Here is a 576,716-nt window from a genome sequence, read left to right as displayed (position 1 = left end):
CCCCACAAAACACTGGTTCTCGTAGCAAAAACAAGAGAAGACATGTCGACGTAGATAATATTTCATCTTCTGATGATGAATCTTCTACAACCAACAGTGACTCATGGCCAAGATTTCTAGTTGTTGAAGGCATTGATGGTCTACCTCTCAAGATCAACCCTTTTGTAGTTTCAAAGGCTATTCAAGGAATTTGTGGTGACGTTCAAAACGTCACTCGTCTTCGATCTGGTTCTCTCTTGATAGAATGCTCCAAGAGACAACAATCCATAAATTTGTTGAATGCTCATCATTTTGCCAATACTGCAGTTACAGTATCTATCCATAAATCTTTGAATTCATGCAGGGGCATTGTCCGCGACCGAGCGAAATGCCTGTCTGACATGTCAGAAGGGGAAATTGCTGAGGAACTAAAATCTCAAGGTGTTACAGCTGTAAAACGCTTTACACGAAAAGATCATGATAGTGTTGTAAACACTAACACTTATTTATTTACATTTGCTCTTTCGAGGCTCCCAACCTCAATCAAAGCTGGTTATTTTAACATCGGCGTGGATGTGTATATACCACATCCGCTGCGATGTTTCAAATGCCAACAGTTTGGTCATGGCGCCAAGTCCTGTCGTGGCTCTGCAGTCTGCTCCCGTTTGCATGAAGAATCATGACAGCTCTGATTGCACAGGTGACATCAGATGTGCGAACTGCAACGGTGAGCACATGTCCTCCTCCAAACAGTGTCCAGTCTTTGAAAGAGAAACAAAGATAATAAAGATCAAATACACAAACAATATTTCCTTTTCTGATGCAAAGAAATTGGTAAAGGAACAACCTCATAACAGTTTACAATCCAGATCTTACTCTGCCATAGTCTCCTCTCCTAAGCAAACTGTTGATCATGCTTGTCAAACAGATATTTCCTGGGTCTCGGATCAACAGACAATGTTATGTTCCACTACAGAGGAATTAACGTCGTCGTCTGAAACTCAGACTGATAGCCAATTCACCCCTCCCTCTCTGGAGCCTGAACCTGAACCACAGCCTAAGCCTGAGATTCAACCACACCCTGAGTCTGAGACTGAGCTTGAACCTCACCTTTTAACAAGGAAAGAGAGAAAACAAATGAAAAAAAAGGAATTAAGGACCCTGAAACATCTGAAGGCGCCTTCAACAATCCCTGTCGAAGTTCACAACACCTTTGAACCTCTCGATATGGAAGTGTCTCCATCGTTGTCGTTACAGCGTATGGGACCTTCACCCCGTCCCCGTTGAGCCTCCATGAGTTGCTCTCAAAACTTTATACAATGGAATTGCAGAGGACTTCGTAAGGATTTTAATGAGATACAAGTACTAGTTCAAGATTTTAAGCCGTCAGCTATATGTCTCCAAGAGACATATCTTAAACATACGGATACATTTGATCTGAGGCAGTATAATTGTCATCATTCTATTTCTCCTCCGGGTGACAAAGCCACTGGAGGCTCTACTATTTTAGTCAGGCATGACATCATACATAGTGATGTTCCTTTAAATACAACTCTTCAAGCTGTTGCTATCCGCCTTACCTTGCATTCACTTTGTGCTCTTTATATATTCCACCTTCGTCTACACTTCGACTGTCTGATCTTCAGCATTTGTATGATCAGCTCCCTAAGCCGTGCATCATCATGGGCGATTTAAATGGGCACAACCCTTTATGGGGAGGTACAACTACAAACAATAAGGGTAAAGTTATTGAGGATTTTCTATCTGATAATAATTTATGTTTATTTAATGACGATTCCAGCACCTATTTACATCCTGCCACAGGAACTTACTCTGCACTCGATCTGTCCGTCACTGATTCAAATATTTACAATGAGTTCAAATGGTCTGTACATGATGACCTTTGTGGAAGTGATCACTTTCCTACTGTCCTACAAGCAATGAAACCGAATGATGACCCACCTTCGTCACGGTGGAATTTTACAAAGGCAAATTGGTCCTTGTATGAAACATTATGTGCTGAAAAATTAAAACGGATCATTTCACTAATGTACCAGATCCCATCCAGTTGTTTTCGAGTCAACTCAATGACATTGCTGACCAAACAATTCCAAAGTCCTCTGCAAATCCTCACATTCGTAAACCATGGTTTACCAATGAATGCAAACAAGCAAGAAAGTGTAGGAAGAAAGCGGAAAAATATTTCCGTAAACATCCTACAGTACATAACTTGAATACTGTTAAAATAACTAGTGCCAAGGCACGACGTGCTTATAACCATAATAAGCGTCAATCTTGGAGGAATTATGTCTCCAGAATTAATTCACGCACACCCATGTCCAAGGTGTGGAACATGGTTAAAAAGATAAAAGGTAAAGGTTCTAAATCGTCTGTACACCATCTTAAAGACGGTGAGAAATTAATAACTGATAAATCTGCCATTGTAAATAAACTTGGCGAGACTCTTGCCAAAAATTCTTCATCATCAAATTATGTTCCCGAGTTTCAGGGATATCAGAAACAACAGGAAAAGAAAAAGGTTAATTTCGATTCAAATAATGGTGAAGACTACAATGAAGTATTTTCATTGCATGAGCTACATACTGCTCTTGAGCAAGCTCATGATACTGCTGCAGGGGATGATAATATCCATTATCAGTTACTCAAGCATTTGCCCGAATCATGTCTTGAGACGCTTTTAGATATATTTGACCACATATGGACATCAGGGAATTTTCCTCCTTCATGGCATAATGCCATTGTGGTACCGATACCAAAACCTGGCCGGGATCATACTGATCCCTCAAATTACCGCCCTATATCGTTAAACAGTTGTGTTTGCAAAACCATGGAACGAATAGTAAATAATAGATTAGTATGGTATTTGGAAACCAACAATCTTCTTAGCAATATTCAATGTGGTTTCCGAAAAAATCGAAGTACTATCGACCATTTAGTACGATTAGAATCCTTTGTTAAAAATGCTATTGTAAATAAGCAACAGGTAGTATCAGTTTTCTTTGATCTTGAGAAAGCATACGATACTACTTGGAAGCATGGCATTCTAAAGGATTTACATGATTTTGGTTTGAGAGGCAGGTTGCCTCATTTTATATCACAATTTTTAACAGACAGACAATTTCAAGTCCGAGTGGGTTCCACCCTGTCTGACCATTATAATCAGGATCAGGGTGTCCCACAAGGCAGTATTTTGTCTGTCACTTTGTTTAGTATTAAAATTAATAGTCTGTCCAAGGTTTTAAGTAATTCAGTGGATGGTTCACTGTTCGTGGATGATTTTAATGCATCTTGTTGTGGTAAAAAAATGCATACCATAGAGAGGCAGTTACAAATCTGTCTCAATAAAATTCATAAGTGGTCTCTCGAAAACGGGTTCAAATTTTCTATGTCTAAAACGAACTGTATACACTTCTGCAGAAAATATAAGCCGCATAAAGACCCTGAATTATTTTTGAATGGCACCCCTATCAAAGTTGTAAAGGAGGCCAAATTCTTGGGACTCTTCTTTGATAGCCATTTAACTTTCTTACCACACATTAAATCACTTAAAGCTAAATGCCTGAAGGCGCTTGATTTATTGAAAGTTGTATCAAATTCCAAGTGGGGAGGGGATCAGACAACCCTCCTACACTTATACAGGTCACTGATCCGTTCAAAACTTGATTACGGCTCCATCGTCTATGGTGGAGCCTGTAAAAGTAATTTAAAAAAACTTGATACTATCCATCACCAAGGGCTGAGGCTTTGCCTTGGAGCCTTTCGCACTTCTCCTATTCCAAGTCTGTCTGTTGAAGCGGATGAGCCTTCTCTTAAACTATCTTTACAGTACATCACTAAATTATATTCTAATCAGTCAAATCCAGCTTTCAATTGCGTATTTAATCCTCTTTACGAAGATATCTTCAATAAGAAAACATCTCTTGTTCCAACACTAGGAATAAGAATAAAATCAGTCGTTTCTGCTGCGAACATTAACTTTCAGGATATAGCTCCAACAAAACTTTTTTCATCGCCTCCTTGGCAGATGGTACGACCAACTGTAGACCTCACATTAACTAGACTTAAGAAATCTGACACAAATCCCCTTATTTATAAACAAGAATACAATCAATTACGAAACACTTATGACACTTATAAATCTATATTTACAGATGGATCCAAGGATGGTGGCGCAGTTGCTAGTGCCACCATCATTGGATCCAGAACAGTATCTTCACGATTACCCGATAATAGTTCCATATTCACAGCAGAAGCACACGCCATTTTAACGGCACTAAAATATATCAAGTACAAATCCAAATATAAGGAATTCATTATATTTTCAGACTCACTTTCGTGCCTTCAGGCTATTAAAAATATGTCATGTAAACATCCATTTTTAATTGAAATTCTTGAATTATTTAATGATCTTGCGACTGGCCAATATGACATCGTCTTTTGTTGGTTACCCAGCCATGTTGGGATTGTTGGTAACACATTGGCTGATGCTGCTGCAAACCCAATATTGGTTACACCTACTTGGGCTGTCAGTCCAGATTTGAAGAGGTTATTATGCGGCGATGTCGTATTGGCCACTCGAGATATACACATGAGTATATATTAAAGGGTGAGGATCCTCCGTTTTGTATCCCTTGTGATGAAAGAATCACGGTCAAGCATGTCCTGCTTGACTGTATTGATTTTTCCACCACAAGGGATAAATATTTCAGTGTAAAAACAGTGATCGAAGGACCTTTTTAGTAAAGTTAACTCTCATTTAATACTATGTTTTTTTAAAAGAAATAGAACTTATACATAAATTTTGATGTAATTGTTGTATTGTTTTAAAGATTGGTAGTGCAAAATTCATAACTGAGATTGTTAGTGGCTGTACCCTCGAGGGGGGTTGAAGTAGCGTAAAATTATTGTCCCCCTAAGAGGGTATGTAAGTCCCATATCATTCAAAGTATTTTTCTGCATGCCAGGTTTTTAATCGTAGAATATTCGTCATTTTTGTTTGGCTTAATTGGTACACTGTCGCCAGTGACTGAAGGGATGTTATAAATCCTGCCGGAGCAAAGGTACTGTAAGTCCCCATGGACCCTAGCATGGTGATCTATCTTCAGTTGCTGGCGATCTCTAGCCCATTTTTATATTGTGTTCTCTGATATTTATGACTTTTATATATTCTCAACTAGTTTTAAATAGATTCTGTGATATTCTAGTTATTGTACTGTCCTTCGTTGACAGCTTTTTATATTGTATAAATATATGTATTATTCATGTACTTCTCGTCACGATATGGCTGAAATATTGCCGATGTGACGTTAAATATTAACTCACTCACTCACTCTATTACTCCAATGAACTCACACAAAGTGAAAGTCGATTCTTAACTAAACACCCTGATGTTAGGGGTGATGAGTAATATACGCATTCATGAACAACCTAAACGGTGCATGGCCAGGCGTTGTAATTGAATAACCTACTCCAGAGCTACGATGAATTACTGATTATATGTCCCGCGTAAAATGACACCAGGTTCACATAATCCTTAATTCTTAAATACAGAACTGTGTACCATTTAACCGGTGCCTTTCAAGTCTGGGATTAACTGCTACAGACATCACTCGACATCCCGACAAACCTTACACATATGTTTTTCATCGTGTTTCACTATCAAGACGTGACCATGACTGTTTTGAAAGGTCTATAGAGAAGAGGGCTTGAACATTTCACCCAATCACAGTCAAGGCATCATATACGTAATGTTACAAGTGGAGTTTCGTTGAACCGAATACATAATTGCATACATCTACTTGCGTCAAGAAGATGACACACATCGTATATCGGGGATCTGTCTAAATTATGACGCACGGTTTAAAAGTGTAACTCTGGGAAAATAATGTCAATCTAATACCAATGATCGGGGTCGATGTTATAGAAGTAAGTTGTGAGACGACTGCGGCTGAACAGAGCACAATACAGTTATGCTGTCGTGTCTCTTGACATCAAAAGATTACACTCTGTTACGAACAGGCTTTACTACAATGCGACCACTGCTAAGCCATCGCCCGCTCATTGGTCTCAGTAAGCTCTCTTGTCTCCAGACTTTTGTCTTTTGAACAACAATATGACCTTCGCTGTCATTAAGGAGACAAAGCTTAATGGGAATAATCTGACTCTGGCATGTGAATATGGGAAGCAAAAGCCTGCCAATAGCAGAGGACATCACTCAATCTGCTGGTTTTGTGTGAAATATGACTTCGATGCCCTCTTATTCATGCTTGCAACTTTAGACAAAACGCATATGATTCATTTAATAATGTTTTCTTATGCATAGTGTGTATTTACAAATTACATATTATGCGTATCTTGTATTTAATTCCTAATTTTTTTTAATTCCGAGGTTTAATTGAAATAACCGTCAGTTAAATAAGAATTTAACACCCAACTCAGTAAAAAAATATTAACAAAATTGCGTTGCTAAATGTCGAACCAGGTTGTGAGTTCTGTCACACTGCGATGTGACGGATGACATAAGTGTAGTGCAGGATCCACAAGCAAGGTAGATGTGGAGCGTTGTGTGTGGGGGCTGTAGGTTCTCATGTGCTCAATACAAAATTGTATGTGTGTGTGTACGTTTTGTATTCATGAACATTTGCAACATTGGCCATCTCTAGGTTGGCCCACGAAAAGTATTTATCTCGGTTCATAAAATATGTTGCATATGTAGAAAGTGATATTTGTCAGTTTCAGAATATCTCCTGTACCACATGCAAACATCGAATTCGACATTGGGCCATTGGCGTGTTTGTCGGAAGCATGATACTGACACACGTGTGTTTTTGTAATGTAAACAGCACACACTGATTGTTTAGCTATTAGGTGGTCATAAGAACACTTTTGTTTAACCGTACCAATGCCACAGCTTGCTGAAAACTAACGAAAATGAAGATAGACAACGTTCATCGAAACAAAATATTACCTCTTTGGAGCATTATTTACAGCTGGGCAACACTCGTGACTTCCTAGACCACCATGTTCGGTAGGTGAATTATACGGAATCTATACCAAACTGCCGCATTAACAGCTCGGACAATTCCTGTTGTTTAGACCATTTAGTAGTAGAACCGTACGCAACCGGTTGAGGGAGCACAACATTCGACCCCGACATCCAATGATATGCCCAACTTTGCTTTCACGTCACAGTCTGGAACGCGTAGCATATAAAGATCAGAAGACAAGACTGAGACAATTCACAGATGAGTCTAGGTTTCATTTGTACATCTGTGATGGTCGCGCAAAGGTCTACAAGGCGTCCAGGAGAACGCCTGTGGGGTGAAGTATAATGACATGGTGTGGAATCACAACTTATGGGGCACTCGTGAAGAGCAACCTCCTCGTGGTGAGTGCTGGGTAACGCTAAGAGCTCTTCCCCCGTGTGGAACCGGGGCAGAATATTTCCACAGCCTCCCATTGCTGGTCGTATGAGGCGACTAAAATGGGCAACCTGTTTGCCGTGGGTTGCGTCCCTGTGTCGGCGGAGGACGGGAGTCTGGTAGTTGAGGGCACTGGTTCCTGGAACTGTGTTCCTTTGCCCAACACACTACTTCGACCCTTACTTCGCCTAGACGGGTGGTAAGATGGGCCCGGTCTTATCAATGGGCTGGTCATGCCAGGCCCTGTGCGTAATATTGTATATGCACACCTGTGTTGTATTTTCATGTATATATTGGTCTTGGCCATGCATAACCTGTATGAATTAACCATTTTGGTTGGAATAAATTGCCTAGAGTCTTACGCCAGAAGGCGGTGACTCATGGGCCAATCTGGTGATGTTGACCTCCGAATAATGTATGTCTCCAATTTTTGTCATGGGCCGAACCAGTCTGGCATAGAGTTGGTAGATAAATATAGCTATTCGCGTCATATTTGCTGGAGTATGGCGCTCCTGTATCCCTGGTGTTTGCATCTTGGATATCCGTTGCAATGTGACACCGTCCTTGTTGACGCTCCATGGTGGGTGGGGAGCAGGAGTTCTGAATTATTTTCCGTCATCATGACACTTCCACAACCTGGTTCAAACCGAAATGAAAAAAAGAGGAGACTTGAATTTGATAATTCAACAGACAATGTTTCTCAAAATATAGATTCATGGGCTAGATTCCTAGTCATTGAGGCTAAGGATCAACTACCCATTAAACTCAATCCTTTTGCTATTTCAAAAGCTGTTTCTGGAATTTGTGGCGAGGTTAAGAATGTCGCTCGTCTCCGTAGTGGTTCCCTCCTGGTGGAATGTTTGCGGAGACAGCAATCTCTTAATCTTTTATCAATCAGTTCATTTGCTAATGTTGAGGTTGCTGTGTCCGCACACAGGACATTAAACGCCTGCAGAGGCATTATTCGAGACAGGGCTCGTTGTCTGGCTGATATGTCAGAAGATGAAATCACTGCAGAGTTGGATAATCAGGCTGTCACGGCTGTTAAACGTTTTACTGTTAAGAAAGTGAACAGCAGGCAAAACACAAATACCTATTTGTTGACCTTTGCACGTGCATCTCTTCCACAATCTATTAAAGCAGGCTATAACAACATCGGAGTGGAGGTGTATGTCCCCAATCCACTCCGATGCTTCAATTGTCAACACTTTGGCCACGGATCTAAATCATGTCGTTACACAGTGATTTGTTATCGCTGTGGTGGCGATCATGATGGCTCCAGTTGTGTACAAGAGATCAAGTGTGCCAACTGTGGGAATGACTATGTTGCTTCTTCGAAAACCTGCCCTGTGTGGCAGACAGAATAAAAAATAATGAAAGTCAAATGCGAACAAAACATGTCTTACCTTGTCGCAAAAAAGCTGGTTAAAAACCAGTCCACAACTCCCTCAACCTTGAATTACTCCGCAGCTGTCTCTCAACCCGTCTCTACTTCTTCTATCCAATGTCAGACAGATTTGTCTTGGATTCATTCTGATCAGCCTGTCCTCACCAAATCCATCTCTCCAACAAAGCTATCTGAAAGTCAGCCCTGTTCATCAATCAGCCAAAATACAGTCCAAACTCAAACTGTGCGTCCATCTGACCCTGTCGTCACTGAAACAGCTGTTGAAATTGTTCATTTACCAAAACAAGAAAAAAAGAAAGGAAAAAACTGAATCGACAAACTGCCAGGACACCCTCTCCATCAGAGGTACCTGTTCACAACTCCTTTGAGCTCCTGGACATGGAAGTAACCCCATCTCCAGAGACTAGAAGGAGTTCTTCTTCCTCACATTCTCGTGAGCGTTCACCAATTGAGCCACCGTGACTCAATCATCACATTTAATACAGTGGAACTGTAGAGGACTTAGGAATAATTATAACGATTTACAACTCTTAATTCAAGATTTTAAACCAACAGCGTTATGTTTACAAGAAACTTACTACAAAGAAACTGACACATTTGATATACGAGGTTATTCCTCCTACAATGTCTTTTCACCTCCTGGTGCAAAGGCCACTGGGGGCTCTTCAATCTTAATAAAACAAGGTGTTATTCATAGCCCCGTCCATCTTGCACAACCCCCCCCCCCCCCCCCCCCCCCTTCAAGCTGTTGCAGTCCGTGTGACTCTGCACATTGTGTTTACATTGTGCTCGCTCTATATTCCACCATCTTCTTCTCTCAGACACTCTGAACTTCAAGCTCTCTATGATCAACTCCTAAAGCCCTGTATTATCATGGGCGACTTAAATGGACACAATCCACTTAGGGGTAGTGTCCAGATTAATAATAAGGGGAAACTTTTGGAAGATTTCATTTCCGGCAACGACTTGTGTATCCATAATGATGGTTCAAATACGTATCTGCATCCTGGTACAGGTACCTACTCTGCTCTCGATTTGTCAGTCACAGATTCTGAATTATTAAACGAATTTGAATGGTCCGTCCATGAAGACCTCTGTGGAAGTGATCATTTCCCAACCATTTTAAAACCTGTCTTACCTTCCGATGTTCCTCCTTCAACAAGATGGAACTTTTCTAAGGCTAACTGGCCTTTATTTCAAATACTTGCATCCAATAAACTAATACCTGATCTGTTTCTTGGTGCTACTGATCCTGTACAATTATTTTCTGATGAATTAATCAAAATCGCTGATGAATGTATTCCTAAGTCCTCTACGAATCCTCACATTCGTAAGCCATGGTTTAACGATGACTGCAAACAAGCTAGGAAGGCACGGAAAAAGGCTGAACACTACTTCCGTCGCCATCCCATGGTACACAATTTGAATAAATTTAAAATTATAAATGTAAAGCCAGGCGTACTTTTAAACAAAATAAACGCCAATCTTGGCAAAATTATGTTTCCAAAATCAATTCACGGACGCCTATGTCTAAGGTTTTGAACATGATACAGAAAATTAAAGGTAAGGGTTCTACATGTAGCGTCCACCATCTTAAGAATGGGGATGAACTATTAACTAATAAATCGGATATTGCAAATAAACTAGGTGAAACGTTAGCTACACATTCTTCTTCCTCAAATTATGTCCCTCAATTCAAAAAAATTCAAAAACAGCAGGAAAAGAAAACTATAAATTTTAAATCAGATAATGGGGAAGCCTATAATGAAATATTTTCGATCAATGAACTTCATACTGCTCTTGGACAAGCACATGATGCCGCTACAGGTGCTGATAATATACACTATCAGCTCCTGAAGCACTTACCAGAACCATGTTTAGAAACCCTTTTGTTAATTTTTGATGATATATGGACATCAGGTCATTTTCCTTCTTCTTGGCGTGATGCCATAGTTGTACCCATACCTAAACCTGGAAGAGATCATAGCGATCCTTCAAATTATAGACCTATTTCATTGACTAGCTGCGTTTGCAAAACCATGGAACGCATGGTCAATGATAGATTAACATGGTATTTGGAATCTAATAATTTAATCACAAATATTCAATGTGGATTCCGTAAAAATCGCAGTACCATTGACCATTTAGTTAGATTGGAGTCATTCGTAAAGAATGCCATTGTGAACAAACAGCATGCAGTGTCTATCTTTTTCGATCTCGAAAAAACATATGACAATACATGGAAGCACGGCATTTTAAAAGATTTACATGACTTTGGATTGCGAGGCCGTTTGCCTCAATTTATATCCGGGTTTTTAACTGACAGGCAATTTCAAGTCCGCGTGGGTACAACCCTGTCTGATCATTATCATCAGGATCAGGGCGTCCCACAAGGCAGTATTTTGTCTGTCACTTTATTTAGTATAAAAATAAATAGTCTTTCAAAGGTTTTAAGTGATACAGTTGATGGTTCACTTTTCGTGGATGATTTTAACATTTCTTGTCGTGGTAGAAATATGCATACAATAGAGAGACAGTTACAAATCTGTCTAAATAAAATTCAAAAGTGGTCACTTGAGAATGGTTTTAAGTTTTCTAAATCAAAAACAAATTATATTCATTTTTGCAGAAAATATAAGCCGCATAAGGACCCTGAACTCTTTTTAAACGGCACCCATATCAAAGTGGTAAAGGAGGCCAAGTTCTTGGGACTTATTTTCGACAGCCATCTAACTTTCTTACCGCATATAAAATACCTTAACAAAATGTCTGAAGGCACTCGATTTATTGAAAGTAGTTTCAAATTCTAAGTGGGGAGGGGATCAAACGACCCTCTTACACTTGTACAGGTCACTGATCCGTTCAAAACTCGATTACGGCTCCATCGTCTATGGTGGAGCCTGCAAAAGTAATTTTTAAAAAATGGATACGATACATCATCAGTGCCTGAGGCTTTGCCTTGGGGTCTTCAGGACGTCTCCAATTCACAGTCTGTATGTAGAAGCGGATGAACCTTCTCTTAAACAACGGCGTCTGAAATTATCTTTACAATACGTCACTAAGTTATATTCTAATCAGTCCAATCCAGCTTTTAATTGCGTCTTTAAGCCGCTTTACCAAGATATTTACAATACAAAATCTTCTCTTGTTCCACCACTCGGAATCAGAATCCAGTCTGCCATGGTTGCTTCCAATATTAAACTGTAAGATATAGCTCCCTCTCAACTGTTTTCATCACCTCCTTGGCAAATGGTAAGGCCAGAGGTAGACCTTACATTAACCAAATTAAAGAAATCAGACACAAACCAACTAATTTACCAACAAGAATACCTTCAATGAAACAATTATGACTCTTATAAATCTATATTTACTGATGGATCCAAGGATGGCGGTGCAGTTGCTAGTGCCACTGTCATTGGATCCAGAACAATATCTTCTAGATTACTAGATAACAGTTCCATCTTTACAGCAGAAGCAAACGCCATTTTTACAGCACTGAAATATATCAAAACCCAATCTAAACATAAACAGTTCATTATTTTTTCAGATTCACTTTCATGCCTTCAGGCAATTAAAAATATGTCATGCAAACATCCACTTTTAATCCAAATTCTTGAATTATTTAATGATCTTGCTACTGGCCAATACGACATCGTCTTTTGTTGGTTACCAAGCCATGTTGGTATCACTGGTAACACAATGGCTGATGCTGCTGCAAAGGCGGCACTCGGCAAATCTGTGACACCACTTCTTATTCCATACACTGATTATAAACCCGTGATTAGATCTTACATCCGTGATCTAATGCAAAAGAAGTGGGACACTCAAGTAGGTATCAATAAATTACATGAAATTAAACCAACTATCGGTTACACCTACTTGGGCTGTCAGTCCAGATTTGAAGAGGTCATAATGCGACGATGTCGTATTGGCCACAGCAGATATACACATGAGTATATATTAAAAGGTGAGGATCCTCCGTATTGTGTCCCTTGTGATGAAAGAATCAAAGTCAAGCATGTCCTGCTTGACTGCATTGATTTTTCCATCACAAGGGATAAATATTATAGTGTCAAAACAGTCAAGGACCTTTTTAATCAAGTTAATTCTCATTTAGTATTGCACATTTTAAAGGAAATTGATTTAATGCATAAATTTTGATGTACATAATATGTTTTTATATATTGGTGGTGCTAATATATACCTTAGATTGTAAGTGGCTGTACCCTCGAGGGGGGTTGAAGTAGCGTAAAATTATTGTCCCCCTAAGAAGGTATGTAAGTTCACCGTCATTCGAAGTATTTTTATGCAGACCAGACTTTTAAAACGTAGCATTTTTGTCATTTTAACACTTAGGCTTAACTGGTAATCTATCGCCAGTGACTGAAAGGGTGATATAAATCCTGCCGGGGTCCATGCAGGAAGCAAAGGTACTATAAGCCCCCATGGTCCCTGGTATGGTGAACTCCCTTTAGTTACTGACGATCCCTAGCCCATTTTTATATTGTGTTGTTCACTGTTACTTATGGCTTTTATATATTCTCAACTAGTTTTAAATTGAATCTGTGATATCCTAGTTATTGTACTGTCCTTCGTTGACAGCTTTTTATTTAGTCTAAATCTATGTATTATGAATGTACTTCTCGTCACGATATGGCTGAAATACTGCCGATGTGACGTTAAATCTTAACTCACTCACTCACTCACAACTTATGGAACTCCAACGCAGAAAACACAACCCATCAATGTCAATGGTACTGAATGAGGTACGCTACTGGGATCATGTCCCATCCGTTCGAGATCATGTCCCATCCATTGTGCAAATGAAGGAACGTAACGTCACGTCACATGTTGCACGTGTTGGACTTTTTGAGGCAGCATAACATGGCTGTACAGCCTTGGCCGGGTGTTTCTCCAGACCTCTCCCCCATAGAATGTCTACCCCATGTCGGAGATGAAATGAAACGACGCTCACGACAGGACCAGAACCATCCGCTAACAGAGGCTCAGTTGAAACAATCTGTGGTTGAGATCTGGGACAACATCCCCCAGGTTGTTTCCAACATCTGGTGGCTTCCATGTGCCGCCGCTGCCTCGCCTGTATCAGCGCAAATGTTGGTCACACCCGAATTGTTAACACCACCCATATTTTATGGCGTGTCGGCCTGTCTCCTTTTACCAGGGTTTTGTCAATGAATTGGTTATGATAAAATATTGATCAGACAAATGACCAAATATTATGTTGTTATTTTCAATAACATTATATTTACATCATTTCACATCACTGTTACTTTTTCCGCAGTGATACATAGCTGAGGTTACCGTCTTCCCTCATCCGCCCATCGTTTATAATCAGCTCACTCCTGGGTGCTGCACGGGTCGGCCCGTCAGAAAAGTGTGTCAATTTATGATTCTCCCATAACAGGGCTTGATCTTCAATCGCCAGCAGTGGTTTATTCGCAGTGGTTTATTATTATTCATTCAATCTTATTGGCTGGCTGAGAGTGGAGAGCTGTGTCATCACGTTTTGATTGGCTGGCTAAATATAATTCACGGCACTATTTTCGGATCGGGGATTCGTCGTCTAGTACAGGAAATCCCCATCTGTCAAAACATTACCGTAGTGACGATGTTTCCATCTCCGAAAGTTGGTGACCGAGAGAAAATTTGTGGGGGATGAAGGGGTGTGATATGTGGAGATATATCAGAGAATTTCGGCTTCCCAATGTACGAGATTCAGTTGCAGAATGGGAAGACGGTAACCGAAGCGAGATACCGCATCGATATTACGGGACCAGGTGAGCCACTACGGTGCATTCTTTACGGGGCGTTTTCAAGACTAATAAAACAGCTAATGAAACAGTTAATTAATTCATGTAAAAATACGGATGAAATAGTGAAACAAACCATATTGTTTTTGGTATTTTTATAAAAAATAACCATCAACCACGTAAGAAATGTCACGTTATAACGAAGTGTTAAATCTAGTGCCGATCCATCAAAAACATATTTCATAATTATATTAAAATAATCGAGACTTAAATTTTATATTTTAAGAAAATAAACACTCAAATAATTTGGATCTAAAGCAATACTCAATTTTACTGCAGGAAAAGTTCAACCTTTGCCGGACCGTACATCTCACGACCATGATGTTTTGCAACCACAGCAGTTGTTTCCCCTTTCAACAGGTGGAGTATATCCATCCAGATCAATATAATTAATGTATTTTGGCCTATAATTATTTGGTGTGTTTTTTAACATGAAGACTTCAATTATTTAAACATACTATCTCAGGACAATTAAGAAACTCATTTATTTTTTTTAAAACATAACCATGTTTAAACGTGAATGTATTAAGTCATACCTAGATCTATGTAAACTCAAGAAAGTAATAGATGTATCTATATTTTTTCTTAACTATTTTGATTTCTTCTAGGGAGCAGACAAAATGAAGATAAAGATGGTGGGCACCAATCAACCTTATGTTTACTGAAAAAACACTTCTTCAATAATGCAATTGTTATATCGTCATAGAAAATAAAGAGCCCCAATATGCATAGCTAGCTTAATTTTTATGATAATTATTTAGCATTTCCTAGTGTGATATACAGGACATATGACAAAATAAGAAATGTATTTTTTATGTATTATTCTCCCATTACAAGGTTTACAGTGGTTTATTTTTTTCACATAATCTAATTGGCTGCTTGAGAGTGGAAAGCTGTGTCGCTGTTTTAAGCAGAGACCTTAAATTATTCTTACGTGTAATGTGTAAATTTTCAGAACATGGTATGTTAAGAAAAACTCAAATTTATGGGTGATGAAGAAATGATCAACAAGAGGTCGTCGTAATAACATTTTACCATATACCTCATTTCTTAACAGCAGCAATGTCTTATTTTATTTTAATACTTTTTACAAAAAAATCATATATGAACATGTCACTAAAATATACATATATATTATGAGTCTTGTTTTCATGAAGATAAAAAGAAGAAAATGTTAATTTCAAATTACCTAATATCAGTAAGTCTTAATTTCTAATCTGATAGAATAAGAAAAGAATAATGTTTGGAGGTAAGTGTTGCAGTAAAATAACAATGTAACATTACAAGGGTATTAAAATGCAAATATTTGTATAACTATTGAAATGATAATGTATTGTTTACATATATCCTATGTATTTATGTTTCACACACAATAAAGTATTGTGCTTGTCAAATTCACATTGTCTCTTGTCATTCACAAATATGGGGAAATTAGATAACTCATTTAGTAACATTTTGGGTGTTATGATGTTAAATATTATGTTCAAAAGAGAAATTGTCCACCGAATAAGGTTATTTTTTTATATTATAAAACACATGTGCTCACCATGTTCACGAACAAAACAAAAATAAAAAAAGATGACATGAAATAATCATCATTTTACATATTAAATTATTCAGTGTAAAATTAGTCTTAAAGAGGAAAATTCGTTCAATAATGTTACAATCCATTGATGGATTTGAGAAGATTAAACTAGCAATAATCAGCTCATCAGTTGCCTGAGTTGGTATTTATAGAATCTTGCCTGATCAATCCTGCTGTCAATTCCTTGGGCCCTTGTTTTTCATTAACAATATTTCACAACATTTAAGACAATATTTAATTTACTCTGAATTGGGTTTATAACATTTGTTTCTAGCGGACAAATAAACGAATAACGTATTTACATACACTAAAAAGGTGGGCCTATTTAGTGTTGCGCATTGAGAATGATACTCACGGCGAGGCGAATGCAGATAAAGTTATGGGCCGAGTAATCCATACCCATTAACAAATATCAAATCATATTACCAATTCTCAAAACGTTACTCCCATCAACTTTTAACAGTTAACAAAAACATAACATGAATGCTAACAAGTGGCTTGCGTGTCACGGGAAAACTCGTGTGGGTTGTCTTCGCCAGATCCTTTTTACCTGTTTTTGGTGCAGTTGTCTTACTGCAAAGCCTCGTTCTAATCGTGACAGATTAATCACTCGTGTGTAGATTTTTCGGTAGCAACCGAACACAGCGGTTAATCCTCTATATACACACTAGTTCATCTCCGATTGGCTACAAACTATAGAATGGTAAGCACTTACCTTCAATGAAGTGCACTAAGTAAAAGATGAAGAAGGATAAAAGATTTTAAAAAAGACATGTCCCTTACGAATCCGCCACCTGTTTTTGTTTTCGATTTGGTATCATTATCACTAAGTTCATTTTCGTGTAGTCACCAAGTCTATGAAAGTAAATGCATAACAAATTGAATAACATTATTACAGTCATTCAGAAATTTGGCGCTTGTGTATCAAGTTCCAGTAAAGGAGCAGTTATGCTTTAACATTATGTATCATTGGTCGCTAAATGCTGTGTTTATTCGTTTTACGGGATATTTATCAATCCCAAACAAACACGCGTCATAACTACTATATCATATAATGTCATTCTTAAATTCTGTCACCGAAAGAATCTCGCACAAATGGTACCAAAACATTGCATGTCGTCCTGGAATAAGCGCAGTAAAATAATACGTCACCAGTCAGTCGGACATTGGCAACAGGTAAAATAGTTCCAAATGAATCTTATTTTTAGGTGGTGATTTGGCTACCATATAGGCAAAAAGACAATTGTCTTCCCATAATTCTTCAAGGGTAAATGTAAAAGTACAAAAATAACTTTGTCTAACTGATGTCAAAGATCGTCATTCGCGACAATACATACAATGTAGGTTTGCTCGCTGGAGTAGGTGCCCTTTATCGAAGGGAAGCTACTCTAGACTATAAAACGTTTGTTTAGAGTCAGCCTGGTCATTCTACAGTGTCATGAGCTTTACCAAATACAGTTAGATGTCCCCGGACTTATTTCGGCCAAATCAAACTACAGAAGAGACCCCAAACCACAGAGGTCAACGAGCATACTTGTTGATACTGATACACCTTCCTTTCTCGCTAAACTGCTTCGCAAATAATATCGCCGATGTTGTATACACTTAAAAGGCCTCAGATATTACCCAGTTTGAGGCTGATTTACGGTATCTTTGACTGTTATTTTGATTATGATAAGAATTATCCCAGCGATTTCACTTGATCCCTGATGATAATAATGATTCGATTGCCGAGAGACAAGGGTAAGGCCATGTTTGTTTGTCATCACTGAAAGGTGTACCTACCTTGTTAATGTGCATAATTATCCGTAAATGACCCCCAACGGATACCGTTTTCAACCGTTGGCTTTATGCTGCCGAGACACCAACCAATTATATAAAAAATCAGGCCATCATGTAAGTTCTAGTAATATTGTAACAAACACAAGAGGTTATATCATGCATGAGTGACCCGGTGTTGACTGAGAACCGACTGGTGTAATTCGTGTAGAATATTGATGGGCTCAAAATATATTTTCAATGTTTCCCCATCTTGAAACATGGCCATTTTATGGGATACGATGACATGCATCAATCAGCACATTCGCCTTTCAGGGAAAGCATGGGTTGTTGAAGACATATTCAAATATTGAATTTAGGCCGCCGTCCGACTTAACACCGACTTGTGTAATTCGTGTAGAATATTGATGAGCTGAAAACATATTTGCTATATTTCCCCATCTTGAAACATGACTATTCTGTGCAACACTGCACTAAAGACAGAAATTGTGTCTTGCATCAATTGACATAACTCATACAACAACATGCGCCTTGTCATTTGCCTCTAGAGCGTTTGGACCATCTGCCATCGCAAGCCAGTTGACACTGGAAGATACAATTCACAAAGACATTCCATCATTCCTTTTCTTTGATCCTTTGCCGGCGCATTTAAATGAATTAACATCGTTTTCGTTTCAATGAGATTTCCATGTGTTATGGAACAAGATACTTGACAGTGGACATTTCCCAACAATATGGCTAAAAGGAATCATAAAACCAATTTACAAAAACAAAGGAGACATTAATAATCTAGAAAATTACCGGCCCATTACATTAGTCAGTTGTCTGAGTAAACTATTCACCTCGGTTCTTAATAACAGACTTACCACATTTTTGGACTCAATAGATGCTATATCAGAAGTGCAAGCAGGAATTAAATCATGTGTGACTAACAAAGATGAAACAAGTCCAATGTTCTCATGTACTAAAGGTGTCAGACAGGGAGAGAACTTATCACCCCTTCTCCTCTCCATCTTCCTAAATGACCTTGAACCTTTTGTTATATCTCAAGACTGTGAAGGTATAACTGTTAATAATGACTGCCAAGAATCAATTATAACTACATCAATAGTACTTTTTGCATTATTATACGCCGATGACACAGTACTAATAGCAAACTGTAAGGAAGACCTACAGAAACTACTAGATGGATTCACTCAATACTGGAAATTGAAAATTAACGTAAAAAAGTCCCAAGTAATAATTTTTGGAGGAATCAAGAAACATTACGAAACCAAATTCTCTCTGTGCAATAAACATTTAGAAAACGTTAAATCATACAAATACTTAGGTATTATATTTAATAAAAACTGTACATTTAATGTAAACAAGATAGAATTGTGTGAGAAGGCAGCAAAGGCAGTCCATTTTATCTTAACAAAATCTAGATATTATAATTTATCTATAAGTTGTCAGTTAAAACTATTTGAAGCTATTGTTATACCAATTTTAATATATGGACGTGAAGTATGGGGTTTTGAAAATTTATCAATGATTGAAAATGTACATTTATCTTTTTTAAGAAAACTAATTCCTGTAAAGAAAAGTACACCTTTATATATGATATAAGGCGAAGCAGGCCGAAAACCTCGGTATATTACTGTCATGACAAGAATCATCACCTTTGGGGGAAGATTGCTATCTGGAAAAACCACCAAACTTTCATTAATTGTGTATACAAAGTTGTATTATAATTACACAATTGTAAATAATCAACACCAAAATTGGCTAAAGTTTGTTAAACATATTCTTGTTATGACAGGTAATAACAATGTTTGGATAAATCAGTCATTTTCATCAGTTGATTGGCTTACATGTGTGATTAGAACTTGTTTGGAAGATCAGTTTATACAACAGTGGAATTCTGATGTCACAAATTCAGGTAAAGGACAATTTTATAAAGTCATTAAAGATAATATCTCACTGGAAACATATCTGTGTAATTTACCAAAACGAGTGTACATACCACTACTTCTTTTCAGAACTTCTTGCCATTATTTACCGATTGAATGTGGAAGATGGAATCACACCCTTTTATTAGATAGAAAGTGTACTGTTTGTAAAAGCCAAGACATTGCGGTTGAATATCATTATATTTTTAAATGTGAATATTTTAAAGAAGTAAGACAATTATACATACCAAAGACTCTTATTGTACATCCATCTATGTTTAAACTTCAACAGATGTGTCATTGTAAAAATAATATCTTCTTGCAAAAATAATCAAAATATTGTAAAATAGTAATGGCTACATTTAAATAACTTTATAGCCGCCATGACTGTTATACGTCACATCTCCTGTTAAACCTCAACATGCTACTTTTTGTAGTCTTGGGCGTAAAAAAGTTCTGTTCTGTTCTGTTATTGATATCCTAAGGCTGCGTAGTCGTCGTCGTTATAGAACGAGGCCGCTTGTTACAACATGACAAGACAAGACGCATATATCACATCGCAATCAAGTATCATTTATACACGTCATTCCCATGCTAGAAAACCCCTGGACCTATTGTCCACTATTTGTAAACAAGAACCGCATGTAAACTTAAACCTGAAATGCAAATTATTGTTGCACTTTGCACTTTGACGAATACGCTCAAGCATGATGTCCAGGGGCATAGCGTCACACTCAACCGCAGTCCCCTGTTCGATGGACATTGACATTGAAAATGAATAAAAAAGTTCTCCTTCCTCGTACCATAGGATTCGGTTTTCAATGTCCTCCTATATTTTTCGTATTAATTTTTATGCGTCGACAAGTCTGCCAGAAGCGGAACATCAGTATTCTGCAGGTTACTGCGAATTGTACCTTCTATATCTCTTATTTCACTCTCAAGGTCAAGGTCGTCTTCCTGTGGTAGCGACTATTTGGAGGTCCTGTCTTTGAAGTTAATGCATTACGACACGTCTTCAATGCGCCTGACATACTGGGATATTATCAACAGACAGTTCTCGTCAGTAACCAAACTATTAAAGATGTTACTGTCGAGCAATTTGAGCACACATACGTTCATGTCACATCTTCTTTATAGGAACTATAATTTTTCTTGATATAGCATGTTGTTGAATGGCTCTCAGTGTAAACATGAAGTCACACATACAAAAGGAAATTGTGTATACATCCTTCAAAGCATAAAATAGTGACATTAATATTAATAGAATATACATTTACTTTGAAGTGATGTCGTTGGCGTATAAACCTTTATACATACTGTCTCTTAACAAAAAGTAGGGAATACTCGGATATATCTTTATCCAAAATTGTAAGAGATATAAATTTCCAGTAATAGTTGTATGTCTTTGATAATAATGAACGAATTGGGAACACATTACAACCGGCAGTGAAGTATGAAAGCAGATGCCATGACCGCAGACAATATTAAAGTACGACAGGGGTAAGGGATGGGAAGTTTAAAAGTTGACGATTTTGAATACCGCCACGACTCTTGACTCTTGATTCTCTTGACGATGCATGCTGAATATTAGTCTCCCAATGTCGATTGGAGGGAACCACCAAGTATTTCCCAATAAAATGGCTTTGTGGTGTAATAAAACCAATATATAAAAACAATATTTTTAACCTTCCTGAACTATTGACATTTGGAAGAAAGGAGTAATATTGCGCATTGATTGACTTTCAAAAAGCTTTCGACACCGTTGGTCGATATGGTCTCTTTCAAAAACTACTTCAAAATTGTGTAACTGGCAAATGCTTCAGGATCATATTTAACATGTACCAGTGTTTGTTGTCGTGATAACCTTACAAACTCGTGTAAATCTGGCGTGAGACAAGTAGAAAACCTATCTCCGGTTTTGTTTGCTACGTTTTTAAAAGACTTTGAAACAACTCTTCATGAGGAGGCCTCTAACGGTGAACAATTACATCCTAGTGATTACAATAAACGTCTAGAAACCATAGCTATTTCTTTATTGTTATGAGCCGAATATTTGTAAGGGGCGGTAGAACATGTGACCGTCGAGCATGGAGATGGGCTTCATGTAGATGGTTTCTGATCGTTTGACCCGTAACTGGTACTCCAGTAGCCCGGTGAAAGTTTGCAGAAAGATTCGCCTTTTGAGGTCGATTTCGTTGAGCCTGGTTTCGGATCAATCGATCCTGTACTCTTGTCGTTGGCCTGGGACGCCCGGAGGGGGGTGGATCGTCAACATTTTGATTTTGAAGGTACCTGTTCCATAGTTTGCTAATCACAGACTGTGAAACATTGGACGTATCGGCCGCTGCACGCTCACTTCTGGTAGTTTTTCAAGCACGCAGACGCCGCATCGCTGGTTCATACGCAAACAATGAATGGAATCAAGTAAATCACAACTGTATGATAAGAAGAAGAAAAAAGGATTGACAGAAATAATGGCCCACATAGATTAATCGACCTTCCTACTACGCACGTGTGTGGCGCTACTGCGTGAGGCACGTGCAAACTGTAGGATGTGTTTTGGTGTTAAAGTTTAAAGACAAACATGTAAACGTCCTTGCACGGGATGTATGTCGTCAACACTTATCTCTTTTCTAATATTTGGTATTAACAATTATATTTCTCGACCCCCTACTTTTCAACTATATAAAGTGCGATTGCGAAACGCTGTATGAACGTCGTTCACATAAGCTACACCTACCCTTATGAACACCGTCCACTCTGTCAGAAAAATATACGTCATGTGATAACTTGACATGCAGATATCTTAAAGCAGATCTTACCATGCAATTATGAAACGTTAACTGACAGATAGCCAAGAATACTAATGTACATGGCGTTACTGTAAGATGTTGCCTTTTCAAATCCTGCATTACCATCTGTCTAGCTCGGAAAGGATTAAAGTAGGGTCAGACAGGAAATAGGAGAGACTGCTTGTTTTAAAGTAATTTACTACCCTGAGCTACGAGTTCCCACAAGTAGAATGACGTCTGGTTCAACCTGAATGATATGCTACTCACAACGCTTACTCTCGTAGGACTCGCCCAGTCACGAGACATTAAAGGCACTGTATCTGCGCGTGTCACATATATGTCCTTGGCAATCACATACGTTCTTATCAGACACAGATACATCTCCCACAGGATATGTGTAGAGGTCCTGAAATGTACACGTCATGCATGTAGAATTGTAGGGCTGAACACGTGTAGGTTACCCGAACTGAATATGTTATGCCGGCAGAACGGTGGAGCTGAACACGTGTAGAGTCCCAGAAATGTACACGTCATTCATGCAGAACAGTAGAGCTTGAACACAGGTAGATTACCGAAACTTAATACGTCATGCCTGCAGAACGGTAGACCTGAACCCATGTAGATTACCTGAACTGATTATGTTATGCCTGCAGAACAGTAGAGCTGAACACATGTACATTACCTAAACTGAATATGTCATGCACGCAGAACGGTAGAGCTCAACCCATGTACATTACTTAAACTGAATATGTCATGCACGCAGAACGGTAGAGCTGAACCCATGTACATTACCTAAACTGAATATGTCATACATGCAGAACGGTAGAACTGAACACGGGTAGAGAGTACATCAACTGAGCATGTAGTACATGCACAACGGTAGAACTGAACACCAGTAGAGAATACCTCAACTAAGCATCTAATACATACAGAACGGTAGGACTGAATCCGTGCAGAAAGTACCTCAACTGAGCATCTAATACATGCCGAATGGTAGAACTGAACACAGGTAGAGAGTACATCAACTGAGCATCTAATACATGCAGAACGGTAGAACTGAACATGTGTAGAGAGTACATCAACTTAGCATCTAATACATGCGGAACGGCAAAACTGAACACGTGTAGAGCGTACATCAACTGAGCATCAAATACATGCGGAATGGCAGAACTGAACACTTGTAGAGAGTACATCAACTGAACATGCGGTACATGCAGAACGGTAGAACTGAACACGAGTAGAGAGTACATCAACTAAGCATCTAATACATGCACAACGGTAGAACTGAACACTTGTAGAGAGTACATCAACTAAACACGTGGTACATCAAGGACGGTAGAACTGAACAGCAATAGAGAGTACTTTAACTAAGCATCTAATACATGCAGAACGGTAGAACTGAACACGTGTAGAGTGTACATCAACTGAACTTCTAATACATGCACAACGGTCGAACTGAATCCGTGTAAAGAGAACCACAACTGAGCATCTAATACATGCAGAACGGTAGAACAGAACACGTGTAGAGAGTACCTCAACTGATCATCTAATACATGCCGAATGGTAGAACTGAACATAGGTAGAGAGTACATCAACTGAGCATCTAATACATGCAGAACGGTAGAACTGAACATGTGTAGAGAGTACATGAACTTAGCATCTAATACATGCAGAACGTTAGAACTGAACACTTGTAGACAGTACATCAACTGAATATGCGGTACATGCGGTACATGCGGTACATGCAGAACGGTAGAACTTAACACGTGTTGAGAGTACCTCAACTGAGCATCTAATACATGCAGAACGTTAGAACTGAACACGAGTAGAGAGTTCATCAACTGAGCATCTAATACATACAGAACGGTAGAACTGAACACGAGTAGAGAGTACCTCAACTGAGCATGTGGTACATGCATAACGGTAGAACAGAACACGTGTAGAGAGTACCTCATCTGAGCATCTAATACATGCAGAACGTTAGAAATGAACACGTGTAGAGAGTACATCAACTGAGCATCTAATACATGCAGAACGTTAGAACTGAACACGAGTAGAGAGTACCTCAACTGAGCATCTAATACATGCATAACGTTAGAAATGAACACGTGTAGAGAGTACATCAACTGAGCATCTAATACATGCAGAACGTTAGAACTGAACACGAGTAGAGAGTACATCAACTGAACATGCGCCACATGCAGAGCGGTAGAACTGAACACGTGTTGAGAGTACCTCAACTGAGCATCTAATATATGCAGAACGGTAGAACTGAACACGTGTAGAATGTACATCAGCTGAGCATCTAATACATACAGAACGGTAGGACTGAATCCGTTTAGAGAGTCCCACCACTAAGCATCTAATACAAGCAGAACGGTAGAACAGAACACGTGTAGAAAGTACCTCAACTGAGCTTCTAATACATGCCGAATGGTAGAACTGAACACCTGTAGAGAGTACCTCAACTAAGCATCTTATACATGCAAAACGGTAGAACAGAACACGTGTAGAGAGTACATCAACTAAGCATCTTATACATGCAGAACGGTAGAACTGAACACGTGTAGAGAGTACATCAACTTAGCATCTAATACATGCGGAATGGCAGAACTGAACACGTGTAAAGTGTACCTCAACTGAGCATGTGGTACATGCAGAACGTTAGAACTGAACAAGTGTAGAGAGTACATCAACTGAGCATCTAATACATGCGGAATGGCAGAACTGAACACGTGTAAAGTGTACCTCAACTGAGCATGTGGTACATGCAGAACGTTAGAACTGAACAAGTGTAGAGAGTACATCAACTGAGCATCTAATACATGCGGAAAAGCAGAACTGAACACTTGTAGAGAGTACATCAACTGAGCATGTGGTACATGCAGAACGGTAGAACTGAACACGTGTAGAGAGTACATCAACTGAGCATGTGGTACATGCAGAACGGTAGAACAGAACAAGTGTAGAGAGTACATCAACTAAACACGTGGTACATGCAAAACGGTAGAACTGAACCCGGGTAGAGAGTACATCAACTGAGCATCTAATACTTGTAGAACGGTCGAACTGAAAACGGGTAGAGAGTACACCAACTGAGCATCTAATACATACAGAACGGTAGAACTGAACACGAGTAGAGAGTACATCAACTGAGCATGTGGTACATGCAGAACAGTAGAACTGAACACGTGTAGAGAGTACATCAACTGAGCATGTGGTACATGCAGAACGGTAGAACAGAACAAGTGTAGAGAGTACATCAACTGAACATGCGGTACATGCAGAACGGTAGAACTGAACACGAGTAGAGAGTACATCAACTAAGCATCTAATACATGCACAACGGTAGAACTGAACACTTGTAGAGAGTACATCAACTAAACACGTGGTACATCAAGGACGGTAGAACTGAACAGCAATAGAGAGTACTTTAACTAAGCATCTAATACATGCAGAACGGTAGAACTGAACACGTGTAGAGTGTACATCAACTGAACTTCTAATACATGCACAACGGTCGAACTGAATCCGTGTAAAGAGAACCACAACTGAGCATCTAATACATGCAGAACGGTAGAACAGAACACGTGTAGAGAGTACCTCAACTGATCATCTAATACATGCCGAATGGTAGAACTGAACATAGGTAGAGAGTACATCAACTGAGCATCTAATACATGCAGAACGGTAGAACTGAACATGTGTAGAGAGTACATGAACTTAGCATCTAATACATGCAGAACGTTAGAACTGAACACTTGTAGACAGTACATCAACTGAATATGCGGTACATGCGGTACATGCGGTACATGCAGAACGGTAGAACTTAACACGTGTTGAGAGTACCTCAACTGAGCATCTAATACATGCAGAACGTTAGAACTGAACACGAGTAGAGAGTTCATCAACTGAGCATCTAATACATACAGAACGGTAGAACTGAACACGAGTAGAGAGTACCTCAACTGAGCATGTGGTACATGCATAACGGTAGAACAGAACACGTGTAGAGAGTACCTCATCTGAGCATCTAATACATGCAGAACGTTAGAAATGAACACGTGTAGAGTGTACATCAACTGAGCATCTAATACATGCAGAACGTTAGAACTGAACACGAGTAGAGAGTACCTCAACTGAGCATCTAATACATGCAGAACGTTAGAAATGAACACGTGTAGAGAGTACATCAACTGAGCATCTAATACATGCAGAACGGTAGAACTGAACACGAGTAGAGAGTACATCAACTGAACATGTGGTACATGCATAACGGTAGAACAGAACACGTGTAGAGAGTACCTCAACTGAGCATCTAATACATGCAGAACGTTAGAAATGAACACGTGTAGAGAGTACATCAACTGAGCATCTAATACATGCAGAACGTTAGAACTGAACACGAGTAGAGAGTACCTCAACTGAGCATCTAATACATGCATAACGTTAGAAATGAACACGTGTAGAGAGTACATCAACTGAGCATCTAATACATGCAGAACGTTAGAACTGAACACGAGTAGAGAGTACATCAACTGAACATGCGCCACATGCAGAGCGGTAGAACTGAACACGTGTTGAGAGTACCTCAACTGAGCATCTAATATAAGCAGAACGGTAAAACTGAACACGTGTAGAGTGTACATCAGCTGAGCATCTAATACATACAGAACGGTAGGACTGAATCCGTTTAGAGAGTCCCACCACTAAGCATCTAATACAAGCAGAACGGTAGAACAGAACACGTGTAGAAAGTACCTCAACTGAGCTTCTAATACATGCCGAATGGTAGAACTGAACACCTGTAGAGAGTACCTCAACTAAGCATCTTATACATGCAAAACGGTAGAACAGAACACGTGTAGAGAGTACATCAACTAAGCATCTTATACATGCAGAACGGTAGAACTGAACACGTGTAGAGAGTACATCAACTTAGCATCTAATACATGCGGAATGGCAGAACTGAACACGTGTAAAGTGTACCTCAACTGAGCATGTGGTACATGCAGAACGTTAGAACTGAACAAGTGTAGAGAGTACATCAACTGAGCATCTAATACATGCGGAATGGCAGAACTGAACACGTGTAAAGTGTACCTCAACTGAGCATGTGGTACATGCAGAACGTTAGAACTGAACAAGTGTAGAGAGTACATCAACTGAGCATCTAATACATGCGGAAAAGCAGAACTGAACACTTGTAGAGAGTACATCAACTGAGCATGTGGTACATGCAGAACGGTAGAACTGAACACGTGTAGAGAGTACATCAACTGAGCATGTGGTACATGCAGAACGGTAGAACAGAACAAGTGTAGAGAGTACATCAACTAAACACGTGGTACATGCAAAACGGTAGAACTGAACCCGGGTAGAGAGTACATCAACTGAGCATCTAATACTTGTAGAACGGTCGAACTGAAAACGGGTAGAGAGTACACCAACTGAGCATCTAATACATACAGAACGGTAGAACTGAACACGAGTAGAGAGTACATCAACTGAGCATGTGGTACATGCAGAACAGTAGAACTGAACACGTGTAGAGAGTACATCAAATGAGCATGTGGTACATGCAGAACGGTAGAACAGAACAAGTGTAGAGAGTACATCAACTAAACACGTAGTACATGCAAAACGGTAGAACTGAACCCGGGTAGAGAGTACATCAACTGAGCATCTAATACTTGTAGAATGGTCGAACTGAAAACGGGTAGAGAGTACACCAACTGAGCATCTAATACATACAGAACGGTAGAACTGAACACGTGTAGAGAGTACATCAACTAAGCATGAATGATCTTTATTTCCTCCATTAATTTCGGAGAGTGATATACATTTGGAATCATGTTAACACAGCATATTTACACGAACATTATATTATGCAGAGAAATTGACAATACTGAATATTTACATGTCCTGGTCCTGGTATGAGATATACTGTCTATAGATAGAGCAGTGATCGCAGGTTCCAGGAGCTTATGTCTCGTGATACAGAAGATATGAATTCAGCCCATCTGTCAAGGCTCATATCCTCTACAATAGGGGTTATACCACCTAGCAATGACACAAGTTTGACTTCGTCATCTGCACAGTCCTCAATACGCATGTATTGTTCGAGGTTTAAAGAGTCAAATAGATGTTCATAGAGGGTGTTCCTTGCATCAGCTAAAGCTGTACAACATAGCAGTTGATGCTTTATTATGTCATCGCACTCCTCATCACACATTAAACACTGTCCAGGTGTTATTAGTAGTGTTCCTAGTTTCACAAGTGCATACATAGGTCTAGTTGGTATATTGTACAGAATACACATATTCCACAGTCTATGAGGTACAAGCTTACTGTGAATTTTAATAAATCTGTTTAATTCAGGGTGATCTCGCAGACTCGTGTGCCAATGAGCAGTTTCATGTTCTCTTATTTTAGTCTGTACGGTTTTGTTCCACACATCCTTGGATGGAAACCGGTTAGTTTTCATAAAGTGAACTATTATGGTCCATAATTCATATTTCTTTGCCACATTGAGTAGATCATGTGTTACAGACTTACGTTTGTCACTGCCTGTTATATATTGAGCACACTTGAAATAGAACACCTTTTTCGGGGCATATCTGTGGCTGCTTCTACACATCCTCCCAAGGAACATCAGCTTCATTTTGTCAATCACGGATGTCATTGTCCACAATCCCAGCGTCTGAATAGTTGCAACGGTCGAAGATCTTACATGAAAATTTTGTACATTACGTGCAAAGTAGCGCTGGAGTTTTTCAATTTCATTGTGTTCTGTCTTGGACATATTTGACCACAGTTCACACGCGTAGAAGGCACCTGGAATTAATACTCTACGCCATATGTTCATACAGCAGACTGGGTTCAGACCACCTGCTCTTAGACCAATATCTCTCAGGGAATTCAAATTCTTCCTCGCCTTAGCGCAAGCTCTCCTGGTCCTTTCGGATTCTAAATGAGTACTGATAATAGAACCTGCATATATTGTGTTCGATTTCATTTCCAGTATATGGTTACCTAGTCTAAAAAACCCTGGTTGGTTGATTTTGTTTCCACCTTTAAACACCAGAACACAGCTTTTTCTTGCATTATATGTCAATCTCCATTGGCAAGCATATTGATGTACAGTCTGTAAGGACATGCATATGCCACTACTTGTTGAGCTTATGAGAGTTGTGTCGTCCGCGAGTAGGACAACTGGGAAGTGATCACGTCCAAGCATAACACCTTGTTTCAAATGGTCAAGGCGGATTATAAGCTCGTTAATATACACAAGGAACATCCAGGCGGATAAGACACGTCCTTGTCCTACACCTTGTCCGATTGGGAACGTTCGACTTGTCTCACCGGCATATTTGACACATGCAGTAGATTCGTGATACGACTGACGTATGATATGCCAGGCTTTCCCTTGCACACCAAGGATGAATAATTTTAGGAGTAGTCCATTGTGCCAGATGCGATCAAACGCTTTCACATTATCAAGAAACACAGTGTATACGTTGGAAGACCTTTCCGTATAGAAATATATGACTTCTTTGAGTATGTAGGTAGCTATGTTTGCACCGTGTTCTCGCCTGAAGCCACATTGTAATCTATGTGGGAAGTCGGGCTCCATATATTTGATATGTCTCTCAATTCTCTCTAATAGGATCTTTTCGAACAGTTTTCCCACCACTGACGTCAAAGTGATACCTCTGTAATTTGCAGGATCCGATCTGTCCTTATTGTTTCCTTTATATATTGGAATAATTGTTCCAGATCTCAACAGTGCAGGGCTGTAGCATGTTCGTATCATCATGTTAAACAGTTAAGTTAAGTGTTTTAGAAGCATATCTCCAGCGAAATAGATATGTTCATTTGTGATTTGGTCCGGTCCTGGTGACTTTCTCATTTTTAAGCTTTGTTTCAGTCGTTTTAGTTCGTGTATTTCTATGTCTCTCTTCAGTATAGGATCATCGTCCAGAAGTGGTATCTTTGAGATGTTGTTTATTCTAGAGTCCGTCTCAACACGAAAGTCATTGTCAAACTCCGGCCGGTCGAGAGGTGATAATAAATCTGCATAGTAGTCTGCCCACAAGTTGCACACCTCTGATGGTGTATTGCAACAGCGTTCTTTGTACTTGAGGTGTGTATTTACAGTCTTAGATTGTCTTTGTTTCTTTACAATCCTGTAGAATTCAGCAATATCTACTTCACATGCTGAGTTTATTTCAATATATTTTTCTTTATTCCATTGTCTCTCAGCCTGTCTTTTGCAACGTCGGAAGTCACATTTAGCCTGTTTGTATAGGGTATACGAGTCGTTACCGGCACCCCGAGGCCTGTCTTCTGCTGACCACAATCTTTTCGCCTGGCGCATCTTGTAATGATAGAGGTAAAGGTTTGAACTCTTCCAGTAAGGTTTCAGGTGAGCTCTATAGTGTCCACGTGGTATTAGCAGCAGACGTCTTTAGTGCGCTGACAATCGAGTCAAAATAACTCTCTATTACATCAGCTCCTATATTCCCAGTGTCAGGCATTACAACACCAAGCAATCTGTGAACCTCGGCTTCATACATACTTAGTTCTAAGTGACTAGCTTTTGTCCATTTGTATGGAGTCGACGGCATGTCCGATTTACATGTAGTGCTGTTTAGCTTGTCATCATGTATGGACACTATAACAGGGAAGTGGTCAGACACATCGAAAGGAGTTGAATCATATATACGTGTCTTGTTGACAGATAGTTGTAGATGTTGAGGTACAAATACATAGTCAATTATGGACGATTGTGTGAAGTTCTTGTTCCTCCATGTCATTAGTTGTCCTACTACTTTACCGCTGTCATAGGAAGATACCATATTCCGCACAGACAGATAATCTATGAGTAGGCGTGATCGATGCGAGTTTTGATTATTGGTTATGTCTGTATTGAAGTCGCCGCACAGGATAGTATGACTGGTTTGTGAGAGTTCATCAACAATGTCGAATGTTTCCTTCAATCGTTCTTGATAGGCACACACATTCTTTTGGTGGATGGAAGGAGTGTACAGACCACAGATAGGTCAACATAGTTGGGTCTAGATAGCCTTACAGCAACTACTCCGTCATACCCAGGGACGTACGTCTGTATATCACTGAACGAGTCCTTTTTAACTAAAATAGCAACTCCACCTTCGCCTCTGTATCCTCTCTGGTCTTCTTTGAGTTTTACCACGGCGTCATATGACGAACTCAGCGAGTCGAAAAATGTCTCAGTTCTTTTGGTCAACCAGTGTTCAGAAACAGTTAACACATCACATTTGTTAGCTATGTTTTCAAGGTACTGGCGACTGTACAGTGCACCTCTGGTATTCCAAGTGCCGATGTTCAGCATGAACAGTATCAGGAGCAACCTAAACATGTTTATGGTTACTTATTTCCAGCATCCCGCCGCGGGTAGGACACCCATTCGCGGCATTTTACATTCTTTGGCCAAAAATGTTCATTTTCAAGAGAGTACATCAACTAAACACGTGGTACATGCAAAACGGTAGAACTGAACCCGGGTAGAGAGTACATCAACTGAGCATCTAATACTTGTAGAACGGTCGAACTGAAAACGGGTAGAGCGTACACCAACTGAGCATCTAATACATACAGAACGGTAGAACTGAACACGTGTAGAGAGTACATCAACTAACCATGTGGTACATGCAGTACTGTAGAGCTGAACACGTGTAGAGAGTACATCAACTGAGCATCTAATGCATACAGAACGGTAGAACTGAACACGAGTAGAGAGTACCTCAACTGAGCATGTGGTACATGCAGAACGGTAGAACTGAACACGTGTAGAGAGTACATCAACTAAGCATGTGGTACATCAAGGACGGTAGAACAGAACAGCAGTAGAGAGTACATCAACTGAGCATCTAATACATGCAGAACGGTAGAACTGAACACGTGTAGAGAGTACATCAACTGAGCATGTGGTACATGCAGAACGGTAGAACAAAATACGGGTAGAGAGTACCTCAACTAAACATCTAATACATGCAGAACGGTATAACTGAAGACGTGTAGAGAGTACCACAACTAAGCATCTTATACATGCAGAACGGAAGAACTGAACATGTGTAGAGAATACATCAACTAAACACGTGGTACATGCAGAACGGTAGAACTGAACACGGGTAGAGAGTACCTCAACTGAGCATCTAATACATGCAGAACGGTAGAACAGAACACGTCTAGAAAGTACCTCAACTGAGGATCTAATACATGCCGAAGGGTAGAACTGAACACGTGTAGACAGTACCTCAACTAAGCATCTTATACATGCAGAACGTTAGAACAGAACACGTGTAGAGAGTACCTCAACTGAGCATCTTATACATGCAGAACGTTAGAAATGAACACGTGTAGAGAGTACCTCAACTAAGCATCTAATACATGCAGAACGGTAAAACTGAAGACGTGTAGAGAGTACCACAACTAAGCATCTAATACATGCAGAACGGTAGAACTGAACACCTGTAGAGAGTACATCAACTAAACACGTGGTACATGCAGAACGGTAGAACTGAACACGGGTAGAGAGTACATCAACTAAGCATCTAATACATGCAGAACGTTAGAACTGAACACGAGTAGAGAGTACCTCAACTGAGCATCTAATACATGCATAACGTTAGAAATGAACACGTGTAGAGAGTACATCAACTGAGCATCTAATAGATGCAGAACGTTAGAACTGACCACAGGTAGACAGTACATCAACTGAGCATCTAATACATGCAGAACGGTAGAACTGAACACGTGTAGAGAGTACATCAACTGAGCATGTGGTATATGCAGAACGGTAGAACAAAATACGGGTAGAGAGTACCTCAACTAATCATCTAATACATGCAGAACGGTAGAACTGAAGACGTGTAGAGAGTACAACAACTAAGCATCTAATACATGCAGAACGGTAGAACTGAACACCTGTAGAGAGTACATCAACTAAACACGTGGTACATGCAGAACGGTAGAACTGAACACGGGTAGAGAGTACCTCATCTGAGCATCTAATACATGCAGAACGGTAGAACAGAACACGTGTAGAAAGTACCTCAACTGAGCATCTAATACATGCCGAATGGTAGAACTGAACACGTGTAGAGAGTACCTCAACTAACCACCTTATACATGCAGAACGTAAGAACTGAACACCTGTAGAGAGTACCTCAACTAAGCATCTTATACATGCAGAACGGTAGAACAGAACACGTGTAGAGAGTACATCAACTAAGCATCTTATACATGCCGAACGGTAGAACTGAACATGTGTATAGAGTACATCAACTTAGCATCTAATACATGCGGAATGGCAAAACTGAACACTTGTAGAGAGTACATCAACTGAGCATCAAATACAAGCGGAATGGCAGAACTGAACACTTGTAGAGAGTACATCAACTAAACACGTGGTACATGCAGAACGGTACAACTGAACATGGGTAGAGAGTACATCAACTGAGCATGTGGTACATGCAGAACGGTATAACTGAAACACGTCTAGAGAGTACCTCAACTGAGAATGTAGTACATTCAGAACTGTAGAGCTGAACACGGGTAAAGAGTACATCAACTGAGCATGTGGTACATGCATAACGGTAGAACAGAACACGTGTAGAGAGTACCTCAACTGAGCATCCAATACATGCAGAACGGTATAACTGAACACGTGTAGAGAGTACATCAACTGAGCATCTAATACATGCAGAACGGTAGAACTGAACACCTGTAGAGAGTACATCAACTAAACACGTGGTACATGCAGAACGGTAGAACTGAACACGGGTAGAGAGGAGATCAACTGAGCATCTAATACATGCAGAACGGTAGAACAGAACACGTGTAGAAAGTACCTCAACTGAGCATCTAATACATGCCGAATGGTAGAACTGAACACGTGTAGAGAGTACCTCAACTAACCACCTTATACATGCAGAACGTTAGAACTGAACACCTGTAGAGAGTACCTCAACTAAGCATCTTATACATGCCGAACGGTAGAACTGAACATGTGTATAGAGTACATCAACTTAGCATCTAATACATGCGGAATGGCAAAACTGAACACTTGTAGAGAGTACATCAACTAAACACGTGGTACATGCAGAACGGTACAACTGAACACGGGTAGAGAGTACATCAACTGAGCATGTGGTACATGCAGAACGGTATAACTGACACACGTCTAGAGAGTACCTCAACTGAGAATGTAGTACATTCAGAACTGTAGAGCTGAACACGGGTAAAGAGTACATCAACTGAGCATGTGGTACATGCATAACGGTAGAACAGAACACGTGTAGAGAGTACCTCAACTGAGCATCTAATACATGCAGAACGGTATAACTGAACACGTGTAGAGAGTACATCAACTGAGCATCTAATACATGCAGAACGGTATAACTGAACACGTGTAGAGAGTACATCAACTGAGCATCTAATACATGCAGAACGGTAGAACTGAACAGGAGTAGAGAGTACCTCAACTAAACATCTAATACATGCAGAACGGTAGAACTGAACACGATTAGAGAGCACCTAAACTGAGCATCTAATACATGCAGAACGGTAGAGCTGAACATGGGTAGAGTGTACCTCAACTGAACATCTTATACATTCAGAACGGTGGAACGGAACACTTTTAGAGAGTACATCAACTAAGCATCTTATACATGCAGAACGGTGGAACAGGTGTAGTGAGTACCTCAACTGAGCATGTGGTACATGCTGAACTGTTGAACAGAACACGTGTAGCGAGTACCTCCACTAAGCATCTAATACATGCAGAACTGTACGACTAATCACGGGTAGAGAGTACCTCAACTGAGCATGTGGTACATGCAGAACTGTTGAACAGAACACGTGTAGCGTGTACCTCAACTAAGCATCTAAAACATGCAGAACGGTACAACTGAACACGTGTAGAGAGTATATCCACTGAGCGTAAAATACATGCAGAACGGTACAACTGAACACGTGTAGAGAGTACATCCACTGAGCGTAAAATACATGCAGAACGGTAGAACTGAACAGGCGTAGAGAGTACCTCAAATAAGCATCTTATACATCCAGAACGTTAGAACAGAACACGTGAAGAGAGTACATCAACTGAGCATCTAATACATGCAGAACGGTAGAACTGAACATGTGTAGAGGGTACATCAACTGAGCATCAAATACATGCGGAATGGCAGAACTGAACACTTGTAGAGAGTACCTCAACTGAGAATGTGGTACATTCAGAACTGTAGAGCTGAACACGGGTAGAGAGTACATCAACTGAGCATCTAATACATGCAGAACGGTAGAACAGAACACGTTTAGAGAGTACATCAACTGAGCGTAAAATACATGCAGAACGGTAGAACAGAACACGTGTAGCGAGTACCTCAACTAAGCATCTTATACATGCAGAACGTTAGAACAGAACACGTGTAGAGAGTACATCAACTGAGCTTAAAATACATGCATAACGGTAGAACTGAACACGTGTAGAGAGTACCTCAACTGAGCATCTAATACATGCAGAACGTTAGAAATGAACACGTGTAGAGAGTAGCTCAACTGAGCATGTGGTACATGCAGAACTGTTGAACAGAACACGTGTAGCGTGTACCTCCACTAAGCATCTAATACATGCAGAACGGTACAACTGAACACGTGTAGAGAGTACATCCACTGAGCGTAAAATACATGCAGAACGGTACAACTGAACAGGCGTAGAGAGTACCTCAACTAAGCATCTAATACATGCCGAACGGTAGAACTGAACATGTGTAGAGAGTACATCAACTTAGCATCTTATACATGCGGAATGGCAAAACTGAACACTTGTAGAGAGTTCCTCAACTGAGCATGTGGTACATTCAGAACTGTAGAGCTGAACACGGGTAGAGAGTACATCAACTGAGCATGTGGTACATGCATAACGGTAGAACAGAACACGTGTAAAGAGTACATCAACTGAGCGTAAAATACATGCAGAACGGTAGAACAGAACACGTATAGAGAGTACCTCAACTGAGCATCTACTACATGCAGAACGTTAGAACTGAACACGTGTAGAGAGTACATCAACTGAACATCTTATACATGCAGAACGGTAGAACTGAACAGGAGTAGAGAGTCCCTCAACTAAACATCTAATACATGCAGAACGGTATAACTAAACAGGAGTAGAGAGTACCTCAAATGAGCATCTAATACATGCAGAACGGTAGAGCTGAACACGACTAGAGAGTACCTCAACTGAGCATCAAATACATGCAGAACGGTGGAACGGAACATTGTAGAGAGTACATCAAATGAGCATCTTATACATGCAGAACGGTGGAACACGTGTAGTGAGTACCTCAACTGAGCATCAAATACATGAAGAACGGTAGAACTGAACACGGGTAGAGAGTAGTGAGTGAGTGAGTTGGGGTTAACGCCGCTTTTAACAGTATTCCAGTTATATCACGGCGTGTCAGCTTAATGTTGGAGGAAAGCCCGAAGTGATGCAGGTGTCAGACTTTAACCACTTCAGTGAAACCCACGAGCATGGGTATGGTGCTGACAAACCTGGAAACATAATCGGGGCGAACCGGGATTCGAACCCACAATCATAGGTTTCTGGCGTGCCCAAGGGACTCAACTCTCCACCCGTGCCCCCAGTAGAGAGTACCTCAACTGAGCATCAAATACATGCGGAATGGCAGAACTGAACACTTGAGAGAACTGAACACGGGTAGAGAGTACATCAACTGAGCATGTGGTACATGCAGAACGGTAGAACTGAACACGTGTAGAGAGTACATGAACTAAACACGTGGTACATGCAGAACGGTAGAACTGAACAGGGGTAGAGAGTACATCAACTGAGCATGTGGTACATGCAGAACGGTAGAACTGAACACGTGTAGAGAGTACATCAACTGAGCGTAAAATACATGCAGAACGGTACAACTGAACACCTGTAGAGAGTACATCAACTGAACATCTAATACATGCAGAACGGTAGAACTGAACATGTGTAGAGAGTGCATCAGCTGAGCATCTAATAAATGCGGAATGGCAGAACTGAACATGTGTAGAGAGTACATCAACTGAGCGTAAAATACATGCAGAACGGTAAAACTGAACACGTGTAGAGAGTACCTCAACTGAGCATCTAATACATGCAGAACGGTAGAACTGAACACGAGTAGTGAGTGAGTGAGTTGGGGTTAACGCCGCTTTTAACAGTATTCCAGTTATATCACGACGTGTCAGCTTAATGTGGGAGGAAAGCCCGAAGGGATGCAGGTGTCAGACTTTAACCACTTCAGTGAAACCCACGAGCATGGGTATGGTGCTGACAAACCTGGAAACATAATCGGGGCGAACCGGGATTCGAACCCACAATCATAGGTTTCTGGCGTGCCCAAGGGACTCAACTCTCCACCCGTGCCCCCAGTGAACTGAGCATCTAGTGCATGCAGAACGGTAGAACAGAACACGTGTGGAGAGTACATCAACTGAACACGCGGTACATGCAGAACGGTAGAACTGAACACGTGTGGAGAGCACATCAACTGAGCATCTAATAAATGCGGAATGGCAGAACTGAACACGTGTAGAGAGTACATCAACTGAGCATGTGGTACATTGAGAACTGTAGGACTGAATACGTGTAGAGAGTACATCAACTGAGCATGTGGTACATGCAGAACGGTAAAACTGAACACGTGTAGAGAGTACCTCAACTAAGCATCTAATACATGCAGAACGGTAGAACTGAACACGTGTAGAGTGTACATCAACTGAACATGCGGTACATGCAGAACGGTAGAACTGAACACGTGTAGAGAGTACCTCAACTGAGCATCTAATACATGCAGAACGGTAGAACTGAACACGGGTAGAGAGTCCATCAACAGAGCATCTAATACATACAGAAAGGTAGAACTGAACACGAGTAGAGAGTACCTCAACTGAGCATCTAATACATACAGAACGGTAGAACTGAACACGAGTAGAGAGTACCTCAACTGAGCATCTAATACATGCAGAACGTTAGAACTGAACACGAGTAGAGAGCACATCAACTGAGCATCTAATACATGCAGAACGGTAGAACTGAACACGGGTAGAGAGTTCATCAACTGAGCATCTAATACATACAGAACGGTAGAACTGAACACGAGTAGAGAGTACCTCAACTAAACATCTAATACATGCAGAACGGTAGAACTGAACACGAGTAGAGAGTATCTCAACTGAGCATCTAATACATGCAGAACGGTAGAACTGAACACGTGTAGAGTGTACATCAACTGAACATGCGGTACATGCAGAACGGTAGAACTGAACACGTGTAGAGAGTACCTCAACTGAGCATCTAATACATGCAGAACGGTAGAACTGAACACGTGTAGAGAGTACCTCAACTGAGCATCTAATACATGCAAAACGGTAGAACTGAACACGAGTAGAGAGTACTTCAACTGAGCATCTAATACATGCAGAACTGTGGAACGGAACACGTGTCGAGAGTACATCAACTGAGCATCTTATACATGCAGAACGGTGGAACACGTGTAGTGAGTACCTCAACTGAGCATCAAATACATGAAGAACGGTAGAACTGAACACGAGTAGTGAGTGAGTGAGTTGGGGTTAACGCCGCTTTTAACAGTATTCCAGTTATATCACGACGTGTCAGCTTAATGTGGGAGGAAAGCCCGAAGTGATGCAGGTGTCAGACTTTTACCACTTCAGTGAAACCCACGAGCATGGGTATGGTGCTGACAAACCTGGAAACATAATCGGGGCGAACCGGGATTCGAACCCACAATCATAGGTTTCTGGCGTGCCCAAGGGACTCAACTCTCCACCCGTGCCCCCAGTGAACTGAGCATCTAGTGCATGCAGAACGGTAGAACTGAACACGTGTGGAGAGTACATCAACTGAACACGCGGTACATGCAGAACGGTAGAACTGAACACGTGTAGACAATACATGAAATGAGCATCTAATACATTCAGAACGGTAGAACTGAACACGAGTAGAGAGTACATCAACTGAACATGTGGTACATGAATAACTCATATCATATGTTTAGATGCAATCAGAAAGAAAAACATCTCTCAATGTATATGCATTTAGAAAGCCAATGAAAGATTCTTATTTGTCTTACATTTATGGACATGCCTTTGCCTTGAATGGCGAATGAGATATCGGGTTATCTTGTGAATTGGAGGAACACTGACGGTCCGGTAATCACTCAGACGTTTAGTATATTGACTGAAGATTGCATTCATGGATTCATGGAGATTCAGTTGGGCCCTAAAACAGAACAGTTGATCAGCTGTATTGACGATGCCATATTCAAACATAAAGTAAGAATATTGAACGACGGTTTGGCGTTTGACACTGATTGCATAACCTTTAATATGTACACTTCTTTCCGCCAGACTCCACGAGGCGGCGAACAGACGCTTGCTGAGAGTGAGCATTCTGAGCGGCGCATGAATACACGCCGGAACGCTTAGCAGCGTCACTCCTAACGGGCATGCACAGAAGACGAGAAAAGCACGAAGTGGGTATTGATTAAACAGACGTGGGTCGAGGCATTGATCGAAATAAACTCACCATCAACACATCGAATGTCGATCAATCGAACTGACAGAAGAGTTATGCTTGTGGTATTTACCAGATATGAAGAAATGCAGTTTCATGTTATTTTGCCATATTGTGTGACATTACATGCGGGTGTTGATGACTAAAATAAAGACCAATAAGTATGTCGTCGTGCTCAGTATAGTATGTGAATGGCGTGCAGTATAAGGACGGCACTATTCTTAAATCGATACCGAATTCTGTAAGCTGCCTTACATGAAAATGTGTAGCTCCCAGTGACAAGGCTTCAAATAATATAACCAATAGCTACCAACAGCTATTTCCGAACACATCCTCGAGAACCAAGACCATAACATCATGGGTATCAGGGTGGCAAATGGATCTTGCATGTCGGGTGAGGATGGAGATGACGGCCTGTTTTATATGGGGATGGTGGCAGGAGTTATAGTGAATGTACTGGTTTGTTTGTGTTGGCTTGCGGTACACATATGTTCATAGTCCATCATCTGTTGTTTGGAGGGACACGTCTAAGAAATGAAGGTGTTGATTGGTTTCGGTCTCTATGGTGAAGTGAATTTGTTTTAGGAGCTCTGTTGGGTCATTCTCTTTTAGCGGCAAGACCATCAAGACACATCTACGAGCCATTGGCAGAGGCACCAGCAGCGCAAGTCCCAACCCTAAAGGATGGTCATACAATTAGTTGCTCAGGCGTCGAAAGCCATTATGCCTCTTTATAATTTATTCAGGAAAAATAGTCGTGTATCTTTTTTCACAGCAAGTACTATTTTTTAAGGCAAAATTATGCCTATACTGATGTATGGTTCTGAAATATGGGGTGCTAAATATTACGCTGCAATTGAAAAGTTCACACTTCATTTTTCCAAAGTTTTCTAGGTGTTGGTAAGTTTGCCTCAGATAAGGCAATCCTTGGTGAAACAGGCCGTAGTAATATTTTTGTAGCCAGCCAATTAAGGGTAATTAAGTATTGGATTAAGTTACTTAGAATGATGCCTGATAGATACCCATGTCAGTGTTACAAAATGTTAAAGGTACTTGATGATAATGAAAAAAATAATTGGGTTTCAGATGTGAGAAATCTATTATTTGTCAGTGGCTTTCCATGTATATGGATTTCTCAAGATGTGGGAGGTCCACAGTTATTTTTATATTCATTTAAGCAAAGACTAAAGGATATATTTTGTCAACAGTGGCACCAAAGTATTTCTGAATCTCTTTATCTCAGCAATTACAGCAAAGTAAAATCATTGTTACAAACTGAAAGATATTTAACTTGTTTAAATGATAAAAGTATAATCAGAGCTTATTGTAAACTTAGAATTTCATTGCATAATTTTAATGTAAATATATGTCGCAGGTCCAAAGACGGTAATATTGTGAACTCTATTTGTACAAACTGTTCATCCGGAGAAGTAGAGGATGAATACCATGTCTTACTTATATGTGAAACGTATTCCCATTTAAGGTATAAATTTCTCCCCATGTTGCAAGGTACTTTTAAAGACCGTCGGTTAATGATAAATCTGCTAAACTCTGAAAATTCTGATATGATCCATGCTGTTTCTGCATTCTTAAATCATGTCTTTAAAATGAGGAATGTGTAACTTGATTTAAAATCTGATCATGTACATAACGTGACAATGTTAATGTCCAATCTGCATTGTACTATGGGTCTTGATGCCTAAAACACTGAATAAACTGTCTGCCTGTCTATGTTCTTAGTCCATCATCTGTTGTTTGGAGGGACACGTCTAAGAAATGAAGGTGTTGATTGGTTTCGGTCTCTATGGTGAAGTGAATTTGTTTTAGGAGCTCTGTGGGGTCATTCTCTTTTAGCGGCAAGACCATCAAGACACATCTACGAGCCATTGGCAGAGGCACCAACAGCGCAAGTCCCAACCAAAGAGGATGTTCATACCAGAGCCCTTTGCAACTGTGGCCACCAATACATTGGAGAGACCCTCATACCCCTCAACACTAGATTCAAAGAATATCAGACCTGTCAGCAAGCTAGACCGGAAATCCGATATTTCCGAAAACATCCCCAAGAACCAAGATCATAACATCATGTGGGAAGCCACCAAAGTCCTGTCTACCAAAAACAACAACTGGCGACAAAGAAAACTGGAAGAAGCCATTGACATCATGAACCGTGACAAGGGAATCTGCCCAGTGTTATAGTACTAGCCCTCTGAGATACCACGCTTAACAGGAATATCCAATTCAGACACAGTATACTGACTTCGTGCCAACCCGTACTTCGTTTAGCCCCTAAATGCAAAGCGCCAGGCAGGGTAACAACAAGTGCCATCTTTTAACGTCTTTTGTTATAACGCGGCCAGGGATCAAGGCCCCGACCAAGGAGACGGTCCTATGATTCATTAACACATGCTCATGATATCAAATCGTACAATCGACTTTTTGACAGGTGTTTCTTATGAAAAGGGAAAGGGTTTTGACGCTTATAATGTACAAGACCTTAGCTACGTCCCTGTTAAACACTGATTTTCGGTATCTTAGACTATTTTTTTGCTAACAATAACGTTTATTCCAAGGATTTCTCCAGATTCTTGATTGTTAATTCTAACTCGGTCACCGAATGAAAAGAGCGGGTCATGTTTGTCAACTCTGAACGTAGTACCTACCTGAACTATTTATAGACTAAATTCATTTAACCGTATATGACCCCCAATGTATACCGTTTTATTCCGTTGGCTATATTCTGCCGAGACACCTACCAATTATACTATTGATATCGTAATACCGTAATCAAACAACAGTAGTAATAGTGTTTGTTTGTTGTTTAACGCCGTAGTCAGAAATATACCAGCTGTATGACGGAGGTCTGTAAATTATAGCCTGGACCAGACAATCAAGTAATTGACATTATGAGCATCGATCCACACAACTGGGATACGATGACATGCATCAACTAAGTCAGCGTGTCGGACCACCCGATCCCGTTAGTCGCCTTTTAAGAAAAGCATGGGTTGTTGAATACCTATTCTAACCCGGGAAATGTTGAATTTAGCCCGCCGTCCGACTGAAAACCAACTTGTGTAATTCGTGTAGAATACTGTTGGGCTCAAAATATTTGATTCCTTATGTTACCCCATCTTGAAACATGGCAGTTCTATGTAAACAATCTTTTGTGGATTAGGCCTCTGGTTAATCATAATTTACCATGAAGCATGTCGTTATCATGTCGGATTATCTTGTCACCTAACAATGCCAGTGTCCTTCCAATATCTTGTAAGTGCCTGTTTATGGCAGAGCGGACATTTAAGAAAGAGTCCTCGTGGGGTTTTTTGCCGTCGCCTGATTTTGCTGCATCATTCTATGTCGCTGATTTTTAGGGCGAGCCGCGACATATCATCTTCGGAGTATCATAGTCAGCTTATCATGCAGAACAGTGTTGATGTCTGAGAAACGGTTACGTCTGTTGCCCAGTTTGAAATAAATGGGTTGATTAATGGTTATGTTTTCTCTCACTAATTACTTTTCTGACATTGTTTCATTCTGCAATTAATTTCCAACACAGTTGCCCCTCTTTATACTGTCAATATTGTCAATTGCACACTTGAAGCGATGTATATGTTAATGTATATTTTACAGAAACATTATAAAGAATTACTTTATAAAACTCATGTGATATTAATGTCCTACCCTTGATAGCTTTATATTTATGTAAATTATATATAATGAGATCGACAAAGATGTAACACTCAGGACAAGTGACCTAAATATAATTTATCTTACAAACCCTACTATGGGCCATGTGGCCTAAATTACGAAATAAACATGACTGATCTATTGATTCTATCTAGTTCATCTTCCCCTTATTATTCTCAGAATTGTTTTCTGTGGGATTTCAGGACCCAATTTGTATTCCTCTTTGATTTGGATGTCTAAATGTCTCTAGCTCTTGTAAATCATGATATATTAAACGTTGATATCGTTAATTTTCGGCCTGAGCTGGTATGGTAGATTCTATCTCTTTCAGAGTCCTGGTCATTTCTCTCTCGTCACACCGGCTGACATCGATGCAGTAATGTCAACAAGCGTACACGTTTCTAGATCAAACTCTAGAATGTTTTTTTAATTCTATGTATTCCTCCATGTTTCATTAAACAAGCCACCTGCTGCGACAAGATAAAGCAATCTGAATTCGTCGCCATTCGATTCAGATGTCCATGACCATCCAGCAGTACATGACGATATCAAGGTATAATACTATAACGTAATGCAGCTGTTCCAGTACACTGCCGGACAACGTCTTCCACCAAACAGAAAGAAGTATCAAGACATCAACCGGCGCCTAACTGCACTGAAATGACATCACTCCCATCGACTTCGCAGACAATGCTGCATTTGTACTTATGTTATTGTAACTGTGCATAAACTATGTATGAACTATATTTAAATATGTGAATGTGTACTGCAATTGTATTAAATTAATGTTTTATTATGGTATTTCAGGATATAGGTCACTTGTCCTGATATATATATGTAAGTACGGAATATATTTAACTAGAACTAGTGCCGGAGTGACGGAGTGATTGTTAGTTTAAAACAGTAAAAAGTGTTCAGTCTTCAACTGAAACAAGAATTGACACGATAGAAGTAAGCGGTAAAACTTTATTGCCACATGTTCTACGTCAGAAGACAATCTGTCAAGTATTTGGTAACATCGCATCAATGTAAGGATGCAAAGTCACTTTATCAGCCGTTTTGGTATTTCTCATGACAAGTCCTTAACTATTGAGGTATTTAAATCTTTCAAACAATTTTCATACTACCATGTCAATCTGATTTCATTTCTCTTTTAATTCTGAAACTAGAAATATACCAAATGCAACTCTACCTTGCAACTATCAACCAATCAGTTACTCTGTTGCAATAAACATGCACATACATCATAGTTTGAACCATAGTATTCTGTCACTTATAAAATCTTTTAGAGTCATCCCGCGTGTTAGTTGATCACTTTCTGACAACTTCCGGATAATCATGCTCTCAGAACAGTAGTAAATTATAGAGATACGTCCCAACTAATACGAAATCATCATGACTTCTCCAGGATATGTGAAGGGAGTGAGTGAATATGGGTTTACGCCGCTTTTAGCAATATTCCAGCTATATCACGGTGGTGTACACCAGAAATGGGCTTCACACATTGTACCCTGGGTCTTCGGCGTGAAGAGCGAACGCTTTAACCACTAGGCTACCCGATCGCCCCAGATGTGAAGGGAACCTAAGTAGATTGTATTTGTAGCTTCTTGTTTTGGTGACACACGTTGACTTGTTAGTTCCCTTAGAGTATTAAATATATATAGTAGACGTGATGTAGCAAACCTGATTTTTTTTAATTGTTCATAGTTGAACAATTATTTCATTCCAAATATGTCAACGAATGTAACCCCACAAGCATTCATTGTGGATATGTCTTAATATATTTATATATGTTAATTCGTTGAATATTATGGTTTACACTGTGTTAAGTGTTGATTCACAAATTGAAAAATTATGTTAAACCAGAAAATACAAATGTTACACAATCAACAAATGTATTACAAAATTCCCTAGGTATACAAATCAATACAAATAACTGCACAGCAATTACAATGGCAGTACACAACAGAGTGGTGGTACAATATTCAAGGGCAGTATATAATATGTTGAGGTAAGTATCAAATACGAAAATTCAGTGGTGATAGCAGAAGTCAGTGATAATAATATATTCACCCAGCGGCGACAGAGGTCAAGCGTCCGGGAAAAGCCCAGGCAGGGAATCCGGGGTGATGACTGATCTTCACACGAAAGCTGGTCTTGATGTAATGAAATGTGTGAGAGAGATACGAGAGTCATGCTCTTGTCCCCCTTATATACAGACTAACTAGCTTCTGGAAATTTTCACACAGACGCATCATATCACAGAATAGTCATCATGTTTCTGTAACGCTCTATCTCAGTCCACGGTATTCCGGAAGTTTACACATCACACTAACATCTAGATATTGTATCTGCCTCACCACTGCTTAGATTAAAGCAGTACAACATTCCTGACAACTAATCACTGTCTAAACACAATGCAATGAGCTTCTATCGATTCTCAACAGAAACAATGTAATTCAGTTACAATAATTTTTTAACAATAAAATTCACTGCCACATAACAACTGACAGTGACTGGTCAAATTATACACAGTTATGTACAAGGCATTAATATAATTATTCTCTTTTACATTATGACATTTTGCAATGCAGACATCTATTGAAGAAAAGAGAGAAACGAATAACACATTTCTTTGTTTGGGAATTCATCAAATTCATCACTTTAGAAAATAGAAACATGAAAGCTACGGTGTAATTATATTCATCTGACCATTGTCAAAACAATCTGGTAAGGGTCAGCGTAAGTCACTTTTTTTAGGTTCGCAAATCTTAAGGCCATCATTATTACCGAGGTTGCAAATATGTAAAGACAGTTTTAGATGAGAGCGCATTTTGAAAGTATCCTTGAATTTGTATTTTAAATAGTCTTTTTTTGTCTGAACAAATGTGCCTTCACATTTGCCACAGTCATATCTAGCTTCAACTTATTATTATTCAGACATGAACCATCCGTTTTTGATACGCCATGCACTAAACATGACCCAAACACCAAATTGTATTTAGGTGATTTCAATCCTATGTTTTGAACATTATGATATGTAGTTAATCACTTAAAATGGTTCTTTCGTGATTTCTTGAAAATATTGTCACGTATGTCCGTAATTTAATTGCAAAATATACTAGTTCCTGTGAATCACTACTGACTATCATGGGGAATAATTAATAAACGCAACGATTTTGCAACAGAACAATATATTGATGTCCATGAAACATGAATTCATCGGGACAGTGTCAACATATGTCCCCTGTTAACATCATCTCAGGCTGAAAGTGGTGTGGGGTCAATTGACAATTCACAAGTCAGTATCAGGTATGACCACCAGTAGCAGCGACAGAAGCTTGACAACGGTGCCACATTGACGACAAAAGATGGTTGAGGAAGGCCTGTGGCATGTCAATCCAGATCTGGACCAAGGCGTGTCACATTTGGACCAACGTCATCGGTCGGCGTAAACAGCGTTTCATTTCCTCCCAAACATGTTAGATGGGCGACAGATGTGTTGAGACAGCATGCCAAAGGGACTTGCGGGTATTCTAAAATGCATGCACAAAGCCTAATAGGGGTTAGGGCGATGTTTTAAATGTGGTTAATGACAGGGGTGTGTAGTTATACAATGAACGGTTGAGATGATGTCATAAATGTCATAAATAATGGGTCACGACCCAAGAATAGATTCTAAATGTGCCACGCCCTATTAACAATGACAACATTTGGGGTTTTTTGTCTACTCCTATCGCAGCATCTGGCCCAGTTCAGCTAACTGGTGGCATTCTACTCATGGCTGGCCATTGCATTCCGGAGATGTTTTGCTGCTGGGGGTAGTCAGTTAGGATACGTGCACAGTGGGCAGGATCGTTATCGACAAAACGTGGACACCCTCATGGCGCGCTAACGGATCAACTACTGGCGCGGTATGTTGTCTCGGCAGTACTGTCCGGTGACCCTTCCATAATGGGCAGTGGCGTCCTGGCAGTGATCCAACCCCCTATCATATTACAGACCCATCCATAAATCTGTAATGTTGCCTTACGCCCACGTTCACATGACGTTCCAGAACGTCACAGTAAGGCAACAGACACGTCCATGCTTATCCAGAAACTCCAGAGTGAATCTCGACTCATCTAGAAACATTACACGAGACCATCGGCGATTTCCCCAGTTTCTACGTTCTAAACACCATTTGCGTCTGGCTAGAAAATTTTGATTTGTTATCGGTGGTACAACACGTGGTCCCCGAGCGTGGTCTTATCGTCTGCTTCATAACTTGAACTCCGGTGGCCTGGCGCAAGTGAACGGAGATTTGATTGGCTGTTTAGCCTCGATTTCTTCAGGACTTGTTTCTGATTAATCGACCCTTGATTTGTGGTGTTGACCTAGGGCGCCCTTGCGGGGCCTATCATTAACATTTTGTTCCCACAGAAACCTGTTCCAAAGTCTGCAAATGACCAGTCTGAAGGATGCCAATAGCCATTAGGCGTTCATTACGTCATTGACGACGGATTCCAAATCTGATCACAAATACTGACTCAAAGCACGTGTTACTGTGGATAATGAAAGTCAACCATTCTAACAATACTAATGCTCCCGAGGTCGGCAACGTATGACGTGACGACTGCTGCCAATGGATATGACGTCATAGTAAGGAACCTGTTACGTTTCAAACAGAGCATGATTCTTCCGACGTGGGTGTAACTTGCCTCCAAATACACCACATCAATTGCGCTTTGTCTCTCGTACTTTGACTATACTGTCTTATGACAGTAATTTTATTTAACTTACTTCTGTAGGTTGAAAATATTTACAAATAACTCATTTATAAGGGTTTACCAAATCTTAGATGTTAATTTCTGTAATGGAAGCGTATATGAGTTAAATCTCTGTACAGTATCGGCACATGGGAGATTATGTAGATAACACGGATACTCGTATTGACTAAGGTATCACGCCAGTGTTGCTGCAGCGTCAATAATAAGTCGGGTATATTCCTTTCCCAGAGCGAAACCTCCATAGTACAAAGGTCAGGGTGGCAAGACATAGGTAATGAGATGCCAAATGACAGAACATCTAGGTTTTCATAACCTTTTTCAGAAAGTTGGACGCAGAGTAACTCTGTAATGGCTCATAACAACCGTTCAGTTCTTACATTAACCAAGAGAATTTACTGAGAAATAATAATGAAATATATAATGGATATTGTCATAGATGTCTTCTTTTATCAAACGAATAACTTTTACATCATATGATGTCAGCTAAATTCATCGAATGACACAAGGAGTAGTGTCAGCACAATAGATCTATGGCAAATCAGTTCTTCTGCAGGTCTGCGGGAAGGAGACGTTAATCTGCAGTGGTCATAACCCGGCATTTAACCGTCATTACCAGATATTTCTACTCATCCTGGACGGCCGTGTCTCTCATTCTCAGAAGCACTGACACTCCAGTCGATATAGTCGACCTTGTAACGTGGATACGTTATACGTAAGAGCTACGCTTTTCTACACTTACACGTTCGTCGACACAATCAGAATGGTGCATGACACTCGTCGTCACTTTTCTGCTGACAATAAACATCTTACCTGAAACATGAAACATGTCAATCTTGAAACATAGCATATATTCCCATTACTCTAAAGCGCTGCGGGTTTTGCGGGCATAGTACGCACCTGTATTACAGGTTGGTCGCAGGAGTCAGGATCATGTGGTGAATGTGTGCCAACGTAATCCGACGGCGTGGATGGTCGTTCAAGCTGGTCGTCTGGTCTGCCCGGTCCAAGCTCGATATCAATTGTAATATTACTACATTGTAAAACAACAACCACCTTCGATAAGTATCGCAACGACTAATGCCCGTCACAACTCGATGAGATGTAGTCATAAGCTTTGTTTGCCATGACTGCATGGATATAGCAGATCACAGAATAGTGCATCTGTGTCGACCAGCTGAACTTAGGGTAGTCAGCACACATCACACATGATAAAAAACCAACATGACTGATAACATGTGTAAAGTTAAATCAGCATCGTTTCACTCAAATAGTAAATGTTCAGAGCTGAAGACACGTTGACACATGCTGATGTCTTCATCAGTATACACTAACGTGAAAAACTGTGCTTCATATATAGTGGTGTAACTGTTTAAATCATAAATATTAGGTCATTCGTCTGATAAATGTTTTATCATTACAAATTCAATGACAAAACCCATACCTGGTTAAAGTAGACGGTGCGACACGCCCTTAAAGAGTGGTGGTGTGACAACTCAATTTAACAATGTCAATATCGAGTGTGACCACCACGTGTTTGATTAGTATTCATCTGTGATGTTCGTGACAAGATTTCGATACCAAAGAGTCTTAGTGAATCTAAGGGAGTTATTTTAAATAGTGACACGGATGAGAATACGGATGACACCGTTGAGAACAACTGAAGTGTCAAAATATCAAACATTCCTAACGACGTATGCAAGGAAAAGATAAGGAGATAACTATGTCAACCCTTACATTTTACCACTCACTTGCCTGACCTTATCAGGATGTATTATCAATCCTTTCGCGTGCGTCTATACATCACACAAGCAATAAGATGTTACAATTGCTAGAAGTTTGGCCATCTGGCAACTCGATATAAACATGAAAAGCATGTATTCCCCAGGTGCAGTGGTGAGCACAAAATAGAAAATATATCCAGATGTTGTTATTGTGGAGGAAACCACGGTGCTCCCTACAAGGGATGTGAGAACTACAAGGAGGCAGTTTTTGCGTAAAAGGTAGCAGCTGAGAATAAAATCTCTTACTCAGAACTCAGAAGCAACTCGTATGGTTAAGTGCTCTCCTGCACCATCCTGTGCTGCTATTGCTGCTTAGAAAGCAAGCTACTAAAACAACTGTTGAGTCCGGCAGTGCTCTTATTACCACCAACTCTGGGTTTAACCCTACCTTGTAAATGTCAGTGAAAAGTGTCAGATTCAAACCATCTGTTACATCTCGAGTCAACACTTCACAAGTAGTCAGTCCTATTTTTGGTACTTCCCCTCAAACCTTTCCAGCGTGCTTGTTTGAGGTGATTTGCCGGATGTTTTAATGCAACTACCTCCAATTATCACCACATCAATGTTTCGAGGGATCTCTTAAGTGTGCTACATGCTGAGGTAGAATGATGGACAAGGCCTTACTGTTACTGACCATATTGCAATGGAATGCCCAAAATCTTATTGCAGATGGGGATAAATTCAAACAGGTCGCCGCTACCACATGTTATTTGTGTACGAAAAACTTTTCTTTGGCCTGAGAATCATATTTGATATAATTGTTATCTTGGTCTTTGACTGGAGAGACTAACAAGCAATCCTAATACCAACATCTCCAGAGAGGTGGTTGTACTATATTTATTAAAATATTTATGAAATTTGATTTGACGTATGTGGCTCACAAATTACCACAAACAGTGTAAGAGGCAAAAAATGCATAATAGGGAAGGTGTGGTAGGATATGCTCATCGTTTCGAGAACGTGCGATATAAGCTTTTCTGACTTTCTGCTTTTAGCATAGACCTCTTATGAGTATGGAAATGGTTTTCTTGCTTTAAATAATTGATTAACAACATCAGCGCGATAGCTGTTTAAGAACATCTAACCCCCTGATTAAGAGACTTGTATTTGGAGCACACTTTGTCATTGATGATTTGTTAGAAGGTTAACGGAGAGCGAGCGATGATATTCATCGATACTGTCTGGACCGTGTCCAAAACAGGAACAACTGTGACTGGTGAAATATTCTTGTTCTAAACCTTAAGCCAAATTAACCTTCCTCCTGATAGTTGATGAAAGCAAGAACCCGTCCGTGACTTTCCTTCATAATATCATTCCGATGACATCCATGAAATGCCTCTTATGTCTCTTTTGATGGCGAGCCCAATTTCCGTTTGAAATTATTTGTCCGCTTCACGTTGCACATGCGTTAACATGTTAATAACAAAGACCAGAGTAATTTGGTTTCAGTTAATGGCTCAAAATAAATATGTAAGATACACATTGCTTATGCATCACAATGCCAATATGAGGCCATGTAATCACAAAATTACTGAGAGAGAGAGAGAGAGAGAGAGAGAGAGAGAGAGAGAGAGAGAGACAACCAGTGTCTGTACAGCTGAGAATACTAAACTTGAACTCACTTGTTTAACAGTAGGGCGTCATATCACATATCTGATGAATGCATCGTACATGTTGTCGCAAGTTGTTTGCAAGTGTAGTGGACCGTGACATGTTATGGCATTGTTAAAAACGATATAACTCTCAAATAGCTCTTAAATAGCTTGATAAGTTCTGTGTATGATTATCATATTAATTGGACAGTAATGATGGCTACGACTTAAAATTAACATTTGTCACTCGCATTTAGTATTTTCAGCGAACATACCCATTTCCTTGATATCGGTAAGATCTGTATCAAATGAGCCTTATGCGATGATACATGTGGATACATCAAAGTTTTTAGTAACCAACCATTCCTTCTTCATCGGCAGGAGCAGTTACAGTGCCATGCGGTTAATTTCTTGATCAAGTTTATGATATCCTTCTCAACCGTGTTGTGTGACCATGTCCTTTTCGTGTTTTTTTAACCACATCATGCTCGATTAATTTCGTTATCCAATTCATGACATACTTAAAAAAAGTTCCGTGTGAGTAAATTTCGTTGACACTATTTTGCATTTACCACGTTTCCTGAGGAAATACATACTAGTATACCCTATCTGAAGGAAAACAAAACATTTGTTTTTGAAGAAGAGTGAAGCATTTACTCACTGATACTTTCACAACTACATACAGGCTGTGTTAAATATGTGACCATACATGAGAAAAGAGATGTGGGTGCTAGGATTCCATGCTTTCTATACTCGTGAAAAAAAATAGAGTGGTCATGATTGTTAATGAAATAATCGCTTTAGAATTCCTATTTGAATGCATTTCCGTTTTTTAAGCCATCTCTCCGACGCCACTCATCATTCACTCAACTAAAGCCACAAATATCACCTCTTTACGATGTAATGAATGCTTTGCGTACGTATCATTCCCAAAATGGGACCAATGTTGAACAAAGATATCCTTTGATGGAAACATGCCGTGAATATGTCCCATAAACAGTATTTTCCGGCAAACACCACTCAAGAAGTTAACAATTTTATTAGGTTGTTTAAGTGAAGCGTATGCAGTGAAGCGTTGTAGTATCTCTTGAAGAACGGCTGGTCAAATATAGGTCTTTCGTCCGCGACTCTCACATTCATCTCTCCCACCCTTATTTATAAGGGGGCACGGGTGACCCAGTCGTCTTAGGCGCCGCGATTCCTTGGGCACGCCAGAAACCTATTTTTGTGGGTTCGAATCCCGGTTCGCCCCGATTATGTTTCTAGGTTTGTCAGCACCATACCCGTGCTCGTGGGTTTCACCGAAGTGGTAAATGTCTGAGACTTGCATCACTTCGGGCTTTCCTCCCACATTGAGCTGACACGCCGCGATATAACTGCAATAATGTTAAAATCGGCGTTAAACCCAACTCACTCACTCACTCTTTTCTGAAAGAAGATGTAGTAACCATATTAATCCATTATATATTCACATAAAAAGATAAGGAGACAGGAGATGACATGCACTTACTCATAACAACCATTTCATCCAGCATGACAATGTATTCACAATGTATTGTGTTCTGCAGTACACGATAGAACACGGAGATAATAACAAATATAAATAGCTGCCCTACTATGAATATCGGAATTGTGATTAACACCATCACATGCAAGATGTATACGTAAACACTTTTCCTTTTCTGTAATGATGACTTACTGGTAAGCGGAGTTGTGACCTGACAATTATCCCCGCATGATTGTGTATGAGGTCCGTCGCTGGCGCGTACCATAGTGATAGAAAGGGGTAGCGGGCGATCCGCGACAAGTAGTACGATGGATATGTGCATGTCCTGTTAACAACGAGTTCTCGTGGCGAGTTCAATACCACATAATAGCACGTGCCAATTTGAGGTACCCGATGACTGTAAAAACGGTGACAGCAAATTTGCATAGATAAACAATCGAGAGGTATCGTGACACAATGAAAGGAATTATATTTGCTGTAATATGGAATATCTTTTTTTACCACAGAGAGCAAAAATGAATATTGGCATGTCATCCACCAAATTATTGTGTGGTTGAGACCTTAACGTAGTGATAGTTGACTCAATGGCATACTCCATAATTAATCCCAAATGATTGTTTATTGGGTTTCAGCCTATCTAGCTTTTACATGTTTATTTGTTTGTAATTAACTTCTATCAAACGACTTTTAGGGAGCAGCACGTGTGTTCACGGGAGCGTTGTCATTCCAATGTCATAACCTGTACGTGCACAACAACATGCGTACACCATCTCTACCTGTAATATCCCAAATATGTTTGACAAAATTCTGTGCACCGCCTACTTGTTCCCAACGTGTTTTGTGAGTTGGTTCAACTTATCCCGGATTACCAGTAAGTACCCCACCCGAAGCCACGGTGTTACAAATCCAGCAAAGGACACAAACACAAAATCCGATAGTATACTATGTAAAGCTTGCGAAGTGTCATCTTGATTTCTTGACCCTTCGTTGTAAAGCAGATCAGGTTACGTTGTGACACTGACATCGCTTTCGATTGAGATTGGGCAGAACATGTATTCAACAGACAATGTCGTTCATTATCAAATGTAAAACTCACATCCGATTTGTAAAGTTACGCATTGAAACTAGTCTCATTAGGAGTGTTCCGTATTTTAGCGCATTATGGAGACAGTACCAAGTTAAACTAATCACCGTTGCTATACATTTTTATGTAGCTTATTAGTGCTTAAATGTTAACGTACACATTGTTAGCTGCGTTGTTTCCTGTGTGCTGCAGTCACTACATGTTGGAGGAGGGTCCACTGGACATCACAAGTCACATTACATCAATCCGTGCATGCAATTGTGTGAATAGTTTGCATGATGTATGGTTTGAAAATATGTGGGCGTTATAGAGTATTAACTTAGACGTCACCTAATTCACCTAAAAACGATGACATTAATTGATGAAATTTCTACATTTTACACGATTCATTTGATGGTGATGTATATAACTATAGGGGCTTAACATGCCTTTGGAATATTTTCAACTGTGTCACAAATAACTGTGTAACTGATATGGAATACTAAACGAACTTCCGTGCAGTTCAAATTTTATTAAACGAGTTTTCATAACTCAAGAGCGAGTTTAGTAAAAATATATTACCTTCCGTTTAAAACTTCTTAAAGCCTCATTTGTTTGAACTATGGGAACTCCCGCCATAAACTAGGTCCAGCTTATGAATACAAAATTATTTCACTGTCGTGTGTAAATATGCAGACATCTACGCGATCCACAGCATAATCCTATTGAATTAAACAGAAATATACTTGAAACACATACAAACTTGACACATTAATCTTATACCAAAGAACGGCCTACCTTTAGAAACACACCACAAACCGTATGACGCAATTTGTAACATCTTGTGGCGTCAGCCTAGCAACAGGTTTTCAGAAGCACCAAGGCAGTTTATCTGGCATGTCCACCATTCACTGTTCATAGTCAAGGTAATTTGATTATTTTGGAAAGTTTCATTTATATACCTAAAAACCCATACACCTAAGTCATTGCAAAAGAATTTAAAAACTTCAACTGGAAACCCATCCAGGCCAGGGCTTTTGTAATTCTTCAATGATTTAACAACTTTTGCAAGTTCAAACATTTCAATAGGTTTTTCGAGGCTATCCGCAAGTGAGTTACTAAGTACAGGAGTATCAACATCATCTAATACTTGTCTTATTTCAAAAGTGCGTTCCCTATTAGAACTTCTAGATGAGTATAAGTTTTTGTAAAATTCTTTCTGTTCAGACAGTATTTCGTCACCGTCAGTGATGACTTCACCATTAGCATTTATTAAATTATTAATAGTCTTATTTGTGTAAGTTCTGTTTTCCATGTGACAAAAATACTTCGACGGTTTTCCAATTCTTCATACCACTGAATCCTACTTCTTATTTGCCTTCCCCTCTCTTCGTCTTCCTTTAATTGTTCTAATTCTTTCTTATACTTTGATAAATCAGAGAAGCTCCTCTCACTTACTCATTGAAAGTCATTTCTTATCGTTTCTTCTAATTCTAAAACGTTTTTTTCCAATGTTAGTGTTTTCTCTTTTGTATTTTGTTTCAGAAAAGATAAGAATGAAATGGATTTTCCCCTTATTTTCATAAGGAGGTTTTCCAAAAATAGAGAATCACTAATGGACAGTTTTAATTCAGAGTCATTACTTTTTCTGAGACTATTTTCACCAAGTGCCAAATCTGCATATTCCCCTTTTGTTTCAACAAATGTTTTTTTTCACAAGATCTACATAATCTTTGTTATGCGATAAAGAGGTATTGAATTTCGAATAACCGCCACCCCTTTTTTTGGATGAAGAATGTTGTTGATGAGTGTTGATGATAAATGTTGTTAATAGCCATCTATTTTGTTTCATGCAGTGTTGTCCAGTGGACATAACCCAAAATTCTGGTCAACGGGAATAATATTGCCACTGCATAAAAAAGGTAGTAAAAGTGATCCTTATACTTTCGTGGTATATCACTTCTCAATGTAATGGGTAAAATGTTTTCTCATGTTTTGAATGTAAAGACTAGAATGTTTCTTATACTACCAAGGCGAAATTGGTGAATATCAAGAGGAGGGCTGGTTAAGAAAGGTCGTTCCACTATTGATAACATTTTCATTTGACAAGCATTTATACAAAATTATATCACTCGAAAAAAAGGAAAAGAATATTGCGCTTATATTGATTTTCGAAAAGCATTTGATATGGTGAATAGTGAGTGAGAGAGTGAGTTAAATTTTAAGTCACATCGGCAATATTTAAGCCATATCGTGACTATCAATAGTTAAACATGATACATATACTGAAACTTGTATAAAAACCTGTCAACGAAGATTCATCACAGAAATAGATATAAAACTAGTACGGAATTATAAAAGAGAATAGCACTACACATTACGATACAAGTTAAAAACAGGCTACAGATCGCCAGCAGCTGAAGGTAGACCACCATGCTAGGGTCCATGGGGACTTACAGTACTTTTGCTACCTGCATGGACCCCAGCCGGATTAACATCATCCCTTCAGCTGTTGGCGATTATGACAAATTTAGCCAAAGTTAAACGAACATATATACTACTATTAAAAACGTGGCCAAAATAAATATACTTTGAAAGACGTGGTCTACATACCCTCTCAGGGGAACAATAATTTTACACTACTTCAACCCCCTTCGAGGATACAGCCACTAACAATCTCAGTAATCAAATTTATTTTACCAATTATAAAAACTATATTATATACAAAACATATCAATCAAAATTTAAGTAACAATTCAATTTCTTTTAAAATGTCAATAATTAAATGAGCACTGATATTGAAAAGATCCTTTAAGGATGAAACTTTGAAAAATATTTATCCCTTGTGATGGAAAAATCAACACAATCAAGAAGGACATGCTTGACGGTGATTCTTTCATCACAAGGGATACAAAATGGAGGATCTTCACCTTTCAACAAATATTCGGGAGTATATCGACTATGGCCAATACGACATCGTCGTAAAATGACCTCTTCAAATCTGGACTGACAGCCCAAGTAGGTGTAACCAAAATTTGGTTTAATTTCATTGATTATTGTTATTGATACCTACTTGTGTGTCCCACTTCTTTTGCATCAGATCACGGATGTAAGATCTAATTATAGGTTTATAATCACTGTATGGGATAAGAAGTGGTGTCACAGATTTGTCAGAGCTGCTTTAGCAGCAGCATCGGCAATTGTGTTACCAGTGATACCAACATGGCTTGGTAACCAACAAAAGACGATGTCGTACTGGCCAGTATCAAGATCATTATGTAGTTCTATAATTTCACGTAAAAGTGGATGTTTACAAGATATATTTTTAATTGCCTGAAGACAGGAAAGTGAATCAGAAAAGATAATGAACCGTTTATGTTAAGATTGAGTATTTATATATTTTAGAGAAATTAATATTGCCTGATTCTGCTGAAAAATTGGAACTGTCATTCGGTAATCTAGATGATATGGTTCTGGATCCAATGACAGTGGCGCTGGCAACAGCGTCACCATCCTTGGATCCATCTGTAAATATGGACTTGTAAGTATCATAAGTGTTCCTTAATTCAGGCATTTAGCTTTAAGGTAATTAATATGCGGGAGGAAAGTTAAATGACTATCAAAAATAAGGCCATAGAACTTGGCCTCTTTTACAATTTTGATAGGGGTGCAATCTAAATATAGTTCAGGGTCCTTATGCGGCTTATATTTTCTGCAGAAATGTATACAGTTGGTCTATTGTATGCATATTTTTTCGACGACAAGAAACATTAAAATCATCAACGAAAAGTGATCCATCTACTGAATCAGACTATTTATTTTTATACTAAATAAAGTGACAGACAAAATACTGCCTTGTGGGACACCCTGATCCTGATGATAATGATCAGACAGGGTAGAACCAACGCGGATCTGAAATTGTCTGTCAGTTAAAAACTTGGATATAAATTCAGGCAAACGGCCTCTCAATCCAAAATCATGTAAAGCCTTTAAAATCCCGTGTTTCCACCATGTGTCATACGCTTTTTCTAAGTCGAAAAAGATAGACACTGCATGCTGGTAATTAATGATTGTATTTTTCACAAATGATTCTAACCGTACTAAATGGTCAACGGTACTGCGATTCTTTCTAAAGCCACACTGAATATTTGTAATTAAATTATTTGATTCCAAGTACCATGTTGATCTATTGTTGACAATGCGTTCCATGGTTTTGCAAACGCAACTGGTCAATGAAATTGGTCTATAATTTGAGGGATCACTGTGATCCCGTCCAGGTTTCGGTATGGGTATAACTATGGCATCACGCCAGGAAGAAGGAAACTTACCCGATGTCCATATATCATCAAACATTAATAAAACACGGTTCTGGTAAGTGCTTCAGGAGTTGATAGTGTACATAATCAGCTCCTGTAGCAGTATCATGAGCTTGTCCAAGAGTTGTATGAAGTTCATGGATCGAAAATATTTCATTATAATCTTCCCCATTATCTGATTTAAAATTTATAGTTTTCTTTTCCTGCTGTTTTTGAAATGTTTGGAATTGAGGGACATAATTTGAGGAAGAAGAATGTTCAGCTAACGTTTCACCTAGTTTATTTGCAATATCCGATTTATTAGTTAATAGTTCATCCCCATTTTTAAGATGGTGGACGCTACATTTAGAACCCTTACCTTTAGTTTTCTGTATCATGTTCCATACCTTGGACATGGGCGTTCGTGAGTTTATCTTGGAAACATAATGTTGCCAAGATTGGCGTGTATTTTGTTAAAACGTACGCCTGGCTTTAGCATTTTTTAGCAATTAAGATTTTATATTTATTCAAATTATGGACCATGGGATGGCGACGAAATTTTGTTAAGCCTTTTTCCGTGCCTTCCTAGCTTGTTTGCAGTCATTATTGAACCATGGTTTACGGATGTGTGGATTTGTAGAGGACTTAGGAATACATTCATCTGCTATTGTACAATTTTACAGGATCAGTCGCGTCAATAAATAGATAAGGTTTTAATTTATTGGATGCAAGCATTTCAAATAAAGGCCAGTTGGCCTTAGTGAAGTTCCATTTTGTTGAAGGAGGAACATCTGAAGGTAAGACAGGTTTTAAAACAGTTGGGAAATGATCACTGCCACAGAGGTCTTCGTGGACGGACCATTCAAATTCGTGTAATAAATCAGAGTGAGTGAGTGATAAATCCAGAGCAGATTAGGTACCTGTACCGGGATGTAGATATGTGTTTGAGCCATCGTTATATATACATAAGTCATTGTTGGAAATGAAATCTTCCAAAAGTTTCCCCTTATTATTTGTCTGAACACTACCCCAAATCGGATTGTGCCCATTTAGATCACCCATAATGATGCAGGGCTTTGGGAGTTGATCATAGAGAGATTGAAGTTCAGACTGTCGGAGAGAAGAAGATGGTGGGATATATAGCGAGCACAATGTAAAAACAATGTGCAAAGTCACACGGATTGCAACAGCCTGAAGGGGAATAGTAAGTTGAACGGGGCTATGGGTGACGCCGTGTTTCATTAGAATTGAAGAACCTCCAGTGGCTTTAGCACCAGGAGGTGAAAAGACATTGTAGGAAGTATAACCTCTAATATCAAATTTGTCAGTATCCTTATAATATGTTTCCTGTAAACATATGACAGATGGCTTAAAATCCTGAATTAAGACTTGTAACTCATTATGATTATTCCTAAGTCCTCTACAGTTCCATTGAATTAAATTTGATGAGTGAGTCATGGTGGCTCAATTGGTGATCTCTCACGTGAACGTGAGTAAGATTAACTCCTATCGCTACTACCTGACGATGGAGTTACCTCCATGTCTAAAGCACATACTGTGAAGAGTTGTGAAGAGATACTTCCGAAGAAGAGGGGGTGCTAGGTGATTGTTTCCTATTTAACCTTTGCCTTTGCTTTTTGATAATTTACGTTCCTGAACAGATGGTTCTTCAGGAGATGCCTCAGATGAAGTCTGAGTCTCAGCCTGAACACAACATGGTGGTGATGCGGATTTACTGTCAGAGATTGGAAGATGAATGACAGAAGCACTTGCAACAGGTCGGTCAGAATTGACCCATGTCAAATCGGTTTGACACAGAACCGATGAAAAGTTTTTAGCAGATTTGGTCACTGCAGCAGAATAATTTAGTGTTGAAGGAGTTGTTGATTGACTGGCAACAAGCTCCCTAGCGTCTGCAAAAGAGATGTTTTTTTCACATTTTAGTTTCAGTATTTTGGTCTCGGTTTAAAATACTGGGCAGGATTTGGAAGAGGCCATGTGTTGGCCTTCACAGTTGGCACATTTGAGATCTTGAGTACAATCCGCACTCTCATGGTTGTCACCACAACGATGACAAATAACAGGGCGTCTACAGGTTTTCGAACCGTGACCAAACTTTTGACATTTATAGCATCGGAGTGGTTGTGGGACATACACCTCCACTCCGATGTTGACATAACCTGCTTTAATTAAATTTGGAACCGATGGCAGAGCAAAAGTGAACAAATATGTGTTCGTTAGAACAATATTTGATTTGTCATCCTTTCGGGTGAAACGTTTGACGGCTTGTACTCCTTGATGTTTGAGTTCAGAAACAATTTCATCTTCCGTCATGTCTGAAAGGGAACGTGTCCTGTCACGAACAATGCCACGACAAGAGTTCAACGTCCTATGCTTAGAAACAGTAACCTCAATATTAGCAAAGTGTTTGATAGATAATAAATTGAGAGACTGCTGTTTCCTCGAACATTCCACAAAAAGAGATCCACTACGCAATCGTGTGACATTTTTTACTTCTCCACAATAACCATGAATGGCTTTGGATATAGCAAAGGGATTCAGCTTCAGCGGTTCATGATCTGTGGCTTCGATCACAAGGAATCAAGCCCAGGAATCAGGAGGAAGAGTATCAGCTTCATCAGAAGAACTTGAGTCTAAATTACGTCTTTTTGAACCAGAGTGTGAGTTAGCCATGATTATGTTGAAGTGATTCAGCAACCCTGCTCCTCACCCATCATGGAGTATCATAATGGACAGTGTTGTAATGCACCGGATCTTCAAGATGCAAACACCAGGGCTACAGGTTTGTTATACTCCAGAAAATATGACACAAACAGCAATATCTGTATACCAAAATTAGTGCCAGGCTGGTCCTGCCCATGACAAGAAATTGGATACATATTGAGTTTGGAGGGCAACATTACCAGATTGGCCCATGAGCCACCGCCTTCTGGCATGGGACTCTAGGCAAATTTGTACATATAATGTTTAATGAGAACATTCATTTACAGCATTCAAAAATACAGAACATACTTAACATGAATGTTTTCCATACACAGGGCATGGCATGACCAGCCGATTGATAGAACCGGGCCCATTCTACCACCCGTCTAGGTGAAGTAAAGGTCAAAGTGGTGTTCCTGGCTCCAGTGCCCTCAACCACCAGAATCCCGTCCTCCACCGACACAGGGGCGCAACCCACGGCAAACAGGTTGCCCAATTCGGTCGCCTTTTACGACAAGCAATGGGGTGCTGTGGACATATTCTACCCCGGGTCCACACGGGGGAAGAGCTATTAGCGTTACCCAGCACTCACCACGGGGATGTTGCTCTTCACGAGTGCCATATGGTGAATAGTCGAAGGTAATGTATATTTTATTGCAAAATGGTATTCACGGCAAGATTTTTGCCATTATCCAGAGTAGGTATAATTATGTTAAAGCAACTGTAACATACGATTATGGTGCAAAAATGACTGAGTATTTTGATAGTTCTTGGGGGTAAGACAAGGTTGTACACTTAGTCCAGTACTGTTTTGTTGTTTTTTGTCAACGAATTAGTTATATGTTTGGAAAGCAAATTCCATGATGGTATTTTTATCTCGGAGGAAATGTTAAATATAATTGCCCTACTGTTTGCCGACGATTTAATACGTGTTGCAGACAGTGTATTAAAATTACAAAAACGTCTTGATGAATTATATTTATACTCTTATAAATGGGGTATGGATATTAATACTGAGAAGAGTAAAATTATTGTGTTTAAATTGCGAGGCCCCTTGTCAAAATATGGTATTATAATGGTGAGCGTATGAAAACAGTTCATGCCTATAAATATTTGGGATTTATTTTCTCTCCCAAATTAATTTGGACTAAAGCCTGAAAAACCTTATGTGATCATGGTATCAAAGCGCTTTGGTCAGTTATATCGTTAATTGGACGTTATATTTCGGTTACGGAAGCATTTTTTATATTTGATTACAAACACTGTTCCAATATTAATATATGGTGCTGAGATAAGGGGATACCAAACATGAAATAGTATTGAAATAATTCATCAACTTTTTACCTCACACAGGCTACAGAACCGCAATTTCAGTAGCCTATGGTGAATGTGGCAGCTATCCACTTCATACTATTTATTATGTAAAATGCATTGAATATTGGATTAAGATAATGCAAATGAGTCCCATACCAGTGTTATAAAATGTTATTATCCTTTGCTGATAGAAAACGTCCTAACCGGGCATCACATATCTGACTTTTGCTACGTCATTATGGTTTTGGGGATGTATTGGTTGCACAAAGCGTTTGCAATACAGAATTATGTGTACAGCAAAACAGTTAAAGATTTTTTGTTTCAAGATTGTCATGCATCTCTAGACAGCAAGACCCTGTCATTTTATAAACTGCATAAATCTTATATCGTTTGCAAAAAGTATATCAAATATTTAGCAATGTGAATAAAGAAGGGCTAATAACCAAATTTAGATGTGGACAAAATACTCTTGATATTCAACTTGTTCGAAGGGGTGTTGCCAATATTGAGGATAATGCTGTCTTATATAAACACTGTCATGTAATTGAGGATGAACTTTATGTTATGTACAATTGTCCTCTTTATGCAAGTCGGTGGGAAATGTTTATCCCAAAGAGAGTTAATCATCATTATTTTTGTTCAGAAACACTGTCAATTATCCATCAATAATACAATGATAAATTTTGGAAAAATTCTAATGTTTGTGTTCTCAACAAAAGAAAGTATCAATTAGGTAACTAACTAAAATATAATGTATTTTGTACAATGGGTCAATTGGCCTTTGAATAAATCAATCTGTCTGTCTGTCTTGAAATAATTAAGTATGAAACAGATTAGATGGTTTCATTGGTCTCTGTTATATCTAGATCGGGGGGGGGGGGGGGGTAAATCAGTGGAAGGGAAATGGTTATATGATCATAATAAAGCTATATCAGATCATTGATCCACCTGAATTTCTAGTTTCACTTCTAGGATAAATTCCCATGTTTTGATGATTTCACCAATCCGACTTATAATTATAAGGACACCGATTAGAAAACAGGGAAGAACAATTGATGCTCATCGGTATGCCTTCTTTCCTCAGTAACCTTCATGCCCTTGAAGATCCGGGTAACAATAGGTCTACAGCAACCGATCACTAACAGGATCGGGTTTGCAGGCTTGCTGACTTGGTTGATGCACGTTTGATATTTGCTTTCATTTGAAAAAGAAATTTTTGAATATAGACATGTAACTTTATCTATGGTTACCATGTTAGTGAATAGAAAACGTCAACGCCAGAGAATAACCAGTGATATGAACGGATCACGGAAAATTAGTGATAACACCAGGTGTTCGCGAAAAGGGTAAGTACTAGTATGTCCTCACCAAACAGTAAAACAGCCACTTACACAATTAACAAATTTGACATTTCCAATGGGCCTTTATTAGTGGTGTTAGTATTATCACACATTGTTCAAAACTTGTAATTAGGTCTTCCAGTCCAGTAGCATGTTCAGACCAGTCAACATTTTATATTAGTAGACAATCGTGTGACGACGTTCCTTTTCTAATATCACAGTACATTCATATATTGATCAGACTTTATGATTTTCATCTTAAGGTACATCTGCACCCAAACAGAGGCCACCGTATTGAGCGAATGGTACTAATCTGTAATTTCCTTCAGGGTTGATAGTCCCAACAGTTATACGATTTAGAGCATAGAAAAGCACTTACGCTCTTTGATTCATCTTTCAAAAATAGACTGAGATTAGAGTACATGTCATTCAAAGAGTGGCATCTCGACAGAGGATGTATTTGTACGTTAAAAGACAAAACCAATGATATTTCCAAATTCCATATCAAGATATGTCCAACCTTGTGTTTGGTTTGAACAATTTGTTATCAGTATATAAACAGATTGGCCACACAAAATCACAATATCGAGAGTCGTATGCAGACGTTCAAAAGAAAGAATGCAAAGAAAAATGTTATGCAGAATGAATGTGAATTATGTAAGAGAAACTTGTTCTTCCTAACAGTATCGCCCACACACAAATGCGATAATCACAAATAATGATAGCTTCAAATGTGAAGATTGGGAAAAAGTTTATTTCACGATTTGCATAATGCATCTGCAAAGATGGTATAGCCTTATCAAAACAATCCGCACACACTGTCGGCTGCAGAGAGGGGCGAAGCTAGTGGTAAGAGCCAAATGGTTATGACGATGGACTATTTAGCATAAAGGTTCAGTTGTATTCGCGTCAGCATTAGTTTAAGGCAGACTTGGCAGACAATTGACACGCCCTGCGATGTATGGCGCTATCTCCGACCCACAGTGTTTCAACGTGGCATCTGCCTTCAGACGGTATCCTAAAGTAAGGTGACTGGCGAAGGGTGGTATTTTCCAACGTTCGTCTGATATGTCCACCATCGAACAACCGTGGGATCACCTTTATAAACAGTTCAGGCGACAACCAGCAGCCACCAGATAAACAAACCCTACGAGGAGGGTTGCTGTTTATTTCCATCAAGTTATCTCGGGCTTCATGCAAGGCCGTGTTGTTGCATGTATTGGAACTCGGAGGGTACATGCGACGCCACTGTCAGTCGGACAGTACATTAGGCGGACTAATTAATTAACCATCCTGTTGCTGTTGTTGCTTTTATGTACCATCACAAGTACGGTATACTTTATCAACCGGACGTCAGTTAACGTACACTTCGGCAATTCGCACTATACAGTGAAGAGGGTATTTTTCCGAGATCAACATATCGTCAACCGGTATGGTCGTATTCATGCCAAACTGAAATGACTCTAACAATATATACTGCGTCAAATTAAAAACATTTTTAAAAGTAATCCCATATGATATACAACGGACAAATGTATCAGAGAAGGTAAGTTTTAAAAATTAATGTCCAAAGAAGGATTTTAATTAACGGTGGTAACCATAATTTGTTCCAAGCACCTACGGTATTCGGTAATAACATGAACAGTTTAAATCCTAAGTCCCAACCACGAGAATCTGATGGCACACAAGTTAAGTAGCGTGTATGACCACCATGTGCGTTGACAACTGCCACACAACGCCTCCGCATGGATCTTGTGATGCTTGTGAACACATGATTGGGAAGACGACGCCATTGTTGCTGCAAAATGGTGCCAAGATCTTGCAAATTCTGTGGTTGGTTCTGGACTTCTGCCAAGAGCATCCGAGACGTGTTCGATGGGATTGAGGTCGGGAGACCTTGACGGCCAGTCCATGACGTTGACTCCCGCATTCTGAAGGAAATTCCATGTCAAAATTGCTGTGTGGGGTCTGGCATTGTCGTGTTGGAAGATCAAACCGGGTCCATGTGCTGCAATAAAAGGCAGAAGTTCTGGTGCCAGTACCTGGTCGCGGTAAGCAGCAGCGTTGAGGTTGCCACGGATGACAAGTCGCCTGGAACGTGCATTGCCACAGAAAGCACCCAACACCATGACACTGGGCGTAACGTTCATGACGGCGCCTCCACACCCTCGCCCTACCATCAGCAAATCAAAGATTAAATCGGGATTCATCACTGAAGACGACTTGATTCCAATTCCTCTGAGCGCATCGTAAGTGTCGCTGTGCCCACAATTGACGTTGACGTCTGTGTAAGTGAGTCAGAATCGGCCCGCAGTATGGCCGTCGTGATTGAAGGTGAGCAGTTCTCAGACGGTTTCGAACAGTTTGCGCTCTCAGTCTACCCCTAAACTGTTCATTTCTGGTTGAGTTAGCCGTCAAAAATCGGTTACGGAGGTGACGTAAGACAATCTGACGATCCTCTGCATGTGACGTCACACCTGGTCGACCTGGCCGAGGGCGATCAGCGGTGGTGCCCGTTTGCTGTAGACGCGTCTGTAAATCATTAACAGTCCGTCGACTACAACCCATCGTCCTTGCGACTTCAGCTACGGACGTTCCCGTCTGCAACATGCCGATGGCACGTTTACGTTGCACATTTGAAAGGCGTGGCATGACAAATGGCCGTAAAGACTTTTGTTTTCTTGTGGTTTTCTTTTTTTGTTAATGACTGCTAACAAGTATGGCTGAAACCACGTGCGGTATTATAGCCACGTGACCAGTTGCACGTGAAAAACCAATTTTGCCACTATAGTGCTGTGCATATGATTTTGATCGATTTACCTGCACAAAAACGGGTGTTATCTGAAGACAATACGTGGCCATTACTGTGTAAATACACAATAAGGGCCCACAATGATAACTGGTCAAAATGTTAAAATTTTAGGATTGTGAAGTTTTTAATTTGGTTCAGTATATTTCTTATCGTTTTAGTATTGTGTTATGGTGATATTGGGGTAGGTTTAACATTTATATCTAGTGAACAGGTAAATCCGTTTAGAGTAAGACATTCCTTCAAATTCTGTACAGGAAGGTGATTTATCACATAACACATCCTGCGTGCAAATAGTTCATTGACCTTTCTTGTAGTTAAATTTAAGAATGGACAAAACAACGTTTATCATAAAAATGGTTAGATTTGAAAGTGTGGTTACAATCCTCCAAGTGAGCACTATATGTGATATTAGCTGTTGGCTGCATTTCCGAGTGCAGTCAGCATGGCACTGAATGGCAAACACCGGTATAGAGTTTCTGAAGCCGTAACTGTTTAAGCCAAAATGTAAGACGAAGTAAGGTAACTCCATGGCTACATATGTAGACAGTGCAACGTTTCTTTGATGAAACTAATCCTTCGTCAGTCTGGCGCCGATGATTCTCTGTTGGGAAATTGGAGAAGAAAGTCAATGACGTTAGGACCATAGAAGGTTCAATACTGTATGCGTTCGTGCAAGGCACACGAGAAACTTCAAAGATTTTAAGTGTCACACTACTTTGTTATCAGCATATGACGTTGATGACGTGTTTCATATGCCATTATGCTTATTTTGTGATTGCGTTTCTGAACAAGACATGTGTTTAATCCAACTGTTTACCAGCTGGGACACTGATGTAAAGTAACACATTCTAACATGCATTACACACACTATTGCTCAGATACCTCTGTTCATCGATTTTATATTCACCCTGATATTCAAATGAATTGTTTTCTTTGGAGTGGTACAAGACGGCTTATAAGTCGTACGGCTGTGCGGGTAATTGCTTTCGGCAAATCTCACAAAGAAGTTTCACCTTTGCTTCGCGCAGATTGGATGTCATGCGCGTATATTGCTGGATTTGTTTTTATTGTATGCAAAGTGGCTCTGGCAACGGGGTCTCAAACCAGTGCAATATGATCATAACAATAAGAAGTAGTTTGATTGGGAGCATCGATGTTTCTTCATGTGGCCGCGACCTGGAACACTTCTCTCTTTTTATTTGTATAACATATGACAATGGATACTATATGAAGGAATTTGTGAATTCTTGTTATTTTCCTCAGGGACAGGTAATCAACAGTACATACTAACGCAGTCTTGTGTAGTTAATCTCAGCTCGTGAAGCATATACATATTAAGTGACTCAACTAGCGAAAAAAGTCTACTATGCTTATACTAGTATATATACGCACATTCCTCAATATTTCAACAACAGTCAAACTCTCTCAAAGAAATTGGACAACATGATCGGCCATATACTATTGATACCTTCCACCCCGAAATCAGAATATGTCCCGCGCCTGAACTGCTGCATTCGTGTTATCTGTCTGCAATCCCTATCCCTATTCAGAAGCATTGCCATATGTGGACAACCTGACATCATAATATTCTTCTGAGTTCCACTTATGTCGGATCGCCTCATTCGCCTGACTCATTTCCAAATTCCGAACATCTGTTCCTGAATCAAACATTCAGGAGAGATAACACATCTCCGCCCAAAGTCACCTTCTTGAAACACGATAATCATTGCCTACTGTCATGTGTGTTAGAGCACCACCAAAAGAGGCATGTGTCACATGGCCAAGAAGATTTAGTGTTGACACATTAATTGACAGACCTGAGATGTTAAGTTGGCGTTAAAATTGCCAATTTTCTTCGTTTTCATTTGCTTTTAACATCACAGACAACGTTTAAAAGTAGATGAGACCAATTCTATGCATTGCAATGAAGACATAATCCCTTGATAAAGAACAAAAACAATGATTTCAACATATGCTTTTGAATTCATAAACATTCTTGAGTGGAAAGAAATGCGTTTTGAGTTTGAGGAATCAGCTATGGTTTACTAAGAAAATATATTGTTGTTTCCATATTTAATGTAGATTTTGGTATGATTTTTTATCTATATTGACACAGAGTGTCTTGCTTTGTGTGTTAGAACATGACGCTATCAACGAATTGTATAGGCTGAATTTGAGAATTTTATTTCACGTGTAATTGTTTGTTGTTTTACTCAGCTGTCGGAAATCTTTCAGCGATATCAATCATCGATTCCATGCTAATAATAGGCCAGCTGTTATTATCTTGTTTGTTTTGACAAGACTCTAAATATTTAGATAGACTTTTATAAACTACTTAACTCCCTGCTAAAATCAACGTTCCGCCAAAGTGCTTACGAAATTGTAGTTTTTTCAGTTTCGGATGTTTTACTCCACGAAATTTGAATTATCAGTGTCAGGCACACGATTGTAAATGTATCCTGAGTTATCTCCCTAAGAGGAGACGTTATCATTAAAGGAAAGTGAAAACTATAAGTTGTGGCACTGGGCCCAACTTTATTATGAACTGTTAGCTAGGATGCAATTATTATTCATGTAATTTATCAAGGTTTCTACATATCCCATGGGTGTGTGTCATTTTTGCCTGCCGGGAATGTGTACATGTCAACAACGATTCTTGATTGTTTATGAATCAATAACAATAAAGTAACGCAAAGTCGGGGGACATGTGACGTAGTGACTTGGTATGTCATGATCAGCATCTGCCCTTCCACAACTATGAAGAAGTACTTATCAAATGTATTCATGTGCTTTTTTATATATCTTGGTAGTTCACCTGTACAGCTGATAAATGAACAACTGTCCTAAAACTACTTGAGACTATGTACGCTACTCCTCCATGTCATCACCTACGCATCGATCTTACCATCACAATGTTTATGTCATACGAATTGTTTTAACTACATCGTGTTAGACACTTTATACAGATATTTAGAGGCTATATTTACCGACAAATGTAAATTGTAAATCTAGTACCTCATTTACAGCACCAACTACCAAAACATGAATATATGGCATCTGATGTATGTACATTTACAGTGTATAAACGTTCAGAGGCCATCATATATGTAAGACCAGACATGCCTGGCTGTCCCACTGCATGTTTTTATCGAGGTACACTTTACACGTCAGGCGTCTTCATTACATTTTAACACGCCAGACGCATCCATTACACTTTAACTAGCCCGTAGCGACCGTAGTGCTACGAAGGTCCTCAGTCAATTTCAAGTATGGGATCGCTACGTTGGCTTGTGAAACAATGCCCAGATGCCTCCATTTCACTTCAACACGTCCGATGCCTCCGTCATACTATGAAACATCAGACAGCACTACTACACTTTCAAACCTCAAATGGGGCCATTTCACTTAACACGCTTGGCGCCTCCATTACACTTTAACATGTCAGACGCCAATATCCCCTTAATCGTGACGTTTTGAAAACTAGGGTAGCATACACACTTACAGGTAACGCCAGTCTTAACATATAGTCAATGATGTCTCTCCACCCAGATAAAATAACGTGACATACTGATATCCCCGATATATACCGTCGGTATTACATAATATAGACCATGGTTTACAACGACACTCGCTCTACTAGTTTCTTTGTCGTTTTCTTCATGACGATGTAATGTTTAATATTGGTATTGAAATGAAAAGCCAAACATAGTCTTATAGAAGTGAGATTACCAAAACATTTCTCAATAATACAACAGTTGTATTTGTTTAAAAGAGTGTTGGGGAATCGTTTGGCAGAGGTACCACTATACACGACCAACCGACACAACAACGCAAAACCTGAGTGAATAAAGAGTTAGTTCATTAGAAAGCCATATAATTCTTAACTGTATGCTATTACCCTTGGCAATATCTGCAAGTTTCATTGGTAACTGAAATGGTCATACTTGTGTGTATATAAAAGATATTCCCATTGTGCTACTTCTGTGCACAGATTACGCCAAACAGTTATAGAGGTACAGTTATAGAAGAACATTAGATGAACATGATATGGAATCATTACACAAGACATGCACAACTTTAGTCACAATACATATTCCAAAAGGCAAACAACGTAATACAGTTAACAGAATTAGCATAATCTATACACATAATTAGTGCAATGGGAATATCTCAGATATACAAACTCGCATGACCGTTTCAACTGTTGACTGATTATATATAACAATCTGTGGCTGTCTAATAAAATGATAATTTAATATTGTGGTTTGTGCAAATTCAACGTATTTTGTTTTCTACATGCATGTCCAGTGTATTATAAAAAATTATTCTCATGTACGTGTTTATGTTGCGCTACAACTATCCCTCGTAAGGTTTCAAATTCCCCCTCTGCGCATGCGCACGGGAGCCCCCTTTTTACCCATAAGCCCCGTGTCTCTCCATTCCTCTCCCAAAGCTAGAAGGACAACAACACTCGCTACAAAATTGCCATAATACCTTTATTGTGATCAACTGCCGCTTGCACAGACCACCTCCTGCATGTCAGCAAGGTACCTAAAACACCGACAATGGCACCGAAACGGACGTCAAGGAGAACCAGGGCAGCTGTTCCTGTCGAAAATGTTTCATCCGCAACAAGTGGAACTTCCGACAACAGTCGCCATGTTGGGTCACAGGTCAGAGCGAGTGCGACAGGCAGAGCCGTCCCTTACGAGACAACAGTTGACCTGAGACAGAGGCTGCGCTCCTTAGGTATCACAGTGCCTGCATCGTGGGGAAGAAAGACGATCCTACAACTGTACAAGGAAAACTTTAACGAGAACCACACGGTCAGTGGAGGGGCCAGCGCTGTTCAACATTCCTCCCCCGTTTCCGCATTGTCGTCTGTACATGCTGTTCCTTCCTGTGACGTTACTCCCCAGTATGTAAACAGCGGTAATTCTGACAGCTCTACTAGCATTCCGGCAACAGTGACAACAGCAAGCAACCAGTTATCGTCAGCAAATGTGGAATTGGTGGGAGTCATGCGGGAAATGAGGGACATGATGACATCCCTCACCCAACGTCTATCCTCTGGAGCTCCCAGTGGAGAAAACATAGCCTGGCCTACATCACAGACAAATCCAACGCAATGTGTTCTGTCAGATTCCGTGCCCCATGTCAACTTTGTTGACGAAAGTACAAGGCGTAAAATTCACCAAGGTAAATATATTAATTTGGCTTCTCTGTTGTTACCATGCCAAGAATCCGGGGAATATAGACTTGCTGAAGAGACAGGTTCATGCAAAAACGTGTTAAAACTTGACCCACGTACCACCAGGAATTTGAACTTTGCCGAATTCAGCAGAGCCTTCAAAGTATTCAAGGATATCTTCTGTGAAGCTTGGCCAATAAGGAGAGAGTAATTGGAACAACATGAACGTACAGTAGCGGAACTCCACACTTTATATGGAGGATATGTACATTATGAATACCACAAGAGATTCGCATCTCGTGTGGCAGCACTGGCTGAGAGGGGTACGCACATCACCTGGGGCGTTCCGGACACCAGAATTTATACCACTTATACTTCTGGCCTTCGCTGTAGGTCATGTGACCTGTGCAGTAGTATCAGCCATGACTCCGTGACATGTGCATCCCTGTTGACGAACACCTGCGAACAAGTCAGCCCACGACATAGCTTGGGAAAAAAGAATGTAACCTCCACAAGCACTGCAAACAGCTCCACCGATTCACATGGTCGACAAAAAATATGGTACCAGGGACAGGAGGTTTGCAATAATTTCAATGATAGCGGCTGCATGCGTATTCGCTGCAACTTTCTGCATGTTTGCTCCACTTGTTTCGGGAAGAATCACAACAAATTGGTTTGCAAAAAATACAACACTAATTCCAATAAGGGACATGGAATCAACAAGTGACAATTTGCTGAGGAATTGACACCATTAAATACCAACATCATACAAGAGGAACTAAGGCGTCACCCTGATCAGAACTTTGTAACATACTTGTGTGATGGACTGAGACACGGTTTTCACCCTCTCGTTGCAACAGTGCCCAATTTTACCTGGGAGTGCAAAAACAATCTGAGCGCCCGGAAAGAACCCGATACTGTAACGCACCTTGTCCGTCAAGAATTAGATCGGGGCTACATTATTGGACCATTTTCAGTCCCCCCTTACCATGTGTTTCGGGTCAGCCCCCTGGGCATCGCTGAAGAAAAATACAGCCATAAAAAACGACTGATCCTGGACCTTTCAGCCCCACATGACAACGATGACATTATTAGCATTAATGATACGATAGACAAGGACATGTGCTCTTTAACCTACGTGACAATCGATGATGCCATACGGGAACTGAACCGTGTAGGCAGAGGCGCGAGTATGTGTAAGGTGGATATAAAGACGCCTTCAAGCAAATCCCCATTCACCCAGATTATTGGTCACTGTTCGGATTTAGATGGGACAATCAATATTACTTCTTCAAGCGCCTAGCGTTTGGATGCCGATCTAGCCCTCGTATCTTTGATTGCATATCACAAGCCATTGTTTGGATCCTCACAAACAATTACAAGGTCCATTTCGTTTTACACTTGCTGGATGACTTCCTCACCATTGATGAACCCAACTACGAAGCTTCTATTACTATGAAAACATTAACAGCCACTTTCAACAAGTTGAAAATTCCGTTGTCCCCACATAAAACCGTTGGACCAGCCTGTGAGATGGAATATCTAGGTATCATTTTAGATTCAAATACCATGACTGCCCGACTACCCCTGGTCAAGTTGGCTAGAATATCGGAGTTAGTGCAAGAGTTCAGTCACAAGAGAAAGTGTACCAACTACTGTCTCTGATAGGACATCTGTGCTATGCCTGCAAAGTGGTTGTGCCAGGAAGATCCTTTGTGTCTTACCTCATTGATCTATCTAAATCTGTTAAAAAACTGCACCACAGAGTGAACATTTCTGCTGAATGTCGTTCTGATCTGCACATGTGGCATGTGTTTCTACAGAAGTGGAATGGCGTTTCTTTCTTTCACGACTCTTCCAGGACACAGGCTTCTGACATGGAACTGTATACCGACGCATCTACTTTATGTTTTGGAGGTTATTTTCTGGGTGCTTGGTTTTCGTCACCTTGGCCATCATCTATGCAAGCCCATTGCCAAAACAACAGTCGATCCATGGCGCTACTTGAACTGTATCCCATTGTAGTAGCAGCCGTTTTATGGGGCAAGCAGTGGTCAGGGAAAAGAATCTTGTTTTATTGTGACAATGAATCAACAGTAAACATAATCAACAAGGGCAGATCAAAATGCAAAAACATTATGCCTCTCATGCGTATGGTTACCTCACTAGCAGCCTATGACAATTTTGTGATATGTGCCAAACATGTACAAGGCGTGTCAAACCAAATTGCTGATTCTCTGTCTCGGTTACAGATTGCCAGATTTCGGAAACTTGCTCCACATGCGGCACCACAAGCAACACCATGTCCACAACACTCACAGTTGATATGGGTCTGGCAAGACACCTAGACACTCTATGGGATGCTGCAGTGGCGGCCAGAACCAAGACCACCTATGCTTCTGGCTTTCAGTCATACGTTGCCTTTCTCCTGAGATATAGCCTGTACTCTACATGCTCAAGCCTCACACGGGCAGCACAAGGTCTGCCACCAGTTAATTGGCACTTCTGCAACAATATGTGGCCTTTTGTTTCGGTGAGGCAAAACTACAGTATGTCACTGTCAAATCCTATCTCGCGGGTATTCGGTTTACCTATCTGAAGGCAGGTGTACATACAGTGTTCGATTCAGTGTCTACTGGTGGTCTAAATCAGCTACGAACCCTACTTCATGGATACAAGAAGCTACAACAACAGGGTGTGCCCAAACGCTTACCCATAACCTACGATGTTTTGAAGAAGATTGTGTGTACACTACGCAAAGGGGTGCTCGGACCTCTCAATGATCTGGTAATGGAGGTCATGTGCACCACTGCCTTCTTTGGTTTTCTACGATGTGCCGAGTTCACATGTTCTCGTGACTTCGATGCTAGTACCAATTTAAGTCTATCTGATGTCACCATCGACCATAATACAGGAAAGTGTACTCTCGTGCTCAAAGCTTCAAAGACAGATATTTTTAGACAGGGCGTAGTCATTACCTTGTTTGCCAACCAATCTCCCATTTGCCCTTTTGCCAATTTGAACCGCTTAAAGCAAGTAAGACTATAACATGGTGCTAGGGACAGTGATCCTCTGTTTGTTGACTGTGTTGGAAAAGCCATATCCCGTACCATGTTCCTGCAATGGCTCAACATGACCATGAAACATGCACACCTTGACGCAGCTAAATACTCTGGACACTCTTTTCGCATAGGGGCAGCGACCTCCGCTGCAACTGTTCGTATGGAAGATCACCTCATAAAAACACTGGGCAGGTGGCAGTCAGACTGTTTTACACGTTATATTCGGACCCCAGAGGACGTTATTAAGAATGCTCAGTTGTCTTTAATTTCTTGTCCATAATACCCAGTACAGGGACATCTCTGATCAGCTGCGTTGAATTGGTTGTGTTGGTCATTCCTTTTGTACGATGTTGATGTATCTTGTGATCCCTCTCTATATTGTTGCACACAATGTACCTTCCTTACCACACCTAGCACAACTTGGGGGCACTCACTCTTGTAAGGGGGTACCCTTCCAATCACTTGCTTTGGGCTATTTCCACTCATCTAGAGTGTCCTTTTCTCCCCCAAGTCCAAACCAGAGCTCAGGTCGCAGCCCCGGTCCGCAGACCACCGTCCGAGCCGCCACAGCGGCCCCAGGACCCTCGCCTAGCTCTCGGTCGTCCCTCTCCTTGTAAATAAGCTAGCACCAAAGGTCCGCAGACCACCGTCCGAGCCGCCACAGCGGCCCCAGGACCCTCGCCTAGCTCTCGGTCGTCCCTCTCCTTGTAAATAAGCTAGCACCAAAGGTCCGCAGACCACCGTCCGAGCCGCCACAGCGGCCCCAGGACCCTCGCCTAGCTCTCGGTCGTCGCTCTCCTTGTAAATAAGCTAGCACCAAAGGTCCGCAGACCACCGTCCGAGCCGCCGCAGCGGCCCCAGGACCCTCGCTTAGCTCTCGGTCGTCCCTCTCCTTGTAAATAAGCTAGCACCAGAGCTCAGGTTGCAGCCCCGGTCCGCAGACCACCGTCCAAGCCTCATAGCGGCTCCAGGACAGCACCTAGCTCTCGATCAGCCCTCCTCTGTGATAAAATCAGTCAGCTCCCAAGTTCGTGCCAAAACCATTATATGTATGTGTTTGTTATAATGTACATTAAATATTTTTGCATTCTACCTCATTGCTTGTTGTGTTTGCACAAAATGATAATTTAATATTGTGGTTTGTGCAAATTCAACGTATTTTGTTTTCTACATGCATGTCCAGTGTATTATAAAAATTTATTCTCATGTACGTGTTTATGTTGCGCTACAACTATCCCTCGTAAGGTTTCAAATTCCCCCTCTGCGCATGCGCACGGGAGCCCCCTTTTTACCCATAAGCCCCGTGTCTCTCCATTCCTCTCCCAAAGCTAGAAGGACAACAACACTCGCTACAAAATTGCCATACCCGCCAGCCCACCCTCTCTTCACCGGCTTAGGTGCTCACCTTTGTACCATTTTGCTGCTGCTTTGTAAATATGTACAGTTTTCAATTTTGCCTTTTATTGTCAGGGGCTGACTGATTGGCCTATCATTGGCCAGGCTATTTCCACTCATCTAGAGTGTCCTTTTCTCCCCCAAGTCCAAACCAGAGCTCAGGTCGCAGCCCCGGTCCGCAGACCACCGTCCGAGCCGCCGCAGCGGCCCCAGGACCCTCGCCTAGCTCTCGGTCGTCCCTCTCCTTGTAAATAAGCTAGCACCAAAGGTCCGCAGACCACCGTCCGAGCCGCCGCAGCGGCCCCAGGACCCTCGCTTAGCTCTCGGTCGTCCCTCTCCTTGTAAATAAGCTAGCACCAGAGCTCAGGTTGCAGCCCCGGTCCGCAGACCACCGTCCAAGCCTCATAGCGGCTCCAGGACAGCACCTAGCTCTCGATCAGCCCTCCTCTGTGATAAAATCAGTCAGCTCCCAAGTTCGTGCCAAAACCATTATATGTATGTGTTTGTTATAATGTACATTAAATATTTTTGCATTCTACCTCATTGCTTGTTGTGTTTGCACAAACTGACTGTTTATTCACTCAGGTCTTGTTTTGTTGTGTGTGTACCTCTGCTAAGCGATCTGATTCCACAACTCTCGTTTTAGCATATTGCCTACAGACAACTCTCTAGTGTGCTTTCAGTGTATTTCTGTTCATAATGTATCGAGTGGAAGACGCAGTTGAAAAGTGAGGCAAAGTGTTCCCCAATATGTTGACCATACATACACTCGTTCCGCTGTCTCTCTACAGCTGCTGTACCAACAGGTAAACACACCTGTAGACATTATCAGCCAGCTTTATCTGCTTACTTGACAAAATTAGTTCGAGAGTTATCTTGCAGAACTTTGCCTTCACCTTAACACATGTGTACAGTTTTCTTCATGTTATCATAGAGGAATTTCATTTCACAATACTAAAACGTTATTTCTACGAATACACCGGTATCAAATATAGAAACCTAGCTTGACACATGTAACTGTCATTGCTGTCACGTTAACTTACAATTCTTTGATGTGATTAAGTCTAAGATAATGCCGTTAAAATGAAATTACAAGGGATGCATGTGCCATTTGTTTGCTAACAGATTCCGAAATGGGTCCTAGCGAAGCCACTGAAAGGATAATAGTGCATTTCTCGAGGATCTTGACCCGAAGAAGATTATCGGTATTTGTGTTTCGAAAATCGTTGCCCTGAGAACACATTACGACAAGCAGGGACATGAACAAGATCAGATTAAAATACAAATACGTGCTTTACACAGATTGTAACTAAGTACCATCTGACCTTAAGAGACAAAATGTAATATAATGCCATTCACAGAAAATATATGTATTTAACACCATGTGAGGCGTGTACAAGGTGTAAGGAAACTAGGCAGTGTATTGGAATGAATAACAGTAACCACATTGAAAGCATCCACACTGTACACTTTTTAATGAATCGCGAGAGTTACAAGAGTAGATTCCTACTAATCGATTCTAACAAAGTTGTTTCATTCAATAGTCTTTTTTATCCAGCGCGAATGGTTGTGTCGTATACTCTCATTGGACGCGTAATGATACAAGATGACATTACTATGTTGCTGCATACAACATGAAGCTCCTGTGAGAAATGGATATACAGTAAAGTTGGTCGGATAACGAGATAGCTGCCTCGGATTGGAACATAAAATGGAGAACCATTTCAGACGTGTGTATACGTAACTAGGGATTACCATCATAAACGACTGAATGGCAAGTAGCGAAATGTACAGCAGCGATGTAAGTGAGGTGAAATGGGGTTCAACGTCGCGTCCAGGATTACTGCACTTATATAGCGACATACATGCACGTGTGTGTGTGTGTGTGTGTGTGTGTGTGTGTGTGTGTGTGTGTGTGTGTGTGTGTTTGTGTGTGCGCGCTATTCCGGACTGATGCCGATTTATAGTGAGATACCATGCCGCAGTTTAACATGAATACCCCCACCAGTCCTTGTTTCAACCCCTTAATGCCGAGCGCCAGACAGGGTAACAACAAGTACCCTCTCTTAAAGTCTTTTGGTATGACGCGGCCGGGGCGGAACCCCAGACCTTCCGTTCTCCGGGCGGACGCTCAACCACTAGACCACGGAGGTCTAGCAACGATGTAGGCTGCAAGCATTACAATCATGCGATACCCCATACTAAAGTGTCTGATAAAGCAATGTAGCCTACTGCGTCAATTTGAAATAATGGATTAAACTCGCGAACCAATACTTAGAGTTGTTTCCTCTCTGAATTCCATATAATTTAGGTATCTTAGGCGATACCAGAAACAATGGTTCTGTTGTATAGATACTATTCTGAAATGAAATATGTTCGGAATGTTTTGGAATTGTATTTATGATAAGACACGGTACATGCCTATTTACACCACGCAAACATGATTGTACATTGAATATGCAAAACAAGGGGATACCAGCTTAAACGCATGGTGGACACACTGACAACTCATTTTGGTTCTGCTGTACAGCTGCTTGAAAGTATGTACGGTACTCCTCATCACATGCGCGCTTCCAGTGAGGTCATTGATCTAATCTTCACAACGTTTAATTGTAAAAATAGTGCCTCATTTACAGCACCAACTACCAAAACGTGAATATATTGCATCTGATGTATAACGTTTAGGGGCCAACATATATGTACGACCAGACATGCCCAGCTGTGCCACTGCGTGTTTATACCGAGGTACACTTTAAACGTACATGTAAGGCGTCTTCATTACACTTTAACACGCCAGAGCACCGTCTTACAAAGCGACCGTAGTGCTACGAACGTCCTCAGTCAATCTCAAGTATAGGATCGCTACGTTGGCTTGTGAAACAATGCCCAGATGCCTCCATTTCACTTCAACACGTCCGATGCCCCGTCATACTATGAAACGTCAAACGCCACTATTACACTTTAAAACATTTCACTTCACACGCTTGACGCATCCATTACACTTAGTCAGGCGCGTCAATTTCACTTTAACACAACAACCACCACCACTTCACTTCAACTCCTCAGGCGCATCAATTTCACTTCAACTTGTATAATTAGGCAGTATGCGTTGTAAGTTTATTTTAGATGATTGTTAGTGGCGGCAAATATGATCTTCAGCTTTAGAAGTGACCCACGGCAGTTCGTATACCTTGAGTGACCCCCCTTAGTTGTAGTGGTCCCAAGCTCTCACCCCACGCTTGATACCTTCGTTATCCTATCGTTATTAAGAACTTCGCTGTGAGGAGCTTGTGTATAGTCGTTGATTCACTTCCGGGACAGACTGCTTCATTCGAGAATGTTCATGAGGTTACTGTTTCCAGTTCCAATGCGAACTTATGCTGTTGGGAGCAATATCTATTGTTATTGCCTCAAGTTTGACCCGTTAACAGCATTACCTTTTTGTGATTAAAAACCCTATTCTCTATGTATCAATATGATCTGTTAATTGTTCATTGATCTTGGGCGGTTACGAGGGCTTGTAAAAAAGTTATAAGCCTGACTAAATTACAATTATGGGACATAACAAAGTGAACTAGTCGATGTAGTACCTTGTTTGAGTAGTTCATTGCAAGTGTATTTGGTCTGTTGGTGCCGTTTTTATATTAGTGACAGCCAGTTGAATGTGATAGGGGTCCAAATGGACACAGAAATGAAAAAGAACGAGTATCGAGAGTAGAGGTTTTTTTTACTTTAGGGAAAAGTACTCCCAGGAAATTCATGACCGCATGTATGGGTACAATATGTGAGGCCATTTATGGTGTCCCTCGCCGTGATATTGCTGGAATATTGCTAAAAGTGGCGTAAAACCAAACTCACTCACTCACTCACTCATGACCGCATGTCACAAGTGTATGGGGATAAGTGCACTATCTGTTACCGTTAAAGGATGGGCAGCTATGTTTAAGGCTGGGAGAACAAACCTTGATGATGATCCTAGGTCTTTCATCAATGAAGATCCAATTAGAGAGATAGAAAAAAACTTATACTGTCAAATAGTGAGTGAGTGAGTGAGTTAAAATTTTACATCGCATCGGCAATATTGCAGCCATATCGCGATGAGAACAAGGTAGTTTCTACAATTGAAGACCTGTCGACAAAGGACAGTAAAACAGTAAGGTAAATATCACAGTTTAGATATAAAACAAACTTTATCTATATTAAAACAAAGCATTGATCATTTAGTTAATATAAATTAAAACCAGACTATAGGCCACTGGATCTTCGCCCTTCAATATATATTCATGTGTAAACGTTTATGGCCAATACGACATCGTCTGACAATGACTTCGTCACGTCTACAATAACAACCCAAGTAGGTGTAGCCTAATTCGGTCTTAAATTCATGGAGTTTATTAATACCTACTTGGGTGTCCCATCGTTTCTGCATCAAACCTCTCACATATATCTTGATGTAAGTTTTAAAATCACTGTAGGGAAGTGAAAGGCAAGAGACGGATTTTTCAAGAGCTGCTTTAGCTGCAGCATCAGCTCGGGTGTTACCAGCAATACCAACATGACTTGGTAACCAGCACAGAACGATGTCGTATTGGCCAGTGGCAAGAGTATTGTGTAATTCTAAAATATCAAGAACGAGTGGATGATTTGAGCGGACATTTTTCGGCGCCTGCAGGCATGACAAAGAATCAGAGAAAATGGTGAAGTTTTTAATGTATGTTGTGTCTGAATATATTCCAAGGCTGTTAGAATAGCCTTGGCCTCAGCAGTAAAGATAGAACTATTGTTTGGTAATCTGGAAGAAATAGTTTTTGATCCAAAGATGGTAGCACTGGCAACTTTGCCACCATCCTTGGATTATCATTGAAAATGGAGCGGTGAGAATCATACTTTGATCTCAACTGGATATATTCTTGCTGAAAGACTAACTGGTTTGTATCTGATTTTTTAAAATTAGTAAGTGTGAGGTCTACAACAGGGTGGACTAGTTGCCAAGGAGGTGTAGACAGTAATCGGTATGGTGCAACAAAATCAAGGTCAATATATGCTGCTGTTACATGAGGTTTTATTCTAATCTCTAGTGGAGGAACAAGCTTCGGTTTTGTATGGAACAAGTCCTCGTAGGGAGGATTAAATATGCAATCATATGCTGGATTGGACGGATTTGATTTTAATTTTGTGATATATTGTAAAGCAAGTTTTAAACGGCGTTGTTTTAATGAAGGCTCATCAGCTTCCACATAGAGACTGTCAACAGGAGAGGTGCTTAAAGCTCCAAGACAGAGCCTCAAGCCGTGGTGATGAATTGAGTCCAGTGTTTGTAAGTTACTTTTAAAGGCTCCACCATACATGATGGAACCGTAGTCCAGTTTTGAGCGGATCAAAGATCTGTACAAATGGAGAAGGGTTGTCTGATCCCCGCCCCACTTAGAGTTTGATACGACTTTCAATAAGTCAAATGCTTTCAGGCACTTTGCCTTGAGATATTTTATATGTGGCAAGAATGTCAGGTGGCGGTCAAAAATAAGCCCCAAGAACTTGGTCTCCTCAACTACCTTTATTGGTGTGTCAGATAGAAATAGTTCGGGGTCCTTGTGCTGTCTATATTTCCTGCAGAAGTGTATACAATTAGTTTTTGTTTTAGAAAATTTAAAGCCGTTAGCAAGCGACCATTTCTGGATTTTATTGAGCACAATTGCAGTTGTCTCACAAAAGTGTTCATGTTTTTCCCGCGGCAAGAAATGTTAAAATCGTCCACAAATAACGACCCATCAACTGAATCATTCAAAACTTTTGAGAGACTGTTTATCTTGATACTAAATAATGTTACAGACAAAATACTGCCTTGTGGGAAACCCTGATCCTGATTATAATGGTCAGACAGGGTTGAGCCCACTCGGACTTGAAATTGTCTGTCTGTTAAAAACTGTGATATAAAATGAGGCAAACGTCCTCTCAAACCAAAATCATGTAAATCCTTTAGAATGCCGTGCTTCCAAGTAGTATCATAGGCCTTCTCAAGATCGAAAAAGACTGACACTACATGCTGTTTGTTTACAATAGCATTTTTCACAAAGGATTCTAATCGTACTAAATGGTCGATAGTACTTTGGTTTTTTCGGAAACCACATTGGATATTTGTAATTAGATTATTGGTTTCCAGATACCAATTAATCTATTATTCGTTCCATGGTTTTACACCCGCAACTTGTTAAGGATATAGGTCGATAGTTAGAGGGGTCTGTATGATCCCGGCCTTGCTTTGGTATTGGAACTACAATGGCATTATGACATGAAGGTGGAAAATTCCCAGATATCCATATTTGATCAAATATATCTAAAATTGTCTCAAGACATGATTCAGGTAAATGTTTTATCAGCTCCCGTTGCTGTGTCATGAGCTTGCCCACGGGCGGTATGTAGCTCATGCAATGAGAAGACTTCATTATAGTCCTCATCATTATCAGAAGTGAAATTGACTTTTATCTTATCCTGTGGTTTGTTTATTTTTTGAAACTCATAATTAGACGTTGAAGAATGTTTTGCTAATGTGTCTCCAAGCTTATTTGCAATGTCAGTTTTATCCGTTTATAACGTGTCACCTTCCTTAAGATGGTGAACAGATGATTTTGAACCCTTGCCTTTTATTTTTTGTACCATATTCCACACCTTGGATATTGGTGTGCGGGAATTTATTTTGGAGACATAGTTGCTCGGAGACTGACGCTTATTTTGTTTAGAAGCACGTCGTGCCTTGGCATTTGTAATTTTAACCTTATCTAAATTATGGACTGTAGGCACTCGTGAAGAGCAACCTCCTCGTGGTGAGTGCTGGGTAGCGCTAATAGCTCTTCCCCCGTGTGGAACCGGGGTAGAATATTTCCACAGCATCCCCATTGCTGGTCGTAAGAGGCGACCAAAGTGGGCAGCCCGTTTGCCGTGGGTTGCGTCCCTGTGTCGGCGGAGGACGGGAGTCTGGTAGTTGAGGGCACTGGTTCCTGGAACTGTGTTCCTTTGCCCAACACACTACTTCGACCCTTACTTCGCCTAGACGGGTGGTAAGATGGGCCCGGTCTTATCAATCGGCTGGTCATGCCAGGCCCTGTGCGTAATATTGTATATGCACACCTGTGTTGTATTTTACTGTATATTTTGGTCTTGGCCGTGCATAACTTGTGTGATTACTCAATTTTGGATGTAATAAATTGCCTAGAGTCTTACGCCAGAAGGCGGTGGCTCATGGGCCAATCTGGTGATGTTGACCTCTGTATTCTGTATGTCTCCAGTTTCTTGTCATGGACTGAACCTGCCTGGCACTACATCTGGTAGATAAATATAGCTATTCAAGTCATATTTGCTGGAGTATAACATCCCTGTATCCCTGGTGTTTGCATCCTGGATATCCGGTGCAATATAACACTGTCCTTGTTGCCACTCGATGGCGGGTGGTGAACAGGGGTGCTGAATTATATTCTTTTCATCATGGCTCAACAACAATCTGGTTCTTCTCGAAATGAAAAAAAGAGACGTCTAGAGGAAATTGAATTTACAACTTGAAATGTTTCTCAAAATATTGATTCCTGGGCTCGATTCCTGGTAATTGAGGCTGCTGACAAACTACCCATCAAATTGAATCCTTTTGCCATATCTAAGGCTGTGTCTGGGATTTGCGGTGAGGTCAAGAACGTCACCCGTCTCCGTAGTGGTTCGCTTCTGGTGGAGTGTGCACGGAGACAGCAATCTCTCAATCTTTTATCTATCTCTACCTTTGCCAATATTGAGGTTGCTGTGTCTGTGCACAGAACATTAAATTCTTGTCGAGGCATTGTTCGTGACAGAGCTCGTTGTCTGTCCGACATGTCTGAAGAAGAAATCGTTTCAGAGTTGGGAGACCAAGCCGTTACTGAAGTTAAACGTTTCACAATGAAGAAAGACGGTGTCATCACAAACACTAATACTTATCTCATAACGTTTGCCCGTACATCCCTTCCACAGGCAATTAAAGCAGGTTATATGAACATCGGAGTGGATGTGTATGTCCCCAATCCGCTCCGATGCTACAAGTGCCAACATTTCGGTCACGGTTCCAAATCCTGTCGCAACTCTGTGGTATGTCATCGCTGTGGTGACAGCCATGAGAGCTCTGACTGCGATCATGATTTGAAGTGTGCAAACTGTTCTGGCCCACATGTTGCTTCGTCAAAATCTTGCCCTGTGTGGCAAATGGAATCTAAAATAATGAAACTCAAATGTGAAAAAAACATATCCTACCTGGATGCCAAAAAACTATTTAAAGATCAGACCACGACTCCATCTACCATTTCCTACTCTGCTGCAGTCTCTCGCTCTGTAGCAACATCCTCTATTTCGTGCCAGACTGAGTGAGTGAGTTATTATTTAACGTCACATGGGCAATATTTCAGCCATATCGTGACGAGAATTAATACATTAATAACAAATAAGTATACATAATTTATAAAAAACCTGTCAGCAAAGGACAGTACAATAACTAGAATATCACAAAGTGTATTAAAACTAGTTGAGGAACATATAAAAGCAGAAAGAATTAACAACACAATATAAAAAGGGGCTAGAGATCGTCAGTAACTAAAGGGAGAACACCATACCAGGGACCATGGGGACTTACAGTGCCTTTGCTTCCTGCATGGACCGGCACTCGTGAAGAGCAACCTCCTCGTGGTGAGTGCTGGGTAGCGCTAATAGCTCTTCCCCCGTGTGGAACCGGGGTAGAATATTTCCACAGCACCCCATTGCTGGTCGTAAGAGGCGACCAAAGTGGGCAGCCCGTTTGCCGTGGGTTGCGTCCCTGTGTCGGCGGAGGACGGGAGTCTGGTAGTTGAGGGCACTGGTTCCTGGAACTGTGTTCCTTTGCCCAACACACTACTTCGACCCTTACTTCGCCTAGACGGGTGGTAAGATGGGCCCGGTCTTATCAATCGGCTGGTCATGCCAGGCCCTGTGCGTAATATTGTATATGCACTCCTGTGTTGTATTATAATGTATATTTTGGACTTGGCCAAGCATACTTTGTATGAATTACCAATTTTTGATGGAATAAATTGCCTAGAGTCTTACGCCAGAAGGCGGTGGCTCATGGGCCAATCTGGTGATGTTGACCTCTGTATTCTGTATGTCTCCAGTTTCTTGTCATGGACTGAACCTTCCTGGCACTACATCTGGTAGATAAATATAGCTATTCACGTCATATTTGCTGGAGTATAGCATCCCTGTATCCCTGGTGTTTGCATCCTGGATATCCGGTGCAATATAACACTGTCCTTGTTGACACTCGATGGCGGGTGGGGAACAGGGGTGCTGAATCATATTCTTTCATCATGGCTCAACAACAATCTGGTTCATCTCGCAATGAAAAAAAGAGACGATTAGAAGACATTGATATTTCGTCTGGAAGTATTTCTCAAAATATTGATACCTGGGCTAGGTTCCTGGTTATTGAGGCTGCTGATAACCTGCCTATCAAATTAAATCCTTTTGCCATTTCTAAGGCTGTGTCCGGTATTTGTGGTGAGGTCAAGAACGTCACCCGTCTCCGTAGTGGTTCGCTTCTGGTGGAGTGTGCACGGAGACAGCAATCTCTCAATCTGTTGTCTATATCTACATTTGCCAATATTGAGGTTGCTGTGTCTGTGCACAGAACTTTAAACTCTTGTCGAGGCATTGTTCGTGACAGGGCTCGTTGTCTGTCCGACATGTCTGAGGATGAAATTGCTACTGAATTGGAAGACCAAGCTGTAACCGCTGTAAAACGTTTCACGATTAAGAAAGACGGTGTCATCACGAACACCAATACCTATCTCATGACGTTTGCCCAAACTTCCCTTCCACAGTCAATAAAAGCAGGTTATATGAACATCGGAGTGGATGTGTATGTCCCCAATCCGCTCCGATGCTACAAGTGCCAACATTTCGGTCATGGTTCAAAATCCTGTCATAACTCTGTGGTATGTCATCGTTGTGGTGACAGCCATGAGAGCATTGACTGTAATCATGATCTGAAGTGTGCAAATTGTTCAGGCCCACATGTTGCTTCATCAAAATCTTGCCCTGTGTGGCAAATGGAATCCAAAATAATGAAAATCAAATGTGAAAAAAACATATCCTATCTGGATGCCAAAAAACTATTCAAAATTCAGACCACTACCCCCTCAACTATGTCCTACTCCGCTGCAGTCTCCCGCTCTGTTACAACATCTACTATTTCGTGTCAGACTGACTTGACATGGGTCACGTCAGATCAACCAGTTGATACTATTCCAATCACTCAGCCTATTCCTACCATCAGTGTATCCAGTTCAGGATCTCAGACTGAGATTCAGTCTGAGAAACCTTCACACACGTCAGTCAAACAACCAGTCGTTGTTCATTTGTCGACTAAAGAAAAAAAGAAATTGAAGAAAAAACAACTGCCAATCGTCCCTTCACCTTCAGAGGTTCCTTTACAGAACTCCTTTGGGCCTCTGGACATGGAGGTTACTCTGTCCTCACAGGACAGGCGGGGGAGTAGTTCCTCCTCACATTCACGCGAGCGATCTCCAATTGAGCCACCATGACTCAATTGTCTAATATAATGCAATGGAATTGCAGAGGACTTAGGCATAATTTTCATGAACTACAGTTATTAACAAGTGATTTAAATCCATCAGCAATTTGTTTACAAGAGACGTACCTTAAAAATACAGATAAGTTTGATTTAAAGCAATATAGTTCATATCATTCCTTCTCTCCTCCAGGAGATAAAGCTACTGGAGGTGCTTCTATTTTAGTGCGGCGGGGCGTTGTTCACAGTCCTGTTCCGCTTGACTCGACTCTGCAAGCAGTTGCAGTTAGACTAACACTGCATATTGCCTTCACACTTTGCTCCTTATACATTCCTCCTTCTTCAAATCTTCAGCGAAATGATCTACAAAAACTATCCGACCAGCTCCCAAAGCCCTGTGTCATCATGGGTGATCTAAATGGGCATAATCCTCTATGGGGAAGTTCAACCATTAATCAAAAGGGAAAAGTAATCGAGGATTTTGTTTCCGATAACGATCTTTGCATTTTTAATGATGACTCCAACACTTACTTGCACCCTGCTACTGGTACCTATTCATCTTTAGATCTGTCTTTGACGGGTTCAGTTTTGTTGAATGAATTCTCATGGTCTGTCCATGATGACCTATGTGGGAGTGACCATTTCCCCACGGTGCTTAAACCAATTAATCCCGCTGATGATCCACCTTCACCTCGATGGAATTTTGTGAAGGCTGATTGGCTTTTATTTCAATCTTTATGCAAAGATAAATTACTACCTACGTCTTTTCAAAATGTTACTGACCCGATTCAGTTGTTCTCAGATCTACTGAATGAAATTGCTGATGAATCAATACCTAAGTCCTCTATCAACCCACGTGTTCGTAAACCGTGGTTTGATGACACTTGCAAACAAGCTAGGAAATGTCGTAAGAAGGCGGAGAAGTACTTCCGTAAACATCCCACTGTCCATAATTTAAATATTGTAAAAATTTCAAATGCCAAGGCAAGACGTCTATTTAAGCAAAATAAACGTCAATCCTGGCGGACCTATGTCTCCAAAATTAACTCTCGTACCCCTATGTCCAAGGTATGGAATATGATTAAAAAGATCAAAGGCAAGGGATCAAATTCTACAGTTAACCATCTGAAGGATGGCGATACTTTGTTAACTGATAAATCTGCCATTGCCAATAGCATTGGTGAAACTTTATCTCATCATTCTTCTTCATCTAATTACGCTCCTGAATTTCAAAAATATCAGCTTCAACAGGAAAAGAAAAAAGTAAATTTTACATCTGATAATGGTGAAGATTACAATGAGGTATTTTCACTACATGAGCTATATACTGCCTTAGGGCAAGCTCATGATACAGCAGCAGGCGCTGATAATATTCATTATCAGCTGCTGAAACACTTGCCCGAATCATGCCTTGAAACTATGTTAAATATATTCGATGATATTTGGACATCTGGGATGTTTCCAGCTTCATGGCATAAAGCCATTGTTATCCCCATTCCCAAACCTGGGCGGGATCATTCTGATCCATCAAATTACCGACCTATCTCTTTAACTAGCTGTGTTTGTAAAACGATGGAACGCATGGTAAATAATCGATTAGTGTGGTACTTGGAAACAAATAATCTTCTTTCCAATATACAATGTGGGTTCCGGAAAAATAGAAGTACTATCGATCATTTAGTGCGTTTAGAATCGTTCATTAAAAATTCCATTGTAAATAGACAACATGCTGTATCGATCTTTTTCGATTTAGAAAAAGCTTACGATACAACATGGAAACATGGTATTTTAAAAGATCTTCATGATTTTGGATTAAGAGGCCGTCTGCCTCATTTTATATCCCAGTTTTTAACAGACAGGCAATTTCAAGTCCGAGTGGGTACAACCCTGTCTGATCATTATAATCAGGATCAGGGTGTCCCACAAGGCAGTATTTTGTCTGTCACTTTATTCAGTATAAAAATTAACAGTTTGTCAAAAGTTTTAAATGATTCAGTTGATGGATCACTTTTTGTGGATGATTTTAATCTATCTTGTCGGGGTAAAAATATGCACACAATTGAAAGGCAATTACAATTATGTCTTAATAAAATTAACAAGTGGTGTCTAGAAAACGGGTTTAAATTTTCCAAATCAAAAACTAATTGCATACATTTCTGCCGAAAATATAAACCGCATAAGGACCCTGAACTATTTCTGAATGGCACTCCTATCAAAGTTGTTAAGGAAGCCAAGTTCTTGGGACTTATTTTTGATCATCACTTAACTTTTCTCCCGCATATTAAATACCTCAAAACTAAATGCCTGAAGGCACTCGATCTATTAAAAGTTGTTTCTAATTCAAAGTGGGGAGGGGATCAAACAACCCTCTTACACTTGTACAGGTCACTAATTCGTTCCAAACTTGATTATGGCTCCATCATCTATGGTGGAGCCTGCAAAAGTAATTTACAAAAACTAGATACGATACATCATCAGGGTCTGAGGCTTTGTCTTGGAGCCTTCAGAACGTCTCCCATTCACAGTCTCTATATAGAAGCAGATGAGCCTTCTCTTAAACAACGCCGACTAAAATTATCTCTACAATACATCACTAAATTATATTCTAATCCGTCAAATCCAGCTTTTGAATGTATATTCCATCCTCTCTACGAAGATCTTTACAATAAGAAATCGGCACTCCATCCACCACTCGGAATTAGAATAAAATCTGCAATATCAGCTTCAAATATTAAACTCCAAGATATAGCTCCTACTCAACTTTTCTCCTCTCCTCCTTGGCAAATGGTAAAGCCAGAGGTAGACCTGACATTAACCAAACTTAAGAAATCAGATACTAACCAATTAATATACCAACAAGAATACCACCAACTTAGAAACAATTATGACACTTATAAATCTATATTTACCGATGGATCCAAGGATGGTGGCACAGTTGCTAGTGCCACTGTCATTGGATCCAGAACAATCTCTTCCCGTTAACCTGATAACAGTTCAATATTCACTGCAGAAGCAAACGCCATTTTTACAGCACTTAAATATATCAGTAATCAATCTAAACATAAACAATTCATACTGTTTTCAGATTCTCTTTCATGTCTTCAGGCAATTAAAAATATGTCTTCAAAACATCCACTTTTAATCCAAATTCTTGAGTTATTTAATGATCTTGCTACTGGCCAATATGACATCGTCTTTTGTTGGTTACCAAGCCATGTTGGTATCAAAGGTAACACAATGGCCGATGCTGCTGCAAAAGCAGCCCTCAACAAATCTGTGACACCACTTCTGATCCCATACACTGATTTTAAACCCATGATTCGATCTTACATCCGAGATCTTATGCAACAGAAGTGGGACGCCCAAGTAGGTATCAATAAATTACATGAAATTAAACCAAATATCGGTTACACCTACTTGGGCTGTCAGTCCAGATTTGCAGAGGTCATTATGCGACGATGTCGTATTGGCCACAGCAGATATACGCACGAATATTTATTACAAGGTGAGGATCCTCCGTTTTGTATCCCTTGTGATGAAAGAATCACCGTCAAGCATGTCCTGCTTGACTGTGTTGATTTTTCCATCACAAGGGATAAATATTTCAATGTAAAAACAATTAAGGACCTTTTTAATGATGTTAATTCTCCTTTAATATTATGTTTTTTAAAGGAAATAGAGCTTTTTCATAAATTTTGATGTGTTCAATGTATTGTTTTACAAATTGGTAGTGCGAAATTCATAACTTAGATTGTTAGTGGCTGTACCCTTGAGGGGGGTTGAAGTAGCGTAAAATTATTGTCCCCCTAAGAGGGTATGTAAGTCCCAAATCATTCGAAGTATTTTTCTGCACACTAGGCTTTTAAACGTAGTATCTTCGTTATTTTAATCTAAGGCTTAACTGGTACACTGTCGCCAGTGACTGAAGGGATGATATAAATCCTGCCGGGGTCCATGCAGGAAGCAAAAGTACTGTAAGTCCCCATGGTCCCCAGTATGGTGATCTCCCTTCAGTTGCTGACGATTTCTAGCCCATTTTTAAATTGTGATGTTCATTAATGCTTACTGCCTTTTAATATTCTCAACTAGTTTTAAATCAAGTCTGTGATATTCTAGTTATTCTACTGTCCTTCGTTGACAGCTTTTTATTCAGTTTAAATATATGTATCATAAATGTATCATAAATGTAATTTCTCGTCACGATATGGCTGAAATATTGCCCATGTGACGTTAAATAATAACTCACTCACTCACTCCTGCATGGACCCTGGCTGGATTTATATCAGTCCTTCAGTCACTGGCGATAGTTGACCAGTTAAGCCTTAGATTAAAATGACAAAAATACTACGTTTTAAAATTCTGGTATGCATAACAATACATTGAATGATGTGGGACTTACATACCCTCTTAGGGGGACAATAATTTTACGCTACTTCAACCCCCCTCGAGGGTACAGCCACTAACAATCTAAGTTATATATTAGCACTACCAATATATAAAAACATATTATGTACATCAAAATTTATGTATTAAATCAATTTCCTTTAAAAATTGCAATACTAAATGAGAATTAACTTGACTAAAAAGGTCCTTGACTGTTTTGACACTATAATATTTATCCCTTGTGAGTGAGTGAGTGAGTGAGTTAAAGCTTTACGTCACATCGGCAATATTTCAGCCATATCGTGACGAGAACATTTAATATACTGACATGAGAATAAAACACCTGTCATCGACGGACAGTAGAACAACTAGCATATCACAGTTTATAAGTAAAACTAGTTTAGAACAATTAAAAGAATAACCTATTATTCAACAATACATTATAAAAATCGGGCTAGAGATCGCCAGCAACCAAAGTGAGGCCACCTAACTGGGGCCCGTGGGGACTTACAATACTTCTGCTACCTGCATGGCTCCCCAGCAGGATTTACACCATCCCTTAAGCAGCTGGCGATGGTACGCAATTAAGCCATAATTAAAACAAAACAAATATACTACGTTTAAAAACAGTGGTATGAATAAACGTACTTTTAGGACGTGGTCTTACATAACCTCTCAGGGGGACAATAATTTTACACTACTTCAACCCCCTTTGAGGATACAGCCACTAACCATCTCTGTTACTCATTAAACACTACCAATATTATAAAATTCAACTATGTACACAATCAAAATTTATCAATAAGTTCTATTTCTTTTAAAAATCCAACAATTAAATGACAACTGATACCATTAAAAAGATCCTTTAGAGATGTAGATTTGAAATAGTTATCCCTTGTGATGGCAAAATCAATACAGTCAAGCAGGACATGTTTGACTGTGATTCTTTCATCACAAGGGATGCAAAACGGAGGATCCTCACCTTTCAATAGATACTCATGTGTATATCTTGAATGGCCAATACGACATCGTCGCATAATGACCTCTTCAAACCTGGACTGACAACCCAAGTAGGTATAACCGATATTTGGTTTGATTGCATGTAATTTATTGATACCTACTTGGGTGTCCCACTTCTGTTGCATAAGATCTCTGATGTAAGATCGAATCATGGGTTTAAAATCAGTGTATGGGATCAGAAGTGGTGTCACAGATTTGTTGAGTGCTGCTTTAGCAGCAGCATCGGCCATTGTGTTACCAATAATTCCAACGTGGCTAGGTAACCAACAAAAGACGATGTCGTACTGGCCAGTCGCAAGATTATTAATTAATTCGAGAATCTGGATTAAAAGTGGATGTTTGGGTGACATATTTTTGATCGCCTGAAGGCATGAAAGTGAATCAGAAAAAATAATGAATTGTTTATGTTTAGATTGACGACTGACATATTTAAGTGCTGTAAAAATGGCGTTTGCTTCTGCAGTGAATATGGAACTGTTATCAGGTAAACGTGAAGATATTGTTCTGGATCCAATGACGGTGGCACTAGCAACTGCGCCACCATCCTTGGATCCATCTGTAAAGATAGATTTATATGTGTCATAATTGTTTCTTAATTGACTGTATTCTTGTTGGTAAATTAATTCGTTAGTGTCTGATTTCTTTAGTTTTGTTAATGTAAGGTCAACCTCTGGCCGTACCATTTGCCAAGGAGGTGTTGAAAACAGTTGAGTTGGAGCTATATCTTGCAGTTTAATATTGGAAGCAAACAAGGCAGACTGGATTCTGATTCCGAGTGGTGGAACAAGAGATGACTTTTTATTGTAAATATCTTGGTAAAGAGGATTGAAGACGCAATTAAAAGCTGGATTGGACTGATTAGAATATAATTTAGTGACATATTGTAAAGATAATTTTAGACGGCGCTGTTTAAGAGAAGGTTCATCTGCTTCTATATAGAGACTGTGAATGGGAGACGTTCTAAAAGCTCCAAGGCAAAGCCTCAGACCTTGGTGATGGATGGTATCTAGTTTTTTTAGATTACTTTTACATGCTCCACCATAGACGATGGAGCCGTAATCAAGTTTAGAACGGATCAGTGATCGATATAAGTGTAAGAGGGTTGTCTGATCCCCTCCCCACTTTGAATTAGAAACAACTTTCAATAGATCGAAAGCCTTCAGGCATTTAGCTTTAAGGTATTTAATATGTGGAAGGAAAGTTAAGTGGCTATCAAAAATAAGTCCCAAGAACTTGGCCTCCTTAACAACTTTGATAGGGGTGCCATTCAGAAATAGTTCAGGGTCCTTATGCGGTTTATATTTTCGGCAGAAATGAATACAATTAGTTTTTGATTTGGAAAATTTAAACCCGTTTTCAAGACACCACTTGTTAATTTTATTAAGACATAATTGTAATTGCCTTTCTGTTGTGTGCATATTTTTACCACGACAAGATAGATTAAAATCATCCACAAAAAGTGATCCATCCACTGAATCATTTAAAACTTTTGACAAACTGTTAATTTTTATACTGAATAAAGTGACAGACAAAATACTGCCTTGTGGGACACCCTGATCCTGATTATAATGATCAGACAGGGTTGTACCCACTCGGACTTGAAATTGCCTGTCTGTTAAAAACTGGGATATAAAATGAGGCAGACGGCCTCTTAATCCAAAATCATGAAGATCTTTTAAAATACCATGTTTCCATGTTGTATCGTAAGCTTTTTCTAAATCGAAAAAGATCGATACAGCATGTTGTCTATTTACAATGGAATTTTTAATGAACGATTCTAAACGCACTAAATGATCGATAGTACTTCTATTTTTCCGGAAACCACATTGTATATTGGAAAGAAGATTATTTGTTTCCAAGTACCACACTAATCGATTATTTACCATGCGTTCCATCGTTTTACAAACACAGCTAGTTAAAGAGATAGGGCGGTAATTTGATGGATCAGAATGATCCCGCCCAGGTTTGGGAATGGGGATAACAATGGCTTTATGCCATGAAGCTGGAAACATCCCAGATGTCCAAATATCATCGAATATATTTAACATAGTTTCAAGGCATGATTCGGGCAAGTGTTTCAGCAGCTGATAATGAATATTATCAGCGCCTGCTGCTGTATCATGAGCTTGCCCTAAGGCAGTATGTAGCTCATGTAGTGAAAATACCTCATTGTAATCTTCACCATTATCAGATGTAAAATTTACTTTTTTCTTTTCCTGTTGAAGCTGATATTTTTGAAATTCAGGAGCGTAATTAGATGAAGAAGAATGATGAGATAAAGTTTCACCAATGCTATTGGCAATGGCAGATTTATCGGTTAACAAAGTATCGCCATCCTTCAGATGGTTAACTGTAGAATTTGATCCCTTGCCTTTGATCTTTTTAATCATGTTCCATACCTTGGACATGGGGGTACGAGAGTTAATTTTTGAGACATAAGTCCGCCAGGATTGACGTTTATTTTGTTTGAATAGACGTCTCGCCTTGGCATTTGAAATTTTTACAATATTTAAATTGTGGACAGTGGGATGTTTACGGAAGTACTTCTCCGCCTTCTTACGACATTTCCTAGCGTGTTTGCAAGTGTCATCAAACCACGGTTTACGAACACGTGGGTTGATCGAGGACTTAGGTATTGATTCATCAGCAATTTCATTCAGTAGATCTGAGAACAACTGAATCGGGTCAGTAACATTCTGAAAAGACGTAGATAGTAATTTATCTTTGCATAAAGATTGAAATAAAAGCCAATCAGCCTTCACAAAATTCCATCGAGGTGAAGGTGGATCATCAGCGGGATTAATTGGTTTAAGCACCGTGGGGAAATGGTCACTCCCACATAGGTCGTCATGGACGGACCATGAGAATTCATTTAACAAAACTGAATCCGTCAAAGACAGATCTAAAGATGAATAGGTACCAGTAGCAGGGTGTAAGTAAGTGTCTGAGTCATCATTAAAAATGCAAAGATCATTATCGGAAACAAAATCTTCGATCACTTTTCCCTTTTGATTAATGGTTGAACTTCCCCATAAAGGATTATGCCCATTTAGATCACCCATGATGACACAGGGCTTTGGGAGCTGGTCGTATAGTTTTTGTAGATCATTACGCTGAAGATTTGAAGATGGAGGAATGTATAAGGAGCAAAGTGTGAAGGCAATATGCAGTGTAAGTCTAACTGCAACTGCTTGCAGAGTCGAGTCAAGCGGAACAGGACTGTGAACAACGCCCCGCCGCACCAAGATAGAAGCACCTCCAGTAGCTTTATCTCCTGGAGGAGAGAAGGAATGATGTGAACTATATTGCTTTAAATCAAACTTATCTGTATTTTTAAGGTACGTCTCTTGTAAACAAATTGCTGATGGATTTAAATCACTTGTTAATAACTGTAGTTCATGAAAATTATGCCTAAGTCCTCTGCAATTCCATTGCATTATATTAGACAATTGAGTCATGGTGGCTCAATTGGAGATCGCTCGCGTGAATGTGAGGAGGAACTACCCCCCCCGCCTGTCCTGTGAGGACAGAGTAACCTCCATGTCCAGAGGCCCAAAGGAGTTCTGTAAAGGAACCTCTGAAGGTGAAGGGACGATTGGCAGTTGTTTTTTCTTCAATTTCTTTTTTTCTTTAGTCGACAAATGAACAACGACTGGTTGTTTGACTGACGTGTGTGAAGGTTTCTCAGACTGAATCTCAGTCTGAGATCCTGAACTGGATACACTGATGGTAGGAATAGGCTGAGTGATTGGAATAGTATCAACTGGTTGATCTGACGTGACCCATGTCAAGTCAGTCTGACACGAAATAGTAGATGTTGTAACAGAGCGGGAGACTGCAGCGGAGTAGGACATAGTTGAGGGGGTAGTGGTCTGAATTTTGAATAGTTTTTTGGCATCCAGATAGGATATGTTTTTTTCACATTTGATTTTCATTATTTTGGATTCCATTTGCCACACAGGGCAAGATTTTGATGAAGCAACATGTGGGCCTGAACAATTTGCACACTTCAGATCACGATTACAGTCAATGCTCTCATGGCTGTCACCACAACGATGACATACCACAGAGTTATGACAGGATTTTGAACCATGACCGAAATGTTGACACTTGTAGCATCGGAGCGGATTGGGGACATACACATCCACTCCGATGTTCATATAACCTGCTTTTATTGACTGTGGAAGGGAAGTTTGGGCAAACGTCATGAGATAGGTATTGGTGTTCGTGATGACACTGTCTTTCTTAATCGTGAAACGTTTTACAGCGGTTACAGCTTGGTCTTCCAATTCAGTAGCAATTTCATCCTCAGACATGTCGGACAGACAACGAGCCCTGTCACGAACAATGCCTCGACAAGAGTTTAAAGTTCTGTGCACAGACACAGCAACCTCAATATTGGCAAATGTAGATATAGACAACAGATTGAGAGATTGCTGTCTCCGTGCACACTCCACCAGAAGCGAACCACTACGGAGACGGGTGACGTTCTTGACCTCACCACAAATACCGGACACAGCCTTAGAAATGGCAAAAGGATTTAATTTGATAGGCAGGTTATCAGCAGCCTCAATAACCAGGAACCTAGCCCAGGTATCAATATTTTGAGAAATACTTCCAGACGAAATATCAATGTCTTCTAATCGTCTCTTTTTTTCATTGCGAGATGAACCAGATTGTTGTTGAGCCATGATGAAAGAATATGATTCAGCACCCCTGTTCCCCACCCGCCATCGAGTGTCAAGAAGGACAGTGTTATATTGCACCGGATATCCAGGATGCAAACACCAGGGATACAGGGATGCTATACTCCAGCAAATATGACTTGAATAGCTATATTTATCTACCAGATGTAGTGCCAGGAAGGTTCAGTCCATGACAAGAAACTGGAGACATACAGAATACAGAGGTCAACATCACCAGATTGGCCCATGAGCCACCGCCTTCTGGCGTAAGACTCTAGGCAATTTATTCCATCCAAAATTGGTAATTCATACAAAGTATGCTTGGCCAAGTCCAAAATATACATTATAATACAACACAGGAGTGCATAAACAATATTACGCACAGGGGCCTGGCATGACCAGCCGATTGATAAGACCGGGCCCATCTTACCACCCGTCTAGGCGAAGTAAGGGTCGAAGTAGTGTGTTGGGCAAAGGAACACAGTTCCAGGAACCAGTGCCCTCAACTACCAGACTCCCGTCCTCCGCCGACACAGGGACGCAACCCACGGCAAACAGGTTGCCCATTTTAGTCGCCTCATACGACCAGCAATGGGAGGCTGTGGAAATATTCTGCCCCGGTTCCACACGGGGGAAGAGCTATTAGCGTTACCCAGCACTCACCACGAGGAGGTTGCTCTTCACGAGTGCCTCGTGCCAGACTGACTTGACATGGGTCAAGTCAGAAAAACCTGTTGCTACTATTCAACTCACTGAACATATTACTGCCACTCACTCTAGTTCAGGATCTCAAACTGAGATTCAGCCTGAGAAACATTCTCAAACGTCTATGAAAGAACCTGTTAATCAGTCAAAAAAAGGGAAAAAGAAATTGCATAGAAAACAAGCACCGATCGTCCCTTCACCTTCAGACGTTCCTTTACAGAACTCATTTGGGCCTCTGGATATGGAGGTTACTCTGTCCTCACCGGACAGGCGGAGGAGTAGTTCCTCCTCACATTCACGCGAGCGATCTCCAATTGAGCCACCATGACTCAATTGTCCAACATAATACAGTGGAATTGCAGAGGACTTAGGCATAATTTTAATGAGATACAATTATTAATACAGGATTTTCAACCGTCAGCATTGTGTCTTCAGGAAACATACCTGAAAACTACAGATCAGTTGACCTTACGACAGTACAATGACTATCATTCATTTTCTCCTCCAGGAGATAAAGCAACGGGAGGCTATCTTGGTGCGACAGGGGATAATACATAGTCCTGTCCCCCTAAATACCAATCTTCAAACTGTTGCTGTTCGTCTGACTCTGCACATTGCTTTTACGCTGTGCTCTTTGTATATCCCTCCTTCTTCTGATCTTCGACAGTCTGATCTTCAAAATCTGTATGACCAGCTCCCAAAGCCCTGCATCATCATGGGTGATCTGAACGGACACAACCCGCTTTGGGGAAGTGCAAATACCAGTTCTAAAGGAAAAATCATTGAGGAATTTATTTCTGACAACAACCTGTGTATTTTTAATGATGATTCTGCAACATATTTACATCCAGCCACTGGAACTTATTCTGCCCTCGATCTGTCACTCACAGACTCAAACTTGTATAATGAATTTGCATGGTCAGTCCATGATGACCTGTGCGGGAGTGATCATTTTCCCACAGTACTTAAAACTGTTAATCCTACTGATGAGCCACCATCATGCAGATGGAACTTTACCAAGGCTAATTGGTCCTTATATGAGGTACTGTGTACTGACACAATAAAACATCACATTTTCCAGAATATTCCAGATCCGATACAGTTGTTTTCGGATTTACTGAATGACATTGCTGACCAAACCATTCCTAAGTCCTCTGCGAATTCCCATATTCGTAAACCATGGTTCACAAATGACTGCAAACAGGCCAGAAAGTGTAGGAAGAAAGCAGAAAAATATTTTCGCCGACATCCTACAGTCCATAATTTGAATAAGGTTAAAATTACAAATGCCAAAGCAAGACGTGCTTTTAAACAAAATAAGCGTATGTCTTGGAGGAACTATGTCTCCAAAATAAATTCCCGCACGCCCATATCCAAGGTGTGGAATATGGTGCAGAAAATAAAAGGCAAAGGTTCAAGATCGTCTGTTCACCATCTTAAGGAAGGTGACACGTTATTAACGGATAAAACAGATATTGCCAATAAACTTGGAGAAACGTTAGCGAAACATTCTTCAACTTCTAATTATGTCCCGGAGTTTCAAAAATTTAAGAAACAACAGGAGAAGATCAAAGTTAATTTCACTTCTGATAATGGTGAAGACTATAATGAAGTCTTCTCATTACATGAGCTACATACCGCCCTTGGGCAAGCTCATGACACAGCAACGGGAGCTGATAACATTCATTACCAGCTTTTAAAACATTTACCAGATTCTTGTCTGGAGACACTTTTAGACATATTTGATCAAATATGGACATCAGGGAATTTTCCTACTTCATGGCATAATGCCATTGTAGTCCCAATACCGAAGCCTGGCCGGGATCATACAGATCCCTCTAACTATCGACCTATATCCTTAACAAGCTGCGTATGTAAAACCATGGAACGAATGGTTAATAATAGATTAATTTGGTATCTGGAAACCAATAATCTAATTACAAATATCCAATGTGGTTTCCGAAAAAATAGAAGTACTATCGACCATTTAGTACGATTAGAATCCTTTGTGAAAAATGCTATTGTAAACAAACAACACGTAGTATCAATTTTCTTTGATCTTGAGAAAGCCTACGATACTACTTGGAAGCATGGCATTTTAAAGGATTTACATGATTTTGGTTTGAGAGGCCGTTTGCCTCATTTTATATCACAATTTTTAACAGACAGACAATTTCAAGTCCGAGTGGGTTCCACCCTGTCTGACCATTATAATCAGGATCAGGGTGTCCCACAAGGCGGTATATTGTCTGTCACCTTGTTTAGTATTAAAATTAATAGTCTGTCCAAGGTTTTAAGTAATTCAGTGGATGGATCACTGTTCGTGGATGATTTTAATGCATCTTGTTGTGGTAAAAATATGCATACCATAGAGAGGCAGTTACAAATCTGTCTCAATAAAATTCATAAATGGTCTCTCGAAAACGGGTTCAAATTTTCTATGTCTAAAACTAACTGTATACACTTCTGCAGGAAATATAAGCCGCATAAAGACCCTGAATTATTTTTGAATGGCACCCCTATCAAAGTTGTTAAAGAGGCCAAATTCTTGGGACTCATCTTTGATAGCCATTTAACTTTCTTACCACACATTAAATCTCTTAAAGCTAAATGCCTGAAAGCACTCGATTTGTTGAAAGTTGTTTCTAATTCCAAGTGGGGAGGGGATCAGACTACCCTCCTACACTTATACAGGTCACTGATCCGTTCCAAACTTGATTATGGCTCCATCGTCCACGGTGGAGCCTGTAAAAGTAATTTAAAAAAACTTGATACTATCCATCACCAGGGACTGAGGCTTTGCCTTGGAGCCTTTCGCACTTCTCCTATTCCGAGTCTGTCTGTTGAGGCGGATGAGCCTTCTCTTAAACAACGCCGTCTGAAACTATCTTTACAATACATCACTAAATTATATTCCAATCAGTCAAATCCAGCCTTTAATTGCGTATTTAATCCTTTGTACGAAGATATTTACAATAAGAAAACATCTCTTGTTCCACCCCTAGGAATAAGAATTAAATCAGTCATTTCTGCTGCGAACATTAACTTTCAGGATATAGCTCCGACAAAACTTTTTTCATCGCCTCCTTGGCAGATGGTAAGACCAACTGTAGACCTCACATTAACAAAACTTAAGAAATCTGATACAAATCCATTTATTTATAAACAAGAATACAATCAATTACGAAACACTTATGACACATATAAATCTATATTTACAGATGGATCCAAGGATGGTGGCGCAGTTGCTAGTGCCACCGTCATTGGATCCAGAACAGTATCTTCACGTTTACCCGATAATAGTTCCATATTCACTGCAGAAGCGCACGCAATTTTAACAGCACTACAATATATCAAGAAGAAATCAAAATATAAAGACTTCATTATATTTTCAGATTCACTTTCGTGCCTTCAGGCTATTAAAAATATGTCATCTAAACATCCATTTTTAATTGAAATTCTTGAGTTATTTAATGATCTTGCGACTGGCCAATATGGCATCGTTTTTTGTTGGTTACCCAGCCATGTTGGGATTGTTGGTAATACAATGGCTGATGCTGCCGCAAAAGCAGCACTCAACAAATCTGTGACACCACTTCTTTTACCATACAGTGATTATAAACCTGTCATTAGATCTTACATCAGAGATCTAATGCAGAAGAAGTGGGACACCCAAGTGGGTATAAATAAATTACATGCAATAAAAGCGAATATCGGTTATACCTACTTGGGTTGTCAGTCCAGATTTGAAGAGGTCATTTTAAGACGATGTCGTATTGGCCATTCACGTTATACTCATGAATATATTTTAAAAGGTGAAGATCCTCCATTCTGCGTCCCTTGTGATGAAAGAATCACGGTCAAGCATGTCCTGCTTGACTGCATTGATTTTTCCATCACAAGGGATAAATATTTCAAGGTATCAGGTATCAAGGATCTTTTTTATCAGGTAAGTAGTCATTTAATTATTGTTTTTTTAAAGGAAATCGAATTACTGCATAAATTTTGATTGTTATAGTTTGTAATTAAATAAATAACTTTTATAATTGGTAGAATTATTCAGTAACTGGGATTGTTAGTGGCTATATCCTCGAAGGGGGTTAAAGTAGTGTAAAATTATTGTCCCCCTGAGAGGGTATGTAAGACCACGTCTTTCAAAGTATGTTTATTTCTGCTCGTTTTTAGACGTAGTATATATGTTCATTTATTCTGGCTAGATTTGTCATTAATCGCCAACAGCGGAAGGGATGATGTAAATCCGGCTGGGGTTCATGCAGGTAGCAAAAGTACTGTAAGTCCCCATGGACCCTAGCATGGTGATCTACCTTCAGCTGCTGGCGATCTATAGCCTTTTTTTATATTGTACCGTTATATATAGTGATATCTTTTATAGTTGTATGCTAGTTTTAAATATTAATCTGTGATATTCTAGTAATTTTACTGTCCATCGTTGACAGCTTTTTATGTTGTATACATTTATGTATTATTAATGTACTTCTCGTCACGATATGGCTGAAATACTGCCGATGTGACGTTAAATCATAACTCACTCACTCACTCACTATGGACTGTAGGATGTCGGCGGAAATATTTTTCCGCTTTCTTCCTACATTTTCGTGCCTGTTTGCAGTCATTCTTAAACCATGGTTTACGAATATGTGGATTAGCAGAGGACTTGGTAATTGCTTCATCAGCAATGTCATTCAGCAGGTCCAAAAACATCTGTATCGGATCTTGAACATGTTGAAAAATGTCACGTTTTAATTTTCCAGTACACAATAATTCATATAATGACCAATCAGCCTTTGTAAAATTCCACCTACTTGATGGTGGATCGTCAGTAGGGTTAACGGTTTTAAGAATAGTCGGAAAGTGGTCACTCCCACAGAGGTCATCATGAACTGACCATTCAAATTCATTTTTAAGGTTTGAATCTGTGATTGAAAGATCAAGTGCTGAATACGTTCCAGTGGCAGGATGTAAATACGTGTTTGAATCATTGTTAAATATACATAGATTAATGTCAGAAATAAAATCTTCAATGATTTTCCCCTTATTGTTTGTATTTGAACTTCCTCACAAAGGGTTTTGCCCATTTAGATCACCAATTATGATGCAAGGCTTTGGCAGTTGATCATAGAGATTCTGAAGTTCAGGCTGTCGAAGTGCACTCGAAGGAGGAATGTACAAGGAACACAAAGTAAGTGTAATGTGCAAAGTAAGCCAAATGGCAACAGCTTGAAGATTTGTATTCAGAGGAACTGCCCTATGAATGACGTCATGTCTGACCAATATAGTAGAACCTCCCGTAGCTTTATCGCCATGAGGCGAAAAGGAGTGATGACAATTATATTTCCGTAAGGCAAAGTTATCTGTATGCTTGAGATCTGTCTCTTGGAGACATACGGCCGATGGTTTAAAATCCTGTATTAATAGTTGTATTTCATCAAAATTCTTTCTCAGTCCTCTGCAATTCCATTGTATCATATTAGACAATTGAGTCATGGAGGCTCAATTGGAGATCTCTCACGTGAACGTGAGGAAGAATTACTCCTACTGTCCTGTACAGACAGAGTAACCTCCATGTCAAGAGGCTCAAAGGAGTTGTGAAGAGATAACTCTGGGGGCGAGGCTGCCGGAGATGTTTGTCTTCTATTTAATTTCTTTTTTTTTTCTTTTCGTCAAGTGAGCTGTCAAGTGGTTCAGTGTTTTTGTTTTTTTTATGTGTCAGGCTGGCTAACAGTCAGAGTAGCAGTCTGAGTGTCAGTCTGAGTTGCAGTCTGGGTTGCTGAACTGGTCTGATAATCGGATGTTGGCTGCCTGATTCCGACGGTATTAACGGGCTGATCAGAATGGACCCATGATAGATCCGTTTGGCATGTGATTGACTCAGTGGCAATTGATATAGGTGCAGAACGGGTAACTGCAGCAGAGTAATTTAGAATTGGTTGATTGGTTGATTGTTTGTTGAATTGCTTTCTTGCTTCTGCAAAAGAAATGTTGTTTTCATACTTCATTTTATTCATTTTTGATTCCAGTTGCCACACAGGACATGACTTAGAAGAAGACAAATGTTGGCCACCACAGTTAGATCAAACAATGTCCTTCTCACAGTCTCTACCCTCATGGCTGCCAGCACAACGATGACATTTTACAGGTTTAGCACATGATTTTGAACCATGGCCAAAAGTTTGACATTTATAACATCGGAGAGGATTTGGGATATAGATATCCACTCCAATATTGACATATCCAGCCTTGATTGATTGCGGTAAAGAGGAACGCGCAAAAGTGAACAGATATGTATTTGTATTGCTGACAACTCCATCTTTGTTTTTGGTAAAACGTTTGACAAACGTAACACCTTGGTCATCTAGTTCAGCAACAATTTCCTGTTCCGACATATTAGACAGGCAACGAGCTCTGTCCCGAACTATTCCCCGACACGAGTTCAGTGTTCTGTGCACGGACACAGCAACATCAACATTGGCAAGCTGGGTAATTGATAAAAGATTCAGAGATTGCTGTCTCCGTGCACACTCCACAAGTAGGGAGCCAGGCCGAAGTTGTGACATGGTGAAAGAAAAAAATTTTCAGCACCCCTGTTCCCCACCCGCTATCGAGTGACAAAAAAGATGATGCCGCAGCGGAAGCCAGGCTGCAACAACAGGGCTACAGTATGGTGGCCGAGAGGGGACATCGCTTTCTCGCTCTATCGCTTTCTCGCTTTATCGCTCTATCACTTTATCGTTTTATCGCTTTCTCGCTTTCTCGCGTTCTCGCGGTTAAGCAATGTCCGCTCTTGACCTCTATAGGGGCTGCATGTGGTATCTGCTCCAATTGGGAGGGAATGTTGAACGTTTCTCACTATTTACTTAAAACATAATTTAACTGTTCATACGTAGTTAATTTTAAAACAATCCACCGATTTTTGCGTAAAATGTAATTGATTTATTTATGGCCCTCTTCAGTTGTATGAATGTGGCAGATCAAGGCAAAACGCTCTAAATAAATCAGGTTAAAATCAAAATATATACTTTTCAAAGAAGTTAAGAAGACTATGGTTCATTAGTCATGGCTGATTGTTTTGCAAAAATACAATCTTATAATTTTTGGTGTTCTATAACTTGTTTTCGGTAGTATATGATGTTACAGTGTGTCATACTGTTGTCCGTAAATATTCTTTTTGACATTTGATGTATGTTTAACTTGAATTGTGTTTCTTGTCTTGTGCAAATCTACAATTATATGAACTTGCATATAGTAATTTGATAAACGCCGCTGTGAGTGAGTGAGTGAGTGAGTGAGTGAGAATGGTTTCACGTCGCCTTTAACAATAATTCAGTAATATCACGGGGAACACCAGAAATGGGCTTCACACATTGTACCCATGTGGGGAATCGAAATGGGTCTTCGGCTTGACGAGCGAACGCTTTAACCACAAGGCTACCCCACTGCCCCCATCGCTGTGGCGTTACCACAGTTGATATGTGTACTTTTGTAAGCTACACATATGTAGAGACATAATAATTAGTGTGGCCACATAGCTAAAGGTGATAACAATATGAAATGCATTACTATGATTATCTATAACAAATATTAAATTAGCTATCATTGTAATATTTTATGTATATCTTAAGTATAGTTTTGTCAAAATTAGGTATGTATGTGTGTGTGTGTGTGTGTGTGTCCGACTCATTGTCTGTGTAAAAATGTAGTAGATAACTAAATAACTCACATCAGAACGCACAGTTGTGAACCATACTGTTTAAATGGATAGAAAATTGTTACATAAATATGTATATTCCTGCCTGAGCCTATTCTATAATCGGATATCTAGTCTCTCCTGGCGGGAAAGTTAAACTTTATTTTACAAGCACTTTAGCATTAAATTTAATTCCCGAAGACAGTTTGATCGAAAGTAATTATAAGAAACGAGTTGTTCTTAAAATATTTTTACAACGCATTTCATTTCTTTTGTCCAAGGAATGGGGTTACGGCTTAATGACGCTCTCGAAAGTCGTACTTTTGACTTAAGGTATAGACATATATCTAATCCATCTGTATTTTGTGAGGGAAACATAACCGTGTACATGTATAACTTTTAATGTACATGCAACTTAATAAACATAATTGTGATCCCGAAATCGGACGAGCACATATTCGGCTTCAATTCCAAATCTAATGACCGAAAAAAATAATTCTTTGGACGTTGCAAACAGTACAAACAGTAGCTGATAAAACTGACAATTATTTGTCAATATATGATCTCTTTTTTTTATCAGCTTTCAGATTGATGGAGGAATATGGGGGTGGGGGGTTATTATGTAAAAAATTAAAATATGAACATTGACTATCTGTATTCTGTGAATCTTGCGTATTTACTACACTACAAGAAAATATACAAGCTAAACGAGAAAAAAATTATGTTTGCATTTGTAACATATTTATCTACTACAAGATGTTTAAAAAATGTAATCATAAGAGGCAAAAATAGGGGTGAGAATTACAGGAATGGATCACTAAATATCAGCAAAAACCGTTTTAATGTACGGCATTATTGGAAATATCGCTTTCTCGCTCTATCGCTTTCTCTAATGATTAACCATAGTCATATGAAAGAATCGGGTGTTCTTTAACTTCTTTTGAATAGTATGTACTGTAAATCTTGAATATTAACGTTAGAGTTTATTATAACTGCAAAAAATGAGAGTAGACTAAATTAATTGTACTTTGCATTTATGTCTCAGAAATGACTGTTGATAAGACGGCCTCCCTGCACACTTTGAATAGCGGGAATCCCAACTTGAATATAAAACCAATTAACTATCTGTTTCCACATTACGGTTACTAAGAACAATATGTCATGCCAAAACTAGAAGTTACATTTGGACATCGGGTAGTATTACCATTGCTTGGGTGAGGACTTCCACTATGATGACATCTACTCCGCAAACAGAATAAACATTGATATAAACGTGGTTTTTAGGGGGAAAATATTGTTTTTTAGGAAGTACGTACTACTCAGCGCTAATCAGCGGTGTTATTAGCTATTTGTTTTGAAAACTTGGCCTTGGGGCGGGGGATCCAATGAAACTCCCAAATAGGGCCATAAACCAATCAAATTCTTTTTTAAGGCAGAAATACGTGGATTGTTATATACGCACCCATATCTGTACTGTTAAATTATGTCTAAATAGATAGTGAGAAAATTTCAACATTCTGTCCATATGTATAATTTGTAATGCGACTGGAAAAATCTCAGCTCTCTTTTATGATTAAAATCCCTCCCCCCACTGAGGTCAGTTTTAACAATTCATTAATGTTGTTTTACGTATATACTTTCTATCGTAAAGAATCCCATATAGTGGCCAAGAGGAAATATTGCTATACCGCAAGAAAGCGAGAAAGCGATGTCCCCTCTCGGCCACCATACTACAGGGGTGGCATACTCCAGCAAATACAACACGAATAGCTACATTTGTCTACCAAAAGAAATGTCCAGCCGGGTCGGCACATGACAGAACATTAGAGACGTATAGAATTCGGAGGTTGACATCACCAGATTGGCACATGAGCCACCGCCTTCTGGCATAGGACTCTAGGCAATATTTACATACGCATAAGTATATGATCAAATTTCATCATAAAATGATTTGATATATATTTTTGAGGTGACACTATTCCATGCACAGGGCATGGCGTGACCAGCCGATTGATAGAATCGGGCCCATTCTACCACCCGTCTAGGTGAAGTTAGGGTCAAAGTGGTGTGTTGGGCAAAAGGAACACCGGTTCCTGGCTCCAGTGCCCTCAACCACCCGAATCCCTTTCTCCACCGACACAGGGGCGCAACTCACGGCAAACAGGTTGCCCAATTTGGTCGCCTTTTACGACCAGCAATGGGGTGCTGTGGACAAATTCTACCCCGAGTCCACACGGGGGAAGAGCTATTAGCGCTACCCAGCACTCACCACGAGGAGGCTGCTCTTCACGAGTGCCTATACTGTCAAATAGACGTATTACTATTGCTGAACTTGACGAAGACATAGGTCTAAGCCATGGATCCATTGAAACTAATATTCATGAAGGTTTACATATGAATAAGATTTCTGCTCGGTGGGTGCAACAATTTCTAAATTCTGATCTTAAGGAATATTTAGAGCTAATTGAGGAGGGTTTCGTCAATTTCAAAAAGAGATTAATAACGGGTGATGAAACATGGGTCTACCACTATGATCCCGAGTCAAAACGTCAATCCATGGAATGGTACCATTCCACTTATCCGGCACCAAAGAAATTCAAGTCTTCAAGATCAGTGAAGAAAGTTATGGCCCCTGTATTCAGGGATGCAAACGGTGTCATCTTTGTTGATTACTTAGAAAGTCAAAAGACAATTACCGGTGCCTACTTTGCTAATTTGCTTCTATCAAAGAAAAGCCGCGATGAATGCTGACTCCTAGAGTTCTACTACTTCATAACAATGCCTCTTCTCACACATCTCGACTTGCAAAGGCTGCTGTGGGTTCGAAGAGCTTTCCCACCCTCCATACTCGCCAGACCTGGCACCAAATGATTTCCATCTGTTTCCTGAACTGCCAGAACGCCGTGGAAAGCGCTGTGACGACAACGATTACCTCAAACCTGAACGGGTACATCAGGGTGGCTTCAGTAAACGTCTTCCTGACTGGAATTGAAAGGCTTCACTGTCGATAAGTGTATTAAAAAGCAGGGAGATTATGTTGATTATGTTATGATGGTTATGGAAGTAACTTTTCCTGGATAACATTCGCTTTTCAATTCGTAACATATTTCAGGCGCCCCCTTTACACTTTAACATGTCGGAAGACAAAATTCTATCTTAACATGTAAGACGGATTTGAAATTGAAGAGGTCAGTGATTGTCGTTTCATACATTAGAATGTGCATGAGCAAAGCTATCATCGAATTCAGATATAATATATCGCTGAAGAGAAATATGATCGTCTAATAGAAACTGTACACTTGACGTACACTCATTCAACAAATTAAAGCACTTTACTTAAGAATAAACTATCAATCATTTGCAGCTAATGCAGCAACTGAAACCAAACGCTAAGGTTAGCATTGGATTTGCTTTCTACACAAATAATGTCTATTATTAAAGATAATATATGAACATGTGAAATGGATGCGTGTATATGAGAACAGCCAAGAGTCACGTTTGTATTGTCCTAATATTCTTACCATTCCAATGCAAATTATACAATATTGTCTGTAACTGATAGGAAAAATAGGGAATTATTGGTGTGAGCGAATGAGTGAGTTAGTGACCGAGATGGGTTCAGTGAATTACCATTATTCAGTTACATTACCGCGTCTCAGCTTACTGAGGGAAGCCCAAAGCAGATCGTGGACCTTGGAGAAGTCCACTAATATAGGTACATGTGTCGTGCCGGCAAACCCAACCAAAAATCATGACTAAAAATGATTAAAATGAGTTCAGAACTCATCGTTCTATATTCGAGGATAATGCATCACAACATTTGGAATGAAATAACTTATAAACATTTTCCAATGATGTTTTCAGAGGTTTATGCGTTAAATGATTGAATACATGCTTCGCATCAAATCTTTTTTACGAATTGAGCTACGTTTATATCTTCAAGAATTTAGAGAAATTAACGTGCATGGATGTTTTAATCATTATGATTGTCCAAGGAACGTTCATCTAACAACAGGTTATCAGACATAGCACTGACCAAGGTTAGTAATACAATAGTGGGTCACGAACCGAAAGCGAGACGTTAACCATGCTAGATATAATATAAAGCAACACCGAGACGCGGATTACAGTTATGTTAGGATGTTTTCATGTGAACCAACATTAGTATAGTCACTGTGTTGACTAACATGTCATCACGCCTGAAAGACAAAGTTACTGAGTTTGCCATACCTTAGCACACAGGTCTACCCTCAAATGACATGATTACCATCATGGAAACGTTGACCAACAAGGTAACACCCCTGTAATCCCTGACATGACATGTTACTGTGTTATGCAACAAAGAGTGAGTGAGTGAGTGAGTGAGTTAATATTTAACGTCACATCGGCAATATTTCAGCCATATCGTGACGAGAAGTACATTAATAATACATATATTTATACAATATAAAAAGCTGTCAACGAAGGACAGTACAATAACTAGAATATCACAGAAGCTATTTAAAACTAGTTGAGAATATATAAAAGTCATAAATATCAGAGAACACAATATAAAAATGGGCTAGAGATCGCCAGCAACTGAAGATAGATCACCTTGCTAGGGTCCATGGGGACTTACAGTACCTTTGCTTCCTGCATGGACCCCGGCAGGATTTATATCATCCCTTCAGTCACTGGCGACAGTGTACCAATTAAGCCAAACTAAAATGACGGATATTCTACGTTAAAAAACCTGGCATGCAGAAAAATACTTTGAATGATATGGGACTTACATACCCTCTCAGGGGGACAATAATTTTACGCTACTTCAACCCCCCTCGAGGGTACAGCCACTAACAATCTCAGTTATGAATTTTGCACTACCAATCTTTAAAATAATACAACAATTACATCAAAATTTATGTATAAGTTCTATTTCTTTTAAAAAACATAGTATTAAATGAGAGTTAACTTTACTAAAAAGGTCCTTCACTGTTTTTACACTGAAATATTTATCCTTTGTGATCGAAAAATCAATACAGTCAAGCAGGACATGCTTGACCGTGATTCTTTCATCACAAGGGATACAAAACGGAGGATCCTCACCCTTTAATATATACTCATGTGTATATCTCGAGTGGCCAATACGACATTGCCGCATAATAACCTCTTCAAATCTGGACTGACAGCCCAAGTAGGTGTAACCAATATTGGGTTTAATTACGTGTAATTTATTGATACCTACTTGAGTGTCCCACTTCTTTTGCATCAGATCACGGATGTAAGATCTAATTATAGGTTTATAATCACTGTATGGTAAAAGAAGTGGTGTCACAGATTTGTTGAGTGCTGCTATTGCAGCAGCATCAGCCAATGTGTTGCCAACAATCCCAACATGGCTTGGTAACCAACAAAAGACGATGTCATATTGGCCAGTCGCAAGATCATTAAATAATTCAAGAATTTCAATTAAAAATGGATGTTTACATGACATATTTTTAATAGCCTGAAGGCACGAAAGTGAGTCTGAAAATATAATGAATTCTTTATATTTGGATTTGTTCTTGATATATTTTAGTGCCGTTAAAATGGCGTGTGCTTCTGCTGTGAATATGGAACTATTATCGGGTAATCGTGAAGATACTGTTCTGGATCCAATGATGGTGGAACTAGCAACTGCGCCACCATCCTTGGATCCATCTGTAAATATAGATTTATAAGTGTCATAAGTGTTTCGTAATTGATTGTATTCTTGTTTATAAATTAGGGGATTTGTATCAGATTTCTTAAGTCTAGTTAATGTGAGGTCTACAGTTGGTCTTACCATCTGCCAAGGAGGCGATGAAAAAAGTATTGCGGGAGCTATATCCTGAAAGGTAATGTTCGCAGCAGAAACGACTGATTTTATTCTTATTCCTAGTGGTGGAACAAGAGATGTTTTCTTATTGTAGATATCTTCGTAAAGAGGATTAAATACGCAATTAAAAGCTGGATTTGACTGATTAGAATATAATTTAGTGATGTACTGTAAAGATAGTTTCAGACGGCGTTGTTTAAGAGAAGGCTCATCCGCTTCAACAGACAGACTTGGAATAGGAGAAGTGCGAAAGGCTCCAAGGCAAAGCCTCAGTCCTTGGTGATGGATAGTATCAAGTTTTTTCAAATTACTTTTACAGGCTCCACCATAGACGATGGCGCCATAATCAAGTTTGGAACGGATCAGGGACCGGTACAAGTGCAAGAGTGTTGTCTGATCCCCTCCCCACTTTGAATTAGAAACGACTTTCAACAAATCAAGTGCCTTCAGGCATTTAGCTTTAAGGTATTTAATGTGTGGTAGAAAAGTTAAATGGCTATCGAAAATAAGCCCCAAGAACTTGGCCTCCTTCACAACTTTGATAGGGGTGCCATTTAGAAATAACTCAGGGTCTTTATGCGGTTTATATTTCCTGCAAAAATGTATGCAGTTAGTTTTTGATTTAGAGAATTTAAACCCGTTCTCTAGACACCACTTGTGAATTTTATTGAGACATAATTGTAATTGCCTTTTAATGTGTGCATATTTTTACCACGACAAGACATGTTAAAATCATCCACAAAAAGTGATCCATCAACTGAATCATTTAAAACTTTTGACAAACTGTTAATTTTTATACTGAATAAAGTGACAGACAAAATACTGCCTTGCGGGACACCCTGAACCTGATGATAATGATCAGACAGGGTAGAACCCACGCGGACCTGAAATTGTCTGTCAGTTAAAAACTTGGATATAAATTGAGGCAAACGGCCTCTCAATCCAAAATCATGTAAATCCTTTAAAAAAATCCCGTGTTTCCACGTTGTGTCATACGCTTTTTCTAAATCGAAAAAGATAGACACTGTATGCTGGTTATTAATGATTGCATTTTTCACAAATGATTCTAACCGTACTAAATGGTCAACGGTACTTCGATTCTTTCGAAAGCCACACTGAATATTTGTAATTAAATTATTTGATTCCAAGTACCATGTTAATCTATTGTTGACCATGCGTTCCATGGTTTTGCAAACGCAACTTGTCAATGAAATGGGTCTATAATTTGAGGGATCACTGTGATCCCGTCCAGGTTTCGGTATGGGTATTACTATGGCTATGCAACATAGAACATACATGTCAACCTTGATAGGACAAGGGTTATAAGATTACCACACCTTTAACACGCCCGTAGCCCCTGATATGACATCGTTACTGATGTCCGAAATGGTAACACACCTGAAGCCCGTGACATGACGGCGTTACAGTGTTAACAATCATAGAACGCACAGGTTACCGACATGTGAAGGTTACTTAGTTCACCTTAGTAGGTGTTATCCCCTGTTACCCATGCATCCTTAATAGGCATGGAAAAGTGGAGGTTTATTGGTTGCCAAAACGTTGTCTTTTAGTCATACCACGACTATTTGCAGCGGGAGAATTGATGTCGTATGCAGCAAGAGCACAATTTCTAGACTTTGGTATCGGTTCCAACAGTATGGTGCTAGGGGTAGCTTAAACGTTTTGAGTCAAACGTCGGAGGATTTATAGTATACTCTGAACAATGTGCATGGAGTAAGTACAATACTTTACTCGCTTACAGTCTGCATTTGAACGAAATATACAACAAGACGATATATTTCTGCAGACATCAAGGTGACCAGACGACTCTGGTAAAGAAATGGACAAACGTGGCGCCCGAGTGGTACAAAAAGTATCTCCAACTGAAAGGAATAACTACACATCCATTCATGCGCACATGATGTAGGAGGACCTTTTACACCACTTTGTACCCCACTTCTACGCAAGTGGGATCCAGCCAATCCAGCATCGTTGACAGAAGTGCGTGGACCTCGGAGGGAATAACGTTGAAAAATAGTTTGCAACCAATTCCATAAACATAGATCAGACAGTACGTAACTGCCTTCGTCCATGATATAAAATTTGAAAATTGCGTAAAACCTTTAAATATTATCATGAAATACACAATTATTATACATTATGTAAACAAAGCGTCAAATTCTGGTAATCAGATTATTACCAAGCATCACAATAATAATGGAAAAACCTTTTATGTTAATGACGCAATTGTATATTCTCTAGCGCCCTTAATTCAGTATTGATAACGTCCATCCGAATACAAAATGTAATGTCTTCGTCTTGGGCCGTTCGGTTGACAACATACCAACCTCATATTCAAATCAACTACCTTATGTCGTTTGAAAACAAATGTGAACTGATTAGTGAACATCGTCACCATTAGAATGCTTTTGTGGAAACACATTATGTTTCCCTATCAGGTCTATCAGAAGATCAGATAACTTTTACCTCTTTAGATAATTATTGTGTACCTTTATGTAGTATCAATTCAGTTTCATTGAATAGTTGTTAAGGTTATGTGTGCATCTGACAGCGCCTTAAATGTTTTTTAGCGTTTCTATATGTAGTGTTTTCTAATACAAACACCCGACCCGTTATACAGGTTCACCAACTGTGGTCACAATAATCATCTGTAAGTAGTTTCTATTCAGACATTACACACATTGAATCTAATTTATCGTTTGACTTTCCTCTGAAAATCCTATTCATACTGTGAGTACGCCACTGACTTTCAGTCTGTAAAGTTGGTCCACGACGGTTGCATTCTGCGTCGTTATTGAATTTATCATTAATTTTGAATTACAAGCGAAACTACATGTAAGTATCATTGTCCAATATGCTAATGAAACAAGTAATGTCACTCATTGTGTCATTGGTAAATACTACACTTGGAGCTTCAGAATCAACGGCCTTAACATCTGATTAACTACCATTGAAAACTGTTGTACATTAGTCAAATAACAGTTTATGTAATGTCATTTGTATACATAAACAACTAGGTGCCAACCTTACGAAATATATATATGTCGTAAGGGCATAAATGAATGATTTGCTAATTGTAAAATAACGATTTTGGATGAAAACAAGTCTCAGCTTCCACAACCCACCCAAACAAATCTTCTTTGGTAAGATAACAAGGATTAATAGGTTAGCCACTATAATACAAAGATTACTAAAGGCAAAGGTCGAGTCGTCCTACGGAAACTAAAGCATGGTCAAATTGAAGATAGATGGTCCGCTTCCTCATTCCTTAGATTGCAGTGTCTGCATGTCCGCTTTACAAGAAGCACACACACACATTCGGAGAGGCAACAGTAGAAGGTGTTTTAAATTGCAAACAGATTGTAATGACTTGTGGTTTGTGTCTGTGTTACAAAGACTAAATTAAGGAGCATGGTACGTGAAGGGTGGGGTTTGAGATTAGGAGGAATGTGTGCCCACTTTAACACTTGTTATAGCTCTTGTGTATGTCTTTCGTTTGAAAATAAAACAGTAAAACGTGCGAGGAAAGTACCTGGATGAAGATGCAGATAAAACATGTCTAGCTTAATTTTGAAATTTGTAGTTACCGCCCTGTGTATAAGAAGTAACCGCCCTATGAATAAGAAGTAACCGCCCTGTGTATAAGAAGTAACCATCCTGTGTATAGGATGTAACCGCCCTGTGTATAAGATGTAACCGCCCTATGAATAAGAAGTAACCGCCCTGTGTATAAGAAGTAACCACCCTGTGTATAAGAAGTAACCACCCTGTGTATAGGATGTAACCGCCCTGTGTATAAGATGTAACCGCCCTATGAATAAGAAGTAACCGCCCTGTGTATAAGAAGTAACCGCCCTATGAATAAGAAGTAACCGCCCTATGAATAAGATGTAACCGACCTGTGAATAAGATGTAACCGTCCTGTGTATAAGAAGTAACCGCCCTGTGAATAAGAAGTAACCACCCTGTGAATAGGATGTAACCGCCCTGTGTATAAGATGTAACCGCCCTGTGTATAGGATGTAACCACCCTGTGTATAGGATGTAACCGCCCTGTGTATAAGAAGTAACCGCCCTATGAATAAGAAGTAACCGCCCTGTGTATAAGAAGTAACCACCCTGTGTATAAGAAGTAACCGCCCTGCGTATAAGATGTAACCGCCCTGTGAATAAGATGTAACCGTCCTGTGAATAAGATGTAACCGTCCTGTGTATAAGAAGTAACCGTCCTGTGTATAAGAAGTAACCGCCCTGTGTATAAGAAGTAACCGCCCTGTGTATAAGAAGTAACCGCCCTGTGTATAAGAAGTAACCGCCCTGTGTATAAGAAGTAACCGCCCTGTGTATAAAAAGTAACCGTCCTGTGTATAAGATGTAACCGTCCTGTGTATAAGAAGTAACCGCCCTGTGTATAAGAAGTAACCGCACTGTGTATAAAAAGTAACCGTCCTGTGTATAAGAAGTAACCGCCCTGTGTATAAAAAGTAACCGTCCTGTGTATAAGAAGTAACCGCCCTATGTGTAAGGAGTAACCACCCTGTGTATAAGAAGTAACCGCACTGTATTTTGTCTGCGACACAAATCACACAATTATAAGACTCTTGTTTTTAAAAGTAAATATCCCCTCGATTGTCGTCCAATCAAAATATACCACTACTTCAGAATTGACTACAACTTTGTATGTGTTCATTGGAGTATGAACCTTCATAGAACTGGCTGAACTCTATGAAGCTTCATCCTACAATGAACCCATACAAACTGAACCTCAATTCTTATAATTCTTCATATCATCATTATTTACCTCGAGGGATGCATTACACAATTTCATTTTGGAAGTGTGACTTCATGTTCACAGCTACAGTCATACAACAGCCAACCGTAACGCGGAATAAAATATTTCATCAACAGGAGAGGGTACCTGAGTCTATATATGCTCAAATTGCTCTCCAGGAACATCTTTTGTAGTTTGGTTAAAAGAAATAGATTTCAATAATATCATCATCATTGAAAATGTCTCTTTAACACTACCTCAGTAAGTCGATCTCAGAGACGGCGCGTCGTAATACATGTACATCAAACACAGGACGTCAAAATGGCCGACACGGAAGACATGATTGGGGAGATTTCCGAAGTTGTTAATGGACCTGCGGCGACTACAAGTGAGTGAGTGAGTTAATATTTAAAGTCACATCGGCAATATTTCAGCCATATCGTGACTTGAACAAGTTATGCATTTATAGTATATATATATATATATATATATATATATATATATATATATATATATATATATATATATATAAACTGTCAACGAAGGACAATACAACAACCAGTAATATATCTCAGATCATAAGTATAAAACTAGTTTTAGATCAATAAAATGATCACATTATAACAGACGACAGCTACCAAAGTTAGGCCACCATACTAGGGACCATGGGGACTTACGGTACTTCTGCTACCAACATGGTACCCAAGCAGGATTTACACCATCCCTCTGGCTACTGTTGATGATCAGAAAGATTAGCCAAACAGTTAAAATAAAAAATAATACTACGATTAAAATCACAGTGAAATGAAAAAAATACTTTGAATGATACCGGACTTACGTACCCTCTCAGGGGGACAATTATTTTACGATACTTCAACCCCCTGTGAGGATACAGCCACTAACAATCTCAGTTATGAATTCATTCTACCAAATTAAAAATCACTTATTCTATATGATACATATTACAATCAAAATTTATCTATCAATTCTATTTCTTTTAAAAAAACGATGATTAAATGAGTACTGATTTGATTAAAAAGATCCTTTATGAATGTAATTTTGAAATACTTATCCCTTGTAATGGAAAAATCAATGAAGTCAAGAAGGACATGTTTGACCGTGATTCCTTCATCCAAGGGGTGCACATCGGAGGATCCTCACCTTTCAATAAATGCTCATGTGTATACCTGCATGGACCAATACGACATCGTCGTATTATGACTTCTTCAAATCTGGACTGACAACCCAAGTAGGTGTAACCAATAATGGGTGTTATTTCATGTAAATTATTCATACCTATTTGGATGTCCCACTTCTTTTGCATAAGGTCCCTGATGTAACATCTGATAACAGGCTTATGGTCACTGTATGGAAGAAGAAGTGGTGTCACAGATTTGTTGAGAGCTGCTTTAGCTGCAGCATGAGCCATTGTATTGCCAACAATTCCAACATGGCTTGGCAACCAACAAAAAACAATGTCGTATTGGCCAGTTGCAAGGGTATTAAATAATCCTAAAGTAGCAAGTATCACTGGATGTGTCGAGTTGACATTTTTTTAGTGCCTGTAGGCATGACAATGAATCGGAAAATATGATGTTGAATATATTCTAGTGCTGCCAGTATAGCATTGGCTTCGGCGGTAAATATGGAACTATTGTCTGGTATTCTAGAAGATATGATTTTTGATCCAACAACTGTGGCACTAGCAGTGTTGCCACAATCCTTCAATCCATCAGTAAATATAGAGCGGTGACAATCATATTTGGATCTTAATTGGATATATTCCTGCTGGAAGACTAATAGGTTGGTTTCTTATTTTTTGAAATCCGCAAAGGTTAGGTCTACCTCTGGTTTGACAAGTTGCCAAGGAGGCGTAGACAGTAGCTGCGATATTATTTAGGTCTATGTTAGCTGCTATGATATGTGGTCTAAGTCTGATCCCAAGAGGTGGAACAAGTTTTGGTTTTCTTTCAAACAATTCTTCGTAAATTGGAGAGAGAAAACACAACTATATGCTGGATTAGACGTATTTGAGCGTAATTTAGTAATATATTGTAAGGCAAGTTTAAGACGGCGTTGTTTGAGGGAAGGTTCATCGGCCTCCACGTATAAACTATCAACAGGAGATGTCCGGAATGCTCCAAGAGTGAGTGAGTGAGTTTGGTTTTACGCCGCTTTTAGCAATATTCCAGCAATATCACGGCGGGGGACACCAGAAATGGGCTTCACACATTGTACCCATGTCGGGAATCGAACCCGGGTCTTCGGCGTGACGAGCGAACGCTTTAACCACTAGGCTACCCGACCGCCCCTAATGCTCCAAGACAGAGCCTTAATCCCTTATGATGTATTGAATCTAATTTCTGTAAATTACTTTGACAGGCTCCACCATAAATGATGGAATCATAATCCAGTTTTGAGCGAATAAGTGATCTGTACAAATGGAGAAGGGTTTTCTGATCCCCTCCCCATTTGGTGTTTGATACGACTTTCAATAAGTCAAGAGCTTTCAAGCATTTTGCTTTTAGATATTTAATATGCGGCAGGAAAGGATAACGATCAAAAATAAGTCCGAGAAACTTGGCCTTCTCAACTACTTTGATTGGAGTGCCAGAGTGCAGAAATGTATACAATTTGTTTTTGTTTTGGAAAATTGTGACAATTTATGTATTTTATTCTGACACAATTGTAGTTGTCTCTCAATAGCATGAATGTTTTTACCCCGACATAAATATTGAAATCATCCACAAACAGCGATCCATCTACTGAATCGCTTAGAACTTTTGAAAGACTATTTATCTTGATACTGAATAGTGTGTCAGACAAAATACTGCCTTGTGGGACACCCTGATCCTGATTATAATGGTCAGACAGGGTTGTACCCACACGGACTTGAAATTGCCTGTCAGTTACAAACTGGGATATAAAATGAGGTAAACGACCTCTCAAACCAAAATCATGTAGATCCTGTAAAATGCCGTGCTTCCAGGTAGTATCGTATGCTTTCTCAAGATCAAAGAATATTGATACTACGTGGTTTTTTTTTACTGCAGCATTTTTAACAAAGGATTCTAACCGTACTAAATGATCTATAGTACTTCTGTTTTTCCGGAAACCACATTGAATATTAGTAATAAGATTGTTTGTTTCCAGATACCAAACTAATCTGTTATTTACCATTCGTTCCATGGTTTTACAGACACAACTGGTTAAAGATATAGGACGGTAATTTAAAGGAATCTGTATGATCCCGGCCAGGTTTTGGTATGGGGACTACAATGGCATTATGCCACGAAAAGGGAAATTCCCTGAAGTCCATATCTGGTCAAAAATGCTTAAAAGAGTTTCGAGACATGATTCAGGCAAATGTTTCAAGAGCTGATAATGGATATTATCATCTCCTGTTGCTGTATCATGAGCTTGTCCAAGGGCAGTACGTAGCTCATGTAATTAAAATACTTCATTTTAGTCTTCACCATTGTCCGAATTAAAATGTATTGTTTTCTTTTCCTCTTTTCTAAACTCCGGGACATAATTTGATGATGAAGAATGTTTGGCTAACGTTTCTCCAAGTTTATTTGCAATTTCAGTTTTATTAGTAAATAACTGATCACCATCCTTAAGATAATGAACAGAAGAATTTGTGCCTTTGCCTTTTATTTTCTGAACCATGTTCCACACCTTGGACATGGGCGTATGGGATTTTATTTTGGAGACATAGTCCTCCAAGATGGTCGCTTATCTTGTTTAAAAGCACGTCGTGCCTTGGCATTTGTAATTTTAACCTTATCCAAATTATGGACTGTAGGATGTCAGCGAAAATATTTTTTCTGCTTTCTTCCTACACTTTCTGGCCTGTTTGCAGTCATTAGTAAACCATGGTTTACGAAAATGGGGATTCGCAGAGGTCTTAGGAATGGTTTGGTCCGCAATGTCATTCAGTAAATCCGAAAACAACTGTATCGGATCTGGAATATTCTGGAAAATGTCATGTTTCAATTTGTCAGTACACAGTACCTCATATAAGGACCAATTAGCCTTGGTAAAGTTCCACCTGGATGATGGTGGCTCATCGGTAGGATTAACAGTTTTAAGTATAGTGGGAAAGTGATCACTCCCGCAGAGGTCATCATGGACTTACCATGCAAATTCATTATACAAGTTTGAGTCTGTGAGTGACAGATCGAGGGCAGAATACGTCCCAGTGGCTGGATGTAAATATGTGGCAGAATCATCATTTAATATACACAGGTTGTTGTCAGAAATACATTCCTCAATGATTTTTCCTTTATGACTTGTATTTGCACTTCCCCAAAGCGGGTTGTGTCCGTTCAGATCACCCATGATGATGCAGGAGGGATATACAAAGAGCACAGCGTAAAAGCAATGTGCAGAGTCAGACGAACAGCAACAGTTTGAAGATTGGTATTAAGAGGGAAAGGACTATGTATGATCCCCTGTCGCACCAAGATAGTAGAGCCTCCCGTTGCTTTATCTCCTGGAGGAGAAAAGGAATGATAGTCATTGTACTGTCGTAAGGTCAAATGATCTGTAGTTTTCAGGTATGTTTCCTGAAGACACAATACTGACGGTTGAAATTCCTGTATTAATAATTGTATCTCATTAAAATTATGCCTAAGTCCTCTGCAATTCCACTGTATTATGTTGGACAATTGTGTCATGGTGGCTCAATTGGAGATCACTCGCTTGAATGTGAGGAGGAACTACTCCTCCGCCTGTCCTGTGAGGACACAGTAACCTTCATGTCCAGAGGCCCAACGGAGTTCTGTAAAGGAACCTCTGAAGGTGAAGGGACGATTGGTAGTTGTATTTTCTTCAATTTCTTTTTTTCTTTATTTGACAATTGAACAACGACTGGTTGCTTGACTGATGTTTGAGATTGTTACTCAGACTGAATCTCAGTCTGAGATCCTGAACTAGATAGGCTGATGGTAGGAATGTGCTGAATGATTGGAACAGTCTCAACTGGTTGTTCTGACTTGACCCATTGTAAGTCAGTCTGACACGAAATAGCCGATGTCGCAACACAGCGGGAGACTGCAGCGGAGTAGGAAATAGTTGAGGGAGTAGTGTTTTTTTAATAATATTTTTGCATCCAAGTAGGATATGTTTTGTTGGCATTTCAGTTTCATAATTTGTGATTCCATTTGCCACACATGGCATGATTTGGAGGAAGCAACATGTGGGTCAGAACAGTTAGCGCACTTCAAATCCTTCTCACAGTCAGTGCTATCATGGCTGTCACCACACCGATGACGTGCCACAGAGCTATGACAGGACTTTGATCCATAACCAAAACGTTGACACTTGTAGCATCGGAGCGGATTGGGGACATACACATCCACTCCGATACTGAAATAATCTGCTTTTATTGACTGCAGAAGGGTTGTACGGGAAAACGTCACGAGATACGTATTTGTTTTCGTGATGACACTACCTTTCTTGAATGTGAAGCGTCTAACTGCAGTTACAGCCTGGTCTTCCAGCTCTGTAGTGATTTCTTCTTCAGACATGTCGGACAGACAGCGAGCCCTGTCACGAACAATGCCTCGACAAGAATTTAATGTTCTGTGCACAGACACAGCAACCTCAATATTTGCAAATGTAGAGATAGATAAAAGATTGAGAGATTGCTGTCTCCGTGCACACTCCACCAGAGGCGAACCACTACGGAGACGGGTAACGTTCTTCACCTCACCGCAAATCCCAGAAACAGCCTTAGAAAAAGCAAAAGGATTTAGTTTGATGGGAAGGTTATCAGCAGCCTCAATCACCAGGAATCTAGCCCAGGTATCAATATTTTGAGCAATACTTCCAGTTGAAATATCGATTTCTTCTAATCTTCTCTTTTTTTCATTTCGAGATGAACCAGATTGTTGTTGAGCCATGATGAAAGAAACTTATTCGGCACCCCTGCTCCCCACCCGCCACCGAGTGTCAACAGGGACAGTGTTATGTTGCACCGGATATCCAGGATGCAAACACCAGGGATTCACGGATGTTATACTCCAGGGAATATGACGCGAACAGCTGTATTTGTCTACCAATTTAAAGCCAGACTGGTTCGGCCCATGACAAGAATTTGAAAACATACATTATTCGGAGGTCAACATCACCAGATTGGCCCATGAGCCACCGCCTTCTGGCATAAGACTCTAGGAAATTTATAACATCAATAATTTGTAGTTATACATCGACTAAAAAATACATTTGCAGAAATCAGACGTGTGCATTCACAAGATCACGCACAGGGCTAGGCATGACCAACCGATTGATAGGATCGGGCCAATCCTACCACCCGTCTAGGTGAAGTAAGGGTCGAAGTGGTGTGTTGGGCAAAAGGAACTGTTCCTGGCTCCAGTGCCCTCAACCACCAGAATCCCGTCCTCCACCGACACAGGGGCGCAACCCACGGCAAACAGGCTGCCGTATTTAGTCGCCTCATACGACCAGCATTGTGGTGCTGTGGACAAATTCTACCCCGAGTCCACACGGGGGGAAGAGCTATTAGCGTTACCCAGCCCTCACCAGGGGAGGTTGCTCTTCAAGAGTGCCAGCAACTACAAGTGTCAGTCATCATTGATCAACTGGCCGATCATTGGAAGGTGATTGTAACGATGTGGCAAATAGATACTTTAAGTTTAATTAATAGTTTGCTGTAGACTGTCACTCTGGATCAAGTCCAAAGTTTTGAGGTGCATTTCTTCGTTTTGTCCGCTAGGATTGGTCGTAACGCAAATATTCTTGAACGGGCATGCAGTTAAACTCACTTCTCCCAATGTATACTAAAACGCTACGTTCAAGATTAATTAGTCTAATTCTCCATTTATTTACACTAGGGGTTTCCCCAAGAATGTGGAAATAGTCAGTGTCATTTCAAGAATACAATCTCGTGAAAAACGGATGAACGTCAAAATGTGTCGCATCTGATGTGGTAGGTATGATCAATGCATGAATTTATGCTGATACACACTAAGATATATTTAAATGAGCTAAATTTATTGTAATGTTCTTAAGACCGTGTGGTTACCTTTTCACTAAATAACCTCCTGAATATGTAGTTCTCAATTAGAATCTACAATATTGTTCAGTTGATTTACGTTGAGAGCAAATGCGGATATAGCAAGCGAAACATCGAAGTTCCCTTCTTCGCCAGAAGCACTTTACACGTCAATTGAAGCTTGATTTAATAACATTCTTTTCTGGAGTGTGAAACTATTCTTGTAACAGGTTTATCACGATGAAAGGAGTTCGTGTTTTTCATTCTGTTAAAAATTACAAGTGGATATCAGTTGAAAAGATCACTTATTATCTTACTAATGCGTTGCAAATTGGTTGTTATTTTAAAGGAACACAAATATCAATCCTAGCATTGTGCGAGACTTTGATGTACCACACTATAAAAGCATAACATTAAATCGCATGTTTTGCAACTGTAGTCGTTAAGTGACTGTGACAATCACGATGTTCTGATATTCCACTGGTATCCATTTGCACATACATAAGTCACCGTGATTCGTCAATCAAACATTACCTCATCAATTTCTCTCTGTAGTTGGTCACAATTTTATTCTTCTTTCAGAGGAATGACATTATGACCAAATTGTTGACCTCAATAACATTGTGATTAGTCTTGCGGCTCTGGGTTTATAGCCTAAAGTTATTTCGAGATATGTACTGTATCATTATCTTTAAATCACGAGTCAAATAACAAAAGGTTATCGTGGAATTAATGTGCAGAAGAATACCCCCGTGATCTCACGGGACAGAATATGAGTCGACAGTTCCCTGTGCTTGTCGTGTAAGACGGCTTAAATGAGATATGACCAATTCGGCTGCGCCTCACCGGCCAACTGGGAAGACCGTGAATTATCAATAACAGAGATGCAAGTTTGTGTCATTGCATTCTGACTACATAAATATTTGCATATTGGACAATGCACGAAATCATTTCGCCCAGGCTTCCATCGATGCATTTGATAACTGCTTCAATCAATGCAGATTATCATTAGTCTTGCTACAGTTTGACCACATTTGCTTGTTTCATAATGAAATAACTTGGATGACATGTATTCTGCTATTATGAAACAAGTAAGAACACGAATTTAGGAAAACAATAATCAAATGGTAAATAATCAACTATATTAATTATAGATTGAAAATATTGTTTCCTTGGTGTTTATAAAGTATTTACTGTCCTACCGTTGTCGCTAAAGATGTCAATTGGCATTTGGGACTATATTCAAGGTGACTGTTGAATACGTAACGCACACGCGGAGACCTTCCTTTGAGTGAACATTCCCTAGTTAGCAGACATTCCAGTAAGCATGTCACAATCAAGATAATTATATCAAATATGTGGTTGCAAATTCAAATTTGAAAAATCATGTATCGGGTTTTATTTTCAAGAAGATCAAATGTTATATTATTGTTTAGATGTAAACCATTCTTTCGTATCCTGGCGCTTCTATTCAATAAATGATTTTAGACCTTTGACGATTGAACAGTAAGTAAATTGAAATTGTATCGCCACACGGATAAATTGCTACTCAACACTGAACTAGTGCAAATATCGGGCACCCATTCCCTGTTGGACGAACAGAGGCACACGTGAACTAGTCACCACACGTTTTGACGCTTGCATTTCGGGTGTATGAACGTGTTCGTGTTTCCACCAACTGGTCATCTACCGTCGGATATGTGGTTCTTATATATGCACATGGCATCTGACAACACTGTAAAGACCTGTAAACATTGTAGGTCCATAGGCTGAATAACAACCCGGTCACCAGCGGGATACGAGCTCAGCACATGCATGGCGCTTGTTGGCCTGGCGCTTTAGGCCGCTTGCCAACTCCGCTTGTTGCTACCCAACACTAATACGTTGCTCTTCCAAAATGAATAAACATTGAAACGAATATATTGTATTATGTGGTCATAACATTTACTTGGTTGTTACGTGTAGTAGTTATCGATAAGTAGTTTTCAAACATTTAATACACTGCTACGCTGTCATCATAGTGAGTGAGTTAAAATTTAACGTCACATCGGCAATATTACAGCCATATCGTGACGACATAAAGTCAAACATTAGATTACAAAGGAATTTCAATTTGTAAAATACCTGTCGTCAAAGGACAGTATAATAACTAGAATATCACAGATGTTAGTTAAAACTAGTTTTAGAGTATATAAAAGAATAAACTACCATTCAAAAACACAATATAAAAACGGGTTATAGATCGCCAGCAACCAAAGTTAGGCCACCACACCAGGGACCGAGGGTCCTGCACGGCTCGGCTCCCCGGTAGGATTTACACCATCCCTTCAGTCGCTGGCGAATGTAGTTAATATTAACCTTCAGTTAAAACTAACAAATATACTGCGATTAAAATTGTGATAGCTATAAATTTACTTTGAAAGAAATGGTACTTATGTATCCTCTCAGGGTGACAATAATTTTACTGTACTTTAACCCCCTTCGAGGATACACCCACTAACAATCGCAGTTGTTAATTCATTCTACCAAATTTAAAACATAGTTTTTATACGATATTATTAATCAAAATTTTGCAAACAATTCAAAATGCTTTAACAAATCTATAATTAAACGAGAGTTGATACTAGTAAAAAGATCCTTAGTAGATGATGCTTTGAAATATTGATCCCTTGTGATAGAAAAATCAATACAGTCAAGCAGTACATGCTTGACTGTGATTCTTTCATCACAAGGGATACAGAATGGAGGATCCTCACCTTTCAATATAAATTCATTAGCATATCTTGAATGGCCAATACGACATCGTCGCATAATGACCTCATCAAATCTGGACTGACAACCCAAGTAGGTTTAACAGATATTTGGATTAATTTCATGTAATTTATTGATACCTACTTGAGTGTCCCACTTCTGCTGCATTTGATCTCTGATGTCACATCTACTTACAGGTGTCATATCGCTGTATGGGATCAGAAGTGGTGTCACAGACTTGTTGAGTGCCGCTTTTGCAGCAGCATCGGCCATTGTGTTTCCAGTGATTCCAACGTGGCTGGGTAACCAACAAAAGACGATGTCATATTGGCCAGTAGCAAGTTTATTATGTAATTCAATAATTTGGATTAAAAGTGGATGGCTACATGATATATTTTTGATCGCCTGAAGACATGAAAGAGAGTCTGAAAATAATACAAATTGCTTATGCTTAGATTGTTTACCAATATATTTTAGAGCTGGTAAAATGGCATGGGATTCAGGTGTAAAAATGGAACTATGATCAGGAAGTCGTAAAGAAATAATCCTGGATCTAATGACAGTGGCGCTGGCAACCGCGTCACCATCCTTGGATCCATCTGTGTATATAGTTTTGTAAGTTTTATATGTGTTCTGCAACTGATTAAATTCTTGTTGGTAAATTAGTTGGTTGGTTTCGGATTTCTTTAGTTTAGTTAATGACAGATCAACCTCTGGCTGTACCAACTGCCATGGTGGAGAAGACAAAAGCTGAGTTGGAGCAATATTTTTAAGATCGATATTAGCAGCAGAAATAGCAGGTTTGATTCGTAGACCGAGTGGAGGAATAAGGGATGGCTTTTTAAGGTATACGTCATCATAGAGAGGATGAAAAACGCAATCATATGCAGGATTAGTTTGATTTGAATAAAGCTTTGTAAGATATTGTAATGAGAGTTTTATCCGACGTTGATTAAGTGATGGCTCATCAGCCTCCACATACAGACTTACGATAGGGGATGTTCTGAACGCTCCAAGGCAAAGCCTCAGGCCTTGATGATGAATACTATCTAATATTTTTAAGTTACTTTTACAGGCTCCACCACAGATGATGGAGCCATAGTCCAGTTTAGAACGGATAAGTGCTCTGTACAGTTGGAGGAGGGTTTCCTGATCCCCTCCCTACTTTGAATTTGAAACGACTTTCGGAAGGTCAAGGGCCTTCAGGCATTTATTTTTCACTGTGGTAAAAAGGTCAGATGGTGGTCAAAAATGATGCCCAAGAACTTGGCTTCTTTTACAACTTTAATAAGAGTGCTATCCAAAACTAGTTCTGGGTCTTTATGTGATTTGTATTTTCTACAAAAATGTATACAATTCGTTTTTGATTTTGAAAATTTAAAAACATTTTCTAATGACCATTTATGGATTTTATTTAGACATAACTGTAATTGTCTTTCAATAGTATGGATATTTTTACCACGACATGAAATGTTAAAATCATCCACGAATAGAGATCCATCAATGGAATCATTTAAAACCTTAGATAAGCTGTTTATTTTAATACTGAACAATGTGACAGACAAAATGCTGCCCTGCGGGACACCCTGATCCTGATTATAATGATCAGACAGGGTAGAACCCACGCGGACTTGAAATTGTCTGTCAGTTAAAAACTTGGATGTAAGTTGAGGCAAATGGCCTCGCAACCCAAAGTAAATCTTTTAAAATCACGTGCTTCCAGGTAGTGTCATATGCTTTTTCTAGATTGAAAAAGATAGACACTGCATGTTGCTTATTTACAATGGCATTCTTAACGACTGACTCCAGTCGAACAAAGTGGTCAATGTTACTGCGATTTTTACGAAATCCACATTGGATATTTGAGATTAAGTTATTGGATTCCAAGTACCAGGTTAATCTGTTATTGACCATGCGTTCCATGGTTTTGCAAACGCAACTAGTCAATGAAATTGGTCGATAATTTGAAGGATCAGTATGATCACGTCCATTTTTGGTATGGGAACAATTATAGCCTCACGCCATGAAGAAGGAAATTCTCCTGACGTCCAGATTTTATCAAATATCATCAAGAGGGTTTCTAAACAGGATTGCGGTAAATGTTTTAAGAGTTGATAATGTATATTATCAGACCCTGTAGCAGTATTATGAGCTTGCCCAAGGGCAGTATTGAGCTCATGAATGGAAAAGATTTCATTGCAATCCTCCCCATTATCTGAATTAAAATTTATAGGTTTCTTTTCTTGCTGCTTTTGATATTTTTGGAATTTAGGGGCATAGTTTGAGGAGGAAGAATGTTGAGCCAGAGTTTCACCAAGTTGATTAGCAATATCAGAAGTGTTGGTTAATAATTCATTCCCATTTTTAAGGTGGTGGACACTAGATTTAGAACCCTTACCTTTAATTTACTTAATCATGTTCCATACCTTAGATATCGGCGTACGTGAATTTATCTTGGAGACATAATTTTGCCAAGACTGACGCTTGTTTTGTTTAAATCTACGCCGTGCTTTAGCGTTTAATATTTTAAATTTATTTAAATTGTGGACCATAGGATGGCGACGGAAATATTGTTCAGCCTTTATCCTTGCCTTGCTAGCTAGTTTGCAATCATTGGTGAACCATGGTTTACGTATGTGAGGATTTGAAGAGGACTTCGGAATACATTCATAAGCTATTTTATTTAGTTTATCAGAAAAAAAGTTTTATAGGGTCGGAAACATCAAGAAAACCATCAGGTTTTAGATGATTAGTGCAAAGGACTTCATATAACGCCCAGTTTGCCAGTAAAATTCCATCGTGATGACGGAGAAACATCAGATGGTGTCACAGATTGTAAAATAGTAGGAAAATGGTCTCTTCCACATAGGTCATCGTGGCCATTTAAATTCATGAAGTAAATTAGAATCTACAACTGACAGGTCTAAACAAGAGTAAGTGCCAGTTGCAGGGTGTAGATATGTGTGAGAACCATCATTAAAAATGCACAAATCGTTATTTAAGAGAAAATCCTCAGGTACCTTTCCTTAATTATTAGTGTCACAACTACCCCAAAGTGGGTTATGGCCATTCAAATCTCCCATGATAACACAAGGCGTAGGGAGTTGGTCATATAGTGCCATATATCATATATATCTAATGTCACACGTACTGCAACAGCCTGAAGTGGGGTTTTGAGAGGCACAGGACTGTGAATGACGCCCTGCCTCACCATAACAGAGGAACCTCCTGTTGCACTATCCCCTGGAGGGGAAAAGCAATGGTAAGAATCGTACTGATGGTTTGAAATCCTGAATTAATAGCTGAAGGTCATTGAAATTGTTCCGAAGTCCTCTGGAACTGTTTCCATTTTGGTGATTGTTTCTGGTTCTATTAGTTCAGTATGTGTAGGTGTCGGTAGCAGGGTCTCTGTTTGGGGAGCAGATGTTACTTTTCACTGGACAATGTGAGATGTCTTGGTTTCATCCATAGGTAATCTGTTCATCCTGAACCCAAGAGATATCGGTTTGAGTAGAGATCGTTGATTCTTTGACTTCTTGAGTTGGAGAGGACACAGCAGCTGAATACGTTTTGGTTGAAGGGGTTTACAATGGAAGTAACCTTTTGGCTTCAGTGTAAGAAATGTTGTTTATAACTTTGATTTTTAATATTTTTGCTTCATTTTCAAATACAGGACAGGATTTAGATGAGGACAAGTGCTAACCGTCGCAGTTTGCACATTTGATGTCATTTGTGCAGTCTGAACTCTCACGAGTCCCACTACAACGGAAGCATCTTGTCTTAGCAGCGCAAAATTTAGCTCCGTGGCCGAACTTTTGACACTTATAACACCGAACAGGCTGGTTCGGCCCATGACATAATTCCGAAGAACCACAGATTTCAGAGGTCCGTATCACCAGATTGGCCCATGAGCCACCGCCTTCTGGCAAGGGACTCTAGGCAATAATATATATCTGCATGACTAACGATATCATATTTCAGAATAAACCAGTTTTTAATATGATATTTCTGAAATATGTTTTCCATGCACAGGGCATGGCGTGACCAGCCGATTGATAGAATCGGGCCCATTCTACCACCCGTCTAGGTGAAGTCAGGGTCAAAGTGGTGTGTTGGGCAAAAGGAACACCGGTAGGCTTTAGGCTTCGTAAAATATCTAATCCCCACAAAAATAGTCAAATGGATAATTCTATATGTACATCTTAGAAAATAACAGCGCTGCATTTGTTTTGTTTACAATGCTGCCATAATGCATTTGCATTACACGTGCATAGCCATAGCTAAGGTACACGACATGGAATCTGTAGTAGGAAATATTTACAAGTTCCTTACACTTGAGAGAGCGAGGGACACCATTTGTTAGTTTAGATAGCGTGTATGACCGAACTGCCCAAACTCTGGGGCTTTCATAATAACAAATCTACGGTACGAAATATAAAACAAAGACGATAGGGATCGTCTCAAAAAAAAAAAAGTTTGACTGCTTTGAAAAGAGGGGATAAGGCGTAGTAGCATTATAAGCAGAAGGTACCCCCGTCTTGTCATACAATTCGATAGGAAAATAAAGACACAATTAATGTTTCACGGACTTCATAAATTATTGCTCTCCATGAATTGGGATTTCGATACAATGCACGTGGCGATTGGGTCACATTATCTTCGCAACATTCATGACTATCGCAGTCAGGGCTTCCAGATCACTTACCTTGATGAAACCTAGGTGAATAAGAATCATTCCACTGACTGCATGTGGCTACCATCAGGTAAAGGTAATCTTGTCATTGTTTTGCACACCAGGACCAGTGGTCTGGGGCTCAGTGATGAGAGCTAGTTTACGAAAAGGAAAACTGGTGATTATCATAAGGAAATGAATGGTGATGTGTTCATAGACTGGTTGGAACATCAGTTAGTGTCCAATCTAAACAACCCCGGTGTCAAGGCCAGCTATCATAACGTCCAGGAAGGAGATACTGTGGCGCTAACCATGAGTTGTCTGAAGGGGACCATGTAGGACTATCTGACATTTGGCAGCACAACACGGTCATGTTGTCTCACACTCGCCAGTCAGAGATTGTAAGCTCAACCCTATTGAGCTTATCTGGGCTAACTGTAAAGGGTTCGTGGACATAACAAAACATCCAACAACCTCTATCAGTTAAACAGTATGGCGATACTGTGAAACAGCTTCTGGGTGTTCCTGGGTAAAAGATCGAGATGTAAAAATAAATTTCTAAAATGTCAATGTTCTGTAAGAGACTATAACTTTAATCCCCCATTAAATATTAGCACGGTTGGGTGGTTTTTAAATTAGAACAATAGAGTTGGGAAATGTGAGAACACCCCATGGCAAATGGATGAGTGAGTAAGTGAGTTAAGATTTTAAGTTACATCGGCAGTATTTCAGCCATATCGTGACTATAATAAAGAGCTGTCAACAGCATAAGTTGAATAACTAGGTTTACCACAGCTTTTATTTAAAACTAGTAGACCATTAAAATATATCACTATACATCCATACAGTATAAACACAGGCTATAAATCACCATCAACTGAAGGAGGTAGAACTTCATGCTAGGGTCCATGGGGACTTGTAGTACCTGTGCTACCTGCATGGGCCCAAGCAGTATTTACATCATCCCTCAGGTGTTGGTGTTTATTGGGAAAGGTAGCCGAAATTTAAAAGAACACATATTCTACGATTAAAACTATGAAAGGAATAACATACTTTGGAAGACATGAACTTACTATACCCTCTCAGGGGGACAATAATTTTACAGTACTTTAACCCCCGTTGAGGGCATAGCCACAAACAATCTCAGTTCATAATTAGACACTACCAATTTAAGAAACAACTATGTACATCACAATTTATGGATAAGGTCTATTTCTATTAAAAAAACTAATAAATAAATGAAAACTTATGTCATGTCGTAAACAGATCCTCAATAGATGTTGATTAACAATAGTTATCCCTTGTGATGGAAAAAATTAATAGTCACTCAGGACTGTGATTCTCTCATCACAAAGGATACAAAACGGGGGATCCTCACCTTCAATATATACTCATTCGTGTATCGGGAATGGCCAATACGACATCGTCTTAGAGTGACAGCCCAAGTAGGTTTTACCTATAGTTTAATTTCATGTAACTTATTACCTTCTTGGGTGTCCCACTTCTTTTGCGTTAGATCTCTGATATAATATCCAATAACAGGGTAATACTCACTGTATGGGATTAGAAGTCAGATTAGTCACAGATTTGTTGAGCGCTGCCTCGCAGCAGCAGCAGCCATTGTGTTATCAATAATACCAACATGGCTGTGTAACCAACAAAAGACAATGTCATATTGGCCAGTAGAAAGATTATTATGTAGTTCTATAATTTCTGTAATTTCTATAATTTTTAGTGGATGGTCACAGGAAATATTCTTAAGGGTCTGATGAAAGGAAAGGGAATCAGAAAATATGATGAACTGTTTATGTTTATGACTGTGTATGTATACATTGAGAGCTGTTAACATTGCCTTTGATCCTGCTGTAAATTCTGGTGTCTGGTATTCTTGATGATTTATGGTGTTGGATCCAATGAAAGTGGCACTAGTTTCCTCTTAATTTATTATATATTTATTATTTATATTTATGATCATACCAATCCTCATAAAAAGGGTGAAAAACACATTAATATGATCGGTACTGGTGGAGTAGAGTTTTCTGATCCCCACACTACTTTGAATTGGAAACGACTTTCAGCAAGTCTAGGGCCTTCGGGCATCTATTTTTCAAATGTTTGATGTGAGGTAGAAATGTCAAATGTCCTTCAAAAATGAAACCAAAGAACTTTGCCTCGTTGACAACCGTAATAGGATTGCAATACAAAATTAATTCTGGGTCTCTATGAGGCTTGCGTTTCCTACAAAAGAGAATACAAATTTGTTTTAGATTTAGAAAATTTAAAACCGTTTTCTAAAGACCATTTATGTATTTTATTTAGACATAATTGCAGTTAGTTTGTTTGTTGTTTATCATCGCACTCAGCAATATTCCATCTATATGACGGCGGTCTGTAAGTAATCGAGGCTGGACCAGACAATCCAGTGATTGACAACATGAGAATCGATCCACGTTATCGGGATCGATGACATGCATCAACCAAGTCAGCAAGCCCTGACCACCCGATCCCGTTAGTCGCCTCTTACGACAAGCATAGTCGCAATTGTCTTTCGATAGTGTTCATATTTTTACCACGATAAGATATGTTAAAATCATCCACAAAAAGTGATCCATCAAGTGAATCATTTAAAACTTTAAAGAGACTATTTATTTTAAGACTAAACAAAGTGACAGACCAAATACTGCCTGGTGGGACACCCCGATCCTGATTATAATGATCAGACAGGGGTGAACCCACGCGGACTTGAAATTGTCTGTCTGTTCAAAAGTTGAACATAAATTGAGACAAACGGCCTCGCAATCCAAAATCGTGTAAATATTTTAAAATACCGTGCCTCCATGCAGTGTAGATCGAAAAAGATAGACACTGCATGTTGTTTGTTTACAATTGCATTCTTAACGAATGACTCTCATCGAACTAAATAGTCAATGGTACTACGATTTTAACGAAAACCACATTGAATATTCGTTATTAAATTATTACGAGTCAGTGTACCATGTCAGTCTATTATTGACCTTGCGTTCCATGGTTTTGCAAACGCAGCTCGTCAATGAAATGGGTCTATAACCTGAGGGATCATCATGATCCCGTCCCGGTTTTGGTATGGGAACAACTATTGCATCACGCCTTTATGAAGGAAACTTACCAAATGTCCAAGTATCGTCAAAAAGTAGCAAAAGAGTTTCTTAACAAGGTTCCGGTAAATGTTTCAGGAGTTGATAATGTATGAGCACAACTTTGAGGAAGCAACATCTTCGCCTTCACAGTTGTTACATTTGAGTGTTTCATTTGTGCACTCAGAGTTACAACGGACGCATAAAGTGTTGCGAACATTTTGTGTCCAAATGTTTTACACTTAAAGCATCAGGGTGGGTTAGGCCCATAAACCTCCACTCCGATGTTAAAGTAGCAAGCTTTGATTGATTGTGGCTAACTTTTAAGATCAAACGTGACAAGGCATGTATTAGTTTTACTATCGAGTCATCTTGTTTTGAGGTGAAACGCTTTACAGCAGTACCACCTTAACATGTTATCTCCCCCACAAGCTCTTCTTCGCCCATGTCAGCAAGACAACGATCATAGTCTCTGATGATGCCTCGACACGAATTCAGTGTCTTGTGCACTGAGACAATAACCTTGGTGATAAGAAACTGCTGTAAACCAAGATTAACAGATTGCTGCCTCCTTTCACATTCAACAAGAAGTGAACAGCGAGTGACATTTTTCAATGTTCCACAAACGCTTTCAATGCCTTTGGCAATATCAAACGGATTTAATTTTAATGGGTTACCATGAGCAGATGTAATCACTACGAACCTCGGCCAAGAATCATCATTTTGAAGTATTGCTTCTTCATCACAAGAAACAAGAGTCCACATGTCGACGTTTGTAAGTCTTTGATGAACCAGATTGAGTGTGTTTAGACATGGTGTAATTAATAGGATTCAGCATCCCTGCTCCCCATCCGCCATCGAGTGCCAACAAGGACGATGTTGCAGTGGAAGCCAGCCAGCAACAACAGGGCCACAAGAGTGCTATACTCCAGAAAATACCCTCTTGAAAAGCTGTGGTATCGTACAATCCAGACTGGCTCGGCCCATGACACCTTTCTAAGGACACAGACAACAGAGGTCAATATTGGCCCATAAACCACCGCTTTCTGGCATAGAACTCTAGGCAAAATTCATTATATCATAATTTAGATGATAATATTCTCTGACCAAAAGCCATGTGTTATATTTGTAGTCTTCTGAAAATAAGATTTCCATGCAATGGGCATGGCGTGACCAGCCGATTGATACAATCAGGCCAATACTACCACCCGTCTAGATGAAGTAAGGGTCGAAGTGTGTGTTGGGCAAAAGGAACACCGGTTCCTGGCTCCAGTCCCCTCAACTACCAGACTCCTGTCCTCCACCGTCACAGGGGCGCAACCCACGGCAAACGGGTTGCCCAATTTGGTCGCCTTTGGTAGTTAAGGGCACTGGTTCCTGGAACTGTGTTTCTTTGCACAACACACTACTTCGACCCTTACTTCGCCGAGACGGGTGGTAGGATGGGCCGGGTCTTATCAATCGGCTGGTCATGCCAAGCCCTGTGCGTAATATTGTATATGCACACCTGTGTTTTATTTTAATGTATATTTTGGTCCTGATCATGCACACTTGTATGAATTCACAATTTTGGATGGAATAAATTGCCTAGAGTCTTATGCCAGAAGGTTGTGGCTCATGGGCCAATCTGGTGATGTTGACTTCTGTTTTCTATATGTCTCCACTTTCTTGTTATGGACTGAGCCAGCCTGACACTATATGCGACTGGCCAATATGACATCGTCTTTTATTGGTTACTAAGCCATGTTGGTATCACTGGTAACACATTGGCTGATGATGCTGCAAAAGCAGCACTCAACAAATCTGTGACACCACTTCTTATCCCATACACTGATTATAAACCTATAATTAGATCTTACATCCCTGATCTTACGCAAAAGAAGTTGGACACCCAAGTAGGTATCAATAAATTACATGAAATTTAACCAAATATTTGTTACACCTACTTGGGCTGTCAGTCCAGATTTGAAGAGGTCATTATGCGACGATGTCGCTTTGGCCATTCGAGATATGCACATGAATATTTGTTAAAAGGTGAGGATCCTCCGTTTTGTATCCCTTGTGATGAAGGAATCACGGTCAAACATGTCCTGCTTAATTTTTGGTTTTTCCATCACAAAGGATAAATATTTCAGTGTAAAAACAGTGAATGACCTTTTTAGTACAGTTCATTCTCATTTAATACTATGTTTTTTAAAAGAAATAGAACTTATTCATAAATTTTAAAAATTGGTAGTGCTAATTAATAACTTAGATTGTTAGTGGCTGTACCCTCGAGAGGGGTTGAAGTAGCGTAAAATTAGTGTCCCCCTCATTCGAAGTAGTTTTATGCATGTCAGGCTTTTAAACGTAGAATATTCGTCATTTTAATCTTTGGCTTAACTGGTACTCTGTCGCCAGTGACTGAAGGGATGCTATAATAAATCCTGCCGGGGTCCCCATGGTCCCTAGTATGGTGACCTCCCTTTAGTTACTGACGATCTACGTAATCTAGCCTATCCTCAATGACACCGATTAGCCTAAAAGGGTTTTACAGGTACAATGATGATAAACTTATTCGTGTGTTGTCATCCATGTATGAAACCGGAGGTAATTATCTAACATCTGTCCCGAGGTGTTGACCTCACACCGACCCGTGTATTCTCAGTTGGGGTAGGTCTCAAAATATTGCTGTTATTGTACTCTATTTAGATATGAGTTGACTGGGGTAGCAGTTTAGATATGTACTGCATTATATTTGCTTTGAAAAATTATGAAACACTTAAAAGCTGTGAAACAGGGTGAGTATTGGAAGGTTGAATTTTTCAATCAAGACGTATTTGTTAAACAGATGATTTCTAAAGCCGGCATCTGACGTATGTGAATCTGTACTATCACCACCCAAAGGTATGCTAACCAATGCAACAAGGCCGATACATGTATCTACGCCGTGACGTTGGCGGTACTGACGTTCTATTTCAAGAACGTGATATTCACCCATTTGTCTCGCCGTGGGGACCTTGGGTATATAAGAATGTGTCCTCAGCACGGCATTACTGGCTCCATTCCCCTCAACTACCAGACTCCTGTCCTCCACCGTCACAGGGACGCAACCCACGGCAAACGGGCTGCCTAATTTGGTCGCCTTTTACGACCAGCAATTGGGTGCTGAGGACATATTCTACCCCAGGTTCAGACGGGGAAAGAGCTATTAGTGTTACCCAGCACTCACCACGGGGAGGTTGCTCTTCACGAGTACCGCGACATAATGAAACAAGGTAAAAATTCAGACATATTTCGGCTAACTGTTAAAATTAGGGAAACGGCGCCAAACTTCAGAGGTCTATAAGCACAGATATGGAAACTGATCCCGCTTATCTAGTGTCCTCGCTGAATTCTTTCGCAATTTATGTCTTCAAAATTACACAAAATGTGTAAAATACCTGTTCCGTCCAAGATCGACACTGGTTTTCAGTAGCTTTGACTTTTGTTTTTTTATAATGATAACAATTACCCCTGTAGTTTCGCCAGATTCCCGATGGTTGATTTTGACTCGATCGCCGATTGATAAGGCAAAGCCGTCTTGGTTTGTAAACACGAAAAGGAGTACCAACATGACATTTCATATTTGTATTTTTATCCCCATATGACATCAACGGATACCGTTTTTATCTGTTGACTTTATCCTGCCGAGAAACCTACCCATTATTTTTATACATGTACGTGTTTCAGGAAACCCTATTAGCTATTCAAGTGTAAAGGGTGTTGTGCATGTTTTAAAGAAATGATACATCAGTTTTAAGATAACTTATGCCAAATCCTTTTCAGGAAAATAACATGTCACAATTTAGATCGCCATCGCCCATATATACTGAGTCAAATTAAAAACTTCACATTTTTAAAAGTAATCCCAAATATGATATACAACGGACAAATGTATCAGAATAGGTAATTCTTAATCATTAATGTCCAAAGAAGGATTTTAATTAACGGTGGTAACCATTATTGTTCCAAGCACCTACGGTATTCGGTAATAACATCAACAGTTTAAATCATAAGTCCGAAGCACGAGAATCTGATGGCACACAAGTTCAGTAGCGTGTATGGCCACCATGTGCGTTGACGACTGCCACACAACGCCTCCGCATGGACCTTGTGATGCTTGTGAACACATGATTTGGAAGACGACGCAATTGTTGCTGCAAAATGGTGCCAAGATCTTGCAAATTCTGTGGTTGGTTCTTGAGAGTGCGCAGACTTCTGCCAAGAGCATCCCAGGCGTGTTCGATGGGATTGAGGTCGGGAGACCTTGACGGCCAGTCCATGACGTTGACTCCCGCATTCTGAAGGAAATTCCTTGTCAAAATTGCTGTGTGGGGTCTGGCGTTGTCGTGTTGGAAGATCAAACCGGGTCCATGTGCTGCCATAAAAGGCAGAAGTTCTGGTGCCAGTACCTGGTCGCGGTAAGCAGCACCGTTGAGGTTGCCACGGATGACAAGAAGCCTGGAACGTGCATTGCCACAGAAAGCACCCCACACCATGACACTTCCGCCTCGAAATTTGTCAACTTCCTGTACACAACACTGGGCCTACCATCAGCAAATCGAAGATTAAATCGGGATTCATCACTGAAGACGACTTGATTCCAATTCTTCTGAGCGCATCGTAAGTGTCGCTGTGCCCACAATTGACGTTGACGTCTGTGTAATTGAGTCAGAATCGGCCCGCAGTATGGCCGTCGTGATTGAAGGTGAGCAGTTCTCAGACGGTTTCGAACAGTTTGCGCACTCAGTCTACCCCTAAACAGTTCATTTCTGGTTGAGTTAGCCGTCAAAAATCGTTTACGGAGGTGACGTAAGACAATCTGACGATCCTCTGCATGTGACGTCACACGTGGTCGACCTGGCCGAGGGCGATCAGCGGTGGTACCCGTTTGCTGTAGACGCGTCTGTAAATCATAAACAGTCCGTGGACTACAACCCATCGTCCTTATGACTTCAGCTACGGACGTTCCCGTCTGCAACATGCCGATGGCACGTTCACGTTGCACATTTGAAAGGCGTGGCATGACAAATGGCCGTAAAGACTTTTGTTTTCTTGTGTTTTTCTTTTTTTGTTAATGACTGCTAACAAGTATGGCTGAAAACACGTGCTGCATTATGGACACGTGACCAGTTGCAAGTGAAAAAACACTTTTGCCACTATAGTGCTGTGCACATGTTTTTGACCGATTTACCTGCACAAAAACGGGCGTTATCTGAAGACAATACGTGGCCATTACTGTTTAAATACACAATAAGGGCCCACAATGATGACTGGTCAAAATGTTAAAATTTTAGGATTGTGAAGTTTTTAATTTGGTTCAGTATATTTACATGTATGCTTATGTACGATTAATACATTAAATGAAAGAAAGGAAATCAGAGAAAATGGGAAACGTATTTACTTTACCATTACTAAACAAATTGACATTCAATGAAATATATAACTGAGTTTTCATACGGGCTGCCACACCGGCATTTTGGATCATTCTCTAAACCTTTTCTAAACAAATCAATTCTTAATCCATTGACACCATGTCCAGATATTGTATGTATAATGTCAATTTGTCTGACCAAATGAAAAATATGGTTGAAATGTAGATTTACTGTTCTTATCGAGAGAACGTTTCAATATTCCTTTATTGAATGGATAATGTTTTCCACAATTTAATAGAGGATGGTACAAACGAGGATACAGAAATCTGTGTACCTGATAAATATTGAGTGTGTTTGTCAACAAACAGTAAGTTGATACCACGGATAAGAACTTTAAATAACCTCAGAATTAAGACCATCATGATAAAGTGCGGAGTTTGCACTTAAAAATATGTTTTATATACAATAGTGGCCCAAGTGGTTTATTAGTTAGGCCTGTAAGGCAGCAAAAAAAACAAGAGAATTTAACAGTTTATATTTCATAAGCAATACGACCCGTGCGCAATACGCAACCCATGCTTGCCGTAAAAGGTGACTATGCTTGTCGTAAAAGGCGACTAACGGGATCGGGTGGTCAGGCTCGCTGACTTGGTTGATGCTTGTCATCGATCCCCAATTGCGTGGATCGATGATCATGATATCAATCACTGGATTGTCTGGTCCAGAAAGCCGTTATATAGCTGGAATTTGGCTGAGTCCGGCGTGAACAACAAACCAAACCAAACCAAACCAAACCATAAGCAATACAAGGGGGCGGTCCTTAATCTGGACCTCGTCGCATGCCCTTCCACAATTCTAGGAAATGCAGCACCAAATTGCAATGCATCACATGAAATATAGATGGCATATTGTTATAAACACTACACTAGGGCGTAATGCATACGCATTGGTCAGTCCGAACTAGTCGGAGGTACTGTCCAATTAGCAGAAGAGTTAATGAGGGTGACTCCGGTCATGCGCCCAGAGACAGTGTCCGCTGCTATATCACATTCTCTAGGTATACCTCTACTCCGAGTATGTTTGCCAGCACCACGTTCATATGGTTTCAGTACGGTCTAAATGACCCGCAACAAGCTTTCATGGGCAAGACAGAATTTCGTGCATTTAGACTTTAGGAACTACCACCTAGAATCTGATATATACCAACACCCCCCTCGTCTAGGCTTACCTGAGCAGATTCATTTCTCATTAACACTCCAGTACGGATATAATCACTCTTGCTATAAACCTCTATTTCATTCACCACATCCACCCACGTTTGCTGTCACTTGTCTCTTCCCGACACAAACTCCTTATCCCAGCTTACTTTAGAACTTATTGTGCAATTAGCCTCATAAGACACCCTTTGTCCCTGCCGACGGATGGATCTGTTCTACTGAAGCCTTGCAACGCTCACTGTTCACCTTATCACCTGTAGAGTCAGAGACAACTCTTATCTCAGACCCGGCAGCCTCCGATGAGTAACACATCCAACACAGACAAGTATCTGACAAGTCAACGACCTCAGTAACCTAAGGCTAAACCTTCCGAGCCTGGACCGGGACAGTACAAGGACCGGAAAGATATAACTTTATACCTAAGCCTTTTCTCTACGCAACGACCTGAAACCAGTAGGGACTGACTAGATACGTTCAGTCAAGACGTCATACCAAAGAAGATATCCACACCTGAAAACGTTAACATCAATTAGACAAACTCTGACTGGAAATCAAACATATGTAGCGACACAGTTCGGCGAACAACGACAATCATCCCGTTAACTACACTGTGATCGGTGGCACCGGTTTTGGATGGTTTCTGTCTGCCATGATATCCGTGAAGATCCGGGTTAGAATTGGCAAAAATCGTATTATGAGGCGACTATCCGTGTCAGACTCGCTGACTTGGTTAATGCATGTCAACGTATCCCAAATAGCATATGCCCAAGATGTCAATCACTGGATTGTTTGTTTTCCACAGACTCGATTATTTACAAACATAGGGCTGGAATATTGCTGAGTTCGGCGTTAACAACAAAGAAATACTGTCAAAGAAATACCAAAGTAACATTCACAAAGGGATTTACAGTGATTTCCAAATGTCGGGAACCTGGCCTTGACGAAAGTACCAAGAAATCCCGGGCACGCTCCCAGTTTTTTCTCTTGTCAAGGTGCTTAATGAACGACTACGCCAGAGTAACGCCCCACCCACAGAGAAGCCGCCTCCCAATTGCCTAAAAGAATAGAGGTGGACGTCACTACACGCACGTGAGTTCGAAAAGACATAGACATACCGAATGCATTAAGGCGCACTGACAAATATATACCAACTGGTAGCTAAAGGATCACCCCCAAGCTAAAGCAGTAAGGTTTTAAGTACGCAATTAAAACTTGGCGAATACAGACAAGCTAGCAGCACTGATTGTAACTGGTCAGTTCTATTTGACACGGGGGACCCGATCTAAAATCACAGTGGGTATCACAAATCTACACAGCAAAAACTTGCCATGAGGACAGTCTATATGTATTAACAGACGGATATGTAGTCAGCTGGAAAGCGACTGCGGTCTTTCAATCTCCATCGAAGCCACCGATAATGCCGTACGGATGGAAGTTCGGAATTTTCTCCCAGAAAATGTGTAGCATTGTGCTTATATAGGTGAGGGGGACAAAGCGCGGACTGTCGGAGTAGGAAACGTCCGCTAGGGTCGTCTTTCACCCCAAACGCTATTCATCCGTCACCACGGATTAAGACCATCATGATAAAATGCAGCGGTTGCACTTTAAAATTGATTAATATACAATGAAGGCCCAAGGAGGGGATTTCATTTACAATAAAGGCCCAAGGAGGGGATTTCATTTACATAAGCAATACGAATACAGGAGGGGGGGGGGGGGGGGGGGGGGGGGCAGTCCCTCAATCTAAACCTCATCACAGTACTTGATGCTAAGGTCATATTGTTATCCGTTATAAAATAAACACAATTTACGTTTTCTCCCAATATATTTTCTTGACAAACCATTTACAATTCTTGCTGCTTCTAGTTGAAGTTTTTTTTCTAATATGTCACTCTGCTCTTCGGTATAACAATCCCAAACTCACATATATATTAAAATGTGGTCAAATAAACAACACATACGTCTTGTTCAACACATTACAATTGGGCATAAACTTAATCTTGATCATTAAATTAAGCTTTTTTATGAAGTTTTAATAATTGAAGCAATATAACGAGACGACTTGCCCGAAGGCGGTTAGTGTTTGTGTGTTTTAATGTATCTTTGTTTTTCATTATTCAGAGTTCAGAGTTCGATGCGACTCTTTGGCGGAAAGAATTACCCCGTCGTTGGCAAAGTCGATATTTTTGTTTAAATTGTCATTTCTATACAAAAGTTTCTATATATTCGGTGTTATTAGCTGAAATGCCCAGGGATAAATTGTCGGTAAATAATAGCATTAAGCACCTCAGTTTATCAGTTATATCATTGATGGGAAAGGGCCTCGTACCGATCCTAGAAATCAGCCAGTCACTCATTGTTTATACCATAACATTTCAATTTATATAGTCCACAATGCCATCCTCTATCAAACGCATCACTATCGTATCACAAAATACGACCATACAATCTTATTTGTTATCAACTGCCTTGTAACTTGATTAGGTAATCCCATAAATTGGCATACGGTCGTGTGACGCTCTTTGAAACATGATTGGTATTTCTACAATAACGAATTCTCATTAAAAATAACGTTGTGCAAGTGCCTGAAAACAAATCTTTCGGAGACTTTCCCGCTACAGCTAATCAGAGATATTGGCCTACTACACTATGCGAAAAAGAAGGGGGTAGTGGGGAATCATCAAGACATATCTTTTGATCTATGTGGTATGGGCAAATGGAAATGATATGGAGGATGCCCAGACGGCAGTCGATTGTGGTGACCTTGACGTCATTTTAAAGGTCAATAGGAGAATTTCAAGGTTTTGACTTTGTATTCCTTGTTAGCGCGATATCTCAAGAACCGGGGAGTACATTTGATTCAGACCATGTTAATGAAGATTTGCAAGCTTGGAGTGGAAATCCTCAACACCTATTCGGGCTGTTACAGTCAAACTTTTCATTGCCAAATGACAGTTTGTTACAGCGGCCAGAAAACAGTATCCTGGTGTTCTTGCATGCGATGTTACTGTTTACAAGTCACAAGGCAGCACATACAGTTCAATGGTTGGTAATTTGACAACAGAAAAACACACACCAGTTATGCAAGGACAAGTGTACACAATGATTAGTTGGGTTACCTCAAGACAAAGGCTACATCTAGTTGGCTTTGATCCTATTTTGTTGTGGACATAACATGAGGTCAGAGATTGAAAAGCTTAAATTCTTTATCCATTGGGCTTCTGTTACTGTACATATGGTCTTCAAAGTTTCAGGTCATTTTGTCAAAATGAAAAAAATGCCATCTTAAGCTTAATGAGAAAACTATGTGAAATACTGGACTTCCTCATTGGTAACATCTATGTAAAATGTAGGGGTAGGACATTTTCGCAAGAAGTATTTATTCCCATTGACACCGACTGTGCTCCTCTTTTTGATGATCTCTTTCGTCATGCATGTGGATCATAATTTCTGCTCAAAACAAGAAAGTTTCGCCCAGAAGTTTAACTTAAGCTTCAGCTCTGGTTCATATACTGAACAGCATTGAAAACGCACCACCATGAAAATGGATGTATTTTTATCCGGGCTTAAGTCATATGAAAATACATAAGTGAATGAGTAATATACGACGTTCTGGACGAAGCATGAAGAAGAACAGCTCGTGAGCGACATCGCCAAAACGCAACAAATTGCGTGCATATCATGGAAAACGTGTTTTGTTTCACGGGAAGCATGCAGAATAGGGCTATAAAAGACAGACTTTTAAAAGCCAGATCACTTGTTGCTGAAGACGTAAAGGGTACTGACACAAGAAATGCCAAGATTAATAGCAGAGGAACGTGAACGTGCCTTGGGCATGCTTCAAATTGGTACGTCAAGTAGAGTAGTTGCACAACGATTTCAATGCCATCATTCAACAGTCCTCAGGCTACTGATCAGATACCAGCAGACAAGAACCACCAGAGATCAACGTCGTGTAACTACACCACGTCAGGATCGCCATATTGTTCGTCGGCATCTTCGTGATCGTACACTTCCGGCTACCAGGACTGCAGCAACCGTACAAGGCCGACGGGATTTGATCAGCGCATACACCGTACGTCGACGTCTCCGCTCAGCAGGGCTACGTGCTCGACGTCCATATGTTGGACCTACCCTCACTGATCGACATCGAAATGAACGTCTGCGTTGGGCCTAAAGGCATCGTCATTCGAGATTGCGGCAGTGGCATGATGTGCTGTTCTCTGATGAGTCCCGTTTTCATTTACGGAATGCTGACGGTCGACTGCGAGTGTGGCGTCGACGTGGAGAACGTTACTCCAATGACTGCGTTGTACAGACAGATCGATGGGGGGAGGGAGTGTCATGGTAGGGGGCGGCATCAGTCATAACCATCGAACAGAGCTCCATGTTTGTCATGGAAGAGTTAATGCCCTTTACTACAGGAATACCATATTGGCAAATCACGTCATACCATCAGCACCAGGATATCCACACCTTCCAGCAAGATAATGCAAGAGCGCACACAGCACGTGTTTCAACACAGTACCTAGCGAACAATAATTTGCCTCTGCTTCCATGGCCAGCCCTGTCACCCGATCTATCGCCAATTGAACATCTATGGGATTACCTGGGTCAACGCCACTCACGTCGTCCGCAAGTACAGAACCTGAAATACTTGAAGATACACTACGTCAAGAGTGGAATGCCCCAGAACACTATTCGCAGACTTATTCGATCAATGAGAAGACGTTGCATGGCCTTGCTGCCAATGGCGGACATACCAGATATTGACTTTTCATTTTAACCCTATGTGTCTTCCTTACACTGATGACGTAAATGTAATTACTGTGTGGTATTCCTGTTTCCTTTGTCGTCTTTCTTAATAATCCGTCTATGTCTGTTCTAATTAAAATCGGTCATTGCTCAAGCTGTTTTTGTAATATTTCAAGAATTATTGTTGGTGCGTTTTTAAATGCTGTTCAGTATATTTAGGTCTATGCATGAAGATTCACTGTGACAAAACACTCAACAAGACTGTATGTCGATCAATAGTCCTGCAGTTCCAGCCCTTTGGTGACTACATTTCACAACTTCCTAGGTACAATCGAGCCTGCTCTTTCTACCAAGATTTCAAAGAGCGTCATACGACACTTGCTCAGAGGTTGTTTGAGCAAGGTAACATCACTACACCATTCAAATCCTCAGTAAAGCTTTCAAAAAGCTGTGTGGCAGATATGTGGAAGACATTTCCAAATTTGACATATCAGTGACAAACATGATTTTCGAGGCAATTCCTTAATTTGACTTTTACCATATGTTCCCGTGTCTTTTCAGGTAAACTGATTTGCCTTTGCATGTTTTTTGTGATGGGTGCCATCGTTGAGGCAGGATACACTCACCTTATTCGAGAACACCTGGTTTCATCACTATTTAATAGTGAATCATAAACACATGTTCATGATATAGTAAGAATCGTACAATCGACTCTGCTTTTGGCAGATATTTCTGTCTCCAATAGCCAGTTCTTTAGCCAGCATTTCCAACTCACATTTGAGCAATGTTCTTTGCTATCGTACTATCTGAGAGCTAAAAGAAGACTTTAAAAACGTCAAACATTTCCATGTGTGTATGCTGTACACGCAAGTTAAACACGGTTAGCTTCAGAGACTAAGCTAAAACTACTGAGATTACTTTACACATGCGCATCTGAGAAACAAAACTGGTATACTATCTCCAACATAGCGTCAATTTCAAATAAAAGCGCCAAAAACGCTTACTATAATCGTATAAAATATCTGCAAAAACCAATGTCCATTGTACGAGTCCGACTATGTCATGAGCATGTGTGTATTAATCATTATAAAATAGTAGTGTTGATACAAGATTTTCGCGAAGAGGTGACGTTTTCCCCTCTGATTTGAATTAAACTTTCAAGCATTATCCGTGGTTGCTTGTATTTCCAAGAAACACAGAGAAGTCAATATCGAACCTGATGTAGAACGCAATCCCCTATCATTCATCCCCATGGCTCCATATAGCCAACTGTCATTAGCAATACGTCGTATTACGAGCTTTCTCATATTAACCGTCGTGATGAAAAATTTCTTGTTATGTTGCTCATGCTTTTAGCTCAACATTAATTTCAGAACTGCTTCGGAATTATGGCATTTGTCTTTGACACGAAATCCTTTGATTTTTAATACGACCCATGAAACCGATCAATCACAAAGGTTGAATTAAAAAATAGCATCTTTAAAACGAGAGAAACCCTACTTTGAGTGCTATATCCCTTACATCGCCCGTCCATTCATTTCTTCATGCAAGAGTTAGTAAACCAGAGGTGCAATAATTAAAATCTCTTATCTCTAATCTAATCTAAGCCCTAAGTAAGCCCATGCCTGGGATAACATGACAGCAGTGCATGATAGCCAGACAAAATGGTCAAGGGATTATCTTTTTATTACGCACAAAGATAAATATGTTGGTTCTCGTGCTATCTTGTGACGCAAGGTGGGTCGGGTTATACGCCGTGTTTAACAATATTCCTTCAGCATGACGGCCGGGGACACAAGATATGGCCTTCAAATAATGTACCCGTATGGGGAATCGAACCCGGGCCTTCGGCGTGGCGAGCGAAAGCTTTACCACTAGGCTAATCCATCCCTCCTCTCTTCGCCTTGTGCACTGTACAGCACCCTTTAACATAGACTTTACGAGACATTCAGGCTTCCGCAATCAGTACATCTTCCTACACAATGCAGCTTACAGCTGTAAGGGTCCAACCGGGGAAAAGAAATTGTCTGTCACAAAATTACATTCTTGCAAAATGTTGTTCAAAAATAAATTGAGACTCATAGTTTTAATTGAACAGTTATCTGGTTTTAAGTCTGTAACTGAAAAATTATATTCTCCATAAAAAGCGCCAGTATCTTCTAAAATGTGGTTTATTTGTTCCCCGGGCAGTGGATCAACACCCTGAGGTGTTTATAACTCAAGGCGTTTATAACTCAGACGGGCGCTTGAGGGTTTTACATCCACCTTACATATCGGGCAACCATTCTCTGCTGGTTGAACAGAGGCACATTTGAACTATAACACTTGTTCAGGGTGACACCACACATTTTGATTCTTGTGTTTCGGGTGAATGAACGTATTACTGTTTCCACCATCGGGTCATCTACCATCGGCTGAATGGGTTCTGTTGGGAGTTCATGATGGATGTACAGTTTACTTGGGTCAGTGACAACACTGCAGAGATCTGTAAACACCGTTGGTCGACAGGCTCAGTAACAACCTGGCCACTAGCGCCTGGCCCCTGTTATCGTTTATGGCATTCATTGGACAGTCATCTACATTACTAAAGGTATCCTTTTGGGGTATGTAATCAAGTGGTGAGCTCTACATGTCGCTGAGCATGGTACATCTATCGACCGCCTCCGTGGTCTAGTGGTAGAGCGTCCGCCCCGAGAGCGGAAGGTCCGGGGTTCGATCCCCGGCCACGTCATACCAAAAGACGTTAAAAGATGGTACTTGTTGTTACCCTGTCTGGCGCTCGGCATTAAGGGGTTAAAGCAAGGACTGGTCGGCTCGGAGTCAGTATACTGTGTCTGAGTGGGGTATTCATGTTAAACTGCGGCATGGTATCTCAGTGGGCTAGCACTATAAATCGGCATCAGTCCGGTCTAGTACAAGCAGCCACACACACACACACGTGCATGTGCGTCGCTATATAAATGCAATAATCTTGGACGCGACGTTAAACCCAATTTCACCTCACCTCACCTGGTACATCTATCCTCTTATAGCCAAAACAATGGTAGCGTTCCGTGTGGTTTCCTCATGTGCAGATGCCACTGGAACCATGTTGGTGTGTAGGTACGAGCGAGAACATTATGAATCTGAGAGGACCACGGCCAAATCGTCAGTCATCCTGTAGCCGATGTAAAATGAAGCAAGGTGTGTGCCGCTTAGAAACAGGACATGCAGATGACAATGGTGCTGCTTTGGAATCGTACACATAAATCATTTGATATTAACAAAACCTGTGTTTAGTTGCTAAGAGTTCAGTTTAATAACTTTGTGTTGCTGGTATCGTTGTGTAGCAAAGCTCGTTGTAAATCTAAAGGCAACAAAGGAATAAATTAGGATTGACATTAATCTTTAGGCATGTGCTGTGAAAAAGATGCAATAAAAGGAACTTCCTCTTTTCCTTTTGATAGTAGGATTCAAAGGTTGTTTCAAATAATGTACACGTGTCGCAGGAAACACTTTTTTGTCATTATAGTAATAACAGTTAAAAGAGTTTATGTTCGTAAGTCTGGTTGCCATCATGTCGTTGAAATAACCCAAGCAGATACTGACCATTGTTTCTGCCAAATAATGCTTCAGTATCACAACTTCACCAAAGGATTTACTGTACCATATTGACTTGTTAAATGGATTTTGAAGCTCAGAATTCTCCGTATTAATTCTTTTCTTTGTAAGTGTTATGTCACCAATTTGACAAACATTGTCGCGATGCTTTATAATGGTAACGTGAATGTCGCTTCCATTATATTTTTGCGATTGGCATAATATTTATCCCGAGGGACTTGATATACTTGATGTTTCGCAACATTATGCTGACATGGCTGGTTCAGGTTGGCCAGCTGTCTCACAGCCATTTAAATAAACGTAGAAAGAAGAGTTTATGAGTTTTCAGACTAGCGGGTGTTGTTCAGTAATGCGCAGAGAACAAGAACCCACATAAAACGACTGGGTTTCAAATCGTTATCAGGGTGCCAACAAAGGTGCCAAGATCTTTTAGATACAAGTTCAATATAGTCCCATTAAGCCGTTTTTGAGCGTCTTCATGAATTACGTGAAATCAAGTTCTTCTTTGTTTTACTGGAAACTCTTACATACGTAGGGTTATAATGGCAAGTAACTCGCACTGGGGCTTTGTTCTCACCTGTCCGGCGGCGTTACGTGCGCATGGTTGTTGATACACATGACAGTTCTATAAACTGCTTTTTTTATCAATAGTGTCTTTGCGGGAGTTGTGTGACCTCGAATCCCGTATAGCCCTAATATTGATTTACACACAAAAAACAGCGCTATTTCTCAAAATGGCCCCATGAATATTGCAAGGTTTTTGTCAGAAAGATGGAGCAATTTCTCTGTATTCTCTCTATTAAACACAATCTCATTTAAAATCAGATCTTAGTTTTCGCTGCCGCTTAACAAAGACCGGAGGACATCCCATCTAAAGTGACCCGTAATGGCATGTCCTCAGATCTTTGTTTAGCGTCAGCGAGAACTAAGATCTGGTTGTAATGTAATTTTTTCTAAGATTTGATTTCCGTATATTAGCTATATTTCAGCAATATCACGGCGGGGGACACCAGAAATTGGCTGCACACATTGTACCCATGTGGGGAATCGAACCAGGGTTTACGGCGTAACCACTAGGCGACCCCGCCGCCCAAAATAGATCATTAACATTGAAGGGTAGATTAACAAGTCTCAGATCATCCCCCTTTTCACACATTGTTTTATGGCACATTTTTTCATCTCAAGGATTATGGCGACACTTGACGCAGGAATCGTTAAACCCTGGGGAGATATTGAATTGTTTAATCTCCAAATGAAAATAGAAATATACTGGTACTTCAGACCTATATCTAATTCAATTTGGAAAGATGTGGTTACAAGTTAAGCCAAAATATCTTATAACTGTAAAAGAATTCATGGCATTGACTATTTTTAATTTTGTACCATTTAGTTTTATCGGCTGGTTCGCTTAATAGATTGGGAAGGGATTTGAGTACATCCAGGAAATCCTTTCTAACACCAGCGTTCTGAAAGTTCTTCATTCCCTTGAAGAAGAATTTAATCTTAATAAAATTTATCTTCTATTTTTGAGAGTGTTACATTATATACCGAAACAATGGCTTCAAGTTTCGAAAGAAATACTTCCCAATACAGGGTCTTGAGATTGAGAAGTTTACATACTCCCAGTTTTGTGAAAATCAAGGAATGTCATTTGATAACCTTCAGTAAAAGTAGGAAACAAAGTTGTGACTTTATCTGAGGATTTTCTTGGTGACTGTTTTGCAGACTGAGTGATAAATAACATAACCGTTGGGAACAAAGCTAGATATGTTCAATATAGAATAATTCACAGAATCTCTACAACAAAATAATTTTATATAAATACGATTTCACCGAAATTGTTACACACAATATTGAATATAATTTTGAATAAAATTTAGAAGAAGCTAGAAATACTTTGGATTGTTTTAAACAAAATAGTGTCATAACGTGCCAAATTAGCGTACTTCGCTACGGAAATGTTGAGGTGTTAAGTCCTGAAGGTATATGACGCGCCCTTTCTTTTTAGGAAGAAAGTGCGCATTAGTTACTTGGATATATGGTAGATGGTGCAAGCCAATGTCGTATATGAAAATGACTCAAACTTAGGAATGAAGAAGAAGAGAACGAGTGTATCCTGTTTTGCTTCTTAATTATGCTATCCAAAACTTCACAGCACTTCGGCTCCCTATATATCCTAGAACTATTGTACAATGGACGGCGAGATGGATTCGTTGTCATTGGTGAACTACGTCAACAGTAATATGCAATATAATTGACATGTGTTAAGATGAAACCGACGTAATCATCCCCGGTCTCAATGTTCTGGCGTAGGAGATTGATGTTAAAGAGAAGAATTGCATGCAATCGACAATGCATGTACTGGTGCATTGCTAACTGCTTTAGACACCCATGTCAAGTGAAGACATTCATAACGCAGTACGGAGAAGAAACTTGTCGGTTACAAAAGGGGAAGAAAGCATTAAGCGGATATTAATCTGTCTAGAATTGGTTAGAAAAAAACAAACTCGTGTCGGTTAAGCGATGTACGTGCTGCTGGGTTTTCATCAAACCTTTCATCTCAGAATATTTTTTGTTGATTGCATTTTGTTTGCTATGTAATTTACCTTATGTGGAGCTTTTCTGATATGACGATGAACCGAAACTGTTAACAACATTTCGGACAACGTTTTATACGTTATTTTGAATGAAAACAAAGTATTTTTGGTCAGCATAGATTCATAACATAGCAAGGAAGTTGATAAATTCAAATAAAAGTCCCTCATTGATTCATTCAAGGGAATGTCCCAAGGGAAGTTGAAAGTCCTTTATACATGCAAGTTAAATGATTTTCAGACAACCTCTTTGCCTGGGCATCGACTTGTCAGACAGATGGGGATAAAGTCGATACATAAGTCACGATTAGTCATCACCACATTCTCGTGTGTATGAAGCAAGCTGTAATGGTGACTATTGCTTAACATTCTTGTTATGTTGTTCCTACTTAATACCTTATCAGCTAACAAGAGATATTTGCTACCAAGTGGAGCATTTCTATCCTACGAGGGGTTTGCTGAAAAAATCCTGGGCCTAACTACGAAGGATGCATAGTACACTCTCAACAGTTTGCTTGTATTAGTTACAATACTTTCTACGCTTACAGGCTATATTGAACCAGATATACAAACAGATACTTAAATGTTAAATGTTAATCTTACACAAGCAAACTCTTTCATACATAAAGGTATTAAAAGCATTCAATATGAGTTTCTTACAACACGATGCAGGAAATTTATTTAATACTGATATTTACCTAATTCTTTTATTCTGAACAAGGACTAACGCCGAGAAGATACGTCAGCCAGGTGATTCATCCTGTGCATGTTCCCGAGGCAAGGAAGATAACTAACTATGAAAGTCTAGTTTCCACCCTTGCCGAACTAGGCTCAAATTATGGAGTTATATTTTGGCTTGACTAACGAGCCTCTGCATAGTCCAATCAAAATCGCGTAACTGCCGTGCAGATTTCGGTCGATTGCAGGATTTGCAAAGCATCTGTTCCGTCAACTCGGCGACCACAGATATTTTCAAAATCCTTTGATGTTTTTAATCAAGGTGCTGACGCGATTCGATGCAATTCGCTAGGTAAGACCCGTTTTATATGCGATGGTGGAATCTGATTTGTCGATAGGAGGAACATCACTCGTAATAGCCACTGGTGGCGCTGCGATCGAGCCCAGACATTCCAGCCACGTTCGGCAAGGGTGGAACCTGAACTTGTATATTCAGTTAACTCCCTTGCCTCGGGAAGATGCATCCTGTGCCTCTCATCAACATTTTATTGTGAACGAGAGAGTATGATTTTATTTCCCATCTGAAATATACAAGTAGGTGCTACAGCAAGCGCGTCAAAACCTGCTGTAGAGCTAATAAGAAAGGTGCGCATGACTATCATGAACGTACAGGTAGCTCGGTGAATGTATGCGCCGCTCCCCTACATTTTGATGAAGAAGTTGAAGATGTCCGTCTACCATCTGGAATGTGATCATTTCAAGCGACATTGTGGGGAACGTGAGAATGACCTTCTGCCATCTGGGGGCACTCGTGAAGAGCAACCTCCTCGTGGTGAGTGCTGGGTAACGCTATCGCTCTTCCCCCGTGTGGAACCGGGGCAGAATATTTCCACAGCCCCCCATTGCTGGTCGTATGAGGCGACTAAAATGGGCAACCTGTTTGCCGTGGGTTGCGTCCCTGTGTCGGCGGAGGACGGGATTCTGGTAGTTGAGGGCACTGGTTCCTGGAACTGTGTTCCTTTGCCCAACACACTACTTTGACCCTTACTTCGCCTAGACGGGTGGTAAGATGGGCCCGGTCTTATCAATCGGCTGGTCATGCCAGGCCCTGTGCGTAATATTGTGTATGCACAACTGTGTTGCCAGAAGGCGGTGGCTCATGGGCCAATCTGGTGATGTTGACCTCTGTATTCTGTATGTCTCCAGTTTCTTGTCATGGACTGAACCTGCCTGGCACTACATCTGGTAGATAAATATAGCTATTCACGTCATATTTGCTGGAGTATAACATCCCTGTATCCCTGGTGTTTGCATCCTGGATATCCGGTGCAATATAACACCGTCCTTGTTGACACTCGATGGGGGGTAGGGAACAGGGGTGCTGAATCATTTTCTCTTCACCACAATCTGGTTCATCTCGTAATGAAAAAAAGAGACGTCTAGAGGAAATTGAAATTTCAACTGGAAATCTTTCTCAAAATATTGATTCCTGGGCAAAATTCCTGGTGATTGAGGCTACTGATAACTTACCTATCAAATTGAATCCTTTTGCTGTTTCTAAGGCTGTGTCCGGGATTTGCGGTGAAGTCAAGAACGTCACCCGTCTCCGTAGTGGTTCGCTTCTTGTGGAGTGTGCACGGAGACAGCAATCTCTCAATCTTTTATCTATCTCTACATTTGCCAATCTTGAGGTTGCTGTGTCTGTGCACAGAACATTAAATTCTTGTCGAGGCATTGTCCGTGACAGGGCTTGTTGTCTGTCCGACATGTCTGAAGAAGAAATCGCTACGGAGTTGGAAGACCAGGCTGTTACTGCAGTTAAACGTTTTACTTTCAAGAAGGACGGTGTCATCACCAATACAAACACGTATCTCATGACGTTTGCTCGTACAACCCTTCCCCAGTCGATAAAAGCAGGTTACTTCCACATCGGAGTGGATGTGTATGTCCCCAATCCGCTCCGATGCTACAAGTGTCAACGTTTTGGTCATGGCTCCAAATCCTGTCGTAACTCGGTTGTTTGTCATCGTTGCGGTGCCAACCATGAGAGCACTGAATGCGAAAAGGATTTGAAATGTGCAAACTGTTCTGGCCCACATGTTGCTTCATCTAAATCTTGCCCTGTGTGGCAGATTGAATCTAAAATAATGAAACTGAAATCTGAAAGGAACACACCCTACCTTGATGCAAAGAAACTATTGAAAGATCAGACCACAACTACATCAACTATTTCTTACTCCGCTGCAGTCTCACGCCCCGTAACAACATCATCTATTTCGTGTCAGACTGACTTGACATGGGTCAAGTGAGAACAACCTGTTGCTACTATTCCAAATTCCACTATTTCCATACCTATTCCTGCCATCAGTCAATCAAATTCAGGATCTCAGACTGAGATTCAGTCTGAGACACAATCCCAAACGTCTGGGAAACAACCAGCAAATCTGAAACAAAAAGAGAAAAAGAAATTGAGTAGAAAACAGCCACCTATTGTCCCTTCACCTTCAGAGGTTCCTTTACAGAACTCCTTTGGGCCTCTGGACATGGAGGTTACTCTGTCCTCACAGGACATGGAATTGCAATGGAATTGCAGAGGACTTAGGCATAATTTTAATGAACTGCAGTTATTAACAAGTAATTTAAATCCATCATCAATTTGTTTACAAGAGACGTACCTTAAACATACAGATAAGTTTGATTTAAAGCAATATAGTTCATATCATTCCTTCTCTCCTCCAGGAGATAAAGCTACTGGAGGTGCTTCTATTTTAGTGCGGCGGGGCGTTGTTCACAGTCCTGTTCCGCTTGACTCGACTCTGCAAGCAGTTGCAGTTAGACTTACACTGCATATTGCCTTCACACTTTGCTCCTTATACATTCCTCCTTCTTCAAGTCTTCAGCGAAATGATCTACAAAAACTATATGAGTCATCTAAATGGGCATAATCCTCTATGGGGAAGTTCAATCATTAATCAAAAGGGAAAAGTGATCGAGGATTTTGTTTCCGATAACGATCTTTGCATTTTTAATGATGACTCCGACACTTACTTACACCCTGCTACTGGTACCTATTCATCTTTAGATCTGTCTTTGACGGATTCAGTTTCGTTAAATGAATTCTCATGGTCCGTCCATGATGACCTATGTGGAAGTGACCTTTTCCCCACGGTGCTTAAGCCCATTAATCCCGCTGATTATCCACCTCCACCTCGATGGAATTTTGTGAAGGCTGATTGGCTTTTATTTCAATCTTTATGCAAAGATAAATTATAACCTACGTCTTTTCAGAATGTTACTGACCCAATTCAGTTGTTTTCAGATCAACTGAATGAAATTGCTAATGAATCAATACCTAAGTCCTCTGTCAACCCACGTGTTCGTAAACCATGGTTTGATGCTAATTGCAAACAAGCTAGGAAATGTCGTAAGAAGGCGGAGAAGTACTTCCGTAAACATCCCACTGTCCATAATTTAAATACTGTTAAAATTTTAAATGCCAAGGCAAGACGTCTATTTAAGCAAAATAAACGTCAATCCTGGCAGACTTATGTCTCAAAAATTAACTCTCGTGCCCCTATGTCCAAGGTATGGAACATGATAAAAAAGATCAATGGCAAGGGATCAAATTCTACAGTTCACCATCTGAAGGATGGCGATACTTTGTTAACTGATAAATCTGCCATTGCCAATAGCATTGGGGAAACTTTATCTCATCATTCTTCTTTATCTAATTACGCTCCTGAATTTCAAAAATATCAGCTCCAACAGGAAAAGAAAAAAGTAAATTTTACATCTGATAATGGTGAAGATTACAATGAGGTATTTTCACTACATGAGCTATATAATGCCTTAGGGCAAGCTCATGATACAGCAGCAGGCGCTGATAATATTCATTATCAGCTGCTGAAACACTTGCCCGAATCATGCCTGGAAACTATGTTAAATATATTCGATGATATTTGGACATCTGGGATGTTTCCAGCTTCATGGCATAATGCCGTTGTTATCCCCATTCCCAAACCTGGGCGGGATCATTCTGATCCATCAAATTACCGACCTATCTCTTTAACTAGCTGTGTTTGTAAAACGATGGAACGCATGGTAAATAATCGATTAGTGTGGTACTTGGAAACAAATAATCTTCTTTCCAATATACAATGTGGTTTCCGGAAAAACAGAAGTACTATCGATCATTTAGTGCTTTTAGAATCATTCATTAAAAATTCCATTGTTAATAGACAACATGCTGTATCGATCTTTTTCGATTTAGAAAAAGCTTACGATACAACATGGAAACATGGTATTTTAAAAGATCTTCATGATTTTGGATTACGAGGCCGTCTGCCTCATTTTATATCCCAGTTTTTAACAGACAGGCAATTTCAAGTCCGAGTGGGTACAACCCTGTCTGATCATTATAATCAGGACCAGGGTGTCCCACAAGGCAGTATTTTGTCTGTCACTTTAATCAGTATAAAAAATAACAGTTTGTCAAAAGTTTTAAATGATTCAGTTGATGGATCACTTTTTGTGGATGATTTTAATCTATCTTGTCGGGGTAAAAATATGCACACAATTGAAAGGCAATTACAATTATGTCTAAATAAAATTAACAAGTGGTGTCTAGAAAACGGGTTTAAATTTTCCAAATCAAAAACTAATTGTATACATTTCTGCCGAAAATATAAACCGCATAAGGACCCTGAACTTTTTCTGAATGGCACCCCTATCAAAGTTGTTAAGGAGGCCAAGTTCTTGGGACTTATTTTTGATAACCACTTAACTTTCCTCCCACATATTAAATACATTAAAGCTAAATGCCTGAAGGCACTCGATCTATTGAAAGTTGTTTCTAATTCAAAGTGGGGAGGGGATCAAACAACCCTCTTACACTTATACAGGTCACTAATCCGTTCAAAACTCGATTATGGCTCCATCGTCTATGGTGGAGCCTGTAAAAGTAATTTACAAAAACTTGATACGATACATCATCAGGGCCTGAGGCTTTGCCTTGGTGCCTTCAGGACGTCTCCAATTCACAGTCTGTATGCAGAAGCGCATGAACCTTCTCTTAAACAACGCCGTCTGAAATTATCTTTACAATATGTCACTAAATGATATTCTGATCAGTCCAATCCAGCTTTTAATTGCGTCTTTAATCCTCTCTACGAAGATATTTAAAATAAAAAGTCATCTCTTGTTCCACCACTCGGAATCAGAATCCAGTCTGCCATGTTTGCTTCCAATACTAAACTGCAAGATATAGTTCCCACTCAACTGTTTTCAACACCTCCTTGGCAAATGGTACGGCCAGAGGTAGACCTTACATTAACAAAATTAAAGAAATCTGATACTAACCAATTAATTTACCAACAAGAATACCATCAACTAAGAAACAATTATGACACTTATAAATCTATATTTACAGATGGATCCAAGGATGGCGGCGCAGTTGCTAGTGCCACTGTCATTGGATCCAGAACAATCTCTTCACGTTTACCTGATAACAGTTCAATATTAACTGCAGAAGCAAACGCCATTTTTACAGCACTAAAATATATCAGTAATCAATCTAAACATAAACAATTCATACTGTTTTCAGATTCTCTTTCATACCTTCAGGCAATTAAAAATATGTCATCAAAACATCCACTTTTAATCCAAATTCTTGAGTTATTTAATGATCTTGCTACTGGCCAATATGACATCGTCTTTTGTTGGTTACCAAGCCATGTTGGTATCACTGGTAACACAATGGCCGATGCTGCTGCTAAAGCAGCGCTCAACAAATCTGAGACACCACTTCTTATCCCATACACTGATTTAAAACCCATGATTCGATCTTACATCCGAGATCTTATGCAACAGAAGTGGGACGCCCAAGTAGGTATCAATAAATTACATGAAATTAAACCAAATATCGGTTATACCTTCTTGGGCTGTCAGTCCAGATTTGAAGAGGTCATTATGCGACGATGTCGTATTGGCCACAGCAGATATACTCATGAATATTTACTAAAAGGTGAGGATCCTCCGTTTTGTATCCCTTGTGATGAAAGAATCACAGTCAGCCATGTCCTGCTTGACTGTGTTGATTTTTCCATCACAAGGGATAAATATTTCAATGTAAAAACAATTAAGGACCTTTTTAATGATGTTAATTCTCGTTTAATATTATGTTTTTTAAAGGAAATAGAACTTGTTCATAAATTTTGATGTGTTCAATGTATTGTTTTATAAATTGGTAGTGCTAATTAATAAATTAGATTGTGAGTGGCTGTACCCTCGAGGGGGGTTGAAGTAGCGTAAAATTATTGTCCCCCTAAGAGGGTATGTAAGTCCCCAACCATTCGTAGTATTTTTATGCATACCAGACTTTTAAATCGTAGTATATTTGTTAGTTTTATTCAATGGCTAAACTTGCATATAAGAAGGGATGGTGTAAATCCTGCTGGGGTCCATGCAGGAAGCAAAGGCACTGTAAGTCCCCATGGTCCCTGGTGTGGTGATCTCACTTTAGTTACTGACTTTCAATAGCCCATTTTTATATTGTGTTGTTCCTTTATACTTAATGCTTTTAAATGTTCTGCAACTAGTTTTAAATCTTATCTGTGATATTCTAGTTTTCATACTGTCCTTTGATGACAGATTTTTATAAAGTTTAAATATATGTATATTTCATGTCTAATTTCTCGTCACGATATGGCTGAAATATTGCCGATGTGACGTAAAGCATTACCTTACTCACTCACTCACTCTGCCATCTGGGTGAGTGAGAGATATTAAAACATTACATAAAATTGACAATATAGGCAGCCATATAAGGACGATACAATAATAACAAATACTTTTAGAATATACAAAATCTACAAAGGAAAGGATATTATCACAGTGTTCTATTTTAAACTAGTGTGTCAAAAAGATATGACACAACATAACAACACAATATAAAGAGGGGCTATTGATCACCAGCTAGGCCACCATACAAGGGACCATGAGGACTTAGATACCTGCATGGTATCCCAGCAGGTTTAACACCATCCCTCTGGTTACTGTCAGAGAGGTCAGCCTAAAGTTAAAATCAACAACTATGCTACGATTAAAAAATGATAGATAACATTCTTTGAATGACATGGACTAACGATACGGACATGGACTAACGATACCCTATCTGGGGATAATAATTTTACACTACATTAACCCTCTGGAGCACATGTATCAGAGAAGGTAATTTTTAATCATTAATGTCCAAAGAAGGATTTTAATAAACGGTGGTAGCCATAATTTGTTCCAAGCACCTACGGTATTCGGTAATAACATAACAGTTTAAATCATAAGTCCCAAGCACGAGAATCTGATGGCACACAAGTTCAGTAGCGTGTATAGCCACCATGTGCGTTGACAACTGCCACACAACGCCTCCGCATGGAGCTTGTGATGCTTGTGAACATATGATTGGGAAGACGACGCCGTTGTTGCTGCAAAATGGTGCCAAGATCTTGCAAATTCTGTGGTTGGTTCTTGAGAGTGCGCAGACTTCTGCCAAGAGCATCCCAGACGTGTTCGATGGGAATGAGGTCGGGAGACCTTGACGGCCAGTCCATGACGTTGACTCCCGCATTCTGAAGGAAATTCCTTGTCAAAATTGCTGTGTGGGGTCTGGCGTTGTCGTGTTGGAAGATCAAACCGGGTCCATGTGCTGCCATAAAAGGCAGAAGTTCTGGTGCCAGTACCTGGTCGCGGTAAGCAGCAGCGTTGAGGTTGCCACGGATGACAAGAAGCCTGGAACGTGCATTGCCACAGAAAGCACCCCACACCATGACACTTCCGCCTCGAAATCTGTCAACTTCCTGTACACAACACTGGGCCTACCATCAGCAAATCGAAGATTAAATCGGGATTCATCACTGAAGACGACTTGATTCCAATTCCTCTGAGTCCATCGTAAGTGTCGCTGTGCCCACAATTGACGTTGACGTCTGTGTAATTGAGTCAGAATCGGCCCGCAGTATGGCCGTCGTGCTTGAAGGTGAGCAGTTCTCAGACGGTTTCGAACAGTTTGCGCACTCAGTCTACCCCTAAACAGTTCATTTCTGGTTGAAGTAGCCGTCAAAAATCGGCTACGGAGGTGACGTAAGACAATCTGACGATCCTCTGCATGTGACGTCACACGTGATCGACCTGGCCGAGGGCGATCTGCGGTGGTACCCGTTTGCTGTAGACGCGTCTGTAAATCATAAACAGTCCGTCGACTACAACCAAAAGTCCTTACGACTTCAGCTACGGACGTTCCCGTCTGCAACATGCCGATGGCACGTTCACGTTGCACATTAGAAAGGCGTGGCATGACAAATGGCCGTAAAGACTTTTGTTTTCTTGTGTTTTTCTTTTTTCGTTAATGACTGCTAACAAGTATGGCTGAAACCACGTGCGGTATTATAGCCACGTGACCAGTTGCAAGTGAAAAACCAATTTTGCCACTATAGTACTGTGCATATGATTTTGATCGATTTACCTGCACAAAAACGGGTGTTATCTGAAGACAATACGTGGCCATTACTGTTTAAATACACAATAAGGGCCCACAATGATAACTGGTCAAAATGTTAAGATTTTAGGATTGTGAAGTTTTTAATTTGGTTCAGTATATATTTTATATGTCATATAAATAATCAACTGATGGTAAACGATGGTTCAAAATTGGCACACACCCAGGTTCCATATGGCACAGTATATTTTCAAGGTGAAGGTATTCTGTTCTCATTATATTGTATGGCCACCATTACATTCCAGATGTGACTGACGTCATGATGAGAGATTGAAATTGAAAACCCTGCCTGCAGCTGCTCGGGATTCCCCAGCCTGCAAGCGGCCTATGACATTTTTTTTCTTTGCACTAATTTTGCTTTAATAGCCAGAAATATCCGTATTGCGTTTCTTTTTTTTTGAAGAGTATACAGTAAACTACGGTTATAACGAACTCAAAGGGACCACTAATTTTAGTTCGTTATAACCGTAGTTCGTTATAAGCATATATACAGCATAACTACAGCAAATAGTCGGGACAAAAAAGTAAGTTCGTTATATCCGTCACTTCGTTATAAGCGTGTTCGTTATAAACGTAGTTTACTGTATATAAATAATGTAGTGTTTGGTAGATACATTCGAAACTGTTAATTTTTCATAATATATTCAGGTTGTGGGTCATGCGCAATCAAGATATATTCTTTCCACACAAATCAAACCCAATCCATGCAGAAATGACTTATTCATTTTAGGTATTAATTTTGTATGGATGTAGGTGGCATAGGTCCACTTTTGGGGGAGGAAGTTACTTTAAAAACCCTACACTGACTTATTATTGTGGGATAAAGAATGATTGTCTGGTATTCCGTGCATCGCTGTACTCGAGGGGTTCGAATCCTAGAAGGCTCTACTTCCGGTTTAAGTAAAAACAATACCAAGGAAACCACAGCACTTACACATCTGGCTCCGCCCATTAGTTGGATGTCTTGTGGATACCCTAAGGTAGAACTGCCTATTTTACTTCTCAAAGTTTCAGGGAACATTAAAGCATTACATCTGAAAAACACTCAGGCAATCTACTAAGTGCACTTTTTTACCGTGACAGATATTTATAATTAGTAAAAACATTTTTTTTAAATGCTAATTTTATTTTTGTCTGTCTAGAAGCGTTTTATGGTGTTTTGTCACGCGAAGCAATATCAGTTAATTATTCTTTGAAGTCCTGCGTCCTTAAGTGCTAAGGATGAAGAAGCGTCCTTCTGCGTCTTGAAAACAACATATGATAGTGTGTATAAAGAAAACAAGACCACTCGGTCCAGACACAAGCATCATGCATCGATTGGTGCTGCCAATCCAAGGGATCACACAAAGGTCGATAAAGGTCGATATGAATTCGATTCCTGGCAAACGGTTTCACTTCAACCGAGCTTCTTCAGATCATACATATGCGGTGCAGGCGACGTCACTTCGATCACGTAACATAAAAATTACCAGTTTGGTCTCCTAAACGCTCAGTCTTTCAAAAATTTCTTCTTCACAACCTTACTTCCCGTCTATATTCGGCATTAATGTAATTGACTGAATTGCTTTCATGCCTGTCAAATGCTGGGAAATCATTTAACTTTTACAGACACTGTTTTGTGGCAGTTGAGATTGTTGTCAGTTTATTTGTAGTGATTGTTAGAGTAAAAGCAGAGCGTATTCCAAATTCTGAGATGTCTGGGTTTGGCTTGTTACAGAAGATTTTGACACAATTTACCTGACACAGTGTCCCCTCTCACTATGTGTTTGACCCAAAAGACAAAATGTCTTTGAAATAACCACTGCCGGTTATTTAAGAGTAAAAACCCTTATTTAAGATAATTCTCTTGAAAGCACCAGATTTGGAGAAAACCTATAATGGTAAGCTGGCAACTGATACAAGTGACACTGGTGCTGGTGGTGTATTGCGAATGGCATTGGTCATCTTGTTTGTTACTATTTTAAATATATTTGATAATCTCCAGACAAAATACTCTACACCAGAGAAAGACACCTTTGCATTTCTACTTAAGGACCTTCTAATCCCCTATCTTGAACTTTTAATCTCCTATTTAGAACGCTTTCAATACTTCAATAAGGATTCTAAAGGGGACGTAAGATAAATAAATATCTATCTGTATGTAATTATTGGTAGTGATATTTCATTGTAACATTAAATTGCATTACTAGCAGTGCATTATAAGATTACATACCAATGATATTATTATTTTATTCAATCAGCCTAATACCTACGTTTACCATAGATGTTAACTTTATTAAAGTTATGTTTTACACTTGGTGTTAATTTTGCAACCTTATCTTTTGCCTAAAACGTTCCGTGTTTATCGTGTTTAACTACAATCATGTCTCTCATGTATCCCTTTCATCAATTAAAGGAATTGAAACAATCCCCAAAGTAGCAATTAAACAACACGCCCATAATTAATATCAAGTAATGCCCCGCCAAGTAATATGTACATTTGAGTGTCAGATGATTTGGATACTAAGTTTATTGTTATCCGTTGCCTACATCTTTTGTGAAGTTAATTCATACTTGTGTTGACTTGAATGAGTGACCAGCAATATCACGGCGGGGGACACCAGAAATAGGCTTCACACGTTGTACCCATGGCGGGAATCGAACCCTGGTCTTCAGCATGACGAGCGGACGCGTAAACCACTAGGCTACCCAACTGCCCTATATTGACCTTAAGTGGGAGATATTTATCCGATTTGTCTCTTAAGTTCCCCGTAACCGAACAAGTCAGTAGTAACCTCGGATTAAGCATGGAGCTACCTTCAGGATGAGTGCAATACTTGCTGACGTTTTATTGTTCTGTCAGCATTTGCTCTGTTAAGCTATTTAAGAGACACCAGTGACTGAATACAGGACAAAAGCAATGAATGAATTATCAATAAAATACGTACTATTGCACAAATATTCAAACAAATGTTATCCTTGCCGCTTTTAGTGAACAACCGTCTTCAAATGATTTGTCTGCTGCCGGTAGCCATTGTCGATGTGGAGCACTCAGATGTTAAACTGTCTGTAACTCTCTATTTCTCAGAAGTCGATGTGGCTCAATACTGACGAACTGCCAGTGGCTCGTGCCTATTCTGCTCCATAACTGTCTTGACCGCATCCATTGTCGTGTGGATGGAGCATCTGCCCGGAGACCGGAAGGTCGGTGGTTCGATCCCCGTCCGCGTCACACCATACGCTGTCTGGCGCACGCCATTAAGGGGTGAAAACAAGCAATGTCGGCTCAGTACTATAAAACCGGCATTAGTCCGGACTAGTTCAAGCACGCACGCACGCGCAGGCACCTCGTTAAACGCCGTCTCACATTACCCCTGCTCGTCGTGACCAGCTTTACACAATACTGACACAGCTTCTTCTCAAAATATGGTTCAATGTCATTAAAATCACAGTTTAGTTCTCGCTAGAGCTTATCAAAGATCTGAGAACATCCGATTACGGGTCAAAGATCGAGAAAGTTCGTTCTGACGTGACCCGTCATGAGATCTATGTTTAGCGGTTGCGAGAACTAAGATCTGATCTTAATGAGATTGAGAATGGTTTGAATGTAATCCTACATAAGAAACAAGTACGTCATAGATGTGTTACTCTGAATAGTCAAAAAAAAGAATTGGGACACATTAAAAACTCAACATGTCATCTGGTGTTAACGGCAGCCTCTATCCTGACAAAGCCGTTGTAGAACAGTAAAATCATTCAGATTGAAAATTCAAATCCCTTGAGGCTATGCGCATTACGTATGGCAATTATGAGCTAAGAGGCCTCTAAACGTACCTGGGCTTTTGAAAACTCAATGGTACTTTGGTATTCTGAAATGTCGTTTCGTAGTCTAGAAAATTAAACACGCATACCTTACATTTGGGTCTTCTCGTACATCATCTTTACATAATAGTAGTTTCCTCCTTGGTAACTCGGAATACCAAACATTATCCTTTGGTTTCTTGAGAGGCGTGATATATAATACATTCAGGACCTAAGAATGAGGGTTGACAGATACCTTGCGAGCCTCGCATAAAAGGAATTGCACTTTCGTGGGATTTTCTGTTGTGGAGATTTATTGATGTCACAGAGGTATATTCACAAAGAAACTTGAGGCAAATGAACAAATTAATTGTTTCACTGTGGCAATCAGTAATATAAGCAGGGATCTGTGACCTTTGGAAAATTGATAGCCACGAAAGGCCAATACTCAGATCAACTCCGACTTTTTCAACTGCACGACAGAGGTTTCACTTATCTTACCGTCAAACTATAGGTATCTTACTCAATTATGGATTATAATATCATTGGAAAATAATTCGCATTCGCTATATTAATTATTTCTCTACAATCTGATCAAAGTTAGTCACGTACGTCATTAATACCATAAGGTTGTTAAATTGAATAAGAACTGTCCCACGTTTCCATCATTTGCTTTGCCAAGATACCAGAGTTGAAATACTCGTAGTACTGGGCTAGTTATTCAATTTTCAAAGAAAGTGACTGACACTTGCCTGCTTTTCAAACGACAAAGTGGATCTGTTCACGACTTCTAAATGTTCTCGAGTCTGTTGAAAAGATGTAATTAAATCCTCTTCAGCGCCGTCACTGAAACTTTGAATGTAATATTTACGATCATTGTTAGCATTGGATACATTTCAGAAAAATATATGTTTATATCTAACTGTTACGGTGGATATATACGACTGTAAGCAACGTGAGCAACGTTGCCCTTTCCGTCCTTATCAAACCTAAGAGATATAAATTCCGTACTGTAGGAGATATAAAAGTCTTATGAATGAGATAAACTGTCCCAAGTAGGAAATAGAAAGCCCGACGTAGAAGATAAGCCCTACGTAAACTGTTTATCCCCTACGGAAAAGAAAACAAAAATCGATGTGACACCTGGCCATAGTTGACATAATACATCTGCATGTATGAGTTACATGCAATTTCACATTTGTCAAACTATTTACCCGTAAAATTGCAATGCAATGTCGTGGTGTTCATCCGTCACGATATGTACGCAGGTCACTCGTGGTTTGCTAGCCATCGCCATAATCGTTGTGTGTGATCAAAGGGAGATGGAGGCACCATGACATCTCCGTTATTTCCTTGGTAGGAAGTGAGATATGACGCGTTGCGCTTGTGAGCTGTCTATCCTTCTGCCCTGACACTTGTGTAATGTCAAACTACACAGAGTTCCATTCCATTAAATCCGCATTCGACAAACCTGAGGAAATGGAAGTGAGGGTGGCTGACCAGCATAACCAAAGAGAGGCATCAACGTCGGTGCAAAGTGTACACAGTACTGCAAACAAAACAAGCCTTGCGACCTAGGGACGCCTCGCACCAGGAAGTTTATCAAACGTGTAACCTACCACAGACTGACAAACGTCGTTAATCTCTCCAGTCCAGTACTAATGTGTACTCAAGACGCTTTAAGTCGGTGTAGTCATGGTCACAGATAGAATCAAGGCAAAACAATGCATATAATACAGTGTCATTAAACCCCTCCTTGATAAGTATTTGAGAGTTCAAGACACAAGAACGTTATCACAATATGTGTTCTTAATATGGCATATTGTGCGACCATGCCTGCCGAGCTGTTTCGCCTGGGTTTACTTGTAGCTGAGAAGATATATTTGTCTCGTATACAAAAGAACTAATGCATAGTTACAGATGGCATAATTGCTTTATGATAACACACAAATTGTGATGTACTATTAGCCATTAATGTTTCCCCGGAATTTGAGTAAGTGGATTGTAAGTATAATGGTCATCTGTGCACATGAACATGACTTTATACCAAACAGGAGGAATGCGATTTCCCAATAATCTATCAAGGTATAGACATACTTACTTTGATGTTTCAACCAAAGGCGCATCCACATTTCTATTTCACATCGTAAAACTGTTATTCATAGAAATCACAGTATGTTTAGCTCATGACAATAGTACACCGCCTCCGTGGTCTAGTGGTAGAGCGTCCACCCTAGGCGCGCAAGGTCCGGGGTTCGATCTCCGGCCTCGTCATACCAAAAGATGGTACTTGCTGTTACCTTGTCTGGCGCTCGTCATAAAGGGGCAAACAAACAAGGACTGGTCGGCTCGGCCGCAGTATACTGTGTCTGAGTGGGTATTCATGTTAAACTGCGGCATGGTATGTCACTGAGCTAGCAGTATAAATCGGCATGTCCGGACTAGTACAAGCAGACACACACACACACACACACACACCGATTCATCTTTATCTCCGAAATAATCATTTCAGTACGCCCCACAGCCTCATGCACGTCGCTATATAAGTGCAATAATCTTGGACGTATCGTTAAACCCAATTTCACCTCACCTCATGACAATAGTCAACGCGAAGTCTTAGGTGCTAGCGATTAAAATATGTGAAGTCGGAAAGTTTAATGCTTAGGGGAAGTTGAGTTACGGAGTCACCGATAGTTCCTTTCAAACAAACTTAAATATGTCGTTGTATGCCATCAAACATTGTTTTTCACCTTCAGACGTTGTCCCATGCATTACAGGTATTACACTTCCTTCTGAACAAACATGTGGTGGACGCCCCTGGTGAACATATTAAGGAAATAGATATATTAAGGGCGTGTAATGTTAACAGTCATAGGCCGAACCAGCCCGATCTTTAAGTTGGTAGATAGTTATAGTTTTTCGAGTGACTTCCTTTTTTACATTCCATGGTGGATGGGGAAAATGGTTGCTGAATCATTTCCTTTTTGACATGGCTTCCCAACACCCTGGTTAAAAAAGACGACACATCGAATCTGATGAAACAACTACGCCCACTCGATCTGACTATTGGCCACGTTTCTTGGTAAGCGAAGCTTTAGACAAAGAACCATTCAAATTGAATCCATTTAGAATATCCAAAGGTATCATTGGTATCTGCGGAGAGGTTACAACTGTCACAATGTCACTCTCCTTGTAGAATGTGCACAGATACAACAAGTTGTAAATTTTCGCACATTAAACGAGTTTGTCAATATCAAGGTTGCTGTCTCAGTGCAAAAGACAGTGAACTCGTGTTAGGTCATTGTGAGTACTAGTGACAGATTTCGCTGCCTGTCCGGCATGACCGAAGACGAAATTACCAAGGAACTTGACCAACATTCCCTCACACCTGTCAAACGATTCACCATAAAGAAGAATGGTGTGGTCGACCAGATCAACATCAAAGCTGGTTGCTGTAACATCAATCGAACAGAACAACACCTACCTCTTCACATTCATTAAATCGATCAAAGCTGGTTACTGTTACATTGGAGTGGAGGTGTATATCGCGAGTCCACTCTACACCTACACCTGCCCTCTGCTACACCTGCCAAGCGTTTGGCCATGGCTCTCCTGTTTGTTACCGCTGTGGTGCCAAGCACGAGGCCACTGACTGCAGGAAGGATGTGAAGTGTGTTAACTATCGTGGGGAACCATATGGTTTCTTCAAAACCCTGTCTTGAGTCCCAAATCATTAGAGTAAAAACTAAACAAAATGATTCAACAGACTAAGGGCAAAGGATCCAAATCTGGAGTTCACCATCTCAAAGATGGTAATACACTTTTAACTACTAAATCTGAAGTTGACAACAAACTTTGCGAAACTTTGGCAATCATTCCTCATCTTCCAACCATAACCCTCAATTTAAGAGATTTAAAAAACAGCAGGAAAAGAAAGACTACAACGAAACATTTTCACTCAAGCTAATGACACTGCAGCAGGAGCCGACAACATCCGCTTATCAGCTCTTGAAACACTTGACCGATTTATGTTTGGAAACGCTGTTTAATATATTTGATGAAATATGGACAACCGGAAATTTCCCTCAGTCGTGGCACAATGCTATTATCATACCTATACCAAAGCCTGGACGGGATCATACAGATCCATCCAATTACCGTCCAATATATTTAAATAGCTGTGTCTGTAAAACCATGGAGCGCATGGTCAACAATCGATTAATTATATCAACATCTGACAGGGTCAGAAGAGTCGCGCCGAGTTCGATAATATCTAAACAGAGTGATATCACACTGGCACACAATATGAGTAAGAAGGTCAGAAAAGTTCATTGCACACAGGTCGCCTTGTACCCTGCCCGGACGCCATATTGAACACAGACGAACTATGAGTAAACACTTTCGTCAGAAAAGTATATATTATCGGCCTAGTGTGTTTAAATATGCAAAATATAAAACGAAAAAGTAGTCAAATCGTAGATATCTGACAGGGTGCATCTTCCCGAGGCAAGAGAGTTAACTGACTATAAAAGTCCAGTTTCCACCCTTGCCGAACTAGGCTGGTATTATGGAGTTACATTTTGGCTGGACTAACGAGTCTATGCATAGTCTAATCAAATTTGCGCACCGAAATTGAAATCCGGTTCGTAAACTGTCGTGCAGATTAGGTCGATTGCAGAATTTGCAAAGCAATTGCACCGCCAACTCGTTGTCAACAGATATTTTCCAAATCTTTTCATGTTTTTATTCAAGGAGCTCACGAGATTTGATGCATTTCGCGATGTAAGACCCGTTTTATCACAATATAGATCTTGATTATCGATCAGATCGTTTTGACTGGGCGCCACCATTTTGTGTGAAGCAAACGCAAGTGTTACGAGAGGTGGAATCTGATTGGTCCATAAGAGAGGCTTAGAAGGGACATACCTGGTAATAGCCACTGGTGGCGCTACGATCGAGCCCAGTAATTCCAGCCTAGTTCGGCTAGGGTGGAAACTGGACTTTTAAAGTCAGTTAACTCTCTTGCCATGGGAAGATGGACAGAGTGTTGCCGACATCCATAGAAAATTAATATCATTAATTCGTCATTTCAGCATGGATTCGGATTGATTTCTGTGAAAAGACTGAGGTACTGCAGGAATTTGGTGAAAAGATGGAAAAATTGCAACAACAAAAACAACACCGTGAGAGCCTGGCGTCGAAACACGCCAATTTGACATGCATGTGCATCATCACTTTTTGGGCTGTAAAAACACTGGCTTTTCCTTTGCATGCCAGCAAGTGAATAGCGAAAACATGCCACGACTGACGGAAGCCAAACGCAACAACGCCATCGGCAGACTGCAAACAGAAGAATCATCTTCAGCTGTGGCCAGGTTTTTTCAACGTATCACCAAGCATCATTACAGGACTGTGGAACAGTTATCAGACACACGGGACAACAAGGGGCCTTCACAGATCCAGTCGACCACGTATTACTACTAGAGTATAGGACAGATTCATACGGCAACGTGACTTACGTGAAAGAACCACCACGGCCACCTCTACAACTACGGCAATACCCGGATTGCGAATATCAGCCCAGACAGTGAGGAACCGCTTACTTACGCGCTGTAGGTATTCCCGCTAGACGACCAGTTCGAGGTGATCGGACCTGCATCATCGGCTGCGACGTCAGTGGTGTCAAGGTCACAGAGTATGGCCGAAACTGCGATGGAGACACGTTCGGCATATTGACCAGTCACGTTTTATTCTTCGCCGTGCAGATGGTGAGACGTCGTTGGGAACGTTATGCACGAAATTGCACACAGGAAGTGGACAGATTTGGTGGTGGTAGTGTGATGTTGTGGGCAGCCATCTCCTGATCTGGTAGAACAGACTTAGTGCACGTTCTGGGGAAATTAACGGCATAACGTTACACGGATACGTCCTTCCCATTATGCGAACGTCATTATCCAACAAGAAAACGTCCGACCTCATACGGCAAGACTGACAACAACATTTTTCAGGAATCACAACATCCAGGTCCTGCTATGGCCACCCAATCGAACACTTGTTCGATGCACTGGATCAACGAACCACAGCACCCCCGACCGTTGGCACAAGCACTGCACATTCCCCAGGCCACATTTCAGGATCTGATTGCCTTCATGGGACGACGATGCCAGTCAGTTTTAGACTCTAATGTTGGCAATTGTATCATGGCGGCATTTGGAAAATATATTCCTAATTAATAATATTTACGGTATAGAAACACCTGTGAGTAATAATCTCCTTATCGTATAATATCTTTCTTGAAATAATAAGAAGTTTTTTAAGACAGGAATACAAATATCTGCGTGAACCGTCCCATTTATCATAAAGATATTTACAAAATAATTTTTAGACATGTCTGCTGACATAAAAGCCCGTGAAGATCCGGGGTAGAATAGGTCTATTCAAATCAATCAAGATTTTTACTGCCGTCCTTGATAGGACCATTCCCGATAAAAAATTGTCAAAAGTCTGATCAAGATCCTGTGATTCGTTGCGGGAAATTCACACATTTGTAAAAACATTTATCTAATCACGACAACAATCAGATATTGTTCAGGAAGCGTGCCAATTCAGCCGTTTCCAGCCCGTTCTCGTTCTCAATCCGAATCTGATCCGATTTGTATCTTCCGCATGGTAAAAAACTGTCCCGACACCATCCAGACAACACAGGACATAATGTGTCATTGTTACGATTTTGGTCTGATACAGCAGAATCTGTCACGACTGTAATCCGACTAGACTAGACTTAGTTGATGCATGTTATAGTTTACCAGTTCCGTGGATCGATGCTCATGATGTCAATCACTGGATTGTCTGGTCCAGACTCGATTATTTACAGACCGCCGTCATATAGCGGGAATATTGCTGAAGGCGACGATAAACAACAAACAAGCAACATAAAAGCACTCTTACGCCGGCAAACATCTGTCTGGAGTTTTTCGTATATAGACGTACATTCGACGTATAGAGCTTACTTAGAGTGGCGCATACTAGATGATCTCATTTGCATATTTATTGGACTGGTTTATGGCATCGATAACGCTATCCAGTACATTATAGACAAAACTTCCTGTTACTGAACATCGGAAACAGCGCCCGAGAAAGGTGTTTTGGTGTGCCGAGGAAGAACATTAAAGGGGCCGCTGATCGCACAGCTTCGCCAGGCAAGTTGATTTGTCGTTGCTCGAGTCGCAGAGAGGCTGGATTTTAAATATTAGTCATCTATTAGCGAAAACTGCTGTCTTTTTAATAAAAGTATTCATAGAAGTTCTGAAAATAGATCTGTCAGAGTTAACTACGGTAGATTCAACACAGAACTGTGGTTTGTCAGGATATAATAGTATATAGAATTAGCATTAGCATCCGTATTTCCACAAAAAAAAGTCCATTCATGCTAAGCAACACATTATAACACAGTATGATGTGTAATCTTTTAATAGTTATTTAGATGTTTAAGCGTGCCGATGGGCTTGGTAGCGACCTGTTGACAACGGCAATATCGGTGTACCTATTATATTAAAATGAGATCAAGAGACCCGTGAAGTTCTGGGTAGAATATGTGTTCAGCAGTCCATGCTTGCCATAAAAGGCGACTATGCTTGTTTTAAGAGGCGATTAACGGGATCGGGTGGTCAAGCTCGTTGACTTGGTTGATGCATGTCATCGTATCTCAGTTGCGTGGATCGATGCTAGTGATGTCAATCACTGGATTGTCTGGTCTCGATTATTTTGAGACTGCCGTCATATAGCTGGAATAATCATAGTGCGGCGTTAAACAACAAGCAAACAAATGAGATCATGAAACGCATGGGCGCGCTGTTAACTATGCACGTAGTAGAAAAGCTATTAATACTCCACCCAAAAGTTGGGGATCATGAAATATGAATGTTGTGATCGGTCGTCAGAAAACACTTCAGATTCGGAAAATGACTGCCCAAAATAGAACGGTTTCGAAAGCAAAAGCTAACTTCCGAAACATTTCACTGTGTTGTGCCCTTTAACCCACGGTGGTCCTATGTGTACTATGAGAGGGGCGTATGTGTTCACGTGACACTATCGGCTGCAAAGCGAGTCGACGTCTAAGGAACACATCACTGGCTCGGCTCGGTGATATGAATGATGTCTCACACAAAGTTTGTGTCGTTGAAAAATGTGCTGTACTGCAGTAGCCCTGATCAAACATTGGCATGTCTTTGCTGTGCCCTTACTTCTCACAGCAATGCACCCCCTCCCCAGACACAGATAAGCTTTCTCTAATTGTCAAATGCAAGATCAAAGCAATCTCTGCGTATGGCAAAAGGGGATCAACTACTCTTTTTCATTTGTCAAATTTTATTTCTGAATGACTGATACAAAAAAACAAAGACTGCAGCAAGGAAGTTAACAAACATTTGTTCCCATCTTATGTTAAAATACATACCTACAAAATATAAAACAGAACCTAAATTGAGCCCAGAACAATGCTTAATCAGGCCAAGAGCTGAGGCAGTCTAGACTTGCCAAATCGTTTTGACTTGAGTTGGATTCCTTTCTTAATGTATTATTTAGGGTCTGGGAGACTACCCAGGGAGATGCAATCCTCTTTGTGGACAAAATGTAACCATACGAACTTAGATTCTTATTTTCCCCCAACTTCTAAACACATGTAAACACAACACCTTCATTCATTCTGTTCTGCTTAAAATAGTCCTCAATACAGGTACAATATAAAACAAAACTGAAATAAAATATCTGACATACAATTCAAGGTATTCAAGGGGCAACTTTTGTCTTAAACAATAATATAAGATATGATGTCTTATTTGTATAAAATTTGTTTGGTGTTTAATTTTCTAATTCAATTTACACATATAAAAAAAGATTCAGCAAGTAACAAAAGATGAAATGCATTATCAGTGGTGAAATTGTCCCTTTTTGCAAATAATACAAGCTAAGCATCCAATGGATATAAATACATAGTAGTGGTTGTATTTACCCAAGAAAGAAGATCATTCAAAAAGTCAACAACATGACATTCTCAGAAAACATCTAAAATAATTTCTTTTTTAGCAAGAGTGAAACTTCACTGATCATGACCTGACATCTTTATACTGAATACAAACAAAGTTGTTGGTATTAATCAGCGCAGTGTCCTATATTGGAACTACCAATAGTTTGGTGCCTCGAGTAACGTTTAATGCTTTGACAAATTTGGGCCAAGTCAAGAATAATATTATTTGTAAAGGTACAATTTTTGCATCTAAGTTGTGAATTCACAACTGAGTTACCAGAGTGTTATGTGCCTTTGGGTAAATTATAATAGAGAGCCTGATGTAGCAAATGTTATCCAGGAGCTAAAATCAGTTTGTTTGTTTGTTTGTTCTTCAACGACGTACTCAGCAATATTCCAGCTACATGACGGCGGTTTGTAAATACTCAAAATCTGGACCAGACAATCCAGATATTGATATCTGGATTGATATACGAAATAAGGATACGACGACATGCACCAACTAATTCAGCGAGCATGACCACCCGATCCCGGTTTGTACCCTCGTTGGATTGCTGGAGACCAGTTGTAACCAGGAGTAAGAACGCCAATACAGTGCTTGCTACGCAATGGCGATCAGTGTAAACCAAACATTTTTATTACTGTTTACATTGCACTTATATACTCAACAACACAAATTCATGTGACACCAATATTTTAGTGTATTTTTCAAACAAGTAAAGTTTGTTTTTCAATATTGTAGTGCATGTATGGAATCAAGTCACAAAAACGCAACTGCTACATAAAAACATGCATTCAATCGTTTGATAGTGGTAGAGGGAAATCTCAATGGACAGCGCTACCGCGACGAGATCATGTGGGGCAAAACAACGTGAATGTAATCCCCTGGCCGGCTCGCTCCCCTGATCTCTCACCAATCGAGCTCATGTGGGATGAGATTGATCGGTGCCTTCGACGTCAACCACGTGTTCCACAGACACTCCAGGAACTTCGATACATGCTCCAGCAGATATGGACAGATATCCCACAGGACTTTGTGCGACGCCTGGTCCATTCCATGAGACGAAGATGTGTTGCTTGCTATTGATTTGTAAATTGATATTTTGGCAAGTTCATGTTTTTTTATGAAATCACGCATTTTCTGAAGTCAGTATGGCAAATTCAACCATTCGAACACTTACAGGAGTCTTTTATCTGTCGCAAACCTAAATTGTTTGGTAAAATTTGGTAAAAAAACATAACTTTGCATTAAATCGTATTCAATGTCACAGGAACTTTTATTGTTCAGTATATATGAGACATATATTATGTATTGGAGAATATTTCACAGGTCACCAAATTACCCCTGGTATCTGTAGCAACAGAAGGGTGATGCAGAGGCCCCTCATGATCACTTTGACCATGCACAACTAGGTCTAGGCTGAAAATCTTCAATCACTCTCTATCCCATTTCAGCAAATATTGGCCGCTTCCTCGGTGCGACTACAGTCGTAGTAGAGTGTCTGTCCGGAGAGAGGAAGTTTGTTGTTACCCTGCCTGGTGCTTTGGCATTAAGGGGCCAAAACAAGGACTGATCGGCTCGAAGTCAGTATACTGTGTCTGAGTGGGGTATTCATGATAAACAGCGGCATAGTGTATCAGTGGGCTAGCCATTAGTCCGGACTAGTACACGCAGCCACACACACACACATACACACACACACACACACGCATACACGTCACTATACACACACACACACACACACACACACACACACACACACGCATACACGTCACTATATAAGTGCATTATTCTTGAACGCAACGTTAATCCCCATTTCACCTCAATATGCATTTTGGTGTGGGTCTATACATTTCTCGGTGCAGTGTCGTAGCGTTGTGGTTAAAGCGTTCGCAAAGCACGCCGAAGGCCCGGGTCCCCTTTCCCACATTGTGTGAAGTCCATTTCTGTCCACGTCGTGAACTTGGCTGGAATATCACTAAAAGCAGCTTTAATCCATACTCACTCACCACACAGTTCTCGACTGCGCCTGAAGTATACGGAGGGCAAATACATAACTCCCAATAGCGTTAGTTTATACTGATCGCCGGTTCCTATATTGATACTGAACAGGAAACATATTCTTCCGGTGGCGAGGTGGTCACATCCTTCTCGTGCCAGCTGATTATCGGTCACCAGGCAAAGTCGGACATAAAATATATTTTTCTGACATCGAGTGGGCTAGAAATAATTTATCCATTAATCGACCCATTTGTGAAAGTAGCCTCAGCAAATGATTTTGATTACCTTCAAACGCTAAAGGTCACCTCGTGTTCTGCTATAATCTTGACCATGACAGGTGTGTGGAGTACACTATTCCCAAGGAAATCAATTACCCCGAGGATATCATGCAAGAAGGTCTGAATTGTGACATCTCTTTTCAGTAATATACTGAACCGCAAAAGAAACGTCACCATGGATAGTGAGTGAGTCAGTGAGTGAGTTGGGTTTAACGCCGCTTTTAACATTATTCCAGTCATATCGCGGCGCGCCATGGATAGATAGAAGAGACACCTTATTTGTCCAAACACTAAACATACTTTGAGACATATTAAAAAGATGAAACTTGGCCAAACTGATCACCAAGTTTGAAATTAAAGTGCCCACTGTTCTTGAAGTGAAACACTGAAACACTAGTCCCTGAGAAAATGGCATCACAAGTCAGTATCTCGTGTGTCCGCCATGTGCATTGATGACTGCCGTGCAACGTCGATACATGGAATGGATGAGGCGCTTGATGAAGGCCATAGGCACTTGAGCCCACACTCATTCATCCGTCTTTGAATCTCGTCCCACAGGTGCTCATTGGGATTTACGTCGGGACTGAGGGCAGGCCACTGCATGGTTCTGATGCCATTCTGCTGGATGAAGTCTCTTGTTGCTCTCGCAGTGTGGGCACGGGCGTTATCATGCTGAAACTTGTGGTTGCGGCGACGTGCCAAATGAGGTATGGCTTGAAGATGCTGTCGCACAATCGGACGATCCTGACACCGGGTGGTGACCCTTGATCTTCCACTAGGTGGTCGGTCATCTGTTGTGCTGGTGGTCTGGTACCGTTGCTGTAGCCTGTATATGGTCCTTACGTGGACTTGAAATGCATTGGCTATTTGCCGGGCGATTTGTCCAGCTTGCAATCTTCCATGGCCTTGGTGTCGCCGATTTCTTGTCAATCTTGGCATGTGGTAGCAATTCAATAACGAATGAATGTTATCCGATCTGGGTGGATGTTTATAGGGCAAGAAATGGGGGAACGCATGTGCATTTCAAATTGCACCGTGCATCGGGTTACCATAGTCGTTGCCGTGATGCGTTTTGACCATCGGTTTTATTGTCATCTGCTTTGTTTTTTTATCAACAAATTTGATTTTTCCGGACAAGGTCGTGTTAAATTTGAGAAACTTTGATAAAAATTAACCAGATATTTAAATGACAACTGTACATGTAATGTTACTTTGGGTGACGTTTCTTTTGCGGTTCAGTATATTTCTAATGCCTGTCATATCAATGTATACGTGAGCGACACCTCAAGGGTGATGTTGATTTCAACGCTCGAGGTGCATTTCCCCCCCCCCCCCCCCCCCGAAGGGGCCGTAACCTATTTACACGACGTGGCTACTAATATGATCGATGTAACTGACACAAGAATGCAAAACCCTGAATCACGGCTTACTCTCATCTCATCTCGAATCGTGGAACCTCGGCACGTGTATACCATGGAGCGTTGCGCTATTCACAAACACAGGGATATGTATTAAAGTCCAAAAGAGATTGTGTGACCAAGATATAAGGGCAATCTATTCACATATATCAAAAACCCTCAATTATGTAATCAACTTATACGTCTCATATGTCATATGGCTGTAACATTTATTATTATTATTATTATTATTATTATTGTTATTATTTTTATTATTTACAGATTAAAATAAAACATCCAGCAAAGAGGGATTGGGTGATCCTGGCACAGTCAGGCTGGTTAGGCTCATCATCAGCTCAGGGCCCTTGCCCCCCACCTCACCACCCACCCCCTTATCAGAAGGGCTGTATTTCTGGCAGCAAACCCGGGTTCTCTCCTATTGTAAGTCAACAGATTGGGAGGTACCAAACTTATGGCACCGAGGACCATTGGGAGTCGGACAACTTGGTACTTGGGACGTAAGCGTGACATTTATGTGAGGTCTACATATTTGCCATGTTTTTCCTGAATCCTGTCAATCACATAAGTCCAAAAAGGGACAGAAAATTCAATGATATAAATGATTTCATTGGATTTATCGAAAAGGAAAAGATCAGGTTTGATGGCCTGGATAGGTCTGAGGCTGTAAACAGGCATATTCCAAAGAATTTTGTATTCATCTTTTTCCATTACGCCCTCAACATATATTCTGGGTCGTACCATGGATGGACCTCTATGTCATGAAAGCTCCCTGTTATGTCAGATAATGTGTACTTTACACATAAGAAATATACTCTGCAAAACAAAGTGTAACTTTAAAATTTCCAAAATTGTAAGATATATTAGTTTCTGGTAAAAGTTGTATGATAGTAATGAACGAATTGCGAACATATTACAACCACTTGTGAAGTATGACAGTAGATGTTATTACCGCCAACGATCTTGAAGGACAATAGGGAGAAGATGAGATTTTTCAAAATTGAAGTTGTTGTATCAGTAGTGTATAATACTGCCACAACTTGTCAAACATTCCTTTACACGACGAGGCTCACTGCGTGTGAGTCTCCCATTGGCGATTTGAGGAAGGTGTCCCACACCTCAGGCAGCGTCTGGCCAAGTTCTGCCATCGTGGTCGGCGGCCTATGACGTTGACGCACGCGTCTCCTTATGATGTCCAAAATGTGTTCAGTTATTTTTATTGAACTTTATATAAAGCACAGTTACATTTTCCGTTGGTATATTTCAGCGTATATCAGAGTGAGGTATTAAACAGTTGGATGATCGTCATACTACACCTATGCAAGAACGTTTGTCAAGCAACCCCATGCGGGGATTGAATCTATTCACCTGTACAAGAATATCTGTCAAGCAGCCCTATTCGGAGATTGAAACAACTCTCCAACACATTGACATTCACCTGTCATAAAACGCTGTTCGGGGAATAAATCTTCTCATCTTTACATGAAAATCCGTCAAGCAGGCCTGCTCGTGAATTGAATTTACTCACCTAAACATGGACATTTTGTCAAGCAGTCCTCTACAGGTATTGAATCTACTCACCTTTACAAGAATATTTGTCAAGCAGCTCTCTTCGGGGATTGAATCTATTTACCGAAACATGAACGTTTGTCAAGCAGCGCTGTACAGGGATAGAATCTACTCTCCTATACATAAACATGTGTCAAACTGGCCTGTACAGAATGGAATCTACTCACCTATACATGCACATGGACATGCTGAATATACTCACTTATTAAATATGATGCACGAACCTTTGTCCAGGAGCCCTGTGAGGGGATTACATCGATTCGCCTATACAAGAACCCCTTAACGAGGTGCCCTGTACGAAAATTGAATCTAACCATCTATACATGAACATTTAACGAGGTGCCCTGTACGAGAATTGAATCTAACCATCTATACAAGAACCTCTTAACGAGGTGCCCTGTACGAAAATTGAATCTAACCATCTATACATGAACTTTTAACGAGGTGCCCTGTACGAGAATTGAATCTAACCATCTATACATGAACGTTTAACGAGGTGCACTGTACGAAAATTGAATCTAACCATCTATACATGAACATTTAACGAGGTGCCCTGTACGAGGGTTGAATCTAACCATCTATACGTGAACATTTAACGAGGTGCCCTGTACGAGAATTGAATCTAACCATCTATACGTGAACATTTAACGAGGTGCACTGTACGAGAATAGATCTAACCATCTATACATGAACATTTAACGAGGTGCCCTGTACGAGAATTGAATCTAACCATCTATACGTGAACATTTAACGAGGTGCCCTGTACGAGAATTGAATCTAACCAACTATATGTGAACATTTAACGAGGTGTCCTGTACAAGAATAGATTTAACCATCTATACATGAACATTTAACGAGGTGTCCTGTACGAGAATTGAATCTAACCATCTATACATGAACATTTAACGAGGTGCCCTGTACGAGAATTAAATGTAACCATCTGTACATGAACATTTAACGAGGTGCCCTGTACGAGAATTGAATCTAACCATCTATACATGAACATTTAACGAGGTGCCCTGTACGAAAATTGAATCTAACCTATTATACATGAACGTTTAACGAGGTGCCCTGTACGAGAATAGATCTAACCATCTATACATGAACATTTAACTAGGTGCCCTGTACGAGAATCGAATCTAACCATCTATACATGAATATTTAACAAGGTGCCCTGTACGAGAATTGAATCTAACCATCTATACATGAACATTTAACGAGGTGCCCTGTACGAGAATTGAATCTAACCATCTATAATGAACATTTAACAAGGTGCCCTGTACGAGAATTGAATCTAACCATCTATACACGAACATTTAACGAGGTGCCCTGTACGAGAATTGAATCTAACCATCAATACATGAACATTTCACGAGGTGCCCTGTACGAGAATGAATCTAACCATCTATACATGAACATTTAACGAGGTGCCCTGTACGAGAATTGAATCTAACCATCTATACATGAACATTTAACAAGGTGCCCTGTACGAGAATTGAATCTAACCATCTATACATGAACATTTAACGAGGTGCCCTGTACGAGAATTAAATCTAACCATCTGTACATGAACATTTAACGAGGTGCCTTGTACAAGAATTGAATCTAACCAGCTATACGTGAACATTTAACGAGGTGCACTGTACGAGAATTGAATCTAACCATCTATATGTGAACATTTAACGAGGTGCCCTGTACGAGAATTGAATCTTACCATCAATACATGAACATTTAGCAAGGTGCCCTGTACGAGAATTGAATCTAACCATCTATATGTGAACATTTAACGAGGTGCCCTGTACGAGAATTGAATCTTACCATCAATACATGAACATTTAGCAAGGTGCCCTGTACGAGAATTGAATCTAACCATCTATACATGAACATTTAACGAGGTGCCCTGTACGAGAATTGAATCTAACCATCTATACATGAACATTTAACGAGGTGCCCTGTACGAGAATTGAATCTAACCATCTATACATGAACATTTAACGAGGTGCCCTGTACGAGAATTACATCTAACCATCTGTACATGAACATTTAACGAGGTGCCCTGTACGAGAATTGAATCTAACCATCTATACATGAATATTTAATAAGGTGCCCTGTACGAGAATTGAATCTAACCATCTATACATGAACATTTAACGAGGTGCCCTGTACGAGAATTGAATCTAACCATCTATAATGAACATTTAACAAGGTGCCCTGTACGAGAATTGAATCTAACCATCTATACATGAACATTTAACGAGGTGCCCTGTACGAGAATTAAATCTAACCATCTGTACATGAACATTTAACGAGGTGCCCTGTACAAGAATTGAATCTAACCAGCTATACGTGAACATTTAACGAGGTGCCCTGTACGAGAATTGAATCTAACCATCTATATGTGAACATTTAACGAGGTGCCCTGTACGAGAATTGAATCTTACCATCAATACATGAACATTTAGCAAGGTGCCCTGTACGAGAATTGAATCTAACCATCTATACATGAACATTTAACGAGGTGCCCTGTACGAGAATTGAATCTAACCATCTATACATGAACATTTAACAAGGTGCCCTGTACGAGAATTGAATCTAACCATCTATACATGAACATTTAACAAGGTGCCCTGTACGAGAATTACATCTAACCATCTGTACATGAACATTTAACGAGGTGCCCTGTACGAGAATTGAATCTAACCATCTATACATGAATATTTAACAAGGTGCCCTGTACGAGAATTGAATCTAACCATCTATACATGAACATTTAACGAGGTGCCCTGTACGAGAATTGAATCTAACCATCTATAATGAACATTTAACAAGGTGCCCTGTACGAGAATTGAATCTAACCATCTATACATGAACATTTAACGAGGTGCCCTGTACGAGAATTAAATCTAACCATCTGTACATGAACATTTAACGAGGTGCCCTGTACAAGAATTGAATCTAACCAGCTATACGTGAACATTTAACGAGGTGCACTGTACGAGAATTGAATCTAACCATATATACGTGAACATTTAACGAGGTGCACTGTACGAGAATTGAATCTAACCATCTGTACATAAACATTTAACGAGGTGCCCTGTACGAGAATTGAATCTAACCATCTATAAATGAACATTTAACGAGGTGCCCTGTACGAGAATTGAATCTAACCATCAATACATGAACATTTAACGAGGTGCACTGTACGAGAATTGAATCTAACCATCTATACATGAACATTTAACGAGGTGTCCTGTACGAGAATTGAATCTAACCATCAATACATGAACATTTAACGAGGTGCCCTGTACGAGAATTGAATCTAACCAGCTATACGTGAACATTTAACGAGGTGCACTGTACGAGAAGTGAATCTAACCATATATACGTGAACATTTAACAAGGTGCCCTGTACGAGAATTGAATCTAACCAGCTATACGTGAACATTTAACGAGGTGCCCTGTACGAGAATTGAATCTAACCATATATACGTGAACATTTAACGAGGTGCCCTGTACGAGAATTGAATCTAACCATCTATAAATGAACATTTAACGAGGTGCCCTGTACGAGAATTGAATCTAACCAGCTATACGTGAACATTTAACGAGGTGCACTGTACGAGAATTGAATCTAACCATATATACGTGAACATTTAACGAGGTGCCCTGTACGAGAATTGAATCTAACCATCTATAAATGAACATTTAACGAGGTGCCCTGTACGAGAATTGAATCTAACCAGCTATACGTGAACATTTAACGAGGTGCACTGTACGAGAATTGAATCTAACCATCAATACATGAACATTTCACGAGGTGCCCTGTACGAGAACTGAATCTAACCATCTATACATGAACATTTAACGAGGTGCCCTGTACGAGAATTGAATCTAACCATCTATAATGAACATTTAACAAGCTGCCCTGTACGAGAATTGAATCTAACCATCTATACATGAACATTTAACGAGGTGCCCTGTACGAGAATTAAATCTAACCATCTGTACATGAACATTTAACGAGGTGCCCTGTACGAGAATTGAATCTAACCAGCTATACGTGAACATTTAACGAGGTGCACTGTACGAGAATTGAATCTAACCATATATACATGAACATTTAACGAGGTGCCCTGTACGAGAATTGAATCTAACCATCTGTACATAAACATTTAACGAGGTGCCCTGTACGAGAATTGAATCTAACCATCTATAAATGAACATTTAACGAGGTGCCCTGTACGAGAATTGAATCTAACCATCAATACATGAACATTTAACGAGGTGCCCTGTACGAGAATTGAATCTAACCATCTATACATGAACATTTAACGAGGTGCCCTGTACGAGAATTGAATCTAACCATCAATACATGAACATTTAACGAGGTGCCCTGTACGAGAATTGAATCTAACCAGCTATACGTGAACATTTAACGAGGTGCACTGTACGAGAATTGAATCTAACCATCTATACGTGAACATTTAACGAGGTGCCCTGTACGAGAATTGAATCTAACCAGCTATACGTGAACATTTAACAAGGTGCACTGTACGAGAATTGAATCTAACCATATATACATGAACATTTAACGAGGTGCCCTGTACGAGAATTGAATCTAACCATCTATAAATGAACATTTAACGAGGTGCCCTGTACGAGAATTGAATCTAACCAGCTATACGTGAACATTTAACGAGGTGCACTGTACGAGAATTGAATCTAACCATATATACGTGAACATTTAACGAGGTGCCCTGTACGAGAATTGAATCTAACCATCTATAAATGAACATTTAACGAGGTGCCCTGTACGAGAATTGAATCTAACCATCAATACATGAACATTTAACGAGGTGCCCTGTACGAGAATTGAATCTAACCATCTATACATGAACATTTAACGAGGTGCTCTGTACGAGAATTGAATCTAACCATCTATACATGAATATTTAACGAGGTGCCCTGTACGAGAATTGAATCTAACCATCAATACATGAACATTTAACGAGGTGCCCTGTACGAGAATTGAATCTAACCATCTATACATGAATAGTCACTGTAATGAATCTGTTCTGTTCTAAATAGTTGTAACAGTCATGTATTGTGGTGCGGGGTGTTCGTGGATAAATAATTAGGTGGTTGTTAATGCGGCTGAAACATCTCTCAGATTTACTCATTAACAGTTGATTCTCTTATATGAGAATGGGTATGAGTTTAAGCATGCATATGCACCACAGGAAACACCTGTGCTAGACTACTGAACACTTGTGCTTGACTGATGAACATGTGCGTTTGACAGGATTTGTTCAACTCACTGTGTCGCGAGGGGTGTGCTTGATTGTGATGGAGTTTACAATATAGCAAATGGAACAGGGATTGACGTTTGATTATTTTGTCGATCGTTACGTCGTAATTAAACCATTAACCTTACAAACATAAATTCGATTTGTTTTGTTTCATATTGTATTTTCCCAATCAGCTTAAATCGCTGATAAGCGTTTTTACGGGTATTATAAGAGAGCTTCCGAAACTAAAGAAAGACGAGATTTTTGTGGAAACGTCCTGAGGAATCGACCTTTGAATTTTCGGGGGGTGGGGTGTTGGGTCGGGGGTATTGCATATGGTCGACCCTAAAGTGTTGCTACTTTCATATTTCTCCGATTCGGTACCTCCCAGTGTCAAAATCTGACACAAAAATACATTTTCTTTAACTTGGAAATTTGTCTTAAAGCGAAAAGAACAAGTAAACGTTACTTAACACAAAATCGCTATATATGTATAATGGATAGACAGCGGTTCTGGACATTGGGAAGGTCTGATACAGCCCATTGTAAACCTATTGTTTATCACAGTAAAGTCGATACGTCACAAGTTATAACAACTTAATACAAAGTAGAGAATATACGGTTAACGATGTTGATAGATAGAGATAAAGAAGGGAAGGGACAGATAGGATATGTATATGTACAATATATTGTAAAGTTCGGAAAATAAAGCGATCAGTGGTAGTAATTGAGTGTTGGGTGAAAATGGGCCACACGAGAAATACGGGTGCCCTGTTGCCCACCAAATAGACATTGATATAAGTACCTCCTCTTGAGAAGGGCTTCTCCATCATTCTTTGAGTGGGCGCACGTTTGGCTCCCATGAATAATAATAGTAGTAATAATAATAATAATATAAATAAATACATCTTCAGTGGATGTCAAGTACCTCAAGCGACATGATGGTGTGGCTCGCTCCTTTTATAACCGCCATGCTTGTGGTTTTGTCACAGAGGTCCACCCATGGTACGACCCAGAATATATTGAGGGCTTCATGGAAAATGATAAATACAAAATTATTTGGAATAGGTCCGTATACAGCTTCAAACCTATCCAGGCCAACAAACCTGATCTTGTCCGTTTTTTTTATAAATAAAAGCGACAAAACCCATTCCATGTGCAATAGAAATATGAATGAACGAGTCCGACTATATCATGAGCATGTGTTTATGAATCATTTTCAAATAGTAATGATACCAGCTGTTCGCGAAAAGGTGAGCGTATCCTGCCCCACCGATGACACCCGTCACAAACACATGTAAAGGCAGGTCAGTTGTTCACCTGAAAAAAACACAGGAACAAATGGTACAAGTCAAAATAGGAAAGTGTATCGGACATCATTTTGTCACTGCTGCGTCAAATTTGGAAATGTCTTCCACATGTCTACGATAAAACTTTTATTGGGGCCTTGAATGTTGTAACCATGATGAAACAACTTCTGAGGAAGAGTCGTATGAAGCGCTTTGAAGTATTTGTAGAAAGAGCATGCTCGATTGTTGCAAAAAGTAAATTCCAAAGGCTAGAGCTGCTGGAATATTGCTCGACATAAGGGAAAAGTTGACTACTGGAAAGTTAAAGCCATCCCTCTCGTCATACAGTCTTGTGGAATTTGTTTCGTCACTCTAAATTTGTATGCATAGATCTAAAGATGAAACCGATGAGGCGGTCTCATTGGTCTCCTCTATTGCTCATTCAGGTAGATAAATCTGTGGAAGAGAATTGGCTATTTGAACCACATCAGATAATCGCTATAATACCTGAAGCATAAGACAAACAAACTTCTTGACTAAATTCACTTGTTTTGACTTTGCCAATCCGAGCAGAAATTCCGATTCATATGTATGAAGAAACATATCAGCAAGAGGGGCACACAACTCGTGGCCATGGTGGTGGATATGTCTTACCCCCAAATTCTACATAGATGTTATCAATCAGGAAGTGTTTCAGTTTTTGACAAATGGTCCTGAGCCTCTGAAGATAGATATGTACATGTAACTTTGTCTATGACGACCACGTTTTGTAACAACAGCCCCATGGATCAAGGAATGACGTTTTTCCTTACGTTTATCAAGTGGGATAGAGGTGTACAAAGTTTAAATATCAAATGTTTTGACAGAATTTAATTTGTAGCAAATCCATTGGTATTGATTTCACTTGTCTCAAATACTTTCTGTGAATATAAAGGAAGTCCTTCCTGGATTGGATTAGGGATTAAGGATTATGGTTGATCTTTGAGAAAATTATTGTTTTTGAATGACATGTTCACAACTTACTTAAAAAACACGATATTGTTATTGGGTTATTACGACCGGGGTAAAGTATATGTAAAAACAATTTATAGTTTTCAGAAATATTGGTCCGCTTACGCATCATGAAAATGGTATCTACGTTGTATGACATTATTCGTACTTTGGTATTGTGTGGAGAAAAGCACAATCTTACCTCTGCCTTGCCTCTTAGGCAAATAAAGCTCTTATGGCTACCAACAGATGTTTAAATAGGATAGGGTATGTTTCAGGGCGGACGCTCTCCCACTAGACCACGGAGGTCAGGTATATGTGTACAAGCGTACATGTGTATATGTATATGGGCATGGAGGCGCCGGTTTGTTTATGTACCGGAATATGTAAGTGTGTATGTACGTGTGACTTATATATTTTCACATGAAAAGATTGAAGCGCACATAAAATATTTGACATGAATTTTTTTTAATATAAATTTCTTTATGTACACATTTCAGGACAAATGCTTGTTCGGAAGTTTTCTTTTCTGTTATATACATAAGGGTCATACCTTTAATACCAATACTGCATGTGTATTTGTTAGCATATAACCTCAAGAAAGTATCGAGAGTCATGAACTAAAATAAATATTTGGTAAAATCTCACTTTTGATTGAAGGTAGTTAATTAACGAGAACTTGGCCACCGCAACTTTACCTTTCCAAACTATAGGAACTTGAAAGTAACTAGCAAATCAGTCACTGACATGACTACAATTCACGAGTGTGGCTTTGAACTCCTTCAGCACCTGCTTTCCTCTCCTGACCTGGCCCCGTCAGACTTCCATCCTTTCCCAACCATGAAAAATGCTCTAGCCGGGACCCACGACACGAACACTGACGTCATAGCAACTGGGGATAACGTTTTGGACAGCCAAGAAACGCACTTCCACGAAACTGTGATAAATCCCTCCAACATCATTGTCAAAATTGCATCAATGTGGAAGAGTATTATGTTGAAAAAATAAATGTCTAATTTTAATGTGTTGAAGTCAAGGCTCATTATCTAAGATGTGTTAAATCATGTATGTGTGTATTTCTCTAACTAGGTCTTCTGTGGAATTCGGCTTGGAGACTTGTTCATTTCAATAATTGGAAATATCCCATTTTTGCTTCAGCGGTACATAAACGGTGTTGAAAGACCAAAACATGCAAATGCTGAAATGTCAAATTATCATTCATTTGAACAGATTGGTTAACTTTCATAACGAATTCTGAGAGCTTCCTCATTTCTTAAACCAAACCCTTGTCATATCTTATCATTGGTCGTATGCTCCTTACAGTAAAGACAGCTTAGTTTTTTCAAATATTATTTAACTATCAACTTTTATACGTTGCTTACATTTTTCTGTTTAATAGTACTCTGCATTAAGAGGCCAAAACAAGGACTGGTCAGCTCGGCCGCAGTATACTGTGTCTGAGTGGGGTATTCATGTTAAACTGCTGCATGGTATCTCAGTGGGCTAGCACTATAAAATCGGTCCGGTCTAGTACCAGAAGCCACACACACACACACATACACACACACGTGCATGCACGTCGCTGTATAAGTGTTATAATCTTGAACGCGGCGTAAAACAACATTCACCTCACAACCGTTTCTTTTTAATATCCAGAATGCGTAACAGCAAGTTGAGACTGTTTGAATCTCGAGAAATTACCTTATAATTTGTTTTTTGAAGATACACGTTTTATGGACTCATTCTTATTGGTACTTCACTTTGGCTGTCTTCGAAGGCGATATTGCAAAACTGTTCCAACTATTTGTTGATCAAATGTGTATTGTAGAAAGGGGCATGTACTTCCCCAGCAACCCAGGCTTATCGAAAGAGACGACTAACGGGATCGGGTGGTCAGGCTCGCTGACTTGGTTGATACATGTCCTCGTATACCAATTGCGTAGATGGATGCTCATGATGTAAATCATTGGATTATATGGTCCAGATTTGATTATTTTCCGACCGCCGTCATATAGCTGTCATATGGCGTTAAAGAAACAACAAGCTAACAATATGTCGTTGATGTTGATGGTTGGAACACATCCCTTTGTACACATGTACTACACAAACTACTTTTTACAAAGGAAAGTATTTATTCAGGTAAACGTTGAAAATGCTTCCTTAATGTATAGACAGAGACAATGTATTTGCGTCTAGCAAGACTACACCATTTTATCTATCAATATAACTGTACAGGGATATTTGAATTAAGTCATGCACAACCGCGTACGCTTGTTTTCCTTGACATAGTTGGTCTACCGTATCGAAACTGTATATACTGGACATGGGTCAGTGACGTTTCAGTAGCCGGGAAAGATAATTCAACCCATGATGAATGATATTAGGACTGAACAAGTGATTGTATCCTTATACCAGAAACATCAGCAATGTGCCTATGAAATGTTGAGCCCTGTATGCAGCATGTCGATGAAGCTACAGACATATAGTCAAGATGAACACAACATATGTCGACTATGGGAACTTGTTCGCGGGACGGTTGTAGTAAACCCTTCTCTTACGCCTGCCAATAATCACACCCGGGTTCAAGAAGGGACTCTTTGTGGTGGTTAGCGGGTCGACGGCCGGGCCCTCTGTCAAAGAAAGTATACAAAACGTCAAAGCATTTAATTCAAGTCGAGGATACAACATCGTCTGACTAATTGCATTGTTAACTACTGACTTCATTTGGCGAATTTGTATTTCTATGAATAACAGTGATTTTAATTTATTAAACAAACCATTATACCTCACCATAGACATAACATGACAAACAACCTCTAAGCTAACCAGTACTGTGTGATGTAAGCAACTCACGGTCAGGGTCGCAGCCGATCATCTCAAACCGGAAGCATGGCTCCTTGGTCCACTTACTGGGGACTATCCTGATGACGTCAGTCAAAATGAAGGGGTCAAACAAGGGGGACAGACTTATACTGGAGTTGTAGATGGCGTCAATGTTCTGTGGGTTTATGAAGGGTGGTCACTCTTCCATCAAACAGTTTTACAAGTAAGATTTAATCATGTTAACGTCAACTTGATTGTATTTATTACCTTATAAACCAGCATATAATGTAAGTTGACTTTTTTGTAGGAGCACTTTCAAAGGATGAAGACGAACTAATACCTCTTGCGAGTGAAATATTGAACAAATACCATTAACGCGTGAAGTGTCTTCTTTGAATGAGAAAACAAATTCCATGATTCACTCTTAATCTGAGATTCTTCCTAACGTTGTAAGGTGAATATAGCATAAGATGATTCATTAAAGTAATTAATAATTGAAAAGTCGCAAATACACTGGACAAAAAGTGGTAATACCCAGGGTTAATTTTACGAAACACAGTACTACCGGATTAGCTTTCTTCCCATTTGGTTGCTGCAAACAATAGTGAAAAGACCGAAATCTTTAACGATGAAATTATGAACAAAGCCATGACCTAACATGGGTGTTATAATATGTGAGTTCTGTCTCTACCCATATGACCTATTAAATTCAGCTTGGAACTGAGACTTGCTACCAACTTTGGGCATGTTTGCACTAGAGGTTGGTGCACCTACCACAGCATATGTCTCCATTGCATCCTGGTAGACGTTCCTGTACTGTAGCGTGAAGGTGTTGAGGAACCTGTCTGGCACCTCCCAGTAGTTGAGGGTGTTGGGATGTTCAAACATGATCATAGCAACCAGGTAGGGTTTGTTGAGGTGGACTTCATAGTATGGTGCTCTGTCATCCTTATCTGGGCACCAGGCTCCTTTCGTCTCACCTAATATGTGTAATGAAACGTACGATGTATTTTTAGATATGTATATGAACTAACTGATGTTTGCCTGTTACCGCTTCAATAGGCAACGTCCAATAGGGGAACGTTAGGTATGCTGAGGTGGTATAATAGTTATGCTCGGTTCTGAGACGCAAAAAGGAGCATGGCAGATGAAAAAAGAATGTGTATTACCTACTTAGAATAACGATGTCTGTGTTGTTTGTTTGACGGATAACAAAGTAGACATAACTTATGGATAACAACTTCTTTAATACTGTAAAGGTAACGTTTCGGTATAGATCCTTTGTCTTGCTTGACAACGGTATCGGGATATATACCGAAACGTCGCTTTTTTCGCATTACTGATTTTCAGTTATCCATTCATGTAATTTTCACTGCTATTTTGCTTTTTACGCCCAACGGAATCGGCGAATAATCGAGAGGTTATTATCAGGCGTTAAACGTTATATTTACCAAAGCAGCAGAGATATCGAGCCTTGTTCTTGCCGTTGTTGAGGGAGGAAGAGGAGGCCACTAACTGACTGTCTTTGATGGTGCCATTCCACATACCCAGGGGCTGCAGACAGCCTGCAGCAAGCGGGACACAAACACTTTACACACACGTGCCAGTGTCATAGCAGAACTCGCTTTGTCATCGACACAATTAATATGTATTTATATATGATATCTATCACAAATATAGTGTAAAAAACTCACCACTGGCAGGAGGAAGATCTGAAACAATATGAGTGTGTGTTATCCACATAGTTATAAGCTTCAGTATATATGCAGGATGACTGGGGGAGTTTTAGGATGCATCGGTATTTACATACGTAAACCAAGGAGGATGTCCAGAAGGGCTAAATGATCGATCTGTATGTACATACGTAAACCAAGGAGGATGTCCAGAAGGGCTAAATGATCGATCTGTATGTACATACATAAACCAAGGAGGATGTCCAGAAGGGCTAAATGATCGATCTGTATGTGCATGCATAAACCAAGGAGGATGTCCAGAAGGGCTAAATGATCGATCTGTATGTACATACATAAACCAAGGAGGATGTCCAGAAGGGCTAAATGATCAATCTGTATGTACATACATAAACCAAGGAGGATGTCCAGAAGGGCTAAATGATCAATCTGTATGTACATACATAAACCAAGGAGGATGTCCAGAAGGGCTAAATGATCAATCTGTATGTACATACGTAAACCAAGGAGGATGTCCAGAAGGGCTAAATGATCAATCTGTATGTACATACATAAACCAAGGAGGATGTCTAGAAGGGCTAAATGATCGATCTGTATGTACATACATAAACCAAGGAGGATGTCTAGAACGCCTTGAGAATCTACCCATGGGTGTTTAGAGGGGTCACTTGATAGTTCAATCTCAGACAATATTACATGTTCATCAGGTTTTGCTGTTCATGAGTTCTATCACGTCACAGACACTAGCAGCACCTTATGCTGAATTATTACCGATGCGACGTCAGTTCTCACCCTACAGCCTGTAGGGAACTGCTGTTTTAGTTCATCACATGACACGCGAGTGCAACTGCAAAAACTGATACATACGTGTATATTTACAACCAGGACCATAGAAAGGCGGGGGACAGGCACAAGTGTTTTCATAGATGCATGTTCCACCATTTTCACACATAGGTTTGCACAGATCTGCAGCATAAAAAGTATTATCTCAGAAAATATTTTGATACTTTGCCACAGAAAAGATGTCACATATATTTCCTTTTCAAGATGGCGCTGCCTAAGATATTGCTCTTTTATCACTATTTGAGATGTTATCCGTGGTTGGATATAAGGGTCACTTCAAAGATGTGGCCACAACAAATTACAACCGTCTTGTATTACTCTCTTGACAATGTTTATTCTCATGGTCATGTTTACTTTCGAATGAAGACGTACTTGACATGATCTTTGAGCTGACGTTCGGTTTGTTGAGACTGGATATCATAAGGAATGAACTACAATTATACTTCGAGAAAGTTAATAGTCGATGTGTACAGTTGTCGTATTTACATATCCGACCGAAATGTAAATTTGAAATATTTCTCACATTGTGGTTCACATCCGAAGAGTTCGAACCTGAAGCAAGGCTCATTCTTGAAGTCTGCGATGGATATGCGAACCTTTTCTGTGACAAGTCCGATAATCTCTGTGATAGTGGACACAACTGTCACTGGGGTTCCGCGCACACCCAACATGTACTGTAAGAAACAAAACACACAAAGGACGATTACAATCTAATACTTTGGGATTTGTTCTCAACTATGGAGGTGTTTGTATGGCTATGACTGAATAGTTTAGGATGTTTTCAAACTCAAACTGATTTGAACCAACAAATATTTGTAACAGTTCTTGCCCCATTTTGGCCCAGTCAATAATGTTTGAGTATACATTTTTATGTGTCTCTATTATAACTGATCATATTCATAGTATTTCATATGAACCTTAGAACTAACTACATTTGTTGAGAATTGGCAGAGAAAATAGTACAAATGTGAAAGGTATTTGACTCACGATAGGCCCAGCCTGTGTACCGTACGTTGTGAGGTTGCTTCCCCCATAGGGCACATATTGAAAGGTGTAGTTAGTCATGTACTCCCTGACCGGCGAGGGAAATATGGGGTCCGTGCCCTCGGGTGGCTGGATTTCGATAGCCTTAACCCCGTAGGGCTTCTCAAACGAAACTTCTAAGTACTGTGCAGTGGGAAGCAACTTGGGGTCGGGACACCATCCTCCAACAGTCGGTCCTAAAGAAATGGCTGTCATTATTTTGCATTCTACTTGTATTGTATATGATAGAAATGAGATTTATTCACATGTGTTTGGACTAGTTAACGTAATAATTAATATCAGGTACCTGGACAACATTCGGATTTAGCCAAAATCGCGGTCTTTCCGGGAGCGTTTGATGAGGACACAACGTGAACGTCCTTAATGATGCCCGTCTGCCACAGAGGTGTTTGGCACCCTGAAACACAATTATACAAATTGGAATACAATGACCTCTGACCTCCACTACCCTGTTTACACCAACCAACAACATCACTCCATCCACTGACCACCATTACCCTACTTACACCACCAAACAACCTCTCTCCATCCACTGACATCCATTACCCTGCTTGCACCATCCAACAACCTCTCCCCATCCAGTGACCTCTGTTACCCTACTTACACCACCCAACAACATCACTCCATCCACTGACATCCATTACCCTACTTACACCACCCAACAACCTCTCTCCATCCACTGACCACCATTACCCTACTTACACCACCCAACAACATCACTCCGTCCACTGACATCCATTACCCTACTTGCACCATCCAACAACCTCACTCCATCCTTTGACCACCATTACCCTGCTTACACCACCCCACAACCTCTCCCCATCCACTGACCTCTATTACCCTGCTTGCACCATCCAACAACATCACTCCGTCCACTGACATCCATTACCCTACTTGCACCATCCAACAACCTCACTCCATCCTTTGACCACCATTACCCTGCTTACACCACCCCACAACCTCTCCCCATCCACTGACCTCTATTACCCTGCTTGCACCATCCAACAACCTCTCTCCATCCACTGACCACCATTACCCTGCTTACACCATCCATCAACCCCATTCAATCCTCTAGCACCGCACCTACACTGATCACACCATCAAAACAAACGTTTCTCTATCTTTCTCCAAAGGAACCCCCCACAATCTGTCTCCTTACATAAACTATTAGACCTTTCTTCAATTCAGCAAACAATTCAAAAGGACCGTCTTTGCCTCAACATGCGCCCTACAGGTGTCAATACTGGCTTACTTATTTCGGTCGTGGGCAAGGTGGTTGTAGTAGTAGTTGTAGTTTCAGTAGTTGTCCAAGTTTCTGTCGAGAGCTCTTCAGTGGTCAGCTCCGCGGTTGTCCTGATCTCTTCCATAGGTGTTGTCGGTTCTTCAGTGGTCAACTCTTCCGGGATCGTGGTAGCCTCTGTAACAATGTTTCAGACTTAAGTAACGCTTCCCTTTGCTTGGTATATGACCGTGTGTAGTTGCACAAATAAAATGTTTGCTTAATTTATAATAGTAACAACAAAATCCGAAATATTTATCTTAAAAGTAGAACTATACCTGTGAGTTGGTATGTCACTACATTTGTCGAGGTTTCTGTTGTGTCAGGTTGGGTAGGCTCAACCTCTGTTGTTATCTGTATTTCTTCCGTTGTTGTTTCAGCTTCTTGTGTGGTAGTGTCAGCTTCTTGTGTGGTAGTGTCAGCTTCTTGTGTGGTTGTTTCAGCTTCTTGTGTGGTTGCGTCAGCTTCTTGTGTGGTCGTTTCAGCTTCTTGTGTGGTCGTGTCAGCTTCTTGAATGGTTGTGTCAGCTTCTTGTGTGGTTGTGTCAGCTTCTTGTGTGGTCGTTTCAGCTTCTTGAATGGTTGTGTCAGCTTCTTGTGTGGTTGTGTCAGCTTCTTGAATGGTTGTGTCAGCTTCTTGTGTGGTCGTGTCAGCTTCTTGTGTGGTCGTGTCAGCTTCTGCTATGGTTGTGTCAACCTCAATAGTAGTTTTTATTTCTGTAGTTGTAATCTGCTTGGTTGTGGTTGGAGGGTCCATGCACTCCATCACTGCTCAGGAACGATACAAAACAAAAGTCTTATAAGCCTCAAACGTGAAAATTTGGAATAAGGTCTCAATACAGCATGTAAATGTTGGAGTTTCTCACCTGTAGGTGGGGGAATACACGGTGTAGCGTTGGTCAGACCTCCAGCATCTGAAACACAATTACTCATGTAGGTAATATGAGGTTGGGGAATTTGATGATAATTAGATTTAACAGACTTAACGCGACTTGTTCCCAAACTAATTCTCTCAGAATACAAATTGACACATTGCTTTCGATAACCGTTAACTGATACGTTGACGCTCAGCCTATCAGTCTATGCATGCTCAGTGTTTGCATTGTGAAGATATTTTAAACATCTGGACGAGATGAATTCTTTTAGACCTCTAATGTCATAGCTGCCCTTCGAGCTGGTTTGTGAATGGTCATATTTAACTTCATTTTAATCATCAATCATACGTTAATCGAGAATTTGTATCGAAACTAGGTATTTATTTCAGCTACAGATAAAAAAACGTTTCGTTTTTTAAACTGTGAGCCTGATTCTTTTTAACACAAACATCTTGCAACATTGTAATTTTTGTGTCAGATAATTCCTTTTTTTTTCAACATACTAAGCATGGTTATTTTTCTCAAGAATGTACGGGGACAATGTATTTTTTCGAATTATAACTTATGTTATAGAGACGGTAATGCATGAATTCTTACACGAGTTTCAGAAAATCAGTATGACACACATGTGAACATTATCTCTTTATAACCCATTATTTCTTAATCCTTTTGAGCCCCCCTTGAGAAAATTGCACTGATCACGACCGCAGTCTTGGAAAACAACAATTGTCGAATTGTACATTGGGCCTGGGTTCCATACAACTACTTACAGTTGTAATATAGAGTTCCGTTCAAGTCCTCGTGCCTTAGTGGCGCAAACACAAGGTTCTTCACCCAGAGTGTGTTGGGGGCAGTAGTCACTTGTGTCGAACATCCCACTACCAGCGTCTCAGATTTATTTCCTGAGGAGGAAGAAATGGACAATAAGAGGACATGTTTCTAAAACATGCATCTTCGTGGACTACGTTCAGTTCGACAATGGTTGTAAGAAACTTGTAAACAACAAAAACTCAGTGCACTATTGCTGATCTTTATACTCCGATTTCTTCTGTTACACGACTCTAACAAGATCATTTATTTTCAGGCCACGCAAAAGATTATGTATTGGGGAGAAAAGAGTATAAATATACGCTTCCAAAACATATAACATAATTTGATCATGAAGCAAGATATTTCGCACGTGATATCATGCTGGAGATGTCCTTTACGCTTTTATTCAGATTTGAGGGAGTTCTTAAGCATTTGATGACCTGATACTTCAGTTTGAAGTGACGGTGTCAGCCGAAGGTTTTAAATTTTTGTGCATCAAATACCCAGTAACACCTGTCATTGTGAATACACAGAATGTATATTTACATTGTAAAATACCATTGTTGTAGCAGTAATCTGTAGCACTCTTCTGTCCGTGATCTATCATATTTGTGAGACTGATATGACAAAAAGCATCAAAATCATCCATTGTATCATGAAGTCATCTGCTTCCGCGTCGAGGATAAATAATGATCAAACGTTATGTATGATTACTGTGATATTCATTCATAAATGCAAATGCCACATTTTTAAAATTTGGGATTACAAGGTGAGGTGAAATACGTGCATGCACGTGTGTATGGCTGCTTGTACTGGTCCGGTCCATGCCGGTTTCATTGTACCATTTCGAAGCTCTATCGACTACACCATGGATGCGGTTTGGAAAAAATACTTATCAAGTTAAAGTACTCATACGCAGTGTAATGTCCTGAAGATTTCCAGTAAAATTTAACAAATCAACCAGACTAATATTGCGCCACAAACTACTATTCACTTTACGATTCGGTACAACCAATATTGGATTCTTCTGCTATGTGGAGCATCCGTTCATTGAAGTTTCGCCAAACTGTTTAGCTTGAACAATATAAATAGGAACACCATCATATAAGTAAAACAATGGCTAATGGTACAGTAAAGATATTCTTATCATCATGACATTTGTTTCCGTGAGGAACTATATCATCTCCAGCAGTGTCTGCCCACCTGTTGGGTCTGCCGTTGAGTACTGAAACACGTAGCCTGCTGGGAGACCGTTTACATTGAGAGACAATCCAAAGTTGGGCGTCCACGAAATTTCAAACCAGTACCATGTGTTTGGTTGTGGAGTGAACTGTTTCACCAAACGCCACGACCTCTTGGACATGATGACTGAAACAATGAGCTTCTGGTTCTGGTAGTAGAACGCTATACCACTATGTGAGCCCAGCTCACCTCCAGTCGTCAAGAAATACCTGGAAATACAAAACAATACAACAGAAGAAACTCCACGGAGAAAAGCCGAGATATCTTATATAGAGAAGCCTCACGTAACACTAGCCTTGATCATATAAAGATATGTGCTTACTTCGGATCCACAATCGTGTTTTGTTTGACAGATAGGCTGATGGTGAAGCCCGAGTAACAGTTGTCCAGATCCTTGAAACACAGCGCATCAAGGGGCATCTGTACACAACCGCCTTTGTGTAGATGTAGAAGTGGGCTACATCCCCCTTCCACCATCGCTTCCCCCTTGATAACCTTAAAGTCAGCAGGTACCCCTGTCACCGTCCCGTTGACCACTTCGGTAAAGTTGTACATCGTCACCGGCACGCACGGCTCTGAAAGGAGTGACATACCGTGCTGCATGTATGTAACTTATGTAGTACACACTATTAAAAAAAGCAAGCCCCCCTTGTACATCTTTATAGGTATACATATTAGCCGCCACATGGTAGGTTTATAGTACATTTATATACATTTACGTATATATTTATACACATACGTCTCATCGCCGGTACATGTATATGGTAGATAATATACGTATAACATGTTTATCTCATCAATTGACCTAACAAAGGTGATCATTTTCTTTTCGAATAAATGTTGTCGCCGCTGTAAAATATGTATATAAGTGTAGACAGAATTCTGATGCGAGGGTTGATTGTGTTACAATATAGTTAAATTGTGCAATAAAAAAGAGGAGCATTACTGGTATATTGGCACTTCTCTCCAACTAAGGTTGACTGTGGACAATAGCAGAGGTTTGATCCAGCACAGACGCCATCGTTCAAACAGTATGGATCGGGGCACAAATCTGTAAAACAATTAAAGTAAAAGCCGAATATTTCAGAGCAAACCATATTACGTGATATGTATATTATAATCAGTATGAATACATAATTAACTTCAAATAATTCGAACTAAACGTTGCGACGTTTTCTACCGAAACCTGACGACACAAAATATACCACAGCTGACTGTTAGCTGTCCTATACAAGCAATTGTGTATACATGCATGTAGCAGCTAGCTAGCTACCTGTGATGTCACAACCGATGATCTCCATTCTGAAGCAGGCTGCGTTCGTCCATTCAGTTGGCGTCAACTTGATAGTGTTGGTGACAATAGCGGGGTCGAAGATGATGGCGTACGACAGGGTCGCATTAAAGACTGACTTGATATTCTGACACAAACAACAACATAACAACACAATTAGTGTAGGATTGCATGAGCCGAGTACAGTATACTGACTCCTAGCCCACCAGTCCTTGTTTTAGTCCCTTAATGCCGAGCGCCAGACAGGGTAACAACAAGTACTATTTTTTAACGTCTTTTGGAATGACGCGGGTGGGGATCGACCGCGGACGCTCTAACACTAGACCACGGTAGCGGTCTTCAACTTTAGGGGTATCAGTGGCTTATTATTAAAAGCTTCATATTATACATTTAAGAAACCCACACCAACCTCTTTGAACAGTATATACTTCTCGTCTCCAAAGTAGGGAAGAAACTCCATGTTAAACTTGGTCATGAAGGCAGCCGGTGTCGTGGGTGGGTTGCCCAGGGCAGGTAGCTGGAATTTTATCTGTGACACAGACTTCACCTTTGGAAGATGGATCTCTACCCAAGGATCTCCATCATCAAAGTTTGGGCACCATGCAGAGCCGCTTACGTCTGTTGGTAATAGGGAGGCAATCCGTTATCATGCAGGGTATATCAGTCCCGATTATGAAGCATTATTGTTTCGGATATAATAATCTTACAATAATATTCATATAATACTTACTCTCAAACGACCCAAATCGCATCTTTTCCTTTTCATGGTTTACTAATTCTGAGGAAACAAGGATCCCAGAGTCTGGAATCTCACCAGATGCCATTCCAAGATCTTTGTTGCATATTTCTGAAACAGACATACATGCCGTTTTTTGTTTGAAGCACCTGTATTGTGCATCGGGGAAAAGACATACACAGTTTAAAAAACGCATATCTAATATTGTTGTTTCCGATCTCGTTGATATACAATAAAAAAACTTGTCCTAAAGACATTAAAAACATTTATTTTTAACATTATCCCCTTACATATTGGTACACTTGGGCTATCGATGTTGGAGGAGTTATCTGTCAGTTCTCTATAACTGCTATGACGTCATCGTGCATGTCGAAATGGGTTCCGGAAAGAGATTTCTTCATGTTTGGGAACAGATGTAAGTCAAACTGCTTCAAAAGTGGAGCATAATATGCTCCGAATATTGTCTGTCCTTTTTGTTAGAAAGTCCACCATGAGGACTTATTCGGCATCCCAGAACACTGTCGGATAAATGTTTCTTAAGTGCAAGTGGGACATAACCGAAACCAAGTTTATACCGATACGTTCTGCGACTGACACAGAAGGAATTGCGTACAGTAAAATCATGATGTCAAAGAGGTTTTATCCACAAAAGTTGAGCAAGTTCGTACAGTGATCACGTTTTTGCAGACAAAGGGCTTAACTAGCCACCCATGAATACATGGAACAGTTCCCATGCAACCGTAAAGAGATGGGAAGAAGAGTTTACGCGTGGTAGTGAGAGCCTTGAAGACGACCCCAGGCCTGGAAGACCTGAGTAGAGTACATTCCATCAGCACAGAAACTTTGACAGTGAAGAAAGTATCAGCTTGTTGGATTCAAAAGCTTCTGACAACTGATCAAAAACCAGCCAGGCACACCATGTCTCGTGCAGTGAGTTTCGTGCAACGATGTGAGACTGGGTGAAATCTGGGTTAACCACTTCCAGCCCAAACAACAATTAAAACAGTGTCAGTATTGCTTTTGACATCATCACCACCAAAGGGACCACAAGAGCCATTTTGTCAGTCAAACGATTTGTTTTGCATTGTGACACAGATGATTGAATAATCACAAGTATACTTTTTATGAAAGAAAACAGGGTCAGGATATGACAAGTGTTACTTCAGGTACTGAGTGAAGGATACATGTTTGCGCAAATCAAATGTCAGTTAATACAATGTTGCCCCTTGTAGATCAAGTGGGCGTGTAGTAGAATGTCGGGTTTGAACGCACTAGGTTAATACTCAACCATCGACTACATATAAATCAGATTCTGTATACTGATAACACACTCATGCCCATGTATCAAATCTGATAGAGAGATTTAAGAGATCGATGAACGTATTGTAAAGATAAAGGTTGTCTGTCTTATGTACCCCGCTAGCTAACCATTGTTTATTGCAGCAACATGTCTCCCTTGTCGGTAATTCTCGGGCAGAGTCGGGAAATGGATTACAACCACAAACAAGAAGATGAAATGAGTAAATGTTTTAAAAAACTAAATCTTAGGTATATTTGAAAATAAATTATATACTTAATCATTATATTTGCTTTTCGGGTTCATATCGCAAATTCCTTTAATGCCCAACACTATTCTAGCAGTTCCAGCCTTTGGTGTCATTCACAACTTTTGAGATACAATCGAGCGTGCTCTTTCTACGACAATTTTAAAAGGTATATGACTATTGCTAAAAAAATGTTTAATCAGGGTTACAGAATTCATTGAAGAAGTAAGGTGTTTAAAAAGTTTGATAGACATGTGGACAATATTTCCAAATTTGACGCATCAGTGATCAAAATTATGTCCGATGCAATTCGCTATTTTGACCTTTACGGTATTTTTTTCCGTTTTTGTTCAGGTGAACACTTGTCTTGTGTTTGCATGTGTTTGTGACGGATGATACCAGCAAGGCAGGATTCACTCGCCTATTCGTGAACACATGGTATTATCACTGACTGATAGTGATTCATTAGCCTTATCACAGCCTTATGATAGAGTCGGAATCATAATAATATCTTATCGGATTATGGAAATGGTTTTGTCGCTATATTTTTTATAGAGAAACCCTATAAATACTTGCAAATTATTATGTGAAGCAAGATGAATAATTAATAACGACCAAGTATAAATTTCCTATTCATCATTGTCCTATGGTCATCTGAAGATTGCTGCCAGTGACAGCAAGGTAATGCTTCTCAACAACTGAATGAGTTGGTTTTATTCGAATGAATCGCTATAAATAATTATCAGAGAAAGTAGGTTTGGACACTTACTGGGGCATGGATAAGATTACGACCATATGTCTATACGAGTTTCAGCAAGGATACGAATCTGGAGGAAAGTACGCCACGCCTCAACAACTACAACAAGGAGTCGTGATCAGTATTTTAAGATGACGTACTCTAATTGCTTTAATTTGCAGTAGGTGCATAATCATTTCTCAGAGCCGCGATTACCATATTTTAGCATGCTAAAAACGTTCTAAACCTGGGCTCATGGAATCCCTACATGGCTGAATTATAACATGACTGTGCTTCTCGTACGGCTCAACGTAAACCTCTCCATGGGTTTAATACTTGTTTTGTTTTTTAAAGGACAGGATGACCTGCACATCATGTGTATATTCACTCCGCTACTAACATCTGGAATAACCTAAACTGTCAGAAAAACAAACCGTAATTCACTGTCAAAATGAATAGAAGAACTGTTCCTGTGCTTTACTAACGTGGGAAAAGAAAATATAACAGTATTCACTTCATATTAAAATAGTCGCAAGTGGTTTCCTTCCCTTCCTCAGTATGTTTATTTGAACTTCTATGTTTCTTAATCTGTTGTGGAAAATACCAAACATTGAAACTACGACTCACTCTGCTGGCAGGAGACGAGGGCGAGCAGCACCAGCATTAGCAACAGCACAGGGCATAGCGACGTCATTCCGGTCGGCTTCAAAATGAAATATCAGAAATTATTCAACGTACAAGACAGTAGTATTAATAATATGCTTATTCAGATATAGTGCACATACCTGTGTAATCTGGATGTGGGGTTGTCAGGGGCAGCTGCAAAATTTACAAGTGTCCCCAAGTAATATCGACAGGCATCTGCAGCCAGATCAAGACTGCTCGGTGTTATATACAAACACTTGACATGGCGGACAATACATCACACGTCGACAGTACCTAATGGGCTTTCCCGAACAGTGTGGGTCTAGTTTACGTCGCAGATCTTGTCACATCAGGTTAAAGTATATTAACATGTATCAATACTGTCTGGCATATCTGTACAATATGTGAACTTGTTGCCAGGGAGGGTACCCAAGCTATTTGTATATACGAACATTTGATTGATCGATGGTTTAATCTCGCGGGAAGGCGTGGTGCGACTGGCAAGAGAAGAAGAGAAGGTGATTAAAACGAATGAACGAGGGGTCAACCGCCACCCCGCCATGCCTCTGTCTCGTGTCTGGCCAGGGAAATTGGACGAAGTGGTTTTAGTACACGCAGACTGCATGTCTGTGCTGGCGCCATGCACATTATTACCGAGTGCTGGGAACTGCACTTCTGCAGCGTCGACACTCACAGGGCGTGGGGTATATTAATCATGCGCACAATCTCTCACTGTTATAATGCAATGTTGTGTCAGGATGCCATTTACTTCAACTACACTGAATGGAAAACTGAACGACCAAATGGACAACAAAATATATATCCCAGTACCAATATTAATTTTCCATATGTTCATAAAAAATAAGACGCAAATACTTGACAATGATTTACCTTTGTATTTCCACATGCAGTTACATTTTGTACATAAAATTACACAACAATGAGTTCTCATTAGCACGTATTTAATGGCACATCCCTCCTTCGACCTTGTCCATGGTACTTCAGTACAAATAAGTATCAGAAGCCTCCGTGGGCCGCGATATGGCATATAGAAGATAGACGTTTGTGTTTGTATCTTCTTGAAAGCCTATTGTGATATTCTTTGGATGTCATTCATCACAAATAATGAGTACGCATTATACAATATCAGGCAAAGAAGGTTGGGTTTGCATCAGGTACAGCCGGGTAGGCCAAGGCTCTACTCTTGGAGTTCACACGTGAACTGTTAATGGTCGAGTGAGGAGTTTTTACATGTATTATAGAAAAAAACACATTCGACGACAGTTGTGATATTTTAACGTTGACGTTATACTGCTCAACATGTAAAGGATGAACACTTACCTCACGGACTTCAATTTTATGAATTGGGCTAATGAAGTTATTTACTAACTTTCATCTTTGGTAATGCAGACGACTTACTCGACGGTCAGAATTATGGATACTTTATCGTTGATTAATGTGGTATGACCCTCACTTTGAAACTAGCACATATACCATGAAACAAATGATTGTTTATGAAGAGATTTACATACCTTGTTATGTAATTACATGTAAATACTTCAGGTATATGTTTTATGGTATATTTAACCTTGTCGCGGAGGGCCATACCACATTAATTAACGATGAATTGTCCATAACTATGACTGGAGAGTGGATTGGGGGAGTGGGAATGGTTGTACGCCGTGTTTAGCAAAAGTATAGCAATATTACATGTGTGTAACTTGGTTTTCGGCGTGACGAGCGAACGGTTTAACCAAGAGGCTACCCCGCCGCCCCGGGTTGTTAAGGGAGGATGCAGAGTTGAGGGGGGTGGAGGAAGAATGGTGGGGAGGAGAGAGGAGGTTGAAGTGGTGGTGGTAGACTCCACCTCCACTAACCCTGCTCCTCTCCACATAGCATTCTTTACCAAATCTTCCTCCTCTCGCCGTCACCTCCTCCACTAACTCTGCCTCCTCTCGCCGTCACCTCCCCTACGCCACTTCTACCAACTCTGCCTCCTCTCGCCGTCACCTTCCCCACCAACTCCACCTCAACAAACTCTGTCACCTCATGCCATCACCTCCTCCGCAAACTCTGCCTCCTCTCGCCATCACCTCCTCCACGCAACCTCCACCAACTCTGCCTCCTCTCGCCGTCACCTACCCCACCAACTCTGTCTCCTCTCGCCATCACCTCCTCCACGCAACCTCCACCAACTCTGCCTCCTCTCGCCGTCACCTACCCCACCAACTCTGTCTCCTCTCGCCATCGCCTCCCCCACGCCACCTCCACGAACTCTTCCTCCTCTCGCCGTCACCTACCCCACCAACTCTGTCTCCATTCGCCATCACCTCCTCAACGCAACCTCCACCAACTCTTCCTCCTCTCGCCGTCACCTCCTCCACTAACTCTGCCTCCTCTCGCCGTCATCTCCTCCACCAACTCTGACTCCTCTCGCCGTCACCTCCTCCATACCACCTCCACCAACTCTGACTCCTCTCGCCATCACCTCCTCCATACCACTCCACCAACTTAGCCTCCTCTCGCCATCACCTCCTCCACCAACTCTGTCTCCTCTCGCCATCACCTCCTCCACACCTCCTCCATCTGCCTCCTCTAGCCGTCATCCCCTCCGCACCTCCTCCACCACTCTGTCTCCTCTCGCCGTCACCTCCTCCACATCTCCTCCACCAACCCTGCCTCCTCTACAATGTGTGAAGCCTCATGTCTAAACTCAATACCTTTTGAAAGCTTTATTAAGGCCTTCAATTTCAAACATATTTTGAGCAAGGGTCGTATAACGCTCTTTAAAATCTTTGTAGAAAGAACATGCTCGACTGTACCTCAAGAGTTGTAAAATGCAGACACTAATGGCCGAGGCTCGACGTACAGAAAAGTTCACTATTGGAAAGTTGAAGTCATCCCTCTGTCACACAGTCTTGTAGGGGCTAGGTTTTTGTCACTCTGAAACTTCATGCACATATCTAAATTTGAAACAGATGAAACGGTTTCACCGGTCTGTTATTTCTAGTTTATGTCGGATAATTATTGATTTCATCTTCTCCATACAAAAAAAACATGTCCTCGGAGATGTCCGTGGCAGATCTTCTGACCACATAGAAACGAGCACTCCCGGGACTAACTGAGATTTTGAATCGTTATTACTTCTTGTCAAGTTTTTTTTAATCCGTCAAATTTTATTATTTTATGAATATAATCATTATTTGCAACGTCTATGAAACAACTTATCTGAATCCTTAGCCCAAGACATTACTAATAAAGATCTATGGACCCAGAAATCGCAGGCTTTGCTTTCTTGCTGTCTCTGATGATAATCATTGTCTGTCAGCACTAAACCCATTTAAAAAACATTGTAGCCCGGCTATGATATTACTGTAGTCAACATCTTAAAATATCAACACAGAATGCTTACTGTCAGCATTGACATATGTTAATTTCAAAAGACGTTATATTCTAGTCTTCAGAGATAATTTTATATTATCATGTTTTTTAATCACCTTTCAACTGACCATTGACTGATCTCAACTAAGACATTTTCAAACTATATATACTGAACCAAATTAAAAACTTCATAATCCTAAAATTTTAACATTTTGACCATTTATCATTGTGGGCCCTTATTGTGTATTTAAACAGTAATGGCCACGTATTGACTTCAGATAACACCCGTTTTTTGCAGGTAAATCGCTCAAAATCATGTGCACAGCACTATAGTGGCAAAAGTGGTTTTTCACGTGCAACTGGTCACGAGGCCATAATACCGCAAGTGTTTTCAGCCATACAAAAAAAGAAAAACACAAGAAAATAAAAGTCTTTACGGCCATTTGTCATGCCACGCCTTTCAAATGTGCAACGTGAACGTGCCATCGGCATGTTGTAGACGGGAACGTCCGTAGCTGAAGTCGCAAGGACGACGGGTTGTAGTCGACGGACTGTTTATGATTTACAGACGCGTCTACTGCAAACGGGTACCACCGCTGATCGCCCTCGGCCAGGCCGACCACGTGTGACGTCACATGCAGAGGCTCGTCAGATTGTCTTACGTCACCTCCGTAACCGATTTTTGACGGCTACATCAACCAGAAATGAACTGTTCAATTACAAAGACGTCAACGTCAATTGTGGGCACAGCGACACTTACGATGGACTCAGAGGAATTGGAATCAAGTCGTCTTCAGTGATGAATCCCGATTAAATCTTCGATTTGCTGATGGTAAGGCGTGGGTGTGGAGGTGCCGTCATGAACGTTACGCCCAGTGTTGTGTACAGGAAGTTGACAGATTTCGAGGCGGAAGTGTCATGGTGTGGGGTGCTTTCTGTGGCACGTTCCAGGCTTCTTGTCATCCGTGGCAACCTCAATGCTGCTATACCGCGACCAGGTACTGGCACCAGAACTTCAGCCTTTTATGGCAGCACATCGACCCGGTTTGATCTTCCAACACGACAATGCCAGACCCCACACAGCAATTTTGACAAGGAATTTCCTTCAGAATGCGGGAGTCAACGTCATGGACTGGCCATCAAGGTCTCCCGACCTCAATCCCATCGAACACGCCTGGGATGCTCTTGGCAGAAGTCTCTCAAGAACCAACCACAGAATTTGCAAGATCTTGTCACCATTTTGCAGCAACAATGGCGTCGTCTTCCCAATCATATGTTCACAAGCATCACAAGGTCCATGCGGAGGCGTTGTGTGGCAGTTGTCAACGCACATGGTGGCCATACACGCTAGTGAACTTGTGTGCCTTCAGATTCTCGTGCTTGGGACTTATGATTTAAACTGTTGATGTTATTATCGAATACCGTAGGTGCTTGGAACAAATTATGGTTACCACCGCTAATTAAAATCCTTCTTTGGAAATTAATGATTAAAAATTACCTTCTCTGATATATTTGTCCGTTGTATATCATATATGGGATTACTTTTAAAAATGTGAAGTTTTTAATTTGACTCAGTATATATATTTCCTATATAATCCAAATATTGGCAAATATTTTCTACAATGGACACTATTGTGTAAACTTAGACTACTTACTGTCCTTAGGATTCTGTGCATCGTTTCTGATTGAACTTAAGGGATTGGATTTCCAAAGTGATCAAATCGCCCCACTAAGCCAACACTGTTTATGTTTATGCAATTTTACCTAGTTTCCAGAATTTATGAATACATTCCAATACTGTACAACCCGGTATGTCATGACGTCATTACCGTTCTGTTGTGACGTCAAACCCATACTTTATAGACTATTCAATTTCCACTGAGTGGCAAACAATAATATCTAAAGGGCAAAGTTGCCTTGAAACCAGCGAGAGGGTCCATCTATCAGGGGGTAACTCCCGACCCGACCCCAACCCCAACCCCTAATTCTCTAGCCTGGAGAAGAAAATGCCAATGGCTTGTGATTGAAACGGGTGCCATGACTGGTCTCTTCCATAGGTGACTAAACGTCCTTTAGGTAGAATCTTTAGAAGGTCGAACTGTCATTCCACTGACAAAACGCAAAAACGTGTTCCAAAGACACAGTTGTCCAGAGGCCAGTGACCTCGCTAAAGCTCTGATTTCATGAGGATTAGATTTGACAGATGCTATACCATATGCATTAACAATTGTCTTCCTAAGCCAAACATCAATTGCAGGTTTAGTCATCTGTGAATTTAGATCCTTCGGACGAGCTATAAACAAACATCAGTGATTGAAGCATGATCCAAGGCATTCACTTCGTGGATGCTGTAGCTATGATGTAGCCATGATGTAACCATGTGCGCCCCAAACGTAATGTTAGTATTCTACATTAGCTCATAACGTAGTTTTGAGAGAGCTAGCAAGACCACAGATAGATCACACTTTGGAAAAAAACGAACTAAAGAGAAAAATCCTCGATAATAAATAAGTTTAGTTTGCCAGATCCAATTTTCAAATATTGAAGGTTACAAACTGAGGCTATGGCTGATACGTGTCTTCCAGAAGTGTCGTGTTCTTTACGTGCATAAAGGCGAAAACTGGCGACAAATACTTAGAGGTTGAGACGGTGTTCCAAGCTTGGATCTCCATGTTCTATTAAGAGAGAGGTGCAGAAGTTGATGGCATGCTGGATTTAGAAATGGATGATGAGACTTCCTCCGAAAAAGCATTCTGCGACAAAGATCGTTTGATTACGTCCAGACGAAACGATAGAGACTTTAGGCGTTGCCGAATCAGTCTGGTTTTGGCTAACGAGGGAGATGTTTAAAAGCCGGAAGTTGTAGAGGTTAATCTAACTGTAAATCCAAGAGGGTTGGGAACCAAGATCTGGCTGGCCATGGCGTAGCTACATGGAACATTACGCAGAGATGCGTTTAAATCTTCCTCAGAACTTCTGGGATCAGATTGGTTGGCGGGTCAGCAATATCCCAGGATCCCATCCCATGACACTGACATGGGGATACGAGAGCTGGTCACAAAGTTCTAAACCTGATTAACTTTCAATTATGGCCCATAACAAAGTTAACTAGTCAACGTAGTACATTGTTTGAGTGGTTCATTGCATGTATATTTGGTCTGTTGAGGCTGTTTGTATATTAGTGACAGCCAGTTTAACGTGATATGGGTCCAAAAGGACACAGAAATGAAAAAGAACGAGTTTTCTTCTTTAGAGAATGGGACTCCAAAAGAAATTACTGACCGCATGTCACAAGTGTACGGGGATAATTGCCCTAGCTAGTCCACTGTTAAACGGCGGGCTGGAATGTTTAAGGCTGGAAGAACAAGCCTTGATGGTGACCCTAGTTCTGGACGCCCCTCAACTTCCATTAATGAAGATTCAATCAATGAGATAGAAAAACGTATACTGTCAGATAAACTTATTACCATTGCTGAACTTGAGGAAGACACAGCTCTAAGCCATGGATCCATGAACAATTGCAGATGAATAAGATATCTGCTCCGTTGGGTACCAAAGTTTCTCAATTATTATCTTAATTCTGACAATGCCTCTTCTCACACCTCTCGACTTGCAAAGGCTGCTGTGGGTTCAAGAGCTTCCTCATCCTCTATTCCTGCCAGACCTGGCACCAAGTGATTTCCACCTGTTTCCTAAACTGAAAGAACAATTTCGTTGAAAGTGATATGACGACAAGGATGACCTCACATCTGCCGTGAATGGGTTTTTTAGAGTGGCTTCGGAAAACCTCTTCCTGACAGGAATTGAAAAAAATCGATAGGAGAAGTTTATTGAAAGGGCTTAGAACGTTTTGACCAGTCCTCGTACAATGCACGGGATAAAGTTGAACATTGCTTCGATGTATTTGACAATTGAGAAAGGATTGTCTCCGACTTGTCTGGATGAACTATAAACCCGAGATGAGAGAAAACATGTAGCAGAGCCTCTGTATTTCTTTCCAGCATTCTGGTATGGCAATCTGCTTCGAGAAAATTGTCGATATACCCACGAAGCCTTATGTTGATGGCATTAAGCTAGAATTGGCGAATAACCCTGAAGCAATGGATATCCCGAATGGTATAACCAGAAACAGGAACCGTCGCCCGTTGATGGCAAATTGCAGACACTTCTGCGACTTGAGATATATGGGTACAAAGGAGCGCATCTCTGAGATCTATACTGATATACAAATCTCAGTTGTAGGTCTATTATCATTCTCATTTCGGCCGAATTGTTCTTGGGGACCATGGTTGGCCCATTTATCTGAGCCGCCAGAATTCACTGTGCATTGTTGTGTCCATTGGGCTCGCCAGAAAACTGATTGTGGGTTCAAATCCCGGTTCACGGCCCCATGGCCTCTGGGGGCATGATCCCTGTAAGATCATCGTGATTCCAAACTCAGCTGAAACGCAGGCTTGCCTTGAAATTTTAGCAGTAGCTGGTTGCTGTTGAGATATATGATTCGAGATCTAAGCACAGTGAGTGAGTGAGTTAAAATCTAACGTCACATCGGCATTATTCCAGCCATATAGCGACGAGACCAAGTTAATAGAAAGCATCCCTCTGTATGAATATATATGTCCCTTCACGTATGTCAAAGTTCACGATTGGTAAAGCAAAAAACATTGTAATCTGCTTCTAACAAATTCGCTTACAACGGAGAGTAGGGATGTCAAACATGTTCTGAACTGAAATCTGTACTTAAGATTGGCCCCTAGAAATCTAGACATCCAAGACATGCTAGATATTTGAACTACATCCGTGGATTGACATGAATCGAATTAAATCGTGCTTTTGAGACGGCCCGTTGATCCAACGGATCTGCCAACCCGTGTTCCCGTAACAGGTTTTACAAGCTACTCAACATCAGTCAATTTAGCCTGTGACGATGGCTTGCTCTACACTAGCATCCACCTAGGCAATATCCTCCGACATTTCAGATATAAAAGAAGGAGATAACAAAGTTCTTAAATCTTCCATAGACGACTGCTTTGGGGATTTGAAGACAATAGATGAAATAGACGAATAAGACGAATTTGCACTATCCGGTGGTTTGTCAGCTTTAGGCTTAATCCAATAAAGATCTACCTCTATAAATTCTGCCTCTGTGGAATCTACACAAAGATTACAGTGATCTGAAAAAGAAAACTTCTTGGTGGCACAATGTCTAGACAACATTGGAGTCTTGCACTTGGTTCACATGGGTTGACCCTGGGATGGCCGTGCTTGCCGATTAACACACATCACGTAAAATAAAGTTATTGGTCTTTGATTCTATTAATAACATTGAGTCTTCAGCAACCCATGCTTATTGTAAGAGGCGACTAACGGGATCGGGTGGTCAGGCTCGCTGACTTGGTTAAAGCATGTCATCGTGGAACGATGCTCCTGATGTCAATCACAGGATTGTCTGGTCCAGACTCGCTTATTTACAGACTGCTGTTGTATAGCTGGAATATTGCAGAGGGCGGCTTTAAACAACAAACAAACAAATAATAACATTGAAAAAGAACAAACCGATATAATAGAAGGTAATACAGAAGTAAACTGCACTAAAAATATCACCAAAGTCGTAGGATATTGTACAAATTTCCAATCTTCAAGAGTAGAAACATTCACAACTTGCTTTTAGCTCACAATGAGAAATAATGAAAAACATGTTTTGCTCATGCTTCCGTCTACTTTCCCACGCTAGAGGAGATGCTCTATTAAGGAACACGTACCACTCAAGAAAATGTTATTTTTTAACCTTGTGATCACCTGCAATAGGGCAATCCTTTAGTAGAGGGAATGTCTACGAAATAATTATATGCCATTTTCAATAATTTTACCCATGTTTTTTTATTTGACCATGTCAGGAGTCCAACATGTCATTTGAACATGTCTGATTTTTTTCATACGGATATTTCAAAGTTTTCTATAACTTTAAATTTGTCAGTATTGGCCCCTACTTACTCTTTTCATTATATTATCAAAAATGATGACAGTGCAATCGCCATAAGTGTTAGGTTCTATACAAAATAAGAAACCCGTGAAGATTTGAGGTAGAATAGGTCTTCATCAACACATGCTTGCCGTACAAGGCAACTATGCTTGTGGTAAGAGGCGAGTAATGGGTGGTCAGGTTTGCTGACTTGGTTGATGCATGTCATCATATCCCAATTGCATGAATCGATGTTCCTGATGTCAATCACTGGACTGTCTGGTCCAGACTCAATTATTTACAGACCACCGTCATATAGCTTGTATATTGAATAGTGCAGCGTTAAATGACAAATAAACAAAATAAGGTGTTATCATTGTTGGAATCATGTAGGAACGTATCTGGTGGTTTCAGAAGCAGATGTTTACGATTTATGCCTTCAGAAAGCAGACAAAGTTGTCATGACAAGGTCGCACATGCTGTAATGCTCAAGCAGGACAGTATGTAACAATCTGCATTCTGTTATAGAATATAACACATCTTTGTATGAAAATAGATTTTATTACTAAAAATAGAAAAAAATGATGAAAATCATTAAAAATAATTTGTTATAAAAAATATTCTCTTGGTTGCTTTTCACAATGGATAAAACAGACATCAATAAGAATAAGACAATACATGAACATTTAAATATTATGCATAGTGTAGACATTTTTCACAAACTGTTACATGTAGAAAATCCTGTAACTACTTCATTTTTTAACTGCTGACAATTTTGCATACATCATAAATTCTAAATTGATAACATGGAAGGATAGCACAACATCCAAAAATAATAACAATTTACTTCAACAAATTCAATAGTTAACAACATCTTACCACAAAACAGTATAATTTATGATTTTTGAAAGCAGATGGATGCTCACTTAAACTCTAATACTTCTATACTGGATGAGTTAATGTTTTGCGTAATCAGTTCTCATAAGAGATGTTTCAAACAATATAAATTTTTCTCTTACAATTTCTTCTACTTTTCAATATTGGTAATATGTATTAAGCCTAATCTGTGTATGTCTAATGGAACCTAGAGTATTGTCAGATTAGTGACTATGATTACACATGGACTACAGAAGTTGGAGTGGAGGACTTCAGAGGGTGGGCTCATAGATGTCTCTGGCTGTGGTATTGTAGAAGGAGAGTTGTTTCTCTGTCCGCATACCATAGTTGCCATCATAGGTTCTGTGGTAGTGACCACTTTCATTGTCGGAGCCATTCAAAAGATCTGGGTCATTGGCCTGGCGTCTGGAAGGAGAACACATGTCATGTACTGTCATCTTTTTATGTTGCCATGCAAATCAAACATATTGCTCCATGAACAGAAAGATGTAACATCGCAAGTAACAGGGGGAACAGTAACAACCATTGTGTACTAGCGAATTCAATCTCACGAGGACATTGTCTGTCATATGTTGAACCATTACCTGATAAAAGCACTAAACACAGACTTGATATACACTTGCCTAAGAGCCGCTAAAAGCTGTGAACTTTAACTGGCATGTTACATGCCTACACACTTTGGTATGACATGACTGTACCATGCCTAAACACTTTGGTATGATATGACCGTACCATGCTTAAACACTTTCGTATGACATGACTGTACCATGCTTAAGTACTTTGGCATGACATGACTGTACCATACCTAAACACTTTGGTATGACAAGACCGTACCATGCTTAAACACTTTCGTATGACATGACTGTACAATGCTTAAGTACTTTTGTATGACATGACTGTACCATACCTAAACACTTTGGTATGATATCACATGTACCATGCTTAAACACTTTGGTATGACATGACTGTACCATGCTTAAACACTTTGGTATGACATGACTGTACCATGCTTAAACACTTTTGTATAACATGACTGTACCATGCCTAAACACTTTGGTATGACGCGTACCATGCCTTAACACTCTGATATGACATGACTGTACCATGCTTAAATACTTCGGTATGACACGTACCATGCCTAAACACTTTCGTATGACATGACTGTACCATGCTTAATCACTTTGGTATGACATAACTGTACCATGCTTAAACACTTTGGTATAACATGTCTGTACCATGCCTAAACACTTTGGTATGACATGTACCATACTTTAACACTTTGGTATGACATGACTGTACCATGCCTAAACACTTTGGTATGACATGACTGTACCATGCCTAAACACTTTGGTATGACTTGTACCATGCCTAAAAACTTTGGTATGACATGACTGTACCATGCTTTAATACTTTGGTATGACACGTACCATGCCTAAACACTTTGGTATGACATGGCTTTACCATGCTTAATCACTTTCGTATGACATGACTGTACCATGCCTAAACACTTGGGTATGACATGACTGTACCATGCCTAAACACTTTGGTATGACATGTACCATGCCTAAACACTTTGGTATGACAATTACCATGCCTAAACACTTTGGTATGACAAGACTGTACCATGCCTAAACACTTTGGTATGACAAGACTGTACCATGCCTAAACACTTTGGTATGACTTGTACCATGCTTAAATGCTTTGGTATGACACGTACCATGCCTAAACGCTTTGGTATGACATGACTGTACCATGCTTAATCACTTTGGTATGACATGCCTGTACCATGCTTAATCACTTTGGTATGACATGACTGTACCATGCCTAAACACTTGGGTATGACATGACTGTACCATGCCTAAACACTTTGGTATGACAATTACCATGCCTAAACACTTTGGTATGACAAGACTGTACCATGCCTAAACACTTTGGTATGACATGTACCATGCTTAAATTTAAACACTTTTGTATAACATGACTGTCCCATGCTTAAACACTTTTGTATAACATGACTGTACCATGCTTAAACAGTATGGTATGACATGACTGTACCATGCCTAAACACTTTGGTATGACATGACTGTACCATGCCTAAACACTTTTGTATGACATGTATCATGCTTAAACACTTTGGTATGACATGACTGTACCATGACTAAACACTTTGGTATGACATGACTGTTCCATGCCTAAACACTTTGGTATGACATGACTGTACCATGCCTAAACACTTTTGTATGACATGTACCACGCTTAAACACTTTTGTATGACATGTACCATGCTTAAACACTTTGGTATGACATGACTCTTCCATGCTTAAATACTTTGGTATGACATGACTGTACCATGCTTAAATACTTTGGCATGACACGTACCATGCCTAAACACGTTGGCATGACACGTACCATGCCTAAACACTTTGGTATGACACGTACCATGCCTTAACACTATAGTATGACATGACTGTACCATGCTTGATCACTTTGGTATGACATAACTGTACCATGCTTAAACACTTTGGTATAACATGACTGTACCATGCTTAATCACTTTGGTATGACATGACTGTACCATGCCAAAACACTTTGGTATGACATGTACCATGCTTAAACACTTTGGTATGACATAACTGTACCATGCTTAATCACTTTGGTATGACATGACTGTACCATGCCTAAACACTTGGGTATGACATGACTGTACCATGCCTAAACATTTTGGTATGACGAGACTGTACCATGCCTAAACACTTTGGTATGACATGTACCATGCTTAAACACTATAGTTTGACATGACTGTACCATGCTAAATCACTTTGGTTAACATAACTGTACCATGCTTAATCACTTTGGTATGACATGATTGTACCATGCCTAAACACTTGGGTATGACATGACTGTACCATGCCTAAACACTTTGGTATGGCATGTACCATGCCTAAACACTTTGGTATGACAATTACCATGCCTAAACACTTTGGTATGACGAGACTGTACCATGCCTAAACACTTTGGTATGACATGTACCATGCTTAAATTTAAACACTTTTGTATAACATGACTGTACCATGCTTAAACACTTTTGTATAACATGACTGTACCATGCTTAAACAGTATGGTATGACATGACTGTACCATGCCTAAACACTTTGGTATGACATGAATGTACCATGCCTAAACACTTTGGTATGACATTACTGTACCATGCCTAAACACTTTAGTATGACATCTACCATGCTTAAACACTTTGGTATGACATGTACCATGCTTAAATACTTTGTTATGACTTGACTTGTACCATGCCAAAACACTTTGGTATGACATGTACCATGCTTAAGTACTTTGGTATGACATGTACCATGCCTAAACACTTTGGTATGACATGACTGTACCATGCCTAAACACTTTGGTATGACATGTACCATGCTTAAGTACTTTGGTATGACATGACTGTACCATGCCCAAACACTTTGGTATGACATGTACCATGCCTAAACACTTTGGTATGACATGAAGCATGCCTAAACACTTTGGTATAACATGATATGTACCATGCTTAAACACTTTGGTATCACATGTACAATGCCTAAACACTTTGGTATGACATGTACCATGCCTAAACACTTTGGTATGACATTACTGTACCATGCCTAAACACTTTGGTATGACATGTACCATGCCTAAACACTTTGGTATGACATGACTGTACCCTGCCTAAACACTTTGGTATGACATGTACCAAGCCTAAACACTTTGGTATTACATGTACCATGCCTAAACACTTTGGTATGACATGACTGTACCATGCCTAAACACTTTGGTATGACATGTACCATGCCTAATCACCATAATGTATGGTAGTAAACCTGCCTTCTACGCATACTTTTTATTTATGTTGTCTAAATGGCAGGAACATGTAGGTGTGGTTCTGTGTTAAAAGTCATGTGACTGATGCTGATTTATAGTGCTATCACACTGTTGTCCTTGTTTTAGCCCCTTAATGCTTAGCGCCAGACAGGGTAACAACTAGTACCATCTTTTAACATCCTTTGACGCGGCCAGGGATCGAACCCCAGACCTTCCACACTACCACTAGACCATTGAGGCGGTCGTTGAAACAACATGCCAAACTTCATTTCTGTACATTATTATGAGTGTGCAGGGTGTTGTTACCTTGTACAGAGGAAGTAGGCTGTTATGATGATGGCGATGAGGAACACCACAGCAACACCCACAGAGATTCCTATCACAACACGACTACTGTCTTGTGTGCGGACAGCATAGCAGCCTGGAGCTGAAATGTACATAACACACATTACATTAGTTGTTAAGGTTAAAAACTAATTAATGTGATTGTGATTTATCCCCCCAACCCACGAAGGTACAAATGGCCAAAATGGACACCACCACCCTTTTTTTTAAATCCTGGTTCCGGCCCTGGTTGACAAACAGAGACAGTGTGGAACTAAGCACTGACCTGACAGACTGGTCCACGAGGTGCTGGAGGTGCTCGGCTCACACACTTTACAGGAGTCCTTTATGCTCTTGGCAGCATAACACTCTCCATCGATCAGACACTCATTAGATCCAATCTGATGCAAGTCAAATGATATCATATAAACACACATGGACAGTCAACATGAAGGTCAAACATCCCGAAATATCACAACACATAGCAAAATATGACATGTATTTTTGTTCACACCACATACTGATTATCCAATTCAATAAACACAAAACAAGCAGAAATAGCTGAGCAATGGGCAAATTTGATATTTTCTATATGGCGGACATCTTCAGAAAAGGATCAGATTCCAGAAACAAATTTAGAGATTCTGTTCATGACAAGATTAAAAGGGATAGTTAAATCAAACATTATTGTTGTGGACTCCATAAGTTTTGTAGAGTTAAGTTTTGTGAAGTTTAATAATAATAATAATAATAATAATAAGAGTTTGCCACTAACGTGGCTATATCCTCCGCACCTGTTGCAGAATTTATGACGTAATTAAATCTAAACAAACCCTAACCTTTTTTAACCGAGGTGGAACTTGTCATGGAAATTGTCAAAAAAAGAAGAGTTTGGAACCTAAGTCCATCTTGTTGCCATGGAAACGTAAAAAATAAATATATCTAAAATTTCTAAATAGTAAAAGGCACCAGTTCAGCATGTACCTGACAGACCTGCAAAGTTTGATGAAAAAATATTGAACGGTTTATGAGTTATATTCCGGAAACGAACCCTACCCTCACAGAACCTAAGTCCATCTTGTTGCCATGGAAACGTAAAAAATAAAAATTTCTAAAATTTCTAAATAGCAAAAGGCACCAGTTCAGCATGTACCTGACAGACCTGCAAAGTTTGATGAAAAAATATTGAACGGTTTATGAGTTATGCTCCAGAAACGAACCCTACCCTCACAGAACCTAAGTCCATCTTGTTGCCATGGAAACGTAAAAAATAAAATATTCTAAAATTTCGAAATAGCGAAAGGCACCAGTTCAGCATGTACTTGACAGACCTGCAAAGTTTGATGAAACAATATTGAACGGTTTCTGAGTTATGCTCCGGAAACGAAACGTGACGGACGGACGGACAGACGGAGCCCATTTCTATATCCCCCACCAACTTGGTGGGCGGGGGATAATAATATATCAGGGTAAAACTTCAGGCAAAGTACAAATGTAGACTTAAGAAAATCTGGGGTTCAATGCTGAACTCTCGCAATAAAGTTAGAGCCACAAATACTTATGCTGACCAGTCCTTTCATATTCTTTTGTTGTTGCTGATTGGACGAAACAAGAAATTCAGGGTACCCTCACACAAAAGATCATGTCAGATAATCGATCCCTCCACTCTTCCCTTAATCGCGTATATTTACCAATATATATTGGGAGGGCATGGTTTGATTAACATGGAGGCTCTTCATGATAGAATTGTATTATGCACTTTTGCACACATTTATTTGTCTGATGATCCTCTTGTGAAGCATGTCAAGACTCAAGATGAAAACAAGGCATTCCACAGTTATCTTAAATGAGACAAGGATGTGGAACATAATCTCAATGTCAGTGATGATTTTGTTGAAATGACAGTCAACAAAGCAAAGTGATATATTAAATCGCCACAGACTTAGTTTTTCAAAGAGAGGCTATCTGAACGACCACTGGATCAAGTCTATGTGCAGTGTGTTGAGAGGACCAACAACCCTGCAGCGTCCTTCACTTGGATGAAGTCGGCTGGCCTGAAAAGTGAAACAGAAGGCTTTCTGTTTACTGCTCAGAACCAGTCACTTCCCACTTGAAACCATCAATGTCTGATTTTCCATCAAAATGTTAATATGCAATGGAGAAAATGCAATGAATTTAATGAGACACTTTGTCAGTGGATGCCCAGCTTTGGCACAAACACAGTATCTTAAGCGACATAATGGAGTGGCAAGGTAATTTTATTACCATCTTCAGCATGCTTGTGGTTTTGACACAGAGGTCCATCCATGGTACGACCATGAATATGTAAAGGGTGTCATGAAAAATGATAAATACAAAATTCTTTGGAATACAGCCTCAGACCTATCCAGGCCAACAAACCTGATCTTGTCCTTTTTGAAAAAATCCAGTGAAATCATATATATCATTGAATTTTCTGTCCCTTTTGACTCTAATGTGATTGACAAGATTCAGGAAAAGATGGCAAATATGGGGACCTCACTAACAGAATGTCATGCTTGTATCCCAAGTACCAAGTTGTCCGACTCCCCATTGCTCTAGGTGCCTTAGGTTTGGTACCTCCGTATCTGTTGACTGACATCGGGAGAGTACCCGGGTTTGCTGCCAGGAATACAGCCCTTCTGGGTAAAGCTGAAGGCTGCAGTGTTGGGGAGTCTTCACTTTCCCCGAAAAGTTCTGGGAGGGTTTGACTAGGCAGCATCTCCTGGGAGAAGTCCAATTTGCTGTCTGGGCTGCGTGTACAGGGGGCAAAGGCCCTGAACTGATGATAAGCCTTAACCAGCCTGACTGTGCCAAGATCACCCAAACCCTCTTTGCAGCATGTTATATTTTAATCTTTATATTATATTATATGATGATGATGATGATAATGATGATGATGTTGCTGAGTGTGGCATTAAACAACAAATAATCTAACAAATATTGTATTTTTCTAAATCTCCATAAAACATCACAATTCATTCCAACTCCGAAAGGCTTACCTTGATTGTGCATGTGGCATCTGTGTTGTTTACTGAACACACAGAACAGGATGGATTGTTGACTACAAACAACACCTCTGATGTACTGGTTCTCTTCCCATCATTGCTGACTTTGATAGAGTAGCTCCGGACAGAGAACACAGGCAGTGTACATACCAACTCTGAAGCACTGCGATACACAGCTGAAGTCACTACCTCTGGGCTCCCTCGAGAAGTTATCCCAGTATGATCAATCTGGAATCAACAAAGGTCACATTTCAGGGACATTGCTCCCATTTCTGCAGGGAAAGTTATAGAAGTGATGATGACACTGAGAGAAGGAAAAGTTATCTTACATTTCATGTTTAATCTTCTCGTTTCATACTTTTATTTCCCATAAGTTAAACATTTGAAAGTTATTATGAAGATTATCAGATTTCCTCGAATGAAAACAATGTAAACTTTGTTTCATTTTCAGGTAAGGCCAAAATGAGTTCCAAACGTTGATTGGCCATCTTTGGGGCCAGCTAATTTTCTAGGAAGATGTAGATAAAGACTGTAAAAAACATGTTGTTAAACTTGCTGATACTGTAGTTAGATTCACTCTTGAAGTTGAAAATATCTACATATTCACTTATTTTAGCCATACTTAACTTGATCCAAAAGTGTAAGAAAGTCAGACATAAGAACATATCTGATATTATCCATACTATATTTAACAGTTTTACGAAACCTTAGAATTTGGCCGTGATCCTACCTTTATCAGCACAACTACTGTAAATCATGAAATTATGGGGGGCATTTTATTAATGCAAAAAATGCAAATGCCACTTGCTCACATTAATTAATGACACATTTACTTCTGGATTTATTTGTGTAGATTTTCACGTCAGGTTCACTGTGGAGATATAGTGACATACATGAACATAACAAAGCTCACCATAAACAACATAACCGAGTGCTAGATTAATTTAGACTTTGCTCCTCACCAAGTCCCAGGTAAAGTATTTACACAAGTTGATCAAGCAGTTATGACAGTCACCAACTGTGTATGACGCTGTGTTTGTTCATGGTGACTTTGTCAAATTATCTCATAATTATACTGCACACCCATGGAGTAAAAAATGTCCAGCACAGCAACAGCAGTCGTGGTAAATACATGATACTGCTTATTTACCTTCAAAGGATTGCACTAACATGTGGCACAACCGTGGGGATGTGTACAATCTTTGTTGGGGACCCAATCCATCTCATTTCAATATGCAGTATTTGGACATTTCCTGCCTTTCATTTCATGGACGTTACAACAAATGTCAAGCAGTTGAATTTTGTGAAGATGTTAAAATATATTATGGACCTGCTTATGACCCAATATTATATCATGGATTTCTATGTGTACTGCCTTGGTAATATTGTTTGATGATTAGTCGTTGTTGGTCAAAGGCAGGGTTATTTGCATTAATTTCAAGACACTTTTTAGGCTTGAGGTGGACACTCAGATTATGCATTATGCATTAATTTCATGATTTCCAGTATCTAGCAGATAATATATGTCAACTTACTGTAATGGGCACCAGGTGACAGTATACACTGTTATTCTTGAAGTAGTTGCCATTAACAACTGTGCTGTTGCAAGTTCTGGGAGAGTGATTGCAGACAGAATTGCTCTGTTCTGTGTTGAGAGTGGGTATTTTGTCAGCTGCCAGGGAGCAGTCAGGGCCTCGGTACCCAGTGTTGCATTCACATTGACCTGGCAATAACAAGACCATTCATACAGAAAACATTCCCATCATCATATTCAATAAGACAGAAATATTGGGTAATTCACATTGAAACAAAGGATGTCTGAAGCATGTACTGCATGGTCCTGAACATAGGGTGCAGTTGCTCACACAAAATACAGTTGGTTAACTCACGTGATGACCCATTGCATGTTCCATTGCCACTGCAGTCATTAGAACACAGTGCCTTCACCACCTGAATCGGGAGTGTGGGAATGCCGCCGTTGTTCTGCTCCCAGGTGTTGGAATCCCTGGTTACCGAGGACAGACATCTGGTCTGCACATCCTGTAAAGCTGCATCTGCCCAGTCCTGGTTGTCGGTCAGCTGCAAGTAAACAACTGACAATCAGAAGGTTGGAAATAAGATTTGGTTCCAGGACAGAAAAAGCTTTTGAGTTCTGTTACAGTAAAGCAGGGTTAGATGCTAAAATGTTTCAAATTAATGATAAAAGATATTTATGCAAACATCTCATTATTTGTCTGCCCTTTCCTTTTCATTCTTCATAAACAAGTTATCCAATAAAATAATCTGTTAACGTAAACAAGGTATTCAACTTTGTCAAGATGATGCTTTTCGCTGATGATGTAACTTTGATATTAGCTGCAACACAAACCTTGCAAAATCAGGTGGATGTGTTAGAAGATTATTTACGATTACAATTTGTTTACACTTATACGTGGACATCAATTTTGTTCAGTCAGATCTCTTCTGTACATTTACTTATTTTAGGTAGAGAGTTTCAAAGACAGTACAAAGCATTTACATGTATATTGGTAGTCTTATTATCAGTTTTGAATGTTGGGAAACTGAGACATGACACCTATTGATATTTGCACCCAATATCAGCTTTCTCATGATACACATAAACGTGGATAACACCCTCTGGTCTTACCTTGACATCTCGCACACAGTTTTCTATTTTAACGGTGTAGTTTTGGGCATCAAAGTTTCCACACTCCTCAAGAGCTGACCTGATCTTGTTGGTACAAAGTGTGCGGGCCTCTGCTTCAGTTGTGTTACTTGCAGTCGGCCAAGTTGCACCCTTGGAACAGACAAAAACACACCATTCAAATGTTGTGAATGTTAAATATTCAGTGAAGAAAGCTAAATGCCATTATATCAGCCACATTCATTGGCCTAGAAATGAGGTCTCATGATTTTCAACATTTACTTCAGTTACTAAAAACAGAATAGCAATTCGCCAGAAGTAGCATGCCTCAAAGATAAGCCAATCAGACGTATCCAAATCTTGTACCTCATACTGTTATTGCAGCTAAAATAGTTTGACTTGTTGACATTGTCTCTATATAATACAATAAAAAAATTAAAGACTTCATTCTTGATGAATATTGCTTTTTTGAAGTCCATAAAATAAGTATTTACATCATATACAGTCGATAATTGTATATTGTCCGAGCTGCAGGAGTTCGGGAGATTTTACTACTACAATGTAAAGTAAAACAAAACAAATCATGAAGTAGAAAAGGCCTTTGAGCACTGTATGTACTAAGTAAAATCTACCTGTGAAGCATGGTAGTTTGGGTCATACTGGAAACCGGTTGTCTGCCTCTTACGTCTGCTTGAAATCTGTGATAAGAGCTGTTCCTTCTGATCCTTTAGTAGTTTGTCAGTGTATTCCACACCTGAAGTGTAAGACAATTCATTAGTGATCAAGTATAAAGGAAAGTGTGTTTGTGTAATGCGATTTCTATGATGTGAGAGGATATGCAGTATCATCTCAATGTAAGTCTCCTTACACTTTAGGGAACATTGTCATGTTAACAAACATTCATGTATGTATCTCATAATATCAAAAAACAGTTTCTGATTAATATATATCTCCCCTAATTTTCGGAATTTGACGCTTTTTCGACACAACATAAAATGACTGCTTTCACCAAGTAAATAATGTCTTGAATATGTAAACAATAAGTATGGTTTATCATGTATCGTGTACAAGACATGCACTTGTTTGGCATCAATGTACGTAATGAAATACCCAAAAGAATATTTCAAAACAACCAAAATTATATTCAATATTGAAAAATATTGGACATATATTTGTTCATTACTATGTTATTATTTCATCACATCGCAGGATTACACAATAAAAGATGCGAAGAAAGCTCTATTTGTATAGAATTATCAGGATAATCGTATAAGGTTGAACCAACGGGGTACCTGGCATGGGTTTTATTTTATACATTTTACAATTCCTGGAGAAATAAAGTAACCAGTTCAATATCCTGTGATCACAATATTGAAAAAAGAATGAACCAACTGATAAAATGCAAAACGAGAGGAATAATTCGTAAATTGTTTGTGACTAACGCGCACCTGGCGAATCGTTAGATATCACTGTTTTATGTATCAAACGACAATTCCAAAACCAAGACAATTCTTTCAGAAATGTGTGCACATATTTTAACGAAAAATATTATCCTTTTTTTTAAAGTAATATATATTCAGTTTTAGTCATAAACTAAAATGAAATGGCTATTCATGGCTATAACATTGGTTATATGAACTTATAATATTGACTGTTACACATCCAAAGAAATACGTACATGCTGCAGTTACATTTACACTTCATCTTGTAACACTTGTCCAAAGGAAAAAAATATCGTATTCGACACTAAAAACCTATCAATTGTTATGTAAACAATGTTCAAACAAACAGGAGAATATCAAACGTTCGTTCATACTTGTTGTGGCCTATATTTACGTATGATATCATTTTGAACATTGACAAATATCCAAAGTGAAATTTATTGCTAAATCTACATCATAACTGAAACTGTAAACAGCATGATACAATGATCGTGTGCACTCTCACTCAAGGACCTTCACCTCAAAGAAATTACCAAATATGTACAACAATGTTGACGTATGACATCACTGCCTGTGACCGACTTGTACAAAATGGCGTGTTCACTGTCAACAGTACCCGGGATTGTAAAAGGGGACTTTCGTAGTTTCAGGGATCGTATATACATAAATGTGACATGTAAGTAATCATAAACATTCTGACAATCTATCTACTGTTATTTGTTGTTATAATTTTCATTGAAACAAACCGAAATAGTCTTGAAATAAATACCGTTGTCGTTGTGCGTGATTTTGCGTCAGACATGGCGTCACACAGGACGGTAACTTTGACAATTTCTGTTGTAAATATCAACTCATTGCAATGTATCTATTTTAAATTCCCTAATTCTTCCTACAATTCTCTTCCCATGCATATTCTGAAAATGTTGAGCCAATATCTTGAACGAATAGACGAATGTTGTCTCAATTGGAAACCATCCCATTCTAAACAGACTAATGAGATCCTTCCTACTAGAAGATGTTCTGACAATCTGGGTAATGCAGAGGGCTGCTGTGTTGGGGAGTTCACATTCTCCGAAAAGTTCTCTGTGGGTTTGACTGTAGGCAGTGCTTCCTGGGAGAAGTCCCCTGTCTGGGCTGCCTGAAGAGGGGGCAAGGGCCCTGAGCGGATGATGAGCCTAACCAGCCTCAATGTGCTGGGATTACACAAAGCCTCTTTGCTGCATTTTCTATTTTAATCTGTACAAAAACAGCGAGCCTGACCATCCAATCCCGTAAGTAAACTCTTACAACAAGCATGGTCACCTCTAATGGCAAGCATGGGTTGCTGAAGACCTACCTATTCTAACCCAGATCAGGTAGTGTTTATACAGTTGGTTGGTTGGCAGCACTCAGCAATATTCCAGCTATAGGACGGCGGTCTGTAAATAATCGAGTCTGGACCAGACAATCCAGTGATTGACATCATGAGCATCGATCCATGCAAATTGGGATCGATGACATGCATCAACCAAGTCAGCGAGCCTGACCACCCGATCCCGTTAGTCGCCTTTTACGACAAGCACAGTTGCCTTTTACGGCAAGCATTGGTTGCTGAAGACCTATTCTACCCCGCAATCTTCACGGGTCCTATGCAATATAGTGGAAAGTTCACTTCGGCGTTCGTGTTTGCGTATTTTCCAAAACATTCTAAACAATTCTAGGGTTATCAGAGACATTTTGGAATGATCATTGGTGATTTCATAAAAGACAGATACCCATGATCACTAATATGCTATTTTTTAAAGTCATTTCTCCGAGTAAATATCTGAAATTTAGATTTCAAAACATGCTGTAAATAACGCCATGAGTGGTGATTTAGTAATGTGTAAAAAATTGCGACATTTACGATGTACCTAATATTCAGAGGTCATTTTCAGTACTTTTACTTGGCCTAAAATGCCAGTGGATGATATCACGGAACAGGGAATTTCCCACCTCATTCAAAACTGTGAAGTGTATTAGTGTGCATGATGTAGTTTGAATTTTATTGGACTTCAAAGTGAGGGTTGTAGAGGAGGGACATATATGTCCCTGTGGCATCCAGGGGGTTCACCAACCAAGTTGGGTTAATAACTTCAGGGTGAAGTTCAGCTGGTGTCTGAGTAGCTCTACAGCTTGATGAGCTTGATTCCATGGTCCAGGTAGAGTCTCCAGGGCATCTGGCTGCACTTTTACTGCTCCAATGAGAAGATTGTTGCTTGCTTCTGTTAGCTTGGGTTGCAGAACCTTTGAATATTGGATGATTCTTGGTCTGAGTGTGAGAAGAAGTTTCTCGTGAATGGTGGGTTGGTAACCCTTCTTGAGTATGTTGGACATCCCAATTCCTCCAATATCTTCCAAGCCACGTGATCTGACTTGTGGTCTCCAAAAGGCAGAAGACTTTCCTCCTCTGTTGGTAGATCGCTTGACCTTTACTTTCTGTATACCAGAAAATCTGCTTTTAAACTTGGCAAAGGAGGTTTCCAGATTGTTTGCTACTTGATAGGTAGCATAGTCAAGTGTTGATGTTTTCACCACTGATACAATAACTGTCAAAAGGGGAAGAGTCTCTGGATGATGAAGTAATGGGGCATCTATCAGCAATCCAGGCTAGTAGTTCATAGCCCTCATAGATAAAAAGGTGATCTTTCAATCTGCGATAGTAGATGGAATTGGTATCGCACCTTCTTGGAAGAATGTAGGAAGCGTATATGTTGTAGGCTGATTGATTGCTGAAGGCTGTGGAACCCTTGAGGATGTGTGCAGGTTAGTTGCTGCGTGTATGTGTGCGGCCACATGGAGGTATGGTTGCTGCATTATTGTCTGCAGCTCCAGCAGGTTGGTTTCTGCATGAGTGTCGGCGACTGAGTGCCAATATGTTGCTGCATGAACCTCTCAAGCAGAGGCTGCATGATAGCCTACACCTGCATTAATGTCTGCGGTTGCGTCTGCTGCTGTGAAGAAAGGGCTGTAACTGAGGCTGAGGTGGTCTGCTGCATGGAGATTGTCAGCTTCCTCCTTAAAGTCAGACTCCCTCTCTTCCTCTGTATAAAGTGTAGGCATAGTGTCAACCTTCTTCATTGAAGTCGTCTCTGATGAGGATGATTCTCTCCTCTTACAGTCCATCTTCTTCCTCGGTACTTCATATAGTACATGATTTCATGGTGAAAACAGAGGTAACATGTCAAGTCCAAAAGTATGACAATATTTAAGCCAAAAACCAAAAATATTATTACATGTGATGAATAAAGAGTAAAAAAATGTAATCTGGGCAAAACAAATTATGAAAAAGGGTTAATTTTGATAGGATGGCATGGATTACAGGAAAGGAGTTCAGGAAATTTTCCCCAACGACTCAGTTGGCGTGAAAATGAGAGAATGACAAGCATACTGGCTTAGTCACATGTTTCAAGTGCACATACGCAGGCTGGGGATGCATTCGGGTGAGCTGTTTTTCTGTTCTCTGGGAACACAGTTCAAGAAGTAGAGAGAGATAAGCAATTAGTTTTAGTCAGGATAAGGTAAATTGGATAAAATCTAAATGTTTGTTCTATCTTCAAATGAAATGAATGCTCCCCAGGGTGGGAGTTACTAAGCTCTCTTGGACATGCAAACCATGTTGGGCCAAAGTACATGGTGAGCTTCTGAATAAATATCTTTCCTAACCAGAATTGAGAATCAACTTGAGAATCACAATATAAAATGCCTACTCCAGAGAATAATCAGTCTTGATTATCTGCCTAAACATGGCACTGCCATGCTTGAATAATCTGAACCCCATTGTGCTATGTATCTACCAAAATATGGGCCTTTGGGTTTCCTAGGTGGTGAAGCAGTTCCAACTTTAAAATAGGGATTTACATCCTTCTAGGTACATCAGTAACAATGACATGTCACTTCTTGTTTTCTGGAAACACATATCCAACATTTGTCTTCGGTAAACAGGACAGCAATTTCAAATAATAACATCACTTCCAGGTTTGGAAGCACATGCCCAAATGCTGTATAAAACTTCAAAACAAAAAGTTCCAAGCCTCTAGACATAAACCCAATTTGGCTTAATGATGTCGTAAAATTGCATTTCGAGATGCCAATCACTGTGAACTAAACTAGTTTCTAACTGTTGGACATTGCACAGGGTCTCATTGTAAAGATACAAAATGTCTAAATATGACTCTAATATTCACTCTACTCACCTGTCGAGACACCACACTCATCAATGTTCTGGGAATATCCACACACCTTCTTTCCTCCATCAGAACAAGAACAGTAAATACTGGAAGTAAAGTTCCCAGATCCTCCATAACCAGCATTGTACATGCTGTCTTCAGAGACCCTGTAGAATACACAACACTGCAGCTGTATAGTATATAACAATAATAACAACAACATATCTTGCAATGTCTTGTCCCTGCTTGTTATGTTTCTGAACGTATGGAGAAGATAATAGTTCCATTGGACACCTTTGGCTGATTGTCTATACAAGTTTCTCGTGATATGATGCTCCTTTCATTTTTTTGAGTTTTGAAATCAAGTATCCTTTCATGATTGCTATTTCTGAGTAAACTTTGTCATACTTAGTTTGATTAGCGGTATGTCAAACAAACATGGTTTTAAACTAGTTTCAGTTATCAACCAACTCCTAGTTCAAACAGTTCTACTGACCTTGAGTAATAAGTCAAGGAGAGGCCAGGTGGAAATGTGCTGAACTGGTTATATTTAGAATTGAGAGTTGAGAATATATATAGATATTGTTTTTTGGAGTGTCCTTGTAGAAACGTCTTTCATCACTTCAGTCTTGTCATCTAGTGCCATAACAATAGCCATTGCAGTCAACAATTGTTATACATGGAGTGGACTTGAAAACATAGAATAAATATGTGATAAAACAAGTATACATTGTTTTGACATTTGTGTGCAAGTGGTCAGACCTATTATCTTCCTGTAAGCGCTAAAAATCCACAATGCTGTCAAATAATATACCTTTGACTCATGTAAAGCTATAAAATTCTATGACTGAATGTGTGAATTAAATATCATAGTCTGAGTTAATTGTTGTAGAGTCAGCTAACCTCCAAGACTTGGCAAAGGGTATTGGTTCATCATTGATGCCGGTAACAGTGTACACAGTTGTGTTCTTGTCCGTCAAGTCGTTCTTTGTGTCACCATCATATATGCCACAGAGACCTGGAACAGAGTAAGACTGCATTGCTTGCTTCTGACCACAATTACAAAACACTATGATGGCACTGTAGCTCAACTGGACCTGAAATGTCAATTTGAAATGTCAAAAAAGCATTTTTAAAAGGGAGGGGTCCACAATATCTAATCCTCTCTACAAATGGGGAAGAGGTACACGCCAGTCTGACAGGCGTCTCCCTGCACATGTGTAACAGGACCACTATGTGTACATGCAATAGGTCGGCAGGCCTTAGTGAACAACAACTGATAAGGATTTACAAAATCTTTGTAAGAAGACACAAAAACCGAGTACAAGAGGTTATGCACATCCACATTTCATAGGAATAGTTTTAACTTACCTTGTGAGCGACCAATGACCCAAGCTGAAGGCTCTACCCACACATTCATGAATATGTCTGCAGTTGATGTAACAGTCACCTTTGACCCACATGGTAACAGAATCTGAAATGAAACCAGCACACACTGGTTGATACTGAGCCATGATACTGACTGAATGACCACATATTGTGTACTGCCTGTATGACCAAGCACTGTGTTCTGTAGGGTCTGTATTTTCACTGTGTACTCACCCTGTATGTATCGCCTTCCTCCTCCTGGAAGATTTTGGTCTTAGGTGTGAGTGTTTCTTTGAAGAATTGCTCTACTTTGAGTGGCAGTTTCTCTGTTGAGTTTGTTGGGGTAATATCACATTTACTGATCTGTATGACATCATTACCACTGCGGATAGATGTGCCACACACACTGCTGCCACGACCACTCCGTCTCAGATAAATGCGAACCTGTTCCAATACAGTAGGATATTCATGAAACAATGAGTTGTCTTTGCTTTGGGCAGAGCACAAATCTATTCTGTAGCATGTAGTTATCTGATAGCTGTTCACTATTTTCAGATATTTTTTCGTATGGAACAATTTGACCAATCACTGTCAATGGTCCCGTGCTCGTGACAGCAAAAACTCTATGTTGACATATAATAGTCAATCTACAACAAAAATTACTTTCAACGAGTCAATGTATGGCATTTATGATACATATGTCAATTCTCTATCCACTAAAGTTTGTTTCGAGTAGTCAATAGCAGCAATCTGACTGTGGTTGCTTTTAATAACAGTGAGCTGTGCGATCAACCGATCATTTTACACACAATTTTGCAGAAATGAATGTAAACAATATTGTGTGAAATTTTGAATAAAATATATTTAATAGATTACAAACATAAGTCCAGATATAAAATAAACACTTTTTTATAATCAGACAGTGTAATTACATGATTAGTTTGTATACTTCAGTACGGATTTGTTGACATGGTATTTCCGGTGTTATGTGCTCACAGTGATGTCTTTGTATTGCGGGAAAAAACATCAACCCTGTGAACCCTTATACACAGTGATATACGGTGCAACAGTTAGGTCCTATTCCTGCATGGATTGTGAGGGATTCTGTTGTAATCCTGCTACCTACCTCTGTCTCCAACTCAGTGTGCCTGTACATGATAAACTCTCCTTCAAGCATTACATCATAGTTCCTGTAAAAACAACAGCCATCTAAATCAGAATGACAATATTTCTTCATAATCTTTGTAACAAAGTGGTTATATGTGAAGGATAAAACACATCAGAAGGTTTTTATGAGATCTAAAACACGAATCCAAGGGGATGAGAGTTTAATATCACATAAAAACCCAAGGGTAAGTGTTTTATCTAACTTATAAAACAAAAAAAGAAACTTAAAACAACATTTATCAGCATTTTTATGTTTCATACATACTTTTCATGAACCTTAGGAAACGGGCATAAAACATCTGTTAATTGAAAAATGAAAACAGCATTGTGATTTATCAGTGCCTCTGTAAACTACTGGTACACTCACTGGGCTACAGTTTTGAGGGCTGCATGTTCAATCCACGAAAATATAAGGGAAACATTTGTCATTGGATTTTACATAATTCTGCAAATTTCATAACATGTTGTTCAGATGCAAAATAGATTTCTAGCGAGAGACAATCACATGTTACCATATAAACGGAAGTTGTATAAAAAAAATTTTTCAAATAATAAAAGTTTGATGTTTAATGGATTGTTTTGTTATGATTTATGCATCTGCCAATATAAGGATTGAAGTTGTATTTGTTGACGCTCATCAGCTGATGAAGACAGTGCCTCACTTGATCAAATTTACCATGATGCACTTTGTGCTTGTTGGTGGCAGTGTTTGTGTTGAGTCACTCTCATGTTAATAGAAATACATTCTTTCAACACCACACTTCAAGAAGCCACATACACACATGCATGCATGCACACTGCTGTTGCAAGTGCAATAATCTTGCACACGACATTAAACCCAATTTCACCTCACATTATCTCCTTGTGAGGTTGTGACCAGTTCTCAACAGCTATTCTCATCTAGGCTGGACTGTTGCTCTATGCATTGTTGAACTATATTCACACACAGAAGGAACTTTCACAGTTGGATGTTTTTATGACCAATGGACAACTGGTCCTGTTAATCCTGGCCAATGTACTTACAGGCCATCAAATGTTGTGATGTGAGGATCTGCTGTGGCTCCACACAGAGCATTCTTCATGTCCCTATCGATGATGGTAACCTGTCAGACACAAAGTCATAGGGGGATACATTAGTTGAGGACTTGTCAATATCATTTACTGTATGTAATACGATCTTATGTAATTTGTGCACAAATTTAACTTTAAAGTTGATGTGTTATTTTATATCAGTTGAAATAAATGCATTAAATTGTTATGTAGCTTCCTGATCATGGGATTGTGTATTATACACACCAGGGTGCCATTCCTTTTCAGCACTGCGACTGTCATAAGTCTATGATAAGATATAAGAGTTATGTTCCCCTTAGTGCTAAGATCGCTTTGTACCACGTCACCCTGGTGATTACCAAGACATTTCTTATTGAACACAATAATGAACGATGATTTTACAGCCAGCTCTATAACAAACCTGGAGTTCTTTTATCAGTGTAATGTTGTCCCTTGATCCAACTCGATCTCTCTGAAAGATGTTCACTGTTACATTTAGGTCTTGTGCATGAATAATGCGATCCAGAACAGAGCGAAGTGTGATGCTTGATGTTCTGACTGCCATGGTTGCACCACAAATTGCATTCTCTACATTGGAACCAGAATACCTCACAGCCAGTGGGTCAATGGTACGATCAGACCCAACACATTTCCTACTGTCCACGGCCACAACCTTTGCCTCAGCATATACAGTGCATGCTTCCCCATACATGAGGGGGCAGTACATATCTGGTCTGATGCCCATATCAACTTGAATGTCAAGAGATAATCCTTCAATCAACTGCATCGAGCCTGGTGGAGTCACCTAGACAGAACATACAGAATTCATATGAAATTAACATACATTACATACATACATACATACATACATACATACATACATACATGGAGGCTATCTTCTATACTGTTGTACTAAACAGAACATTGAGGATATCTTCTACACTGTTGTACTGAACGGAACATGGAGGAAAGCTTCTATACTGTTGTACTGAACAGAACATGGAGGATATCTTCTATACTGTTGTACTGAACAGAACATGGATGATATCTTCTACACTGTTGTACCGAACAGAACATGGAGGATATCTTCTACATTGTTGTACTAAACAGAACATGGAGGATATCTTCTATACTGTTGTACTGAACAGAACATGGAGAATATCTTCTATACTGTTGTACTAAACAGAACATGGAGGATATCTTCTACATTGTTGTACTAAACAGAACATGGAGGATATCTTCTATACTGTTGTACTAAACAGAACATGGAGGATATCTTCTACATTGTTGTACTAAACAGAACATGGTGGATATCTTCTATACTGTTGTACTGAACAGAACATGGAGGATATCGTCTATACTGTTGTACTGAACAGAATATGGAGAATATCTTCTATACTGTTGTACTGAACAGAACATTGAGGATATCTTCTACATTGTTGTACTAAACAGAACATGGTGGATATCTTCTATACTGTTGTACTGAACAGAACATGGAGGATATCGTCTATACTGTTGTACTGAATAGAACATGGAGGATATCTTCTTCACTGTTGTACTGAACAGAACCTGGTGGTTATCTTCTATACTGTTGTACTGAACAGAATATGGAGGATATCTTCTATACTGTTGTACTGAACAGAACATGGAGGATATCTTCTACATTGTTGTACTAAACAGAACATGGTGGATATCTTCTATACTGTTGTACTGAACAGAACATGGAGGATATCTTCTATACTGTTGTACTGAACAGAACATGGAGGATATCTTCTATACTGTTGTACTGAACAGAACATGGAGGATATCTTCTACACTGTTGTACTGAACAGACATGGAGGATATCTTCTACATTGTTGTACTGAACAGAACAATGTGGATATCTTCTATACTGTTGTACTGAACAGAACATGGTGGTTATCTTCTATACTGTTGTACTGAACAGAATATGGAGGATATCTTCTATACTGTTGTACTGAACAGAACATGGAGGATATCTTCTACATTGTTGTACTAAACAGAACATGGTGGATATCTTCTATACTGTTGTACTGAACAGAACATGGAGGATATCTTCTATACTGTTGTACTGAACAGAACATGGAGGATATCGTCTATACTGTTGTACTGAATAGAACATGGAGGATATCTTCTTCACTGTTGTACTGAACAGAACATGGTGGTTATCTTCTATACTGTTGTACTGAACAGAATATGGAGGATATCTTCTATACTGTTGTACTGAACAGAACATGGAGGATATCTTCTACATTGTTGTACTAAACAGAACATGGTGGATATCTTCTATACTGTTGTACTGAACAGAACATGGAGGATATCTTCTATACTGTTGTACTGAACAGAACATGGAGGATATCTTCTATACTGTTGTACTGAACAGAACATGGAGGATATCTTCTACACTGTTGTACTGAACAGAACATGGAGGATATCTTCTACATTGTTGTACTGAACAGAACAATGTGGATATCTTCTATACTGTTGTACTGAACAGAACCTGGTGGTTATCTTCTATACTGTTGTACTGAACAGAATATGGAGGATATCTTCTATACTGTTGTACTGAACAGAACATGGAGGATATCTTCTACATTGTTGTACTAAACAGAACATGGTGGATATCTTCTATACTGTTGTACTGAACAGAACATGGAGGATATCTTCTATACTGTTGTACTGAACAGAACATGGAGGATATCTTCTATACTGTTGTACTGAACAGAACATGGAGGATATCTTCTACACTGTTGTACTGAACAGAACATGGAGGATATCTTCTACATTGTTGTACTGAACAGAACAATGTGGATATCTTCTATACTGTTGTACTGAACAGAACATGGAGGATATCTTCTACATTGTTGTACTAAACAGAACATGGTGGATATCTTCTATATTGTTGTACTGAACAGAACATGGATGATATCTTCTATACTGTTGTACTGAACAGAACATGGAGGATATCTTCTACACTGTTGTACTGAACAGGACATGGAGGATATCTTCTATACTGTTGTACTGAACAGAACATGGAGGATATCTTCTATACTGTTGTACTGAACAGAACATGGAGGATATCTTCTACACTGTTGTACTGAACAGGGCATGGAGGATATCTTCTATACTGTTGTACTGAACAGAACATGGAGGATATCTTCTATACTGTTGTACTGAACAGAACATGGAGGATATCTTCTACACTGTTGTACTGAACAGAACATGGAGGATATCTTCTACACTGTTGTACTGAACAGAACATGGAGGATATCGTCTATACTGTTGTACTGAACAGAACATGGAGGATATCTTCTACATTGTTGTACTAAACAGAACATGGTGGATATCTTCTATACTGTTGTACTGAACAGAACATGGAGGATATCTTCTATACTGTTGTACTGAACAGAACATTGAGGATATCTTCTACACTGTTGTACTGAACAGAACATGGAGGATATCTTCTACACTGTTGTACTGAACAGAACCTGGTGGATATCTTCTATACTGTTGTACTGAACAGAACATTGAGGATATCTTCTATACTGAACAGAACATTGAGGATATCGTCTATACTGAATAGAACATGGAGGATATCGTCTATACTGAATAGAACATGGAGGATATCGTCTATACTGAATAGAACATGGAGGATATCGTCTATACTGAATAGAACCTGGAGGATATTGTCTATACTGAATAGAACATGGAGGATATCGTCTATACTGAATAGAACATGGAGGATATCAAGTGAAGGGCCATGATATAAAACTTGACATCAGTATGAGACACCTACTCTCTCCAGTCAACCATATATAGTCACCTTGAATTGGAAATGATAGTACTGTTCGCTGGTCAGTTCTGAGCTCTGACAGTTTGTGATTGATGCTGTGGCATTGCAACCAATCTGAAACAAACAGAAAACCACTGCATAATTGTCTTTGGAACAAATGATAAATCTTACTTAATCACAGAAAGCGTCACCTCTCTTGAAAACATCACAATCATATTTTGCTCATGGTAAATAAATCTTTCATCTAAACCTGATTTCCATGGGGTTTATGTACACACAGTAAAATATTTATTTTTCCTTTTTGAAAAAAAACTTGCCAATACTTAAATGTTATTACTGTTATAGTTTCATAGTGATATCAGATAATATTATTTATTTATTTATAAATTTGCTAAAAACAGCTCACTTTCAATCCCAGCCAAATATGTTTCAATGGGAATTGGACAAACATTATTTTACAGAAGGTTTTCAAAAGATCACCAGGCTATTTTGAAACAGGACATTTGAAACACATTGTATGTCATCTAGAATAGTTCCGAAAATAATCATGACAGAAGGACAAACATAATTAATTATATGGATGCCTTGATAGCTGAATATCCCCACATTACAGGGTAAAACACAGAGATACAAGAAGTAATATGTTGACACAGACCTGTCAACCCTACCACATTTTGCGGGAGACTCCTACAATTTAATGAAATTTTCCAGTCTCCCACATGAGAGACTGTTTCGGATTGGTCGAATTGAACACGTAATACACTGGTCAAGCTACCATTCGTTCATTTTCCGTATGTGTTTGTGTTTATCTGAGATGATCTTTGAACGAAAGTGATATGGGTAGATTTTGCTAGGTTTATTCTTGGAGGAGGAAATGAAAATGGAAATTAAGCTTGCTGTGCGCACAAGAAACTTTATATTTATTGTTTTAAAATATTTTGTTTTCTTTATAAAATTAATAAAAACAAAAGTTGAAAACTATCATTCTACTTAAAAAATCTCCCCCCTTAGAGGCAAATCTCCCCCATTTTGCAGTCAAATCTCCCCAATTGTCATGATGAGGGGTTGACAGTTCTGTTGACATAGCGGGTCAGGGTGACCTATCCCATGTGTTGACATTGTGGGGTGACTTAGCATAAGTGTTTATATACTAGGGTCACCTATCACATGTGTTGATATAGTGGGGTCACCTATTTTATGCTTTCACATATGAAAGGTCCCTCACCCCTTCAGCTAAAATGGCACTCCGCTCTTCATTGCTGAGTGTTGAGGAGTCCAATTGTGTATCCAGTCTGTCTCCCAGTTCATCAGACTTTAATGTTGTACTTCCAGTCACCCATTTCACTGTGTAGGTGACACCTGTGCCAGCAACTCTCTGCACTCGGCAGTAAAAGGTGACTTTGGTCATAGAGGAGCTGTATGTCAACACTGGACGTTGGGTCATTTGCGGGGAACTGTCCACACCTAGAAAGAAAATGACTTCATGCATGTAGGATATGTTTCCTTATTACACATGGGAAAAGAAACAGTTAGTTTATCATTATGTGACATGTTTGCCATACAAAGTTATCATTTTGTTCAATTTGATTGGATAACCATCACCTTGCCTAGGTCACACATTCATAGAAAAATAATGAGACTAACATTTTTTACCAATTCAGCAAGTTACATACATGTTTCAAATTCACTTAATTTGCATTCAGTTTTAGTTATACATAGATCTAATACAGTCAATTACAGAAGAGCTATGACCATTTGCCATGGAGATACTACAGATAGTTCAGGGTTGCTGGCCAATGACTTGAGCTTGATGCACATACTTTCGAAATTTATTTTGATTTAATGCGTGCACTATCTTTTGTAACATACCATGAAAGTTCATTTGTTTCATAAAACTGGTACACAATGAGTGTAGTGTTGTTTATGTCTTTCATGAATTCTCACATAAGTTTCATTCATTGCTGGAAGTAAATTTAAAGTGTAGCAGAATTTTATGGGATAGTGTAAGAAGTGGAATATTTATGAACTCTGATGTAATGGAATCCAGAGCACAAACAGAATCCAAGTCAAACATTTCTTGCATACTATCTCATATGCCTACAAAATCTTATGTATTTGTCTACAATCACTGCACCTCTTACCTGTGCATGTTGGCGCTGTTGTTGATGTTATGACTGAGGATGTAGATTGTTGCACATCTGCACTCGATGTTGCACTCGATGTTGCAGTAGCTGTTGTAGATGTCTGGCTCGGTAACAGAGAAATGTCAGCTCCACTGGAACTAGTTGTGTCCACATCTAGACAGACATCAACTCATCACTGATACATGGGTATTTTGAGAATTTCTTCACACATGGCTACCAGTTTAATACCAAATAAACTCCTTCCTATTCCAATTTAAAGAATGTCAAGCTGAAGTATTCTAAAATATACACACACACACAACTTGAAAAGCTACATATAACACTTAGTAATTGACTTTACTGAGATAAATTAGTAGACTGCTGTAGACTGTCACTTGTCAGTCCAGACACGGATCGAGTCCATAGTTTGGATGTGCATTTCTTCATTTTGTTCACAAGGATGTGTTGTAGCATATTCTTAAATGGGCATGCAGACAAACTCTCTGACATCCTGACGTATGCTACAAAGTTAAGTTCAAGATTTTAGGGTCTAAATGATCAACTCACTTCTGTATGAAACAATTCTAGGGAATTTCCAGGGTTTTCAGAAGGAATGTGGAAGTTGTCCTTCAGTGTTTCGTGATATCAAGAATTCAATCTCATGAAACACGTCAGTTTCGCAGTCATGGGACTGACCTCTCTGACCAATGGTAAGGCAATAAATCGTGCAAAATTTTAAATGGATGTTATACACACAAGTTTACTTCATAAAACAAAGTAGATGTGATATTTTAAACATTCATCACAAGAACCAAGATGATGGCTACTTGATAGTAAGCGAAATCAAGCAAACTATATTACTCAAAAACCCTTCTTCATCATGGCGTCAAGCATCACACATGTGTTTTGAGTGGCCACTACATATTTTGGGTATGTTTCCCTTTCCTTGGATGACTGTAATTGCAGGGATTCCTTCACCAGTTGGTAACCATCTCTTCAGTGGTAAATGTGAGCAAAAACCTCCAGGTTTTCTCTGGATTCATTGATTGAGGGAGATGTGTTTACTTTCTTAGAAGTTGGTTAAACGTTCCTGAGACACTTTGGTCTTTCAGACATTTAAGGGATTCATATTTCACCTATACCCATTCAAAACTGTATTCCCCTTTCACATTTACCTTGGTAAGAGCAACTTTCACTGAGCAAGGAGATTCAAAAGATGTTGTCAAAGAAGGACGATCAGTTTCTGAGCCCAGTGTTCATGGTGCCAAAGAGGGATGGAGGTCAATGACCCATCTCAAGGATGATCACCTCAGTGAACAAGTAGTGTCACATCTAATGTCCTCTGCTTTCACTGGAAGGTGGTCTTTACCACTTATGGTGCTTGCCTTTCAGAAAGCTACCAAGACCTGTTGTCAACATGATGACCTAAATGTTATGCCATCTCTAAACATTGTATTAAACTGAAAAAAAGTCATTTATCCCCAACTCAGTACTTACCATTCCTGGGGTTTCAGATCAACACAAGAGATCTGAACCCTTTCTTACCTCAGGAGAAGGAAGATTATATCGTAGCATGATGTTGTCACAAGAAACCTGGCAAGTGTTTATTGAAAAATTCAGCATTAATGAGAGCCATTGTTAAAGGGGCACTGATCTAAAGCAATTCCCAGGGACTGGTGGTTGCCTTTGTTATTGTTTTTTCCCCGTGAGTACCCGGATGATATGCAACGCAACTGAGCGTGTCAAGAGACTGGGTTACCGTCTGCAAGGACAGCTGAATAAACTTGGAGGCAATATTTGTTTTACTCATTTTTGAACACTGATTGGTTAACTGTGATCTATAAAGGTTTCGACAAAGGGCGCATGTTAATAAATTTCTTCAGCCTAAACAAACAGACAAAAAGAAGCTCATCGGATGTCGTCATTTGGAAATAGTTATATGATTGTTATAGTTTAATAATAAAAGAGTATGCATGCAGTGAAAGCATTTTCGGATTTCGGATAATATGATTACTACTCCCTTGTTGTCATCAACGTTTTCTGGTATAACCCTACCGTTGTGTATTTGTCGTCTTTCACTTGATGCTCAGTTAATGAATTTATTACAGGTATAATTAGTGGTAGCACCGCTCAGAATACTTGACAAAGGTTCCCATTTGGCATTTATTGTGTCTGGGGTAATTATTTAATCTAAATCCAGGTTTCAAGTGAGGTGAAATGTGTGTTATGTAATATGCACGTGGCAGCCCAGCAAGAGATGAATGATCAGTTGATTTACTTTTTTTGTAAATCAACGGATCATTCCTAGTCATAAAAGGATTAACAGAAAATACATTGATTAATCACTGTTATCTTGCACAGTGGATATGTCAAACGTGAGTGTTTACATGTCTAGGTTTACTAAAACAAAGGGAATACACTCATATCATGGCATGAACTGCCGATGTAAAAACAACATACTTTGTTCAAAGGGTTAACCAATAATATATTGATTGATTGCTCATTATTATCTAACTCAATGGATTTTTTTAGGAACCGAGGGCGTTATGAAAATAGTTGTCATGTGGGCTTTCTCAGCCGACCTTTGAGACATGACACCTTTGTGAAACACCTGAAACAATCTAAGTGATTGGTTGAGAAACTAACACCGGTCCTACTAAATAACGCCCGGGGGGCGTCCGGAAACGTTCGGGAGCATCAGGGCAATGCCAGGGAGCGTCCGGGAGAATGATACTAAATAATAAAGTGTATTCTATATAATTGTGTTCTTGTATTAATTATACAAAATAACATATAGCTGGAAAAAAATTACATACACCCCTATTCTTTTTAAATGGTGAATCTGCGAAGCAAATACGATTTGATTTTATTCGAACTGACGAGGTATTCGTAATGTAGGCTTTGAAGGATACAATGTAAATTTGCTTATGGAACAAAAATAATGTTCTTTTATAATGTCATATTCTGTATACTATTCCATTCTAATACTGAAACACAGACATTTTCAAAAGTTCATGCGTGGCCCCAGATGGTTCACTGAGTGTTAAATGTCCGGTACTATAGCGTCCGGGCAACGTCGGGGAGCATCTGGTGGGAGCGTCCGGGAGGTTCCATCAGACGTCCGGAAACGTGCAGCGGCCAGAAACTTACGGTTAATGGTACTTCCATTTTCTGGCCGCTGCACATGGCAAACACGTACGCCAGTTGATATTCTCACGATCTTACCAAACTGAAAAAGACATGTTTTATTGACTGCACTGTATTTTTAAACTCCCGGACGTCTGATGAAACCCCCCGAACATTTCCTGGACGCCCCCGGACGTTCTCGGACGTTAAATAGTAGGACCCACGTATACGGGTTAATATATCCCGAAACGATATAGATATTTTTTTAAATATTTGATTGTTACAGAGACACGTGACATCGAATATGTTTCTTTGTACAGCTGCAGACGTGTGGGATATTGTTCCTTTGTGTGGATATTCACGGATACATTCCTCGAACAAGGAAGCTGCCTAAAATTATACACATAAATTTGGTAGGTTGTAATTATGATATTTGCATTTTGTTTTCCTTCATTTGCTGTAGCATTGGACAGATTCATTCCTGTTCCTCTACGTCTTGGTTGGGAAATTATTCGATGCGCGATAGAAGTTGTTTTCACAAGTCTTTTCCTTTGTAAGCGTGTATATATTACAGTCAATTTGTAAAATGTGATTCTCTCAGGCAATTTATAAAATGTGTAAATATTTTGACTGAAAAATCTGTCCATTTCTTTAACAGATTGACTAAAACTGATTAAGACGATCAAAAGGGCCTATAAACGTCACAATAGATTATTATGTAGCATTAGAAGCCAAACAATATAGAAATGTACTTTTCATCCTAACATTTTCAGTCTCTTGGTGATGATATTAATTATAAAAATGTTTGGAATTTCGTTATCATAATAATACAGATGGACATATTTTTCAGTCAATTTGTAAAATAACTGAATATTCAGGCTTTTAATAAATTTCCTAAGTGAAAATTTTGCACATTTGGACTGTAAAAAAATATAAACACGATAAAATAAGCAATGTTCAGGAGAAATATTTACTTTGTGTTACAAGTCAAAATAGTGTAAACGAAAATCGCACAATTACCAAGCAAGTGACTTATCAAAAGTTCATCACCATTACCGATGCTACCCTCAAAGATACCTACATTTCCTTATTATTTCCAAAACTGTATTTCATTTTGTTGATAGATGTGACCAGACGCCCTTATACTATCAATAAAAGTGACAAATGCGCTTACGAATTGCGCAGCACAGGTCGCGAACTAGTCTAGGTTTCTGCTACATCATCCAGGTACTCAAGGGAAAAAACAATAACAAAGGCAACAACCAGTCCCGGGAATTGCTTTAGATCAGTGCCCCTTTAAAGCATGGCTTCACTGCAGCTACTTTCAAATACATGCTACATGGGGCTACTGCATCACCAGATTTACTAGACAGGATTTCACTGTCCTAGGGTTTGAATTCAAAGAGCCAAGTGATTTGGGGCCCATTTTTGATTGATTTGTTTTCCTCAGGACTTCGGGACCAGATGCAGCCCTTTTCTGGCAGGTGACCAGATCTTCTGGCTCAGTCAATAGAAGCCTATCAGATACAATGACACCGAAGGGAGGGGTACTTCATTCCCTGTATGGCAAAACCTATCATGGAACCATTTCTTGCTGGAGATGATGATTGTAATACCAAATCTCCTTCCACAAGTAACAAATCTGATATTCTCCCCACTGTGTGTCAAACAACACCTTTATATTAGAGGCCTGGAAAACCTGGCATCAAGATAATCAATACAGAACTGTTAACAACACTAGGTCTGCATTTCACTTAGCAGTAGAGGGTTATCCAGTTGGACAACACGTCCCTCAGCTAAGAAACTGATGATGTGATTCTTAAACAGAAACTCCAACCACAATGTCTTGGGATATGAATGTAGTATTAAGATACCTGAAACTGCTTGAGGAAAACACTGACTATTGTGCTGCCTAATAAGATACTGTCAAAGGTATTGGTGACCAAGTTGATGTTCACCTCAGCCAGATGATTAGCCTATGATAAAGAACTGTAGGCAGTGTCACACCATCTCCTAGGTCCTGTCCTGGTCAGTATGCTGTTTATCTGACCTAACATCATGGCCCTTCATACCTTGAGGTTATAGGCTTGGGTGACAGTGACGGTAAAGGTCAGGGGCATATTGCATTGGCAGGATGCTGATATACCGACCAGGTCGGTAACGAGCTGTACTCAGCCCCAGTCAACCCCCTTGCTCTGGTGGATGAGGAAATCTTGGCTATAATTTCCACCTCAGCTGACACAAGAAAGGAGGACACATCAGAGCAGGGTCAGACAGGTCAGTTTTAGCCATTGATTTCATTGGCCCTCCTTATGAGTTGCCAGAATAAGCCATGGTAGGGCAGGTTTAATACCAAATACATATCCTGAATAGATTTGCAACCAGCTTTTTCACCCCATTTGAAGCAGATTTAAGCAGACCTGTGGGGCTTGTCATCCTTGTCTCTGTGATATCGGATACAGTTTCACAGAGTTCTATTCCCTCCAAAGTCAAAACTATCCACCAGCTACTGTGTGCCACCACCACCTATCCAACCAGATTTGCTCTACACTTGCCTGGATCATGAATTCTTACCCCAGCCAATGCATTTTATGCATATCTCTTCCTGGTACTGAAGAGGTCAAGTGAAATGTCCTTGCATATCCTTTGGCAAACTCAGTCATTTTTCACAGATGCTTCAGAGGTCAGTTTTATAGCACATCTCTATGGAAGCTGGCAGGAAGAGTGAAGCTTTTGCATATGAGAGAATGGTGGTGGCAGTCAGTCTCAACAAACACAGAAGTGGAAGGCTCACGCCATTCACTCTTATTGTTAGGGTGGCAGCCAACATATTTCTGGAGGTCTGGTGCTTAAAGTACTTATTGCTTACATACTGAAGGTCCCTAGGCAGGGGAAAGGACCTTTGAAAGGATCACTCAAAACATCATTCATCATGTCAGTGTTGGGTTTTCATTTCTACACTTTGATGAGTAAAGATGTAGCAGCTGCATCCGTATCTATATGGTTGTTAGGACCATCCATGAAGTCTATGATGCTCTGGATGTGTCCGGCAGCAGTGTCACTCTACTAGCTACATAGTGGTGTAATCAGACTACCTTTTACTGGTTCCATATCAGGGTTTGCACTAAGAGTGACTGCACCAGTTGACTGTTCATGTGCCAAAGTTTTTGTCTGATTATCACACGTTCTGATAACTTAATATCCAAAATATATTCTGGCGAGGGACCCTCTATGTGTTGGGTGTCCTTTTTGGTGAAGTCTGGAATCTACCCACTTTTAAGCAATTTTGAAGCTTGCATGATGCAAATCAGCATTCATGTCAGCAGATCCACTCTGTGCCTGTGAGTGTGCATGCATGCATGCTGATTGCAAACTTTAAACATTCACCTACTTTTATCAATCATAATTACTTCAAGAGGTCAAGTGCTGCAACTCTGTCACTGGTAAATACTTAACAGACAGCTACACAATATTATCATCTAACATACCTCCTGTGCTGGTGGGATTGGTTGACATTGTTGTTGATACTTGTACTTCTGTGCTGCTTATTGTTGAAACTTGAGAACTACTCCCTGCAGTATTAGGAGAAGTTGCTGTCTGGGTGTGTGTTGCTTCAATATTGGAAGAACTTGTTATGTCTGAAGAGGGACTTGTCTGAGAAGATGTCATGGTTGGGGTCACACTCAAAGACAGCTGTGGGCTATCACTGGATGATAGCATCAGATCTGAGACAGGGAAGAAGAAAGTACTTCACAATATGGCTACATATATAGTATCTGTGTTGTTGTAGGACAGTGGAGTGTGTGATGAATGACAAGGTGCAAGAACATGGTTAAGTAGGTTATGCATGTACATACATTTCAGTTACACAGAAGTTGGGGGCATTTAGGAGGTTACAGTACCTGCTAAATGGTACTCAAACATTGTCAACAAACAACACTGGAGTACAGATACATCTATGAACACGCTTTTAGTTATGAATGAGTGCATGAGTCCATAGGCTATGAAACACCTGGTGTCTCCTGAGATCAAAATACTTTGTTCAAAATTAATGCAAAGCTGGAAATTCATGCAGCTGAAATATTCACACTGACACAACATATAAAGCTACATAACATATAGATGTAATACACACTATCAACAACATAAACAGATAGTTGGGCATATTCTCAAAAAGTTTAAATTGGCCAGCTAAAAATTAACACCAGATTCTTTATTCATATTTGTGTTCAATTTTTGTCAACAAGCTAAGATCATTCAAAACATGAGAGCACTTTAAGACAAATAATGTTCACATGACATGAATGTTTTGTTTTTCATCTTTCAAGCAGTCATCTGCATGAAACATATGAATATACTTTCAGACATTTAATTGTACATACTTTCAGCTAATTAATTGTACAATGGGTCAGTAGAGTGACTGTATAATCATGGAATCAGCAAAGAAGGGGGTGCTTGTATATTTCTTTAAGAGTCAGAGTTTATGTGACATTTTATGGGGTTGGATGATATTTCATTGGAATGAAACCTGTCTGTCAATGGGAACAATGATGTTGAAATAACCATTTGCATGTAATCAGCTGTGATCTGTCACCAACGTATGACAATTTCTTGTTTGATCATGCATGTATACATATATCCAACCATCAATCCATCCATCCATCCATCCATCCAGGCATGCACGCACGCACATATTCTGGATTCAGGTTAACGTCCTGTTTTATAGGAAGCCATTTCACTTACACTGACAGCATTTATCTTCCAATATTCATCTAGCAATTCTTGGTTGCAAACTTTAAACATTCACCTACTTTATATCAATCATAATTACTTCAAGAGGTCAAGTGCTGCAACTCTGTCACTGGTAAATACTTAACAGACAGCTACACAATATTATCATCTAACATACCTCCTGTGCTGGTGGGATTGGTTGACATTGTTGTTGATACTTGTACTTCTGTGCTGCTTATTGTTGAAACTTGAGAACTACTCCCTGCAGTATTAGGAGAAGTTGCTGTCTGGGTGTGTGTTGCTTCAATATTGGAAGAACTTGTTATGTCTGAAGAGGGACTTGTCTGAGAAGATGTCATGGTTGGGGTCACACTCAAAGACAGCTGTGGGCTATCACTGGATGATAGCATCAGATCTGTGACAGGGAAGAAGAAAGTACTTCACAATATGGCTACATATATAGTATCTGTGTTGTTGTAGGACAGTGGAGTGTGTGATGAATGACAAGGTGCAAGAACATGGTTAAGTAGGTTATACATGTACATACATTTCAGTTACACAGAAGTTGGGGGCATTTAGGAGGTTACAGTACCTGCTAAATGGTACTCAAACATTGTCAACAAACAACACTGGAGTACAGATACATCTATGAACACTCTTTTAGTTATAAATGAGTGCATGAGTCCATAGGCTATGAAACACCTGGTGTCTCCTGAGATCAAAATACTTTGTTCAAAATTAATGCAAAGCTGGAAATTCATGCAGCTGAAATATTCACACTGACACAACATATAAAGCTACACCACCTATAGATGCAATACACAAAATTATAATTCATAAAACATAGTAGATGTGATATTGGCATTTTCATCATGTTAACCCAGAAGAAGACCATTTGATTCAAAGTGACATACAATACCCATAAACCCTTCTTCACCATGGCTTCAAGCATCACACATATGTTTTGAGTGGCCACTACATATTTTGGGTATGTTTCCCTTTCCTTGGATGACTGTAATTGCAGGAATTCCTACACCAGTTGGTAACATGACAACACCATCTCTTCTGAGCTAAATGCGAGCAAAAACCTGCAGATTTTGACAGGAATTCTAAGTCTAAGCATTAGCACTCCTCTGGATTCATTTATTAGGGAGATGTGTTCACTTTCTCAGCCTTTGGTAAAAACACATCTCAAACACTTTCGTGCTTTAGACATTTAAGACGTTCAAAACTGTATTCCCCTTTCACATTTAGGACCGCCTCCATGGTCTTGTGGTAGAGCGTCCGCCCGTCCGGGGTTCGGTCTGGGGTTCGGTCCGGGGTTCGGTCCGGGGTTCGATCCCCGGCCGCGTCATACAAAAAGACGTTAAAAGATTGTACTTGTAGTTACCCTGTCTGGCGCTCGGCATTAAGGTGCTAAAACAAGGACTGGTCGGCTCAGAGTCAGTATACTGTGTCTGAGTGGGGTATTCATGTTAAACTGCGGCATGGTATCTCAGTGAGCTAGCACTATAAATCGGCATCAGTCCGGACTAGTACAAGCAGCTACACACACACATACACGTGCATGCACGTCGCTATATAAGTGCAATAATCTTGGACGCGACGTTAAACCCAATTTCACCTCACCTTTCACATTTACCTCAGTTACAGCAACTTTTACTGAATGAGAAGATTCAAAAGATGTTGTCAAAGAAGGATAGGGTTCCTGTACTTTCTCTAGAGCAAAGTCAGTTTCTGAGCCCAGTGTTCATTGTGCCAAAGAAGGATGGCAGTCAATGACCCATCACAAACATGAAAGCTCTAAATGTTTGTATTTCATGGAATCTGCACATTCTGAGAGATTTGATTTGTCAAGGTTATTTAATGTGTAAACTCGTTCTTAAGAATGATCAGCTCAGTGAACCAGTTGTGTACTTTTTTGACTGGAAGGGTGCTCCTTATACCAATTATGGTGCATGCCATTTTGACTAGCTTCTAAAACAGTACTTAACATTCTTCAGGTTTCAGATCAACACAAGAGATCTGACTCCTTACTTACCTCAGGAGAAGGAAGATGATATTTTTGCATTCTGTTGGCACAGGATGAAGGTAAAGAATACCCAAAAAACAACCTGGCAAGTATCTATTGAAAAAATCAGCATCCATGAGAGCCATTGTCAAAGCACATCTTCACTGCATCACCAGAGCTACAAGACATGATTTCACTGTCTCAGGGTTGGAAGAACTTCAATGGCAAGTCAATAAAGGCAACTCACCCAGACCTCATCTAACAAAATGATGTGTCACAACTGGGATGAGGTGAGAAATGTGGGCAAACGTCAACAGGTGACATCTTGATTCTGGAGGACAGAAAGTGGCTCATTTATGCCCTGCAGCTTCAAGTGAAAAACCAGACTGCCATGACTTATCTGAACTACTTGGTAGGGACCAAAGTGCAAACAATGGTGCACATTACCAAGAAGATTTTGGAGTTTTGTCTCAAGAGTCACCTGTCATTAACTGTAGTTTTCATTCGAATGGATGAGAACATCACAGCAGAAGGTGAGTCCCATCCTTCCAAATTGGGTAGGTCTTTCCCTGTATGACAGGAGATGTTGATTGTAATACCAATTCTCCTTCCACAAGTAGCAAATATCATATCCTCCCCACTGTGTATCAAACAACACCTTTATATTAGAGGCCTGGAAGGTTTCAGGCATGGTGACAATACAATAATGCCTGGAATAGGGCGTCTTGCAGGTGTCATCAAAGAAGTACCAATCCTTCTTGCCCCTTCAGAGTTTATAAATTAAGACTTCTTTACCTACTTAGACCTGTATGGGGGAACTATAAACACCAGAAGAACTGATTTCAACCAGCGGTTATCCAGTTCAACAAAACATCTCTTAGTTAAGAGACTGATTATGTGATTTTTAAACAGAAACCTCAAATTACAGTATGTTTTCAACATTTTGGCATATGGATTAAGATGCCTAATATTGCTTGAGGATAACACACTGCTGACTGATAAACTGTCAGAGATAATTGCAATACTGTTGATGCTCACCTCAGCGAGATGATTAGGTTATGATAAGGGATGATAGGTGCTGTCACACATCTCCTAGCTCCTGACTTGGTCAGTGTGCTGTTCATCAGAGCTGATCACTCCAGCTATTCAGGTGGAACTAATGGCTTGATCTATGATGTCTAACACCATGGTCCTGCATACCTTGGGCTAACAGGCTCAGGTGATGGTGGGACAGATGGACATATAATAACCAGACCCCTTTACCCTTTTTGATGAGGATCTGCCAGCTAAAAAATCCACCCTAGATGATCCAAATACGGAGGATGCTATAGCTGTCCCTCAACACTTCACAGCAGACACCAGTCATGTATGCACACTTGTATAGGGTCTTCGTTTTCCTTGGGGACTTGGTGGCCTTTGGTAGTTGGTCCATTTGCTGGATACCAGCCACCAACAGCTAGCTGCCTAGGGGGTCAGGCATGCCAGCTTGGGCTATTGATTTGATAGGCCCTTACCATGTGTTGCCAGCCAGGCATTTTATTGAAAAATATAAATTGTCCCAGTAAATTCTTAAGAAATATATTTGAGAAATTGTCTTCCAAAAAATTACATTGTTGCAAAGATAAAAAAATTTTCAAATATTCATGTTCATAGTTTTATTTAGAATATTATCTGGTTATGATGTAACTGAAAAATATCTAATCTTCAGACAAAATCCCAGAACCCCCCTTCCCATCGCCCCCAGAGAATACCCATAATACAAATAGTCCCAAGGAACTGTCCAACAGTCACACTCAGGTGTTTTCTTGCATGGTTGTCCTGAGTGTGCCTCTACTGAGAGACAACTGTGGTGGGAGAATCAGTCTCATACTAAGTGCTGCTGGATTCCTTGTATTCAATGGTCAATGGACGTCTTCTTTAGTTGTTTTTAAGTTGCTCATACTTGTACCATTTCCTCTTATATCTCAGTTATGTTTGACAATTCCACAGTGTGGAGATCAGCCTTTTTTGGAGACTCAGTGCTCAAGGAACTCATGGCTTCCATATTGGGCAGAGGAAAAGCATTACCAGACTGTGCTTGTGATTCTCCATGCCTTTAGAAAGGACCATTTGAGCCCATGTTTAAAGCAACTCTTAATTTGGGGTGTTTTACGGATCAATGGGAAAAAAACCTTTAACCCCAATAATTCAACGATAAAAACATTACACTAACGTAACATTGTCTATGCCACTACATCTTTATTCAATAAGTCTTGGCAGCCTAATTACCTTGGGTGTGGATTAGTCAACTAACCCTTATATAACCCATAGTATACCACAAATACGTGGAAGTGAGCATAAGTATCAGTCTGAAAGTGTAAATAAATATGTGTACATTGTACTAGTCATGTCTTGACCTTACTGGGCCAAGATATCCCCTAAATTGAACATGATACTGTAATATACTGTATATGCATCTTTGACAGGTGGTAAACATTGAATGTAAACATGTTATTTCACAAAACCTACCTGATCCGTTGTGGGATGACAAGCTTAATACAGATGTCTCTGATGATGTCTTGGATATAGTCATTGAAGCAGTCACTGAGGTTGGAGAAATTGCATGTGCAAGACTCTCAGAAGTCACATTTACTGATTCAGCAGATGATGACAACATTGGGGTTACAGATAATGTGCTTGCTAAGCTTCCTGAATATGTTGGTGATGTGGTATCAGAGGATGACATTTGTCCACTTGCAGTCATTTCACTGGTTGATGTTTCTGATGATGTCATGGGCATAGTCATTGAAGCAGTCACTGACTGTCTTGTCACAGATGGATCAGTAGAGGTTGCCGAAGATGTCAGTGCTTGACTCTCGGAAGCCAACTTAACTGATTCAGCAGATGATGACAACATTGGGGTTACAGATAATGTGCCTGCTAAGCTTCCTGAATATGTTGGTGATGTGGTGTCAGAGGATGAGAATTGTCCACTTGCAGTCATTCCACTGGTTGATGTTTCTGATGATGTCATGGGCATAGTCATTGAAGCAGTCATTGACTGTCCTGTCACAGATGGATCAGTAGAGGTTGCAGAAGATGTCAGTGCTTGACTCTCGGAAGCCAACTTAACTGATTCAGCAGATGATGACAACATTGGGGTTACAGATAATGTGCCTGCTAAGCTTCCTGAATATGTTGGTCCACTTGCAGTCATTCCACTGGTTGATGTTTCTGATGATGTCATGGGTATAGTCATTGAAGCAGTCACTGACTGTCCTGTCTTAGATGGATCATTAGAGGTTGCAGAAGATATCAGTGCTGAAATCTCAGAGGATGACATTTGTCCACTTGCAGTCATTCCACTGGTTAATGTTTCTGATGATGTCATGGGCATAGTTATTGAAGCAGTCACTGACTGTCCTGTCACAGATGGATTAGTAGAAGTTGCAGAAGAAGTCAGTGCTTGACTCTCAGAAGCCACATTTACTGATTCAGCAGATGATGACAACATTGGGGTGACAGACAATGTGCCTGCTAAGCTTCCTGAATATGTTGGTGATGTGGTGTCAGAGGATGACATTTGCCCACTGATTGATGTCTCTGATGATGTCATGGGCATTGAAGCAGTCACTGACTGTCCTGTCACAGATGGATCAGGTGGGGTTGCAGAAGATATCAGTACCAGACTCTCAGAGGATGACATTTGTCCACTTGCAGTCATTCCACTGGTTGATGTCTCTGATGATGTCATGGGCATAGTCATTGAAGCAGTCATTGACTGTCCTGTCACAGATGGTTCAGTAGAGGTTGCAGAAGATGTCAGTGTTTGACTTTCAGAAGCCACAATTCCTGTTTCAGCTGATGATGACAACATTGGGGTTACAGATATTATATCTGCTAAGCTTCCTGATAAGGTTTGTGATGTGGTTACAGAGGATGACAAATGTCCACTTGCAGTCATTCCACTGGTTGATGTTTCTGATGATGTCATGAGCATAGTCATTGAAGCAGTCACTGACTGTCCTGTCACAGATGGATCAGTAGAGGTTGCAGAAGATATCAGTGCTGGAATCTCAGAGGATGACATTTGTCCACTTTCAGTCATTCCACTGGTTGATGTTTCTGATGATGTCATGAGCATAGTCATTGAAGCAGTCACTGACTGTCCTGTCTCAGATGGATTAGTAGAGGTTGCAGAAGATGTCAGTGCTTGACTCTCAGAAGCCACATTTACTGATTCAGCTGATGATGACAACATTGGGGTTACAGATAATGTGCCTGCTATGCTTCCTGAATATGTTGGTGATGTGGTATCAGAAGATGACAATTGTCCACTGATTGATGTCTCTGATGATGTCATGGGCATTGAAGCAGTCACTGACTGTCCTGTCACAGATGGATCAGTAGAGGTTGCAGAAGATATCAGTGCTGGAATCTCAGAGGATGACATTTGTCCACTTGCAGTCATTCCACTGGTTGATGTTTCTGATGATGTCATGGGCATAGTCATTGAAGCAGTCATTGACTGTCCTGTCACAGATGGATCAGTAGAAGCTGCAGAAGATATCAGTGCTGGAATCTCAGAGGATGACATTTGTCCACTTTCAGTCATTCCACTGGTTGATGTTTCTGATGATGTCATGGGCATAGTCATTGAAGCAGTCACTGACTGTCCTGTCACAGATTGATCAGTAGAGGTTGCAGAAGATGTCAGTGCTTGACTCTCAGAAGCCACATTTACTGATTCAGCAGATGAAGACAACATTGGGGTTACAGATAATGGGCCTGCAAAGCTTCCTGAATATGTTTGTGATGTGGTATCTGAGGATGACATTTGTCCACTTTCAGTCATTTCACTGGTTGATGTCTCTGATGATGTCATGGGCATAGTCATTGAAGCAGTCACTGACTGTCCTGTCACAGATGGATTAGTAGAGGTTGCAGAAGATGTCAGTGCTTGACTCTCAGAAGCCACATTTACTGATTCAGCAGATGATGACAACATTGGGGTGACAGACAATGTGCCTGCTAAGCTTCCTGAATATGTTGGTGATGTGGTGTCAGAGGATGACATTTGCCCACTGATTGATGTCTCTGATGATGTCATGGGCATTGAAGCAGTCACTGACTGTCCTGTCACAGATGGATCAGGTGGGGTTGCAGAAGATATCAGTACCAGACTCTCAGAGGATGACATTTGTCCACTTGCAGTCATTCCACTGGTTGATGTCTCTGATGATGTCATGGGCATAGTCATTGAAGCAGTCACTGACTGTCCTGTCACAGATGGATTAGTAGAGGTTGCAGAAGATGTCAGTGCTTGACTCTCAGAAGCCACATTTACTGATTCAGCTGATGATGACAACATTGGGGTTACAGATAATGTGCCTGCTATGCTTCCTGAATATGTTGGTGATGTGGTATCAGAAGATGACAATTGTCCACTGATTGATGTCTCTGATGATGTCATGGGCATTGAAGCAGTCACTGACTGTCCTGTCACAGATGGATCAGTAGAGGTTGCAGAAGATATCAGTGCTGGAATCTCAGAGGATGACATTTGTCCACTTGCAGTCATTCCACTGGTTGATGTCTCTGATGATGTCATGGGCATAGTCATTGAAGCAGTCATTGACTGTCCTGTCACAGATGGATCAGTAGAAGCTGCAGAAGATATCAGAGCTGGAATCTCAGAGGATGACATTTGTCCACTTGCAGTCATTCCACTGGTTGATAATTCTGATGATGTCATGGGCATCGTCATTGAAGCAGTCACCGACTGCCCTGTCACAGATGGATCATTCAAGGTTACAGAAGATATCAGTGCTGGAATCTCAGAGGATGACATTTGTCCACTTGCAGTCATTCCACTGGTTGATGTTTCTGATGATGTCATGGGTATAGTCATTGAAGCAGTCATTGACTGTCCTGTCACTGATGGATCAGTAGAGGTTGCAGAAGATGTCAGTGTTTGACTCTCAGAAGCCACAATTCCTGTTTCAGCGGATGATGACAACATTGGGGCTACAGATATTGTATCTGCTAAGCTTCCTGATGAGGTTTGTGATGTAGTATCAGAGGATGACAATTGTCCACTTGCAGTTATTCCACTGGTTGATGTTTCTGATGATGTCATGGGTATAGTCATTGATGCAGTCACTGACTGTCCTGTCACAGATGGATCAGTAGAGGTTGCAGAAGATATCAGTGCTGGAATCTCAGAGGATGACATTTGTCCACTTTCAGTCATTCCACTGGTTGATGTTTCTGATGATGTTATGGGCATAGTCATTGAAGCAGCCACTGACTGTCCTGTCACAGATTGATCAGTAGAGGTTGCAGAAGATGTCAGTGCTTGACTCTCAGAAGCCACATTTACTGATTCAGCAGATGATGACAACATTGGGGTTACAGACAATGTGCCTGCTAAGCTTCCTGAATATGTTGGTGATGTGGTGTCAGAGGATGACATTTGCCCACTGATTGATGTCTCTGATGATGTCATGGGCATTGAAGCAGTCACTGACTGTCCTGTCACAGATGGATCAGGTGGGGTTGCAGAAGATATCAGTACCAGACTCTCAGAGGATGACATTTGTCCACTTGCAGTCATTCCACTGGTTGATGTCTCTGATGATGTCATGGGCATAGCCATTAAAGCAGTCATTGACTGTCCTGTCACTGATGGATCAGTAGAGGTTGCAGAAGATGTCAGTGTTTGACTCTCAGAAGCCACAATTCCTGTTTCAGCTGATGATGACAACATTGGGGCTACAGATATTGTATCTGCTAAGCTTCCTGATAAGGTTTGTGATGTGGTATCAGAGGATGACATTTGTCCACTTGCAGTCATTCCACTGGTTGATGTTTCTGATGATGTCATGGGTATAGTCACTGATGCAGTCACTGACTGTCCTGTCACAGATGGATCAGTAGAGGTTGCAGAAGATATCAGTGCTGGAATCTCAGAGGATGACATTTGTCCACTTGCAGTCATTCCACTGGTTGATGTTTCTGATGATGTCATGGGCATAGTCATTGAATCAGCCACTGACTGTCCTGTCACAGATGGATCAGTAGAGGTTGCAGAAGAAGCCACATTTACTGATTCAGCAGATGATGACAACATTGGGGTTACAGGTAATATGCCTGCTATGCTTCCTGAATATGTTGGTGAAGGTGTATCAGAAGATGACAATTGTCCACTTGCAGTCATTCCACTGGTTGATGTCTCTGATGATGTCATGGGCATAGTCATTGAAGCAGTCACTGACTGTCTTGTCACAGATGGATCAGTAGAGGTTGCAGAAGATACCAGTGCTTGAATCTCTGAAGACAACATAGGCATATCGGAGGATGCCATTTGTCCACTTGCAGTGCTGCTACTGGTTGATATCTCTGAGGTTGTCAAGGTTGTTGTCGTTGTTGATGGCAGTAAAGCGGTTTCAGCTGAAGCATTACAGATTTCCATCAGGGAATGTGTATGCTGATGACACAAATCTTGGCCATCTGCCAGCATTCTACCTATGCAATGCCTAAAGAGCTGATCTGCCTGACTACTTTTTGTCTAATCAACTATGTTAATGTAGAATTCAAGGCTCTACCAACAAGACAGTGGATCAGAGAATCATGAATGAATGTCACAGCAAGTTATTTTCCAGCTATATTATAGCAGTAAACAAATCTTGATACCATAATATACGTACCAGAACAGGGACATGGGTTTCTGAAAAATGACTCTATGCATTCTAATGCATCTTTTGCTAAAATTAATAATTCTGACAAAAATGGTTGAAAGCATTTCCGACACGAAAGCACTCAAAGCAAAATTCACTCAAGATTAATGGCTAAAAACCATAAATATGGTAACTACAGAATATATATATCATCTTCAAACATAATGACATTGAACAAATTATTTCTTATGACATATTATTTGGTCATAAACATAGGAAAAAATGGCATGACCATTAGTGTCTTTAAGTGGCATTTTAACAAGAGTGAGTATCAATTCATATTGATACAAATGTATTTTATGCATACATGATTTCTATGGCAAACTCTTGTAAATCCAGCTGAGAACAGTTTAACACAACACAGTAATCTAAAACAGCTCCCAACACAGCTCGGAAAGTAGGATAGTGGGCAGACAAATTCATGAAACATCTAAAAACCCTCCAAAGAATATAGATATATTTCAGCAACAGCAACAAAGAGTATTAGATCACTCTGGGTGAATGTTCTCGTTAAGTTTAAGTTTTTTTTAATAGAAAAAAAATAAGAAAGAAGTCACTTTTCTAGAATGTCATGTCTATATCTAAAGGCCCAGAAATGGTTTTTTTCAATTTCATGAAGACTAATAAATATTTGTTACTTGTATCCAATGGTATGCATGCATTAATTGGATTGTTTGTTGTATAATACGGCACACAGCAATATTCCAGCTATATGATGGCAGACTGAAAATAATCAAGTATGGACCAGACAATCCAGTGATAGGCATCATGAGCATCAACCTATGCAACAGGGATATGATGACATGCATCAAGCCAATCAGCCATCTTGACCACCCAATCCTGTCAGTTGTCTCTCATGACAAGCATTGGTTGCTGAAGGCCAATTCCAGCATGGATCCCCATGGATGGCATGCATCAAAAGGCCAACATAGGTAACTGTACTATACTTTAGTCACATTGACATCAAGAGTGATTTTGAAATACATGAAAACACGTTTCCCTTGAAGAAGGAAGAAACGTAACTCATCAACCAACCTGCCTTATTTTTATAAAACAAAGAAACAAGAAACAAAAGATGTATAATTTGCAAATGTCTAAATACATTATAGGTGTACATATGGTCTAAAAAAAAAAGTCTCAATGAGAATATCATAATTCTAAGAAACATGATTAGTGTTATGTATCCACACTAGATATGCATTCGACTAAATCTAGCAATGCATTACATTGTGCAATTGTGAAATAATGTTAAATGTGGTTAAAAAGGATCAAAATTTCACATGGACACTAGTAAAGGATAGATGAAAAATTTGTTCATTTCAAATTCAATATGAATATGGTATTTACTGTTTACTTAGTTATTTTCATACTTTGTGAAAAGTTTAAAAACTCAATGACATTATTGTATCAGATATGTTGTCTACATATTTTATTTCACTTACTTGATGAATGGAAAATGTGCCATGATCTAGTTACATATTACATTGAAATACGTGCCTGAATTTAAGATCACAATTTACATAACAATATTTCTGATAGACTTCGTTACATACATGACCTAAATTGACATTGGAATACTTATAAAAATAGAAAAGATGCCTTACCTGTTGTTGAAAACATGGTTGTGGATGGTGTGATTGATGAAACTTGAGATGGTGGTATGAGCACAGCTTCTGCAATTTCTTTGGTGCTGTTCTTGAAATTCCAGTTTTCAATTACAAAAGGTGAAAAGACATTTGTTGTTACAGATTTTCCAACATAAAAATTGCTTGGAGCAGTCAACATTGTTGAGTTCCTTGTTATGAAGCTTGTGGTTTGTGCTGTCAGCGCGCCATCAAAGTAGAGAGAAAGCCCCATCTGAACACTCCACGTGAACTCTATAGAAAAGAAAGTGTTTTCTGAGAACTGTGTTGTGGTGACTGTCCATATCTGGGTGGTGGTGCTCACAGTGCAGTAGAAGCGCCTCTCACGGATGTACATCGCTACACCATACCCAGCACTTTCCTCTCCTCCATTGGAAAATATAGTCATTGTGCTTCTGATCTCTGTGATCTTCAAGTTGAAGCCGATGGTGAACCCAAGTGCACATTCAGTAGGGTTCCATAGGCAGTTTCTAGGCAGCGTGCTGAAGTCAATGTATTGGTCTAAACCATTCAGAAGACATGCTTTCCCACCATCCATGCCCTCTACCAGAGTTGGGCTGCCAACTACAGGAATGTTAATGTCTTGTGTCACAAGCACAGAGTTCTTGATCCCCAGGAAGATGAACTGTACTATTATAATGTCTGATTCTGAAACAGTAACATGTGAGAACGTAATTGTAATTAACTATTAAGTAAGAAGGTTACAACAGGAGCTAAAGTTTATTCTTGTGAAGTTCAACCTTGTATAATAACAGATTTATTACCAAATCTGTGTAAATATTATGAAGGTTACTTTATGTCCCAATTAGCAATACATCTTCACAAAAACCTCATTGACCTGCATACAGATGAGAATGACACATAAACACCTGCCAACAGAGGATCTGATTCTTCCCACAGGTAGGTAATTCTAGTAAAACCGCGATATTTCTTATATTTATATACTTATCCTGCATTACTCTTCAATGCATTCACTACTTACTTTTGACAGAAATGAAGCTGTGATTGGTCCAGCTGATGAGAAGGAAAAAGGTTGTTCCATTCCAGAAGCAGGACCCCCAATCATCATCTGCCATGTCATGCAGAAAGTGGTGACGTCACAGAACTTTCATATTACTGTTGGTCACAAGTAAATTGTCTAAAGTTATTGTTGGGAGGCAGGTCTGTGACGGATAGGCCCTTAAATAAAGTAATGCAGGATACATATACAAATATAAAAAAACTAGATTTTACTAGATTTTTTAACTTATCCTGCTTTACACCTCACTACATCTGTATCTGACAGTATGGAGGCAGGGATACCTTCAGATGTTTCCTCAGTTATATAAACACTCTCATGGCTTGCAGTCGTGTCAGTCACACAGTGCAATTCTTCTGCGCAGATTGGTAACTGATCAACCAATGCTATCCAAGGAAAGGTAACAACAGCACAGGAGGGTAAACAATCAGTAAGAGCGAAAGCATGCACTAGGGTCTAAAAACTGGATTACTAAGCCAAGACTGCATTAAGGCAGTTTCGGTATCTTGATTATTTTATGATCTTCCGAGACTGCCAATACTGAATTTAATGTACCAAATACATGGTAATGGTGCTACACTTCAAGTGTCGTTTGGTATGTAAGTGTAGAAGATACTCAGCCAAGAATTGAGGCAAGGTTTTAGTGGAATCTTGAGCCGTTTCCTTACAATAGGACAAATGATAGCCACTTATTGTATTCAAGTCAAGGGTCTTTGTGCCATTGCAATGGCCTACACTGCTCATTACGAATGACATTGGGCTATAAACCAGGCATGCAGATGAACCTGCCTGGCATGGGGAGTGGTCACCTGCTGTGTGGGTGTACGAGTAGGTTTAGTAGAGGTGGTGGATCGCTTCCTGCAAGGTTACTTAGGTCCACAAACCACCCTCTTGTCAGCCACCAAGGTGCTATCAAAACGAGGCTTCTGGTTGCCCTTATCTTTTGCATCACCTTAAGAAGAAGTACTCTGGTGGAAAAGCATACGCTCTTAACCTCTCCCAAAGGATGCTTAGCACATAGACAGCCCATGACCTGTGGATCCGGTATTGGTGAGACGTACATTTGGATCTGGCAGTTATGGAGTGTGGCAAATAGGCCGATGTTGATTTTATCTAGGCTCTGACAGCTGGATGAGAAGGAGTGCCTCTGGGTGAAGCTTCCACTCCATGGATGCCACACTGCCTGGCCTGGATTGGGCTTCTCCCAGGAGATTCCGACAAACAGGTATGTGCTGGACCAAGAAGCAGTTGATCCACCAGGTTGAAAAAGCTGAACATCTGTTTGAGCAGAGAGTATGAGTAAGTGGTTCCCTGCTTTCCCAGGTGCCAGACGACTGTGATGTTGTTGGTGGAAATAGCTGTTTCCATCCAAGAAAGTTGGGTGTTTCTTAGGTGCTCCTTCCAATGTGTTATCACCAGTATGAGCGCCTTTAACTCTAGGTGTGCCACGTGCACTATGCACCAGACCACAGCCCTGAGTCTGTCTGATCCTCAGGATGCGCACCCCAAACCTGCAGAGATGCGTCTACGAATAGACGTGATGATGGGGATAACTCTTTTAAGGAGACACCTCCTTACACATTTGACTCTTACCATCCACCAATTGAGGTGAGTGCTGAGGTCGGCCGGTAGAGCGATGGATATGGACAGGTCCTGCCATCTGATGTAAGGAGCCAGGAACTGTTGGATCAGACATAATTGCAACCGACCCCTGATCATCAAGTCCTTTGCTGACGGAAGCAGTTCCAGAAGCACTTGCACTTGGTGAAGTGTGAAGGGTTGCTGAAGGGCCGGGTAAAGATGGCATAGGATCTAGATCCATTTGTGTCTTGGGACTGTTAGGAGGTCTAGATCCGTCTGGAACAGACCTCCAATGAAGTGAGTCGGTAGGATGGGATTAGTTCCGACTTTGCCTCATTTACTCCAACCCAGTTGATAAAGCAGGCGCCTGGTGAAGTCCTGGTGACAGGTTAGGATTGCTGCTACTGGATGATTCAGTATGTATGAATGACTCAAACAGAATGTTCCTCAGGTGCAGATAGGCAGGTATTGGCTTGGTAAGATGGGTAAAAAGCCATGGGGCCACTGAGTTGCCAAATGGCTGGATAGCCCACTGGTAGTGGATACCATTGAACTGGAACCCGAGGAACCGCCATCGCTGGGATGGAGGGGAACATGCAGGTATGCATCCTGCAAATCAAGGCTGATCAGGGAGTTGTAAGAATTGATCCTGCCCCTGAGCAGTTATCTTGTTTGAATTCGGAGAGTAGAATGCCGGTGCTAAGGCTGGGATCTGCACAACCTCTTTGGCACTTTTCCCAAACAAAGTCTGTAGGTTGGCCCCCAAAGGTTGATTTTGTTTTTTTGGGTAGAGCTTTGGAGCTGGTGCCATTATCAACAGTGAGTCTGCCTTCAAGTTGAGGCGATACCTGTACCTTATGATGTACCAATCCAATGTTTCCAAAACAGGCCTAGTCTCCCACCTACTGGTGTGTCAACTATTGGGACGACTGGAGGTGGGAGATCCCAGTCGTGATTGTCCATTGAGTCAATGTTTCCTCAACAAGTCACTGCTCCAACCTGGGAATTAACCCTACGGGTCCTTTCCCTTGAAAAGAGGACTGATCAGTGGTCTGGTCCTTGAGGGATGATCGCCTTAGTCGATAGGTGCCTGACTTAGATGCACGATGGCCAAGGTTCTGGGATACATGTTTCACAGCCTTGACTGTAACTCAAGACCCTGGTTTGCGTGTTAATAATCTGGCAAGTGCTGTGGAAGGCTAATAGGTTAATAGGCCTGGACGAGCCTGTCATCCTATGGAGATTCTCTTCAAAGTCGGAGCATGGTGTGCCACCCCGAAGGCATGTATGGGAAAATTATCCCTTCTAAACTTGGGACACATTAAATTGCTGTCATGAGGGTCATTTGAGAAAAGTCCTCATCCAGCTCTCTGGCCATATCCTCCAACATGGAATCAGGTGGGATGGAAGTTAGGCTCTTGTAGACACCTGAGCCAGAGGAGGGCACTACCGCTGAGAGATGGTCAGCCATCCAGTCTGGCATCTGGGCAAGACCAAGGTGTGTGTCGAACTCCACAAGACTGTCAAAGGACTTAGCTAATAAACCCTTAGAGGTGTCCGACAGATAATGCTCGGAACAGCAGACAGGAGAGCGGCTCCTGGAACATCATTTGGACTTAGGCACCCCTGAGGTGATCCTTGACAAAAATGGGGTACCTAAGCCTAACCCAGGTGCAGCCATGGACGTAGATGGGATTTAAACAGTTGCCATTGTCTTGGATATTACAAAAGCTTGGGTAGCTGTGCTAATCAGTGGTGCGTGTGATGTGCAAGGCTCCAAGAGAGCTGATGTAGGTCGCTGATAGGGGGGAACAGGTGCCTGAACCAAAGGGAGGCATGTGTGCTTGTTGAAACATAACATGCATAATTGATTGCATCCATGTTGGTCCATGGAAGAAGCTTGTTGAGCTTGTGGTGCTGCCGGGACCCAGGATGTGAGGTGAATAAATGGCCATGATCACTGCAGGTGTACACATTAGGCCCAAAGGCGCAACCAAGGTAGAGTTAGGAGGCACCAACATCCTGGCTGTAGCCAGTGGCGGCATCAAGGTAGACGCCTGAAGGAGCTGGTCTAGTAGATGTGACCTCAGGTGCATAGACGGGTTCTGCAGCAGACATAGTTGATGCAGTAAGCCATGGAGAAAGTGGAGAACAAAAATTACACTTGATTCTGGAAGTACTAATCTGAGTGCAATTTAAACACCGAGTGTGAAGATCCCTGGTAGATTTTTTACCCCAGCAATTAGTGCAATGTCCAAGGATAAATTGCAAACCAAACTAAGCTGAAGTTGTAAACAAGTTGAGTGTCCAAATTTATTACATTGGACAAAAAAAGTTCATTAAAGATAATGGATTTATGCAGAAGTTACGAATATAGTTTCATATAAATAATGCAAACGAGACACCTGCAATTCACAGGGGGAAGGAACTAAGTTGAAAGTTTAGCTGAAGCAAAACAGCATAATTTTGGGACCAATTTAGCAGTACAGGTTATCTGTTCTGTGACCAACAGTGATATGAAAGTTCTGTGACGTCACAACTTCTGGCATGACATGGCAGCTGATGACTGGGGATCCTGCTTCTGGAATGGAACAACTTTTTTTCTTCTCATCAACTTGAATTGACCAATCACAGCTATTTTTCTGTCAAAAGTAAGCAGTGAATGCATTAAGGAGTAATGTAGAATAAGTTAAAAATTCAGAGGTTTTAAACAGATATTAGATGCAGATTTTGACTTGGGAGTTTGAACTGTTAATTTCATGATGTGGCAACAGTTGAGTCATTTATTTTCAAATTGTTGAATGGTCGAATTCAAAGATTAGCAACAATTGCTTTTAATCTGTCTATGTATTTGTTTCTTGAACTCAATACAACATTTTAGTCCTTATATTTAAATGAATTAATTAACATTATCTAGCACAGATATCATAAATGCATTATTTATATGGTTCTCCCCAGACAAAATGAAGCAACTCTTCCAATAATATTTTCTAAAATATACGCCCATATTATGACAAATAATACATCATAATACTCTACAGAGATTGAGACATTGTAGATATGAAGTCACAGAATGTGATAGAGCATAGCAAGAAAAAAGGTATGTTGAAGTAACTGAATGTTCTCTGTGTCATTGTTCTTCAGATTTTTATTACAAAAAAGATATTCTAGGACCTGCTACGACCTTCATCAATTAAATAAAGTAAAATCGGAATTTGAAATTGACTACTGTTTGTATTTAAGAAAGAAGTGTTTTGGCTAAATTAATATTTTCTAATGGTGGACCAATCAGAATGCCGGATTCTCAAATGTCATGTTAGAATTAGACTTACGAGGGATTGGAACCCATGACGTGCCACCACTAACACAGCGTTCCACAGGATTGTTGATGTTGACAAAGCCATTGCCGTAACATGCATCATCGATGATGCAGACATCTTCCTGAATTCATGGAGGAAAATATGTGAGTTAGTTAGGATGGATGTGCTCTATTCAGCAATATTCCAGCAATATCTTGGTGGTAGATACAATAAATGGTCTTCACACATTGCATTCACCACTAGGCTACCCCAAAGCCCCACACATAGATTAAAAGCTGATAAAAGAAACATTATCTCACATCTGATCAAAGCACTTTGGCCAAAAAGTTATTTGCTTTTAATTACATACCAGACACCAGATGTAATCAGAACAAGAACATTACTTTCAACCTTTTACATATCAATACTGTAAACTTCAGGAATCAGTATGTCGGGTAATGGAACATGCAGTACGAAAGTATCTGACCTTCTTGCTACAGGCATCTGCTGTACATGACAAACACACAGAGTCATAGGCCAGGAATAGGACAGACGAACTGTTGATCGTCTCCGAGACAAACACAGACACATTATAGACACCAGTTGCGTTCAGATTACATCTCACTTCCTCAGATGAGATATATGTTGCAGTGACATAACCTGTCTCTCCTGTTGATTTGATGCTGCCACTGTCTTCCAGCTAAAATATTGGAAAGGTCCTTTTACACATCTCATTGGGCAAATTCACCACAAATGTGAAATATACTGCAATGACATATTAATAGCCTTACGCGTTTGTGTAGTATGATATTTTATACTCTACATACATGTATATGAATAATTGTGAAGTGAAGAGGATCATCACAGTTGATACATGAAAGTCATGCTGTATTCAGTGATACCATAAGATGCTCTCTGTGGCAGTTATGTGTACCTTCAGTATTTCAATGGAACATTTGAGCTGTTCTGTGTTAGCAAAGCCTTCTCCATAAACTGCAACAGTCAGACATTTGTCCAGCTGGGTGTCACAGGTTGGATCAGGTGGTGTGTACACGAAGGGGGGAGCTGTCAGGCTGATAGAACAGTCATCCCCACTGTAACCATCATCACAGCTACACAGACCTGGGGATGAATATACAATTAATAAAACATTGGCATATTCTGAACACAAACTGGTGTTCCATATTCTAAACACAATATGGCGTTCCAAATTCTGAACACAATCCAGCATTCCATGTTCTTAACACAATGTGGTGTTCCATATTCTGATCACAATCTTGTTCCATATTCTGAACACAACCTGGTGTTCCATATTCTGAACACAACCTGGTGTTACATATTCTGAACACAACCTGGTGTTCCATATTCTGAACACAACCTGGTGTTACATATTCTGAACACAACCTGGTGTTCCATATTCTGAACACAACCTGGTGTTACAATTTCTGAACACAACCTGGTGTTCCATATTCTGAACACAATCTGATGTTCCATATTCTGAACACAATCTGATGTTCCATATTCTGAACACAACCTGGTTTTCTTTAATATAATTCACATTGCAAAATGTTATGGTTCAGAAACTATAAAATGACCAAATATTTCCTGGCCTGGTACTGATTTTTGTAATCTTACCATCACTGCAGTTGCCATGGTCACTGCAGTCACCAGGACAGAGCACGCCCAGGAGGGCAACTGGGGGCTGAACCACACCATTGGTTTCCTGCCATAGCTCAAGGTCAAACAGGACCTTTGTCTCACATTTAACAAGGATGTTGTTGAGTGCAGATGCTGCCCACTCCTTGTCATCCATGATCTGCACATTGAGGGACATGATGGATGTAATCATTTCAAAACAGTGCATATTACAAACAAAAGATTTATATAAACATAATCTTTAAATAAGTTACAGAGTTGCCTAAAACATAAATACCAATTTACATTTTAATGTATCAAGACTGTGTCATATAATGCTTCTTCACCTGCTAACTCTCACACCTTTAGAAGTAAAGTAATTTTATTATACTCATTGATCAATAATTTAGCTGCCCTAAAATGGTAGTCCCAACACATTAATATTTCCTTTTGTTCATAGCACCTGTATATCCTCCACACAGGATTCCAGTCCTGCTGTGAATGTGGCCTGGACAACACTTTGACAGGCCTTGGCTGATGTCCTTTCTTGTATATAAGTCTTGCACTGATCCACAGCATTTTCATAGGTAATGTTACTTGGAGTTGGCCAGGTAAATTCCTGAAAATATTCAACAATTAAAACTTGTAAATATATGTGTGTTGCATATCAAGTAATAAAATTATGACACACAGATCACCATTTGAAGGATATTCCTGAGGTCAACTTTCTCAAACTAATAATAGGAAAAGGTTGATAGATTACCACAAACAGTTCTGCAAGCTTGTATTTGATAGAAAATATAATGAAACTTACAGCTGTTACATAGGCAATGTCAAACTTCCAGGCTACAAGTGACTCTTGTGATAAACACTTCTTTGGGGGATTTTCTGAGTACTGTGACTTGAGGAACGCTGTTGTCATGTCAACACCTGCCACAGATGTAAAAGAGTTAAAACATAGTTATGCCCAATTCGCTCTCCTTGGATATGTGCTGACTTGGCACAATGACCCCTCATCCAATACTTTTTCTGCTGACCTAATATGACACTGTATACGGTAACTAAAGTCACCATGTCTTTTGTTTTGTTTGTTTGTTTGTTGTTTAACGCTGCATTCAGCAATGTTCCAGCTATATGATGGCGGTCTGTAAATAATTAAGTCTGGACCAGACAATCCAGTGATTGACGTCATGCACATCGATCCACGCTATTAGGATATGATGACATGGATCAACCAAGTCAGTGAGTCTGAACACCCGATCCTGTTTGTCGCCTCTTACGACAAGCAGAGTCGCCTTTTACGGCAAGCATGGGTGGCTGAAGACCTATTCTACCCCGGATCTTCATGTCTCCACCATATCTAATAACATACCTTTGTTCTTCTTGTTCTTCTTGTCTTCTTGACTGCACGATAGGAAGCCAACATCAACACCACATGTTTCTGTGTCCGCCAGGCAGGAGCAGAACATGGGAGTTTCTTCTTGTGTGGTAACTACACATGTTCCTTGTGTGAGGGACTCCTCAACAGACACTCTACAACATAGAACATAACTTCATTCTAGTCCTCTTGACATACTTTTGAACATGGATGTCCTCACAACATCATGTCATATATTAATCAGAATAAACTTCATTTAAGTTAGATCAGGCTTTAGAGCAATAATTATCATCACACTGTGGTCAGTCCTATTCATAGCTGAATAGTACAGTAGCTAATTATTCCTTATGACTCACAGTAAAGTCTGACTATTATCACAGACAAATCAAGATTCTCATTAAATCAATATGTGAACATTTGACTAAATATCCTACCGCCACTCATTACTGAAACTGTCAGGCTTGTTTTCTCTGCCAGGATAAATGTTCCCATTGGGTAGCTTTAGGTCATTGCTGCGTTCATCATCAAAATAGCCACACAGTCCTTCAGTTTGTTGAAAGTCAACAGACGAGGCCCGTATCCACACATCAAGGTATGTTCCTGCCTTGAACCTGCTCTTCTGAACAGTCACATAGCCTCCTGTCATAAGGGACACCTGCGTAGCCACAACAAACAGTCATCACTCACTGACAAATGTCCTGTGTACAAGTCAACAGTGACAGACAGCTATCTTGTGTACAACTAAGTCAAATTACCACAAGTGTTGTAAGATGTTTTGGTTTGTGCAAATCTACATGAAAACATTTCAGTTTTGATAATTATTAATTAAACCAAATGTGCCTGTTCCCTATCAACTGTCACACATTAGTTCCAGACAACACCAATACATAATCAGAATGCATAAAGAATAAGAAAAGAACCAAAATATAAATCATCCCTCAGCCAATAATAACAAATGTGTTGAATAACATGTGAATACTTAAGAGAGCATATTTTGTATTTGTTTTGTGAGTGTAGAGGAGTTTGATATCATGTTGCCACGATCTGGTTTCTGACTGAACTATTACATAACCACTGTTGACTGTTGTTCAAGTTAATGTCATACATACCTGAGTCTTCTTGCCATTGTTGTACTGAATGAATTTTGTACCAGGTGTAAGTTCTCCATTGGTGTATGTCCGAATCTGAATGGGCTGCCGTTTATCAGGGCTTCCTCGCTCCTTTCCACATTTGTCTATCACAATGACATCATCTCCTGACATGACCATGACAGCACAGACACAGGCAGCTCCCCTCTTGTTGTTGCAAGGACGGAAGAACGTTGTCACCTGGAAGGGGAACAAGCAGTTACATCAATGCCTTGTCTCCAGTACATGTATCAAATAGAAGAAATAGAAACCTGTTGTCTTACCTTGACAGGGAGAGATTTGTGCTTGTACAAGAGGAATTCACCTTCAAGGTAAACATTAAACTTTCTGAAATAAAAATATACACATGGATAAATTCACGTTAAAAAAAGTGTAACATGAACAAATTTGGGACATCTTGAAATAACTTGATCAATAGTATTTTTTTAAATCTGTAACATAATGCCAGTCCTTACCTTCCATCAAATGTTTCAATGTGTGGGTCCCCTGTAGCACTGCACATGGATGTCTTGTCTTTGTCAATGATTGTCAACTAGAAACAAGTTGATTTCATATCTATTTACAGTCCAACAGAGTGACATAATGTTAGGAGTGATACTTAGAGTTGAACGGACACAATATGTTAGGAGTGATAATCAGAGCTGAACAGAGAGACAACGTGCTGGAGTGATACACAGAGTTGAACAGAGAGACAACATGCTGGAGTGATACACAGAGTTGAACAGAGAGACAACGTGCTGTAGTGATACACAGAGTTGAACAGAGAGACAACGTGCTGGAGTGATACACAGAGTTGAACAGAGAGACAACATAATGGAGTGATACACAGAGTTGAACAGAGAGACAACCTGCTGTAGTGATACACAGAGTTGAACAGAGAGACAACATGCTGTAGTGATACACAGAGTTGAACAGAGAGACAACGTGCTGGAGTGATACACAGAGTTGAACAGAGAGACAACATGCTGGAGTGATACACAGAGTTGAACAGAGAGACAACCTGCTGTAGTGATACACAGAGATGAACAGAGAGACAACGTGCTGGAGTGATACACAGAGTTGAACAGAGAGACAACATGCTGGAGTGATACACAGAGATGAACAGAGAGACAACATCCTGGAGTGATACACAGAGTTGAACAGAGAGACAACATGCTGGAGTGATACACAGAGTTGAACAGAGAGACAACCTGCTGGAGTGATACACAGAGTTGAACAGAGAGACAACCTGCTGTAGTGATACACAGAGATGAACAGAGAGACAACGTGCTGGAGTGATACACAGAGTTGAACAGAGAGACAACATGCTGGAGTGAAACACAGAGATGAACAGAGAGACAACATCCTGGAGTGATACACAGAGTTGAACAGAGAGACAACATCCTGGAGTGATACACAGAGTTGAACAGAGAGACAACATGCTGTAGTGATACACAGAGATGAACAGAGAGACAACATCCTGGAGTGATACACAGAGTTGAACAGAGAGACAACATGCTGGAGTGATACACAGAGTTGAACAGAGAGACAACCTGCTGGAGTGATACACAGAGTTGAACAGAGAGACAACCTGCTGTAGTGATACACAGAGATGAACAGAGAGACAACATGCTGTAGTGATACACAGAGTTGAACAGAGAGACAACGTGCTGTAGTGATACACAGAGTTGAACAGAGAGACAACATGCTGGAGTGATACACAGAGTTGAACAGAGAGACAACCTGCTGTAGTGATACACAGAGATGAACAGAGAGACAACATGCTGGAGTGATACACAGAGATGAACAGAGAGACAACCAGCTGCAGTGATACACAGAGTTGAACAGAGAGACAACATGCTGTAGTGATACACAGAGTTGAACAGAGAGACAACATAATGGAGTGATACACAGAGTTGAACAGAGAGACAACATGCTGTAGTGATACACAGAGCTGAACAGAGAGACAACATGCTGGAGTGATACACAGAGCTGAACAGAGAGACAACATGCTGGAGTGATACACAGAGTTGAACAGAGAGACAATGTGCTGGAGTGATACACAGAGTTGAACAGAGAGACAACGTGCCACCACGATCACTACAAGAAATCTCACTCATCAATATATTAGTATTTAAAAAACAATATGTATTCCTTGCATCACTTGCCCAGTACAATAACCAGCGATCATTAGCCTAGTGTGTTTCATTTTGAAAATATCATATATTAGGAATATTATATTTGGCAATCACACAAGGATAATAATTTCTTTATCACATGATGTCATTCTTAATATGATTGAAGTTTGAGATATAATTTCTCTCACTAAAGTACCTTCACAAATACGGTTTAGGTATACAGTGACTTAGTGAATCGCCTAATTTATGATATTGTGCCAAATTATTTGCAAACATGATATGTTCGTTTACATAAGCACACACATACTGGGAAAATTCCATTTGAACTTGTTGGGAACATTAGACCATGTCTGTTTGAGCAAGTAGGTGTCCCATCAATGTAAAGTGATTACTGAAAGTAGTTCCTGCTAGGTGACCTCATGTTCACATTTATCGTGATATAAGTTTATCAGATTGGTTTATCTCCTTAGAAAATCTATCCACTATATAATAAATTACAACTGAAATCTATCTGACTATCTGAAATCTATCTATTTATCACAGAAAATTATCAGAATCCAAATCCTATTTGTCTAACCAGATAATCTGTGAAACCAGTGGCTCCATATATACTCCTTCAAAAGGTAAAAATCCTGTTGGATCCAACCATTTGAGTTGGCCTACATAGAAATGGGAAATACATATGACCACAGCCATGGATGTGTCAGGTTGGAAGAAGAGTCGATGTCAGGTGATGACTCTAATACCTACCTGTACAGTTGTTTGCAGCACACTGGCTGACAGTGTCCCTGATACAACTAGACTGGCAGACAGCTGCAGCTCTTGCTTTTGGTCTTTATCCTTTAATCCATCCAGTGTTGCACGGACAGGTACCATTACACCTGTCAACCAGTTATCTGATGTCAGGATCACTCCACAGAAGGCATTAGCTTGTGCAGGTTGTGTCCAGCCAATCAGAGCCTGTGGGAAGTCTCTGCCATCTCCACACCTAATGGTTTTCTTGGCCTCCAATAGGACAGTATTCACGCGAACACTGCATGCCGATTTCTGGTTGTCTGGGCAGTACACACGAGGTGGAAATAGAAGTGTGACCTTGATATACTCTAACACAGATCCTTCCACCACTGTCAGTTCTTTGACAGACACCTGCAACAAAGTGTCAATATTACGAGAGGCATACACATATAAAGAGTATACAAAATTATACTAGGCTTTATACAAAGACAGAATGATTTACATACAACAATCTCTTCAACAAGATGTAAGGGATATATTCGTGATCAGAGACTGCTTCATTGTATGTTGTTGTATCTTAGGCTAAAAAAAAATAATCTTGGTTCTCGGGCACCGCTACACCATCACAAAGTCCGCCGCACATTTCGTTGTTTTTTTTCATTTTCCAAAAATAAAAAACAAGAGTTTGCCACTAACATGGCTATATCCCCGCCCCTGTTGCAGAATTTATGACATAATTAAATCTAAACAAACCCTAACCTTTTTTTACCCGAGGTGGAACTTGTCAAGGAAATTGTAAAAAAAAGATGCGTTTTGAACCTAATTCCATCTTGTTGCCATGGAAATGTAAAAAAAAAATTTTTTTTAAATTTCTCAATAGCAAAAGGCACCAGTTCAGCATGTACCTGACAGACCTGCAAAGTTTGATGAAAACATATTGAACGGTTTATGAGTTATGCTCCAGAAACGAACCCTACCCTCACAGAACCTAAGTCCACCTTGTTGCCAACGAAACGTAAAAAACAAAATTTCTAAAGTTTCTCAATAGCAAAAGGCACCAGTTCAGCATGTACCTGACAGAGCTGCAAAGTTTGATGAAAAAATATTGAACGGTTTATGAGTTATGCTCCGGAAACGAAACGTGACGGACAGACGTACGGACGGGTTTCTATATCCCCCGCCAACTTCGTTGGGCGGGGGATAATAACTCTTAAATAATCCTTAAAGATAGTGTAATAAAAGGACTAACTTGCGTACAGATTTCAACAAACTTCTTCTGGTATTGTCTGCTCAGGATAACGTCTTCACATTGTGAAATAATATTAAGGCTCATTGTGTGTATTATGCACACACTAGTAGTCCAACAGTTGTCAAATACTGTATTCCAGTATTTTACTCATCAAAGATTATATTCATGTAGGAAGGCCCTTTCCCAGGTTGATTCTACACAACTGTTTATTTGGTCAGATACTAGTTTGAACACACACACCCAAAAAAAATGGCCACCCACCCGCACTATATTTTCAAAAGCATATTGCCTGAGAACCAATTCTTTTATTTTTTTAAGCCTTAGTGGTGCCAACTGGGCTTGATTACTTTGCATGATGCTGTTACTGGAACATAATCAATTATATCAACTAACCTTGACTGATGCCTTGAATGTTTCACTGTTCCTAACAGTTCCTCTTGTGGCATTGCAGTTGTTCTCATAGCATGCTGACACACCACACGATATCTGGTTTATAGTCAAGATCAGATACATGTATTTTTAAGAGTAAAATATCATTTATACTTATCCTGACTCAACTATTGTTTATATGTTTCTTTATTGAATAGGTAGTTGAAACATCCTGTGCTGTGTACCCAGAGAACAAAGAAAGAATCTCACCCAAACACACCCTGGATCCGTGCAGGCAAACTGGAACCACATGACCATGACTAGTAACTCGTTACTCTCTCCATTTTCCTACCTATAACCTGACCTGTTCTATAGGTCCCCATGGACACCTTTTTGATAGTCTGCATTGTTTTCGTCTTTATATTTCTATTCGAGTACACCTTCCTTTTTTGGTGAGCAGCAAAAATATGGAAGTAAATCTTTTAGAGTTCGTGGATTTTGTAAGGTTTACATAGACTTAGAATCTTGTTTGCCTTAAACGACTCATCTTCCTGAGGCAAGAGAGTTAACTGACTTTAAAAGTCCAGTTTCCACCCTTGCCGAACTAGGCTGGAATTACTGGGCTCAATCGTAGCGCCACGAATGGCTATTACCAGTTATGTTCCTTCTAAGCCTCTCCTATGGACCAATCAGATTCCACCTCTCGTATCACTTGCGTTTGCTTCACACAAAATGGTGGCGCCCAGTCAGGATGATCTGATCAATGATCAAGATCTATATTGTGATAAAACGGGTCTTACATCGCGAAATGCATCAAATCAAGTGAGCACCATTAAAAACGTGAAAAGGTTTGGAAAATATCTGCTGACAACAAGTTGGCGGTGCACATGCTCTAACTTCATGAGTGTTGGTATGAAGTGCCAGTGTTGAGGCTGTAGCTCTAACTTCATGAGTGTTGGTATGGAGCAATTACCATGAAGTGCCAGTGTTGAGGCTATAGCTCTAACTTCATGAGTGTTGGTATGAAGCAATTACCATGAAGTGCCAGTGTTAAGGCTATAGTTCTAACTTCATGAGTGTTGGTATGGAGCAATTACCATGAAGTGCCAGTGTTGAGGCTGTAGCTCTAACTTCATGAGTGTTGGTATGGAGCAATTGCCATGAAGTGCCAGTGTTGAGGCTATAGCTCTAACTTCATGAGTGTTGGTATGAAGCAATTACCATGAAGTGCCAGTGTTAAGGCTATAGTTCTAACTTCATGAGTGTTGGTATGGAGCAATTACCATGAAGTGCCAGTGTTGAGGCTGTAGCTCTAACTTCATGAGTGTTGGTATGGAGCAATTACCATGAAGTGCCAGTGTTAAGGCTATAGTTCTAACTTCATGAGTGTTGGTATGGAGCAATTACCATGAAGTGCCAGTGTTGAGGCTGTAGCTCTAACTTCATGAGTGTTGGTATGGAGCAATTACCATGAAGTGCCAGTGTTGAGGCCGTAGCTCTAACTTCATGAGTGTTGGTATGAAGCAATTACCATGAAGTGCCAGTGTTAAGGCTATAGTTCTAACTTCATGAGTGTTGGTATGGAGCAATTACCATGAAGTGCCAGTGTTGAGGCTGTAGCTCTAACTTCATGAGTGTTGGTATGGAGCAATTACCATGAAGTGCCAGTGTTAAGGCTATAGTTCTAACTTCATGAGTGTTGGTATGGAGCAATTACCATGAAGTGCCAGTGTTGAGGCTACAGCTCCGACTTCATGAGTGTTGGTATGGAGCAATTACCATGAAGTGCCAGTGTTGAGGCTGTAGCTCTAACTTCATGAGTGTTGGTATGGAGCAATTACCATGAAGTGCCAGTGTTGAGGCTGTAGTTCTAACTTCATGAGTGTTGGTATGGAGCAATTACCATGAAGTGCCAGTGTTGAGGCTGTAGCTCTAACTTCATGAGTGTTGGTATGGAGCAATCACCATGAAGTGCCAGTGTTGAGGCTGTAGTTCTAACTTCATGAGTGTTGGTATGGAGCAATTACCATGAAGTGCCAGTGTTGAGGCTGTAGCTCTAACTTCATGAGTGTTGGTATGGAGCAATTACAATGAAGTGCCAGTGTTGAGGCTACAGCTCCGACTTCATGAGTGTTGGTATGGAGTGCCAGTGTTGAGGCTGTAGCTCTAACTTCATGAGTGTTGGTATGGAGCAATTACCATGAAGTGCCAGTGTTGAGGCTATAGTTCTAACTTCATGAGTGTTGGTATGGAGCAATTACCATGAAGTGCCAGTGTTGAGGCCGTAGCTCTAACGTCATGAGTGTTGGTATGGAGCAATCACCATGAAGTGCCAGTGTAGAGGCTATAGCTCTAACTTCATGAGTGTTGGTATGGAGCAATTACCATGAAGTGCCAGTGTTGAGGCTATAGCTCTAACTTCATGAGTGTTGGTATGGAGCATTTCATGAGTGTTGGTATGAAGCAATCACCATGAAGTGCCAGTGTTGAGGCTATAGCTCTAACTTCATGAGTGTTGGTATGGAGCAATTACCATGAAGTGCCAGTGTAGAGGCTATAGCTCTAACTTCATGAGTGTTGGTATGGAGCATTTCATGAGTGTTGGTATGAAGCAATCACCATGAAGTGCCAGTGTTGAGGCTGTAGCTCTAACTTCATGAGTGTTGGTATGGAGCAATTACCATGAAGTGCCAGTGTTGAGGCTGTAGCTCTAACTTCATGAGTGTTGGTATGGAGCAATTACCATGAAGTGCCAGTGTAGAGGCTATAGCTCTAACTTCATGAGTGTTGGTATGGAGCAATTACCATGAAGTGCCAGTGTAGAGGCCGTAGCTCTAACTTCATGAGTGTTGGTATGGAGCAATTACCATGAAGTGCCAGTGTAGAGGCTATAGCTCTAACTTCATGAGTGTTGGTATGGAGCAATTACCATGAAGTGCCAGTGTTGAGGCTATAGCTCTGACTTCATGAGTGTTGGTATGGAGCAATTACCATGAAGTGCCAGTGTTAGGGCTATAGCTCTAACTTTATGAGGCTTGGAAGCTGAGGGAGGAGCCAAACCAGCTGAGAATGACAGCTCTCATCCATAATGAAATAGTTGTTCTGGAGACTTCTGTAAGTGTATTCCTTAATAATGCCTCTTGAAACCTGGTCTTCTTGGTTGTGACTTTTGTAAGTATATACATAATGCTGTGACTGGGCATAGTGATAAATCCTCTGTATCCTCAGAACTTAGGATGGAGGAAAAAGCCGGGAGGAGGAATTGTCTGTCTGGTTGACCTGGTAATTGATTTTAAGCAATAAAGTCCCATCTCAAGCTGAGGTGAGCTGATGCATCATTACCACTGTCAAATCTAATGCAATTGAAGTGTATAGTATGCTCTGGACGCCTTAGCTAATGCCAGAAGAATAGGGTTAATTGTGTCAAGTGTTCAAAGTCAGCTGTTGAAGACGTTCATAAGCATCACTGATTAGATGTTGTAGCACTATATTTAGGTCCCATGCTGGGGCTCTAAATTATTTCTGTTGGTCACTAAGTCTGAAAGATCAGAGTAGAGCTATCAGTTCAGGAAATTTAGTAGGTTTATCCCATTTGACATGGTCAGTACAGAACTGGTGAAAACCCCTTGGATCTCTTTCATTTATCATCATAGAGATTCCTCACTGATTAACGAAGTGCTTTAGAAACTGCCCTAGCTGCTCTGATGCAATATCCCCGTTTAGTTTTGATATGATCCATGCATGAAGCTTGTATAGTTCTGGTCTTGGATGAACCTGGTTTGAGTGAGGATGTAGAAGAAGGTTTGGCCAGTTCAGGAGTTTAGTACCAGATTTCCTGCTAGCTCAACGAGGTCTGGTAACCAAGTTCTTGCAGGCCAGTAAGATGCTACCAGTATTAGGTTGCTTGTGTGCAGGATTTTTTGTAATATCTGTGGTATCAAGGCAGGTGGGGGGAAATGCATATGCATTTAGGCCCTCCCATGATATTGACAGAGCATCAATATACCAAGCTTGTAGGTCTGGCACTGGTAACACAAGGTTGTTATCTTATTGTTGAATCTCTTAGCAAATAGGTGTATTAATAGACAACATTTTTTCCCTTATCACCAGTTGGAATGCTTCTGGGTAAAGCTTCCATTATGTTGGTGATGTTTTGTCGGGTCTGGTTAGGGTATCTACTTAGATGTTTGTCACTCTTGCATTTTATCATTAGATTCAGGCTAACCACAAGTTCGTAAAGCTGAAAGGTCAACTTTAGGAGGGGCTTTGATTTTGTAATGCCTTGAAGATTTATACTGAATGCCACAGTAGAATTGTCTGTTCTGATCATCAGAAATTTGTTTCTCAACTGTGGAGCCCAGTGGGATATTGCTCAGATTACTATCGCATATTCTAGATAATTGATGAGGAAAAGTATTTCTGCTTCGGACAATAGGCCTGGCGTTAATTTTGCATGTAGGTGAGCTCCCCAACCTTGAGGTGAGGCATCCATGAGAAGGTGATTGTTGGAATCTGTCTCATTTCAATACATTCCTGTGCAGACAATCAGCTTTTCTGTCTGCCACAAGAGGTGTTTCCTCAAATTGAGTGGAAATTGAGGTTTTAAGTACCCATACTTAGGAACGGATGTAGAAAACTGAATTGGGCCCAAATCTAGTCTTCTTTGAACAGTCTGAGCGGACTTGAGTAAGCCTTATATCAGTTGCCAATTTTGAATGAGATTTGATTGTGAATTGCCGCTGGCAAGTTATTCTTGATTTTTATCCACCGATCTTCTGGTACCAGAATTTGATAATGATATCTCGATATGTGACATGAAAATCATCCTGCGCAGGAAACAAAGAATACTTCATTCTTGCCGGGGACAAAGTCCAATGCTCCATACACTGACAATTCAGTGTGAACTGTATGGTAGATAGACATTTCGGAGTAGATGTCTATCTTCCCTGTAGTTCAGATACTTCAAAACAATAATGTACTGCAATCACCAAGGCAGGGTTAGGATTGCTAGGTGAAAATCATGAAGGTTATGAATGATGTGCTCGGAATTTGGGTACCCGGTAGTATATGACTGGGAGTGCCAGTACGGATCAAGGGTGTGTTTGGGTGGGATGTTTTCTCTGTTGTCCAGGAACACAGCACAGGAAGTTTCCAGTACCTGTTCGGAAAAGCAATAGAGATAAGCAATAGTATGAGTCAGGATAAGATAAAATTATGTAAATGGTATTATGCATCAAACAGTATCACCAAATATTTAACAAAAATACTACTGTTACATGTTTCAGATTCTGAAACATACTTACATATTTACCAAATCAAATTGAATTTTTAATCAAACACAAATGCATGCAGTATCCATGTTAAATTTGCTGTGTCTAAATCTACAGCTAACCCAGCTCAGCTTGGAAAACACAGTTTGTTTATCTTCACTTTATCATGACAAAATTAAACACAAGTGCTGTAAGTGAGGAAAAAAAGAGTGAAGTGGCTGGGTGAAGTAACCACAACCTGCATTTCTCCATTTATAATTGCACATATCATTATTCAAAAATGTCTACCAACAATAACAAAAAACAAAGTACTTATATTATCAATGATGAAGTCATGAAATCAGCTGTTTCAATCTGAGGTGCTAATTGTGATTTGAAACTTCTGATATAACAATCAGAATCAAGTATTTTCCAAATTCATGGTAGAATATATAGTGTTTGTACATACCTCACTATCAAGGGAGAGAACTCCTAAAAGAGCTTCTGCAAGGACTGAGACAGTGTTGTTGCCTATGTCATCAACCTTGACCTGTGTGTCATTAACGTACCACATGACCTGGTACTGCAGTCCAACAGCTGTCAGTGCATGAAATGTGCAGTAGACACTCACAGTATCCTCTGTCTGGTTAGCTTTCACTGTAACCTGAGGACGCTCCTCAAATGTAGGTGTCTCTGAAATATGGCATGAACATGTAATAATTAGATCCATTACTCAGCTACCACGCTGTAAGGTTGACCAACTGCACACTCTTCCTGTAACCAGAGGCTGCTGACCAAGTACATATAGAGCTACAATCTACCTGTAACCAGAGAACACTGACCAAATACATATAGAGCTACAATCTACCTGTAACCAGAGACGGCTGACCAGGGACATATAGAGCTACAATCTACCTGTAACCAGAGAAGGCTCACCAAGTACATATAGAGCTACAATCTACCTGTAACCAGAGAAGGCTGACCAAGTATATATATAGCTACAATCTATCTGTAACCAGAGAAGGCTGACCAAGTACATATAGAGCTACAATCTACCTGTAACCAGAGAAGGCTCACCAAGTTCATATAGAGCTACAATCTACCTGTAACCAGAGAAGGCTCACCAAGTACATATAGAGCTACAATCTACCTGTAACCAGAGAAGGCTGACCAAGTACATATAGAGCTACAATCTACCTGTAACCAGAGAAGGCTCACCAAGTTCATATAGAGCTACAATCTACCTGTAACCAGAGAAGGCTCACCAAGTACATATAGAGCTACAATCTACCTGTAACCAGAGAAGGCTGACCAAGTACATATAGAGCTACAATCTACCTGTAACCAGAGGCGGCTGACCAAGTACATATAGAGCTACAATCTACCTGTAACCAGAGGCGGCTGACCAAGTACATATAGAGCTACAATCTACCTGTAACCAGAGAAGGCTGACCAAGTACATATAGAGCTACAATCTACCTGTAACCAGAGAAGGCTCACCAAGTACATATAGAGCTACAATCTACCTGTAACCAGAGGCGGCTGACCAAGTACATATAGAGCTACAATCTACCTGTAACCAGAGGCGGCTGACCAAGTACATATAGAGCTACAATCTACCTGTAACCAGAGGCGGCTGACCAAGTACATATATAGCTACAATCTACCTGTAACCAGAGGCGGCTGACCAAGTACATATAGAGCTACAATCTACCTGTAACCAGAGGCGGCTGACCAAGTACATATAGAGCTACAATCTACCTGTAACCAGAGGCGGCTGACCAAGTACATATAGAGCTACAATCTACCTGTAACCAGAGGCGGCTGACCAAGTACATATAGAGCTACAATCTACCTGTAACCAGAGGCGGCTGACCAAGTACATATAGAGCTACAATTTACCTGTAACCAGAGACGGCTGACCAAGTATATATATAGCTACAATCTATCTGTAACCAGAGAAGGCTGACCAAGTACATATAGAGCTACAATCTACCTGTAACCAGAGAAGGCTCACCAAGTACATATAGAGCTACAATCTACCTGTAACCAGAGGCGGCTGACCAAGTACATATATAGCTACAATCTACCTGTAACCAGAGGCGGCTGACCAAGTACATATAGAGCTACAATCTACCTGTAACCAGAGGCGGCTGACCAAGTACATATATAGCTACAATCTACCTGTAACCAGAGGCGGCTGACCAAGTACATATAGAGCTACAATCTACCTGTAACCAGAGGCGGCTGACCAAGTACATATAGAGCTACAATTTACCTGTAACCAGAGACGGCTGACCAAGTATATATATAGCTACAATCTATCTGTAACCAGAGAAGGCTGACCAAGTACATATAGAGCTACAATCTACCTGTAACCAGAGAAGGCTCACCAAGTTCATATAGAGCTACAATCTACCTGTAACCAGAGAAGGCTGACCAAGTACATATAGAGCTACAATCTACCTGTAACCAGAGAAGGCTGACCAAGTACATATAGAGCTACAATCTACCTGTAACCAGAGACGGCTGACCAAGTACATATAGAGCTACAATCTACCTGTAACCAGAGGCGGCTGACCAAGTACATATAGAGCTACAATCTACCTGTAACCAGAGAAGGCTCACCAAGTACATATAGAGCTACAATCTACCTGTAACCAGAGAAGGCTCACCAAGTACATATAGAGCTACAATCTACCTGTAACCAGAGGCGGCTGACCAAGTACATATAGAGCTACAATCTACCTGTAACCAGAGGCGGCTGACCAAGTACATATAGAGCTACAATCTACCTGTAACCAGAGGCGGCTGACCAAGTACATATAGAGCTACAATCTACCTGTAACCAGAGGCGGCTGACCAAGTACATATAGAGCTACAATCTACCTGTAACCAGAGGCGGCTGACCAAGTACATATAGAGCTACAATCTACCTGTAACCAGAGGCGGCTGACCAAGTACATATATAGCTACAATCTACCTGTAACCAGAGGCGGCTGACCAAGTACATATAGAGCTACAATCTACCTGTAACCAGAGGCGGCTGACCAAGTACATATAGAGCTACAATCTACCTGTAACCAGAGGCGGCTGACCAAGTACATATATAGCTACAATCTACCTGTAACCAGAGACGGCTGACCAAGTACATATAGAGCTACAATCTACCTGTAACCAGAGGCGGCTGACCAAGTACATATATAGCTACAATCTACCTGTAACCAGAGAAGGCTCACCAAGTACATATATAGCTACAATCTACCTGTAACCAGAGAAGGCTCACCAAGTACATATAGAGCTACAATCTACCTGTAACCAGAGGCGGCTGACCAAGTACATATATAGCTACAATCTACCTGTAACCAGAGAAGGCTCACCAAGTATATACAAAGCTTCACTCTACCTGTAACCAGATCCAGCTTCTCAACTATAGCGTCTGTGGCATATGCAAAATTCCATCCTTCCAGCAGAATGTGAGAGAATGATGTGAGGGAAGCAGTTGTACCAAAGTAGAACTCTGTCTGTCTGGTCCCTGTAATTGTTCTCCGGATGTAAGTTTTCTGTGTGGCAACCACTTCACCATTCAACAACAGCTTCAAGCCTTTCTGAATACTCCAGGAAAACTTGCACTCAAAGAGTCTCTCCAAAGCAACCTTTAGAGTACAGACTGTCCATTCCTTGGTAGATGTGCTGACACGAAGACAGAGCTGCTTTGACTTGATGGAGTACCACATTGCCATACCATATGACATGCTGTTATCTGCAACACTACTGAACACCATTATCTTGTCAACCTCTTTTCCTGTTAGCTTCAGGAATTTCAACTTGAAAGACACAGTGAGTCCAGTGGTACATTTCTCCATATCACCCATACATTCAGAAGACTGGTTTGCAAGCATCATGGACTGGTTTACACCATTCAGTTGAATAGCCAGGCCACCACTCACACTCTTTACCAGGCTTGGTGCTCCTTGCAAAATCAGGTCAAAGCCTGTTGTTTTGAGAACATTACCAATTATCTCCAAAAAGCTGAGACGATACACAGTAATGTCAGTACCTGAAAAACAACAACATCTGATGACCATTCTCTACATCTAGATCAGAAGCAAACTTTTCATGATAATCTTGTCACAGGTCTTACATATTTCTGCCATAGTGTCACAAAACAATTGTCCTCAAAAGTGTTCTGGATTCCTTGAGTAACAGAAGAACATGGAAGGACTACAATGTTTATTGTGAGCTCAGCTAAAAGCACTCAGAATCTTCTCTTTTCCTCACTTCAAACAAATCATTTTATTTCCATTTGATTCCCAAATACTTCATTTTGACAAGGATTCGCGTCGGAACAGTTTAGGGATTGATAACTACACAAAGATAATAATGGTGAGAATTCTGTGCATAAAAACTGAATGGTGCTTAATCAAGTCATGGCATTTAATCGAGACCTGATGTTTATGTTTTTTCAGATAAATCAAAATCAGATTGAAGGAAGCAACGCAATGCTACTCCAAGCTGTGATTGAACCATGAGAATGACACTTTGTTGTTGTTGTCATTTGGACAAACTAAATAAAAAGGAACATTGGATATAACATTAATCACATTATACCAAATTGTTCCATTGGTGAATGCCACTATTCCAAATATCTAAAACTCGAAATTTCCAGGTTATCAGTTACTCATTATCCTTAAATCCCTGTAAGTCCCTTACCCCCCTCAGATATTAACAAAAATATTTCCAGTTGGAATGCCATCAAATAAATGTTACCTTTGCTGCTATACCAGCCCCTTCATGGAACACTGCCAACACTCAATAGCACAAGCCCACATCCCTTCATCAAAACTTCCCCCCTCAACCCACCTCCAACCCTACCCAATAAAACCTTATACTGTGTAAAAAGTCTGAATTAGAGAGTTGTAGGTAAGTTTCAGTTATTAAGGAACTGAGGGGACTGGAGAAAAAATCTGATTTTCATCAAAATCCGATTTTGACAGAGTCTGATTTAGACAGATTCCACTGTATATCACTTGTATGCAGTTGCATTGCTATAGATCTATAATACTGTTACTTGATGTGTCTTGAATTCCCGGATATCTCAAACATACAGGGTTATAAGTATTTACCAGAAACTAAACAAGTCTATTATTTTGTTCGATTTAATCACAGTGCTTTTAGCAATACTTCAGCAATATCACAGAAGGGGACACAAGAAGTGGCCTTCACACATTGTACCCATGTCAGGAATCAAAGCCGGGTTTTAGCGTGACAAGCAAACACTTTAACCACAAGGCCACCCTTCAGGCAGATGAGCTTCCAAAGTGGCATATCAGAAAACTAAAGTGTCTCACCTGTGATCTCTTTCCACCTGTTTTTTGACTCCAGATTGCAAATCAGGGATGCATTAGAGGGATTAGTGAATCCTTCCTCATAACAGTTGCCATCAATCACACATTTGTCATCCTGAAATTCATTAAAGGCCATAAGGATAGTGCACCTTTATACATATCTTGCTTATACCTGATACATTCTTGATCTCAAATCAATTTCTCCTAATCAAGTAGCATTACTGGAACCATTTTTCTTGAACTACAATCAGAATTTGGCCTTAAGACAATATTATATTTTGCAACACCCCCACTCCCATCCCCTACATTTAAATAATTTTCAAGCCTCCAAATACAAGAAACATTTTTTCAGACACTGTTTACTGACTCCGAGCCGACCAGTCCTTGTTTTTAGCCCCTAAAAGCCGAGTGCCAGACAGGGTAACAAGTACCTTCTTAAACATTTGGTATGACGCGGCCAGGGATGGAACCCCGGCAAATCGTTCTACCACTAGACCAGGGAGGCAGTTGTATGTGATGTAGAGTATACAAAGTGAAATATGCATGACATGCTGGATAGTTTCTTGGTTTACAAAACTAAACAAATTTAGATCAATTCATGTGGCCAGTATCTTATACAGTAAACTGCAGTTACAACAAACTGAACAAGGACCAGAGGACCTGGCACCCCCTGCCCTTCATTAGGTATCTTGAACAATTATTTAAACTAGAACATGTTTTTATTGTTTTACATGTTTTTAGTTTGAGTTGTTACTGTAAAGGTGTTTGTAATAAAAAAATCAATATTAACAAATTTGGCACAGAAAGATAATAGTTTCATGCAGAAATATTCATTAACTGTAGAATTTTGGCGAGAAACAAGAGCTACTTGTTTGAGACTTAGTCCAAATTGTTTTCATGGAAACACAACAAATTAAGAACTTTAAATATATGAAACGGCAATAGTTAAAGATATGGTCATTGCACATGTTTCATGTAGCAATATTCATTAGTTTGAAAGTTATGGCTCAAAAAACAAAGCCTAGTGTTGTTGGAGACTAATTGCATTTAGTACTCACTACTAAATGGCTTTATTGTGCATATCCAAACCATTGGCTAATTACTGGTGTAACTCAATTACCCGTTGTAACTAAATCACCTCAGGGTCAGCACCATGCACCATGCCCAGGACAAGCTGGGTGACAATGCTATCTCAGCATATCGCGTGGGTGTGTAGTAGCACTTTGGTGCTTTGTGGCATGATTCTTGTGGGCTACCTGGCTAGTAACAAATTAACTTGTTTGAAAATTAATACTCGCACTTAAGGCGACTGGGGTTACCTGCTTCTTTGTGGGAACGTTGTCTTTCCCGACTTTTCAGCCGTGGAATCGTAAAATAGCTTACAATGGGCAACAAATTGCCACGTATATTGGCCCGGCGGCAGTAGTCGTCTTGTCAGCGGTAGTTGACATTTGGGCCGGTGGCAATACGCCACAATGGTTTTAATAATTGGGCCAGGCAGCAATAGTTGCTTTGGACAGTTATCTGGGGCCGGGCAGCGGTAGCTGACTTAGGCCAGCAGTAATAGCTGCTTTTGGAAGCGTGGTAGTTGCCAAGCAATGGTAGTGTTTAAATATGCTACCAAGGGGGCTGGTCAGTGGTAGCTGCTAATTGCCGTTGGCAATGCTAGTTGCCATGGCAAAGGTAGCTTTTTCATAAACCCAACTGGCAGCTTAGTAGCCCACTAGTACTGCAATTTAACCCCCTGGATGCCACAGGGACATATATGTCCCTCCTCTACAACCCTCACTTTGAAGTCGAATAAAATTCAAAATACATCATGCACACTAATACACTTCACAGTTTTGAATAAGGTGGGAGATTCCCTGTTCTGTGATATCATCCACTGGCATTTTAGGCCAAGCAAAATTACTAGAAATGACCTCTGAAATTAGGTACTTCGTAAATGTTGCCATTTTTTACACATTACTAAATCACCACTCACGGTGTAATTTAACACATGTTTTGAAATCTAAATTTTGGATATTTACTCTGAGAAATGAATTTAAAAAATAGCATATTAGTGATCACGGGTACCCAGCTAACACACGACGTTGTCACAACGTTGTGGAAAGGTTTTGGATTGGTAACGTCGTGAAATAACGTTGTCACAACGTTATTATAACGTCAACGTGTAACGTTATTTCACAATGTTATAACAACGTTGCACATTTACGTTGTGAAAACGTTGTGCATCGGACATCACACAACGTTTTGTAACTACGTTTCTGGAACGTCGGTGAAACGTTATAGAGTTTGCTTCTCGATAGTCATAAAGGAATAGAACTGCTTTATCAAACTCAACATGAATTTGTCAGAATACCAAGGCAGTAATGCATTACCTGTCTGTATATTCGGCATTTGAATTTTCATCTCTTAAAAAAATTAATACTAAAATTTCAAGAACATAATATCTCTATGACAACGTTAGTATTACGTTACATTGTAACGTTATTCCACAACGTAACAACAACGTTGCAAATTAACGTTGTGATAACGTTGTGCTTTGGACATTACAACACTTTTTGTAAATGATGTTTAGGAAACCACTTATAGATCTACCATCTCTTAGTTTTAGTTTTTTTTAACATAGATATGTATTAACGAAGTTATCTGTCTACTAAATGTTGTCACAAGCAATATTACAGTTAAAAACAATTAGTGCGCATTTTTTGCGGCGTGAGAGGGACTGCTGAAAAGTTTAGCCTGTTGCCTCGTGAAGTGACGTCAGAATGACGTCACATCGTCGCAAAAGATTTGTTGTCACCAGCCATCTTAGTTCAAGCTCACTCCGGACATATTACAACTAAGTGATTGTGCAGCAACTGGAACTGGACAGATGATCTGTTAATTCGGATGAGGTAAGTTAATTTTTCAAAAGCAGTCTCCGCTTGTTGATATGTTTCTGTACATGCAGATAGCCAAATGATTTAAATGTATCGTATTATTCAGAAGTGGCGGGGTTTAGAATGCAGTTTGCCGGTCACTTTCACTGGGCGTCAGTATTTGATACACAGAACATGATGTATATATAGAGGTGAAGGAGGCCCAAGATTTTTTTTCATATTATTATTTTATGGATACCAAGGGTAATTACCAAGGGCAAGCAGTATATGTTTGACCAGAATTCAGTCTGGCGGCGTTTTGTGGTCGTCAAATTATGTTCGGGTTTCGATCGTAAGCGTCTGTAAATGTAAGGCCTAACTTATGCATCGCCTACTGACCACTGACAGTTATCGCCATTTCTTCCTTGTTATTTCTAAAATCATTACTGTTTAAAGTTTACATGTACTAATCTTCTGACTTTGATTTTTGTGAAACAATGTGGCTCATTCGGGCCATGGGAAAGGTTGAGTAGATTTCTCTTATACAGCGAAGAGAGGGAATCAAAACAATGGAAGTATTTTCAGATCGACTCTCTGTAGGCTGCTAGTTATAGCCCTAGTCTAAAGCGCTCAATGTTATGAAAAATTGTATTTTCGGAAAGAGACAGAAACATACTTGTTGTTTCCGAAAAGGCCTAATTAGCACTGACTGAAGTAACCTAAATGTGGATCATCTGGTTGTTGGTGCTGTCTATAAAGTTTATTTTAGCAAGGCGCTTATCATGTGTATTTTCAATATTTCCAAAAAAGAATCAATTCATCATTTTATCGATAACTAGATCTATGTCCGACGCCCTTCTAATGAAAACGAGCAAAAGAGAAACGTGTCCCCGTCACGCGCTATAACGGGGTGTTTGAGGTATTGTCCTCGCTGGTGATGATAAGCTAGTCGATAGTCAAAAGTTAAATATCACCATATATTGTCAGTGAGTTGGTCATCGTTTGTTGATTTTTAAGGTGAGATAGGTGTAGCCAATGTGCACCAATGAAAAATACAATGGAATTGATAGCAACCATATTCGTTCGGTTATCGAACTCCATATGTTGCCACGTAGGCTACCATACTACAGAATTATATTTAACGATATTGATCTGTATTATGTTCACTAAATGTAGTAATAAATAAATTTCATATGATACTTGGTTTGACAATGAGAGAGAATAAAATGGTGATCGAAAGCTGAACGAGTAAGTTCCAGTGCTCGCTACGAAATCGTACAGTAGCTATATAAACAGCGCTGCGATGAAGATATGGGGCCCAAGATATGAGTCGTAATTAGCTACAATGCCTCTCTAATATATCTGTTCCCGTTTGGATTCCGGTTTAGAAAAGGTCCCCAACAAGCCATATGTTTGTACTAACATGATTGTGTGTCATTGTACTCCGACAGAGGTTGTGAGACGTGGCTCACTATAACAATCACTGGTTTGCCTGACCGGTTTGTCAGACCGGTGTAGATCTATATGGAAACCAAATTACATTAGATGTTTTTTTTATGATGGTACTCATAATTTTGTTACTTATATCTGTAGCCTGAGATATTTCCGATCGGACGTTATACATGGGGACTTTGGATTTACAGTTTTTCCTAAATTTTAGGCAATTATACAATGAATGTTATCTTTTTGGATAGACTATAGATCTAAATGTATGCTTTTTGAATATAGTTCTAGTTTTGACTTTTTTTTATATGTTTTCGTTGCAGCAAGGGGGAAAATGTTACACGACCATTCCAGGAGATAAAATCAAGAATGTTGAATCATTGAGGAACACACCAAATAAACCCTGGGCTGTGAATTATGTTAACGTAAGTACAATTGTTTGCAGTTACATTCCATTGTCTATATCAATGTTAATTGGTTGGTTTTTGTGTGTGCTTTAAACGAATGCTAAGAATGTAGATCTATTTATATAAATCTATGCTTTCCATCAGACACTTGCATTATACATTATTGTATGAATACTGATAAAGCCTTATCTCCAAATGAATGTTTCTCGTCATATAGTATCTTTCAAATACCTGCTCGAGATTTATTAAGCTGTTTGTATTTCAGGGAAGTGGAAGTGAACACCAAAGAGAGAAGATTCTGGCATTCAATAATTTCGAAAAGTGTATAAATTTTCAATTATCTAAAAATATTAAAATATCAACACAAATGTGTCTTGGAGTTCTTTGTTGAATGATGCCGTCGCATGACTGAAAGTTGAAGTATACTATTTGGACTTGATTAGAGACCGACCATTTAATATTCAAGGAGGTGGGGACCTGGAACTTTTCTATTGAGATTACATGTTTTCGGTCACAGCTACAAAAGCAGATATGTGATTTTATTTAACTCTGAGCCTGAAGATAAACACCTTGCAACTAGATTTTAGTGGCAGGCATTTTTTTTCACCAGTCTGAACCGTAATTATTTTTGTCAAGAATTTTCGGTGACAATATATTTTTTCGATAAAATTCCAGGACCCAACCCGCCCAAGAAAATATCATATGGTCAACCCCTTACAATGTCTGCCATTCTTATTTTGTTTCCTGCAGTATTTGCCTAAAGGGTAATGGTATCTGCCTTTGTTATAGTCTTATGTATCTAGTTAACAGCTCAGTGGTGTTTTTACTTTTTGAACATTGTCAGCAAGGCAAGATCTAACTGTTAACTAGGCTATTCGACGCCCTGGTTTTAAAACATTGGTAAAAGGTATCTCGAATCATACATATTCACGTGACTAAAGCATATTCTAAAAAATTTCCGGAACATGTTTTTGGGTTGTTTTTACAACATTTTAGTAGGGAATGTTCACAACGTATTTCATCCTTGTAACACAGTTATTTCACGTGGTTGTGACAACGTCCATGGTAGTACACAGAATAACGTTGTAGGGACGCATTATTATAACATTGCCACAACGTAAAATACAACGTAAAATACAACGTCATCACAACGTTGTCACAACGTGAATATGACGTAACACAACGTTAGGCCATGACGTTGTGACAACATAAATGAGAGTCCACAGAATAACGTTATATGGACGTAACATTGGCAACGTTACCACAACGTTGTCACAACGTGAAATTGTTAGCTGGGGTATCTGTCCTTTATGAAATCACCAATGATCATTCCAAAACGTCTCCGATAACCCTAGAATCATTTAGAATGTTTTGAAAAATACGAACACAAGAACGCCGAAGTGAACTTTCCGCCATATTGGATAGTGTTTACAAAATTACGTTTCAGGTACACCAGTTATGAGGCGCCTGTAACATCACGTATATTTCAAACTTAGATGCAATACACACATCCTTGAATTCCTCATACATTTTAGAATCGAATGAACAATGGTCTTTGTCACCAATACGAAGTGGCTGGATAAAATCAAGCAAAACAAGTTAGGTGTTAAAACGAACACTGTGCTCGAAAAACTGCACTTGTTTGAAATGTAAACAAAGCAAAATACAGATTTTACAGTGTAGCATTTTCTCCTATTTTGAGCTATCCATTCGTCTATTCGTTCAATATATTGGCTCAACATTTTCAGAATATGCATGGGAAGAGAATCGTTGGAAGAATTAGGGAATTTAAAATAGACACATTGACAATTTCTGTTGAAAATATCAAATCATTGCAAAGTAACCGTCCTGTGTGACGCCATGACTGATGCAAAATCACGCACAACGACAACGGTATTTAATAATAATAATAATAATTGATTTGTAAAGCGCCTAATATCCATCGACAGTTGCTCACTGGCGCTGTGACAAAGTTAAAATGTAATGTCTATGTACATATGCCAACAATCAGGAGATCTATTGAAAAGCTGAAGTGAAGAAGTGGGTTTTGAGGAGAGACTTAAACGTTTCCTTAGAAGCAGAGTTTCTCAGATTCAAAGGCAAAGAGTTCCATAACTGTGGACTGCAAAAGGAGAAGGCACGGTCAGACATAGCAGAAGTAGACAGAGGCTGATACAGTAGAGTTCCACCAGAGGATCGGAGAGCACGCTCTGGAGAGTACAGGGATATAAGATCTTTGAGATAGTCTGGATAGTCGCTATTGTTGAGGCAGTCGTGAGTGATGATACATATCTTATAGTTTATACGAATTTATCGGAATTTATGACTATTTCGGTTTGTTTCAATGAAAATTATAACAAATAAGAGTACATAGATTGTCAGAATGTTTCTGATTACATACATGTCACATTTATGTATATACGATCCCTGAGTCAACAAAAGTCCCCTTGTAAAATTCTGCATACTGTTGACAGTGAACATGCCATTTTGTAAAAGTCGGTCACATGTAGTGATGTCATACATGAACATTGTTGTACATATTTGGTAATTTCTTTGAGGTGAAGGTCCTTGAATGAGAGTGCACCTTGAATGAATGTACCATGCTGTTTACAGTTTCAGTTATGATGTAGATTTTGCATATCTTTTATACATTTTTTCACAGAATTAATTTCACTTTGTCATTGTTCAAAATGCTATCATACATAAATATAGGCCATAACATGTATGAACGAACCTTTGATAATCTCCTGTTTGTTTGAACATTGTTTACATAACAATTGATAGGTTTTTAGTGTCAATTACGATATTTCTTTCCTTTAGACAAGTGTTACAAGATGAAGTGTAAATGTAACTGCAGCATGTGCGTATATCTTTGGATGTGGAATAGTCAATATTATAAGTTCATATTAGCAATGTCCATGAATAGCCATTTCATTTTATTTTATAACTAAAACTGAATATATTACTTTCACAAAATGAATAATATTTTTTCGGTAAAATATATGCACACATTTCTGAAAGAATTGCCTTGGTCTTGGAATTGTTTTTTATGTCGTTTGATATAAAAACGATTCGCCAGGTGTGCGTTAGTCACAAACAATTTACGAATTATTCCTCTCGTTTTGCATTATATAATCAATGGGTTCATTCTTTTTTAAATATTGTGATCACAGGATATTAAACTGTTTACTTAATTTCTCTAGGAATTGTAAAATGTATGAAATAAATCCTGATAATTCTATACCAATAGAGCTTTCTTCGCATCTTTTATTGTGTGATTCTGAGATGAGATGAAGAGAAATAATAACATAATAATGAACAAATATATGTCCAATATTGAATATAATTTTGGTTGTTTTGAAATATTCTTTTGGGTATTTCATTACGTAAATTGATGCCAAACAGGTGCATGTCTTGTCCAATTAAGATACACGATGAACTATCTAATTGTTTACATATTCAAAACATTATTTACTTGGTGAAAGCAGTAATTTCATGTTGTGTCGAAAAAACATCAAATTCCGTTTTACACATCGAGATTTTCCATACCATGAACTAAAATTATGGGAGATATATATTAATCAAAATACCAGTGTCGTTTTTCTCCGATGTTATCAAAGACATAAAACCAGCCATGTCGTCAAAAGGACTGGTGTTATTTTGGGGGTATTTCATTACATTTGATGATAAGGCTAGTGCTCCATTAATAATGATGCAACATTAGTCAAATTACACTTACACAATCAGGAGAATGTTGGAATCTAAGGACTAAGTAATAGGTTAGATAGGGCCATCCTATTCTCTATTACCTCTTTTTTTATGAAGTACGATTTCATCATTTCTTATGGTTTTTTTAATAACTAAACATATACAGTTTCAATATGGATATTTGTGTTGGAATAGTTTGGTTCCTCGTGAACGAAACACCGCGAAAATATATTGTCCTTACCCACAGCTAATTCTCACCAATTGACCTGAGTTACAATAAACTAGTGCTAAGCATAGCGGAGTTATGCCCCCTTTTCTTTGTACGCATGTAACCTCTCTGTCGCCTTTTGACGTCATAGAGAAAAATCAGTTTTCGTCATTTACGACATGCTATTTTTGGCATTGAATGTATGTAGTTATACATACCCATATAACTCCATTTCATATATAGTTATGTCGTTCAGATATTGGGCAGTATTTTGTTCACTGACAGCTTCCGTAAAGCTTCGAAATAAAAAAAATCGTTGCACAGTACTTTTATCGGTGTACGATAAAAAGCGGAGAAACTTACTGTTTGTCAACGCAGAATAAATTATCGGACAACACTTAGAAGCATATTTTTTTTAAACCGGTTTAATATTTGCAGTTAACATTACACCATCAAATAGCAAAATTTAATATTTTCCACCTCTGCGTAATTTTATAGCCAGAGGTATATCCAGTGCCATGTGAGTGCAATTCTCGCACAACCTTCACTTTTCCGATCTTAGGAAAATGTGCGTCAGAAAAAAAACTCGGCATCCAGAGGGTTAATCCACTCTCATCTCATGTTTTATTGTAGGCATGGGCATTCAGAGTTTTATGGCCTGTGCTTCTCCTTTGGTATATCACACAATAAGTTGAAATTGTTTCCATAGAAACATAAGAATATAAAATTAGAACAATTTCAAAATAGCAAAAGGCACCAGTCAAGCTGATGAGCAATGCATATCCAAAGCTTTGTTGAAATATGTTGTACAGTTTTCAAGATGGCACCAGTCAGGCTGATGAGCTATACATATCCCAAGTTTTGTAGAAAAATGTTGAATGGTTTTCAAGTTATGGCCCAGAAATGAACCCTACCCTCATTTGATACTAAATCAAAATTGTTTCCATGGATGCATTACAAATAAAATTTGGTAAAATAGCAAAATAGCAAAGGGCACAGGATTCTGCAGATGAGCAATCCATATGGCAAGTTTTGTTGCAAAACATTAAAGGGGCACTGATCTAACGGACTGGTTGTTGCCTTTGTTATTGTTTTTCCCCCGTGAGTACCCGGATGATACGCAATGCAACTGAGCGTGACCAGAGACTGGGCTACCGTCTGCAAGGACAGCTAAATAAACTTGGAGCCTGGAGGCAATATTTATTTCACGCATTTTTGCATAAACACTGATTGGTTAACCGTGATCTATAAAGTTTCGACAAAGGGCGCATGTTAATTAATTTCTTTAGCCTAAACAAACAGACAAAAACAACAAGGGAGCTCATCAGATGTCGTCATTTGCAAATACCCCAGATGGTTTTAGTTTTATACTAAAAAAAGTATCCATGCAGTGAAAGCATTTTCGGATTTCGGCTTGCGTCGATAATACGATTACTACTCCCTTGTTGTCATCCACGTTTTCTCGTATAACCCTACACTTGTGTATTTGTCGTCATTCACTTGATGCTCAGTTAATGAATTTATTACAGGTACAATTAGTGGTAGCACCACTTAGATTACCTGACAAAGGTTCCCATTTGGCATTTATTGTGTCTGGGGTAATTATTCAATCTAAATCCAGGTTTGAAGTGAGGTGAAATGTGTGTTATGTAATATGCACGTGGCAGCCCAGCAAGAGATGAATGATCAGTTGATTTACTTTTTTTGTAAATCAACGGATCGTTCCTAGTCATCAAAGGATTAACAGAAAATATGTTGATTGATTAATCACTGTTATCTTGCACAGTGGATATGTCAAGAGTGAGTGTTTACATGTCTAGGTTTACTATAACAAAGGGAATACACTCATATCATGGCACAAAGTGCCGATGTAAAAACAACATACTTTGTTCAAAGGGTTAACTGATAACACGTTGATTGATTGATCATTGTTATCTATCACTCAATGGATTTTTTAGGAACCGTGGACGTTATGAAAATAGTTGTCACGTGGGCTTTCTAAGCCGACCATTGAGACGCGACACCTATGTAAAACACCTGAAACAATCCAAGCGATCAGTTGAGAAACGAACACGGGTTATAATATCCCGAAACGATATATATCTTTTAAAACATTTGATTGTTACTGAGACACGTGACATCGAATAAGTTTCTTTGTACAGCTGCAGACGAGTGGGATATTGTTCCTTTGTGTGGATATTCACGGATACATTCCTCAAACTAGGAAGCTGCCTAAAACTTATACACATAAATTTGGTAGGTTGTAATTATGATATTTGCATTTTGTTTTCCTTCATTTGAACCGATTCGTTCTTGTTTCTCTACGTCTTGGTTGGGAAATTCTTCAATGCGCGATAGACGTTGTCACAGGTCTCTTCCTTTGTAAGCGTGTATATATTACCGTCAATTTGTAAAATGTGATTCTCTCAGGCAATTTATAAAATGTGTAAATATTTGAGTCATTTTGACTAAAAAATCTGTCCAGACTGATCAAGACGATCAAAAGGGCCTACAAACATCACAACAGATTGTTATGTAGGATTAAAAGCCAAACAACTTAGGAATGTACTTTTCAACGTAACATTTTCAGTCTCTTGGTGATGACATTAAACATCAAAATGTTTGGAATTCATTGTCATAATAATACAGATGGAAATGTTTTTCAGTCACTTTGTAAAATAACTGAATATTTAGACGTTTAATAAATTTGTTACACATTTGACAGTAAAAAAATATACACACTATAAAAAAGCATATGCTCAGGTGAAATATTTACTTTGTGTTGCAAGTCAAAATAGTGTAAACGAAAATCGGAAAATTACCAAGCAAGTGACTTGTCAAAACTTCGTCACCATTACCGATGCTACTCACAAAGATACCTACATTTCCTTATTATCTCGAAAACTGTATTTCATTGTGTTGATCAATGTGACCATACGCCATTACTACCCATAAAAGTGACTAATGCGCTTACGAATGGCGCAGCAGAGGTCGCGAACTAGTCTTGATTTCTGCTATACATCCGGGTACTCACTGGGGAAAAACAATAACAAAGGCAACAACCAGTCCCGGGGAATTGCGTTAGATCAGTGCCCCTTTAATTAAACATTTTCAAATTATGGGATGGGATTGCCGATGCCAACGCCAACGGGAATGGAGCTAAAACCAATGTCTCCCCTTCCTTTGAGGGGAGGGAGACATAATGACTGTGACTCTACTGATCCTGACTTACCCTCTCACTACAGCTGTCCTCTATGCATGTCTCACACAGAGAGGAGAACACAAGGAACTTGATGGAAACACTGACAATGTTGCCACTGTTGCTTACAGAAACTTCGTAACTGTCGTTGGATGGTAGTTTGCACTTCACCTCTTCTTGTGACACAAACACAGCCTTTGATGTCATTATGTCTGTTGATACGGTCAGTGTTGTTTTATTCTACAAAAATAGTGGCAAATAAAAAATTATTCATGTTGGGATATGAAGGTCACGCTAAGTAGTGCTATATCTCCGTTGTTTTCAAAGTAGTAGTTTGCCATATAATCAGTAGGGAAACAGTATTTAATACTCATATGTTTGAATACAATTTATTTTATTTTTCCACCTGTAAATTGTAGCATAATGAAAACAGTTCTTGCCAACTAATGAAGTTTAACTTTCCCTACATGTAGACTGCAGATGGGACCACATGTTAGAAAGTCAGTTGTAGCTTCTTGAACATCATGTTTGTGGTTGGCTTAGCACTGATCTTTCCTCAAATGTAGGCTAAGCTTGCATGGCTAGGTGGGGATTATCCTTTTGACATGGGCTCACAGAAAAGTGATCACAACAAGTGAGCCCACATTTGTGCATCACAGAGCTTATTTACAAAGAAAATAGTTTAGTGAAACGAAACTCACTTCAAATTAATCTTCGAGGTGCAAAAAAACGGGGTATTTCCTAATCAATCAAATTTCTGAAGCTATAAATAATGTCTCAGCTTGAAGACATGAATGTCATTCATAATGTCTTTGACAACAATCCTTTCTCTTTAATAATTTTAATTTTGTTTCATTTTGATATGATGAAGTTAATAAAAAGGGCTAAAATGTGAGAAAAACATTTTTTTTTTAAAGTTTTGGAGAAAATCAAACAACAGTTATCATTTGAATACCCTACCTCTATTACATCATAGCCATAAATTCCCCATTTTAGCTGTCTTCACACCATAAAATCTTTCAGATTTTCAAAATAAGTCCTACATACATAATGATTAGTTTTGAGGTATACCCTATCCTCAGGGACTACTTCCTGTTGTTATAGAGGTAGTATTCTTAGAATTATGCACAAAAACTACTATTGTTTAATAATTCCCTCAAATACCCAGCCTCTATTGTAGCCAGTTATATTCACCAGACGTACTGGGGGGTTTGGCATCTAGTAATTCCAAATAGTTGGCAGCATGCAGTGAAGTAGAAATATAGGATAAATTGAAGTATTATGCCCAATCTCTGGATTTATACTCATAGAAACTCATTTATGATGTCATTTTTGGTTCTATTAACATCTTGAATTTGGAGTGCACAAACTCTTTTTTGCACTTGTAGCACCGAGGGTGAGATTCTCCAATGACTTGGCCAACAACGTTCCAAAAATGTGCTAGAATGTGATCTCATATTTCAAATAAGTGATGTTTTCCCACCTTGCTCATGCACAGTTGCATTAGCCTAGGGATAGGGTTTACCTCAAAACTAATAAAAGATATTTTAGCAGTTAAGAATAACATGTGGTGTGATGACAGCCAAATTGAGGAATTTATGGCTATGGTGTATGAGAGATAGGGTATTCAAAGGAGTTATGTGTTTCATGACAGTCTCAGAATATAATGTTCTATCTTTCCCGCAACTAACCATGATCTTCTGATAGTTACAGGTGAGATTGTCAGTGTCCGCAAAGCCAAACCCGAATATTGTGACAGGGTTGCAGGGGGACAGCAAAGTGTCGCAGAGCAAGCCGCCTTGGATGGAGAAGATCTGAGGAGGGTCAGTCAGGCTGATGGAGCAGTCAGGACCTGCATAGCCTGTGTTACAGTCACATTCCCCTGAAACACAGTTATGTTAATCACTACATGTAGAATCCTTAGCAATAAACCATCCTCAAAGCGCGTGCCTCTAATCTCAATGTAGTAGCAGGAGGTGTTTTTTTTTTGCTTGTTCAAACTAGTAACCAAATATACAGTTGTGTACCATCAAACTGGGAAAGGGCCTCCCTACATAAACAAGCATACAAACTCTTATTGCGACCATGACCATAACAGGAGATGTGCATAAAGTAGTGTGCATGTAAAGGGAAGTAACTACGTGCTATATTGGATCACATTTTTTGTATGTGGCAGACTTTATGATGATGCAGGCGGTGCCTGAGATCCAAGACTTTTAATTTTTTTAGCCTAATGTTACATGGAACAACTGGTTCTTGGCTCTGTGATTAAAAGATTACAACATGAGTGTCTGTCGGATACAATTTATAGATAAACAAGTTGTTTCAAAACATATCTAACAAGCAAAAACAAGTCAGATGCATTTGAAATGCTGAGTTGTAAGATAAATGGAATCTGACAGGCAAAAAAAAAAAAGAGTGCAGTAATCTGTTTCTTATACACTCTAATATAACACAATGTTCGGATATTTAGAGGCATATTTCTTCTATTTCTTCTATTCTGAACATCGCATTGGCATATTAATACATGACACATAACACAACAGTCATCAGTGACACTTGGCTTACTGCTCAATACCAATACCGGGTGTGAGCCTCTACAAAAATGTATCTGTGGATTATCAAGGCGATGATTATAATGCAAACAATTTAAGATCAAAGAACATCATTAAAATACCCTAAAACCATAACTTTTCGACACAGATGAAGGTGTAATTGACTGAAGTACAAGAAACTTTTCAATGAATTGTAATCAGGAAAGTAGGTCATGATAATCTGACCCTACGTCATCAGCATGGAGTAGCCAGTCACGGACCTGCAATTGGGTCTCACACATGTTTGTTACCGGTTATCTCAATTGGGTTTCTCTCCTACAGGGCCCACAAGCACAAAGCGATCTTAGCGCTACAACTATTGTAAGCCTATGTTAAAGCATTGGAGTTACGATCATCTTAGCGCTAAGATCGCTTTGTGCAAGTGGGCCCAGGTATGTAAGAAAATGAATGGGAACATACAAAAAACAACTGAATACCAACATCAAACATCTTTGCATACTGGTATATATTTGACACAAACACACACCCGCACACCCACATCAACTGACAGTCTGTAGAATATCACAATACAATAACTGGACAAGAAGATGTAAAGAAATAGGGAAGTTTGGCTGGGTTACCTAGGCTGCAGTTGCCATTGTTACTACATTCATTAGGACATATGGCATCAATGACAGCAGGCAGTTGTGTTTCTCCATCAATCTCTAGCCACAGCTCTGTGTTCCTCTCTATGGCAATTGCACACAGCTCCTTAATGTTCTCCCGAGACACCTCCATCCATGTAAAGTTTCCAGTTATCTGATACACAATATATATTGCCCAACTATAATAAACATTCATTTAATAATTTAAAAGCAAAAATAAGATAAAATCTCATGACAAGGAATATTTCAACCTGTATTTGACCAGATCAATATTGTTCTGGTGCACCGATAAGATAAATACAACACTTGTGTGTCATGCCTGTTAATCCATATGTCCCATGAAAAAAAAAATGTTATCATATTGCTTGACAATAATGTTTACAATCAAAAATCCACAGAATTATGGTCTTGCTGCTTATTAGATAAGGAAAGTCAATTTTGTTCTATAACATTTCCAGGTGGATGAAATAGGGTTTTTTTCAATCAGGAAACCTTTCAACACAACACAACACAATCTTTATCTACCCGTCCTTCAGACCCACATCACAACCTTTCTCTACCTGTCTATCTTAAGCGAGATGCAACATTTCCCCACCTTTTCCCTCAGATGCATGAAACAACATATCTGTCAGACCCTCACACAACATTTCTCTACCTGTCCATCAGACACTCACACAATATTTCTCTTCCTGTCAGACCCTCACACAACATTTCTCTACCTGTCCGTCAGACCCTCACACTACATTCTCTACCTGTCCGTAAGAAGCAAAAATGCAATATTTCTCTACCTATTAGTAAGAAGAAAGAACACAATATTACACTTCCTGCCTGTCAGACACTCACACAAAATTTCTCTTCCTGTCAGACACTCACACATCATTTCTCTCTACCTGTCCATCAGACACTCACACTACATTTCTCTTCCTGTCAGACACTCACACAACATTTCTCTGTCTGTCCATCAGACACTCACACAACATTTCTCTTCCTGTCAGACACTCACACAACATTTCTCTGTCTGTCAATCAGACACTCACACTACATTTCTCTTCCTGTCAGACACTCACACAACATTTCTCTTCCTGTCAGACACTCACACAACATTTCTCTGTCTGTCCATCAGACACTCACACAACATTTCTCTTCTTGTCAGACACTCACACAACATTTCTCTGTCTGTCCATCAGACACTCACACAACATTTCTCTCTACCTGTCCATCAGACACTCACACAATATTTCTCTTCCTGTCAGACACTCACACAACATTTCTCTATACCTGTCCATCAGACACTCACACAATATTTCTCTTCCTGTCAGACACTCACACAACATTTCTCTATACCTGTCCATCAGACATTCACACAACATTTCTCTGTCTGTCCATCAGACACTCACACAACATTTCTCTTCCTGTCAGACACTCACACAACATTTCTCTGTCTGTCCATCAGACACCTACACAATATTTCTCTTCCTGTCAGACACTCACACAACATTTCTCTATACCTGTCCATCAGACACTCACACAATATTTCTCTTCCTGTCAGACACTCACACAACATTTCTCTATACCTGTCCATCAGACATTCACACAACATTTCTCTGTCTGTCCATCAGACACTCACACAACATTTCTCTTCCTGTCAGACACTCACACAACATTTCTCTGTCTGTCCATCAGACACCTACACAATATTTCTCTTCCTGTCAGACACTCACACAACATTTCTCTATACCTGTCCATCAGACACTCACACAACATTTCTCTACCTGTCCATCAGACATTCACACTCCACCAGATCCTCACACAATATTTCTGTCTGTCCACGAGATACTCACACAACAATTCTCCATCTGTCTGTCAGAATCTAGAAGACAAAACCTGTCTCTAACCATCTGTCAGATCCCCACACAATATTTCTCTACCACTCTATCTCTATTCTCTGATATTTGAAAACTAGATCTTCACACATCATTTCTCTACCTGTCCGTAAGAAGCAAGAACACAACATTTTCTCTCCCTGTCCATCAGACCCTCAAACAACATTTCTCTCCCTGTCCATCAGACCCTCAAACAACATTTCTCTCCCTGTCCATCAGACCCTCAAACAACATTTCTCTCCCTGTCCATCAGACCCTCAAACAACATTTCTCTCCCTGTCCATCAGACCCTCAAACAACATTTCTCTACCTTCTGTCTGTCCACCAGATACTCACACAACATTTCTCCATCTGTCTGTCAGAATCTAGAAGACAAAACCTGTCTCTAACCATCTGTCAGATCCCCACACAATTTTTCTCTACCACTCTATCTCTATTTTATGATATTTGAAAACCATTTGTTAAACTTCCACATTAATACTAGTCATTCTTGATTGCCTGTTGTTTTCAAAACTTAACTCATGAACAAGAAATGATGTCATAACTTTGATCTCTGTGTTGGTTTAAGTTCATAACAATGTCCATACTTAAAATAGCTGGCAGTATATAAAAACACAGGGGTGTTGTATAAAACCAAGCGGTTAATAAACATTGTAATAACCTGCATCTTCACTGAAATGTCTCTACAAACATTACCAATGAATGTTTCTCTGGCAAGTTGTTACTTACCCCTATCTCTACCTCCACCTGTCATACCTGCATAGCCTGTTCAATCAATATTTCCAATTACTGGGATTCGAACACCATCAGACAATTCCCTAATTATTCCCAATATCATCTGAAAAAAAATAAAAGACACTGGTACACATTGCTTTATACAATGTTGAAACTCACCAGCAGATCTTCTACACAGAAATCTATAGCTAGATCAAAGTTTGTCTCTATGATGCCCTTGCACGTCCGAGCTGACTGAGATATTTGCACTTGTGACCTACAGAAATCCTGAGCCTCGATTTCTGTGATGCCAAAATCAATGAACTGAAAACATAACAACACTTGGTCAGTAGAATCAAACGTATCAACATTCAAATAATCAGTAGTTTCACGGTATTTATGTTGAAAACGTAGTTTTATCATGATGTATGTGGCCATGCAAAGACCAAAAAGGAAATAACCCGAAAGCTCTCTTAAATGTAACATTTTATGGCACAAACCATACATTAACTGGATATTGAATTTTACAATAACAAATCCCCACATGGCTAAGTAACGAACAATTTTTTAATTTTCAATGTAGAGGATCTCATCATGGTGATTGTGAAATTAGGAAAATAATTACCACATATTACTTGACCACATTTTAGACACAAATTTGTTTGATGGTATAATTTTATACCTGCCTTCAAATATATAAACCTTTACAAATATACAATTTAATAAATGCAGCAATCAGTCGTTTTACTTTTGATTTCCAATGTCGTTTCGTGGTCCCCATGCCTGAATCTGGTCACAAGGCTTCAACTCACTAAGGAGGATCATTACCTGATGTACGTATGTAATGTTAAACTGGAAGGTGACTCTTGGTTCACTGGAGGTACACTTGAGGGGAGGAACAGCTTCTTCTAGAAGACCTTGTGTTATGTCCTTCCCTACAAACAGATCACAGTCAACAAACACAATCTACACGGGAAACACTTTCAGCAGCATCTCCACCACACTGGCTTGGTATTGGTCAATCTGAATGAAGTCAATGTACAGCAGTCACAACTGAAACTAGTCCTCTCTTAAAAAGAAATACATAAATTCTTTGATATGCATTACATGTTTTTGGAGGGAAATAAATAAGTGTTTTGATCGTAAGTTTTGAAAATGCTTTAGTTGTTTATACTTTAACAATAGTATCTGAAATGTGATCAGGGATATGAAGCAGCTATTGTGATACATGTTTATTATAACTTAGTAACAACTGACCCTTCTTCTTGTTTCCTCGACCGCCATGATCCTGGTCACACGAGAAGATATCCTTTCCGATTCCACACACATTATCTTCCCCAAACATACAATCACAATACACCTGGGATGACCCCTCTGATAATGCACCACAGTAGCCATCATACAAGGAATCCGCCTCTGACACCCTGAAAACATAACATACAGTTGCCATTATATAGGGAATCTTCCTCTGACAACTTGAAAACATAACATACAGTAGCCATCATATAGGGACTCTTCCTCTGACACCCTGAAAACATAACATACAGTAGCCATCATACAAGGAAATCTTCCTCTGACACCCTGAAAACATAACATACACTAGCCATCATATAGGGAATCTTCCTCTGACACCCTGAAAACATAACATACAGTAGCCATCATACAAGGAAATCTTCCTCTGACACCCTGAAAACATAACATACAGTAGCCATCATACAAGGAATCTTCCTCTGACATGCTGAAACATAACATACAGTAGCCATCATATAGGGACTCTTCCTCTGACACCCTGAAAACATAACATACAGTAGCCATCATACAAGGAAATCTTCCTCTGAGAGCCTGAAAACTTAACATACAGTAGCCATCATATACAAGGAATCTTCCTCTGACACCCTGAAAACTTAACATACAGTAGCCATCATACAAGGAATCTTCCTCTAACACCTTGAAAACATAACATACAGTAGCCATCATACAAGGAATCTTCCTCTAACACCTTGAAAACATAACATACAGTAGCCATCATACAAGGAATCTTCCTCTAACACCTTGAAAACTTAACATACAGTAGCCATCATATACAAGGAATCTTCCTCTGACATGCTGAAACACAACATACAGTAGCCATCATACAAGGAAATCTTCCTCTGACACCCTGAAAACATAACATACAGTAGCCATCATATACAAGGAATCTTCCTCTGACACCCTGAAAACATAACATACAGTAGCCATCATACAAGGAATCTTCCTCTGACACCCTGAAAACATAACATACAGTAGCCATCATACAAGGAATCTTCCTCTAACACCTTGAAAACATAACATACAGTAGCCATCATACAAGGAATCTTCCTCTAACACCTTGAAAACATAACATACAGTAGCCATCATACAAGGAATCGTCCTCTGACACCCTGAAAACTTAACATACAGTAGCCATCATACAAGGAATCTTCCTCTGACACTCTGAAAACATAACAAGGAATCATCCTCTGACACCCTGATAACATAACATACAGTAGCCATCATACAAGGAATCTTCCTCTGACACCCTGAAAACATAACATACAGTAGCCATCATACAAAGAATCATCCTCTGACACCTGAAAACATAACATACAGTAGTCATCATACAAGGAATCTTCCTCTGACACCCTGAAAACATAACATACAGTATCCATCATATACAAGGAATCTTCCTCTGACATGCTGAAACACAACATACAGTAGCCATCATACAAGGAAATCTTCCTTTGACACCCTGAAAACATAACATACAGTAGCCATCATATACAAGGAATCTTCCTCTGACACCCTGAAAACATAACATACAGTAGCCATCATACAAGGAATCTTCCTCTGACACCCTGAAAACATAACATACAGTAGCCATCATACAAGGAATCTTCCCCTGACACCCTGTAAACATAACATACAGTAGCCATCATACAAGGAATCTTCCTCTAACACCTTGAAAACATAACATACAGTAGCCATCATACAAGGAATCGTCCTCTGACACCCTGATAACATAACATACAGTAGCCATCATACAAGGAATCTTCCTCTGACACCCTGAAAACATAACAAGGAATCATCCTCTGACACCCTGAAAACATAACATACAGTAGCCATCATACAAGGAATCCGCCTCTGACACCCTGTAAACATAACATACAGAAGCCATCATACAAGGAATCATCCTCTGACACCCTGAAAACATAACATACAGTATCCATCATACAAGGAATCCGCCTCTGACACCTGAAAACATAACATACAGTAGCCATCATACAAGGAATCTTCCTCTGACACCCTGTAAACATAACATACAGTATCCATCATACAAGGAATCATCCTCTGACACACTGTAAACATAACATACAGTAGCCATCATACACTGGATGAAATTGTCATTGAACAGTTGTCATAAATGAGTGAGGAGGAAGGTCTCCATGATGTTGCCACAACTGAAGAGTCAGATTCAGAGAACCTGGAGGCCTGCATCTTCTGCAAGATACTTTCCAGGTGGTGAGACAGAGTCTGGGAAGAGAGGCATAGAACATGTCCTACTTGGGCTGGCGCAGAAGATCTCTGTGAAGTGGAAGGCAGAGAGGATTGTCCACCAATAGAGATAAGTGACTGGTAAAACAGGTCCTGCTCCTCCAGACTGGAGCGTTGAGGATGAGCTTCTGAAGCACTTTGTCTAGGAGAGAACATGGAGGGAATGCGTAAGCGAAGAGACCCTTCCCTGTCTGTGGCTATCAGGATGGATGAGTTGAGAAGACGATCCTACTAATTCTTGTGAGCGTATAAGAACGCGTTCATCTCCCTGCAGTTGATATGGAGATCCTACTCTCTCTCGGTCCATAAGCCCTATGTCTAGATATCATCCATATGGGCTCCCCAACCTGAGTCCGAGGCGTCCACAAAGAGGTTGTGATGTGGTGAAGGGGAATCCCTGACATGACATGATCACTTCAGTCCACCAGGGCAGGTCATGAAGGAGATAGAGGGGCAGGAGTACCCGGGAGTCCAGGGCAAGCGGTTGAAGGGAGAGACATCCACTTTCTGATCCATTGAGTTGGTTGATCCTGTACGGTGTGGAGCATCATTAGAGCCTTTGTAAAATGATCCTCTGGAGGGCAGATATACCCTCGTAGAGGAGAAATCTGGCCCCGATGTGAGTTGTGTGAGTTTGTTGTGGTTGGGAAACTTCATGTTTGGGCGTTAGGCATAAATCCAGGGAGGGAGGGAATAAAATCTTTGAAAACTTAATCTGTATGTGACTACTTCAGTATGTGAAAGTGGAAGAATATCTAAAATGTTTGAAATGAATATTACATTAAATATGAAAAGGGAAATGTACCAATACACTTGGCCTAGGTTGGAGTTAAAGAGAGGGGAAATACCTGTCCAAGGCTGAACCTTGCCCAAATCAACTGGAGGGGGTGAGGTTCGGCCCAGGCTATTACTTCCCTGAGGAAGAACTTGCCTAGGCCAGATATTCCCCGGGGACGAACTGGGCAGAGGGATGTTTCAGACTGGTTATGGCAGATGCTGGACCAGTGTACCTTAGTAGCAAGGAAAAGAGCCAGCTGCCAGCTCATTGGAAAGCTTGGGGATGCTTGGTCTGTATCTTATAAAGCAGAACAAAAATCTCACAAGAATCTGCATCCACAGCTAGGAATCACAATACATGTGAGGGTTGCCAAAGTGAAAGTAAACATAACATTATTCTCATGCATTATGCTTGAATGAACCATTGAAACAATTAGTAGGTTTTACCTCCAACTTTGTGAAAAGTTCTTTGGCTCTTTGTCCGTTTCATCAGAAATGACACCATCAATTTTGAGAAGATCATTTTTCTTGTTGCCATCATATACACCACATAAGCCTGGAATGACATGAGTATATAAAACAGAGTCACAGTCCACAGTCTTAACAATGCATATCTAAGACAATAGGAAGGCAGGCTTTGTTTCAATGTAAATGGCCAAAATATATAACTACAAGAACTCATTATATGTGAAAGGTGTGATGAAGTTATTTTAACTATCTCCTGAATTGGACATTACAAAGTACTTGTTCTAAATACTGAAAGGAGCCCTGAGATTCTTTAATGAAGATAATTTAAACTTCATGCAATTTTTCTTTAATGCCTGTGGAGTGCTGCTGCAACATCTTGTTTCGATTTACATGAATAACGAAATTTTAAAATGGTCGAAGATGTTATCCAGCAATGCAACATAATGGAATGATGCACATTCAGAAGGACAAAGGTTGTTTGTATATCCGGTGCCAACACCAGAGTGGTGTGTTCATCATCTTTCATCCTCATAATATCTGTGCAATACATGCCACATTATCATGTTCTGTTAGGCACGTGTTTTAATTAGTTTATGGATCCACAATGCAAATACATAACATCTGCAGAATAAAATTAAGATTTGGAGGGCTGTCTTCTGAAATATTCTGAGTGATGAAAAAAAATTCAAAGTAGGTCCATTTAGAATCCAAGTTTTCTTTTAACTAATCCTCATAACACTTTTTCAATTCTTGTTTATTTCATTCAAAAATATTTTCAGAAATCACTTCAAACAGTTCATAAATGTTATTTTCTATTTTCTATTGTGAGCACTGATCCTGCATTTGGGAAACAAAAGAGGCCTTGAGGTGATCATTATAGATAATATGCATTCCAAACATTTCAGTTTTAGGTTTTTGATGTGTCTGAAGTTATTGTGTGATAGATACATGGCTGCAGTTGTGTACCTTCAGTTTTGTTAAAGCCAGCAGCAGATGCAGTAAGATATACATTGATGAAGTTCCTACTGCGGCCCCGCTTCTGCACCTTCACCTTCAGCAGGAAGCCATTAGGCAGGTACACCTGACAAGACACCATCAAACATTGTACAACATTCACACACAGCAACATATCAAACACAAACACTGGCATGATAAGGTTAACAAATATAGTCTTGGTTCTCAGGCACCAAAATATTATCATACAGTCTACCACACTTTTCGCTTTTACTTCCATTTTGAAAAATATTAACATGTAAATATTCTGTCTCAAACACAAGACACAAGACAAAGAAATGCTGCAATACTGAAAGTATCACTTCCCTTTACTGCACATCTCGTGTCATGATCATGGCCGTAGTAGGCGTTTGTATGCTTCTTTTGCTGTTCACAAACTTGGTCAATAATAATATGAAATTTACGATAAAACATCACTAAACATGATGGGGTACCAAGATTTATAACTTCAGTTGCATTTATTTGCTGTATTCTCCTGTTTTATATGCTGAGATTAAATTTACCGCGTGTAATTATCTTGTAACATAAGTTGGAAATAGCAATCAGATGTGCACACATTTTTGGGTAATTCTCTTGAAACAATACCTACCATCATCACTGAATATATCAGGGAAACATTGCATCTCTAACATAAATCTGATCATAGTTGGTGTAAATAATGGTGAGTTTGGATAATTCCTGTGGACATGAAGCAAATGTTAAGTACATTAATACTGAATCTAAGAGAAAACTGAATATTATGAATCAAATATTAACATCCTGTCATGGATCTCCAATTCTATATGCAATATTTCATGTAAATAATAACTTTGATAAAGTTCCAATCACACATAATGCCATTATATCTATCCTCTGAGTATTCAGAGATTCTATACATCAATAGACACCAGGGCAATACTGCTAAGATTGAATATATAACAATGCCTTTACAATATTTGCATATGAAGAACTCTGTGTCCATGGTATGGAAACATTAAGACACTCACGTTATACTGTTCATTCTTTCTCTTGTATATAAAAAGTCCTGGCGTAAGATTCCCATTTTTGTAGATTTTGACTGTCATTGGGTAGCCCTTTCCCTCTGAACCACGCTGAGCTCCACATTTATCTAGCAAGATGACATCATCATCCACCTTCACAGCCACGGCACAGTTACATGATGCTCGCTTGTTGCAGCTGCGGTAGAAGGTGTGGATCTGGAGCATCGGGAACAAAGCATGAAACATACAACCCACAACGCGGCACGCAAACATAATGTATACATGTATCACACATTACTGTCGTTAACCAATATCCATTCAATGTGCACATGGAAAGCTTAAGGTACACAGATGTCAAAGATCACATCTAATCATATCAGAAATGTGTCTGTATCAGACCCAATAAGACATGTATAAAGTATTCTTACCTTGATACCAGAGTCAATGATGTTGGCAAACACAAATTCACCCTCGAAGAAATTGTTATACTTCCTGGAATGTGAAATATCAGATGTAAGTTGCCAGAGATCTCCACACACAATTATAACACCATGTAACACAAAGAGACACACTGAGACACATACACAGACACACTCACACAGCATCAGATACAGTCTTGTTATATCAACTCACAGGTTGTCAAAGGTGTAGATATGAGGATCGTTGACTGACATACATATAGAGTTGTCATCCATGTCTTTCACAGTCATCTGTAAGGACAAATATAGCATCAGTGTGCATTGTATGCATCAGTAGCACCAATCATTACAAAAATCATTAAAGAGATGATATATAAATGAATGTATCAGACATCATTCATGAGCAATAAACACAATAAACAAACAGCTCATCAATCACCTTGATATTTCCAAGCTGAAGTGTGTTGGAGTATGTCTTGGATGTTACCGTGGCCCACACACTGACAGAACGTACTTGGTCCTTGTCTTTGACACCATCAATGACACCCTTTACATCAATTCTGTGATTTTTTTGCCAATTCTCTTCCAGCACTAACAGCCCACAGAATGGAGTCACCTCCCTTTGCTGCCACGACAACACAGCTTGTGGGATGACTGACTTGTCAGGACACTTCTTCTCCTTGCTGGCACGGATTCTGGCATGAAGCTTCACCTCACATGTTGTTCTCTCAGATGCTGGGCAGAAGAAGGAAGGGGGAATGGTTGTTCGGACATCAATGTGGCCCATGGATCCTTCCATGATAGTCAGTGACTCAGTCAGAATCTGAAGTCATAGAACACACGACAGCAGTAATATACACTGTAGCTCACTTAGATGTGTCACTGGATGATAAATTAATCACATAGCTTTTGCTGCTATATACAATGACATGATACACATGTCAGTAATCTTTTATTTGGAAGTTTACACGATATATAGATTTTCAATTGGACAAGAGATCAGTCACATGACCATGAAATTGACGTTCATATGTTTTTCATAAGACCTTGTTCTTGAAATTACTTAAACACTGATGGACTACTTCCACATTCTTAGGGGACCCCTGGGAATTCCCTTGCATTTCGACCCTTTAATCTTGAGCATTTTCATTTACATTGAGAAACATCAGAGAGTTAGATTTGACTGCATGATCGTTTATGAATACCCTCGCTACAACTATGCTTGTGAACAAAATGAAGAAACAGACATCCAAACTGTTGCAGTTGCAACTCAATCCGTGTCTTGACCGATTTACCTTAGTGCCTATTTGACACATCATTAATCACCTTTCAGTCATCGGCTAATCAATCAGTATTGACTAAAACATGTAACTGCCACAGGCTCATTTAACAACTTCCAAAATCTCTCCCATCACATTTATCGTGTCGGCCATTTTGAGATCTTGTACTTAAGGTAAATGTATTACAATGCACTGTTCTAGTTCTAAACAGACCTTTCTTGCCTAATAAGGATATTATTTGAATACTGTAAACAGCTTTATTTCTGCACCGTTAAAATATTGCGAATACCACACCAAAGACAATACTGCGACGAGATATTTTTGCGAGTTGCCTCGTTGAGATTATCAAATGAGATAATTGACTCAACTCAGTGTCATGACTGAGTTTGAATGCAAACTATATAAGAAGTATTTTAATGAAAGTTCGTCACAAATTGTGACAATGTGGAGATACGTAACGTAACGGCTTGTTTCCTGTGTGGACAAAATTGCAAAGGACACTGACGCAATCAAGCAAGGTTGGAAGAAGGCAGGATTACTGTGAGGTAACAGTGACACTAATTGGTCTGTTTACACTGTCATTTGTGATGTATTGGTTGACCATTCTGCATTCATTTGTGTTTTTAACTTATTGAGTAACTTGTGGTTCTGGTTGATGATTTCAACATTTGATGACGTGTTGCAAGGAAGAAAGTATGTATGTATTATTTATACTTATTTTTGCGTTTTTAATTTTTGCGATTGAGTCTCGTTCTCAAAACTCGCAATAATAAAACGGTCGCAAAAAATTCCATGTTTTCAGTATATGTGTTGTGTCCGATATTTCTGAAGAGCAAGTTGTACATACATAGAATCATGTCACATCTCGTTTTGAGGAACTATTTTATTCTGCGATACAGCAGGTTGTTGTATGGCAGTCAGTGTAAACCTGAAGTCACACGTACTAAACAAACTTGGATATATATCTGGGCCTACATCCTTGAGGTACAAAATTGTGCTAAAAAATTATAAGAATTGACTTTAAATTTGTGTGAGTTCATTGGCGTATGAACCTTCATAGAGTGAGGGCCAAGCATAATATTGTATGAACGTCGTCACAAAGTCAGACGTTCATACACTTTTGCCCTCTCTCTATGAAGCTTCATACTCCAATGAACTCACACAAAGGGAAAAGGTTTGCTCAACACTTTGAACAACTTCACTTCATATTTCAAATCATCTCATTAATAATTGCTCTGTTGGCATTGATAGGAAAAAACAGTAGGCTGTTAGCCTAGCCTTTGACATCACTAGATGTAAGTATATACTTGTAAAAGAAAGAGTAACAAGTCGGGTGTGAGATTACCTGAATGCCTAGTGTGATGACTGGACTCCGGGTCACCTCGCCTCGAGTCCCCTCGCAATCAACACTCAGACACACAGTCACCTCACAGTACAGCTGAAATACACAATACACAAGCTGCATGAAAGGCAGCAATTCAAAAGTTTGGTATGGAGTGTTTAAGAGGTCTGCAATTTCCTATCCAAGCTCTATAATCATCATATTTCTTCTCTTAGATATGCAGCTTCACTTTCACAGGCAAAGAAATATGCCTTACAGGAAATATCATACCATTCTAAAAACCTTCCTTGGCATGTTGCTCCACCACACCTGTGGTGCTCTGTTTCCAAGTGCAAACATGGTTCTTTCCAGAAATTCTCTTAGAGCATGTCAATTTTGTCACAATGAAGTTTTAGAGCGTACCGTATGTGGGTATGCCTCAACACACCTTTTGAACTTCTCTATCTATCAGAAAAGATAAAATGATTGACTTGTTTGATAATTATACTTTAATTTTTCAAACTGACACCTATTAGTTTGATTGTATGGCATAAGTACCTGACTTCCAAGTCTGACATTAGGGTAGATGGTCTGATTGAGGGCTGGAATAACATCTGTGGAGACAGTTTCACTGAGAAGTTGCTCTTCATCCACATAATATGCCACAGCATATTTTACACTGACTCCTTTCACTAATGAGAACTGGCACATGAAGTGAGCTCCAGCCTCTGTCGTCTCTGTGACTACAGTCGGTGGTGAAGGAAGCTTAGGGTAGCCTGAAACACAAAGTACAAGTAAGTTGAAGGGGAAACTCTGTGTATGTCAGTATAATGTGCCTGACAATGTTATAAATGCTTAAGTCATAATTAGGATGCACTGATGTTGCAGCATTACTCTTTCATGTGTCATTCATCTTATTAGACTGATGGAAGCATAGCAGAAAAGAGATGTGAGATACTGCACTTTCCTACATACTGCACACATTAAATGTTTTAGAACATATCCATCATCCAGCTGCAATGTGCCTTGTCAGCGTAATTCCCTTCCTACCTGCATATGCCCATGTTTAGCTCACCTAGTGGGATGTTCAGTCTGTCTGTGACCTCCTTGGTGGCAAACACCATCTGCCACTGCTCCAGTACACAGCGAGCATATTTTCCGCCTCCTTGAATTGGGCGTCCAAAGAAGAAACCTTTTCGTATGACATTACCAACATTACGCTTTTTGAACTTCTTTGATTTTCTAATAAGCCTTCCATCAAGGGAACAGGATAATCCACGCTGTAAATTCCATGAAATTTCATAATCTTGATATCTATTTATGAGAATATCCTTTTTGTGGATGTACACTGTCCATTCCTGTGTCTGTGTGCTGACCGTAATGTACAGCCGGTTTCGTTTGTAGTACACAGCAAAGCCTGTTGAGTCTGGCAGGTCGCCACCATTTGTGACAATGTAAGTGTTGTCTTCTAACTCAAGGAACTTGATGGTGAAGAGGAAGGTAAAGCCCAGTCTGCACTGACTGGGAGAGAACACGCAACTTTCTTTGATGGACTGCAAACCAGACAGGTCAAGGAACTGTGAAGCACCATCCAACTCCATTGAGAAGCGGTTGCGGCTATTTCTGGTCAGAGTGATGCCTCCTTCGAGTGTGATGTTACCCAGTGAAGTTTCCAAAATGTTACCAATGATTCCTTTCCACCTGAATTTCAGCTCCTCAATACGGTCCACTGAAAACAAGAACAAAGCACAGCTACAGCTTTTCACATTCATCGATATATGAAGGTATGGCTACCATAATTCCCTTTTTTGTGAACAACATATTCATTTTGGTATTCACACAGGTGAATGAGTGAGTGAGTGAGTATGGTTTTACGCCGCTTTTAGCAAAATAGAAGCAATATCATGGTGGGCGACACCAGAAATGGGCTTCACACATTGTACCCATGTCAGGAATCAAGCCCAGATCTTCGACGGAGTGATGAGCGAACGCTTTAACCACTAGGCTATCCGACCGCCCCACAAAACAGGTATACCTCTTATTGTAGTCCAAGCAGTTGAAGAGATGATAAGGTTGCACATTTCATCTGGGCTTTCAGGGTTGAAGAATCCATCAGCAAAGCACTTGGAGTCAATTTTACAGACATCATCCTGGAAAATCACACAGCATATTTCTGGAGTTTGTAGTCATTGATAAAAGTTCAACATGACAAGCTAGTGTTTAAACCACAAGGCTACCAACTGCACAATAAAATAATGATAACAATAACAACAACAACAATGACAAGAAGAAGAAGAAGAAGAAGAAGAAGAAGAATATACATACATATAGAACAGAGAGGGGACATTAAGAGAGTAAACATATACACATTCAGTGATAGCGTTCAAAATGGCAATATAAAGCAATACATATTTCTTGACCACAACTATTCCTGAAGTGTGGATAACTACACATGTGGAAATATCTGTATAATACAGCGTATATTGATATGTAACCCCTCTTCTTCATCTATCACGGGACAATAAAGGGACAATTCATTTCCTTCAATATCACTATCATTATGACTATGCTTAACCTGACTGATGACTGGAATCTGGTGAAGGTGTTCACCTACCCTGCCCTGACAGCTGGTCACATTGTCACATGTCTGACAGAGGGAATCAAATGCCCTGTAGAGTAGAGTCTCGTTGCTGGTGGTAGCACCATCATTGCTGACAGAGATGTGGAGGTAACCAGCAATGGACAAGGAGCATCGGATCACTTCTTGACTGACAAAGACAGCCTGTTGTGTAGTCACTTTATCCTGTGGGGTACAATGGCAAACACATTTAGTGGATCAGCTACATCATGGCTTACTGCATGACATCATATTAAACTGATACTGAATCTGAAGAGGTAGTGGAAGTAATAAAACCAGAAACCATTTTCGATTTGTGTTCACTGGGGTTGTATATGCCTGGATTCTTTGACATCCTTAACAAATAAGAATAGACATGTTTGTTTGTTGTTTAACGCCGCGAGCAACAATATTCTAGCAATATGAAGGAGGTCTGTAAATAATTGAGTCTGGACCAGACAATCCAATGATTGACAATATGAACATCAATCCATGCAATTGGGATACTTAGTTATATGACATGTCTGCTAATTAAGAGAAATTGTTTCATACCCATCGATTTGTCTATGACTGTATGAAGGAGAAACGACTCATGAATATATCAGTGTTTGTAAAAGTAAAGTTATAATTTAGAAAACAGCAGTTAAAGCATTAGTCACTGTGTGTGATCCATGACTTTCATAATGATAGGCCTTGGGCTCAAATACCTAGATTACAGGTGAGGTGAGGTGAAATGCGGCTTAACGTCATGTCTTAGATTACTGCATTTGTATAGTGATGTGTGTGTGTATACACGTGTGTCTGTCTGTGTGCTTGTTCTTGTCTGGACTGATGCCACAATACCCCACTCAGACACAGTATACTGTCTCTGAGCCGATCAGTCCGTGTTTTAGCCCTTTAATGCCCCAGCACAAGGCAGGGTAACAAGTACCATGTTTTAACGTCTTTTGGTATGACGCGGTTGGGGATCAAACCCACGGACCTTCGGCTCTCCAGGCAGATGTTCTACCACTAGATCACGGAGGCGGTCACCTAAATTAAAAGTCACTTGATATCAAAATAATGTATATGATTAATCACAAAATCTGTTTTTCAAAGCAATATCATGAGATGCCTTATATCATTTGATTAACTGATAGTTTGTTGATAAGGTTAACGTTTTACTGAGTATATGCCCTCTTCTGATGAGTGTTCTTGAGGAGCAAATGAACATCCCATAAGATGAAGCCGATCTACAATTGGACTACAATCATAACATATAACATTAATTGTGTTGGCACCAAGCATAAAAATGTCATGCACTCAAGCATGATAGAGTGAAAGGTTTTATTAATTTATATAGTCAGTAAGATATTGTTCTGTCTGTCATGTCGAATCTTCACGAAAGATTTGTATAAACCTACCTCCACTCTTGCATATAGTATTGTAGGTATCTTGCTAACTCATAGTAACCTTGTGACTGGTACTACATTCAAGTGAGACCTGCTCAGAAGCTTTACATTTGAATTGTAAGAACTGCTTGGAGGTTTCAATTTTGAATTGTATTAACAGCCTTCTAATATGCGTCTAATATTGATTTTTGACTGGTTAAAAGCCAATGATTTTAAAATCAAAATTCCATTACATGAATCAAACCTGCAACCTCATATCTCATGTTTAGTATTGTAACCAACTGTTTTCCTAATGAACCAGCAGGGCAGGTGATGAAAGGGTGTTCTATTTTACATGTCATGACCTCAGTTGCCTACATGCTGCATGTGGTCTTTCTCTCACCAGCTGTCATCCATTTTTTTTTAAAACACCACTACTATACAGTTTCACTTAACGGTATCCCAATGTTTTCTTTCTGGTATTTCTGGCATATAGATTCTTTCCTGCACTTAAAGTTTTACATGTTTTAGACATATAAACTTGAAAACAAAACTTAATTTCTTCCATCTCATATATTTTTAATTTAACACAAAACATACAACATTTCCAGTACATAAATCAGATCCTTCACTCCAAACATGGTCATATTCTAATACTTTCAACAAAGAATGAGAAAATGGATATTGGAAATTCAATACATACTTATTGTACAAAGATGAATTAACTTAAATTATTGACTCTCATGGAAACAATTGCAAAGTATGCCAATCCATCAAGTTTTATAGAGCAAATGATATCAAGAGAATATTCACTCAACAAAATAGAAATTTTGCATACAAGCTGGTGAAGCACTCAATTTGAAACAAGTAACTAAATTTCACTAATTTCAACACATTTTGGGCAACAGATTCTGATAAAAAGGTAAAAGCTTATTCTGGCAACATCATCTAATTTGAATGCTGATCATGATGCACTGATATAACAAAACTTCTGTGTTCTGTGAAGCAACAAGGAGTAGACCAAAAACATTTGTGTTTCAGTTCATGTATTATGCCCCACTACAAGCTACAAACAAACTACAACTTGACTGGTTGTCATTATTGATGTGATGCCACTGGGTCTATTTGATAGTCTATCATAAACACTTGTTAATGACATAGTCCAAATCTTATAATGAACTCTTTCAGGCTAAAAGAATAATAGTCTTGGTTCTCAGGCACCACCTGCATCATCAGAAAATATGCCAAACATTCCATTTTAATTCCATTTTTGCACAAATTAAAATGCCTAATACTTAAAAACATTGCGATCCACTATAGCACACAGTTACTTCACATTACATGAACACTGCTTTACTGCACATCTTGTGTTGTGGTCATGGCAGCAATAGGAGTTTGTATGCATGTTTATGTAGGGAGGCCCTTTGCCAGGTTGATTGGACACAACTGTTTATTTTGTTACATACTTGTTTGAACAAGCAAGAAAAACAAAAACACCGCCCACCCGCACTACATTTTCAAAAGGTTTTGCCTGAGAACCAATACTTTCATTTTGTTAAGCCTCAGCAGAGTTTTTTTATGGAAAGTGTTTTGGCACTTTTATTTCATGAAACTATTGCTAAACCAAATTTGGTCAAAAGAATGTTACAGTAAGTACTTACCTGTTCATTCTTAAAGTGACATATGAGGTTATCACTTTCCACGAACATGAGTCCATAAATGGTGATCTCGTCACAGTCATCAGTAGTGGTGTCACACAGTTGTGTGTCAAGAGAGAGAAGCACAGGTGGCTGTGCTGACTCAATGTCACATGCAGGTCCCAGCCAGCCCTCATCACATTTACATTCTCCTGAAAATGACAATTTTGTGGATATTTTATAGTCAAATCTTATTCAATGATTGTTATCCTCATTATTGTCATATAGACTGTAACATAACAAATACAAGACAATTCTTTAAAAAAACATAATATGCATGGACACCTACCATCCTCACACTTGCCATTGTCACCACATTCCTGGTCGCACAGCCTGGCAGTTACCTCTGGCAGGATAATGGCCCCTGAGTCTTGGATAACCCAGAGGTCAATATTGAACTCAATCTCCACAGAGCATGTTTGCACTATGTCATAAAACATGGACAGTAGCCAGTCAAAACCACCAGAAATCTGTAAAGGTATTTAAAAAATATAGTCAAACATTTCATTACCTACAAAAGTTGCAACATTCTGTGATCCAAAGTCTGACATACATGTACCAGTTTGTTCAGCTAGCCAACATAGGAGGGACATTCTGTGATCCAAAGTCTGACATACCAGTATGTTTAGCTAGCCAACATAGGAGGGACATTCTGTGATCCAAAGTCTGACATACCAGTATGTTTAGCTAGCCAACATAGGAGGGACATTCTGTGATCCAAAGTCTGACATACCAGTATGTTTAGCTTGCCAACATAGGAGGGACAATCTGTGATCCAAAGTCTGACATACCAGTATGTTTAGCTAGCCAACATAGGAGGGACATTCTGTGATCCAAAGTCTGACATACCAGTATGTTTAGCTAGCCAACATAGGAGGGACATTCTGTGATCCAAAGTCTGACATACCAGTATGTTTAGCTTGCCAACATAGGAGGGACAATCTGTGATCCAAAGTCTGACATACCAGTATGTTTAGCTAGCCAACATAGGAGGGACATTCTGTGATCCAAAGTCTGACATACCAGTATGTTTAGCTTGCCAACATAGGAGGGACAATCTGTGATCCAAAGTCTGACATACCAGTATGTTTAGCTAGCCAACATAGGAGGGACATTCTGTGATCCAAAGTCTGACATACCAGTATGTTCAGCTTGCCAACATAGGAGGGACATTCTGTGATCCAAAGTCTGACATACCAGTATGTTTAGCTTGCCAACATAGGAGGGACATTCTGTGATCCAAAGTCTGACATACCAGTATGTTCAGCTAGCCAACATAGGAGGGACATTCTGTGATCCAAAGTCTGACATACCAGTATGTTTAGCTTGCCAACATAGGAGGGACATTCTGTGATCCAAAGTCTGACATACCAGTATGTTCAGCTAGCCAACATAGGAGGGACATTCTGTGATCCAAAGTCTGACATACCAGTATGTTTAGCTTGCCATCATGGAAGGGACATAGATGTGGGAGAAGAGAAGACATACCTGGATGTCAGCAACACAGCCCTCAAGTGCCAGTTCAAAGTCAGCTGAGATGAGAGATTTGCATGCCTGTGCAGCAGCATGGATTTCAATAAATGACTTGCATCTCTCCAAAGCCACCTCTCTAGTGATGCCATTTACTGGCCAGGTAAACTCCTGAGGAGCAAAAAACATATCTGTTTACATCAAAGGTACATTTAAGTATTATTAAACGACAAAAGGTGCTGGGATAATCAACATTTATATTTTGAGTTATATCCAGTAAGATTGAAGTATGAATGTACCTGTCAATATCTCCAAATCAAAGATTGACCCTACATCCAACATAAGCTGCAAAGCATGTCAACTTACCAATGCTACATAGGTTATGTTGTATTCCCAAGTAATGACCTCCCTGGGCACACACAGGTCCACCTTCCTGGCAGCCTCAACAAGGGACTGGGTGATGTCTTTACCTGGTGTTACAATCTCAAGTCAGTAACCATAAAGACGATTGCATAACATGCAATGATCTTTCAACTCTTTCACCAAAATTATATTCTAATAAGAGCCCCCTATTTGTAATTTTGAGAGCGCCTTGGGCGCTTATTACGTCAAATACGGTATGTTTAATAATTTGACCTCTTGTGACCTAGATCTGATATAGGGATCACCCAAAAGTTGATGTGATCGAGAGATTGCCTTAGAGATCATGATAGAAATACTGGAGTTGTCTTGTACACGAGCCGTATTGAGTGACCTGATTGACTTGAACTTCAAGGTTACCAATTCACATGCAAGTACATTACTTTTTGTAAACTTGAGTGGTGTTACAAATATGAAAGAAACTATTTACAAGTCATACATGAGTAAATGACCTTCAAACTGACCTTGACACAGCCATGACACATGACAGTTGTTGAGTTAATTTATTGAGAGTCAATCATATTATGGAGAAAATGCTTAGATTTGTAATAAAAAAACTTAACCATTATTCATAATTTGATGTCTAGTGACCTTGTCTTCACACAGAAATGACACGATCAAGCCCCCACCTCAGAGATTATGTTTCAGCAAATTCCACTCACAAAGTTATTGTGTACACAAGCTTTTTTGACACCTAGTTCATACTGACTTTAAGGTCATCCAATCATATGTCAGAAAGTTTACCCATTGCAATATAGGAAGCCTCAAACATCGGTCGTAAGCACATGGATGAGAAAACCAACTGTTTCTTTATTTGTAACGTGTATTTTCATTTCATTTGGACTGATGTATGACAGGACTGAATATTTGTCAGCAGTGAGTGGGCACTACCATGTCTCCTGGATCTCCTTCCTCTGCGTGCTTCTGTCTCCTGACAAGTCTGTACATCCAAAGCACTGCTGCAAGTCATGTCCTCACCCTCAACGCAGGCACAAGAAATGTCAGATCCTACCACCTCAACTTCAGGGCAGATGCCATTATAGTGGGATTCACTTGATGTCACCCTGCCGACACAAATCAATACCTGCAATCTCTTCAACATTTAATGCAAACCAATTTAGTATCTGAGGATCATTTGTATTCATTCATTTAATATATTTAAAGAATTAACTTACCTCCAGGTCTTTGAAAATTCAGTTGGACGCTTTGACTTTCCTCCAAAGATTTTGCCACTTTTCATTGTAAGGTCATTTGTTTTATCATTATCAAATGTACCACATAAGCCTACAAATGTAGATAAATACATATCAGGAAAAGAACAGTTATGAATATGAAATATCACTGATGGGCTTAACACGTTCACGTAAAACTACTAGGAAACTTTCACCTGGCATATTCAAGTTAACATTCACAGAAACATGACTTAACAATGACAGTAGGTTGGGTGCCTACCATTATGCTACTTATATAAAAAATCAACTCTTTTAGCAATTGCCATGGTGAGCTAACAATACTTGTATATTCAAAGCAGATTCCAAAACAATCCCATACCTTCTGAATTCATGAAGTCAGCTGCAGAGGCTTTGAAGTACAAGTTGAGGAATCTTTCCCCAAATAACTTCACCTGCTTTACTCTCAGTTTGCCTCCAGTCGGCAGGGTCACCTAGGAAAACAGTACTGTTGTATAGTACACCAACATTTTTTAATAGCAGCATACAAAGAATGCATTATAAAACTATCTTTAAGAGTGGTCAAGGTTCTGTTATATATGTGAGGATGGCAAACACATGGAACTCACAGTGTACTCAGCACCTCCAGACTTCCTACGGATGATGGTTCCGGGGGTGAGATCCCCATTCATGTACATGTTGACTTGCAATCGTTGGTTGGAATTCTGGCTAGACTTCTTAGGCCCACACTGATCAAACACAATGATATCATCCCCTGACTTGATGGAGACACTACACAAACAGGCTGCTCGCCGACACGCACGCTGGTAGCCTCGGACCTGTTCACATACAGCAGCACACATACAGCACTGGCAAGCAGTAGCTTCATATACATAGTTCTGTAATAAAACCCGCCCAGCCCACAACAAGCTTCTTTGTACTAACTTGATGAGCACATTACCTCAAATGGCAGTTTCTTGTGCCTGTACTGGATGAATTCACCTTCCAAGTAGTTGTCATAGTATCTGGAAATCCAAGACATAAGAGATATGACACAAGACACAAGCGATATTACACAAGACACAAGAGATATGACACAAGACGCAAAAGTTCATGATGCTTTTATCACCTATAATTAAGATTAGGAAAAGGATTCAAAGAAAACATCTCTGATTTTTAAGAGAAATTCTTCTGTTCTGCAGTCCCTAGCTAGGGAATGCAACAGTGCACATTGAATTGTGGCACCTCAAAAAGGGCTGCCTCATCCTTAACTCTACATATACAAAAACTTACAGAAGGATACTCTCTTTGAATAAGAACCAAGAATCTATTACCTAATACCTGCTTTCCAAAGTCTTAGCATGAAATTTAAGTGTTAAAATCTACCTTTAAAAATTATGCTTTATGTACATGTTACTAGAAAACACATTTTGTCTATACTTTATCTTGACATTTTAACTTAAATTCCATCACACTAAAACCTCTGCTTATGCCAAGTATAGAGTGCAACATCCTCCATGTCTGTGATGTCAAACAACTAGAGGTGTTTCCAAGCAGCCCTTTCACTATCCTCAAAGCTCCCAAAATTGTAACATACACTGTGCTACCACTCGTCCAACACTATTACTTCCAGATCATGTTTGTTTATAGTTTAACGCTGCTCTCAGCAATATTCTATTCTAGCTATATGATGTCCGTCTGTAATAAATCAAGTCTCAACCAGACCATATAGTGATCATAAGCACAGATCTATGCATTTGGGATATGATGACATGCATCAGCCAAGTCAGCAAGCCTGACCACCTGATCAACTCAGTTGCCTCTTATAACAAACATAGGTTGATGAATACCAATTCTAACCCGGAACTTCACGGGTATCTTTGATGTCCAGACCTGCACCTCAAGGTAGCGCTATAGCATGGTAATTAAGCTGTTGGTAAGAGGGCAAAGCTGCAGCTGGTAAACTGCATCGTTGCATTTCATATTCTAGTATTTGTAAAGATATATGCAAATATAAACTTTTATATCTGTAGAGGTAAATATGGCTCAGAAACTGACAATTATTTAACAATGTTTTACAACAATATATATACCTTTAATATATTTTTACCAAAACAGGGATTTACATAGACCTTGAGAATGTAAACACAACGTAAACAAAGGCATCAAAACCTTTTGAGAAAATGTTACCACAAACGTTTTTGTGACTTGTGTGATATATCATATAACCTTTTACCTTTAACCTTTTGACATGTGCCAAAAGTAACTTTCAAGTAACTAGTAGTGGTAAATGTAACTTGGTATCAAAAGTGAAACCATTTTTTTTCAATTTGGCTTTCAATTTTTGTTGGAATTACAGTTTGTATACCATAAAGAATCTTTTATTAGAAAAGTTAAGGTTGAAATGTTCATTTGAGCAAAATTGCCACTCTTTTGGTAATGGTCTGAAATTATACCTTTTTCAAGTTAGATTTGGAAAGAATACAACGATAAGTTGGACAAACCTTCCATCAAATGTAACAGTGTGGGGGTCACCAGTAGACCTACACAGACCACTCTTCTTGTCCCTGTCCTTGATAGTCACCTGCAACAAGTGGACACAGCATAGTAGCCAGATCACACAAACTAAACTACCATAATAACCAATTCAAAGGGACAACCACGTACTTAATTTTGTTCGTTATAACCGTAGTTTGTTATAAGTATATATACAGCATATATACAGCAAATGGCTGAGACAAAAAAAAGTTCATAAAATCAAGATATTTTTCATATTTGTATATCTATCATTAAATTAAGGAGTAATGCAGGATAAGTTAAAAAATCAGTTCCTTATATCTGTCAGTTTGTTATAAGCATGTTCATTATAAACATAGTTTACTGTATACAAATACCTGGAACATTTGCTATTGACTCTCAAAATCTGAGATGCATCTAAAATAAATTGGAACATTTGTTCTGAAAAAGATTGGCTATGGCATTACAACCAGTTTGGCATTATATTCAGGAAATTTTAAAGGTGGGAAATGCTTCCTGGCAACCTTGAGCATTATAACCAGTTTGGTGATATCACCAGGGCATTATTAAGGGTTTTTGTGTGTAATACTTGAAATTGACTATACCTTTACTTGCCCAACTTTCAGTGTGCTGTATACCAGACCACCAATCTCAATAGTGGCTGTGACCTTAAAATCTCGCTTTTGGTCTTTGTCCTTTAGCCCATCAACAGATCCACGGATTGGGATCTTCAGGATCTGACTCCACACAGACATACGAATCTCATGGTGACATGGTCTTCGTTCTGTGGAGGACATGTCCATCCCAAATACTGCCTGGTAGATTACTTCATCACTGCCAGGACATTTCAGCTCCTTCTTCTCCTTCTCCATCACAGTCTGTACAAACAGCTTGCAGGCACCATTTCTATCAGGTTGAGCGCAGAACAGTCGTGGTGGGATGGTGGCTGTTACCTCGATGTTCTCATACATGGCTCCCTCCCAGACAGTCACTTCCTTTGTCAGCAGCTGTGTAACAGGTTGTCATCTGGTCTCATGTACTGATGTTATCACAATATCGAATTTACTTGATTAACAAATTAATTCTGCATAACAAATTGATATGACACAAAACAGACCTCAATATCAATATTCAAAATATATTTTTTAGAGTAAAAATATTGTTTATTCATATCCTGACTAATACAAATTGCTTGTCTTTTTATTTTCTGAAACGTAGTGGAAACTTCCTGTGCTGTGTTCCTGGAGAACAGAGAAAACATCTCACACAAATGCACCCCCGATCTGCGCTGGCATACCGGAACAATCCTCATCATGCTATTTCCCAACTTAATGGTCCAAAACACATCAGTGGAGTGAGGGAAAGACCAGGAGAGTACTTATGCATATGAGTCAGGATAAGAATAAATTATATTTTTACACTAAAAAAATACATATTTTATGTGATCCTGACTCATACTAATTGCTTGAATCTCACAGTAGGCAGTGAGTTACACCTGCATGTGTGATTGTCATTGATCTGTTCTATAAAACCCAATGGAAATGTTGGCTGATAACATGCATTGTTTTTCTTCTGCTTTTTCTAATAGGGCAAGACCTTCCTTTTTATGAAAAAGGAAAGTAAATCATTTTAGATTTTGTGGCTTTTTAAGCTTTAATGAGATATTGAATCTTGTTTGCCCTAAACGATTAAGGTGTCAAGAGAAGAACGATAAACATAACACAATCATTCATCACTCATTTGCTAAATTACACAATTCAACAGGGGGCAGTCATTGCTTATGGAACAGTAACCTGTCTACATGTTTGTGGGTGAGTGTAATCTTTAGATATCATCTGGTAGACATTGGAAGTTGTTGCTCAACTACTAGAGGTCCAAATTCATAAATGCCAATCACGTCCTCTGTATCAAAATCTCTGAGATAGTGATTGGCAAAAACTGTATCTGATTTCCAGAAACAGCCTTGCATGATTGTCGGGATAGAGCAATTACCATGAAGTGCCAGTGTTGTGGCTTATATATAGCTCTAACTTCATGAGTGTTGGTATGGAGCAATTACCATGAAGTGCCAGTGTTGGGGCTACAGCTCCGACTTCATGACTGTTGGTATGGAGCAATTACCATGAAGTGCCAGTGTTGAGGCTATAGTTCTAACTTCATGAGTGTTGGTATGGAGCAATTACCATGAAGTGCCAGTGTAGAGGCTATAGCTCTAACTTCATGAGTGTTGGTATGGAGCAATTACAATGAAGTGCCAGTGTTGAGGCTATAGCTCTAACTTCATGAGTGTTGGTATGGAGCAATTACCATGAAGTGCCAGTGTAGAGGCTATAGCTCTAACTTCATGAGTGTTGGTATGGAGCAATTACCATGAAGTGCCAGTGTTGAGGCTACAGCTCCGACTTCATGAGTGTTGGTATGGAGCAATTACCATGAAGTGCCAGTGTTAAGGCTATAGTTCTAACTTCATGAGTGTTGGTATGGAGCATGGTAACATAAGTGTTGGTATGGAGCAATTACCATGAAGTGCAAGTGTAGAGGCTATAGCTCTAACTTCATGAGTGTTGGTATGGAGCAATTACCATGGAGTGCCAGTGTTGAGGCTATAGCTCTAACTTCATGAGTGTTGGTATGGAGCAATTACCATGAAGTGCCAGTGTTGAGGCTATAGCTCTAACTTTATGAGTGTTGGTATGGAGCAATTACCATGAAGTGCCAGTGTAGAGGCTATAGCTCTAACTTCATGAGTGTTGGTATGGAGCAATTACCATGAAGTGCCAGTGTTGAGGCTACAGCTCCGACTTCATGAGTGTTGGTATGGAGCAATTACCATGAAGTGCCAGTGTAGAGGCTATAGCTCTAACTTTATGAGTGTTGGTATGGAGCAATTATCATGAAGTGCCAGTGTTGAGGCTGTACCACTAACTTCATGAGTGTTGTTTTGGTACAATTACCATGAAGTGCCAATGTTGGGGCTACAGCTCCGAACTTCATCAGTGTTGGTATGGAGCATGGTAACATGAGTGTTGGTTTGGAGCAATTACCATGAAGAGCCAGTGTTGAGGCTACAGCTCTGACTTCATGAGTGTTGGTATGGAGCAATTACCATGAAGTGCCAGTGTTGAGGCTACAGCTCTGACTTCATGAGTGTTGGTATGGAGCAATTACCATGAAGTGCCAGTGTAGAGGCTACAGCTCTTACTTTATGCGTGTTGGTATGGAGCAATTACCATGAAGTGCCAGTGTTGAGGCTACAGCTCTTACTTTATGCGTGTTGGTATGGAGCAATTACCATGAAGTGCCAGTGTTGTGGCTACAGCTCTTACTTTATGCGTGTTGGTATGGAGCAATTACCATGAAGTGCCAGTGTTGAGGCTATAGCTCGTCACCCAAAATGTCCCAATTCTTCCAATACACTGTCAACCTTCCACCTGCAGTGGACCGCTGAACGTGAACGAATAGGGGGTGAAGTTCCAAGTGGTTCACCAGCATCTCTTCACCGGTAATCACAGGATTCACTGGATGCACGTCTTGTGGCTTACAAAAGGAAGATAATTTTCCCCCTCTGTAACTGTTAGAGTATCTGTCTTATGTTCTCTGGATCCCGGAGATGATTATAACCTCCATGCACACATACTCTCTCATAGGGGGAGTTGGCTTTGAGATGAGCTGGGCTTCTTACTACTTGAAGAGGCAGCTGGAATAAGTTCAACTTCCTCGAAGTCAAAATCTCTCCCTTCCTCTGAAGATAGACAAGCTGCTTCTTTTTCTTTATCAAAACCAACTCCAACTCACTACGAAGAGATATTTGGCAAATTCTTCTCCTTCCAAAGGAGTGCAGAAAGTGCACCTACTCTCTATAGGGCAGTGTTGTAAGATACAGGTTGGGCAGATATATTTAACTATATTTTACAAATGTTACAAGTTTTCATTACGAAAACAGAGGGTCTGTTTAAAGTCCAAAAAATGAGATATATATTATATAATATATAAGTCCAAAATATTGGCTGAGATGTTTTCTCTTGGAACACAGCACAGGAAGTTTCCACTACCTTTTGGAAAAGAAAGAGATAAGTATAAGTATGAGTCAGAATAATATAACATTATGTGATTTACAAAGTTGAAACAGTTGTGTCAGTCAGTCACTATAAGCATTGATTTAAAAACATATGTCACAACACGGCATAGTTTTCTTACAGATTAGTGACCCTCAGTGTCTTAGGTAAGGTAGTGTCTGCAATCACAATAAGATGTTCATCTAAGCTATAATGTGTCTTGTCAGGTTCATTATGCTCCTGACCAATATCCAAACACTCACCATTCATAGCCTTCATGTACCGGGTATTGTAATCATGCATCTAGTTATATAACATGGAAAAGACAACTTCCTAACATCCCACATGACTCAGAATTGTACACGTTAAAGGACTACAGTAACTGGCAATAAATTACACAATCACATTTCACAATCACCTCAAAGAAGTTCATTTCAGAACAATTTCTAACGATAATCTTTCTGTAGAAGATACTTGAACAATCACTGCTGGCAGCGGTCAGAATGTGACAAGACCTTCAAGCAGTGCCACAGTGCCACTCACCTTGACTTCTGCTGTCAGGTATGCACTCTTACGTGCAGGTCCACAGTTGTCCGCCTCACAGGCATACACTGAGCAGGACAGCTGTAAACAACAATCAGTGAAGGAGAAACGCTTTTCTAAGACCTTCATTCTAACTGTGGCTATTCATATTGACATATATGTGATTACTGCATTGAGAAGTGATAATTGTTAATTACCATGTAGACATTCAGCCATTCATGCATTTTGCCAGACCAATGTAATTACTTCATTTACAGATATTTAACAAAAAAAGTACTGAAGTTGAAAAGGAAACAATAAACAAAATAATTACTGCTTTTCAAAATAAAAAGAGTCCATGACTCAATTTTGTACTGCACAGTCTCATCTTTCCTGTTTAAGAGGGAAAGTTGCTGTCATTTAACTTCTGGTGAAGTCAACATAACTGTCAGTTTTGACATTACTAGACATAATTATTTCCATAAAATGGCTAAAACCTTACAGCTAGATTGGCAAAACAGTTAATTATATTTATCTGGCAGGAGTAGACCATTGAAAATGAATAATAAAGTAAACTATTACCTTATCATTAAAATTGACCGTTCCAATATCCTCTTCCCCAAGTATATTGACATAGTAACCGTTTGTCAAGTTGAGCTGTCGAACATCAACAATATTCTTCCCATTCTTATACCACTCTACATAGTATTGAAGTCCCTGTTGCGTGAGCGGGGAAACTGTACACATCAACTCAACTCGGGATTCGTTCATCAACACAGAGAGCTGTGGGGACCGTGACAGCTTGGGCAGTTCTGTCAGTAAAAGTTAAGTTCTAGCCATGTTTTTATATCCTTCCACATAAAAGGATATATATTGCCGTAGTTTCAATAAATCCCTTTTGCATCTAGTGCATTTAGATCTCAGTAAATGAAATAAGAAAACATACCTTTGCATACAAACATGAAGAATTGCTAAAATATGAATGAAATTATTCATTTGTTACATAAATGTTTTTATGTATCACATATAATCATTATTAGTTTGTATTGAATGGTTTAATCTATGATACATTAGTTTATACATTTTGATAATAATGATATGTTATTTTTTTTTATTAATATAATTGTTAGAAATGAACCAAATGACTTAGAAACAAATATCTCTTTAATTTGAATATCAACACAGAAAGGAAGGGAGGATATATTATTTGCATCAGATGTCAATTTACATTATTAATGCGCAAGATCTTTATGAAAATATTAGCTCACCAATATCAATACTGAATGTTTTGACAATGTTCTTTTCAGCAAAGACAACATTCCAGTCCGAGATGAGGCACGCAGCATACTCCGCCTTGCTGAAGCGCCGCCCAATGTAAAACCTTCTGGTGTGTTTACCCTTGTGTTTATTCTTCTTGGGCTTCACATCTGCATCTACCAAGTCACTATTGAGATACATCCGGAGTCCGGACTGCACACTCCAGGTGAACTCCACCTTGACAAAGCTGTCAAACACAATGTCCCCCTTCTTGTACTTGGCCTTGCATGTCCACTCATACTGGCTGGTGACCAGTCTCAGGTACAGCTTGTTTCCTTGCCACCACATGCTAATTCCAGATGTGTCCTTGCTATCACCTCCACTGGACACAATGTACATCTTGTTTCTGAACTCCACAATACGCAGGTTGAATGAGATGGTAAGTCCTAAGAGGCATTTGTCAAGGTTACCCAGACAGTCTTCTTCCGGTAGTTCTCCGTAGTCCAGAGCCTGGTCTCGGCCATTTAATTGAACAGCATTACCTCCAATAGGGCCAGTGGCAAAGCTTGGCATACCCTCCAATGTAAAGTTGAATGATTGAGTCACGAGGACATTGCCAATAATCAGTGAAAATAAATATCTTGTAATGGTGATTTCACTTCCTGAAAAAGAAGACACATTCTTCATATGGCATGACCCTGTGGTTGGTCAAAGTGCAATGGTCAAGTTATGATATGGCATTTGAGTTGAATATGACATGATTACCAAATACTGAATTCCAAATTTGCCCTCAACACAAAAGCCTATGTTGATAGTGACATCAAGGATATAACAAAGGCCCTAAAAATTAAAATATTTTTTTTACATTTGTATACTTATCCTGCATTTCTCCTTAATGCATTAACTAATGATTCTAGTCATGTGGCTAAGCCCATCACACAGTTCCTACGTGCCAGAAACTATAATCAACCAACTGTTTATCTACAGTCAATTCAGTTGTGGTTGGAAGAAATGTCTTACGAGATGTGACACTCAATTGGTGATCAGCTGTCCAGTTCTTGTTATGAAATGTATTTCACATAAAAAAATTCTTTTCCAATCAGAGTGGAATTACATGATATTCACTATAAATTTAGTCTACTACATTTGGCTGAACTTACTCTGAAGACCACTCCACGCATTTGCAGATAGATTGGGGCGACAGACTTGGCTTCTGTTGACGGGGTTGCTGGACCCAGCCAGGTAGCACTGGCCCGCAATTTTACATATATCTTTCTGAAAATACCAAACACAGCACACAAACAATTAAATTGTAGTGTCAAGGAAAAGTATACCAAGTACCAGTACTACTTCAACCTACCCCTGATACACTGGATCTGTTAACATGTCATAGGCCACCTTATCATAAGATGGTAAATCTTGTAATTGTGACCAAAATAAACATGAAAAGTTGAAGTTAGTTTACAGGATACATTTGTGTAATTTTGTTACTTCAAATACAAAAGCATAGGGTCTATAATGGAGGTTTCATTCACATTGTCATTTGAAATATATTATAGTTAGGATTCGCTATATCTGCAAAGCAACCTCTCCCTCACCCTTTCAACACACTTGTTTCCTTCACACAATTCACAGTTGGAGTCAAAGGTGATGTAGAGTATCTCATTGCTCATGTCTTGACCATTGTTGCTGATGCCAATGGCAAAGCGGTCACTGGAGTTCAGGACACACAGCACAGAGTCCGAACTGATATACAGGGCTTCTACAGAGGTACTGGTGGCTTCTGCAGATTTCCTGAATACCCCATCTGTGACAACCTAGCACAGAGATGATGCATTATTTATGATAATTTTAGTAATGATAATACTGAGAAACCTGTCAATACCAGATTTGTTTTGATATATTCCACTTGATCTAATAGCAAACACACAAAAAACACGCAATAGTTACTTACGTTGTCATGTACTAGAATGTAACCCACAACTTACCTTCCTAACCAGAAAAGAAATATGACATTTTCAATTGAACATCATTCACAAAGAGAGATATAGTCATGCAACAAAGTTCAGCTGTACTCACCAGGGGAGTCATGTGGCATGTCAGATTAGATGACTCAACAAAGTTTTCACCATACAAGAGTACTTTTCCACAGGTTGATTCTCGTATGTTACAGAATGTCCCTGTGATGATTTGAAAGATGGACGGCGGGACTTTGGCACTGATGGAACAGTCCTCGCCAATGAAGTCTTCCTCACAGTTGCAGATACCTGGACATATGTAACTATGTCACATTTCTCAAAGTATAGTAATGTGCACTTCACATTCATTTATAGTGACGTAGTTTGTGATGTATTTTATTCAACTGATGATTACCCAGAACAAAAAGGGCAGGGGTAATGGCCACAAGAAGTATCAGTTTTCAGTATGATCAAAGGGCAAAGGACAAATCAAGGTCAAAATTTCAAAGATTGAAAAAAATGGAACATATATATTGAGTCCCACTACAAACTACACATTAGCAAATGTAATAACATTTTATAGTAGCCAAAGATAGGTTTTTCAATATGTCCGCTGTGGTGGTCATATTGAAAATCGGATTCAAATTTGGTAGTCAGCGAAAATTTGACTGAAGTCATTCAAAACTGTGTCTGTAGACTCAAAGTTTATGATGTATCAATTGATGATTACCCTAATTACGCAAATTCATGTCACCTGTCACTTGTTTCACCATCTGGACCTCGACTAAAAATAGGCATCATCAGATCATGGAGAACCATCCCCTTTAATGCTTATAATTATATATAGTTACATTTGTATACTTATCCTGCATTTACTGCTGTTTTTTTACAGAAAGATGAAGCTGTGAGAGGTCCAGATGCAGAAGAAGTTGTTTAAACCAGTTGTGTGGCAGTATCCTTACACAACTGCAACGTGATCTGGAAGTGGTGACATCACATAAGAGCAAATTACTGCTTTAAATTAAGACTTCGTGGGGAGGTAGTACTGCAATGGGAGGGCACTTAGACGAAGTAATGCAGGATAAGTATACAAATGTGAAAAATATTTAGATTTTACTATTTTTTTAACTTATGCTGCATTACTCCTTAATCTTCATCAGACTGTATGGAAGAGGGCATACCTTCGGATGTGATCCTCAAGTGACCCACGTTAAAATGTCCAAAGAACCATCAAAGTATCCTTTGCGATGACCAGAACTGTGTGACCATTCTTGTTAAAAAGAAATGAGAGTGTGAGGGATGCAGGATGTCCAGGTAACAGTACAGTAATAGAGCTAAGGTCTAGAACTGACGTACCACGCTAATACATGTAAACCTTCTAGTCAGCGGTGACAAGCACCAGAGAGGTCAAAAGGTCAGCTCAGCTCAGGGAATCAGGAAGAGTCAATGGTTCTTGGAGTTGGTGACCTGCTGGGCAATAACCAAGTGGCCAAAGCTGTGGATGCCCTACACATCCTCTATGGCTATGACTCTCCAGTAGTGGCTGGTGAGGAATGTCAGAAAGTCAGAAGCAACCTTGCCATGGAGAGCCATGGTGGAGGCAATTGCTCTGACCTTGTGAGGGTTATTGGCACTTCGGTGATCCAAGCCAGCAGTCTGATAAGCCTGTAGAAAGAGAGCTCATAGCCATAAGCAGATCGTGTTAACGGCTAACGTCTGTCTCCTAGGTCGTGGAAAACCGGGAGGAATAATCATCTCCTGGCACTAGGTGGAGCCTTGGAGCGTAGGAGAAAACACCTCAGTGCACAAACTGGAACTGAGTTCCTGTTCATCTTTGGCACCCACCATCAAAGAGTGAGGTGGGATGATGAAGGATCAGTCTTGCTGCCTTGGGAGTTGATTTTTGGCCATGAAATCCCATCACAGCCCAAGATGAATGGTACTGTGCACCATGCACTAAAATCGGACAAGGGTGATGTCAAGTCCATGTAGCTCACTCACCCTTGCTGCCTCAGCCAGAACCAAAAGGAAGACTGACTTCTTGGTGAGGTTGTAAAATGAGTGAAGTGGCTCAAATGGGGCATCACGCAGCATCGAGAGAGTTACGTTTAAATCCCATGCTGGGAGTCTGAACTTCGCCTTCTGATTCTTTAATCTGAAGGAGTTTCATAATCTGTGTCATTCTGCGAACTTCTGGGACTGCCAATACTGGGGTGAGGTGAAATGGTGTTTAACTTATATAGCACTTATATAGCAGCATGCAAGCACGTCTGTGTGTGGGGGCCTGCTTGTACTAGTCTGGACTGATGCTGATTTTATAGTGCTAGCCCACTGAGATACCATGCCGCAGTTTAATGTGCCCCACTTAGACACGGTATACTGACCAGTCCAGTCCTTGTTTTAGCCGCTTAATGCCGAGTGCCAGGAAGGGTAGCAACCATTACCTTCTTTTTACATCTTTTGATATTATGCGGACCTGACCTACCACTCTCCAGGCAGACGCTCTACCACTGAACTGCCAATGCCGAGTTAAGGGCCACCAGGTAAGTAGTAATGGTACTGCCCTTGAGGTGTCTTTTGCTGTGCAGGAATAGAAGAAATTCGGTCAAGAATGGGGGAGATGCAGTAGTGGGGTGGTGTCCTCATGTTTTCCTTGAAAAAATTCTTTAAGGATCACCACTTGCAAAATTTATAGCTATCACTGCTCTGGCCCAATAACCCTTGGCCTTTTGCAGATGTACCAGGCACAAATGTGCGAGGCGTCTGTTTGGCCAACCTGGTAGTTTGCGGGGGTCCTCTACGGACATGTCTTTGAGATCAACTAACCAGCCCCTTGGCGGGCACCAAGGTGCCATCAAAGTCAGAGCAAGGCTCTTGGCTGCCCTGATCTTCTGCATCACCTTAGGAAGAAGAATGGTGGCTGAAATGCATACGCAATTAGTCCTTCTCAAGTGATGCTGAATGCATCCACCTCCCAAGCCTGCAGGTCTAGGATCAAGGAGACATCTGACAAGGTGTAGGCAACCTCTGCCTGTCAAATCCTGGGCTGATGTGAGCAATCCCATGAGCAAGCGGCTGTAGAAGAGAGGGTAGCAGATGTAAATTAGGCTGTCTATGAGACTGTAAAATTGAAAAGTCAACTCCAGGAAGGTTTCTGATCGTAATGTGTTTGCTTCCATCCCCTTGGTGCCATATAAGTGCTCCAAGTCCTTTTTAAGGTGATACTGAAAGGCAGTGTCTTGTTACTCCGCATGAAGGCATCGGAGGTCTAATGAAGTTAGTGACAATGATGTAATCAACGGGCGTCTGATCGAGGGATTGCAGCATTAAGTAAAAGGAAGCATGCAAGAGAAAACAATGTATAAATAAGAAGCAAAGTGCTGGAAAACTGAAGAGGCATTATATTTTCATAAACATGTATGTCTGTGTTGAGTGACAAAGCTGTATTAAATGTGCTCTTTAAATATGGCAGCTGTGTGAGGCCACTTCCACACATCTAGTTGGAACAACTTCTTCAGCAGCTTGACCTCTCACAGCTTCGTCCTTCTGGCAAAAAACAGCAGTAAATGCATAAAGGAGTAATTCAGGACAAGTTAAAAAAAATATATTTTTGTTGTAAAGATCTGCTTTAATTTTGTGTATACTGGCGTGATTGAGGGATGAGACACACCTTCTTCGCACACACCATTCCCACTACAGTCATCAGGACACATGGCAGCATAGATGGGCGGGAGAGTTGCCACCCCGGTCGCAGAGAACCACAGGGAGATGTTGAACTCCAGGGAGAAGGCACACTGGGACTCAATGTTGTCTCTCATTGTCAATGCCCAGGACAAGTCACTTGTTAGCTATGAAACAGGAAAACAATTAACTGATTGTAATGTATTTAAACTGGTACATATTCCCATTTCAATATATATTGCAACCTCCTTGGTGATAAAGAAGAGAGTGAGTTGTTTAGGGCTTTCAGATTAAAAATCATTTTACATATTTTGCAAGATCTATGAACTTCGTTGAGAGGCATTGAGAAGTACTTAGTAAGGATAAGATATATGGATGAACAACTTCTTTATTAAAATATGTAGTGACATTTTGGTGTAGGTTCTAACACTGTTATCAAGCATGTGATGTACAGAGTATGGTTGACAAGCATATATATAGATATGAGGCAATGTTTTTCAGTTGAGTAGATTGAGATGCAATGACACAGGAATGGAGAAGCCTGTTATGTACACAAAAGAGGAAATAAGGAAGGTGTTCATCCATATATCTTATCCTATAAAGATTACAAATTATCATCAGGAGGAAGAAGTATAAAATAGATCACAAAACCATTTGTATGTTTGGATCCATTGAAAGTTTCAATCAAACTAACCCAAACATAGATACAGCTTTTGGGCAAAGTAGTTGTGCATTTTGTGATTAACCAAATCGCATTCAGTAATTGTGTGATTTTGTTGAAAGATATAACCAGGTAGTCCTAGTACTGTCATACACTTTACATAGTTTAAAGAAAGTGTCAAAGTTCAAATACTTTGTGTGCAATGAAAACCTACAACTCAAGCTATTTACTAAATACAGTCAGTGAGTGAGTGTGTTGGCTCCAGTAATAACACATGAACTGCTCAGTGCAGGACTAAGTCTGATACTCTTGTTAAACTAGATACTGAGTTTACATGTGTCCTCCCAACAGACCAGACACAAATAGCTGAGATCATTGCACTTCAACAGTTGAATGTTTGGATATTCCTGGCCATGTTAAAGTGAAATACAAAATGTGCAGTACTATGTTTCATACATTTTCCCTGTGTTTTGGAATCTTCTTTAAGTATTCATTTTCAAAACTCTCTATTTGACAATTACAACTAAGATCCACATACACGCTACAACATACCCAAAATTCATTAATCCAGCTACATTTAAAGTGCAAGTGTCACTGGTATATAAATACAACTTTGCAGATTTGTATAGATTGTAACAGTGTTAATGCAAACATGTTCAAAACATCGAAAGCGGTGTGTAAATAAGGTTTATTTGCACTTTTGTCCTCTCTATCAATTTCAAAGGCTATTCAGAAAATACAGAGTCCCATCAGGAATTTGAACCCACATCGCCAGCACACAAAGTCAGCTACCTAACCCACTCAGCCACTGAGGCTTCCACAAAAATGAAAGTACATTTACAGATGCTCCTTATATGGTCTTGTTGGAGTGAGTGAGTTCGGTTTAACGCCGCTTTTAACAGTATTCCAGTTATATCACAGCGTGTCAGCTTTATGTGGGAGGAAAGCCCGAAGTGACGCAGGTATCAGACGTTTACCACTTCGGTGAAACCCACGAGCACAGATATGGTGCTGACAAACCTAGAAACATAATTGGGGCGAACCGGGATTCGAACCCACGATCATAGGTTTCTGGCGTGTCCAAGGGACGCAACTCTGCACAGCAAATCGCGGCGCTTTAGACGACTGGGCCACCTGTGCCCCTTGGTCTTGTTGGAGAAATGATCTCAAAATTACACACTTGATCGCACAAGCTAGCTAAAACATTACATGCTTGATCGCACAACAAGCCCATCCCTCTGTTCACATGAAGGCATGAGTATGAGTGAGATTAAAGAATTGAAATATACTCCTCTTTCTTTCAACAATGGAAATGTTACAAAGCCCATTTACATCACAAATTAAGTTCACTATTCGGTGAGAAAACAATGTGCGAAACATACTATTTCTGCAATTGAGTTTATAGTTTGTGTTTCGGTACTTTCATTTATTTTGTTGTGAGACTTTTCTGTGTTTAAAAATATTTGCTGATCTGTGTATGAAATGATCGTACATTGATCGTACTTACATCATTCCTTTCGGTATCCTAATCAAAACTTGCCAATATGTCTGACTCTGACGGTGACAATAGTTTTCGAGTTATCATGGAATGTGAATGTTTTTCAGAAAACGAATTGGTGATTTCGGAAGAAGTACTAATAAACCCCTACCTGTGACCAACAACAGTGAGAAATTACAAGTGATTGCAAAACACAGCTTGGTTTGTTTGTTTAGTACATTTCTCAAAAATCACAATATCCTGTTATGGTCTTGAAATAGCACTACAAAGATAAAGTGACATGTCATAGACCCCATGAATCCATGTCACTTGCTAACGTGTTACAATAGTGTTTGAGCTACCTGGACTAACCGCTGGCATACATCATGTAAAAATCTACTGCAGTTACATGTTGTTGTGAGATGAGTGAGTAGGTGAGACAAATGATGTTCTGGTTAACTATCACTGATTGGCTATAAAGATCAATCAATGTCTATCTTTATAATGGCATAGATTGAGGGTGTGGGTGTGGGTGGAACCTGTGAACTGAAAATTGAAAAGGAAAAAATCTTTTGTTGTTAAAATTATATAATTTACTTGACACGCCCCTACCAGGCATACTCATGACATACAGGTAATCCATACCAGTATTATGTATTCAACATAGGTCTCCCAACAACTAATGAAACAATCGTGAATATTCTTTACTCATCTGGTGGTAATATCCAATCAGCTTGCAGGCCCAGCAGGCAGTGTTTGTTAAGCCACACCTCCTTGTTTACGCTTTTAAGATTTGTTTGAGTTGTGACAAATGCAGACTTTTGATTAAGTGCAACAGCTCTAACTTCTCACAATTCTCACAAAGTTCTCACAACTTTTTCTTGGCGTATATATTTTACATCATACTGGCTACAAAATTATGAAAGAAAAGTTATTATTCTTCATGAGACTTGCTCTTTAAGGTTTCAGGTTGTTTATTCTAAATGAACAAGGACATTACAACCCATTAATAAGGTGGATATGCATGTACATAATATTTTTTCTGTGGTCTGTCTTCATGCTGCATATTCTGCTTGAGAAATACTTTGCTTGCACACTTAATCATAATTCTACAATAGGCTGCCTCTGTGGTCAAGAAGGTGGTAGAGCGGAAGGGATGGTTGGTTGATCCCCAGCCATGTCATACCAAAAGACGTTGAAAGATGGTACTTGTGTTTACCCTGCCTGGTGCTCGTCATTAAGGGGCTAAAACTAGGACTGGTCAGCATGGGGTCAGTATACTGTGTCTTAGAAGGGTATTTATGTTAAACTGAAGCATGGTATCACAGTGGGTTAGCACTATAAAATCAGCATTAGCCTGGCTAGTACAAGCAGCCACACACACATGTGCATGCATGACGCCATATAAGTGCAAAAATCTTGGTCTTAAACCGCATTTCACCTTTACAGATAAATCTACCATTAAGGTGCTGCCATTTGCCATTTGTCCAACACCTAACCTTGTGAAGGGAATAAATGTCTTACTTTGAAAGCAAAAATAGGAAACAACTTGCAAATATGTGTACTGTCTTTCATCTTCAACATGATATTAGAGAAAGACACACACATGTTACAGCAATTGAAATATTAAACACTAACCTGAATGTCAGCAATGCAGTTGTCAACTGAAAGGTCAGCAGTGACCTCTGCCATCCCCAGGCATGACCTGGCAGCAAATGACACCTGTATCTCCCGCTCACAGTGCTTCTTCACATCCTCTATCTCAAGACCAGTACGGGTAGGCCACGCTGCAGGCTACAACAGTAATTGGTACTTTAGGCTCCTCCATTCTGTATGATTACTATATCTATTTCTCTCTTCAGAGCTTCTTACATTAGACTTTGTTTGAAAGATAATATTAGTAAATTGCCTTGGAACCTACTGGGGATATGTAGTCCACTTCATATTCAAAAATCTCTCTCTCATCTGGATTGACACACTTTGATGGCTCCTCTGCCTCAGAAAACAGTTCTGTTGTGACATCAGTATCTGTGTGGGAATTGTAGCATTAATTATCATTATTTTCTGACACCAATCAACTGTCTGACAAGAGAGAAATAGAAGTATTGACACCTACATCTTTTCCTCCTGGCCTTGCCTGTGAGCCTCGGTGGAGCACAGTCCAGGACATACTGGGAGGGTGAGCAGGTGACATTCTCCCCTTTACGGCAGTCACAGTACATGGCCCCAGACACCTCCTCATCCTCAGGGCAGAAACCATCAAAGATAGAATCTTCTGAATTTACCCTGAAAGATTAATGTGACACTAGCTCACTAACTGTACACATCAAGTTAACAACTGTGACAAACATTGCAATGGAGTGTAGGGACCTGACAAACTGCATCTGCATGCTAACAAATACCTACTGAACACATGTTAGATATTTAGTTTAGTTTGATAAACTGACCTCCAGGCCCTTGAGAAAGTAGCTGGACGCTTGGAACGTCCTTTGAAAATAGTTCCATCTGGCATGAGGAAGTCATTGTTCTTGTTGCCATCATAAGTACCACACAAACCTGCAATGAAAACACAGAGCTTGGCTTAAACAGCATTTTAGATTTGGGCATTATATTGCTTGCAACAAGATTTTTCTCTCCCATGAATTCTGCCAGTCACATCCTCATCAATTGATGCAGGAAAGAAAATATCAAGTTCTGAGTGTGGAGTAAGGTTTTGTCTTTATATTACCAAGACTTAGTCAATGTCATATAACTGTCACCTCATGGAAATTTGCATACTGAAGTCACAAAATTACCTCCTGCTGACACAACAGCTAACCACCAACACGAAATATACTAACGGGCAAAAGAAAAGCCACTAAACATTTTTCTGGTCTAAAACAAAACAGACGCAAAATTTAGTAACAGTTGATGCTTTATTATAAAAAGACAATTATTCAAAAATGGTATTTGAAAATGACAAGATCAAAAACGATGTACCCGGTACTTAAAGTTCTGCAGACATGTTTATCATGCTGGGTGCATTGTCCAGTATTCGATCACACCCGCAAAATTGATGTCGATCTCTTTTAAAGGCCTGTGCTACACATCGGATATGACCACTCCAGCAACGTTGCAGGTCCTAGCACGACGTCGAACTGAGTACACGAGTCACCTGACATCCTGATTCGGGTTCCTGCGCCATTCTTCCTGCAGGGCAATTTCCAAGGCATCCTTTGTCAATGGTGGCTTTTGAGTTTCTGAATCGTGCATCTAAGTTGGTCCCAGAGATGCTCTATGGGCGACAGGTCCGGTGATCTGGCTTGCCACTGTAATAGAGTCACGTTGTTGGCGTCCAGAAAGTCTCTCGAGTGACTCGAGCTGTGTGAGGGGTGGCGTTGTCCTGCTGAAACAGTGTCCTTGGGTGTCGTTGCAGGAAAGCCAGTACCACAGGCTGCAAAACCTCATCAATGTAACGACATGCAGTGAGATTTCCGTCAATTTCCGCCCAACTGTTTTTTCGCGCTGTTTGGCAAATTTGTTGAAAACTGACGACCATTATTTATTTGGTGGCGTTTCTTTCGTCCCTCAGTTTATAAGAATCAATATAGTTTCAAGTTTTAAGCCTTAGTGGTAACACTATACCTACAGTGCATTAATTGGAAACAGACTGTACTGCCCTCCTTCTTTACCACAATGGTAATGATATATACAGGTGAAATGATTGTATTGTCATACCATTCTTCCTCATCCAAGTAATGGTATGGACAGCAGATTCTACAGTGATACCATCCTTCTACATTTTTACATGGGTATTGATATATACAGTGATACCATCCTTCTCCATTCCTACCAAGGTATTGATATATACAGTGATACCATCCTTCTCCATTCCTACCAAGGTATTGATATATACAGTGATACCATCCTTCTCCCTTTTACTGGGGTATTGATATATACAGTGATACCATCCTTCTCCATTTTAACATGGGTATTGATATATACAGTGATAACATCCTTCTCCATTTTACTTATATATACAGTGATACCATCCTTCTCCATTCCTACCAAGGTATTGATATATACAGTGATACAATCCTTCTACATTTTTACTTGGGTATTGATATATATAGTGATACTGTCCTTCTACATTTTACTGGGGTATTGATATATACAGTGATACCATCCTCCTACTTTTTACTTGGGTATTGATATATTCAGTGATACCATCCTTCTCCATTTTAACATGGGTATTGATATATACAGTGATAACATCCTTCTCCATTTTACTTATATATACAGTGATACCATCCTTTTCCATTCCTACCGAGGTATTGATATATACAGTGATACAATCCTTCTCCATTCCTACCAAGGTATTGATATATACAGTGATACCATACTTCTCCATTCCTACCAAGGTATTGATATATACAGTGATACCATCCTTCTACATTTTTACTTGGGTATTGATATATACATTGATACCATCCTTCTCCATTTTACTTATATATACAGTGATACCATCCTTTTCCATTCCTACCGAGGTATTGATATATACAGTGATACAATCCTTCTCCATTCCTACCAAGGTATTGATATATACAGTGATACCATACTTCTCCATTCCTACCAAGGTATTGATATATACAGTGATACCATCCTTCTACATTTTTACTTGGGTATTGATATATACATTGATACCATCGTTCTCCATTTTCACTTGGGTATTGATACATACAGTGATACCTTCCTTCTCCATTGCTACCAAGGTATTGATATTTACAGTGATACCATCCTTCTCCATTTTCACTTGGGTATTGATACATACAGTGATACCTTCCTTCTCCATTGCTACCAAGGTATTGATATTTACAGTGATACCATCCTTCCACATTCCTACCAAGTTATTTATATTTACAGTGATACCGTCCTTGACAGGCAGTGCTCCGGTAGGATTTCTACTCTATATGCAGGATCAAATTTCACAAACTTGTCAGTCACAACTACAGATGTAGCAGATAATTCAATGATAATACACATAACCACAAGAATTGATGTCATTCAAGAATACTTCTTCTACACTTCAGAATGCAGGTTTCCTCTTACCTTCAGTGTGTTCATAGTCAGCTGGTGATGACCGAATCATTATGTTAAAAAACTTTGACTTTCCCCGTCCCTTGATGACATCCACTGCTGTACCAGTAGGTAAAGTGACCTAGCACAAAGAAATCAATCAGGATATCACTTGACATAATATAATTACATCTCATATATCTGATTCTAGAATATTTAATATGCACATACTCTGTATTTCTTGTCACCATTGTGGCGGGTAATTCGAACACCTGGTGTCATCATGCCATTCTTGAAGACTCGAAGCCTCAGTGGGCTTTTCTTGGCAGCACCACACTGATTGACAACAATGACGTCATCATCAATCTTGATAGCAGCCCCACAGTTACAGGAAGCCACTCCACCATTACACTTGTCAAATCTTCCATGAACCTGCAATGTCATCAGCACACTCTTTCAAATCTCTACTGAGCACCCTGGGTAATAAGCCAAGGTAGGAGAGGGGTGCTTTTTGTGAACATGTTTAGGATGGTGCCTAGAATATAGAAGTGGAACTTTCCGGCCTTTCAACAATTTGTACTCACCCAAATTATCATGCAGTTTTCAGTTTAAGACCAATATAAACTAGTGCTTTTACAATTTGAGTATAACCGCTCTTGAACATTAGGGGTTGACGGTTATTGAAATATGTCATGTACGTTTTAGTTATCATGACGACAAATACTACGCCTTATAAAGGTTTGATACACATATACATAACTTCTATTTACTAACAAAAGAAAAACTATGCAAGTTATATCATCCAGCAAATCATTGCTTCTTACAGGCTCCTAATGACTGGACAAACAAATGATCAATATATTCAACAAAAGCAAAGCTACTCAATTCAAGCCTGTTATCACAGGAGCTTAGATTTGAATATTCATCAGTTACACATGTTTCAAGTGAAGAGAGTATATGATATATATAATAAGTACAATCAAACACCCCTACCTCTGAAAGACCAAACAGGGAATTAGTTTGACTTATCCGGGGTAGTACACATCAAATTTGACTGTATTACCATTTGACCTAACTTAGTTATTTAGTCACGGCAGCCATTACTCAAACCAGACAAGAGTTTCCTGTCCTTGATGGAACATACTAACTTGTTTAGGCCATTATACGTGACACAAATACTAACTTGTCCTGTGTTGTGTAACAAAAGTGTTGAGTTTGACATATTCTTAGCTGTTGGAACTTCAATTGAGTTTGAGACAACTGGGAATTCCACACATCCAGGTTCAGCTGGTGATTAATGTAGTAAGAGTTTGTCAGTTTAGACTGTGTGTTCTGTAAATACTTCTTGTACTCACCTCATAAGGAAGGCTTGTGTGTTTGTACAGGACAAAATCTCCAAGCAGGAAGTTGTCAAATGACCTGGAGACAAAAGCACCATTCTGTTTGCTATATACTGAAACCATCACGGAGGGTTAACATCGACAGTTCTTGCAGATATTCTAAAAATACTTGAACATATTAAATTCAGAGGATATCCATTTTATTACAAAAAGTAATATGCATACTGTCTAAAATATTAAACTATATTGTATCTGATTTGATTTGTGATCCCTGATCTCATTTTTGCTTCTATGACGGGCGGTCGGGTAGCCTAGTGGTTAAAGCGTTCGCTCGTCGCGCTGAAGACCCGGGTTCGATTCCCGACATGGGTACAACGTGTTAAGCCCATTTCTGGTGTCCCCTGCCGTGATATCGCTGGAATATTGCTAAAAGCGGCGTAAAATCAAACTCACTCACTCACTCTATGATGCACATGAATAATCATCTTCTTTGGAATTGAGCAGTGTTTGCAAAACAGAAGCCGACCCATCTGTGTCTGACCTACCATGTTCCTGTTTCCTACCTAATGTTGTCTCATGCAGCCCAACGTAGTCCGGAGCCTCTGACTACCCAAATAACAACCACTTCTGGGTGTAAAACAAAGTTATAAGTTCTTCTGGTTCTGGATTCCGGATTGATAAAAAAACATGAAAAAACATGCCATACCATAAAATTGATACCATAAAAACAAAGTTGTTAGCACTTACATTTTAAATTGCATCACTTCCAGCTTGAGAAAGCATAAACTCAAAACACTACAACTTTGAAATAAAAGTCCCATTCCTCTAGCTACCATGATAAGAAAGGCAGTCATAAGCAATTCCATTCTTATGACCTTAGCTGCTAGAAAATTTGAAATTGAAGGCATATGGTTACAAATGTAAATGTACTGTAGAATAATGTAAATATAGTTTGAAGTAAACAGTTCACAAGACTTCAAATGTGTGACTGACCTTGACACATGGCAAGCATAGGTAAAGGGGTTTATGTATACACTGTATTAATAACTAAAACATAGTTTGTATCATGAATTAAAATTAAGTATTTCATGTTTTTCTGATAACTTTGACCTTCGCGAAATTGACCTTTAGCACCATCCAATATGAAAACAATAGTAATTGAACTCTTTATACCATGTTTACAATATTTTCTTATTGAAACTATTTACAAGTCATTTCATGGGTTGAAAACCTTCATAGTAACCATAGTAATTAAATCATTATTTTAGAGTCTAGCTATCATAACAGATTGAAAAAATGCTTTTAATTTAACTTCTTGTGACCATGACATTTTTATGGGGGGTGACTCCAATGTTGCCGCAATTGACAAATTCAATTATAAATTTGTAAGTCATCGTGTACAGAAGCTTTATTAATGCTTAGATCATTACACTGAGTGACCATGATCTTGACATCTAATCATGTGTCAGAAACATTCCCACAGGTATATAAAAGGTTTAATACTAAGGTATTGAGTCTCTAACATCTGTCATAAGTCTGTCATTGCTAAACTATGACTTCAATGTTCATCTCATTCAGATGTTTATTCCCTCAAAGGATACTCACAATCACAGGACTATGTAACAAATAATAATAATAATAAACAAACTCGCAAAAACCTTGTAGAAGAGGCTGTATGCCTTGTATGTGACTTTGTTTGTTATTATTAGTTACATGGTCCTGTGATTGTGAGCGTCCTTTGAGTGAATAAACATCTGAATACAGATCTGCTCACAATACAGGCCATCCACTGCACTAGCAAGTATTCTAAATAAGGACCTGGCAATATACTGAACAACAAAAGTTCCTGTGACATTAAATAAGATTTAATGCAAAGTTATGTCTTTTACCAAATCTGAAACAATTTTGGTTTGCAACAGATAAAAGACTCCTGTAAGTGTTCAAATGGTTTAATTTGCCATACTGACTTCAGAAAATGTGTGATTTCATAAAAAAACCATGAACATGTCTCCACCTCTGGTTGCGATGCGAGCAACACATCTTCGTCTCATGGAATGGACCAGACATCGCACAAAGTCCTATGGGATATCTGTACCTATCTGCTGGAGCATGTTTCGAAGTTCCTGGAGTGTCTGTGGAACACGTGGTTGACGTCGAAGGTGCCGATCAATCTCATCCCACACGTGCTCGATTGGTGAGAGATCAGGGGAGCGAGCTGGCCAATGTCGAACAACATTCACGTTGTTTTGTTGAAGAGAATCCTGAAGTCGAGCAATATGAGGCCGGGCATTGTCATGTTGAAAGGTAATGCCTGGGCCATGACGACGCAAAAAAGGTAGAACATCAGGGCCGATGATCTCGTCGTAGTAGCGCTGTCCATTGAGATTTCCCTCTACCACTATCAAACGGGTCCTGTCTTGCTGTAATCCCACCCCATACCATAACGCTGTCGCCCCTGAACCAATCTTCCATGACACAATGATTGACGTAACGTTTGTAGTTCATCAATGACCAAGACAGACATGTGCCTGTTAAATCAACCTGCATAATCATTCTATGACAATGTTTACCTCGACATCAGTACACTTGAATCTGGCCATCTCTGTGGCTGAGGTGAAAACGAGACTTTTCAGTGTATAGAACTTGTCCCCGCTGCATGGCCGTCCAGTGTAGATGCTGTCTGCACCACTGTAGACATGCTTGATGGTGGTTTCCTGTCAAAATGGGACATCTGGCGGGTCTTCTGGCGACAATCCCTGCACATCTGAGGCGACGACGGATGGTTTGTGATGATATTCGTCGAAGGCCAGGGATGCTTCTTGCAGTCACTGTTGCTGGCTGGAATCGATTTCGTAGGTGTGTTGTTCGAATCCAGTTGTCTATCCACTCCGAGGATGGTCTCTGACTGCATTCGTCTGTTGGCAACGTTGCCATAAACACCAAATGGTGTTTCTGTGGAAGTTAAATTGCCTTCAACATCATGTTGACTCAATCCTGCTTCAAGCATACCAATGGCTCGCAGACGCTCATTTTCAGACAGATGTGGCATTTCGTAATGTTGAATAATTGCGTAATTTTGTTGTTTTTCTGAGTGGTTCTTATCAGCAGGATGCTAAACAATGCATATGGAATCCCGTTAATGCACATGTTTTTATGCCCATTCTTGGGTAGTGAAATGCATGGGGCTTGCATAAAAGTCAACTTTTGAATGGAATGCATGCTTTTCTGTTACAGTTGTGTTTTTGTCACTTGATTCCATACATGTACTACAATACTGAACCAAATTTTACTTGTTTGAAAAATACACTAAAATATTTGTGTCACAGGAACTTTTGTTGTTGAGTATATGAGAATTTAATGTGAAGGGCACAGAAATACTGACTTACTTCCTGTCAAATGTCTTGATATGTGGGTCATTGACTGATTCACATAGTTTCACCTCATCCTTGTCTTCAACATGGACCTGTAACAACATGGGTAGAACAGATGACTGAAGTGTTCTGACATGCTTTAACACAACTGTTACCTGACATATCTCTTTCTTATAGCATTGTTCCTTCTTACAAAGTAGGATGACCAATGAAAAACAAAACATCAACTGATGCCAGGAAAGGTGAGGTGAAATGTGGTTTAATGTCGCGTCCAAGATGATTGCACTTTAGACATGTGTGTGGCTGCTTGTACTATTCGGGACTGATGCTAATTTATAGTGCTAGCCCTCTGAGATACCATGCCACAGTTTAACATGAATACCCCACTCAGACACAGTATATTGCCTCTGTGCCAACCAGTCCCTGCTTTAGCCCCTAAATGCCAAGCGCCAGACAGGGTAACATCAAGTACCATCTTTTAACGTCTTTTGGTATGCAGCGGCTGGGGATCAAACCCCGGACCTTCCACTCTCTGGGTGGACCCTCTACCACTAGACCACGGAGGTGGTCAATGCAAAGAAAGTGCACATTCAAAAATGAAATATTTTTGCAAACTTTGCCTATTAATGTCATAACAAGATTGTACCTGGATCTCTGATAGCTGTACTGTATAGAAGAACTCTGCCCCACAGGTCACAGTTGCACTGACCAGCAGCTGACCGACAGCATCTCCATCTCGGACACTGTCCACTACGGCACGGACAGGGAGGAGGAGAGGTTTGTCCCATGTACTGGTCATGATTGTAGCCCCACATCTAGCAGAGCAAACAGCAGGTAGTAGGGACAGTGAGTGAGGAACAAATCAACTCTTCCTCGTCAATATAATATTACACCATATATGGATATTTACACAGCGAATGTGTTTGACACACATAATCATGTATCCTACTTATACTGATACAACATACATATACAAGTGCTGCAAGTGTATCATCACAAAGGCGATATCAAATCATGATATCTGAACAACTACTGCCATTGTATTACATGTACTTATTGAAAGGTGAAACTATATTATGATAGACATCATAAAATTAAAATGGCATATTTCTATAATTATTTGGTTGTATTTGACATTTGACTAAGTATGTTACATTGCTTAGATAATTTATTAACTTAAAATTTGCAGTAATTATTTCAACTTGGATTTCATCAAGCTTGGTTGTTGTCCAGCATATCAATTTGTTTTTGTAATTAAATGCACAATGATCATAAGTTGCTAATACCAGAATGAAGATACCAGGTAATCCTCTGCTGTGTGGTATCATGATTCGTGAAAATAATGTCAATCAATCCATTGTCACAACACTTTCTCATAATAAAACTCACTTTGTATCATCTCCACTGATACTCCCAATAACTGCCTGGACTAGGGTGTTACCATTAGGGCAGGTGGACTGTGCACCAGTTAAGCCATTGAAGAAGGCAGAGGCTGTCACGGTGGTGACGTTCCCTCGCTTGGCAAGAGGGCACAGGAGGTGGGGTGGGACTGCTGTCAGGAGAGTGATGAATGTCTCTGATGATCCCTCCAAAACAGTCAGTTTTGTCTCCTTCACCTTTACATAGAAATAAACAAATGTTAAGAATTTAAAGAATATTACCTCTACTACATTAGTGCCAGCAATCCTGTAATGTCAACACACTATAAAATCTACTGATTCATAACCACTTATACTCGTAATACAAATAGTATCACCCTTTCTTAACCTCTGCACATACATGAGCAGCAGGTCTTCAATTATTCCAACATCAGCAACCTAGATGCAGATTATTGGGGAGATGGGTGGGAGTGCTCCTGAAGTAATATTCTTTAAATTATTAACAATGAAAACTATTGTTTGTTAATTCATACAAACAGAAAACCTCTTATTACACCAGAATACACCCAAGGGATTGATGGGTTCTGACATCCAGTTATACCCTTGACAGTTAACAGTCTAATGCATTGAAAATAAAAGTAACACAAAACTGTATTATCCATCAAAAATGGGTCTTTTTTCCTCAAATAGAGTATTTTGGGGTACCTAGTTGTTCCAAACAAACCATTCAAGTTTTTTTACCAGTAATGGGTGGACATAAAAAATCATAACAAGCTCAAAAGGGCCATTTTCAGAACAAAGCCAAGGACATTTGCAGATGTGGTAAACCTTCCTTGATTGACCATTATGTGTGTTTAATTCCACCAATTGTGATATCATCAATTGATCCCTAGCAGCCTTGGCCCTATGTGACCTTCCATACCTGTAACTTATGAGCATGATCATTTGCTGTTAAGCTATACATGAACCTTGTAGACAATGTGGTACACAAAATTAACTGCCTTCCAAGGCTGTCACTGCAGGAAGTACCCCCGCCCCCTTCTTTTCTTCCTGGTAAGGTTGGGGAAGCTACTGTGTGATGGACGTGCCACTGACCACTGGAGATGACTTGTCCAACTAAGACTGTTTTCGCTAACATCAGACTGGTAGACATGGCCCTGATTTCACGAGCAGTAAAAAGTACTGACGCCGGAGTTGTTAAATTCCTAGTAGCTGTCAACTGTCACTTTGGTAATGTTTTATCCGAAGCACTTGCCAGTCTTTGTCCTAGCTATCTCACTGTGGTGTTGTCTGTGGCCACAAAGATTGATACTTGGAATAAATGGGTCTTCCACTTGATGGGAAGAAATTCCCTTGGTATCATTAGACTGTCCATATGAGTAGCCCAATCGAGTTGAAAGCATCACTACACAGTTGGTGAAGGGGTGCTTGAAATGTCCACAAGTGATTCTATCCAGTAACAGGGAAAGATACCACAATGTCCTACCAGTGGACACATATTCCTCGGCTGACAGGAAGTCATCAATATATCCATGGAAACGCACTAGTTGAATGTGAGCAAGACTCAGGATCAGTGCTGTAATCCGAGTGAAAAGCCAAGCTGCGATCAATTTCCTGAACAGAAGTACCAGGAAGCAGCAATGGCTACTGTTGACTGAGAATCAGAGATATTCGCTCATGTAGGTATGCATACTGGAGAATGAGGCTTATCATCCAATTCCAAGTCCTGAGAAAAGTGCAAAGTTTGTGTACTGATTGCTTTGTGAATTTCAGTTGGGATAACAGATACTCCTTGCTGAGAACTTTCAGATCGGGGATCATGAGCATATTGTAGTGGGGTTTTTTTTGGGTGCAAGAAAGATTGGAAGCCGTGGCTGTGGTCCATATCCTCCAACCGTGCATGGCACACTTGTCCCATAGCATCTGATTGACCTACCAGATAGAAGCAATTGTGGAGCTTGAATCTAATTGAATGATGTGATGTGATTCCAATTCACAGCAAACAACACCAATCGTCACAACACTGGTGGTGGTCATATGGTCATAGACATAGCCAGGGCCCCGTTCCACAAAGCAATCTTAGCGCCAAGTTGATTGTAACTCCCATACTTTAACATAGACTTACGACTGTTATAGCACTAAGATCGCTTTGTGGAACAGTGCCCAAGTCTATAGAGTTGATAAAAATTATGGGGGTGCCTGACAGTTACCAGTAGTAGTGGCAATCCCCTCTACCGACAATTGATTGCTTGCAGGATGGTACACACTTCTTTAGCCAGGAAGGACAAGCCCCAGGTACTGCTTTAACTGCTGGATCTGAAGATGTCCTTCTGCTCTGGATCTGAGACTGGGTTAGTAGGATTGATCTTGGCACTGTGCATCATTTGGGTCACAGGTGATATATGTAGATCCAAACCCGTAAGATTTCAGCCCTGATCCCAATCTTAGAATTATTTGTTGATAGCTGGCATACCTGCATTGCATTGCAGCACAGCCTCCAGTCCTCAACCTAACTGGATAAACAGGTTAACGGATCGTCGGTCAGGATCTGAACTAACCATGATACCCACACTCCATAAGGATCTGTTGTCTGTGACAATCACCATAAGAGGTCTTGAGGAAGTGGTAAGGTGACTTGATACTAGCCCATTACATTGTCACATGGCCAGGGAAGCTTTCTCAGATGCTGGGGTTTCCTCTGTTCTGTCTGGCTTATCACTTTTGAAGTTTGCTTGGAAGTTTTTGGAACACTTTCAAGCATGGATCTGAAGGTCAAATTCTGTTGCAGACCCAAACAAGTGATGAAGAAACCTTTCATGGTCGAACCGAGACTGTTGTCCCAAACAACCTGGCCACCTGACTGTAGTTCATATCCTCATTGAGGTAGAACTGAGTTCCCTGCATCCCAGGAAAACTTTCTCAGCCTGCTGGGGAAGGTGGTAGTCATCTCCAAGGTAATGTCCAGGAGCTTGTCCAGCTTGCATGTCTGCTCTCCAGCTGGTCCTTCCAAAGACTGAGTGACAGTTGAGCAGTGGCATCTGTCTGGGGTGGAGATAATCATCCTGTTACATCTGGACTTTCTCCAATATTTGGTAAATATAATCCCGAAATACCTCAAAAGGCCTTTTTTGGAAAAATACTAAGGACATATATATGCAAATATGTGATAAACTTCCATGGAACTATCAATATATTGAATCTCATTTACTGAATTAAGCATATTCAATGTTACTGACTGAATGTAACATTGTAAGACTCAACTGTGATAGAGGAGCATTTGTAAGCAAGGATTATATCCTACCTAAATATTATCCCGGGGGAAGTTGTACTCTTCTCTATCTATAGGATCCAACACACTAGAGTATATTATCTATAGGATTAAACACACTGGTATGGGTTCAAATTCACTAGGGATAATCATCCTGACACTAGAGAATTTCATCCCCAGGATAAAAAGTAGGGTAGGATAATATTCACTCTTACAAACACACAGTGCATCTAGACTCCTCTGTTACCCGAGTAGATCAGCAATTGCAGCAGGTAATTCATTGTTCTTTGCGATTTATCATGTAGCATTTTAATATATATCTACAAGATAGCTAAACGATAAATCTCAAAGAACAATGAAGAACAAAGCATGGTTTATTTCACAATAAAACAATGTTCTATCATGATGTCATTTCTGGAGATTAATACACAACGCAACTTGATGACGTCGTAGATTAGACTACATTATTTTTGAGAGGATAGTGTCCAGTGAGTTGTTCCCCATAGATGTAGCTGGTTAACACAGAAAAACACCATGGCCGAACCATCACTTCCAAAAGTGCAATCTGTATAAGGGGAAAAGGTACATATAATTGAAAATGGAGAGAATATCCGTGAAATACCAAGTTTAGCCCCTCTGTTCATAAAATTGACTTGTTCGGCCTTACAAGGTTCTGATTGTATTCAGGGTGTCATCATTATAGAGCATGTACTGTTTACTTATATCCTTAAAGAGGTTGTACATAATGTTGATATCTCATATAAGAAATAAACGACTCTTGGTCATTGTTTATCGTACAATAAAACACAGCAGGGGGAATAACACTCTGGGCTGTGCCCCTTATGATTAATTCTCCCCGCAATGTTCACTCACTCACTCACTATATATATATACCAACGACTTATTTATACAATCATTACCATTTCATATATACACTCAAGACCTATTATACACTCATTACCTATTTATATATACTCATTACCTATATAAATACTCACTACCTATATAAATACTCACTACCTATATATATACCCACTACCTATATAAATACTCACTACCTATTTATATATTCTCACTACCTATATAATTACTCACTACCTATATATATACTCACTACCTATATACATACACTCACTACCTGTATATACACTCACTACATATATATACACTTACTACATATAAATACACTCACTACCTATATATACTCACTACCTATATAAACTCACTACCTATATATATACACTTACTACCTATTTATACACTTACTACATATAAATATACTCACTACAGATAAATACACTCACTACCTATATTTACATTCACTTCATATAAATATACACACTACATATATATATATACTCACTAACTATCTATACACTCACTACCTATATATACACTCACTACCTATATATACACTCACTACTTATATATACTCACTACATATATATTCACTCACTACCTATATATACACTCACTACATATAAACTGACGTCCAAAAGAAACTTTACCAACTGAAAATATAAATTTCAGACAAAGTATAATTTTTTTTCCCAATGAAGTCTATCTAAAACACATAACCTAAATACAACAATAGTGTATGCAGAAAATGTTAATCGTCTGTTACATGTTTGCGAGATAACACACGAAAAAGTGAAAAACACGTGCACCACGGACAACTGCAAATGCACGTGCGGGTAAGGGTATAAAAGATTGCAACGGCAAGTCAGACATCCACAGTGATAAAAAAACACAAAAAAATGCCACGACACGAACAACGTGAACGAGCCTTTGGTATGGTACAGATGGGAGCCACCCACACCCATATTGCATTAACCTTCGGTTGCTCCCGTGTTGCCTTTACCAACTTGATTCAACGTTACAGACAGACAGGGCGGACCGCTGACAGGCCAAGAACAGACAGACCCAGGGTAACCACGCCCAGTGATGACCGGTACTTGCATACCTTGCACCTCCGAAATCGCTTCCTGACAGTGACGTCATCGGTGACAAATGCCTTAGGTCACAGGGTTAGTCGACAGACAGTGGCCAGGAGACTCAGCCACAGCTATTGACAGCGCAACATCGTTGTCTGCGATTGAGATGGGCCCGGACTGTACGACGCAGGCAACAACGTGACTGGCAGAGGGTTGTCTTCACTGACGAAAGTCGATTCTGTATGTTTAGGGCTGATGGAAGACAACGTGTTTACCGCTGAAGGGGTGAACGAACGGCGGCATGTTGCGTGCAGGAGGTTGTACCATATGGTGGAGGGAGTGTCATGGTGTGGGGAGGGATCTGTCGGCAGGAGAGGACATCGCTGGTCCTCGTTGACGGAAACTTGACAGCTCAGCGGTACATGGATAACATTCTTCGTCCAGTTGTCCTACCATTTCTCCAACAGCAGCCACGTGGTGATTTATCAGCATGACAATGCTAGAGCCCATACAGCCAGAATTGTCACTAACTTCCTCGCAGCCAACAACGTCAACGTCCTGCCCTGGCCTGCACGCTCACCCGACATGTCCCCCATAGAACACCTCTGGGACTTGATAGATCGTCATGTTCGACAACGACCACACTCTCCAGCCAACCGGCAAGAACTGATCTTGGCCCTCCAAGACGAATGGCGCCAAATCCCACGTGACCTCATCAGACGACTGACTTTTTCTGTGCGTCGAAGAGTTTTTGTGCGTGTTGAGGCATTTGGTGGTCATACACACTACAAATGACTTGTTATTGAACGTGAGCGATTGTTTATGTACTCTGCCTATTGTCCATTATCCTGAAAGCTCAAGTTTTGTACTACACCCAACTTTGGGTGGCTCTGATGTCATTCTTGGTCGCGGTATGATTATCATTTTTCAGTGTTGATTATGTTGATATATTGATCTTCTCAAAACACTTTACTTCATGCATGTATGTTTTGTTGTTTTTGAGCAAGATTGATTTCAAACTCTGGTAAAGTTTCTTTTGGACGTCAGTTTCTATACAGTTACTACATATAAATATACTCACTACCTATATATAAACTCACTACCTATATATACACTCACTACCTGTATATAAACTCACTACATATATATACACTTACTACATATAAATATACTCACTACCTTTATATACACTCACTACCTATGTATAAACTCACTACCTATATATATACACTCACTACCTATATATACACTCACTACCTGTATATAGACTCACTACATATATCTACACTTACTTCATATATAAATACACTTATTACATATAAATACACTTATTACATATAAATACACTAAATACCAATATAATATACACTCACTACATATAAATACACTCACAACCTATATTAGAGTATCTTAATGTCAGAGTAGGGTTGAAGGAGGATTTTTTAATTGAAGATGATCATGACTTTGATTACCTACCACTAACAGGTTTGTATTTAGCTGATGACTTCAACGAGACAAGATCAACGCAAGACCTTGTTGTGAATAAGTATGGGTTAGCCCTATTGGAAGTATGCAAGTTGTGGGGAATGCACATTGTAAATGGTAGGAGAAAAGGTGATGAAGTTGGTTCTGTCACGTGTATTACAAGTAACGGATCAAGCGTAGTTGACTATGTACTAGCAACTACTAACTGTTTTCAATCTGTTATAGATATCGTTGTCCATTCCAGAACGGACACGGACCATCTTCCAGTGTCTTGTATTTGACAAGTTAAATTAAATTCAAGTGCTGTTAATGTCGCAAACGATGGCGGTGTAATATGTGACGATGTGTTGAAATATAAATGGGCAGATTTAGGACGTAGACTATTCAATGAAGCTGAAATATCTGAAATTTTGAGTAACACTGTGAATGATTTTATGTTATTAGTACATTTCAATGTTAATTCTGCCACTGAGAAGCTAGTGGAGCTCTTGCAACATATGGGGAATCATCTTAAAGTTAGCTGTAACAGTCAACAGGGTTTAAAACGTGTCCAACCTAAATGGTTTGATCATGAATGTGAGGTCGCAAAAAGAAGCAAATATCATCGTCTAAACAGATTTCGGAGATGTCGAACAAATGATAATTTGACAAGGTATATTCAGTCTAAGAGACACTTCCGCCTTTTGTGCAAAGAGAAGTGCCAACATTTCAACAATACGATCGCTGACAAATTCGTACAGCAGTTGCAGATGGCGATTGTAAGAAGTTTTGGTTTAAAATAAAAGCATTACTGCAGAACCGTAATGAGAAGATACATATCTCGGCAGAGAAGTGGTTTATTTATTTTATGGATTTACTAAACCCAACTTGTTGTAACAGCAGTGACAGGTTTGATGCAACTGTCAATGATTATATGACACATCACGATGATGAAAGTACGGTACTTTATTGTATTGTATTGTAACAGTATGGATAATCTATCAGAACGTATTACCAGAGAGGAGATTGAGAAATCAATCAAGTCACTTAAAATGGGCAAATCCCCGGGTATTGATGGTATACCACCCAAATTTTTTAAACACGCTAATTCAATTTTACCATATTTAGAAATGTTATACAATGCTATACTCACACGCAAAAAAAATGCAAGTCGAGTATGCAGTATACATGTTATTTATTTTCAACAGTAAAGACAATAAATACTAATAGGGCAAGATTGACAAAAATTTGACTGAAGACAGTTTAATGGATTAAAAGGCAGATGACATAATTATTTTTTTCAAATGTTAAGGGCTTACACAGTTTCGGGTCAATACCCAAAATGTCAGTCAATACCTGGTGTGACCACCATAAGCATTGATCACTGCCACACATCTCCTGTACATTGAGTGGATCAGACGATTTGTGAGGGCCCTAGGGATCCTCCTGCACACATCCATAGAAGCTGTGCGTAGTTCATCGGCAGTTATAGGGACTGGGCGCACATTGTGCAGACGCCTTTGAACCTCATCCCACAAGTGTTCGATGGGGTTCAGATCAGGGCTGAGGGCTGGCCACGGTAGAACACGGATGTTGTGTTGTTGCAGAAAGGCCATGGTAGCTCTGGCAACATGGGGACGAGCGTTGTCCTGCTGGAAAATGTGTTGTTGATGTTGTGCAAAAAATCGAACAACGTGGGGTCTGATCACTTGGTCGATATACCGCTGTTGGAACGGAGATGTCGGATCACAGTGTCCCGGCTAATGTGCCGATTATGTGTTCCTATGGTCTGTCGAGCTCTTTCACTTGCAGTTAGGAACGAATGTTGCTGGTGTTAACGGGTAATCTGCCGATCTTGTCAAGGTGTGGTGACCCTAGGACGACCGTTCCGAGGAAGGTCATCTGTGGTCTGTGTAGCATTGTATCAATGCAGGAGACGGTAAATTGTGGTTATGTTAACGTTGAAATGACTCTCCAGCTTCCAAACGTCCGATAGTCTGGTTTCTCTGAATTTGAGTTAGGCGTGGCATTGTTGACCAAGGAGTGGTAGGTCCAAGAATCGGCAACAGTTTTATACCCACTACAGTTCGTGACAGTTCGTGCATTTTCGATTTTGCGAGAAATGGGTGCATGATACCCACATATTCATTGAAATGGTGTGTTTTGGCGATTCGTTTTTTATGTTGCGTTTTTACTTGGGGCTTCCAAAATGCAACCAAAAGTATTGATAACACCATCAGGCTTCACTACATGCTAAAACTCGTATCAATTTATGGTTCCGTGTTTGTTACCTATTTGCTTAAAACCACTTGCGTTTCTTTTGCGTGTGAGCATATATTGGATAGCGGTGTTTTTCCTGATAGTGAGAATGTCGGCATGATTATCCCATTGTATAAAAACGGGGATGTTTATGATCCAAATAATTACCGGGGTATTTTTTTTGCTAAATGTAATGGGTAAAATATTCACAACTATCCTTGAATCCAGAATAAGAATAAGAAACAGGCTCATAAAGTATTACATGAATGTCAAGCAGGTTTTAGACATGACTATTCTACAATTGATCACATATTTGTCTTACAATCTTTATGTCAAAAGTATTTGAGAAAACCAAAACACAGATTCTATGCAGCTTTCATAGATTTTTGTAAAGCATTTGACTTTGTTGACAGAAATAAGCTATTGTATGTACTTCTTAGGAAAGGTGTACGTGGGAAAATGTTTAGAATTCTAAAAGATATGTATGACAAGGTCTCAGCTTGTTTTAGAAGCGGACATTTGAAAACTGAAATATTTTCAACATCATGTGGAGTACGCCAGGGATGTATGTTGAGTCCTGTTTTATTTATATTTTTTTATAAATGAGCATGCAGATGAAACGAAGAAATGCGGATTGAGAGGTGTTTTGGTCAGAGATGGACTAAACGATATCATACTGCTATTATTTGCAAGTGAGGTAACATTGATTGATGACGCTGTAATAGGCCTACAAAGAAAACTTGATGTGTTAGAAGGTTATTGTAATAAATGGGACCAAGAAGTTAACCTCATGTATTATTGTTTTCAGAAATGGCGGATACCTAAGAAATACAGAAAAATGGACTTATGATGGCAAACATATGAAAGTAGTATCCCACTATAAATATGTAGGTATTGTCTTCACATCCAGATTAATTTGGTCAAAAGTGTGTGAAACATTAGCACTACAAGCCAGAAAGGCCTGTTTCCTATTATTACCTAATTAAAGGATTATCCAAACATTTCTCTAAAGGTAGCATCTACAATATTTGACAGTAAAATAGCTTCCATATTGTTATGTAGTTCGGAAATTTGGGGTTACACTTCTCATGCAAATATTGAAAAAAATACTTTTGACATTAAACGATATTTATGTGTTAATTAGTCGTTGTATTGGTGCAGGTTGTTGTATATGGATAGTTGTCGATATCCAAAAGCATGTCATGACATGTTGAAATCCCAGATGAAAACGGCAGCCACAACTGGGTAACGCATGTTCGTTTGCTGCTATTAGAAACCGGCTTTACGTATGTTTGGATCGCACAGGAGTGTGGCAGCATATCAAATTTTACACAATGTTTTAAGCAAAGATGTAAAGACATAGAGATTCAGAATTGGCATGCTAAAATTATTTCTTCATCATTTCTAAACCATTATTCACCAGCCAGCACGAGATCTCAGATCAGCACATAAACTCCAGTTTAGTGTCCATATGGTCTCACTCAAAGCATTTGGCAACAGAACTTTTGCTCGACCTGCATCTGTGCTCTGGAATTCCCTTCCAGTGGAAATTAGGCAATCTCCAACTCTGGACACTTTCAAGACAAAACTAAAGACTTATCTCTTTAGATGTGTCTATGACCCTGTGTGAGATGCTATGAGCGACTACGTAGACGGAAATGGCGCTGAAGAAATGGAATTTATTATTATTATTATTATTATTCTACATATAAGTCTGTACTCGAACCAGAGAAATATATTATGGAGTTATGTCCAAACAAGGATCTTATCCACATATTATTTAAATTCCGATGTTTGAGCCATAAGTTGGGTATTCAACACTTTCGTTGCAATGACAAAGTCAATACTGATTTACTTAAGTGCAAGAAATGTAATCATAATATAATTGAAGATGAATACACTTTCCTTTTAGTTTGTCCAATTTATATGGAAAACAGAAAGCTCTACATCCCAAGCTACTATTACCAATATCCATCACGAGCAAAATTTAATCAACTAGTAGCAACAAAAAATGTTAAGCTAATTATAAATATTGCTATATATTTGAAAAGAAATCTGCCTGTACAATGTATCATAAATATTGTATTGAGATAGTATAACAGTTGTCCCACTTGTCCATGTGCAAAGATTTATCTCATGTATTGTACTCTTGGCCATGCAGCCTTTGATACCGAATAAATTTCTGCTACTTCTGCTGCTTCTGCTTCTATACATTCACTACATATAAATATACTCACTACCTATATATATACTCACTACATATATATACACTTACAACATATAAATACACTCAATACCAATATAATATAAACTCACTACATATATACTGAACAACAAAAGTTCCTGTGACATTGAATAAGATTTAATGCAAAGTTATGTTTTTTACCAAATCTGAAACAATTTGGGTTTGTAACAGATAAAAGACTCCTGTAAGTGTTCGAATGGTTTAATTGGCCATACTGACTTCAGAAAATGCGTGATTTCATTAAAAAACATGAACATGCCAAAATGTCAATTTACAAATCAATAGCGTGTGTGTCCATCTCTGGTTGCGATGCGAGCAACACATCTTCGTCTCATGGAATGGACCAGACATCGCACAAAGTCCTGTGGGATATCTGTCCATATCTGTTGGAGCATGTTTCGAAGTTCCTGGAGTGTCTGTGGAACACGTGGTTGACGTCGAAGGTGCCGATCAATCTCATCCCACATGTGATTGATTGGTGAGAGATCAGGGGAGTGAGCCGGCCAGGGGATGACATTCACATTGTTTTGTTGAAGAGAATACTGAACAAGTCGAGCAATATGAGGCCGGGCGTTGTCATGTTGAAAGGTAATGCCTGGGCCATGACGACACAAAAACAGGGCCGATGATCTCGTCGCGGTAGCGCTGTCCATTGAGAATTCCCTCTACCACCATCAAACGGGTCCTCTGTCTTGCTGTAGTCCCACCCTATACCATAATGCTGCCGCCCCCGAACCGATCTTCTTCCATAGCACAATGATTGACGTAACGTTTACCTCAACGTCAGTACACTTGAATCCATCCATCGCTGTGGCCAAGGTGAAAACGAGACTCGTCAGTGAATAGAACTTGTCCCACTGCACCACTGTAGACATGCTTGATGGTGGTTTCCTGTCAAAATGGGACGTCTGGCGGGTCTTCTGGCGACAATCCCTGCACGTCTAAGGCGATGACTTACGGTTTGTGAAGATATTCATCGAAGGCCAGGGATGCTTCTTGCAGTCACTGTTCATGGCTGGAATCGATTTCATAGGTGTGTTGTGCGAATCCAGTTGTCTTGTCGATTATTGGTCACGAGTGGCCTGCCACTCCGAGGATGGTCTCTGACTGCATTTGTCTGTTGCTATAACGTTGCCATAAACACCAAATGGTGTTTCTGTGGAAGTTAAATTGTCTTGCAACATCACGTTGACTCAATCCTGCTTCAAGCATACCAATGGCTCACAGATGCTCATTTTCGGACAGGCGTGGCATTTCGTAATGTTGAATAATTGTGTAATTTTGTTTTTTTTCTGAGTGGTTCTTGTCAGCACGATGCTAAACAATGCATATGGAATCCCGTTAACGCACATGTTTTTATGCCCATTCTTGGGTAGTAAAATGCATGGGGCTTGCATAAAAGTCAACTTTTGCATGGAATGCATGTTTTTCTGTAGCAGTTGCATTTTTGTCACTTGATTCCATACATGTACTACAACATTGAAAACCAAACTTTACTTGTTTGAAAAATACACTAAAATATTTGTGTCACAGGAACTTTTGCTGTTGAGTATAAATACACTCAATACCTATATAGACATTCACTACATATAAATATACTCACTACCTATATATACACTCACTATCTATAAATATACTCACTACCTATATATACATTCACTACCTATATATACACTCACTACATATATCATATATATTTCTTGCAGGTCGGCATTAAAACTCAAACAGTAACTGAAAGTTTGAAAGCTATTCACAAAATATTAATATTTGTCAAATTATAGTCTTCGCACTTTTTTGCTCTTCCTCTTCATAATAACATGGGCATCAAATTACTGAATGATGACGGAATGTTAAGACAGGTAGGTATACAGTACTTCACATGAACCCAATGTTGACAGGCCAAACGCCTGAATTGTCAAGTCAGCAGCTTTGATGACGTCACACCTCTCGTTATAATGCGACAGATCAATATCAAATGCAGCTGTTCAAAAATAGGTGTTGTACGAAAATAGGGTACTCGACTATATATACTTTTTACCTCCATTTACACACTCACCGCTACATATACTCATTCACTCCCTATACACAATCACAACCTACACACTCTCATAACCTTGTGGTAAACAACTAAAACCTACATGAAGTCCGAGTGTAATGATGTTGCTCCTCTGCCTTGGGCCTTCAGTTTGATTACAATCATAGGAATAACACACTGATACTTGACACTCAATCTGAAAAAACAAAACAAAATCCAATGAAGAGAACTAAACAAAATGCTGTTCATTCCTGTCATGTAACTCACCCTTTTCTGACACACTATTACACAAAATATTGCTGTTGATAGCAAGACTAAAAAGTCAGCGATATCTCCAAAATATCCACGAGAGCTCTGTAAATACATTAATCTTGATTTTCTGTGAAAACAGTAATTATTTGTCCTAATCACCCTGATTAATTTGCATGGTTTCATTAGGGAAATCTCAAACCACTTTGAGCACAAACTAACCCAAGGCCTGCCAACATTCCTCAACATCACACCCACCCCTGACCTGACCACATACCACAACTTATAAACCTCTGGTGACATCACACTACAGTAACAGAAGGTTCTTTCAAATGTTGGTCAAATTCTATGACATGAATCGAACCTGCAACCTCACATATTGTGTTAAGTATTGTAACCCACTGCTGTCCCACTGAGCTACCGGGGCTGTTGATGAGAAGTTGTTCAGTTTATCATGTCCTGACTCCAGCTAGTCCATGCTTGAACATGTTTTTTGCTCCTGCTCGTTTTGAGCGAATTCCTTTTATACTGCGATACACAAATTGTTTTACTTTAAGGTATGTCATCGTTTTCTTATTTATTCTGGTATTTTTTGCATTTAGTCGGTTCATAAGTTGGATAAAACATGCCTCCTTAGGTTTGTTGAAAATGTAAAGCCTTGACCTTGGGCTATTCCCTCACTCACAGTTTTACATTTTTAACCAAACCCTTGGAGGCCTGCTTTATCCTATACATCATACCCATGTATGACCTGCCCAAATTTCTGACCATAATACCTGAACATCACACCAACCCATGACCTGCCCAAAAACATCAACCTCACACCCACCCCTGACCTGCCCACAAACATCAACCTCACACCCACCCCTGACCTGCCCAACAACATCAACCTCACACCCACCCCTGACCTGCCCACAAACATCACACTCACACCCACCCATCACCTGCCCAAATACATTCACATCAAACCCAGCTATGACCTGCCCACATACCTACATATGACCTGCCCACAAACATCAACCTCACACCCACCCATTACCTGCCCACAAACATCAACCTCACACCCACCCCTGACCTGCCCACAAACATCAACCTCACACCCACCCCTGACCTGCCCACAAACATCAACCTCACACCCACCCCTGACCTGCCCAAAAACATCACACTCACACCCACCCATCACCTGCCCAAATACATTCACATCAAACCCAGCTATGACCTGCCCACATACCTACATATGACCTGCCCACAAACATCAACCTCACACCCACCCATTACCTGCCCAGAAACATCAACCTCACACCCACCCCTGACCTGCCCAAAAACATCAACCTCACACCCACCCATGACCTGCCCAAATACATTCACATCAAACCCAGCTATGACCTGCCCACATACCTACATATGACCTGCCCACAAACATCAACCTCACACCCACCCATTACCTGCCCACAAACATCAACCTCACACCCACCCCTGACCTGCCCACAAACATCAACCTCACACCCACCCCTGACCTGCCCACAAACATCAACCTCACACCCACCCCTGACCTGCCCACAAACATCAACCTCACACCCACCCCTGACCTGCCCAAAAACATCAACCTCACACCCACCCCTGACCTGCCCAAAAACATCACACTCACACCCACCCATGACCTGCCCAAATACATTCACATCAAACCCAGCTATGACCTGCCCACATACCTACATATGACCTGCCCACAAACATCAACCTCACACCCACCCATTACCTGCCCACAAACATCAACCTCACACCCACCCCTGACCTGCCCAAAAACATCAACCTCACACCCACCCCTGACCTGCCCACAAACATCAACCTCACACCCACCCCTGACCTGCCCAAAAACATCACACTCACACCCACCCATCACCTGCCCAAATACATTCACATCAAACCCAGCTATGACCTGCCTACATACCTACATATGACCTGCGCACAAACATCAACCTCACACCCACCCCTGACCTGCCCACATACCTGAACACCATATGCCCATTCCATGTACTGTTCCTCACTGAACACTCCATAAGACACATCATCTTCTATGTTTTCAGTAGCAACAGCTGATCCATTCACGACCCACTGTACACGATACGCCGAATCACCTCTCAGAAGGCGTAGGAAGCTGCACTTGAAAATGGCAGTGTCATTCACATCAGATACACTCAGCACTGGCAATTTCTCTAGCGATAGCAGGTCTGTAATATTAACCATGAAAGAAATATGAACCATATGAAATTATCATAAAATGCAAATATGTTGTGAAATATACTTATATACTCACTGAGTATAAAAACATAAAAACATGTAGAGAAGTATGTACGTTAAGAAGAGATGTTTCCAATGTGTACCACTTAGTGACAAAACTACCAATCAGTCAAGCGTTACCACAGAATGTTTTTATTCTTATCACGATATTCACGTGATTTCCAAACTTTACAAGCTAATCCTACACAAGACAAATGGTGCATCTCGAGTCATGGATCTATGATGTCACATGTGATGGGTTCATTCGCGTCGGTTCACACAACATAAAAGTATGTTCGTATATGCATCAAACCAATCTAATATCTCTTGAATATGAGTAATTCTTTATATATTAACCAATATGTATGGTATTTGCATTTCTTTTGTCGGTGAGTATATTTCTATTTTTCATACTAAAATGTGGGCTCACCTGTGACAACATCCAAAACATCAAGCACAAATGTTGGAGCTGCATAGATTTCAAATCCACCAAAAGTGATATTTCCATAGCACCCATGACCATCTTCAAGAGGACCACCAATTTTCAGAGCACTCTTTTTCTCTCCAAGTACACTACGTCTGTAGAATGTTTTAGTTTTGTAAGACTTGCCACCAACATTAACATCAATGCCATAGGCTGCTGAAAAGCTGAACTGATATGTGTAGAACACGTTGAGTTGTGGGCGTGGCACTGAGACCACCCATTGCTTGTCTGGTGTGCTGACTGTGAAGTAAACATATCGGCGCTGGTAATACACTGCCACACCAGTGGAATCGGGTTGGTCTCCACCAGTCGTCAGGACATACATGTTCTCACAAAATGATCTGTACTGAACATCAAACTTGGTAGTGAAGCCAATGGAACATTCTCCCGGGGCAGATAACATGGAGTATTTAGTTAAGTTATAGTCAGGGAGAGAGATAGAAGCCTCATTCAACTCAACAGCCATTCCCCCACCATGTCCATCAACCAGTGACGGTGTGCCTGTCTCAGCAAAATCAACCAGTGACTCAAACTGGTACCTTGCTACCGTAACACTCTCTCCTGAAACACAAGGGAGACACATATATTTTAAAAGTTATTCTTGTTTGCATAAATTATGATTATTACTCAATGTTGAATTTTCAAGGTTTTCTTTTACTATCAGTTTAAACAATAAAGCATGTGTTACTGGTTAGTTTGGTCCAGCCTGTGCTGTTGTCAGTGGACTGGCAGTATCGGGTTGGGTCGTCACTGAACACAGCACCACACTCATGACACACTCCATCGATGTTGCATATGTCTGTCTGGAAATTGAAACACAAAAATCAAAACCAAGTGATTACAATTAAAGTCTTACATCATGCAAAAATGTTCTCTCATGTCCCAACAAGATCCATTGAATTTGCCACTGCACATAATCCATTGTGATCCATTTGATGCATTATGTTTGTTATTCACATATTTCCGACATGGCAAATACAATATAAGTTTCAAACAACGACGACATGGCACATCTATTCACAACCAGTCCCGACCTGGGAAGTAACCATTTTGCATTGGTCTAGCTTGAAAAGACAACCTGCCATGATACAATTACATAACATCACCCTTTAATTGGCTGTGAGCTTATCAGGTCTTAAATATATACAACTGGTGAATACAGAGTCAATGTTAATCACTAGCAATCTCTACACACCTGTGATGTAAAACAAGATAAATATACTCTTCATGAAAAGCATATACATGTATAATGGATTCCCATAACAACTATATTCATACTTGAAATAATGAATAAATGTCCTCATGTATTCAACTACAGACTAAATTGATTGCTGATTGGAACATTCTGTCAAATGCTATCCAACACAGGTTTCATCCACTCACCCTCGTCACACAGCTCCCTGCAGTGTAACTTTCGCAGTTGGAGTTGATCACAACATAAGTGACTGGTTCGCTGAAAAGCTTTCCGTCGTTGCTGATGGTGATATTGGCACTGGATGTTTTGTTCAGGCGACACGCTACAAGTTCATTGCTGATGTACACTGCAGGCACTGTATAAGTACCATCGCCGTCCGAAGAACAGTCCAGCTGGAAGACCATGTCACATACATGTCAATAATTTTGTTTGTTTATTTGTTGTTTAACGCAGCACACAGCAATATTCCAGCTATATGACAGCGGTCTGGAAATAATCAAGTCTGAATCAGACAATCCAGTGATTGACATCAAGAGCATTGGTCCACGCAATTGGGATACTATGACATGCATCAACAGGGTCAACGAGCCTGACCACCCAATCCCATTAGTCACCTCTTACGACAAGCATAGTCAACTTTCACGGCAAGCATGGGTTGCTGAAGACCAATTCTACCCCGGATTTTCACGGGTCAGATGTCAATGGCAACACATAGATACAATAACACCATACATTTTACTGCCGCTTTGAAGATAACTTACAGTTAGTTACAATGTACTTCTTGTCTATATGCAGAGTATATACACAGTGCAAGGAGGCCAGTTGCAGCTTCAAAATCAGGCTTTGTTTCCAACTGATGTTCCTACCTGTAATCCTTCAATGTTGCACACAAGAGTGTCTATGTCAGCAAAGTTTTCTCCAACAAGTGTGATGTAGTTGCAGTCCTCCATAATCTGTGAGTCGCAAATGTGTCCTTGTATTTCATCAACAGATGGAGGTTGTGTTCCATTGATGGAGCAGTCTTCACCAAGCCAGTTATCATAGCACTGGCACTCACCTGCATAAGTCAAATAATCACCAATCTCACTAAGGCCTGTGAAGCTCTCAATGCTACAGTCAAATCCAGTCGACAAGCACATAGTCAAAAGACACCCCCAAATGAAACTAAAAATTAACTGCTAACAAGTAGGCTTTGTGTATGATTTAAGTTACTTGTGGTATGCATTAATGCTCAGCTGACAAAATATAAAATCTTTCACAAATATAACGATTTAAAAAGGTTCCAAACATGAAACACAAACCACCTTCAATAACCTAATTCAGATAAGTTCCAAAAAAAAAAAAAAAATTTATGCTTGCTTTGATCTTAACCTTGGTATGATTGATTCTATCAGGAATAACTGTGTGAAATATTTCTTTAATTGGCCCTTGTTTAATGAAGCATTGACTGTTTGAAATCGTTCACCCTCTTAACAACACCTTATGCTAAAACAATTCAACAGGCCAAAGGTTAAGAAATGAATAGAATTTGGGAGATTTTTATTTCCTCAAGAAAGTTTCCATATCCATGTTTGACATACCTTGTGTACAGTTGCCATTGTCACTGCAGCTGTTGATACAGATGATGCTCTCCACCTCTGGGATGGGCACCAACTGGCCTCCCACCTCAACCATCAGTTCTATCCGGGTTGTGATTTCTGTCTGGCACTGAGCAATCAAGTTACTAAGGGCTGTCACTTGCCACTGTGTGTCCCCTGTGATCTGAATTGGGAGAAAAAAATAGCTTCATTATTGCCACACAACTCCAGCTATATATACTGAACAAAATAGTAAGAGATCATTAATATTTGGGGGGATAATCTATTGTAGCGAAGACTGACTTTCTTTAAATATGTATGGTATATAAAAATATTTCATGATCCCTAAATTGTTTTGTTCAGTATAGTTTAATAAACCTTTTATTTCCATGAAATGAAAACCTGGATTGGTTAACAGGCATAATGCCTATTTGACGACCTCTCCAGTACACATGTGATTTGATACAATTTTCAGAACATCATATCATAGATAATTAATGTAAATCTTGAAACTAATGCGGACATGAATTAAACGTGAAAAATGCAAGTGATCTTTCTTCGCATAAATGAAACTTCGCTTTTATGTCTCCAAAATGACTATCAACAATAAGACGGCCTCACTGCATATTTTGGATAGAGGAAATACCAACTAGAATAAGCATCGGGTTAGCTATTACTGCTGGAGTCAAGAGTTCTTCCTACTCATGTCAAACAAGGCATCATTGGCCACTCAGGTCATTTACCAATCAGTATTGCCTTTGAACATCCTTAATACCAGTCAGCAGAATAAACATATAAACTGTGTGTTGTTTTTTTACATAAACACTATTTATTGGTTTTACAGAAGTGCTTTACTCAATGCCAATAAGTAGTGCTATTTGCTGCTGGATTGGATTAAGATAAGGTTGGATTAAGGTAAGGATATGGATCATTCCACTTGGGATGGGGTTGGCGACGGGGGAATTCGCATTGATTTTGAGTCACATTTTTGGAAAGGGGTCAGCAGTGATATTAATTTGGCGACGCATTATTTTTTAAAGATTTACATTTTAAAATGTACAGTACTAGTACTACACAGCTTAACTAAGGTAGTAAAACATGAATAATACACAATGTAATCAGGTTTTTTCATAAACATGTAACATTTATAAGCTACTAAAGCAATTTGTTTGTGTAAAATAGTCATGGACAGATTCAATAATCATTAAATATAATGCATCTGGCAAATCAAAGTTACCAAACAGTATAGTCGTTATACCATATCCGTAGAAAAAACAGCTCGATCTGACATGACTGACATCTGAATGCTGCCAAAGATAATGAAGACTGTCTTCCTAGTAAAGGCCACAAGTATTCAGGTCATTATTTCCCTTATTTTTCTTGGCAATGTTTGTAAACATCCCTTCTCTCTGAATTGAACACATTTGCAATTCAATTTTGAGAAACATTTAGTGGTGAAAGCAGAAATAAATAACAATTCAGGTTGTTTTTTTTGCCTCTGTAATGAAGTGACTGGAGTTTGTCTGAGGTTGTCTGAGGTTGTCTGAGGTTGTATTGAGGAACACTGCTGCTGAGAGGTGTCTCACATTGAGGAGAATCTTACCTGAATATCCTCCATGCAAAATTCTACTGTCTGGTTGAAGTCGATGTCAATCAAGGGGATATTTTGGCAGCGGACAGCTAACTTCGAAGATAGGATGTGTGAGGAGCATATCTCAAATGCCTCAGTCTCATTTATACCATTGGCTGTTGGCCACGTAAGTTCCTACAAATACAAACATTCAGTTTTCACAAATTTACACAAATTCAAATGACAGAGACTGCATATATCATGGTGCAGATATCTCCAATCTTAATATTCACTTTATTTAAATGCAGAGGCAAATACAGCAATCAATATATCCAGTCAACACTATTCAATATGTGTGCATATTTTTTAACAAATTGCTGATACATCAACTACATTTTGTCCTCATCAACCTCTAATTCAGGAAGTCAAAATACATTTTGTCATGTGAAGCCAAGAAGCAAACATAGATGACAATATCTGTTTGTGAAAGGCAAAGAAGTCGTACCGGTTGTTCATAGTCGAGGTCAAACTCAAAAGTGATGTTGACAGCTCCCTTTTGGACACATTTGAGAGGGGTCTGCGACTGAGTGATGAAGTACTCCGTCACATCCTCACCTGGGCCACACAAACAGTGCGAGACATACCCTTGTCACAACTCAAGACCAACACAATTCAATTCAGCAATTCATTATCTCATAGAGCTATTATCTTGAATATTTGAAAAATCATATTAATAAAAGTGTAAACACATAAATGCAAACCTAAATATCACTTTCCATTCAACAAAACAGCATGAATGTTAATAACGATAGGTACATTTTTTATGGTTATAACCTATGTCATTCCATGAAACCATTCACACACATTCACCTGTCAGATGTTGAGAGTATGATCACAAGTGACTATAAGGTTCATTATTGGATGACTTTTAATTATTATATGTAAAATTTATTCATGGATGGATGGAATACATTTTGTTCACGTGAACCAAATGTTCAAACTCTGACTGTATAATTCGAGGACTTGGGGATCCTACCAGGCAACATATGCCTGAGTTTGATGAGTTACTGACCTCGACTAATCTTCCTGCTCTTCTTGCTGTGCACCCCACATGTGAACACATCTCTGCCCGCCCCACACACTGGACTCTGACCCTCCACACAGTCACAGTACACAGGCAGAGGAGCACCATCACCATCACCAGCCTCTGCACAGTAGCCATCATACAGAGAGTCCGTACTGGTGGGGAAAGCAGCAGGGTTAGTAGAAGTGAACAACTGGATGTGACAAAATAATATCAAACAAAAGTCGTCATTGTTAATAATTCAAAGAATACTAGGTACCGGTACCTCTGTAACATTTATGCGAGAAATCCTGTATTTTGGCTGTCATCAAACTATAAAATGTTCACTGTCAACTATTCCTAACCAGTTGAGATACTAATACTAACTGCACGGCGAGGAAGTCTTCACATTTTCCAACATAAGCATTCTTTATGCAGAATATTTTACTTTTGATGAAATAGAGGTTTTATTCTTTGAATTATAAGGAATGATAACTATTTTCTGATAAATCTCAAGAATACATATCCTCCATCACATCAATGCTAGAATGTCCCAAAGGAATCGATGGGTTCTGACATCTAATAATACCATAGATAGTAAACGATCTACGGAATGTAAAAAGAAAATGATCTCAAACTCCATGATTCCCATCATAATTGGGTCTTTTCCCTAACTCTAGTATTTTTGGGGTACCTAGCTGTTCCAAACAAATATTCGAGTTGTTCCGACAAATATTTGGTTGACATGATTCTGATATCACTTAAAAGTCCCATTTTCAGAATATTTCCAGGTACATATGCAAATATGTGGTAAATTTCCATAGAACAACTGTTATGTAACACTTTCTTATACCCCATTCACATGCACCTCTATGCACATTTGTGTATATGTGCTTACATGTGTAGAAATACATGCGTGAGTATACTTGTCATGTGAACGCGTTTACTCATGTGTGTATATTTACACCAGGAGCAAATCTGCATCATGTCTGGAGCAGGTGCAAATGTAAATGTAAATTGGCACTGTGTGTATATGTTGCAATGTGAATGTTTATGTCAACGTAAGAGGATCTAATTAATATCTGTTCTTTTGTCAACACCAAACAAATTGTCAACAGTTGCCAACTTTTATGCGTATATACATAGTTGAGCGGACAGTGATTTCTTTTTGTTTCAAGGAGTCAAAACTTTGTGTCAAAAATTTAATCAGACACATGTTGCTTCACGTGAACATTTTTGGTGAAGTTACTTTCTTCTCATTCAACTTTGATTGGAAAACAACCTGTTTTGTGTTGAAAGTCAAATGTGTGCCTTACACAATTAACATACTTTATTTATACACCTAAAATGCTTTTCATGTGAACGCATAGAATGGGCGGCCATTCGGTTAAAAAATACAAAGTTTAAAAATAGGACAAAAGTACACAATAAAGGTCAAATATTATGAATAAAGAACTAAATGTTACTAATAAAAGTCAAAATACAAAACAATGAGACGCAAAGTTGAAATAAAGGTCAAAAGTACACAATATTAATAGTCAAATGTTACGAAAAGACATAAGAAAAGAAAGAACAATGTGTACGAAAGAACGTCAGTGAGCACGAAAGGAAGTTGACAATAAAGAACATCAGTGAGCATGAAAGGACATTGACAATAAAGAACGCCAGATGGTGCTGCAATTTGTAAAACATTCCGAGTTTAACCGACTTGTTCCGCCGTGTATACGATAACTGAATGCATGCCGAGGTGCACAATGTATTTCGTCAATCCTCGTGCACTCACTGTCTGACGTCACACACACACACACACACACACACACACACACACACACACACACACACACACACACACACACACACACACACACACAGGACACATTGGAACCATCAGTCAACAGGTAGTGTATGGGTGCTGGAAATTCAAGAGGAGTGCCCACTATGACGTTCTCCCAGTATGTCCACCAAATGAGACGAAAGACAAAAGGTACAAGGATGTCCATTGTTGATGACCACACAGAGTTCATCGAAGCTAAGATGGGATGAAAGTGAAGTCTTCCCAGAGACATCAGTTTTCTGACTGGTGATGTCCGCCAGAGAAGAGCATGGTTGGGCTGACCTGCTACATCGGTGACCATCTGCAGCATCTCATGATAAAGATCCTCAGGTGGACAAAGCATTCCTCTGTGAAGCAGGTAGCTGTTGGATCAGGACAAATCTAGCTTTTGTCCTGACTGGCATACTTTATACAGGAAGTCAATGATATATCCATGGATATGCACTAGTTGGATAAGAGCAAAACTGATGATCGGTGCTCTAATTTGGGTGAAAAGCCAAGGTGCAATGGACAAACCAAACAAAAGTACAAGGAATCCAGTAGTCCAGAGACTGAGAATCAGACATACTTCCTGGATCCTGCATGAATTGGCACATCCAGACTGGATGTCGGGACTGAATCATCTAATCCCCAATCCTGAATAAAGTGCAAAGTTGGCTTCCAGATTCTATCTGGAACTCATCGAACAGATACCTTTTTGAGAACTTTCAGATCAAGGATTATATGCATATCAGTGGTGTTTTTCTTGGGTGCAAGAGCAAATGGAGAATAGAAGCCTTGGCTGTGGTCCATATCCTCCAGATCCTGTGATAGTGTCTGAATGGCCAAGGAGGCTGGTGCTATCTTGGGACCTTCAGCTGCTATGCGGGAGATGAGATTTGGTCTTTGATGGTAGTGGAGCTTGTATCTTTCCAAAACCATGTTTAGAATCTAGTGGTTGGACATGATGTGCTTTAAATTTTTGGCGAATGGTACCAATTGTCCCCCCACTGATATTGGGGTTAGGTTGGATTTCGGAAATGCGAGAATCAAAGTTCATAGTCGCAGCCAAGTCAATAAAGTTTGGTCTAAACTTTGGGGGTCAGTTGTGGAGATACCCTCTTACAACAGGTTTGCCCCCTTTGTGATTGAAACCGCGTCCAAGGTTGGTGGTAAATTATAAAAGGCAGTCAGAGTGTGGTACTTTCAGCGTTTCAATGGAGGCAGTGCTATACTTGGTTTCCCAATCAAATTGTTAACCTGGTTGATAATGAGTGGCCTGCAACTCAGGCATGGGAGAGTGAATTGCTTCCATATGGGGGTGGTACCCCACATACAACCACCTCATCTACAGGTGAAGTGGTGGGATACAGCCATCCAACTCTGCCATGGGAACTCGACACTGCATGAGGAAAGCATGCTCTACATCCTAGCCAAGTGGAGACTTTCATTCATAGATGCAATAGGCCAACGGTCGTCTTCCACCCAATTCAGAAGTAAAGCAGCCTTCCATGGACACATCAAGACCATCCTGGCCTTACATATATCATTGTATCCTCAGTGAGGTGGATCCAAGTTCCCTGCATCAAATCTGGCCATGACACTTGCTCCCCCTACACGGCCACGTGGTCATGGGAGCTTTCTGAGCCATTCAGATGGTGGCCATCTGCTCCTAGATTGTGTCCCGACACTTTGCCAGCATGGCCTGCATGACCTCCGTCTTTCATTATCTCCTTCTAAACTTATTTTGTTTGTTTGTTTGTTACTTAACACCGCACTCAGCCTTATTGCTGCTATATGACAGCAGTGTGTAAATAATTGAGTCTGGACCACACAGTCCAGGGATTGACATCATGAGCATCGATCTACACAATTGACGTGCACCAATAAGTCCACCAGCATGACCACCTGATCCCTTTTGTTGCTTCAGACTTATAAGCCCTTCTTTAATTTTGAATAAAAGAACCAATCTTAAATATTGAATACTAAATGTATAGCATGTGTTTTGCTTTGGTCTTACACTGCACAATAATCCTGTCATATGATGGCTGACTGTAAATAATATCAAGACTATCCAGTAATTGATATTTTGAGTGATCATGGTTATTAACTACGATCTGCGCTGCATTGTAAATCTATATGCATGTTATTATTTCTTTCCACAATACATAAAACTTAATATAATGAAAACAAGCAAAAATAATTCATGCATATTTCAAGAATTGTACTAGATGAATTTTACTACAATTGTGGAACTTTACAAGATTTAAGGGTTTAATGTTATTTACTTTACTAAATAAAATAATTGTAGAATTCAGCTATTTTGCTAAAGGATTAAGTGAACTAACCTTCTCCAGCTGAGGGCAAAACGCTTTGGTTGTCTAACATTCTCTGAGAAGATCTCTCCAGTGCTCATCTTTAGATCATTGTCCTTGTTGCCATCAAAGGTACCACACAAACCTGGGAAACATGAAACACAATGAAACTGTGCAATGCTTGTTGGTCCTCATTATTATCACTACCAATTATTGTTAATCATCAGTGTACATACAGTGCATGCTGATGATGTAACATGAAGCTCACCTTCCATGTTATTGTAGTCATCTGCAGAAGCATGCAGCCACACATTAAGAAACTCAGAAGTTTTCCTCACTCCATTCTTGATCTTCACACAGGTTCCAGTTGGAAAGCAGGCCTTCATGAAAAGAAAGAAATATGTCCATGTCAGTAGTTTTACACTTCGTATCAATGTATCCAGAGAACGAACAGGATGGAGTATATACTAGAGGACAGAAGCCTGACTTGGTCACAGACAGTCTTGTAGTACACATGGGACTTGATGTCAAAACTGAAACTGCGAACCATGTTGTCTCCCAGGCAGGTTAGTCAAATGCCTACAACTTATACATGTTTTGTAACTGTTAAGAGTTCTTTGCCTTAGGCATCCTTATATGATACTTTTTATTCCTATTGTCCAGTTCCTAAAGACCTTTCTCACCTTATAGGCACGTCCTCCCGAGTACTTGATGATCCTCATGCCTGGCGTTAGACTGCCTTGGACATAGCTGCGGACAACCATAGGAGTTTTCTTGGATCCTCTCCTTCTACATCGGTCAAACACAATCACATCATCCACAGCTCTCACAGCAACTCCACAGTTACAAGAGGCAGATAATCCCTTGCCACAGCGCTGATACATAGTGCGAACCTAAACACACAAAGACAATCAATGCTTTCATCACCAACACACATGTTACATTTTGAAAATTTCATGTTAATGCTCAGAAGCAGCTGTAGACTTGTAGCTGTGAGATATGACCATGTATATTCATAAATCTCCTCACCTCATAGTCTCTTTGCTTGTTGATGTATAGGATGAATTCTCCCTCAAAAAACACATTGAATTTCCTGGAAACACAATATGCATAAGAAAAAGAATGTAAAATCTACATGGAATATATCATATCATACAATGAGGTCTATATTTTGTATTGATAAGCTGACAATAAATTCCAAAGGTGTTTCCTGTATGATATGAGAACTAATAATTAACAAAATCAAAGGTCAAATATAAAATTTAAAACTTGTCAAATGTTACTGTAAGGAAAGTTGAGGCAAACTTAGATCTTGTTGACAGTGTTTCTGCATGAACTTTGAAATGTTGATATTTATTCTTCTTCTATGAAAGCCAGCGTGAGGCTAGACCGATTAAAAATATATGTTACACAGGTATGTCTACAAATAATATGTGAAAGAAGCCTAAGTGAAAAAAAAAGGAAATATTTAATCAAAATATACTCACTTTCCATCGATGGAGGTTATATGTGGATCATTGATGGATTTGCAAACAGCCTTTCTATCCTTGTCCTTCACTGTAAGCTGAAATAGAATTGTGTGTATGTTGAGTTTGAAACTGTAACATATCTGCCCAAACACTTGTAATTTATTATAAGAAATTTCACAGTGACTAACAATTGATCACTGTGTCCCATCCGAGCATACCTTGATTTGGTCAAGAGTGTTGTTAGTGATGCTTGTATCTCCAGTCCAAACAGTCACATGAACATTGAGCTTCCTATGCTGGTCCCCATCCCTGAATGGAGAGTCCACTTTAGCTTTGACAGTGATCATAACACCGGTCTTCCAGTTACTGTTGGTGATTCTCTTTCCACAAGGTGGACCACTTTCCTCCTGGTCGTAGCCTATGACAGCCTGCACCAAGGCTTCCTCCTGACAGCTCAACTCCTTGGCCGTTGCAATGCTAGTTGTCACAGTGATGTAGCAGTCATCCCAGGCTGACAGGTTGTGACAGAAGAAACCAGGAGGGAAGGTTGATATGACATGGAGCATCTGGGCTTCACCACCTTCTTCCACCATTATCTCAGTCTCTCGAACCTGCCATAACAATCACGGATACATTTTCACTATCATCTACATGAGGCAGTGAAGCAAACAGATAAAGAAGCTTTCAACTGATATTATAAACCTCTGATGACATCACACTACAGTAACAGAAGGTTCTTCCAAATGCTGGTGGACTTCCACGACAGGAAATATAAAAAATGCCCTGGGCATTCCGGTGGAACGTTTTATGAACTTGTCTCTTGTTGGGACATAATTGTGTTTGATGATTGGTTAAAAGCCACAATTGTTTTTAATATGTAAATTCCATGGCATGAATTGAACCTGCAACATCACATACAGTGTTAACTTTCGTAACCCACTGTTTTCCCACTGAGCTATCAGGTAAGTGGTGAGAAATTGTTCAGTGTAACATGTCATGACTCCAGCTAGTGCATGCAGCACATGGTTTTTCTCTCGCACACTTTGAGCGAATTCCTTTTATACTATGATACACTGTATTGTTTCACTTTAAAATATGTTACTGTCATCTTATTATTTTCTGATATTTCTTGCATTTAGATGGTTCATAAGATGGATCAAACAAGTCTCTGAGGTTTCGGTTGAGAATGTTAAACCTGGAGCTCAGGAAAAGCTGTCGAGCCTTTGGCCCTTGGTCTTTTCCCTCGCTCACAGTTTTACATTTTCAACCCAAACATCTGAGGCATGATTTTTCCTATACAACAAGACACCAGGAAGGAGTCTTACCTTTACTTCAGCTTTGAGAACCAAACTGTATCGAGGGGGGGACTTGGTGTCATCACAGTTGAATCTGTAGCAGCCTGACACAGCACACTGCATCTGTAATACAGAACACCTGGCTCATAGCACTCTTACATCTGGTCACCAGCTACATTCAAACATGTTCATTCATATTATTATTAATAACTTGCAAGTGATTCCATGGCATTTGATTGGCAAACCAGGCATTCATGTTTCATTACAACCAAAAACAAAATCGGTCCCAACCACCAACAAACTACTGTTTCCTGATTGGCTGATAATAGAATGGTTGGGACTTGTGGTGTATTATTGTGCTGTTGTCTACAGTTTTTTGTCAGTTAATGATTAAATAAGCAGTCTGTGAAGTAATATTGTTGACATATATATTTATTTATAAGAATTTACTAACACTTGATTTTGCTTTTAGTGATGATTTTGTATAAACATGCACACTGTGCACACCATTTTTGGCATTTATGCTTCAATTAACTAAAAAAATATTTAAGTCAATTCTTAAGTGTAGCTGTCTATTTTCTTGAACATGAATGGCTAGGTGTACTTTACTTTCCTAACAATACACATTTTATGTGATCATAATCTTCTTTGTGCTGCACAAAGCCAAAAGCCACAAGTTATTTTAAATATCTACATACACTTACAAGTCTAAAATAATGGCTGCACACGCACATATGATTGTTAACAAATACAAATCAAGAGATAACTTAGATGTCCATCTTACATATCAGTTATCAAATATGTTAATCAGAAGAACTTACTGCATCTCCAACTCTGTACTTTGACAGCTTTTCTGAATCCAAACTTGAGATGCCTTCATCAAATGGTCCAAAGTCACTGACTGTCTCATTGCCTGCCAGCCATGTAACACTGTAACGCACTCCCTCCTCCATCTCAAACTTACACACTACTTTGAAGTAGGGACTTTCAACAACAGTCTCTGTCTCCAGATGAGGCTGCTCAATAGATGGGAAATCTGCAAAATAATTCTTGTCACATAACATGTAAACATAATGTGGAAATGTGTTAGCCTCAGTCTATCTGAACACCTCTAAGTTGATCCACTAAGATTATAGCACTTATATAGCAACGTTCATGCATGTGTGTGTGTGGCTGCTTGTACTTGTCCGGATTGATGCCAATTTATAGTGCTAGCACACTGAGATACCATGCCGCAGTTTAACATGAATACCCCTCCAAAAACACAATCTATTGACTCGGAGCTGACCAGTCATTTTACTCCCTTAATGCTGCGCGCCAGGCAGGGTAACAACAAGCACAATCTTTTAACATCTTTTGGTATGAGGCTTCCAGGGAACAAACCCCGGAACTTCTGCACTCCAGGCGGACGCTCTACCACTAGACCACAGAGGAGGTGAACAACTATGTGAAGAAAGGGGCTCTCACAGTATGGGCATAATTGGGGACGCCGTCACTACACTGATTACAGTTTTACTTTTTTTGGTAGTAAAAGACAATTTGTGCTTCCTATGTCTTGTGAGTGATGGAACCTACCTTGTTTGGTTGACCAATCTGTCTGGTTGAGCGCTGGCAGACACACAAGGGAGGTGTTGGCTGGGTTTTCCATGTCTGCTGTGTAGCAGGTGTTGTCAATGAAGCATGAGTTGGGCTGCAAGGTAATACACATAATATACAATATAACTAATGGTCATAGTACCATTAACATAACTTATTCTTTATAGTTCACCTCAAGAACTCTAACATGCATTTGGTTTTCCCTTAGAAAATGTACAAAATGTGTAGTATAGATAATGGGGATTCTGGCTCACTTCCACTGGAGCTAGATTTATACCCAATACTGCTACTACAGAGGGATTTTTTTATGCAAAAATGATGATACACACAAACGATCATCATGATTCGTATTAAAAGAAACATCAATATTAATTAATAATGGATAAAATTTACTAAGGCCTACGAGGATATTGGAAAGATATAGGAGCAATACAAAAATTAGCCGCTGCTGCTAAGGTATCTAAAGATGTGGCCAAGGATTGGCTAAAGAAACAAGCGATGTGGCAAATATACTTGCCGGCACCGCGTTATATCCCAAGGAAGAAGTTTGATATTTTTACAATGAATGAAGTTCATCAGGCTGATCTCGTTTCTTCCCCATGATAAGGTTAGATGCAAAACATATAAATACGCTTTAACCGTAGTGGATGTGGCTAGTTGCTACAGGGCGGCTGAACCATTAACCTCGAAAGATTCAACAGAAGTAGCTAATGCACTGAGCCGCATATATAAACGCGGACCACTAAAATGGCCTAAGTTATTTCAAGTAGATCCTGGTCGCGAGTTTATGGGATCAGTAACTAAACTGTTAACAAAGCATGATGTCGCAATCAGGCAAGGTGAAAAAGAGGCCCACTGTAGTCAAGCTATCGTTGAAAGATTTAACCGGACATTAGCAGTGCGTTTTTTTTGGATATCAGCATGGGATTGAAATGAAATCGGAACGATTGAGATCAACTGAAAGGGTGACACGATTATCAACTGTTGTATCAGCGCTGAATAATGAAGTAACAAGATTAAATAGGAAGAAACCATCCGATGCGATTAAAATTAAATCTGTGACTTTTGAATCTTCAGCAACGAGGAGAGGCAAAGAACAAAAACTTTCGGATAGAGTCAGCGTAAGATATTTATACCAGCCCGGTGATCTCAAAGGAGACCCACGTTGTGCAACCGATCCCATTTGGTCCCTTAAGATATATACCATTGGTCGGTTGGTTATGAAAGAAGGAGAGCCTATTCTTTATTATCTTAAAGATGGAACTGGCAGGGGTTTTGTACAAGAAGAGTTGCTCATAGTTCCAGACGATACAGTATTACCACCATAACCATAAGCATAGGTAGTTACACCATCATTATCAATCTATCTCTTTGTATCTAAGAGGGATAATGATGTCTTGTTCATTCTTAATCCATATATCCTGTGATTGACACTTCTTAAAGTGTTCATCTCGTTTTTAATGTCTTACCATTGAATAATGCTTCTTTATACTGTTCGTGTTTGATATGCTTTTTTACCACATACCAAATACTTCTTAACACCCTTAGCTTTTCTTATCTCTCCATTATCGGGCTTAGGTCTTAATCCAACATACTCCGCAATAAGGGTTCCCAGTACATTCATCCTTCAACACCTTTTTATTTACTACGCTGTGCATTTGATTATATTTTGGGTAATCGCTCGTGTCATACGTATCTATTTTTTGGCCATATCTTTATACACATCCTCGGTTTGTATTTCCATCAACAAAGAATATGTATCGGTATATAACACCTCACATCTATCGCCGTATTGCTTCTTAAGTTCGTTGTAATAAAAGTCATACATTAAGTGTTTTGACAAGTCAAGAATACTCATACCAATGTACACCGGTCTGTTGAATTTTATATTACTCTTCTGCATATGTAGTGCAGCTAAGTCGTTATCAAATATCTTGCTTCTTTAAAAGCCAGACTGGCTATAAGTTTCCTGAGTCTTTCTTCCTCATAAGACCTGACCAATTTAACATCATAACGCTTCCTTAAATTCTCCATAGTTTTACCAAATACTGAGTTATTCATGAGCTCATATAGATTTTTTTAGAAATCGCTGGTAGCCATCTTTCTTAAATCTGTGTTCATACTTATATAGGGCTCCATCCAAGGGCTTGGATCAAGCTTTAGAACTCTGTGTATTTTCTTTAGTTTCATGCCTTACGATAGATATAACTGGAGATTTCTACAGTGAACTATATATTTTGTCTTATCCATCAAATTTGGTACAAGTTTTTCTACGTTAGCTAACCTAGTATTACCCATCAAGGAGTGTTGATATTCCGACATCCAATCTTTATTGACCATTAATCTTTTGGGGTCTAGCGGATAACTGTTCTGGTCTTTGTGCAAATCTTTTGGATATTCCAAGTCAACATCTGTGGGGATTTGATATCACATCGATATCATTCACATTGATATTGTGGATATCATTCACACCAACCCACTCAAAACCACCCGTGGGTAAAGGTTGACTCATAGCCCATCCGTACAAATTGTTGGCGTCTAGATATAATATGTGCGTATCGGGTTTATTCGGATCATATCCTTCCACTAATTTATTATTAGCCCTAGAATACCTTTTCGCTGTCATCGATATACCACCTCTTTTCCTTTCTCAACAAACAAGTGCATATCGTAATCAGTGAGTAGTTTTAGTTCTACACCAATCTTCTTCAACAATGCATCCCACGATAGTCCGGGACTGGAATAGTACCATGCCGGGTCCAAGCCATATTGTTTTAAAGATGTCTTTCTAAATATCTCCAATATATTGGCGAGTAACAATACATCGGTTCTTAAGTGGAGATCCTGATAATCGCCTAAGTTCTTACAACCTAATTTATGCCACACCATCAGAGCATGTTCATAATCAGCATCGGTTATTTTAGATTCTGTTAAGTTACTATAGAATGATTCAAGGGGTTGTAATTCAGTTTCTTCGAATCTAGACCAATCATCCATATATTCGTAAGGATATACACCTTTTCTCAGCAACAAATGACGAGTTATCTGATCAGTATATTGATTTGTTATTGCAAAGTCATCGGTATTGTTTGCATCAGCTAAATTGTCCAGGGAAGATAACAGACACTGTATGGTGTCTACGAAACGAAGTCCATTACTTTGCTTTGTTCTAGCTTTCCCATCCTTGTCCGTATAATGTATAGTTTTAGTCAACGAGAATGATATATATTTTTCCATATTATTAGGAATGCACGTTAAGCCGCCATCGGTCTTTGAGATAGCTTGCATAATGATATGTGAATCATATCCTCTAAGGTTGTGAAACACAACGGGGATGGGTATTGTTTGAGAATTCATTTTTAGTTTCAAGTTACACTCGTTATGTGTGGTTCCCCGATAATTACCCTTAACATGACAATGATCTCTTATGGAATCACCATTCAGGGGTTTATTTCAAACATGACAAATCGTTGACTTCTTATAGGCCCTCCAATCATCCCTTGTCATACATATGGGTTTCTTACGCAATAAATTATCCCTGATTATTCTCTCTTCCTTTGTAGGTATTCTAGGAACTTTTCCGCTGCATCGGGACCTCTGTAAATCACTGGCGGGTTTGTTTTCCCATCATACATTACAACTATATATCCAAACCCACAAGGAATATCTTCTTTAGTTTTAAATGTAAAACTACATTCAGTACTGTGTTCGGTATTATAAGTGCTTCGAAGTCAGCATAAATTACTTACGGTACTGGCATTTGATTACAATAATTTTCAAATTTAAGTATATTTTTTCCCTCTTTAGGCATATCGATCCTGATAGCAGTCTGTCCAACATCTCTGCAGTCTTCTTTATGCGCTTCTAATAGATCTTGTCTGCTGTACCAATGCAGGCATAGTTCGCAGAAATATTTCATTCCATCATGTTTTGTTTGATCACATAATAGCCTGCTTAAACTCTTTATCCCCGTATAATGATACTTCCCATCTTTTTCGATCAGAAATGAATTGATCCCGGGAATATCTTCTGGAGCGGAGCTTATCTTGTGGACAACAATTCCTTTAGGAGAATGTCCGAAAACATTTATAAATTAATTTGCTTTTCCGCCTTATCAATTTGTGAGATTGGTGTAGGTTCATCTATACCATCAAGGTTGAGTCCGTCGTTTGGGGGATAGCTCGAAGATCTATCCGGATATTTGTCTGTGGGAAACAATGCAGATCTTATCATCATTCTGAAACAGTCATCGCCTTAATTTTTTACATTAATTATGGCTTTTTTCTTTTATAATATGAGGGTAAATCTATATAAGATCCACCTTTTAAAGGCATATAACTTGCTATATCTAAATATAAACTATAAATTCTATCCACATCCCAAACCGAACCTCTATTAGTCCAGAGTTCTAAAGTTTCTTGTATCCGCTGAATTGAAGCATCTAATGATGCGCTTATCGACTCAGATTCGGTTATAAGTTCTTGGTTGCTCTGGAAATAAGGCTTGGTATATTCGGCGTCATTTTTACTTAATGACATTTTAACCGTTAGCTGGTATTTTATACTATTTAAATCATCTAACTCCTCGTCAATTTTGCTGGATACGATGGGTTTAACATCATTAACATCCATGTTGGAATTAATATCAATGACAATCTACCAACCTCTTAGATATTTACTCACGCCGGTTGTGGGTACAAATCTTAATTCAACAAAGGATTGATTTTTATCAACATCAACATCAACATTCAGTAAATCGATCAATTCAGCTTTTCTCATTCAAGAATTACCTCTCAGCCCACTTTTTTTCGCTTGAGCTTTGAGTTCTCTAACAGTCTGGTGTTTGTTGTATTCCAAACTGAGTAAATCAATCAATTCAGCTTTTCTCATTCGAGAATAACCATGTAGACCACATTGTTTTGCCAAAGCCTTCAACTCTCTGACAAAAACCATTTTGATTTAATGGTATATGCAAAATGTGTCAAATTTCTCAATGGTTATATTTTCATATACATGTATCTAAATACGTATTCTCCCCAACCTATTCCTCTCGTTGATAAAATCTCTCATCCTAGAATAAATAATCTGGTTCCTGACCCTATCAGCATCGTGTTTCTTACATATATACCCAGGCACTGTTTGTTGCATTGAATTGGCTTCCCCATTAGTGTAAATCTACAGAGATTTATGGTTACACACCTATCATATCATTTGTCTAAATGCAAATCACATCTCCACTCGTTGAGCAGTCATAACTGGTGAGTCATCGCTATTTATGTTGCCAGCTGATACGTAATAGATCATAGCTTATGAGTAATTGTGTAGCTAAAAATAGACACACCTCTTTATGTTGTCAGGTCATAGCAGTCATGGTGTCATAGCTGATACGTAATAGATCATAGCTTATGCATAATAATGTAGCTAAATATGGACACACCAGTCCACCCAAAAACTATAAACGCTATCTCATGGTCTTTCTGAGCCTCTGACGGTGTATAAAACTGAGAGAGTGAAGGTCTTGGTATTGGGTCAAGTGTCTTTCCGTAAACATGGAAGTATTCGTGCATGGCAGATTTAACATCCTTAAACATTTGAATTGAATGTCCTTGTTTACGAAGTTCATCATTAATAAAAGCTAATCTCTCCATTCTGCGTCTGGCCCTTTGTGACTGGGCTGTTTCGAGTTGTTCTAATGCTTTATTACAGTAGAACACGGATATAATGAAGTACAAGGGACCAGAGAAATCAGTTTGTTATATCCGTTGTTCGTTATACACGTTTTCGCTCGGAAACGTCCGCCATCTTGGATAAGACAAAACACAATACACGTAATTGCAGTGTTACACGTGAAATCTTCATGGCCTAATTTCACTGTAAGTTCGCCAGCTTTGGTCTGCAGTAACGGACCACTAAGCGTAATGTTTTCGCTTCTCACGGCTTGAAACCACTTGAAGAGGTCGTCCTCTACGTCTTGGTGATTGGCAGCTCGTAACCTCATCCAGGCGGGGCCAAAGTCAGTCGAGGCGGAGGATTCAAGAATGGATTCTCTCTTCTTCATAATTGCAATGTCTTTCTTGGTTTTTATGCCAGCATCAACAGCATTAATAATTCTCAATTTCGTGTCTAAACTGATAGCTTTCTTCTTACTATTGCCCGCCGTGATAGCATATACAAGTGAACTGACACTTGCAGACAATCTTGTAAAATGTATATGTTTAATGTTTGTTTTACAGACAAGATTACATGTACAGGTAAGATTAACACAATGCAAATTTAACAAGGTTGATCCGTCACCGCTGATTGTATTGATTCGCCGCCATTGTGTTGATTCGCCGCTGATTGCGTACAGCCAATTGTCAGTGACACTTGACACTGAGAGATATCTCAGTTTGCTATACACGTCACTAATTAGTGATAGATGGGTTTGTCGGTGATCAGATATCAGTTCGCTGTAACCGTTAGTTTGCTGTAGAGAGTTCATTATATACGTTAATTTTATTTGATATTATATAGGAGATATATCGGGGTTTTTTTAACAGGTCGTTGTATCCGTTTGTTCACTATATCTGTGTTCATTATATCCGAGTTCTACTGTATGTCTTTTCTGCTAGAGCATTAACAATAGCTCCACCGACCATCATCGCAATTGATGCAATACTATATGTTTATAAAATATTCAAATGTTTCATTACTTCATTATGTCTTCATTATGTCTTCATTATGTCATAAGCCCTTGTTTGATTAGCATTTCTTTAGTAGCCGATATACCGATCATACCGACATCATAACCATTAAAATCTAGCTTGGATGGTGTGGCTTTAGTAATCATTTTAGCTATATGGGGATAGCCAATGGCCAACCCCCTGACCACCGCTGAATGATACATTGCATTTACCAACATTTTATCGTCTGTAACTGGAGTAGTCATTGCTTTTATAACATTACATGAGGGCTTAACTCATCTTGTGCAATCGGGGATTGTGTTTTCTTTTCTCCGGTCTTAAGAAACAACCATACCACCGCTATAATGCCTATAGCATAGGGAGCCCAAGTTTTAATCGGACGTGTGCTATGTTCAGTATTGTGTATTAGTTTTGCCTTCCTCGCTAGCGCACCCTTCCTACCGACTGCGACTTTTCGAGGATTCTTAGTCACTCTGACTTGTGGTGCAATCGTGGTTGTGGTGCAATCGCTTGTTTCCTCGTTCACTTGTTGTGCAATCAGTATTTCTGTCTCCATTATATGTGGGCACGTATGTTTAAATTGACAATACCTAGCTGTTATTAAAGCAGTGGTAAGTGGAACTAAGAACATTCCGTATCTATGATAGAACTCACAGCTTACTGCGCTTATAGCATGTCTTTCTCTAGAGATTCACATAAATACTGTCGAATTTCTGCCGGGATAGGAAAAAACATACTAGCTACAGCTGCGTTTAGTTGTAACATAGCCGAACCTATTGTTTTAGTCATGGTAGCTCCCAGTCTAGACTCGCAACGCGCGTCTAGTTTTTTAATTTCTTCATCGGTCATGTTATCAATTTTTTCAGTGGTATAATTTTCCCCAAAATATTGGGAACATTTTCCGCCGGCTACAAAAGTCTTTCTCTATGTTGATCTCTATGTTGATCAACTGCAGGTTCTTGGAGCAGTTGTTCGATAAGTTCGCCGCATTCCATAATGTAATAGATAAAGTAATAGGAGATATTGAAGTCAAACATATTGATATATTGCATATCCAATACAGCCCGAAATAATAAACTGTTGCGAAAAAATGAGCATTTCAAACCACATTATTACACAATCACCGCTAATGTTCAATTTATCGCATTTTTACTACTTTTTTTGCCGTGTACTTGGTCATTGTCCGTGGTTCGCATGTCAAGCCATAGCGCATACTTCGTGGTAAGGAATTCAGCCATTGATACATCCCTGAGAGACAGATCTTTCACGACCGCGTTAACTTCTGGCCTTCGTTTTATAGAAGGTAGTTTTTTAATCTCATCCCACTGTTGATATGCTTGCATGCCTTGACTATATAGTTGGTTAGGCACGCCCTCGATAGTCAATTCTACTTTTGTAATCTTGGGATTGTAGAACTTCTCAGTATCTCTTGCAAACTGGGTCTTCAAACATCATTAAAATACCCTTCAACGATCTCGCGTGGACGTTTAGATTAATATTCCACATCGTCTCTCTTTTATTCCTGGTGATGTTTCGGTGTCCAAGCACGCGATCATACAAAATAGCTAAACTTCCGGTATACTGGTTACGAATTTGTCTGGCTAATTCAGGATCTGTTATCATATCATACTCCAGTTAGATATTATCAATAGCTAGCATCTTCAGTAGCTTTGATTATTCTTCTGTAGTCATTAAAAGTGAGTTCGTATTCAAACCTATCGCCTAAGGATGCTTGATAGAAGGCCATGTGACTATCTAGTAATTCAAAGTCGAGCGGAATATAGAATCGATTACCTAATGCATCAGCAACAGCCTAATCTTCTACGATGGTATTATCACCTCTATCAGCAGTCTCATTGTGTTCCGATTACAAATACCTTGGTACTGTAAGTTTTCCCGTTCTTTAGCCGTTCTCCAGAGATCCATGTAACAGAAGTACATGTATACATCGCTATCGTCAATACTCAAAACCTCATAACCGCTAATTTTATTTGCAATTTTCTTAACAATTGCACAACCTATGTTTTGTACAAGCTCTCTGTTAGCATCGGCAGAAGTCAAATTAATTGTAAATGATAGTCCTGCAGTTCCTGGAACTATCACATCGTGAGCACCTAGATTAGGAAAGCGAACCAGAAGTGTTTGATTCTGATCAATGGTACTCGGGTTATTAGTTATAGTTACAGACTGGCGAATAGCTTTGACCCCTAATGGATCCCGAAGTCTACGTTGTGGGTTTAACTTGCGTCTGTATTGCGAAGACATTGTTTATATTGAAATTATTTAACCTTATGTTTAATATAAAAATGGATGATTTTAATCTAGATAACATAACTCATACTAGTACAATCGAAGAGGGTACTGATGAAGACAAAAAATATGATACACCTATTGATAGTGACTATTCAAAGTTTACAAAAGATAGTAAAGGAATATTGCGACTGAGAGACTCTCCGGATATTGATCTTATGAATTCTCGTACTCGTAAACCCCTAGCCTTGTCTACCATAGCCAGTAAACATGGTATCAACATTATTCGTAATAAATTAGGTTTTGCAGACTACTCACGAGAAAAACTTTCTGCGAAGACTACTAAGGTTTTTAAGACTGTGCGTGATGAACTCGATGCCATAGATAAAGATAATTTGGAAGAACACACTAAGCTGGCCTCAGACGGACTCGTACAAATCTTGGATACCTACTACGATAATTCCATGTTACAGGTACCATACAATATTAAAGGAATTACAAGGCCTTGTCCAGGCATTGCAAAAAACAATGCAGGTAGAACTCGTCAATAATATAGCCAAGATATCTGAACTCAAAAAGCATATAGCTTATGAGAAAACAAAACTTGAACAGGCGGGCAATGAATTCAGTAGACACAGCATTGCGGAAAGATTGCGTAACTTAGACAAAAGATCGGCCTGCCTCGAAGACGCTTCGAGTAATAGAAAGGCACTTCACAAATCAGTCAAATTCGAGAAACTATCGATCAAGTCCTCAACGATGATACCACAATGGCCGATAAAATTAAAACATTGTTCAGAGAACAGGGGATAACCATTGCCAGTATTTTAACTGCATTGGGATTTATTATATCGACTTTGACTCTTGCGTTAACCGGTGGAGATGGACCACCCACACCACCCACACCACCCACACCACCAAGGCCGGACGGTGTAAAAGAATGGATAAAAAAGCATTTAAAAGCATTAGGAGAAGCACTGGGAAAGCTTGCTGGAAAAGCCGCATCTGCACTTCCCCGTATAACAGGGAGTATTGTTTCCTGGCTCTTGAATTTATTAGCTAAGACCGCCACTTGGTTTAGTCAAAACTTGTGGGCACTGATCGTAGCAATTGCCGGGCTGTTGTACTTATCCGTTAAAGACTATTTATCCAAATCATGAGTAAACCATGAGCCGCGACTCCACCTACTATAAGCACTGTTTTTTCATTGATATGTTGTTGATTTTTAGCTGCAATATGTGGCGGCACTTCTGACTGTTGCGGTTGTGAAACATGTGGTGGCTGTTTCCGTGTCTGTGGTTTTTACTTTTCCTGTTATCCTGTGTTTGTTTGCGTTATTAATTCGGTTTTAATATCTGAATTTAAACCTGTCTTTTGTTGATAGGAAGCAATAACAATTTTATTATTATAGCCGATCACTTGACCGATCTTAAGTTCCATATTACTCGGAGACATGTATATTCCTGCCCCATAAACGTAGTCAACTTTGGATTGAGCGTACTGTAATGCATCTTGATAATGTTTTATAGAAGATGGTATATCAACTGGTGAATTAATAGCATCCTCCACATTTGCGACAAACTGTTTTTGTGCATCGAGCGCCGTCCCAGAACCAATTATTCCTGTTCGTGTTTGTGATTGTGCACCAAGAATTGACCATACATAAGTTCTTATTGATTCATTAACTCTTACAACTCCTGGATTAGTAAACTTATTTTCTGTTTTATCATACAGAAATTCATTCCAAGCGTTTGCAGTATCGTTTAGTTGCACAAATTTTGTAACAATATAAGGCAATCCACTCTTAAGCTCATAAGATCTCCTCTCCAATCGTTACTCGAAAGTTCCCAGCCATGATAAAGATTATGCATTCTTACAAAAAGACTGTTTTTCTGTAACAACTTGAATGGATTGAATGGTTGATGAGTTACTTTAACAGTTTTTTGTCCACTGTACAGAACACCTAGACCATGGTTAAGTCCTTTAATTTCTTTACTCATAGAAATACTAAATTCCTGACAAATACGCTCATACGCTAACTTATTGTATGGATTATTTGAGGAATTCCATGCTCGATCCTGCGGTAATGGGGCACTAATTTCTTTAAGTATACGTCTAATCTGATAGTACACATGAAATGATAAAACAGACTTATTTAGTTCAAATCCTGGGGCATTAAGAGATACACCACATCCTGTTGTGGCACATCATATGGCAAAGTTTAACTGGTTTTGCCAAAATTGCATTGGATTGTGGAACCAATCATGCACCATTTTATCGCCAGTTGCCGTGACCCTGCATTTTTCAAAGATATCAGGGAAATTTACAAAAAACTTAGCACCAGAGGCTCTTACCATAATCGACTGATTCGTAATGTAAGTTGTTTTCATATTTAAGTTATGATATAGTATCTTTGTATATTTAATATGTATGTTACACTCCAAGGAATAATAAATGGTCTATTCAACTGCTTCATACTATCGATAACTCGGCTGGACAACTTGAAGTCGCTCTATGCGATGTAACGTATTACCAATATAAGTGCTGTGAGAGATAATAATAAGTTATTACTAAATGAAGGTCAAGAAAATCACTTTATAACAGATTGGTATTACAGCGTATGCTCACTCAATGATGAAATTTTTAAGCCTTTGGGAGCTAGTCTCACACAAAATGAATCGAATGGGATGCTGTTTTAAGCACTGGAGAAAAGGGTATAGTTCTTGTATATGGCTTAGCAGCTACACTTGGATTAAGAAGATGGGAAAAACTACACAACACAAAATTGCATGGAGTTAAATTACCCGATTTAGTTCCCTATAAAGAGTTGTGCATCCATCTTGATCAGATTAGTACAACGGATAATATTCAACTCGAAAGTCCTTCAACTCTGCTAAGAGCTATTCCAGTCAAAGATGAAAAATACGATAGCGGTAGAACTGAATCTTTCTCAACTTTACAATATAAAAAGTTGAAGCGGGGTATTATTTCAGACCTCAAAATTTCTGTATTAGATGTAAAACATCAACCAGTACATATAGGATACCTGAGTGTAACACTCCATATTATGAATAATGGTTGATTCATCAGGCCCTGGAATGCATAACCTTAGACAATGTAATACAATTGCACTTTCCGATCTTGAGACACAGAAGGATTCGGTAAACCCAGTACTGATGGCAAGTTATACGCTTTACACTTACAAGATAATGTATACAAGCGGAAAGAAGTTGTATTCACAGCTAATCTAGGAGATTTAAGTGATGTTGACGTTGGTAGACTCAATAAAACACTTCATACAATCTTACTCACAATGATGATAATAAATGGACTATGGTCGAAGAAAAAATCGATTGGCTACTGAATATCGTCATTGCTCCACCATATGTGATGACGGGTAAGGGAAATCAATTAACTAAGATAAAGGAGAGTGGGATCGTACTCGGGGCTTATATCCCCTCAAAACGAAAAAGTGTATCAGTCGGTCCCCTGCCAGAAAACCCAGGTCATATGTTACTGAGTTGTCCGGCATAAAAAAAATGTTAGTTTCAATTTGGTTACTGAATTCAATGATATAAAACATAACTTGAATGCTATACCTAATCTTTCTACGCTTATTATTGAAGTCTTGTTTGGGGATGCACCAGAAGATGCCTTCGAGATATTACCAGGTCTATCAATTAAATGGCTCAAGAAACACGAGCGTCAACGTTGCAGTATTATTTATATGGGAGTATCACCTGTTGCAACCCTTGAGGGGGTCCAAGTTAATAAAGATAAAAGCATTTTTCTTACTAAGATATTTATGCCACATAATATACATTTAATAAGTTTGATGTATACTCTCAAAACATTTAAGCAAGACCAATTAAAGACTATTATATGATATAATAATATACATTATGGGTTTATATCCGGCGCTCGATGAAGCATCTGAAAAGATGGATACTGTTAATGGATTTCGATTACATCAAATAAGCGACATAAAACATCGAATAGAGAAGGAGAGGGAGTTGAGACTTGGATTGCATAAAAAGTATCGCAGAGCTGTGAATGCTCTCGATGGAGTTGACACTGCGCTTGTAACAGCTGGCATGGGACTCAGTGTAGCCGGTGTTGGTTTATTATCAACCATAATCGCCGCGCCTATCGTACTTGGTATGGAAGTAGCAGCCGGAGTCTCAGGACTAGGCAGGAATAGCGATAAAATTTAAGTCTCGTAAGTTGCAAAAGAAAGCATTAGAACATGATAATTTTTCGGATACTCGCCGAAGCAAAGTTGAACAGCATTGAGGAACATATTTCAACAGCACTGGCTGATTGCAAGATATCCAAGGAGGAGTTTTGTTTAATTTTGTCAGAACTCACAAAATACAACGCAATGAAGCAGGAGATTCGATCCAATTCTCCTAAGACCAGTGGTATTAGCGAAGACGAGAAAAAAAAGTTCATAGAACAGGGCAGACAACAAACACGTCAATTATTCCGTGCCAAAACCAAAGAACTGGTTGGAGATTAAAAATAGATGGTTTCCTATCGTTGGCTCAAATTTATACGAATGCTTACATAAGTCTATAATAATGTCAACAAAAACATTTTTGCTCTGGGACAAAATTATAAAATGGCGTGAATCACCACAAGGTATATATTATATCAGTGATGTCAAACCAACCAAATACGGTCATCAATTGTTTCTTTCCAATTTCGAAAAAGAGTATATAGTCTGGTCTCCTAGTGAAATGAATGAAGAACTTAGTAAAAATGTTGAATATCACTTTGTTCAAAATAATGGTATGGTGTATGAGTAAAAATAATACAACTTCATCACAATTAGTTTAGTCACACGACGATTGTTTGTGCTCATCATCATTTTTGCATAAAAAATTCCCTCTGTAGTAGCAGTATTGGGTGTAAATCTGGCTCCAGAGGAAGTGAGCCAGAATCCCCATTACTTATACTACTAAATGTATGTGTTTCTGAATAAAACTACAATAATTTAGAAATCAATTATACTCATTCACCTCAAAAACAAGTTGTCCTTCGCTGCTTTTTGTAACACATTCACTATTGAGGATGAGGATATTGTAGGCCTGGCTGAAGATGAACCCGTTGTTACTGATGGTGAGAGAGTAGCTGCGGAGAGCAGGCAGAGTGCACACGATGGTGTGATAGTTGATATATGTTGCTGTGTAGGCACGGATTTCTCGAGACACACTCAGACCAGCAGACGTCACCTGGCAAAACATCATCCACAATAGATACTGATACAAAACACCAGACCCGTGAAGATTCGGGATAGAATAGCTCTTCAGCAACCCATGCTTGCCATGAAAAGCGATTACTGGGATTGCCTGGTCAGATTCGCAGACTAGGTTGATGCATTTGTCACTCACTAGATTTTTTACAGACAGCTGGAATAATGCTGAGTGCGGTGTTAAACAACAAACACACACTAAAAATAATAAACTAAAACATTCACAATACATACTAGTTCAAAATATCCTTCAGCCCACTAAATATACATAAGCTGCAAAACATCATAGGAGCATGGCTGAGTAGCACTTTGTTATGGTAGAACATGCAATCATATTGTTTACCAGAGATATTTGATTTATGTATCAGGTCTAATCAGTTAAGTACCAATCTGCCAGGGAGGGTGAAGATCCATGTTTACCTGCACACTGCTAAAGTAGCACTTCAGGTTGGTAGATCGGAGGAAGTTTTGTCCATAGAAGAAGAATTGATGTCCACATTGACCTTGTGCCAAGTCACAAAGTCCCTTGCCTTGCACAGCAGACAACACAGGGGCATCTCTGAGGGAGACGGAGCAGTCATGACCCCCATAGGTTGGCTCACATTTACAGGCACCTGCAAATTTCACATGAAGAACATGAAAAACCTAAATTTAAGGTTAACACATGGAACTGGACTTTCCTCAATATTTCCAGATTTACAACAAGAACATGTGCAACCCACCTGTATCTATAACCTCACTGCACCCGACTGCATCTATAACCTCACTGCACCCATCTGCATCTATAACCTCACTGCACCTACCTGCATCTATAACCTCACTGCACCTACCTGCATCTATAATCTCACTGCTGCATCTATAACCTCACTGCACCCACCTGCATCTGTAACCTCACTACACCCACCTCCATCTATAACCTCACTGCACCCACCTGCATCTATAATCTTACTGCTGCATCTATAACCTCACTGCACCCACCTGCATCTGTAACCTCACTACACCCACCTGCATCTATAACCTCACTGCACCCACCTGCATCTATAATCTCACTGCTGCATCTATAACCTCACTGCACCCACCTGCATCTGTAACCTCACTACACCCACCTGCATCTATAACCTCACTGCACCCACCTGCATCTATAATCTCACTGCACCCACCTGCATCTATAACCTCACTGCACCCATCTGCATCTATAATCTCACTGCTGCATCTATAACCTCACTGCACCCATCTGCAAATATAACCTCACTGCTGCATCTATAACTTCACTGCACCCATCTGCATCTGTAACCTCACTGCTGCATCTATAACCTCACTGGACCCACCTGCATCTATAATCTCACTGCACCCACCTGCATCTATAACCTCACTGCACCCACCTACATCTATAATCTCACTGCTGCATCTATAACCTCACTGCACCCATCTGCAAATATAACCTCACTGCTAAATCTATAACCTCTCTGCTGCATCTATAACTTCACTGCAACCTCCTGCATCTGTAACCTCACTGCACCCATCTGCATCTATAACCTCACTGCACCCACCTGCATCTATAACCTCACTGCTGCATCTATAACCTCACTGCTGCATCTATAACCTCACTGCACCAACCTGCATCTATAACCCCACAGCTGCATCTATAACCTCACTGCTGCATCTATAACCTCACTCCCCCCACCTGCATCTATAACAGGTGCATCTATAATCTCACTGCGCCCATCTGCATCTATAACCTCACTGCTGCATCTGTAACCTCACTGCTGCATCGATAACCTCACTGCACCCACCTGCATCTATAATCTCACTGCACCCATCTGCATCTATAACCTCACTGCTGCATCTATAACCTCACTGCACCCATCTGCATCTATAACATCACAGCAGCATCTATAATCTCACTGCTGCATCTATAACCTCACTGCACCCATCTGCATCTATAACCTCCCATCTGCATCTATAACCTCACTGCACCTACCTGCATCTATACCCTCACTGCGCTTATCTGCATCTATAACCTTACTGCTGCATCTATAACTTCACTGCTCATCTATAACATCACTGCACTCATCTGCATCTATAACCTCGCTGCACCCATCTGAATCTGTAACCTCACTGCACCGATCTGCATCTTTAACCTCACTGCACCAATCTGCATCTATAACCTCACTGCACCCATCTGCATCTATAACCTCACTGCACCCATCTGCATCTTTAACCTCACTGCACCAATCTGCATCTATAACCTCACTGCACCCATCTGCATCTATAACCTCACTGCACCCATCTGCATGTATAACCTCACTGCACCCATCTGCATCTATAACCTCACTGCTGCATCTATAACCTCACTGCACCAACCTGCATCTATACCCTCACTGCGCTCATCTGCATCTATAACCTTACTGCTGCATCTATAACTTCACTGCTCATCTATAACCTCACTGCACCCATGTGCATCTATAACCTCACTGCACCCATCTGCATCTATAACCTCACTGCACCCATCTGCATCTATAACCTCACTGCACCCACCTGCATCTATAACCTCACTGCACCAACCTGCATCTATAACCTCACTGCACCCATCATTGTCTCTAACCTCACTGCACCCACCTGCATCTATAACCTCACTGCACCCATCTGCATCTATAACCTCACTGCACCCATCTGCATCTATAACCTCACTTCAGCCATCTGCATCTATAACCTCACTGCAACAACCTGCATCTATAACCTCACTGCACCCATCTGCATCTATAACATCACTGCACCCATCTGCATCTATAACCTCACTTCAGCCATCTGCGTCTATAACCTCACTGCACCATCTGCATCTATAACCTCACTTCAGCCATCTGCATCTTTAACCTCACTGCACCATCTGCATCTATAACCTCACTGCACCCACCTGCATCTATAACCTCACTGCACCCACCTGCATCTATAACCTCACTGCACCAACCTGCATCTATAACCTCACTGCACCCACCATTGTCTCTAACCTCACTGCACCCATCTGCATCTATAACCTCACTGCACCGATCTGCATCTATAACCTCACTTCAGCCATCTGCATCTATAACCTCACTGCACCCACCTGCATCTATAACCTCACTGCACCCACCATTGTCTCTAACCTCACTGCACCCATCTGCATCTATAACCTCACTGCACCGATCTGCATCTATAACCTCACTTCAGCCATCTGCATCTATAACCTCACTGCACCCACCTGCATCTATAATCTCACTGCACCCATCTGCATCTATAACCTCACTGCACCCATCTGCATCTATAACCTCACTTCAGCCATCTGCGTCTATAACCTCACTGCACCCACCTGCATCTATAATCTCACTGCACCCATCTGCATCTATAACCTCACTGCACCCATCTGCATCTATAACATCACTGCACCCATCTGCATCTATAACCTCACTTCAGCCATCTGCGTCTATAACCTCACTGCACCATCTGCATCTATAACCTCACTTCAGCCATCTGCATCTTTAACCTCACTGCACCATCTGCATCTATAACCTCACTGCACCCACCTGCATCTATAACCTCACTGCAACCCACACAAGGTTACAATGTCTGTTCAAGCATACAATATGCAAGAATTTATATTTACATTTGTCATTTAATTGCAATAACTTAATCACCAGTACTTTACAAATACAATGTACTACGCTCCTGCTACATATGTTATACACATTCACAACCACTACAAGACATCATAGTGTACACACCAACAACCTCTCATTATACTGCATGTTTATGTTTGAGTGAAAACCAACAGGTCTAGTTATACTGCATGTTTATGTTTGAATGAATATCAACCACTCGTTTTTAGCATGTTTATTTTTGAATGAATATCAACAGGTCTACATAAACTACATGTGTATGTTTGAGTTTATATAAGATATTATATGGTTAGGTACACAGTTTATATGTTAGCCTATGAAGACATGCTCCTGGCTTCTTGTGTAAAGCAATCACTGACCGTTGACACATGAGCCGTGGTTGTTACAGTGGCTGGGACAGATTGAGGTGATGATCTCTCTGTTGATGACATAGATACCACTGACCACTTGCCAGTACCGCCTGTTATACTGTATCTCAAACAGGCAGTCAAACACTATGCTGTCCAGGAACAGCTTCTCGAACACTGGACCATCAAACAGCTGTGAAACAAGCATACAAGAGCACAGTAAGTTGCAATGTTAGAGTAGACAAAACAAGCATACAGAGGACAGTAAGTTGCAATGTCAGTGTAGACAAAACAAGCATACAAGAGCACAGTAAGTTGCAATGTCAGTGTAGACAAAACAAGCATACAAGAGCACAGTAAGTTGCAATGTCAGTGTAGACAAAACAAGCATACAAGAGCACAGTAAGTTGCAATGTCAGTGTAGACAAAACAAGCATACAAGAGCACAGTAAGTTGCAATGTCAGTGTAGACAAAACAAGCATACAAGAGCACAGTAAGTTGCAATGTCAGTGTAGACAAAACAAGCATACAAGAGCACAGTAAGTTGCAATGTCAGTGTAGACAAAACAAGCATACAAGAGCACAGTAAGTTGCAATGTCAGTGTAGACAAAACAAGCATACAAGAGCACAGTAAGTTGCAATGTCAGTGTAGACAAAACAAGAAAGAAGTGAGCAAAGCTCACATACCCCCGTTATCCCGCTGGTCAACAACAAATAGTAAATAGTTTTAACTTCAATGTTTTAAAAACTAAGATTGAGTTCTAGTGACAATTGACCCCCCCCCCCAGCCAAATCTCCCATATTACCAGTGTTCATTACGAGGAAGTAGATCACCATGAACACCTTTGAATAAACATTTGATTGAGGAGTTACATAAGAAGAATTATCAAAAGGACCAACAATTGTTGATATAAAAACACATAATTGGATATTTAAGACTTAAAAAATGGAACAATATCATACAAGAAAATCAATAAATTAATAATTTCCATCTAGCCTTAACAGATATGGTAAAGAATTCATAAATTCAAACTGACACAATGCACAGATACTTATGATGATCTACATGTGTGGAAACAATTTTGGAAAATATATTAGCTATACAAAACCAGTCATCAACATTTCTAAATTCCATCATGTTTCCATGAAAACAGCAAAAGAGAAAACTTTCAGAATCTTATAAAAGATAAAAAACAATCATAGTGGTTAATGCAGCAAGTTTTCCTGAAATTAGGATACATAATATTGTAAACATGGATCGTACAAAAACTCTACCCAAAATTTATGTTTCACCATGATTCCATGGAAACGGCAAAAATAAAAAAAATCAGAATCTTCAAACTAGCAAAAGGCACAAGTACTCATTGTTGTAAATGTGTGTAGCAAGCTTGATGAAGCTAGGATGCATAGTTAAAAAGATATGGGCTGTACAAAACACACACCCTAAAAGTTTGTTTCTTAATGTGTCCATGGAAACGGCAAAAATTAAAAAATTCAGAATCTTCAAACTAGCAGAAGACACATTGTGGTAAATGTTTGTAGCACGTTTGGTGAAGCTAGGGTGCATGGTTAAACAGTTATGGGCTGTACAAAACACCCACCCTAAAAGTTTGAGTTTCTAATGTTTTCATGGAAAAGGCAAAAATTAAAAAGTTCAGAATCTTCAAACTAGCAAAAGGCACAAGTACTCATTGTGGTTAATGTGTGTAGAAAGTTTGGTGAAGCTAGGGTGCATAGTTAAAAAGATATAGGCCGTACAAAACACCCACCCTAAAAGTTTAAGTTTCTTAATGTTTCCATGGAAACGGCAAAAATTAAAAAGTTCAGAATCTTCAAACTAGCAAAAGGCACAAGTTCTCATTGTGGTAAGGGTTCAGAATCTTCAAACTAGCAAAAGGCACAAGTACTCATTGTGGTAAATGTGTGTAGCAAGTTTGGTGAAGCTAGGGTGCATGGTTAAAAAGTTATGGGCTGTACAAAAGCTTGGACGGAAGGACGGACAGACGGAACGCTATATATCCCCGATTTACTTTGTAAACGGGGGTATAACAAGCATACAAGAGCACAGTAAGTTGCAATGTCAGTGTAGACAAAACAAGCATACAAGAGCCCAGTAAGTTGCAATGTCAGTGTAGACAACTTGTGTATACAAAAATATATTGTGTACTTCAGTTTACCTTCTTACACAGTTCAAAAGTACAATGTCAACAATGAAAGTCATTTGTTGTAACAAACAAAATTTTAACAAAGTTTCTTATTTTTGAACAATGATGAATGTAAGGAATAATATTGTATAAAATATTTGCCATTTCCTTCTATCATTGTTACAAATCTGATTCTCAATTATGCCTTTTGATAAGATTTGAAAATAGAATTATATTATTTCACAAAAGCTACATATTAAATCAAATACTTCTTATATAATCGAATGTTCCTTACATTATATTGTTGGGCAAGGACTTTTTCAGATAAAATGTTAAAACAAGAGTAGATTTAATATATTTTCTTTACTTTCCGCAACTGAAAAAACAGGTTCCGAGAAATAGGCAAAAAAATCTATTTTCGAATCAGTGGTCAGATATTAATCTAGATCTTGATAACATGGTCAGGTGAAAAAATTAAAGTTCAGTATTCAATTTATAGAACCTCTTCAACAAATTCAGGTTTCACTGTTGGTGGGAACAAGTATGCCGAGGTCAGCTGTATTGGTAGTTTCACTTCAGAAAAGTATACAAATGCCAATGTTTTACCTTCAACAATTTCAACACTGACATGGGGAGAAAAAAGACCATGACATTTCAATCTATTTTAAAACCTTAAGATGTTATGGACAACTCACTATGACATAACTAAGCTCATGTGGTCCACTTGGCCAAAGAGGTACAATAATATTGGGCCTATGTCAATAGGCTATTCACATTTGTCACTATGTTTGTCAAAACAATTTTAAAAAGAAATATTTTCAGCAAATCAAAATATTTATAAATATTTGAACAACATAAATGTTGTTAAATACATGCAAGGTCAAATGACAAGTTTGTGTTTTGCCAAATCCCCAACAATAATTCCTGTAATCTTGTGATGGGTACGTACTCTGGAAAATTAGAGTCACATCATCTAATAGTCAAGGAATATAGAAACTGTATTTCATATGGTCAGAAAAGGAAAACTATCAGATATACAATATGACTAGAAGTACCCTGTATATCAAGTGTGATATAGTATAGTCTCATTCTCACCTGAATGCTATCAACACACCCTTCAATGACAAGCTCAAACTGTAGAGTAACAACAGTACTGAGACACAGTTGTGCGGACGTCCTACCACGAATGTATGTCTCACAATGTTTCCGTGCTTTCTCCGGTTTCCACCCACTGGCAGTTGGCCACATCAGTATCTGTGGGAATGACATTCATAGTGCTTAGTAAAACCATCCCAAAAGACAAATGACTAACGCTTGATACTGACAAACTTCTAAATATAGGCTAAAAAAAATAATAGTCTTGGTTCCCTGGCACCCCTGCATCATCATTAAGTCTGCCGCAAGTTTCTATTTTATTTCCAATTTTAATTATTTTTCATAAAAATCCTAATACTTAAAAACAATGCAATCCAATAAAGCATGCAGTTACGTCCCTTTCCATGTGCATCTTGTTTTATGGTCATGGCAGCAATAGTAGTTTGAATGCTTGTTTATGTAGGGAGACCCTTTCCCAGGTTGATGATACACAACTGTTTATTTGGTTACATACTAGTTTGAACAAGCCCCCCCCCCCCCCCGGAAAAAACAAACCCAAGAACAACACCAAAATAAACACTGCCCACCTGCCCTATATTTTCAAAAATCATTGCCTGAGAACCAACTCTTCGTAAGACTTAAATGTATTCGGTCAGTGAACTTAAAATTACATATGGAAGTAAACAAATTCAATGCATGGAGGTCTACCTTGGTAGTGGCAGTGGAGTTGTACTGGAAGCTGACAACATTTTCTCCTCGGCAAATGGCTGGCTTAGTGTCAGCTGTCTTGTTCACCAGTTGGGCCGTGATGTCCTTACCTGGTACAAGTGCCAACTTTTTTTCAGCATACAGAGAGTTTTACAGTATTCACACAAACAAGTGGAGACAAAACCATTGTCAGTCCGTAGGATGCACATGCTGATCTGGGTACCCTTGTACAGAACAACCTCAGCGCTACGACTGTCGTAAGTCTATGTTAAGGTTGCGGTCACCTTAGCACTAAGATTGCTTTGTACAAAGGCACCCAGGATTATGAAAAGCCAACACTGAGACTATTTCCAGTTAACACTGTTATATACAATGAAATAATGTTGACTCTAAGAATAATAATAATAATAATAGTATTTTATTACATTTTCAGGAATTTGATATACATCACAGATCTTGACAATATAATATTAAGACAAACAACATGTGACAAGGATACATAAATCAGCTAAGGTACATACACTAGACATGAACATGTGATAGACATTTAAATCAATGAAATGCATGAAGAACAAATAATAGATGCTAATATGTAAAGTAGGTACATTAAAATACAAAACTTAATTTTTAGACTTATTATCTTGATATCTTATTTATGAAATGTATGTTTATCATCTCTCAGACTCTTCATCAGGTCCACGGTAACTGACACATATCTGATGTTTCCTGGGACAAAGTTGACTGTATATATTCATTGAATCGACGGATGTGTTGATAGAGCATGAGTATTAATTAATCGGTTACCTTTTTTCAGTGCAGTAAACTCTTCCACACAAGTGAACACATAGTCCTCCTGGTTACAGTTAGGGATATTCCCACACACACACTGGGTGCTGCTGGGCGGCAGGGGGAGAGGGGACTCACACACACCGTTATACAGGGACTCCTCAGCAGGCACTCTGTTGAACACAACAGAATAAGAAATATTTACATTCTAACACTCTAATTATGATAATTCTCCTCCATTTGTAAAAACGAAATCTGTAGTATCATTTAGATTAACAGAAAGTGACTTGTCACAGTAACCGTAAAAAAATCAAACAAAAGTTATCATTGCATATAATACTACCTCAAAGCCAATGCATCATAATTACATCACAGCCAATATTCTTGCAATTTGGTTAATATCCCACTAAAAAATCTTTAGATTTTCACCAGACGTCCACTTAACCATCAGACAACCAGTTGTTATGAATACTGCCTCTTGTGCTAAATGCCTTAGCGTATGCACAGAGCAAAGAAAATGTCACTTCTTTCTTGTGTGTGCTCAAAGTAACATCTGAATTTATCCGATCATAAAAACTATGGTTATTCTTATATAAATTTATATCAATACATACATACTGATCATCTTCAACCAACATTATGTAGAAGATCTTTAAAATAATTGTACCAAGACTCAAGATTTATATTACTATTCCTGTAGAGACTCTGGAGTAATGAATTGAATCTACCAATTTCGACTGCAGTTTATTCTCAAACCTATATTTTCTTTCAATATCAATAGTTATCGCAATAGTGATTTCCAGACCAATAGTCACCCCTACTTAATACACTCAACTGATCTAAACACCTTAGAATATCTGTAAATAGACTTTTCAATTTGACAGTCTGAGTTACACCATTCGGACAAATTCACAAACTCAGGTGTCATATTTGTGGGAACAGGGCATGTGAAGTTTCAGCTTTTTGGTCCAGTGGTTGCTAAGGAGATGATGTTTACAGATGCTGTTGTTGCCAATGATGATGCTGGACACTGGACAAGCAAGTTATGACATAAGCAAGCTAACTTTCATTCAGGTTAGCTAAAACTGCCCTCTTATATTGACACTAAAACATACCTCCAGGTGAGAGTGAAGTCATTGGGATACTTCATGTAGCTCTTCACATCCCCATCACTGGAGGTCAAATCGTTGTCTTTGTCACCATCAAAAGTACCACACAAACCTATGAGAAAATATACCTACTGTTAGTGCACAATAAATACAAACATTATATTTAACATAACCTTTAGGCTAAAAAATATAAAAAGAATTGGTTCCCAGGCAATGGCTTTGTGTGGATGGGCAGTGCTTTTTTTGTGTGTTTGTTTGTTTTGAAGGGGGCGGGAGGGGGGTGGATTGGTTTGTTCAAACTATTATGTAACCAAATAAACAGCTGCGTTCAATCAATTTTGGAAAATATTCCTTGATGAGTAAAAATACTGGAATACAGTATTTGACTAACATTGGACCTAGAATATTTAAGGATTTTTTTGTTTTGAAATGGATATAAAAACGAAACGTGAGGCAAACTTTATGAAGATGCGAGCGGTGCCAGAAAAACAAGACTATTATTTTTTTTAGCCTCACAAAACTAGGATGTACATGTTCAGCTCTGGAAACTCTCCTGGTTTGACCAACCTTCTGTTTCCTGTACATCAGCAGCTGAGGGTTGGATCCACACACTGAGGTACTTGTCCTCAGGTCGGTCTCCAAGGGTGATGCTTACACGGGTGCCTGTAGGAAGCAGGACCTGAAACACAACAATGTCATCCAAACACATAACACTTTTATCTAGAGAAAAAATGCACTTTCATTGAAGCAAAACACCACCATCTGGGGAAAACAACACCATCAGGGGAAAACAACAAAACAACACCTTCATCTGGGGAAAACAACACCTTCATCAGGGGAATATAACAATTTCATGTACAGAAAACAATACTTTCATACTGTCATTTAGGTCAATAATACTTTCATGTACAAAAAAACCCAGAATTTCATCACAAGATAACACGACTTTCACTAAGGAAAAGCAGAACTTTCATCCAGGAATGCTACTCTTTCAGCTCGAGAAAACAACTCTTTATTGAAGGAAAACAACACTTTCATCTAGGGAAATAACACTTTATCTACATAAGCAACACTATGATCAAGAAAATACAAAGCTTTAATCTTTGGTCAACTCTTTCATTGAGGGAAAACAACACTTTTATCTATGAAAACAATACTGATTCTACACTTTTCTTCTGGGGACACAACACTTTCATCAAGGAACAACTCTTTCATCTTGGGTCAATCTCATTAAAATCAGAACTTCGTGCTCGCTACCCCTACAAAAAGATCTGAGGATATCCCATTATGGGTCTCAGTAGAATGACCTTTCATCCAATCAATCAAAGCGTCGCTTACCAGATCAGGAAAGTGACAGTCAGAATGTGTTTTCTAAACATGCAACCTTTAACACAGGTGTTTCAAATGACAGTTATAGAGTTGAACGACTGATTCCATCAAAATTATTGTCTATCCCTCCTTTCAACTGGATAATCATTTGAAACAACAATGACTTTCTATAGCTCGTAGGAAGTACTGCCATACAATCTCGGCCATCTATTAGTCTTTCGCAAATTTTCTCATGTTCAGTTTTCAATTCTGAAATGAGAACTTTGTCAAAATGTTTTTCAAAACATAGTCTGGAATGGAAGTAATCTGTTAGAAACTAGCGTCATAAAGCTTGAGAAAGCTGCTTTCTGACTGGCAAGCATCCACTTCTTGTTAGTCATTTCATTGGTCCATCAAAGTTCGCAAAAGATTGTTCTGATGTGACCTGTAATGGGATGTCCTCAGATCCTTGTGTAGCGGTAGTGAGCACTAAGATCTGATTTTATTGAGTATGTAGTGGCCATAAAATTTCCGAGTCCCGTGATGGGATTCAAACCACGGACCTGATCTGAGGTCGGACACCTTGTCCACATGACCAAAGAGGTTAACCCCGCCAACAAGCTGACAAGGTAAGGATGTCATCTGTGGGATGACTCCACGCCCTGCTACATACTCCCCCGTCAACAGAAGGCACGTCCCGGGCCGCTTAGTAGGGTACTGAGGCTTATTTTGCTCAAATTTAATATGAAGGTGCTCAGCCCCATGTTGGGCGCCAATGTAGCAGCCATAAAATTTCCGAGTCCCGTGATGAGAATCGAACCACGGACCTTCTGATCTGAGGTCGGACGACTTGTCCACATGACCAAAAAGGTTAACCTCGCCAGCAAGCTGACAAGGTAAGGATGTCATCTGTGGGATGACTCCACGCCCTACTACAAGTACAAACATAGGGATACAAATCTTCTTTGTTACAGATTGCTCATGGTTAGATTTCCTCTTGAACTTCAAGAGATTGTCTTTCTTCACTCGTTTTAGCCACATACATATATACTTGATCATGTCATAAGTCAATGACTTGTCACTGTAATAATGAAAAATACTTGTGATCAGTCATACGAATATATTCAATGATGAATCTGTTGTCCAATAAGTTTTGTGTAATGATTTATTGCTTGACATTTCCACAGAGCCAGTTATCCTCCCATGTCCATTGTTTACTTACAACATACTCCTTTCCATCATTGACCTCAAGGAGTGAGGTCCCCTTGGCAAGGTCACCATTGAGTAGCATCTCAGTTCTGACTGGCATGTCAGTATGGTTACCACATCTTTCTAGTATGAAAACATCGTCATCTACCAGCACTGCTGTCCCACAGACACATGAAACTTGACCTCTGCATGGAGTTGTGAAGATATTCACCTACAAACACACCAACCTCATACAGTAAGAAAATATCATGCATCATTGTTTGCACATAGGAAGCACAGATATAAGTGCAATAGTCTTGGACACGACATTAAACCCAATTTCACATCACCCCATACTATGAGCGACCCTTTCTTCACATAATTGTCAGAGGAAAGCATACATACTTCTTGTTATAAGTAGTAAATATTGACAATAAGTAATGCTGATTGTTAGCTGTGAACATAAATAAACTGCTATACATGGACTATACATGAAAATTCTAGCGTTATTTTTATAATGTCCTTTAATCAGCTTCCCCACTCTAGATCCACCCTCTGACCAGGGGTGCTAGTTTTGTTGATTGTGATACACACACACATATATTCCACAACTTACAGCTATTGGAAGTGTCTTGTGTCTGTACAGGACAAACTCTCCAAACTGAAGCAGATTGTAGTAGCTGAAACACAGACAGTGGACTCTTTCATGAGGGAGTCTAAACAGGAGGGAGTGGGCACTCCACTCATTACCCTCAGATGGGATACATGGGATCTGGACATGCATCTCAGTTGTCAACAAAGCATCTTCCTGAGTCAAGGGTGTTATGTGACTGTAAAAGTCCAGTTTCCACCTTGTCAAACTTTGCTTGAATAACTGGTCTTGATCGTAGCACCAGCAGTGGCTATTGTGAGTTATGTCCCTTCTATGTCCCTCCTACTGACCAATCAGATTCGACCTCTTATGAAAGAGGATATTTTGTCAATTTATGCAGATACTGACCAAGAATGGAGAGATGTTGCAATCAGTAATTGTTTACCTCATAATTTCAAATGTAAAGAAATCATGTTATAAACAGTCTGAAAGTATAACATGTATAAGTGGTATAGTCATGTGATTGGAGTATTTCTTGCTGTATGCTACTGAAGGATTGGTATTTTGCCAATAGTATACTGATGAATGGCGAAATGTTGAATCCTGTTATCATGATCCCAAACCATGGTATAATTCTGATGGTATTTGCAATGCATGTTTTGTCTGTCTTTGTTCATTAAGAATGGGTGCACTTAGAATGAAGATATCTTGTCAAATGTTGTCCATGTGAGTATTGTCCAATGTGTGAGGTGGCATGGGGTAGGTGACTGACTAATGGCTTCATTTCCTCTGTATCACAAAGTTCTGTTGACAGAAGTTGCTACATATTTCTGGATACAACACACATACCCAAAAGAGTGAGCACAGTGTTATGAGTGGTACACTCATCACCACTTGCTGGCATATAGACTGACCCTGCCTTCAAGTTCTACAGCAATTCTTCCCTTAAAATATTAAGTCAAGATTTTTGCCCTTGCATTTTGAAGTTTAATTATGATTCTTATAATCAATTAAATAGCTTAGAAACTACCTACACATTGTCAAATGTTGTGATGTGTGGAACATTGACGGCTTTACATATGGAGCTGCGATCACGGTCCTTGATGGTCAACTGTAAACACAACAGACATATATGTAATCACCTACCAGGATGTGTTTCACAACATTCCTGTTAAACTCTTTGGATGTTGCAAAATGTATTACACTTAATTGTAGATTTTACAAATATAGGGCCATTGAACAGTTATAATATGTGACTTGTGATAAGTTGCAGTCAGCATCATTATAAAACATTTTGTTAATAATTTGAATATTATAAACAAAAATGTAAAAAAGTGACCAAATTCCAACAAATGTTCTTATATTGCAACAATGAATAATGTAAGGAAGTATATTGAATAAATTGTCTGCCAAATCAGTTCCTTCAAAAATGAATGTTTCAAGTTTTTGCCTTTTTTCCAACTGTTTCACAAAGCTAAAAACTAATTTATATGCCTCTCACAAATGTTAACGTCATAATTGAGACAAACATCCACATGAAGGTTAAGAATAATAATTTAAGTTCTTAATAAAATAAGAAAATTTCTTTTACCAGTCTCTAAGTAAAAGCTTTAAGAAAATAGATGTGTTTAGAAAAGGTACTTGCAAAATTGAAGCAGCCCTTTTCCTCAAAGCCCCAAAGCTCATAACATACAACCAGGGCAATATGAATACAACAACAACATTAAATATGACTCATAAAACGAACCAATACTACAGAAACCCCAGCTAATTGTGGACTAGGTCAATTGTAGGGTAAGCGCTTATGTCAACAACCTTTTCTAAGGATTAAAGAGAAGTCCGATGGGAGGTGTTTCTGGTTTGTGGGAGGCCATGGCCACCACCCCCTTTTTTTTAACCTATGATAACATTTTGTAAGTGAATTCCTACCATGATAACATGTTGATTTGGTTGTTAAAGTAAAATTAACAAGGCAAAAGGTGAGCAAGGCTCAACCTCAACTCCAACACCAGCTGAAGAACAATTTTGATATTGGAGATATATTGATGCCTGAACATAAAAGCTGGTTTCTCTTAAAAAGCGCAATAATATTACATCATCAGCAAGCTGTGCTGGATACTGTACATTTGACATGTAAAAAGCAATATTTTCTCAGAAAATCCACTTATCGAAATCAAACTTTGCACTGCACCTCTCCTATTGGTATAGAAACTGTACCCCCAATTTGAAAAGAATCCACAAAGTAGACTTTATGTTATACATCACACAAATGAAAACAAATGAAACAAAATCATATATTCTTTCAGAATATACACATTTCAAAATCAAACTTTTTATTGCACCTCTCCTATTAGTATTGAAAGTATTCCTTACATTTGAAAATAATCCATGTAGTAGTTCTCAAGTTATAGGTCATACAAATGTTGAAGTGAAGAAAACGCATTCTAAGTTGAAAACATGTAAAAATTCATATTTTGTCAGCAAAATCCACATATCAAAATCAAACTTCGGCTGCAGCTCTTCTCATAAATAGTATGGAAACTGTTCCCTAAAACTGAAAAGAATCCACACAGTAGTTTTTAAGTTACAAGTCACATATATATGTTTTAGCAAAAGAATTCAAAGTACAAAAATGAAAAATAGCTGTATTCTTTCAGAAAATCCAAATATTGAAATTAAACTTTGCACTGCATCTCTCCTATCGGAAGAACGGATGGATGAAATTCCTTGTTATAACTGTATCCCCCGCCTTTTTAGTTTTGAGTGGACTTCCCCCACACACACCACTGAAGTTACAAATGGCCCAAGAGGATCCCCCAACCCCAGTTTTCAAAATCCTGGATTTGGCCCTGGATGGGACCATACTTTCAGCTAAACATCACATAATCTCAGTGACTCATACTAGTATGTTTCCCACCTTCACTGTCTCCAGAGCTATGGAGGTGTTTATCTCGGCTGCCATCTTGAGTGAGATCTGAAGGTCTCGGTACTGATCACCATCAATCTGATTGTCTGTGGTTGCCCTTACATACAATGACTGTTCCGTATGCCAGTTGTCATTACTTAGCACCAGGCCACACATGGCCTGGACATCATCTGGTCGACTGGGCCAGCTGACCACTGCTTGTGGCACTGTGACCGCAGACCCTGGACAGGACACAGTCTGGGTGTCTAGGTCTGGGATGTATGCATTGATGGTGATGGAGCAGCTAGTGTTGTCATCAGAGGCTGGACAGAAGATGGAGGGAGGAAAAGTGGATTCCAGAAGTACAACCTTGGCACCTTCACCTTCTTCCAAAGTCAAGGATTTCTTGCTGGTGATCTGATTATAAAGATGTATAAATAGCAATCACTACTTGCAGTTTCTTGGTTAGTACCATTAACAATTATTATTATTATTATTATTATTATTATTATTATTATTATTATCATCATCAGATTAAAATAATTCAGCAAAGAGGGTTTGGGTGATCCTGGCACAGTCAGGCTGGTTAGGCTCATCATCAGCTCAGGGCCCTTGCCCCCTGTACACGCAGCCCAGACACCGAATGGGTACTCTCCCAATGTCAGTCAACAGATTTGGAGGTACCAAACCTAAGGCACTGAGAACAATGGGGAATCGAACAACTTGGTACTTCGGACACAAGCGTGACATTTCGAAAGCATGGTCCGCATATTTGCCATGTTTTTCCTGAATTATTATTATTATTATTATTATTATTATTATTATTATTATTATTATTATTATTATTAAAATACAGCAAAGAGGGTTTGGGTGATCCTGGCACAGTCAGGCTGATTAGGCTCATCATCAGCTCAGGGCCCTTGCCCCCTCTACACACAGCCAAAACAGCGAATTGGACTTCTCCCAGAAAGTGCTGCCTAGTCAAACCATTACTGGTATTATTTCATTGAACATAGCATTTGATTGTCACTAACAAATTGTTTGTAATGTCACAAACATTGGATCTATTAACCTCACACAGCTAGACGAAAGTAACATTGACCATTCCCGAATGTCTGACACTCCTCAAAGTTGTCTTGTTCCATCGCTACCAAGCCTCTATGATATCTTCAACTCACTTTTACTTCAAATTTGAATTCCCGACTAGTTGTGACTGGACTGCGGGAGTGGGCACAGTCAGTGCTGAGGCATGCTACAAGGCCACACTGCAGCTGTAGGGGAAAGACAACACATATTTACATGGAGAACAGGAATTTGGTTATATACAAGTGTAGCAGGGCGTGGAGTCATCCCACAGATGACATCCTTACCTTGTCAGCTTGCTGACAGGGTTAACCTCTTTGGTCATGTGGACAAGGCGTCCGACCTGTGATCAGAAGGTCCGTGGTTTGAATCCCATCACGGGACTCGGAAATTTTATGGCCGTTACATTGGCGCCCAACGTGGGGCTGAGCACGTTCATATTAAATTTGAGCAAAATAAGCCTCAGTACCCTACTATGCGGCCCGGGACGTGCCTTCTGTTGACGGGGGAGTATGTAGCAGGGCGTGGAGTCATCCCACAGATGACATACTTACCTTGTCAGCTTGCTGACGGGGTTAACCTCTTTGGTCATGTGGACAAGGTGTCCGACCTGTGATCAGAAGGTCCGTGGTTCGAATCCCATCACGGGACTCGGAAATTTTATGGCCGTTACACAAGCTTCACACGCACGCACGCACGCACGCACGCACGCACATACACACAAAAAACACTGCCCATCCGCCCTAAAGCTTCAAAAGCCATTGCCTTAGAGAAGCATTTCTTTTCTTTTTTTTTAAGGCAAAGGAAAATGATTCAGATTAACTCTCTCTCCAGGTACATAATACACGAAACAAATCCTACATAGGTATGGCAACTCAAGACAGTAATTGTACTTAACATGCATATTTAGTGTAACGAGTGGATCCATCATACACTCTCTATTCATAACAAAAAGAGATCACACAACAACATAAACACAATTTAATTCTGGCAGTCTAATCAAACATCACAAGAGCAAGTATCAGTGATTACAATTAAAAAGTCTCTCCAAGTCCCAATAAGATCCATTGAATTTGCCACTACACGTAATCCATCATAATCCATATCATGCACAAAGTTTTTAAGTCACAATTTAAGTTTCAAACATCGCCAACATGGCACAACCAGTCCCAGCCTGGGAATTAACCATTTTGTGTAGGTCTAGCTTGAAGAGACAAATAGCCCAGCTACAATTACATAACACGTGAGCTTACCAGGGTGCATTGTGGGTCAGTATAGAGGTGAGGTGAGGTGAGGTGAGGTGAGGTGAGGTGAGGTGAGGTGGGCTTTAACGTTGCGTCCAAGATTATTGCACTAATATAGCAACATGCTTTTGTGTGTGTGTGTGTGGCTGCTTGTACTAGTTGGACTGATGCCGATATTTAACAGTGCTAGCTCACTGAGATACCATGCCGCAGTTTAACATACATACCCCACTCAGACACAGTATAGTGCCAAGTGCCAGACAGGGTAACAACAAGTACCATCTTTTAATGTCTTTTGGTATGGTGTGGCCAGGGATTGAACCCTGCACCTTCCCCTCTCCGGTCAGACCGCGGAGGCGGTCTCAAGGGTCAGTGTTAATCATTGGCAATCTCTACTAAAACAACATAATATATATATAAGGGATGAGTATACACTTCATGAAAAATTAGTATATTTAATATACTCTGTAAACAAGATTTGGTTCCATGTGTGTTTGCGTGCGTGAGCGTGTGGGTGTAATACTTTATAATACGAATAATTGAAATATGTTTGTTATGATCGGAACAACTGCGCTGTGTGTGAAAATTCCAATGTTAATTTGACAAATCCATTATTATTTTGGAAAAAACAACAAATTCTTAAAAAGAAATTTGTTTATATCTCTGTTACCATGGTCAAAACATTTTCATCTCATTTTCTGTTAAGTCTTCAGAATACTTTATCCTGGCAGCTGTAGTATTCACGGACGACTGACTTTCAGTTCAACTTGACACAAACATGGTCATATCATGGAATTATCATGTTTCAGTACTTCCGATTTCAGATGCGTTCTGGGCTCTGCATTCTATCTGTTTCTGTCATGATTACATGTTTTCACAATAATCAACTACAGTCATTCAACCAAATGAGAACGATGAATTGCAAAATAACTCGAAATCCAGAAAAGTGTATGAAACATCAATACGGTACTTGACCATGAATACCCTGTACCCAAAAATATCTGAATTTTGTTTAATTTAAGACCCATGACGGATGAAGTTCTTTAAGAAACTATCATGTAATTTTGTATAGAAATGTGTACATGACACGTAGGGGGACAAACCGTGGAAGGCACAGCGCAAGCAAGGTCTGCACGTGCTACACAGTGACCGTGTTCATTCAATGACAGGGTCAGCAGATGTTAAACAGTTGATGTTGAATGTGTATGATTTCTTTAGAAGTGAAGCAGAAAGAGCAAAGCCTTTTTATGCAATTAATAAATTCTTGAAACAAGCTTCAAAAGCTCTTGGTATGTCCCCTCAGAAACTTAAAAATGTTGTTAGTTGACGAGATACGAATAGTCAGGCCAAGGTGGTAGGGAACATGTCAAAACCACGCAAGGTTGATAAATTAGACAGTTTTCAGAGGGATCAAGTCAGATTGTTAAATTGTCAAATTGTTAAACTGCACTCAGAAAATAAGTACCTGTCCCTAAGTATTTTGGAGAAACACCTTGAAACTGACCATGATTTTTGTGTTACAAAGTATAAACTATGGCAGCTGTTGCATACATTTGGTTACAAATACAAAGAGATAACTGGAGAAAATAGGGCTGTGTTGTGTGAACGGTCTGACATTGTTCGTCTCCGAAATCATTACCTTCGTACCATCAAGCAGAAATGTGAAGAAGGATATGAGCCCGTCTTCTTAGATGAGACATGGGTAAATGCGTCACACACAGCCAGCAGTCAGTGGGTACCCAGTGGTGACTGTAAGGAGTCTGGTAGAAAGTTACCAATGGGAAAGGGTGAAAGACTCATAGTTCTCCATGCTGGTTCTGCCAGTCAGGGTTTTCTCCCAGACTGTGACCTCGTCTTTAGAGCCAAGGCCAAAGACAACAGGGACTACCACACAGAAATGAACGGCAATGTATTTCTGGAGTGGGTGAAAGATAAATTAGTCCCTGCTTTGCCTACCAAGTCTCTCATTGTCATGGACAATGCACCGTATCATAGTGTGCAGAATCCAAAAAGCAAGACTCCAACCTCTAATAATCGTAAAGGAGACATGGTTACTTGGCTACCTTTCCTTCTCGAGCGACGAAACCACAGCTCTATGAAATCATCAAAACTATGAAACCTGACCCCGTGTATAAAGTTGACAGTTACATCAAGGGTCCGGGTCACGCTGTCTTATGACTGCCACCTTATCACTGCGACCTGAATCCAATCGAGTTGGTATGGGGCATTGTCAAGGGTGACATTGGACGATCGAACACAATGTTCAAATTACGAGACATTGAACAACTCATAAAGGAATCCCTTGGTCGGGTAACAGTAGAAACATGGAGGTGTTGTGTGGCCACAGTCGTTGACGAGATAGAGCAACGTTATTGGTCACGAGATGGACTACGGCCAGCAACAGTCCAACCTATAATAGTGGCAGTCCGATGACGACATCTATGGCATGAGCGAGTCAGATTGCGACTGAAATTATCATGAGACGGACCCTCTAACGCTCTGTCATTTCCCCTACCACAGACCGTGCAGTGCATACGTGCTTGCGCTGTGCCTTCCACGGTTTGTCCCCCTACGTGTCATGTACACATTTCTATACAAAATTACATGATAGTTTCTTAAAGAACTTCATCCGTCATGGGTCTTAAAATAAACAAAATTCAGATTTTGTTGGGTACAGGGTATTCATGGTCAAGTACCGTATTGATGTTTCATACACTTTTCTGGATTTCGAGTTATTTTGCAACTCATCGTTCTCATTTGGAGTCAAACTGGAACTTTCCACTACAGGGTCAGAACATTTTCATTGTAATTTTATGCCTTTAATCCTGGAAGTTTTTCCGGGGCATAAGTACATTTGGGCAGGACAAAAACATGCTTACAACTCTATATGAAAAGTATATACATACATACATATACATACATATATATATTGTTTATATTGTATTGTGACATCATAGTTTCCTAAATGTTATGATGTCACGTAACTATATGTTACTACTTCATGTCCGTTATTCAGTTATGGCCTGATAAGACTCGTACGTGGTATGAGTTGAAAGCGCTAACATCATAAAAGGAATATGGTTTATATGTATACACGTTGACTTACAGTATCTCCATAGCTTAGGCCAACCAGAGAGGTGTGATTGAGCCTGGTACTGGTGACATTGCCTTCTACCTCTGTCTCCACACTGACATTGTTGTTGTGAATCCACTGACTGTAGATGATGATGCTGGTGTCGTTGTTTGAATACTCCCCCCAGTCACAGGTGAAGACAAACTCACTACCCTCAACATGACTTGCCAGTGTGGGTTGTACACCAAGGTTGAGGTACCCTAAGGGACCAAACATGTAAGTGAGTGACTTGGATTTTACGCTGCTTTTAGCAACATTCCAGCAAAATCATGGCAGGGGACACCAGAAATGGGTCTTCAGAGTGACGAGCGAATGCTTAAACAACTGGACCACCCCATCACTCCACCAAATATGTCAATGAAACATATCAACTGAAGATGGCATATTGTATAAGACAACAGATGGATTCCTTGGGATCATAATTAATGATTAACACCAGCATACGACACTTGTGCTGCCTTGTTTGTCCAAGACTAGTTTAACTACATAAAGACTAGTCAAATGCTGAAGAACAGATTATCTAGTGTAGTGCAGGTTCAATAGATTCTAGCACTTGACAGAGATTTTACAAATTGACAGTGTCACAAAGTGTCTGGTTCATATTGGGGGCATGGGTGGCCCAGTCATCTAAGGCCCTGTAATTCGCTGTGCAGAGTTGGGTCCTTTGGCACGCCAGTAATCTATGATCATCAGTTTGAATCCCTGTTGACCCCAATCATGTCTCTTGGTTTGTCAGCACCATACCCAGACTCGTGGGTTTCACCAAAGTGATAAATGTCTGCAGCACTTTGGGCTTTCCTCCTACATCCAGCTGACACATCGTTGTAAGAGCTATATGTACCTGATCGGTCTGTCCAGGATAGTGTGCTCCTGCCTGTGTCACACACCAGCTGTGTGTTGTCTTTGCTCACATCTCCGGGCTTGTAGCATGACTTGCCGATGAAGCAGTAATTGGGCTACAACAGAAGCTTCATACTAATCTGTATGGAATAATTACTCACTGTTGTAGGTGTTGCAATCAACTAGGATTTAGCTGAGACACAAGCACAGACATGTGAGCATGCGTCTTCATTTTTAATCAACCGATTGGGATGAAGATATTGAAAGCAGTTTCCACATCATAGTTTGTTTGTTTATTTGTTGTTTAACACCACACTCAGCAATATTCCAGCTATGTGATGGAGGTCTAGAAATAATCGAGTCTTGACCAGACAATCCAGTGATAGACATCCTGAGCATCGATCCATCTCTTACGACAAGCACAGTTGCCTTTTACGGCAAGCATGGGCTCCTGAAGACAACCCCGCATCTTCACAGTTCTTCCACATCAAACAAGGTAGAACTTGACACCACAATATCACATCAAATGTATATTTGTTTGTTTATATTTCTTTGGTGGGATAAATGAAAAGTAAAGTAATACTTACAAGGAGAGAAAACTGGTTGTCAGTGGTGATGAAACAGCGGGAGTCATATACACGAAAGAAAACTGAGGCACTGTAAGTAAGGTTGTTGTTGCTGATAGTCACATAGTAGCTGCCGACAGCATCTGTCAGATTGCAGATGACCATCTGATAGGACACAAACACAGCAGCTACATAGGAGTACTGGCCTGTGCCCCTCTGTGTCTCATTGCTAGTCAGCTGCGAAAGGTAAGTAAAAAGTATTCACAAACAATACTTAAAAAACTGTAGCATCTAAGAACCTTTATAATTAGGTACGTAGGCAATATAACCCATCATCAAGACACACTACTACTATTACTACTATTATTACTACTACTACTACTACTACTACTACTACTAATAATAATAATAATAATTTCGCTGAGTAAAGATTATGTTAGCTGACCTCCATACGTTTGCTGAATTGGCAGTTTGCATCTCAAAATGATACATATGTCTCACATAACATCAGACTTAACTCCCAACAATATCTCACTCATTTACAAATCATGAACTTAATGCGTTATTAACTACTTAATGCAAGAGATGATCCCCAGCAGAAAAAGAGTCAGGAAATAACTACTTTTGGATTTGAAACACACCCTTCTCATTAAACAGCAAACATTTGAAATTTAGGATACAGTAGTGGGTATTTATAGCAGTTCAACTGAGGAAAAGTATTTCCTTTTCTCACAAACTTGACTTCTCCCACTTGATGTGTGATCTACCTTTGATCGCAGGAAATTAACAATAAGGCATATTCAACTGATATTATTTACTTCAGCTCACAAAGGTTGTAGATGTTCCATTATTGTTAGAATGAGAATAATGAATGTTAAGTAATGTTGTGTATTCACCAAATCTCCATTTTGTGTACTTGAAATTTCCACTATGTTTGGATGCTCAGTGTAACAAATTATTTGTCAAGGTTTCCAAGAAAAAACACCAGATCAAAGATGCCTCCCATCATTCAATAGATAACAGATACAGTCATAATTTCCAATGTGGTTTGAAGTGTTGTTAGTGCAATTGTTTGAATGTATATATGCTTTTGCTTTACTACACCATGTTCACATAGATAAGCAGTGGTTTGCTTGTAATTATACGTCATTACCAGGTCGCCAACAACAAAGACGCCACCATACAACTGGCAAAACTGCATGATCCGCTTGTGTTAACCAACTTACAGGAACTTGGTGAGGAGCACTGTCTAAATCTAGCACTCAGTTACATTGTTTATATGAGCTTTGTATATATGTCCTTGTTCCCAGCTGTGTACAGTGACTTAACATGAAAATATAGTTATATATGTCCAGAAGAAATATGTCACTTTATTATTAAAGGTTAGCAAGGAACACACAATTGTAGCATTAATTTAATGCTTTCATTCATTTTATGATTTATAGTATTCAATTGATTGCAAATGGCAAGTGCTTCAATTGAAACTCTTCAAAATTACAACCTCAGTTCAATGTTAAGATGTATTTTATGAACATCCACTGAAAATATGAAATCAATACTGCAGTAGCCATTGGTTTCTGAGAAGAAGAGGTATGGAGCGAAGGCTGATTTTGCTCTCACTAACAACAGCTGCTGCAGCACCATTTATATTTTTTTCAAAATGAAATGTTTACATTGTTTTAGATAGGGACATGTGGAAAATGTTCCTTAACAATAACTTTTACATGTTCAGTTGATTAGAAGAGGGAGAGATTTTTAAGTTTCACTGCAGATGGAGAGACTGTGCATGGACAAACACTGTTAACAGAAATCTCTTTGACTGAATATGTACAAGTTTGACATCTGCTCCAGTTGTGTTATTTACCTCAACTGTCTCCAATCTGCACACAATGTTTGCTGACTGCACAAATGGTCCACCAACAATAGTTACTGTGTTACACAGAGACATCTGACTGTCACAATCGCCTTGTGGGGAGCCCACACTTGGCACCGATGTCTTGTTGATAGAACAGTCAAAACCAGTGAAGTCCTCTTCGCAGATACAGACACCTGAAACACACCATCTTTCTCATGTCATTCTGCTGTCCCAACACGTCATTCAACAATCATCTCCCACAACACCTGAACAGACACACCATCTTTCTCATGTCATTATGCTGTCCCAACATGTCATTCAACATATGTCGCCCACAACACCTGAAACAGACACACCATCTTTCTCATTTCATTATGCTGTCCCAACATGTCATTCAACATATGTCGCCCACAACACCTGAAACAGACACACCATCTTTCTCATGTCATTATGATGTCCCAACATGTCATTCAACAATCATCTCCCACAACACCTGAACAGACACACCATGATTCTCATTTCATTATGCTGTCCCAACATGTCATTCAACATATGTCGCCCACAACACCTGAAACAGACACACCATCATTCTCATGTCATTATGATGTCCCAACATGTCATTCAACAATCATCTCCCACAACACCTGAAACAGACACACCATCATTCTCATGTCATTATGCTGTCCCAACATGTCATTCAACAATCATCTCCCACAACACCTGAACAGACACACCATGATTCTCATTTCATTATGCTGTCCCAACATGTCATTCAACATATGTCGCCCACAACACCTGAAACAGACACACCATCATTCTCATGTCATTATGATGTCCCAACATGTCATTCAACAATCATCTCCCACAACACCTGAACAGACACACCATCTTTCTCATGTCATTATGCTTTCCCAACATGTCATTCAACATATGTCGCCCACAACACCTGAAACAGACACACCATCTTTCTCATGTCATTATGATGTCCCAACATGTCATTCAACAATCATCTCCCACAACACCTGAACAGACACACCCACCATGATTCTCATTTCATTATGCTGTCCCAACATGTCATTCAACATATGTCGCCCACAACACCTGAAACAGACACACCATCATTCTCATGTCATTATGCTGTCCCAACATGTCATTCAACAATCATCTCCCACAACACCTGAAACAGACACACCATCATTCTCATGTCATTATGCTGTCCCAACATGTCATTCAACAATCATCTCCCACAACACCTGAAACAGACACACCATCATTCTCATTTCATTATGCTGTCCCAACATGTCATTCAACATATGTCGCCCACAACACCTGAAACAGACACACCATCATTCTCATGTCATTATGATGTCCCAACATGTCATTCAACAATCATCTCCCACAACACCTGAACAGACACACCATCATTCTCATTTCATTATGCTGTCCCAACATGTCATTCAACATATGTCTCCCACAACACCTGAACAGACACACCATCTTTCTCATTTCATTATGATGTCCCAACATGTCATTCAACATATGTCGCCCACAACACCTGAAACAGACACACCATCATTCTCATGTCATTATGCTGTCCCAACATGTCATTCAACAATCATCTCCCACAACACCTGAAACAGACACACCATCTTTCTCATGTCATTATGCTGTCCCAACATGTCATTCAACAATCATCTCCCACAACACCTGAACAGACACACCATCATTCTCATGTCATTATGCTGTCCCAACATGTCATTCAACATATGTCGCCCACAACACCTGAACAGACACACCATCTTTCTCATTTCATTCTGCTGTCCCAACATGTCATTCAACATATGTTGCCCACAACACCTGAAACAGACACACCATCTTTCTCATGTCATTATGCTGTCCCAACATGTCATTTAACAATCATCTCCCACAACACCTGAAACAGACACACCATCATTCTCATTTCATTATGCTGTCCCAACATGTCATTTAACAATCATCTCCCACAACACCTGAAACAGACACACCATCATTCTCATGTCATTATGCTGTCCCAACATGTCATTCAACAATCATCTCCCACAACACCTGAACAGACACACCATCATTCTCATTTCATTCTGCTGTCCCAACATGTCATTCAACATATGTCGCCCACAACACCTGAAACAGACACACCATCTTTCTCATTTCATTATGATGTCCCAACATGTCATTTACCAATCATCTCCCACAACACCTGAACAGACACACCATCTTTCTCATTTCATTATGCTGTCCGAACATGTCATTCAACAATCATCTCCCACAACATCTGAATAGACACACCATCATTCTCATTTCATTATGATGTCCCAACATGTCATTTAACAATCATCTCCCACAACACCTGAAACAGACACACCATCTTTCTCATTTCATTATGATGTCCCAACATGTCATTCAACAATCATCTCCCACGACACCTGAAACAGACACACCATCTTTCTCATTTCATTATCCTGTCCCAACATGTCATTCAACAATCATCTCCCACAACACCTGAACATACACACCATCATTCTCATGTCATTATGCTGTCCCAACATGTCATTCAACATATTTCGCCCACAACACCTGAAACAGACACACCATCATCTTATGTCATTATGCTGTCCCAACTTGTCATTCAACATATTTCGCCCACAACACCTGAAACAGACACACCATCATTCTTATTTCATTATGATGTCCCAACATGTCATTCAACAATCATCTCCCACAACACCTGAAACAGACACACCATCATTCTCATTTCATTATGCTGTCCCAACATGTCATTCAACATATTTCGCCCACAACACCTGAAACAGACACACCATCATTCTCATTTCATTATGCTGTCCCAACATGTCATTTAACAATCATCTCCCACAACACCTGAAACAGACACACCATCTTTCTCATTTCATTATGCTGTCCCAACATGTCATTCAACATATGTCGCCCACAACACCTGAACAGACACACCATCTTTCTCATTTCATTCTGCTGTCCCAACATGTCATTCAACATATGTCGCCCACAACACCTGAAACAGACACACCATCTTTCTCATGTCATTATGCTGTCCCAACATGTCATTTAACAATCATCTCCCACAACACCTGAAACAGACACACCATCATTCTCATTTCATTATGCTGTCCCAACATGTCATTTAACAATCATCTCCCACAACACCTGAAACAGACACACCATCATTCTCATGTCATTATGCTGTCCCAACATGTCATTCAACAATCATCTCCCACAACACCTGAACAGACACACCATCATTCTCATTTCATTATGCTGTCCCAACATGTCATTCAACATATGTCGCCCACAACACCTGAAACAGACACACCATCTTTCTCATGTCATTATGCTGTCCCAACATGTCATTTAACAATCATCTCCCACAACACCTGAAACAGACACACCATCATTCTCATTTCATTATGCTGTCCCAACATGTCATTTAACAATCATCTCCCACAACACCTGAAACAGACACACCATCATTCTCATGTCATTATGCTGTCCCAACATGTCATTCAACAATCATCTCCCACAACACCTGAACAGACACACCATCATTCTCATTTCATTCTGCTGTCCCAACATGTCATTCAACATATGTAGCCCACAACACCTGAAACAGACACACCATCTTTCTCATTTCATTATGATGTCCCAACATGTCATTTAACAATCATCTCCCACAACACCTGAACAGACACACCATCATTCTCATGTCATTATGCTGTCCCAACATGTCATTCAACAATCATCTCCCACAACACCTGAAACAGACACACCATCATTCTCATTTCATTATGCTGTCCCAACATGTCATTCAACAATCATCTCCCACAACATCTGAATAGACACACCATCATTCTCATTTCATTATGATGTCCCAACATGTCATTTAACAATCATCTCCCACAACACCTGAAACAGACACACCATCTTTCTCATTTCATTATGCTGTCCCAACATGTCATTCAACAATCATCTCCCACAACATCTGAATAGACACACCATCATTCTCATTTCATTATGATGTCCCAACATGTCATTTAACAATCATCTCCCACAACACCTGAAACAGACACACCATCTTTCTCATGTCATTATGCTGTCCCAACATGTCGTTCAACAATCATCTCCCACAACACCTGAAACAGACACACCATCTTTCTCATTTCATTATGCTGTCCCAACATGTCATTCAACAATCATCTCCCACAACACCTGAACAGACACACCATCATTCTCATGTCATTATGCTGTCCCAACATGTCATTCAACATATGTCGCCCACAACACCTGAAACAGACACACCATCATTCTTATGTCATTATGCTGTCCCAAAATGTCATTTAACAATCATCTCCCACAACATCTGAACAGACACACCATCATTCTCATGTCATTATGCTGTCCCAACATGTCATTCAACATATGTCGCCCACAACACCTGAAACAGACACACCATCATTCTTATGTCATTATGATGTCCCAACATGTCATTCAACATATTTCGCCCACAACACCTGAAACAGACACACCATCATTCTCATGTCATTATGCTGTCCCAACATGTCATTCAACATATGTCGCCCACAACACCTGAAACAGACACACCATCATTCTTATGTCATTATGATGTCCCAACATGTCATTCAACATATTTCACCCTCAACACCTGAAACAGACACACCATCATTCTCATGTCATTATGCTGTCCCAACATGTCATTCAACATATGTCGCCCACAACACCTGAAACAGACACACCATCATTCTTATGTCATTATGATGTCCCAACATGTCATTCAACATATTTCACCCTCAACACCTGAAACAGACACACCATCATTCTCATGTCATTATGCTGTCCCAACATGTCATTCAACATATGTCGCCCACAACACCTGAAACAGACACACCATCATTCTCATTTCATTATGCTGTCCCAACATGTCATTTAACAATCATCTCCCACAACACCTGAAACAGTCACACCATCATTCTCATTTCATTATGCTGTCCCAACATGTCATTTAACAATCATCTCCCACAACACCTGAAACAGACACACCATCTTTCTCATTTCATTATGCTGTCCCAACATGTCATTCAACATATGTCGCCCACAACACCTGAACAGACACACCATCTTTCTCATTTCATTATGCTGTCCCAACATGTCATTCAACAATCATCTCCCACAACACCTAAAACAGACACACCATCATTCTCATTTCATTATGATGTCCCAACATGTCATTCAACAATCATCTCCCACAACACCTGAACAGACACACCATCATTCTCATTTCATTATGCTGTCCCAACATGTCATTCAACATATGTCGCCCACAACACCTGAAACAGACACACCATCATTCTTATGTCATTATGCTGTCCCAAAATGTCATTTAACAATCATCTCCCACAACATCTGAACAGACACACCATCATTCTCATGTCATTATGCTGTCCCAACATGTCATTCAACATATGTCGCCCACAACACCTGAAACAGACACACCATCATTCTTATGTCATTATGCTGTCCCAACATGTCATTCAACATATGTCGCCCACAACACCTGAAACAGACACACCATCATTCTTATGTCATTATGATGTCCCAACATGTCATTCAACATATTTCGCCCACAACACCTGAAACAGACACACCATCATTCTCATGTCATTATGCTGTCCCAACATGTCATTCAACATATGTCGCCCACAACACCTGAAACAGACACACCATCATTCTTATGTCATTATGATGTCCCAACATGTCATTCAACATATTTCACCCTCAACACCTGAAAAAGACACACCATCATTCTCATGTCATTATGCTGTCCCAACATGTCATTCAACATATGTCGCCCACAACACCTGAAACAGACACACCATCATTCTTATGTCATTATGCTGTCCCAACATGTCATTTAACAATCATCTCCCACAACACCTGAAACAGACACACCATCTTTCTCATTTCATTATGCTGTCCCAACATGTCATTCAACATATGTCGCCCACAACACCTGAACAGACACACCATCTTTCTCATTTCATTATGCTGTCCCAACATGTCATTCAACAATCATCTCCCACAACACCTAAAACAGACACACCATCATTCTCATTTCATTATGCTGTCCCAACATGTCATTCAACAATCATCTCCCACAACACCTGAAACAGACACACCATCATTCTCATTTCATTATGCTGTCCCAACATGTCATTCAACAATCATCTCCCACAACATCTGAATAGACACACCATCATTCTCATTTCATTATGATGTCCCAACATGTCATTTAACAATCATCTCCCACAACACCTGAAACAGACACACCATCTTTCTCATTTCATTATGCTGTCCCAACATGTCATTCAACAATCATCTCCCACAACACCTGAACAGACACACCATCATTCTCATGTCATTATGCTGTCCCAACATGTCATTCAACATATGTCGCCCACAACACCTGAAACAGACACACCATCATTCTTATGTCATTATGCTGTCCCAAAATGTCATTTAACAATCATCTCCCACAACATCTGAACAGACACACCATCATTCTCATGTCATTATGCTGTCCCAACATGTCATTCAACATATGTCGCCCACAACACCTGAAACAGACACACCATCATTCTTATGTCATTATGATGTCCCAACATGTCATTCAACATATTTCGCCCACAACACCTGAAACAGACACACCATCATTCTCATGTCATTATGCTGTCCCAACATGTCATTCAACATATGTCGCCCACAACACCTGAAACAGACACACCATCATTCTTATGTCATTATGATGTCCCAACATGTCATTCAGCATATTTCACCCTCAACACCTGAAACAGACACACCATCATTCTCATGTCATTATGCTGTCCCAACATGTCATTCAACATATGTCGCCCACAACACCTGAAACAGACACACCATCATTCTTATGTCATTATGATGTCCCAACATGTCATTCAACATATGTCACCCTCAACACCTGAAACAGACACACCATCATTCTCATGTCATTATGCTGTCCCAACATGTCATTCAACATATGTCGCCCACAACACCTGAAACAGACACACCATCATTCTCATTTCATTATGCTGTCCCAACATGTCATTTAACAATCATCTCCCACAACACCTGAAACAGACACACCATCTTTCTCATTTCATTATGCTGTCCCAACATGTCATTCAACATATGTCGCCCACAACACCTGAACAGACACACCATCTTTCTCGTTTCATTATGCTGTCCCAACATGTCATTCAACAATCATCTCCCACAACACCTAAAACAGACACACCATCATTCTCATTTCATTATGCTGTCCCAACATGTCATTCAACAATCATCTCCCACAACACCTGAACAGACACACCATCATTCTCATTTCATTATGCTGTCCCAACATGTCATTCAACATATGTCGCCCACAACACCTGAAACAGACACACCATCATTCTTATGTCATTATGCTGTCCCAAAATGTCATTTAACAATCATCTCCCACAACATCTGAACAGACACACCATCATTCTCATTTCATTATGCTGTCCCAACATGTCATTCAACATATGTCGCCCACAACACCTGAAACAGACACACCATCATTCTCATGTCATTATGCTGTCCCAACATGTCATTCAACATATGTCGCCCACAACACCTGAAACAGACACACCATCATTCTTATGTCATTATGATGTCCCAACATGTCATTCAACATATTTCGCCCACAACACCTGAAACAGACACACCATCATTCTCATGTCATTATGCTGTCCCAACATGTCATTCAACATATGTCGCCCACAACACCTGAAACAGACACACCATCATTCTTATGTCATTATGATGTCCCAACATGTCATTCAACATATTTCACCCTCAACACCTGAAACAGACACACCATCATTCTCATGTCATTATGCTGTCCCAACATGTCATTCAACATATGTCGCCCACAACACCTGAAACAGACACACCATCATTCTTATGTCATTATGCTGTCCCAACATGTCATTTAACAATCATCTCCCACAACACCTGAAACAGACACACCATCTTTCTCATTTCATTATGCTGTCCCAACATGTCATTCAACATATGTCGCCCACAACACCTGAACAGACACACCATCTTTCTCATTTCATTCTGCTGTCCCAACATGTCATTCAACAATCATCTCCCACAACACCTAAAACAGACACACCATCATTCTCATTTCATTATGCTGTCCCAACATGTCATTCAACAATCATCTCCCACAACACCTGAAACAGACACACCATCATTCTCATTTCATTATGCTGTCCCAACATGTCATTCAACAATCATCTCCAACAACATCTGAATAGACACACCATCATTCTCATTTCATTATGATGTCCCAACATGTCATTTAACAATCATCTCCCACAACACCTGAAACAGACACACCATCTTTCTCATTTCATTATGCTGTCCCAACATGTCATTCAACAATCATCTCCCACAACACCTGAACAGACACACCATCATTCTCATGTCATTATGCTGTCCCAACATGTCATTCAACATATGTCGCCCACAACACCTGAAACAGACACACCATCATTCTTATGTCATTATGCTGTCCCAAAATGTCATTTAACAATCATCTCCCACAACATCTGAACAGACACACCATCATTCTCATGTCATTATGCTGTCCCAACATGTCATTCAACATATGTCGCCCACAACACCTGAAACAGACACACCATCATTCTCATGTCATTATGCTGTCCCAACATGTCATTCAACATATGTCGCCCACAACACCTGAAACAGACACACCATCATTCTTATGTCATTATGATGTCCCAACATGTCATTCAACATATTTCACCCTCAACACCTGAAACAGACACACCATCATTCTCATGTCATTATGCTGTCCCAACATGTCATTCAACATATGTCGCCCACAACACCTGAAACAGACACACCATCATTCTTATGTCATTATGATGTCCCAACATGTCATTCAACATATTTCACCCTCAACACCTGAAACAGACACACCATCATTCTCATGTCATTATGCTGTCCCAACATGTCATTCAACATATGTCGCCCACAACACCTGAAACAGACACACCATCTTTCTCATTTCATTCTGCTGTCCCAACATGTCATTCAACATATGTCGCCCACAACACCTGAAACAGACACACCATCTTTCTCATGTCATTATGCTGTCCCAACATGTCATTTAACAATCATCTCCCACAACACCTGAAACAGACACACCATCATTCTCATTTCATTATGCTGTCCCAACATGTCATTTAACAATCATCTCCCACAACACCTGAAACATACACACCATCATTCTCATGTCATTATGCTGTCCCAACATGTCATTCAACAATCATCTCCCACAACACCTGAACAGACACACCATCTTTCTCATTTCATTCTGCTGTCCCAACATGTCATTCAACATATGTCGCCCACAACACCTGAAACAGACACACCATCTTTCTCATGTCATTATGCTGTCCCAACATGTCATTTAACAATCATCTCCCACAACACCTGAAACAGACACACCATCATTCTCATTTCATTATGCTGTCCCAACATGTCATTTAACAATCATCTCCAACAACACCTGAAACAGACACACCATCATTCTCATTTCATTATGATGTCCCAACATGTCATTTAACAATCATCTCCCACAACACCTGAAACAGACACACCATCATTCTCATTTCATTATGCTGTCCCAACATGTCATTTAACAATCATCTCCCACAACACCTGAACAGACACACCATCATTCTCATTTCATTATGCTGTCCCAACATGTCATTCAACATATGTCGCCCACAACACCTGAAACAGACACACCATCTTTCTCATTTCATTATGATGTCCCAACATGTCATTTAACAATCATCTCCCACAACACCTGAAACAGACACACCATCTTTCTCATTTCATTATGCTGTCCCAACATGTCATTCAACAATCATCTCCCACAACATCTGAATAGACACACCATCATTCTCATTTCATTATGCTGTCCCAACATGTCATTTAACAATCATCTCCCACAACACCTGAAACAGACACACCATCATTCTTATGTCATTATGCTGTCCCAACTTGTCATTCAACATATTTCGCCCACAACACCTGAAACAGACACACCATCATTCTTATGTCATTATGCTGTCCCAACATGTCATTTAACAATCATCTCCCACAACACCTGAAACAGTCACACCATCATTCTCATTTCATTATGCTGTCCCAACATGTCATTTAACAATCATCTCCCACAACACCTGAAACAGACACACCATCTTTCTCATTTCATTATGCTGTCCCAACATGTCATTCAACATATGTCGCCCACAACACCTGAACAGACACACCATCATTCTCATTTCATTCTGCTGTCCCAACATGTCATTCAACATATGTCGCCCACAACACCTGAAACAGACACACCATCTTTCTCATGTCATTATGCTGTCCCAACATGTCATTTAACAATCATCTCCCACAACACCTGAAACAGACACACCATCATTCTCATTTCATTATGCTGTCCCAACATGTCATTTAACAATCATCTCCCACAACACCTGAAACAGACACACCATCATTCTCATGTCATTATGCTGTCCCAACATGTCATTCAACAATCATCTCCCACAACACCTGAACAGACACACCATCATTCTCATTTCATTCTGCTGTCCCAACATGTCATTCAACATATGTAGCCCACAACACCTGAAACAGACACACCATCTTTCTCATTTCATTATGATGTCCCAACATGTCATTTAACAATCATCTCCCACAACACCTGAACAGACACACCATCATTCTCATGTCATTATGCTGTCCCAACATGTCATTCAACAATCATCTCCCACAACACCTGAAACAGACACACCATCATTCTCATTTCATTATGCTGTCCCAACATGTCATTCAACAATCATCTCCCACAACATCTGAATAGACACACCATCATTCTCATTTCATTATGCTGTCCCAACATGTCATTCAACAATCATCTCCCACAACACCTGAACAGACACACCATCTTTCTCATTTCATTATGCTGTCCCAACATGTCATTCAACAATCATCTCCCACAACACCTGAACAGACACACCATCATTCTCATTTCATTATGCTGTCCCAACATGTCATTCAACAATCATCTCCCACAACATCTGAATAGACACACCATCATTCTCATTTCATTATGCTGTCCCAACATGTCATTCAACAATCATCTCCCACAACACCTGAACAGACACACCATCTTTCTCATTTCATTATGATGTCCCAACATGTCATTTAACAATCATCTCCCACAACACCTGAAACAGACACACCATCTTTCTCATTTCATTATGCTGTCCCAACATGTCATTCAACAATCATCTCCCACAACATCTGAATAGACACACCATCATTCTCATTTCATTATGATGTCCCAACATGTCATTTAACAATCATCTCCCACAACACCTGAAACAGACACACCATCTTTCTCTTTTTATTATGCTGTCCCAACATGTCGTTCAACAATCATCTCCCACAACACCTGAAACAGACACACCATCTTTCTCATTTCATTATGCTGTCCCAACATGTCATTCAACAATCATCTCCCACAACACCTGAACAGACACACCATCATTCTCATGTCATTATGCTGTCCCAACATGTCATTCAACATATGTCGCCCACAACACCTGAAACAGACACACCATCATTCTTATGTCATTATGCTGTCCCAAAATGTCATTTAACAATCATCTCCCACAACATCTGAACAGACACACCATCATTCTCATGTCATTATGCTGTCCCAACATGTCATTCAACATATGTCGCCAACAACACCTGAAACAGACACACCATCATTCTTATGTCATTATGATGTCCCAACATGTCATTCAACATATTTCGCCCACAACACCTGAAACAGACACACCATCATTCTCATGTCATTATGCTGTCCCAACATGTCATTCAACATATGTCGCCCACAACACCTGAAACAGACACACCATCATTCTTATGTCATTATGATGTCCCAACATGTCATTCAACATATTTCACCCTCAACACCTGAAACAGACACACCATCATTCTCATGTCATTATGCTGTCCCAACATGTCATTCAACATATGTCGCCCACAACACCTGAAACAGACACACCATCATTCTTATGTCATTATGATGTCCCAACATGTCATTCAACATATTTCACCCTCAACACCTGAAACAGACACACCATCATTCTCATGTCATTATGCTGTCCCAACATGTCATTCAACATATGTCGCCCACAACACCTGAAACAGACACACCATCATTCTTATGTCATTATGCTGTCCCAACATGTCATTTAACAATCATCTCCCACAACACCTGAAACAGTCACACCATCATTCTCATTTCATTATGCTGTCCCAACATGTCATTTAACAATCATCTCCCACAACACCTGAAACAGACACACCATCTTTCTCATTTCATTATGCTGTCCCAACATGTCATTCAACATATGTCGCCCACAACACCTGAACAGACACACCATCTTTCTCATTTCATTACGCTGTCCCAACATGTCATTCAACAATCATCTCCCACAACACCTAAAACAGACACACCATCATTCTCATTTCATTATGCTGTCCCAACATGTCATTCAACAATCATCTCCCACAACACCTGAACAGACACACCATCATTCTTATGTCATTATGCTGTCCCAACATGTCATTCAACATATGTCGCCCACAACACCTGAAACAGACACACCATCGTTCTTATGTCATTATGCTGTCCCAAAATGTCATTTAACAATCATCTCCCACAACATCTGAACAGACACACCATCATTCTCATGTCATTATGCTGTCCCAACATGTCATTCAACATATGTCGCCCACAACACCTGAAACAGACACACCATCATTCTTATGTCATTATGATGTCCCAACATGTCATTCAACATATTTCGCCCACAACACCTGAAACAGACACACCATCATTCTCATGTCATTATGCTGTCCCAACATGTCATTCAACATATGTCGCCCACAACACCTGAAACAGACACACCATCATTCTTATGTCATTATGATGTCCCAACATGTCATTCAACATATTTCACCCTCAACACCTGAAACAGACACACCTTCATTCTCATGTCATTATGCTGTCCCAACATGTCATTCAACATATGTCGCCCACAACACCTGAAACAGACACACCATCATTCTTATGTCATTATGCTGTCCCAACATGTCATTTAACAATCATCTCCCACAACACCTGAAACAGACACACCATCTTTCTCATTTCATTATGCTGTCCCAACATGTCATTCAACATATGTCGCCCACAACACCTGAACAGACACACCATCTTTCTCATTTCATTATGCTGTCCCAACATGTCATTCAACAATCATCTCCCACAACACCTAAAACAGACACACCATCATTCTCATTTCATTATGCTGTCCCAACATGTCATTTAACAATCATCTCCCACAACACCTGAAACAGACACACCATCATTCTCATTTCATTATGCTGTCCCAACTTACCTTTAACAATCATCTCCCACAACACCTGAAACAGACACACCATCATTCTTATTTCATTATGATGTCCCAACATGTCATTCAACAATCATCTCCCACAACACCTGAAACAGACACACCATCATTCTCATTTCATTATGCTGTCCCAACATGTCATTCAACAATCATCTCCCACAACACCTGAAACAGACACACCATCATTCTTATGTCATTATGCTGTCCCAACATGTCATTTAACAATCATCTCCCACAACACCTGAAACAGTCACACCATCATTCTCATTTCATTATGCTGTCCCAACATGTCATTTAACAATCATCTCCCACAACACCTGAAACAGACACACCATCTTTCTCATTTCATTATGCTGTCCCAACATGTCATTCAACATATGTCGCCCACAACACCTGAACAGACACACCATCTTTCTCATTTCATTATGCTGTCCCAACATGTCATTCAACAATCATCTCCCACAACACCTGAAACAGTCACACCATCATTCTCATTTCATTATGCTGTCCCAACATGTCATTTAACAATCATCTCCCACAACACCTGAAACAGACACACCATCATTCTCATGTCATTATGCTGTCCCAACATGTCATTCAACATATGTCGCCCACAACACCTGAAACAGACACACCATCATTCTTATGTCATTATGCTGTCCCAAAATGTCATTTAACAATCATCTCCCACAACATCTGAACAGACACACCATCATTCTCATGTCATTATGCTGTCCCAACATGTCATTCAACATATGTCGCCCACAACACCTGAAACAGACACACCATCATTCTTATGTCATTATGATGTCCCAACATGTCATTCAACATATTTCGCCCACAACACCTGAAACAGACACACCATCATTCTCATGTCATTATGCTGTCCCAACATGTCATTCAACATATGTCGCCCACAACACCTGAAACAGACACACCATCATTCTTATGTCATTATGATGTCCCAACATGTCATTCAACATATTTCACCCTCAACACCTGAAACAGACACACCATCATTCTCATGTCATTATGCTGTCCCAACATGTCATTCAACATATGTCGCCCACAACACCTGAAACAGACACACCATCATTCTTATGTCATTATGATGTCCCAACATGTCATTCAACATATTTCACCCTCAACACCTGAAACAGACACACCATCATTCTCATGTCATTATGCTGTCCCAACATGTCATTCAACATATGTCGCCCACAACACCTGAAACAGACACACCATCATTCTTATGTCATTATGCTGTCCCAACATGTCATTTAACAATCATCTCCCACAACACCTGAAACAGTCACACCATCATTCTCATTTCATTATGCTGTCCCAACATGTCATTTAACAATCATCTCCCACAACACCTGAAACAGACACACCATCTTTCTCATTTCATTATGCTGTCCCAACATGTCATTCAACATATGTCGCCCACAACACCTGAACAGACACACCATCTTTCTCATTTCATTATGCTGTCCCAACATGTCATTCAACAATCATCTCCCACAACACCTGAAACAGACACACCATCATTCTCATTTCATTATGCTGTCCCAACATGTCATTCAACAATCATCTCCCACAACACCTGAACAGACACACCATCATTCTCATTTCATTATGCTGTCCCAACATGTCATTCAACATATGTCGCCCACAACACCTGAAACAGACACACCATCGTTCTTATGTCATTATGCTGTCCCAAAATGTCATTTAACAATCATCTCCCACAACATCTGAACAGACACACCATCATTCTCATGTCATTATGCTGTCCCAACATGTCATTCAACATATGTCGCCCACAACACCTGAAACAGACACACCATCATTCTTATGTCATTATGATGTCCCAACATGTCATTCAACATATTTCGCCCACAACACCTGAAACAGACACACCATCATTCTCATGTCATTATGCTGTCCCAACATGTCATTCAACATATGTCGCCCACAACACCTGAAACAGACACACCATCATTCTTATGTCATTATGATGTCCCAACATGTCATTCAACATATTTCACCCTCAACACCTGAAACAGACACACCATCATTCTCATGTCATTATGCTGTCCCAACATGTCATTCAACATATGTCGCCCACAACACCTGAAACAGACACACCATCATTCTTATGTCATTATGCTGTCCCAACATGTCATTTAACAATCATCTCCCACAACACCTGAAACAGACACACCATCTTTCTCATTTCATTATGCTGTCCCAACATGTCATTCAACATATGTCGCCCACAACACCTGAACAGACACACCATCTTTCTCATTTCATTATGCTGTCCCAACATGTCATTCAACAATCATCTCCCACAACACCTAAAACAGACACACCATCATTCTCATTTCATTATGCTGTCCCAACATGTCATTCAACAATCATCTCCCACAACACCTGAAACAGACACACCATCATTCTCATTTCATTATGCTGTCCCAACATGTCATTCAACAATCATCTCCAACAACATCTGAATAGACACACCATCATTCTCATTTCATTATGATGTCCCAACATGTCATTTAACAATCATCTCCCACAACACCTGAAACAGACACACCATCTTTCTCATTTCATTATGCTGTCCCAACATGTCATTTAACAATCATCTCCCACAACACCTGAAACAGACACACCGTCTTTCTCATTTCATTATGCTGTCCCAACATGTCATTCAACATATGTCGCCCACAACACCTGAACAGACACACCATCTTTCTCATTTCATTCTGCTGTCCCAACATGTCATTCAACATATGTCGCCCACAACACCTGAAACAGACACACCATCTTTCTCATGTCATTATGCTGTCCCAACATGTCATTTAACAATCATCTCCCACAACACCTGAAACAGACACACCATCATTCTCATTTCATTATGCTGTCCCAAAATGTCATTTAACAATCATCTCCCACAACACCTGAAACAGACACACCATCATTCTCATGTCATTATGCTGTCCCAACATGTCATTCAACAATCATCTCCCACAACACCTGAACAGACACACCATCATTCTCATTTCATTATGCTGTCCCAACATGTCATTCAACATATGTCGCCCACAACACCTGAAACAGACACACCATCTTTCTCATGTCATTATGCTGTCCCAACATGTCATTTAACAATCATCTCCCACAACACCTGAAACAGACACACCATCATTCTCATTTCATTATGCTGTCCCAACATGTCATTTAACAATCATCTCCCACAACACCTGAAACAGACACACCATCATTCTCATTTCATTATGATGTCCCAACATGTCATTTAACAATCATCTCCCACAACACCTGAAACAGACACACCATCATTCTCATGTCATTATGCTGTCCCAACATGTCATTCAACAATCATCTCCCACAACACCTGAACAGACACACCATCATTCTCATTTCATTCTGCTGTCCCAACATGTCATTCAACATATGTCGCCCACAACACCTGAAACAGACACACCATCTTTCTCATTTCATTATGATGTCCCAACATGTCATTTAACAATCATCTCCCACAACACCTGAAACAGACACACCATCATTCAACATGTCATTCTGCTGTCCCAACATGTCATTCAACAATCATCTCCCACAACACCTGAAACAGACACACCATCTTTCTCATTTCATTATGCTGTCCCAACATGTCATTCAACAATCATCTCCCACAACATCTGAATAGACACACCATCATTCTCATTTCATTATGCTGTCCCAACATGTCATTTAACAATCATCTCCCACAACACCTGAAACAGACACACCATCATTCTTATGTCATTATGCTGTCCCAACTTGTCATTCAACATATTTCGCCCACAACACCTGAAACAGACACACCATCATTCTTATTTCATTATGATGTCCCAACATGTCATTCAACAATCATCTCCCACAACACCTGAAACAGACACACCATCATTCTCATTTCATTATGATGTCCCAACATGTCATTCAACAATCATCTCCCACAACACCTGAAACAGACACACCATCATTCTTATGTCATTATGCTGTCCCAACATGTCATTTAACAATCATCTCCCACAACACCTGAAACAGTCACACCATCATTCTCATTTCATTATGCTGTCCCAACATGTCATTTAACAATCATCTCCCACAACACCTGAAACAGACACACCATCTTTCTCATTTCATTATGCTGTCCCAACATGTCATTCAACATATGTCGCCCACAACACCTGAACAGACACACCATCTTTCTCATTTCATTATGCTGTCCCAACATGTCATTCAACAATCATCTCCCACAACACCTGAAACAGACACACCATCATTCTCATTTCATTATGCTGTCCCAACATGTCATTCAACAATCATCTCCCACAACACCTGAAACAGACACACCATCATTCTCATTTCATTCTGCTGTCCCAACATGTCATTCAACAATCATCTCCAACAACATCTGAATAGACACACCATCATTCTCATTTCATTATGATGTCCCAACATGTCATTTAACAATCATCTCCCACAACACCTGAAACAGACACACCATCTTTCTCATTTCATTATGCTGTCCCAACATGTCATTCAACAATCATCTCCCACGACACCTGAAACAGACACACCATCTTTCTCATTTCATTATGCTGTCCCAACATGTCATTCAACAATCATCTCCCACAACACCTGAACAGACACACCATCATTCTCATGTCATTATGCTGTCCCAACATGTCATTCAACATATGTCGCCCACAACACCTGAAACAGACACACCATCATTCTTATGTCATTATGCTGTCCCAAAATGTCATTTAACAATCATCTCCAACAACATCTGAACAGACACACCATCATTCTCATGTCATTATGCTGTCCCAACATGTCATTCAACATATGTCGCCCACAACACCTGAAACAGACACACCATCATTCTCATGTCATTATGCTGTCCCAACATGTCATTCAACATATGTCGCCCACAACACCTGAAACAGACACACCATCATTCTTATGTCATTATGATGTCCCAACATGTCATTCAACATATTTCGCCCACAACACCTGAAACAGACACACCATCATTCTCATGTCATTATGCTGTCCCAACATGTCATTCAACATATGTCGCCCACAACACCTGAAACAGACACACCATCATTCTCATGTCATTATGCTGTCCCAACATGTCATTTAACAATCATCTCCCACAACACCTGAACAGACACACCATGATTCTCATGTCATTATGCTGTCCCAACATGTCATTCAACATATGTCGCCCACAACACCTGAACAGACACACCATCTTTCTCATTTCATTCTGCTGTCCCAACATGTCATTCAACATATGTTGCCCACAACACCTGAAACAGACACACCATCTTTCTCATGTCATTATGCTGTCCCAACATGTCATTTAACAATCATCTCCCACAACACCTGAAACAGACACACCATCATTCTCATTTCATTATGCTGTCCCAACATGTCATTTAACAATCATCTCCCACAACACCTGAAACAGACACACCATCATTCTCATGTCATTATGCTGTCCCAACATGTCATTCAACAATCATCTCCCACAACACCTGAACAGACACACCATCATTCTCATGTCATTATGCTGTCCCAACATGTCATTCAACATATTTCGCCCACAACATCTGAAACAGACACACCATCATTCTTATGTCATTATGCTGTCCCAACTTGTCATTCAACATATTTCGCCCACAACACCTGAAACAGACACACCATCATTCTTATTTCATTATGATGTCCCAACATGTCATTCAACAATCATCTCCCACAACACCTGAAACAGACACACCATCATTCTCATTTCATTATGCTGTCCCAACATGTCATTCAACATATTTCGCCCACAACACCTGAAACAGACACACCATCATTCTCATTTCATTATGCTGTCCCAACATGTCATTTAACAATCATCTCCCACAACACCTGAAACAGACACACCATCATTCTTATGTCATTATGCTGTCCCAACATGTCATTTAACAATCATCTCCCACAACACCTGAAACAGACACACCATCATTCTCATGTCATTATGCTGTCCCAACATGTCATTCAACAATCATCTCCCACAACACCTGAACAGACACACCATCATTCTCATTTCATTCTGCTGTCCCAACATGTCATTCAACATATGTCGCCCACAACACCTGAAACAGACACACCATCTTTCTCATGTCATTATGCTGTCACAACATGTCATTTAACAATCATCTCCCACAACACCTGAAACAGACACACCATCATTCTCATTTCATTATGCTGTCCCAACATGTCATTTAACAATCATCTCCCACAACACCTGAAACAGACACACCATCATTCTCATGTCATTATGCTGTCCCAACATGTCATTCAACAATCATCTCCCACAACACCTGAACAGACACACCATCATTCTCATTTCATTATGCTGTCCCAACATGTCATTCAACATATGTCGCCCACAACACCTTAAACAGACACACCATCTTTCTCATTTCATTATGATGTCCCAACATGTCATTTAACAATCATCTCCCACAACACCTGAACAGACACACCATCTTTCTCATTTCATTATGCTGTCCCAACATGTCATTCAACAATCATCTCCCACAACATCTGAATAGACACACCATCATTCTCATTTCATTATGATGTCCCAACATGTCATTTAACAATCATCTCCCACAACACCTGAAACAGACACACCATCTTTCTCATTTCATTATGCTGTCCCAACATGTCGTTCAACAATCATCTCCCACAACACCTGAAACAGACACACCATCTTTCTCATTTCATTATGCTGTCCCAACATGTCATTCAACAATCATCTCCCACAACACCTGAACAGACACACCATCATTCTCATGTCATTATGCTGTCCCAACATGTCATTCAACATATTTCGCCAACAACAACTGAAACAGACACACCATCATTCTTATTTCATTATGATGTCCCAACATGTCATTCAACAATCATCTCCCACAACACCTGAACAGACACACCATCTTTCTCATTTCATTCTGCTGTCCCAACATGTCATTCAACATATGTCGCCCACAACACCTGAAACAGACACACCATCTTTCTCATGTCATTATGCTGTCCCAACATGTCATTTAACAATCATCTCCCACAACACCTGAAACAGACACACCATCATTCTCATTTCATTATGCTGTCCCAACTAACCTTTAACAATCATCTCCCACAACACCTGAAACAGACACACCATCATTCTCATGTCATTATGCTGTCCCAACATGTCATTCAACAATCATCTCCCACAACACCTGAACAGACACACCATCATTCTCATTTCATTCTGCTGTCCCAACATGTCATTCAACATATGTCGCCCACAACACCTGAAACAGACACACCATCTTTCTCATGTCATTATGCTGTCACAACATGTCATTTAACAATCATCTCCCACAACACCTGAAACAGACACACCATCATTCTCATTTCATTATGCTGTCCCAACATGTCATTCAACAATCATCTCCAACAACATCTGAATAGACACACCATCATTCTCATTTCATTATGATGTCCCAACATGTCATTTAACAATCATCTCCCACAACACCTGAAACAGACACACCATCTTTCTCATTTCATTATGCTGTCCCAACATGTCATTTAACAATCATCTCCCACAACACCTGAAACAGACACACCGTCTTTCTCATTTCATTATGCTGTCCCAACATGTCATTCAACATATGTCGCCCACAACACCTGAACAGACACACCATCTTTCTCATTTCATTCTGCTGTCCCAACATGTCATTCAACATATGTCGCCCACAACACCTGAAACAGACACACCATCTTTCTCATGTCATTATGCTGTCCCAACATGTCATTTAACAATCATCTCCCACAACACCTGAAACAGACACACCATCATTCTCATTTCATTATGCTGTCCCAAAATGTCATTTAACAATCATCTCCCACAACACCTGAAACAGACACACCATCATTCTCATGTCATTATGCTGTCCCAACATGTCATTCAACAATCATCTCCCACAACACCTGAACAGACACACCATCATTCTCATTTCATTATGCTGTCCCAACATGTCATTCAACATATGTCGCCCACAACACCTGAAACAGACACACCATCTTTCTCATGTCATTATGCTGTCCCAACATGTCATTTAACAATCATCTCCCACAACACCTGAAACAGACACACCATCATTCTCATTTCATTATGCTGTCCCAACATGTCATTTAACAATCATCTCCCACAACACCTGAAACAGACACACCATCATTCTCATTTCATTATGATGTCCCAACATGTCATTTAACAATCATCTCCCACAACACCTGAAACAGACACACCATCATTCTCATGTCATTATGCTGTCCCAACATGTCATTCAACAATCATCTCCCACAACACCTGAACAGACACACCATCATTCTCATTTCATTCTGCTGTCCCAACATGTCATTCAACATATGTCGCCCACAACACCTGAAACAGACACACCATCTTTCTCATTTCATTATGATGTCCCAACATGTCATTTAACAATCATCTCCCACAACACCTGAAACAGACACACCATCATTCAACATGTCATTCTGCTGTCCCAACATGTCATTCAACAATCATCTCCCACAACACCTGAAACAGACACACCATCTTTCTCATTTCATTATGCTGTCCCAACATGTCATTCAACAATCATCTCCCACAACATCTGAATAGACACACCATCATTCTCATTTCATTATGCTGTCCCAACATGTCATTTAACAATCATCTCCCACAACACCTGAAACAGACACACCATCATTCTTATGTCATTATGCTGTCCCAACTTGTCATTCAACATATTTCGCCCACAACACCTGAAACAGACACACCATCATTCTTATTTCATTATGATGTCCCAACATGTCATTCAACAATCATCTCCCACAACACCTGAAACAGACACACCATCATTCTCATTTCATTATGATGTCCCAACATGTCATTCAACAATCATCTCCCACAACACCTGAAACAGACACACCATCATTCTTATGTCATTATGCTGTCCCAACATGTCATTTAACAATCATCTCCCACAACACCTGAAACAGTCACACCATCATTCTCATTTCATTATGCTGTCCCAACATGTCATTTAACAATCATCTCCCACAACACCTGAAACAGACACACCATCTTTCTCATTTCATTATGCTGTCCCAACATGTCATTCAACATATGTCGCCCACAACACCTGAACAGACACACCATCTTTCTCATTTCATTATGCTGTCCCAACATGTCATTCAACAATCATCTCCCACAACACCTGAAACAGACACACCATCATTCTCATTTCATTATGCTGTCCCAACATGTCATTCAACAATCATCTCCCACAACACCTGAAACAGACACACCATCATTCTCATTTCATTCTGCTGTCCCAACATGTCATTCAACAATCATCTCCAACAACATCTGAATAGACACACCATCATTCTCATTTCATTATGATGTCCCAACATGTCATTTAACAATCATCTCCCACAACACCTGAAACAGACACACCATCTTTCTCATTTCATTATGCTGTCCCAACATGTCATTCAACAATCATCTCCCACGACACCTGAAACAGACACACCATCTTTCTCATTTCATTATGCTGTCCCAACATGTCATTCAACAATCATCTCCCACAACACCTGAACAGACACACCATCATTCTCATGTCATTATGCTGTCCCAACATGTCATTCAACATATGTCGCCCACAACACCTGAAACAGACACACCATCATTCTTATGTCATTATGCTGTCCCAAAATGTCATTTAACAATCATCTCCAACAACATCTGAACAGACACACCATCATTCTCATGTCATTATGCTGTCCCAACATGTCATTCAACATATGTCGCCCACAACACCTGAAACAGACACACCATCATTCTCATGTCATTATGCTGTCCCAACATGTCATTCAACATATGTCGCCCACAACACCTGAAACAGACACACCATCATTCTTATGTCATTATGATGTCCCAACATGTCATTCAACATATTTCGCCCACAACACCTGAAACAGACACACCATCATTCTCATGTCATTATGCTGTCCCAACATGTCATTCAACATATGTCGCCCACAACACCTGAAACAGACACACCATCATTCTCATGTCATTATGCTGTCCCAACATGTCATTTAACAATCATCTCCCACAACACCTGAACAGACACACCATGATTCTCATGTCATTATGCTGTCCCAACATGTCATTCAACATATGTCGCCCACAACACCTGAACAGACACACCATCTTTCTCATTTCATTCTGCTGTCCCAACATGTCATTCAACATATGTTGCCCACAACACCTGAAACAGACACACCATCTTTCTCATGTCATTATGCTGTCCCAACATGTCATTTAACAATCATCTCCCACAACACCTGAAACAGACACACCATCATTCTCATTTCATTATGCTGTCCCAACATGTCATTTAACAATCATCTCCCACAACACCTGAAACAGACACACCATCATTCTCATGTCATTATGCTGTCCCAACATGTCATTCAACAATCATCTCCCACAACACCTGAACAGACACACCATCATTCTCATGTCATTATGCTGTCCCAACATGTCATTCAACATATTTCGCCCACAACATCTGAAACAGACACACCATCATTCTTATGTCATTATGCTGTCCCAACTTGTCATTCAACATATTTCGCCCACAACACCTGAAACAGACACACCATCATTCTTATTTCATTATGATGTCCCAACATGTCATTCAACAATCATCTCCCACAACACCTGAAACAGACACACCATCATTCTCATTTCATTATGCTGTCCCAACATGTCATTCAACATATTTCGCCCACAACACCTGAAACAGACACACCATCATTCTCATTTCATTATGCTGTCCCAACATGTCATTTAACAATCATCTCCCACAACACCTGAAACAGACACACCATCATTCTTATGTCATTATGCTGTCCCAACATGTCATTTAACAATCATCTCCCACAACACCTGAAACAGTCACACCATCATTCTCATTTCATTATGCTGTCCCAACATGTCATTTAACAATGCTCTCCCACAACACCTGAAACAGACACACCATCTTTCTCATTTCATTATGCTGTCCCAACATGTCATTCAACATATGTCGCCCACAACACCTGAACAGACACACCATCTTTCTCATTTCATTCTGCTGTCCCAACATGTCATTCAACATATGTCGCCCACAACACCTGAAACAGACACACCATCTTTCTCATGTCATTATGCTGTCCCAACATGTCATTTAACAATCATCTCCCACAACACCTGAAACAGACACACCATCATTCTCATTTCATTATGCTGTCCCAACTAACCTTTAACAATCATCTCCCACAACACCTGAAACAGACACACCATCATTCTCATGTCATTATGCTGTCCCAACATGTCATTCAACAATCATCTCCCACAACACCTGAACAGACACACCATCATTCTCATTTCATTCTGCTGTCCCAACATGTCATTCAACATATGTCGCCCACAACACCTGAAACAGACACACCATCTTTCTCATGTCATTATGCTGTCACAACATGTCATTTAACAATCATCTCCCACAACACCTGAAACAGACACACCATCATTCTCATTTCATTATGCTGTCCCAACATGTCATTTAACAATCATCTCCCACAACACCTGAAACAGACACACCATCATTCTCATGTCATTATGCTGTCCCAACATGTCATTCAACAATCATCTCCCACAACACCTGAACAGACACACCATCATTCTCATTTCATTATGCTGTCCCAACATGTCATTCAACATATGTCGCCCACAACACCTTAAACAGACACACCATCTTTCTCATTTCATTATGATGTCCCAACATGTCATTTAACAATCATCTCCCACAACACCTGAACAGACACACCATCTTTCTCATTTCATTATGCTGTCCCAACATGTCATTCAACAATCATCTCCCACAACATCTGAATAGACACACCATCATTCTCATTTCATTATGATGTCCCAACATGTCATTTAACAATCATCTCCCACAACACCTGAAACAGACACACCATCTTTCTCATTTCATTATGCTGTCCCAACATGTCGTTCAACAATCATCTCCCACAACACCTGAAACAGACACACCATCTTTCTCATTTCATTATGCTGTCCCAACATGTCATTCAACAATCATCTCCCACAACACCTGAACAGACACACCATCATTCTCATGTCATTATGCTGTCCCAACATGTCATTCAACATATTTCGCCAACAACAACTGAAACAGACACACCATCATTCTTATTTCATTATGATGTCCCAACATGTCATTCAACAATCATCTCCCACAACACCTGAACAGACACACCATCTTTCTCATTTCATTCTGCTGTCCCAACATGTCATTCAACATATGTCGCCCACAACACCTGAAACAGACACACCATCTTTCTCATGTCATTATGCTGTCCCAACATGTCATTTAACAATCATCTCCCACAACACCTGAAACAGACACACCATCATTCTCATTTCATTATGCTGTCCCAACTAACCTTTAACAATCATCTCCCACAACACCTGAAACAGACACACCATCATTCTCATGTCATTATGCTGTCCCAACATGTCATTCAACAATCATCTCCCACAACACCTGAACAGACACACCATCATTCTCATTTCATTCTGCTGTCCCAACATGTCATTCAACATATGTCGCCCACAACACCTGAAACAGACACACCATCTTTCTCATGTCATTATGCTGTCACAACATGTCATTTAACAATCATCTCCCACAACACCTGAAACAGACACACCATCATTCTCATTTCATTATGCTGTCCCAACATGTCATTTAACAATCATCTCCCACAACACCTGAAACAGACACACCATCATTCTCATGTCATTATGCTGTCCCAACATGTCATTCAACAATCATCTCCCACAACACCTGAACAGACACACCATCATTCTCATTTCATTATGCTGTCCCAACATGTCATTCAACATATGTCGCCCACAACACCTTAAACAGACACACCATCTTTCTCATTTCATTATGATGTCCCAACATGTCATTTAACAATCATCTCCCACAACACCTGAACAGACACACCATCTTTCTCATTTCATTATGCTGTCCCAACATGTCATTCAACAATCATCTCCCACAACATCTGAATAGACACACCATCATTCTCATTTCATTATGATGTCCCAACATGTCATTTAACAATCATCTCCCACAACACCTGAAACAGACACACCATCTTTCTCATTTCATTATGCTGTCCCAACATGTCGTTCAACAATCATCTCCCACAACACCTGAAACAGACACACCATCTTTCTCATTTCATTATGCTGTCCCAACATGTCATTCAACAATCATCTCCCACAACACCTGAACAGACACACCATCATTCTCATGTCATTATGCTGTCCCAACATGTCATTCAACATATTTCGCCAACAACAACTGAAACAGACACACCATCATTCTTATTTCATTATGATGTCCCAACATGTCATTCAACAATCATCTCCCACAACACCTGAAACAGACACACCATCATTCTCATTTCATTATGCTGTCCCAACATGTCATTCAACAATCATCTCCCACAACACCTGAAACAGACACACCATCATTCTTATGTCATTATGCTGTCCCAACATGTCATTTAACAATCATCTCCCACAACACCTGAAACAGTCACACCATCATTCTCATTTCATTATGCTGTCCCAACATGTCATTTAACAATCATCTCCCACAACACCTGAAACAGACACACCATCTTTCTCATTTCATTATGCTGTCCCAACATGTCATTCAACATATGTCGCCCACAACACCTGAACAGACACACCATCTTTCTCATTTCATTATGCTGTCCCAACATGTCATTCAACAATCATCTCCCACAACACCTAAAACAGACACACCATCATTCTCATTTCATTATGCTGTCCCAACATGTCATTCAACAATCATCTCCCACAACACCTGAAACAGACACACCATCATTCTCATTTCATTATGCTGTCCCAACATGTCATTCAACAATCATCTCCAACAACATCTGAATAGACACACCATCATTCTCATTTCATTATGATGTCCCAACATGTCATTTAACAATCATCTCCCACAACACCTGAAACAGACACACCATCTTTCTCATTTCATTATGCTGTCCCAACATGTCATTCAACAATCATCTCCCACAACACCTGAAACAGACACACCATCTTTCTCATTTCATTATGCTGTCCCAACATGTCATTCAACAATCATCTCCCACAACATCTGAACAGACACACCATCATTCTCATGTCATTATGCTGTCCCAACATGTCATTCAACATATGTCGCCCACAACACCTGAAACAGACACACCATCATTCTTATGTCATTATGCTGTCCCAAAATGTCATTTAACAATCATCTCCCACAACATCTGAACAGACACACCATCATTCTCATGTCATTATGCTGTCCCAACATGTCATTCAACATATGTCGCCCACAACACCTGAAACAGACACACCATCATTCTTATGTCATTATGATGTCCCAACATGTCATTCAACATATTTCGCCCACAACACCTGAAACAGACACACCATCATTCTCATGTCATTATGCTGTCCCAACATGTCATTCAACATATGTCGCCCACAACACCTGAAACAGACACACCATCATTCTCATGTCATTATGCTGTCCCAACATGTCATTTAACAATCATCTCCCACAACACCTGAACAGACACACCATCATTCTCATGTCATTATGCTGTCCCAACATGTCATTCAACATATGTCGCCCACAACACCTGAAACAGACACACCATCATTCTTATGTCATTATGCTGTCCCAAAATGTCATTTAACAATCATCTCCCACAACATCTGAACAGACACACCATCATTCTCATGTCATTATGCTGTCCCAACATGTCATTCAACATATGTCGCCCACAACACCTGAAACAGACACACCATCATTCTCATGTCATTATGCTGTCCCAACATGTCATTCAACATATGTCGCCCACAACACCTGAAACAGACACACCATCATTCTTATGTCATTATGCTGTCCCAACATGTCATTTAACAATCATCTCCCACAACACCTGAAACAGTCACACCATCATTCTCATTTCATTATGCTGTCCCAACATGTCATTTAACAATCAACTCCCACAACACCTGAAACAGACACACCATCTTTCTCATTTCATTATGCTGTCCCAACATGTCATTCAACATATGTCGCCAACAACACCTGAACAGACACACCATCTTTCTCATTTCATTATGTTGTCCCAACATGTCATTCAACAATCATCTCCCACAACACCTAAAACAGACACACCATCTTTCTCATTTCATTATGCTGTCCCAACATGTCATTCAACAATCATCTCCCACAACACCTGAAACAGACACACCATCATTCTCATTTCATTATGCTGTCCCAACATGTCATTCAACAATCATCTCCAACAACACCTGAATAGACACACCATCATTCTCATTTCATTATGATGTCCCAACATGTCATTTAACAATCATCTCCCACAACACCTGAAACAGACACACCATCTTTCTCATTTCATTATGCTGTCCCAACATGTCATTCAACATATGTCGCCAACAACACCTGAACAGACACACCATCTTTCTCATTTCATTATGCTGTCCCAACATGTCATTCAACAATCATCTCCCACAACACCTGAAACAGACACACCATCATTCTCATTTCATTATGCTGTCCCAACATGTCATTCAACAATCATCTCCCACAACACCTGAAACAGACACACCATCATTCTCATTTCATTATGCTGTCCCAACATGTCATTCAACAATCATCTCCAACAACATCTGAATAGACACACCATCATTCTCATTTCATTATGATGTCCCAACATGTCATTTAACAATCATCTCCCACAACACCTGAAACAGACACACCATCTTTCTCATTTCATTATGCTGTCCCAACATGTCATTCAACATATGTCGCCCACAACACCTGAAACAGACACACCATCATTCTCATGTCATTATGCTGTCCCAACATGTCATTCAACATATGTCGCCCACAACACCTGAAACAGACACACCATCATTCTTATATCATTATGATGTCCCAACATGTCATTTAACAATCATCTCCCACAACACCTGAAACAGTCACACCATCATTCTCATTTCATTATGCTGTCCCAACATGTCATTTAACAATCATCTCCCACAACACCTGAAACAGACACACCATCTTTCTCATTTCATTATGCTGTCCCAACATGTCATTCAACATATGTCGCCCACAACACCTGAACAGACACACCATCTTTCTCATTTCATTATGCTGTCCCAACATGTCATTCAACAATCATCTCCCACAACACCTGAAACAGTCACACCATCTTTCTCATTTCATTATGCTGTCCCAACATGTCATTCAACATATGTCGCCCACAACACCTGAAACAGACACACCATCATTCTTATATCATTATGATGTCCCAACATGTCATTTAACAATCATCTCCCACAACACCTGAAACAGACACACCATCTTTCTCATTTCATTATGCTGTCCCAACATGTCATTCAACATATGTCGCCAACAACACCTGAACAGACACACCATCTTTCTCATTTCATTATGCTGTCCCAACATGTCATTCAACAATCATCTCCCACAACACCTAAAACAGACACACCATCATTCTCATTTCATTATGCTGTCCCAACATGTCATTCAACAATCATCTCCCACAACACCTGAACAGACACACCATCATTCTCATGTCATTATGCTGTCCCAACATGTCATTCAACATATGTCGCCCACAACACCTGAAACAGACACACCATCATTCTTATGTCATTATGCTGTCCCAAAATGTCATTTAACAATCATCTCCCACAACATCTGAACAGACACACCATCATTCTCATGTCATTATGCTGTCCCAACATGTCATTCAACAATCATCTCCCACAACACCTGAAACAGACACACCATCATTCTTATGTCATTATGATGTCCCAACATGTCATTCAACATATTTCGCCCACAACACCTGAAACAGACACACCATCATTCTCATGTCATTATGCTGTCCCAACATGTCATTCAACATATGTCGCCCACAACACCTGAAACAGACACACCATCATTCTTATGTCATTATGATGTCCCAACATGTCATTCAACATATTTCACCCTCAACACCTGAAACAGACACACCATCATTCTCATGTCATTATGCTGTCCAAACATGTCATTCAACATATGTCGCCCACAACACCTGAAACAGACACACCATCATTCTTATGTCATTATGCTGTCCCAACATGTCATTTAACAATCATCTCCCACAACACCTGAAACAGTCACACCATCATTCTCATGTCATTATGCTGTCCCAACATGTCATTTAACAATCATCTCCCACAACACCTGAAACAGACACACCATCTTTCTCATTTCATTATGCTGTCCCAACATGTCATTCAACATATGTCGCCCACAACACCTGAACAGACACACCATCTTTCTCATTTCATTCTGCTGTCCCAACATGTCATTCAACATATGTTGCCCACAACACCTGAAAGAGACACACCATCATTCTTATGTCATTATGCTGTCCCAACTTGTTATTCAACATATGTCGCCCACAACACCTGAAACAGACACACCATCTTTCTCATTTCATTATGCTGTCCCAACATGTCATTTAACAATCATCTCCCACAACACCTGAAACAGACACACCATCATTCTCATTTCATTATGCTGTCCCAACATGTCATTTAACAATCATCTCCCACAACACCTGAAACAGACACACCATCATTCTCATGTCATTATGCTGTCCCAACATGTCATTCAACAATCATCTCCCACAACACCTGAACAGACACACCATCATTCTCATTTTTATTATGCTGTCCCAACATGTCATTCAACAATCATCTCCCACAACACCTGAACAGACACACCATCATTCTCATGTCATTATGATGTCCCAACATGTCATTCAACAATCATCTCCCACAACACCTGAAACAGACACACCATCATTCTCATGTCATTATGCTGTCCCAACATGTCATTCAACATATGTGTTCAACCATGAAATAAGGTACCTTATAGGTGAAAAATTACATTTTGACTTTTTATCATATTTTAAAACTAAAGCATCCTAAAAACAAAAAAATACATTTCACGAGCTTCAATTCATATTCATTACAGAGATACATGACAATACACATATCGATCTTCAATGAAGTAAGCTGACATCAAAAGTCTTTATGACATCATCGCACAATTCTATCCTGGCACCAATAAGGTCCCTTTTCTCCTGGTAGGTCACATATATCTCCCACAACACCTGAAAATGTTCAGGAAGTTACAAAATGTTACTTTATCAATATCAAATGTTGCATGACAATTGTGTTGAAACACTCCCATTGATGCAAGGGGTGGTTGGGTAGGCTTGTGGTTAAAGTGTTTGCTTGTCACAACGAAGACCTGTGTTTGATTCCTGACATGGGTACAACATCAGGTGTCCTCTGCCATGATATTGCTGGTATATTGCTAAAAGTGGCGCAAAACAAAACTCACTCACCCCATTGATGGATAGACACTAACCTCTGTTACACTGCCCTGTACCGCTACAATTGCTGCTGCATGACAGGTTGAGTATTCTTCCCGGTGGCTGGTACAGCCCCTCCTGTAGCACCCAGTGACTTGTCTCCCTCCTCACCACTGCCAAGCACTGTTGGAGAAACCTGGTGAGGACTGACGATACCCACTCCAGACTGTCATGGATCTGAAAGAACATCTCCCATTTGTCATAGCAGGTTGGCATTCATTTTGAGGGTTCATCATGGATGCTTTTTATTATATGAATATCAAACAAGTCTTAGATCCTTAAAGTATGTCAAAATGTTCAGCCATACACTTTAGTAAGTATCTTTTATCAAGTGATGACCTCCTCCATTGTCTAGTGGTAGAGCGTCTTCCCGGAGAGCGGAAGGTCCGGGGTTCGATCCACAGCCGCATCATACCAAAAGACGTTAAAAGATGGTACTTGTTACTCTGTCTGTCACTCTGCATTAAGGGGCTAAAAAAAGGACTGGTCGGCTTGGAGTCAGTATGCTGTGTCTGAGAGGGGTATTCATGTTTAACTGTGGCATGGTATCTCAGTGTGCTAGCACTATAAATTGGCATCACTCCGGAATAGTACAAGCAGCCACACACACACGTTCATGCACATGCTATATAAGTGCAATAATCTTGGAGGCCGCATTAAGCCCCATTTCAACTCACCTCATCAAGTGACCTTCCTCATGAAATAAACTACACACTGTCCTTATAATTCACCAACAGTTTGACATGGGCCAGGAAGCCATGAAAGAAGATCACTTTATCGTCAGTACTAGTTTGTTAGTCATATATTCTATCCCTTTTGTATAAATCTTTTTGTTGACCAGGAATACACTGGAAATTTTAGTAACATTAAATACATTGATAATGTTTTCATTCAGATGACACCATATATATTTTCTTCAAAAAGTCTCAGAGGAACTTTGTAAGTACATGTTCTTGTTAAAAAATAGACACATGCATGATTTGTTCCATTTATACATGACTTAAACCAAAACAGTTCATCCATTAGCATTTACTGAAGTAGCATAGATACCGTATTCAACGTAATAAGGGCCCCGCTCTAATAAGCGCTCTCAGCGATATTTGCTAATATATTGGCTAGTGAACAATCCCAATTAGCACCCCTTCCGATTGATTAATGCAGACAAGACTTATTTTTTCGTGTATAATACGCACTCCTGTTTTATATATATGCACCCTTAATTATGGGCAATTAAATTCTGGAAAATATATCTGTCGAGTATGATACACACATACGTTTCTTTTGTATCATTTCAGGCTGTCAGCATAAACCACGAAATTTACGATCTTTCAACTATGTTTTCTTTCTCACCAAAATTATATTCTAATAAGAGCCCCCTATTTCTAAATATGAGAGCGCCCCGGGCGCTTATTACGTCGAATACGGTACATCATATGTATTTGACATACAGTGGATTGCATCTGAAACTGTTAACATACATGCAGAGCATGGTTTACACTGAACCGCAATGGTTGATCGTCTCAGATGTTTCAGTGTGCAGACATTGGGCTATTCCACATCAAAGACAGTTTACTGCTGAACCCAGTCGTAAATCTATTCCACAATGATGCATGTGGATTATGGATGCGCATGCATGAAGGTGAGAAGTCGCAGGTTTCAGCTGTCCTACAAAATTGTGAATATTGTCGAAAAGATGGCTCACTAATACAACTCTGCATCCAAATCTGCATCTAGATTACTATGGGTATAACGCTCGATGTTTGGCGAGCAAGGATCGGGTGTTTCATCCCTCCCCGTGGACATAGAAACGTCGACAAGTTTGAACGCTACACAGGTGAGACAAGATGGACACCAGGTATGAGCTTCGCATATCCACTTCTGAGTGTGGCTATTGTCTGCAGTCTAACCATGGGTTTGGGAACGTTATGTGTTAAATATCACAGGATATTTGCAAGCTACTTGGTTGACTTAACATATGATCATCATAATATTATTGGTGATTTGAACAAGGCATCACCCAACACCTTTGGTGACGTCACGTCAAACACATACTGCATGATGTTGACCCATACACGAAATGTATGCGATCCAGGTGAGATGCACGAGCTACCCAAGCGTGTTATGACTCTTATACTATTGTCTACAAATCAGGTTGAGACAAACCCCGAGCACATGCTACCCAAGCGTGTCATAGCGCTTATGCTACTGTGTGCAAATGACGTGGAGACAAACCCCGGGCCTGTTACCCTACAAGATCTTAACAACATAAAAGAAGCAATCCTTACCGAACTGAGAAACGTCAAATCCGACCTAGGTAACGACATTTCTTATCTAAGAACAGAAGTCAAAAGTATCGGAACTAAGTGTGACAATCTAGAAAAATCAGTTTCGGAACTGAAATCAGACATGAAGAAAATTGAAGCTGAGAACCACGTAATGCAATCTGACGTCGATGCGGTTGCTGAGACAGTGGATATCATAAATGACAAACTTTCGCAAATTGATGTTGAACTTGATAAACTCGAGTCGTTTAGCCGAAGAGATAATATCATTATCTATGGTGTTGATGAAGATGAAGGCGAAAAATCTATAGCCTGTAAAGAAAAAGCGATCGCCGTACTTAATGAAAACGCAACATTCAAAACCTGGCAACCGACTGACGTTGCACGCGCCCATCGCCTCGGTGAGAAGAAGCCTGGTAGTGAAAGACCACGACCAATAATTGCAAAACTGGTACTCTCAGACGACAAGGTACGAACATTGAAAGCCAGAGCGACATTTAAATCGAATGGACTTGGAATTGGAAGTGATTTAACCACGCGTCAACGCGAACAATTGCAAGCCCTAAAAGGAACGGGAAATTTCGGGCTTCTTCAAGAATGGCAAGCTTGTTACGATGCCTCGTACGTCGGCTGACCAACGTGGATCTACAAATCAAGACTCAGAAAACCGAATGTCGGACAGACTTCGACCAAACAGAAGTAAGTCGCGCCCTGGGAAATAGCACAATGGCCATGGCCCGGATCATCTCCCACAAGGAACCTCTGATGTGCACACCGGTGATACTCGCGCTCACAGTGTTACTGATGTCAACAGAGACGCGTTCTCCTTTGTATGTTGGAATATTGGTGGTCTTCTCAGCAAAATAAATGATGTTGACTTTTTAACTTACATCAGTAAATTTGATATTGTGTGCCTTGTTGAGACATTTGTTGTAAATATTCCAGGAAAACATTGGCTACATGGATATGATACTTTTTACTGTCCTGCAGTTAAGTTATCCAACTATGGACGTTTATCAGGTGGTATTTGTCTGTGTGTACGTCAATCACTGAGTAGTTTCTGTAATGTTATACAAGCAGATAGAGACAACATAATTGGTCTCTCGTTATCTAAAGATTTATTTAGAATTGACAAAAATGTGAATTTGTTATGTACCTATATCCCTCCAATGGGGTCTCCTTATTATAATCATGTAAACACCAATAGTAACATTGTAAAAGTAGAAGAATTCTTAATAGATAATGATGAAATGTTTTCAAATTCATACAATTTAATCTGTGGAGATATGAACGCGAGAACAGGTGAGAGAAATAACCCTGATATTAGCAATAATGATGATAGCTTCAATCATACCTCCCCTTTCCCTGAGGAGGAGGATGACCCTGTTGAGGATCGTACTTCACAGGATACAGTTGTAAATAGATTTGGTCAAATGTTGTTGGATTTATGCTATGTTTTTAAACTTTACATCGTAAATGGACATGTATATGGTGATACTAATGGGGAATTTACTTATTGTAGCCAACATGGATCTAGTGTGAACGATTATTTTATAAGTTCACCAGATTTTTTTCAGTTTATCAATATGTTCACTGTCGGTGATCGATCTGATTCTGATCACTTTCCATTAGAATTGATGTGTAGATTTCCAAATATGGGTAAGAGGTGCAACAATGATTCATGTATGGATCCACAAGCATCAGAGAAAATTGTATGGAATGATCATTACTCCAGTTTGTTTCTTGATAACCTGAGATATAATTTTACTGAAAACAAAGAAATGGTCCTTAAAGAAATTGATAATGCTATTGAAAACGCAATTAGCCACTTTGTCGACATTGTATTAGACTCTGCTAGCTGCATGAAAAAGACAATACGACATAATCCACAATTTGCCAATCACAAACCACTAAGTCTAGAATGTAGACAAGCGAAACGAGAAACACGTAGGGCACTTAGGAGATTTAGAACACAAAGAACAGTCGCTAACAGAATTGTGTACTGTAGACAAAGAAATCATTATAAATTTTGTTGCAGAAAATTTAAATCCATTTCACGTAAGAAATCAGTTGAAAGATTGCATAGAAGCATAAATAGTCAATCTAGCTTTTGGAAACAGATAAGATCATTACAAAACAAACCCAGACAGAAGAATCATATAACGAAAGCAGAATGGCTGTGCCATTTTAGAGAGGTTTTTGCAAATGACAATGTTTTTTCTCCTCACTTAGATGATGAAAATGAACTCAGTTCTAATCAGTTTACAGATATTGATGCATTCATACTAAATTCTACGATAACTGAACATGAAATTACATCATCAATAAATAAGTTAAAAAAAGGAAAATCCGCCGGGCCCGATCAAGTGCTGATAGAAATGCTTAAATGTTCCCAATTAGATATTATGCCATTTCTTCATAAATGTTTCAACAAACTCTTTGATAATCAAATATTTCCAAACAGTTGGTCTTGTTCAGAAATAGTCCCTCTACATAAAAAAGGCGATCCGAGAAACCCTGACAACTACAGGGGGATCTCATTAATGAGTGTTCTGGGGAAAATTTTTACCTCTGTTTTGAATAACAGGCTTACTAACTGGGCAAATATGAGAGATAAGATACCGGAAGTTCAAGCTGGTTTTAGAAAAAATTATTCAACCATAGATCATATTTTTACATTATATGCTGCATTTCAAAAATGTCTAACACGTCGTAAACACAAGGTTTACGTTGCTTTTATTGATTTTAAAAAGGCATTTGATACAGTTGATCGTTATAAATTATGGTGTTGTTTAAGAAAAGCTGGACTACAAGGGAAGATGTTTAATATACTACAATCAATGTATTCAAATATCAAGTCACGTGTACGTAGTGATTATGGTGTTACTGATTTTATCGATTGCCCATCTGGTTTACGTCAGGGAAGTATACTGAGTCCTCTGTTATTTTCGTTTTTCATAAGCGAATTATATTATGAAATCTCAAGTAACGGCAAGCATGGTATACAGATGTATCCTGACATCCTTGAACTTCTTATGCTCCTTTTTGCCGATGATGTTATTTTACTATCTGACACTGTTATTGGTCTACAGAATCAGTTGAATGTATTAGATAAATATACTAAGGAATGGAATTTATCTGTAAATTTAGATAAGACAGAAATTATAGTATTCAGAAAAGGGGGTCCTTTAAATTTTAGGGAAAGATGGTACTTAAATGGACAACAAATTAATGTAGTTAATGGTTATAAGTATCTCGGCATAATGTTTAATTCAACACTAAATATGACCAAATGTGTATCTGACTTATCACTGCGAGGGAAACGAGCTTTACTTAATATAATGTCTGTTTCACATAAACTTGGAGTTATTACTCCAAAAGTATTTTTCAAATTATTATTCAAATACAGCCAATTTTATTGTATGGATCTGAAGTGTGGGGTTACCGAAGATATGAATGTTTAGAAAGAATTCACCAACTGGCATGTAAAAAGTTTCTTCGCGTTGGAATAGCAACACCAAACAATATGATATATGGAGAATGTGGAAGATACCCACTTTACATTAATTCACAAATAAAGTGTTTAAAATATTGGTTTAATATCATCCGTATGCCAGAACATCGGCTTCCGAAAAAAGCCTATAACATGCTCTTTCATTTAGATAGTATCGGTAAGGTTACATGGGTATCGCATATTAGGACACTATTATTCTCACATGGATATGGGTATATATGGTTTAACCAATCTGTTGGTGATCAACATTTATTTCTAAATGATTTTCGTAAAATAGCAATAAATATGTTCTATCAAGGGTGGCAATGCAACTTGGAAAATAGTTCACGTTATGATTTGTACAGAACATTTAAGACTCTATTAGAGCCAGAAAAATATCTATCAGTTTTAACAAATAGTCACCTAAGAAATGGATATATTAAATACAGACTTGGCTTGTCAAAACTTATGATTAACTATGGACGGAATATATCACTTGAAAGAATACAAAGAATTTGTCCATTCTGTAACTCTGCTATAGAAGACGAAATACATTTTACCTTTGAATGTCCTTATTATGCAGAATTACGTACTAAATATATACCAGAATGTTTCTTATCTAAGACGAGTAGAATAGCTTTTGTTTCTATTTTGTCATCGAATGATGCCGATGTAATGTTTAAACTGTCTTTATTTGTAAAACATGGGATGGAACTACGAAATAACATGTTGAGTGGAAATTCATAATTTTAATTACCTCACCCTAGAAAGTCCTCATGATTATCACCGATTGTTAAATGAATGTTATATTTATATAATTTTTGTTGTATCTCCCAATCTGTAAATTCTCACCCACTGTATTTATGTGAACTTGTATAGGGCCGATGGCCTTTGATACAATAAACATCTTTGACTTTGACTTGAACATGTGTATATGTCTTATTCACTTTTCATTCAAAACCTACCTGTATGCCTGTGACACATGATGCTAGGACTGATTTCTGTAGGTCAAGTGAGATGAGCCCCTGACACTGCACACCAATTTGTGTAGTCAGGATGAAATCTTCACAGTACTCCTTCGCCTGGACTTGGCTGTAACGAAGACTGGGCCATGGCTGGAGCTGCAAGGAAGATGTGTCTACCCTCAGATTCCACAAGGACAAGTAATGAAGGCACATGGATCAGACTTTATTTCTGTACTTTAGCAAAAAAATAATGAAATGTTTTACAGAAACAGGGAAGGCAGACAATATCAAAAGAACCATAAACCTATACTGCTTAGAAAGTTGCACAATGTGTGATGATGTGCCCAATGTTATGCATGTACAAAACTAGGCGTATTAGGAGAAAGAATTACTGGTACTTGTCCAAGGGAAAAGATGGTTCCAGTCAAATCTCTTCATGTTCTTTTGGACTCACCCTACAACTATAAACTTTGAACTTTTGTCAGTGGCATACCAGCTTGTCACATTAACAATATCATTAATATTCCTATAAATGCCAGTATCAACATACAAACAAAAAATGAGTGAGAGTAATTGTTGTTTTATGCCAGAGTCAGCAACATACTTATTTATTAAGTGACAAAACAATCTCCATAATCATAACAAATCTCATTTGCATGACTCTGACTTCATCATAGGCATGTGTGTTTGTTAATCACTGTCTGCTTCAAAAAAGGTGAGTGTACACTGTCCCACTCGTGACACCCATCACAAACACATGCAAATGTGAGACAGTTGTTCACTTAAAAAAACATGGAACATATGTAACAAGGAATTGCATCAGACATTATCTTGACTACCATGAAACATTTTGAAAGCTTAACTAAGATCTTGAAAGTTGTAACCTTGATCAACCAAATCTTCAGCAAGAGTCATATGACACTCTTTGAAAAGCTCAATTGTACCTTAAAAAGTGTGCAATGTTGACACTAAAAGTTAGAGCTGCTGGAATTATTGCTTGACATAAAGTGTAAGTTGACTATTGGAAAGTTGAAGTTATCCCTCTTGTCTCTTGTGGAGAGTGTTTGGCTATTTAGAATTTTTTATTTTTATGCAATGATCCAAATGGAAACAGACTGTTTCACTGGTGTCTTATATCCCTAGGTGGGTAAATCAGAGGAAGGAAATTAGCTATTTGACCATATTGAACGGTATAACTGAAGCTGAACTAAAACTTCTTGGCCAAATTCCCTTGTTTTGATTTAGCCAATCCAAGCAGAAATTATGAATCATAATCCATAAAGAAACAAGCATGAAATACTCATATCCCTTGCCAATATGACATGTCCGATTGTGTGCAATGCATTAGCTCCTGTGAACTATGTTGACTGGGCCTTTTTGTAAATTGCCTGAATGCAGCACTAAAAACGTTATTACCAGTGTTGTTTTGCCTTCTGCAGTTTATGATTCAATATGTATCTGTATTTGTAACGAGTTGTGTTATTACTTAAATAATTTTCTAAAATTCATAAATAGCAAAAGGCAACAATTCAGCATATGTCTGATAGATGTGGAAAATTTTCACCTGGAATCGAACCCTACCCTTATTGTTTTAGTCCAACTTGTTGCCATGGAAACATAAAAAATAAAAATTTATAAAATTCCTATATAGCAAAAGGCATCAGTTCAGCATGAGTCTGATAGACATGCATAGTTTTGAAGAGAAATATTTAACGGTTTCTGAGTTATGCTCCGGAAACGATTTCGGGATGCACACACACGCCCACACACGGACGCACGGAACCCATTTCAATATCCCCCTCCAACTTCGTTGGGGCGGGGGATAACAAATCAGTAAGCACAAATGGTGCCCATGTATTGGGATGCTCACTTCTTGCCTAAATGTCTTATCCCCAAAGTTAATATCGATGTTATCAATGAAAAGTACAAATTGTCCTGTACCTGTGATTGAAGGAATGAAGTTTATCATGTCGGTAAAAAAATCAAATGAGTTTTTGAGAATCAACATGTCATTAATTGCATTCGACTCAAATACACTCTGTCCTAAAAGTCCTCCCTTTATTATCCCTCGCCCAACAAAGTTGGTGGGGGTTATAGAAACGGACTCCGTCCGTCCATCCGTCCGTCAAGTATCGTTTCCAGAGCATAAACCGTTCAATATTTTTTCCTGAAACTTTGCAGGTCTGTCAAGTACATGCTGAACTGGTGCCTTTACCTATTTCAAAATTTTAGAAATTTTAATTTTTTACGTTTCCATGGCAACCAGATGGACTTAGGTTCTGTGAGGGTAGGGTTTGTTTCCGGAGCATAACTCATAAACCGTTCAATATTTTTTCATCAAACTTTGAAAGTCTGTCAGGTACATGCTGAACTGGTGCCTTTTGCTATTTCGAAATTTTAGAAATATTTATTTTTTACGTTTCCATGGCAACAAGATGGACTTAGGTTCTAAACTCTTCTTTTTTTGACAATTTCCATGACAAGTTCCACCTCGGTTAAAGGTTAGGGTTTGTTTAGATTTAATTTTGTCATAAATTCTGCAACAGGGGTTATGGATATAGCCACGTTAGTGGCAAACTCGTGTTGTATCATGGATAGGTCATATATTAGTGGGTGGGTGGGATTGGTCTAAGGATTGCATCATATTTTGTTGTCTGCCCCCTCCTCCCCCCCCCCCCCCCTTACGTAACATTAATTCATCCCACCCACCACACTCCACCTATGATAATTTACCAATAACTAAATAATGTTCAAGTGAATAAACAATTTGATATAAAAAATTGAACTGGGCCATTTTCTCATGCAAACACCACACAATCACACCCCTACACCCCAATTTTCAAAAATAGAAAAGTCACCTGTGATTATATGACCAAAGGGTTGGAAGTAGCTTCATGAGTCTAAACCAGTCTAAACCAGTAAGTTTAGTGCTGCTTTGAACAGTATTTCAGCTAAAGCATGTCAGCTTAATGTTGAAGAAAATTCCAAAGTGATTTAGGGTCTTAGAAAAATTCAAATCTATCACATGTTATCATTTCTTAAATCACAAAAGAAATGTCACAAACCTCAAATTTGAACTCTTCTTCGTATACATAAACAAATTTCTGTGAGAGTTGTCCTGGGCAACCAAGAGGACGTGATGACATCTTGATGAAAAAATCTGTCTTATCCACACCTGAAATTGATGGAAGTACATGTACATGTACATTGTAAACAAGACTTAGGCAATTACTAGCAACATATCTCCTCAACCAGATATAGTAGTCTCCCCTTCACCAGGCAGAAGCCTCACCTTCACCAGGCAGACAGCCTCACCTTCCCCTGGCAGAAGCCTCACAGCCAATTACCTTCACCAGGCAGACAGCCTCACCTTCACCAGGCAGACAGTCTCACCTTCACCAGGCAGACAGCCTCACAGCCTTTCCTTCACCAGGTCGACAGTCTCACCTTCACCAGGCAGACAGCCTCACCTTCACCAGGCAGACAGCCTCACAGCCTTACCTTCACAATGCAGACAGCCTCACCTTCACCAGGCAGAAGCCTCACAGCTTAACCTTCACCAGGCAGACAGTCTCACCTTCACCAGGCAGACAGCCTCACCTTCACCAGGCAGACAGCCTCACAGCCTTACCTTCACCAGGCAGACAGCCTCACCTTCACCAGGCAGACAGCCTCACAGCCTCACCTTCACCAGGCAGACAGCCCCACCTTCACCAGGCAGAAGGCTCACAGCCTTACCTTCACCAGGCAGACAGCCTCACCTTAACCAGGCAGACAGCCTCACCTTCACCAGGCAGAAGCCTCATAGCCTCACCTTCACCAGGCAGACAGCCTCACCTTCGCCAGGCAGACAGCCTCACAGCCTTACCTTCACCAGGCAGACAGCCTCACAGCCTTACCTTCACCAGGCAGAAGCCTCACAGCCTTACCTTCACCAGGCAGACAGCCTCACAGCCTCACCTTCACCAGGCAGACGGCCTCACAGCCAATTACCTTCACCAGGCAGACAGCCTCACCTTCATCAGGCAGACAGCCTCACCTTCACCAGGCAGACAGCCTCACAGCCTTACCTTCACCAGGCAGACAGCCTCACCTTCACCAGGCAGACAGCCTCACAGCCTTACCTTCACCAGGCAGACAGCCTCACCTTCACCAGGCAGACAGCCTCACAGCCTCACCTTCACCAGGCAGACAGCCCCACCTTCACCAGGCAGAAGCCTCACAGCTTAACCTTCACCAGGCAGACAGCCTCACCTTAACCAGGCAGACAGCCTCATCTTCACCAGGCAGAAGCCTCATAGCCTCACCTTCACCAGGCAGACAGCCTCACCTTCACCAGACAGACAGCCTCACAGCCTTACCTTCACCAGGCAGACAGCCTCACAGCCTTACCTTCACCAGGCAGAAGCCTCACCTTCACCAGGCAGACGGCCTCACAGCCAATTACCTTCACCAGGCAGACAGCCTCACCTTCATCAGGCAGACAGCCTCACCTTCACCAGGCAGACAGCCTCACCACCAGGGAGACAGCCTCACCTTTGCCAGGCACACAGTCTCACCTTTGCCAGGCAGACAGCCTCACAGCCTTACCTTCACCAGGCAGACAGTCTCACCTTCACCAGGCAGACAGTCTCACCCTTGCCAGGCAGACAGCCTCACCTTCACTAGGCAGACAGTCTCACCTTTGCCAGGCAGACAGCCTTACCCTCACCAGGCAGACAGTCTCACAGCCTTACCTTCACCAGGCAGACAGCCTCACCTTTGCCAGGCAGACAGCCTCACAGCCTTAACTTCACCAGGCAGACAGTCTCACCTTTGCCAGGCAGACAGCCTTACCTTCACCAGGCAGACAGTCTCACCTTTGCCAGGCAGACAGCCTCACCTTCACCAGGCAGACAGCCTCACCTTTGCCAGGCAGGCAGCCTTACATTCACCAGGCAGACAGTCTCACCTTTGCCAGGCAGACAGTCTCACCTTCAGGGAGACAGCCTCACCTTTGCCAGGCAGGCAGCCTTACATTCACCAGGCAGACAGTCTCACCTTTGCCAGGCAGACAGCCTCACCTTTGCCAGGCAGGCAGCCTCACCTTTGCCAGGCAGACAGTCTCACCTTTGCAAGGCACACAGTCTCACCTTTGCCAGGCAGACAGCCTCACAGCCTTACCTTCACCAGGCAGACAGCCTCACCTTCACCAGGCAGACATTCTCACCTTTGCCAGGCAGACAGCCTCACCTTCAGGGAGACAGCCTCACCTTTGCCAGGCAGGCAGCCTTACATTCACCAGGCAGACAGTCTCACCTTTGCCAGGCAGACAGCCTCACCTTTGCCAGGCAGACAGCCTCACCTTTGCCAGGCAGACAGTCTCACCTTTGCCAGGCAGACAGCCTCACCTTCACCAGGCAGACAGCCTCACCTTCACCAGGCAGACAGCCTCACCTTCACCAGGGAGACAGCTTAACCTTCACCAGGGAGACAGCCTCACCTTCACCAGGCAGACAGCCTCACCTTCACCAGGCAGACAGACACTTTCACCAGGCAGATAGCCTCACCTTCACTAGGCAGACAGCCTCACCTTCAACAGGCAGACAGCTTCACCTTCACCAGGGAGACAACCTCACCTTCACCAAGCAGACAGCCTCACCTTCACCAGGCAGACAGCCTCACCTTCACCAGGGAGACAGCCTCACTTTCACAAGGCAAGATAGCCTCACCTTCACCAGGCCTCAGATCTTCACGGGTCAGATATGTGAGTAGCCTAGGCCTCACCTTCAACAGGATGACATGTGAAGATGCTGATGTCTGCACCACAGCCTACAGTAGAGCCTACATCACCACATTTGCATAAAACAGGGGCTGACATGGTCTCAGCAGGGTCTTCAGAACAAACACCAGACAAGAAGTCTTCATTCTTCTTCACTCTGAGAATGAAAAAAAGTTAGATTAGTTTAAACCTTTGACAAATATTAGTCATCCTCTGTATCTCCATAACTCACATTTCGATAAACGTACACTAAACCTTGGATCCATTCCCGTGGTTCCTGCAATCTTAATATACTAGCCATAAATTTTCATTTGCCAATTTGATTTGCTTTGCTACTCGATCTAAAGGACCAATCACAATGCAAGTTACAAACCAGTTTCATTATTGGGTTGACCATATCAACAACATGGCAGCCAGTCCCATTCATTACGACAGAGTTTGAGAGAAATTCAACACTGAAAATTTAACTGTCACAGAAAACAAATCCCTCAAAAATCTTTTTAATGGAAAGGATGTCTTGATGTCAATCTCCCTTACACATTTTCTTTTTCCTTATCTCAAAGTTTAACTGGTCTGTAAAATGTGAATGGAAATCAAGGTGGGTGATATAACATTGTGAGAACCACGGGGATGGGTCCAGGGGTTAGTGTAGGTTTACCGAAATGCTAGCCCTGGAGATACAGAGGATGAATATTAGCATATTAACAAGTGTTAAGCAATCTGCATAGTTAACATGTCTTCGTCTGCTGTCCTTCCTACCATGTGTCCATACCAAAGAGGTTTCCCAAACGCACAATAATAGCTATGTCTTTATATTTGCTCATGTTTGGGGATGGCCTTGGGCAATTGATTCAAGACAACTTTAAGGACAACTTCGAGACAGGTTAACTCACTATTGCTAAAGTCATCAACTCATCAAGGTTGCTTTCAGATATATGTGGGGGCACGGGAGGCCCAGTTGTCTAAGGCACTGCGATTCGCTATGCAGAGTTGCGTCCCTTGGGCATGCCAAGAATTAAATGATTGTGGGTTCGAATCCCAGTTCGCCCCAATTATGTTTCTAGGTTTGTCAGCACCATACCCAAGCTTGTGAGTTTCACTGCAGTGGTAAACGTCTAAGACCTGCATCACTTTAAGCTGACATGCCCTGATATAACTAGAATACTTTAAAAAGCGGCATTAAACCCAACTCACTCACTTCAGATATATGTAGCTATACACTAATTTGTCATACTAGTTTTTTTATCATGTTGTCAATTGTCACAGTTATACTTGTCATACTGTCATGTTTTATACTGTAATGTAGTATATGATTGTGCTTTTGTCATACTGTCATACTGTCATGTTTTATACTGTAATGTAGTATATGATTGTGCTTTTGTCATACTGCCCTACTGTCATACTGTCATGTTTTATACTGTAATGTAGTATATGATTGTGCTTCTGTCATACTGCCATACTGTCATGTTTTATACTGTAATGTAGTATATGATTGTGCTTTTGTCATACTGCCATACTGCCATACTGTCATGTATCATGTTGCAGTTGTCATATGCCACAGGTATTTATCAAAAGCTCACGTCTGAAAGCTAAATATTCTCAGGATCTCAGATCTAAGATCTCGATATCAATCTTTGTAATCAATAAGGGAATTCATTTTCAGAAAATAAACACTTGTGTGTAGTATCACTGATAATATTATTGATAGATGTGCAATCACTACTCAAAAACTGTTGAATGAGGATGACCCCTAACCTCCAACTAATGGAGAACTCCTCCCCTGCTTCCCGGTCATTGGTTGAGTTGCCGTCATAGGAGCCACAGAGTCCCTCTGTCAACTTGTAGTCCATAGCAGAAGGCTGCACCCACACATCCAGGCATTCAGAGCTTCCAACATCAGTAGCAATCACGTATGTCCCACTTGGGAAGTGAACCTAAAAGCAGGGAGGTTAAAACAGGATAATTTCTCACAATGGAGTACTTGTGACAAAAATGCATTTACGCTAATTATCCATCTGTCCAGCTGTCTTAAAGCTTACACACCCAAGTTGGCATGTTGTATGCTTGAAATTTTAAACTTTCAAAACATGTAGATACACCCTTTATGAATAAATCCACACTCATCTTGTGTATTATGTTTAGTCATTGTCATGTAAGACTTACAAAGGAAGCATTTATGCATTCAATTTCAAACTTCAATCTTCAGATGATGAAGTTCAATTGCTTTGGATAATTCTTTTTAATATAGAGCTCCATTGGGGCCAGAAATTAAACCACTGAAATTGGAGGTAAACATATTTCGCTAAATTGAATTCTTATTTACACGAACAGAATGAGGTTTCAAATGTTTAGCAGTTATCATACAGCTCTATATTCAAAAGGCAGTATGTTTATCACCATTCTGCCAAGACAAGACTTTATAGGAATTCTTTGGTCTTAGCAGAAATATTGAGTGAAGCCGCATGTGTTGAGTGCATGAATTAAAGAAACACAATAACAGTCTTTGAAGTCTTTGTATTATATACTCAAATATTGTTTTGGACATCATTGGACTTTACTCACATATATGATGGGCACCAAGTTTTAGGCATAGCTATCTTCTAAGCCAACATGAAGTGGGAACCCTAAAATAATTACCTTTTGCAAAGTTTAGTTCAACACTGCTTATCACCATTGTGTCACACCACACAATGTGATGCAAAAGGTATGATGTAGATATAGCAAGCATCAAAGTGTAAGGTTTTTGTTGACTTCTATAACCTATCTTTCTACTTATGATTATTTCAACATGACTACCAACAATGACTGAGAATGAAATACTTTCTAGGATTATTAGTTTCTGCATTTCTATGGCCATCTAACCAGCTGTTTCCCTCAGAGGTTAGTGAGAAGAATCTGACTTAGCAATAAGAAAACGGGTTTATTCCAAATTTATGGTAAAAGTCATAATTTACCCAATCTAATGATAGCCTGTGTTTCATCAAGAGATTAGATAACAAGTCATGTGTCATATGAAAGTAGCCAGCATTCAAACAAGGGTTTACATTTACTCAGGTGGAGGAAAAAAACAGATCTTACCTAATGGTATAAATGACATGGGCCAAAAAGTGTAACACAAAAAGCAAACAGACTGTAACAGGACTAGGAGAAATCTTCTTGCCAACTACCTGTTGTGTACGTCCCTCATCAAACTGAAACACCCTGGTGTTTGGTGTGAGGTCTCCATTAAGGAACATGGTAGTCACTGTTGTCACTTGTTTGTCATCTCTTGTACATCTATTAATCAATGTCACATCATCTCCCGATTTCACAGCCACTGCACAGGGACATGGTGGTGACTTTGTGGCATTGTCATGTCGCATAAATATCTCCACCTGTACAAGGCAAAAATGTACATGAGATCTACCTGATACATTGTCTGGTATATCTGATTTGACAACTTCCTCCGAAGTTGATGAATTATGCTAATTCTAATTTGCTGGTAGAAAGAGAACAGCTCTTCATGCCAGATGCAGCCAAGATATAAAACACTTATCATACCTTCATGTTAGAATGATGAGGTCTGATTGGTTCACGAGATCTTGATAAAATATCTCCCCCCCCCCAGGAGGAAAATATATTTCTAAGCCGGGAGACTAATCTCTAATACCCTGCCACAAAAAAAACATACTGCACGTGGATTTCTGATATTACGAGAATAAATCCCTTATACCCCACTTTGAAGCAAGAGGACGCACACTCTTTTCCGAATCAATGAAAGTCACAAGACATCACATAAGTGAACCTCAGCTCAATTGAACAGCTGTTTTCTATCAATTTTGCATTTATTTTAATTCTTTTAAAATAGCATATTAAAACATATTGGTAAGAAAGATTCGTTGTCCGGTGAGTGGTACAAAACCTAACAAGGGATGCATAAAGCCACATGTACCCTGAGTAGTACTGCTACAACTTATAATGTATTTTCATGTACCTTCCTGTACATAATCATGTTATATCGAATGTTGAAGCATTTGAATCCAAATCCACAAACTAGCTTACCTCATATGGCTGTGTCCTATGGCGATACATGTTGAACACCCCTTCTGTGTAAATGTCATAGGCTCTGGAATGTAGACAAAAAGCTTTTAAGATGACCACGATGCAGTTTTCTTCTGTAAGATGTACGACATAAAAGGATGATGAAAAGAAGTCGGTGAACTCAACTCAACTGATGGTAACCCCACTAACAATGACTACACTAACACTCCACCCCACAAACAATGACTACACTAACACTCCACCCCACTAACAATGACTACACTAACACTCCACCCCACTAACAATGACTACACTAACACTCCACCCCACAAACAATGACTACACTAACACTCCACCCCACTAACAATGACTACTCTAACACTCCACCCCACAAACAATGACTACACTAACACTCCACTCCACTAACAATGACTACACTAACACTCCACCCCACTAACAATGACTACACTAACACTCCACCCCACTAACAATAACTGCACTTACACTCCACTCCACTAACAATAACTACACTAACACTCCACCCCACTAACAATGACTACATTAACACTCCACCCCACTAACAATGACTACACTAACACTCCACCCCACTAACAATGACTACACTAACACTCCTCCCCACTAACAATGACTACACTAACACTCCACCCCACTAACAAAGACTACACTTACACTCCACCCCACTAACAATGACTACACTAACACTCCACCCCACTAACAATGACTACACTAACGCTCCACCCCACTAACAATGACTACATTAACACTCCACCCCACTAACAATAACTACACTAACACTCCACCCCACTAACAATGACTACACTAACACTCCTCCCCAATAACAATAACTACACTTACACTCCACTCCACTAACAATAACTACACTAACACTCCACCCCACTAACAATGACTACATTAACGCTCCTCCCCACTAACAATAACTACACTTACACTCCATCCCACTAACAATAACTACACTAACACTCCACCCCACTAACAATAACTACACTAACACTCCACCCCACTAACAATAACTACACTTACACTCCACTCCACTAACAATAACTACACTAACACTCCACCCCACTAACAATGACTACACTAACACTCCACCCCACTAACAATAACTACACTAACACTCCACCCCACTAACAATGACTACACTAACACTCCGCCCCACTAACAAAGACTACACTAACACTCCACCCCACTAACAATAACTACACTTACACTCCACCCCACTAACAATAACTACACTTACACTCCACCCCACTAACAATGACTACACTAACACTCCACCCCACTAACAATAACTACACTAACACTCCACCCCACTAACAAAGACTACACTAACCCTCCACCCCACTAACAAAGACTACACTAACACTCCACCCCACTAACAATAACTACACGAACACTCCACCCCACTAACAATGACTACACTAACACTCCACTCCACTAACAATAACTACACTAACACTCCACCCCACTAACAATGACTACACTAACACTCCACCCCACTAACAATAACTACACTAACACTCCACCCCACTAACAATGACTACACTAACACTCCACTCCACTAACAATGACTACACTAACACTCCACTCCACTAACAATAACTACACTAACACTCCACCCCACTAACAATGACTACACTAACACTCCACCCCACTAACAATGACTACACTTACACTCCACCCCACTAACAATAACTACACTTACACTCCGCTCCACTAACAATAACTACACTAACACTCCACCCCACTAACAATGACTACACTAACACTCCACCCCACTAACAATGACTACACTAACACTCCACCCCACTAACAATAACTACACTTACACTCCACCCCACTAACAATAACTACACTTACACTCCGCTCCACTAACAATAACTACACTTACACTCCATCCCACTAACAATAACTACACTAACACTCCACCCCACTAACAATAACTACACTAACACTCCACCCCACTAACAATAACTACACTTACACTCCACTCCACTAACAATAACTACACTAACACTCCACCCCACTAACAATGACTACACTAACACTCCACCCCACTAACAATAACTACACTAACACTCCACCCCACTAACAATGACTACACTAACACTCCGCCCCACTAACAAAGACTACACTAACACTCCACCCCACTAACAATAACTACACTTACACTCCACCCCACTAACAATAACTACACTTACACTCCACCCCACTAACAATGACTACACTAACACTCCACCCCACTAACAATGACTACACTAACACTCCACCCCACTAACAATGACTACACTAACACTTGACTCCACTAACAGTAGCTCCACTGACACTAACTCAACTGAGGGTAGCCCCACTAACAAAGACTACACTAACACTCCACCCCACTAACAAAGACTACACTAACACTCCACCCCACTAACAAAGACTACACTAACCCTCCACCCCACTAACAAAGACTACACTAACACTCCACCCCACTAACAATAACTACACTAACACTCCACCCCACTAACAATGACTACACTAACACTCCACTCCACTAACAATAACTACACTAACACTCCACCCCACTAACAATAACTACACTAACACTCCACCCCACTAACAATGACTACACTAACACTCCACTCCACTAACAATAACTACACTAACACTCCACCCCACTAACAATGACTACACTAACACTCCTCCCCACTAACAATAACTACACTTACCCTCCACTCCACTATTAATAACTACACTAACACTCCACCCCACTAACAATGACTACACTAACACTCCACCCCACTAACAATAACTACACTTACACTCCGCTCCACTAACAATAACTACACTAACACTCCACCCCACTAACAATGACTACACTAACACTCCACCCCACTAACAATGACTACACTAACACTCCACCCCACTAACAATAACTACACTTACACTCCACCCCACTAACAATAACTACACTTACACTCCGCTCCACTAACAATAACTACACTAACACTCCACTCCACTAACAATAACTACACTAACACTCCACTCCACTATTAATAACTACACTAACACTCCACCCCACTAACAATGACTACACTAACACTCCACCCCACTAACAATGACTACACTAACACTCCACCCCACTAACAATAACTACACTTACACTCCACCCCACTAACAATAACTACACTTACACTCCACCCCACTAACAATAACTACACTAACCCTCCACCCCACTAACAAAGACTACACTAACACTCCACCCCACTAACAATAACTACACTAACACTCCACCCCACTAACAATGACTACACTAACACTCCACTCCACTAACAATAACTACACTAACACTCCACCCCACTAACAATAACTACACTAACACTCCACCCCACTAACAATGACTACACTAACACTCCACTCCACTAACAATAACTACACTAACACTCCACCCCACTAACAATGACTACACTAACACTCCTCCCCACTAACAATAACTACACTTACCCTCCACTCCACTATTAATAACTACACTAACACTCCACCCCACTAACAATGACTACACTAACACTCCACCCGTCTAACAATAACTACACTTACACTCCGCTCCACTAACAATAACTACACTAACACTCCACCCCACTAACAATGACTACACTAACACTCCACCCCACTAACAATGACTACACTAACACTCCACCCCACTAACAATAACTACACTTACACTCCACCCCACTAACAATAACTACACTTACACTCCGCTCCACTAACAATAACTACACTAACACTCCACTCCACTAACAATAACTACACTAACACTCCACCCCACTAACAATGACTACACTAACACTCCACCCCACTAACAATGACTACACTAACACTCCACCCCACTAACAATGACTTCACTAACACTCCACTCCACTAACAGTAGCTCCACTGACACTAACTCATCTGAGGGTAGCCCCACTAACACTAAGTACACAAACATTAGCTCAACTAATACTAACTCCACTGACAGTCATGCCACTAACACTAACTCCACTGACACTAACACTACAAACTCTATTGACAGAAGCAATACTGACAGTCACTCCAACGATGGAGGCTTCACTGACATTTGCTTTTGCATGTCCATAACATATTCATGAAGACTAATTATTCCAATACTTACTGTCCATCAAATGTGATGACATGTGGTGCAGCTTGGCACAGTGAAGAGGAATCCAAGTCTTTCACTGTCACCTGAAACATTAATTACACCTCAACAACATCATGTGGACTTCTATTCTGACACACAAGTAATTGTCAATGACTTCTTATAATCTTATTGCATCCATTCAAAAAATAAGTACTTATAAAATGAAAGCTACTCACCTTACCACTTGTGGCATTTCCACTGAACACAAGCTGATCCCCTGACATCACAGTGGCTGATAGCATCACCTCTCTGACCTGGTCACCATCAACTAGCTGGTCACTCACTGCCATCAGTGGAACATGCAGCGTCTCCGGCCATGATGGATACTCCAGTAAACAGTCAGCCTCATCCGGTAACAATGATGTAGATACATACACTGCCTGGTAGTAAGCCTCTGTTGTGGAAGAGCATTTGTATTCTTCATGTCTGGTAAATGAAATACCAACTTTGACTGAGCAAGTCTGGTTGTCCAGTTTACAGAAATATTGTGTTGGAACAGTCGTCTTGACATCCACTGTAACAGCTGCTCCACCCTCATACAGCGTGATGTCTTCTGTAATGATCTGCCATAGGCAAAGCAAAGTGAGCTGATCAGACATTGTAGTCTTGTACTGAGTGGGGAGGGAAGGTAATGGATGGGACACAGTGACAGGATCAGACATTGTAGTCTTGTACTGGGTGGGGAGGGAAGGTAATGGACACAGTGACAGGATCAGACATTGTAGTCTTGTACTTGGCGTGGAGGGAAGGTAATGGATGGGACGCAGTGGCAGGATCAGACATTGTAGTCTTGTACTGGGTGGGGAGGGAAGGTAATGGATGGGACACAGTGACAGGATCAGACATTGTAATCTTGTACTGGATGGGGAGGGAAGGTTATTGACACAGTGACAGGATCAGACATTGTAGTCTTGTACTGGGCAGGGAGGAAAGGTAATGGATGGGACACAGTGACAGGATCAGACATTGTAGTCTTGTATTGGGCGTGGAGGGAAGGTAATGGAAGGGACACAGTGACAGGATCAGACTTTGTAGTCTTGTACTGGGCAGGGAGGAAAGGTAATGGATGGGACACAGTGACAGGATCAGACATTGTAGTCTTGTACTGAGTGGGGAGGGAAGGTAATGGACACAGTGCCAGGATCAGACATTGTAGTCTTGTATTGGGTGGGGAGGGAAGGTAATGGACACAGTGACAGGATCAGACATTGTAGTCTTGTATTGGGCGTGGAGGGAAGGTAATGGAAGGGACACAGTGACAGGATCAGACTTTGTAGTCTTGTACTGGGCAGGGAGGAAAGGTAATGGACACAGTGACAGGATCAGACATTGTAGTCTTGTACTGGGTGTGGAGGGAAGGTAATGGATTGGACACAGTGACAGGAGCAGACATTGTCGTCTTGTACTTGGTTAGGAGGGAAGGTAATGAACACAGTGACAGGATCAGACATTGTAGTCTTGTACTGGGCGTGGAGGGAAGGTAATGGATTGGACACAGTGACAGGAGCAGACATTGTCGTCTTGTACTTGGTGGGGAGGGAAGGTAATGGATGGGACGCAGTGACAGGATCAATCATTGTAGTCTTGTACTGGGTGGGGAGGGAAGGTAATGGATGGGACGCAGTGACAGGATCAGACATTGTAGTCTTGTACTGAGTGGGGAGGGAAGGTAATGGACACAGTGACAGGATCAGGCATTGTAGTCTTGTATTGGGTGGGGAGGGAAGGTAATGGACACAGTGACTGAATCAGACATTGTAGTCTTGTACTGGGTTAGGAAGGAAGGTAATGGACACAGTGACAGGATCAAACAGTGTGTTCTTGTACTGGGCGTGGAGGGAAGGTAATGGATTGGACACAGTGACAGGATCAGACATTGTAGTCTTGTACTGGATGGGGAGGGAAGGTAATGGACAAAGTGCAAGGATCAGACTTTGTAACAGCTGTTCCACCCTCATACAGTGTGATGTCTTCTGTAATGATCTGCCACTGGGCGTGGAGGGAAGGTAATGGACACAGTGACAGGATCAGACATTGTCGTCTTGTACTGGGTGGGGAGGGAAGGTAATGGACAAAGTGACAGGATCAGACTTTGTAACAGCTGCTCCACCCTCATACAGCGTGATGTCTTCTGTAATGATCTGCCACTGGGCGTGGAGGGAAGGTAATGGATACAGTGACAGGATCAGACATTGTCGTCTTGTACTGGGTGGGGAGGGAAGGTAGTGGACACAGTGACAGGATCAGACATTGTAGTCTTGTACTGGGCGTAGAGGGAAGGTAATGGAATGGACACAGTGACAGGAGCAGACATTGTCGTCTTGTACTTGGTGGGGAGGGAAGGTAATGGATGGGACGCAGTGACAGGATCAAACATTGTAGTCTTGTACTGGGTGGGGAGGGAAGGTTATGGATGGGACGCAGTGACAGGATCAGACATTGTAGTCTTGTACTGAGTGGGGAGGGAAGGTAATGGACACAGTGACAGGATCAGGCATTGTAGTCTTGTACTGGGTGGGGAGGGAAGGTAATGGACACAGTGACAGGATCAGACATTGTAGTCTTGTACTTGGCGTGGAGGGAAGGTAATGGATGGGACGCAGAGACAGGATCAGACATTGTAGTCTTGTACTGGGTGGGGAGGGAAGGTAATGGATGGGACACAGTGACAGGATCAGACATTGTAATCTTGTACTGGGTGGGGAGGGAAGGTAATGGATGGGACACAGTGACAGGATCAGACATTGTAATCTTGTACTGGATGGGGAGGGAAGGTTATTGACACAGTGACAGGATCAGACAATGTAGTCTTGTACTGGGCAGGGAGGGAAGGTAATGGACACAATGACAGGATCAGACATTGTAGACTTGTACTTGGCGTGGAGGGAAGGTATAATGGATGGGACACAGTGACAGGATCAGACATTGTAGTCTTGTACTGGGCAGGGAGGAAAGGTAATGGATGGGACACAGTGACAGGATCAGACATTGTAGTCTTGTACTTGGAGTGGAGGGAAGGTAATGGATGGGACACAGTGACAGGATCAGACTTTTTAGTCTTGTACTGGGCAGGGAGGAAAGGTAATGGATGGGACACAGTGACAGGATCAGACATTGTAGTCTTGTATTGGGTGTGGAGGGAAGGTAATGGAAGGGACACAGTGACAGGATCAGACTTTGTAGTCTTGTACTGGGCAGGGAGGAAAGGTAATGGACACAGTGACAGGATCAGACATTGTAGTCTTGTAATGAGTGGGGAGGGAAGGTAATGGATTGGACACAGTGACAGGATCAGACACTGTAGCCTTGTACATGGTGGGGAGGGAAGGTAATGGATGGGACGCAGTGACAGGATCAGACATTGTAGTCTTGTACTGGGTAGGGAGGGAAGGTAATGGATGGGACACAGTGACAGGATCAGACATTGTAGTCTTGTATTGGGTGGGGAGGGAAGGTAATGGACACAGTGACAGAATCAGACATTGTAGTCTTGTACTGGGTTAGGAGGGAAGGTAATGGACACAGTGACAGGATCAGACATTGTAGTCTTGTACTGGGCGTGGAGGGAAGGTAATGGATTGGACACAGTGACAGGAGCAGACATTGTCGTCTTGTACTTGGTGGGGAGGGAAGGTAATGGATGGGACGCAGTGACAGGATCAAACATTGTAGTCTTGTACTGGGTGGGGAGGGAAGGTAATGGATGGGACGCAGTGACAGGATCAGACATTGTAGTCTTGTACTGAGTGGGGAGGGAAGGTAATGGACACAGTGACAGGATCAGGCATTGTAGTCTTGTATTGGGTGGGGAGGGAAGGTAATGGACACAGTGACAGGATCAGACATTGAAGTCTTGTACTGGGTTAGGAAGGAAGGTAATGGACACAGTGACAGGATCAGACAGTGTGTTCTTGTACTTGGTGGGGAGGGAAGGTAATGGAAGGGACGCAGTGACAGGAGCAGACATTGTCGTCTTGTACTTGGTGGGGAGGGAAGGTAATGGATGGGATGCAGTGACAGGATCAAACATTGTAGTCTTGTACTGGGTGGGGAGGGAAGGTAATGGACACAGTGACAGGATCAGACATTGTAGTCTTGTATTGGGTGGGGAGGGAAGATAATGGACACAGTGACAGAATCAGACATTGTAGTCTTGTACTGGGTTAGGAGGGAAGGTAATGGACACAGTGACAGGATCAGACATTGTAGTCTTGTACTGGGCGTGGAGGGAAGGTAATGGATTGGACACAGTGACAGGAGCAGACATTGTCGTCTTGTACTTGGTGGGGAGGGAAGGTAATGGATGGGACGCAGTGACAGGATCAAACATTGTAGTCTTGTACTGGGTGGGGAGGGAAGGTAATGGATGGGACGCAGTGACAGGATCAGACATTGTAGTCTTGTACTGAGTGGGGAGGGAAGGTAATGGACACAGTGACAGGATCAGGCATTGTAGTCTTGTATTGGGTGGGGAGGGAAGGTAATGGACACAGTGACTGAATCAGACATTGTAGTCTTGTACTGGGTTAGGAAGGAAGGTAATGGACACAGTGACAGGATCAGACAGTGTGTTCTTGTACTGGGCGTGGAGGGAAGGTAATGGATTGGACACAGTGACAGGAGCAGACATTGTCGTCTTGTACTTGGTGGGGAGGGAAGGTAATGGAAGGGACGCAGTGACAGGATCAAACATTGTAGTCTTGTACTGGGTGGGGAGGGAAGGTAATGGACACAGTGACAGGATCAGACATTGTAGTCTTGTATTGGGTGGGGAGGGAAGGTAATGGACACAGTGACAGAATCAGACATTGTAGTCTTGTACTGGGTTAGGAGGGAAGGTAATGGACACAGTGACAGGATCAGACATTGTAGTCTTGTACTGGGCGTGGAGGGAAGGTAATGGATTGGACACAGTGAGAGGAGCAGACATTGTCGTCTTGTACTTGGTGGGGAGGGAAGGTAATGGATGGGACGCAGTGACAGGATCAAACATTGTAGTCTTGTACTGGGTGGGGAGGGAAGGTAATGGATGGGACGCAGTGACAGGATCAGACATTGTAGTCTTGTACTGAGTGGGGAGGGAAGGTAATGGACACAGTGACAGGATCAGGCATTGTAGTCTTGTATTGGGTGGGGAGGGAAGGTAATGGACACAGTGACTGAATCAGACATTGTAGTCTTGTACTGGGTTAGGAAGGAAGGTAATGGACACAGTGACAGGATCAGACAGTGTGTTCTTGTACTGGGCGTGGAGGGAAGGTAATGGATTGGACACAGTGACAGGAGCAGACATTGTCGTCTTGTACTTGGTGGGGAGGGAAGGTAATGGATGGGACGCAGTGACAGGATCAAACATTGTAGTCTTGTACTGGGTGGGGAGGGAAGGTAATGGAAGGGACACAGTGACAGGATCAGACATTGTAGTCTTGTACTGGGTTAGGAGGGAAGGTAATGGACACAGTGACAGGATCAGACATTGTAGTCTTGTACTGGGCGTGGAGGGAAGGTAATGGAAGGGACACAGTGACAGGATCAGACTGTTTTTGATGAGGTTTTACCTTTAGTCCAGCAATGAAATCAGGGCTGATCTTTGGTGGGCTAGTGGTGCTGGAGCAGTTGTCAGGAAAGCAGGCACTTACTCCGCAGGTTACCTGAAAGAGTAGATTTCTGTCATTACCCTTGTTACATATTTATTTTGAATATCACCATTGTCAGTATGTCCAGACCTTGAACAGGATATGTACAACCCTGAACAAGTAAAATGGGATTGGTATAACTTTTATACTTTTGTAATATTTTACAAATTGAAATGGCACTACTTATAGAGCAAAGTATGTACATATTACATCATTCATTGTCATTAACATTCACAAATGTATTCCTCCTGTTATCCCAAAGTGTATATTATGTTGAAAAAAAATTGTTTCTCCAATACAAATAAAATGTGTGAGGATACTATCCATAATCTGTATGATTTGTGATATATTTGTGATGATTTAGGATGATATGTATAAGTTATCCAAAGACTTGTCTCCCAATCAGTGGTTTGGAACCACTGGTCAATTTGGATAAGTGTTAAAAAATGCAGAAATGACAACAACGTTTTCGTAAATCTACCAAATGCACAACAATGTTTTTGTAAATCATTCTGTAAACTGTATGTATTGTTCATGCATTTTCGTACATTTTTCATACATGGGTGCATGCACACATACATGCACATATACATGATAACAAAACATAGTATTTAAAAACAAAATGAAGAACAATTAGATATGATTTGGGTTGTCTGAACAATTTCAAGATGACAAATAATCCACATGGTTAAATTGTTTCAATTTAATCAATTGTTTTTGTTAAATAATTTAAAAGAAGTTATGTAAAATATAATCTTACCCTGGTGTCTTTTACCAGAAAACATGTATTCACACTAATGGATAAAAGTTGTAAAAGAGTTTTGCTATTTTAGTACATTCAAGGTAATAAATAGTAAGTTGATAGTAAAGACAATGTTATTATTTTAATCACAACTTTTACTATCTTTGATATATTTTATATAAGACACTCTGGTGATATTTTCTGAGATACCAAACACAACTTCCATTGACATAATCTCACCTTTGAATTAAAAGCAAGCTTGACTACATCAGCAATGTTCATTTCATATGATGTAACATTGGCATCCTCGATAGTGACGTTGCTCAAGACATCTCCATTGTGATGCCAAGTAAGGTAGTAATTGACATCAACACGCTCACTGAAGTCAAAGCTACAGTGGAACATGAATACATCAGTTGTTCCATTGTAGCTAGTTGTCAAACTCGGCACGTCACGCAAGTAAGGGTAGTCTGCAACATAACAGGGTATGACAGGCAATGAGATGTATTGTTACCGTAGGTGGCGGGTACGATACCCTCTTGGTGACGACCAACTGGATTGTTTGGATTATGGTGGTTAGGTTATTTCTGTTATCAAAAAGGAAGGGATAATTACTTTAAGCAATAGCAATCATTATTAATTTTTAATCGCGAAAACAATGAGCTGCATAAGTTTTTGTGAGGGAATCGAAATTAGCTTTTATTGAGATAAACTTATGACTCATTTCTCATGAAGTTAAACATTATTTCAATGGGAGGAGCTAAAATCATTATCGATAGTATTTTGTTAGTTGATTTTAGCTGATTGAAAAAGAATTGTTTCTTAATGACTACTCATCATTAAGTTGAGTGTATATCAATAACCTGACAGGTGTCATGTACTTCTTACAATTTGTAATGGAGGATTTCTAAATTGTTCATTGATATTGAATGGTCTTGTACACCAGTAATTCAAATATATCATTGTAATCTAGCATGTGTCACAAGAATTTGTGGATTATTGTGTCAGATCATATTAATAGCATTCATTAAGGTCAGTTTTGATTCGCTCTTATGTTGAGAAGAAATAATGGCAACATTATCACAGAATTTAAAAAAGTAATGAACAACTGGTTGGTATAAGTATTCGGTGCTATTTCATTAAACTACAAACACAGCTGTTGGACCAGGTTGGATAAAGTACATCTTTCATTCTCTGTATAATATAACAGTGTCTCAAGGAAACTTGATCAAAACAACTGTGATTGGAAAGAACTGGCGTACAGAGTAACCTTTGAATAACATTTCCATTAGGAACAAACACTCTGACATATTATATACTGTAAATCTTAAAATAACGTGAAAAAATGCGAGTAGTCCTTGTTCGCATTAATGAAACTTCACATTTAGGTCTCCAAAATGACTATCAACAACACTTTGGATAGCGGAAATACCAACTTGAATATAAGGACAAACATGGTTGATTGAGCAGCAGTTGTAACAAGTATATAACAATGTCATTCGAAGAATAGGAATTACACAATAGGCATCCGGTGAGTTACACTTCTGGGGTCAAGAATTCTATCCACTTGTGTCAACTAGGCATCATTGACCACTCCAGCAGTCCAGACAGATGCCACCCACGCAACACCTCATCAAAGGCTGACATGACCCGACGGGCACCAATAGGCTTCATCGCACTCCTCAGATATACAGTCTTTGTCTTGTCATCTGCCTTCTAGTTTGTTGATACCAATCACTGAACTGTTGTTGGTTCAATTATTTTATTGCCTTTGAACTTCCTTAATGGCAGTCAACAGAATAAACAAATAAACTGTGTGTTGATTTTAGGAAAACACTGCAAATTGTTTTTACGGAAGTGCTCTACTCAGCGCTAATACGCGATGCTATTTGCTGTTTGATTGGATTAGGGTAAGGTTGGATTAAGGCAAGGATATGTATCATTCCACTAGGGATGGGGTGGGGGGAGTCGCATTGATATTGAGTCGCATTTTTGGATATGGGTCAGCAGTCGTATTAATTTGGAGACACATTAATTTCAAGATTTACAGTATATTGTACAAGTTGCCAAGACAAGACATTACCATAAATAAACGGGTGTTGAGAACCTTGCACAATGGTAGGCAATGCTTGCTGTACACTTCCTTTCAACAAGTTTGTTTGCAAAGTTGGAGAGCTTTAAGATAAGTGAATAAAACTACCCTTCCTAGACCACAATCTTAATAAGGGGGAATTTAATCAGCTTCAACAGAAACTGAAATAAAAATCTATGAATGCTTTAAGATGTTTGCCTAAAGTTGTTTCAAAACATTTAATTAGGATATGAGTAAATTTTCGAATTAAATGATAACTCTTAAAGCAGTGTCTACATCTTGTTTTAAGTAAGGTTTTTCCAGTGTTTGTAGAACTTATTTTTGTATATAGAAAGTGTGAATTCAATATCAAAACGTTTATAAACTTTTTTTTCTCACAGGCACCTAAGAGCCTTCTGAAACAACAACAAATACATCTTACTTATTACAAGTTAATGCTTTGCCAACACTGAATGGTCAATGAAGAATCCATTTGTCAGCCTCATCCCTGATTGGTTCATACTAAACCCATTTGTCAGCCTCATCCCTGATTGGTTCATACTAAACCCATTTGTCAGCCTCATCCCTGATTGGTTCAAACTAAACCCATTTGTCAGCCTCATTCCTGATTGGTTCATACTAAACCCATTTGTCAGCCTCATCCCTGATTGGTTCATACTAAACCCATTTGTCAGCCTCATCCCTGATTGGTTCATACTGAACCCATTTGTCAGCGTCATCCCTGATTGGTTCATACTGAACCCATTTGTCAGCCTCATCCCTGACCAGTGTTTGAAATAATTTTAAAAGTTAACCTGCCCGCATTCAGACATTAAAAATATTGAAAAATCACGAAAAGTAAGAGACAAATTGCACTGTGATTCAGTAGAAATAATGCCAACAATTACTTGAGAATATATGGGGAGTTATAATAAAACTGAATATACGTAAGCAGTCTGAAAATTATCTGCCAGACAGTCGGGCAGGTGGAGGAAAATTTCATGCATCCCAACAGCCATTGGCAGGTGGGCAGGTAGTTATTTCGTACACTGTCCCTGACTGGTTCATACTGAACCTATTTGTAAGCCTCACCTCTGACTGGACTCCAGCTTCTGTAGTTTTCAAAGGAGTTACACACAATTGTGTCATTATCTGGCTTCTTGTCCCCATACATGTAGCACCCGTTATCAATGAAGCAGGTATCACTCTGTCAACAGCAACTCAACATGATAAATCAAATATACATCATGTAACAGTCTAGTAAAATCAAGATATTGTTTATTCTTGTATACTTATCCTGCATTATTCCTTAATGCATTCACTACTTAACCTTTTGACAACAGTGAAGCTGTGATTGATCCTGCTGAAGAAAGAAAAGTGCTGTTCCATTCAGAAGGATGACCCCCCCCAATCACTAGCTAGCTGCCATGTCATACAGGAAGTGGTAGATGTCTGATGTCTTCATATCATTGTTGGTCACACGTAAAATGTCTGAAAATACTGTTGGTAGGCAGGTCTGTGACAGGTGGGCCCTTAGACGTAGTAAGGCAGGATAAGTATACAAATATAAAAAATAACCCAGTTTCATAGATTTTTAAACTTAACCTGCATTACTCCTTAATGCATGTGTATCTGAGGGTATGGAGGCGGGAACTCTAAAAGTTGTGTCAGCCGCATGGTGCAAATCTGTGCAGATCGGGAACTGATCATGATCAGCCAATCCTGTCCATGGAAAGGTAACAAGAGTATGAGTACATCTGATTAAACAAACAGTAAAAGCCAATAGTGTGCACTATAGTCTAGAAACTGAGATAAATGCAATAAAAACCCACAAAACAAGCGAGTAATGAAAGTATGTGAGTAGGGTAAGACTGGCTCTGGACAAGAATCAATCGCTTTTATGGCGTCGCGGATTGGGTACCTGCTGCTCTACAACCAGCAGTCCAAAACTGCAAATACCCTCAACGTCGTCTCAAGTAGTGGCTGGCGAAGAACAAGACGACCTCCCAAAACATCCTTCCATGATGGTTCTAATTGAACAATGACTGTATAGAGCCATTTTTGAGACAACTGCCTGAATCTCATTAGTAATCTCGTAAGCCTGAAGGATGATAGCTCACAACCATAAGGAAATGGTATTGCGTCTGACTTTGGTTGTGGAGGAAGAAACAGGGATAAACAATTGTTTCTGGGTACCACGTCTAGTCTTGGAGCGGCAGATGAAAACTCGTATTGCACGCACCGGGCATAATGAGAGTTCATCCTCATCTTCCACTCCCACCATAATGGTGGGATAGTGAAAGTATGATAGGGTCGTCCTGGCAACTGGTTTTTAGCTATAAAATCCCTGCATTTCCAGACCCGGATTGCTCAGTGCATACCCTGCTCAAAGCATACACGAGTGATATCGAGCGCAGTCCATGGGTTCCACTCTGTCTGGCCTGGATAAGGTGTCTGCCAGCACATTCCGACATTCCAGGTGTGTGATGGACCAGGATCGATCCACCAGGTTGTAAAACCTGAACATCTGTTTGAGCAGAGAGTATGAGTGTGTGGTTCCCTGCTTTCGCAGATGCCAGACTACTGTGATGTTGTTGGTTGAAATGGCTAGTTGGGTGTTTCGTAGGTGCTCATTCCAATGTGTTATCACCAGTATGAGCACCTTTAACACTAGGTTGTTGATGTGCCACTTGCACTATGCACCAGCCCACAGCCCTGAGGCTGTCTGATCCTCAGGATGCGCACCCCAAACCTGCAGAGATGCGTCTACGAATAGACGTGACGATGGGGATAACTCTTTTAAGGAGACACCTCCTTACACATTTGACTCTTACCATCCACCAATTGAGGTGAGTGCTGAGGTCGGCTGGTAGAGCGATGGATATGGGCAGGTCCTGCCAATGCCAACAAGACATGCTTCAAGCACTACAAGGATGTCTTCTGTACAAAATGATTATGAGCTTGTGTCAGCTGATACATACAGGTGCATATTCATTGAAGACTTTAATATTGGTTTCAAGTCACCAAAACGTGACACATGCAAAACTTGTGATCAATTCCATATTGAGTACAACAAAGCCAAACTTCAGCAGAATACAGAAAAGGCTGCAAAAATCATTAATGACAGGGAGCTGCACTGGAGGAAGGCAGAGGCTGGCCAAGAGAACATCAAGCGGCAATCACAATGGTCAAGATGTCCAGAAGGTGAACCATATCATGTTATGACATTTGATTCACAGCAAGCTTTACTGACACCAAACCTTTCAACTTTACTGACACTAAACGCAAAATATGGACATACAATTTGAACGTTCATGATAGTTGTTCAGACAAAGGCTATTGTTATGTCTGTGATGAATTGGTGGCAGGTCATGGGTCAGAAGATATTGGTAGTTGTGTGGAGAGATACATTGAAGATAATGGCATCCAGGATGGTACATTCGTGGCAATATCTGACAACTGTGCAGGTCAAAAAAGAAATTGGAACGTACAGTTTCCTTGGCTATACTTCTTGGCAACAGGACGATTTGAGAAGATTGAACACCATTTCCCCTTAAGTGGGCATAGAATGCTGCCATCAGATAGACATTTTTCCCTGATTGAGAATCATGTTTGCCATTGCAAGCAGTATGTTTTTTCTCCTGCGGAGTGGAGACAGGTAATTGCAGAGTCTTCATCAAAGCTCAAAGTTTTTGACATGTCAAGAAATGACTTCTGCCATTGCAAGTTGAGTGACTTCAAAGATAAATTCCCTGCCCGAAGCAAAACTACATATGGATATCCAGTGAAGTTCAAGGATGTGGTTTCTGGATGAAGTCAGATGAGTCGTTTGGCTTGGTTTGGAAACAACCTCTGCTTCAACACAGATGTGTGGAGTGTTGTCAGTGTCAACACGCAGGGAAGACCAAAATCTGATGTCACAGCAATGCAGTGTCAGCATAAATTTGGTTGGTTGGTTTGTTGTTTAATGCCGCACTCAGCAATATTCCAGCTATAATGACGGCGGTCTGTAAATAATCGAGTCTGGACCCGACAATCCAGCGATTGATATCATGAGCATCGATCCGCGCAATTGGGATCGATGCCATGCATCAACCAAGTCAGCGAGCCTGACCACCCGATCCCATTAGTCGCCTTTTACGAGAAGCATAGTCAAACTTTTGTTATCAGTATTATGTTATAAGTGTGTAGTTATAAGTGTTATTTCTGCAAATGAGATTTGTCATTTTCTTGAAGTTTGAGTTTCAGGAAAAAAGATGATAACCACCTTTTTAAGAAAACTGTGATAACCCACCGTATTTTCTGAAGGTGTGTGTCTGTGTCACCTCTCAAAGACATGATTTTTATTAACATTATTGGCTACATCTTTTTTGTAAGATGAAACATACATGAAATGACATGTAAAAATCTTATTATTTTTCAAATTTAATTTCCATCTTTTCAGGCAGCCCCATATTTTCAAATGCGATTTTCTCAAAATCATCTTTTTGTTGGTTATCTTCCCCCGAGGCGTTCATACTATTGCATACAAAATACACCAGACTGGACACCAACCGTCACATTCAGAAGGATATTGGTTTTTATATAGCAGTGTTGAAAGCCACAAGCCACTGAGGACCAATTAGCAGCACATGTATTCTGTATGGTGACCAACAATGATATGAAGACATCAGTCGTCTATCACTTCCTGTATGACATGGCAGCTAGCTAGTGATTGGGGGGGGGGGGTCCTCCTTCTGAATGGAACTGCACTTTTCTTTCTTCAGCAGGATCAATCACAGCTTCACTGCTGTCAAAAGGTAAGTAGTGAACGCATTAAGGAGTAATGCAGGATAAATTAAAGAATCATGATATTTATGTAAAGTCAGTATCTTGGACAAGAACAAATGTTATGGAATCGATTACCTTGAGTGTGCACTTCCCAGCCCCCTCACAGTCATGGCATTTAGAGTGGTAGACTGTGTACACCACACTGACACTAAAGATGATGTTGTTGTTGCTGACTGTAACAATGTAACTATCAGCTGTAGGAAGAGGACACACGACTTGGTTGGGAGTTACCAACACTGCTGCAACTGTCACATTCTCCCCCATCTGTGTGTAGGAACCCTCAGTTATCTACATTAAAGAAATAACATAACTAAAGCTTAAACATACATAAACAAATACTGCATTAACTATATGGAGATTATCATTGAGACCAAAACACTCATACAGCACTGTGCCCAAAATAAAAATAAAAATTAACAAAAACATCAAATAATTTTTTTCCCAGTTAATTTGGTCAAGCTATAGTGTTGTGGTATGGTAAAAGTAAGAATTGAAAGACTCTAACCTGTAGGAGTTGTAGGCGGCACACCAGGTCAGCAGAGGCAGCAAATGGCCCCCCAACAAGTGTGATGCTGTTACATTGTGACTGGGACACATCACACAATCCATTGCCTACAACATCTCTGATAGATGGAGCCTGGTCCAGACGGACATCACATGTAGATCCACCATATCCACCACGACATGAGCAGTTACCTGTAACAGTGTGTCAGAAGGTAGGTCAGGTGAAATGGTATTTGACATCCCTTCCAGGATGATTGCACTTCTGTAGCGACATGCATGCACGTGTGTGTGTGGCTGCTTGTACTTGTCCGGACTAATGCCAATTTATAGTGCTAGTACACTGAGATACCATGCCGCAGTTTAACATGAATACCCCACTCAGACACAGTATACTGACTCTGTGCCGACCAGTCCTTGTTTTAGCCTCTTAATACCGAGTGCCAGACAGGGTAACAACAAGTACCACCTTTAAACATCTTTAGGTATCAGGCGACCGGTGATCAAACCCCGGACCTTCCGCTCTCCAAGCAGACACTCTACCACTAGACCACGGAGGCAGTCTTCACAATATAAAGATGTGCTGTGTTAGATGTGTGGCTCCAGTACTTACATCGACTACTGACAGCACAGTTTTCAGCACACAGAGAAGTGATGAAGACAGTGTCAGGCTGCAGGACTCTGCCCAACTCCGCCCACAGGGTGGTGTTTCTCTCTGCCTCCCACAGGCAGCCATCTAGCAGGCTCAGTTGGGACACAGCTCCCCACACATTGTTGTCGGTCATCTACAAACAAACAATTTATATCCTAACTGATTTTCAGGATGTTTAGTTGAGTTCATATAATCAGAATCTCCTTCAACAGGGACAAGGTGAAGTTTCTGATATGCCACTGATACTTTTCACTACCAACAATATTTTGCTTTATCCCAATTGGGTCAATCTTGTCTGGTTGATGTTCACTGAAATTTGATCATCTTAATGTTTTAAATAAATTTAGTTCCTTCAGTTGATTAAACAATCTCCCAGCTCCCATTTGTCTCATTGAATAAATGGCTATTTGACATAAAACCGATCATAACTGAGACCATTTATAGACCTCACCAAACTTTAGTGACCAATGTTGATTTATTCATATTTGCGACCATCGTTACATATACTCACATGCGTCCACTTGCACAGAACAATCAGTTACAATTGATCTTAGGCACCTTCAATCAACTTTACAAGCACCATACACTTGTCCTTTTCCACTTGCACAAACCGATCTTAGTGCTATTGTAAGATGGCATGGATCTTAGCTAATATCGAACTCTTCAACAGTGGAGGTAAAAAAAAACTTAGTCATGTGTCATTGGTGACAGCTATGTAGAGTTTCCTCCCTTGTCACTTAGAATCTCCAGTTGCATCGTTCTGTCTCTAAAAACCTGTTATCTCCTTATAAATCTGCCATATTCTTCACAAAATAGCACTTGGTCGATTGTAAGGGCTAAAGACTGGTCCGGGCCAGTTGTAAGTATCGATTGTAGCCTACAATGATCTTAGCCTAATTGTGCAAGTGGATTGAGATTGTAGCTGAAACCTAAGATCACGATCACAACAATTGTAGCTTAGATTTTCTGTGCAAGAGGACCCAGGACTATTCATTGCATCCTTCTGAGGTACTAACACTGGTAGTAGCTTCCTCACTGTTTCATGCATTGGATGCAATAGACCCAGACAAGTTTTTATACCCAGTTTGTACCTTAAATTTGTACATGAAGAATATGAAATGACTCAAGGCTTTAATAACATGTCAGCATCGGAGTTGTTTTCATTTCATACACCTTAGTGGGGATAAATGTAGCTGCTTCATACATTTCTAAGTGGCTGGCTGGGACCATTCATGCAGACTTATAAATAATGCCTTGGATAAAGGTTCTCAGCAGTTTTGATTGATGCCATTCTACAGGCTTCTCTACTGGCATCAGAAAGCTCCATGGAACACATTCTGAGATTATATCTTTCAAAATATATATGTACACACATATTCTGGTGAGGGTCCTCCTGTGTAGGTTGTTTTTGTTGTTGAAATCTCCCCTATCTGTGTCCTGACTTCAATATATTTTGTACTTTTTGTCTAAGATGGAGATTCACACAATTCTAATACATTTGGTGTATTGCGAGACAATACATGCATATGTTGTTTGTGCCATGGTATTTTGCTGTTCTAAATGACATTAAGAAGACACCATATAACTGAAAAGGCCACGAGAAGTAAGTTTGATGGAAACAGGATCATTTCATTGTCAAGTTGATTGTCATTTGAATGTTTTTCACAGTCCTATTAGCAGACTGTTTCTATGAAGGTAATGACAAAAATCATATGCAGTCATTGACTTACTATTATGGGGTAAGAAAAAAGCTCAATTAAAAGTATCAAACAAAACTCAAGTTATTTCATTATAAGCTCACTTAATTGTAACATGTGAGAATTAAGGAATAATTAATGGCAAACATTACGAGCTTGGCTTTGGGTTCTGTAAGCATTTTAAAATGAATATTACACATATATTACCACTGTTTAAATCTCTGTAAAGTACAGTGAACCAGAATCCTGATAAGCATTATCACTTGCATAAAAATATACTCTGTTAGGTGTGAGGTAAAACAGACAGGGGTAGTGGCAACAAGTGTACTGAAAACATGAGAGTATGTAGAAAAGATGTAAGACAATTCAGTTACCTTGACTCTCTGAATGCAGAGGTGCATAGCCCAGTCAAAGTGAGAGGGGACAAGCTGTGCACACTGGGACAGTACATCCGAGCCATTGATCACTGACCGACAAATGTCTTGAACATCAGACTCAGTTCTGTTGGAAGCTGTTGGCCATTCATATGTCTGGAGGTAGAGAGTAGGTACAGTCTCTAACAACGCTTACATTTATCTATTCTTACAAACAACTAAGTTAGCATGGGAATTATTGATATTATACACAAGTCATACATGGATTCATAAGCGTAAACAGATATGGCATGGCCCCAGTAACCATGTTTTACATCACAACCTACGTTTAACCTTGAGATATCATTGTTTTAGTTCTGTTTAGTGTTGTAACAAATGAATGTCCATGTTCGTCTCACCCGTGGCTGGAAGTCGGCTTCATAGTGGAACATGGAAGATGCTGACTCCTCACATTTGCTAGAGGCTGTTGGGAGGCCTACATTACTGGTCACATCTGTAGTAATACATAGACACATATTTATAGTAATAGAGGAGCGTATTTATAGTAATAGAGGAGCATATTATAGTAATAGAGGAGCACATTTATAGTAATAGAGGAGTACATTTATAGTAATAGAGGAGCACATTTATAGTAATAGAGGAGCATATTTATAGTAGTAGAGGAGCATATTCATAGTAATAAAGGAGCATATTTATAGTAATAGAGGAGCATATTTATAGTAATAGAGGAGCAAATTATATTTATAGTAATAGAGGAGCATATTTATGGTAATAGAGGAGCACATTTATGATAACAGAGAAGAATATTTATAGTAATAGAGGAGCACATTTATGGTAATAGAGGAGCATATTTATAGTAATAGAGGAGCATATTTATAGTAATAGAGGAGCGTATTCATAGTAATAGAGGAGCATATTTATAGTAATAGAGGAGCATATTTAGAGTAATAGAGGAGCATATTTATAGTAATAGAGGAGAATATTTAGAGTAATAGAGGAGCATATTTACAGTAATAGAGGAGAATATTTATAGTAATAGAGGAGCATATTTATAGTAATAGAGGAGCGTATTCATAGTAATAGAGGAGCATATTTATAGTAATAGAGGAGCATATTATATTTATAGTAATAGAGGAGCATATTTATGGTAATAGAGGAGCACATTTATGATAACAGAGAAGAATATTTATAGTAATAGAGGAGCACATTTATGGTAATAGAGGAGCATATTTTAGTAATAGAGGAGCATATTTATAGTAATAGAGGAGCGTATTCATAGTAATAGAGGAGCATATTTATAGTAATAGAGGAGCATATTTAGAGTAATAGAGGAGCATATTTATAGTAATAGAGGAGAATATTTAGAGTAATAGAGGAGCATATTTACAGTAATAGAGGAGAATATTTATAGTAATAGAGGAGCATATTTATAGTAATAGAGGAGCGAATTCATAGTAATAGAGGAGCATATTTATAGTAATAAAGGAGCATATTTATAGTAATAGAGGAGCATATTTAGAGTAATAGAGGAGCATATTTATAGTAATACAGAGGAGCATATTTATAGTAATAGAGGAGCATATTTATAGTAATAGAGGAGCATATTTATAGTAATAGAGGAGCATATTTAGAGTAATAGAGGAGCATATTTATAGTAATACAGAGGAGCATATTTATAGTAATAGAGGAGCATATTTATAGTAATAGAGGCGAATATTTATAGTAATAGAGAAGAATATTTACAGTAATAGAGGAGAATATTTATAGTAATAGAGGAGCATATTTACAGTAATAGAGGAGAATATTTATAGTAATAGAGGAGCATATTTACAGTAGTAGAGGAGCATATTTATAGTAATAGAGGAGAATATTTATAGTAATAGAGGAGCATATTTACAGTAATAGAGGAGAATATTTACAGTAGTAGAGGAGCATATTTATAGTAATAGAGGAGCATATTCATAGTAATAGAGGAGAATATTTATAGTAATAAAGTGGAGCATATCTGTACTAATACAGTGGAGTATATCTGTATCAATACAATCTAGCATATCTGTAGTAATACAGAGGAGCATAATTCTAGTTATTCCTGCGAATACCATACCTCTCTTACATCATTGCAAAAATCCTGTATTTCAACTGCCATCACACAATAAAAATCCTCTCGGTTTTTAACCGAAGTCCTCTTCATCATCAGCTGACCCTAATAAGTTATGTGCAAAATAGTTTGCACTTTGTGCATGCGCAGAACAATGGTGGAGGAAAACTTTTCCTCTGCCATTGTTCTGCACATGCACAAAGTGGGAAAACCTCAAATCATTCCTGTGTGTGCTAGAGTCAACATCTTAAACAATCATAGTTCCCTTTGGTAGTTTTAATGTTGATTTCAAGGTTTTTTTCATTTAACATCATACGATACTGAAGAACCTTGTTTTGGGGTGATGAAGTTGAACTTGGTCACATAAGTATATTTAGTGACATGTTGTTGAGACAATGGCATCCACTTCTCCACTGGCATGTACTCGAGAGATCTGCATGTGACTTGCTGGAGGTGCAGAGATGCTCTTTGCACACTCAATAAGAGATGTCCAATGTGCTCCTCTCTCTCTCTCTGAGGCTTTGTTCAACAAGATGGTGGACACTTGGGAAAAAGCAATAAAGAAACGAGATAAAGAAAGCCAGGGAGACAGCTTCTACATCATCTGAGAAATGAGCCAGATTGAAGGGGAAGTCTACTTTGGTGGCTTTCAAGGCAGCAAGTCAATCAAAAAGCACCTCTGGTATCACATTCAGCAAATTTTGAGTCGATGCTCAAAACATAGCTGACGTGCATGCCTTGATTGACAGGGGTTCTCCATAACAAAATGACATGGACCACATCAAGAAGCTGGAACATGACATGACCCAGTATAGTAGTATTCCCTGGTCAAGAAGCCAACAGTGAGACAGATGACTTTGGGATCTGGTTAACAGGGGAGATATGACAACCGGGGATGTTGGAGGGACACTGCACTGTAGGGTTGCGAGGCTGCCATTCATGGGTTCCCAAGAAGATCTGATCACTGTTGGATTAGGGACACTGCACAGTAGGGTCAGGAGGCCACAATCCATGGGTTCAGTTGGAGTAGGGATATCCCATGGCAGGGTCATCAGACCGCTGGCCATGGACTCATGAGAACAGGTAGATACACCAACACCAGCTGCGGCCATCTAAGCCTACCAAGAGGGGCATGGCAATTGACCGTGAAGAATGGTTACCATCCAGGTACTGAGTGGATCATGCACAAGACATACCTCCTATTCAGGAATCGTACAGCGGCATGCCAGGAGATAAACCCCTCTTGAAGAGGTTGGACCAAATAGGCTTCATCCAATACAAAAACGCAGGAAGATCATTTATCATCACATATCAGGATGCAATCACAGCTGATACTGGGCCAGATACAACACTTGCTGTCACAGGTCCAGAAGGGGGTACCAAAAAGGGAATAGGAATAGGGGACCAAAAGAACAAACCAAAAAGTCAGTGACAGACAGTGGGACACTGTGGGTTTCAGGAACACCCAAAAGAAGATACATTACTTCAGAAAAGGAATAATTTCAGACCCCAAGTTGGAGGGACATATCTTTAGACCCTAGAACTACAGATTTAGATTCTTGAATACCAGACTTCAACCTAACGCCAACTCAGGGACCAGCTGGAGGGATGTCTTAAAAAAAAATTATGCTATATGCCGAGAAGCGGAACCATATTTCAACTGACCACCGGATGCTCAAAGTTGTAAGGGACAGATATTAATTACATTTACATAACTTTTATCCGGCCAATAGGCCAACAATTTCATCTGCTGGGGACCAAGTTGGTGACCGGGAACTTGGTTTTGTGGTCATTGATCACCATTCAAGTCATTCAAGTATTTGACAAAACAGAACAAACTAAAGGCTTTTACTCCTTGTCCTGAAGAAAAACACATCAGAGATGCGCATGGTCATGGTCAATTATTTCTGTTTTTGCCCACTAAAATTCCAGATGGAATCAGTAAAGAAACTACAAACTGTTCTCTGGATGGGAGACTGTTTGATCAGTTTGGACCTCAAAAAAGCCTACCTACATGTACCTATGCATCCTGGATCCCAATTATATTAAATGAAAACTTCTCATACTCTCATTCTGCATATTCCCATTGCCATTCACTCACATCACAGTACAGATCATCATGTTTGCACACATTCATCTGGTGTGGCTCCATATATGACTTCCTGTCAGTAGCATCAGGACAAGAAGCAACAGGACAGTAATAAAGAAAAGAAAGTAGTAAGCGATAATCTGCATGTTTTACATTCGCTTCTTCCTTCTTCCCACTGACTACGATTGTCTATGTTGAGAGCAAACAGGAAACAGAAATCATTCATACCTGCTAGTACCAGGTTTTATGATATGTTTTGTTGATAAATAATTGTTAAACATTTATTCGCTAGAGCCACATTTAATGTTGATTATGTTTCTGATGTCCTTATTTATTTGATGTGTTTGTCATGAGCTGAGACCTTGTGCTGATGTAGCCCAAATTTTCTCCTGGATGATAATGTGGTATCTTAGGCTAAAAAAATAGGCAGGCACCGCTGCATCATCACATAGTCCGCCATACGTTTTGTTTTTATTTCCATTTATACATGCGCATTTCGTTTTATGGTTATGGCGGCCATCAGAGTTTGAGTGCTTGTTTTACCGTTTGCAAGTTTGGTCAATGAACACATGAAATTTACAATAAAACATCACTAGACATGATGATTTACAAATTCAGTGGTATTTGTATACTGAATGCTGGACAATGTTTCAAACGCAGAGATTAAGATTACATGTGTATTTGTCTCGTAAAATATGCTTGAAATAGCAATCAGCTGTTCATCCATTTTTTCCCCGATCTATGGGTGATTTCAAACTACTTCATGTCATGGCCAATGTCATAACTGAAAAGAAATTCCAATACAGTGGTAGAACGACCGAAAGACTTTGTATCTCAGACTCTAATGACTAGTGTTCGTTTCAAGGTGAGTTCATGGTGTGTTGATGTGATTAACCGATCAGTTACATGAATTCGCCGAAATAAATGTAAACAAAATTGAATGAGATCTCAGATATAAGTTATATAATGAATTACAAATGTAAGTTCAGATACACAATGAACACTTTTAAAGCCAGAGAGTGTAATAACAGGACTAACTTCAGTACGGATTTGTTCACATGCTATTTCCTGTGTTGTGTGCTCTTTATCAAGGAATAGATTTATATAGGGAGGCCCTTTCTCAGGTTAATTGTACACAACTGTTTATTTGGTTACATACTAGTTTGAACAAATAACAAAACAAAACAAAAACCCGTCACCCACACCCTTTTTTCAAATCCATTGCCTGAGAACCGATTCTTTTATTTTGTTAAACCTTAACACCAGCAGAATATGATAGTCTGCACACAACTACTGGGGTTCCTTGTACACCCTACAAAGTCCCAAACCAAACCTGTGCATGATTGCATTTATGTAGGAGCAAGATTCCTATTACACTAGGGTTTCTTATGCCCTCCAGAAGATCGATATCGGAAAACCAAGGATATGATCATAGAAGAAACAGATCATCCCAACTAGTCGTTTTGTTGGTGGATATCATGCTTGCGGACATTAACGTCTATGCAGGATCTAAGTTTCGGAGGAAGGTTTCAAATACCGGTATGACTAATCCAAGTATGGTTGAACTCGACAAGATCAGCAAATATGGAGACACCTTAGTACAGTTTCCATCGGAACTGTGGTAGAATCTGAATTGGCAGAATTATCAGCAGATTGTGATGACAAGGATCCCCTTAAAATTCCCTGTGCCCGAACATCATCTGTTTCCAGATGCATCCAGGCTAACAGTCCAGGATGGGGAGCTCACATGGACAGGTGAACAGTCCATGATGGCGAGCTCACATGGACAGGTTAACAGTCCATGATGGGGAGCTCACATGAACAGGTTAACAGTCCATGATGGGGAGCTCACATGGACAGATGAACAGTCCACGATGGCGAGCTCACATGGACAGGTTAACAGTCCAGGATGGCGAGCTCACATGGACAGGTTAACAGTCCACGATGGCGAGCTCACATGGACAGGTTAACAGTCCACGATGGCGAGCTCACATGGACAGGTTAACAGTCCAGGATGGCGAGCTCACATGGACAGGTTAACAGTCCAGGATGGCGAGCTCACATGGACAGGTTAACAGTCCACGATGGGGAGCTCACATGGACAGATGAACAGTCCACGATGGCAAGCTCACATGGACTGGTTAACAGTCCAGGATGGCGAGCTCACATGGACAGGTTAACAGTCCAGGATGGGGAGCTCACATGGACAGGTTAACAGTCCACGATGGCGAGCTCACATGGACAGGTTAACAGTCCAGGATGGGGAGCTCACATGGACAGGTTAACAGTCCACGATGGCGAGCTCACATGGACAGGTTAACAGTCCACGATGGGGAGCTCACATGGACAGATGAACAGTCCAGGATGGGGAGCTCACATGGACAGGTTAACAGTCCACGATGGCGAGCTCACATGGACAGGTTAACAGTCCAGGATGGGGAGCTCACATGGACAGGTTAACAGTCCACGATGGCGAGCTCACATGGACAGGTTAACAGTCCAGGATGGGGAGCTCACATGGACAGGTTAACAGTCCAGGATGGGGAGCTCACATGGACAGGTTAACAGTCCAGGATGGGGAGCTCACATGGACAGGGAAGCTGGCTACACACCACGAGAAGAAGCTCCACATAAATTGTGGACCACAAACATGTCTGAACAACAAAGTCACAATACATGTCAGTCCGGTTCAGGATCCACAAGCCCTACAAGTGTAGTAATACAGTAGCGCATATCAATGGAGAAGCATATCCTAATGTGAATGAAAGTCATACATTTGGTATATCTATTACCTACAAGGGCAAACATATCAGGGTTCATAAAAATAGAACATTACATTATACGAGTGAACACAGGCTGACATGAACACTCAAATAATATCTTCTATGTGAATGAAGGTCATACAGTAGGCATATTTATCCATTGCAATTCTAATAAATCTACTGGATGACATTCAGGATTCCACATACCCGTGAACTCTATATCTGCAGTCCCTGGACAAGGCATAATGTCCAGTCTGTCATCACAGGTGTCATTGCGACCATCAAGACAGTCACAGAACCTTGACAACTCAGTCATCACTGCCTCCTGACAGTACCCGCCATACAATGTCATATTTACAAGCACTCTGAAAAAAGGCATACATCAGGTGATTGGCATAATGTATTGTCTATAAAATTTGATTAAACCCTTTGTTGTTTCAGTTACTAATGATGACATTTCTGTCCTTATATTCTACACGATTCATTATTAAATAATTATGTTCATCATGGGTAATCAGTTGGTGTGAGAGAGTACAGGAACCAGCTAGCATGGATGGAACTGAGGTCAAAGGTGCCACCTCATACTATTTATTGTATTTAGGCCCAAAATGGCCAAGCTGGTTATAAAATAACACTTGTGAGCAATGAGCATTGACATCACACACACACACTCAAACAGTATGAAATCACCATATGATTAGAACCATTTCAAGAAAGTTATTTTTGCAAATGAAAGCATTGAAAAATTATTAAGATCAAAATAGAAATAAAAACTTTATCAAATGTTTTTTTCAGACATAAATACTTATAATAAAAAAAATTCAAAACATGTAAAATATGTAAAACTCGAGCAAGGCATTATTTTAACATTGTTATATGTGTGATGTTACTGACCGCCATGAGAGGGAGAAGACATCAGGCCTTGATCCAGGTCTTTCATAGATGGATCCATCCATCATTTCCAGGTCATTCAAGACATCTCCATCATACGATCCACACAGTCCTGAAACAACAGTAGAAAACTGTGAGACAGAGATCCTTGGAACTTAGTTCTGCTGGTTACTAACACCTACAATAGAAACATACTGCATCAGGTAGCAGGACTTAATGTTCCTTCAAAACTACTGACTTTGACTTACCTAAGGTGTTGTTGAAATCAACAGGTGACAAAGTGACAGAGATGTCCATGTCTTGGAAGTTATTACCTCTGAGGCGGACAGTGATGTGCGTTCCAGTTGGCAGGCTTATCTGGAACATGTACGTAGCTTCATTGTGAGAAGGATAAGTGACATGGGCTTTAATTCAAACAGTATATCACTCATATCAGTGTTATCACGCTAGGTCAGTGTTAAACGAAACTCCAAATGTTGTGTTTCTTAGCCTTTAGCACTTTGGTGAAACCTCAACCACTGGTGTGGTTTCAAACCCATGCATATTAAGCAGGCCACCGAGTGGGAGGAACTTGGATTTTATATAATCTTTTCAACAATAGATATAACCCATAATCTGACCTGTAGCTTGTTTCCACTTCCTGAAGTTGAGATGGCCAACCCTGGTGTCAATTGTCCATTCTGATGGACTTTGACAGTGACAGACTTAGTGATGCTGGGTCCACATCTATCCACCATGATGACATCATCACCAGCCATCACAGCCAGCCCACACGTTCTGGTCTGAGTGAACACGTGTACCTGAGGGTGACATATATTAAAATGGTTGAGATTATTGTGCTGCTCACATGCTTATATCCCTGTATACATGAGTCATACAATGGGATTTAATGTCATGTCATCATAAATCTTCTGCAATATCACAATAGCCTAATATGTGTTTAATCATGTCTGGAGTAATACAATACATGGCTCCATGCTCGATACTATTAGGATACAATCATACTGCATTCAATCACAGCTACAGTCTCAGTCAGCAATTCACACGAATACCCTCAGAACATAATACCTATGTTGGACTGAAGGCAAAAAAGAAATATTTATTTTAAGGCTAAGAATGCCGGATTCAAACTCTCAAATTCTGTTTTACAATGTTCACATGATTTATCCTTTTGTTATGGATGACCACCCATGAAAATCTGGGTCAGAAAAGGCAACTATGCTTGTTGTAAGAGGCAACTAACGGAAGCAGGTGGTCAGGCACACTGACTTGGTTGATGCATGTCACCATATCCCAATTGTGAGGTCAATATTCATGATGTCAATCACTGAATAGTCTCATCCAGACTCGATTATTTACAGACTGCAATCATACAGCTGGAATATTGCTGTCATCGTCTTCAGAACACCTGGTGTGGTTAATAACTATACCACTTGTACTGTACCTCATAGGGCATTGTCTTGTGTCTGTACAGAATAAACTCCCCTTGGTTATACGTCTCATAGAACCTGCCATCTGCTGTGGCTACATAAGGAAAGGCAAATCCACACCAAGATTGCTGGTCTTTATCCACAATAGTTAACTGAAACCAGAAGAAGTGCCTCATGCATTATTGTTTTCATGGCTACAATTTAAAGTTATAGGATATTATATAAAACATTTTCCAATCAAATCAGCACAGAAAAAGAACTTTTTTGTATGTCAAATGTTTGGGATATTATCATAATTTTACAAGAAGTGAAGTTAGTGACAAACACAAGGGTGACTACTGCAAATAGTATTACAATAGTTAAATCACATTCGCAATAGTGGTACAACTGTATTGTGACAGCATGGTAATACCTTCCCAAATGTCCTTTACTTTCATTATTCAACATGATAATAAAGACTAACGTACAAAATTCAGCAGTTTGTAAGGGAAGTTAAAAGATGATTTTCTGGTACAGATATTCCCTGGGATTCCTACATCTCCTCAACCAAGGGACATTTGGGTTAAAAACAATGAGTTAATCAAAAACACAATTTTATTTTATACTTTAGTGTGAAAGACTGAGTTTTCTGAAGTTGATAAAAGTGATATGCAACTGTTGTCATACCAGAGTTGCCTCCCCTTAAATTGTCTCCCTTTATTGTAAGTGTCTAGCCCATACACAAACTGTTGACATCCTTTTTACGTTAGTTCCACATTGACAAGTCAAAATAAAGACAGACGGTCATTTATGGAGTTATTATCACTTCTTGCCATTTGTTATTCTCTCAAAAATGTTTTGTTATAAACTGTAAATTTCTCATTTAACTTGTCAATTGAGACTGTTCGTTTCGCAAAGCTCCATTTTTGTTACCTGAGCAGTGTGTATTCTTTCGCTTCCAACAGCGGTCTTAAGAATATTTGTTGTCAAAGTTGATTTTGTATATAATTATAACTAAATGTATGATATTAGACCCTAAATAATTTGTGATACTTTTGTTTATGTTGTTTAAGATTTTGTACACACGAAACTACTTAGATGCAAACACAAGGGGTGGTGAACCATCCCTGTGTGTTAGGTAGGGAAAACTTACGTTTCAAGGTTTTACAGTTTCATGAAATAATTAATTTTCTGGTAGACATCTATCTACACAACAAGTATATAATAAAAAGGATATTTCATGTTTCATGAAATATCATCTTTCTCTCATCTCGTGACAGAGGGAGAGGAGATACACTCGACACATGAAATATCCTCTATTTCTTTTCATTTCACACCAACTATCTAACCATCTATGGTGTACCTTGATAGCAATGTTGACTACCAGCTACTGATGTGATAACTTGTCACAGATGTTTACACTTGGCAAATGACATTGTGCAGTAGTTCATTCAGCAATTACTCCCTTAACATGTTATGCTGACTCACATTGATTGTCCTGAGAGACTGCAAGTCAGAGAGCCCACTGGACACTGACATCAGTTGGTAGCCAACAGTCAGGGATCTGTTGTGATCTCCATCATAGAGTCGGTCTAGCTTAGCCAGCAGGGAGATCTGCTGTTTGTCTTGCCAGTTGAACATGGTAAACTCAATGCCGCACTTGGATTGGTTTGGCATTCCACCAATCACAACTTGTTTGATGATGTCACCTGATCCACACATGTAGTCCATGGTGTCCTCATTTAGCAGGGCCCGTACAATGATGGTGCAGTCTGTGTGGTTGTCTGAGGAGTCACAGATGAAGGATGGGGGCACTTGAGATGTGACAGTCACCTGAGTAGCTGGACCACCTTCCTCAAGAGTTATCACACTCTCACTTCTAACCTGGAGCACATATCACAATCACATACAGAGACACACCAGGCATTCCTACAGGATCCCAGGAATGGTACAATGTTTGGCGATTGACTACATACATTAATATTAATAATATTCAACTTTCATCTTGATCTTATCAAGATTAGGATAAGATTATTACATGAGTGTGTGTTTTTTATATAAACTGTGTGTATTTCATGAGCTCTTAAAATCAGAAGCATACATTACCTAATGTAAATATTACTTGTTATGCATGTTTTATGGTAAAGTTGTATATTCTACATTAAAAACTATGTCATGAAGCTGAGAGGATCAACAATGATAAGAGTATGCTCTGATGTCATTGCTATAATCGGAGCATCAACACTGACTCTTTCGTATTACTCTGTGCTCTGTTGAACTTGCATATCCTGAACCAATTGGATAAGTGGAAATTTACCTTCACAACAAGCTCTATAAGGTTACTTCTCCTGATAGCTCCTGTAGTGTTGGAGCAGTTACTTTGATAGCAAGCCACTACTGCACAAGACAACTGTACCAACAAAATAGTCAATTGTAACATCCATACAAATGGTAACATTTAACATTCATAATGTGCAAGTTAGAAATTTGTATTTGTCTATATTAAAATGTCCATCCTTTGAAATAAATAAACAAAAATATATATATCTTTGCAATAAAATGTTTATGGAGAGCAATTTGTTTGTTTGTTTGATGTTTAACGCCACACTAAGCAATATTCCAGCTATATGACAGCGGTCTGTAAATAATCGAGTCTGAACCAGACAATCCAGTGATTGACATCATGAGCATTGATCCACACAATTGGAATACGATGACATGCATCAACCAAGTCAGGGAGCCTGACCACCCGATCCCGTTAGTCACCTCTTACGACAAGTATAGTTGTCTTTTACGACAAGAATGGGTTGCTGAAGACCTACAGGCATTTAATGGTATTATTTCATACCTTTGTTCCATACTTTAGCTGTGTGAGGAAGGTCCTATTCATGTACAGTAGCACATTTCCATCCTCATTACCATATGCCAAGGGTCCAGTGATGTCCACAATGTCTTCATCCACAAGCCACTCAACTGTGTACTCAACACTCACATTCGCGGTCTTTACTCGTGGGAACTCACAGGCCATAGTCAGGGCAAATTCTTCACTCTCAGGAACACTTTTGATACTTGCCTGAGGGTTGCTTGGAATAAGAGCAGCACTGACACCTGGAAGTAGTAGTATGTGTTTCTTTGTAACTTACACTATGGCAAATGTGGTTTGTTTGAATAAATACTACAGTTTATAGAGGTTATTATGTAGGTTTGTTTTGGGATGGTCAATATCCTGTATTAAAAATTGTATTTAGTGAGCCTTGGTAAGCTGAATACATAGTGTTTATTCCTAATACATTAACCTCTATATCGTGTAATGTCATGCTTACATTATATCTTCAAAATAAATATTTTTATTTCTGACAGTCTGCCTGCTAAAGTAATTGTTTTTTATCAAAGGGAAGCTACTCTAGTCAAAGAACCATCACGTTTGTTTAAACTCTGCCTGGCCTGGCATAACATTTTGGTTAATGGATTGCAAAATGCACTCAGATATTCTACACAGTGACAAAATGAAACAAAGTAAAATTTTGAACATATCTCCAAATCCAACTGTTCTTAATTTTGGAAAAGACCCCAAGCCACAAAGATTTACTTAACTCCAGTGTAGGAACTGATATTCTGACCGTTCTTGCTAATTATTTTACAATATATATCTCAAAAGTTACCTACACATGTGAAATGCCTCAGCTACGCCCCTTTTGATATGTGATTTCAGTATTTTACAGTACTCGTTTGATCACAATAACAAGTATCCTAGTAATTTGTCCAGGTCCCTAATCATTGATTCTGATTCAATTGCTGACAGACAAGGGCAATCTCATGTTTGCTATTACCTACCTAAACCTTTTATTTTATTTCGACATTTATCTGTAAATGACCCCAACAGATACAAGGTTTTTCCACTGGCTTTATCCTGCCAAAACAAACCTATCCATTATATGATAAAATTGATTACACCTTAGTTGGTATACTATTTTCAACAAATTCTTTCTGGCCCTATATTGACGCAATTCCCACCTGTACTGAACGTCCATTCCTCAAAGACATAACCATTCCAGCGCACCAGGCCCACTCCTGCCTGCTCTGAGGTGACCGTAGAGAGAGTACACAGTCCGGCCTCTCGCAGAAGCTCAAATGACTGACACACAAATGTTGTCTCTTCTAGACAAAGCCTACGACAATCCACCAGCTGAAACACCCCTTGAATCTGACGGGAGTCTCTCTTCAGTACTGCAAAGCCTCGTCGGCGGTGGAAAGTTACCCCAGATTTGCCACCAGGGTCTGCAAAAGATATATTAAGTATTTGTTGCTCAGCCATTGATCTAGCATTGATCTACTTTCATGACGTTGATCAAAAACCTCCACATCACCGAAACACCCCCAGGGAGTAGACAGTTATACTATCCTACCGATATATTTACATACCATTCATTTGAAAACAAATACCAAAGCTGTTAGATTTTGCTAAAACCGAATTGTTCACATGTGGCACTGGCATAATCTATTCCTGCTTAGAAAGAAAATAAAGCCACAACAAGGCTCTGTAGCTCATCTGAATTTTACTGAATATCATAACTTAGTATCTATGCAATATACATCCTTACATAAAGGTAATTAAAATACACATTTTACTTTGCATAAGTCAAAATTACATGTTTATTATGAATCACAGCAGTAAATATTAAAAGTTAAGTTGTGACAAATATCACAATACAAAAATAAAATAGAACATGTGTTATTGTCCTACAACACATCAAATACTGCATATCAAATATCATAATTATACATGGTGTGTCGTTTTCTCAAAACCCTGATATATATAACAAAGTCACAATGCGACAACACTGAGGAACAGGGGAGCGTACAATCTGCGCAATGGGGGTGTGGATTCTGGGCTGATTTATTGCCCCTGCATTGTGAGCAGCGTGACATATAATTTCAAAGAAATAGACAAGCGTTGACAACAGATTAGACACATAGGTCAACAAAGAAACATGGGCATGTAATTGTAACTCAAACATGGGGACATGGGGATGGTAGCATTTTTGTATTTGGTGTCGTTGTCAACGACGGTGCGGCAGGTTGTTGAGGAGCAACAGTCTGGTGTTGAAAGCCGGGTAGTAGGGACGGCATCGTTGTTGGCACGGCTCAGGATGATGGTTCAATCAAGTTTAATTCCTTCTGCGAGGGGGCAACAGGCTGATTACTGTTGGCATTGCTGGGCCTGGATTAGGCCTTCTGCAAGAAAGGTCGGTATTGTGTACCATTGAGACCAGATGGTGATGTTGAGTGAATATGACCGAGTGAATATGACCTGGCAAATGATCAGCAACTGTGACTGTGGGTGTGGGTGTGGGTGTGGGTGGATATACAGGAGCGTATTTGTGGAGGAAGTTCCTGTTGCACAGACTCACTCTGCCTGAGCCGCCCATACGTACAACATACTGGTCGAATTGGCAAACTTTGATCACACATCCAGTTTTGTCCCATTTCAGTAGATGAGGAACTGTGTGATTTTGGATTCGGACGAGATTCCCAACAACAAGGGGTGGTAGCTGTTTGGTGTGCTCAGTAAGCCGTTCAGCCGTCCTCATATGTCGGTTTCTCTTAGGGGTCTACCAAAGACGCACATCGCAGGGGATAACTTGGTGTCTCTGTCTGGAGTGTTTCTGTATTGTAGCATTGCACGTTGGAAGGCCTCAGTGTCAAGTTCCCTGTTAGGTCCTGTGTTGTTCATTATCAATCTTTTGACAGTCTTGACACCGACCTCTGCTCGACAATTGCTGTGTGGGAAGCAAACAGATGACAGGCGATGATGCACACCCAATGTTCGAAGGAACTCTCTGGTAGCCGAGACTGAATTCAGGGCCACCATCAGAGGATAGCTCATCCGGAATGCCAAAGGTGACAAATGTTCGGCATAGATAATCAATCAGGCCAGGTGCACCATTGGAAGTTCTTTCAACTATAGGCCAGTTAGAGTATCTGTCGACAACCACTAAGCAGTTGATCCCTTTGTAATGGAAAAAGTCAGCACACACACATTGAAATGGGTAGACTGGGTAGACAGGTGGCATGGGTGGGCCACAAGGTTGGGAGGGGGCCATACGGTTGCAGTGATTGCAATCGTTTCTGAGGGCTGTGATAGCTGGAGTGATTCCAGGCCAGAAGACAGATGCTTCAGCTCTTGCCATCATCGATGACACGCCTTGGTGAGCGGAGTGGAGTGCAGTCAGGACATCCTGTCCTAGTAATGGGGGAATCACGATTCGATCCTTGTATATGACAACCCCATCAACCATATGAAGATTGATGAGATTGATGGTATTTGCGAAGTGATGCTGGTAATTCATGGTGGAATTCTGGCATCCCTGATTCAATCATCTCCACCAGCTTCACAATATCCTTGTCACTGCTTGTTGCTACCCGAACCTTGTCCCAGGTGATGGACTGGAGGGAGCTGATTGATGCCACGGCTGAGATTATAACTGAGTCCTCAATGCTGTCAGGCTTCTCGCTCCATCTTATTGAGGCTAGTATCATGTGACTGACATTTGAGAAAGTTGGGGTGTCAAGCAAATCGTCATCATGGCAAATGGCTGCGACATCATATATTAACACCATTTTCTCAGGGTGGCCAGTTGGATGGCAGGACACAGCATCAGCAGCGTGGTGTTTTGCACCTGGTACATGAACCATCTGGAATTTGTAGTGCAATGTTTTTCCCTTAAGGTTTCGGAGTCGAGCAATGGAGATATGTTCGAGGGATCGGTCGCCAAACAGTTTGAGGAGAGGTTTGTGGTCGACCGCAACAGTGAGATCATTACAGCCGAGAATGAAGTACCTCGCTTTGTCCAGTGCATCAGCAACTGCCAATGCCTCTCCTTCCACAGGGGCGTAGCGGGATTCAGCTGCATGGGTGAATTGACTGCCAACCAGAGTGATTTTCTACCATTGTGACAACAGAAAGGCACTGTCTTGGGGCATTTGAAATGTTTTTGGAATAGCCAAAATCCAATTCCACCTTTTGACCAGTCAATAGCAAGGAAGTCGGCTTTAGTTTGTCATATATTTGTATACCCTCCTCAATCTCAGTGACAATGACTTCCTTTGATTCCTTAAACAACATGTCTAAGTGGTCATCCCAATCAAAAAGGTGTCCCAGGCTTCAATAGCTGATGGTATGGTGACATCCTCTCTGCCATGCTGAAAGCATAAGATACCTGGTTGATTAGGCAAAACCGTGACCACATGTCTGTAATATTTCTTGGTGTGGGAAAGTCCAAGATGGCTTGGAGGTACTTTTTACAGGGCAGAACAGTAATGTGTTATCTCAAAGCCTGCAAATTGAACAGTATCCTGAGCAAAGACAAACTTCTCAGGGTTCAGTGTGATGCCGGTTCTACCACAGATGTCAAGCCATGCGCAAGCTTAGAAGTAGCACTCTGTAATGTCATCAGCGCAGAGGAGTGCATCATCTACGCACTTGGTTTTGTTAGGTACATCAGCAACAATTTCATTGAAACACCAGGTGTAACCATCTCCTGATGCAATGTATTCTTTGGGGGCGGTGAGATATCTGTATCTTCCCCAGGGTGTGATGAATCTTCATCCCAAATGGGTATGCTATAGTAACCAGTCCAAGCATCAAATACAAGTCTTCTTTTTGCCGTGCGGTACAGATCTGGCATGGTGGAATGGGGACTGTGTGTGGTGTGTTTCTCTGATTGCATGTGCGTTAAGAGCATGAAAGTCAACAGTGCGTCTTGGTTTACCATTCTTCTTGTGACAAACAACCATTCTATGGCACCATGTGACAGGTTCACCTATTTGTACTGGCTCGATAACACGTAGCCGGACGTCTTGATCCAAGCCAGTTTTGACAACATCTTGCCAGTGGAGAGGAACTGGTACAGGTGTGTGGTAAGCAACTGGTGCAGTATCGGGGTCAGCCATAAGCTTCATTGGAGGGCCCTCCATGAGGGGGAGTGGTTGGTGTTCACAAGTGTTGAATGTGCTTGACTTGTAAAGGTCAAGAAGGTGCTGCTCTAATTTGTCTCTGTTTGCTTCAGTTGCAGGATAGGGCAGTTTAGTAGGAATGGGGGTTGGTAACTTGCGTCTTGGACATTCACATTCTACACTAATGTAGTTCTCAATGTGTGCCTTGGTCGAAAATGCCCTAGTAGAGTCAACAGCTTCACTCATGTTTCCTGTAACTTCACTGATCATGGGGAAGTTTCTGGTAATCATGCCGAGTGCAATGCAAGCCTCTCTGCTGAGGATGAATTTGTCAGAGTTGTCTGTAATGTATACAAGCTGGCGGGTCTCAACTGAAATACCATCAGGGTCTTTGCCTGATAGCCGCATGATGATTGCACCGAGGATAGTGATGCCCTTGTTTGCTGCATGCATCTTCATTGTCACAGGAATGAGATCACGCTTTCTGAGCCCAAGTTGATACATTACCTTGATACCAGCAAGACAACTCTGACAGCCAGTGTCAGCCATGACGGCAAGGGTAGCTGATTTTGGTTTAAATGTGAAGATGTGTCCGAAGTCCACTTGTTCATAGTCTTCCCCAAGAACTTTTGCAGTGAGATGAGTAAAAGGCTGAGGTTGAGAGGCTTGTCTTATCCATGTCTCAGACAGTTGGTCATACAGGTGGTGGGCAAGGGTGATGGCTCTTTTACCACGATGCCAGCCAAGGTTTGTGACTGCACACAGTGTATCAAAGATTGCACCTCTGGTGTTTTACTGGGTTTCTCCAATTTTTGCTTGTTTCTGCTGCGGGACACAGAATCAAGTGATTGGATCGACTGCACAGCGTGCAAGTATGACCATAGGCTGGGCATTCTTTCTTTCTGATTTTGGGGGCTGCAGACTTTCCGTGCCCCTTCTTGCTACAGCAGTGGCATACTTCAGATTTATCAAACTTTTTAGTTTCGCTGTGAGCTGCATTCCTGCTGCGTTGGTAAGTGCTGCTGATTGCTTCAGCACCTTGAGAGTCAAGAAGTCATGATGCGGAATGATTACCAGCTTCTTCGGCTTCAACAAACTTGAATGCCTGCTCAAGAGTCATGTTTGGGTTTGTTTTTTCACCAAGGAGGTCTAACTAGATTTCGGGGTCATTCCGGCCACGTGAGCACATCCCGCAAAATAGCCTCAGTGTAGTTTACTTCATCGTGACAGCCTGGGCATGAAATGACAAACGCTCCAGCTTGACCCTGAAACCTAGCACCAAAGGAACGAACAGTTTCATCACGGTCCTGGGTCTTACTGTGAAGAGTAACACGCGCCACTGTGGTGTTCTCCTCTCTTACGGCAGGAATCTCGAATGGCTTCCAATACTATTGCTTTGGGTTTGTCAGTCAGGGACCCACCTGCAGTACGTGTTAGATCTCTGCGTAATGTCTCATCACAGCATTCCAGTAGCTGCACAAGATCCTTCCCTGTGTCCTTGGTAGCCTCCACATAGTCTTTCCACCTGGAAATGAAGTATGACCAGTCCTGCCTTGAGCCGGCCTAGGATATAGTTGGTCGCTTTACTTTCTCGACTTTGGCAGAGCTACTAGGACCATCATGCGGCAATCACCACAGAATCAAGGTCTTCTGATAAAAGTCACATGATGGGACCGGACACTGTACTGTTGGCATTGAGTTAATTGATCGCCATTATAAATGAGTAGGTGTTATACTGTTTTGATCTGGAACACAGAACAGGAAACTCAACTTAATGCAACACATGATTGTATAATGTAAATGTACAGAATCCTCTATAAATACCCTAACATATGCCTAAAAAGACCATCCTAGTACACAGACTATAATCTGCATAATTGAGAACACACTGGTCACAAAGAATAAGCGAAAGGATGGGCAAAGGATGCTATCTGGTTCTTCAAAATGGGGAGCTTTATTCTCAAAAGTTTCTTCAGTCTGATGACTAGCAGTGATGTGATTATACATGACCTTGCCACTTCCGGTCACGTGGTAGCTGTGGGAGTAAGGAAGCCACAGAACTAGTGGTTAAAACAACTTCTGTAGCCAGGACCTCGAGCTCACAACTCCGTCTCCTAAGTTTAAAAAACAGCAGTAGAACCATGAAGGTAGTAATGCAGGATAAGATAAAAAATATATACCATTTTCAATATAGATGCAGTGGCAACCATATTTCAATATCAGATCAGAATTCGGTGAGCCCATATAACTGTGATGACGTAAAACAAAATGTTGAAAACTGAATAACACAAGGTCACTTGACTTTCAGTCAGGGGACCTAAAAGAATTTTTTCTTTTGGTGTATTGGACATTTATTTGTACTCAAATTCAAAGGCTGACAAAATCTTTTTTGGAAAGTATTTGCCAGAGAACTAATTTTGTTTGGATATATACTGGCAGTGTTTCCCCTAGTGTAAAGCTCACTGTTATTGCACTGCCACTCATAGTAGTATGTGTCAGGTGTGAGGATGAGACTGCTGGGCTGACTGCGCTTGTCCTCTGTGTTCAGTGTACAGTTTCCTGATGTCAAGTTGTAATTAAAGGAACTGCACTCATATGGAGTACCATCCCTCTCCAGACAGGCCACTTGACATGACACTGGGTCACCATTGCTCACAACTTCTTCCTGGGAAAACCCCAACAAACTGTAACCTCTCTGACGATACCACACCAAATCCAGAGTTTGACAAGAGTCTGAAAGATTTAAACATATTTCAATCATTATTCATTATAATTAACATGCCAAGATCCTATTCTGTGGAATCAAGTAACTTTCTTCAGTTCACTACATTAAAAGTTCACAAATATCTACTAATTTTTTATTATCTTAGACTAGTACAGGAAACACAAATGTCAGGCTGATCCTATCTGCTGTTGTGTTTTAATCTCTTTACTTATATAAACATGCATTTTATGGGCATGAATACTTCCTGCATTGACAATTCACATGTGATCTACATCTAGATTTGTACAGACTTACATTGAAACAAGGGAAACAAGTTGTACAATGATAGTCTGCAAATATAGAGGTTCATCACATCAATGCCAGGTTGTACAATGTTAGTCTCTATATATAGATGTTGATCACATCCATGCCAGGGTGTACAATGTTAGTCTCTATATATAGAAGTAGATCACATCCATGCCAGGGTGTACAATGTTAGTCTCTATATATAGAAGTAGATCACATCCATGCCAGGGTGTACAATGTTAGTCTCTATATATAGATGTAGATCACATCCATGCCAGGGTGTACAATGTTAGTCTCTCTATATATATGTAGATCACATCCATGCCAGGGTGTACAATGTTAGTCTCTATATATAGAAGTAGATCACATCAATGCCAGGGTGTACAATGTTAGTCTCTATACATATATAGATGTAGATCACATCCATGCCAGGGTGTACAATGTTAGTCTCTATATATAGATGTAGATCACATCCATGCCAGGGTGTACAATGTTAGTCTCTATATATAGATGTAGATCACACCCATGCCAGGGTGTACAATGTTAGTCTGTACAAATCTAGATGTAGATCACATCCATGCCAGGGTGTACAATGTTAGTCTCTATATATATATGTAGATCACATCCATGCCAGGGTGTACAATGTTAGTCTCTATATATAGAAGTAGATCACATCCATGCCAGGGTGTACAATGTTAGTCTCTATACATATATAGATGTAGATCACATCCATGCCAGGGTGTACAATGTTAGTCTCTATATATAGATGTAGATCACATCCATGCCAGGGTGTACAATGTTAGTCTCTATATATAGATGTAGATCACACCCATGCCAGGGTGTACAATGTTAGTCTCTATATATAGATGTAGATAACACCCATGCCAGGGTGTACAATGTTAGTCTGTACAAATCTAGATGTAGATCACATCCATGCCAGGGTGTACAATGTTAGTCTGTACATATAAGTGCCGGTCATACGCATGACAGGTTGCACAGGGTTTAGTCATATGTATGGCAGGCAGCACAATGCCCAGGTCTGTACACCTAAGGGTTAGTCATATGTATGGCAGGTGGCACAATGCCCGGGTCTGTACCTCTTGGGGTTAATCATATGTATGGCAGGTGGCACAATGCCCGGGTCTGTACCTCTTGGGGTTAATCATATGTATGGCAGGTTGCACAAAGTCTGTATGTTTGAGAGACTAACCTAATGCCTGCTGCCAGTTTGTCCTGTTGGCACTGCTATCACAATACTGGCGTGGGTAGATGGTGTTGTACTCTCCATTTTCATAGCACTGATCATCAATAATACATCCATTTGTCTGGAATAGACAAGAAACAATGCAATGGGAAAGGCAAGAAAAAGGCAAGGAGAAATCAGGCCTTATAATCTTAAGATCACATGTTAACTAGTGGCTGACTACAACACACAATGAAAACCAGAAATCTGTTTGCATTTGTGTTCAACTTGTTTCAGACCAAATTTTTGAAAGCAACTTGCCTAGGTCCATATTCAGATCTAAATCCAAAAATTTCACATAGAATTACACTAGTTGTACCTTTGTTCAAGACAATCAACTTTACAAGTTACATTCTGTTGGATTATAGCATATTTGAAAGATTATAATAGTGCCTTACCTTATCCACACAGGTTCCATTGCTGGGGAAGCAAGTCTGACAGAGGGAATCATAGACCAGGAAGAGAAGGGACATACTCCTGTGTTGGTTGTAGCTGACGGACACCTCGTAGCTGAAGCCGGTTGTCGGTATGGGACATGTCAGCTCCATGATGTGGATGAATGTTGCTGTTGTATTGACCACCACATCATCAACCTCATACCCAGTTTCATTCAGCTTTATAGGAAACAGGGCAATTGAGACATTTTCATTAAACAGGAATTAAATATAACACATAAAACATGATACACAGGTGCACACTTTTTCACGTTGGAGAACATAGAGTACATGTCAATTCATAAGATTACACAGTACTGTTCAGTGGTAAGTACATTCCAAAATAAGGTCAACCATAGGGAAACTGATAAATCCACACACTGTGTATACGCCACAAGGAACCTGGCACATAAACACACTGTATGTAAACAAGGAATTGGTAGATTCACACACTGTGTACACCATAAGGAACCCGGCACATTCAAATGCTGTGTGTACACAACAAGGATCCTGGTAATTTCACATACTGTGTGTTCACAAGGAACCTGGTAGATTCACACACTGTGTGTACACAAGGAGCCTGGTAGATACACACACTGTGTACAGAAGGAACCTGGCAGATTCACACATTGTGCACCACAAGGAACCTGGTAGATTCACACACTGTGTGTACACAAGAAACCTGGTAGATTCACAGACTGTGTGTTCACAAGAAACCTGGTAGATTCACACACTGTGTGTTCACAAGAAACCTGGTAGATTCACAGACTGTGCACCACAAGGAACCTGGTAGATTCACACACTGTGCACCATAAGGAACCTGGTAGATTCACACATTGTGCACCATAAGGAACCTGGTAGATTCACACACTGTGCACCATAAGGAATCTGGTAGATTCACACACTGTGCACCTTAAGGAACCTGGTAGATTCACACACTGTGTGTACACAAGAAACCTGGTAGATTCACACACTGTGTGTTCACAAGAAACCTGGTAGATTCACACACTGTGCACCATAAGGAACGTGGTAGATTCACACATTGTGCACCACAAGGAACCTGGTAGATTCACACACTGTGCACCATAAGGAACCTGGTAGATTCACACACTGTGCACCATAAGGAAACTGGTAGATTCACACACTGTGCACCATAAGGATTCTGGTAGATTCACACACTGTACACCACAAGCAATCTCATTAAAATCAGATCTAAGTTCTCGCTGCCGCTAAACAAAGATCTGAGAACATCCCATTACGGGTCATGTCAGAATGACCTTTCGCGAACTTTGACCTACCACTGAAACGACTAACAAGAAGTCGATATCAGCCAATTAGAAGCAGCTTTCTCGAGCTTTACAGTACTAGTTTCAACCTGACAACTTCCATTTTGACTACACTTGAAAAATATGTTGACACAGTTCTCAATTAAAATTTTGAAAACTGAACAAACTAACATTCTGGAATGTCTAATATATGGTTGCGATTGTTTGGCAGTGCTTCCGACGTACTGTGAAATGTCTCCTCCATTCAAATGTTTATCCCACGGGAACGAGAGATAGATGATATTATTAACCGTCGTTCGGAATACCCCGTTTTAACGTTTTCGAGATTGCATGATTAGAAAACACATTCCGACTATCACTTTGATGATCTGGTATGCGACGCTTTAATTGGTTGGATGTAAGATCGTTTTGATGTGACCCGCGTCCTCAAATCTTTGTTGAGCGACAGAGAGAACTAAGATCTGATTTTAATGAGATTGCACCACAAGGAACCTTGTAAATTCAGACACTATGTGTACACCACAAGAAACTGGTAGATTCACACAGCAAACATGGAAAACTGACCGTGACCCTGGCCCAGTGGCAGGTAAGGTTGCTGACATTTAGGGTGTTGTTGTTGTAGACATGCACTGTGTCACAGTCATCAATACGCATGTCACACAATCCATTATTGCTGAGGAAGAAAAGATTGGGAGGTTCATCTGTTTCCACCACACAGTCCAGGCTGTCTCTGTTCGTCCCGCACTTGCACAATCCTGCAGACCAGAAATATTTACAATGAGTAAATACATGAAGGATGGGTCAAGACTAGTTATATTCCTGGTCCGTGTGGTCTCCTGTGATTCTGTGTATGAGGTTGCCAATAGCTTTTTCGTCCTTTAGCATGTCCTTTGTCACTTCATGGAGTGGAAATATCAGTATTGGAAGTCACAGCCAGTTTGATTCAAGCCCCTTTCTTTGCCTTCTAGCTCAAATTTGATGATGAATGCCAATCTAACGGTTAATCATTACCCTAATTACACAGACACAATCGCTATGTTCACACATAGATAACATCCAGGCCTAGACTGGAAATGGGCTCCAGGTGGTGGCATCTATTAATGACTGAAACATAAGATCTTAATACCTACCATTGTCACAGTCAGATCCTCTACACTCAGAAGGACATTGTAATCTGAGTGTATCCTCTACTGGCCAAAGTGTTGTGTTGGTAAGGAGCGCTATTTCACACTGCTTCTTGATGTCTTCTTGAGCTGCCATGAACCACTGATTGTTGAGGGTGTTCTGTAACATTTTAATGGAAGGTTATATACTTCAATATAGTCCTACAAAAATTTAGATATGCCATGTTCTTTTACAAACTACTCACAGTTCAAATCATCTCATGTTAAGGAAGAGAAGTAATAAACTAGCACCAGTGAAACACTGCATGACAAACAAGATTTACATACCTTAATATCTTCAGCACAAGATGTGAGAGAGTTGGCGTAGTGGACTCCAGGAACATTCTTGCAGGCTGTCACAAAAGCTGATAACCCTATTGATGCTTCACACTGTATTTTCTCCACAAGGGTCTGAGTCCAGCCTATATCTCCAGGTACATCCCAGCCATTCTCCTGCAACAATGTATACTCACATCATTCAAGTGCTAAACAAGTCGCTTAGCCACAGATACACCATCCCCTCATTCAGGGTTTATTATCTGCCTAACTTCTATGTTTCACTAGTAGTTGAATGTGATTGTAGGATTTACATCTTTACAAATTATATTTCTAAAACATAGTATATACCAATCCCTTCCTTAATCACATGGATGCCACAGGGACATGTTCTCGTTGTTCGACCTTCATTTTGAAGTCAAATAAAACTGAATCTACACACACACACTTCACAGTTTTGAATTCTGCTGAAAATTCTCTGTTCGGTGACATAACCCACAAAAAGAAATTACTAAAAAGAGCCTCTGAAAATTAGGCTCATCGTAAATATCGTAATTTTTTACATTTTAATAAATCATCACATACACAGCATTATTTTGTTTATGTCTTGAAATCATATATTTACTTGGAGAATTCAGTAGCAAAAATAACACATTAATAGTGATCAAATGTATCTGTAATGTATCAAATCACCCATGATCATTTTGAAGCGCTGCCAATAACCCCAGAATCGTTTAGCATGTTTTAGAAAATACACAAACACAAATTTCAAAGAGAACTTGAGATCATATTGGTTAGTGTTTAGCGTATGCTGGTTTTGAAACGTCTGTTACATCACACATATTTCACACTCAGCTGTGATACACGTTCTTGAATTCCCCAGACTTTTTGCATCAAATGACAAATTGTCTTTGTCACTCATACAAATGGTCTAGATGAAATCAAGCTCACAAAATCATGCTTCAGAATTAATGGCGTGCTCAAAAACTTAAGTTGAAATGTAAACAAAGCAAAATTTATATTGACACTGCTGAGCATTTTGTCCTATTTTGTGAGATCTCTTCACCTTCTGCTCATACAATGGCTAACTTCATATAGAATATGCATGCATTATCCAAGGAAGAATTAGGGAATAAAAATAGATACATTGCAATGGTTTCGTAAATCATACTGTCATTGTCAAAGTTTTCCACTCTGCATAATGTACCATGCACAATGACAATGGTATTTGTCTGCATTTCTGACTAATTCTCTTTGTTACAGTAGAAGAAATAAAACACTCATGACACATTAATGTGAATATGATCCTTGTGTTAATGAAAGTCCTCCTCTGCAAATACTGTTGTCAGTGAACACATCATTTTGTGTATGTCATCGGTAGTGATGTTCTATGTAACAGTGTTGTACATATTTGGTTTTTCTTTGCAGTTAAGGTTGGGTGTAGAAAAGTACAAACAATCATTCTTTGCTGCTTTTTACAGTTTCAATTATGAGGTAGATTTTGCATATCTTTCATAAATCTTTTCAAGCAATGAGTTACATTATGGATATTTTTTAATGTTCAATATCATTTCATACATAGATTTAGGCCACAAAATTCATTAACCTTTGACAATCTCCTATTTGTTTGAACATTATTTAGATTCAAAATCAACAAATTTAGTGTTGTATTCTGATCTTTAGACAAATCCTTGAAGATATTCAAATTTCCTTTTGAATGTAATATTCAATATTGTTATTTCATATAAATAAGTTAAGGAACAGCCATTTCATTTTATCTCATAACTAAAATTGATATACATGTATAAAGATATTCCATTAACAATATTCATAATATCTTAATTAAATATATAGATTCTATTCACACATTTGTACAAGGAGTATAAAAAAAATGTTTTTTCGGTCATTTGATTGGCAGAACATTTCTGTCTAACAACTGACCAGATACGAGTTTAGTCACAAACGCTTTACGAATTACACCTCTCATTTTGAATAATATAATTAATTATTTCACCCTTTTTTACTTATTGTAATCACAGGATATTACACAGTTTACTTCATTTCATTTTTATACATTCAAGACATTCTTTACATGGTTAAAACAGTCATTTTATGTTGTGTCTGAAAAGTGACATTGTGAAATTCTATTTTACAAATCAAGATCTTTTATACTATAAAAAAAATTAGGTGAGAAATATGATAATCAATATAACAATGGCATCTTTCTGCAATGTCAGCAAAGAAATAAAAAAGTCCATGACACGAGGCTAGTACTCCACAGATAATTGTGCAGCATTAGTCAAATTACACTTACACAACCACACAATCCGGCACAGTGTTGACTTGCCATAACACTACTTCCACAGGCTAATTTGCATATCACATGACCAGAATTTTCTCTTGTTTGTTAACAAATGCAATTATTCTGAAATCAGAGCAGACTGGCCTAATGCAAGCCTTTTGGATAGTTTTACATAGTGTTTCAAATAATTATATAGATATGCTACTACAACTGCGACAGTGAGGTGCATGACAATATATCTTTATATATCAAAGTGGCCGCATCACTAGCTCTGCGTAGGGCTTCGATGACAGCACATGGAGCCGTAAATCAATGTAAATAACGGATAACTACGCAAATGGAAATAGTTTTTCACGCTTTAGAGTATTTCTCAATGAAATTTAATATTCTATGATATATGTTTATCTAAATGTGTAGACTCATAAAACAAGAGTCATCTGAAGATGACAAATCCCCCTGCCCCAACAAGTACAAAACAGCAAATCACCTGAAGTCCAACTTTTTGAGATAATTTCTAATCTGTCTGTCCATATACAAGAGTAGTTTTTGAGCTATAAAGACAATACTATGGAATTGGGATTCAGAACTTTGTATTTCTATGTCAGTCAAAAATCAAACTTGTTGCCATGGATATATATCTAGATATATATATAAATTCTAAAAATCCCTAAATAGCAAAAGGCACCAGTTGATAACCTGGTCCTTGTGTGTGCACAGTTTCAAGAAAGAACACCTATTAGTTTTAGATATATGGTCCAGACAAACACACCACTATGAATAGAGTCAAAGTCAAACTTGTTGCCATGGAAACAGAAAAAAATTAATTTTTGTTAAAATTCCTAAATAGCAAAATGCACAACTTCAGCCCTTGGTTAATACATGTACCAAGATTGGATGAAAATTCTCTCACAGTTTTCAAGTTGTGCTACAGAAAGGACACCTACCCCCACCCTTTTGAGACTAAGTCCAAATTGTTTCAATAGAAATCAAGAATCAAAAATAAAAAAATAAAAAAATAAAAAATAGCAAAAGGCACCACTTCAGCATGTGACTGATACATCTTTCAAGTTTCGATCAAATATACTGAATGGTTTTCGAATTCTGCCCCGGAAACAAACCCAATCCCCAATGGAGTCTGTGTCCAACTTCTTTCCATAAAAATTTTAAAAAATATAAATTCGAAAAATCCCAAAATATCAAAAGGCACCACTTCAGTATGTGACTGATGGATTTGCCAAGTTTTGATCAAATACACTGAATGGTTTTCGAGTTCTGCCCCGAAAAAGGAAATGATTACGGACGGACAGACGGACGGACTGGCTGATTGCTATATCACCCCGCATTATATGCCGGGGGATAAAATTAAACAGATTAAAAACATATGCAATATCTTGAATGGACCATGTAAGATGTTACAAATCGTCAGTTCGTGACATGGTGCTGGCCTGTGGCAGAGGTATTATGCTGGCCACATGGAACTCTGGGTCAGGGAGAGTGACAAAACCAGGTAAATGTGGGAATCTAAGGACCAATTTTGCACTTTAGATAGGGTCATCCATTTCACTACAACTGCCTTTTTCATGTAGTTCAATTTTTATCATTTTATAGAATTTGTGATAATAACTAATAACGTATACAGTTTCAATTTCTATATTTGTATTGGAATAGTTTGGTTCCTGATGGACCATACTTTATTAAGATATATTGTTGTTATCCACAGCAAATCCTCACCAAGTGAGCGGAGCTTCAGTGGACCAGCTCTATACATAGCAAAGTTATGCCCCTTTTTCGTGTCTGTACCTCTCTGTTGTCTTTTGTCAATTTTCTTCATTTATAGCAAACTATTCTTCGTTTCAAATGTATGATGTTATACATAAGCATACAAATCCATTCAATAGATCATCATGTCGTTAAAATATTTGGCAGTATTTTGTTTGCTGAAAAAACTTTAAATGAAATGTTTGTTGCACAGTACTTTTCTTATTAGTGTACGATGAAAAGTGGCAAAATTTGCTGTATTTTTTTTCACATTCCTCTGTAATTCATGGGTCGAGGTACACTCAGTGCCGCACAAGTGCAATTCCCACAGAAAGTTCACTTTTCAGACCTTATGAAAATGTGTGTCAGAAAAATAACTCCGCATCCACAGAGTTATATAGATTATCACGCTTGTGTGTTTTGGGATGGTAAATATCCTGTATTAAGAATAACAGTTGTCTTTAGCGAGCACTGGGGAAGATATTTTTCATCCCAAAACACACAAGGGTGATAACCTCTTCATCATATAATGTCAGCCTTAAATTTTGTCTTTTGAAAAACTTGTTCTTATCTCTCACAAACATTGCTAAACAACGCAAATGTTCCTGGAATTTGCACATTAATATAGATTACGTCAGAAGGTAAGTAATGTGTCAGTCAGACAGTGACAAGAGTCAATATAGTTCCAACTGAAACTTGTTTCCTAGACAGTGGCGAAACTACATATAGGCAAACTAACAATTGCCTACACGTATTGTTTCAACTTGCCTTTGGCAACAATCCATTGCTCTGCTCTCTAGAGTAACTGCCCTTTATCAAAGGGAAGCTCTAATCCTAACCACAGTCTATGTGATGTCACACCTGTTTAATGTCTGCCTGGCCTGTCATAACATTACAAAGTGCAGTCAGATGTACACACAGCAACAAAATGAAACATGGTAACGTATTTCAACCAAATACAACTGTTTTAATTTTGGGAAAAGGTCTCAAGCCACAGAGGTCTATAAGCACAGAAATAGAAAATCATCTCGCTAGGCTAGTGTCCTCACTAAATTGTTTCACCGTTAATATCTCCAAAGTTGCCCAAACTTGTAAAATGCTTCAGCTTCGTCCCCGTTAGACACTGATTTTGGTTTCTTAGACTTTTGTTTTGATAACGATAAATCAGCCCAGTAGTGACTCCAGATTCTTATGGTTAATCCTGAATCAATCGTCGATTGACAAGGGCGGCGCCATGTTTGTTTATAAACTCTGAAAGTAGTACCTACCTGACCTTTCACATTTGATTCTCTATCCGTATATGATCCCAACAGATTTTTATCTGTTGGCTTTATCCTACCAAGAAACCAACCCATTATATGACCAAATCACTTATCTTCATCACTATTGACAGTGATTCATAAACACTTGCTTCTGATATAGTCAGAACTGTACAAATGACAGCGATACTCATAATTGTGGAAAGTGTTTTGTTGCTTTTATTATTGTTCCAATATTTATAGTGTATACAACAAAAGTGAATTTCAAACAAGGATTTCTGCCATAATCATCCAATATTTTGTTTTTTTTATGGTTTATGTATGTCTTAAACAGAGGAGCATTTTGTGTTGAATATTGTTTTGGTCAGTAGGTTTAGTTGGAAAAATAAATGATTAATCAATTAAAGCCCAGGATATTTACTATTTGTACATTAACTTGCACATGTAATAACTTCTGTCAGATAAAGCTTTGTTCTTTTGACGTGTTTGCACCTGCAGAGCAAATAAATTCATTCATGATTAGTGTTTAAAATGCTTTTTAATGGAACCAATTATTTATTACCTTGATATCATCTGCACCCCTAGTGTACTGGAACTCTTCATACACAAAGGATGACCTGGTCTGCAGACACTTGGTGGGGTACACAGAATCACGCACAAGCTGATCTGTTATATCTTGGCCTGGAAAATACTTTCAATCTTGGGACAACATATTTCATGCTGCAAATTTCCTCTACAGTCTATACATAGTAGTTACACAATTACTTCAAGAAACACCAAGGCAAATGTTAAAATGTTTAATCAATATCATCTACACATCATCATGTTCTTTTTAATCTTGAGAAAAAAGCTTAGTGTTTAATACTTTCAATGAACATGAACTCTGTTACAGGTCCACATAGCCTACCAAAGTATATGCTGTGTGAGACCTTTCTGGAAAATGCTAAAACAGTTCACTCAAATGAAGAATATGATCCCTTTGCATGTCATAGACATGTTGGTTTCATATTAATGGTATAAATGGTATACATGGTACCATGTATACTCAGCAAAACATTCTTTAAGATTTTTCACACTTCAAAAGTTAACGGATAGACAGACAACTGACACTCCTGACCAAGTGAGATAAAACATTTTAAACTCTGATCAGCTTGGTTCTTACCTGTTACATCACTGGGGCATGGAGTCAGGTCATTTCCCTTCTCACAGCTCTGGGCCATATCCTCTCGACAGTAGCAGTATGTTGGGAGCTCAGTCACCTCAATATTACTCTCCGATTCAGGACAGAAGCCTGTGTACAGACTATCCTTGTTGTCAACCCTGAAACAAAAAGACATCTCTTGTCCTTCACATCTGTGACACTGGTGATTCCATCTTTAATTGTTACAAGGGATGGCTGAAAAAATCCAAACCCCTCAGAGGGGATTATGTTTAAAAATAATTAGTAATTAACTCCATCAAGGCAGTCCATAGTTAGTATGATGGAGTTGATTGCTAATTATTTTTAAACATAATCCCCTCTGAGGTCCACATACTTCTGCCAGTGATGCTCAAGTGATCCAACTGGTGTGGAAGGTATCCTCCTGGTGGTGTAAAAAGGCCTCAACAACCAAAATGATAGCTTCATTAGATAATGCTTGCCAGACAGTTTTTTCTTTAAGTCTGGGGAAAGTTGGAAATCTGATGTGGAGCTAAATCTGGTGAATATGGCAGATTATAAATGAGTTCAAGCAACAGTCATGCACTGCAGCCATGGGGACAAGAGGGAAGGACAAGGAGACTTTAGATGTATCCACTGTCGTTTAGTTTCTGGCTGACAGTGGTCAACACGAGACTCATCCATGGTTACAAATTGCTTACAGCATTTCTGATCAGAAATCAGAGTGAGTGAGTGAGTTTGGTTAAATGCCGCTTTTAACAGTATTCGAGTTATATCACGGCATGTCAGCTTAATGTGGGAGGAAAGCTCGAAGTGATGCAGGTCTTAGACGTTTACCACTTCGGTAAAACCCACGAGCACGGGTATGAGCTGACAAACATAGAAACATAATAGGGGCGAACCGGGATTTGAACCCACAATCATAGGTTTCTCGCGTACCAAGGGACGCAACTCTGCACAGCGAATCGCGGCGCCTTAGACGACTGGGCCACCTGTGCCCCTCAGAAATCAGAAGCCTTGGAACCCAATGTGCTGAAACCTTTGTCATGGCCAGAATGTTCTCAACTTTCACATGAGGCATGCCTACTGTATTGGCTATGTGACATGTTTGTTTGTTGCTGAACGCCTCACTCCGCAATATTCCAACTATATGATGGCACTCTATAAATAATGCAGTGATCAAGAGACATCATGAGCATTGATCCGTGCAATTGGGATACCATAACATTCATCAACTAAGCCATCATGCCTGACCACCTGGTCCCGTTAGTAGCCTCTTATGGCAAGCATGGCTTGATGAAGACCAATTCTAACATGGATCTTCATGGGTTGTATGTGCCGTGTGGTGAGTTGAGAATCCTTCATAATCATATGTATTTATCAACATTTTCTTGAGGATTGCAAGGTGTGTTGGCGGGTCTTTTGTGAGCTGTCACTGTGAGAGTGATGGACTGTGAGCACAGAATTTTTAATGAGATCGGATATCCAAGAGTGGACCTGAGATAATAGTTTATATCTACGCAAGAAGAGTACAACGTATATACAGTAAACTGTTGTCTTTTGTTGATAACCTAAGCTACTTTTGTACTGAATTTTAATACAAAAACGTGTGCTCAAATAATAGCAGGTGTTAGGCTGAGTACTCACAAGAAAGAAGTGATGTGCACATCTACTGAGGCATTTGGCATGACATGTGATATTCCTAACAACTGATTTGGATGGGTAGACAGTGAAGAGGACATCTGTTGAAAATCTAAAGATTTTTTAGTGTTCACCAAATTGTATAATAGAGATAGGTTATTCAAATGAATAATATGCTGCCTGATTGTGTATTTGGTTCAAATGCAGCCTCTAAGCATGGAAAGTATTGTACTTTATACATGGACACAGATAAGGGTGTACCCTACAGCCTTAGTAGGTTCAGAAGTTTTCAGCCATACCTCTTAAGTTGGATATCCAGAAATGTCAAGTTACCTCAGCCACATTAGATCATTTTTACATATGATATGGCTGAAGCTATCATTATTTATTAACTTGTTACTCATCAAGAGACTTATCTAACACAAGGTTTAATCTAGTCATCTGACCAACTTCATTTGACTGGTTGATAATGAGGAAGTGTCAATCAACTGATTACACATTTGCTTCATCAATATTTGATAAGATTTTACATTTGAAAAACAATGTCAACCTTTAAATTTGCTCATATGACCTTTCACCTACACATAAAAAACACATCCAGAAGCAAATAATTAACAAGACAGTTAATTGAGGCAGTTGGAAACCAATGGCCTTAAACAGATACACATACAAGAGTAAGTTAATACCAACCTCCACGTGATAGAGAAGTTGTCAGGTTTGATGTTCAGCGTTGACATGGTTCCATCTGGACTACGAAGGTCATCTGACTGATCATTGTTGTAATTTCCACACAAACCTACAAATACGTTTTACATTTTAGCAGCAATTTTCTTTATTCATTTGGTGTGATAGCTGCTCAAAACAGTTCTGTACATTTATTACTGTGCTGTATCTAAAAAATGCAATTTGATGAACCATTCAAAGGTCATCAAACTGGTTGGAAGCAACATGCTTGTTATGTTTTGCTCTCATAAGCTGACCTTGTAAACAATGATATACCGGAAGTAGTTGCATGATACTCATTCCTGAAAGTATTAAATTCAAAATCATATCTTCTCATATGCAATAAAAATTAAATATAGTTATCTAAGTTGTTTATTTATTTATTCTGATATTGTCCCTATATGCACTCATATGCTATTATAGTGTGGTAAAATTTAGCCACCTGTAGCTGTGTCGCCAAGTATTCTCATACCATGGTTCTGCTGCTACAGCTGTGTGTTATTCCCCTCATTGTATTCAGTACCTGTTTGTACATCAGGTTGTCTTATCTTTATACTTTTTCACTACAATAATGGAATACAGAGCTTTACGTCAGGTTGAAGAAAACTATGCCTTCCCATCATATTCTATCTTATCAGATAAACTTGCTACTTTTCCCGTAAATCCGTAGCTCATGGAGACTTGAAATATACAAGGTGTGTATTAGGGTTGCGACGGGTACTCGAGTACCCGATAACGGGTCGGGTAGCCTAGGACTCGAGTCCAATTTTCAGGACTCGAGTACCCTTTCAGGGGAGGTAACTCGTAAGTCACTTCAAAATGGACGACAAAGCGGACAAACGTTCAAATGTTTGGGCGTATTTTGACCTTGATGACACAAAGAAAAAGACCAAAAGTCGTCTCTGTGGCATATGTATCAGCTACGCAGGTAGTTTGACGAGTTCCATGAAAAAGCATCTAAATTTTAAACACAAGAGCATTTACTTTGATATTCTGCGTCACTTGTGGTTTTAGGTAAGCCATGCAGGCATTTAATAAAAAACATAATACCTCAGAATAGATCAATAGATGTTTGATGACCTTTTTTTCGCAAAAGCATTACCAACAAGTGGGACAACATTGAACTACGGGTACTTGAGTCTGGTTCGGGTATTGTCTGCCGGGTACTCGAGTTCAGTCTCGTACCCGGTCGCAACCCTAGTGTGTATAGTTCTTCACACTGTATAACTGTTGGTGGTACCTGTTGTTTTGTCGACATCAGCTGCTGAAGGTCTCAGCCATACATTGAGGAAGTTGTAACCAGGGATGATGCTGATGCCAACTCGTACTTCCATGCCTGTTGGATACTGTATCTGTCATGTGGAAAAACATGATTTCATAGCCGGAGAAATTAGAACTTGTAGTTGTGCATATGAATATTCATCAAGAATGTACATTTGGCATAGTGTGTTATATATATATGTACATTAGTTGGACATAATATTCTCCATTCATCATTCAGGTGCAGGTGCTGAGACTTACTATATACATTCTGCCTTCATCCCTGCTGATGACTTGGAAGCCAGGCGTCATGGCACCATTCCTGAACACCTTCACTGTGACGGGGTAGGAGCTCTCAGTGGGAATGGCACCACCATAGTCAATCACAACCACATCATCCCCTGCTTTTGCAGCTACAGCTACTGTACAGGACATTCGGCCATGGCAGTCTCTCAGGAACACTTGGACCTGATGGCAGGAAAAAATATCTACCAGTGATCCTTCAAGGAGTGATTGAGTTATTAAGTTTTAGTTTCAGCTTATTGTGGGAGAAATTAGTAGTATTCACTACTTTGTGTCAGTTATCAGCAGATCATGACACAGTTAAGAGACATCTAATTTTAATGCACCCATTTCCCAAACCAACTTCAACTGGTAAGGGCATCTGTCATGTAGAAGAAAACTGGGTGACATACAAGATTTTGGTGTATTGACTTTGACAGAGGAAGGTATGACATCCGGAGTTAACATAACATGCACTGTAATAATCATTATAGGACCTTTGACCCCCAAATCATAACTTATTTCGTTGTCAGTTCAACTTGCATTATGTTTCCATATGATCTATCTACATATTGCATTTGATTCCAGACAATACAGATTTGTTCTTGACAATATATGCATATGATACTTGACAAAATCAGTTCTGATGAACAGGGTTTAGATTACTGGCATATTTTGTGATTTCCATTTTATTCACATCCCACATCTTTGCAAAGAGATCTCGAGGAGATATTGATGCCTTATTTTGAAATTTGTTTTTCAATATGAAACCTGGGACTGAATGTATTTATTACTTGCCACAATTTGTGACTGCTGTGTCTAAGACAATCTTTCACATGCATGTTTTGGATATTGACTAAAGAAATAATATAATCATTCTATTAACATGTGAATTTACTGGGACAATTTATGTCAATTTGAAATATGGGGATTTTGATCACGCCAAATATGGCTTTGAGGAAGAAAATCAACATACTAATGCCAATATTTTAGACAATTTGATAAAGAGTGTGTGTAATTGCAGTTTTGAAGTGGATCATGTGTTACATTTACACTGATAGGTCCTTGGTCTCTATGTTTGGACATTGTTTCAGTTATTAACATGTCCAGTACAAAAATATCAGGTGGCAAAATGTACTTGGGAAAACATTAAATATTTGACCATGAAGACAAAATATTTCTTTATGACATTATGCTGAAGTTATGAGGACGCATTAGAATACATGTGAGCTGTATTTGAGAAACAATCCCAATATTTCAGTGATGGCTGAGACTGTGTACTTACAGTGTAGGGCAGGTCTGTGTGCTGGTACAGAACAAATGGGCCGTGGAAATACATGTGGTAGTAGCTGAAACAGTCATGCAGAATGATACAAGGGGAAATGAACTAAACCAGAAGGTAAACATATTCCAAATTATTTGTGTTGTCAACTCTAAATATCTCTTTCAAGAACACCTGAGCATACTTACAAGCCATCCAGTGTCGTAATGTGTGGATCGTTGACAACCATACACAGGGCACCATTGTCTGCATCCAGGATAGAGAGCTGAATCAAGGAGAAATATTTTGTCACTAAAGTCATAAATTAAGTAACAGAAGGATATAGATTCATACTGATCGTTACCAAAGATAGAGAATCACCTGGCAGCAGGAGAAACATTAACTGACAGTCACAGTGAGATCAGTAACAGACAGACAGACACTGATTCAAACAGACACAGTAACATATACACACATACAGAGATAATAACAGACAGACACAGTAACAGACACTAACAGACACAAACATACAGTCACAGACAGACAGAGAGACAGAGATAGTAACAGAAAGATACATACAGAGATAGTAACAGACGCATATAGAGACAGTAACCTACACTAACAGGCAGACACTAACAGACAGTCACAAACATACAGTCATAGACACATACTGAAACACTAACAGGCAGACATTAACAGACAGTCACAAACAGACAGTCACAAACATACAGTCATAGACACATAATGAAACACTAACAGACAGTCACTGACACATACAGACACAGTAACAGACATACACATACAGGCACAAACACATAGTGAAACACTAATAGACAGTCACAGACACAAACATGCAGTAACAGACAGACACAGTAACAGACAGTCACAGACACAAACATGCAGTAACAGACAGACACAGACAGAGTAATAGACAGTCACAGACACAAACATGCAGTAACAGACAGACACAGTAACAGACAGTCACAGACACAAACATGCAGTAACAGACAAACACAGTAACAGACAGTCACAGACACAAACATGCAGTCACAGACAGAGTAATAGACAGTCACAGACACAAACATGCAGTCACAGACAGACACAGACACAGTAATAGACAGTCACAGACACAAACATGCAGTAACAGACAGACATAGACACAGTAATAGACAGTCACAGACACAAACATGCAGTAACAGACAGACACAGTAATAGACAGTCACAGACACAAACATGCAGTCACAGACAGTCACAGTAACAGACAGTCACAGACACAAACATGCAGTAACAGACAGAGTAACAGACAGTCACAGACACAAACATGCAGTAACAGACAGACACAGTAACAGACAGTCACAGACACAAACATGCAGTAACAGACAGACACAGACAGAGTAATAGACAGTCACAGACACAAACATGCAGTAACAGACAGACACAGACACAGTAATAGACAGTCACAGACACAAACATGCAGTAACAGACAGACACAGACACAGTAATAGACAGTCACAGACACAAACATGCAGTAACAGACAGACACAGACACAGTAATAGACAGTCACAGACACAAACATGCAGTAACAGACAGACAGACACAGTAATAGACAGTCACAGACACAAACATGCAGTAACAGACAGACACAGTAATAGACAGTCACATACACAAACATGCAGTAACAGACAGACACAGACACAGTACTAGACAGTCACAGACACAAACATGCAGTCACAGACAGACAGACACAGTAATAGACAGTCACAAACAGAAACATGCAGTCACAGACAGACACAGACACAGTAATAGACAGTCACCGACACAAACATGCAGTAACAGACAGACACAGTAACAGACAGTCACAGACACAAACATGCAGTAACAGACAGACAGACACAGTTACAGACAGTCACAGACACAAACATGCAGTAACAGACAGACACAGACACAGTAATAGACAGTCACAGACACAAACATGCAGTAACAGACAGACACAGACACAGTACTAGACAGTCACAGACACAAACATGCAGTCACAGACAGACACAGACACAGTAATAGACAGTCACAGACAGACACAGACACAGTAATAGACAGTCACAGACACAAACATGCAGTAACAGACAGACACAGTAACAGACAGTCACAGACACAAACATGCAGTAACAGACAGACACAGTAACAGACAGTCACAGACGCAAACATGCAGTAACAGACAGACACAGACACATTAATAGACAGTAACAGACACAAACATGCAGTAACAGACAGACACAGACACAGTAACAGACAGTCACAGACACAAACATGCAGTCACAGACAGACAGAGTAATAGAAAGTCACAGACACAAACATGCAGTAACAGACAGACACAGACACAGTAATAGACAGTCACAGACACAAACATGCAGTAACAGACAGACACAGTAATAGACAGTCACAGACACAAACATGCAGTAACAGACAGACACAGTAATAGACAGTCACAGACACAAACATGCAGTCACAGACAGTCACAGTAACAGACAGTCACAGACACAAACATGCAGTAACAGACAGAGTAACAGACAGTCACAGACACAAACATGCAGTAACAGACAGACACAGTAACAGACAGTCACAGACACAAACATGCAGTAACAGACAGACACAGACAGAGTAATAGACAGTCACAGACACAAACATGCAGTAACAGACAGACACAGACAGAGTAATAGACAGTCACAGACACAAACATGCAGTAACAGACAGACACAGACACAGTAATAGACAGTCACAGACACAAACATGCAGTCACAGACAGACACAGACACAGTAATAGACAGTCACAGACACAAACATGCAGTAACAGACAGACAGACACAGTAATAGACAGTCACAGACAAACATGCAGTAACAGACAGACACAGTAATAGACAGTCACAGACACAAACATGCAGTAACAGACAGACACAGACACAGTACTAGACAGTCACAGACACAAACATGCAGTAACAGACAAACACAGTAACATACAGTCACAGAGACAAACATGCAGTAACAGACAGTCACAAACATAAACATGCAGTAACAGACAGTCACAGAGACAAACATGCAGTAACAGACAGTCACAAACATAAACATGCAGTAACAGACAAACACAGTAACAGGCAGTCACAGAGACATACATGCAGTAACAGACAGACGCAGACGCAGACGCAGTAACAGACAGACGCAGAGACAAACATGCAGTAACAGACAGTCACAAACATAAACATGCAGTAACAGACAGACACAGTAATAGACAGTCACAGAGACATACATGCAGTAACAGACAGACGCAGACGCAGTAACAGACAGACGCAGAGACAAACATGCAGTAACAGACAGTCACAAACATAAACATGCAGTAACAGACAAACACAGTAATAGACAGTCACAGAGACATACATGCAGTTACAGACAGACGCAGACGCAGTAACAGACAGACACAGAGACAAACATGCAGTAACAGACAGTCACAAACATAAACATGCAGTAACAGACAAACACAGTAACAGGCAGTCACAGAGACATACATGCAGTAACAGACAGTCACAAACATAAACATGCAGTATCAGACAAACACAGTAACAGGCAGTCACAGAGACATACATGCAGTAACAGACAGTCACAAACATTAACATGCAGTAACAGACAAACACAGTAACAGGCAGTCACAGAGACATACATGCAGTAACAGACAGTCACATACATAAACATGCAGTATCAGACAAACACAGTAACAGGCAGTCACAGAGACATACATGCAGTTACAGACAGACGCAGACGCAGTAACAGACAGACGCAGAGACAAACATGCAGTAACAGACAGTCACAAACATAAACATGCAGTATCAGACAAACACAGTAACAGGCAGTCACAGAGACATACATGCAGTAACAGACAGTCACAAACATAAACATGCAGTAACAGACAAACACAGTAACAGGCAGTCACAGAGACATACATGCAGTAACAGACAATCACAAACATAAACATGCTGTAACAGACAAACACAGTAACAGGCAGTCACAGAGACATACATGCAGTAACAGACAGTCACAAACATAAACATGCAGTAACAGACAAACACAGTAACAGGCAGTCACAGAGACATACATGCAGTAACAGACAGTCACAAACATAAACATGCAGTAACAGACAAACACAGTAACAGGCAGTCACAGAGACATACATGCAGTAACAGACAGACGCAGACGCAGTAACAGACAGACAGAGCGACTGACCTGGGACTGGAGCAGCTGGGATGTTTGCTCCACCACAGAGCTAACCAGGTAGGAAGACATTACTGTCAGAGTTCTGTTGTGGTCATTGTCATATTTGCTGTCAATTGTTGCCCGCACATTCAGTGAGTATTCTTTCTGCCAGTTATCTCCCCTGATCATAAGCCCACAAAGCGCTTGCTCCTCCTGATCGGAGAAGAGTCGGAATGCCATCTGGGGTATGAATTCACCAGTCAGACACTGGACTTCTGTATCATTATCAACTGATATGTCATAGCTGATGTGAATTTCACACTTATCAGTGTCATTAAAGGACATACCACGACACAGTACATATGGTGGAGCAGTAGCCTTTATTTGAATGGTCTCCCCTGGCTTTCCTTCAATCAAGGTCATTTCCTCAAGAGCATTTTCCATCTGAAAGATAAAATAAATTCATGCAAAACCACCATGTTAATCTTCAACTTTTGTTTTCATTTATCAATCAACAAATGAAAAGTAAATTAACCTTGCTTGCATCTGATATCACAAAATAGTCTTCTCATTACAACAACCTTCCAAACCCAAATGGCAATTTATAAGTATATTAGTTTTGTACAACTGAGAACCTCTGATTATGACAATCAGTTCATCCTACACACAACAGAGCTCTCCACAACCTCCTTTAACAAATACAAGGGCTGGTCAAAGAGTTCTAAGCCTAACAAAAAAAAAAAACAATTGTGAAAGTGTTTTTAATTTTATTTTTCAACATAATCTCCCTGCTTTTCAATACACTTCTCATATCGATAGTGTGGATGGGTATTGGAGGTTTAAAGTGCATCACAATATTTTGCAATACAAGGCTGTATTGCATTACGTATCACGATATATTGTATACTCAACAACAAAAGTTCTTTAGACACCAATATTTTAGTGTATTTTTCAAACAAGTAAAGTTTGCTTTTGAATATTGTAGTACATGTATGGAATCAAGTCACAAAAACGCAACTGCTACAGAAAAGCATACATTCCATGCAAAAGACCCATGCATTTCACTACCCAAGAATGGGTATAAAAACATGTGCGTTAATGGGATTCAATATGCATTGTTTAGCATCGTGCTGACAACAACCACTCAGAAAAACAACAAAATTCCGCAATTATTCAACATTACGAAATGCCACGCCTGTCCGAAAATGAGCGTCTGCAAGCCATTGGTATGCTTGAAGCAGGATCGAGTCAATGTGATGTTGCAAGACAATTTAACGTCCACAGAAACGCCATTTGGTGTTTATGGCAATGTTGGCAACAGACGAATGCAGTCAGAGACCATCCTCAGAGTGGCAGGCCACGCGTAACCAATAATCTACAAGACAACTTGATTCAAACAACACACCTACAAAATCGATTCCAGCCAGCAACGTAGACCTTTCTTAAAAGACTTCTCTATACATGAAATATCATTACTTTTCTCTACATATCTATCAATGCTTGTCTAGTGCCACACAAGCTCTTATCCAAGCCTGAAGTAGGTAGTGTGTCAAAGACATAATGGTAGGGAGCTGAAGTCACAATCATCATAAGTCACAGCTGACTCCCTGATGACAATTGCTCTGGGTATGAAAGAACATTGAAACGTTGAAAAATAAGGTTGTAAGAGAGGCAGTACATCATCAACCACAAGAAACAATGCTCGGTTCACCTCACATTGTTTTTATGCAAATACCTTTACATACCAACGATCATCCTCTATATCTCCAAGGTTAACATTATGGATAACCTACACAAACCCCTGGACCCATGCCGAGATATAGAGGACCACCAATGATATAATTGACTCTTACTGCAGAGACTCTTCTTTAAAGTTACATGAACCCAAATTCAATCCTGTGCACATAAAATATTTTACAGACTTTACAAAGATGCACCTATATTTAGAGTTAGTTTCTTTTCAAAGTCACGACCGACATTCAATCCCTCAGCAGTAATTGCAGAACAATTTAGAATACAATATATACTGAGTCAAATTAAAAACTTCACATTTTTAAAAGTAATCCCATATATGATATACAACGGAAAAATGTATCAGAGAAGGTAATTTTTAATCATTAATGTCCAAAGAAGGTTTTTAATTAACAATGGTAACCATAATTTGTTCCAAGCACCTATGGTATTCGGTAAGAACATCAACAGTTTAAATCATAAGTCCCAAGCACGAGAATCTGATGGCATACAAGTGCAGTAGCGTGTATGGCCACCATGTGCATTGACAACTGCCACACAACGCCTCCGCATGGACCTTGTGATGCTTGTGACCACATGATTGGGAAGACGACGCCATTGTTGCTGCAAAATGGTGCCAAGATCTTGCAAATTCTGTAGTTGGTTCTGGAGAGTGCGCAGACTTCTGCCAAAAGCATCCCAGACGTGTTTGATGAGATTGAGGTCGGGAGACCTTGACGGCCAGTCCATGACGTTGACTCCCACATTCTGAAGGAAATTCCTTGTCAAAATTGCTGTGTTGGATCTGGCATTGTTGTGTTGGAAGATCAAACCGGGTCCATGTGCTGCCATAAAAGGCAGAAGTTCTGGTGCCAGTATCTGGTCGCGGAAAGCAGCAGCGTTGAGGTTGCCATGGATGACAAGAAGCCTGGAACGTGCATTGCCACAGAAAGCACCCCACACCATGACACTTCCACCTCGAAATCTGTCAACTTTCTGTACACAACACTGGGCGTAACGTTCATGATGGCGCCTCCACACCCTTGCCCTACTATCAGCAAATCGAAGATTAAATCGGGATTCATCACAGAAGACGACTTGATTCCAATTCCTCTGAGTCCATCGTAAGTGTCGCTGTGCCCACAATTGACGTTGACGTCTGTGTAATTGAGTCAGAATCGGCCCGCAGTATGGCTGTCATGCTTGAAGGTGAGCAATTCTCAGACGGTTTCGAACAGTTTGCGCACTCAGTCTACCCCTAAAAAGTTCATTTCTGGTTGATGTAGCCGTCAAAAATCGGTTACGGAGGTGATGTAAGACAATCTGACGATCCTCTGCATGTGACGTCACACGTGGTCGACCTGTCCGAGGGCGATCAGCGGTGGTACCCGTTTGCTGTAGACGCGTCTGTAAATCATAAACAGTCCGTCGACTACAACCCCCTTGCGACTTCAGCTACGGACGTTCCCGTCTACAACATGCCGATGGCACGTTCACATTGCACATTTGAAAGGCGTGGCATGACAAATGACCGTAAAGACTTTTGTTTTCTTGTGTTTTTCTTTTTTTGTTAATGACTGCTAACAAGTATGGCTGAAAACATGTGCGGTATTATGGCCACGTGACCAGTTGCACGTGAAAAAACACTTTTGCCACTATAGTGTTGTGCACATGATTTTGATCCATTCACCTGCACAAAAACTGGTGTTATCTGAAGACAGTACGTGGCCATTACTGTTTAAATACACAATAAGGGCCCACAATGATAACTGGTCAAAATGTTAAAATTTTATGATTGTGAAGTTTTTAATTTGGTTCAGTATATATATATATATATATATATATATTGCCAACGACTGGGTTTGCTTGAAGAGTGTTTTACAGATGGACGGATGACACACTTCTATCTGTTACTAAGTGTTGGGAGCGCTATTTGGGAGTAGTCAAATCATTGTTATTGATATTTGGGAAAATAGCAATACATTACCTTAATTTCTGCTGTGTACACATCTGAAACTGACAGCAGACCCCTTGTGTTCTCACAGTCGTCAGCATAGCAAGCACTCAGTGCAGCTGTAATCTGACAACACGGGTAGGAGAGTTCTCACATTCCTAACAGTTATTGTTTTGTTTGTAATAAGTTAGAACACTGTTCTTATTTCTTGTATATGTTAATGACATTGCAGATGAGTTTGATAGTATGACAAGACTCTTAGCTGATAATAAAGCGTTAAATGAACAGATACTAAATCTTTACTTAATGAAAGTAGATAATAGGACAAAATCCTGGCTTGAAGTGTTTATCAGACAACATGCATGGTTGAACTGAAACAAAAGCTAAACAAATTAATTAGGAAGCAGCAAGTACTAATCACAGGACTCCCATGCTACTCAAGACAAAAAATAGTATTTTTTTAATCATGACTTGAGACTTTAGCATCGTGAAGATCTAGATGCAAACTCTGTTTCATCTATAAATATACAACATAATTTGTCCAAACTCTCTCTGTTAATTATAACCTGATAACATGGTATCAACTCTATCTGATAACCTCTGTTGTAATGTAAAAGTGCCTGTCACTAGACTTAAACATTCACAAAATGCTTTCTTTTCAACAGCTGTCTAAATGAGGAATAATTCTCGATTTTAACAAGGTGTTAAAGAACATGTTCAAGGAGCGTCATCCTACAACCCATTTGGTACAATGCAGAAGATAAAACAACTTGCACACTCAATTGAGGTTCATTAATTCAGCTAAACAATGATCTGGTAGTGACAAATCAAGCTGCCATTGTTTTTGCAGTCTGTCAAAATATCCACCACAACTTTTTACAATGCAAACGTTGGAAAGGTCAAAATTATTGAGAAAATAACTAAAAAACATTGTGAACAATGTTATTCCTCTGGATTTGAACCTCGTGTTTCAACTTGTACAGCAGTACATAGAGTGGTAGACTGTGCTATACACTATATTGTACACGTACATATCCTATCTGTCCCTTCCCTCCTGTGTCTATTTCTGTCAACATTGTTAATCATGTGATACATACTTTGTAAACTCTATGGAGAAGGCTTACTAAGTTGTTACAACCTGTGACCATCAGTTTTACTTTGTAATTAACGTATGTTGAAACCAAGTCAGTACTCATGAACGTAATAAGCCTGGGATAAAGAAAACTTAAAGATGTCTTGGTGCAACATACGGTTGTTCCATCCTTGACTTTGTTAGCAAGCTCATCATCCAGGAAGTCGTCAGTGATGTCAGTCCTCGGTGTGCTCTCATATGCCCACTGACCATCCACTCGCCACAAAACATTATAGTGGACAATGCGGTCAGTGACATTCACTTTTGTGAAGTTACACATGAATGTATCATTACCAGGCCCTTTGAAACTGGCTACGATCTCAATGCTGCCCACACTCACACTCTCACGATCTGATGGGGAACCTGAAATTAGTGAAATAGCACAATAATTTAAGTCTCAGAAACGTAATAACATAATTTTAGTACACTGATGTTATCTCAAACATGATTATCTTAGGCCACACGGTTAATGGTCAATAGATCTTGTACAATCTCGGGAAGGTTAAAATAAAAAATAAAAATATTGTGTCAGATGTGTTTCTGATATTTCTTATTGCAATTTATTAGCACTTTGTTGATCAGTTAAACAGAGACAAGTAGATCTTTTCCTAATCTGCTGCTATATGTTTACTATGTTATCAGTACAGCCACACAGTTTTGTCAGGAAAGGTTGGTTCTCAATTTTAGTTGTGCTAATCATGGCCAATATGTACACTGTACATATGATCAGCCAGAGGATATGTACACTATACATATGTTCAGCCAGAGGCTATGCACACTATACATATGTTCAGCCAGAGGCTATGCACACTATACATATGTTCAGCCAGAGACTACCGGTATGTACACTATACATATGTTCATCAAAACACTATGTACACTATACCTATGTTCAGCCAGAGGCTATGCACACTATACATATGTTCAGCCAGAGGCTATGTACACTATACATATGTTCAGCCAGACACTATGTACACTATACCTATGTTCAGCCAGAGGCTATGCACACTATACATATGTTCAGCCAGAGGATATGTACACTATACATATGTTCAGCCAGAGACTATGTACACTATACATATGTTCAACCAGACACTATGTACACTATACCTATGTTCAGCCAGAGGCTATGCACACTATACATATGTTCAGCCAGAGGCTATGTACACTATACATATGTTCAGCCAGAGGCTATGTACACTATACATATGTTCAGCCAGAGGCTATGTACACTATACATATGTTCAGCCAGAGGATATGTACACTATACATATGTTCAGCCAGAGGATATGTACACTATACATATGTTCAGCCAGAGGATATGTACACTATACATATGTTCAGCCAGAGGATATGTACACTATACATACGTTCAGCCAGTGGCTATGTACACTATACATATGTTCAGTCAGAGGCTATGTACACTATACATATGTTCATCAAGACACTATGTACACTATACATATGTTCAGCCAGACACTATGTACACTATACATATGTTCAGCCAGACACTATGTACACTATACATATGTTCATCAAGACACTATGTACACTATACATATGTTCATCCAGACACTATGTACACTATACATATGTTCATCCAGAGGCTATGTACACTATACATATGTTCAGCCAGAGACTATGTACACTATACATATGTTCAGCCAGACACTATGTACACTATACATATGTTCATCAAGACACTATGTACACTATACATATGTTCAGCCAGACACTATGTACACTATACATATGTTCAGCCAGACACTATGTACACTATACATATGTTCATCCAGAGACTATGTACACTATACATATGTTCAGCCAGAGGCTATGTACACTATACATATGTTCAACCAGACACTATGTACACTATACCTATGTTCAGCCAGAGGCTATGCACACTATACATATGTTCAGCCAGAGGATATGTACACTATACATATGTTCAGCCAGAGACTATGTACACTATACATATGTTCAACCAGACACTATGTACACTATACCTATGTTCAGCCAGAGGCTATGCACACTATACATATGTTCAGCCAGAGGCTATGTACACTATACATATGTTCAGCCAGAGGCTATGTACACTATACATATGTTCAGCCAGAGGCTATGTACACTATACATATGTTCAGCCAGAGGATATGTACACTATACATATGTTCAGCCAGAGGATATGTACACTATACATATGTTCAGCCAGAGGCTATGTACACTATACATATGTTCAGCCAGAGGCTATGTACACTATACATATGTTCAGCCAGAGGCTATGTACACTATACATATGTTCAGCCAGAGGATATGTACACTATACATATGTTCAGCCAGAGGATATGTACACTATACATATGTTCAGCCAGAGGATATGTACACTATACATATGTTCAGCCAGAGGATATGTACACTATACATACGTTCAGCCAGTGGCTATGTACACTATACATATGTTCAGTCAGAGGCTATGTACACTATACATATGTTCATCAAGACACTATGTACACTATACATATGTTCAGCCAGACACTATGTACACTATACATATGTTCAGCCAGACACTATGTACACTATACATATGTTCATCAAGACACTATGTACACTATACATATGTTCATCCAGACACTATGTACACTATACATATGTTCAGCCAGACACTATGTACACTATACATATGTTCATCCAGAGGCTATGTACACTATACATATGTTCAGCCAGAGACTATGTACACTATACATATGTTCAGCCAGACACTATGTACACTATACATATGTTCATCAAGACACTATGTACACTATACATATGTTCAGCCAGACACTATGTACACTATACATATGTTCAGCCAGACACTATGTACACTATACATATGTTCATCCAGAGACTATGTACACTATACATATGTTCAGCCAGAGGCTATGTACACTATACATATGTTCAACCAGACACTATGTACACTATACCTATGTTCAGCCAGAGGCTATGCACACTATACATATGTTCAGCCAGAGGATATGTACACTATACATATGTTCAGCCAGAGACTATGTACACTATACATATGTTCAACCAGACACTATGTACACTATACCTATGTTCAGCCAGAGGCTATGCACACTATACATATGTTCAGCCAGAGGCTATGTACACTATACATATGTTCAGCCAGAGGCTATGTACACTATACATATGTTCAGCCAGAGGCTATGTACACTATACATATGTTCAGCCAGAGGATATGTACACTATACATATGTTCAGCCAGAGGATATGTACACTATACATATGTTCAGCCAGAGGATATGTACACTATACATACGTTCAGCCAGTGGCTATGTACACTATACATATGCTCAGTCAGAGGCTATGTACACTATACATATGTTCATCAAGACACTATGTACACTATACATATGTTCAGCCAGACACTATATATGTACACTATACATATGTTCAGCCAGACACTATGTACACTATACATATGTTCATCAAGACACTATGTACACTATACATATGTTCAGCCAGACACTATGTACACTATACATATGTTCAGCCAGACACTATGTACACTATACATATGTTCATCCAGAGGCTATGTACACTATACAAATGTTCATCCAGAGGCTATGTACACTATACATATGTTCAGCCAGACACTATGTACACTATACATATGTTCATCCAGAGACTATGTACACTATACATGTGTTCATCCAGAGACTATGTACACTATACATGTGTTCATCCAGAGACTATGTACATTATACATATGTTCAGCCAGAGACTACCGGTATGTACACTATACATATGTTCATCAAAACACTATGTACACTATACCTATGTTCAGCCAGAGGCTATGCACACTATACATATGTTCAGCCAGAGGCTATGTACACTATACATATGTTCAGCCAGACACTATGTACACTATACCTATGTTCAGCCAGAGGCTATGCACACTATACATATGTTCAGCCAGAGGATATGTACACTATACATATGTTCAGCCAGAGACTATGTACACTATACATATGTTCAACCAGACACTATGTACACTATACATATGTTCAGCCAGAGGCTATGCACACTATACATATGTTCAGCCAGAGGCTATGTACACTATACATATGTTCAGCCAGAGGCTATGTACACTATACATATGTTCAGCCAGAGGCTATGTACACTATACATATGTTCAGCCAGAGGATATGTACACTATACATATGTTCAGCCAGAGGATATGTACACTATACATATGTTCAGCCAGAGGATATGTACACTATACATATGTTCAGCCAGAGGATATGTACACTATACATACGTTCAGTCAGAGGCTATGTACACTATACATATGTTCATCAAGACACTATGTACACTATACATATGTTCAGCCAGACACTATGTACACTATACATATGTTCAGCCAGAGGCTATGTACACTATACATATGTTCAGCCAGAGGATATGTACACTATACATATGTTCAGCCAGAGGATATGTACACTATACATATGTTCAGCCAGAGGATATGTACACTATACATATGTTCAGCCAGAGGATATGTACACTATACATACGTTCAGCCAGTGGCTATGTACACTATACATATGTTCAGTCAGAGGCTATGTACACTATACATATGTTCATCAAGACACTATGTACACTATACATATGTTCAGCCAGACACTATGTACACTATACATATGTTCAGCCAGACACTATGTACACTATACATATGTTCATCAAGACACTATGTACACTATACATATGTTCATCCAGACACTATGTACACTATACATATGTTCAGCCAGACACTATGTACACTATACATATGTTCATCCAGAGGCTATGTACACTATACATATGTTCAGCCAGAGACTATGTACACTATACATATGTTCAGCCAGACACTATGTACACTATACATATGTTCATCAAGACACTATGTACACTATACATATGTTCAGCCAGACACTATGTACACTATACATATGTTCAGCCAGACACTATGTACACTATACATATGTTCATCCAGAGACTATGTACACTATACATATGTTCAGCCAGAGGCTATGTACACTATACATATGTTCAACCAGACACTATGTACACTATACCTATGTTCAGCCAGAGGCTATGCACACTATACATATGTTCAGCCAGAGGATATGTACACTATACATATGTTCAGCCAGAGACTATGTACACTATACATATGTTCAACCAGACACTATGTACACTATACCTATGTTCAGCCAGAGGCTATGCACACTATACATATGTTCAGCCAGAGGCTATGTACACTATACATATGTTCAGCCAGAGGCTATGTACACTATACATATGTTCAGCCAGAGGCTATGTACACTATACATATGTTCAGCCAGAGGATATGTACACTATACATATGTTCAGCCAGAGGATATGTACACTATACATATGTTCAGCCAGAGGCTATGTACACTATACATATGTTCAGCCAGAGGCTATGTACACTATACATATGTTCAGCCAGAGGCTATGTACACTATACATATGTTCAGCCAGAGGATATGTACACTATACATATGTTCAGCCAGAGGATATGTACACTATACATATGTTCAGCCAGAGGATATGTACACTATACATATGTTCAGCCAGAGGATATGTACACTATACATACGTTCAGCCAGTGGCTATGTACACTATACATATGTTCAGTCAGAGGCTATGTACACTATACATATGTTCATCAAGACACTATGTACACTATACATATGTTCAGCCAGACACTATGTACACTATACATATGTTCAGCCAGACACTATGTACACTATACATATGTTCATCAAGACACTATGTACACTATACATATGTTCATCCAGACACTATGTACACTATACATATGTTCAGCCAGACACTATGTACACTATACATATGTTCATCCAGAGGCTATGTACACTATACATATGTTCAGCCAGAGACTATGTACACTATACATATGTTCAGCCAGACACTATGTACACTATACATATGTTCATCAAGACACTATGTACACTATACATATGTTCAGCCAGACACTATGTACACTATACATATGTTCAGCCAGACACTATGTACACTATACATATGTTCATCCAGAGACTATGTACACTATACATATGTTCAGCCAGAGGCTATGTACACTATACATATGTTCAACCAGACACTATGTACACTATACCTATGTTCAGCCAGAGGCTATGCACACTATACATATGTTCAGCCAGAGGATATGTACACTATACATATGTTCAGCCAGAGACTATGTACACTATACATATGTTCAACCAGACACTATGTACACTATACCTATGTTCAGCCAGAGGCTATGCACACTATACATATGTTCAGCCAGAGGCTATGTACACTATACATATGTTCAGCCAGAGGCTATGTACACTATACATATGTTCAGCCAGAGGCTATGTACACTATACATATGTTCAGCCAGAGGATATGTACACTATACATATGTTCAGCCAGAGGATATGTACACTATACATATGTTCAGCCAGAGGATATGTACACTATACATACGTTCAGCCAGTGGCTATGTACACTATACATATGTTCAGTCAGAGGCTATGTACACTATACATATGTTCATCAAGACACTATGTACACTATACATATGTTCAGCCAGACACTATGTACACTATACATATGTTCAGCCAGACACTATGTACACTATACATATGCTCATCAAGACACTATGTACACTATACATATGTTCAGCCAGACACTATGTACACTATACATATGTTCATCCAGACACTATGTACACTATACATATGTTCATCCAGAGGCTATGTACACTATACAAATGTTCATCCAGAGGCTATGTACACTATACATATGTTCAGCCAGACACTATGTACACTATACATATGTTCATCCAGAGACTATGTACACTATACATGTGTTCATCCAGAGACTATGTACACTATACATGTGTTCATCCAGAGACTATGTACATTATACATATGTTCAGCCAGAGACTACCGGTATGTACACTATACATATGTTCATCAAAACACTATGTACACTATACCTATGTTCAGCCAGAGGCTATGCACACTATACATATGTTCAGCCAGAGGCTATGTACACTATACATATGTTCAGCCAGACACTATGTACACTATACCTATGTTCAGCCAGAGGCTATGCACACTATACATATGTTCAGCCAGAGGATATGTACACTATACATATGTTCAGCCAGAGACTATGTACACTATACATATGTTCAACCAGACACTATGTACACTATACATATGTTCAGCCAGAGGCTATGCACACTATACATATGTTCAGCCAGAGGCTATGTACACTATACATATGTTCAGCCAGAGGCTATGTACACTATACATATGTTCAGCCAGAGGCTATGTACACTATACATATGTTCAGCCAGAGGATATGTACACTATACATATGTTCAGCCAGAGGATATGTACACTATACATATGTTCAGCCAGAGGATATGTACACTATACATATGTTCAGCCAGAGGATATGTACACTATACATACGTTCAGCCAGTGGCTATGTACACTATACATATGTTCAGTCAGAGGCTATGTACACTATACATATGTTCATCAAGACACTATGTACACTATACATATGTTCAGCCAGACACTATGTACACTATACATATGTTCAGCCAGACACTATGTACACTATACATATGTTCATCAAGACACTATGTACACTTTACATATGTTCATCCAGACACTATGTACACTATACATATGTTCAGCCAGACACTATGTACACTATAAATATGTTCATCCAGAGGCTATGTACACTATACATATGTTCAGCCAGAGACTATGTACACTATACATATGTTCAGCCAGACACTATGTACACTATACATATGTTCATCAAGACACTATGTACACTATACATATGTTCAGCCAGACACTATGTACACTATACATATGTTCAGCCAGACACTATGTACACTATACATATGTTCATCCAGAGACTATGTACACTATACATATGTTCAGCCAGAGGCTATGTACACTATACATATGTTCAACCAGACACTATGTACACTATACCTATGTTCAGCCAGAGGCTATGCACACTATACATATGTTCAGCCAGAGGATATGTACACTATACATATATTCAGCCAGAGACTATGTACACTATACATATGTTCAACCAGACACTATGTACACTATACCTATGTTCAGCCAGAGGCTATGCACACTATACATATGTTCAGCCAGAGGCTATGTACACTATACATATGTTCAGCCAGAGGCTATGTACACTATACATATGTTCAGCCAGAGGCTATGTACACTATACATATGTTCAGCCAGAGGATATGTACACTATACATATGGTCAGCCAGAGGATATGTACACTATACATATGTTCAGCCAGAGGATATGTACACTATACATACGTTCAGCCAGTGGCTATGTACACTATACATATGTTCAGTCAGAGGCTATGTACACTATACATATGTTCATCAAGACACTATGTACACTATACATATGTTCAGCCAGACACTATGTACACTATACATATGTTCAGCCAGACACTATGTACACTATACATATGTTCATCAAGACACTATGTACACTATACATATGTTCAGCCAGACACTATGTACACTATACATATGTTCAGCCAGACACTATGTACACTATACATATGTTCATCCAGAGGCTATGTACACTATACAAATGTTCATCCAGAGGCTATGTACACTATACATATGTTCAGCCAGACACTATGTACACTATACATATGTTCATCCAGAGACTATGTACACTATACATGTGTTCATCCAGAGACTATGTACACTATACATATGTTCATCAAGACACTATGTACATTACACATATGTTCATCCAGAGGCTATGTACACTATACATATGTTCAGCCAGACACTATGTACACTATACATATGTTCATCAAGACACTATGAACACTATACATATGTTCAGCCAGAGACTATGTACACTATACATATGTTCAGCCAGACACTATGTACACTATACATATGTTCATCAAGACACTATGAACACTATACATGTGTTCAGCCAGACACTATGTACACTATACATGTGTTCAGCCAGACACTATGTACACTATACATATGTTCATCAAGACACTATGTACACTATACATATGTTCAGCCAGAGACTATGTACACTATACAAATGTTCATCCAGAGGCTATGTACACTATACATATGTTCAGCCAGACACTATGTACACTATACATATGTTCATCCAGAGGCTATGTACACTATACATGTGTTCAGCCAGAGACTATGTACACTATACATATGTTCATCAAGACACTATGTACACTATACATATGTTCATCCAGAGGCTATGTACACTATACATATGTTCAGCCAGAGGATATGTACACTATACATATGTTCAGCCAGACGCTATGTACACTATACATATGTTCAGCCAGACACTATGTACACTATACATATGTTCAGCCAGACACTATGTACACTATACATATGTTCATCAAGACACTATGTACACTATACATATGTTCAGCCAGAGACTATGTACACTATACATATGTTCATCAAGACACTATGTACACTATACATATGTTCAGCCAGAGACTATGTACACTATACAAATGTTCATCCAGAGGCTATGTACACTATACATATGTTCAGCCAGACACTATGTACACTATACATATGTTCATCCAGAGGCTATGTACACTATACATATGTTCATCAAGGCACTATGTACACTATACATATGTTCATCAAGACACTATGTACACTATACATATGTTCAGCCAGAGACTATGTACACTATACATATGTTCATCCAGACACTATGTACACTATACATGTGTTCAGCCAGAGACTATGTACACTATACATATGTTCAGCCAGAGACTATGTACACTATACATGTGTTCAGCCAGACACTATGTACACTAAACATATGTTCATCCAGAGGCTATGTACACTATACATATGTTCATCCAGACACTATGTACACTATACATATGTTCATCAAGACACTATGTACACTATACATATGTTCATCCAGAGACTATGTACACTATACATGTGTTCATCCAGAGGCTATGTACACTATACATATGTTCATCCAGACACTATGTACACTATACATATGTTCATCAAGACACTATGTACACTATACATATGTTCATCCAGAGACTATGTACACTATACATGTGTTCATCCAGAGGCTATGTACACTATACATATGTTCATCCAGACACTATGTACACTATACATATGTTCATCCAGACACTATGTACACTATACATATGTTCATCAAGGCACTATGTACACTATACATATGTTCATCCAGACACTATGTACACTATACATGTGTTCATCCAGAGACTATGTACACTATGCATATGTTCAGCCAGACACTATGTACACTATACATATGTTCATCAAGGCACTATGTACACTATACATATGTTCATCCAGAGGCTATGTACACTATACATATGTTCAGCCAGAGGCTATGTACACTATACAAATGTTCATCCAGACACTATGTACACTATACATATGTTCATCAAGGCACTATGTACACTATACATATGTTCATCCAGACACTATGTACACTATACATGTGTTCATCCAGAGACTATGTACACTATGCATATGTTCAGCCAGACACTATGTACACTATACATATGTTCATCAAGGCACTATGTACACTATACATATGTTCAGCCAGAGACTATGTACACTATACATATGTTCATCAAGGCACTATGTACACTATACATATGTTCATCCAGAGACTAGGTTTCCTTTTCTGATTTCCAGATCGTTATCATAAAGATACTTCAAAACAGTATAATACCTACTCATTTTATACATACATTTCATAAAATAATCATCTATTATGTATGAACCACCCCAAAAGCTATTAGAAATATAAAAACATATACCAGTATATACTGATATCAGAGTAAAATAGGAAAAAGTGATATCCTTGATAACCAAGCAACCATTAACACCCATACATAAGGCACACTTGTACATTAAAATACTCATGACCTGTACATACTCATATACTTTCACTCGTCACGATATGGCTGCAATATTGCCGATGTGACGTAAAGCATTACCTCACTCACTCACTCATATACTTTCAAAAGTGTGGATACACTTTCTTGGTACAGATCAGGGATCATTCTGTATGCACAAGTTAACATACAAGTGAGTCTTCAACCTCTCGCAATATGTCCATTGGGTACCCTCGAAGGAGTGTGTCTTCCAGGCACTTTTTCACCACCACACAGGTTTCTTTGCTATAACTTTGAAAACTATCACTTTGACAGCATTTTTGCTCAGTAAACCAAGCTTAAAGTCTACATTCAAGAACGGAGGGGAAAACAAAGTCTCTTGATCATTGATGTAATGTTTTCTTTATTTCTTTATTAATTTTAAACCCCACAATGATATGGGCAATGCTGCATGACTCAAATACTAGCCAAGGCTAGAATTACAACGGTACAACACATTGAAATCATTTTGAAACAGAATGGCTAAGAACTCAACTTTAATGAGAACTGACAGCAAATTTTTGAAACACTTGCCATGTTCTGGCAAACTCAAACTCAAACAGCAAAACCCTGAACCGGGATTGTGTAAGATCTCTACTGTCACCCATAAGCCTGATTTATTGAGCAGAAGGGCAGCACCTAAAAGTTGGCTGCAAGTTAACAACTGTGGGTGTAGCATTCATTGGAACTGAATCTGTTACTGACAAGACCCAAATGTCACCCTTGATTTTATCTTAGTCCTGTGGTCGTTATCTGGTCATGGTCAAGACTATCAAAATATACTGACTTCATTTTATAATATGTCACTCTCGTTCAAATGATATAATGTGCCTGCAGGCACAAAGTGTCTTCTGAACTTTGTTTATAAAGACATATTTGAAACATTTTTAAAACAGCATACTGCACAATAAATCTTCATATTTGTAAACTATGCTATGACATGCTGTAATTAATTACCCTGTCTGCATGTGAGGGAGTGTGTGTCCCAGCCAGGTGCCTGGACCCACTTGATGGTAGAGTTGGTGATTATTACAGGGGAAAGAACACAGATGCCTCGTGCTGGGCTGAACTTGACTGACTGGCAGGTTGCGTTGAGTGAGCAGAGTCGTCTACAGTGGTCCACGGTCCACACAACACCTATGGCAGCATCAGTCGCAGCAGGCTTCACATAGTCTTGGTCCTTCTTCCATGTCAGTAGTGCTGATGGGCAGCGATCTAGTGAAAAGTGAGAAGAAACTTAACTTTGTACTTTATACTTCAGATATCTGCTACACTAATGTACAAAGATGAGCCTCATTTAAGAATTGACTCTCACTTTATGAACCTTCAGAGAGTAAGGGCCAAACTGTATGAACGTCAGGGCTTGCAACGACGTTCCTACAATGTTTGGCCCTCACTCTATGAAGGGTCATGCTCCATTATGAATTCACACAAAGTGAATGTCAATTCTTATCATTTTTTTATATCACTACTTTTTACCTCAAAGGGGAGACCTACATATAAAAACAATTATATCTAGTATGTGTGACGTCATGATTTCACTGACAGCCATACAACAACCTGCTGTATCCCGAATAAAATAGTCCCTCAAGACGAGGGGTGAAATGAGCGTATGTATGCTTCACAACAAATGTATTCAAGTAATATCATTAGATCTAGATGTTAAAATCTACATCAGTAAGTCAGTCACAATGACAGCGCATCGTTATACATTTACATCATGTACAAAACGTCAAAATGGCTGACACGATAAAGGGAGAGGTTTCTGAAGTTGTTAATAAACCTGAGGCTATTACAAGTGTTAGTCATCACTGATCAAGAAGCCGATCATTAAAAAGTGATGTGTCAAATAGATACTAAAGTAAATTCATAGATTGCTGTAGACTGTCACTGTAGTCTAGACATGGATCGAGTCGATACTACGATACTTGGGATGTGCTTTTGTTCGTTTTGTTCTCTTGGATGGGCTGTAGCTAGGATATCCTTGAACAAGCATGCAATCAAACTCTTTGACTTATCACAATGTATGTTAAAATGCTAAGTTCAAGATTAAAGAGTCTAAATGATGAGAAACAATGCTACTGTATTTATTCCTGCTAGGGAATTCCTGGGGATATCCCCAGGAATGTGGAAGTAGTCCGTCAGTGTTTACGTCATTTCAAGAATTCAGTCTCATGAAAAACATATGACCGTCCAAATATGTCGTTCATACACTTATGACCTTCAGTTTCGTGGTCATGTGACTGACCTCTCGTCCAATGGGAGAGCCCTATATTGTGTAAACTTCACATTAAAAAGTTTTCAAGTAAGGCTAAAAATAATAACAGTCTTCTTTCTCAGGCAATGCCCACATCATCATAAAGATTGCTGTACGTGTTGTTTTCATGTCCATTTTTTTATTTTAAATACCCTTAAATATTCCAATTCCAACGGTAATCAAATACTGCAATCCTATATTTGACTCATCAAGGAATACATTTTGGTAGGGAGGTCCTTGCTCAGGTTGATTTTACACAACTGTATATTTGGTTACATACTAGTTTGAACAACCCCCTCCCCCCATAAAAGACACACCCCTCCCACACTATTTCAAACCCATTGTCTGAGGACCAATTCTTTTATTTTTTTAAACCTAATCAATGTCTGCTAACCTAAAACACCGTCTTAGTGTCTCTCCACCCAGCCAAAACAAACTTACCTTCCTGGCACTGCCATTCAAGGTACTGGAATCTGTCAGGAAACTTTTTGAAGTAATCTCCAACCTGTGCAGCTTTGAACCTTGACAAATGACACTCCTTAGTGTCATTGTTGTAGTCAGCAGATTGGCATAGGAAATCTTTCTCCTGTACGCATAGTGTACGACACATCTCTACACTTGAAACATTAACAGTTTTGTGGTTGTGGAAGGCAATTGCCATGGATGCGTTTTGTATCCAAATTACTTCTGATCCAGGACAGGGAGCTGGCAAAGAAATAGGGAGAGTCATATCATGTCTGTTTTTATGCCTTATGCTAGGTTTTCTAAGTTAGTAAAACAGGTTTTGTAGAGTTACCTCCCTTTGTCCAGTGTTAGAAATCTTTGCTACCCAACCACTGATTTCCTGTACTCATGCCAACAAGGGCTGTCACTCATGCCAGCTATTTGTCAACTTTTGTTCTCTTTTGTAATGAACTTAGTTTATTTATAACTTGTTGCTTCCAGACATTTTTAACATTTGGAAACAATGGGAGGACACATTATGTAATGTTACATCAATGATGTGTTCGTTTAAACAACTGAATTACAGTTGAACATGATGATAAGGAACATGGCTATTTATGGCGAACAAGTACAACAAACTATTTCAGCATACCTCCAGACTGTTTTACTGTCTATCATCATATAATTCTGCAGTATAACAAACTGATGGATAAAGCTCACTGATTTTCAAATCTCCAAGATACCTAAAAAGTGATATTTACATGAGTTTCAGACTCGCAAATCTCAAGTTGTGCCAAACCACCATGCATGGTCAATCAAAAACATACCTACATAAACCTACAGGTTCTTGCAGATTAGCTACCCTCAACCTGCCAGGGCAATGGTGTTCTGTGTTCCCGGTTTGTCAGTACCAACAGAGACCATATGCTCTCTCTGGTACCAATGGCTGGACTTAACAGACCAATTTCAAAGGCCCTAGAAGTGAGAAGTAGATTTTGCTTAAAACAAGTCTGTGTGAGAGTATTGGTATGAATAACTTACATGTGTTCTCCGACCAGGACATGTTGCTGTGTGTTGCATTACAGATCTGTGTGTGAGTGTCTGGGTTGATTGTCAGGTCCAAAAAGCAGACATCATCAATCACACATACATTTTCCTGCAATATGGAATGTATTATGTGTTATAAGCAGAGTACATTGAACAAATGTGAAACATATAAATTGAGCCTACTTATTATACTTCCCACCTTCATTTCACATGTTCCTAGTTCTGTGTTGCATGTGTAGCATTGAGGGTTGTAGGCAAGAAATGTGAGATTGTTGGAGAAGATTCCATCAACATTGGCCACATGGAGGAGGTAGTTTGCTGTTTTAGGGAGGACACATCTCAGAACACTCTTGCTGACAAACACTGTGCTGTTGCACTCTGTCCACATGCCTGCTTCCTCATAGCTTGTGCTGGTAACCTGTAGGGCAAATACACAACACTTAATAACACTTCGGTAGCACAAGTACCAGCATGTACATCATGGTCAGTCCAGCACACAGAACCTAACACAAGAAGTAAGTCATGGGAAAGCAGTAGAATGAGAACTATTATATCCAAACACTAACCTCAATAGCTTTGAAGTATCCTTTAAGCTGTGCTGTCTCCACAAATATTCCTCCATATAGATGCACCGTAGTGCAGTCACCAAGAAGTGTGTTACAGTGGCCATCCTGCTCCAGTCGACTAATGACAGGTGCAGCAAAGATACTGAGTGAGCAGTCAACTCCCATATAGCCGTCGTTACACTCACATTCACCTGGAAATAAAAACATACATAAGAAAATATCCATGTTTACTATGCACTTCCAAATGTGACATTGCATGCTCACTTCCAAGCTGTTGTTCACTGTGATAGAAGAGACTGGATTGCTTACCCTGTACACAGTCTCCATTGCCAGAACATCCATCTGGGCAGATTGTGTTGAGAATAGTTTGTGACTGTCCAGCCAGGATGAGAGTTGTGTTAGTTACCAGCTCATACCGACAGGACATCTCTAAAGACACCTGCAGGACACGGCTCCAGGATTCATCTTGTGTTGACTGCCAGAGCAAATATAAATTGTCATTGCAAGAAAATAACCAGTCTAGATTATATGCCAAAACATGTTCCATTTGGTGCAAAGGTCAAAACTGTTGTGAAAATTATATGAATGGAACACAGAAAATCAGTGATGATGTTCGCAAAAAGGGTAAGCATGTCCTGCCCTATGTAACATTCACAACAATTTGCATATAAAAAAAGGAAGTATTTTTTGTGTGACACCACACAGCAAGTACTCCTGCCATGCAATGGCGACCTATAAACAAACCAGACAATCAAGTCATCAGTGAACCAGAAAATCCAGTCACAATAATGCATTGACTGATTTTGTTGAAACATATTATTAATAATGATATGTGAATTGTGAATCACATCTGATGTGTACTGCTGCTTAGAAGTAAAGAAAAACATTTAAGAATTATATTCATTTTGCAATGCAGTGGTGAGGGTTTGGGGAGGGACTGAGGGAGTTGTAGTCTAGATTATCCGGCGAAACAGATTCCATTTGGCTGAAAGGGCAAAATAGTTGTTGAAATTACATGAAAAACATGGACACACAGTTCAGAACTATTTCAATGAGTGGATGCCCTGATGTCAACAATTCCAGCTGTATCATGGTGGCATGTGGCATTAAATAATCCAGTCTGGGACAGGCAAACCCCTGGTTGACAGGGATAAATGAAGTGAAATCATCAAAGTCAAAACTGTTTAACCACCCTACTCTCATGTCAGTCAACTCTTATGACAAACATTGGGTACTAGGTAACATTCAGCCCCCACAAGTGTATTACAGACAACCTTTAGGATTATAAGTAACAAGCGTTACTAGTCGGCTGTGCAGTGCATGATGAGCACTATGAAACAAATACAATTTTGGAGAGGGTTATAAAATACATGGGCATCTTGTATGAGTAAGATATTGGTGTCTCAGTATACATGTCTCATTTCCCTAAACGGAGCAGTGGGGTAGCCTAGTGGTTAAAGCGTTTGCTCGTCACAGGTTTGATTCCCGACATGGGTACAATGTGTGAAGCCCATTTCTGGTGTCCCCTGCCGTGATATTGCTGGAATATTGTCAAAAGCGTCGTAAAACCCAAATCTCACTCACTCACTCACTCACTCATTTCCCTAACAATTATGTAGCCTTCATGAAGGTCGTAGGAAGCAAAACTTCAATACTTTTATGGTAACTAAGGAAGTTTCTATAACTTCTTATAAATAAATAAAAACATTCCCATCCTTTGCTCCACTAATTGAGTTTGTCTTGACATACTTACCAAGAGGTCCTCCACACAGTTGTCTATCTCTTGTGGAGACAGCTGGACCACTGAGCTACACAAAGAGAAGTACACGCTGGCTTCTAGAGACTGCTGACAGAGACTCCGTGCATAGCTTTCATTCCATCCACTTGCCAAGGACTCATTCACCTGTACATGCAACACACATGATCTGACAAAAACCACATGGACCTTCATGCTTGTCGTTTAATCCAATGGTCATTATTAATTTAAGGAATTGCACCAAATACAATATGAATTAACAACATGGTTTAGTTGTGAAGAGTATAAATGTGATGAAACTGGCTGTACTTGGTGCACATATTTGTATAAATGTACAATATGAAATTATTAGGTTATTTTGTTTCCAATAACGTTGAACAAAATTTTGGTATTTATTTAGTGAATACTTTGCAATCTTGGCTGGTACAACTCCAGAGAATACATTGTAATCTTGGTGTAATGCATACATTGACTTCCTGGTCATATGGGAAATCTTCCACTCTTTGAAAACCCTCAAAGCAGTTGGCTGGGAGAGTTGGTGTGGACGTTAAAGTGTCTGTTATGTCATCATCTGTTAAAGGGGATGTCATAGATGTATCACATTTCCATTTCAAATTCAAATTCATGAAGGTGCATGCCATACAGAAAACAAATATATTATATTTATTATATTAATATATATTAATGATACCAGGTAACGATTGTTAATTTACTGAAGACAACATGCCTATCCCATTCTCAAGCAAAAAGCCAATAAATAACATGACAAAAACAATAATTTTGTTTATGTTTGGTTGACTTGAATTGCTTATTTATTACAGTCTCACCTGCATTGTGCTCCTTTAACATATGACAAGCTTGTACACTGTTACCCATCATGCACTGGGTGGCATCTACTGAAGCACATGCACAGTGCCGCATGGCAGGTGAAGAGGAAGAAACTGGTACTTTATCAGGACACAGTCCATTGTACAAACTGTCAGCTGGGCTCACTCTTTATCAACAGAACACTTAATGGTAATTGAGTAAATCAGCTTTCAATAAATCGATAATTATGCATGTATACATAAGTCATGACCAGAGTCTGGCACACATGTTGATGAGAAAAAAATATTTCTGTCTTCTATCTTCAACATATCTAAATCATTTCACGAATCTAAATAGATAAAAAGTAATATAATTATTTGAAAGCCTTACTTCCATGCTGCAGCAAATTCTTCAATGGTTCCAATGGTGCCATTCTGCAGCATAAACTCATTGGAGGAATCACCATCAAAATCCCCACACAAGCCTGAAACAAACACAGACATTGACATACATCTTCAAAAATAACATTTTACATATGTTTTTCTTGATGGAGTTGACCAATTATTTGTGCAGCTCACAGGTATAAAATCATACAGGTATTTTCAACAGAGGAAGATAAATACAATCAGCTAAAAGATCCAAACACTGGGAAAACATGCTGTTTTGGTTGAAACTTATTGCACACTAGCTAGCAACATGCCAAATATTGTCAAATTATTTAAAACGATTTCAGTTTCATTGTTCTTTTCATTGAAAGAAAATTCCAAACAAAGCAACATTCACAATTTCACCAAACTTCACACATGGCATGGAGAAAAGAAGCTAAAAGGGAAAGTTTTTCAGCAAATATCCAAATGACAGAACCAATGTCTTGTGGTCATTTGATGTTTTGAAGTAACTTGACCTTCCGTCCCCTTACGATCACAAAGACCTCAATCTATCAGGCCACACATATACACAACAGACCACATTAGTTAACCTGTTTCATATGAGCATACCTTTTGTACTGTTAGCATCTAAAGGAGATGGGTACACCCACACATTGATGAAGTCTTGATAGCTCTCCTTCACCATCACCTGCATGCCGGTTTCCAAAACAACCTATAAGAGAGCATGCATAAACCATCAGAAAAAATGGGAACCATTATTGTGATAATTCACCATCATTACCATTAGTCAGATATAGTTATGTGATTGTCATGACTTTAATTAAGCATTCACCTCATACACACTTCCGCCCTGCTTCCTGTATATCCGAGTTCCTTTGTGAACCTTTTTGTCTCCGAAATACTTGACTGTGATGCCCTCATTCTCCCGGCAGCCATAGAAAGCAATGACATTCCTGCCAGTACGTACAGCCACAGCACAATTGCAGGTCGGCATTAATGAACTCTTTGTACACTTTGAGTAAAATGTGTGGACCTGACAAAACAGATGATTAAAATAAATCCACGTACAAAATCCCAAATTAATTAATACCAATGCAGAACTATTTAACAAAATGTTTTGCTGAGCTGATTGTCAAACAGAAACAGAATTCATGTTTTGAGGCCTCTTTTGTAACCAAAATTCTGTCTAAATATTGAATCAAGTTCTCGTAACGCTTATTTTCTGTTAAAAAATCATTCAATGCTGGCGTCATTATGTGTAAAATGTAAGAGACAAAAGGGCACAAAACAATCACCACCTACTGGTCAAAGACCTTTTATGCTAAAAAACAATTAACTTGTCAGAGCATCAATATCTTACTTCATAATCATTAGCATCACTCTTGAAAAGGATATATTCTCCTGCTTTGTGTATGTCGAAATACCTGCAAAAAAAAGAAATTAATAGCTGAGTTAACATTATAAACATGAAACCATATAATCATGATTCCGATCGCCATACAGTTTAAGGTGTACGTACACGTGTCTATATGTCTGTACTTACTGCTGGTCAGTTGATGTGATATGAGGGTCATTTAGAGATTTACACACTGCTTTCCTGTCTGAGTCTATCACTTCCACCTGGAAACACATCAAGTGCGCATGTAATCATTGTCTCACTATCTACAAGGGTTGCCTGAAAAGTTCTGAACCTAACTATGTTGGATTTGGTTGTATTTCCAAATGCTCCCCTCCAAGGTCCACACATGTCTGCCAACGATGGTAGAGTGCCAGGGCCAAGCTGGTGTAGAAGGTGTAACACTTCCTCCACACCAGACATGGCATCATCTTTATTTGCATAATGCTTGCCAGATTAATCTTTCTTCAAGTTTGAGAAGAGATTGAAATCTGATGGTGCCAAATATGGTGAATACGAAGGATATTAAATGGGTTTAAAGCCACCTCATGCAATGCAACAGATATGTGAACAGGTGCATTGACTTGGAAGCATCCTTAGTGAGTTTTCTACAACCTTTTATAGCCTTGTATTTTTTACGCAGTTTCCAAAGCAGATTAGCATAATAATGACCAAACCAGATAGGAGTGAACCCAAGACTCATTAATGATTAAAAATCATTCAACACTCTGGGCCTGCTTTGAACTAATGAAAATTCTCGAGAGAGAAAGATGACCCTTACCTTTTCTGATCAAGAGTCTGAAGTATTGGAAACTAGCATTCTGAAACATCTGGCATGCCCACTTCATTCCTCAGAATGTTCTCAAAACTTTCATGTAAGCACTTTTCCCCCTAAAGTTGACACCCAGTCTTCAGTTGGGGATACTTGATGAGAGCTATTTGTTTCATGCATTTTCATCAACAGAGAATACCTAGTTACTTAAAAGCTTCAGACATATACTGCCTGGTTGTGTATTTCTTTCAAAGTAGAGTATTTAATACATGTAAACTGTCAAGGGTGTGTCATACATCCTTCATAGTTAGGCTCAGAACCTTTCAACCGCCCTGTGTAATGTGGCAATAGTTTGCCAACAGTATGTATCCCAGCACATCCTCAACACATCTGTCTCCATGCTGTACGAGTGACTCATCTATTCATCATCACACATCATTCGTCTCCATGCTGTACGAGTGACTCATCTATTCATCATCACACATCATTCGTCTCCATGCTGTAGGAGTCACTCACATATTCATCATCACATATCATCCGTCCCCATGCTGTAGGAGTCACTCAAATATTCAGCATCACACATCCAACTCTATGCTGTAGGAGTCACTCACATATTCATCATCACATATCATCCGTCTCCAGGCTGTAGGAGTCACTCACATATTCATCAACACATATCCAACTCTATGCTGTAGGAGTCACTCACATATTCATCATCACATATCCAACTCTATGCTGTAGGAGTCACTCACATATTAATCATCACACATCCAACTCTATACTATAGGAGTCACTCACATATTCATCATCACACATCCGTCTCCATGCTGTAGGAGTCACTCACACATTCATCATCACACATCATCCATCTCCATGCTGTAGGAGTCACTCACATATTCATCATCACATATCATCCATCTCCATGCTGTAGGAGTCACTCACATATTCATCATCACATATCATTCGTCTCCATGCTGTAGGAGTCACTCACATATTCATATCACATATCATCCGTCTCCATGCTGTAGGAGTCACTCACATATTCATCACCACACATCATCCGTCTCCATGCTGTAGGAGTCTCTCACATATTCATCATCACACATCATCCGTCTCCATGCTGTAGGAGTCACTCACATATTCATCATCACACATCCTGTCTCCATGCTGTAGGAGTCACTCACATATTCCTCATCACACATCATCCATCTCCTTGCTGTAGGAGTCACTCACATATTCATCATCACATATCATCCATCTCCATGCTGTAGGAGTCACTCACATATTCATCATCACATATCATCCATCTCCATGCTGTAGGAGTCACTCACATTTTCACCATCACATATCATCCATCTCCATGCTATTGGAGTCACTCACATATTCATCATCACATATCATTCGTCTCCATGCTGTAGGAGTCACTCACATATTCCTCATCACACATCATCCATCTCCATGCTGTAGGAGTCACTCACATATTCATGACCACATATCATCCGTCTCCATGCTGTAGGAGTCACTCACATATTCATGACCACACATCCATCCCCATGCTGTAGGAGTCACTCACATATTCATCACAACACATCATCCATCTCCATGCTATAGAAGTCACTCACATTTTCATCATCACACAGCCGTCTCCATGCTATAGGTGTGACTCACATTTTCATTATCACATATCATCCGTATCCATGCTGTAGGAGTCACTCACATACTGTGATAGTCATCATCACACATCTGGGATTCACATAATATTTCAATTACATAAAATGGAATAACTGAACTCACTGACCTGAAGTTTTTGCTGTGTGTCCTCATAGGAGATATCACCAACAACAGTTGTTAGGGTGATAGCAGATCTGGATTTACCATCAATTCTCATGTCCTGATTGGCCACAAATGTGATATTTGTGATTTTGTTCCAGGTTTCCATGGTAATTGTGGTGGAACAGAACTCAGATTGGCTGTATTTTGAAGATTCTTGGAAGAGGATTTGTGGTATTGTTTTCTGTTGTGCTGTTGGGCACTGGAGAGGTTCTTCGTCTGATACTGTCGCCACCACAACTACTTTACAGTCCTGCTCTTTCTGAGCAATAAGACAGAAGAGTGCTGGCGGGGCGGTGAAGGTCAGTTGGATGTAGCCTTCCTCTCCTTCCTCAGTAACTGACATCTCCCTGCTGCTTACCACCTACAACATAACATACTCATGATGGAAATCATATGAAACTATATTTGATTCAGTGTACTCCTCCTGGCATGACACACTACACAACCTAAAGTGTTACAGCATACGTGTGCTACCTTTAAATGATGCCAGAAGTGTGTGATATCGTGTTGTAGCCTTCCTCTACTTGTTTTAAGAAGAGCAGTGGCCAGTGTGGAACCAGCATTACAGCCTCCCCGTGGCTGGTGTAAAAAGAGCATCTGATGTAAGTAGATTGTTGTAGTTTACCTGTAGCTGATGAAAGAAGGGTCTTGTGCCTTTAGCTGATGTGACATCCAGGTGTAGACTACATGTAGATGATGAGTAGGGTGTTATAAGCTACCTACAGTTGAAGAGGGTAGTGTGTTATTACCTGCCTCTAGTTGAAGAGGAAAGTGTGTTATAACCTACATGTAGCTGATCCCAGAAGCATATGTAAAGCCCATCTGAAGATGGTGTAAGTAGGGTTTTATTACCTACCTGTAGTTGAAGAGGATAGTGTGTTACAACCTACCTACAGTTGAAGAGGGTAGTGTGTTGTATAACCTACCTGTAGTTGAAGAGGGTGTTTCTGTTATAACCTACCTGTAGTTGAAGAGGGTAGTCTGTTATAACCTACCTGTAGTTGAAGAGGGTAGTGTGTTACAACCTACCTGTAGTTGAAGAGGGTAGTGTGTTATAACCTACCTATAGTTCAAGAGGGTAGTGTCTTATATCTTACCTATAGTTGAAGAGGGTAGCATGTTATAACCTACCTGTAGGTGAAGAGGGTAGTGTGTTATAACCTACCTGTAGTTCAAGAGGGTAGTATGTTGTAACCTACCTGTAGTTCAAGAGGGTAGTGTGTTATAACCTACCTGTAGTTGAAGAGGGTAGTGTGTTATAACCTACCTGTAGTTAAAGAGGGTAGTGTGTTGTTTTACCTACCTGTAGTTGAAGAGGGTAGTGTGTTATAACCTACCTCTAGTTATAGAGGATGGTGTGTTATAACCTACCTGTAGTTGAAGAGGGTAGTGTGTTATAACCTACCTCTAGTTATAGAGAATGGTGTGTTATAACCTACCTATAGTTGAAGAGGGTAGTGTGTTATAACCTACCTGTAGTTCAAGAGGGTAGCGTGTTATAACCTACCTGTACCTGAAGAGGGTAGTGTGTTATAACCTACCTGTAGCTGGAGAGGGCAGTGTGTTATAACCTACCAGTAGTTGAAGAGGGTAGTGTGTTATAACCTACCTGTAGTTGAAGAGGGTAGTGTGTTGTAACCTACCTATAGTTGAAGAGGGTAGTGTGTTGTATAGCCTACGTGTAGATGAAGAGGGTAGTGTGTTATAACCTACCTGTAGTTGAAGAGGTTGGTGTGTTATAACCCACCTGCAGTTGAAGAGGGTATCGTGTTATTTCTTACCTGTAGTTAAAGAGGAAAGTGTGTTATAGCCTACCTATCGTTGAAGAGGGCAGTGTGTTGTATAGCCTACATGTAGATGAAGAGGGCAGTGTATTATAACCTACCTGTAGTTGAAGAGGGTAGTGTGTTGTATAGCCTACGTGTAGATGAAGAGGGTAGTGTGTAGTAACCTACCTGTACCTGAAGAGGGTAGTGTGTTGTATAACCTACATGTAGTTGAAGAGGGTAGTGTGTTATAACCTACCTGTAGTTGAAGAGGGTGGTGTGTTATAACTCACCTGCAGTTGAAGAGGGTAGTGTGTTATAACTTACATGTAGTTGAAGAGGGTAGTGTGTTATAACCTACATGTAGTTGAAGAGGGTAGTGTGTTATAACCTACATGTAGTTGAAGAGGGTGGTGTGTTATAACTCACCTGCAGTTGAAGAGGGTAGTGTGTTATAACCTACCTGTACCTGAAGAGAGTAGTGTTATAACCTACCTGTACCCGAAGAGAGTAGTGTGTTATAACCTACCTGTACCTGAAGAGAGTAGTGTGTTATAACCTACCTGTACCTGAAGAGAGTAGTGTGTTATAACCTACCTGTACCTGAAGAGAGTAGTGTGTTATAACTTACCTGCAGTTGAGGTACAAACACATTGCTCTTGTTGCTGCTACCAAGGGAAGCGTTTGCACAGTCAAGCTCATAGCAGGCCCTCACGACACACCAATGCTGAAATACATATGACAAACCATGTATCACCAGGTTTTATTGCTTCTGTGCTTTCACATTATGGTTGTATAATTTGCACTATATTTTATTTTGTGAAACGTATTTACTATTTACGTACTGTTATTTAAACTATAAACTTCAGACAGTTTATCATTTAATATTTCTTGTCTGTAGTATATATTCACGTGTTATCGGTTTTCGGACGCTTAAGAAACATTTGTGGTTTTCTCTCCAATCACAGCAGCAACTGTAAGACATCTCATTCACTTGTAAAAGACAGATTTCTCTTAAAAACAAGCCATGTCAGAGTATTTACAATGTATGTGTAAGGCTACACCCCCTTTAAGACGGCCGTCCGAAAACGTATGACGTCCGAAAACCTATGATCCGACGATATATATGAGACTTTGGTTCAGACTCTGATCCGTGGCGGATTCTCAAATCTATGGCAGATTCCACTTAAGGGACAGATATTGGCGCATACTCAGATCTTTGGCAGATTATCACATAATATCAATATTTTTTTTCAATTTCTTTAGCGCTAAACGTTGTTTTGATGCACCTACAGCGACAGACTCTCGATGATCAATGTTGTGAGCACCACTAAGTTCAAAATCACGTCACATTACACATGGCGGTCGGTAGCCAGCACAGTACCTCTGCCACAGGCCAGCGCCATGTGACGATTTGTCACATCTTTCACAGTACATTCAATATATTGCAGATGCTTTTCATCCGTTTCATGTTTGACACGCCTACACATTTTCATAAACGAATGTCAAAGAATGGTTACAATTCATTAAGAAAGTATCATAATACACGAAAATCTACTTGTTTTTGCGTAGATATCCTTTGTTTACATTGGTTGTACGGCTACACGTTGGGCTTCGATGAGAGCCATCGAGGCCCAACGGAGAGCTAGCGATACGGTCACTTTGATGTATAAATATATATTGTCATGCAACTCACTGTCGCAGTTGTAGTAGCATAACCTATATAATTATGCAAAACAATATGTAAAGCGCCCCACAAAACCTTGTATTAGTCCGTTCTATACTGATTTCTGAAAAAGCGCGTTTGTTTACAAACAAGAAAAAAGTCCGGTCACGTGATATGCAAATTAGCCAGTGGCAGTGGTGTTATGCTGAGTCGCCACTGCGCCGGAGTGCATTCGGATTAACTGATTTGGTCACGTGTTATTAGATTCATTTCCCATGCAAAACACTAAGCCACGCCTACCGAGGAGGACTACTTTTATTACCACGGAATGTCGGGGAATCCCAATATTACAGTCGAGGGAATTCCCTTTCTGCTCGTGTATCATCATGCACAGGGCATTACGCGAAATTTAACTCTTTGAGACCGAGAAGGTCGAGAAGGAATGAAACAGCAAACGTGCAGGCTCGCTCACCGGTTTTTCCCCGCTCGCCTCGGTTCCACAACTTTCATGTCTTCCGGTTCATTTCTAACTAGCATTTTTCCAACTGTGTCTTCCCGTTCTTAGGGAACTAATGTTCGAATCTGGCGGTAACTGACCATGTCATTTGAAACCGCCGCCTTCTCCCGAACATATTCGATCGTTCCGGTTCGTACAGTCTGACTGTTGCAGTTCTTCTCGCCTCTTGCCTTGATTGACCGGATCCATACAGTTTCACATCGGTTTTTCGATTCATACCTCAATGAACCGAACAAAATTCACAGTCAATCCTTATTAAGAACGACACAATTTGACGTTTACACGTTTTTCACGAGATTGTGTTCTTGAAATGGCGAAAAATCTAACGGACTACTTCCACATTCCCGGGTAAACCTCTGGGAATTCCGTAGCACGAAAACACACAGAAGTGTTCTTTCTGATCATTTAGAACCTTTAATCTTGAACTCAGCGTTTCAGTATTGGCGGCCATTCGGTCAAAAAATACAAAGTTGAAAAAAAGGACAAAAGCAAAATACAAAACAAACAGACGAGGGTCTTTTCGTAACATTTGACTATTAATATTGCGTACTTTTGACATTTATTTCAACTTTGTATGTTTAACCCTCGTCTGTTTGTTTTGTATTTTGACCTTTAGTAGTAACATTTAATTTTTTTATTCGTAATATTTGATCTTAATTGCGTACTTTTGTCCTTTTTTCAACTTTGTATTTTTTGACCGAATGGCCGCCCATAATTCAGTATATATTGAGAAACTTCAGTGAGTTTGACAGCACGATTGTTCGTTCGCCAATTCCCAATGAACAAAACCAAGAAATGCACGCCCGAACTATCGTAGTATCGACTTGATCCATGTCTAGGCTGACAGTGACCGTCTACAGCAATCAATGAATTTACCTTAGTGTCTTTATGACACATCTTTAATCAACTTTCAATGATCGGCCAGTTGATCAATGATGGCTAACACATGTAACCGCCACAGGTTCATTAACAACTTCCGAAATCTCTCCCGTCACATCCATCGTGCCGGCCATTTTGACGTCTTGTACTTGATGTAAATGTATTACGACGCGCTGTCTTACTGAGAAAGTTCTTAAAAGACCTTTCTCATCTCATAAGGATATTATTTGAGTACATTTGTTTTCAAGAAACTACACAAGTTGTCCCGGTTGAGCATGTTTAGCATACATAATTCATGTCACCTCTCGTTTTGAGGAACTATTTTATTCCGCGATACAGCTGGTTATTGTATGGCTGTCAGTGTAAACATGACGTCACACATACTAAATATAATTGTGTATAGATCAGGTAAAACTAGTGACATAAAAATTATAAGAATTGACTTTCACTTTGTGTGAGTTCATAAAATATAAACCTTCATAGAGTTGTATGAACGTCGGAGCGTAATTTGTGGAAACAATGCCATGTGACGTCTGCCTGTTAGGCTAACAGGGTTGCGAGGTCATAAGCTACCTCAGTGATCTTTTCACTGGGACAGTGCAATGTCGTTGAATAAGCCCAGCGATGTTGAGAGTTTTCATTACTTAGTCTTGTTCGTGAAACTTGTTCCCGCGGTACATAAGCACGCGCTTTGTTTAAGAGAAGAACTCTCTCTCTCTCTCTCTCTCTCTCTCTCTCTCTCTCTCTCTCTCTCTCTCTCTCTCTCTCTCTCTCTCATGATGATTTATAACTGACCTTCTGCCTGTCTACAAAGTCCGCTGTAGATACATTGAGATTGTGAGTAAGTAGCCCAGCAATCAATAGTTCGGATGTGATGTTGACATCCTCACGGTACCATGTCACCTCATACTGGATATTGACCACTTGATTGTCAATGACGTCACTTGCATTGTCCTTTATTGCACAGCTGAGTGACATGTCTGTCAGTGTCACATATTCCAGTGTCACCACTGGTTGTGTCGTTATCTCGGGAAAACCTGAAACATAACAAACGTGAAGGATCATATGAGATAATTTGTCGTAATATTGTTTTATTTAGTTCAAACGATCACACTTCACAATATGTATATTATACCCTAAGGTATTAATATGCAAATATATAAATGTTTATGCACATGTGTGAATGATCAATTAATGTGTACTATTGCATTGTGTTTTTCTGCAATATGAAGAACACAAACAATTTAAATTTTCGTCCATTATTTTAATATTTTGAAAGCATTCTCTTTTCTATAATCTTAATTGCCTGACACGAGACTTGTCATTCTAACCACCAAAGTATGGAAAGAAGCAAGTCCTGACGAATGGTCGAGTTGGTAATGGATTACAATGATGTCATAAGTGTTGCAAGCTGGGTAGAAACACTTACAATTCACCATGACATCAGCAGTAGAATTGTTCCCTGGTGTCTGCTATTTGTCAAGAGATGTGATAATAGTGAGTATCGAATTTTGAAACATGCAATCGTATGTCTTCTGTCCGCTCATGTATTACTGAAATATTGCCGACTGCAGAAAGTCACATAATTATAAACGTTATATATACAAGTTATATTCTTCTTCTATTAAGTAATCCACGTTCCCTTCGGGATAATATAACATAATCGTATCATTCTTAAAGTATGTCTATATATATATTTAGATAATTTTATTTTTTTTGTAATGTGCATAAAGGTAGATTTATATTTGTTTCGCTCAACTGAAATCGAGTAACTAAAGTCGTGACAACTAAACATTTGTAGTGACTAAACATCTACGTGTCAAAAGCATATCATCAATTGGTCTGTTTATATTCATATAACATGTTTCATGTGTTCAGACCAAACACGACTCCGTAAATACCAGAACAACCCCGTCAAGTATAGTATTGATGAGTTAAATCATCACTTGTAATGATTTTCGCAAATTAAAGTTTCTTTTATAAGACTAGAATATATTTGAAGCACGCAGATCCTATATGTTTTTAAACCAATACACAGGCATCTCTCGCTCTCTTTCTTTTGTCCAAAGTGGACAAAAGCGGAGACCTAAGTTCATGATCACTCCCACCAAACAAAAATATTCTTCACATAAAAGCGCAGTTCGTTGAAGCGTATACACGGTCGTGTTCAAATAGCTCGCGTCGAGAGCGCATTCACGCCCACATACTGAAGTGTTTACTTAATGTTCGGCTAACAGCGAAATACCAAGCCACATGGCGTGGCGACATCTACTGTCTCATATAACATCATATATGCCATATGACTAAGTATTTCGTTGAAAACCGGTTTCAGCTAAGTTGGAATATGTACTTATATCTCAAATAGCAGACTTTTAAGTACACTGTACAAAGCTTTTTGAGAGAGTATGGTTTTACGCCGCTTTTAGCAATATTCAAGCAATATCACGGCGGGGGACACCAGAAATGGACTTCACACATTGGACTCATGTCCGGTATCGAGCCCGGTCTTCGGTGTGACGAGCGCCCGCTTTAACGACTAAGCTACCCGACCGCCCCCAAAGCTCTTTGATGAACGTGTCCCAATGTCCCTGACACAAGTGACTGTGGATGTTGTTAAAGATACCCCCTCCCAATGTCCCTGACACATGTCATTGTATATGTTGTTTAAGATGCCCCCTCCCACTGTCCCTGACACAACTCACTGTATATGTTGTATAAGATACCCCCTCTCACTGTCCTTGACACAGGTCACTGTGGATGTTGTTTAAGATGCCCCCTCCCACTGTCCCTGACACAACTCACTGTATATGTTGTATAAGATGTCCCCTCTCACTGTCCTTGACACAGGTCACTGTGGATGTTGTTTAAGATGCCCCCTCCCACTGTCCCTGACACAACTCACTGTGTATGTTGTATAAGATACCCCCTCCCACTGTCCTTGACACAGGTCACTGTGGATGTTGTTGAAGATACGCCCTCCCACTGTCCTTGACACAGGTCACTGTGGATGTTGTTTAAGATACCCTCTCTCACTTTGCCTGACACAACTCACTGTGGACGTTTTTAAGATACCCCCTGCCACTGTCCCTGACACAAGTCACTGTATATGTTGTATAAGATGCCCCCTCCCACTGTCCCTGACACAAGTCACTGTATATGTTGTTTAAGATACCCCCTCCCACTGTCCCTGACACAAGTCACTGTGTATGTTGTTTAAGATGCCCCCTCTCACTGTCCCTGACACAAGTCACTGTGTATGTTGTAAAAGATGCCCCCTCTCACTGTCCCTGACACAAGTCACTGTGTATGTTGTATAAGATGCCCCCTCTCACTGTCCCTGACACAAGTCACTGTATATGTTGTTTAAGATACCCCCTCCCACTGTCCCTGACACAAGTCACTGTATATGTTGTATAAGGTACCCCCTCTCACTGTCCCTGACACAAGTCACTGTATATGTTGTTTAAGATACCCCCTCCCACTGTCCCTGACACAAGTCACTGTATATGTTGTTTAAGATACCCCCTCCCACTGTCCCTGACACAAGTCACTGTGTATGTTGTTTAAGATGCCCCGTCTCACTGTCCCTGACACAACTCACTGTGTATGTTGTTTAAGATGCCCCCTCTCACTGTCCCTGACACAAGTCACTGTATATGTTGTTTAAGATGCCCCCCTCTCACTGTCCCTGACACAAGTCACTGTATATGTTGTATAAGATACCCCCTCCCACTGTCCCTGACACAAGTCACTGTGTATGTTGTATAAGATACTCCCTCTCACTGTCCCTGACACAACTCACCGTGTATGTTGTATAAGATACCCCCTCTCACTGTCCCTGACACAAGTCACTGTGTATGTTGTATAAGATACCCCCTCTCACTGTCCCTGACACAACTCACTGTGTATGTTGTATAAGATCCCCCCTCTCACTGTCCCTTACACAAGTCATTGTGTATGTTGTATAAGATACCCCCTCTCACTGTCCCTGACACAACTCACTGTGTATGTTGTATAAGATACCCCCTCTCACTGTCCCTGACACAAGACACTGTGTATGTTGTTTAAGATACCCCCTCTCACTGTCCCTGACACAAGTCACTGTGTATGTTGTATAAGGTACCCCCTCTCACTGTCCCTGACACAAGTCACTGTGTATGTTGTAAAAGATACCCCCTCCCACTGTCCCTGACACAACTCACTGTATATGTTGTGTAAGATACCCCCTCCCACTGTCCCTGACACAAGTCACTGTATATGTTGTTTAAGATACCCCCTCTCACTGTCCCTGACACAAGTCACTGTATATGTTGTATAAGGTACCCCCTCTCACTGTCCCTGACACAAGTCACTGTATATTTTGTATAAGATACCCCATCCCACTGTCCCTGACACAACTCACTGTGTATGTTGTAAAAGATACCCCCTCCCACTGTCCCTGACACAACTCACTGTATATGTTGTGTAAGATACCCCCTCCGACTGTCCCTGACGCAAGTCACTGTATATGTTGTTTAAGATACCCCCTCTCACTGTCCCTGACACAAGTCACTGTATATGTTGTATAAGGTACCCCCTCTCACTGTCCCTGACACAAGTCACTGTATATGTTGTTTAAGATACCCCCTCTCACTGTCCCTGACACAAGTCACTGTATATTTTGTATAAGATACCCCCTCCCACTGTCCCTGACACAACTCACTGTGTATGTTGTAAAAGAAACCCCCTCCCACTGTCCCTGACACAACTCACTGTATATGTTGTGTAAGATACCCCCTCCCACTGTCCCTGACACAAGTCACTGTATATGTTGTTTAAGATACCCCCTCTCACTGTCCCTGACACAAGTCACTGTGTATGTTGTATAAGATACCCCCTCTCACTGTCCCTGACACAAGTCACTGTATATGTTGTATAAGGTACCCCCTCTCACTGTCCCTGACACAAGTCACTGTATATTTTGTATAAGATACCCCATCCCACTGTCCCTGACACAAGTCACTGTGTATGTTGTAAAAGATACCCCCTCCCACTGTCCCTGACACAACTCACTGTGTATGTTGTTTAAGATGCCCCCTCTCACTGTCCCTGACACAAGTCACTGTGTATGTTGTTTAAGATACCCCCTCTCACTGTCCCTGACACAAGTCACTGTGTATGTTGTTTAAGATACCCCCTCCCACTGTCCTTGACACAACTCACTGTGTATGTTGTTTAAGATACCCCCTCCCACTGTCCTTGACACAACTCACTGTGTATGTTGTTTAAGATACCCCCTCCCACTGTCCTTGACACAACTCACTGTGTATGTTGTTTAAGATACCCCCTCCCACTGTCCTTGACACAACTCACTGTGTATGTTGTTTAAGATACCCCCTCTCACTGTCCCTGACGCAACTCACTGTGTATGTTGTTTAAGATACCCCCTCTCACTGTCCCTGACACAAGTCACTGTGTATGTTGTTTAAGATACCCCCTCTCACTGTCCCTGACACAACTCACTGTGTATGTTGTTTAAGATACCCCATCCCACTGTCCCTGACACAAGTCACTGTATATGTTGTATAAGATACCCCCTCCCACTGTCCCTGACACAAGTCACTGTATATGTTGTATAAGGTACCCCCTCTCACTGTCCCTGACACAAGTCACTGTGTATGTTGTTTAAGATACCCCCTCTCACTGTCCCTGACACAAGTCACTGTGTATGTTGTTTAAGATACCCCATCCCACTGTCCCTGACACAAGTCACTGTATATGTTGTATAAGATACCCCCTCCCACTGTCCCTGACACAAGTCACTGTATATGTTGTATAAGGTACCCCCTCTCACTGTCCCTGACACAAGTCACTGTGTATGTTGTTTAAGATACCCCCTCTCACTGTCCCTGACACAACTCACTGTGTATGTTGTTTAAGATACCCCATCCCACTGTCCCTGACACAAGTCACTGTATATGTTGTATAAGATACCCCCTCTCACTGTCCCTGACACAACTCACCGTGTAAGTTGTTTAAGATACCCCATCCCACTGTCCCTGACACAAGTCACTGTATATGTTGTATAAGATACCCCCTCCCACTGTCCCTGACACAACTCACTGTGTATGTTGTTTAAGATACCCCCTCCCACTGTCCCTGACACAACTCACTGTGTATGTTGTTTAAGATACCCCCTCTCACTGTCCCTGACACAACTCACTGTGTATGTTGTTTAAGATACCCCCTCCCACTGTCCCTGACACAAGTCACTGTGTATGTTGTTTAAGATACCCATCCCACTTGCTCGGGTCTCTATGTGTTCCGGTCAGTCGAAGGTGCAAAGACATATTTGTGTCGAGCACAATAATGAGCTGCATGAAGTTCTGCCTTAACACCAGCAGTCATACTTACATATAACTTCATTTACTTTCTGCTGCAGACTGGCATACGAAGAGCACACATAATTTAAGTTAAGTAACTTGTCAGCCCTATGTAGATGATTGGCGATTTAATTGGCGGTCTGTCCTTGATTCCGGATAAGCTGGGTCCTGATAAAATTTTAGACGGGTGTTGCAGACTCGCCCGGCAACGTTGTGTTCTGGGGAATCTGTTTCACAATCTGCTTAAAACAAGATGTGACAAGATGTGTTCAGAATGTGAAGTCAAGGTTCTTGGTGTCTCCCGCCGTGTTATTGATAGTGAATAACGTGTTGTCTGACGCCGCTTTGAACAATAGTTCATGTTTTCAACGGCGTGTCAGCTTCATGTGGTAGGAAAGCCCAAAATGGTTCCGATTGAAGACTTTAGGGAAATACGGGTGCACATGTATAGTGCGGACAGATCATGGGACACATTCAGTAAATTGCTTTGCCTTGAACGACTTGACCACCCGTATCTCCTCACATGCTTGCCTCTATAAGTCTGCAATTTGGTACCAAGCAGCTGTAACATGTACTGGGAGATAGCAACACAATAGCAAATACATTCAGCAAACTTTCTTGTTCCACATCCACGGGCCGAATTATCACACTGGTAGAAGTTTATTTAAGAAATAAACGACGAGTGGGAGTTGTTTATCCTACAATAAGACACTGCAGGGAGAATAAACCATGAGGGGCGCAGCCTCTTTCAGGATGATGATTAAATGTACAAGCTTTACAACTATTTACCCGTATAAGGACGACTCCCTCAATAGAATCCGACTTCGACAACGTAGTCCATTTCAGGTTTTATCGTGAAATAAACCACACTTCGTTCTTCATTGTTCTGTGCGATTTATCGCATAGCTATCTTATATAATTGTATTAAGTTGTTTTGACAACAATGTTATTTCATTGTTCGAGATTTTATTGCCCAAACAACAAAAAGAGTCCGACGTTAAATATCGCTCATACAGAACCACCTGTATGTCATAATGTCGTAGTGCATGTGTACTTGTCTCCACAGCGACCGTCACAGCGAACATTCTCTCTAGAGGCGGTCTTGTTGACTTTCCACTTCCCAGATAAACACATAAGAGCCACAAACAGTCTTAAGTTTCAGTATCAAAAGTATCAATGACATACATCTACCAACCCATGGCCGAACACACCAATCAAGTTTATTTGTTCGACAAGCGTGCTCTGGATTTTGAACTCTTTTTTCGGGTGTATATATATGACCTTTTTCGTCTCTTATTTGGGCGTATACGATATTGACATGAAAGCATTATGTGTTCACTATGCCAACAACGACGTGCAATGCAGTTATACCATTGTGGTGGCTGACAAATGAGCTCAGCCCGTTTCAGATTCAGTCATGTGTAACAACATAGACCCCATGCAGTTACATACTGGTTGATATGAACCACCTACTGTTACGTCATGTCACTACGGCTACAACGTTGATCTAACCGAGACCAGTAACTACAACCAGTGTTTAAACTCGGCTTCGTCTATGATCTAACCTAAACAGCTATGAAAGTCCAGTGCTCAACATTGCTTCATGGTTGATCTTACCTATGACGACATATTCTCAATGACCCAAACCAGATCTCATGTTCCACATACAGAACGCAATGCTTGGACAATGCGAATCGCCATTAATACATATTTCCCCCTGAGTGACCAGTGGCTAAAACTGACCAAATGACGCCGCGGCTGACTATGAGAGAGGCTTATCCTGTATTACGACATCTCCCGGGAACTGCAAGGGCCTGTATTAAAAGCCTTCAAATTACCCGTGGAATTGCGTGAAGTAGAGCTTCACAGATGTTTCATGACCAAACAAAATATAACTTCCAGAAAAAATCAAATCCTTAAAGTGAAAATGTGTTCACAGTCATTTAAATATCTGTGAAGACGTTATAGTGAGTGAGTGCATATAAAAGGTTCTATTGTAGAAATATTCCGGACAAACCAGTGTCTCATCTACAACGTTCTACATCATCCGGACACGATGACACGCAATCAGAAAGGTCACTGTCCCCAAACACGCAATCCTTATTTCGACCTTTACTTATTGCTGGAATACTACCTAGTATTTCCCCGGTTTCACTGTCACTTTAATAATAGGCTTCTTCCTATAAAATATAGCGTGAGAGCTGGTATATATGGTGGCCGAGAGAGGACATCGCTTTCTCGCTTTCTCGCCCTATCGCTTTCTCGCGGTATAGCAATATTCCCTGTTGGCCACTATAGGGGTCGCATGTGTTATGTGTTTCTATACAATAAAAAGTATATACGTTAAACAACATCATTGAATTGTTAAACCTGACCTCAGTGGGCGGAAGCTGAGTTGGGTTTTAATCATGAAAGAGTTTTTTCCAGTAACATTTCAAATTATATACTCACACGCAAAAGAAACGCAAGTGGTTTTAAACAAATAGGTAACAAACACGGAACCATAACTTGATACGAGTTTTAGCATCTAGTGAAGCCTGATGGTGTTATCAATATTTTTGGTTGCATTTTGGAAGCCCCGAGTAAAAACGCAACATAAAAAACGAATCGCCAAAACGCACCATTTCAATGAATATGTGGGTATAATGCACCCATTTCTCGCGAAATCGAAAATGCACGAACTGTCACGAACTGTAGTGGGTATAAAACTGTGGCCGATTCTTGGACCTACCACTCCTTGGTCAACAATGCCATGCCTAACTCAAATTCAGAGAAACCAGGCTATCGGACGTTTGGAAGCTGGAGAGTCTGTCCAAGATGTTGCCCGTCATTTCAACGTTAACATAACCACAATTTACCGTCTCCTGCATCGATACAATGCTACACAGACCACAGATGACCCCCCTCGGAGCGGTCGTCCTAGGGTCACCACACCTCGACATGTCGGCAGATTACCCGTCAACACCAGCGACATCCGTTCCTAACTGCAAGTGAATGTGCTCGACAGACCATATGAAAACATAATCGACACATTAGCCGGGACACTGTGATCCGACGTCTCCGTTCCAACAACCTCAGATGTCGCCGACCAGCACGTCGTCCTGTTCTCCAACAACGATTTCAGTGGGCACAGGGTCATCGCAATTGGCGTCATCGTGAGTGGAGGCGTGTCATCTTCACTGATGAAAGTCGCATTTGTGTCTCCCATGCTGACGGAAGAGTCAGAATTTGGCGGCGTCGAGTTGATCGTTTCGCTGACAGAAACGTTGTGGAAAGGGATCCATGGGGTGGACCTTGCGTCATCATATAGGCAGGAATTGGACTTAATGCGAGACTGTGCTTTCTGAATGTTGGTCAAGGTCGGGGACACGGCGTCACTGCGCAGCGGTATATCGACAAAGTGATCAGACCCCACGTTGTTCCATTTTTGGCACAACATCAACAACACATTTTCAAGCAGAACAACGCTCGTCCCCATGTTGCCAGATCTACCATGGCCTTTCTGCAACAACACAACATCCGTGTTCTACCGTGGCCAGCTCTCAGCCCTGATCTGAACCCCATCGAACACTTGTGGGATTAGGTTCAAAGGCGTCTGCACAATGTGCGCCCAGTCCCTACAACTGCAGATGAACTACGCACAGCTGCTCTGGATGTGTGCAGGAGGATCCCTGGTGCCTTCACAATTCGTCTGATCCACTCAATATACAGGAGATGTGTGGCAGTGATCAATGCTAATGCTGGTCACACCAGGTATTGACTGACATTTGAGTATTGACCCGAAACTGTGTAAGCCCTTAACATTTGAAAAAAAACAATTATGTCATCTGCCTTTTAATCCCTTAAACTGTCTTCAGTCAATTTTTTGTCAATCTTGCCCTATTAGTATTTCTTGTCTTTACTGTTGAAAATAAATAACATGTATACTGCATACTCGACTTGCGTTTCTTTTGCGTGTGAGTAAACATATGGAGAGAATTTTGAAATTTTCTCACTATCTACTTAAACATAACTTAACAGTTCAGACGTAGGTGCTTTTATAACAATCCACGGATTTCTGCGTAAAAAAGAATTTGATTGATTTATGGCTCTATTTAGGAGTTTTATTGGATTCCCCCGCCCCCAGGCCAGGTTATCTAAACAAACAGCAAATAACCCCCTGCATTCGCGCTGAGTAGTACGTACTTCCAAAAAACAATAGTGTTTTCCTAAAAATAACACAATGTTTATTCTGTATTAAGTAGATGTCATCAAACTGGAAGTTCTCACCCAAGCAATGGTAATACTACCGGATCTCCATTATGTAATTTCTAGTTTTGGGATGACATATTGTTCTCAGTAACCATAATGTGGAAATATACTGAACAACAAAAGTTCCTGTGACATTGAATAACATTTAATGCAAAGTTATGTTTTTTACCAAATCTGAAACAATTTCGGTTTGCAACAGATAAAAGACTCCTGTAAGTGTTCAAATGGTTTCAATTTGCCATACTGACTTCAGAAAACGCGTGATTTCATTAAAAAAACAACATGAACATGCCAAAATGTCAATTTACAAATCAATAGCGTGTGTGTCCACCTCTGGTTGCGATGCAAGCAACACATCTTCGTCTCATGGAATGGACAAGGCGTCGCACAAAGTCGAGCAATATGAGGCCGGGCGTTGTCATGTTGAAAGGTAATGCCTGGGCCATGACGACGCAAAAACGGTAGAACAACAGGGCCGATGATCTCGTCGCGGTATCGCTGTCCATTGAGATTTCCCTCTACCACTATCAAACGGGTCCTCTGTCTTGCTGTAATCCCACCCCATACTAAAACGCTGCCGCCCCCGAACCGATCTTCTTCCATGACACAATGATTGACGTAACGTTCACCTCGACGTCGGTACACTCGAATCCGTCAATCGCTGTGGCTGAGGTGAAAACGAGATTCGTCAGTGAATAGAACTTGTCCCCACTGCATCGCCGTCCAGCGTAGACGCTGTCTGCACCACTGTAGACGTGCTTGACAGTGGTTTCCTGTCAAAATGGGACGTCTGGCGGGTCTTCTGGCGACAAGCCCTGCACATCTGAGGCGACGACGTACGGTTTGTGAAGATATTTGTCGAAGGGCAGGGATGCTTCTTGCAGTCACTGTTGCTGGCTGGAATCGATTTCGTAGGTGTGTTGTTCGAATCCAGTTATCTTATCGATTATTGGTTACGCGTGGCCTGCCACTCCGAGGATGATCTCTGACTGCATTCGTCTGTTTCCAACGTTGCCATAAACACCAAATGGTGTTTCTGTGGACGTTAAATTGTCTTGCATCACGTTAACATCACGTTGACTCGATCCTGCTTCAAGCATACCAATGGCTCGCAGACGCTTATTTTCGGACAGGCGTGGCATTTCGTAATGTTGAATAATTGCGTAATTTTGTTGTTTTTCTGAGTGGTTGTTGTCAGCACGATGCTAAACAATGCATATTGAATCCCGTTAACGCACATGTTTTTATACCCGTTCTTGGGTAGTGAAATGCATGCGTTTTTGTGACTTGATTCCATACGTGTACAATATTGAAAACAAATACTTTACTTGTTTGAAAAATACACCAAAATATTGGTGTCACAGGAACTTTTGTTGTTGAGTATAGATAGTTGAATGGTTTTATATTTGAGTTGGTATTTCCGCTATTCAAAGTGTGCAGTGAGGCCGTCTTATCAACAGTCATTTCTGAGACATAAATGCAAAGTTTTATTAATTAAATCTACTCTCATTTTTTGCATTTATAATTAACTCTAATGTTAATTTCAAGATTTACAATATATACCATTCAAAAGAAGTTAAAGAACATCCGATTCTTTCATATGACTATGGTTAGTCATTAGAGAAAGCGAAAGAGCGAAAAAGCGATAAAGCGAGGAAGCGATAGAGCGATAGAGCGAGAAAGACATAAGACGATAGAGCGAGAAATCGATAGAGCGAGAAAGCGAGAATGATGAAGTGCATGTAAAATAAAGTTTAACTTTCCCGCCAGGGGAGACTAGAGACTCGGATGTTCCCCGCCGTGATAGTACTGGATTATTGTTAAAAGCGACGTGAAACCATTCGCACTCACTCACAGCGGTGGTTATAAAATTACTGTATGCAAGTACATATACTTGTAGATTTGCACAAGTCAAGAGACACAATTCAAGTTAAACATACATCAAATGGCAAAAAGAACATTCACCGACAACAGTATGACACACTGTAACATCATATACTACCGAAAACAAGTTATAGAACATCCATAATTATAAGATTGTATTTTTGCAAAACAATCAGCCATGACTAATTAACCACAGTCTTCTGATCTTCTTCTGAAAAGTAAATGTTTAGATTTTAACCTGATTTATTTAGAGCGTATTGCCATGATCTGCCACGCGCTTTCGGCGTGATGGTTACATTCAACTGAATAGGCCCGTTAATCAATCAATTACATTTTACGCAAAACTCTGTGGATTGTTTTAAAATCACCTACGTCTGTACAGTTAAATTATGTTTTAAGTAAATAGTGAGAAAAGTTCAACATTCCCACCCAATTGCAGCAGATATCACATGCGGCCCCTATAGTATAGTGGTCAAGGGGAAACTGCTTAACCGCGAGAAAGCGATAGAGCGAGAAAGCCAGAAAGCGATAGAGCGAGAAAGCGAGAAAGCGATGTCCCCTCTCGGCCACCATAGGTAGTATATCTATATACAACCAAGTGTGTACAGCATGTTTCTGTAGCAAATAAACAGTTACACTATCTATCTCAGTCTTCCGACCTTGGACCACTCATTTTTTTTGTGGTGAATGCAGTCGATGGTGAGCAGAAATACTGAAGGGACAAGAAGTTGATGCCCCTTGCCAGATACATATAGACAATGCTGATCGACATGTTGTAAACGTATTGGCTGATGATGATCGATCTGTTCACAACCGACAGGAGCCAGACATCGCTCACACTTACAAAACATTTCTTATTAAACATGGCCAACGAACATGATCTGTGTACACATGTCAACAAATCGAAGTTCTTGTGTGGTGTCTTCTTGTACCGGTACATTTTTTATTATATTATAAATTTATATACCGCACTTATCCAGATACTAGTGTTTTAGTATCTGCTCAAATACGGTTTATTTGTTCCTCGACCAGTGGATCCGAATGCATTTCAGTTAACATTATCAACTCCCTGGGGAGTATACAACCCAAGCTGCCTGGGGGCTAGAGGATTTTACATCCACTGTACCTACCAGGTGCCCATTCCCTCCTGGACAACCAGAGGCACATTTGAACTAAGTCACTGGCTGGTCACCTACCATAGTATGAGTATGTTGTTTTTAGTGTACTGTACACTAGGGGTAGTGACAACAATGTAAAGACCTGTAAACACCGTTGGTCTATAGGCTGAATAACAACCCGGTCAGTAGCGGGATACGAAGCTTACTAGCCTGGCGCTTCAGACCATTTGCCCACTCTGCCCTATTTACAAATACAGTATGTACAAGAAAGATTATATTCTCATGAAAGTTGTAAGTCCGAAATTCTTTCAGCCCGACAATGTTATTTATTTTCACATCAGTGAAAACTACATTACAGTAAGACATTTGGCTCTTCTTGACAAGTGAAGATCCTGGGTAGAATAGGTCTTAAGCAACACATGCTTGCTGTGAAAGGCGACTATGCTTGTCGTAAGAGGCGACTAACGGCATCGGGTGGTCAGACTCGCTGACTTGGTGGATGCATGTCATCGTATCCCAATTGCGTGGATTGATGCTCATGATATTAATCACTGGATTGTCTGGTCCAGACTCGATTATTCACAGACCGCCGTCATATAGCTGGAATATTGCTGAGTGCTGCGTTAAACAACCAACCAACCAACCAACCAACTTCTTGACAAGTAACACGTTCATCTCCTTACCAACTACGTCAGCGTTTTCAGTCGTTACTGCTTCACTCATGGAAATATCAGATGTGTATAGACATTCAATGAGATATGTACATAAATATCCTATATCTATTAAGGTATGTGTTCAAAATAACTAGTAAGTATAATTACATGCGAAGCAAGTGTATTAAATGATTTAACGCGCAACGGCATTGTTGACGTGATACCTTTAGCATTGCCGTATTATTTAGTTACGTCATCGAAATACTTCTTGACGTCATGTAGCTACGGCCAGCTGCTCAAAAAAGTTCTGGTTACTGTATACCTTTTTCGCGAAGATTTGCCGGTTTACGTCCACTAGAATGAGTTTCGGCAGAAACTCGAGGCTGATTATTCCCTGGCTTTGGCGTTTTATATTTAAAGAGGACCTACTTCCTCTCTACATCTAACAATCAATTATGGCAAGTAAGAGGTTATTACATTCGCCTGCATTCAGAATTTACGTATAAGGAATACAACGATTCTGACACGAGTTTGTTTTAAGTCAGTATGATACACACGGCCATGTCTACCGTCCCTCTGCATCACTTTAAGGTTTAAGTCCATGTACACTATATGTTGTTCCGTTGACCCCATTCACGTGGTAAAACGCGCGTGACGACTGTTGGTCTAGTACTTGCGGATCGAGAGTTCCCCCGCGAGTTCACCCAACCCCCAGATCACGCGACAGACCTCAGGCGTTAAGGTGGATCATATGTCAGTACTATTTGCTATTTACGATAGTTTTGCTTGACAGCCTAAACATTTTATTAAAAGAAGCCACAGTCTGGAAATGTTAAAAAAAAGTTTTTTTAAAAGTCCTTTAGACGCTTCATTTAACTTTACAAGACAGAGACACTCTATATAATCGTGCGTATATCCAGATATATAAATCTTACCTTCAGGCTGACATGCAACCAGCGACAAGAAAAACAGAATCGCGATCCATTGAGGATCCATTCTGATAGCCCTGCCGAAATGGCGATTGCAGGTTAAAATTCGTTCTGTCGACGCGACCACCCTAGACCTGCTAGGGTTTCTAAATTTGATTGTGGGTGTTCATAGGTTTATATACCTGTTCCGCAGGGTATTCATAGCGGCTGAGCAAGGATCTCAACACAAGGACTAAAGAGGCGTGTTATTAACAATAGCAGGTGGGGGAACATACTTCGTGTGATTGGTGAATTCCCCCGGGTAGGCTCCTGCATAAACGTGGGAGGGACGCATCAGTGGATAATGTTTTTTATGGCTAGAAAATAAACTGTCGCATCTGATGATGACTGATGAAAAATAAAAGAAGCTATAAGACATCCCGAGGATTGAAGTTTGACGTTGACAGATTGATGATATACTAGTACTTATTATCAATTGCGCGATATCTTAAAATCTTATGGAAGCTGAACACAACTTGATCATCATGTATACGGTCCGGGAATGACCGCCAGTGACTACAGCTATTCATCAAGCTACTCGTGGAGTATTTCTATGTTCGGACGCCGTCAGGTTATTTGGGTGTTAGCTTGGGTGTTTTACGTCATATCTCTTACAGGAATGTTGTGTAGATTTAAAGATAAACGTGCACGTCAGACACCTAAAACATTCAGGTGATTTCACGGGTCAGAAAGCATATGGTACAATTCAAAACAGGGAATTGAATCGGGTATCATTCTTCACTGATGCGTCAAATTTTGTAATTTCCTCCAAATTTTGCCAAGCTCTTCAATACTGCTACCCTGATAAAACAATTTTGGAGCACGCTCTTTGAAATCTTCGTAGAAGGAGCATGCACGATTGTACCTCAAACATTGTGAAAAAAGCTGGACCTGCTGGATTATTACTCGACATAAAGGGAGAGCTAACTATTGCAGCTGAAGTTATCAAGGCTTGTGAAGATATTTTTGTCATGCTGAATCTTTATGCATAGATCTAAATATGAAACAGATAAGTAGGTTGCACAGGTCTCTTTCATTTCTAGGGCATTGGCTATGTGACCAATGATTGAAGAACATCAGGACATCTATATACACGTACCTTAAGATAACCTTCTTAGCCAAATTGAATATTCATAAAGAAACAGATCAGCAAGAAGGGGCACTAATGGTGCCCATGGGATGCCTACTTCTTGCCCACATTTCTGTCGGGTAGTGAGGGTTGAGCAAATAGAAGGTGAAGTGTCCATCGACTCGATGTGGAGTTATAGGTTAATCACTTCCCCTCGGCATAAAAAAGAACATCATTTGATATATAAGATTTTACATTTTGCATGATTTTACAGAATTGTATTCTTCTGCAACCACGCTTACACCTGGAAAAATTCATCTCCAAAATAATAACATTGGTATTAAAATATAATTCACAATTTAGGCAGAGCTTCAGATGCAATAATGAATGGTTTCTATTATATTTAAACACGTCACATTCTAACCGTGAAGATCCGGGTAAGAATTGATCTTCAGCAACCCATGCTTGTGGCAATGGCCGACTAACGGGATGGGAGGTCAGGCTCGCTGACTTGGTTGATGCATGTCATCGTATCCCAATTGCGTAGATCGATGTTCATGATGTCAATCACTGGATAGTGATTATATACAGAATGCCGTCACGTAGCTGCAATATTGGAGTGAGGCGTTAAACCACACACACACACAAAGAAAACATGTCACTTTCGTATATCCTACATAAAAATAACTTGCTATCAAATATAGTCATAAAAAACCGCGACATTCTGAACAACGCGGTCCAATCCCAGGTAATGCACACAACTAACTACTGGTTGTTACAGTTCATTTCAACATCATGTCAACGGTATTACTGAAAGTACAGTCATACCTCTGCTAGAAAGTATATTTGATATACAAAATAAACATGTCATCATTGTGTAACACAAAGATATACCACTGTAAGCCAACAAAGAATTACCGCTTAATTCAGATCTGAGGACATCCTATTACAGGTCACGTCAGAGCGACATTTTGCGAACTTTGATCGACCAATGAAATAACTAAAAGGAAGCTGACATTAGCCAGTGAAAAAGCCTATTTCTCGAACGATAGGGCACTAGTTTCAAACTGGCGACTTCCATTCCAGATTGTGCATTGAAAATATTTTGACAAAGTTTCGATTAAAAATTTGAAAACTAAACCAAACAGCATTCTTGAATGTCATATATATGGCCGCGATTGCATGGCAGTACTCCCCACGTGCTGTGGAAATTATCTATATACTTATAATTATATATTGTTTGCATTGTTATATTGTTTGCATTGTTATACAATGTGGCAGAGTGATATTTTGTACATACAAGTTAGGTTTTAATTCTATTTACTATGTCTTACTTTTGCCATATAATTGTATTTCAGTTTAAACATTAATACCATAGCTTATCTGTTTTATATTTATCCAGCCTTGACAAACCATAGCACTGCATGCTTTTCACCCACAGCACTTAAAAAAAAGTACTCATGGAAATGAAAAAACCCTGTTTTGCTGGATTTAATAATCGGCACAAAGCATTACGTAGATGTAAATACGAAATAACAAAACAACTGGAAAAGTACTAGTCTGGATTTGCTAGTTTTATCTCAGTGCTCAATACAAAATGTACTTTACAGGAGGTAATTTGAATGCACTTTCAACATTCAAAAATAAAACTAAGTCCAAATTGACATGGCAGAAACAGGCTATAGGCATTATGCAAATTAGCCTGGAAAAAAGTTATCAAAACAACAATAAAAATAACAGCTATGTTTATGTACATAATAATAATGACATGTAAGTTGTTGTTTGAGAAGGGAATATGTTACTTTTACGTTCTGATATTTTGACGATGATTCACTATCCCACAATGCCACTCACAAATCACTAACCACTGACAAATCACATGCACGTGGGTTTCAATCACCTGTTTTCACCTGTCGTCAAGGTGTCATAGGTCATGGACATTCACCTTGATCTACTAACACCTGGTTATGCTCAGTTTCACAATAGTCTGTTTTGTTCATATTTTTACTTTTTTGTACGTGTAAAAAGACATAAAAACCTTTGATACGCTGTATTTGTGCAAAGGCCCAATTAGTACTGATTGAGTTGTTTGAATTTTTATATATTTTGTATATTAACTGCATTTATTTAAAATATGAGATCGAAAATACAGGTTTTTTTCATTTCCGTGAGTACTTTTAGTATCCCAGTAGACTACTCTATTGATCTCTGTGGTCACTCACAGCTGACCACAGGTGTACCTTTGTTTTCTAGTGATCTTGGGCAGTTGCCAGATTACACTTGACGTATGTACATCATCGTCATTTTGTGTATTTCTAATTCTTAAAGTTAGAAATAAGTTGTGCTAGGTTTATTGCTAGTCAGGTTGTGTATTGAATTCACAGTTCAGTGTATTCTGGTTATGATTATTTTATATGATAAAGTATTATAAAGCAGTTTCTTTAATTGATAAATATCTAATTTATCCTAGGCTATTATCATCTTAACTTGAACATTAACTAAGTAAAACTAAACCCTAAATAAACTCATAGTAATTCTATACCTCATCACATTAAGGTAATTGTGTATAAGAATGTATGCTTATGTGTGAAAGTGCATTATTTAAGTAATTTGATAAATCCCTGTTTTAAATACCTATTTTACTTTTGTGTTGTGTAAAGTTATAGTGTAAATAGTATCTGCATTAGTTTATACTTTGTCAATGCAGATGTAACTGGCACTATCTTAGAAGCCTTGGTCAAACGGCACAGGTTTCACCAATCTGGTATGTATTGTTTATGTGTTATTCATGAATGTATAAATGTATGTATCTATATATATGCTGACGTCGTATATCTTTGTAATCATCATGTAGTATTGTACTTGTCTAATGTAATGACAGTAGACAGGGTTTATGTTTAGTTTAATTGATTAATAGGGTCATTGTGCAGGTTACTTACTACATGAGTAACATAGGTTTCTCGCTATATCTCGCTATTTTAAGTTCATGTAATTGAACGTCTATTAGATTTAAAGCCATTATGTATATTATAACAATGTCAATTTTTTATGTCTTTAGTGTAGTATCATTTATACATTGTTTCAGGCAGTATGTTCTCGCCTTTCACATTTCTCTTCTAAGAGAATAAACAGCCATCAGCTCACACCCTGTAGCCGTTCGTTGTGTTTGGTGCTACTACAACAATAATACAATATTATATTTATTGTACCATATTTATATTATATGTGTAAAACCACTAAACTGACATATCTAAGCTTATAATTGTGAATTCTTGTAACATGAATAGCTTCTAACTGAAGTCGATTATTATTTAATCTGCTTCGGTTTTAATGCGCTGGATAATTGTATGTTAATTGTTGTATTCCTTGTTCCAGGGTGTCAGTTTATCATCAAAGGGAAAATAAATAAACAGACCTCACACCCTAGCCTGTGTCATTATGTTTTGCTCCATATGCACGTATTTCTGGCTATAACAATAGTCATACATGTACACTTCGTGATCAACGTTAACTAATTCAAGCATTCACTTTTGAAATTATTTGGTATATCGTAGGAGTATCCATATAATCACTTTTAAAAGAGGTTCTTTTAGACTGACAAAGGAGATGCATGTATGGTACATATAATATATAAACAATATGATGTGCTCCTCCCTTTGGGGGAGACCCTGACCCAGGTAAGAAGTATTAAAACTGTGTGCCTCGACTGAAGTGGCATGTCGACATTATATTTTGGGGTGCAGTAAGAGAGGGTTGGTAAAGCAAACCGTGTTTCGGCATTGTCAATATATTTCATGGACGGCCATTGTGCTGTTTCTTTGCACTTGATCACGCCCAGAGGTGATCACGTGTATACGGTTACGCTAAACATTCCTTCATGACACACTTAATGTCAAGCCCTAGTCCCTCTATTGGAGCACACATCTTCTGAAATGTGAATATTGGGGTGTCGTAGTCCGTTATGGGC

General features: G+C 39.8%; 4 protein-coding genes and 1 long non-coding RNA gene across 9 annotated transcripts; 3 read left to right on the top strand and 2 right to left on the bottom strand.

Annotated features, from left to right (window-relative positions):
- The first annotated feature begins 71,610 nt into the window (after positions 1–71,610).
- On the top strand, positions 71,611–77,467 carry LOC124121453. Of its 4 annotated transcripts, none has more exons than XR_007220116.1 (3): positions 71,611–72,480; positions 74,725–76,074; positions 76,169–76,330. XR_007220116.1 is itself a non-coding variant. In XM_046484451.2 (2 exons), exons 1-2 carry the CDS (start codon positions 71,847–71,849, stop codon positions 75,069–75,071), a joined length of 981 nt encoding a protein of 326 aa, XP_046340407.2. In that variant the 5' UTR covers positions 71,611–71,846; the 3' UTR covers positions 75,072–76,162. The 4 variants fall into 4 exon arrangements, 1 of the variants encoding a protein (XP_046340407.2); XR_007220118.1 differs by lacking the exons at positions 71,611–72,480; positions 76,169–76,330 and adding exons at positions 76,357–77,103; positions 77,198–77,467 and having other exon boundaries at positions 76,056–76,074; XM_046484451.2 differs by lacking the exon at positions 76,169–76,330 and having other exon boundaries at positions 74,725–76,162.
- A 111,257-nt stretch (positions 77,468–188,724) lies between these two features.
- Positions 188,725–202,469, bottom strand: LOC124150011. The gene is made up of 21 exons (XM_046521882.2): positions 202,311–202,469; positions 202,153–202,228; positions 199,240–199,356; positions 198,919–199,127; positions 198,492–198,636; positions 198,165–198,269; positions 197,541–197,793; positions 197,180–197,427; positions 195,937–196,068; positions 195,158–195,205; positions 194,571–195,059; positions 194,266–194,430; positions 193,300–193,410; positions 192,957–193,189; positions 192,493–192,643; positions 191,994–192,092; positions 191,130–191,147; positions 190,887–191,000; positions 190,210–190,415; positions 189,466–189,610; positions 188,725–189,242 (listed from the first exon to the last, which is right to left on the bottom strand). Exons 2-21 carry the CDS (start codon positions 202,217–202,219, stop codon positions 189,124–189,126), a joined length of 3,174 nt encoding a protein of 1,057 aa, XP_046377838.2. The 5' UTR covers positions 202,220–202,228; positions 202,311–202,469; the 3' UTR covers positions 188,725–189,123.
- A 929-nt stretch (positions 202,470–203,398) lies between these two features.
- LOC124149998 (pectinesterase inhibitor 10-like) lies at positions 203,399–204,685 on the top strand. Its single transcript, XM_046521869.1, has 2 exons — positions 203,399–203,406; positions 204,067–204,685. The coding sequence occupies exons 1-2, from the start codon at positions 203,399–203,401 to the stop codon at positions 204,683–204,685; spliced, it is 627 nt and encodes a 208-aa protein (XP_046377825.1).
- Positions 204,686–212,054: 7,369 nt separating this feature from the next.
- LOC124150009 lies at positions 212,055–571,778 on the bottom strand. 2 transcript variants are annotated; one of them, XM_048393436.1, is made up of 180 exons: positions 571,648–571,778; positions 557,240–557,481; positions 554,014–554,109; positions 551,582–551,977; positions 549,159–549,235; positions 548,976–549,039; positions 548,448–548,648; positions 548,225–548,327; positions 547,617–547,710; positions 547,247–547,413; positions 546,887–546,990; positions 546,417–546,566; positions 544,973–545,138; positions 544,664–544,854; positions 544,297–544,515; positions 544,092–544,206; positions 543,048–543,311; positions 541,307–541,564; positions 529,362–529,606; positions 528,145–528,237; positions 524,457–524,870; positions 520,399–520,475; positions 520,214–520,277; positions 518,908–519,114; positions 518,627–518,738; positions 517,354–517,459; positions 515,026–515,183; positions 514,426–514,544; positions 508,557–508,721; positions 508,236–508,389; positions 507,670–507,860; positions 505,784–505,999; positions 505,353–505,467; positions 503,596–503,865; positions 497,191–497,454; positions 496,025–496,284; positions 495,494–495,586; positions 494,665–495,060; positions 493,212–493,349; positions 492,388–492,567; positions 492,016–492,124; positions 491,771–491,879; positions 491,084–491,241; positions 484,326–484,420; positions 483,928–484,083; positions 481,818–481,989; positions 481,209–481,399; positions 480,779–480,991; positions 476,966–477,080; positions 474,043–474,272; positions 472,983–473,075; positions 467,601–467,987; positions 467,398–467,468; positions 463,230–463,293; positions 462,356–462,562; positions 460,944–461,122; positions 459,194–459,345; positions 456,493–456,602; positions 453,428–453,583; positions 446,684–446,864; positions 414,109–414,293; positions 412,266–412,481; positions 411,680–411,794; positions 410,812–411,038; positions 406,557–406,649; positions 405,391–405,795; positions 403,508–403,584; positions 402,498–402,561; positions 401,916–402,113; positions 399,953–400,064; positions 399,392–399,497; positions 398,295–398,449; positions 397,491–397,600; positions 396,783–396,941; positions 393,554–393,734; positions 389,962–390,155; positions 389,309–389,521; positions 375,335–375,449; positions 374,581–374,795; positions 373,790–373,882; positions 372,683–373,075; positions 372,483–372,559; positions 372,025–372,088; positions 371,679–371,888; positions 371,264–371,375; positions 371,029–371,140; positions 366,877–367,043; positions 366,310–366,419; positions 365,838–365,999; positions 364,238–364,418; positions 363,524–363,714; positions 362,846–363,049; positions 362,151–362,265; positions 361,409–362,023; positions 360,709–360,929; positions 358,556–358,648; positions 345,258–345,484; positions 344,515–344,683; positions 343,884–343,960; positions 340,513–340,576; positions 339,389–339,589; positions 339,191–339,299; positions 336,550–336,658; positions 336,219–336,388; positions 336,024–336,130; positions 335,741–335,896; positions 331,954–332,131; positions 328,405–328,592; positions 327,924–328,142; positions 327,486–327,600; positions 326,337–326,987; positions 325,651–325,880; positions 325,090–325,170; positions 321,097–321,498; positions 320,479–320,558; positions 318,936–318,999; positions 318,604–318,813; positions 318,357–318,468; positions 317,981–318,089; positions 317,697–317,869; positions 316,752–316,855; positions 316,404–316,556; positions 315,205–315,385; positions 314,880–315,067; positions 311,846–312,034; positions 311,267–311,381; positions 310,307–310,960; positions 309,790–310,007; positions 309,256–309,348; positions 307,070–307,453; positions 306,845–306,921; positions 306,640–306,703; positions 306,218–306,427; positions 305,184–305,298; positions 304,197–304,305; positions 300,660–300,826; positions 300,231–300,337; positions 299,583–299,726; positions 296,782–296,959; positions 295,298–295,488; positions 293,640–293,846; positions 281,781–281,892; positions 279,836–280,489; positions 276,899–277,122; positions 271,205–271,297; positions 269,578–269,973; positions 267,166–267,242; positions 266,974–267,037; positions 266,672–266,890; positions 265,997–266,217; positions 265,557–265,717; positions 264,999–265,114; positions 264,648–264,803; positions 264,185–264,365; positions 263,484–263,671; positions 263,037–263,249; positions 262,583–262,691; positions 256,613–257,299; positions 254,479–254,721; positions 249,799–253,875; positions 245,458–245,694; positions 244,037–244,273; positions 237,441–237,596; positions 236,525–236,763; positions 235,330–235,413; positions 231,910–232,293; positions 231,462–231,541; positions 230,398–230,461; positions 229,506–229,715; positions 229,275–229,377; positions 228,807–228,921; positions 227,931–228,070; positions 222,907–223,028; positions 222,278–222,427; positions 221,520–221,709; positions 221,166–221,353; positions 219,625–219,858; positions 216,891–217,005; positions 216,587–216,707; positions 212,055–212,815 (listed from the first exon to the last, which is right to left on the bottom strand). In XM_048393436.1, exons 1-180 carry the CDS (start codon positions 571,706–571,708, stop codon positions 212,662–212,664), a joined length of 35,976 nt encoding a protein of 11,991 aa, XP_048249393.1. In that variant the 5' UTR covers positions 571,709–571,778; the 3' UTR covers positions 212,055–212,661. The 2 variants fall into 2 exon arrangements, with proteins under 2 accessions (XP_048249393.1, XP_046377836.2); XM_046521880.2 differs by lacking the exons at positions 249,799–253,875; positions 254,479–254,721.
- LOC125378230 lies at positions 284,604–287,256 on the top strand. The gene is made up of 3 exons (XR_007220115.1): positions 284,604–284,677; positions 286,408–286,509; positions 286,757–287,256. It is a non-coding gene; the product is annotated as an uncharacterized LOC125378230 (long non-coding RNA).
- Positions 571,779–576,716: the final 4,938 nt, after the last annotated feature.

This window comes from Haliotis rufescens, unplaced genomic scaffold (assembly GCF_023055435.1).
Source record: "Haliotis rufescens isolate VD_foot unplaced genomic scaffold, xgHalRufe1.0.p SCAF_12, whole genome shotgun sequence".
Taxonomy (NCBI): Eukaryota; Metazoa; Mollusca; class Gastropoda; order Lepetellida; family Haliotidae; genus Haliotis; species Haliotis rufescens.
The sequence above is the reverse complement of the archived record's forward strand: the minus strand, read 5'-3'. Positions and strand labels throughout refer to the sequence as shown.

Excerpts from the sequence above, each read along its gene's own strand:
- LOC124121453 (XM_046484451.2), top strand. The coding sequence starts at position 71,847 with ATGGCACCGAAACGGACGTCAAGGAGAACCAGGGCAGCTGTTCCTGTC. Across the intron at positions 72,481-74,724 it reads AAGGCGTAAAATTCACCAAG|ATTGCCAGATTTCGGAAACT; the intron begins GTAAATATATTA and ends TCTCGGTTACAG.
- LOC124150011 (XM_046521882.2), bottom strand. The coding sequence starts at position 202,219 with ATGACGTCGCTATGCCCTGTGCTGTTGCTAATGCTGGTGCTGCTCGCC. Across the intron at positions 198,637-198,918 it reads AGTATATACTGTTCAAAGAG|AATATCAAGTCAGTCTTTAA; the intron begins GTTGGTGTGGGT and ends TGTTTGTGTCAG. Across the intron at positions 198,270-198,491 it reads CATCGGTTGTGACATCACAG|ATTTGTGCCCCGATCCATAC; the intron begins GTAGCTAGCTAG and ends ATTGTTTTACAG.
- LOC124150009 (XM_048393436.1), bottom strand. The coding sequence starts at position 571,708 with ATGGATCCTCAATGGATCGCGATTCTGTTTTTCTTGTCGCTGGTTGCA. Across the intron at positions 336,131-336,218 it reads CAAGGCCAGGAGGAAAAGAT|ATACTGATGTCACAACAGAA; the intron begins GTAGGTGTCAAT and ends ATTCCCACACAG. Across the intron at positions 219,859-221,165 it reads GTCACCTGGTGCCCATTACA|ATTGATCATACTGGGATAAC; the intron begins GTAAGTTGACAT and ends TGTTGATTCCAG.